Genomic DNA, 560,989 nt, shown 5'->3' with positions numbered 1-560,989 from the left:
CTCTATTCTGTTTCCCTAATATCAGTCACCAGTTTCAGTTACTATTTTCTTTATTATTTCAATGACTAGCACCCCTATATCAGTTTGACCAATTAACATCAATTAGCTTCTTTTATAAGGATAATTACCAAGATGATATAGCAAGAAAAGGACATCCCCTCAGAACTGGGGCCATACTCTCTCAGTCCCTAAGGAGACTAGAGTCTCACATCTCAGTTCCTAAGGAGAGTAGGTTCAAAGTGAATAAGGTGGCTACAAAGCATCAAATTTACTCCTAAGTGTGCCATAGCTCATGGACAGTGTCACTCTCATGCTTGCAAGACATAGCATCTCAGCTTCTCTCAATGAGCTGCTCATAGGTCTCCTTGAGGCTGCCCTCTTAATCCGGTTGCCTGCCAATTCCTGTGAGCTCTTCCAACCTCTTAAGATCTCATAAGGTACTATACCAAAGGAAAGGATGTGCCACAAACAGGATGTGCCCATCCTAGACATAGGTTCATCTAGGAAGTCATGTATTCCCCAGTGGTCCCATTTCAAAGAGTAGTGTCTCTCCTCATGGAGGGCAAGTTTCTCCATTGGGGCCTTCGGTATGCACTCTCAGTTCTAGCTCAGCAGCCAACAAAAAGGCCTTTCCTCTACTATGTAGTAAGCACATGGGGAATAGTGAAAGAATATGTATGCTCTGAAATGGAAAGCCATGTTTCTTTACTCCACTTCACAAACTTCCAAATGAAGGCTCACAGAAAATCCATATGGATCCTGCACAGGTTCCCAGGACTAAGTCCTCACAGGGCAGCACCACCCCTGCCCCCCACCATTACATTAGAGTTAAAAGAGACCTCAGAGCAATCTAGTTTAACCCATAGACCCATCCCCAATCCCTTATAACCCACCACTATAATACATACACAAATAGTGACTTAGCATTTGCTTGAAGACTTTCCCTAACAGAGGACCCTCTACCTGTTGAAGTAGCCCATTCCACTTATGGAGAGCGCTAATTGTAAAGAAGTTTTTCCTGACATCAAGCCTAAGTTTGCTTCTTTGTGACTTATACCCTTTGCGCCTGGTTCTGCCTTCTATGCCAAAGAGAACAAATCTAATTCCTCTTCTACATGACAGTGCATCATATATTTGAAGATGGCTGTCATATCCCTTTATCTCCTGTTCTTCATGCTAAACACCCCCAGTTCTTCAACTACTACGGACTCAAATTCTTCCTCACAGTGGTTACACTTGTGAACACTTCAATTTCTCCTCCCAAATTCTACTTCCTAAATTGGGGTTCCAGGATTACTATGCAGAGACTTCAACTCTGGAGAGGGGATTATAAACACTGAAACAAAGTGTAAGATCCAGTATTTTGGGTCTGGTCTAGTTGAAAGAGGGAAAGGTAGAGAAAGTGGGATTAGATGACTTTAGTTATAAATCACCTCCCTTTCCCCACCTTCTTTTTCTTTGTAGTGGGGGTGGAAGGTGGAACAAAGAGAATAGAAAAGCATGAGAGGGTATGACAGAGAGAAAAATACAATGAATAGTCATAACCATGAATGTGAATGGAATCAATATACCCATAAAACAGAGGAAGGTAGAATGGATTAAACAGTATAATCTAACAACAGAAACTTGGAATAGAGGTGCAGGATATTTTCAGACATAACCAATGTGTTGATTTGTTTTGTTTATACCTGTTTACTTGCTGTTCCTTGAATGTGACATCCCATCTCTGATTCTGTGCCTTTACACTCAGTTTCTCCTGTATCTTGAGTCTTCTTCCCTCCTTACCTCATATCTTCCTTTGCTTCCTTCAAGACTCTGCTGAAATCTCATCTTCTGTAGGAAACCCTTCTCTATCTTCCTTGCTGCTAGTGCCTTCCGTCTGAGATTAATTTCTATATAGTTTGTATATATTTTGTATGTACATAGTAATTTACATGTTGTCTTCTCGACTGGAATGAGTTCCTTGAGGTTAGGGACTGTTTTTGTCTTTCTTTGTACCTCCAGGACTCAGCACAGTGCCTAACAAATGGTAAATGCCTAATAAGTGCTTTTTGATTGATTAATTGATATTTGTTACAAGGGGAAGGAGTTTATGAGGGGAGGGAGTTGGAGGGCAGTGATAGTAATAGAAAAAAGAAAGAAGAAAAAGTATCAATTAAACATTTAAAAAACACACAGAAGAGAGCAAAAAGAAGTTCAGAAAGAGACAGACAAGAAGATAAGTTTTGTAGCTGTGGCATAAAACAATATAATTAAAAAGTTATATGTAATAAAGTCATGTTTCCATGGACAATCCTCTTTTCCATTCTTTGTACATTGAGACATTTGTGGTTGTTAATATTTAGGTTTGTAACAAAAAAAAATTCAAGCAAAACAAAATAAAATTGAAAGTATAATATGTAACACATTCTGAGAGGCTTATCCTAACTCTTGTCCTGATCAATTGGGTCCCCAGAGGTCAACAGTTACTGTATCTCCATAGGGCTCTAGAGATACCCTTGAGAGGTTCGGGGGTATCTTTTCCAATGCAAAAGTTCATGAGCCTCTGCGGGGTGTTTCCCATCATGATCATCAACTGAGAATCATTTAGTTGGGCATACTTAAATTGCTTTTAGAAAAGGGCATTTACTAAGATAGCATAGTTGATACAGATCACTGCCCCCAAAGTCTTTAACACACAAAGATCAGGGGAAATTGGGTTCAAGCTTAGAATCCACATTTGGCAAAATGATAACTTCTGGCTCCTAGTTGCTAGAAATCCTTTTCTCCCCTTTGTGGGGTGGTCAAGAAGTTCCCCTTAAGCATGGAGTGAGTGGTTTTTTTGTTTGACTCTTTATTGTGTTTTGAATCTACTTCCATTCTGTCCTTAGTTCCCAGTACTGACACTGCCACCAGCTACTGCTGTCTCCTGTTGTCTCGAGGGATGATGCCAGGAATGCTGATGGAAAGATGGGAAATCTAAAACCCTTTAAAGCTTGAAAAGTTCTCCAGCTGAGAATGGAAGAGGGGAGAGACCAAAGCCAAAGCTGAAGTGCTCTGCCTTCCCCCCCCCCGAGTCCCCCAGCTCCTTTGCCCTGGATTTAGCTGGAATCTCCTTTTTCCTCATTTGCCATTTGCTAGAATCAAAATTTTTGCCAGATGCTCAAATAACTTGGGGTCTAAACTGGTCTATTTTATAGAAAACCCAGCAGGCATGATATAAGTTTCTTCAGTCAATCTGAATAATATTTATGGCAATGTAACTGCAGCTCATGCAAGGACATTTTGAGCATTTGCTATATGTCTTCTGACCTTCATGATCTTTAAAATATCATTCATAGTGGCTAAGCAAATACACCTACCATTCTTTCAGTACCAAAGAATGTATTAGTTTATCTAGTTCAGGTGATATGAATTCATCAAGGGCCAGCTGAATGATTTCTTTACTTATTTTCAGTAATTAATGATTCCCCCTTTGTCATTTTGTTCTGTCTTTTCTGTTGTTGCTGTTGAGTTGTTTCAGTTGTGTACAACTCTTTGTGACTCCATTTAGGGTTTTCTTGGTAAAGATACTGGAGTAGTTTGCCATTTCCTTCTCTGGTTCATTTTACAGATGAGATAACTGAGGCAAATACGGTTAAGTGTCTTGTCCAGGGTTACACAGCTAGTGTCTGAGGCAAGATTTGAACTCAGGAAGATGAGTCTTCCTGACTCCAGGCCCAGCACTCTATTTACTGTGCTACTTAGCTTCCCTGTCCTTTCTGATCCAAAGTTTTTCAGCTTTGTGGATAAAACTGTGAACAGCTCTGCCTTCTTCTCTGTTGTTGGTTATCCTCATTTTATCCAAACTCTACCAACAATCCTATCCTTTCTTTGAGCCTCCTCTTTTCCCCAGTACTGCTAACCTGTCCAACTGTCAAAACTAAATACTTCCTTTTCTGCTGTCCTTAGCTTTCCACATCATCCTTAGCTTACCATTTTGAGTTTTAGCATTTCTGATACTATTCATATAGTCCTCTGCCACTCTTTTGTGATGCAGATTAGGCTTCTTGCTGTTCCTTACATATGGAATTCCATCTCCTGTCTCCATCTCTTTGTACAGGCTGTCACTTATGCCTGGAAGGTACTTCAACTTCATCTCTGCCTCTTAGAATCCCTATCTTCCTTCTGAGCTCCTCACAAATGCCACCTCCTATATGAGGTCTTTCCTGACCACCCTCTAATATCTCTCTCTTGAAATTACTTTTATTTACATAGTGTACAATTGTATGTAAGTATATATTGTGAATCCACTTATACTAATTATTAATATTTAATATATTATTGTAAAATTTTAATAATGGTTTTAAATAAATGATAAATAATTAATAAATAAGATATTATAGCACCTACTATGTGCCAGGCACTCTGCTATGTGCTTTATAAATATTATCTCAATTGATCCTCACAACAACCCTGGGAGGCAGGTGCTATTTTTATCCCCATTTTACAGATGAGGAAACTGAGCCAAACAGATGTTAATAGACTTGTCCAAAGTTATACAGCTAGTAAGTGTCTGAGGCCAGATTTACACTCAGGTCTTTCTGACTCCAGACGCTCTATCCACTGCACTCCCTAGCTGGCCCATATGTACACACATATGTGTACAACATGCACATATGTACATGTTATTCCTACATGTTATTCCCCATAGGATATAAATTCTTTGCAGCAAAGACTGTTTCATTTTGGGTTGGTATCCTCAACAGTCCCTGGCACACAGTCCGCCCTTAATAAATATTTGTGTATTTATTCATTCTTTGTTACCTGTCCCTGCTTTCACCTTCAGAACATACCCTTATGAAATTCAAGTTGGTCAATGCATTCTTTGCGGATTTCTGCCTTTCAGAATCCTAGCCTTTCAAGGCTCAGCAAATGTTATCTGAAGAGGATGCATAAAGAATTTAGCAACTGTCTTAGATTTTTAATAAAATAATGCAGGAGAGTAGGCTAACAGCTGGATGTCTAAGGAGGTGGTCAGGAAAGGAAGAAAAGGATTTTGAAAAGCAAAGACAGGTAAAAAAGTGGGGAATGGAGGGATGTATAGTAACCAGAGGTGGGGAAGGGTGAATGGTCTTGTTTTGCTAGAAGTAATGAAATATACCTGGAAAAGGTAGGTTGTAGCTAAATTGGGGCACACTTTAAATTGTCAAGATAAGCCATTTGTGTTTTATCCTAGAGGCAGTAACATAAAATATGAATTTCTTCCTCATCAGAATTATTTCCCTTTGTGGAGAAAACAATTATAGAAGATTAATATATTTTTGTGGAGTGAATACTAAATGAATCTTGCCACAAGGTTGGGCTTCAATCCATATCTGGAGGTCTTGGTCTCTGTAAAATGAAGAAATTTGGATTAAGTTGTTGTATAGAGTGCCTAGTTAATATTTAATAAATGCATTTTAGACTTTTAGAGGACAGATCAGTTAATCTTGCAGACATTATTGGGAAGCAAGCCAGCATCTCCCCCAGGAAGGTGTGGACTTGTTCATTAACATCCCTTTGAGAGTACTGGGACATTTCTTTAGCCAGTTACTTTCTGAACCATTCATATAATATTGAGCATGGGTCTCAGCATCTCAAAGATTATTTCATTGGTTCAGGTTATTTTGGATCTGCCTCTTTGTACTAGGTCTTCGAGTCATCCTCAACTCTCTCAAAAAGACTCAATCTGTCCCAAAGACTTAACCTTCCAGTAACCTAATTAAAAGGTAAGCTCCTTGAGGGCAGGGGCTGTTTTTAGTTTTTTTATTTTTCTATCTCCAGGGTTCAGCAGGGTGCCTGGCACTTAGTAGGTGCTTAATAAATGTTTATTGATTGATGGATTTCTCTCTAATTTAACCTTACATAAACCTTGAAGGTCCACATTAACTCAAAGAATTTATCACTCCAGTGTGGCCCTTGACATTCAGAAGGTAAAAACACAGATCTTGGATATCAACTATTTGCTACACTTTTGACTTTTCCTTTAAAGAACTGACACACATTAGAAAAAAGTGTTACATAATTTCAAGCTATCATTATTATTAGCTGGATTAAAAAACAGGTTGGGAAGAACTATTTTAAATGAAAAGGTTCAGTTGGTGCCCACTAAAAGATAAATAATAAATGCATAAGAAAATACAACAGTCTCTGTCCTCTTTGGTTCCACTCCATCCGTCACATAAGCCTCATTTGCAGTCATTAAGTCCACTAGCTGCTCAAGGCAGCCTACAAAGTCAAGTAGCCAATTATTAGGTCTAAGGAATTAAAAGTTCTAACTCACTCTTTCGTCTTGTTCTGGTTTGCCCCTAGATAACGGAAGTTTTGGAGATTGGGGAGAGGAAGGGGTAGAACTCAAGCAGGGAGTTGGAGGGGGCAGGAAAAAAGAGCTATGCAAGTCCTGAGAAAGATATCTAGCCTTGGGTTTGGAATAAATCTGAGGTTACATTTACTAGACTAGAAGAATAATTGATAAATGGACATTTTTTGGAAACTCCCTTTGTGTATTATGCCTAAAGGGCAGGGCTTCCTAGAAGCAGGAATTTCTTATCGCATAGCCTCGTCCGCTGTACCTCGAGTGAATTGAGGTAAAGAAGAGTTAATTGGCACTTCTGCGGAGCAGTTCAAAGATAACCTGGGCTGGTGACCTCAGCATTGTGGGTGGCGCCACTCCCTGCCTGGTAAAATAAAAGCGCTGAGTTGTGGGTGGAGCTTGTTAAGTTTGGGGACTAGCCGAGGCCTTAGAGGACTTCTCCCAAGAAATTGGAGGCGCTCCCCCAAACAGAAATGGTGGAGGCCTGGTACATGGATGACTCTGCGGAGGATCAGAGGAAACCCCACAGATGCGAGCCCGGGCGTCCAGTCAGCCTGGATCAGCTGCAGCAGCTTGGCGTCTTTTACTGGAAGGTGGGTTAAGGGGAGCGGGCGCGAGCGCTCTCGGGAGGGAGAGGGAGAGCCCTATATGTGGGGTCCGCCTCGCTTTGTGACATCTGCACGGTGACTGAGCATGCCCAGTAGGAGAGCGCACTGTACGGGGGCTGGGCGCATTATCCGGGGCGATGGCTCCCTCCAGCCTCAGGGCGGGCGGTGGGAACTAGCGCTGGGTGCTCGGCGGGCGGACCGGGCGCCTCTGCGCTGCAGGGACTTCGGTCCCAGAGAACGTTGATATCCCGCTGGGACGGACTTGACCTTGAGAGCCTGCATTTTATCTGTGGGGGAGGGAGGACGGGAGGAACCGTAGTGCGCCTGCGGGCTTTGGATAGCAAGCCCTCCCTCTTGCCGGTGCCTCCCGCAGCTCCATACTAATTAGCAAAGCTGGGAGGTGGTGTAGAGTGGGTGGAGCTCGGGGCTTGGGCCTAGGGTACAAACCCTGCCTCTGACGCTTGTTAGCAGTCGTAATCAGGGAGTTGGACGCAGAGGCTTATGCTTCACTCAGTGCCGGGCCTGTCATGTAACTGAATTCAAGTCCGGCCTCAGGCTGTGTGATAGGCAGTGTGACCCTGGGCAAGTCACTTAACCCAGTTTGCCCCAGTTTCCTCATCGGTAAAATGAGCTAGAAAAGGAAATGACAAACCACTCCAGTGTCTCTGCAAAGAAAACCTCAAATGGAGTCACGAAGAGTTGGACAGACAGAACAACTACACTTTTGAAGAAGGAAATGGCAAACCATTCCAGTATCTTTGCCAAGAAAACCCCGTGGACAAACCCCGGGTCACGAAGAGTGATGCAATTGAACAACAAAGAATGGAGATAAAAAGAGCACCTACCTCAAATGAGATGACTTGGGAAAAGTGCTTTGCAAACCTAAAGTTGCTTAAAAAATGTTAATTGTTAGGGTTTTTTTAAATCCTGTAACTTTATCCGTAACAGTGTGACACGTGTGGGTGACCCTGTGAATAAAATGTGGAGACAGCATGGGTAGTGGAGCTTAGCAAGTGGCAGGCATGTGGTAGGCACTTAGTAAGTGTTGATTGATTAATTTTCTCCTTAGGCTGTTCTGGGGACTTCCAATCTTGAGCTTCTAGCTCTTAAAATGGGGTGGGATCCCAGAGTCCTTAGGGGGAAAACTAGATCAGATATCTGTCATGGTATTTTATGCTCAACAGAATACTAGGTTAGGGGTCTTAACCTTTTATGTGTCATAGACCCCTTTGAGGTCTGGTGAAGCCTATGGATAGACCTCCTCAGAATAATGTTTTAAAATGTGTGAAATAAAATACTTAAAATTACAAAGGAAATAAAATATAGTGAAATGATTATCAAAATATTTTTTTGAAAACACATTTGAGGACCCCAGGTTAAGAACCCCTATCTACTCCAATTTCTACCCACCCCTTTTTACAGATGAGGAAATTGGGGCTTAGAGAGGGGTAATAAGGTGCCCAAGGTCACATAGATACCGACCTGGGCTTTGAAGCTTAGACTCCTAATTCCAAAATTTTTTGCATTGCCCTCAAGATGCCTTTTAGTTTTGAACTCATCCTTCTTGAGAGTAGCTTTCTTGCTGTGACTACTGCCTTTTCATAGGACCAATAAATCTAGGGCTGGAAGCCACCTCAGGCCATCAAGCTCAACTCCCTCATTTTACAAATGAAGGGAAGGGAACACACCTTAAGAGACTTCTCTGTGTCAGCCACTGTGTTAAATGTTTTATTTCCTTTGACCCTCACAACAGCTCTGATGGAGGTGCTATTTGGATTCCCATTCTACAGTTGAGGATGACTTGTCCAAGGTCACAGATAGTAAATGACCAAGCTAGGATTTGAATGCAAGTCTTCTAGACTCCAGTGCTCTATCCACTTGTGCCCTAGCTTTCTAAAGGGATGAGACTGAGGCCCAGGGAAATTATTTGTCAACACAAAATCATACTGATAGTGAGCATGGGTCAGATGCTGGATTTAAATCCTTGCCCTCTGACTCCAGAGTCAGTGCTTTGGGAGGAGGGAGAGGTGGCAGTAAATAACAGGGAGATAAGTGCCTCCATCTTTGAGAAAATATGCTTAAAATGTGGCCCATTTTAATGAGGCCACTTGTGAGAAAGCAATGAGAAAGGAAACTGGCTTTGGAGCCTGTAGATGTGAATGGGAACCTGACTACTACAGTCTATCTTTGAGGTGTTGGCCAAGTCACTTTGACCTGTGGGTCCATCTCAGAAAGCTGGACATGATCCCTGGTTTCATCTTCTCCCTCATGATGCTTCAGCTTGGGATTAATAGGTTTAATATTGTGTGTAGGGAATTCAGTTGAACTCAATTCAGAAGAATATTTGTGTCTCCTATGCACGAGACCTTCTATGATACTCTTATGGTGCAGACATGAAAAAAAGACAGCAAAGGAAAGTGAATGTTAAGTGTCTTGAGTTGGAGGTGGGAGAGAACACTTTTACTTGGGGGCAAGGCTTTTTGGAGGAGGTAGCATCTGAAATGGGCCTTGAGAGAAGGTAGGAATTTGATATAGAAGATATTTGATAGAAGAACAGGGTGGAGGAGGAGAGTTGGAGGAAAGCCCATTCCAGATTGGGGATTAGTAGAAGCAAAGGAATCAAGAAGAAAGAAGAAATCAGGAAGATTGGGTACTGGCAGTAGGGCAGAAATCACATACATTACAAAGCCTTGTGCTTTCTCCATCTGGCCCCCCGCAGCAGGTTTGAAAGCCTAAATAAATAGTTTTCCTGTGCTGTGGGTATTCTAGAATGACTTGCTTTTCACTTGATACCTTCATTGTCAATCCCGATTAGTAAACAGGAAGTTGTTGGAAATTGAAATTGAATACCAAGGTCTCCCCACAGTTGCTGTCTCAAATTTAAGGAGGCTTATTTTTTTTAAGCCAGTTTTTATTTATTTGTTGTTGTTCAGTTGTTTTCAGTTGTGTCTGATTCTTCATGACCACATTTGGGGTTTTCTTGGCAGGATGCTGGAGCTCATTTTACAGAAGAAGAAACTGAGGCAAACAGGGTTAAGTAACTTGCTCAGGGTCACACAGCTAGTAAATGTCTGAGGTCAGATTTGAACGCAAGAAGTTGAGTTTTTCTGATTCCAGGCTCACCACTTTATCCACCACACCACCTAGCTGCCCCTAAATTTTTTTCTATGTACCTTTCTTTTTTAAAAAAAGTCTTATTTTTATGGATAACTATTGTTTTTTATATCAAAATGACTCCTGGATATCTCACTCCTTCTCCTACAAGTGAGCCATCCCTTGTAACAAGAAAAAGTAGTTCAGCAAAAAATCAACACATTTCAACATATTTCACACCCATAGTCCCCCACCTTTGAAATGAGGAGAGGGAGGTACGTTTTCTCACCTTTTCTCTGGGGCCAAACTGAGTCATTATAATTACCCACCTGTATCTTTCTCTTTTATTCAACAAATATTTATTGAGAACTTCCTACAGCTGCATTAGGAAATTATAAAGAAACATAATTATTTGTTCTTTTAATTCAACAATGTAACATCTATTAAGTGCCCTGTGCATTTGTGAATGCTTAATTTATCAATGGTTCATTAATAATGCAGGACATTCTGTTGGGTGCTAGGGAAATGATCCCTGCCTTCAAGGAGCTTACATTCTACTGAGTGTTTATAACATGCATACAAATAATTAAATACAAAATAATTTTGAGAGAGAGAAAGAGAAAGCTAACATCCTTGGGTTAGTAGGCAGTACCCAACTGTGTTTTGGAAAGCAGGAAGTACACCTGTGCAGAGACAGACTATTGAGGAGTGAAACTTGATATGTAAGAAGATGAAATAACCATATAACTAAGTGCTAACGTGAAGCCACCATTATAGTTGTGGAAGCCGGGAAAAAAACCCTAGATTCCTGTTTCAACTCTGCCATCAGCTTACCTGAGTGACTATGGGCAAATTACAGCCCTTTAGGTTATCTAGTGCTTCTTAAAACTGTGGGTCACGACCCCATGGGTGGCACTGAAGGGGTTGCAAGTGGAAAAAAGTTTAAGAAGTCCTGAATTAACTACCTAAATTGAAAAGTGAGAAAATTAGGGCCTGAAATTCTCTGAAAATTTAGATTAAAGAGAGAGTAGAGAATTAGAGTAGTCAGAAAAAAAAAAGGGTGAAGGCTTAAGCTAAGCCTTGTAGGATGAATAGAATTTGGAGAGGCAGTATAAAGACCATGGGTTTTCCAGGTGATGGAACAACTTGAGCATAGGCCTTTGAGCTCTCATTTAGCTGTAGCTTGTATGAAAAATCTAGGTAGCGAGACCAGCACAAGTAGAGTAGAGGGTGAATATCTAGAAGTATTAAATCCTTCCCATTGCTGGTTAAGTGGAGTAACACTAGATTTTGGAAGTTCCAATAAATGAGGTTGAGTTGGATTGAAGTGATATGAAATAGTGAACTAATGAAAGGTTTTCTGTCTTCTATAAATAGATTTTACTTAGTATTTGCCCTCTGTCTTTCAGAATGTTTCTTTGGATTTCTTAAACTGGTTGTTTTTAGATTGTCAATTTGCATGAGGTGGTTGGGTAGAAGAACATAATCTTAAGGATTTTTTTTCTTAGTGGAGGGCAAGGTGTATGCCAAGTATGCAGTGAAGAAGCTGTGTTTAATTTCCACATTCTACATAAAATGCTATTGTTTTCATACCTTCTATAGATGTAATCGGTAACTTTAGCCTTAGGAAAGGTTTGTGTGCACTCAAGCATATATTTTACACATTTATTTAAATTTGTTAAAACCTTAAAGTGCACTTTATAAAAGTGAGCTATTTCCTCTTTTTTCCTTCTGGGCTTCTCAAAGTACCGAAAGTACTGGGGCATTAATAAGTCGCTATTTTCTAAACCTTTTGCAATAGTAGGATACTTTATCTAGGTTCTATGTTGGGGTAAGGTGAAGTGTAAAGAAAGGGATAAATTTGAATTAACTGTTGATCCTATCTTTGCTACAACCTTTTCTCTTGTAACTACCTGATAGCTAGTTCAATGCGGGCGCATTGTAGATGCTTGATAAATGCTTGTTGAATTGGATGAATGCATGAGTCAGTGAGTGAGTAATGGATATAAGCCCTATTTTGCAAATGATGAATCTGGGAAATTCGTTTCACCTCTCCTGGAAGGCACAGAGCTAAAAATGTCAGCCAGAATTGGGACCCAGTCTCTTGGTTGATGTTCTTTCCACTACATACTAGTTAGCATCTTATAACCAAGATAAAGGACTTTTTGATTTTGCATGTGATTATCTATATAATTTATCTGACTTTCTCTATGGATCAATATAATGATGGACTCATTCTTTTTTTGTGTCTTTGTTTTTAAAAAATTTTCCTTAATAATATTTTAATTTTTTCCCAATTACATGTAAAGATAGTGTCAGCATTCATTTTTGTTGAAATTTGAGTTCCAAATTTTTCTACCTTCCTCCCTCTCCTCCCCTTCCCCTAAGACGGCATGGAATCCAATATAGGCTATACATGTACAATCATGTTAAACATATTTCCACATGTCACGTTGTGAAAGAAGAATCAGAACAAAAGGGGAAAACCGCAAGAAGGAAAAAACAAAAAAAAAAACCCGGAAAAAACAAAAGTGAAAATAGTATGCTTCCATCTGCATTCAGATCCATAGTTCTTTCTCTGGATATTGTTAGCATTTTCCATCCAAGTCTTTTGGAATTCTCTTGGATCATTGTGTTGCTGAGAAGAGCTAAGTCTCTCGTAGTAAATCATAGCACAGTGTTGCTGTTGCTGTGTGCAATGTTCTCCTAGTTTTGCTTCACTTCACTTAGCATCAGTTCATGTAAGTCTTTCTAGGTTTTTCCTGCTCATCACTTCTTGTAGCACAATAGTGTTTCATTACATTCATGTACTACAACTTGTTCAGCCATTCCTTAATTGATGTGCGTCTCCTTAATTTCCAGTTCTTTTGGGCTCACTTTTTATAGCAAAGTGTCATCTTCAGTTGCAAGCAAGCACTCATTTTGTTCTTATGGCATGATTTTTTTTCTTTTACAGTAAATTCTCATTTATCTGAAATCTAAATGACTGGGAAGCTGGCATAAAAGTGTTATTTTTCTTTTGCATATTTTACAGATTAAAAAACATATTACTTGAGAGGTTTTAGTTAAATTTTGTTTTTTGCCCCCTGCCCCAGCATGGTATTCTGCACACGGTAGATGCTTAATGCTTATAGTATTGAAATAGCCAATCGGCAAACATTTATTAAGCACCTACTATATGGCAGATATTGGAAGTTCCTAAAGATACAAAAGCAAAAATAAAATAAGCCCCTGCTTTCAAGGAGCTTACTTTCCATCATGAGAGACAACATATAAATATGGAACAAAATAAAAGGAGATAATTTCAGCAAAGAAGCAGGTGGGAGGAGGTGGTCAGGAAAGATGAATTTCTTATTGCATCAGTGCACATTTAGCATATTAGAATAAGCACTGAAGCTGGTTGGAGTTGGGAGACATGGATTTAATTCATGCTTCTGACATCTCAAAACACTAACATATTTGTTTCTTTATCTGTAAAATGATGATATTCTTTACATCACAGGGTTCTTATGAGGAAAGTATTTTATAAATCTTAAAGCTCTACTACACGAACAAGAACTGTCATTACTATTGCTGATAATTGATGCTTGTGATTATACTTGTCAGTATGGACTTGTTGAATCCCTCTGCCTATACAGTAAGGCTCGAGGAGATGTTTCAATTCTGCAAACATTTGTTGATCTCTTATGTGCTAGGTACTGTGTTAGGGTCAGGAGAGAAAGGGCTAATGCAAAGGAAAAAGGAGTTTACATTCTCTTAGGCACTTGACTTTTGATGGCTCCTGCAAGAACAATGGATTGTGACACTCTATCAACTCCTTTTGGGCCCTGAGTCAAAATTTGGTATAAAATATCTTTGATCTGGTAGGGGCAGCTAGGTGCATTAGAATGCTGGGCCTGGAATCAGGAAGACTATCTTCTTGAATTCAGATCTGGCTTGGCTTAGATACTTGCTAGCTGTGTGATCATGGGCAAGTCACTTAACCCTGTTGGCTTTAGTTTCTTCATCTGTAAAATGGGCTGGAGAAGGAAATGGCGAACCACTCCAGTGTCTCTGCCAAGAACCACCCAAATGGGGTCATGAAGAGTTGAGAACAACTGAATAATAACCACCCTTGATGTGGTAGATTGGTTTTGCAGAGCTTGGATAGATCCATCCCAGGTGAACAAATCTAGGTGGATGAGGCTACTCATAAATCAAGTTCTAACTTTAGTCCCCAGCTAGATTTGAAGTATCCCTACGAGTACATTGCCTACTGGGAGCTAGTTGCATGTTGGGGGAGGGCCCATGCAGCTTTGAGAGCACCATGTAGCCCGCCTCAGCTGCCCAGATACAGTGTTCTTCTCAATCCGTTAGCAAGTAGTTATTATGTTAAGGCACTTACTGTGTGCCTACTAGAGGCAGCTGTATGGCACAGCATAAAGCTCTTAGCACAGTGTGTGGCACATAGTCATCTCTTAAAAATTCTTGTTTCCGTCGTTTCTTTTCTGTGTGCCAGGCACTTCAGTCTAATAAGCAGGAAAAACACAGTGTCTGCTCTCAAGGAACTTACATATATATAACTGTATATGTATAAGATATATCTAATTTAAATGGAAGGTAATTTTAGAGGGAAAGGGACTAGGGGTTGTGGGGAGGCAGGGCATAGAACAGGACCTTTCCTGCCTCATGCGGAAAGTGGTATTTGAGCTGTTTTAAAGAAAGCTAGAACATGGCGGACAGCCAACTTAAATACGTGGAGTCAGGAGATACAGTGCTATGTGTAAGGCAAGCATGTCAGGGAGTATATTTAAGAGAGTAAGGTGTAAGAAGACTGGAAAGGTAGGTAAGGTACAAGTTATAAGAACTTGTGAAACTCTGCCTCACTTAAATCCAATTCACGGGGAGAGTCAAGACATCACCCTGTTGTGTCATTGGTCCTCTTCAAAAACAAAGGACAAAGAACAACAGGCTGTGAAGCCACTTTACATGCCAAATCACCTTTTGCATTTAAAGTCAATCTACCCATGGACTGGCCTACCTATCACTATAGGTAAATATATGACAGTTTCCTTTCTTCCCCCATTGTCTCCTATCTTTATACTGTCTCTCTCTGTATACTCTCATCTCTCATCCCACAGTTTATCAGTTTCTCATTCTTGAAATTGGACTATCATGTCTTTGGGTATTACAGGCATCACCTATGGAGGAATCAAGACCTTTGAGAATTTTGTAGATTAAATTTTGACTCAGATACAGTGAAAAATTCAGAGATCTTATGAGATGAGTTTGTGTGTTCATTGCTTTAGAAGGGCAACTGGGTTAGGAAGAGGCTTGGCAAGCAATTTGACTGACCTTCCCCCTGACCACACTAGCACATTGTATGGGGAAGCCACACAGCCACGGTAAAGAAATCACAGCTTTGGAAAAATAATTTGAATAGGATGAATAGATGACTAGATGGTCAACTCTCTGCATTTTGGTTTCCTTGGCTGATAACTGATTTCATGGATTTCACCTCTTCACTGACAATCAATTTCCCTCCATCCTCCAGTCTCAATACTTTGGCTGTCAGTATTCAGCAGGTGGAAAAGATGTGCCTTTGGCTTGTGATTGGTATCCTCCCAATTCAGACCCACCCCATTTCTGCTGACCCAGGAAAGAAATACCCTTCCTTTGGTCCAGAGATTTTCTTAATTCCACATGTTGGAAACATCCTAGCAGAATTATCTCACAATAGACAACGTAGACAATTCAGGAGAAAACCCATTTTGACCATACGTAGGCATGCATGTTTTTAGAACACTTATTATATGACCATAGCACTTCTAAAGTTAGACAGGTTTCAGAGGCAGAGTGGTACAGTGAACAGTTCACTGGATTTGGCATCAGAGAATTTAGCCTTGAATCTTGTATTATTTACCTATGTGAACTTGGCTTAGTTACTAAACTTCTCATGTGAAAAACGGCGGGGGCGGGGGGGATTGGGCTAGACAAACCTCACCATCCCTTCCTGATCTAGATCAGTGGAGGGAGTACTGACCCTCCCTTCTAGAAAGCCTATGTCTTGAAGTACTATGAGGTAAAAGTGGATTATACTGTCGGATTTATCAAGGTGATTGATTGTATAGTGACTTGCATTTTTCTTTGATTTGTACCTGATGTAAGTACTCAGTGTCTTCATATGTTGGTTTATTTTCTTTTAGCATCTGACCCTATGCGTGTATAATCATGTTAGTATACTGGGCTCAGAGTCAAGGACTACCTTCAGGGATTTAATTTTGTATTTTTTGTTTTTCTCCTAGCATATAGCATGGTGCCTTATACATAATGGGCATTCAGTTGAACTGAACTGATGTTGCTATGGTGGTATGATCCTCTGGATGCTTCTGCCCAAGAACAATCCAGAAAGGATTGTTGTTCCAATTATCTGGCTAATGAGATCAGAAAACCTCTCTGATAGAAATGAATTTAGAGTTTGACCAAATCAGGCTGTTGTCTGCCTTAAGCTCTTGGGCTGGCTGCCTGGAGGTACTAAATCAATGCCAGGTACACTAGGGAATGTTTTTCCTGTAGGTTCAACTTTTTATTCACCTATAGTCTCAGGCATCTCAAGTGCAGCCAAATGTGCTATTACAAAAACCCAAATTTGGACACCTGGTAGATCAATCATGCTGACAGGCCTTTCTCTGTGCTATAATATTTGCATCTGCTAGACCTCATCTCGAGTCACTGGGACTGATCCAGGAGTAGCAGACAAGGGACAGTTTTCTACTAGCTGGTTGTCCGTTCTCCAAGCAGGCGTGATGTCTGCACCAGGGGAAGGCTGGTCACAGATATGCTAATTGCACTTCTGCTTGTTTCTATATACTCCTAGCAAGACCCTCTTTCTTTTAGTGTAGCCTAGTGACAGGTCCTGGGGATTTATTCAGGTACCTGGTTTGTCACTGGCTTCTGGCTATGATTTTTTTTTTCATTTAGCGTAATTTTAATATAGTCCTCAGGGGCAGCTAGATTGTGCAGCGGATGGAGCACCGGCCTGGAGTTAGACGCTTACTATCTCTGTGATCCTGGGCAAATCACTCAACTCTGTTTGTCTCACTTTCCTCATCTATAAAATGAGGTGAAGAAGGAAATGGCAAACTAACCCGATATCTTTGCCAAGAAAACCCCAAAGAGGGTCATGATGAGTTGGAGAGGATTGAAAACAGCTGAATAATACCAAAATCCCAATGAGGATAATAAAAAGGTAGAAATTCCAAATTCCAAATATATAGGCTACTTCCAGAGGCAGCCAGAGGCTCAGTAGCCAGAGCATTGGGCCTGCAGTCAGAAAGACCTTTGTTCAAATCAAGCTTCGGACACAACCTAGCTGTGTGACTCTGGGTGAGTCACCCAACCTTTGCTTGCCTGCCAAAAGCATCCACTTGTCCACTGGAGAAGGAAATGGCAAGCCATTCCACTATCTTAGTGTGAGTCATATGAATTATGTGCTCAGTCCAAGAAGCTGAAGGAAGAAAGAAAATCAGTTATTTATTAAGTGCCAGACACTGTGCTAAGCACTTTACAGATATCTCATTTGATCCTCGCAACAGCATTATTATTCTGTTATTATCTTTATCTTATAGTTGAGGAAACTGAGAAGGTAAGTGACTTACTAGTAACTGTGTGAGGTGGAATTTGAACTCAGGTCTTCATGATACCAGGCCCAGCACTATCCACTGAGCCACCTAGCAAGGCTGCTGTAATCCCTGACAATTGCCCTCCTACCTTGAGTGGTGATACTATTAAATTTCATCTTAGACCTACTTCAGACAGAACAGTTTCCAGTGTTACATACCTTTTACCATCAGGAAGACTAAGCCATCTACTTAGCCCACTGTGCAGTTGGAAATAACTAATTAGCACATGGACTTCTATGAACTAATTTCTATCCAATTTTTTTTTCTTGTACTTGGCATAGCAATTAGTTGGTTGACTATGTGAGAAATTTTGAGGCTACCCAAGCTAACTTGCTGGCAGTTTCACCAGGTAATATGGATATTAACTAGAATAAACAGCAGGTTTTTGTAGTGTCAAATTAATTTTGGCATTCCCTATTACGTCCAATTATCTTTTTTTATTAAACATTTTCACATTAGTCATGTTGTAAAGAAGAATTAGAATCAATAGGAGGAACCACAAGAAAGAAGAAAAAAAAAGCAAATAGTATGCTTCAATCTGCATTCAAACTTCATAGGTCTTTGGTTGTGAATAGCATTTTCTATTACGAAACCTCTGGAGATGTCTTACGTCCTTGCATTGCTGAGAAGAGCTAAGTCTATTAAAGTTAGTCATTGCGCAGAGTGGCTGTTGCCACAGTGTTCTGCCGGTTCTGCTCATTTCACTCAGCATCAGTTCATATAAGTCTTTCCAGGTTTTTCTGAAGTCCTCCTGCTTATCATTTCTTATAGCACAATAGTATTCCATTACATTCATATACCATAACTTGTTTAGCCATCCTCCAGTTGATGGGCATCCCCTCAATTTCCAATTCTTTGCCGCCACAGAAGGGCTGCTAAAATATTTTTGTGCATGTGGGTCGTTTTTGTCCAATTGTCTAACGTAGAATTTTGTCCATAGAAGGAACTCAGTAAATAATTTTTGAATAACGTGTTAATATTTAAGTGTGCTGTTTTCTTAATCTTTTCAGCTGGATGCTAACAAGTATGAGGATGACCCAGAGCTAGAGAAGATCCGAAAAGAAAAAAACTACTGCTGGATGGATATAATAACCATTTGTAAAGACAAGCTGCCAAATTATGAAGAAAAGGTAAGGGAAATCCGGAATTGTTTGGAAGAGGGGAATCTACTAGGGACTGGAGACTAAGTCCAGACTTCTTTTGAATGAGTAGGAATTTATCTTGTTATTTTTGAAACCTCACAATAACAGTAAAAAATAGAATAAACAAACAATAATAAGCAAAAGAAAAAAGGAAATATCCAAATAAGGACATGGTAAACTTTTTGTAAATAAACTGATTTGATCCTCTATTTCTACTTATTTTGATCTGGCCAAGTTCTAATATTTGTTATGTACTGAGTGCTGCAGTGACTTATTCAGTTCTTTTGGTCTGACTTTTTTCTTGTTTCTTAGGAACTGCCCACCTACTGAAATAGTCTTTCCATTACTTCTTTCATAGAGCAACTATGCTCCTTTGTCTTTTATTAGTGGAGGTCCATGATAACACAGTCTGCCCCAATTGCTTCTAATTCTTTCTCTTAGACCATGTTGTTTCTGAACAAATTAATCAGTATGATTCTTGACAGCCTGAATTATTAAAAACTACATCTTTGTTGGTATAATTTTGTTACATCACCTACATTTCCACCGTATTCTTCCCCTTTGCCTTCCCAGAAAACATCCTTTAGAATGAAATTTTTTAAAATTTTTATTTAAAGTTTTAAGTTCTAAATTCTATCTCTCCATCCCTGAGATAGTAAACAATCAGTATTTTTGTACAAGAAGACTCAAATAAAAGAAAAAAAAGGAAGTGAAAAATAGTGTGCTACCCTTCTCACTAAATTTTTAAAAGTATTTTAACATTTTTATTTAAAGTTTTGAGTTCCAAATTCTCTCTCTCCCTTTCTCCTTCCTCTCTCCCCTCCCTGAGATGGTAAGCTATCAGATATAAGTTATACATGTGCAATTATATAAAAATTTCCATATTAGTCATTTTGAACAAGAAAACTTGAATAAAAAAAAGAAAGTGAAAAATAGCAGGCTTCAGTCTGTATTCAAACAGTATCAGTTCTTTCTCTGGAGATGGATAATATGCTTCATCATTGGTCCTCAGATTGTTTTAGATCATTGTTTTGCTGAGAATAGCTAAGTCTCACTAATTTTTTTTTAATTTTGGAAAATATAGTTAATTTTTGTAAAACTATGTAATCCATGTTAACATGTAATGGTTTTTTTGTTATTTTTAAAGAAATTAAATCCATGTTTTAAAATTTTATTAGTTTTAAATTATAATATGGCAAATATTACCAGATATAACCCATATAAACAAAAGCTCTTTGAGGTCTTCTATTTTTAAGAATGAAAAGAGGTCCTGAGATCGAAAAGTTTGAGAAATGTTGCTCCCAAAGTACTCTTCAAAATATACCCCAAGTAGTTATCCAGTACCTGCTGAGAAACCTCCAATGAAGTTTGCCAAGACAGCACATTCTGCTTTTGGGCAGCTAAGTGTATACAACTGCATTGATAATTAATTTATGAAATTATGAAATGAGCGCGGGCATGGCTGATTCTTTGGGTACTCACTGGGAAAGACCACTGTTGGCAGCAGGAAACAGAGCAGCAGTCACATTTTAATTAGGCACAGAGAGTGTGGAAACAAACATCATGAGGAGGAGGATAGAGAAGAGGAGGGGAAGAGGATGGAGAAGAGGGGAGGCAGAGAATATCACTCACAAACAAAGAATTAGAATTAGGAGTACTCTGTAGCATCGACCCTGTGGAGATGAGAGAGTGCTGGGGCTGGGAGGTTGGGGAGGGGCTGGCGTTTGAGGTCACATTTTTATAGGGTTTTGGGTGGGAACAAACTAACTCTTATCTGTGCTACCTTGGGGGTTAGCTCATTAACATCTATTCATCTCAAAGTAGTCAGTAAAACTTTAAAGTTAACATGTCCACATCATCTCAAAGTTATCAACATCATTTGGTGTTCTGCTGGTCTTCTGGAATTTGTCTGAGAATTATGTATCATAGGACCAAAAGACTCTGACAGCAAAGTCTGGATGGCTTCCCCTGATTTAGCACATATTACCAGGGTGTGAATTTTGGTTAATATATGATACAATTTGTAAATTATGTACCTTTGATTTTGGGGATGGTTTGCATGCAACTTCCAGGTTCCCCTTTGCAATTTTATTTCCTGCTATTTTTACTTTATGGGGCAGCTAGGTGGCCCAGTGCATTGAGTGCCAGGCCTGGAGTTAGAAAGACTTGAATTCAAATCTGGCCTCAGACACTCACTAGCAATGTGGCCCTGGACAAGTCACTTAACTCTGTTTGCCTCAGTTTTCTTACCTGTAAAATGAGCTGGAGAAGGAAATGGCAAGCCACTCTAGTATCTTTGCCAAGAAAATCTCAAAGTGGGATCATGAAGAGTTGGACGTGACTGAACAATATTATTTCTTTATGTTGGCTGTTTTAAAACTTACTATCCTGACTAGAATGGTGTATGTATGCGCGCACCAGGTAGGGGTAGGGTCAGGGGAACCAGAACAAGGTACAATTATAACATAGTAACAGGTATAATGGGGGAAAGTCCTGAAGTTGGTATCAGATGCTTTGGGTCCAAATTTGGTTTGACTTGACCCTTGTGACCGTGAGCAAGTCACATACTTGACTTACCTAGAACTCTGTTTTCTTATCTGTACAATGAAAGGCTTGAACTCAGTAATGGGAGAGCTAGAAGCCCATAAAATATTTACTGAGTTAAGCCCTACCTATATGATTTTATAGGACATGATCCTTACTCTCATGGAGATTGGATAATCTCTCTAAGCAGACGAGATATAAACGTGTGAAACATTAAGTGATATTACAAAAGATAAATAATCATTACAATAATATGGGATTTCACGAGACAACACCTGTTAAACTGCCAAATGGATGGGATAGTGTCTAGCTTAAATTGAGGCTGACTACCTTTCTGTGAAGAGGATGTATTCCGTTTCTTATCTAAAATCTTGAATTAGATGTGGGGAGACATTTGGACCAGTGAGTCAGGGTGGGGTTATGGAGCCCCTGGTAAACCTTGGGGGAAAACAGCATTTCCAGAAACTGCCATTATTGCTCTCCTTTCCTACTCTTATTTCATCATTTCAAGCTTGGAGGTGCAGGGAGACCCCACCCCCCACAACCTTATGGCTGTGGAAAGAGCAGTGGACCAGGAGGCCAGAGATCTGACTGAGTTAAAGTCTCAGGGCAGCCACCAACTTACCTGTGTGATTGGGGCAGCTCATTTTACCTCTGGCATTTCAAGCAGGGTGCTTAGGAAGAAAGGTATAGCTGTGGGTAATGGTACATGAGAGATCATAGCAAGTAGCATAAATTAAGAGGAGAGAGAGATTATTTGTAAACTAGATTGGTTTAGAAAGGCTTCATGAAAAAGTAGGGACTTGAGCAGGTCCTTGAAGGGATGGGTAGGATTTGGATTGATGAGAGAATTCTAGGCCTGGAGAAAGGTGTGAGCAAATTATATAATAGCTAGCATTTGGGTAATATTTTTAAGGTTCACAAAATGCTTTACAAATATTATCTCATTTTATCTTCACAACCACAGGAGGTAGATACTATTATTATCCACATTTCACAGATGAGAAAACTGAGGCAGAGAGAAGCTATGTGATTTATCCACGCTTACACAAGTAGTACATATCTGAGGCTAGATTTGAACTCCACTTCTGATTCTGGGTCGAGTACTCTATCCATAATGCCACCTAGCTGCTCAGTGGTGGGGGGGGGGGAGAGCAGCACAAACTATGTTTTAGGTGGAGGCAAGCTAGACTACTTTGGCCAGAGAAGAGGGTTCAGAAATTCTTCATTTAATTTTCTATTATATGGCTTTCTTAAAACAAGAAATAACCATTTCTTTCCAACATTTATTCCGTATGCTTATGAATAAAAAATACCTGACTTCAAATTGTATTCAAGTGAACCTCTGATTATATATTTATTATGTAGCAAGTTAATTTTATCTTACATTTTGTATCTTTTTCAAGAATATTTGATACAAAGAAGAAAAAATATTAATACTCCACTCTGTTTTAGGTATATTTCATAGAAACAATTTTTATTAATTTAACATTCTAAATCCAAACATTTCTGACTTAGAGAAATGTCAAAAGGGATGCAGCCCTGTCATGCCCTAGGACATCTCTCAACCTTAAGATAATTTGAAGTAATATTTATTCATTAGATTGTAAGCCCTATGAGGATAGGGAGTAGTTTTCTTATTTGCATCCCCTGCATTTTAGCCCAGTGCTTGGCACATAGTAGGTGCTTAATAAATGTTTATTGTATTATTGTATTGTATTTATAGGAATCTTGAACAAGGAAAGGGTATGTTAAAATGCAGTTTGGGGCTAACCTTCGTGCACTATTCCCATCTAAGACTGAAAGCATTTCCTCTCAGTGATAAAAAAAAATTAATTCTTAAATGGAAAAGGGTAGGTGGTGTTTCTTCTTCTACCTTAATCTTTGCTCTTGACCTCTTACACATTTTCCAAAAGTGTAACATTTTTAGGCTGGAGAAAACATTATTTCTTAATGTTTTCAGTTGATCTAAAAAAAGGAGGTTTTTAATATGCATTTGCACTAGTGAACCTCCTTCACTTCTAATACCAATTTCATTAATTTTGCACGTTCAGAATTTATCAGTTTTAAATTGCAATTATCTGTTATCTTTTGTAATTGCCTTTATCCCTTATTTTGTTAATAATTCACTCTTTAGTCATAACTATGAAAGGTACCCAATTTTTTTCTCTTTTAAATAGTTTTGGTTAAGGTCTTTTGTTTTTCCTATCACCATAGTTTCCCCTAGTATCTCTTCCCCTCCTGGACAATCATCCCATATAACAATGATGCTTTTTTAAATACTGAAAGAAAAGAAAGAGGGAACAGATCATCATAATGGAAAAGTCTGAATATATGTGTAATATGCAACAGTTGTAGACCACCCACCTCTGCGAAAGGGTGGAGTGGGAGTGTCTTCTCATATTTCTTCTTTCCAGCCATGCTTCTTTATAATTTTGAAACACTCACTTTTGATTTTGTGTGTGTGTGTGTGTGTGTGTGTGTGTGTGTGGTAGTTCTTTCTGTTTACATAGTGGTTTTTGTTTACATTGTTTACATAGTTGTACATATTGTTTACTTGGCTCTACTTTGCTTTGCATCAGTTCAGGTAGATCTTTCTGTGCTTCTCTGTATTCATCACATTCATCATTTCTTACAGCATAGTAGTATTCCAATACATTCATGTACCGCAATTTATTTAGTCATTCCCCAATGAATGGATATTTACCTATATGGTGATATATATGGGTACTTCCTTTTTATCAGTGATGTCTTTGGGATATAAGCCCACTAACAGAGTCTCATAGTCAAAGGATATGGATATTTTAGTCACTGTCTTTGTATAATTCCAAATTGATTTCCAAAATATTATACCAATTCATAGCTCTACCAACAATGTACCAGTGTGCCTGTCTTCACACAACCCCTCCAACATAAATTATTACCATCTTTTGTCGTTTTTGCTAATTTCAGGGTATAGAGTAAAACCTCAGGGTTGTTTTGATTTGTATTTTTCTAATTATTAGTGATTTGGAGCATTCCTTCATGTGGTTAATAATTTATAATTCTTTTGAGGACTGTTTCTTCTTATCTTTTGACCGTTTAACTAATTGGGGAATGGCTTTTGGCTATATGTATACATATATAGTAAGTTTATATGTTAACCTTATCAGAGAAATTTGATGCAAAGATTTTTTTTTCCCATTTGACTGCTTTCTTTCTTATTTTAGGTGCATTAATTTTATCTGTGTAGGACTTTCAGTTTTATATATCAGCCATCTATTTTATCTTTTGTAATTGCCTATATCCCTTGTTTGGTTAAGAAAACATTTCCCATCCATAACCATGAAAAGTATATGATCTCTTCCTCTTCTAATTTTTTTATAAATCTAATCATTAAGGCTACATATCCAGTTAGAGTATATGGTGGAATATGATGTAAGGTGTTGGTCTAAGCCTTATTTCTGCTAGATTGCTTTCCAGTTTCCCCTGAAGTTCTTTCCTAAACTCTTTCCTAAGTAATTTATGTTTTCTGGTTTACCAAACTCTGGGTTATTGAATTCCATTGTTTCTGATTCTCCCTTATCTACTCTGTTGCATTGATTTACCTCTGTTTTTAAACTAATACTGGATGGTTTTGATGACTGCAGCTTTGTTAATATGGCTGAAAGTCTGGAAGTGCTATTCCTCCTTCATTCCTTATTATTTTAATTATTTCCCTTGTTATTCTAGAGCTTTTGTTTTTCCAAATGAGTTTTGTTTTAATTTTATCAATTTCTATAAGGTCTCCTCCTGGATATTTGATTGGTATAGTATTAAAAGTGTAAATTAACTTTGGTAAGTTTTATTATATTGGTAGGGTCCAGCTATGAGCACTGAATACTCCTCCAGCTATTTAAAGTATTCTTTCTTTCGTCAAGGAAGACTTTGTAATTGAATTTATACAGGTCTTCTTTGTGCTTTGGTAGATGGATCCCAAGATACTTTATGTGCTTTATAGTTATTTGGAATAAGATTTACCTTTGCATTATTGTTTCTAAGGCTTTGTTATTACATAGAAATACATGTCATTTTTGAGGATTTATCTTGTGGCCTGCAACTTTATTTATTTATCTCAGATTAGTTATCTGTTCTTTTTCTTAGATTAGTATCTTTACTGATTTCCTAGGATTTTCCAAATAAACCATTATACCATCAAAAAGGGATAGTTATATCTCCTCTTTACCTGTTTTTGAACCTTGAATTTCTTTCTCTTGTCTAATTGATATTGTTAGCTTTTCCCAAACAATATCAAAAAATTGTGGGGGAAATGAACATCTTCTCCTTCCTTCCATATATATTAGAAAAGGTTCTAGGATATCTATATTGCTTGCTTTGGGTTTTAGATAGATACTGTGATTCTTTCTTATCTAGAATGTTCCACTATTCTATTTTTCTTTGTTTCAATCAGGAAAAAAATGATTTTTGGGGTATAATTCGAGGTTTGAAAGGCTCTTCATCCCTACTTTTTTTCATTATTTTTCTTGAGATTTCTGGCTCTTTTCCTTCAGATGAATTGCTATTTTGTATAGCTATACCTCTGTCAGATATCTTCCCTGGTTATTTGATTGCTAATCTATACAGTTGTTTTTCAGTCATGTCCAACTCTCATGACCTTATTTGGGATTTTCTTTTCAAAGATACTGGAGTAGTTTGCCATTTCTTTCTCCAGCTCATTTTATAGATGAGGAAACTGAGGCAAACAGGGTTAAGTGACTTGCCCAAGGTCATAAATCTAGGAAATGTCTGAGGCTGGATTTGAACTCAGGAAGATGAGTCTTCCTGATTCCATGCCTGACACTCTACCCCAGGGGTGGGGAAACCATGGCTTTGAGGCCACATGTAGCCCTCTAGGTCCTCAAGTTCGGCCCTTTGACTGAATCCAAATTTCACAGATCTACCTAGAGGGCCACGTGTGGCCTCGAGGCTGCTGCTGTATCCATTATGCCACTTAGCTGCCTAAGTTTGTTTGATTTGAGGTAGCACTAAATCTGTACATTAATTTAGGTAGAATCTTTATATTTATGAAATTGTAAATCCCAGCCATAAGCAGTGTATTATCTCTCCAGTTATGTAAGTCATTCTTTATTTCTTTGCCTAAGCACTTTGCCTTGTTACCTTATCTTATTATGTGTGTTGAAAGCAGGGGTTCTTAACCTTTTTTGTGTTGTGGACACCTTTGGCAGAGTGGTGAAGCCTATGGACCGCTTCTCAGAATAATGTTTTTAAATGTATAAAATACATAGAATTACAAAGGAAACCAATTATATCAAAATAGTTATCAAAATACTTTTTTTAGAGTTTTGGTTAAGAACCCCCAACTTAGAGGGAAGCTCAAGAAAATGTTCTGAATTAAAATAAAATTAGAACAACTTTTGAGTTTTTCCTAGTCCTTTCTCTACTTGTCATATTGATGATGTGTCCCTGAGGCAGGAAATCTGGAAAAGTACAGTATTCATGGTGGATGATTGGATTTTCATTTCATTACAATTCTTCACTTCCCTCAAGTAATTTGAGGGCAGGAGCCTGTGGGTGAGCCCCTGGAAATTTGCATATTGGATCTTTAATTCTTCACTAACAGTTCCCTCCTCCTTTAGATCAAGATGTTTTATGAAGAACATTTACACCTTGATGATGAAATTCGCTATATCCTGGATGGAAGTGGATACTTTGATGTAAGAGATAAAGAAGACAAGTGGATCCGCATCTTCATGGAGAAAGGAGACATGATAACACTTCCCGCTGGGATTTATCATCGCTTTACTCTGGATGAAACAGTACAGAATTTTGACTAATTTTTTTTTAAGTGTGAAACATGCAAATTTTAATTTTTGACACAAACCCTAGCAGAGCATTGTCTCTACCTTCCAGATGAAAATATTGGTTTTTTGAGTGTTGAGTGGCATTACTTATGGCTTATATATCTTTTTGCCAAGGAGACGGTCTAGCATAGGTTAGTAATCTGGAACTTGGCTCTTTATTTTACGGTAGTTAATTTGTCTTCATATATTCATATGTGTAGGGGCAACCAGGTGGCACAGTGGATAGAGTGCCTGAGTTGGAGTCAGGAAGACCTGAGTTCACATCTGGCCTCAGAAATTTACTAGCTGTGTGATCCTGGGCAAATCACTTAACCCTGTTTGCCTCAGTTTCCTCATCTGTAAAATGAGCTGGAGAAGGAAATGACAAACTACTCCGGTATCTCTGCCAGGAAAACCCCAAAAAGGGTTCACAAAGAGTCAGACATGACTGAAAACAACTGAACTAAAATTCATAGTGTGCTGTATGGACTTTGGTTCTCTGGGCAAAATATAGCTCCTCAGTGATATAATATGCAATAACTTAACATTGTCAAGCCATGGAATAGTGGACAAACAGGAAATCATGCTCAGTGAGTTCAGATGGTCATAGATTTAGAGATAGAAGGGTCCTTAGAGTCTATCAAATGGAACACCCTCATTTTACAGATGAGGGAATTGAGGTCCAGAGAAATTAAGTAGTTTGCCTAGGGTCACACAGCTGAGCTAGTAAGTGTGTGAGCTGGGATCTGAACCCAGGTCTTCCTGACTTCAAATCTCGTGCTCTGTCCGTTATACTGCTTCTTGAGGTAGTTCCTTCCCTATCCAGTATTTCCTCTGAGAGGTCCCAAGGGCATAGTAGAGATAGGTCTATAGAAATATATTTTGCACTTTTAAAAATTTTCAGTTCATTTTAACATTTAAGTTTATTGAATTGAATTGGGTCTAACCTGCATTTATCAGTGTCACTTCCAAAATTCCCATCCCTCCTGGTCCCCATCTTTTTCTGCTTTTCACCTTATCAGCAGGCTAAGAGAATGTGTCTATTTGCCAGCTGCCAAACTCAGGGTTCCCCTGCAAACACAGATTCTCAGGGAAACTCTTTCAAAAGGGTATTAGAAAGGTGGATCAAAACATCAGTTTCATGTTTGGACTGATGCCTGCTTCTTCTGGCTTTGGCTTATTTTTATAATCTCTATAGTTAGCAATAATTGGGGATTGGGGGTGGGACAGAGATACTGATAGTACAATGGAAAGAGTGCTGGCCTTGGAGTCAGAGAAGCCTGGGTCTGAATCTTAATTCCTATTACCTTTGTGACCTTGGATGACTCCTTTCACTTTCTAGCCTCAGTTTCCCCATCTGTTAAATGGGTGGAAAGGGGTTTGCGCTAGAAGTAGATCTAAGTTCCCTGCTAGCTCCAGATCCATGAGCCTCTGATTCTATATTTTAATGTCTCTGGGAAGCACCTGAGATTTAGGTACTCTGTTCCTGCTAAACTTGGTTCTGAAACAGGCTAAAAAACTTCCTACAGAAAAGGAGCCCAAGAATTACCTCTGGGGTGCTCATCTCTATTCCAACAACTCTGTTGACTGAAATAGAGGTCCTTTGGGGAACCCTTTCGGCAATGATTAAAACACTAAGGAAGCCCATCTTAGTTTATTTCAAAGAACAAATTCAGAGTTGCTATACTTCAATAATTTGTTCTCTATTTTTCCTAGAACTATGTTAAGGCGATGAGGCTGTTTGTTGGAGAACCTGTCTGGACAGCATATAATCGTCCGGCTGATCATTTTGAAATTCGAGGACAGTATTTGCAGTTTCTGACCCAAAGAGCATAATGGTGCTCCCTGGAGCCTTGACACACTACTTGGAAATGGGCCAAACATGATGATTAAGCAGAATGTTAATAGTTTCCCCTTTTCTTCCATGTCAAGTACTTGAGTTTGAATTCAAGTTCTTTCCTTTTCAGGATTGTCTGATTTAAGAAAGGAAAACATGTAATGAACTGAGATTATGGACAAATCCTTGCTTTAAAAAAAAACAACTTTGTTTCTCTAAATATGAGGCAGGAATTCTGGTTTGGGTTACGTGGATTCAGAGAGTAAAAAATATATCCCTGAAAGTAATAGAGCAAAATCCTTTTTTGGTAGTATTTTTCAAAGTAAGATATTAATCCCATACCTAGCATTGTAAAGAATAGGTATCTATATATCAGGTAAGCATTAGAAATTGGTTCTAATTAATTGCTTAGTTAATTAGAAATCTCTTGATTCTAACTCTGAACTTCTTGGATGAAAGGTACTACTGGATTCATTGTTTCCCAAGTTATTAGTATTTCTATGACATGAGACTTTGCACATCTACTGTTTGCCTACATCTTGGAGAATCAGATCTTTTCAACATTGTAAGAAAATTTGCTTAGACTTTCCAGTGGAACTTAATTGTTTTGTGATACAGTTGTGCCTAATTTGTTAATTCTGTAGAAAAATCATCATCAACCAGAAATCAACAGTTCTTTGAACAAGCACCTTATTTCTGAACATTCAAAATCTTTGGACATCTATCTTCATCTTAAAATTTTCAACAAGGCTAGTACTAACCAGGTCACATTCCTGTCCTAGAGATGAGAAAAAGTGAAAGATCAAGTTAAATTCTCTGTTCTTTAAATGCTAAAGTGGGCTGCCAGCTGATCAAATGATTCTCTTATATCCGAAGTACTCTCACTTGCCTAAGTCATTGTTCCATGTAAATAATCAAACAGAAAATGCTTAACTACTTTTTTAAATTAGTCTTTTGCAAAGCAAAACTTTGTAATTATTGTAGAAACTAAACATTAAAGAGAATAGAAATTCAGACATTCTTTTTATTGCCTGCCTAGCATCCTGTCTGGTGCTGTGCTAAGGGGCCCTTGTTTCCCATAGATTGTGCCTTCCCCAGGGATCTTAATGTCCTCCTTTGAGGAGCAATCAAGGTCTTTCTGCTTCCCTGATAGTGCCTTCACAGACCAAGGAGAGCATTGAGCTGCTTAGTTAAATTATTTTGGTCTCAGTGATGGGGGAGGGGATAGAGGGAAGGAGGAAAAAAATTTGGAACTCAAAATTTGAAATATTGAATGTTAAAATTCGGTTTTACATGTAATTAGGAGAAAATAAAATATTAAATAAATTAAAAAGAAAATTTAAAAAATTATTTTAGTCAGAGTTAGCCATTGTAGAGGGGGGGACTGTAACATGTTGACCACAGGCATCCTCATTTACCTAACCTATCAACTATGTTTGACAGTTGCTCAACACTCTAATTTCCTTTGTGTTGATGAGGCCTCTCCTTTAAGCCTGTTGCTAATGACACTTAAAATAGTGAGGTCCCTCAGAGTTCAAGTTTTGGACTCTTTGAAAAATTGCATTTCAGTACAGGAAATTATGTTCTGGTGTAGCAAAACATGAAAAGAAATAAGATCTTGGAGTGAGAAAAAAACTGGTTAAAAAGATAATTTGTTAATTCAAATTTAAACTAGTATCTTGTACTAGAATGAAATGGAATAACTTACTAAGTGCCTACTGTGTGCCAGGTACTACTGTGCTAACCCTGTGGGGTAGGTATTATGTTGTTCCCATTTTTTTATACTAGAGAATACTGAGGCTGAGAGAAGGTTGAACACATGCAAATTATCTGAGGCTAGATTTGAATTCCTAACTCCAGGCCCAGTGTTCTACCCACTGAGCCAGCTAACTGCCTCTGAACTAAGGAACACAGATGCTGCTCCCTGCACTAATTCATAGAATCATAGATCTAAGCTGGAAGGGACGTCAGAGGCCGTCTTGTCTAAACCCCTTATTTAACGGCTAAGGAAACAGACCGAAGAAGATGAAGCAACTTACATGTGGTCATACAGTATAGTGTCAGAGGCAGAATTTGAAGCTAGGATCTCAGTCTCCAGAGCCTGTGCAACATTCTATTATACCATGATGATTCCCTTCAATATTTCCCAGTTTATGGAAGCTGCCTTACACATAACCAATGTAGAAAAATGTAAAGGCCTGTAGACAACACTTCTAAGAAAGAAGGCTGGGGTGGGGGGAATGTGAAGAGCTTTGGTGTTGAGAGTGGGGAAAATGGGTTCTTATTAATCCGTTGTGGAGTTCCTTTGGGAAGTGTGGTGTGGACACAGGTGAATTGTCAGGACCAAGCTCTGACCAACCCAGCTTGGTTGTGGAGAGAAAGGTCTTGGCCTTGACCCAGTTGGTTCTAAGTCACTGCCAACAAGGTAGCTATTACAGCCCAGGGGACCAGCAGCATAGAATGGTGTGGTTCCCAATCCCAATCGCCCTGCAGAAGGCATGTTGTCCCTTCTCCACCTGATGACCCTCCTCTTCCTCGACCCCCAGCCAGATTTCTCTTTTTGAGGTTAACATTTCCAATATCTTCAACCTATCCTGATATAGTTTGGTCTTGAAGCCCTTTAATATGCTGGTTATTCTCCATTGTACATTTCAAGTTTATCAATATTCTTAAAATGTGGCCCCTAGAACTAAATACAGTATTCCAAATATAGTCTAATCAAGGTTGAGTACAGTTGCCTACGTCTTCAATACTGTGCCTCAATTCAGTTTAAGATCTCATTTTTTTCCCTGATGCATTCATAAGAGCATAGATGTAAAGCTAGAAGGAAACTGAGGCTGGAAGAGATGTGATTTGACTAGGGTAATAGCCAGTGTCTGAGGCAAGATTTCATATTTTAGAAACCCTAATATATTTCCTTTGTCTGTTACTATCAGTAAATGACATTAGAAAACCTAAAAATGAGCCACTTCATAGCCCATTTTTAGGCTATGCTAACACTGCAAGGTTAGCTGGGAAGAAGTTGGGAGTATGTATGTTTCTCCTAGTAGACCTGGAAGAAATCTCTAAATTATAGATTTGTAGTGAGAAAGGATCTTAGAAGTCCACTAACTAACACCTATAAAACCTCTTCACAAGTGATAATCCAGCCTCTGCTTGAAGACTTCCAGTTACAGAGAACTTTGAAAAAAGTGGGTAGTAACAGGGAAGCAGGAAAGTCAAACCCTGGAGTTCTCAGGGAATTAGAGTCTGGGGTACAATGCAGGAAAGTGAAATGTCAAGAGAAGAGTTTATCTCAAACTCCCTATCCAAAAAGAAGATTCCATTAGAGCCCTCAGAGCTACAGTCCATGGAATCTTCCTTATATACTGAATAAGAAGATAACATTATAGTAATCTGTAAGTACAAGCTATATCAAACATCAAACCTAAATTAATGAAGGAAAGGCAACTGGGTTTTTTTTTTTAAGAAAAACTCACAGAGGCAGCTAGATGGCACAGTGGATAGGGCTCTGACCTTTCAGTGAGAAGAACCCGAGTTCAAATCCAGTCTCAGACACATGACACTTAGTAGTTGTGTGACCCTGGGCAAGTCACTTAACCCCGATTGCCTAAGCAAAAAAAAGAAAAGAAAAACTCATGTTTGGATTTTTTTGGAGTTTTGTTGTTCCTAGAAAGTGTTTTATTGGGGGTTTTTTTGTTTTTTGCTTTTTATACATCACTTCCCAATAAAATCTCCTCCCCTACAAACTCCCTGCTTTTGTTGTTCAGGTGAGGTTTCCAGCAAAGATACTGGAGTGGTTTGCCATTTTCTTTTCCAGATTATTTTACAGATGAGGAAACTGAGGCAAACAGAGTTAAGTGACTTACCCAGGCTCACATAGCTAATAAGTATCTGAAGCTAGATTTGAACTCGGGAAGAAGAGTCTTCCTGACTCTATCCACTTCTCCACCTAGCTGCCCCTCCCTTCTTCCTAAGCCCTGAACCCTTCCTTTTGACAAATAAAATGACAAAACAAACCCAGCCTGTGTTGCCACTACTCTGAAAGCACAGGCAACATTTGGAACCTGTAGTCTATCACATCTCAACCAAAAGGAAGAAATTATGTTTAATTATTTGTCTGGAGAGTTCCCTCAACAGAAATAGAGGAATTTGGCTTTTCCACTGAAGGCAAGGAGTTCAAAATGGCAGGAGAGTTGTCACTAAATCTAGCTCCCCTGTGCCACCTCAAAATGATGACAATTGTTTGAAAAAAAAGGAGAAAAAAGAAGGAAACTCTTACAAGGGGGAAAAATTAGCAGAAAAAAATAAATAAGCATAACAGAGGCCACAGTACAATGAATAAGTATAGAGGCGCTAAAAGAGCACAAGACTACCCAACAATAGGTCCACCTTTTTTAAAAAAATTATCTTTTTTAAAATTTATTTTATTTTTAATTTATGGGATGAAACAAGCATTTCCATAACATAGTATAATAAAAATGATTACACATGAAACTATAAATCTATTAAGTATAACTTGCTATTTATATATATACACATACATATGTTATGTATGTATGTATGTATATATATGCATATACATATATATATGTATATATACATATATATATATATATATACACTTATATAATGTCAGCATGTAAATTTCTTTTTTTCTTCCCTTCCTCCACTCCCACCCTAGAGATGGCTACCATTAGACAGAAATATGTATATCTATGTAAAATCACTCTATACATCTATTTATCAGTTCTTTCTCTGGATTCAGATAGTGTCTTACTGTATATCCTTTGTAATTAATTTGGGCATGTATAGTAATCAAAATGACAGTCACTCAAAGTTGTTCTCAAAATAATATTGCTGTTACTCTATACAATGTTCTCTTTGTTCTGCTCATTTCATTCTTCATTATTTCGTCTTTCTAAGTTTTTCTAAGATCATCGAGCTTATCATTTCTTATAGCACAGTAGTATTCCATCACAATCATATGCTATAACTTGTTTAGCCATTCCTCAATTGACAGGCATCCCCGAAATTTCCAGTTCTTTGCCACCACAAGGAGAGCAGAATAGCTCCACCTTTAGAAGAATGTCGTTGGTCAATGTTAGAAGAATTATGGGAAGACAGATGAAGTAATATAGAATAACCAACCACCATAAAGCTGTGAAAAGGTCCAACCATTCTGGAGAACTGGAATTTTGCGAGCAAGTCATTAAATTGTTCTTACCCTTTGATCCAAAGTTTCCACTGTTAGGCATATACCTCCAGAAGAGCATTGACTAAAAGAAAGGCTCCATATATGCCAAAATATTTATAGCAGTACTCTTTATGGTAATGAGTCTAAAAAAAAAAGAGCAAAGGTTGAGTCTAGTAGTAAGAAGTAAGCAACATGCTAACTCTTATACTTCACTTTTGTGGGGAATGAGAGAAAAAGCAACTACACTAGGAGAAGACAGTGAGGGATGAGGTGTCTTCTAATGGCATCCAGGTATGGTCAACTCCAGATGACCATAGAATTGTAGATCTAGGGGGCAGCTAGCTGGTGCAGTGGATAGAGCACCAGCCCTGAAGTCAGGAGGACCTGAGTTCAAATCTGGCCTCAGACCAAACACTTGACACTAGCTGTGTGACCCTGGGCAAGTCACTTAACCCCAACTGCCTAAAAATTAAAAAAAATAAATTGCAGATCTAGAGTTATAAGGAACCAAAGATGGAAAGGGAATGAGATGGAAAGAACTAGAATCAAGGGAAAGCAGAAAGGACATAGGGACTAGGGAGAGGTAGGACTAGGTAAGGCAGAGAATTCAGGGGATTCTAAGAGGAACGTGGGCTCTTCCTCTCAGCAAATGGTGACAGAATCATGGGGATTAGGGGCAGTAGGAAAACAGTGGCCAGAATGATTTTCTTAAACTGCAAGTTTGCCCATGTCACTTGTCATACTCAGTAAATTTCAATTACTCCCTGTTACCTGTAGAATCAACTAGAAACTTCTGTTTGGCTGAGGCGATGTTGATGACACTTCTCTCCTTATCAGCAGTGGTTTGGAAGATGTATGGTGTGATTATAGTGCATAATGTAGGTGCTTGTTCCGAATATAGTAATGGAGGGCAGTATGTGGTTATACAGGGTGAAATATATGTGCCTTTTCAGAAGAAAATGGCAACTGGGAGATCTCCAATCCTCGTCTTTCTTAGGGCCAGGCATAGTGAAGGAAGCCCTCTATTTAAATGGCCACACTTTAATGGGTGCTCTCCACAGTTCATCCTTGTCTTCTTAAATAATTCATGTCTATGTCCTTTCATAAATCTTCCATAGAGAATCTACCCAATGATTGGGTATTGGGGGCCTTATTAGGAATTTTTGTATTTGATGGAAACCCATGCTGTGTACAAGTTGGTCCATCTTTTATCCTGTCTTCACTGTGTGACCAACCCACCTCCTTTTCTGGTCATATGTGTCTTTGATGATGGTTTTTACTCTACTTTTTGCCTGCAATTTATCATTGACAACATATACTGCAGCTGGCTCATACCCATCATACAATTTTTCATTGTTCTTTGGATCATCTACACATACTCAGGTTTACTGACTTAATTTGCTATGCAATATCTCAGTGCATGGGTCACAATTCATATTGTTCAAATAGTGGCATGCAATTGCATGGGCAACTACAACTTGGGAGATTTGCAGCCTGGGAGAATGTTGCTGTTAAAAAGATGAATTTATATATTAGGGAACAGTTTGGGGTTGTTGATTATATCCTTGCTAGGTTATATAAGCTTATAATTACCTTTCTCTCTTCTGAACATCTTTAATTAACTATTAATAAATGCACTCATTCCTCTCTGTGGTCTATTCTTTACTCTCTGGACTTTCTCTATGAAGCAGCTTCCTCACCCTGGAAATTCACTCCATTCTGGACTTCTCACACTGGGAGTACACTCACCCTTGCTACTTCTGATTGGCTGGTTTCTCCCAAAACTGCCATTTTAAGGAAAGCACCCAGACCAGCTGTGTTTTCATTCATCCTGGAAGACCCACTCTACTCCCACCCTTGTGAGTTGTCTTCCTACACTGGATTGTAAGATCCTTGAGGGTAGGGACTGTCTTTTGCCTCTTTTTGTGTCCCTAGTGTTTAGCACAGTGCCTGGAACATAACAGGAACTTAATAAATGATTATTGATTGAATGAAGGCAAAGATTACCCTTCTTTCTGCTTATATTTGTGTTTCCAAAGTGCTTGGGACATAGTAACAGCTTAATAAATAATTGTTGACTGGACATCCACCTTTGAGTGTGTTACATTGGGAGGTCTTAAATCTTTTCCCTCCATCTCCCCCTCCCTTTCCCCCCTCTTACTATACTTGCATAGCGTCTCTTCTTCTTACATTCCATGAGATGGTAAGCACTTTAAGACACAAATGATGTTTTTTCTATGTCCTTCAAAGAAATTAACACAATGTCTTGCACCTAATAGGCACTCAAGAAATGTTGGATGATTGAATGCCAATCTCAAAAAGCTTTAATTCTAGCTTAGAAGAATCCTTGATTCCATTGGGGTTTTTCTGCCAACTTGATTCTGCCCTCATTTTTTGAGTGAACGTTTCTTGTATCTATTTTTTTCTCTATTCAGCTATTTAGGAGACACCCCTTCTTCCTCTATAAAGACCCTGCTTCCCCTGGGACTTTTATCTTTTTAACCTAAAAGTATATTGGTAGGTGGGTAGAGGAGGAGACAATAGTCCTCCTAATGTAGCTTTCATTAGGTACTTCTTAGACAGATTATTCCATGAGTACTACTTAGCATGTTCTGATTAAAATCAGACAGAGCCATTAAGTTCATTTTGCTATTATTTCTGCCTTAAAAGCAAGATTTTTCATCAAAGTTAGATTCTATATTCACAGCCAAAAGAAAAAACCTAACAAAAAACAACAAAAAAACCCTCAACCCTGAAGTGACTTCTTATTAGGAACAACCCTCCCTTTCAAGGCAATAGTCTGAAAGTATAGGACCTTCTGGTGAGGAAAAGGATAACAGAGACTGTAGGAAAGAGCAAACAGCATCTCCAAGGAGCTGAATTCTTATTCAGAGTGATAGATTCCTATGGAATCACTATATTATATTACCTGAGAAATGGTCATCAAACTTTCTCTAGAAGACCTTCAATAAGGTATAGGCAAACTATTCCTGGCTGTAGTCATTAGAAGTTTTGCCTCTTTGCAAATTTGCCTTTCTGCAACTTCCTCTCCTAGCTCTGCCAAGCAGAACAAGTTTGATCTTACTTCACATATGTGAAGACAGCTACCATGTCCACCTTCAGTCTTCTCTTCTCCAGATTAACCACCCCTAGTTTCTCCTTATATGCCATGGTCATGTGACCCTTCACCATCCTGGTTTTCTCCACCTAGACCCTTTCAAGCTATCAGTTTCTTTCCTAAAATCTACTGTTCAGAACTGAATACAATACATCAGATATCATCTGACCAGGAATATGACCAGTATGGTCCTGTGGTAGCAAGGTGGCACAATGGATAAAGTTCTGGATCTGAGTTCAAAGCTAGACTCGGACACTTACTAGCTGGGGACTCTGGGCAAATAATTCGAGTTTCATCTGCCTCAGTTTTCTTGTCTTTAAAAGGAAAATAATAATAGCATCTAACGCCTAGGAATATTGTGAGGATAAAGTGATACAATACTTGTAAAATGCTTTGCAAATCTCAAAATGCTACATAAATGCTATCATCATCATTGTTATTGTTAGTCCTGGACATTAAATCTATTTTAATAAAACTTAAGAATGAATTACCTTTTTTGACTACCATATTACACTGTTAATTCATTAATCTTTCTTTTTTAATTCTTTTTTAAAAAATTGGTCTTTCATTGAAATAAAGCCCCAAGATCTTTTTCAGACAAACTGTTGGCTAGCCATGCCTCTCCCACTGGATCCTTGTGAAGCTGATTTTTGAATCCTAATGTTAAACTTTGTATTTATACCTATTAAATTGGTTGGATCAACATTCCAGTTTCTCAATATCTTTACAGACTGACTCTATCCTCTGGGGTATTAGCTATCTCTACCAGTTCAGTGTCATCCATAAATATAGGTATGCTATCTATTCCTTTATCCAAGTTCTTGATAAAAGAGATTAAATAGTGCAAAACTAAGCAAAGATCCATGAAGCATTCTCTAGAAACTTCGAAGCTGGCATCCAATCATTAATGACTACTCTTTGGGTATAGTCGTCCAGCCAGTTCCATAGACACATATCTATGCCGTCATCTAGCCTACATCTTTCTATCTTTTCTATAAGAATAACATGACTTTGCTGTCTGCCTCAAAAGGATCACTATATCTTGTTAGCCCTATCCATGCCTTTTTTTCTTCCCCAGCTGCCTTGCCACCATCTATCTTCTTTCCTCCAATCTCCCTTTCCAGTTCTGAAACCATAATCAAATCAATACTGCTATAGAGAGGCCTACAGGTAAGCCTCATCACTCCTATCACTCTTTACCTGACATGGCTTCCTCCCTCCAAGTAAAAAAAGCCCTCCTTTGGAACAAATCAATGTAGTCAAACAAAAGCAATTTGGGTTGTATTGGCAATGTCTGAAAATGTATGGTATGACCTATTTTTTAAAAAATAAATGTTATTAGGGGCAGCTAAGTGGCGCAGTGGATAGAGCACCAGCCCTGAAGTCAGGAGGACCTGAGTTCAAATCTGGCCTCAGACCAACTTGGCATGTACTAGCTGTGTGACCTTGGGCAAGTCACTTAACCCCAATTGCCTCACTAAAAAAATAAATAAATAAAACAAACAAACAAATAAATGTTATTGATATATTTTGGTTTTATATTATCTTGTTTCCTTTTGCCTCTTTCTAGAGAACCACCCCTCATAATAAATAATTAAAAAAAAGAGGAAAGGGAAAAAAGTCAGTAAAACTAACCTACATTTAAGACAAGTATGACATTATATGTGGTGTCACAAACGAAAAGTCCCTCATTTCTGCTAAATGAGGGGAGGTGTCTTTTCATAACGCCTCTTTGGTGCCAAGCTTAGTAATTATAATTTTGGAGAATTTACTTTTGGTTGTCTTTGTTGTTGTTTCCATTTTTGTAGTCATTATGCACACTTTTCCCTGGTTCTGCTTATTTCACTTTGCATCAATTCATGTAAATCCACCTTTCTCTGTACTGAGTTTTGAATGTTGAGGTTTTTCCATAAGCCCTGCTGAGTCCTCATGATCACAACTTTCTGTTTTTGGATCTTCACCAACCATACTTTTAATAATATATTCTAGAATTTTGCCAAACATCCGAGTCAAGATTACTAGCTTATAGTCTTTAAGCACCATTCTCTTTCCTGTCTTGAATACCAGGATAATATTTGCCCCTGTCTGGTCCTGTCATGCCTCTCTCACTCTCCCTGATCTTTCAGAGATCAATAACATTGGTTCATTGTTACCATTTCTTTCAGCAAGCTAGGATGTCATTTTCTAACTCTAGTGACTTAAACTCATCAAAGGCCACAAGGGACCCTCCCTACATGTTATTTCCTCACTTATCTTAGGTATCCACCCTGTTAGCCATTTTGATTCTGTCCTTTTCCTTTCCAGAAAAAAAAAAAGCAAAATTACAAATGAGCCACTTTGTCTTCTCTCTATTATCAGTTATTGTTGTTCCATTCACTTTAACCAGTGGCCCTATCCCTTCTTTAGCCCTCTTTTGGTCTTCCCCAATTTGGCCATTCATTTTGGTCTCGTTAGCTTTCCTCAACAGCCTCAGACCGTTTTGAACTTTAGCACTCTGGGCACGATTCAAAAAGTACTCTGATACATTCTGGGATTCATCTTCGATCTTCTCCCCTTGATTTCATCTTCTATACGTGTCTTCTTTCTGTAAAGGATAAATTTTTATTGATATTTTTTGCTTTTTATATCATCAGAATTTCAGTATCTCTCCCTCTCCTCCTTTCCAATCCATTCCATGTAATGAATAATATTTTTAAAGAAGAAAAAATAAGAGGAAAAATTAGCAAAACCAATCAATACATTGAAGAAGACTGAAAATACATGCCATGCATCACATCCATGGGTTTCCCACCTCTGCAAAGGAGTGTGTGACTGTGTGTGTTGGGCAGGAGGGCGTCACTTCTCATTTCTCTTCTTTACTATTCTTTCCATTTCCATTGTCATGTAGTGTACATGTCTTCTTAAAATCTGAGTTTGTTGATGAATTCTCTGTGTACCTACATTGGATCCTTGGATAATTATCTTTTAGGTCATCTAGTCTGGCTTCTCATTTTACAGATAAGTAAACTGAGGCTGAGAGCTTAAGTGAGGGTCCAGACTCATTCAGGTGGCAGGTGTATGAGGCAGGTTTCGAACCCAGGACTTTATGGCTGCAAATCTAGCTCTATGCATTATATCATACTATCTCTGTTTATTTAGTGTTAACTTTAAAGAGCATATAAGTCTGGTTTGTTTTGCTCCCCTAAGAGCAGTTAAGAGAGGCTGTTTTTAGTTTTTGCTTAACAGGTCAAGAAACTAGACAAATAACAGAAGTACAAATAAGGCACCTGTGTGTATGGCTCACTATATAGCACACACACACATACATAAATACGCACACAGGCATAAAGATATTAAAGACCAGATGTTGAAAAGGATCCATTTAAAAACTGGCAGATGTAACTTGACTAAAGAGCAGAGAAATGATTCTTTCAGAGCATGCAATGGTTATGATGGAGCAGGCCTGTAATCCTGCTTCTGAGGCTAAGAATGGAGGATCTCTTGAGCTCAGGAGTTCTGTGCTTCAGTAGACCAGTCACTGATAAGGAATCCACACTAGGTTTAGCATTAACATGGTGAGGGGAAGTGGGGGACAAGTCAGCCCAGGTTGAAAATGGAGAAGGTCAAAACTTTCAGTCAGATCACAGTGGGACTGGGCTTACAAGTAGCGTCAGTGCTACCAACTTGGGTAAGACAGGAAAATCAAGACTTAAAAAAAAGACAATAAAAATTGAAAAATAAAAACTTTTAAAAAGTCTTAATTCAAATGTTTTTCAGTAACAAAGTGAAGTTTTAAAAAACCCCCAAAAGTAATAAAAGTGAAATAATATTTTTAAAACAAAGTTTTTCATTTTAAAAGATGAATGTGTAGTTTAAAAAAAAAGTTTTTCTTGAATAACACACTTAGGAAAGGCTTGTTTGAATAATCAGACCCATTTGCAAATGGACAGATTTAGGAAGATGGGCCTCTGTATATGTACACACTTTCTCAGACCTGAGCCCTCTCAGGCACAATGGAGGCTAATGGCAGGAAATTACAGAATGTGAAGAGGCCACTGAGGTTTTTCCTTTCTCTTTCACTGTCTGTTCTTCCTGAGAAACTAGTAGATAATGTAATCACTTCAAAAGTTCCACTATGTCTCCCTTCAGAGGACATAATCTTTGTAATCAGGCCCAAGCTCTGTTGCTGGGATGGTCCTTCTTAATCACAGAGAGGAATTTACCGCCCTAGCCATGTTTCTGTTCCAAGAGGCTGGGGTGACATAAATGAAAGTGTCTTGTATTTGATCTGTGATCAATGGGTTTCTACAGCACTACCCACTCATGCTGTCTGATGAATTTAAAGTGTAAAATCTGCCAAGGGTAAAGACTTTCAAGTGTTAATCAAATTAATAGTAGTAATAGAAAAGGGAGAACTATTTGGGACTGAGAAAGGGATTGTGACCTGTGCAGTCAACAAAAGTAATCCCACAAACTCCAAAGGTCAAACTCGGACCAAATATGAAGAATTTTTTTAAAAAAGTAACCTTTTCTTTAAGGAAAACTTACTTTTAAGTTATACGTGAATATATTGGTAACTAACTTTTTAAAAGAACACTATACAATATCAAATCCATTATACATGCCTTGCCAAACTAAAGGTCTTTTGGAGTCTTTTTTCTTTTTCTCTTTTCTTTCTTTCTTTCTTTCTTTCTTTCTTTCTTTCTTTCTTTCTTTCTTTCTTTCTTTCTTTCTTCTTTCTTTCTTTCTTTCTTCTTTCTTTCTTTCTTTCTTTCCTTTCTTTCTTTCTTCCTTCCTTCTTCCTCTTCCTTCCTTCTTTCTTTCTTCTCTCTTTCTCTCTTTCTCTCTTTCTCTCTTTCTCTCTTTCTCTCTTTCTCTCTTTCTCTCTTTCTCTTCTTTCTTTCTTTCTTTCTTTCTTTCTTTCTTTCTTTCTTTCTTTCTTTCTTTCTTCTTTCTTTCTTTCTTTCTGTACTAGACCTGTGATTCATTGGTGGAAGAAGCCAGGGAAGAAATTTCCTCTACCAATATGGATCCATAACTTTTCTTCAGTTTAAAGTTTTAGAGAATTGTCCCCCAAAAGAAAGAGTTGTAGAGGCAGCTTAGCACGAGGAGAGAGAGCTAGCCTCAAAAACAGAAAGACAGGGATTCAAGCCCTACTATGCCTGACACCTCCTGGCTGTGTGACCCTAGACAAGTCACTTAGGCACTTTCAAAGCCCAACACAACTTACCGACTGCAAATTTTAAAACAAAAGGGAAGAAATGAGTGAGATGGTATTGGTCATGCTTTTAAAAAGGGGTAATATGCTACAAAACTCTTCCAGCAAGCCTGAGAGTGATGATGTAGGATCGTTTTTATAACCAGAAGGTATAAAATATTTGTGTAATAATAATATTAGCTAGCATTTAGATAGCTAAAGTATACAAAATGCTTTACATATGCTATCTCATTTGATTGTCACAAGCACCCTGTAAGGTAGGTGCTATTACTATCCCCACTTTTATACATGGAAAACTGAGGCAGAGGGTGGTCAAGTGACTTCACACAGAGCTAATGTCTGAGGCAGGATTCAAATTCAGGTCTTCCTACCTCATTGTTGTTGTTGAGTTGTTTCTGATTCCTCTGTGACAGCATTTCAGCTTTTTTTGGTAGCAAAGATACTGGAATGATTTGCCATTTCCTTCTCCAGCTCATTTTACAGATGAGGAAACTGAGGCAAACAGCGTTAAGTGACTTGTCCAGGGTCACGCAGCTAGTGAGTGTCAGAGGACAGATCTGAACTCAGGTCTTTCTGACCCCAGGCCTGGTGCTTTATTCACTGAGCCATCTAAGATGCCTCATTTTAGTAGATTGCCTTTTGTTCCTTATTTAAACAAATTTAAAAAAAAGTTTTATTGGCGTCTTTTGTGTTTTATACCAAAGTGATTTTTCATTGTCTCTTTCATCCCCAAACTCTCCCTAGGAACAAAGAATGGTAAACAACCAGCTGAGATGGTTTCTGACAACACACCTTAACATGATTCTGCATTCATCTCTGCTCCTCTCTTTGAGGAGAGAGAAGTGTTTCCTCATCTCTTCTCTGGGATCAAAATTGATAATTGGATTTCATTTGAATTCAGTTGCCTAAAAGCTTTAGTTTTTGCTTCCCTCACTGAAGTGATGGGTACGCTGTTCCTGGTTCTTCTTTCTTTGCTCTGTATCCTTACATAGCTTCCTATGTTTTGCTGAATTCCTCCTCCTCTTCCTTACTCAGGGAGCAATAATATTCATAAACCACATTTTGTTCAGACATTTCCCAATTGTTGAGTATCTACTTTTTTTTTTTTGCTATCACAAAACTTAGTGCTACATACACTTTGGCATACGTGAGTCCTTTCTTTTTGTCATTGACTTTTTTGGACTATATCGCTAGATGTTACAGTGAATAGAGTGCTGGGCCTAAAGTCAGAAAGATCTGAGTTCAAATCCACCTCAGACATTGATTAGTTCTGTGACCCTGGGCAAGTCTGTCTCAGCTTTCCCACCTGTAAAATGGCGACAATAATAGGACCCACCAGGGTTATTGGGAGGATAAAATTTGTAAGGCACTAAATAAATGTTAACTATTATTACTATTCTCAGTAATATGGGGTATGTAATCTTTTGCATATCATGGACTCCTGGGCAGTGTGGTGAAGACTATGGAACCCTTCTCAAAATAATGCACAGGTGTGTTATTTTTTATTAAATGCATAAAATAAAATACATAGAATTATAAGGGAAACCAATTATATTGAAATACAATTATCAAAATATTTTAAAAATCCATGAACCACTTAAAATCCATGGACTTGAGGTTAAGAACACCTTAGTCCCCTCTTTTCTTTTCTTTTCTTTTCTTTCCTTTTAAGCATAATTCCAAAATTTTCCACAATAGTTGGGCCAATTCACAGTTCCACCAATGGTTTACTAGTGTGCCTGTTTTCTCAAAGCCCTTCAATGTTAACTATTTCTATTTTTGCCAATTTGAGGAGTGTGAAGTGAAACCTTATGGTTGTGTTCATTTCCATTTTTCTTATCAGTGATTTGTAGCATTTTTTGATATTTTAATTTTAGTTGTTGATAGTTTTTGTAAATCATATAGAAAAATGTGGTTAATTTCCTGAGGCTATGTTCAAGAGACCAATGCTATTCACCAATTTGTTGCTAGGTTGTTTTTGTTTTTAACAACAAAACTTTATTTATTTATACATTAATATTGAGGGCCGGACAAGAGTTTAAGAAAAAAAAAAGGAAAGGAAAACAGTCTATGAAACAGAGTCCTGTACAGAAAAGAGGAGAAGACAGGTTATGAGGAAGGGAAAAAGATAGACACACACATACACATACACACAAGATGAAGGAAGGTAGGGCTGGGCAGCCAGGGTCAGGGCTCTTGGCTAGTCACCTGCTTCATGTAGGTTTCCAGCAGGTACTTTTTAAAGGCAGTGGGGTTTGTCCAAAGTTCAGCAGCATGTGTGTTCATTGGGCTGTCAATGTTGGGTTCTCCCAGCAGGCTCTGGATAGATAGCAGGATGGTCCTGACATCATACAGAGCTGAGCACTTGTCTTTGAGGATGTCCAAACAGATATTGCCTTGGGGATCCACATTAGGATGGTAACAAGGTGTGACAGATTTCGCAGTGGGAGCATTATATAGGTAGCCACTGGGGAATTCCAAGGAGAGCTTGTACCTTAGGTCTTCATATACTGTCCCAACCCACTTGAAGAGATTGTCTGACTCTGGGAAGGCAGAGATTCCTTTGTCACCAGACATCATTAGGGTCATCAATTCCTGCTGTAACCTCTTGCCTACGGACCAGCGGGCAGCGCCCGCCCCAGTCTCACCTCCCTTATGGTCAGCAGCGGTGGCACTGGCAGCGGCCAGCTCACTGTTGTTGCTAGGTTTTGGAGAATTTCTTAGGCCTCTGGCTGCTCTGAAGGAAAATTGTTAGAACTGTTTCCACCATTATACAGACAGATCTTGAGTTTTCTTTTTGGTATCGTTTTTACTTAAAAAAAAATGGTCCTTGCATATTCTCCACACAGCTGCCAAAGTGATATGCCTAAAGTGTAGGTCTGACCATGTTACCCCTTCTTAGTCAATAAGTCTGGGAACTCCCTATTAGATCCTGGATCAAATATAAAGTCCTTTGTTGCTTAAAGCTCTTTACAACCAGGTCCCTTCATACCTCTGTAGTCTTCCTATGCTTCACTCTACAATCCAGCAACACAGGCCCACTTGCTGTTCCTCAAACCTAACACTCTACTTGGATTCTGTGCTTCTCCACTGGTTGTCCCCCATGCCTGGAATGCTCTCCTTCCTCCCTTCCCTTCTCAGAGTCCCTGTCTTCCTTCAGAAGTCAGCTCAAATGTCCCCTTTGGCAGGAGGCCTTTCTCAGTTCCCTTCCCCTCCAATTGCTAGAGCCCATCTCTATCTTGTAAGTGCCTATCTGTTTACATATTGTCTTCTCCATTAGAGGGGCAGTTAGGTGGTGAAGTGGCTAGAGCATTGGGCTGGGAATCAGGAAGATTCATCTTCATGAGTTCAAAACCAGCCTCAGGCACTTATAAGCTGTGTGACCCTGGGCAAGTCATTTAACCCTGTTTTCCTCAGTTTTCTCATCTGTAAAATGAGCCAGAGAAGGAAATGGCACACCACTTAGTATCTTTGCCAAGAAAACCCCAAATGGGTACGTGAAGAGTCAGACATGACTGAACAAAACTCCTCCCTTAGAACATGAACTCTTTGAAGACATGGACTGTGTTTTGCCTTTCTTTGTATCTCCTAGAACTTAGAAGAGCACCTCACACATAGTACATGCTTAATAAAAACTTGTGGATTGACTGATTTTTTAAACATATTTATTTATGTATTGTATATAAACCATAGTCCAAAGCAACTCTGGATAAGGTCTTGAATTTATATCTTGGAAACATTATATACCTACCCAATCAATCAATCAATCAATAAGCATTTATTAAGTGCCTGCTGTATTCCAGGTACTGTGCTAAACACTAGAGATACCCAGAGAAACTTCTCTTTGGGAACATGTAGATTGGGCTTATTTCTAGATCTCTTCTCATCTCATTGAGCAAGTTTATATATGTGTGAGAGACAGGAAGAGAAAGAGGGAAGGGAAAGGGGAGAATATTTTTATCTAAATCCACAATCAGGAATACTTATTACTGTTAAGTTCCATTTTCCCTAGGAACTTCCCTAGTTGCTTCAGACTTATAGTACCACCTTACAGAGTTCTTAGCCCATTCTCCCCAAGCAGAAAAAGATTTGGGGGCCTATAGAGATGTAGGGAGTTGAGAGAGATGATCATTAATAGCCAATGATTTGGGGAGAATTCCCTCTTTTTCTAAAGACTTCATTTCAAAAACTCAGTCTCTGAAGGTTGAACTAATTTTCTCCTCCATCAGACCCCACTCAACCTTCCCAGAAATCCCTAATCTAAGGTGAATTCCATTCAGTTAAACTTGGTTGGGGATAGATCTTTTGTCTAGATTGCCGGGGTGGGGAGTGTGTATGGCGGGGGAAGGGGGGTATGGGGATAGTCTCTCTGTCCAAGAGTAACAAAATGTCACTCTGAGCATCTCATTATAATATTCATTCTCCCATTAATTGTTAACTAATCAGAGTTGATAGTCACCCTCAAGAACACCCTGCTTCCAAGGGCATGTAAGCCATGAGTTGGCTGTCATGATTGCCTTTGGCATTCATAAGTGCCACTGACCTCTTTTTATTAATAAACCTGTTAGCATTATTGAAAAATGATTAAATTACCTAGAAACTATGTCTCTCAAACTTTTTAAACATCCCAGAGTGAAATATCCCACTCCTCTGGTGAGTTCCATTTCCCCTGGGATTTAAGGTTGTTAATGTGGCTGAGACCCTCCCTAGTAAAGAAACTACTTAAGACCATTACTCCTGTAGTTAGAGGAGCCAGCTTCAAATCTGATCTGTGATCTTTACACCCTGTGTATGATCTTTGGCAAGCCATTTAACTTCCTGGGACTCAGTTTTCCCATCTGTAGTTGCAGTTTCACTTTCCCTTGCTGCTGCTGATGTTGCTATCATGTCCGTAGCTGCCATATTTTTTTCCTGTTAATACTGGTTTTGAGCAAAGTGTTACAGCTTTGTTAGATTTAGAACACCCAGACTGGAGGTGTATGACTTAACCTATTTTCCACTCTGTTGTTAATTTTATGGTCCTTCCCTTGCTGACGCACAAAAAGGCCAGTCATGAAGCTCTTAGTACAAGTTAGCCCTTCTCAAGTACAGGTCCCATCTTGTCACTCCTAACTAAATTAAGGGGAATCCATTTGCCTCTTTGCCTCATGGTCCAATGTCCCCCCACGTGGGGATTGAAGAGGGTAGAGGGTGGAAAGCAGAGAGCTCCTCCCATGTCTTAAGGAAGGTTCCCAGGCCATCCATCTCTTCATTTCCCACATGACTACAGTCCTCCAGATTTCATCATGCCCTCCAGAAACCTCATCTTCCTGTAAAATCATATCAACCTTGGAATTCATACCTCTTCAATGCTGTCTGCCCTCTGATTGGCGAGGGTAGAGGGTGGAGAACACAGAGCTCCATTCAAATAGGTTGCCCAGTCCAGCCATCTCTTTACTTCCCACTGGCTACATTCCTCTGGACTCTCCAGTTACCTTCTTTTCCCCTAATCTCAGTTTTTCAGCTTCCTTTTATGTGGTATTTTGCCCCATTAGATTATGAGGCCTTGAGGGTCAGGATTATCTTTTGTCTTTCATTTTATTCCCATCACTTAGAACAGTGCAATGATAGAGTCAGTACACCTGGTTAAATCTTTTGATGTTAGGGAAATAAATATCTTTCCCTTTACTTTTACAAGTGCATCCTCTAATACTCCAACTAGGCCATGAAAACATTCTTGTCCCCAGTGGGGTTAGATACTTGAAATGGAATATTATAGTATGGTATGACAGAAACAATATTGGGCTTGGAGTCAGGAGTCCTGGGCTCTAGTCCTAGTTCTTATGATTTGGAACAAGTTACTTTCACTTTCTTGGCCTCAGTTTCCTCATCAATATATTAAGGGAGTTGGGGAAAAAAAGCAACATCTTTCAGGGCCCTTCAGCTTTAAAATTCTATGATTTTGTTAATTCTCCCCTTCCCCCACTCCCTATTTCAACATTTCACTGCAATATTCATTTTAAGTTGACTTTATCTCAATACACACACTGGGAGTGAGGGAGAAGCACATGGTATGATTTTCTTTTGGTCTCACCCCTCTCAAACTACCCCCACTCCCACCCCCACCCCCAGTGAGCTGAAGAATAGATTTTATATATGTATAAAAGGGTGGAAGAGATTGGATGGTTGCATGGGAGAACATGCTATATTAAGGAGAGACTTCAAAGGAGGATACAGAAAACCTGCCAGATTCTTCCAAGCCTAAGGGGCAGCCTGAAAGAAGAAAAGCTGGCAACTACTTGAAACTCTGGTCCTTGATAAACTCTCTTCTGTCTTCCCTAGGGCTTTGGAAATTCTGCCAGCCTAACCCAAATGTTATAGTTCCTGGGATTCAGCAATGGAATACTCATGGTCCCTGAATTAATTTCAGTCCCAGAGGAAAGAAACCAGTACTGCTTCTCCTGTGGCTATAGCCTTCAAAACCTTCTCTATTAGCAATTCACCAGGTGCATACACCCTGGGAATAACATCTAAACACTGATATTTCCCCTTACTGACTGTACAGACTCCTGGGTTTCAGGGAAGGGTTTGGGGAAAGGGATCAGTTTCCAAGGAACATGGAATCATAGATTTTGAGCTGGAAGTTTCCTTTAAGGTCCATTAGCCCAGCTGCATTTCACAGTTGAGGAAACCAGGATGAACAGGGATTAAATGACTTGTCCATGGTCATACCAGTAAGTGGTAGAGCCTGTATCTGAACCCAGGTTCTCTGACTCCAAATCCAGCATTGATTCCCGTTATTTGTTTTAGAAGGGCAGGCCAGTTTTACACGCAGCATCTCCACATTCTGATGCATGCTGAGGAGGAGATGCAGGCATTATTTTAACACCATTGTACTTTGCAATCTGTGCTGCAAACAGCTATTTCAGCTTGGGGAGAGAGAGCCAAATCAGCCTTATGTGTTTAATTTTTCGGTTGCAGCTCCTGAGCAGGACGGATGGTGATTTTACTTTTCCATTTGCAGTTTTTATCATTGGAACAAACATGGCCCCATATTGCCTGCGAAGGGCTGCGGGGGGCTGATGCCTTACAGCCTCCATTTTCTTTCCCTGTCATAGGGAAATGAAAAATTTAACGAGGCATTCCCAAGGTCTGCTGATCTTCAATCAGCAGGAGCTGAGAATGCTTAACAAAGCCTGCTATAACATCTTTCATTATTATGTGGAGCTGGCTGTCTATCATGGGTGAATCTTGTCCCTGAAACCTCATAACCCTATGTAATAAAAGCACGGCATAACAAGTTTAGTCTGCAAGTCCAGTATTGATCAGGTCTGACCACAGAATAAGAGACAGATTCAAAATAGGCTACTTTTCCTCCTTACAAAAAAAGTCAGAATTTTGGCTCTTTTTTCGTTTTAAAGATGAGAATATTGAGATGGATCATATGATCGTAGACTTAGAGCTAGAAGAGCCCTTAAAGACTATCGAGTCCAATGCTGATTTTACAGATGTGGAAACTGAGGCCCAGGCAGGTTAGGTGACTTGCTTCAGGTTACATTTATAGTAAGTATCAAAGGCAGATTTTGAATCCAAATCCTTTCACTCCAGAGACAATACTCTTTCCACTGTTCCACAGGAGACCCAATAGGCTAGAAATTTGAATTCAGATTCATGACTTGTTTTTTCCCTCACTAACAAAATAACAATGATAATTTGTTGTTGAAGAGAACCAATGACATCAAGGAGTGATGTCTTGACTTGCTCATGAATTAGATTTCAATGAGGCAGATGTGGGCAAAGTCATCAGCCTCACTATCTCTTCCAGAGTTATTGAAGTCCAATGGCAGAACGAAAGTCAAGGCAGGTGGTGATAGCCTGGGGTGCAGTGCATGACTTTGGTGTCTTCCTTGTCTGACCAAGCTCTAAGTGCTCAGCTGCCTTCATGGACACTGGAAAGAATTGTTCTCATCTGCCCATTCCACAGGGGGAAGTCTTCACACACCTGCAGTAAAAGCAGCCATCTAACTCACTGATGGGTTTGAGGCCAAGTGATAACACCATGTATTCTTTTTACCAATATCGTAGTAAAATATTTCTATGAGGCTCTTAGAGATCAAGTTTATGCTCAGAGCTGTAACTAACATGAGATAAATAAGGCTTTGTCTCAGGATCCCAGCATCTAATGGGGGCACTTCATTCCTGTGGTGAACATTGTCCCTGCACCTTGATATATGGTCCTCCACTAGCTTGAACAGCCATGTGATGCAACAACCCCCACAATGTACCTTTGAGGTCCCATCACTGTGAAGCCTGTCTCCTGGGGCCCATTTTCCCCTACAGTTCCTTTAGGAATGATGATCAGATTCTCTAGGTTATGGGCCTTGTGATATGCCCTTCTGCTATCTTCTTTTCCATACCAGAAATGGAGCTTTAAAAACCCTATCCCTATCCCTTTCTAGGTGTTAATCCACTAAGCTTTGGAACTCACCCTAGAGTAGAGACTGGCTAGTAGGTCATTCCTCACCTCAGGCCCAGACCATGTTTTGTCCCATCCAGTCATCCACTAAGGCATCAGGACCTAGCCAATTCAGGTACCTTGCCATCTAACCTGGTGCCCTGTATATATTTCCTTCCCACACTCTGCCTTTTGTTCAGGGAATAATAAACCATATTGTCACTGCCACCAGAGAGGGCATGACTAATTATTGCCCTTTGTTTCCATCCACAGTTCCTCTGATTGCCTAAAGTCCCTAGATCAAGGATAATCCCTTCTCTGGCCATTGCTCTGCAGTATATGCAACATAACTCTAGTAGAAGGCAAATCCCATGAAGGTAGGAACTGTGTTACTTTTACATTTGTATTTTCAATGCCTAACATATAGTAGGCTCTTAATAGAATATTGATGATTGATTGAGGTAGGGAATACAGGGGTAGATTATGAGAGGGGCCTGAACAGGTGCTCCCCTTCCCCTAGAAAACTAAATAATGGAAAGAGCTATTGTGGCAAAGGAAGACTCCAAGGGTTCTGTGTTAAATCAGTGGTTATCAGTGCCCCCCCCCCCCCGGAAGCTGTCGGGGAAATTGGTGCAACATCAAGATGGTGGCTGCTGCCTCTGCAGAAAAGCAGAAGGTATTTCTAGAAAATTCACAGAATTTCAGTTTGAAGGGACCTTGTTGGCTCAACCCATATCTGAAAAAGAATCCTAGACTCTCTCAGTGATCACCCTCTCTTCTCAAAGGAATTTTTTGGAGAGAGAGAGACTGGGCAATTAAAAGGAAGATCTAAGTATCATTTCTTTTTGAAAGCTGAAATTTGGGTTGTTTCTCATAACCAAGAGTGCACATAATAAAACCTTGCTCCCCTCCCCACCTCCTGCCTCAGCCTCCCACTCTTCCCTTAGTCAGTGCACTTACTGTTTTTGAGATAAAATTATGACGTTGATGAACATTTCCTCTCAGCTGAACAAGAGGGCTTGAGAACACTGGGAAATGAAGGCTTTGGACTGGCAGCTGAGGAGGGAATGATTTATGCTCTTAATTAGAAAAGAAAGCAGTGCTGTTTGCTTTTATTTGATAGACACCACATCTGCCTGTACTTAATCAAGGAATAATTCTTAATCCTATGGACTAAAATGTGTAATAAAAATTCTACTCTTTTACAATTTCTAGAACTATTTTTTTAAGTACATGGTGGGGGTGAGGAAACAGTATATCTTTGTCTAGGATAAAATATTAGATAACCAGGACAGAAATAGAGGAGGGAGCTGAGAAAACCATTCCAGCCATTTAACTTTGAGGTAACAGTGGCAAGTTTTTCTCCACCTGCCCCCACCTACCCAACCCAATTCTTGACCTAGCAGGTCCAGTTTCAAACACAGAAGAAACAGAAGAGACACTTGGCTGTATGGTATCTTTTAAAGCTCTAGTCAACACCTTCCTGCCTTCCCTTATCCCTCCTTGTAAGTTTGCCATATTGCTTCAGATTTCCTGTTAGCTTATTCCTTTCTGTTATTAGTTTTATCATTTTTTAATAACAGCTCACTTTTCTGTAGCATTGCATGGTTTGCAAAGCCTCCTTTTGTTATCTGTTAGACTGTCTAACAGTCTCATTTTGCTCCAATTCCCTATCAGATGCATTGAATTAGCCTGGTTCAGGCCCAGCCTACAACAACAGGGGACCGGGACAGAGAGAAGGGGACAGTTGATCTTTCATTTATTTCACAATTTGACCTCAGCCAGTCCTTCTCCAGAGAAGCCTGTTGTGGTGTTTAGCCCACAGGAAAATCCTCCATTGGGTGATATTTCTAGGGCACAGGTACAGGACCTTTTTTTTTTCTTCTAATTTTCTTCTCTTTTCCTGAATTTTTGTGTTTCATCTCTCAGTTTTCTGTCTCAAGAATCGATCACCTTTCAAAACATTCATATGAAACTCTACAAGCTGCCAGGGCACTGGAAACAATCTAGGCAAGGATACAAAAATCTTACATTTAGCAGAGACTGTGAATGAGCAGAGACTTGGCTGAGATCATGGAGCCCTGAGTCTGCATCCAGTCAGATTATGAGGTGACAATCCTGTTTGGTCTTTATCCCTGCTGTTCAGTCAAGGCTATTCTCCCCCTGCTTAGCAGTCTACTCCAAGTCTTCATCTGGCTTTTGAATGTTATCTGTTTCAGTACTCTGGAATGGATCTTCATTTCTAAGGTATACAACAAAGGAAAAAGTCATGAATTTCTCCAACAAGATCCCTCTTCCTTGCCTCTCCTCATCATTTTTTAAAGTCATCTTTTTGGGGACTGTTGGGGGAGGGAATGCAGGAAGGCGTTTTATTTTTTATTTACCAAAACATCTTAAGAAGTGCTTTTCACCAAATACAAATTAAATCATTTCATCTAGAATTATACGACAATCTAGCAAAGGAAAAATCAAAGAATGCTATATGATTTACCTTAGCAGCATCTATATATTTTTCAAGCTCTCTACCATCATTAATTAATTAATACTCCTAATATTCCTGTGAGACTGGATGCTCTTGTCATCCCGATTTTATTGATAGAACCACTTTAGAAGAACAAAGAGGTTAAGTACTTTGCCCAAGGTCAACCAGTAAGTCATAGTTGAGGCAGGAATAGAAGTAAATATCTACTGTCTTTCATCCTGACAATTCTAGCCACTAAACCAGGAGTCTCCAACAAGGAGATATGACCCTTCTATTTTGGTTGAGGTTACAACCTCCTTCCCAGTCAACCAGGTTCAAAGCCTCTGTCATCCTTGATTCTCCCTTCCCTTGCTTTTTTTTTTTACCTCCTGCCCTTTCTGTCTTTCCTGTCTTTCCACACACACAGTCCAAACCACAATCTTAATTTCATATTACTCCCCTTTCCAAACTCTGTGATTCAGCCATTTTGAACTACTGTTTCCTGATCTAAACTCTAGTTCTCCTGTCCTCATACATTCCCACAAGCCACCTCTATGCCTGGATTGCACTGCCTCTTCATCTCTGCCTTTCAGAATCCTTGTCTGACATCCAGCTCATGTACCACTTCCTTTGGGGAGCCTACCCTCTCTGCCTCTGAAATTTCCCTTGTACTGTACCATATTTATTTCTCTACATAGTGTATCCCCTAAGTAAAAGGTAAGCTCCTCAAGGACAGGGTCTATTTCATTTGTGTCTCATTCTCCCCTGTGCCTAGTGTTTTGCACAAGGTGGATGTTTAATAAATGTTGGTTGAATTGTGCTTGTTGAAGGTGTCAAAGCTTGACTTGGTAGATTGGAATCCAAATTGCTTGTGTCTTCCATATACCCCATTTTTATGAGTTACCTTAATGACCAGAGGGGAGAGAATACCAGTCCTCCTATCATTCCCTAAATCTTACACAAACACCTGTTCACAGATTGCAGCACTTAGCATGGTGCCTCAAGATTTCAGCAAATAAAAAGTACCTTGCCCTCAGAAAGGACATGAAATGGGATAAAGCTTAAGTTTTGCTTGCATAAGCGATTAAATTTAGCTGCATTGTCTCTCTTTTTTGAAGTTTTTTGCCTGTGCAAAAGCAATTTTGTACCAATTGGGCTAGAAGTCTTCTGGTCTTTCTAAGTCTAAATCTTTATTAATAATGCTTTATTCACATACTCCTCCCCCATTTATATCGATATCTAGGACATAGCTTCTAGGTGATACGGAAGATAGCACTGGGCCTAGGATCAGGAAGACCTGAGTTCAAATCTAGTCTCAGACACATAGTGGTTGTGTGACCTTGGGCAAATCATTTAACATCTGCCTGTCTCAGTTTCCTTGTCCGTAAAATGGGAATAATGATAGCACTTACCTCCCATGGCTGTTATGAGGATCAAATGAGATAATTTAAAGCACTTAGCACAGTTCCTAGCACATAGTAAGTGCTATATAAGTATTAATTATTATTATCTTCTTCAAATGGTGAGACTGTCCTACATATCAGAGTGTATGGGTTATTGGCTTGTAGCATACAACAATTATCAAACTCATTAGGATCCTTTTTAGACTTATATTGCCAAAGCTAATCATTTATTTGTATTCTGCAAGATGTTCTTCCTATCTGAGAAGAAGATAGGCTAGTTACATGGGGAGACTAAGGGATAACTAGCAGATACTCTGAGTGCTTCATTGAGATCCTTGCAATGTCAAAAGTGAAGGAGGTCCTCTATTGTGTTTGGTGGACCCTCTGTGGAAAACTGATGGGAGGAAATGACCAAAAGGATGGATAGATGTATTCATCACTAGAGGGAATATTTACATTGAAGAGACCATAGATGCATCGGAATATTGGAAGAGTTCTTCCTGGGACTTAAGTCTATGTCCAAGAGTATCTGCATATTCACAAAAGACCCCCAAGGAGTCCATGGAAAGATTTTAGGAGGAATCCATGAACTTGTTTTTAAATTTCTTGTAAATCCTTAAATAAAATTGTTTTCCTTTGTAATCCTATTTTTTTTTAATTTTATGCATTTTGAATCATTATTCTGAGAAGAGGCCTATAGGCTCCATCAGACTGCTAAAGGGGTCTATGACACACAAACAGGTTAAAGTCTTTAAGTGTAAGAACAGAGTCTTAAAGTGATAAACCATCATCTTGCCATTAGAAATAAAGGCTGTCTCAGACTAAGACTTTTGGACACCCTGTAATCCAAATGGAGCACTTGACTTTGCCTTTAAACTGGAACCACTCTGGCTTTCGGTGGATGGCCAGTAATAGCCCCCAGCCCAAGCCTCTGTGGCTTGCTGTTTAGGTTATGTTAGAATGAGTGTAAATAGCAATTGTTTATTCTTCTGGCCAGAAACTTTGAGGGTCTTCCCTTCCCAGATGGATATTTTTATGATGGTAAATTAGGCCATCTTTTGTCTCAATTTTTACCTAGTCCTTAGTGTTTGAATAGGCTTGTCTCAGACAAACTGAGACCTAGGAAAGGCCTTAATTTGGAAAGGCCAAGGTCACCCACCATATCCCAGGCCATATCCAGTTGTTTTCACTTTGGTCGTGCCACTGGACTCCAATGACTCTGGAGGAGAGAGTGAGGCTGATGACTTCTTGCAGATCTGCCTTACTGAAATCCAATTCAAGCAAAAGTCAAGACATCGCCCTCATAAAGTCATTGGTTCTCTTCAAGAATGAAGAATGAACAGCAACAACAATCCACGAACTTTTTAATTGTCCTTCCATGATGCAAACATTAGCTTTTCTGCATTTTGTCTTTAATCATAATGCATAGCATGAAGTTCTTTTCTGGTGTATTCAAAACATTTTCAAACTGTGGCTGCTAAAATGCAAATAACAGGGACACTGAGACACATTTTTCCAAGTAAGATAATGGTTTATTAATAGTGACCCTATAGCTGTTAATAAGCTGGGTCAGATTGGTCAGTCTTCAGTTAGGTCAGTGACCATGATGAATTCTCATTATTGAGACTCAGGAAAAGAGGAGTTCTGAGTGGTTGGGGAATGTCACAATTGACTACAGTTGGGAGATGTGGGTTGGCCTTCAGGTGTGGGTGATTACACCATCTGACCATTAAGGAATGCTAATTGCTTTATGGGTCTCAACTGCCTCTAGTAATATTGGCTAGAAAATCAGAACACCCCAGTCTGGAACACCTGGTTAGTTATTCTCTTGGGGTGGGGAGGACAGGATGGACATGGAATCACCTCTAATTTTACAAGGTGAGACAATGGCAGAAGAACTACTCCTTGGCTTTAGGCTTATCCTAAACTGGTTTCTGTTTTCAGGTAAACAAAATGGAAGTCCCAGGTCAAACTGGTTAGCAAGCAAATGTTCTAAGGATTTAGGAGCAATCACATCATTCCCTTTCAACCTTGCCTTTAAGCCAATTTGGACTAGGAAAGACCCCATTTTTTAGCCTAACTGAGAAATGAGGTTTTGACAAAATGGGTAATAGGTTACAGAGTAAAATCAATTATTAAGTGATATGGCATAATTTTAATTTCTTCATAACAATATTGTGAAGCAAACTGACCAACACCATCTACATTATATCTAGTGGGGCAATGATAGGGTACCTTGTTCTAACTCCCAAAGGGAGTTCCTGATATAATGGTAAATACAGGCTGGCTCTTCTAATGTTCAGTCCTGTGAGACATTCAGACCAACTCCTTATGGATATGTCATAATATATTTTGTTCTGTAGTAGCAAACTGTCATAATGATATTCTTCTAAGAAGTCATTCTCTACTCTTTTGACTTGGGCTTTGGATGAGATACATTCTTATTTCATATAAACACAGGACTTCCTCATTGTACACAAATACATATGCCATGCCTTAATTCTGATAAAGATCTCATTTAGGGGAGGCACTCTGTTTTTATACCCCTTCACTGACTGAAACTGGTTTTATCTTATAGCCATTATGAAGAGTCCAATGGAGTTAATGGAAAATAAGGTGGTCTAGGGTAAAAAGAGTTTTTAGGTTAGGAGTCAGTATCTGAATTAATAACAACATAGTCTAAATTTCCACGGAACCTTATAGCTATAACAACTTTGTCAGGTAGGTTTGACACTTGACACCTAATAAGTGACAAATGGCAAAATGGAAGCACAAGAAGTTAAGTGACTTTCCCAGGCTTACATGGCTATTAAGTTGATTGGAACTCATCTCTTCTGATTCCAAGACTAACGTGCCACTGTATAACACTGCCCTAGCCCCAACTCTAACTGGGATAGTTTATTAGGACTAGCTTTATGAGAATGACTAGGTAATCTTTTAAGCGGGGTCTTAAAGGAAAAAAAAAACATTTTCATGGTAGGGAAAGGATCAGGAGAGGTTGGAGGAATGGAGTACTATCTGGAAGGTTTGGCCTTGATGGGGACATAGTGGGAGTCCTTGAGTAGGAGGGAGGTACTAGGAACGTTGAGGAGGTGAGCAAATGTTGCCAAAGTGAGAATCAGGGAATAGAAATGAAGATGTAGCAAGCTCAAAACCCCAAAGCAGTCACACAATTTTCTTTCTGGTGGTCTTTGAAGCAGGCCTTCCAACTATAATCACACCCCTCCATCCAGTAGATGAAATATACTTGAATTCTGAAACAACCTCAGTCCCTGCAAGAATCTTCCTCCATACACAAAGGGTTAAGAAGAATGGCCCTGAAGCCTTGGGGTTTCCCTTTTCAACATCTCCGGAGAATGAGATCTGCCACTTCTCTTAAGTTCAGGAGGCTGGGAGCCCTTAAGGGTTGGGATGGTCTTTCCTGGAGCCAGGTAGGAAGTGTACATCCCAGACTTTGGTCTTAAGCCAATCTGAGCTGTGTGAGGGCAGGGACTATATTTTTGCCTTTTTTTGTTTCTTCAGTGCTTAGTACAGTGCCAAGAATAGCTACTTAGTAAATGCTTTGTTGATTGACTGACTGAATGGCCTCTCTTCCCTTCATGATGGGGTAGCTTTCCACGATATCCTTTTAGGGCCTAAGAAGATCCCACCAATTCACTTACTGGCAGTGTGAGGTTGGTCAAGTCTTTTAACTTCTCTTTCCACATCTGATGTTAGACAGGATGACAACTCGGGTCTTTCCAAAAGCCCTAACATTCTGTAATTTTGTTAAGCTGCCTTCTGCCCTATACTTTATGTTTGCAAAGTAGATTAGAGAAAGGTAAAAAAACAAAAAAACGCTTGAAATTCGCTTGTTTGAAGTTTTCTTTCATTGTAAAGTAAAGCCCGATTATCTAGCTATCTGACATCTGGCAACTTCCACCGTCTAGGACAGCTGTCAGTCCAGTAAGTAATCCAGAAGTGACTGAAAAGTCCTCTGATTTGTCACAAAGCTCATGCACTTTACATATTTTGTGATTCTGGGATTTGGCACAATATCATTTGATCCCATCAACGACCCTTCAAAGTAGGGAGAGCAGAACTCATTATGCTGCCTAACATCAGCTTTGCCCTCATCCTGGTGGGCAATCCTTTTGTTTATTACTATGGGATCCCTTTTCCCCACTCTTCACAGTGGCCCTTCCAGGGTTTCTCCTTTCTGTTAAAGCCCTCAATCAGCATGTAATATACCTTCCACTTTACAGCACAGCATAATGGATAAAGTGCTGGACTTGGAGTCAGTAAATTGATATTCAGTCGTGTCTGACTTTTTGTGACCCCATTTAGGGTTTTCTTGGCAAAGATACTTGAGTGGTTTGCCATTTCCATCTCCAGTTCATTTTACAGATGAGGAAACTGAGGCAAACAGGGTTAAGTGACTTACCCAGGCTCACACTGCTAGTAAGTATCCAAAGGCTGGATTTGAACTCATCTTCCTGACTCCAGGCACAGTACCACCTAGCTGCCCCTAGTGAGTAAGATCTAGGTCAAAACCTGCCTCAGACATTTATTAGATGTATGACCTTGGACAAGTCTCTTAACCTCTTTGTGCCTCAGTTTCTTTATTTGTAAAATGAGGAGGTTGGAAACATGACCACCAGGGTCTCTTCCAGTTCTGATCTCTCTAGTATCTTTGCCAAGAAAACCCAAAAAAGGGGTCACAAGGAGTCAGACATGACTGAAAAATAACTAGACAACAAACAACAGATAAGAATGCTCTCTGGTTTCTCCTCTTTTTCTTTCTCCTCCATCACTCAGAGCCTCTGTCTTCAACCAATTTTTTCTTCTTCCTTATCTCTGTGGCTGTCCTCCACCTGTTCATTGATTCTTCTCTTCTTGTCTCCTTTAGGATCTGGCATCGTTGATTACTCTCCTCTTCCTTTTTTCCTTCTAAAAATATGTTTTATTGATGCCTTTTGTCTTTACATTATGGTCATTTCTCAACCTCTCTCCACATTTAACCCTCTCTTGTGACAAGAAAATTACAGTTAAGCAGAAACATTGTGATACAAAGACCAGGTTGGACAATGCACACAATGTTCATTTCCCTGCCCTGTTCTGTATTTCAATCTCTCCCTGTCCACAGGTGCCTTGTCCTCTTCCTAAAACATATGCTCTCGTTTTCTTCAACACTTCTTCCCTCTGGTAAAAGCACAGGAGTCATACTCCACAAAATGTTCTCTATCTCAAACTCTGTCTTTAAACTCTCAAACTTTTCTCCTGACTCCAGGATTTGGCAGGCTTAAAAGATCCCCAGAATCAAGGCTAATCTTCATTTATAACTACATACCAGCTGCCCTTCCAATTCAGTAAGAGAACACCTCCACACTTATAAATGGATGTCATGGCTTAGACACACCTCCCTTTTCTGTGGTTGCTGACACAATTCATGAAAGGGTAGGCTAGCCTTTCAGCTTCCCTTTCTCTCCTTCCACTCATTCTTTAAATCATTTGCATTTGCAAGCCCCCCTCCCACCCTCCCATTCTACAGAAACTATCTTTTCACAGTTAACCAACAATGACTTCATCATCACCAAATCCAATTGTCTTTTCCCAGTCCACAAGCCACTGGATCTGGGTAACATCTGACATTACTGACCACCAGTTCTGCTTTGGTATTCCCTACTGCCTTGCACTTTATGACATCTCATAATTTGGGTTCTGCTACTTCTCCCAGCTGCTCATTTTCTATCATTTCCTGCATGGTTTCTTCTTTGTCCTCTTGCTCTGTGCACGTGACTCCATCTTTAGCTCTCCTATTCTATCTACTTATTTCATGAGCTAATGCCCAGTCCAAAGGAAATTTATAGGATTTAGATGTGGATTTAATCCAAGCTCCTCATTTTACAGATGAGGAAACTGAGAGCTAGAGAGATGAAATGACTTGCCCCAAGTTGGAAAGGTAATTAGAAATATATCAAGGATTTGACTCAATTCAATAAACATTTATTAAACATTTATGGAATGGCTAGGTGGTGAAGTAGATAGAGTGCCAGGCCTGGAGTCAGGAAGACTCATTTTCCTGAGAAATCTGTCCTCAGACACTTACTTAAGCTGTGTGAGCCTGGGCAAGTCACTTAATCCTGTTTGCCTCCGTTTCCTCACCTGTAAAATGACCTGGAAAAGGAAAGGGCAAACCACTCCAGTATCTTTGCCAAGAAAACCTCAAATGAGGGTCACTGAAAAAAAAACCAAACAATTGAACCTGAACCAATAAACACCTACCTACTCTGTGCTAGGCACTAAGCACTGAGAATAGAAATAAGAAAAAGAGACAATCCTTAACCTCAAGGAGCTTACAATCTAATAGGAGAAGACAATACACAAAAGAAAGTACCCTGAAAAGAAGCACAATGTTCCCAGGAGGTGAAGCCAAGCAGAACAGATGACGAAAAATGGAGTTATCAGGAAGTTTGTAAGCCTTTTATAAAGGAAGGGGAGGTGGGGAGTTTAGTGTTCTGCCCTTCACACCTCCAAATAGAGGGGAGAGGTAACTGAGGGAGAGCTGAGAAAGTGTAGAGGGTCAAAGCCTGGGTGACAATGAGATTTCAAGCAGGGCACAGTATGTGGAGTGGGAAAGCACGGTGTTCTGGACTTGAAGCCAAATAGAACCTAAATCTTTTGACTCCTAATCCCCATGCTCTTTCTAAAATAGTATGCTGCCTTAGTTCCATTGCTGTAACCATTATCTTTCTATGGATGATATCCCAACTTTTGTAGTGGGAGTGATTTAGTTCCCTTCTCCCCCACCTAGTTGATGTAATCACTGAAATTAAGGGGCAGAAAACCAAAGTGCAAAATACAAAGGTGTGTCTAAGTCCTGACATCCATTTACAAGTGTAGAGGAGTCCTCTGACTGAATTGGAAGGTATTTAGTTGTGTGAGGATTAGCCATGATTCTGGAGGTCTTAAAAAAGTTAACCTAAGCCTTCCAAGCCCTAGAGTCAGGGGAACAGTTTGAGAGTTTGAAGTTTTTGAGATAGGGACAGTTTTGTGGAGTGTGGGCCCTATGCCTTTACCGGCATAGGATATTTCTCTCCTCCCCACCTCGCATTGACCACAGCAACAGTTTAGTTACTCATCCGGTAGGAGACACCACATTCAGCAGGGAACAGTTGGAAGGGTTGAGCAGTTTATTCTCCAGATAGGAACAGGTACAGAGAAGAAGGAAGTAGTTTCAAAGAATGAGACCTCTGGACAAGAGAGATGATTATGAATTCAAGAGAGAAGTACTCCTGGCAGGTGAGACAAACTGCAGAGAGGAGTAGATCCAGAGAAGACAGCTGGGCAGCCTGCTCATCAGAGACATTGCATTCAAGAGGTAGCAGTTTGAAAACTCCACAAGAAAAGAAAGGACATCAGGGATCTTCAGTACCAGAGGCTTAGCTTAGACTTAGCCATAGGTGTTGCCTACATGTGTACCTCTAAGTTTATACCCGCTCTCCCAACAGGATATTGTGTGTATTCGTTAAGAGAGTAAGTCCCAGGTGTATTGGAGGAATATTTTGTAGCTACTGTTCTTACTACTCCATTTTAATAATGCCTTTGCTTTCATCTAGTTGTTTCTACCGGCTGACTATTAAAGGTAAGCTCACTAGTGGGAGCTCATGAGCTAGTTTTAAGAGTACTGACCCTTTGTACCCTAGAACCTATGGGATTATACTTGTCTTATCTGCAGAGTTTCTTTGTCAGGGTTGAAACATGCTCTCAATTCAATCCAATTTGATTTTATTTGGGGCAGAGATAGCTGAATATTACAAAACAGCTGCTGGGCAGGCCAGGGCTGGGAAGGTGAACCCAGGCCAGGAAGAATTCACATTGGGTCAGCAGTTGCTATTGGATTGGGGTAGAAGTTTCCTATCTGGTAATGTCCTATTTTAACTAATTATTCTTGCTAAGCTTAGCTGTTTGTACACTTTTGAAGGACTGCAAGTATTGTCAGTGATCTCTAAATCTAAGGGCAAAGCCCATATACCCTGTTCTAGTTACTGGGTTATTTCTTTTTCCCCTACTTGATTGTAAGATCAAAGGATATATCTTTTGTTGTATTTCTCTCAATAGCTAGCACAATATTTTGTACATAGTAGGTTCTTAAAAAGAATGTTTATTGAGTGAATTTTCATTTTCATTTCTGAGGGATAAAACTCAGTGGATTTCAACAAGGTTGTAACTTGTTCAAGGCCACGCACCTACGTGATAAAACCAGGATTCAAACCTAGCCCTTCTGACTTCAAATCTAATACTCTTTCTGGTATACTATGCCATTTAAAAATAGTGGCATCATCAACTTACACCAGAATTTCTCAGGCACAAAACATAATCTAATTTTAGAAACAATTCAGTAATATTGCTCATGTTAGAAATCCATTTATATTGCAACCTACATACCTGAAAATAGGAAAGAAGCAAAGCTGGTCTCTGTGTAGCTGGGATCAATATTACAAAGTCCACACACACATTACAGCTTATGCACTGCAATGGCAGAGGAGCCCCCTATCCAGAAGCCATTTACTCTTACTTTATATCCACTTTTAATAAATGTGGGGGTTCTCTCATTCCCACTCCTTAACAGATTAAAAGCAGTAGACTAGAGGATGGAAGAGAAGCACAATCATCTGGGGGGTCATTTGGTGGTTAAAAGTAATTTCAGTAGATCACAGGATTTTGAGCTGGAGATTTTGACCTTTGAGATCAATTGGTCCAACTCCAAAAATTTCTGGAGGGGGAAATCTGGGTTCAGAGGAAGGGAAGTGACTTGCCCAACATCACATGGCTAGTAAGCAGCAGAGTCATAATTCGAACCCAGTCCTCCTCACTATCTTAGACCACCCCTCCCACCTAGACATTCTGATGAAATTAACTAGAGACCTCCTGCCCCACCAAGATGAACTCAGGAAATTAACTAAGGAATCCCTCTCACAGCAACAGACCTGATCTTGGGCTGAGAAGGTTAGTTAACAAATTTACCCCAAGGTCTCCCCCTGCCCCAACTCATCCTGTCCTTATTATTTAACCTCCCAAATTAGGAAAGTGACTAACTGGATAGCCTCCATTTGCTGCCTGCCCTATGGCTATGTAAAATCCCATATATGTGCATTTCCCTTTGTTCCGTAGGCTGTGTAAAACCCTATATGGTACATGTGTCTATCTCCCTTTGTTCTGTGGAGTTGCTAGCCACCTGGCAACTGCCCATAGGCTGATTCTAATTAAACTTTTATCTTCTATCCTTGGTGCTTGAATTATTGACCTCCTGTCAAAGGGAAGAATTTCTCACTAGGAGGATCTCTGCACCTCTGGCCTGAGAAATTTCCCAACAAGGAAGCACCCATATGGGAAATGGCAGTGATCTACTTCTGACAAGACGTTCTATATTCCCCTACCACATCGGTGGGAACAGCTTCTTTCTTCAGCCAGAACTGACTGCATCTTTAAAATTACTAGACTGAGACAGTCTGTCTGTCTTGGTTCTGTTGACTCAAAGCATGGCCACCATGCCCTAAGCTGGGGGAAGAGGAGAGGAAGGGAGGAAGGACTATTTTCCTCCTTTCCCAGGAACCTTAGGTTGTGTGGCCTCAAGAAAATGATTTGATGTTATACTCTATTTCATTATTCCTTTTCAGTCCTAGGGGAGGTGGTAGAGTCCTGGGAGCTTGAACCATGGCAATCTTGGAGCTGGGATTTTAGGCCAGATGTTGCCAGCCCTGAAGGGAAGCCCTGAGAGGCCTGACTACCAGGATGCCCTGGGCACAAGGGACTTTGGACTTGGAACTTGGTGGGACTGTCCTGTATAGGAATTTCATTAAGCTCCCCAGAGACTAAGGTGGTGCCCCCTTATTATGCCCCCAGGTGCTGAGGGAGAAGTGGATGTTTGTATGTTTGTTATTTGAAGTCAACATTCCTTTGTAAAAGATGACTATATGTAGAGTAGTTAAATGGAACTGGCTTTATTTAAGTCCCAACTAAAATCCCACCTCCTACAGGAAGCCTTCCCCAATGCCTCTTAATTTCAGTGTCTTCCCTCTGTTAATTATTTCCTATTTATTCTGTATATAGCTTGTTCTGTGTATATTTGTTTGCATGTTGTCTTTCCCATTAGATTGTAAGTTCCTTGAGGACGGGAACTATCTTTTACCTCTTTTTGTATCCTCAGAGCTTAGTACAAGTGTCTGGCTTATAGTAGGCACTTAATAAATGTTTATTGATTGATTGGTTGAACTATGGTTCTGGGGATCCCTAAAACTGGGGGAAGGAGTTGGTGGGGACTTGAGCCAGTGGCAGAAAAGAGAGATGGCACAAACCTCTACAGGGTACTAGAGTACCTGGGGGAGGGGTGAAATGAGACAGACCTAACCTTTAGGCAGTGGGGGACAAGGCAGTCATTGTTAGATTATATTCTATCAGGACAGATAATATAGGTATGTTATACATGTGTAATACAAAATAAATGATCATGTATATATATTTACATAAGAGTAAATTGAGGCTCAGAAAAGACTTGTCTGTAGTTACAAAGCTGGTACGTGACAGAGCCAAGTGTCAAACCCAAATCTCTCCTGACTGAAAGTCTAACCTTCTTTGTAAGTATACCACACATTTCCTGAAAGGCCTGGGTAGCAGGTTTGCTTTTTTTAATTGTACTTTCTTAACTGCTTTTTTTCCTCTCACAATCTGCTTCTGCCCTAGGTTATAGCCAGAGAGGAGAGACAGATTTCAGAGGCTGCCTGCAGCACATTAGCAGGGGCAGGGAATAGGCAGAGAACATTCATGGCTACAAGGAAGAAGATAAGGAGCAACAACAGAGAGGTCTGGGGAACTCTGGGAAAGAAAGTGCAAGCTCAGTCCTATGCCCTTCAGTAGCCCCTGAAGGCATCACTCTACAACTTCTGTCCTCCTGAGTCAGGAAAAAGTCAAAATATGTTTGCTTCCCTGTTGACTGAGGAGAGAAATAGGTCCTGCATTTTAAGAGTTTCATCAAACATGGTTAATATTTTTAAGTGTTGGGGAAAAGGCCAGCGCAAGCCCCTGCCTGCTTCTGGATATGACATACCATGTAGGTTATGAGGAGAGGAGACAGATGCTAGGCTGCCTATGGACCTGTAGAGAAATTCATAGTGGCATCACGAGGGACCATGAACACAAAGATGGAGGAAGTTCAGTACTGTGATGGGAAGCAACAACTGGAGTCCTTATCCTCACAGGAAGCAGCAGTCACAGCCCAGCTGGGAGTCAGCCCAGGAGAGAGGAACCCGCAAGCCACTGAATCACCAAGCTCCAGCCCAGATAGAGCTTTGAGTAGAGAAAGAGGCAAAGGACATGCCAAATGAGAGATTAGGGGGAGGCACCTTCCACCACTGTATCTGGGTCCTTGTCAAAGAGAGTTACAAAAAGTGGGAGTCACCCTAATGAAAAGACCACTGGACATCAATGACATGAGTTTGAATCCCAAGTCTTCTATTTCTTAGCTCTGTGAACTTAGACAAATCACTTAGATTCTCTGGACCTCAGCTTTCTTCTCAGTAGAAGGATGGAGTTAGTCTAGATTGAGGATTCTTAACCTTTTTGTGTGCCTTAAACCCCTTGGCAGTCTGGTGAAACCTATGGACCCATTATCAGAATAATTTTTTAAAAACTGATGATTGAAGGAAATGGCTTTCAGTTGAAGGCTAGTGAAAATAAAGATGTAATTCCCCCTCCCCCCCATCCAAGTTCCCAAACCTTTCTTAAAAAAACCTTTGACGCAGATAACCCGTTAAATCTCATTCAGCTCACAGTCTTATAAAGGCGTAAATGTCAGTTCTCTGGAAATTTTACTCATTCAAAAATTTCATCCCACAATTATGGGATATAACCAACTCATAATAACACAAGCAATAAAATGGCAAAGTTTAGAGGATAAACAAGGAACATAGTGGTAAGACTTCAGGGCCCTTTCCAAAGATAAACATTTTATCAGAAGTGGAATCAGGTGGGCTGGTTAGTGTTTCTGAACTGTCTTTTTTTTTTTTAATCTTCTTTTATTCTTTGTTATTTGGCTTGGGGGGGGCTAGGGGAGGTATGTATTTGGAAATGAAGGTGGTGTGAAAACAAAGATATCGATAAATATGTTTTATAAAAGGAATAGAATTCAGGTTCTTAGGATAAATCATTGTCAGGTAGTCTCTAAGTCTAAGAAACACCCATGTTTCAGCAATCCAAGCTTGGTATGGAGCAGGATATGATTAAGATGAAAAGAAAATTATTTTGAGCCCAGGTCAAAGTCATAGTGGAAGGTATGCTGGGTATTCCAGCTCGGGTGGAAAGAAGCCAAAGCACAAACCTGAAGGCTGCTTGGTGAGTCCATGATATCAGAACAGAAGAGGCTTATACTGTGAGGATAGTTCTGAAAGTCCACAGCTCTCCTTACTTAGATTAGGTAGAAGCAGTCAGTCAGTCAAGTTGAATTTATTAAGCACCTACCACGTGGCAGGCTCTTTGTTAAGAAGTGGAAATATAAAGAAAAGCATAAAAGACCCTGATTTCAAGGAATTCAAAGTTTATTGGAGAAGACAACATACAAACAACTATATAGAAACAAGCTATAGACAGGATAAACTGGAAATAATCTCAAAGGGAAAGACTAGCTTTGAGTAGTTCCTGCCTCTCATGAGTTGGGGAGATAGATTGCTTCCATAATAAATAAATAAGCTTAGATGTCCTAAGAGAGTAAAATCAGTACTGGACACAGAGTCAGAAGACATAGGTTTGAATTCGTCTTTTCTCTCTCCCTTTCCTGTGCTCCCCATTCCCTCCTCCAGACTGTATCAGGATAAGCAAGAAACTACCTCTCTGAGCCTATTTCCTCATTTGTAAAAGGAGTAATCTTCCTGAGTTTAAATCTGGCCTCAGACATTTGCTAGCTGTGTGACCCTGAGCAAATCACTTTACTGTGTTTGCCTCAGTTTCTTCATCTGTAAAAAATGAGCTGGAGAAGGAAAAGCAAACTACTCCAGTATCTGCCAAGAAAACCCCAAATGGAGTCATGAAGAGCTGGGTACAACTGGAAAATCACTTGACAACCACAAAAGGAAGAATGTTACTCGTATTACTTATCTCACAGGGCTGTTGTGAGAAAAGCATTTCATAAATCTTTAAACAGTGTAGAAATGTGGATGGATACCATCCCTAACTACTTCAGGAAGGGAAGGGAGGGGGCTCCTATTGGGTGAATCCAGTAACTCCTGGTTATCTACCATTGAAGAACACAAGCCTTCACTTCAGTCCTCTCAGGGATTCTGTACCTGAACTGGGAACCTGAAGAGACCAAGCAGATAAAGTAATATAATTGCTGGAGAGATTATGAGGTGAAGTGAGAGAGTGATGTGCTAGACCTGGAATTCATGAGAGGTTTCCTGAGCCTGGAGAGCTAGGAGGAGCCTGAGAGATGATCAGATTCAGCCCTTTCATGTTACAAGCAAGGAAAAGGAGGCCCGGACAGGTTCAGGGCCTTGCTCAAAGACACAGAGTTAGCAAATGGCAGGTTGCAGTTTTGAACCAAGGTCCTCTGACTCCAAATCCAAGGTCATACAGGTACTAGTTGTCAGAGTTGGAATTCAAACCCAGCGCCTCTGACTCCAAGTCCATTATCTTTTCCATTGAATCATGTGACCTCCTGAAACCTTAATGTGTTATTTAAATGGAAGTGGTTGTTACTTTGACAGAGGAGGGAATTCAATTCAATAAACATTTATTAAGCACCTTCTACATAGAAGACAGGGCAGCTAGGTGGCATGGTAATAGAGTGATGGGCCTGGAGTCAGGAAAACTAATCTTTCTGAGTTTAAATCTGGCCTTTGACACTAGCTGTGTGACCCTGATCAAGTCACTTAACCCTGTTTGCCTCAGTTTCCTCATCTGTAAAATGAGCTGGAGAAGGAAATGGCAAAGCACTCCAATATCTTTGCCAAGAAAATTCCAAATGGGGTCACAAAGACTCAGACACAACAACAACAACATGAATGTTTGTTGAATTGAATTTAGCATAGCTAAATAGGGGATACAAAAAGAGGCAAAAGACAGTCCCTGCCCTCCAGGAGCTTACAATTTAATGGGGGAGACAATATGCAACAAATGTATACAAAGCATATTACGTACAGGACAAAGAGGAAAGAATTTATAGAGGGGAGGCACTGGAATTTCTAGAATCTTTGTTAGTAGGTTTTCTTCCTTCTCTTTGTTAGTTGATTTCCTTCCTTCCTTCTCCCTCCTTCTCTCCCTTCCTTCTCAAGAGGGGTTGGTGGAGTTTTCTTGTAGAAGGTGGGATGTTAGTTGGGAAGCCAGAGTAAGCCAAAGGAAGCCAGAGATCTGTAGGTAGAGTGGAGAAGGGAGAGCATTCCAGGCATGAGGGGCAGCCAGAGAAAGGGCCTGGATCCAAAAGATGAAGTGTCTTGTTCACGGGACAGCAAGGAGGCCAGTGTCACTAGACTGAAGAGTATATGCTAGGGAGTAAGGTATAAGAAGACTGGAAAGTTGGAGGGGGCTTTTAATGCCCAACGGAGCATTTTGTACTTGCTCCTGGAGGCGATAGAGAGCCACTGGAGTTTACTGAGTAGGGGTTGACACATCAGACCTGCTGACACCCACATTGAGTATCAAGGTCACAGCTAATTTTAAAAATGAAACTAATTTGAATTCTCCTTAATTTCAGACAACAAAATATATCACACACAAGAATTTTAAGTGGGCAGAGAGGGTTGCATGTTGGCTCAAGTCTATGTGACCTTGGGAAAATCGCTTTACTCTTCTGATTCTCATCTTTCTTATCCATAAAAAGTAGAAAATAATATTTGCAATGAGAATGAGCCTAGCGTAATAGTGCACAAAGTGCCTGCTTTCGAGTCGGGAAGACCTACATTCAAGTCTGACCCAGACTGACTGTGTAACTATGAACATGATGCTTAATTTCTCAGGGCCCTCAGTCAGCTCCTTAAGGTTATCTGTTACAGAAGAGGTGCCCATTAACTCCTGCCCTGGAGTTTTCTATATTGATGAATTCACAGGTTCAGATAAAAAATAATACTTGCAGAGCTGTTGTCAGGAAAGTGCTTTGTAAGCCTTAAAGGGCTTTAGAAATGGGAGTTTTATTTTTTTGTTGTTTCAGTCTAAACTAGTTAGGTAATTGTTAGTACACTGATCTCTGACTAGATCTTGAGGTTTTTTTTGTCCTCATTTTGATGAGGCTGGAAATTCTCTTTTCTCTCCTCTCTGCATACTAAACCATTTGAGACTGATTTTAGCCTAGAGCAAGAAAGGACTAGAAATGATGGAAAAGTACCTTGGGATGACTACAGAGGAGGAACCCCTGCTGAGAAAGCAAGGACATTGAAGAGGCTTGGATGAAATTTCGACCTTGACCACCAGAGTGCGCAACAGCTCGCAAAGTTCTCTCATCAGCAGCCACAGGCTTTCCAGGAGGCTTTATGTAATGGGGTATTCTTTGCATCGGTGGGAGAGCTGGCTTTTTGGAGTGTCCCTTTGCTCTTTTTAATTTAGGGGCTGATCATTTTGGCAATTAATTTTCTGATGGTGGAGGAAGGGCATTTTTATATCAGTCATCTATATTTCCCCTTCTCCCTCCTCTCTCTTTGTATTGATTTACACCCAACCACAGCATGGTTTGGGAGGGATTACCTTTCCTGAAGGTGATTTTCATGTGTAACATTAAAAGCTGCCTGTATGGATGGGGTGATTGGGGGGGGGAAGTCCTGGAAGAAAATCCCCTTCCCACTGATGGTGACCTCTTCACCCTTCCCATAGAGATAAGAACCTCTCCGTATTGGGGATTACAAATAGAATTGAAGACTTGAGAGTATTAAAGCAGCTTATTCAACCATGATCTGAAAGGGAGGCAGACCTATTTCCGCCTATGCTTTCCCCCCACATTCTCTCTCTTTCTCTCTCTTTTTCTCTGTCTCTGTCTCTCTCTGTCTCTCTGTCTCTGTCTCTCTCCTTCCCTCCCTTCCTCTCTCTTTCTCTCCCCCCCCCAGCAGAGAGGACATTGCCTGGTCCGTGGGGGCTGCCGCACTTTTGTCAAGTCCTGGTTTTGAGCAAGTTTCCTGCAGGAAATCAGCCCCAATATAAGTATCTTTATGATAGGATTTTGGAGCTGGGTCATCTAGCTTAAACCCCTCATTTTTACCAATGAGGACACTAAGATAAAGTGATTTCCCAGAGGTCATACATGCAACAAAGAACCAGAGCCATAATTAGAACTCATGTCTCCTAACTCTAAAATTCCCTTTTTCTTTCCATTATATTTCCACCTGAGAAATTTCATGTTTACAAAGTGTTTTCTTCCCAACAACCTCGTTTTATAGATTAAGAAAATGAGGCCCATACAAGTCAAGTGACTACATGGCTTCTGAGGTCCTTTCTAAGTCTGTGAATCTGTGACTTACCCAATATGACATAGGTTAAGTATTGGACTTGGGAAATGAGGTCAGCTCATAGGAGCATAAAAAAGCTGGAAGAGACTCTTATTACTGTGGCTACTGGGATTTTTTGGTCTGTCTTAGCGGAGTATATGGGCGACAGTTTCCCAGATAGATGTGATTTTTAAAAAATCTGTTAAGTAAGAGGACTAAATGATATCTAACGTCAAGCGCTCTCATAGATGAAGAAACTGAGGTCTGGAAACATTGAGTAATATACCCCATGTCATATACAGTGAGCTAGTAAGTATTAGGGTTTACCATACTCCCCTTTGTCTCAACTCAATTTCTAGAATCTTTGTTAGGAGGTTTTCTTCCTTTCCTTCTTTCCTTCTCCCTCCTTCTCTTCCTCCCTCCTTCCCTTCCTTCCTTCCTTCCTTCCTTCCTTCCTTCCTTCCTTCCTTCCTTCTTTTTTCCTTCCTTCCCTCCTTCTTTCCTTCCTTTCTTACTCCCTCCCTCCTTCCCGTCCTCCTTCCTTTTCTTTCTGGCTAAATTTTTAATGCTCTGAATATTGTGGTCTAAAATGAATACTAACAGGACTCGCTTCTTTTTCTGAGTTCAGAAACAATGTGGGTACTACAATCTTAGAGATCTAGCAGAGGATGTACATAAGGTCATAGTCATAAAATTTTTAGAGCTGTAACAGATCTTAGAGATCATCTACTCCCCCCTCCCCCCTTCTTTTTAAACAGATAAGAAAAGCACTCTGGCATTTGGGAAGCTGTCAACCTTGTAATTACTTAAGAGAGATCAGAAAATCACAGTCACCACTGGAATAACAATAAGTCACATTTCTATAGTGTTTTACAAAGCATTTTACTGACAACAACTCTATGATGTGGGTAGCATGATTATTATACCCATTTTACAGAGAGGGAATTGAGGATCTAAGAAGTGAAATGACTTGCCCATGGTCACATAGCTGATGTGCTGGAGCCCAGTAGCTATTAGGGGAAACCACAAACAATTCTATTATTTCAACAAAGAATTAATACCAAAGTCATAACAACCAATTTTGACACTGGAATTAGGAGCAAGAAATTTGGCCTCAGATTATAGTTTTGGAATTTTGTACCCTCCAATGTGGGTAGAAGGGATTCCCAGATCCTGTATTCAAGGAAATAAATGCACATCAGGTAGGACAGCTTTTATTTCACCACATGGAAAATGAAAGGGACTCACAGGAGTCCATAAATAGATATAGAAAACACGTCGCAAGCACATTAATACACCGGTGGTGGAGCTGTGAATTGGTCCAACAACTCTAGAAAGCAATTTGGAATTATGCTAAAAAAAAGTGATTAATATGTCTCTACCCCAATTTTTTAAACTCTTTTGTAGGCCCATGCAAATGGATGGGCTGGAAAGCGTATCCAGACTGTGGGTGAGGAGGGAGATCATTGTTTTGTTGGCTATTTGGCGGCTTTCCCTGATTTTTCATATGTAATTGAGCTGCCCCAAATCTCACTCTTTTTAAGAGGTACAAATGAGCCTATTCTGAGTCTGTCCCTTTTTTCAAGGTGAAAAATGATTTACTCAAATCTGAAATAGGCTACCCCTTTAGAAGGTGCAAATGCAGTCCAAATGGAATAAACCCTTACATTTCAACCAGTAGACTTAAAGTTCCAAAGGGGGCACATACAGTATAGCAGGTGCCTAATTGATATATGTTGAAAGAACAGACAAATGAAGTTAGGCTTGAACAGGACTTTCCTTGATAGCATTTCTAACAAGGAGTCATATAGGCTCCCCAGGACACCTCCCCAGTAATGGGGAACCTCTCTGAACCTCAATTTGAGCATATGTAAATTGAGGAGGTAGAACTTGATGATCAAATCCATAACTTTCATACTATCAGCCTCCTACCCCTTTTTGGAGCCTGTAAGCTCTATCTTTCCCCAATTGCCCCAGGCTGATTTTTGGCCCCCAATCTGGCCAGACCTTATCAGGATTTTCTACTTTGGGCCCCTGGTAAAGGGGTGGCCATGGCCCATCATAGTAATTCAGTGATAAGGGAGTAAAATGGAGGACCACCAGGCCTTACCTTCCCTGACACTGCACTGAGGACCACTGGGCCTTATTATTTGTCCTATTCCTTTCCTTGGGATCTTGCCATCCACCTTTCCATCATCCCACCCAGCACAGCTGTTATTGCAAATTTTTCATCCCTCCTTGAGCTTTCCATGGTACTCCTTCCTCAATCTTCTCAGTGGAGGATTTTGCCTTGCAGAAAAAAATTGAGGCCATTTCTGTGCATTTGAGTAGGCCAACCCCCATGCTTGGAATGTATTCCCTTCTCACCTATGCCTCATAGATGCTCTCTCTTCTTTTAAGGTGTAGTTCAAGGATCACTTTTGCAGGAAGCCTTTACTGACCCATCCAACTAAGACTGGTCTCCTTCCCAAACTAGCTTATATTTAACTTCTTGGTATATATTTATACTTATTTACTTTTTATTTATGCAGCATACACTTTTATATACACTTATTGTATCCTCTGTTAGAATGTAAGCTCTTCATGAGTGGGGATTATTTCTTTTTTTTTGTACTTGTATCCTTAACGCCTCAAATAATACCTGCACGTAGTTGATGCTGAATAAATTCTTGAAAGATCGAATTGTATTCCCTGTGCTTAGCACAATGCTTGGCAAGTAGTAATGGCTTAATAAGTGCTTTTCCATACCGTTCCAAAGAAGCAATTCAATTTATGAAATAATTAAGTGCCTACTGTGTGCCAGGCACTATTTTCAACAAACATAAATGTATTAAATATAGTATATGTGCCCCTAATATGCTAGGCCTATGGGAAAAATATAGTCCAGACCCTCAAGTATCTTATTTTGTCAACAGTGTGAAGAATGGATTGAAATGGGAAAAGACTTGAAACAAGCAGAATAATTTGTAAGCTATTTTAATAGTCTAGGCAAGAGATTATAAGTCCCTGTTTAGGATGGTGGACATGTGAGTGGAGAGAATAGGATATGTGAAAGATATGCTGTAGAGGTAAAAACAGAAAAATTTTGGTAGCTGATTAAATCTGTAGGGTGAGGAAGAGTGAGGAGTTGAGAACCATCCCAAGGTTGGGAAGGTTAGTGACTGGAAGGATGATGGTGCCCTTGGTAGTAATAGGGATGCTCAGTAGAGGTGGATTTTGGGGGAAAGATAGTGAGTTTTGTTCTGGACATGTTGAGTTTGTAATGTTTTGGGGTAGTTAGTGATAAGACTGAAATTCAGAAGACAGGATAGGGAAGGACGTATAAATTTAGGAGTCATATGTATAGAGATGAAAACTGATCCCATGGAGTTGATAAGATTACCAAAAGAGAGAAAGTGTAGAGGGAGAAGAGAATAGGTTGGGGGAAGGGAGGGCAGTGTTAGGACCAAGTCTTGAGCTAGACCTACCAATAGGAAGCATGATATGAATGATGATCCAGAAAAAGACACTGAGAAGGAGTGGTCAGGAAGAAGAATCAAGTGAGAGCAGTGTTGTGAGAATCTAGAAAGGAGAGTTTCCAGGAGGAGGGAGTAGTCAATAGTATCAAATGTTGCAGAGAGGTCAAGAAAGAACAAGAATGAAAAAAAAAACTCTTTAGATTTTGCAAAATCATTTAGAGAGAATAATTTCAGTTGAGTGATGATGATGGAAGCCAGACTACAAAGGGTTGAGAAATGATTTAAGGGAGAGGAAGAGGAGTCAATATAGGCAATTTTTTTTCCTAGGAGTTGGACGTAGAAAAGGAGGGAAGATATAGGATGATAGATTGAGGGGATATCAGGGTAGGGAAGATTTTTAAACTTCCTATTCACAGGCAATAGGGAAGGAGCCAAGACAGAGACTGAAAATGAGAGAAACAGGGGATGTTTGATGTTCAGAATGATGGCTCTGGGGGCCTGTCAGATGCTCAGTTATAAAAAACAGATTGAATTATATTCACTAAACATCACAGTACCTTTTCCCAAATTTGTCATGTAGTCTATAAGTGTCCTTCTGTCCCTCTTAAGACTAACTCATATTTAGATAGTTCTTTTTCCTTTAACAGCTCTATTAGGCAGTGAAAGTATTACCATCCTCCTTTTAGAATGGAGGAAACTAAACCTCGGAGAGGTTAGATAACTTTCCCAAGGTTATTAATAACAGCTAATAACCGGGAGAGCCTCCAAGGAAAACCTTCAGACACTAAGCCCAGGGCTCTTTCCTCTTTTCCTCTTTATATTTGTTTTTTCTTGGAACTGGCTCATCTGAAGTAGTAATATTTCACCTCTGCTCTGAGATTGGGTGGCATGTCTACAGCAATCTCTAGTTGCACCACAAATTTCTCCAAAATAGCAATTTGAATGTGAAAAAAATTAATGTGCCATTTGATGCAAAGGATATCGGAAAATCAAACTAAAAGTTGAACCCATTCCCCAGAATCACACATAGCCCTTAGAAAGGTTGGAGGAACAATTGATTTAAGAATTGTAATAGACTTAATTGGGTACACATGAGCTCCATGAGGGCAGGGGTAATTTCCTTTTTCTTTCTTTCTTTCTATTCATGGCTTTTAGCACAGTGCCTGACACATATTGAATACTTTATAAATGCTTGTTTTCTGCTTGACTTATTAATATGCTGTGGTCAGTTAATAAGCATTTATTCTTGTTATTGTTTTAGTCATGTTGGACCTTCATGACTCTGGAGTTTTCTTCCCAAAGATACTAGAGTGGTGTGCTATTTCCTTCTCCAGCCAAGAAACTGGGGCAAACAGGGTTAAGTGACTTGCCCAGGATCACACAGCTAGTAAGTGTCTGAGGGCAGATTTGAACTCAAATCTTCCTGACTCCTGTTCCAGTACTCTATCCACTTCACCATCTAGCTTCCCTAAGCATTTATTAAGCCCCTACTGTGTGTCAAGAACTGTGCTAAGTCCTGGGGATACAAAAAAATGCAAAAGACAGTCACTGACTTCAAGGAGCTTACAATGTAATGGGGGCTCACTCCCATCCTCATTAGATTATAAAGGCAGGAACGGTTTCATTTTTTTATCTTTGTAGTTGAAATGCATAGCACAGTTGCCTGGCACATAGAAGGAGGCTAATAGGGGCAGCTAGGTGGTACAGTGGATACAGGATCATGCCTAGAGTCAGGAAGACTTAAGTTCAAATCTGGCTGTAGACATTTATTAGCTGTGTGACCTAGGGTAAGTCATTTAGCCTTGTTTGACTTGGTTTCCTCATCTATAAAATGATCTGGAGAAGGAAATGATAAATCATTCTGTATCTTTACCAAGAAATACCTAACTGGTGTCCCAAAGAGTCAGACACAACTGAACAACAACAACAACAACGGATATCTGCTGAATTGTGTATTCTTGTTACAAAACTTTGCTGAGCTGATCAATCACATCTTCCTTGTGTGAAGTTAAGAATCAGTTCACTAAAAGCAGCAGCCTAGAGTTTTCTTCAGGACTTCAATTTGTAGACAGAATTCAAATGCCCTTCAACATCTTCTCATTGAGATTTCCTGATATTACAAGGAGGGCTGGATCCCCAAACCAGAGCTTAGAGCTAACCCACTCAACGGTAGTAAAAGGATAAACCCTTGGCCCACTTCTACTACATAGTTTTTCAGGGTTCATAAAGTTTTAGTAATATTTCTCCAACTTAAATTTCATCTCTGTCTTCAAATGGTCACAAGTATCAGAGGCCTGCTTAGAAGGGAGTGCTGAAGATGACTAAATGTATGGTAACCACAGATACCAACCATGTACAAGAAGCACTGGTGATATGAAGTTCAAAAAAACAACCGTCCCTGCCTTTTTTCTTTCAAAAGGATTTATTTTGTGAAATCTTCCTAGACTATATTAGCAAACTTTTCTGTCTTAGTAAATACAGATAATGAACATAATGGAGTCTTTCTAAAATGATTATGGGTCTTGTACTGCCTTAGGGGCATTATTCTCAACCTCAACAATCACTGTCCTGGATTGCAGAATCATGGACCTGGGAGGGATAGCAGAAGTCATTTTACAGAAGGGAACACTGATTCCCAGAGAGGTGGAACAGCTTGGCCAGAGTCATGCAGCTTTTTAGTGACAGAACTATAAATAGAACTTAGCTCTCAACCTCCAGCATAGTAATCTTTCAATGATCCTAGACTGCCAAGAGTCAGGTATACAATCACAGGAATCACAAAAATACACATGAATTACGTACACATGTGATTAGGGGCTAGGAAAAAGACCAGGGCCACAGACAGCAATACTGCCCTCCATTGATTATTGGAGAATGTACAAGAAAACCTCAATCTATCAATCAATAAGCATTCATTAAGTACCTACTAGGTGCCAGGCACCATGCCAGGCACTGCATTAATTGACTCAAACACTTAAGTGGAATTTTAAAAGTCTTCTAATTTAAGTAAATAGCATCAAAACCCAAAAACACACAGACTTCTTAGATTGGATTTATTTATTTAAGTGGTAACTTCCTGGCTATATCCTGGGCTCAGGACCCAGTCACCCATACTTTCTAAATTTCCATCTGCAATGCAGGACAGTGATTGTTGAGGTTGAGAATAATGTCCCTAAGGCAGTACAATACCCATAATCATTATAGAAAGACACCATTATGTTCATTATCTGTACTTACTAAGGCAGGAAAGTGTGCTAATACATTCTAGGAAGATTTCACAAAATAAATCTTTTTGCAAGAAAAAGGCAAGGATGATTGCCGAGTTTTTTTTTTTAACTTTGTATCTCTGGTGCTTCTCCTACATGGTTGGTATCTGTGGGATAATTGTTTGCCGAATCAAATTGAATTTTTATTTGGGTTGTGTATGACTTTTCTATCAGACTAGTTAACCTTGCTAGAGGTAAGTAGGTGATACAATGCATAGATACAGATTTTGACTTAGGAAGAACTGAGATAGTATCTTGTCTTAGGTACTTACTAGCTGTGTGATCCCAGGCCAGTGAACTAACTGCTAGCAGCCTCACTTTTCTTATCTGTAAAATGGTGCCCTCACAGAATTGTTGGAAGGATCAAGTAAGATTCTTTATCTAAAATATCTTGAATCTTAAACTGCTACCTATTAGTTACTAGTATTATTACTTACAGAATCACAGAATTTGTAGAACTGAGAGGGAATGTAGAGGTCATTTAATTCAATTCTTTAATTTTACAGAGGAAGAAACTGACAACAAGGAAGATTAGACTGAAGGTCACACAGCTAATACTTCCCGGCTCCTGTGGCAGGTCGCTGAACTGATCCCTTTTCTAGATTTTTTCCAGGGTACCTCTTCATTCCTTTGAGGCCTGGGCTTCATTCAGTCCAGTTCCAATTCAACATACATTTATTAAAAACAACTGCTCTGTGCAATGCACTGCACTAGGCTCCAGGGGATTACAAAAATGGGAAAAAAAATTACTCAGTTCCTGTTATTAAGGAGATGTTATCCTAGAGGTGATGAGATATTTGCATATATACATACATACATTTACATATTTACATACATATATTTACATATACATAAAAGCACAGAAAAGCAGACAGCATACTGGAGTCAGCAAGCCTGGTTCCAAGCCCCATCTCCAAAATCACTCAACTCTGAAATTCAATTTTGTCATCTTTAAAATGGGCATAATAATACTTGTGTTGCTTCCCTTCAATTTAACCAGCATTATTTGGTACTTACTATGTGCTAGGCACTGTGGGGAGACAATGACAAAAATGGTACAATCTCTGCCATCGAGATGTTTATCTTCCCCTGGGGGAAAACAACACTGTTAATACAAAATAAATACAAAGTTGTTTCATGGGGTGGGAAAGGGATACTAACCAGATACTAACCAATAAGAGAATGAGAGGAGGCTTCTTGAAAGAGGTAATATTTGGGGCAGCTAGGTGGTGCAGTGAATAGAGCACCAGCCCTGGATTCAGGAGGACCTGAGTTCAAAATTGACCTCAGACACATAACACTTGCTAGCTGTGTGACCCCTGGCTAGTCACTCAACCCCATTGCCTAGCCAAAAAAAAAAAAAGAGGAAAAAAAAGAAAAAAAAAGAAGAGGTAATATTTGAATTGAGTCAAATGAAGGGAGGTAAAGTTTCTAAGAGAAGGAAATGAGGAGGGAGAGAATTCCAGGAATCAGTGATGACCTCTACAAAAGCATGGAGATAGGAGAATTGGCTGTCTTATGTGCCTAGAAGGTACTACCAAATTACCTCTGCCTCAGAGTCCCTTTTTTTCCCTTTAAGACACAGCTTAAGCACTATCTTCTGCATGAAGCCTTTGCTCTTCCCTCTAAATGCTAGAAAGGGGCTTCTCTCCTGAGTTACCTTGAATCTAACTGCTTTGTATATAAATGTATTTATTTAGAGGCATCTAAGGCATAATCTAGCCTAATATAGTTACTAGCTATGTGACCTTGGGCAAGTCACTCAAACACTGTTTGCCTCAGTTTCCTCAGTTGTAAAATGGGGATAATAATAGCACCTATGTCTCAGGGTTGTTGTGAGGATCAAATGAGATAACATTTGTAAAGTGCGTAGCATAGGGCCTGGCACATAGTAGCCACTATATAACCTATGAACTTGATATTTTTGCTGTACGCATTTTTACATGTACTTGTTGTCTCCCCCATAAGTGAGTAGGTATTGTTTAATTCTTTCTACTAACATCTCCATCACCTAGCACAATGTGTGGTACAGAGTAGGTACCTAATAAATGCCTGTTGATGGAGTGATAATGACAAGTAGGCCAATTTGGCTAAAATGAAGAGCGTATAGTATGCATGCACATGTGTACATATGTGTGCATGTCCATATGCCCATGTGTCCATGCCCATGTGTAATATATATGTGTGCACATGTGTATGCATGTGTATGTGTATTGTGTGTGCCCGTGCTTTTGTGTGTGTGTGTGTGTGTGTGTGTGTGTGTGTGAGAGAGAGAGAGAGAGAGAGAGAGAGAGAGAGAGAGAGAGAGAGAGAAAGAGAGAGAGAGAGAGAGAGAAAGATCTGGAAAGAGAGGCTGAAGTCAGATAATGAAGGGCTCTACATGCCAAGCAGAGGAGTTTCTGTTCTGCCCTATAGGAAATAGGGCACCACTGAAGCTTCTCAAACAGATGAGTGGCAATATCACGCCTGTGTTTCAGGAATAGCAATGGAAAGCTGGGTGGAGAATGGATCAGAGAGGGGAATGACTGTATGTAAAAAGTCCAAAAACCCAGAGAGGCAGGAGTGTCCATAAGAAGGGGGTGGTTGATAGTGTCAACTGCTGCACATTGGTCAAGAAGAAAGAGGATTAGGAAATGCCACCAGATATAGCAATAAAGAGATCATTGATGACATTGTAGAGAGTTATTTCAGTTGAGTGTTGGGTATGGAAGAAGGATTGCAAGGGGTTGTGAAGTGAGTGGGGGGAGGGGTGACAAAGTAGAATTGGCTTTTTCTTGGAGTTTGTGAAAGGGAGGAGAGATAGAGGTGAATAGCTTCAGGGAATCAGAATCAAGTGAGGAATTGTAAGGATGTCAGAGGTTTGGACATGTCTGTAGGCAGCAGGGAAAGAGCTCACATAAGGGACTGAAAATTAGGGAGAGAGGATGATTGAAGAGGCAGTCTTCTAAAGGAGAGAAGAAGGGTTAGGATGAAGGGCACACGTATACAGTTAGTAGAAACAGTTGCAAAGGAAATAACTTTTCAAACTATAAAGCACCATTGTATTGTTAATGATGTATGTTAGAACAAGATGTAGTGCAACATTATGCCAATAGCCTGAGAGGTTTGATGTAGGGATACTTCTAGTTTGAAAGATGAGAGAATCAAAGAATCATAGAATCAAAAATCAAAGAATCAGAGAATCATTGTATGGTATCTTGAAACTGGAAGGATCTTATCTCTTTCAACCCTTCCAACCAGATCTGACAAAGAATCCCCTCTATAAGATACACACAAATGGCCATCTTGAATACTTTTAGGGAGGAGAAACCTACCATCTCCTAAAGCAGCTCATTCAGTTTTGGACAGCTCCTGATTGTTAAGGAGTTTCTCTTCCATATAGGCTAGATTTCTGCCTTTCTATAATTTCCTAGCATTCCTTCTACTTCTATCTTGAGGTCAAGCAGTTTGGGTTTAATCTTTTTTCCACATGATAGCCCTTGAAATACTTAAAGACAGCAATCATGGACTCCTTAAATCTCTTTTCCAGACTGAAAATATCCACTTCCTTCCACTGATAGCATTAGCTTTTCTGACTGACATGTCACATTGTTGACTCACTTGGAATTCTCAGTCCACTAAAATACCTGAACTGTTTTCAAACTGGATATTGTCTAGTCATACCTCAGCCCATCTGGTGTTCGTGAAATTAAATTTTTGAACCAAAGTGTAGAACTTTACTTTTATCCCCATTAAGATTTTATCTTCTTGAATAAAAGATTTCACTTCTCATTCTCCCCAGCTGAGATAATTTGGAATCCTGACTGTTATCCAATGCGTTATCTATCCCACCTTTCTGATACGTATATAGTACTTTAAAGTCTACATGGGTAGACTATTAGCTTCTTGAGAGCAAGGACTGTTTCATTTGGTTTCGTGTCCTCAATGCTCCTCACACATAGTAGGAATTTAATAAATATGTCACCCAGGAGCAGCTAGATGAATAGAAAACTGGCCCTGGAGTCAGAAGGACCTGAGTTTAAATCCGGCCTCAGACACTTGATACTAGTTGTGTGAGCTGGGGCAAATCACCTATCCCTAATTGCCTAGCCAAAAAGAAATATGTCACCCATATCTTCATTCAAGTCACTGACGAGAAAAGGTTGATGAGCACCAGGGCACTAAGGATGAACATCTGAGGCCTAGAAGTTTTCTCCAAGTTGATAGCAAGCCATTAATGACTATTGTTTAGTCATGATAATTCATGATTATTTGTGTTGAATGGATGTAACTTCATTATTGTCTAGGCCATATCTTTTCATCTTGTCTACAAAGACATGAAGAATTTTTTGAAGAGCTTTGCTAAAGCCTAAATCCAGGGAATGTTTCTTAGGAGGACTAGCCTTCTTCTATTCTACAAGTTCAAGAATGTTCTACCAGTTGAACCCATCAGAATAGGAAATGAAGTTCTTCCAACGTAAACCTTTCTTGGTGAAGCAATGCTGTATTTTAGTTACCCAGACAAGGTTTATGACTGGATTGTTATAATACGTTATTTTCACTTTGTCTTCTTTTAGTAAATGCTTCACATTCACAGTTAATGCTATGTTGCCTGATTAATTTAAATTGGAAGTATACTAGTAGGGGTTCAGGATGCACACACACATATGTATGTATAGAAATGTGTGTGTGTGTGTGTGTACACACACACACACATATACATATATGCATACACACATGTATACATTTACATATATATATACACATATAGGTTTATACATGCATATATATCTTTCTCCTTTAGAAGCTTGTCCCTTCAATGATTCTCTGTCTTTCCCTAATTTTAAGCCTCTCCTTGATTATGAACACCTTCCCTGATGCTTACAACATGTCCAGCTCTTCCCCATCCTTAAAAATCCTCACTTGACTCAAAGATTCCCTCAAGCTATTGACCTATATCTTTCTTCCCCTTCACAATGAGTAATGGCCATATAGTTTTGAGTAGTATATAGTAGTGAATAGTAGTCATAGAGTTTGAGTAGTATATAGTAGTATACTGTAATGAGTAGTAGACATATAATTTTTCCCCACTGAAGTTACCACAGAATCCTGAGAGTGCATTGTTGCCGTGTAGCTATGAATTTGAGAGCTACCATAACAGTGTAAGTATAGTTAGAATCAGCAAGCCAGTCCCAGTCCAGAAGGAAAAAACCTAGAGAGAACTGGGAGTTAATTCCATATCCTGAAGGCTACATGCAGTTCATAAGCCCCTACTGGTGCCCTTCTCACTAACAGTCAGCTAGTGGACACAATTAACTCAATGCAAAGGCATTTACTAATTTGGCGTAGTAAGAATGATAAATATACAACATACCTACCTCAGATGCCCAATAGACCTCCATAAACAAATAGAGTGTTAATGGGAAGAATGAACACAAACTTAGAGTACAATGGTAGTGAGGCATTATCCTCTAAGTCTGTAGGGAAAATATATATGTAACATATGTGGCCTACATGACTCACAACTCCAGAACTGCAGGAACTCAATGTTCTCTCCTTTCTCGTCTTTACAAAGTCTTTACAAAGCTCCTCCTTAAACATAATTTTTCTGTTGGGCAGGCCATTCTGCTAGGTTTTGGGGGTTTGTTCCTCTTTACAGCTTGACTTTTGATTGCCTGGTCTATCTCTTGTTGAATTTATGACTGGCTCTCTTTTCTTCTTCCAGAAGCACCATTTTTCAAAGCTAATTCTGGCCTCAACTGACTACTTCTCTGTATTCATGTCTGACTAGAGTACATGTGTCTCCACTCCACCAACTGTGTCTCAAACGCTCTCAAATTAACTCTCCAACTGCTAGATGGGGCGTCTCCTTTTGGGTAAACAGCTTTATTACTAGACTCAATGGCCGATGGAGGAGAGAGGGAAAAATCCTCAAATGATTTTATCTCAGGGCTGAGTTCTTCCTTGACTATTGTCTCTTGCCAGAAGTGACTCAAACTTTGTACAGTTGGCAGACTTAACTCTTTAAAGCCTCCAGGGGCACGGCTAATTTTCAGACCTTCTATGACTCCCTTCAGACTCAATCAGAGAGAAAGGAATGTTCATATTCTGTACAGGGATTGTAGGGTATTAACACATTGTTAATGCATTAAGACTTCAACATGTGGGATTCCACTCTGTGACTATTTCTACTGAGTTGAGGAGCAAGAACTAAAAAATCTTTCTTTCCTTACAAAGGTTTTGGGAGAAGTTCACGCAAGGCCACTGAGGTGGGAGAGGGCAGGAAAAGGATCAGGGAATGGGGTAGAGAATAGAATATTTGAAAAGGAAAGTAATATGAAATAAGTCTGGAAATATAGATTGAAGCTAGATTGAGGAGGGTCTTGAAGGCCAGGTGAATAAGTTTTTATTTTATTTAGTCAGGTAATTTTGTACTTCAACTGGGAAGCATGATGCCTGTGAAACGCTAGGATAGGTAAAAGAGAGGTGTCCTGAAATAAAATGAATCTGCTAGTTAGTCCTTAGCACAGTATCTGGCACACAGTAGGCACTTAATAAATATTTATTGGTTGATTGATTGATAGTACCTGAAGTTTTCTGAGTTGGGAAGTAACACATAAGATTTGTGCATTGGGAGATTAGTTTTGTGCCTGTGGGAAGGATGAGCTGGAGAGGAGAGAGAATAGAGGTGAAAAGGCCCAGTTAAGAGGCTCTTACAGTCGTCTAGGTGAGTAGTAATGAGAGCCTGAATGCAGAAGGAGGCAGAGGGTATTATATAATTCTTGGGAATAAGCAACCTCCACAGGAAACCACTTCATTTTAAACAAAGACCTCATTTTCTGTGGAGATTCATCTGGCCAGTACTGGAGGCAGAATGACACTTGATTAGACACAGATAAGGACTGAAAGACTCAGGCATCCTTGAGCAGAGCTTTAGCCCCCAAACTCTAACTTTCCTTAGGGATGAGAGTAGGCCTCTCAAGCCTCTCACTACAAACATCAGGGAGCAGGTTGGTTTTTAGAAATAATAAGGGAAGAGAATTTCTGACTTGTATATGTCTCTATAAAGCAAGGCTGTACAGTTTACTTTAGCTAGAGTGAAATTGGAACTGCCATAGGGAAGGAAGTGCTGAACCGGGCCCTAAGTCTGTTTCTCAGCCAGGAAATGTGGCCTCTGCAGAATGCTGGGCTAGGGTCAAGGAGGGAGAGTACTAGAATAAATTGAGCATGCCTGTCAGATGGGACTGTCTCACCCTGTTGAATAGGTTATTTCTGATGGAATCCCTCCTGCAGATTTTATGTGCAAAGAAAATCTGGTATGCTTATTTTAATGCATAATCTATGCCCTCTTGTCTTTCTGCCTTTGTTCTAGAGTTGATATTTTATCGGTTTCAAGTAGCATAAATAGAAAGATGCCAACACTTAAGAATAAAAGAAAAAAACAAAACCTGAGAAAAGAAACAGAGTATGAGGAATGCTGCAGGGTCATTATGCAGTTCCAGCAACCCACCTACCATCCTTGTCCTGGTTCAGATACTCTGAACAGTTCTGCTTATTGATTGACTGATTGGGCTCAGTTTGATCACTAACTTGGCTTGAGTTCCTAGGTCAGTCTTTTCTCTTTTTTGAGTCTATTTCCTTCATTGAACAATGACTCACCGGATTCCAAAGAGTACTTTGAGGAATGAGGAATAATTACAAATAAAACATTTAAATGCAAGGTAGTTAGAAAGGGAAGGCACTAACAGTTGGGGGAAATCAGAAAAGGCTTCATGCAGAGGTTTATGCTTAAACTGCATCTTAAAGGAAGAGAAGGACTCTAGGAGGCAGAGGCAAGGAGAAAGTGCTCCAGGCATCTGCAATGGCCAGTGCAAAAGCACAGAGATGGAAAACGAGAGTGTTCTGCCTGAGGAACAGAGAGAAGGACTATTTTGCCTGAACTGCAGAGTACTTGAGGGGGAGTAATGTCGAATTAGCTAGAAAGATAGGTTGGGAGCAGGTTGTGTAGGGCATTAAAAGCTAAAGAAAAGACTTCATATTTTGTCCTTGAGGTAGTAGGAAACCACTGGAGTTGATTGAGTAGGAGAAGTGTGGAAGCACCATGAAATTCAGGAAAGATTACTAGGTGATAAAAGTTCTAGCACATCAAGGTATCTTTAAAAAAAATGGAACTTTTAGCATACCCCTTGCTATAATAAGGTCATAACTTTGCCTTTTCTCTGCTAATACTTAGTATAAAGAAATAAATGGCTTTTTGTGCTGTTACAAATATAATGGGAGTCAATATGTATGTCCTAATTCTGTTTTTTTTTCTCAATGCATCTTTTTTTTCTAGAATTCCTTCCATTGTCCTCAGTATTCTTAATACTTTTTCATTTTAAATGGGTCAATAATATTCCATAACATTACTGTACCAGTTTTTCTGACATTCTATAATTTTTGAATGTCAAGTATTTTTCACTTATCATTATTACAAATAAATATTTTGTACAGATAGATGTTTTTTTCCCTTTTTAATAATGTCTCTAGGACACTGTTCTAAATGTTCTATTAGTTCAGGATCAATGAGTCAAAAGGTATGGTCAGTTTTGTAACTCTCATTATACATTGTCAGGTTGTTCTTCTAAAATATCACACCAATTTACATTTCTGTCAATGGGTTGAATTGCTTCTTAAGAGAATAGAGCACCTATTTGAACATCATCACAAAAACACAGAATTTTATAATTTTAAATTATTTTAATTTATAAATTTAACTAATTAATAATTTTGAACTATTTTGTAATTTTAAACTATTTTTATAACTTTAAACGATATTTTTTCCAATATGACGAATGTAAAGTGGTACCACAAAGTTGTTTTAATTTGAGCTTCTCTGAATATTAACATGTTTAAATAGTTTTCTAAATTATAATACAATGTGTTTCTTCCTTTGAAAATTGTCTGTTCTCACCCTTTAAACATCTATCAGTTGGGGAATGGTTATTACACTTTCAAATCTGTATCAGTGACTTATAGACCCTGAATGTCAGATTTTTAGAGTGTATATATTTATTAATTCTGAGTATGCTTATTTTTATTATGATATATTGCTTTTTGTTATGAAAAACATTTTCATTCCTACACAAACTCATATGCTTTGTCTCTAATAATTTCTCCCATTTGTTTGATAAACATTGTTCTCCCCTACAGAAATGAGATTAATGTAATTCCCTTTTCTTTAAACTTTTATTGACTTTTTATTCCTTTTTCTGGTGTCTTGTAAGTTTGAGTTTATCTACCAGTACTCTCTTGTATACACTTGTTTCTATTTCTGAATTCTCTCCGTTCCATTGATGGATTATATATCTATTATTATATAATAGATTATATTATGTATATCTATAATTATATGTCTATTTGTTATATATGACATTTATATAATTATATATTACATAATATTAAAGTATCATCTATTTTTTCTCGCAGGAGGTAGGTTTTTTTTTTGGCGGGGGGACGGCTGTTGAGGTTAAGTGACTTGCCCAGGGTCACATAGCTACTAAGTGTCTGAGACTGGGTCTGAACTCAGGCCCTCCTGACTCCAGGATTGGTGCTGTATGCACTGTGCCACCTACCTACCCCTAGCAGATAGTTTTTGATAATTACTGGCTCACAATGTTTCTTGAAATTTAGTAGGACAAGTCTCCTTGCACGAATTTTTATTCATGGTTCCCCATTGTATTCCTATCATTGTTTTTCCATATACATGCTGTGCATTAGTTTATTGGTATTTTGAGTAGTGTTGCCTTGAGTCTTTAAATTAAATTGAGAAGGTTAAATAGCCCTGCCCTTAGAGTTCAGAGGATTTACAGGTGGAAGGAAGCTTAGGGATGATCTAGTCCATTACTTCTGTTTACCCATAAGGAAACCTAGGCTAGAAAAGTGAAGTGATTTGTCCCAGGCCACACAGGCTGTAAATAGTAGAGTCAAGATTGGAACCCAGGGCCTCTGACTGCAAAGCCATCACTCTTTCCAATAGGGCATTTTAATTATGTTGGCATGATTCTGGTATGTGCAATCAATCCCCCTACAATGGTGCTATTCCAATATGCATAGTATATTCGATAGAGTACTGGACATCAGGAGTCAAGTCAACGAGTATTTATTATGTGTCTACTCTGTGCAAGGGACTGTGATAAGCATTGGGGATATAAAGAAAGGCAAAACCCAGTTTTTGCTCTCAAGGAGCTCAGAGTCTAATGAGAGAGCAAGACAGATACAATATAAATTGGAGATTATCTGGAAGGTAAGGACTGAAGATGAAAGGAGACCGAGAAAAGCTTATTGCAGAAGTTGGGACCTTAAGCTGAGACTTGCAGGAAGCCAGGGAAGCCAGGAGGTGGAGATGAGGAGGGAGAGAATTCCAAGCCTGGGGGACAACCAGTGAAAATGCTCATATTCCAGAATAGCAAAGAGGCTAGATCACAGAATGGTGTAGGGAGGAATGTAAGGTCTTAAAAGGCTGGAAAGGGGGTGAGGGGAGCGGGAAGGTGACAGGTTATAAAGGGCTTTGAATGCCAAACAGAAGATGTCTTATTTGACCTGGAGGTGATGTGGACCCAGTTGAGTTTATTGAATAGAAAAGTGACATAGTCAGGCCTGTATTTTAGGAAGAGCACTTTGATAGTTGGGTGCAAGATGGAGTGGAGAGAGACTTGAGGCTGGGAGACAAACCAGATGATGATTGCAACTGTCCAGGAGTCAGGTGATGAAGGTCTGTGTCAGGGTAATGGCAGTGTCAGAGGTGAAAAGAAGTTGTATATGAAAGATGTGGTGAATGTAAAATCATCAGGACTTGGAACCTGGTTGGATGTGGGGAGTGAGAGGGAGTAATAGGTTGAAGATGATATCTAGGTCTAGAGCTTAGGTGACTGATAGGATAGTGGTACCCTCAACAGTACTAAAGAACCTGTATTGGAACTGTGACTCAGATACTAGTTTGAGATTCTTTGCAATTCTCTTGACCTCTTTAAGCTTCAGTTCCTTTATCTGTAAAATGAGGATAAGAATTCCTATAATACCTTACAGGGTTACTATGAGAATTAAATAAGATGTGTCTAAAGCATGTTATAAATATTAAAGTATATATCACTTATTATCAATTTATTTTATAAAGCATTAAATTGTTTACATTGATCTCATGTGTCTTGGGAGATCCATGCCAAAATGTTGACTATATTTTGGTTACTGCAAATGGTATTTATCTTTCTTGATTTTTGTTACTGTTATCTACAAATGTACATGTTCTTTGTAGTTTTATTTTATGAGTTCATACTTTACTAAAAATCATTATTTCAATTTTTTAATTGAGTTTTTTTGGATTTTCCAGATATACAGTCATACAAATAAAGATATGTTAACCTCTTCATTGACAGTAGCTTATTCATTTATTTCTTTTTTCATGCCTTATTACTAAATCTAACATTTATTTCTAAAGCTATTAAATAGAAAGTGTAACAATGGGTAGTCTTGCTTAACACCCATTTTAACTGGGAATGCCTTTAATGTTTATTCTTTGCATGAAGTGGTAGTCTTGTTTTCAGACAGTTTTTATTGATATTTTCTTTTTCGTTTGTCACCACTGTTATCCCAAGTATCCCTCCCCCTTTCAGAGAGCCATTCCACATGACAAATAACATTTTCTTAAAAAAGGAAAAAACATCAACAAAACTGATCAATATATTGGAAAGTCTGGAAACTTGTGCAATGTGTTACACTTGTTCACCTCTCGCCTCCATGAAGGGTTAGGATTGGGGAGGGGGAGGTCCTCTCATATTTCTTCATTCAAGTCCTGCTTGATCTTTTTCATTTTTTATATTTACTTTTGATTTCTCGATGTGTGGTTGTTCTTTCCATTACATTGTTATAGTTACTGTGTATGCTGTTTTCTTGGCTCTGCTTACCTCATTCTGCATCAGTTCATATAAAATTTTCCTGGAGTGCCTGGAAATTCAACAAGTATTTATCAAGAATCTGGAGGCACTGTACTAGGTGCTAGGGAAGATAAGACAAAAACACTATCCTCAAAGAGATATATTTTATTGGGGAGAGGATACTATAAACTAACATGTAAATACAAAATTACAAAATGATTTTGGGCAAAGCCAGGAAGATGGGAGATAGGATGTTGTAAACAGAAGGTGTCAAGTAGACTAGTTTGGTCAGAATGTGGACTGCATGAAGGAGACTACTGTGTGATAAGCTTGGGAATGTAAAGCCTTGTTCTCCTCATTAGAATGCTTGCTACCAGGGTCTTTAGCCTAATTTACAAGTTAATTATTTCCATCTCTGTGTACATGCATAGACAAAGTCTTACAAAGAGTGATGACCACTGCCTCAAGTTCTAATCCTCCTTATAAGCAAGTGCTTGTTGGCATGGCCTATTTCAGAAACCCTTCTCTTTGAAAAAAAGAAGGAAAAGCATCTGTGGAACTGATGCTTATTGATGAAAGAATTAAAATGAGTCACCTAAAATTCCTTGAATTTTTTACTAACATGAACAGAACCTCAGATGAACCAGTCACAGTTTGGGGTTTGCATTACTTTTGTTGGCTTCACCGTTTTCATCTTCACCAGGGAGGTTTATGGTCCTCTCCTTCCATCTTTCTCTGACGACTTGGGTGAGAACAAGAGTTGGTGTGGTGGAGTTGAAAGAACACCAGACCTGGGGGCAGAGGACCTGAGGTGAATTCCCAGTTCTCCTACTTACTGCCAGTTTTATCTTGAGATAAATTCAATTTAATAAACATCTATTAAAGCACCAACTATATGCCAGGCACTGTGCTAAGCTCTGGGGATACAAATAAGAAAAAGAAAAACAATTCCTTTCCTCAAAGAGCTTATAATCTAATTGGAGTAGACCATACACACACAGGGTACCCTGTGCAGGAGTTGGGGGACATCAAACCATGTAGAGCAGCAGGAAATTGGAATGGGCTACAAAGTCTACCTGCCCTCTATTTAGCAATCTTTGAGTGGAGTTTAGTGCTCTACCCTCCAACACTCCAGTTAGAGGAGGCTGAGGGAGTTGGGAACATGTGTATCTAAGGCAGAGTTAATAGCACGATGGCGAGGTTTCAAGTTATCATTTCATCCTGGGAGGGGCATCTTGTTCCACAGAGTTCAAAGTAAGCAGAGCTACAGATGGAAAGTGGAGAGTGGATAATGGAAAGTCATTCAACTGTTCTGGTCCTCAGTTTCTTCATCTGTAAAATGAAGGGGTTAGACTAGATGACTTCCAATGTCCCTTCACACTCTAAATTTATGATTCTCTGAATGTTGGGCATGAAGATTAGTTTGGTCCTGTTGGAACTCTAACCAGAAAGAGTAGACAAAATAGAAAAAGAAAGTGGGATCCTGGTTCATTTGTTTGAACTTGAATTTGCTCTCTGATCTCTAGGCAACTTAGAAAATATTTCCTTTCTGCTCTAAATCTCTGATCCTGTGAGTGGTGGGTCTGAAGGTTAGTCAGATTCAGGCAGAACTCTAATAAGAAAAAGTAGAAAAAATAGAGTAACTGTGGGATTGTGGCTGCTGTTTGTTTAAACCTTAATTTGCTCCCTTATCTCTATGCAACTTGGAAAATATTTTGCACGGAACATTCCATGTAAAAAAGAAAAAAGAAATGACCAAAACAAATGACTTTTCTTTAATCATATTAAATAAAAATCTATTTATTCCTTTATTTTTGTTTTGTTTACTTAAAATACTATGTTTTATTGGAGAGAAGGCAGAACTGCTCAATGTTTTTATCTTTCTCTTCTTGTTCAAAGATTAATAGGGGAGCTTATCCCTAAGAAAAGGAAGGACACAGCAAAAGAGCATCCAACTGTTAATGAATTCCAATCACTGTCCTCGTTGTCCCTAGGGTACTGAGAGAACCCAGAAGATGTGATGGCTGAGGCACTGTCAGTGCTGGGCACCATGGGCATGAAATTCTGTGATCAGCTTCTACCAAATCCTGTTCTGCTTTCTGCATTGTAGCTTGAATGGGGATTCTGGATTCTCAAAGTTTTTGCCAGAGGAACAGCAGCTCTGGTAGGCCTTCCCAGGGTGGAGAGGCTTCAAGTGTGGGCCCAGTGATGGATTATATAACTGTCCTTCAAGAACCAGCTGATGTCTGAAAACTTAAGTGAGGGGAAAGCAAATCACTTCTGAGGTTTAGTAGCTTGGTGCTGCAGTAGTCTGTTTATATGTAAACTATGAAGTTCACCTTTTTGTAAGGATTCAAGATTTAGAATAAAATATACTGCTTTGATTCTTAAAAAAAAAAAAAGAACCAGCTGAGCTAGGTGCAAGAGAGGCTAATTATCAGAAGGTTACCTGGCTTGTTTGCTTTCTTCTGCAAATGATTTTTTTCCTTCTTTGGAAAGAGTACCAACATTGATGAGGTCACAGGTCTGCTCAAGAATTGACGAAGCATTTTTTAAAAGCCTTTTCTGAGAACATTTATTGATAATAATAATAAAATTTTCATTATTTTTCTTACAGAAATGATTTATTATACTCATTGTTTTCCATAATGTTGAACCATCTTTGAATTCCTGGTATAAATCCTACTTGGGCATAATGAATACATTTTTGATATATTCTTATTTTTTATTTGCCAATGCTTTATTGACTATTTTTGCATTGATATTCGTTAATGCCTTTCCTAAATCCCTACTCTGATACCTCATCACCCTGGTGTCCCAAAGGCTATGCCCATGGAGGACTAGTTTTGGCAGATTCTGTCAAACTAAAAAGGCTCCCAGTATGGACCCAACCACAGACTATCTGTTGGTCCTCTGTCTTGCTCACATCAGAAAGGTTCATTAGCAGAAGGTGGATCATAGGCTGATGATTCTTGGTCTCAGAAATTCACAAAGGCTGTTTATTAAGGAGTAAAAGATGTCAGTAGAAAAAAAGGCTGTGTCAGTGGAAAGAATACATGTGCCAAGGATATCACATAGCTTAAAGTATTAAATTATTCATTAGAAATATTGACCTGTAATTTTCTTTCCTTTTTTTTCTTTCAGCCTAATCTTAGTTTTGGCATTAAAACCATATTTATCCCTGAAGAAAACAAAATGTGAATTATAATACCTTTCTCAGTTTTTAGAAACAGTTTTTATTTCTAAATATTATAATTTTGTACAGTATGGGTTTCAGAAGAATTCACTTTTGACACTGTCTAGTCTTAATCCTGTTTTTAGTGACAGCTCATGTGATTTTTCCCTTTAAGCTGCTTCTAGTTAGGTATCTATTTTCTGTTTTATTTGTACATTTTGTATTTTTATAAATATTCTCAGATTTCTCTTAAATTCTCAAATTTATCTGCACAAAACTGTATACAGTAATCTCTTCTAGTTTTCTTAATATCTTCTGAATTCATGGTGACCTCCCATTTCTAATTTTGATAACTTGTTTTTCTTTTTATTTTATTAATTTTCCTACTTTTCAATATTGTTGTTCTGAAAATAATTCTTGGTTTTTACCAATTCATTTTTTGTTTTCTATTTTAACATATTTCATTCTGATTCTACTGATCTCCCTTCCTTCTGCTCTTTGGTTTATTGCTTTGTTCATTTTCTAACTTCTTTCACTGCAGATTCATGCGATAAGAAAACATTTTGGATGTGTTGCAATGGAGGTAATACACACATCAATGAAAATATAGATCCATTGAAGCACTGAAGTATTCATGTATTCTTGGGGGGAAGAAGTACATTCCCTACTTTTTCCCCACTAAGTTCTTTCTATATGTCTACTAAATCTAATGTGTTTAACTCTAACTTCAAGTCTGTAACTTTTGTTTTTTGAATAATCTGATATAATTTGATGGACTGGTATGTTGAAATCATTTGCTATTCATTTTCTGTCTTACTTTTTGCAAAAGTGTGTGGTATTTAAAAATAAATTTTCCTCATCTATTATTTGGTACAAATATATTTAAAATCAATATGCTTTTTTGTGTGTTCCTTTTAGATGGAATATGAAGTCCCTGTTTATCTCTTTTAATACTTTCTGCTCTGAATTTGATGTTGTCAGATATCAGTGCAACTCCAGATTTTCTTGAACTCAGTGTAGCATGATAGATTGTGGTACACTATTTCATTTTAAATCTATGTACATCTTTTTGCACAGGGATGTTTTTACTGTTACAACACATAGTAAGTTCTATGTTTTAATCAGTTACATAAGCCTTTTTTTGGTGGATTAACCTATTTCCTATTTTACATTAAAATTGTTCAATTTATCTGCCACTATTCTTTAACTTTTTATGAGAAGGAAATACAAAATTATTATTAACAATAGCTAATATTTACAAAGCACTAAAGTTTACAAATCACATACATTATATCATTTGTTTACTTATTTTACTGTTCATCATCTGAAATTTCTATCTAGTGTGGTTTACTTCACTCAATAGCACCAAATAAGATTATTATATTTTGTGAAATTAGCTTTGTAGGTATCTCTAAAAGTTGACATCTTCCCTCTCCCTACTTCTTTGTTTTGTCAAAGATCAGCACTTCATCCTAGACTTACTTTACCCCTTCTTTCCCATAATAATTTATAGCTTACTATCAAAAACTTTTTTATTTGGGAAGAGGTTTTTTTTTGTCCTCTCCAAGAATTCTTTTAGATTCTCTATGATTTTGTGAAAAATATGCAATGTTTCATGATATTTGGTTCTGATCATGTGAGAAAAATATTACTAAGCCCTAACATTTTTTTTTAAAAAGTACATGTCTTTTTTCCCCTTTCTTAAAGTTTTCTTTGTTATAGTTGTAGAATATTTTAGTGTGCTCCACCACCTTCCTGGGCATTCCAGTGCATGGACTCTCCCCTGCCTTCCTCCCAGCACGTGGAGATATTTTTTACCTGTCCCCTAAGGACTGCCTGGAAACTTGATCTGCATATATATGTTCTGTCTGCTTCTGGCTATGTATGGCTCATCATTGGTTGCTGAAATGGAAAAGGGTGCCACACTATGGCAGAAGAATAGGTGGTTTCTGACTGTCAGGTATCTTGGAGGCACCCTTTGAGAAGACAAGATGTGACTCCAGTCAGAGGTGAAAGAAGGTAAAGGTTTTCCTTACCTTGACACAAAGTGGGCTAGAACCCTGTTCTACCCATGGTACATGGACTCAACCAGTTAGAGTTGTGCCAGAGGCCCCTGTCTACTTTGCCTCTCCTTTTATGCTTCCTTTCCTCTAGCATCGAGACCTTGTGAATGTTGTGATGCTGAGAAGCAATAGTGTGAGCAGACTAGCAGCAAGGAATAGAGTCAATATCAGAAAGATCATTGGAAAGAAGATCCAGCTTGATGTTTGATTGGATTGTGACCAGAAGAGAAATGGAAAATGACTAATTAGTAGTCTTGCAAATAAATTGTCACAAGGAGACTTAAATCATACTAATAGAAATGTTATTAGATTCTGTTCTAATTATTCCATGATTCTTTCTTGGTTAGCATTCATTCCCTTTTCTGTGTGGGAATAAATTCTCTGTCCATAGATAGGAATTCGGTAGGAATCCTAGGCTAGTACCAAAGGTGTATTTGGTTCTCTAGAAGCCAAGGTTGGGGGTGAAATAAAACACTAACCTAATTCCTTTATATTGAAAAGATTTTCAACCCCAGGGCAACGAATCCTGGTCAGATTTTGAGGGCAGCTAAAAGATAAGGATTGGTACAGGTCATTAGTCTCTGTGGCCTCAGCCAAGTTTTTGCCTCCAGCCACTGTGCTGGATATTTTGAAGGCAAGTTCAATTTTGAGTTTTTCTTTGCTGGGGTAGGCGAACATTCTGTACATTCTGAAAAATTTTAGAGTGCTCATTGTTGTGAGAAACTGTCTTGTACAATTTCCTGAAAATACAGTCAGATTTTTTCCCCTGGAAACCTTAATAATGATTCTGTTTTCCTCTCCTCAATTTTTCCTATAAATCTCTCACTCTTATATTGCTTACCAGTCATGCTCCAATCACATTATTTTCTGAGTTTAGTTTTTCACTTCAAGCATGTTATCTCTTGTTTTGTTTTTGGTATTAATGTTGTTTTTATTTACATACTTTGCTATTTTCAAGTTCTCTTTACTTTACCAAGGCTTGCCTTTGTTCTTTCCCGAGGTTTTTTTTTTTAATGCTTTAATAAGTTCTTCCTTTATTTCATTATAACATTTTTTGAAAAAAGCTCATTAGTTCTTTTAATTTTCCTTGAGATTTTAGAGTTTTTCAAGTTCTTTATTTTTTTCTATCGTATCTCAGCTATCTCTTGCATAGATCCTACTTCTGCTTCTGAAATAGTTTTGGGATGCTGTACTTGGGGTGTTTTTCTTTCTTTAATTGCCTTTTAAAATTATGAACTTAGCAGACATCCAAAAATTGGACATTTTCACATATAAAGAACAGAAAAAGAAGATTGGATGTGAAGTGTTAGGTATTTTTCTCCTTTTATTTATTCCATATTTTTATTGTCTAGATCAGAAGAGGGAGAAACTCTACCGACTCAGTAATTCTTCTATAACTTATGGTCTCAGAGAATTTCATGGGAGCTCTGAGAAGTTATCTATGTTTCTTGTCCATGGCCACAAAACTAGTAGGTGTCAGAGGGAGGACCTAAATACAGGTCTTCCTGATACCAAGGCTAGCCCACTATCCACCATGCTGTTTCATGTTGTCTGATGTGAATATGTGAGTGAGTGAGTGAGTGAGTGTGTGTGTGTGTGTGTGTGTATGTGTTAGACCCTCAGGGACCTACCCCCTCCAAGAGAGTAACTACCACCCCTGGTTCTTTCACTCACACTTAAGTTAGGTCCCCTGAGGGTAGCTTTTTATCTCAGGCCAAGATACTTTGTAGATCTCCACTCTTAAAATTATAGATTATGAAGTCCTACCAATTTACTTATCTTTAATAGTCAGGCACTAAAACAATTAGCTCTAAATAAAGGCATTTATAACTTAGTAAGAACAGTAGTTACAAAACATTCTCTCCATAAGTCTGGAGCACACTCTGCCACAAATACTCACACCATCAGTAGGAACAGTATAGTGGTAGTGAGGTATTCATATTGGGAATACATGTCCATCAACAAGTCATCAGCCATTCATTAAGTGCTTACTTTGTGTCAGGTACTGTCCTAAGTGCTGAAGATAGAAAGGGAGAAAAACACAGTAACCTATGCCTTCATCCCCAGCGTCCTTTCTCTTCTTTTGTTATCTTCACCTTGCTTACCCCTAGGTGAAGTTTGCTGAGCAGGTTGCTCATTTAGGGTCCTTGAACCTCCTCCTGTCTATAGCTCGACTTTTGATTTTTAGGGTTATTTTTCTACTGAATCTAGGATTGGATCTGTTCTCTGCTGCCAGGGGTCATAGCCCTTGGATGACCTCCCCCGATACACTGTCTCTGCTTCATGCAGTGTCTCCTACTTGGTAAGTAGCTCCATTGCAAGATGGCATAGATTGATTAGGGTGGGGAAGAAAAGGACATCTCTCCCCCTCCCCTCCCACCCCCCACCCCATGTTGCCTCTAGATAGAGATGCAGGGAGTCACACTTTGCAAAACTGCTTCCTTGCATTCACAGTTTCTGCTGATTCAAGGGTTGGAAAGCTTAACTTTTTAAAGGCCATCAGGGCATGACCTGTCCAATCCTTCCAGTTTCTTTTTTTTCTCATTTTTTCTTATTATTTTAAACTCAAATACAAAATAAAAAAATAAAAAGAAACGTATTATAAACTTAAACACTAAAACTTAAATACAAAATAAGAAAAGAAAAAATAGCATTGCCATGTGCACAGCAGAGTTTAAAGACAATTCAGAATATACAGCAATAAATTTCCATTTTAAGAAAGCCTATATAATAAATACTACACATTGTGTTCAGAGATATCCATCTTTTCTTTGCTTCCTTGTAAATTTTCTTTTGTTCTTTGCCATGCACTTTTTACTTTGTTCTTTTCCCCCCATTTCTCTCCTCCCCTCAAGAAGGCTACAATTAAGCACAGACACACACACACACACACACACACACACATACTTAGATGTCTATAATCATACTCATATATAGACATATACATTCATATACATCTATGTAAGACCATACTATACTTGTCTTCTGTTTCTCTGAGGGTGGATGACATTTTCCTTCATAAGTCCAAATCTTTCCATATTTTTCTAAGTCCACCAGCTCATCATTTCCTACATCACAGCAATATTCCAACCTTATACTGCCTACTTATTTTAAATAGGCTAACAGAATATTGATTAATATGGTTGACATATAGTATAGCTTCCTTACTTTTCTCTTTTGATTAAATCTACTTCAGCTTTAACTTTGTCTGAGATCATGATTACTACCCTTGCTTTTTTTCCTAATAAATTTTACTCCTGATCTTTATTTTATGTTTGTGTGTATCTCTTACTTCCTATCCTTCCTGACTCTATTTTACTTCTACTTGCTATGTTGCTGTCCTATTACTTAACCAAGCCCCCCACAGATCCCTCCCTTATTCTCTCCCCCCAACCCTTTCTCTCTATTCTCTTGTTTCTATCTGAGTTCAGAAGACTTTTGTAGCCTTCCAAATGTGTTATTACCCCTTTATCCCATTCCCATTAATCTAGACACCCTTCTATACCCCCCTTATCCTATTCCCTCACCTTCTTCTTTATAAATTTAGAAGACTTTTATTCCCTTCTAAATGTATATATTGTTCTCTTTAACCCAGATCTGATGTGAGTGGGGTTCCCTTGAAAAATCTCTCCTTTATCCTCTCCCTGCTTCTTATCCTCTTAGCCTTTTATTTATTTCTGAATTTAGAAGACTTTTATACTCTTCTAGACATATATATATATATATATGTAATGTTCCTTCTTTAACTTATTCCTGATGAGAGTAGGGTTCCAGAAGCACCAGCCCTCCTCTCCCATCTAATTCCTCTGTGTCAGTTCTTCCTCTCGTACGTCATTTGTGCAAGATAATTACTCTTTTTACCTTTTCCTGAATGTTTTTACTTTTCAGAATCACATCATACTCAGGTCTACCCCAATCTTTATTTCTAATGACCCAATTACTAATAACAATCTTAGACATACATTTTATATTTCCTCATATAAAAAGTAAACAGTCTGTCCTTATTGAGTCCCTCGTAATTCGTCTTTGATATGTACCTTATATTTCTCTTGGATCTTGTATGTCAAATTTTCTATTAAGTTCACTTTTTTTTTGTTTGCTTGTTTTTTGCAACAAAATCCTGAAAATCTGGCAATTCATTGAATTTCCATTTTTTAAAATTCAGGGTTATGCTTAACTTTGCTGAGTATTATATTTTCAGCCATAACCCCAGTACTTTTGCTCCTCAATATATAGTGTTCCAAGACATGCAGTCTTTTAGTGTTGCCACTGCTAGGTCTTGTGTGATTGTAATTGTAGCTCCACTACATTTGAATTGTTTTTTTTTTCTTGTTGCTTGTAATATTTTTTTCCTTGAGCTCAGGTTTCAGAATTTAACTATGATTTTCCTGTAGGCTTTCCTTGTAGGATCTCTTTTAGATGGTGATCAATGAATTTTTTTCTATTTCTACTTTCCCCTCTTGTTCCAACATATCAGCATAATTTTCTTTAATTATTTCTTGTATTACTGTATCAAGATTCTTTTTTTGATCATAGCTTTCAGGTAGTCTGATTATTCTTATGTTTTCTCTTCTCAATCTGTTCTCCAGATCAGTTGTTTTTCTTATGAGATGTTTCTTATTCTTTTCTATTTTTCATTCTTTATATTTTGTTTTATTATTTCTTGGTCTCATAAATTCAATGACTTCCCCTTGCCCAATTCTAATTTTCAAGAAGTTGTTTTCTTCCTTAAGCTTCTGGATCTCTTTTTGCAGTTGGTTGACTTTCTTTTCATAATCTTCTTGTTTTTCTTGGATTAATTTTTTTTTAAATTCTCCTCAATATCTCTCATTTGATTTTTAAAGTCTTTTTAAAGTTCTTCTATGAATTCTTTTTGGGCAGATGACCATTTGATGTTACTCTTTGGGGGCAGGAGAGGCTTTTTAAAAAATTAATTTATTTTGAATTATCAAAAATCACTTCCATAAGCTTTTGAGTTTGAGTTTTAAATTTTTCTACCTCTCCCTCCCTCCCTCGCTCCCCAAGATGGCATGCAATCTGATATAGGCTATACACATACATTCCTATTAAACATATTTTCACATTAGTGATGTTGTAAGCAAGAATTAGAACTAATAGGAGGAACCACCAGAAAGAGGAAACAAAACACAACAGAAGAAAAAAATAGCAAATAGTATGCTTTGATCTGCATTCAAACTCCATAGTTCTTTCTTTGGATGTGAATAGCATTTTCCATCCTGAGGCCTTTGGAGATGTCTTAGATCCTTGTATTGCTGAGAAGGGTTAAGTCTATCAGCATTAATCATTGCACAATGTGGCTGTTATTGTGTACAACGTTCTCCTGGTTCTGCTCACTTCACTCGGCATCAGACCACACAGGTCTTTCCAGGTTTTTCTGAAGTCAGCCCATTCATCATTTCTTATAGCACAATAGTATTCCATTACATTCATATATCACAACTTGTTCAGCCATTCCCTAATTGATGGGCATCCTAGGAGAGGCTTTTTTTGCTTCAGTGTCCTCATCTGAAGACAAACCCTGGACTTCTCTATTCCCATAGTAACTTCTTATAATTGGGTTCTTTCCCCTTTGATCATTTAAAAAAAAATTGTAGCACATTATTATTGTAATTGCCTCTAATCTTGGCATATAGGGGGATGGTGCCTCTGGCCTCAGATCCTCCGTCAGTTCTCCCCTCTAGCCTGGAACCAAAACCAAGAACTTCACCCTCCTGTAAGTGCCCACAGCCAGTGGCATCCCTGCTTCATTGCTTCTGCACTCACCTGAAGTGTGCCGGCTCCTTCTCGCCCAACGGCTGTGTCTGAGAAGCACAGCTGGGTCTGGTGTCCCTTATCAGCAGAGGTTCCCTCAATCTTCCTCTGCTAAGATGCCTGACTCCCCACACTGTCCAGCAAGTGAAAATTCCTGTGACTGAGACCAAGGCTTCCTTCCAACCCAACTAGCCCCAGGGCTCACCACTTGCTATATCAGCAGAACTAGCTGATTTTTATTCAGATCTCTGTTGTCTCAGGAGGACCACTGTTCTGCCCCAACTCTTGTTTATTTTTACCTCTCTATGTTCACCCTGAAGTGCTATTTTGTCTTGTTTGTGGGGGAAATCTGGAGAGCCTGGAATTTTCTGACCTACTCCAACATTTTCCCAGAATCTTCTCTCTAATTTCTTTAAGTAAACATCTTTATACTTTGCAAAAGGATATACAAAAATGTCCTTGCACTTTGTTTAACACATTAAGGGCAGCCAGATGGCAAAGTGGATAAAGCACTGGGCTTGGAATCAGGAAAACTCATCTTCATGTGACCCTGAGCAAGTCACTTAACCCTGTTTGCCTCAGTTCCTTATCCATAAATTGGGGTTACAAAATGACTGAACAACAAAACGCATTAACATCTGATTACTTGTTACCTGCTTCCTTCTATGATTTCAACAACTGGACAGAGAGAGAAATCAATTCATCAGGGATCAACTCCCTCCCCTGACCACCTCTCTCTTTGTATACATACGCACACACATATATGTATGCATGTATGTATTAGAGACATTTGTTGTTTTTTCAGTCATTTCAGTTGTGCTTGACTCTGTGACCCCATTTGGGGTTTTCTTGGTAAAGATACTGGAGTAGTTTGCCATTTCCTTCTCCGGCTCATCTTATAGATGAGGAAACAGAGGCAAACAGGGTTAAGTGACTTGCCCAAAGTTACACAGCTAGTGTCTGAGGCTGGATTTGAACTCAGAAAGAGGAGTCTTCCTGACTCTAGGCCCAGCACTTATGCCACCTAGCTGTCCTGTACATAAATAAATGGATAGCTATATATATATAGAATGATTTAAAAGAGAATTAACCTTCCCTAGACATTTCTCTCTCTGTGTAACATTCATTTATATACATATATAAATATATATTTTAATTGTTTTGGAGCTTTTCTTTCTTAAGTTTCCTTATTGTCTTTTTGATGGGTGTTAATTTTCTTCTGAGATTTTCTAACGATTTTGGTTGTTTTCAGCATTTCAATGACTAATTTTGAGTGTCGAGTTCCCTTCCAACTACTAATTATTTGATCATGAGAAGCCAGGCTCGCTTTCAGTCTTCCTCTCTGCCATTTCCTCAGAAATCCTTTTAAAAGAAGATTTCAATCAATGTTCATTCATGCCTCAAGTAGCTCTTCATATTTCTAATTCTTGAAGCCAGCTGCCTTTCCACCCTGGAGAAACCTCTACCCTGAGGCCCTACTCCCCTGATTGGTGACTCCTTTACTTAGACCACCTCCCCTCACTCACTCTCACTTTGTTTTTCTTTTTCCCTGCCAACCACCTTGTCCTCTTCAAGTTCTTTTCCCATCTCACTTGCCCTGATTTTTCCTTTGTCCCACTTTCCAGCTCCCCTTTATGTATCATCTTCTTGAGTGTAGATGGTACTGTCTTGTTTTATTTACACCTCCCACATTTAGAACAATGCTTCTAAATGCTAGACTCTAGTTGCAGTGTTCTCTCCATTAATACTACATTCCTTCTTTATAAAGCATTGCAAAAGGTGCTATGTGAAGTCTAAGGGGAGGGAGAATGCTTACTTCCAGCAGAAGTGATCAGGTAAGGCTTTATGGAGGAAGTAGTATTTAAGTTCGGTCCTGAGGGATGGATAGGATTTCAGCAGGTGAATATTGTAATCTCAGCCAGGATTTTGTAGTCTTGAGATTTTGTAGTATTGGCACACAGCAAGCACTTAATAAATGTGTGCTCTCTCTCCCTTTCTCTCTCACAAAATTACGGAATGAGTACAGAATTTGTAAATTCCCACTGAGTGGGTGAGAATGGGAGGTCCCTAGCCATTTCTTAGCTCCAAGGTAAGAACAAATTTGAATGTTAGACTGCCAGCTGGCTCTAAGTAAGAGCTTCTCATATTAACTCAGTGATTTAAATTTTGAGCTTTCTTTATAACGACCCTATGAAATAGGTACTACAAATATCATTATTGCCTTTTTCCAGATGAAGAAACTGAGGCACATAAAAATTAAATGATGTTCAAGGTTACACAGCTAGTATCATAGTCAGGATTCAAACCCAGATGTACTGAGAGTCCAGGATTTTGTTCATTACACCAAACTGTAAAGTAGGGGTGCTAAACCTCTTTTTGTGTCAAAGATCTGCTTGTCCGTCTGAGGAACTTATGAACTCTTCCTCAGAAATTGAAAAAAAGTAATTAATTGAAGGAAGTACTCAATTTCATTTAGATGTTATTAAAGAGAAAGATGTATTTTTTCCCACTCAAGTTTACAGTTCCTGAAATCTGCCCATGCACCCTCAATTAAGGACCCCGATCTAAAAAGGAGTATGGATATTCCCTTGGAGACCCATCTCCTAATTAGTACACAGTTCCCCTAGGACTAGAGAGTAGTTTTGTCTCCTTTGCAACTCTCAGCATTGGCATTAGCAATTATCCTTCTCTAGAAATAACTCAGGGGAGTCTATCTCCCAAGAAATAGCCAATTCCCTCAGGATCTGGCCTTTCAATAAGCTGTCAGCTTGGTCTGTATGTTTATTCTCTCTTTTGTAGACCTATCGCTAATGATTCAGCCCCCAATTCTGCATTCTTTAAAGTCTGAGCCAATAGAGTAAACCCCAGGGCTTGCACATCTTGAACAGGGCCTTACAAAAACTTTTGTCTCTAGTTATTCAATGCTTTCCTCCCCCAAGATATAAGCAGGGATATAACTGCTATGATCCTGAGTCACAGCTGTGTGCACAAATCTTCTAAATTAATTGGAAACCTCTGCTTGTTTGCTGAATGAACAAAGGTCAAAAGTTACCAGCTCTTGTATAACTTAAAAAAAATACAACACATGTAGCTATTATATTACAAACTGGCACACTGCCTTTCTCCACGAAGGATGTGTTGAGTTGGTTTTTTTTTGGGGGGGAGGGTTGTTCTTCCTCATTTCACTGGCCTTGTGAACATCTCAATACATCTGTTCATTAAAAGTCTCCATTTCTATAACACTCTTGACCACTAATTTGGCTGTTTGGAATATTAAGGACTCTCTAGTTTCTTTCCTACATAAGTTATTCATTTTGCTGCCTGAATATGAAAGGAGCTGACACCACCCATCCCACGCTCCCTCTCCTGGGAGGTACCAGCTCCACCCAACAGCAGGGCTGATGGCAGGCCTGAACTTGCAAACTGGTAAAGTCTATTTCCCGGATGTCTGATGTCTCTTCCCATCCTTCAAGATCTCATTAGGTTCTATACCAAAGGAAAGAAGACACAACCAGGAGGTGGCCCAATTCCAGGCTTAGCCTTGACTAGGAGGCTATGAGAGCATCAGTTGTCAGAGGGGGAGGGAGAGGAGGTAGGGAGACAGGAACATTCTCATTTGGAACTTAGAGAATCATCCTCATACCTCATGGCCAGCAAGAAGGAAAAGATTGAGGCCTCTATTTGGCCACTTAGTGCCATTTTTATACACACACTTTTCTTTGGCATTTAAAGCCTTTCATAACCTGGCCTCTTCCTACTTTTCCACTCTTCTTCCTTCCTTCCATTCATGTCCTCTACAATTCAGCCTCCACATTCTTCCTTGCACTTGACACCCCATCTCTCAACTCTGATCACTTTCACTAGCTATCCTTCAGGCCTGGAGATTCACTTTCCTCATCTGCCTACTATCTTCCCTGAGGTCCCAGCTAAAGTCCCACCTTCTCCAAATAGCCTTTTCCAGTCTTTAATATTCATGTCTTCTTTCTGAGACTATCTCCAAGGTATCCTGTATATGTAAAGACTACTCCAATTTATCATACAAACATGTATTTGTATGTATATATACATATATGTGTATATGTGCACACACACATATACACACACAGTGGTTGGGGGTTGTCAGCAGGAAGAGCTTATTGTGCCTATTCCTGGGTCTGGGCCTTCATTGCCTTATTCACCACCATTCCACTCCCACCTCCAAGAAGCAAATGACTATAATACAACACAGGATGGGGAAGGAGGACCATAACTGTTAACACTTACATAGATTTACAAAGTTTTTTTTTTTAAACAGACATCTCATTTGAGTCTCCCAGCAACTCTGTGAGATAGGGACTATAGATACTATTATTCACATTTTAGACACTGAAACTAAGGTTTATTGCTTATGGTGTCATAGTAATGCTTGAGCTACACTGACACTGTCAGAGATAGGATTCAAACCTCCATCTCTCCTAACTGGATGCTGTACATGCTCAATTGTACTATGATGTTGCCTCTCTGTAAGCACTGCACAAGGTGCTACGTGAGTCCCGAGGAAAGGGAGTGTGCTCACTTCCGGCAGAAATGATCAGGTGAGGCTTCATGGAGGAAATAACATTTGAGCTGGGCTTTGAGGGATGGAAGGGAGACTGTAATCTCAGCTGGCTATTTTGTTGTATTGTGCTTTGCACTCTTTGCCGGGGTAATAGCTTCCCACATGCTTTTGATGGATGCTCAAACTGGAGGCAAGAACGCCACCCATTTAATGGCTCATTGAATTTGCAAGTTATAAACTTAGTTACCCCCATAACGTTTTTATTTGAACAGTAGTAGTGTCTCCTAATAAAATGCAAAGAACATGCTGAAATAGCATTTGTGCAACAGATGCTGGGGTTTGAATAATTTGCAAAGCCTTGTGCCTGTTCCTGTAATGATTTGGGGGACCAAAGTAACAGGAAAACATGGGGGCTTCTGATTGGGAAAATGATTCAGTGTTGGCACTTGGGAATAAATAATATCATGCAGCTTTAAAACGAAACATTTATTTTTTGTTTTTAAACTCTGAATGCTAGATAACATGCCCCTGAAAAGTAGTAGCAGCTTTGCTTTCTTAGGAGCATTAAGAGTTATATGGTGGCTTTTTGGAAAGCACCTTGTAGACAATCTGGTTTTTGCTGTTATCCTCCCATCCATGAAATGGTTCAAGAATGGGTTCCTGAGTGTCACCAGTGACCGTCCCACCTCATCCTCCACTGGATATACATGGCTACACTCTCCAGGTGGAGTCAAAGGCAGAGGGGCAGGGCAATTTATTATAATCAACTTCAACTGGATTAAGGGATCTGTGGCATTATAACAGAGTGAATGCCTCTACCATGCAGACTTTCAAAGTGAAAACTGGGGAGAGGCAGGGAAAGTTTATAGCATGCATTAGAGAGGAAGAACTCTCCCTGCACCATCCCCTTTGGTCTCAAGTGCAGAAGTTTCATTCTCACTTCCCCTGCAGCAGAAATTAACTGACATAAGCAATGGTGGCTGATATTAAGAACAGTGAATTCTTGTCCTGCTACCCATTGAAGGGGGAAGAGGATAAGCTGTGTGTATAGTGCTTACCATGTGCTAAGCACTATGCTAAATGCTTTACAACAACCCTGTAAAGGTGCTGTTATAATTTCCATTTTAAAATTGAGGAAACTCAGACAGACAGACAGAGGCTAAGTGACTTGCTCAGGGTCACATGGAGCTGCACTTGAATTCAGATCTTCATGACTCCAGTTGAGCCCTCTATCCACTATGCAATATCAAGCAGTGGGCAGAGACCTTGGTTCCAGCATCTTGATATTTTGTTTGCCTGTCAGTCTATGCCTAAGAGAATCACTGGAAGTTCCCACAATGGATTATGAGTTAACTGTCTGTGTCTAGATCCAGTCTGGGTGCTGGAAGTCTTAGTACGAGATAATGGTTCCTATAGTCCTATGACCCAGCCCTGGGCTGGGGAGGTTGCAGCTAGTAGAGAATTAGAAACCAATACAAACATGTTTTTTCTTGCTTGGGAATTAGACCTGAGATGGAGGAAGGGAGCAAACATTTATTAAGCGCATACTTCGTGCCAGGTACTGCTATCCTCATTCTCTTTGACCTTTCTTCAGCCTTGCACATTGTTGATCACTCCTTCCTCCTTGACACTCTCTTTTCTTCCTTAAGTCTCCTTTGATAGATCTTCTTTTCAATCACGACTTCTAACTACAGGTGTCCATTAGGGTTCTGTCTTATTTCTTCTCCCTCTATACTACCAGCCCCAAACTCTCTGTTGACTTCCAATCTTGCATCTCTAGCTGCTTTTCAGATGTCTTGAACTGGATGTCCAGAAGACATCTTGAACTCAGTATGTCCAAAACTGGATCCATCTTTTCTCTTAAAATCTCCCTCACTCTTATTTTCTCTATTACTGTAGAGTAACACTATTCTCCCGGCTCTAAGGCTCAGGAAACGGCAGTCACCTTGAACGCCTTACTCTCTCACCCCCCATATCCAGTGTGTTGCCAAGGCCTGTCAATTTCACCTTTGCAATATCTCTCCAATATGCTGTCTTCTCTCCTCTGACACTGCCACTATTGTAGTGCAGGCCTTCATCACATCACCTCATGCCTTGATGGAAAAGTAGGAGTAGGCTGGGTTATGGAGGTCTTTGAATGCCAAACACAGCATTTGGTATCACCTCATGCCTTGATTACTACAATAGCCGGATGGTGGATCTGTCTGCCTTAAGTCTCGCCCCATTCCAATCCATTGTCAATTCAGTCCCTAAAGTGATTATTTCCTAAAGTGCAGGTCTGATCATGTCACCCTCTACTCAGTAAACTACCTATTGCTTTCAGGAACAAATACAAAATGCTGTTTGGCATTTAAAAGCCTTCATAACTCAGCCCTCTCCTACCTTTCCAGTTTTCTTACACCTTACTCCTTGTCTATTCTTCGATCCAGTGACACTGGGCTCCTGGATGTTCCACAGACAAAACACTCCATCACTTGGCTCTGCATATGCTCTGCCTCTCTCCCATGCCTGGAATGATGCTCTTCTTTCCCACTCTGACTACTGACCTCCCTAGCTTCCTTTAAGTCCCAACTAAAATCCCATCTTTTAAAGAAAGCCTTTCCCACATCCTCTTAATTTTAGTACTTTCCTTCTGTTAGTCATTCCCTATTTATCCTGTACATATTGTGCTTTGCATATATTTTTTGCATGTTATTTCCTCCATTAGGTTGTAGACTCCTTGAGGGCAGGGAGTATCTTTTACATCTTTTTGCATCCCCAATGCTTAGCATAGTGCCTGACATATAGCAGGCACTTAACAAATGTTAATTGATTGACTAATCACTTTACTAATATTATCTCATTTGATCCTCACATCTATTCAAGTTAGGTGCTATTATTATCCTAATTTTACAGCTGAGATAACTAAGGCAGAAATAGCCTAAGTGACTTGCCTTGCCAGGGTCACACAAGCTAATAAGTGACTACAGCCAGATTTGGACTTAGGTCTTCCTCACTCCAGGCCCAGTGCTCTACCCATTGTACTACTGAACTGAGACAGAATGGAATATGCAGTATAGGTTACAATTGAGTAATTCCTCTGCATTTTATTACCGGTGTAGTTAAGCCAGTTAAACTGACTAATATAAGGAGGATCTTTTGTGCAGTGGCTCAAAAAACTCAAGTGGATCTGTGATTTCATCATTTAGGAAGTCTCTTTAATGAAACAGATCTGCCAATCATGTGCGACTGTTGTTCATGGCTTCCCATAAATTCATCGTAGGGGTCCATCTGACGTGATGAAAGCCTTTCTCACTTTCTTCCTACAAAAATTATTACACGAACTCGACAAACATCAATGGACACAGGGAAGGGATTCATCCCACACTTCTGGTTGAGATGACAATGTAAAGGCATATAGGAGACTTCACTCACCTCTTTCCCCCCTCTCTCCATTCACCCCCCCCCACCAGCAAAGATCTGAAATAAGGTCCTAGATGAAATAGCAATAAATGATAGCTAGCATTTATATAGCACCTACTATGTGCCAGGCACTGTACCTATTTCTTTATGAATATTATCTTGTTTTTATCCTGACAATAACTTTGGGAGGTAGGTGCCATTATTACCCCCATTTTACAGATAAGGAAACAACCAGGCGGAGGTTAAGTGACTCGTCTAGGGTCACAATGCTAGTAGGTGTCTGAGATCAGTTTTGAACCCAGGTCTTTCTGACTATAAGCATGCTATCCACTGTGCCACCTAGCTGCCTCAAATAAAGAGACATTTATGCTTGCCTGACAAATATTTTAGGAATTGCCTGATGGTTAGTATCAGCATTCTTGAACAGGGTCATTTCTCTTGTTCTTTCATTCCCTTTGTCTCTCAGGTTTGAAACCTTGGCATTATTCTTGACTCCTCATTCTTCCTTATATCTAAACAGATGCCTAATCTTGATATTTTTACCTCCACAATATCTCTTGTATTTGACTCACTCTCTCTTTGCACAGTTATCACTATAGTTCAGGCCCTTCCTCTTCCCTAGATTATTGTAACACCCTCCTAATTGGTCTTGTCTTAAAGCTCTCCCTACCTTACTGTATCCCACACTTAGATGCTAAAGTGATTCTTCTTAAGCATAGATCTGAGCTTCCAGGAGAGAGCTGTATGATAATAACCAGAGTTTAGAGAGTGAATCTAAATACTGATAAAGCAAAGAAGACAGTGAAGGAATTGTCAGATAGTAGAAGAATCAAGAGATAAGAGGGCAAGAAGGACAAGGAGGAGGAAAAGGAGTGAAGGTTTGACCCCTAGAGAAATGGGAAACACTGCTCCCATTTAAGGGAACTGAGGTGAGAGTGGAGGAAATTCCTACAGGGAGGAATCCCTACAGGAGAGAAAAAACATAAATCATCATCATTCTTAGACTACCAAAAACAACACCTACATATACACACACATATTTGTTATTATACCTAAGACCATCATTATTACATGTGTGTGCCATTACAAGTCAATAAGCATTTATCAACGGTTTATTATGTGCCAGATACTGGAGGTAGGCAAAACAGAACAAAATAAAATAAACCTGAACCCCTACTTCCTCTACACGTGGAAGCCCATTTGCACATTGAGTTATCTATATAAGTGCCATACATGGAAGCTCAGTGTGACTGTTCCATGTTCTTGCTCTATTAACATGCGGAAGTTCATGTTGTAGTCATACCTGCCATTTCAGACTCTTCATTTCCTGAGCCTATCTCTGAAGTGTTATCTCCTACCCTTCATCTGCTCTCCCTGCCCTCCACCATGTAGACTAAAATCCAACCACACGCTGTGTGCTCAATATGTACTGTTCATGTCTTTTTGCTCATGCTCATTCATGTATTTGGAATGCCCACCTTCCTACACATACTCAAAACTGTACAGATCTCTTCAGGCACTAGTTAAATGTCACCTCCTCTTGGCCACCCTTTTCTGATATCTCCAATTCAGATATGATCTCTTACTTCTTCAATGAAGATTCCTCACATTAAGTACTTAAAACATTTCATGTTGTAAGGTGGTTTTTTGTTATTCTATTAGCGCCCTGAAAGCAGAGGTTTTTCATCTTTGAGAACTCTGGCATTCAGTTCAGAGTAGGCATTCAGCGTGTCTTGCATTTATTCCTTCCAGACAAAAACTGAGATTTTGCTCCAGTCTTAATTAAGAAGAGTAATTGTTTATGGCAACTTCAGAAACCATGAGGGAAATATTTTGGGGCGGGGGAATGTTGGCATCTTAAAATCTTCCTTATAGATAGTTGTCTACATAGCAAGTGCTTATTACATGTTTAATTAAAACCAGTTTTGCCTGCTGGAGCAGGGTAGCTAGTTGAATGGTTCCTTTTATTTTTTAATAACTGTGACTGTTCTTTAATGTTTAAATTAATTATGATATTGGCACAAAGGCAGATTTCTAGGTCCTTTAGATGTGTTCACTATCTCCTAAATTACCTAACTGAAAAAGTGTCAGACTTCTCAGAGTTTTTTGATGACAGGGATTACTTTATAATTTGCCTAAAAAATTAGAATGGCAGTTTTGCCGCCATAATTACCAGCCCAAAATTTTGTTCCTAAGTAGTGATAACTTTAAGTTCTGACTTCAAGTACCAATGAGATTTTTCTACAAAGATGAAAATTGGACTAAAAGTCATTTAACTGGAGCTTCAGTTTCCTCATATATAAAATGAAGAGGTCAAAGACCAAGGATTTATTAAGAATCTACCACATGCCAAGCACTGATAGATACTGGGGTTATACAAGTACAAAAAAATGCACTGGGAGTAGGGAGACATTCACAGAAAAGCAAATACAAGATAAGTTCAAAAAACAGTATGATGGGGAAAACAAATGGGGGCATTCATCATTCAACAAACATTTATTAAGAATCTATTATGTGCCAGGCATTATGCTAAGTGTTCAGCATACAAAGCTCCCTCTTTAATGGAGAATCTGGGGTGAGGTCTCTGTTCCAATCACAGCGAAGGAGGGGGCCTCAGGGGCAGGTGATACTGAGGAAGTTTAAGTTTCGGAGTTGATGTGACCTTGCAGGAAGATGAGTTTCTGGAGACAATGACAAGTCCAGGAGGGCAGCCTAGTGGGAAATGATGAGGTAGAGGACCTGGAGGATCTCCCTGATGCCCACAACAGGAAAGACTTTTCACTGGAGGTGGCACTTGAGCCTTGAAGGTGCAGGGGTTCTAAGACAAAGAGGTAAGGGGAGGTAGGGGGGAAGGTGGAGTATATTCCACACATGGGACACCAAAGAGTAAGAAGGAATGTTGTATATGAGAAGCAGCAAGCAGACCAATTTGCCTAGAGCACAGAGTGTGTGAGAGGGAGTAATGCGTATTAAATTATTAAAAAATAAGCCTGGAAAGATAGACTGGAGTCACATTGTCAAGGGCTTTAAATGTCAACTAGAGTAGTTGTATTTTAGCCTAAAGCCAATGGGAGTCAATGAAGCTTCTTGAGCAATAGTGACACGATCAGGTCTGTACTTTAGCAGCATCAATTCAGCATCTATTATTTATTAGCAACAGGAGACATTAGATCAGACCTGCATAACCTGCAACCCGTAGACCACTTATGGCTGCAGATGCACCAAAGGATTTTGGGTGGCCCACAGGTTGTGCAGGCCTGTACTAGATTAAGGGAGACCTGTTAGGAAGATATTGCAATTGTTCAGGTGACAAGCCTTAAGGCCTGGATAGGGTGGTTATGATGTGAATAGAGAGAAGGGAATGTATGAGTGATATTGAGGGGAAAGATTTGACAAGACTAGATAAATGATTGGATATGGGGGGTGGGGTGAGAGTAAGAGTTCAAGTCAGTTAATGAATGACTACCAGATTTTGAACGTGGGTCACTGGAAGAATGATGGTACCCCTGATAAAAAACAAAAAATTTAGGAGAAGAGAGTGGACTTAAGGGAAGGACACTGAGTTCTGTCTTGGTCATGTTGAGTTTGAAATACCTATAGCACACTCCGGTTGAAGCTATGTCAGGCAGGCAACTGGATGTTGACAAGTTCAGCAAGAGGGTATAAGACACAGCCCTGGGGGTACACCCAGACACAGGGGTGGGATATGGGAATAGCTTAACAGGCAGGAAAAGAATCATGCCAGAACAGGGTCCTGAAAACTCAGAAAAGAGGCAATGGCCAACACTTAAATACTAGAGGTCAAGGATGAGGACTCGGAAAAAGACTATTTAATTTCACAATAGGGATCACTGGTGACAAAAACAATGGATATACTGACCCCAACAATGTACAGAACATCTTCTGCCTGTGGTTCTTCCTACTTCCTTTATTTTTGAAAAAGTTCTCTGAGGTGGGTTTAAGGGGAGCCTGTAAAATGAAGTCCAGCCATCTTGATGACAGGACTCAAGAGTACAATGGTATGTCTATGCTTTCAGGGTGACTTTGGTGACTGCAGGAGGGTTGAGGAGCAAGTCTCTTGTTGTCCCATTAGATTATATAACTGGGTACACTCAGGTCTGTGCTAAAAGTCTTAAATCACCAAGGATTTATTAATTGCTGTGGGTGCTGGGGATATAAAGACAACATCTCTAAGGGAGCTTACATTCTAATGAGGGAGACAACATGTACTTTAAGTGTATGTGTGCATATATATGTGTATATATGTATGTATATATATGCATTGTATGTGTGCATGCGCACACGTGCACGTGTGTGAATGAAAGCAGGGATTCTGAGAAGAGATGAAGAGTGCAAGATTTCCAGGCATAGACACAGCAGCTACTGCAAAGGCATGGAAGTGAGAGGTGGAGCATCATGTGCACAGAACATACATATGGTAGATCACAGAGCTTAGTAGTCCAGCTGAGGGGTGATAAAGGTCTGAGGTTGGGTGGTAGAAAAGAGGGAACATAGATGAGCAATGTTGTGGAGATAGAAATGAAAAGATTTTGCAAAGTGAACATGCAGGATGATTCAGAGGAAGAAATGAGAAAGTTATCAAAGCTACAAAACCTTCATGACTCTAAGGATGATGGTACCCTCAATGGTACTGCAGAAATTATGAAAAGGGATAGGTTTGGAGAAAATTTAAGTTGTTTTTCAGACATGCAGTGTTTGGCATGCCTATGGAACATCCAATTTGAATGTGCAAGAATCAGCTGATAATATGGGGCTAGATCTTAGAAGATACTAGGGCTAGATAAAGAATTCTGGGAGCCACCAGCATAGAAATGGCCATTAAACCCATGGAAGCTGAGGTCAATAAGTGAGTGCAGAGAGAAAAGTAAAGGCCCAGGACAGTTTTGAGGTATGCTTACAGGCAGAAGGAAAAACAAAAGAGAGAACAGTGTCCTAAAAATGGATAGCAGAAAGAGTATATAGGAAAACAAGGTGGTGTCAAATGCTGCAAAGATTAAGAAGGATGAGGATTAATATAAGGCCATCTGATTTGGAAATTAAGAGATCAGAGGGACATTGGAGAGGTAATATTGGAGAGAGAAATTATAGGTTACTTGATATGGTAAAGATTAGGAGGATCTATTATTATACTTCTTATATTGTGTACACTGTAGATCAAGGGTTATTAACCATTCAAATCCAGCCTCAGATATCTACTAGCTCTGTGACCTGAGGCAGGTCACTTACTCTCTGTGCTTCAGTTTCCTCCTCAGTAAAATGGGAACAACAGCAGCTATCTCTCAGGGCTGTTGTGAGGATGAAATGCAGTAATATTTGTAAAGTGTTTTGCAAACCTTAAAGCACCGTACAAATGCTATTCTTAGCTATCATCTTGATCCCTTTGGCAGTCTTATGATACCTTCAATCTCCTCAGAATGTTTTAAAAATATTAAACAAAATAAAATACATAAGATTACAAAATAAACCAACTATATTGAAAAAGTTATCAAAATACTTTTAAAAAACAAGTTCATGAACCTCATGTTAATCTCATGTAACACCCTAGAGGGGGTTTTTATAGGTTTTTCAGTCATCTGCCATAGGAATAGGGAGGACATCTGCCTATGGTAATTGAATGCTATTAAAATGTTAAGATTGGTTGGCATCGTTGCATTGATACACTAATATCTTTTGTGTATAATGTTTAATGTGTGTGATAATCAACAAGTGGCATGCAGTGGGCAGATAAAAAAATGGGTCTGCAAATGTACTCAAGCTTATCACACACATTCAGTTGCTTCGGTCAATGTTTGTGGCATTTAAATATCCAATGTGGCCAATGGAAGAACTCCTTCCAGGAATCTGCCCACCTTGTCATTATTTGTTGGTCTGTGCCTATATACCATAGGGATTCGGTTCCTTGACTGGTTAATAAGAATTGTTTTCAACAATGAGCAAATTAACAAATGGGTAAGCTGCAGTGTTTGAAAGTAACAAAGTGAATGTTGTCTCAGTCTCCAAGAGAACCATAAAACCTAATTCCCTCAGCAGCCCAGTGCAGCCATTGGGCTAGTGATCACTGACCTGAGTTTGGTGCTTGGGTTTGACGTCTGACTGCTCTGAAGCTGATTGTACCTCTGGTGACAAGTGAGCTCGGGTACAGGATAGGCTTAATTTTTTCAATTAAGAACTGTCAGAAAGAAACTGTCAGCTTGAAGTACGATTACTTACCTTAATCCAGTCTGTACCTAAGAAATACCTATACCATCCCCTCAAAGAGGTTACCAATTCAGCTTTGCTTAAAGACTTCCAAATGAGGCAGAGTTCAAATGTGTCCCAGAGTAGCCCATTATACTTCTGAAGTTATTAAGTTTTCTCCCTAAATCAAGCTTACATTTACCTCTCTTAAAATTCTTAAAAAAGAGAAAATTGTTATTCGTTTAGTCCTCTGGGGCCAGACAGAACAAGCATAATCCATCTTCTTCATGACAGTTCTTAAAACCTTAGATATCATCTACTTCAAGTCCCCCATTTTAGTGGTGAATAACAAAGTATGGATGTACCAAAGAAAATCTTTGCCTAATTCATAATTCATGTGTGGGAGAAAGGGAAACTAATAATACCACTTGAGGCTTAAAGAGAATTCCGTGAGGCAGTACTGTGGCCTTCAAGTAACTCTTACAAAGCTCTACAAAGAGGCAAACTTCCTAGGTTATGTAGCACTGAGTCCTCCAAAGGTTATTTGTTTCTGCTTTGTTAAGTGACTTCAAAACCTTGGTATCATCCTCGACTCCACATTCTTTCGTGCCCCACATATCCAATCAGTTACCAAATCTTGCTAGCTTCCATAGGGTTCTCCCCTTAAACAATCTGGAAACAGTAAAGCCATGTATGTTTCACAAAGCAGTAAGCATTCTGAATGACCTTTCTTGGGACATAAAGGCATAATGGAAATGGTAATAGACTTGGAGTCAGGCGACCTGGGTTCAAATGTCTGATCAAACACTTTGTAGCTGTATTACCACAGTAAAGTCTCTTAAGCCTCTGAGCCTATTTCCTCATTTGTAAAATACGGATAACAGTACTTTTACTAGCTACCTTGCAGAGACCTGAGGGAAGACATTTGTAAAGGTTAAAGTGTGACAGAAATGTGTTGTTGTTATTTTCATGATTCAGAATGTCTTCCTTATTTTTAGGGCTTAAGTTCTGGTGATCCTAGTGAACCCTGTAGTGTTTATTTCAGAAACAAAATGCCTCAGGCCAATGTTCACTATGTGCCCAAAGCTCTCCCTTTTTCCAGTGTTCTTTTGAATTTTCTGATTGCATGAATCCATGTCAACAAACCCTTCTGGAAGAAAGCCTGAGGTAGGCACTACTGGACTTTAGTGCACCTCTCTTTAACTTCTGCTAATCTCCCTTTTAACAAAAAACAAATAAATCCCAGTTGCCTATACACTGGATCATGGGATATTTGAAATTGTCACAATGTTACATAGACAAAAGCTGAGCTATCAAGTATACACTTTTAAAAAACTAAGAAAAGACATTCTAATCAAGTCTCTGCATTTTATTTTGAGGACCAGGGGAAGATCTTAGGATCTAGAGCTGGAAGGGTCCTTGGAGATAATTTAGGGGACCCCCTTCCTTTCCCTGAGTTTCAGATGAGGAACCTTAAGCCAAGAAGAATGAAACAGATGACTTGCCCAAAGGCTATACAGATAATCAGTAGCAAAAATGAAACTGAAACTTTTCTATTACAAAACCGTTTTTCTTTCTACAATACCACAGTTTCCCATAAATAATATTGAAGGTATGTAATTATAAATAAATTCCTCCTTATGATGAACACAGACTTCATCAATTCAAAATTCTTGGACAAGACTAATAATATTAATGTGAGTTTAAAAAACCCTCTGGTTTAATAATTATAAAGGATATGCAGTTTTAAGCTTAGGATTTTACATAGCAGGCAGGTTCCTTTGATGTTCAAGTATTGAACTTTCTAGAGGTACAGGTAATTGTCTTTTTATCCCTAAAGTCCACTAAAAAGATAAACAATTGTGCATCAAATAGATTAACACCACCATTGGATAGAATGGTTGAAAATATACAAGCAAATAATTTCTCTGCTTATATCTGAGAGCTCACAAGAGACTAAAAAAGTAAAATCCAACGAAACTACCCCTCCCACAAAAAAATACAAAAAAACCCAAACGAGTTTAAAAAAAAAAAACCCGCCAAGCTTAAGCTACCTAGAGGACAAAGCACACTGAGAACTGCAATGTGTATTTTTTCATCCTTAAACTCCATTAGCTCTATACCTCTGAGTGGATGAAGTCATTTGTAGGCCTAAAAGGATATTTAGATCAATGGAACCCACTCAATGTATGGCCCTTCTCTAGTGACACTCTCACTATGGGTACCAATTAATGGGAATGAAGTTAGTGATTTCTGGGAGGTAGATGACTGTCTACTAGGAATTATGATTCATCTTTCCAATTTACTTTGGCTATGTCTAGGAGACAACCATGAGACATTAACCACTTTTATGCATAACTGACCTCCTCCTGTTTTGAATCACTGACCTAGAAATGACAGATTCCATAATCTACTGCTAAACCCCTTGAGACTGCCTGTCTCCCTCCCCCATCGGGTTCCAGATTTGAGCCAGAGGGGAAAGCCTCCATCTCTCATTTCCCTGGGGCCAGATTAGAAGTACAGTCCTCGAGGTGAAAGGCTCCAAATTACATCATCTGATACTTGGCCTTTTTTAAGTGAAAAGTTTTAATTTTGTCCCCCTATGAGCCGAGATTAAAAAAAATCTTCTTAGGATAGTATTGTAATTTCAGATTTCTTTTGCTTTCTTTATTTTAAACTCTATAATCAGTCTCTAAAGCAGGGTTTCTTAACCTTTTTGTTTGCCATGGCCCACACTTTGGCCTAAGCACTCTCCTTTCTCAGAATGTTTTTAAATACATAAAACAAAATACAAATGATTACAGAGGAAACTAATTATGTTGAAATAGTTATGAAAATGCTTTAAAAATAGTTTTATGAACCTGTGGTTCAGAATTTCTGATCTAAAATATAGTGAAGTACTTTAAAAATGTTTGCCAGACAGATACCTGTGTTTGAAGAACTATTCATGCATTTTTAGAAAAAACTTTACAAGTCAAAAGGAAACACAGGTTTACCTCGTGTTTTGCAACAGATTTAATTTTGACCAGTTTGTTTAAAGTAAATAATTTAAAATGCTTCCAATTTAAGAAACCTTTATTATCCTTCTGTATTGTGGAGAATCCTTTAGTAACGAAGGATATTTGAATAATCACCCCCTCATCTGCTTTTTTTGCATATTGGTCTATCTGAAAACAAAACAATTCCTAAATATACTAATGGGCTAAAGCCCAAACATTAAAGATTAACATTTATGTATGTTTTGGGCCCCCAAGTATCTACTAATTTACTAATACATACATACATACATACATAAATACATACACACACCCTCTAAAATACTGTACACATGTGTATATTTCACCTTCAAAAATTATACTTCATTTATACGTTTCACTCCCCTGTCCCTAGTTTATGAAGTATAAATGAGAAGAGACTTAATGATGGATTCTTCCCCCGGATTAAAAAACTTGTCTGAGAGCCCAAGATTTTAAGTATGAGGCTGAAAAAGAATTTGATTAATAAAACTGATGCATTTAGTTTTAGGGAGATGCAGCAGAAGGTGACTACCAGTTGTAGAAGATAAATGGCAGTCTGTGTTTGAAATTTCCCTTTCATTATTCATAAATTCCTTTGAATGCTTGGGCATATACTGAGTTTAGTTTGTATTATGTTTTTCAACTTCTCTCTTAGGATATTCAGAAATAAATAAATGAAGCAGGTTAGTTTCAGTGAGTAAACAAAAGGCCTCCAACTGCATAATTTGAATTGTCTCTAGCTATGAATAACAGTCTAATAGTATGTTTACCTCCTTTTCCTCCAAAAATAGTGGCAGGGCTGCAGGGAGAAAGCTGGCTGAAGCTCAATAAACTGTCAGGGCTGGGAGCGCCTGGGTGGTTGCTCCAGATGCCCTTTAGACACCTCAGTTACTCTCCAAACTACAATAATACAAGAGATTTTAAAAAAATCTGTTACAGTAACGTTTATATATTAGCTTCAGTACATACAGTTTTTTAATTAGCCTTTCAGGAAAGGAACTGGCAAAATTAAATGATCTATCCTAACTTGAGACACTGAGTGTTAAAGCTGTCACCCTCTTTGACAGCTACAGCCTCAAGCAGAGACTGCTTCTTCTGCATGCTTCGGGATGACTCCAGTTCATACATAGTTGTCAAATTGAAAAGAACACTCTCATGTAGGTAGTGTTTAGGATCCTGCTGAACCATCCCTTCCAGCTGCCGGAGGGAATCCTTCAATTTCCCCAGATAAAGCAGACAAACAGCAGCATTGTTATTAGCCTAGAGAAACAGAACACAGACCATGGAATCAGACCAGACTGACTAAATGCTTGGAAAGATATCTTCTGTAATTAACTCAGAAACACATTTACTTGTTTTCCTAGACCCAAGTACTCTCCCAAACCCCAAGTCCTTTGTACTAGGCTTTGTTTTCAACTAAGTGTTCCTGTGATCTACATTCTGGTCAGTGGGTACTGAGGATTTAAAAGACCATCAATGTAAAAGAAAGCTCACACTAGTTAGATAAAATAAGTTAACCTGATGCAAATGGAACTGAACATGAGTCAGAAGGAAGGGGACTTTGAGGATATCTGAATCAGCTTCTTTATTTGACAGAAAGGGAAAAAAGCTAAGGCTCAGAGAAAGGAAATGACTAGCTCTGGGTCATATGGCTACTTAGGAGCAAAGCTGGCACTTGAACCTTACTCTGCTGACTCCCAGGCTCCAGACGATAGAGTGACAGACTTGGAAGCAAGAACCTACCATACCTATAATAAGCCTACCTTTGAATCCAGCTTCTTACAGATGCTATCTGTGTGATCCTGGGCAAGTAATTTAGCTTCTCAAGACCCCAGATAACTCTCCAATCAAATTTTTTATGGAGAGTCATCATGGTTCAATGGAAAGAGGACTGGATTTTTTTTTTCAGAAGATCTGAGTTCAGAGTACCTTTCTGCCACTTATTCTACACATGCGACTTCAGGCAAGTCACTTAACTTCTCTGGGACTCAGTCTTCTCATCTATAAAATGATGGGGCTCTACCAGATGGTCTCTAGGGTTCTATTAGATAACCTCTAATGCTCCTTTCAGGTCTAAATCTGATCCTGTGAATCTTGAAGCCCAAGACTCTACCTTACCCTTCTCTAATGCATTTCTCCTGTAATATTTTATATTATAGCTAGCTCAGGCAGGAAAGTACTTGAGGACAGGCACTGAGTTCTTCCTTTGATTTCTTCCTTTATTGCCCTCCTCTCCACTTCCAGTGCTCAGCAGAATGTTCCATATACATATTTGCTTCATAAAAGTCTGTTGTACTATACTGTGTCTTGGGTTTTAGGGTTACTGAAAATGCTTGTCCTCAAGTCATTTACCACTGCATTTGTTGGTTCAATCCTTAAAATTTCTGTGAAGAATTTGTGAGCCTCTGCAAAGTTATTCTGTCCAAGATGAAGGAATGCTCTGTAATATAAGTGACACAAAAAGCAATTAACTTGGAGAACTCAAAATGATAATATATCAAACAGAATTGATGGAGTGATGCTGTCCCCTTCCCCCAACCCGTAACTTTAAAGATATGAGCATTTCTGACATTTGCTCTTCAAAGTGTAATCTTGAGCAGTCTGGGTGTTAATGCTTTCCAGACGGAGGTAGTGACATTTTAGTTGATTGAACCATTTTATACATTCTGGCTAGCAAAATAAAGTGAGTCTAACTTTCATTAATTTACACACAGGAACTCAACCTAAAATTACTTTCTGCTATAAAAACTGATACCTGTCTGATCTGTACTTTCAATTCCTATATGTCCCCTACATACCATATATGACAGCTTGTATCTTAATAAATGTATTTGCACATAAAGCTGCATATTATTAAGATGCCATTTTACTCATAAAGTCAGATTCCTCAACAGAACATCAAAATACATGAAACAAAACAGTGTCAGCCACCCAAAGCAAACATTTATGCAAATTCAACCAAAACTGGGGGTAACATAAGCAATGGTGTGAAGAACCAAAGGAACGAGGACCCTTAAAATCAATTTTCATGATTAAAGGAACATAATTTCAATTCAGGCTACTGTAACTATATTAATAATAATGTTAATAATAGTAATAGTAATGATAACTAACATTTATATAGTGCCTACAATGTGCCAGGCACTGTACTAAGCACGTTACAAATATTATTTCATTTGATTCTCACAACAATCCTGGGAAGTAGATGCTATTAGTTCTCGTAATCTCCTGTGCCTGTCTTGCATCTAGTCTTAGCCCTGACAGACTTCTTTCTTAGGAAAGAAGATGAGACAGAAGCTCTCTGAAGGGTTTTAATGTTCAGTTAGCACAATTTAAAACTTTTGCAGGAGTTCTAAAAAAAATGTCTTATATTTAGGTTAAAATATATACCTGTTCATTAAAACCATTATTTTACTCTGAAGTCCATCCAGTTTCTGTGCTACTCTCTCAACATCTTGAAAATACTTTTCAGCCATTTTTATGTCTCCAATCTGATTTGAAAAAAATTAAATAGTTCAATTAACATACCAAATGAAGTATTCAAACTACATCAAACTAGTTTAAAAGTGAATTAAATTACAATGTGAAGGCACTGAAATATCAGGTAAGAGGAAACAGAATTCTTAGGATCTTAGCAATCATTTACCAATCATCATTCTTTGTAAAAAGACTGAAGCTATTAGCTCACATAATAACAAAGTCCTGCATTTATTAGAGGAATATATGGCTACAAAATTCTTTATGTAGATATCTTATTAGATGGATATTTTTTAAATTGATATAACAAGTTAATATAATAAAACACTAAATAAAACACTCGTTTTCCCCTTTGAAATGGAAAGCTGCAAATAATTTGAAATAAAAAGAATGGTATTTTTTAAAAGATGTGAAACATGGTAAGATTAATACCTTTTATTGGTCATTCTGACCCAGCTGAAATGTTCATCTTCAAGTGACAGAATCAATATATTATTTAAGTTGTTCTTTAATGAATAAATGTTATTGAAGTTAGTGTTTGGGCAGGGAAAGAGCTCTATATTACATTTACACATCTCAGACAATTTTCCCTCTCCTGGTTAATGCAAAATACTTCCTGATTATGTATGTCATGGAAACCAGGACTTTAAGTAAATTCAGGAAAAATCTTATGAAAATATATACCTTCCAAGGCATCAGAGTTATGTAAAACAAGGCTCTTTCACGTTCCAAGAAACACCTACTAGTGACAATAAAAAAAGCCTCAACTGTACATGAGGAAAACTTGGTTCTAGTTTTGGCTTTAGCCACTAGTAAATGTGTTTGTATGATGTTGGGTAAATCACTTCACTTTTCTGAATTTCCCTTCCCTTTCTAAAATGACAAGGCTGTACTAAATAATTTCTAAAGTTCCTTTCTAGTTCTTTCAGAGTCTATATGCTATACAATTTATTCTCTGGTCTTTTTTTTTGTTTTTAATACATTAGTCTCAGTATAATGAGACTGAATTACTGCTGTCTGCATTTTGATTAAAAGAAAAACTGAGGTGAGCCAGAAATGAGTTGACAGTTCTTTTGTCCTATCATCAAGAAGAAATTATCCTTCAATTCTACTCATCCCCATCTCGTTAACCATTTCAACCTCCTAAATAAAACTGACCTAGATTCTCAAACTACCCACCCAAACAAAACAACACACACAAAGACACGAGAGTGAGAGAAAGAACAAGATGGGGCTGGTGTATAAAAATTTCAATTCAATAAACACTAAGCACTTACTAAGTGAACGGCACTGTTTGGAGGCCAGATATATGCAAAGATGAGAAATGATATAATTCTTGACTAAAGTAAAGTTTTTAAAAAGTTGGGAGGGGAGAAATATAAGGATACAATATGCACACAAATGAACATGATGCAAAATAGAAAATGATAGGTATGGGCAAGACAGGAAAAATGCTAGGGAAAATTGGAGGATGAACTTTTTTTTTTTCACTTTCTGGGTTTGAAGCACTCTTGTTAATGCATTAAACGCATGGGCCACCCTTATTTTCTGTGGTAATGAAATTTGATAAAAATAAATATTTGAAATAATGGAGTTTATTATAAGGTTTTTAGAACTTGCAACAAGATAATTAAGTTGATATGGTAACTTTTTAAACCAAAACTAGTTAATTTTTAATGAAAGATATTAGTAAAACCTTAGTCATACTCTTTCTTATCTGCTGATATTCCCTATGATTGGAATAAAGGTCTGCTTCTTTAGTCAGCTTTACTAATACACAAATGACATAAGTCATCTTTAAGTCATAGTTAAGTGACAGAATCAACTTTCTGAAAGCACTGATTTTCAGGGAGAAAAATAAAAAAATGTTTTAAAAAGCTGATAGTGCATCTGACTAGTTGGAGGAGAAGAGGGAAGCAGATTGTTTGAGTGCTGGCAACCATGTGCCTGACTGCTAATGCTCATATGTGCATCTCTCCCCATCAAGAAAGCCTGAATATTTATCCCTACTCATAATTTTCATGTAGATTCATAGTTAAGAGCACAGTATCACAAAGAGCACTAATGAATAATATCTAACGTTCACAGGATACCATGAACGCGTAAACAATAAGAAGTCACATTTATACATATTGTACTTGTTTTGTAAAGCTCACATCTCTTCACAACAATCTCTTCATTTTTCTGATGGCATTCTTGAGGTTCTTGCGCTGAATTCCCTCCAAAGCATTCCACTCTAGTAAGGCAGACTTGCTTACAAGTGACTACTTCAAGACTTAGTGATATTATGAAATAACAACAACAAAAAAAGGGTCCTATGATATCTGCCATTATTGACTTCTTTTCCCATGATTTTCCTTTCTGAAACACTGATGACTAGATTTCATTTATTCTGAAACAGGCAGACCACATCTGGAGCACTGTATTCAGTTTTGAATACAACAACGTAGGAAAGACACTGATCACCTAGAGGATGTCCAGATGAGAACGACCAGGACACTGAAAAGCCTCAAGTCCACATCAGATGAGCACTATTTGAAAGAACTGGGGTGTTGAGTCTAGAGAGAGAAGACTAAGTGGGACGTGACAGATGTCTTCAAGTATCCGATGGGCTGCTTGGTTGGTTGTCATCCTTCCTTCTCAAAGAGAACCAAAAAGACATCGCTATGTAGGAGTCAAGGTAATGTGTGTCCGACTGTGGCTGATCAATAGGAGCTCAGAAGGCTCTACCAGAAGTCAGGCACAAAATAGTCTAGATGAACATTTGGAGTGGAGATATCTCTAAATCTGTGCATCTCACATTTCTCTTGAGCTACTGCAATTCTGCTTCGTTCACAGCCATGTAGACCAGGGATTAGATTTGCTCTAAAGGGCAGAGCTAAGAGCAATGGCTGGAACATATGAAGTCAAGTTTTTTGATGTCCAAAAAAACCTTACTAACCAGCAGTATTTGTAAGTAAAACAGGTTGCCTAGGAAGGTAGTCAACTCCTTGTTGGGGGATTTAAGCACAGGCCAGATGTCTACTTGCTGGGTGTTTTATAGCGGGATGGGGATTGTTTTTGGGCACAGATTTAGTCTAGACAGCTGCTGTGGACCCTACTAACTCTAAAATTTCATGACCCTGTGATTCTCTTTTGGTACCCCTTTCTTTTTTTCTACTATAACTGTGGCTATTTCTTAATGTTTAATCCCCAGCTCCTGTTCTTTTCTATCTATAACTCTCTTTCTTTTAAGTTATCTGCACTTAGCACTGTGCCTGGCACACTGGAGTCACTTAATGAATGTTTATTATCTATGTTTATGACCTTTGCCATGTGAATTACTGTAAGATTCCTATCTTCAGTGTGAACTTCCATCTTAAAGTATCCAGTTCTGTATTACCAAGTATCGAGTGAATATTCCCCCTCGGATAGCACCACAAATTCAAAATATTCAAAACTGAAGCCATCTTTTTCCCCCACTAAACCCCAGCAATCTCTCCCTCCTCTCAGGAGGTTGAAGAGAAAGGGAAAAGAATATGGGAAATCAGTCATCTAAATTCAAAGTTTCAAATTCATCTTTGACTATTCCTTTTTTCCTCAATCCCTATAGTCTACGGACAGCCATTCCTTCCCCCAACCCTAATTCTTCTTTCATATTGCCATTCATATCCACTCATTATTTTCTATTCTCATTGCAATCACCAATCCTTATAACTTTAATCTGACCATATTGTAATAAGATATTTAACTGCTATTGTTGCCTTCTACTCTTCTTCTAATCAGTTTTTCTTACCATTGCCAAATCATTCTCCCTAAAACACTTCTTTAATCATGTCACCATGCCCTAATCAAAATCTTCAATGATTTCCTACTGCTTAAAATCTAAAGTCTTTAGAGCCTCGCATGTAAGGTGGGCTACAATATTGTTCCATCTTATATTTTGTATTTTACCTCTGATTTACTCCCATCAGAACCATCTGCTTCAGCCAAAGTGTTTTATACCCTAATGAAACATGTCACATTCATTTCTGCTACTGCACCTCTACTTACCACCTCTTTTCCTTCTCTGACAATTCAAATCCTACCCACATTTCAAGAATTAGCTCAAGGAACTTTTTTTCAGGAAGCTTTCCCTGCCCATTGCGGCCACAGTATTCTTTTTCTCTTCTGAATTCCCAAGGCACATTATTTATATGCCTTATTTGAGAATGAACTAGGTAATTAATATTTTGATAAGCACTTATTAAGCACCTATTATGTTAGGTGCTGGAGATACAAGGACAAAAATGAAATCATTCCTACGTTCAATGGGCTTCTACAGAGGGACATGACACATACAACATGTATTATTTTATACTGTCATGACATTGTTCATATATATATCACTTAGTAAGATGTGTGTTCCTTAAGAAACTGACTGTGGCTTAGACTTATTTCTTTGCACACTCTATATGTGCCTAGCACATATACGGCATACTCAATTATTTTTGGAATTGATGAATTAGAGAGAATTAATATGTCAAGTAAAAGCTATAAATCACCTTTCAGCATCACAGAATTGGAAGAAACATTATAGGATATCTAGTACTATCTTTCATCCAATGCAGGGATCTTGTCAACATTTTCTGTGATAATCATCTGGCACTCTGCTTTCTTGACTGAAGTTACCTCAGTACTTTAAAGGCTGCACTCCTGGCCAGCTATAACTGTTTGAAAGTTTTTTCTTATATCTCTGCCTTTGTTTGACTGTCATCTATCAGTCCAATCATCTCCAGTGCTCTGGAGCAACACAAAACAAATCTATATCCCCTTGTACACGACAGTCCTTTAAATATTTGAAAAGAAATATGTCTCTTCTATCTCTAGGCTAAACTTCTTCATTCCTCTTGATAACAGTTAAAGGCCCCTCATAATCCTGGCTGCCTTACCCTAAACACACTCTGTTAACACTCCTCTCAAAACATGGTGCCTGGAAATAAGCAATATTTCAGATGTGGTTTAAATAGTTTAGAGAAATAGTAACAACCTACTTTCTGAGAATGCTGTATGGATGTCAAAGTACATTTACATACATTATCTCATGTGATCCTTACAATAATTCATTGATCTAGATAGACAGGGAAAGGTTTATTTTTATTTTGTAGATGAGGAAAGGGACAAAGGCCTGAAAGTATAAAAGTCATATGACTTGCCCAAGATCACACAGCTACTAAATGCTTGTGTCAAGATTAATATTGTCTTCTCATGCCTACTATGTTTCCCATTATAGTACAATTTCAACACTATACTTCGATGAGTGCAAACTCATCGAGTGTATAGCTTTTTAGTAGTCATGCTGTGTCATGAATTAAAATTCCCATATATATTTTATATTAACTCTCATTAAATTCTAGTCATAAACATATTGGTATTTAGTTCAATATATTGTTTCTAGACATTTAGGTTAAGATTTATTTTACAGATTTTGCACATGGAAAACATTTTTACAATTTTCAAATTACATTTTTCAATTTTACAATATGCTATTTCAGAAAAGCTTATATTTGATTAGCTTAATATGAGAGTCAGGGTGGTACAATAGACAGACAGCTAGTGTCCAATCCACAAAGAGCTGGATTCAAGTCCTGCTTCTGACACACACTAGTTATGTAATCCCTGGATGAGTCAGTTAGCCTCTCAATCCTCTAGACTACAGGTGTCAAACTCCTAACCCAAGTAGCAGCATGTTGCCATAAAATTCCCATCTTAATTTCCTGATTAAAATGTAAATGGGAAATATTTATTTTTATTATTTTTACTTATTTATTTTTTTGGCTAGGCAATGGGACTAAGTGACTTGCCCAGGGTCGCACAGCTAGTAAGTGTCAAGTGTCTGAGGCTGGATTTGAACTCGGGTTCTCCTGACTCCAGGGCCACTGCTCTATCCACTGCGCCACCTACCTGCCCTGAATGGGAAATATTTAACAAAATAAATAAACATATATTATAAATAATGTTAATTTGTGGCTAAGTCAATACATAGCTTGCAGGGGTCTATTTCTCTCTCTGCTCTTCTGAATCATTTTTTTACCTCCCCCAAGGCTTTGTCCAAACCTTTCCTTCCAGTCTATCTCATGGTGATCTCATTATCAACTTCCAGGGCTTCAACTATTAATTCTATGCAGAAGACTAGAATTTCTTCCAAGTCAACATTCTATTCCTGTACTGGCAGTGGAAGGAAAGGGTTGGGGCCAAAAACTTATATCTCATTTCATTCCCTAAAACTGATTGTTAATGACTGTTCCTTTTAGATACAGGCACTTCTATGTTCTTCACCCAGTGCCTTTTATATCAGTAACAGAGCAGGGATAAAGCTGAGATTCCTAATTAGTTACTGTGTTTTTAGTCCATTGGGATATGTTGCTCCTATTTCAGAGCACAGCATTCAAATGGATCTGTGATATCAGTGATTCAGGAGTTCCTTCCAATGATACAGGTTGAAACTCATCCAGGCCTGACCCAAACAAGGAACTCTTGTTTATGTTTTCCCAAAAGTTCAACATAAAGGGTCCACTCAATGTGCTGGAGGCCTTCTCTGCTTTCTTTGGATTGAAAAGGTATTAGTGGACAATTGTGGTGATACATCTGTCATCTCTTGCTCTTGCCATGTACCAACCAGTTCGTTTTCTCTTCCTATCATGTAATTCTTTTTTTTTTAATTCCTACATTAGTCATGCTGCGAAAAAAGAATCAGAACAAAAGGAAAAAAACACAAGGAAGAAAAAACAAAAAAGAGAAAATAATGTGTTTCAATATGCATTCAGATTCCATAGTTCTTTCTTTGGATGTGGAAAGCACATTCCCTCTTGTGTCATTTGGAATTGTTTTAGACCACCGTATTGCTGAGAAGAGCTAAGTCTATCAGAGTTGGTCATTGCACAGTGTTGCTGTTTCTGTGTAGAATGTTCTCCTGGTTCTACTCACTTCACTCAGAATCAGTTCATGTAATTCTTTCCAGGTTTTTCTGAAATCCACCTGCTCAACAGTATTCCATTACATTCTTATACCACAACTCATTCAGTCAATCCTCAACTGATGGGCATCCTCTCAATTTCCAATTCTTCGCCACCACAAAAAGAGTTGCTATAAATATTTTTGTACATGTGTGTCCTTTTCCCTTTTTCATGAGCTCTTTGGGATACAGACCTAGTAGTGGTATTTCTGGATCAAAGGGTTTTATAGTTTTATACATATAGTTTTATAGCCTTTGGGCATAGTTCCAAATTGCTCTCCAGAATGGTTGGATGAGTTCACAATTCCACCAACACTGCATTAGCGTTCCAATTTTCTCACCTCTGCTCCATCATTTTCCATTTTCTTTTTTTGTGTCATATCAGCCAATCTGATAGATGTGAAGTGGTACCTCAGAGTTGTTTCAATTTGCATTTCTCTAATCAATAGTGACTTAGAGCATTTTTTCATATGACTATAGATAGCTTTAATTTCTTCATCTGAAAACTGCTTATTATCAATTTTGGAATAACTTATACTCTTACAAATTTGATCCAGTTCTCTATATATTTTAGAAATGAGGCCTTCATCAGAGACACTGGCTATAAAAATTGTTTCCCAGCTTTCTGCTCCCCTTCTAATCCTAGTTGCACTGGCTTTGTTTGTGCAAAACCTTTTTAATTTAATGTAATCAAAATAATCTATATTGCATTTCATAATATTCCTATCTCCTATTTGGTCATAAATTCTTCCCTTCTCCATAGATCTGACAGGTAAACTATTCTTTGCCCTCTTAATTTACTTATGGTATCAACCTTTATGTCTAAATCATGTATCCATTTTGACCGTATCTTGATATATAGTGTAAAATGTTGGTCTATGCCTACTTTCTGCCATACTATTTTCCAGTTTTCCCAGCATTTTTTGTAAACTAGTGAGTTATTATTCCAGAAGCTGGAGTCTTTGGGTTTATCAAACAGTAGATTACTATAGTCATTGACTACTGTGTCTTGCGTACCTAATCTATTCCCATGTAATTCCTTGATGACAGTTAATCCCTGAAATAAACTCTTTGCGGGGGGGAGGGGAAGAAAAAAAAACCCCTACCTATTTTACGTGATTTAGAAAGAGAGGAGGAAAAAAGGAAACTACAGCATTAAGTTCACATTTTGCAATTAGGTGCCCCATATATATGTAACTACATATATGTCATATAGATGGAGTCTTATTTATGTAGCATTTGGTCTTATTTGGCCTTCAAAAAGAAACAGCAATAAATGTGAGGCTGTTTATGAGAATGAGGGGAATCTGAGGCATGGTTTATATATTTTTAAAAATGTGTTTGTTTTTGATGGGAGATTCAAAAGGCTTATTCAGAACTAGATGACTTTTGTGCCTCCTTCTAACACTGAAATTCTAATTCTGTGGCTACCATTCATTCTGCCAACAATATTAAATGTCTTCTATGTTCCAGGGATGGAGTTAAGTGTTGAGGATACAAAACCAAAACAGTCCCTGTGCTCAAGGTGCTTACATTCCTATGGAAGTAGGCACAAAATGAACACAAATAAGTAAACACAAACTATATAAAATATAGACAAAGGGGAAGGTGGACAAGAGCATTAGTAATTGAGAGTCGGGGTTTGGAATTAGGAAGCCACGGATTCTAGGAGGTAGAGGTGAGGAGGGAGCACAGTCCAGAAACGGAAGGCACTTGCTAAGGACACAGAAGTGGGAGATTGGATGCTGTATACAGGAAATGGCAATCAGGCTAGCTTGGCTGGAATACAGAGCGTATAGGGTGAGAAGGAATAATGTGTATTGCCCAGAGAGTTGAGGATGAGATGGTATAAAAGTTAGATAGGTTATGGATTATTATTTAATAATTGTAGTAACTCACTAGAATCAAGTAATTATGGATTAGAGTAAGATTTCACTATATAGGCCTTACTATAAGAGTTATGAGAACTGACCTTCCTTATTTTTCTGGGTTATAGCCTGGACTCTTCCCCTAGATGGGAGGAGGGAGAGTAAGTACCTAGAGTCATAAGATGTTCAGCCTGCTTAAGTCAGGAGTTGCTTTACACTGGACTTTCCACAGAACGCTGATCAACTTTGTGTCTTCCCTATACCCCAGAGTCTGGAGGTCCCCTCAGGTCACTTGTAAGCCCATCCTTATCTAATACAGGCCAATTTCTGTCTTAGTTCAGTTTTCATCACAGAACGATTTTTAGCTCCTCATATAAACTGTTATCTTTTCACTGTATAAAAAAGGCTGCTTTGGCTGCCAGAGGCATCCTTGAGTGCTGGGGAGTCTTGGATCTCTTTTTATTAGTAACTGCTAGCCTTGCTAATAAATTGATCGTGCTTGGACTTCTGTACCTCAGTTTCTTTATATCACAGATTGATCGAGACAAAGTGAAGTACTTTAAATGCCAACCAGAGGAGTTTGTATTTTACCCTTGATACAACTGGGAGCCACTGGGGTTTCCCGATTAAGGAAGTGACATGGTCAGATCTATGCTTTTAGAAATTTCAATTTTGTAGCTACAAGGATGATGTATTGAAGAGAAGAGAGACTTGGAGGCATGGAGAAGACCACTTAGTAGGCTACTGTAATAGTCCTTTATGTTCTTCATGACTTCCATATCTGCACCTCTAATTCCTTGTTAGATATTTCTTCCTAGATATCTTATTAGCACCTAAAATTCTATGTAAGCCACCCTCCAAACAGTTCCTCTTTCTGACACATTTATTTCTATTATAAGGCACCCATCTAGGATGGCTAGGAAATGGGCAGACTCACCAACACTAGGGATTCCCTTCTCCCCTTCCCACCCCGCTTCAACCAAGAGGTACCCTTTTCCTCCTGTATCCTCCTCCAGCACGTCTGATAACCTATCCAGGACTGCTGTGGGGATGGTGGTGGTAAAAGGACACCCCCCTCCCACCCCAGGACATGCTGTGCCTAGTACAAAGTGCTTAAAAAGTGATCTCTCTCTTTCTATTCCTTCTCTCCCTCCTTTTTACTATCTAAGCTGGAAATTTTGGAGTCATCTTTGATGATTTTTAATTCAATTTAATAAACATTTAGTGCCTACTACATGCACAGGAGCTCACTGCCTAGGCCTCCTATACCTAATCAATACTTAGCTTGAATTATTTCTTCATCTCTCCCTTTCCATTTCCCTTGCTAGAGACATATCTCATACTCGTTATATTACACCTAGGCTACTTTCAATAGCTTCTCTCCTAAATGATTTTCTGGCTCCAGTCTTCACAGTCAGTTTAGGTAATAATGACAGCTATTGTTTCTAAAGTACAGCTCTGATCTCATCATTCTCTCGCCCAAAATTGTTCACTGGCTCCTTCACTGCCCACTACAACAAAGTCCAAATTCCTCACTACCGCATTCAAGGCCTGCTCTAGTTTGGTTCCAAACCTACTTTTCCAGTCTCTTTTCTGACCACATATAAAACTATGTAATCTATCCAAACTGAATTGTATATAAAACTGAACACACCTTGAATAAAGATAAGAGGAAATTTATGTAGCTCTTTAATGTTTGCAAAATGTTTTATTCATTACCTCACTTGAGACTTGTGACTACCCTGTGGGGTAAAAATTTTCTGCTATACCTATCTATAGAGATACAAAGTATCCCTCAAAGCCCAGCTCCAAAACTCCATCTTTGAAAAAGACCTACTCAAATGCTTCACCTGAAGCGATCTCCCTCTCTTCTGAATTGCTAGAATACTTTGCTAATACCACTCATAGCGTATTTATCATGGAAAGAAATGGGCTTTTATTATAGATGTCAATGTGGGCAAAGAGTATGGCTATAGACTTCTTTGTATTCCAAATAATGCTTAACAGATTATGAAGTAATTTAGGGAATTAGAGATCAACTGGAACCTTGAATGCCAGGCTGAATCTAAAATCCTGGCATTTGAGGTCCTCCAGAACCTGATTTCCTATTACTTTTATAAAACCCATTCCTCCATATTGCCCAAACATGCTCTGTGCATTTCCCCTTAACTACCATTTTCATTCCTTATTCCTTTACACTTAATTCTCCTCAATCATCAGTAATTACCTCCTTTCCTGAACTCTTACAATCCTCATATGAACATTACATACTTGGCACTTAGTATATGCTAGAAAACTTTAAGTTGTCTTTTTATATTGACTGTTTATACAGTATACATCCCAGATTATAAGCATTTTGAGAACAGGCAGATATTTTCATATATTTCTAGAGCTTAGAAGAGTATCTTATACATAGGAGGTTCTCAATATATGTTTGTTGATGACAGTGCTGACAAAATACTGAGTTAAAGGTTACTTTTGAAAAGTTCAAGCTTTCAAATTAATACGGCCCCATGAAATGCATCCTATTTTTTTTTTAGGCCTCCTGAACAGCAAGCAAATTGCCTGAGGATTAAAAAGGGGAATAAATGGAGTCCCTAACTTTAAAAGAGAAAGGATGAATGATCCTAGGAAAGTAGCAGATAGTAGATAACTTTGAATTCAATAAATACAATTAGAATTCTGTTTCTTGTGACAGGGAAACTAGGAAATGGTCAGGAGAGTAACCTGAAGTGGAGAGTACATTGGAATAAAAATCCCTCTAACCTCTTTTAACTGGCCAGATCCTGTGGGTAACAACCTGGGGTAGGTCACTGAAATTGGACCAGTTTGGGGGAAGAGGTAGAGAGGATGAAATGCTTAGGGGTCTGGCCTCTAAATGGTCTCAGATTTTGAGAGTCTATGAAAGTTTCCTTGAATTAACCCTTCAGATAGCCAGGAAGAAGCTGGGATACAGTGTCCCCCTCTCCCCTCACCATTGTTATACTAATTTCAGGACTTCAAAGCTTTGTGACTTAATTGGTGTTGGATACTGCCTCCTCTGACACAAACAGTAATCCTTCTGCAATTTAGAAGAATGCTAAAAGTTCCTGTGGCTGAAAAAATCATCTCTTTATAAAAAGGTGAGGTCTCTTCAAATGCAACCAGATTGGTCCTTGGATGTCTGACATACTCCATCACTGGGCCCATCCTGGAAAGCTTTTCTATTTATTTGGTAGGACCTCCCTAGAGCTTGTGTTCTGCAGGCAGTACCCTTGAGAACTCAGTACTACTAATGAGTAGTGGGTCACCCAAATGGAACTTTATTGGACTATCATCTTTGCTACAAAACAATTCTCTCTTTTAATTCCTGTTTGTTGAGTCTAATTTTCTTTTATTTTATCCCCAAAGGGGATAATTCTTAATCTGTTCCTTACTCTCCCTTGCTTTCCTCTAGCAGACCAAAGACCCTACTGTGTTGGAAGACTAATTTCCCTTCAAAACTGTGGCATCTGTTTTCTACCTGTCATTGTTGTTGCTATTACTATTATTTTTGCGTGAGAGGCATCTGTTTTCAGTTGGCTATTAGCCTTCCCTTCCTAGGACACAAATGGATAATTGATATAACTGAACAACCTTTAAGCCCTGGGTATGTCCTTGTTTTCTGTAATTTCTCTTCCTGTTTCCTAAGTTTGAAACATTACAGCCTAAAAGAAATCTTTTAAAGAACTAAAGGAGAACGTTTCTTATATGTTTAAACATCATATTACTTCTAAAGTTCTTTAATTCAGCAGATTAGATGGAAAATTCCCCAAGGATACACATACCAGTGTCTCAAAACGAGATTACAGAAGTAGGTTTCATTTAAAAAAAAACAAACAGATTTCCTATCCCAGTATGATTTTTCTCCCTACCTACTTATAGCTCTTCTATAAAGAACTTCAGAATAGCTTTAAAGGAAGCTGTGCATGATGAAGAGATAGGCAGCAAACTGAATACAATGAGGAGTAGTCATTTAATTTTCAAGTAAATGAGGATGGTTTCATCAGTACACTCATATGTGGCTATAAGATAATCAGACCTGTGAGGAGAAGTCAGAACGACTGACCTATACCTTTACATCCGGCATCAATACTTAAAAAAAATGCCATCAATCTTTAATCCATTATCTTTCAAGAAAAGCTTTTTAAAATGTAAACAGCACATATTAATAAAGGTAGACCTAATGAGGAAACTAGGAATATTATAAGCACTACTCATAATAAACCCAGACTATTTTTTCTTCCCCTACAAAGGAATAAATTTTTTGAAAAATTAAAATGCAAAGCTAGTGATCAGAAGCCCAAATATAAAATAGGCAGCACATGGCACCCCATCACTGATACCCCCTTTTTGAATTTCTAGTAATTTTTAGTAAATTAAGACCATTTTTATGTCACCTAATATTTCAGTAATATTTTAAGAGTGGAATTCACTGTAGGTTTTGAAACAGAGTAGGAAAAGTAGCTGTACTCTGAGTCTAACCGTATGTTATTATCCAGAAGCTTAAAGTCAACACATTGACTTCATCTTCATTTGCCTAGATATATCCCTAGCATTATCATAGAGCTATTATAGAGTATTTAAGATTTCACAGACCTCTGCACATTTTTCTTTAGTAAAATCATTTGTTCTATTTTCATTCCTTTGGAATTAAATGGAAAATTCATTTCCTTTTTTGATTAGTGTTTGCTTCTCAGCTTTCTCTGCGGAATTACAATGCCCCAACTAAAGCATTATTCAAAAAAGGTCTTTTGTTTCTTTTCCCCGCTTCTTTTCTTACTCTCACATGCATGGAAAAAGGGACCATAAAAGAGAATGACATTAAATGTATTTTTTTTTTGACCAACATAGGATCAACTAAAATTTTTAAAATGGTTGGGCCCTGCTTTGTTTATCTTTAACTTGACAATGAACAGCCTGAACAGAGGGGAAAGTTAGATGGCTGGGACTGGTTAGCTGAAAGATTTACAGCTGGACCATCCTACAGACATGCCTTATTTTACTGTGCTTCACTTAACTGTGCTTTGCAGATATTGTGGGTTTTTTTTTTAAACAAACTGAAGGTCTGTGGCAACCCTGTGTTGAGCAAGTCTATCTTTGCCATTTTTCCAACAGCATGTGCTCACATCATGTCTCTGTGTCACATTTTGGTAATTCCTGCATTATTTCAAACTTTTTCATTATTATTATATCTGTTATACTGATCTGTGATTAGTCATCTTTGATGTTTTATTTTAATTGTTTTGGGATGCCAAGAACTGCATCCAGGTGAACTCAATAAACAAATTTTGTGTGCACGCTGACTGCTCAACTGACCAGCCATTCTCCCATCTCTCTCCCTCTTCTTGAGCCTCCCTATTCCCTGAGACACAAAAGTATTGAAATTAGGTCAATTAATAATCCTACAAAAGATTAAGTGTTCCAGTAAAGGGAAGAGTTATCAGTGGGACAAATTTCTTTGTTGTCATGTTTTAAGAAATTGCTACAGCTACCCCAACCTTCAGCAACCATCACCCCGATCAGTCAGCAGCCATCAATATGGAGGCAAGGCCCTCCACCAGTAACAAGGTTATAACTTGCTTAAAGCTAAGAAGGTAGTGTTTTTTTTTTTAGCAATAAAGTATTTTTAAATTAAGGTATGTACATTGCTTTTTTTAGATATAATATTATTTATTGCACACTTAACAGACTACAGCAGGGATGGAGAATCTGCAGTCTCAAGGCCACATGTGGCCTTCTAGGTCCTTGGGTGTGGCCTTTTGACTGAGTCCAAATTTTACAGAACAAATCCTTTTATTAAGGGGATTTGTTCTGTGAAGTTTAGATTCAGTCAAAGGGCTGGACTTGAGGACCTAGAGGCCACATACACCCTCAAGGTCACAGGTTCCCCACCCCTGGACTACAGAATAATGTAAACAGGACTTTTATATGCACTGGGAAACCAAAAAATTCATGTGACTTGCTTTACTTCGATAATTACTTTATTAAGATAATCACTTTATTGCAGTAGTCTGGAACCAAACCCACAATATCTTTGACGTATGCTTGTACTTCATACTGGAAGGAGAAAACAAGAGCACAGGCCTAGATCAGAGAAGTAGGGCTAGGTATGGCATCATTACTTACTAACTTTTACTGAGCATCCACATAGATACCAAAAATGCCACAAGGATCCCTGCCCTTGAGGAATTTACCTTTTCTGAAGGAACATTTGGCAAAGGAGACACCAGCTTACTTCTGGAACCCAGTGGTCCAGAGACTCTGAAGTCTTTTCTGTCTTCTCCTTTTACAAGCAGGTCTGAAAAATCCTTACTATCTTTCTATTATGATCACAGAATTCAAGGTATTATTTAGAACAGGAAGGGATCTTAGGGAAAAATCTAAGCAAACTTCATTTTAGAGATGAGGTAACTAAAGCCCCAAGAGGCTGATTTGTCCACGAGAACAGGGAGGCTGGCTAGCAGAACCAGAACAGAACCAGAAGCTAGGTCTCCTGATACCAGCATTGTGGCTTAAGTATACTATATCACCCTGGCCATTCAAATTCTGTTTCTGAAAATTCTTCATCAAGACATATGTGCTCTGTGAAGCTCTATGTTCTTGTAAGATAACTAAAACAATGTAGAAACACTGTAAATCCCTACTCTGTGTCCTGTATTACACTAAGCATATTTTCCCCTCCTTTCAACTTGACAGCACCCTGGTCTATTAGTCAGAAATTACAATCAGAACCTTACTAAATCAAGAGTTTAATTTGCTACACAGTACATCACTGGGACTTAGAAAACATAAAATTATTAAAAAAAAAAGAAATGGAACACTGCATACTCACATGGTGGGTGTATAGCATCTCCACTGACAAGAGATTCCTTACTACCCATCCAAATCCAACACCCTCATCAATTCTCTCTCTCACCCCTTCCCCTCTGCAAGCATGGATGAGCTACTGTGTCCAAAAAAGTATCATCTGGTGACCACACTTATGAGAATGAGTTTCCGTAAATTCAGGTAACAGACACAGATCATCACCACTGGCTTAAATACTTGAAACCTTTCTAGGCTGGTAGGATCTGCTAAGAGCTTGTGATTTCTTGGCACAGAATGGTTCCCTTTATGCCAATACCAAGCACAGGAGAAGAATTTCTCTGGCAACACTGAAATATACTATATTATAAATCATTATTATTCTTGTACATTTACATGAATATAATATTTTTAAAATGTTAATTAAAACTTAAAGAAATGTATTAAATTCATGCTTTCACTTAAAAATGAGTATACTTTTTATTGCTGAAATATTAATGAAGAAATTGGGATTATAACTTTGTTTGTAAAACATCACAAAGAAGGAGGAGATGGAAGACTACTAAAAATATTGCTTCAAACAAAAAGGAGAAAATAAGCCTAGAAATACATGGCAGTTAAAGTCAACTAAGTCAGATTCTTCCAAGCACATTCATAGATGAAACCAGGAGGACAACAAATAGAAACAAAAGCAAAACGGATAACCTGGCATTACTATTATACTCTATTTTCATCATTGTTGACAGACGAACTACCATACTTGGAGTGTAACACTGCAGTGTTCAATGAGCTATACAGGAAGTAGAAACAGCACTTAAGAAGAAATAAAGAAGCACAGCTTGAGCAGAAGAAACAGACACACACACACACACACACGCGAAATCCATGCAGAAGGGGATGCAATCTTAAAGGCAATCAGGATATAGCAAACAAAGGAAGATTCCTAAAGTATGGAAAAGATCACAAACTGTATTAACACTAGAAAAAGGAGTTCAATAAGGCAGCAGCAGCTATGAATCTACATCATCTACTTTCTCATCTTTATGATGCATTTATGACAGAAAAGGTATGTGAAATTAAGATTACCCTTGACAGAACTGTAACAAGGTATGAGGCAGGCTTCTGCAGACTATTTTCCATAGCAGATCACCATCTTCAGTTCCAAAACTGTCCGGGAAGTGTAGAGAATACATGACCTCACTGTGTCTTTTGCTTGCTGATTACACACACACACACACACACACACACACACACACACACAGAGTTTTTTACTTGATAGACAAAGATGTATAAACTCTCTTCCCAAAAAGGTATCTCACAGCTATGTTCAAATCATGTAAAAGTACTTGATAAATGAATTCACAGAGATAACTTCGGTTAATAAGCCTCTACAACTATGTAAGTTGTAGAAAAGATGCTGATTTGTATTGGCAGAGGGAGTTTCTTCACAGCAAGTTCTAGATACCAAAGCAATCAAAGCTCCAGAACAGTAACAACAAAAATGAGCCCCTTATAATTAATATCAAATAAGGTGCACACCAGGAAAACATGATCACGTAAAGATATTTTTCAGTTTCACAATGAATATCCTATGTAGTTCAAATGGAAGAGGGATTCCCTACAGATAGAAAGGTTGTTCTGAAATTTCTGTTTGGGGAATACACTGTGCAGCTTATATCAAGCCACTAATAATCCACAGTACTTTTTCAATCAGTTTATCGTTACTTTTATTATTATTATTATTGTTATTAAATGTAAGTCTGATTTGCTGACTCACCAACTGGGTTAGGGAGGGGAAACCTCCCCTATCTAGTGGTCTGCTGGTAAATGTTTGTGTTTAACAAATTGTCTCTCCAGAAAAAAAGTAGATATTTATGTTTCTTAAGTCTAGACAATAAACAAAACAATAAGCCAAGTCTTCATAGTTTGCTGAATTCCAAGGTGTGAATGCTAACAGAAAATTTACCAGTTTCTAAGTAGGGCTAGCTTCTGCATACCCTTGAATCTATTCCTCTTCTCGCTTGCTATTCCACACTGCCTTCAAAATAGGAAATGCACTTAAACGTGACAGGTATGATATTATATTAGACCCAGATGGGACCTTGGAAACTCTCTATCTTGTCCAGCTCCCTCATTTTATGGGTGAGGAAACTAAGGTACCAAGAGGTGAAGGGACTTAACCCTAAGGTCATATAGTTAAATAAGCAGCAGCAAGAAAATGCTGGTGATCCTTTTCTTAAATCCCTCCACACTTCTCCTGCAGGTCTTTTCTCTTTCTGGACTGTGTTCTTTTCTACACTCAGGAAAAAGAACAATGACTTCCTTTTTTCTTGTTAAGACAGCTAATAATAACTAGCATTTCTATTATGCTTTAAGATTTGCAAAACACGTTACAAATATTTCATTTTATTCCTATAACAACTCTTGGAGATAGGTGCTGTTATTATCATTTTACAGATGAAGAAACAAAGGCAGACAGAGTTTAAGCGATTTGCTCAGGGTCACACAGCTAGTAACTGTCTGAGTCTGGATGTGAACTCAGGACTTCTTGACTCTAGGCCCAGCCACTGTACCACGAAGATTGTTTATATCTTTTTCAAATACCTGATGAGCAAAGTCAATGGAATAATAACAGCTAATATTTCAATGGCACTTAAAGGTTTACAGAGTGTCTTAAAGATATTAAGTGATTTTCAAAACAACTCTGTGAGGTAATTATACAAATATTATCCCCATTTTATAGACAAAGAGTCTGAGGTTAAATGACTTATCAATAATACTTTTAAGTGTCAGGGCCAGGATACGAACCTAGGTTTCTGATTCACTCTAAAGACTGTTTTAGTTCTCAGAAGCTGAAATGTCAGAGAGGAACACACGCTGTTCATAAGTGCCTACATGCCTACCTAACTAGTCCCTTTGTTGAGGGATGGAGACATGTGGAGGGTGGAAGGAGAAGGAACAAGGGTGGTCCTGAGCTCTAGATATTAATATCAAAGCCACAGTTTCACCTAAATGACATTGCAAGCATTTAGGATAAGCCCTCAGCAAAACTGTGATGTCAAGCAATTTTGTCTTTGTTCTTATAAATACTTGGCTCACAGCAGAAAATATGATATCAGTCATTTATCCTCCAATTTGAGTTTAAGTACGTAATACTGGGATGTCTATACCTTGAGCTTTAGTTTTAATTCAAAATCTTAAGATTTTTGACTCTAAAGGAAGTTTGAAGAATCATGAAGCAGGGATCTTTCTTTGGCAAGAATCCCTTTGATAGCTCCTCCTGATATTATCATAGGTTAGGCTGCCTAAATGCTGCATTTCACGGCCAGGATGTTCACTGGCATAAATCATGGTATATATGTAAATTAAGTTCAATAACTATTTTAGCCCTGGTACTCAAACCTTGGTGGTCCAGATAAATGTCATGGGTAGGACAGCTGGAGAAGCATCTTGGTACAGTCAACAGAGGACTGGCCTTGGAGCTAGGAAGATCTGGGATCAAGGCTCCATCTGACACATACTAGCTGTATGAACCAGGCCAAGTTACTTAATCTCTTAGTGCTCTATCAATCAATGGATAAGCATTTATTAAGCACCTATTTTATAGCAGGTTCTGGGTAGAGAAGTATGAAGGATGAAACTTGCAAAGAATTCACACTTTAATGAGGGAGACAACATATACATATATAAGTATATACAGAATATGTCTAGATGAAAGAAATATAGAATAGTTAAATAAATGGCGTTTGGGACGACAGGCACTAGCAGTTGGTTGGATTAGGAAAGGCTTCATGAAGAGAATGGTCATTGAGATAAGTCTTAGAAGACAGAAATTCTGTGAAGGGGAAAAAAGTGGGCATTTCCTGAACAAGGAGAGAGAAGACAACTTTCTAAGACTAAGCTGGAGAGATGGCATCAATCTACACATATAGAAAGGGTTTCCTCATTAAGGAGTTCCCTTTACTGATGAAATCCTATGTCTAACCCTACTCCTAATTCTCATATCACATAACCTCTGAGGGCCTCCTTTTCTTTTCTTTTTTAAGGCAATTGGGGATAAGTGACTTGCCCAGGGTCACACAGCTGCTAAGTGTCAAATGTTTGGTCTCAGGCTGGATTTGAACTCAGGCCCTCCTGACTTCAGGGCCAATGCTCTACTCACTGCGCCACCTAGCTGCCCCAGAGGGCCTCCTTTTCAACTGTGATTCTGTTGTATTCAAATAGGTTTGGTAGGTTCTGTCTGAATCCAGATTAGTTTCTTGTCCCAAAAAATTGGACAAATAACTCCTGAGAAGGCCCTTCCAACTATGAGGTTTAGGGTCTGTGGCTGAATTCTCTGTATGCTAATCAGAATTCTGGAATGGTAGTATATACACTAAGTGAATCATCTTAATCTTTGAAGTTTACAGCGTGGTTCATAAGCTCAGAGATATTATAAAGGTTTAATAACACAATGACTATGAAGTCTGTACTACATCCTACTCTGGTGTCTCATTGTGGCATGAAGGTGGTCCTGAGCTCATGAAAGATAGGCAAGGGCAGCACAAGTTCTGGGAAATTCCAACATGTTAGAAAAGGATTCAAGCACAATTTGAGAACAGACTTAAGTCTGCTTTGCTGGGCTGGACACTAGGTGATTAATTCACTGTCTATGCCACCACATGAAAAATACAAAATGATCCTTTACAGTCCCCTTCTACTTCTGCAGTGGCAGTGACAGAAAAAAGTGAAGAAGGGGGCTAAGATTCACATTTTTTTTGCACCATCTATAGATATTAGCTTATCTATTGCTAAAACTCTACATGTCAGTCAATCAATAAACACTTACTTAAGCACCTACGATATGCCAGGCACTATGCTAAGCACCAGGGATACAAAGAAGGCAAAAGACAGTCCTTTTCCCTTGAGAAGTTCACAGTCTAATGGGAGAGATATATACAAAAATTATATACAAACAAACTATATATAGGATAAATTGGAGATAATTAACAGAGGGAAGCCACTACTATTACAGTTGATTTGGAAAGGTTTCTTATAAAGGTGATCTTTTAGTTGAGATTTGAAGGAAGACATGGAAGTCAGGAGGCAGAGATGAGGAGAAGCATTACAGGCATGGGAGGGAGCCAAAGAAAATATCTGTAGTCTAGAAATGGAGTGTCTTGTGAGAGGAACAGCAAGGAGGAGGCCAGAGTCATTGGATCATAAAGTACATGAGAACGTTGGAACCAAGTTAGGAAGGGTTTAAATGCCAAACAAGAGTTTACAGTTAGTATTAGTAGTAGAATTTCTTTACTTCATCCTTTGCAAAAGATGCCAGTATATAAGATAGCGGGCATCATTTGATAAACATCACTACTGTTTCTAATGCAGTTTTCTCAAGGGTTTTGTACTTTGTTGATGCTATGTGCACTACTTAAACTTCTAGTATGATTTATAAGTAATCAGAATAGTTTTTGTTATGTATGTAGTAAGCTAATTCTATATCTCAGCAACAAAAGTTTATTCCTATAGTTAATAAAGCATATGAACTCTATTTTGTTGTAAAATAGGTGATCAGTATAATACTTAAGCTATATCATCTGTAGTAGAGCTATGAACTGGAAAATCAATACCAAGGCAAGAAGAGTCTAAACATATTGGCTGGTTATTGTGGGATGCTTCAAAAATAGAGCAGGAAAATTATCACTATCTACATTTAAAGTGAGTTCAATGTGTATAATTTTATTTAGTAAAAATAATTTTTAAAAACTGTTAGGTTTATCTATTTTTACAGGTGTGACCAAAAAAACACCTCTACTCTAGTCAAGTATTACCAAAGAAAAACTGCATAGGTGATCTGGCATTATGTCATTAAATGGAGAACCAAAAAGAGCTGGGTGATCAATCGTGCAGAGAGACCATTAAGAGAGCTGATGGTCAATGTGTTTGCTCTGTGGTTATCCACATAATATCAAGGTGGCAATAACAATGGGTGGGTGTGGACAAGGGTTATATTGTGGAGAAGAAATAGGTGATGGCCTGGGAAATTAACCACTGGGGGAGTACTATCCACTTCGATGAGATGACATAGCAACTAAGGATCAGAGTAGAAGAAAGCTAGAAGCTGGTTTTGGGTGACAAGAAACATCTGTGAAGGACTGGTTTTGTGAATGTTTATTTAGTGCTGAGAATTCAGAGCTGTAGCAAAGGAACTTCCTTTTGTCTATTCTCCTCCTATGTTTTGGTAAAAGCCAGTTCTGAGAGTAAAACTCTAATTGACAATATAACAAGTAATGTCACACCTGTAAATACTGAGAGTGAGTTGGATCACACAGGGCTATCTTTGTAGTCTGGTTCATTCCCTAAACTGAAGAGATGGTAGTTAGATACTATTTTTCTTTCTCCAGGATTCCTGTAACAAATCTCCCTACCTGAAGCACTGAGGAATCAGAAAGAATTAAAGGCAGGGCTCCTAAATAGTTTTAAGCAACTTTAGCTTGTTATAAATTTTATTTTTGCCAATTACATGTTTGTTTGTTTTCAAATAAAAAGCCACTTCTGCTTATGTTAATAATATGGCTTTTAATTCTTATGACAATATGATTGTCAAGCACATATTTCTTAAATTATCCCTACCTCTACTAGATCTTTCCAGAAATGTATCCTTCATACTTTTGCCAGAGTACTATTTCTTTCCAAGTAAGATAAGTTCAAGGCACTCCTCTGTGCCAAAATCTTCAGTGGCTCCCTGCTGCCAATCCAGCAAAGATCAAATTTCTTTGACTACCACTCAAGGCCCTCTATAACCTGGGATCGCTCTACCTGTCCAGCCTCAGCTGGAGAAGCCAAACATGAAGAAAGCCAAACTTGCCCACCCCATTTCTGGATGTTGCCATGAGCTCTTCTGCCTCTGTTCATACATTTCACAATCCTTTTCTGCCTTTGCTCACTCTCTTCTTCCTTCCCTGCAGAACTGTCATACATCCTTTAAAAGTAATTAAATTGTGACCTCAATGAACCCTTCCCTGATTTACCAGTTCTACAAATAACCTTTTCCCTCTCACCTCACACAGCAAAGTAAAGAAGCTGCTGGCAGAGAAAATGGCCCTTGATGGTGGGTATGGGGGACACTGGAGAGTGGAAAGATTGCTGGAATCTATAAAGAAGTTCCTTGACAGATCCGGACCATTCATACACGCTGTGCCAGACAACTATTGTAGTGATTTTTCTGTCATATCCCCTAAGAGATGATAAGCTCCTTGTGGGTTGGGACCATATCTTTATTGAAACTTTGGATCTTAGGGCCTGCAACAGAGCTTAAATAGGTACAGAACACTCTCTTCATCTTCAGGGAAATCCTTATGAATGAGGAAATTCATTTCTATGTAATTCAACAAACACTCATTAAATATCTACTTATGTGCCCAGTTCTATAAAGCCAAAAACAAAGAAACAGCCCCTGCCTTTACAGAACTTAAACTTTACAGGGAAATACATACTTCTGGGAATCTGTTTACAAGTAGTTATGACAGAAATGGGAAAGGCAAACCACTGACATACTACAAAACCAGTTTCTATAAAGGACCTAGAAAAATTTCCAGTATCTAGCTTCAAATGATCTGATTGTGTTTCCTTCTCTTCTGTTCTCTTCTTGGTGGGTGAGTCTAGGGAAAAGTGGTAAATGAGGTTATATTCAGCACCATGGGGTCCTTTCAAATTTGCCTTGTGTTAGGAGAAAGAAGCCTCTCCAATATTTAATACGTTCTATTCTAAAAGGCTATCTTTTTAAGAGACCTTTTGTCACAAGGACTACATGGGATAAGAGTGAAGAAGAGGGAGCCTGGGATAGGGGTATTTGGTACTGAAGAGGAGCCCCTAACCTAGTACTTTAAAGGAAACGTCCCCACACTATGGATAAGAAACTGCAAACCGTGGTTCAGTACCTCCTGAGGGCTTCTAATATATTGATAATACAAAGAAAACATTTATCTCTACTTTTTAGATTTTTAGGCAGTGTGGTTTTTCCATATTTCTTTTTGTTTTGAATGTATGATTTCATGCATGTGAGGAACCCTCTTAGCTGATACAGGTCTACAACTCACCTGCATCTTGTGGTTGTAGAGAGTGGCTCAGGAACACTGAGAGATTAAGAGGTATACCTGTGGTCCCACAGCTCCAGTGTCAAGGACACGGCATGAACCTGTGGTTCTGAAAGCTAGTTATCTGTCTATCCAATGAGTAATGAAGCTTTTTTTTTCCCTCGGCCTGCATTATTTATACACTTTGCTAAAATATACTCTGCATTGTCTTTTAATCAAAATATTAGCAAGTTAGTAAGTAGTCAGCTATGCTGAAATTGAACTCTTTATGGTTCAATCACTAATTTCTTAACTGCATAGTGATATTTTCTAAAATAACCAGTTTCAGCATATATGCATTAAAAATCAGATTTAACAACTGTTATTATCATAATGTCAAAGCCAGAAGGGATTAATATTAAATACAATGAAACTGGACTAATTTTCAAGGACTAAACCTTTTATGGCCACAACAAATTTAGATTAAAATGTTTTCATGCCTCTTTTTTTATACTTAACAAAAAATAAAAATTAAACAATAAGCTACCCAAAGAGAAGATTTATAGTATTTAGTTTTAACCTTTCATTAAACACACACATACACACATATATGTGGTAGATGCATACATATCATATATATGATGTACACACACACACACACACACACACACATACATACACACACACATACATACACACATACCTGAAGGAAAATTCTTCCAATTCCACTCAACAGCTGCGGCTCTTGTTCTGGGTAGTATTTGATAACTGAATGATATGCATCTACAGCAAGTACATAATCCTTAAAGGAGAAGAACACAAAACCACATTTTAAATTCAGAAGTTTAAATTCACCTTTACTCATATTCATTTTAGTCAGCGAGTCAATAAGCATATGTTAAGTGTCCTACTATGTAGGGGCAACTGGTGATATAATGAAAAGAGTGCTGGGCCTGGAGGCAGGAAGACCTGAGTTCAATTCCAACCTCAGATACTTACTACCTGTGTGACCCTGGGCAAGTCATTTAACATCTGTTTGCTTCAGTTTCCTCAACTATAAAAAGGGGATAACAGCACTTATCTCATTGGGTTTGAGGATCAAATGAGATAGTATTTATAAAAGCCCTTACTACAGTGACTGGCATACAGAAAGTACTATAAAAATTGTTTATTCTCTTAATCCTTCCTACTACATGCCAGGTATCACTTAAGGGGGATTGACTTTGCGCACATCTATACATACACACACACACATACATGTAGACTCTGAGAAGCAGCACGGAGTAGTGGATAAAGAGCTGACCTCAGAGTCAGGAAGATCTGGGTTCAAGTACTGCCTCTGACACATACTGACTCTGTGATCTTGAAAAAGTCACTTAACTTCTCAATACCCTACAAAACTCTTTAAGACTGTAGGTTGAAGAGAAGGTGCTGACTTGGATTGGTAGATGGAATTTCCTCATCAGGGAGTTTCCCCATGCCAATGAAATCACAGATCTAGTCCCAATCACTCTGTAGGCTTTAGGAACGGGAAGAAAACTTATAGAGGAAGAATTAAGGCTCAGAAAATGGAAATGATTTGCCCAAGACTGTATACACAGTAAGTAGTAAATCTTGGATTCAAACTTATATCCAAATCCAGTGTTTTGTCTACTATGCCACATTTCATATAAATATATACCTATACGTATATATGTAGATGGGGGTATGTGTACACACACACACACACACACACGTACACACACAGTCATTCTATTTCCAAGTAAATTATTCCTTAATCATCAGATTCACAGAATAGACAACACTACCCAATAGTTTTGTCTGTTAACCTCGTCCACTGATACCAGTGTTATAAAGGGGGTGCCAGTGTTTATCTGTAATAAAAGTTGATGAACCATTACTCATCACTGAGATGATAGCTTTTGGTGGCCTCCTGTTAGCTTAATTAGGCAGGCAGTTCTTTATCCTAACATTTTTTTCTTCCAAGTAGCAATTAGGATCTCAACTGGATCGTACATCTAACTCTCCTTTGCCAAAAAAATTATTATGAGAATTGGTAAATTTTGTCTTTTATTTACTTTTCAAATAAATAAGATTAATGTATATTCAGTGTGTCTCAATGGAATATTGGAAAGGCTTACACTAAGAATTGAGACAGGATACTAAGATATTTAAAAATAGATCTTAAATCACCTCCCCCCACCAAAAAAAAGCCCCCAAAAAACAAATAACTTCATCATGTTTATACACCTGAGTGTAATTAGTTCTTTACCTGGTACCAAGAGTACTTACTCTTTAGAAAAGCGTGCAAGAAGATTTTTAACTGTTCAGTTTACTACAAAGTAAATATATAGTAACTTACATTTCTCTCTCTTTAATGGTTAATCTTAATATCCCAGCAGGTACATTTATTCCCTTATAAATTGTATCCAAACTAGGACTTGGAGTTACTAGTTCCCTAATTGGAATGTTATAAAGAAAGACAGGCAACATGTAAAATTCCAATTTGGCAGGAAAAAAAAATAAAAGGCTCCAGGTTTTCCTCACAGTCTACCAACTTCAAGTGTAGCTCATTAAAACTAATTTTATTCAAGGCCAGATAAGCTGTACAACCAGACAAAGCACCTTGGCTTCCTGCTCCTGTTGCCTCTCACTACCTGTCACTGCCTCACAGTAACTGAGGTAGTAGCTGGCTTGTTTTTAGTCAATATTGGGAGTATCATAACTCATACTTCTACTGCCTTTGTGGAGACTATTCCACCAATTCCCTTCAGGGTAAAGGGTGTCTATGTGTGAGAGGGGGAATATATATTTTCCAGCTCAAAATTTCAAATCTAAGGTCACAGCTAAGTATGCTATGACCTCTGTACTTTTCCTGGGCTTTTGTGGTGATAAGCAAACATCTTACAATACAATAACAATGCTTTCTTCCCAACAGCATCCCTGTTAAGTAGACAGGATAGAAAGAAGATTTCTGTTATTACAGCCAGTTAATGAGAGGGAGGCAGGAAAGAGAGGGGTACTAGAACACGAGTGGATGAATTGTGTAGTCTATATTACTCCCCCATCTTTGGGAGTTGGGTGGCACACGTGGGTATATGTGAAAATTCTGTACCTTAACCAGGTTCTACACTACCAGAAATTAATACTCATCAAGTAGCATGTTTACACCTCTTATCTTTGGTTTATAAATGAATGACTGGGAAAACATGCTAACTTTTTGAAGGCACTTTAACCTAAATATGTGCTCCAAATCTTATGCTCCACTAACAATTTTAGCTTGAGTAAACAAGTCTACAAGAAAGGTCTGGGTGGTGGAATAAAGGGGTCTGGAAAGGAAGTTGTGGGGGGCAGCTAGGTGGTGCAGTGGATACATCACCAGCCCTGAAGTCAGGAGGACCTGAGTTCAAATCTGGAGTCAGACCAAACACTTGACACTTACTAGCTGTGTGACCCTGGGCAAGTCACTTAACCCCAATTGCCTAAAAAAAAAAAAAGGAAGTTGTGGGAATAGGTCTAACACTTTTCACTTTTATCATGCCTAGATTCCATAGTGAATTCAAGCTTCCATTGCCTAACTAGAGACCAAGAACACTCATTTCCACAGGTTCTGAAGACTGACTGTGTACTAGAGGTAAAACTATCACAACAAATCATTAATTATTCTGGAGTATGAAAGTACTTACTGTGCATGAAAAGACATTAAAGATGCCTAAGAGCTAAAAAGAAGACATTTTCAAAAAGTGAAATTCTCACAGACATGCAATGGATCTATTATACTATGCTGTGTAACAGGCACATAATTATACCAATGAGAGCATAGCAGTAAATTTTGGGAATACTATCAATACAGTACAGTAATTCAATCCACAGACTCAAGAAAAGGGACTTGAGGCCAGAAGGAGAAACCTTGATAAGACAAGAGATGGTCATGGTGACCACAGTGTGTTTAAATACACACTTTTGGCAACTCAATGAGAAACCAAACAGTAATTGCTACCTGCAGCTCTTATATTCTCTGTTCTCTATGTCTTCTGCATAGAAGGGTAAAAGATTTATAGCTATGCCCTATGGCAGAATAAAACGTAACACTTTTGTTATTGTTTAGTTGTTTTCAGTCATGTCTGACTCCTCTTGACCCCATTTGGGATTTTCTTGGCAGAGATATTGGAATGGTTTGCCATTTCCTTCTCCAGTTCATTTTACAGATGAGCAAACTGAGGCAAACAGGGTTAAGTTACTTGCCCAGGATCACAGAGCTAGTAAGTGTCTGAGGCTAGATTTGAACTCAGGAAGATGAGTCTTCCTGACTCCAGGCCTGGCACTCTATGTTCCAATATGTTAAGTACTGAAAATCAAATCAAATTAAAAGGGTTATATTTTGAAGTTTCCTTAAGCTAATTATTGTTTATTTATTGGAGGTCAAGGAAATATTACCAAATCATGGGAAAGGACTGAAATGAGTTTCTCACAATGAATTTAATTTACTCTCCTGATCATATAGGTTTGGATTTGAAGAAGGATATGAATGATTTGCTCAAAGAGACAGATCTATTTTGGTTCAATCTTCACCCTTTTTCCTTTAGCAGCAGCACTTTTTTGGTGCCCACGAAACTAGATTTACAACCACTTCAGAACCCGAGAAGACTGGTGTAGCATAATTTAAACAATTGGGTGGTGATTTATGGGGTCACACACATACTCCCATTTAAAATACAGGAGAATTTCAAGCTATGTAGGGAAGTGTAGAGGGAGGGTAGGTGAAATCACAAGGACATCCCTGGGCTGCTGCCCAGTATACCAAAGTAAGCTGGCCTATGTCTAATATGCCTATATCCTAAGTATATCTGAAGAAAATTTCTATTTTTTAAGACATAATATATGAAGAAAATTTTTAAAAAATAAGAACACTGGTGAAAATTTTAATGCTTTTTGAATAGTCTTAGCAATATTTTAATAGCCTAACATACAGCTAAAGCAAACTATTAGAATGTCTGTGTTAAATTTCTCATTCTAAAAATTAAATGACTGCTTATTTCACTTTAATAGGGATTTTATTAAAATTTATTAAATGGTTGATTAACATCACTAGCTCATACAAATAATCCAATTGAAAGGCTAATAATATGTATGTGTGTATGTATGTATGTATGTATGTATGTATGTATGTATGTATGTATGTATATGACATTCTATTGCAATAACACATCTATTCACTAGATGGCAACAGACTGCATCAACTCAAAATAGCCCAAACTCGAATTTCTTTTACATTCTTTCACACATGAAAACGAAAAGATTAATTTGAACATTAAAATGAGATGTTAGTCTATATAAAATTTCCCTTAAAAACACAGCATGCCATTCTGTTCTGAGTTGTTACATATAAGAGCAAAGAATTGATTTTGCTAACTGTTGTTATTAAATACCAGAATATAAAAAGGAACAGATTTTACCTTTACTTGACCATTTTCTATTAATGCACCTTAAAAATTCAAATGAAAACCCACTAGCTTAACAGGTAAATCCAATCTTCTTGGAGGAGTTTTAGACCTAGAGCATAATGAAATATCAAAGCTGCTAGTTTAAAAGGTGTTTTGCATAAGAATGTTCTGGCAAGCTGGGTACATTCTAGGTGAAGTGCAAAATGACTATGGGAGGTGGGGGTGCTCCATCAGTTTTACCACAGGTGGACAGGTGAGAGATTTCAGCACTGGTTGCTCTGGAGGCTGCTAGAGATTATGACCTGCTTTTGGATGGGTAGAGTGAATAAGCTATAGGACTCCAGAGGGCTAAACTGAGACTTGCAGAAATGTGGACAAGGAAGTGGCTTTGCTTAACATAGTACCTGGAAGAGAGATGAAACAAATAGGACTTGTTAAAAGAAAGGTCCTGGGGTTGTTAGCATGTGGAACTCCTACTGACCTATATCGAAAATAGGAAGACCTATTATAGGAATAAGACAAGGGCAAAATGGAAGTAGCAAACAGTACCAGAAATATTTCAGAGATGCTGAAAAACACTAAGTCTACACAAAATTGTTGATTTTCTTATAAAAAGGATATACTTATATGTAAAAGAGAAAGTCCTAGATATATAGATTGTATAATTTTGAAGGCTAGAAGGGCTTGTGGAGATACTTAAAATTGAAGGATTTAGAGCTGGAAAAGGGCCATAGAAATGACTTATGTCAATCTTCTTATTTTGCAAATGAGCAAACTGAGGCCCAGGGAAGAGGACAGATTTGCCCAAAGTGACAAAGTCAGAATTGTTGAAAAATAATGTGGTTTTCTAAATTTATATGTCCATACCTACCAAAGTGTATCTCTATTTTTGAAAGGATTGGCAAAGAAAACTGAAGAGATCATCACAGGAAAGCTTCTCACCTTGTCTTCACATTTCAAAGCCCAGATCATATGTTCTATACTATCTTACTGCACTGTCTTCTTTGTATCACTGAATGTGCTAATCTGATGGTGTCAATTTATTTATAAACTTTATTCCTTTGAGACCTCCTCCTCAAATCAAGATCACCATCTCACTAGGGGCAGGAAGCTGATATTTCAAGGTTAAAAAATAGAGCCCCTGAGCAAGCTTCTTCACTTGGCAAACTGCCTGCTTTGCCTTATGGAAAACCAGGTTCAGATACGACCTTGGGCAGCTTGAAAACTCGGAGTGTAGGAGAAGTTATGATCTCTGTCTCATAATAGCAGGTAGAGTGCTAATAGTGTTGCTCTTGGGTGTTTGCTGCTAATTGATTCATACAGAAGCATTAAGCTTCTGGTCTGTGCAGCCTGTGGGTTGTGCCACCAGATGATCATGAGGACATTCTGATTCCTGTGGTTGGGAGAGAAACAGAAGGTGTGGGCAGTTCCAGTTTTTTGTACACACAGAAGTAAAAAAATACTGTTGTAAAAGCTGGGATGAAAATGCTCAGAAATGAGAGCAACTCAGTAAAACGAAATTGTCTGGCATCACTCTGGCTCCTTTATTTTTTAGATTTTTCCCCAGGAGGTTGAAAGCTGTGGGTTAAAACTCATATGAGGGCATAGTGGTGCTGCCTGTCTCTAAATGTTATCAAATTAAATGAAAACAACAGTAAAAAACAAAACCAAAAACCCAAACCACTAGCATACTCAGTACGCACAAGAGACCTTCCATAGGGCAGAATTTGGAAAAGATGAGAGAGGGAGCAAGTAATTGGTCCTAATTACAGTATTTAGCTCAGTGTTTGAAAAAATTCAATTTGAAAATGCAAATTCTATATTCTATTTGAAATGATTTCAAAATAAGCATAGATACAGCCTTGAAGTATGTTACTGCACTTAGCTATCTATTAAATATGCCATTACTTAGTCTAATTAATTCTCTGCTAAGCTAAACCTTCATGCTCAGTCAGGTAGCTTTCCCTGATCCAGAATGCACCAGTGATTCTTCTCCATTTTTCTTCATGACATCCTATTCCAGAATATACGGCAGCTCTGCAGTTACTGCCGCCCACGTACCTTCATCATTAGCAGACAGTTTGCCATGGAGTACATCACCCGGCCCAGACGTGACCTCCACAGCTGAACAGAGGCTGGAAAATAAGAGCAGCTTGTGAATGTGCACAAATAAATTAGAGGTTCTTTCTAGCCATCAATTATTGGGTTCTGTGAATTCTGATTTAAAAGATCCCCTTGTTAACACCACTGGGTTTTAGCCTAGAATTTTCACCATGCTGTCAGGCTCCACCATGAGCCAGAAAATACTGCCCCTGGTGTAGGGACTAACCCCCAACTGGCTCTAGGAACAGAATGTCTGAATCAAGGATGCAACAATGCAAAACAGCAGGGCAACTGCTCAGCTTTCAATGCAGACAAAAGACTAAATATTACAATCAAGTGCTACATTTTTTCCAAAAATAGGACAAAAAGAAGGTAACTTCAACAAATGTGAATTATTAGGACCACCTACTTATCACAATGCCCTTTAGCAGGTAAGGGTTAATTAGCTCCCAAAGCAAAATGACCAACATAGCTGGGCGACACCAATTTCCAAGCAGAAGCCACTCTCTGTGTCTGTGACTCCCAGAGGGAGAACCAGCTGCCAAGGCAGCCTGTCTGCCTTCTCTAGGTTCTTGGGTCAAGCCTGATGGTGGAAAAGCCTATACTGCAAAAAGGGCCTTACTCTCAGGGCCAGCAACCTTGGGTTCTGCCACTGGGGCCTGGATAACTCACCTTATCTCTGGGGGCCTTAGTTTTTTCATCTGCAAAATGGAGATAGCATTTATCCTACTTACCTCATAGGGCTGTTCAGGAGGATTAAATAAAATAAATGACATGAAAGCACTCCAGAGTCAAAAGTAAAAAGCTACAAGGTATTACTGGGGGGCAGCATGACAGTGGATGGAGAGCTGGTCTTGAAGCCAGAAAGACAGGCTCAGTCTGATCTCTGACATGCACTGGCTGTGTTGTCTTGGACAACGTTATGTGACCGGTCCATTCCCTAGGCAACTCTGCTTAAGTCAAGCCCTTAAGTTGTAGAGGAGGTGCTGACTGGCATGATGAGAGTGAGTCTCCTTTCCCAGGATTTCCCTACACCAATGAAATCACAGGTCTAGTTGCTATTTCCCATTTCTGGTAAATACAGCTACAGCTTAGAAGTATAGTAGGATATTTGCCTATTAATTCTACTGAGAGGCAGGGGCAGTGGGCAGAGAGCTGGCCTCAGAGCCAAGGAAGCCTGAGTTCAAGTACTGTTTTCAAGAAGTGCTGGTTCTGAGACCATGGGTAATTTATTTCATTTCTTACTGCCTTAGCTAATTATCTAAGACTCTAACTATAGACAAATACCTAATTGCATTGGTGGGTCAGTTTCCATACTGGGAGGTCTCTACATGGATAAAATAACAAGTTCTAGCCTACCCCATCTTCTCCCCTAAAGTGACCTGAGGATATGTTATATCCTCACTGAAGGCAGGGACCATGACTGAACCTAAATTTTCTGCTTCCCCTACCCAATACTACTGTGCTTAAGGAATATTTGCTGAATAAAAGAACGGACTCAAAGTGGCCCAGTAAGAGTTAGCTGAAGTTTCTGGGTACCCTGAGAATATCCAGAGCAAGAGTAATGGTGGAAGCAACTTGAAAATTAAAAAGAGGGGTTTTCCTCTCCTTGGCACATTTTCTACTTACTCACTCTTAGATTATAGCCATTTTGCTGACACCAAGCAAAACAATTTTAGGGGCCAATTTGATTTAAAAATGTAATGTTATGGAACGAATCCAGAGAAAAACACATAGTCCATCATTTCAGATGATTGATATAAAAATATTCTTAAAAATGACTTACGTCTTTGCCTTGTGGTCATTACTGGAATATTTGGGCAAGCAATAAAAAGTATATAAAAGGCAACATGGTATAGAGTAAGATGAGCAAGTACAATCAAATCAGTAAGCATTTATTAAATGTCTAATATGTGCCATGCATTATGCTAAGTGCTGGAGATATAAATTAAGGCAAAAATTGCCTCAGCCCTTGAAAAGCTCACAATCTAGAAAGAGAGAGAGAGACACACACACAACATGAAAACAACTATGTACAAACAAAATACATAAAGGATAAATTGGTGGAAAGGCATTAGTATTAAGGGAGATCAAGAAAGGCTTCTTAGGGGCAGCTAAGTGGCACAGTGGATAGAGTTCTGGCCTTGGAATCAGGAGGACCTAAGTTCAAATCTGGCCTCAGATACTTGAAACTTACTAGCTGTGTGACCCTGGGCAGGTCATTTAACTCCAACTGCCTCAGCAAAAACAAAAAACAAACCAAAAAAAAAGAAAGAAAGAAAGAAAGAAAGGTAGGTTTCTTGCAGAAGGTGGGATTTTAGCTAAGACTTAAGGAAGTCAGGGGAACTAGGAGGTAGAGGTGAGAAGGGAGAGAATTCCAGGTGTAGAGGATGGCTTCAGAAGATGCCTGGAACTGAGAGATGCAGTGTCATGAACAAAAACTTGCAAGGAGGCCATTATCACTGTATCACAAAGTACTTGGTCGGCAATAACATGTAAAAAGACTGGAAAGGTAGGAGGGGCCAGGTTAAGGAGGCCTTTAAAAGCCAAATAAAGGATTTTATATTAAACCTGGAGGTAACAGGGAACCACTGGATTTTACTGAATAGAGAATAACATGGTTTATATCTGAGCTTTAGGGATAGGGGAATGACATTAAGATTCCTTAAGATCTATGCTTAAGGCACAGTTTAAGAGAAAACTGAGGGGGCAGGTAGGTGGCGAAGTGGATAGAGCTCAGGCCTTGGAGTTAGGAAGACCTATTCAGCCTCAGATGCTTGACACTTTACTAGCTGCGTGACCGTGGGCACAACCCTGATTGCCTAGCCAAAAAAAAAAGAAAAAATAATAAGAGAAAACTGAGAAGACTTGTATGATCTAATACAGAGTGAAGTGACTCAGAAAAGGAGGAGAAAATACAGGATGAGATGTAGTGAGGATGTGTAGGATCAAGTGAAAGTTTAAGGGTGAGAGATATACTTGGGTATGTGTGTAAGGCAGCAGGGAAGAAGCCAGTAGACAGGGAGAGAGCATGACAGTGAGGGTAATCTGCTGGAGAGGAGCTGGCCTTGTCAAGCATCAAGTCTACCTCTTCATCTAATACAGGAATGAAGGAGAAGAAAGTGGGGGAAGGTGGATGAGTGAAATGAGATAAAGAGGAGGGAAGGAGCTCTCAGCAAATGGCTTCAATTTTTTCACTGAAGCAGACATCCAGGTCCTCAGCTGAGAAGGAGGGGTGAGTAGGTATTACAGGCAGTTTGAGAAGATAGTAGGATACTAAATTGACAAGGGAAGAGTAAAATAACTGCCACGATGAAGGGAGAGCCCAGCTGAAGATAACAAATTTGTAGGGGAACCAATTAGCATGATTCTGTTATTTTACTTAGTTCCATTCAGAAGACATGAATAAGAATGAAGAGGATAGTGGCAATAATCTAGGGTTGGAGTTTGGTAAGGCATGGCTAATGAAAGAATAAAGAGGCAAGAGATTCAAGGGCAGGGGAGAATGTAGAGATGAAGAGGTTCACCAACAGGATAAGATAGGGAAAGAAGAGGAGTATGGCTAGTGCAGGGGTGATGACCTGGGAAAGAACTGAGGGGTGGAGGGACTAGAAGTCACAGTAAGGACAAAGAATGGTTAGGGGTCATAAGTCACAGAAACCAATGGAATAACAACATATTATGATCAGAGAAAGGAATTTTAGAATTTGTGAACTTGGAAGTGGAACATTTTTGGGTGATAATAATAATAAGGATATGACCATCTATGTGGTCACATCTATGCAGTTGAGATGGAGTGGACAGGGAACTGAACAGACAGAGGAACTGGGAAGTTAGAGTGTTGAGGGAGCAGCAATATGGATGGTGAGGTCCTCTAGAGTGAGGGAGTTGGGGCAGAAAGATTGTAAGTTAAGGACTGAACTCATTGAGGAAGGAAGGAAAATATCCTAGGAACTGACAGATAAAGGCCATCAGGACCTGAAATGGATGATAAATTTGGTAGCGTGAATTCAAAGGAGAAGAGTCTGCTAAGTCGATGAAACTGGCAATGAGGAACAAGGAGAATTCCAACTCCTCTACCACAACCACTTAGAGGGGGTTATGAGAAGAAAATGTAGCTATTATGATAAAAGGTGTTTGGGTAAGAAGTAGTGTTATTAAGAGGAAATTAAGTCTTAGTAAATGCCAGAAGATGGAAGGAGTGAGAAGGGAAGAGGTTTAAGATGAAAGAAAATTTGTTAATTATGGAGCAGGCATTCCAGAAGACATAGTGGAAGGGGAATACTTACCATGCCTATTTTCTTGTGTAATATTATTCATGCTCCCATCTTCAGCTAAGCCTTGTTCCAAATTTCTCAGTATCTATAATAATTGTTTAAAAAACAAAACCAAAAAGAGTTTATTTCTAGAATCTGGTATAATTTTCTAGTAATGAATGTATGTTTAATAAGCACTACTATATACAAAGCTCTATACAAAGTGCTGTAAGACATTTCTTGCTCTCAAAGAGCTCACATTCTAAGACAAGACATAAGGTTTTAGTTCCAAATAAAGAAGGCTGGGTCCTGTGGTCCTTACGGTCTAGTGAAAAGGTAGAGGGGTAATGTATTTAGTGCCATTTCCATTAATAAAATTATATGCTATTTCTGATAAACCATTTCTGCTGAGGAGCATAGGGTGAGAACTTTCTTTTTTGGAACTTCAGTAGCAGTGACAGATATGGAGACAGATGGGAGTTTCCAGGTCACCACCCCATAAGAATTATCTTCCCTGGACAGGGAAGCTGGGCTGGTGGTCTGAGGGTGCTGCTTCTCTTCCTGGGAGCTCTTGGGCTTCCCTGCCCATGAAAAGCAGTGGTTAATATTGGTCAGGTTAGGGGTGGAAGACCCTTTCTCCAGAGAAGTTGCTCCACTGGATGATGGCAGCACGGGCAGTGATTTAATTGTTATTGTTCAATCATTCAGTCATGTCCAACTCTTAATGGCTCGTGGACCATACTGTCCATAGGGTTTTCTTGGCAAAAAATACTGGAGTGGTTTGCTATTTCTTTCTCCAGTGAATTTAGGCAAACAGAGGTCAAGTGACTTGCCCTAGGCCACAGAGCTAGCAAGTGTCTGAGGCCAGATTTGAACTCAGGTCTTCCTGACTCTAGACCCAGTGCTCTATCCACTGCGCCACCTAGCTGCCAAAGGTCTACAGGGTACTGCTATTCCCAAGGCTCTTCGATTTACTTTACATACTTCTAGAAGGAACAGATTATTCACAAATCATAAGCCTTCATGAAAACCAATTCATATGAGAATGTTTCATATAGACACATAACAAAAATCATTGATTACTATCATAGTGAGATAGAGCTTATAAATGAAGAGTGCCATTTGTACTCCCACTGATGGTGCAGTTCATGTTTATGATGCCCATAAAGCAATAAGAGACAGGATACACAGAGGATAGATGCATTTTTTAAAAAGCAAAATATCAAGTATGTTCCACATGAGAATGATTATTAACTTTTGCGAAATACCAAACTGATTCCTCAGGAGTATGAAGAGGTGCTGTAGCCTTTTTTAATATAGCACATAAATTTTCCTGAACAGTCACTTTAAATAGTAGTTTCTGCTTCAAACTAAAGATCCCTCCTTTACATCTTCGATGTTTCTTCCTTTCTTACTCCTATACCTACTAATTCAATACATTTCAAGAAACATTTATTAAGCACATACAATACACTTCCTATATTAAGAACTTCTCCTACCTGTCTGACTCTCTTCTCAGTCTCCGTTTTTGGTTCTTCATTCATGTATACCTACTAATTATGAGTGTCCCCTACGGCTCTATCCTGGACCCTCTTTTCTTTTGTCCTTATACATTCTCACTTGATGATGTCATCAACTCCCATGGGTTCAATTATCCTCTCTATGCAGATGATTCTCAGATTTATATATCTAGCCCTCCTCTCTCTCCTGAGCTACAGACATAAATCACCAATTGCCTACTGGACATCTTGGACTGCATGTTCTATAGGCATCTCAAATTCAACATGTTCAAAATAGAACTCATCCCCCCCTCTTCTGAACCTCCCTATTACTGGTGACAGCACCATTCTTCAAGTGATCTAGGTTTGCAACCTCAGTGTGATACTTAACTTCTCACTCTCGCTCACCCCACATATATAATTCATCATCAATCTTGTAGATTCTATTTTACAACATCATTTATATATGTTCCCTTCTCTCTACTCCAATACTCACCATTCTCGTTCAAGTCCTCATTACCTTTTACCTGAATTACTACAGTGGCTTTCTAAATGGTTTTCATGCTTTGGGTTTGCCCCAACATCAATCCATTCTCTTGGCTACTATAAAGTGGTTTTCCTAAAACTTATGTCATTGATATTAGGCATCTAGGTTTCCATTTTTTTAAATATACAACTCCCCTCCATATACTCTATGACCCAGCTACATTGGCCTACATGCTAATCCTTGAACACAATACTGAACCCCTCAGTTCTACAGACTTGACAAACTTATTTAAAACTAAGCTAATATATACTTTGATACCAGATGACTTCAACGCTAAGGACAGCACAGGGAAGGATAGAGAAAAAGAGATTGAAAAATATGATCTGGTTTAAGAAACAGAAAAAGCCAAGGCTTATAAGACTACTCAGGAACTTATGTAACATGAATGTTTTCTTTTTGGTGATGCAGTCACGGTCAAGTAAGTGACTTGCCCAGAGTCACACAGCTATTAACTGTCACAGGGTCTAAGGCCAGATATGAACTCAGGTCCTCCTGATCCCAAGGCCAGAGCTCTATCCACTGTGCCACTTAGCTGCCCCTGAATGTTTTCTTTAGGAAGACAATCAGATAGTACTGGACATAGCAAATACTGAACAATACCACAAAAAGTAAAACCGATTGTATCTTAACATACAGAAAAATAAGTTACTAATGTGGGTGTTACATAAGAATTGGGCAGCTAGGTGGTGCTGTGAATAGAGTACTGAGTCTGAAGTCAGGAAGACTCATCCTCCTGAGTTCAAATCTGCCTCCAAACACTTGCTAGCTGTGTGACCCTAGGCAAGTCATTCAACCCTGTGTGCCTCAGTTCTTCATCTGTAAAATGAGTTGGAGAAGGAAATGGCAAATCATCACAGTTGTTGTGTTTGTCTTACGTTCACAAAGAGGACCAGGACATCAGGGAGATGATGATATGACTTGCAATTGACTTTGAGTGACGGAGGGCTGTGCAAGGTCACCAGCCTCACTTTCTCCTCAGAGCCACCTGGGTCCAATGGCCAGATATTCATCAGTATGACTGGAGATGGCCCAGGATGCAATGGGGGACCCTGGTCCTTTTAAGCTAAGATCTTTTCAGGTTCTCACTTTGAGTGAGGTAATGCCCATTCAGTGAATAGGCCTCTTTAAAAAGTGAGTCAAGGGATGGCCCCTTTAATCATTCCAGCATCTCTGCCAAGAAGACCCCAACTGGGATCACTATGAGCTGGATAGGCCTGAAAACAACTGAACAACACATATAAGAATCAGCTTTTTGCAGGCAGATCATTGACTAGTTAGAGCAATGGTCAAAATCAAAACCAAATTAGAAGAGGAAGTGAGATGAGAACTAAGTGTACAACTGCAATAGCTTCAACCAGACCCCTTCAAACAAGCTGTCAGTTTTGAAAAGGAGCTGGACCCAGAATTGAACGGGAGGAAATGAGCAGGCTGAATAGCATCTGGGAAACTGTGCATTGCTTTTAACAATCTCAAGATACTCCCTGACACAAAAGCACGTCTTTTTAACACTAATGTTCTCCCAATTGGGAATCTTGCAACACCACAATCTTCAATGAATCAAAATTGCAAAATTGCATGTGATCTAAGAAACTATGAAGGGTCTAAGTAGGTTGAAGCCTTCTCTCAGCAATGACCTACATGTAAGAAAAGGCAAGAAGAATTTGCTTTTTGGATCCAGACCTGTGCTTTCATTGGACTATGAAACTCCTGGTCTGGAAATCCCTCACTCCCACCAATGGGAATTGGCAACAGTTGCCTGGGACATTGAGAGGTTATATGTGTTGTCCAGGGTCAGATAAGACAGTATTTGTCAGATGTGAGAACTGACCCTACGTTTTATTGACTACCAGGCCTTTTATATACTATACAGGGTATCTTGAAAGTCTTAATACCTTAAATCTTCACTCAGACTTCTGGTATATTCTGTATATGATCAGAAATAAAGACTGGCTAGTCATGTGGTATAAGCAATCAATAAAAGCTAGAGTACCTGAGTGTTGTCCCAATACTTATACACAGAAGAAGGCTTCTATGGAAGATTTATGAGAGAATATGGACATGAAGCATACAAGATGTGATAATATTAGTATGATTAGCATGATCTGATGAAGACATGGCTTTTCTCCCTGCCAAGGCCAACCCCACTTCTAGTGCCTCTCATCCTATTCCTTCTTTTCTCTTCCTGCAGTGTACCCCTGTCACCATTTCCCCTTTTCCTCTAATCTTCAATGTCTTCCTTTTTAGTGGTTTGTTTCTTGATACCTACAAACATGCATCTCTCTTACCTTACAAAAAACCAAAAAACACTTGGCTTGAACCTACCATTCCCTCAAATTCTTTTCCTATGTTCCTCTCGCCCAAACTTCTTGAAAAATCCATTTCACTCCTTGCCTCCAATTCCTCTTCTATAATTCTCTTCTCATTTTGTTATAATCCAGCTTTCAACCTTACTAATCAACAAACTGTTTTCTTCAAGATGGAATGACTTCTCAATAGTCAAATCCAATAGGCTCTTTTTAATATTCATCCTCCTGACGCCTACACAGAATCTGGTGCTGCTTACTCCTCCTTCCTCCTTGACGTTCCCCACTATCTAGGTTTTTGTGATAGATTCATCTTGGTTCATCTCTCTGCCTATTCCGTTTCAGTCTCTTCTGTTCACTCATCATCCATGTTCTATTCCCTAAAAAAGTAGGGGTCTCAACCCTCTTTCTTTACTGCTGTTCTGTTTCTGCTCCTCTTTATCTCTCCATTATATCAACTATCTCATCTATTTCCATGGATTCACCTGTCTTCTTTTAGGCAGATACTTCTTAGCCCTTAGCCCTCAGAACTAGCCCTCATTTCCTGTGAACATGAGGTATTTCCTCACAAGAAAAAATGGCACTGGTGATTCTGGTACATTTTAGCTTATGCTACATGAAACAAGGAGGGAACAAACTTGAGATAGAATGTTAAAACCTGGCCTCTTGCTACCCAATACACATGGCACAATTCTCTTTGCTTCATATATCTTTTAGGAATTGGGCAAAAAAGATGTTGACTAGGAAACTAGGGCTTAGTGTTAAATATATAACTGAATGGGCAGGAATGGGTGAGGATAGGAAAAAAAGGGATGGAACAAAAATACCTAAAGAGGCAACCCATCCTACCTGTAAGAAACATCTCTGGACTGCACTGTAGAAAAGATCTTGGAAAGCTATATTCCCACTGCAAAAATCTCCAATATAATTTCCTTTTGGAAATTATCATAGCACTTTAAACAGCACAGAAATAGCCATAAAAGCAATCAGAAATCAAAAGACCTTTTGTTTTATTTTATTTTTTTAGCAGATAGCATTTTAAAATTTATTTTGATTTATCAATAATCACTTCCATATGTTTTTGAGTTTAAAATTTTTCTCCCCCTTCCTCCCCACCACCCTCCCCAAGATGGCACACAATCTGATATTGGCTATACATTTGCATTCTTATTAAACATAGTTTCACATGAGTGATGTTGTAAGTAAAAATTAAAACCAAAAGGAGGAACCATCAGAAAGAGTAAACAAAACTCAACAGAAGAGAAAAAAACAGCAATTCAACTTTCATAGTTCTTTCTTTGGACATGAATAGCATTTTCCATCATGAGGCCTCTGGAGATGTCTTAGATCCTTGTATTGCTGGGAAGGGTTAAGTTTATCAATATTAGTCATCGTACAACGTGGCTGTCATTGTGTACAACCTTCTCTTCGTTCTGCTCACTTCACTCAGCATCAGACCATACAAGTCTTTCCAGGTTTTTCTGAGGTCAGCCTGTTCAACGTTTCTCATAGCACAATAGTATTCCATTACATTCATATACCACAACTTGCTCAGCCATTCCCCAATCGATGGGCATACTCTCAATTTCCAATTCTTTGCCCCCACAAAAAGAGATGCTATGAATATTTCTGTACATATGGGAAAAGACCTTTTAACTAGCTACAGTAACATTAAATTCTGATCACATCGAGAGTTAAAAATAAAAAGGTCCCACTAAGAGAACAGCCCAGAGTATGGTACAGTGGAAAGAGTGCTGGACTTGCAGCCAGGTGGCCTGGGTTCAAATCCTAGCTCTGACATTAGCTCTTTGATTATAGGGAAGCCTCTTAATCTCTTTCATCCTCAGTTCCTCATCTATGATATGGAGATAACACTTACATTTCCACTGTCAATCCCAAAAGGGTTGTGGTAAAGTGAAAGGTTTTGTAACACTAAACAGCACTATGCAAATGTGAATAGTTACGGTATAGCATGGTCTCTGTCCTAATTTGAATAACTAGGGTGGAGACCAAGCCTTTCTGGGCTGGTAAGAAGTGAGCACAAAGCCAAGGTTTTTTTCCCCTAGTAGCTGGTAAGAGGGAGGAATGATAATTGAACCCCTGAGGGTTGGGGGGACAGAGGCATGTGGTAGGAGAAATACTTTTAGAGTAACAGGAAGACTAGGAATATAGTTGGGAAGAGAGAAAAAAACCAGAGCTCTCTATGATTTACAGTTAGGAGCCTCTCACAAAGTCCTACCTTTTATATTCTAGGTATTAGAAGGGAGAAGAAAGTTCGAGCTTCTTTCCCAGCAGCTAAGAAGTATGGGAGTTAATTTTGCTTCCACAGTCTGCAGCATTTTTCAGAGCCAGACACACAAACTATGTCTTTTTTAGGGTAGGATTTCTCTCTTGGGTGACCTTTCCTTACTCAAGCTTGTAGAAGGCACATGAATTCAGATCTCAAGCTTGACTACACTTCCACCTCCATGTTGTACATCTTATCAGTGACTACAGACTCAGACTTATCATGCTTCAGGCTGGAGGTAAAGTACTTCACTGAAGATGCAGATGAACTAAATGTTTTCAGGCACAAGTAAGGTTTAATTGCTTAAGCATATAGTGAGGAAACTACACGCAAATAAGAAACCCAAGAAAATGATTGGGTTGAGGTGAGTATAAAGGTTGAAAAAGAATTCTCTGGCCTTAAAGGGAAGCATATTTCTTAAAGTTTCTTGTAATAATAATACTTAAGTAATCCCAGCCTAGTTTTGAAGTAAACAACTGAGTAAAGTAACAGAAGCAAAAAGATTGCACCATGACTGCTTGTATAGACAAATTTAAGAAAGAATTCACTTCAATTCAACCATCCCTTAAGAGGCTGGGATGTTCAAAGTGCTGTGCAAGCACTGGGCACACAAAGACAAAAATAAAATAGCCCCTGAATCCTCTAGGAGCTGATATTCTACTACAGCGGTAGGGGGAGAAGGTATAGATGGGGAGAAGAGTGCAATGTCTATACAGGAAAATAAACACAAGCTATTTTCTTGGAGTGAAAAAGCACCAACTGGGGATACTAGGTAAGGCCTTTGAACTGAGCAATGAATGAAGTCAGGGAATATAAGAGGCACAGCTGGAGACCACAGCAATATAAGGGGTGAGATAACCAGGGCTTTGTCCTAGGGCACTGGTATACAGAAGGCATATGATTCTCTCTTCAGTCCCAAGTAACACAGTACTACAACTGAGGGTTCTGCCCCACTGAGGACTTCTTTTCCCTTACCTCATATCTACTGTTTATCACCCACCCTCCCTCCCTCTGCCTTTCCCTAGTAGTTGAGTGTCATTGGTTATATACGCTAGGATGAATCATCTCATCTCTCAACACCCAACATGGACATATTGCCTTATTTTACCCATCATCAACCTACTGGGTTTCAATATTCCAAGTAAGGCTCCTGGTGAAAGGAGATGCATTCATTCTAGGCATGGGGAATGGCCTTGGCAAAGGCATGAAGATGGGAGATAACACACTGAGTTCAGGCGATAGCAAGAAGTATAGGTCGGTAACAAGGTATACGTAACAGTACACTGATTTGGATAGATGTTTATGACAATAACAGTACAAGAGAAAAAGGAAACCTCCAAGAAAATCCCAAAGCTTATTATAAAGAAATGCTGATACTGCAAGGAGAGCTGAAACTTACATGACAGGCAAATGTGCTGTTCTTGCAATTTCCCTGTTGGTTTCCTCCAAGTATAGAATCAGAACACAGAAGGTCTAAAGCCAATCCAGAGAAAAATCATCAACCCTGGATATCATAGGATAAAAATACAGTGCTAGGCAAGTCTGCACTGGGTACAGGTCATTCACAGCACAATCCTGCAAGATACTTTTCCCAATTAATAGGCTGCCATCTCTGCTTTTTGGCATGAAGCCCATAAATGGAGAAATTCAATTTAAAAAACATGTATTATTAAATGACTACTATTGTTCAAGGCACTGGAATGGGTCCTGGGAATATAAAGATGAAAGCCCTTGCCCTCAAGGAACTTATGTTCTACTGGAAAAATTTCTCTCAGCCCTAATGAATTCTAATAAGGACTGGATAACAAGTATTGGGCATAATGGATAGAAATGACCTCAGAGTCAGGGAAAGGTAGTTTCAAGATATTTGGGCTGTAATGTAGGAGAAGAGTATGCAATAAGGCTGAAATGATAGGCAGAAGCCAGATGTGGGGGGCCAAAAATTCCAGGCTCAGGCTTTTATGTTTTATCCTCAAGGCCACAAGGAATCAATGAAGATTTTTGATTACAGAGGAATTTTGGTCAGACTTGTGCCTTAGGAAGATTATTTTGGCAGACGTGTGGAGGAAGGATTAAAGAAAGAACACTGGATCAAAGGATTAGAGGTAGAAGGGACCTTAGAGGCTATTGAGCTTCCCCCCCCCCTTTTTTTAACAGATGAAGAAACTGAGGCACAGAAAGGTGAAGCAACATAGCCAGATTGCTAGTAATTAGTGTCTGACGCAAGATTTAAACTCAGGCTTTCTTGAGTCCAAGCCCACCTATCTATCCAGTATTCCATCCAGCTGTCAAAAAGACTGGAAAAAGGGACCAAGTAAAAGATTATTACTGTAGTTTGAGAGAGGTGACAAGGGACTGACCAAGGCTGCATGGTAGAGCGAAAGGGATTGACACGAAATTTTTGGAAGCAGAATTGATAAGAACTGCCAACTTATTGACAACTGGAAGTGGGGCAGTGAGGAAGAAGGCTCAAGGAAGACTGAATTGATGAATCTGAGAGACTGGGAAGATGGCAGTTCTCTCAATAGAAACAGGGAAGTGTGGAAGAGAGATATGTTTGGGTTATTGTTTGTCCTTTGTTCTTGAAGAAGACCATGACATCAGGAAGGTGATGCTATGACATGCAAATGAATTGGATTACAATGAAGGAGGGCTGGGCAAAGCCACCAGCTTCACTTTCCCCTCTGGAGCTATTTGGGTCAAATGGCAAGACAGAGATCAGGATGACTAGATGCAGTAGGAGACCTTGGACTTTTTAAGCTAAGGTCTTTATGTTTGGGAAGGAGGGGGAAGAAGATCACTGTAACAAGTCAGGTGTGAAGGGACAAGGTCCTGGACAATTATGGTAGAAATGGAAAAACAGGGGCAGCTAGGCGGCGCAGTGGATAGAGCACTGGCCCTGGAGTGAGGAGGACCTGAGTTCATATCTGGTCTCAGACCAGACACTTGACATAGACACTTACTAGCTGTGTGACCCTGGGCAAGTCACTTAACTCCAAGTGCCTTGCGAAAGGAAGGAAGGAAGGAAGGAAGGAAGGAAGGAAGGAAGGAAGGAAGAAAGAAAGAAAGAAAGAAAGAAAGAAAGAAAGAAAGAAAGAAAGAAAGAAAGAAAGAAAGAAAGAAAGAAAGAAAGAAAGAAAGAAAGAAAGAAATGGAAAAACAAAGAGTAAAAGAGATCTTAAGAGGTATTTTGAAGGAAGAATTGATAGCACTTGGTGATTACTGGATGAGGGGAGGGTGACCTGGAACCTTTCTGAGCCTCCGTTTCCTCATGTGCAAAACAGGAAGAATAATACTATTTCATAAGGTTATTGTGAAGAAAGCACTTTATGCATCTTTTAAAGTGCTGCATAAATGAATTATTACTACTAAATACAACATTGGGGCAGCTAGGTGGCACAGTGGATAGAGTCAGAAGGACCTGAGTTCAAATCTGGCCTCAGACACTTGACACTTACTAGCTGTGTGACCCTGGGCAAGTCATTTAACCCCATTGCTGAGCCGCACCCCCCCAAATACATTACTCTTTATCCACAAGAGCTTATACACAATATGTTTATTTTATGTATCTTTGTATTTTCTTATCTGTATATATGCTATATTACTCCAATAGGAGGTAATTCCATGGAGGGAGTTTTATTTTTATTTTGTATCCCCTGTGCTGAGGACAAACATTTGGTAAATGCCTGCAAAATTAAACACATTGAAAATATTTACTATTTAATAACTATATATCATCATTATTATTGATGTTGACCCTGGGTAACAGAGAAAGATGTTATGTTGATAATAACATAAGTAGTTTTGTGAAATGGTGACTGATAAAGTTTTGTTAAAACGAAAATGTGCAGATGCTGTGCTTTTAGAGAAGCCCCATTTGGTAAAATAAATTTGGTAAAATCTAATTATAAGGGGCATCATAAACAGGTGGCAGCCAAAAAGTTCAATCTACAACACGGCCTGTGATTAGTCATGTCGGGTAACTGTTTGAGTCCAAGTAAAAGTAAGGCTTAAGCAAGAAATGCATTTAGGAGGTTCTCACCCTTCTTTATGACTACCCTAGATAGGAGGAATTTACATGTTCTAAGGAGTTGTTGTGAGGAATACTAAGCAGATGACTATAAAATATCATGTGTACAAATAATATATAGTTTAATAAATTGACATATTATATAAAATGAGGGAGGAGACATGGAATATTTCAAGTCCCAATGCCATCAGTGTTCACAACTTTTCCTTTTTTATATCAGCCATTACCCCTTATAGGCTATTTTGAAAAGCTTTTTTTTTTGGGGGGGGGGTCACAGACCTATGATTCCACTGGTATTGGTAGCTCCCAGTGAGCAAAACTACTGATGCAGATAAGCACCTGCTCTGCAGCAGCCTTTAGAAAGTCCAGAAAAAGCACTTTTAAAAAATCAGTATTTGCTGAGAATCTTTCACAACCAAAGTACTTTTACTCTATGCCAAAGCTGAGGAACATCTTAAAATGAGGAGAACAAACATCAGTCCAGCAAAGGCATGAGAGCCTGTAGATTATTATTGTTGTTGTTGTTCATCCTTTGTTTTTGAAGGAGACTAATGACATCATGGGTGATGTCTTGACTCGTGCATGTGTGAACTGGATTTAAGTGAGACAGAACTGCACAAAGTCATCAACCTCTCTCTCTCTCTTCCAGAGTCATCGAAGTCAATAGCAAGACAAAGTCAAGTTGACTGGTGATGACCCAGGATGCAATGGATGACCTTAGCATCTTTGACATCTGACCCAGCTCTACAAAGCCTGCTTCATCAGCCTTCATGGCCACTGGAACAAATTTTTCTCATCTGCCCATTCCATTGGGGTAGACATACTTGGGGTAGACACCCCTTTACCTCACTGACAGATTTATGGGCAGTGGAAATGTACTACTGTACCAGAGTAGCTGTTGGACTGACAGGTTTAGTTTTGTTTAACTGGAGAAGACTGAAATTAACTCCTCCTTTGGCTTTTAAAAAATGAGCCTTTGAAATTGCTGGCTGCCTCTAGATTGTTGTTAAGGGTATAGCCAACTAGGGAGGGAAAACTAATGCTTCTCTTTGAAATGCATCTGGGGGGGGATAGTTTTGGCAAGCAAATCTCTGAAAGGCTTGTAGGAACTTTCTTCAAGTTGAGAAGCTTCAATATGAATTGTAAGTCAGTGAGCTAGTAATCTTGAGGATTATAGTTCATGTGGTTAAAAGTGTTGTACACAGCCTACTCAGGGATTCAAAAGATGAAAAGAAATTGTTTATTAAAGATAAATGGGGGAGCTATAAACATTCCAGTAAAATATACCTATTGTGGCAACTAATGTAAACCAGAACTAACAACTTTTCCTCCCTTTAAAGAATTTTAGAATGAATTTGCTTAATTATGGATACTGAAATGAAATTATTTAACTTTTTTGAGTAAGTTTACCTCTTAGTGTTAATAAAAAAATATACTAGGGAATCAATGCTACTAGGAATAAAGGAATTATGGGAAGTAGAGTGAGAATCCAAGATATGGCGAAGAACAATGGTCAATGGACAAGAGGGAAGGAAAAAGGCATAAAGAAGGAAAGGTATACAGAAGGCCTAGCACATTACTAGCTTAAAAGTGAGACTCAATTGAGCAAATCATTATTCCATTTAAAGCAGGTTTTAAAATGATACATCATGTTTCTTTAACAAAGTAGAAAACATAGCATAAATCAACCAATCACAGTCTAAGTACAAAAAATTTCTTGATCAAATGGAGTGCACAGGAAGTGATGGACTGGCTGAGAAAACTTAGTAATGCCCTCTGGGGCCTATATAAAACCAAAGAGCTAGTTCAGAACCCGAGAGATTAAGAACAAGTGGGGAGTATTCTAACTATTGAGAAATATCTGAGTAGGGGAGGAGAAACAGAGCCCTGGCCTCTATCTCAGTCTTTTCTTTAACCACTAAGGCCAAGAAGGGCTGCAGGCCTGAGAGATATGAAATAGCCATCTTCTGAGGACCTGATTCATCAGTGTAAGTATGATTTGGGATAAAGCTCCAAACCATGCACTACAACAGTGATACATCATTTGAATTTGTGGCCTAGAAAATAATGCCTTGGCTGAGAATTTAAAGACTGGGATTGTGAAACCATCTCTACCATTATAGTTAGTGAGCTCTTTAGTGAGTTCTACAACCTCTTTATCATCTATAAAATGGATACCTGTCCTATATTCTCAAAGGAAAGTGGTAAGGATAAGTATTATAATAAGAGAGTTAAGATCATAGAATTTAGAGCTGGAAGAAACCTTGCAGATCATCTAGTCCAGGCCACACTTTTTAGAGATGAGAAAACTAAAAGAGGGTGAAGTTAAGAGTTCTTTCCAACTGTAGAAGAGCCAGGATTCAAACTCAAATCTTCCTATGTAAAATCTAGTCTATCTTTTTTGTATTCTTTGCTACTAAAAACTATAACCTTAGTTGAGCTTCCTAAATCAAAAGGAAAATTGTTTGTTTTGAATTATTATTTCTAGTCCCTCTAATTTCCAAAGTATTGGAATTAGACTTTATCAGAGACTAAAATAGATTGGTAATAATCTCTCTAGCAGAGATATACTAGAGACCAGCTATAGAAACTATACCAAGTATAGTTTTCAAGCCTATGCAAACTATGGAATAAATGTGCTTTAACTGGAAAAGTAATCTTGTAGATAGGCTTAGAATGTCTTTGGGCTTACAACAATCTTCAGCAGCTCATAAAAATCTATATTGTCACTACTCACATTTACCTATGTTCTCTCCCACAGTTAATCTAATTACCATGAATTGCCTTAATGCCATGACATCTGATTCTAATCTGGTGAGGGAAATAATTGTGAGCCTAGTGCTTTCCATAAATCATCCTGGTCTGTAGTACTCTTAGTAGGATGATGATTCAAATACAACAAACAACAACAACAGTTAAAGGAACATTTATCTAGGACCTATTTTGTGCAGGGCAGTTTGGTAGATAGTAGGAGACCAAAAATTTAGATAAAATAGGGTCCTCATGGACCCTATAGCCAAGTCTGCTGATACAATACATGAGTCTTTATTAATCTGGGATTTCCACGGCTTCAAAGGACCTAAACCAGAGCACATAAAGTTCTTTCAACAAGTCTGGAAACTGCCAGTCCAATCTCTCAGGGGATTCTTGTAACTGGACAGAAGTTCTTGGGTTTGTTTTCAGATGAATATGTTGTTCTTCAGAACCTTCACCTTGTGGCATATGCTCCTTTCTGATACAAACTAGACATCCCACTTTCCCATTGTTCCTCATACCACTAAATGAAAGAATATGAAATCCTATGAAAAGAGAAGCAGGGAAATGGAATTTCTTTTATGCCTAGTGCTTGGTTTTGTCTGGAGTTTCCAAATCTTCTTTGGAGCTGCAGTAAATATTTATTAATATGTCTGTGACTCATACTTAGTCTGTCAGATTTTGCATTATGTATCAAATGAAGATTCTAACTATCCAAGTTATTCTCAAACATATTTTTTGCAATAATTCAGTCAAGGTGTTCCTAAGGGTATAAATTTCCACAGTAGTACCTATCAGGAAAATGAGATCATAACCTTTGCAGGAAAGAAAACAGACAAAGGACATTCTTACCCACCTCTCCTACTTGAGTATTCTGGAGATCACATGAATTTCAGAGTGTGAACCTAAGGGGCAAAGGCTGGATATACTTACTCAACTGGGGAAGCAGAAAGGCTTCCTCACTGTATCCTTCAATTGCTTCTTCTCACTTGCCAATCACTCCTATCTTATCTAATTGAGTCATGACCAACTTGTTCGTTTTCTGCCACAGCAGCCAGAAAGTAGGGCAACTCTTCTGTCTAGGTCAGATAGAGCACAGACACAGAGCTGGACATCATCAGCATACTAATGGCCATCTAATGCAGGCTATTCTCACTCTTTCCCCAAGTGGCTGGGGAAAAGGTGGAAAACAGCTGTTCTCTCTTATATTTTTAATTATGTTTACAAAGAAAATAGTATAACAAATATGTCCAGATGTTAGAAAGCCTTTCTATGAATGAACAAAATCTTTCTAGTTACAAAACTCACATTAATATCTCACCAGTAATTGTCAAATCCTTCAGAAATGCACTGAAGTAGCTGAATTTCATTTATTTTTCAAAAAGCAAATTGCAACCCATCCATGCATTTTATCAGTAGTGGGGGTAAGTCTATTTCTTGATACTGTGTGGATACTAATGGAGCAGGCAGGCTGCCCATCATTTATCCTTCTATCTCACTCTATGACTCATTCACTGCCTTTTCCATATATCTCTCTGATATCCTTTATCCCACTTCTTTTGTAACATTCTTTGCTGGAATTATGTTGCAGGCTATGCATGTTCACCATGGGTCTCCTCATTGTCCTTTGGGTAACCTGTTACTTTTAACCATCAGAGACAGTGGAATTCTACAACTTGCAAACACTGCAAAACTGGAAGAATAGTGAGATTTTAAAAATGGGTTTTTGTTTCCAAAAGAGGACTAAGGCTGGTAAAGTACTGTGCAATTCTCCTAACGTAATACAGCCTAATTACTTAATTCTAAAACCAATTTATTGGTAATGTACACTTCTAGGACCATATCCAATATCTGCACAAGATATTCACATAGGTAGACAAAGCCTATGAACTGTCCATCCAAACACAACCAACCAGGGGTCTAAACAACAGGAATTTTCCATCTACCTGTGTGGTTGTTAGGCAAACTTTTTAGAGTGATTATGGATTTCACTTAGCAACCTCTGCAGTGTTTTGGGGTTTGATGAAATTAACACAATGCTGTCTGTAAACAGCAACTCTTAGAAGATCTCACAATTTATAGGTAATCATCTGACTGGATTCTACACTGGACAACCTCTGTGACAGTGGAAACACCTTTGATGAGCCTGTTTCCTTCTTTTATGCCTTTACTGCTATTAGTAATCAAAGGGATATTCTCTTTTGTTGCATTTTCCAAGGAATCTCACTTGATTTTAAAATATTCATGAAGGTAATTTGTTGGGGTAAGAGCCTTTAATGTGGCATTTCATTCTACTAAATCATATTCTTTTTTTTTAACAGTCAACAAAGTAATTACAGTGCACTCTTGTATTTGCTGTACCTTTCTTTAAATTGTGGTCTCCTTTGTGCTCCCTTTTCATGCAAACATGCCTTCTATGTGTACGGATTACTCTTTTTAAAAAAAATTTCCCCCCCAATTACATGTGAAAACAATTTTTAACATTTGTTTTTTAAAAAAATTTTGACTAAAAAAAAAAGAAAAAGGGGGCAGCTAGGTGGTGCAGTGGATAGAGCACTGGCCCTGGAGTCAGGAGGACCTGAGTCCAAATCCAGCCTCAGACACATAATACTTCTTAGCTGTGTGACTCTAGGCAAGTCACTTAACCCCTACTGCCTAACTAAAAAAAAAAAAAATTGAGTTCCATGGATTACTCTTAAAAAATATGAGGTAGGTATAGGAAAGCAGGCATATTGGTGAGTACTTACAGTTATCTTTTTGTCTTTTTTTAAAAGTAGTATTATAAACAGTGATTACTCCCCCTACCCCAAACATATGGTATCCTCTCCTTTCAGTTATGTTGAGACTCAATGCCTTAGTGCCTTCAAAATGGTACTGCCTCCAGCACAGAACACAGAACAGGTATTCTTTCTATTTTTGTTTCCTTTGCTGCCGTTTCTACTTCTTACATGGACAGGCTTTGTAAATTTTACAGCACAACTGAGTTGAACCCTGAACATCCTACAACACTGAACTCCAGTCTCAGGTTAATTTGACATCATTATCTATGGATTACAATTAGCAATGTGAATTATTTTGGAAATATGTTCACCTGGTTCTTTCCCAACTTGTCAACATAGTTCTTTAACTAGTTAAGGTGTGGGAGGCTGTATAAGAGAGTATAACAGAAAGTTAGGAATTGGAATTGTGGTGAATAGCCAGAGCTAATCATGGGCAAAGAGTTGAGGCATCTGCTACCCCAGGAGAAGCAGCCAAAGTTTTATATTTGTCACTAGCATAAAAGCTCCTTAAAGGAACAACATACTTTTCCCCCTAAAATATGTCAGTCATATAAATTAGAAACAAAAACTCACTAATTCACTAACTTCATTTTAACTACTAATCTGTAATCCACAGACTATGGAGAAGCTTAACACTCTTGACTACTTCATAAAAACACACTCAGTTTAAAACTGCCTGCCTGTAAAAACTATTTCCCCCCTAATTTTCCTCAATATTTCAAGGACACATAATTTTCTTGGTGAGGTTATACCTTCCACAGATTCTGATCACATCCCTTTCGGCTTTTATGAGTTACTTTTGTCAAAAATCCTTATCTTCTGGTGAAGAGCTTCTGGTGATGAATCTCTCTCACTTTAGCTAGAAAGATCTTTGTGCAATCAACCAATAGAACATTGTGTGATGTATTCTTGAAACCATTCTAGGTTGATAGGACCTGTCAGATCTTTTATTCTCCTGATATAACCTTCAAGAACCCACAGTTACCTCCACAACATGATAAGGCACTGATTATATAGTTCTCTGAACTTTTACAGAACTTAAATAGTTCATTCTACATAATTTGGTACTTAATTATATATCGTTCTGTGATGTTCTTAAGCTATTTCACATTTTTCTTCCACAGATTGTAAGTTTACTGAAGGCTAGGTCCAAATATTTTACTTCTTTTGTCCCTGTTCCCTACTTCCTACTGTTCTTCAATTGTCATTTGAAACTGTTTCTTTTTAATTTGGAAAATCCATGATAGGGTCTGAATCTGAGAAAACTTTTTCTAAACTAACTACTATTGGACAGGAGGACTTATAATTAGTGTACAAAAATGGTTACCTGGTTGTCTTTTTGTGACTTCACTACTGCAATGAAAACTTCCGAAATACTTATTTTAGTTTATTTATCTATTAACTATCCCCTGACCAGACATTTGATTTTTTAATAATTCTGTTAAAATTCCTTAGAAGGACAACAATAGACAGTGCGGGCAATGAAAATAAAATAACTGGAATTTTCTTTAGAGAGTAAAAATAGAATAACTTACTTAATTCTTCTTGGAACTAGTTTTTCAGGACTGTCTTTGGGCTTATAGATCTATGAAAAATATCATTAAAAACAGCCAGCTAATTTGTCACTTAGCACTGGGTGAATTTATAATTCCCTCTTTTCTTCCCCTGTCTAAGTTTTTGTTGTTTTTGGCTGTGTCTGACAAAGATATTGGAGTGGTTTGCCATTTCCTTCTCCAGTTCATTTGACAGATGAGGAAACTGAAGCAAACAGGGTTAAATGACTTGCTTAGGATCACACAACAAGTAAGTATCTGAGGCCAAATTTGAAACTTAGGAAGAAGAGTCTTCTTTCCTGATTTCAGGCCCAGGACTCTATATACCATGTCCTTCTCTAAGTATGATTGTCAAAGTGCTGTTTGGAGGCCATCATCTATGGACTGGTCCAATTCACTAAGCAGAGTTTGAGATCACTGAGAAGAATGAGCATAATATAATAAAATGAGGAAGAGATGTGGACTGCAACATACTGCTTTTACACTTATTAACTAGGTGGCTTTGATCAAGTACCTTTACCTCTCTGAGCCTCAATTTCTACATTTGTTACAAAAAAGATGGTTCTCCCCTTTCATCTCCTCCTCAGCCTACTAGAGAACCATTTAATGCAGACAGGATTATCTCTAAGAGAACATGAATCGCAGGGCAAATCATACTGTCTTCTTTCTCATCCCACTCTTCAAAAATTTTACATGAGTGAAATCTAGCTAAAATGAACATCATTTATAACCTGGACAAGTATAGAATAGTCACAAAAAGACAACATAAAGCCTTAAAGGATGTAACAATGGTGATTTGCCTTGTTGATAAATGGGGAAAATTTTAGGCAAATTTAGCCTGGTACGTGTCTCAAGAAAATCATGTGTATGTGTGTGTGAGAAAACCAGCAGATAAAACCACTTCTGGTATCATCTACTATTGTTTTTAATCCTCTGTTTTCAAAAAGGACCAATGACATCCTGGGGTGATGTCTTGTTTGGTGGGTGAAGTGGATTTAAGTAAGGCAGAGTTGCACAAAGTCGTCAGCCTCATTCTCTCTTCCAGAGTCATTGACGTCCAATGGCAGGACAAAAGACAACTGGTGATAGCCTGGGATGTAGCATATAACTTCGGTGTCTTCCACGTCTGACCAAGCTCTAAGCACTCCACAACGCCTGCTTCAGCTACCTTCATGTCCACTGGAACAAACTGTTCTCATCTGCCCATTCCACTGGCGGAAATTTTCACTTCCTTGGGGTAAACATCCCCCTAACTCACCAATGTGTTTGAGAGCTGTCACAAGTTACCTTACACCGGGTTTAGCCTGCTACTGAGAGGGTTCTACCAGGATGTAGCCTCTGTGCATGCTATAGCTTCTTGGAGCCACAGATGAAAACTGAGTGACAGGTAGATACCAAAGGTGGATTAGTGGTCCTGACTAGGGCTCGGCAGCCCTCATTCCAGAGGTGCTAGTCCTATGCTGGCTGAATGAGCAACTAGGTGGTGCAGTGGATAGAGTGCTCAGCCTGGAGTCAGGAAAATCTGAGTTCAAATCCGGCCTCAGATACTTACTAGCTGTGTGATCCAGGGCAAGACACTTAACCTTGTCTGCCTCAGTTTCCTCATCTGTCAGATGAAGTGGAGATGGCAATGGCAAACCACTCCAGCATCTTTGTCAAGAAAACCCCAAATGAGGTCATGAAGAGTTGGATAGGACTGAAAAATGACTGAACAACTACAGTGTGGCTTCCTGGTCACCCTGGGGTCATAAGGGCAGCTCTGTTGATGAGACAGTTTCTGAATGAAGGGGAGGGGAGCTATGTCTACCTGAACTAAGTGCTGTATTTTTGTTGGATATCTTTTCTACACAATTGCTAAATAAGCTGCCTCTTTAATGACTCCTGCTGAATGACCTAAGAGTGTAATTTATTAGAATACTAGACCTACTACCAGGGGACCAGCCTGAGTCAGGCCCAGTTCATGACAAGTGGCTTGCCAAATGCCATACACTCAATCAAGAATGAAAACAGAAGTAATACCCAGGTCTCTCAGATCTAGTCTCAGAAGACTATACTATCACTACAAGAATATGCAATTTAAAAAATTCTTGCCTTCAATTTTACATTTGCTGACTGAATAAATGTAAGCATGAACAGAACTTTCCATTTCTTATGTAACTTTCGACAGACACAATTTAGTAAATGACTTTAGGAGGAACAATCTACCATAAACAAGTGCTATATATAGACAGGGTTATCCATAGAGGAGTATGTGTCACAAGGCAAATCACCCTGTGAATCATCTTCTGCTCCCTCCCCTAATATTTTTGAATTAGGTGAAATGTAGTTTAAAAAGACTATTAATGGGAAAACTGCTAGGGTTAGAGAAGCCACAAAAGAGTCTTAGTGGTCAAGTCTATATAGACTGACACAGATTTACATACAGCTAAAGTTTTGATACTTTTTTTTTAAGCACAAGAATAATCACCATTCTTTCACATACTTCTGATAATTGATACGGGGTACAAATGATTCTGTCTAAAAGAACATAGGAAGCATTGCTAAGCATTATGAAATTTCAAGAAAGAATCTGAAGACTTTAGAAGCACAGATGGTCTTTTTATCAGTTATTGATCAATTCAAATTAAAAAAAGACTTTAAAGTGAAGAGAAAGGAATAGAGGAAAATACCTAGATCTATGCACCAAGCTATATACGCTGACAGAAGTGACTACATATAAAGAATAACAGTAGTGATGATCAGAAATTCACAGGAGACAAAAGCCAAGAAAAGAGCCAGCAGTAAAATCCAAGGCCTTAGATATCTACATACTAAAGTAAAAAGGATAGACAATAATCTGGATTAATTGGCAACATTCAGAGCTCTCTAAAGGTATAACAGGCTGCTTTGGGAGCTGGAGAGGATTCCCCCTAATTCGAGGTTTTCAGGCAAAAGCTGGATGACAAAAGTTGGGCATGTGGTAGAGGCAGGATTTTTGTTCAGATATGGTTTCTGCATGGTTTACCAGCTATGGTAAAGACTAAAACACACCTTTATTATTTGGGATTAATATGGCATATGGTGCTATGTAAAGTCATATCATCTCACAGAATCACACAATGAGATTTTGAAAAGACTGGTGGCTATTCAGTCCAATCCACAAACACACACAAAAAATCAACACTATATTACACCCAAAAGCAATCATTCAGTCTTTTCTTGGAGACCTTCAACCACCACTTCTTAAAGCAGCTGTTCTACCTGAATAGCTCTGTCAGAAAGTTTTCCTGATATCAAGACTAAATTTGCCTCTTAAAATTTCTACCTACTGTTCCTGGTTTCACCCTCTAGGCCCAAACAGGATGAATTCACTCCATCTTCCAAATAGCCCTTTATATACTTGAAGTTAGCTACCATAGGCCCCCCAAGCCTTCTCTTCTCTGTGCTAAATGTGCCCTGTTCCTTTAAACAATTCTCATATGACATGGAGTCAAGGCTCTTTGCCATACTGGTTGCCCTCCTCTGAACATGTGTCAGCTGATCAATGTCTTTAAACTGGTGTCCAAAACTGAACATAATACTCCATGAGGACTGATGAGGGCAGATTATAGTGAGACTATCACCTTTCTGTTCCTGAAAGCTATGTACCTCAATGAAGCCCAACATGGAATCAGCTTTTCTTGGCAGACCCACCACGTTGCTTTTGGTCAGGTCCACTAAAAACTCAAGCTCTTTTTCAGAACAACTACTATTTTACCAGGCCTGCCGCATCTTTGTACATGTAAGGCTTTTTTTTTTTTTGTACTTAGGTGTAAGTCTTTACATTTATCCTTACTGAATTTCATTTTACTAAATTCAACCTAATGCCACAGCCTGTAAAATGACTTTGTGATCCAGGTTATATCATCTAGTATGTTAGCTGTTTCTTCTAGCTTTCTATCATCTGCAAATCTGATGAGTACACCACAAATGCCTTTCTATAAATCACTGATCAGAATGTTAAACAGCGCAAGGCCATGCAGAGATCCTTGGAGTCTTTTACTGGACCCCCTGCCAAGTTGTCAATGAAGCATTAATACCTATAATTGACATTAACTGGCCATCCAACCAGTTTTGAATCTGAGTGTACGATGGTCTAATCTACATTTTTCCATAGTATCTTTAAGAATAGCTTGAAATACCTCTATCAAAAGCTTTGCTAAAATCAAGGTAAGTAGAATCCATGGCATTCCCCTCATCTGAAAGGTTAACAGTCCTGTCTGTCAGTAAAGAAAAGAGATTAGTCTGGCATAACATGTTCCTGATGAAACCATGTAGGGTCTTTTGCAATCACCGCTTCTCTTACTAGATGTTTATCAACCTTCTTTTTAATGACACATTCCAGAATTTTCTAAGGAAATAAAGTCAAGATTACTGGCCTATATTTTGTAGATTCTGTTCTCGTCTTTTTTGAAAATCAGTAGAACACACGCCCTTCTCCAATCTTATAGCATCTCTACCATTTTCCATGATCTTTCAAGTATCCCTGCAATGATTCACAAACACACCTGCTGGTTCTTTCGGGATCCAAGGATAGAGTTCATCTGGTGCAGGGGACTGGAATTTATCAAGGACACCTAGGAGCTGTCTTATTACCTCTTCACTTATCTTAGTGTCCATCCCCATCAATCATTTTTCTCCTCCCATTTCTAGTCCAAAGGCCAGGAAACAGAAGCAACAGAAGCAAAAGAAGCAAAAGAAGAATTAAGTACCTCTGCATTCTCATTACTGCCTGGACCATCATCCTGGCTACCTGACTCAAAGGTCTTTTTGCTTTTCTGATGCTCCTTTTTCTCAAAAGAGCTTAAACAACTCCATACCCAAATCAGTTATAGAGCTCCATTGTTTTTACCTTCATAACCTCTCTGCCATCTCCCACAGACCCACTTCTCTCCTCTCACATTGCTACTGCCCCAGGGTAGGGTTTATCTCCTCAGGCCTTAATTAATGCAATAGCCTACAGGAGAGGGTCTCCATATCTCAATTCAGGAAGTTAAACTTTTACTGAGTGCTTATGGTGTGTCAGGCAGTGTGCTAAGGGTTAGGGACACAAAGAAAGGTAAAGTCCCTGTTCTTGAGGCACTCACAATCTAATGGGGGAGAGAAGCAAAAACAAAAAACAACCTACATACAAATAAGCTACATGCAGAATAAACAGAATAGAATAGAATTCAGAGGGGTCAAGAAAAACTTCCTGTAGAAGATAAGATATTAGCTGGGACTTGAAAGAAAGCAGAAGGCAGAGATGAGGAGAGAGAAAATTTCAGATATGTGGGGATAGCCAGAGAAAATGCCTAGAGAGAGTTTCTTGTTTAGAGAAGAACAAAAAGGCCGATTTCACTGGGTCAAAGAGCATGTGAAGGAGTGCAAGGTGAGAGAAGGACGTAAGTTGTGAAGGGCTTTCAACGCCAACATAAAATTTTATATTTCATTCTGAAAGTGACAGGGAGCCACTGGAGTTTGCTGAATAGAGAGGCTGACATGGTCAGACTTGCAATTTATGAAAATCACTTTGGTAGGGGCAGCTAGGAGGTGCAGTGGATACAGCACCGGCCCTGGACTCAGAAGGACCTGAGTTCAAATCCAGCCTCAGACACTTGACACTTACTGGCTGTGTGACCCTGGGGCAAGTCACTTAACCCCACTGCCTAACCAAAAAAAAAAAAGAAAATCACTTTGGTGGCTGAATGGAGGATGGACTAGAGTTGGGAGAGACTTGTGGCAGGTAGAACAACCAGCTGACGATTACAACAGTCGAGGCATGAGTTCATGAGGGCCAGTACTAGAATGATGCCAGTATCAGAAGAGACAAGGGGAAACATTCAAGATACGTTGCAAAAGTGAAATCAATAGGCTTTAGTAATAGATTAGATACAGGCGGTGAGAGATAGTTAAGGAGTTAAGAATAACTCCTAGGTTGTGAGCATGAGAGACTGGGAGGAGGGTGTTCCCCTCTACGGTAATAGAGAAGGTAGGTAGAGAGTTAAGGGGGAAAGATAACGAGCTCTGTTTTAGACATGTTTGGTTTAAGATGACATTCAAGTTAAGATATCTGAAAGGTAGCTCAAGTCTCTTCCCACTCCAATCCATATTCCACTTAGCAGTCAAACTGATGTTTCTAAAATGCAGGTCTGACCATATCACATCCCTATTCAATAAACTCCAGGTGCTCCCTATTACCTCTAGAATAAAATATAAAATCCTCTATTTTGTTTTTAAAACCTTTCATAACTTGACTCTTCCTACCTTTCCAGTCTTCTTATACCTTACTACCATCCATGTACTGTGTGATCCTAATGATAATGGCCACCTTGCTATTCCTTACACACAAAACACCATCACCCAACTCTGAGCATTTTTACATGCTGTCCCCCATGCCTGAAACTCTCCTTCCTCATCTCTACCTCCTGGCTTCCTTCAAGTCTCAGCTAAAGTTCTACCTTCTGGAAAAAGCCTTTCCCAGTTTTTAAGCTTAGTGCCTTCTCTCTGACACAAAAACTGATTTACTCTGTATACATCCTGCTTGTACATAGTTGTTTTCATGCTGTCCATTAGACTGAGTTCCTTGAGAAGACAGACTGTTTTTTGTACTTTGTTTCCAGTGCTTACCACAGTGCCTGGCTCATAGCAGGTGCTTAATAATGGGCTAGATAACTCACTTTTTTGTTGATCTGGGCTTCCTTCACCAGTCTTAGCTCACTCTGAGCTTTAGTAGAGCTGAAACTATTTTCGTAGGTATGTGACACGTGCTTATACTTATCTTCTGTTACCTAGCTTTGCTTCCATATTCTGTACATTTCTTTAAAAAAAAAAAATCTAAGCTGCCTGGTGAGTTCCCTGTGCAACCACAACTATCTTTTCATACAAATTCCATTTTTCTTCCTCCCTGGAATTATTTCATTTGCCTCTTTTTTGCTCTTCTTGAACACCTTCTACCTTTACAGGGTGGTGAGGGGCCTTTCTCTATAGCATTTTAGTTCATGAAATTCTACCTATTCTTTCCTCTGAATTCTTAAAAATCTCCTTTCCTAAAATCTATAGTGCGTGTTTCCTATTGCCTCAAGGATCAAGTACAAAATGCTGTTTGGCACTGAAAGCCCTTAGTGATCTAGCTCCCTCCTACTTTTCCAGTCTTCCTGCACCATACTCTTTGATCTAGTAATATTGGCCTCCTGGCTGTTCTACAAATAAGACACTTCATCTCTTGGATCTAAGTATTTTCTCTGTCCCTCAAGCCTAGAATATTTTCCTTCCTCCATTCTGACTACTGACTTCCCTGGCTTCTTCTAAGCATCAAATAAAATCCCACCTTCTACAGGAAACCTCCCTAACCCTTCTTAATTACAATGCTTCCCTCTTTTAATTAATGTCTATTCATCTGATTTTACACACACACACACACACACACACACACACACACACACACACACACACACACGAGACTATCAGTAGAAGTTCTGATACTGCCATCACTTGGATTTATTTTAAATCTATTTATTCAGAACAGATAAGTAACGAAGTATTCTAGCAATTCAGAACAGATGAGTAATGAAGTATTCTAGCAAACAGAATATTTTGGTTAACTAAGAGATATTGTGGAAAAATAAATAATTTTAAAAGAATTAGTATATAGTTGTATCAGAACTATATTGTACATCAATTATTTCTGATGATTCAGAAGATACTTCAGAATCCTGTAGTATGCACATGTGTGATCATGCATGTACATACAAACAGAGGCTTAAGTTGCCACTTGCCACAATGGATATGCATGAAAGATGTGGTTTCTACATATGACATAACCTTTCCACTCACTGTACAGTGGACACAGTAATGGATTCAGAGGCATGGGGCCTATATTATAATCTAGGCTCTACGTCTTACTTAGTAGTTACATAATGTTGTCGTTCAGTTGTTTAGTCCTATCCACCTCTTTGTGACCCTGTGGACCCTACTGTCTATAGGGTTCTTTTGGTAAAGATACTGGAGTGGTTTGCCATTTCCTTCTCTCCACTGGCTTAAGGCAAACAGAGGTTAAGTGACTTGACCAGGATCACACAGCTAGTGTCTGAGGCCGCATTTGAACTCAGGTCTCCCTGACTCCAGGCTCAGCATTCTATCCACTGAGCCATTTAGCTATAATGCTGGGCATTTAAGATATCTGGTTCTCCATTTCCTCATTTGTAAAACAGGTAAATAGACTAGATTATATTTAAGGTCCTAACCCTTCCAGTTTTAAATTTTAGGATCCTACTCCTCATCCACCAAAACACAAATTTTATCTGAGGAGGAAATTTTAGGATTCAATTCCTACCTACCTACCCAGAGTCAGCAAACATTATTTTTCAAGTCAGAAGGTAGCAGCACATTCTTTCTGAACATCACAATTAAGAATCCCATCTTATCTTTAAGCAGGAAATAATCACGGGCAGAGGGCAGGTGGACATCTTGGTTATAGTGAATTAGAGCAATTAAAAAGCTATTTCCAATTCCAGGAAATAAGGATCACTGTAGGGAGAGATTTACCTTACTACAGATGGTTTTCATGTTGTGAAGCCTATCAAGTGACTCTTGCGGGTTTCCCAGGTACTGCTGAAGCTCTGCATGCAAAATCCTCATTGAGAAAGGCACCATTGAGCCTAAAATAAAAATTAAAAGTTGTTCAATTCTTTATTACCATGTATAATCCTTGAAGAAATTTCAACACATTTCTGTATTTGTGTGTGTGTGTGTGTGTGTGTGCGTGTGTGTGTATACACACATATGGATGGACAGATAGATAGATAGATAGATAGATAGATAGACAGACAGATTGATAACCAAGAGTGTGATGACAAAGTATTTTATTTACACCACTTCTTGAATGAAGTAGCTAACAGTACTAACTGCAAAAAAAATGTGTTCCATTTCAGTGTGGTATTTAGTCATTCAGTTATGTCCGACTCTTTGTGACCTTGTGGACCTTACCATGAGGTTTTCTTGGAAAAGATACTAGAGTGGTTTGTTATTTCCTTCTCTAGTGGATTAAGGCAAATACAAGTTAAGTGACTTGCCCTAGATCACACAGCTAGTAAGTGTCTGAGGTGGGATTTGAACTCAGGTTGCCTTGACTCTCAGCTCAGTGCTCTATCCACTGAGCCACCATTTCAATGTAGAGCTATGTAAACATTTTTCAGTAACCAATGATCAAAGTATACAAAGGTGGGCAGCTAGAGGGTGTAGTGGATAAAGCACTGCGCCCAAAGTTAGGAAAAATCTGAGTTCAAATCTAGTTTTAGACACTTCCTAGTTGTGTGATCCTGGCCAAGCCACTTATCCTTTGTTTGTCTCAGTTTCCTTATCTGTAAAATGAGGATAATAACAGCACCTACCTCCCAGGGTTGCTGTGAGGATCAATTAAGACATCTGTAAAAGCCCTTATCACATAGTAGATGCTATATAAATGCTTATTCCCTTCACCTTTTCTTTTATAGCACTGTTCTCAGATGCTGAAAAACAGAGAACACCACCAATGCCATCCAGAGTACTTCTTTGGCATAAAAAGTTTAATAACACTACCTCATCAATAGTAAACAACTATGTTCTGCTTCTTCACACACCCATTTAACTAGACAAACCCTTAAATACAAACTTGTTGCAAGTATAAACCTTGGGCAATTCCAAATAATTAAACATTATTTCCTTTCATTATATTGAAAAGACCTACCCAGAGGCTGGGTAGATAGGTTATATATATATATGAACAGGCTGAATACCATGATTTTGAAAGGCCTTCTGACATAAAATATCTCTTCCAGACAGGATTCCCAAGGTACTTGAAAAATTCAAGCAACTTGTACTAATTAAAATATTAGAAGGGGAACATATCAAGCCATTATTAATAACATATTATAAAATAATAACAACTAAATTCAATTCAAATTTGGGTTCTACGGGCCCAGCAAGGTCTTAAGAAATGGAATGCCACGTTAAGTTTTGATGAGGGGGAGAAATTCAGAGTATGTCCCATATGAGCGATGTGTGGCTACAGGAGCCCTAGGCACCAAGAAGACAGTGCAAGGAAATGAGTATGAATACCTATGGAAAAAAGTTCAGGACATGAAAGCTCTGAAAACAAGTTTTCCCAGTAATCAGTAACCACACTATTCCCCACTTTCCTGCCAACACTTATCTGAACTATTATTCAGGGCCTGTGGGTAATATTTGAGGACAGTGAGAGGGGAATGGCCCAGAGTGCTTATGATCATCACCATGGTCCTCCCTTTTTTTCCCCCCACTAGTAAGAGAGAGTGGTATTGAAAACTACACATACATGGGTATACTGAATTGATTAGATGCTTTTTTTCCCATCTGAGATTTGAATTCTTCCTGTACTACTCTACAGGGATAGGAATGCTTGTCAGAGAAGCCAGGGTGGCTGAATGGTATGCAAACTAACGGTGATTAACTCCAAGTATTTGCACATATGGATTTTCATAGCCACAGAATAAAATGAAAAAAGAACTGTTAAGGGGCCTTTCAGACAGTGGCTGATAATTGCTACTGGTGTGTGGCACCAAGATACTACCTGGTAGTAACAGAACCCATTCTGAGGCCAGTGCTGTAGCTCACACTGATCCTGAGACCAGACAGGCAAATGGTAAATGAGACCAAAGTGGGATTAAAGACTGGCCAATGCTGTAAGTCTTGTTAGGTCCATTACAATGTCATCTCCTTGAAATCAGGGACCATATTTTTGCCTTTCTTTGTATCCCAAGTACTTAGCACAATGCTTGGAACAGAGTTAATGCTTAATAAAAGCATGTTGACTGACTGGTGAGGTCAGGTAAGATGGCAGGGAGAATAATCTATCTTCTTGGCTTTTTTTCTATTTCTCCCTTATATATAAAGAAGATCCCAGGTAGATTCCAGAAATACAATCCATAACCATGACCTAGGTAACAGAGGAAGGAATGGACTGTGACACACAAATGTTTCTACAATTGTCCTTTTAATACCATCATGGAAACACTGGGAGGTGTTTGGGAGAGAGTTGTATACAATACCCCGTGAGGGGGAGTGTAATTTAATGGTTTTCTTTACAGTTTTGCTATCTTTAAAAATCATATAGCTGTGTGAAGGTGACTGCTTATGTAACATACACAGAGAGGACAGTACAATTGAGTGAGGAATCAAGGAAAGGTTGGTGTGGGAGGAATACTGAAAGGAGAACAAACAGCTTAGAACTGATTGTCCCAAATTGTGGACTTTCTGAAAAACAGAATAAACAAAGCTCAATGAATCCACAAGACAACAGTCAAAAAACTGAGTAAACAGAAGAAAATGTAAGTTATCTACTGTGAAAACCAACTAATCTAGCAAAAGTTTAAAGAGAGGTAATTTAACAATCATTACACTCCCTGAAATCCATGACCAAACAAAATATCTGGAGACCATATTTCAAGAAATTATAAAATGAAAAATGGCTAGAACTATTAAAACCAGAGGGCAAAGGGAAAACGGGAAACCCCACTTACCATCTTCTAAAAGAAAGCCCAAATTGAAAATACTCAGAAATATGAGAGCCAAAATACAGATCTTCCAAGTCAGAATAAATACTCAAAACAGGCAGAGAGAAAAAGTTAAAAGTACCAAAGGACCATAATTACAGTGACTTAAGATTTGGCAGCAAATACCATAAAAAAGAAGAAATCTCTAAATGCAATCTTCCAAAAGACAAAAGATAAAGATAACCAACTATAACTTAATCCTGCAAATCTTAGTATAATCCAAAAGAAAGGGCAAAGGATCTTTAACAGAATAGAGGACTTCTGAACATTAATGATTAAAAAGAAGAGGAGAGTTAAGTAAAAATTTTGAAATGCAAACAAAGGAATCAAGAGAAATCTACAATGGTAAATATATATATGACCAATTCAAAGGGGATAAATGATGATGAAGTGTTTTCATTATAATAAGGAGAGAAGAGACAAGTGATCCTTCATAATCTTAATGTTTTCAAAGGTCACAAACAGAGATAAATAAGATAAAAACAGTTCCTGGTTGTGCTTTTATTCAATTTTGTTGGTTTTAAGAGAGGAAAGAAAAAGGAGTAGAAAAGGAATACATCAAGGAAGAAGGGGAGTTCCGCTTACAGAAGCCAAGATAGCACAGTAAGAAATAAGTTGCTCTCACCCTCCCTTGTTGACCTCTGAAAGCCCAGAAAATATCACCCCAGGAAAAACCCCAGAACAGCTGAATGAGCAGAAAGACAGTGCAATGGTCTTGTAAGCCCACAAAGCTTGGGGGATTAATGGGAAAAGCCCCTCTCACTCTGGGGGTGGGGGGAGTGGGAGCAGTACAGAACAGGAGGTGTCCCAGCAAGCTAGTGAAAAGCCTCAGCATACCGGGGGAGATCCTGAACTCCAGGGTGGTGGAGCAGGCAAGCACCAACACCAGGACCCTTCAGTATGGGCAGGGGAACTGGTGGACACCAGATTGGAAAACCACCATGTGCCACGGTATTCTCAGGCAGCCAAATCTCCTGGTACCTCAGTAAAACTTTGGAAGCACAACTTGAAGAGGTAAAGCTCCAGGCTGAGAGACATCCTCCAGCAGCAAAACATCCCTGTGCAAGGCATGGGTGAGCAAGTGTCCCACCAGGGACCAGACTCCCCATCCCTATCCCTAGAGCTCCAGTGTTGCTGATTCCAGCCCAACACCAGGTAAGCTATGAGAATCCTACAGCCTCCAAATGCCAGCACACAAAGCCTGTGACCAGGCCCCAGGCTCTCAGCACAAGAAGCTTGGGTCAGTGCCCCCTCCTCTCCAGCAGGAAGCTCAATTTTTTTTAAAAGTCAGGAAATAAGCAAACACCATGAGAAAAAAAAATGTATAATAACCACAGATTCTTATTATAGAGACAGGGAAGATCAAGGCAGAAATTCAGAAGAGGACAACACTGTCAATATACCCGCATTCGAAACCTCAAAAGGAAATATGAACTGGTCTCACACCCAAAAAGCCTTCTTGGAAGAGCTCAAGAAGGATTTTAAAAGTCAGATAAGAGAGAGAGAAGAAAAATTGGGAAAATAAATGAGAGGTATGCAAGAGACAGTCAATAGCTTGGAAAAGGAAGGACAAAAATTAACTGCAGGAAACAAGTCCTTAAAAAACACAATTGGCCAAATGGAAAAAAAGTGTATTGAAAAAAACAAGTTCCTAAAAAATACAACTGGCCAACTGGAAAAAAATTACACTGAAGAAAACAACTGCTTAAAAAGCAAAATTGGTCAAATGGAAAATGAGGCACAAAAACTCACTGAAGAGAACTCCTTAAAAAGTAAAATGGGCCAAATGGAAAAGGAGATACAAAATCTAATAGAAGAAAACAAATTGTTAAAAATTAGAACTGGGCAAGTAGAAGCTAATGACTCTATGAAAGAGCGAGAATCAGTCAAACAGAAACAAAAGAACAAAAGAAATAGATGAAAATGTAAAATACCTCATTGGCAAAACAACTGACCTGGAAAATAGATCCAGGAGACAATTTAAAAATTATTGGTCTACCTGAAAACCATGATGAAATAAAGAGCCTGGCCAGCACCTTTTAGGAAATCATCAAGGAAAATTGTCCTGATAGAAAGAATCCACCCATCACCTCCTGAAAGAGATCCCAAATTGAAAACGCCACAGAATATAGTAGGCAAATTCTAAAATTACCAGGTCAAAGAGAAAATACTGCAAGCAGCCATAAAGAAACAATTTAAATATCATGGAACCACAGTCAGGATTATGCAGGACTTTGTAGCTTCTACATGAAAAGATCAGAGGGTATGGAATAAAATATTCCATAAGGCAAAAGAGCATGGATTACAACCAAGGATCAACTACTAAGAGAATTAAACTCAGGTCCTCCTGACTCCAGGGACTGTGCTCTATCCACTGTGCCACCTAGCTGTCCCAACAACAACATATCATTAATAAAGGCAAACTGTTTACATCCCTACAAGGGAAAAAGACACTTGTAACTCTTAAGAACTGTAATGTCATTACAACATTTAAAAGTGGGCATACTTAGAGGGTGTGGGTTTAAAGTAACTTTGATGTGATGGTAAAAATAAGTGGTGAAAAGAGATCATACTGGGAGAAAAAGAAAGGAGGAAGCAGACAAGAATAAGTTACATCACATGAAGAGGCACAAAAACCAAATACAATAGGGGAAAGAAGGGAGGGAGATGAGCACTGTTTGAACCTTATTCTCATTGGATTTGGCTCAAGGAGGGAATAACCATCACTTAGGTATAAGAAATCTAACTTACCCTATAGGAAGTAGAAAGAGTAAAGGGAAAAGAAAAGGGAGGTAGATAATAGAAGGAAGGGCAGACTGAGAGAGGCAGTGGTTGAAAGCAAAACTCTACTGAGGAGGGAAAGGGAAAAAGGAGAGGAAAAAAAGCATATACAAGGGAGGAAGGGAATAGGATGGAGAGGAAGATACTGATAAGTAATCATAACTGTGAATGTGAATGGGATGAACTCTCTCATAAAATGGAAATGGATAGCAGAATGGATTAAGAACCATAAACCTACAATATGTTATCTACAGAAAACACATTTGATGCAGATGGATACACACAGAGGAAAGATAAAATGCTGGAGCAGAATATGCTTCAGCTGAAGTAAAAAAAGCAGGGGTATGGGCAGCTAGGTGGCGCAGTGGATAGAGCACCAGCCCTGAAGTCAGGAGGACCTGAGTTCAAATTGGGCCTCAGACCAAACACTTAACACTTACTAGCTGTGTGACCTGGGACAAGTCACTTAACCCCAATTGCCAAAACAAAAAAACAAACAAAAAAAAAGCAGGGGTAGCAATCCTGATCTCAGACAAAGCAAAAGCAAAAATAGATCTAATTAAAAGAGATAAGGATGGAAACTATATCCTACTAAAAGGTACCATAGATAATGAAGTAATATCATTACTAAACATATACGCACCAGGTGGTATAGCAGCCAAATTCTTAAAGGAGAAGTTAAGGCAGATACAGGAAGAAATAGATAGCAAAACTATACTAGTGGGGTACTTCAACATCTCCCTCTCCAAACTAGATAAATCTAATCACAAAATAAACAATAAAGACGTTAAGCAGATCAATAGAATTTTAGAAAAGTTAAATGTGGTTGACCTCTGAAGAAAACTCAATGGGGACAGAAAGGAATATACCTCTTTCTCAGCAGGACATGGCACTTAGACAAAAACTGACCATGTACGAGTACATAAAAACTTCACAATCCAATACAGAAAGGCAGAATTATTAAATGCATCATTTTCAGATCATGATGCAATAAAAATTACATGTAATAAAGGGCCATGGAAAGACAGAATAATTGGAAACTAATTGGAAAAATTAATGGGAAACTAAATAATCTAATCCTAAAGAATGAGTGGGTCAAACAACAAATCACAGAAACAATCAATAACTTCATCCAAGAGAATGACAATAATGACACAACATACCAAACTTACGGGATACAGTGAAATTGGTCCTTAGGGGAAGTTTTATATCTCTAAATGCTTATATGAATAAAATAGAGAAAGAAAAGATCAATGAATTGGGCATGCAACTAAAAAATCTAGAAAAGGAATAAATTGAAAATCCCCAGTTAAATACTAAATTAGAGATTCTGAAAAGCAAAGGAGTGATTAATAAAATTGAAATTAAGAAAACTATTAAGGGCAGCTAGGTGATGCAGTGGATATGGCTCTGGCCTTGGAATCAGGAGGACCTGAGTTCAAATCTGACCTCAGACACTAGACACTTACTAGCTGTGTGACCTTGGGCAAGTTACTTAACCCCAGTTGCCTCACCAAAAAGAAACAAACAAAAAAAAACCCCCACTATTGAATTAATAAATAAAACTACGAGCTAGTTTTATGAAAAAAAAAACCCACAATAAAATAGATAAACCTTTGGTTAATTTGATTGGAAAAAAGAAAGAAAAAAACTGAATTACCAGCATCAAAAATGAAAAGGGTGAATATACCACCGATGAAGAGGAAATCAAAACAATAATTAGGAACTATTTTACCCAACTGTATGTCAATAAATTTGTCAATCTTAGTGAAATGGATGAATATTTACAAAAATATAAATTGCCCAGATAAACAAAAGAGGAAGTAAAATACTTAAATAACCCCATCTCAGAAAAAGAAATTAACAAGCCATGATGAAACTCTAGGAAAAAATCTTCAGGGCCAGATAGATGTACAAGAGAATTCTATCAAACATTTAAAGAACAATTAATTCCAATACTACATATACTACTTTGGAAAACAGGCAAAGAAGGAGTCTTACCAAATTCTTTTTATGATACAAATATGGTGCTGATAATTAAATTGGGAAGAGTCAAAACAGAGAAAGAAAATTATAGACCAATTTCTCTAATGAATATAGATGCAAAAATTTTAAATAAAATATTAGCAAAAAGATTATAGCAACTTATCACAAGAATAATACGCTATGACCAGGAAGGATATATGCCAGGAATGCAGCGCTGGTTCAATATTAGGAAAACTATCAGCATAATTGATCATATCAACAACACAACTAACAAAAACCTTACATGATTATCTCAATAGATGCAGAAAAAGCTTTTGACAAAATACAACACCCATTCCTATTAAAAACACTAGAAAGCATAGGAATAAATGGAGTCTTCCTTAAAATAATAATAGCATCTCTAAAACCTTCAGCAAGCATTATATGTAATGGGGATAAGCTACAAGCATTTCCAATAAGATCAGGAATGAAACAAGGATGTCCATTATCACCACTGCTGTTTAATATGGTACTAGAAACATTAGCTTTAGCAATAATAAAAGAAAAAGAAATTCAAGGTATTAGAATAGGCAAAGAAGAAACAAAGCTATTACTCTTTACAGATGATATGATGATATACTTAGAGAATCAAATTTAAAAAACTGAAATAATGAACTTCAGCAAAGTTGCAGATTATAAAATAAGCCCACATAAATCATCAGCATTTCTATATATTACCAACAAAGACCAACAGCAACAGATAGAAAGAGAAATTCCATTTAAAGTTACTGTAGACACTATAAAATATTTGGGAGTCTACTTGCAAAAAAAAAAAACCAGGAACTATATGAACACAATTATAAAACACTTTTCACACAAATAAAGTTAGACCTAAATAAATGGAAAACCATCAGTTGCTCATGGGTAGGCCGAGCTAATATAATAAAAATGATAATTCTACCTAAGTTAATGTATTTATTCAGTGCCATACCAATCAAACTATCAAAAAATTATTTTATAGAGCTAGGAAAAATAAAAGCAAGATTCATCTGGAAGAACAAAAGGTCTACAATATCAAAGGAACTAATGAAAAGAAATACTAGGGAAGGTGGCTAGCTGTTCCAAATCTTAAATTGCATCCTAAAGTAGCAATCATCAAAACTTAGTACTGGTTAAGAAATAGAGTGATGGATTAATGGAATAGGTTAGGTACACAAGAGATACAGTAGTCAATTACTACAGTAATCTACTGTTTGATAAACCCAAAGACCCCTATTTCTGGAATAAGAACTCACTATTTGACAAAAACTTCTGGGAAAACTGGAAAAAAGTATGGCAGAAACTAGGCACAGACTAACATCTTATACCATATACAAAAATAAAGTCAAAATGGGTACATGATTTAGATATAAAGGCTGATATTATAAGTAAACTGGGAGAGCAAGGAATAGTTTAGTTATCAGATTTATAGAGAACAGAAGAATTTATGAACACACAAGAGATGGAGAACATAACGAAATGCAAAATGGATAATTCTGATTACATTAAATTGAAAAGATTTTGCACAAATAAAGCCAATGCAAACAAGATTAGGAGGGAAGCAGAAAACTGGGAAAGAATTTTTACAAACAGTTATCTCTGATAAAGCCCTCATTTCTAAAATATATAGAGAATTAAGTCAAATTTATAAGAATACAAGTCATTCCCCAATTTAGAAATCATCAAAGGATATGAACAGGCAGTTTTCAAATGAAGAAATTAAAGCTACTAATAGTCACATGAAACAATGCTCTAAATCACTGTTAATTAGAGAAATGCAAATAAAAATAACTCTGAGGTACCATATCACACCTATCAGATTGACTAACATGACAAAACAGGAAAACAATAAATGTTAGAGATGTGGGAAAACTGGAACACTAATGCATTGTTGGTGCAGTTGTAAAATGATCCAACCATTCTGGAGAGCAATTTGGAACTATTTCCAAAGGGCTATAAAAATGTGCATAGCCTTTGACCCAGCAATACCACTTCTAGGGCTGTATCCCAAAGAAATCATACAAATGGGAAAAGGACCCACAGGCACAAAAATATTTATAGCCGTTCTTTTTGTGGTGGCCAAGACTTGGAAATTGAGGGGATGGCTATCATTGGGGAATGGCTGAACAAGCTGTGGTATATGAATGTAATGGAATGCTATTGTTTTATAAGAAATAATGAGCAAGCAAACTTTAGAAAAACCTAAAAAGTCTTATATGAAATGATGCTGAGTGAAGTGAGCAGAACAGGATAACACTGTACACAGCAATAGCCATGCTGTGTGATGACTAATATTGACAGACTTAGCTCTTCTCAGCAATACAAGGATCTAAGACATCTCTAAAGGCCTTGTGATGGAAAATGCTACCCACATCCAAAGAAAGTTTGAATGCAGATCAAAGAATACTATTTGCTATTTTTTTTTCTTTTGTTGTATTTTGTTTCCTCTTTCTGGTGGTTCCTCCTATTGGTTCTAATTCTTATCTACAACATCACTAATGTGCAAATATGTTTAATAGGAATAACTATGCATAGCCTATATCAGACTGCACTCTCCATTTAAAACTCAAAAGTTTATGGAAGTGATTGTTGGTAATTCAAAATAAATTAATTAAAAATTAAAAAAAAACAAATGCAGAAAAGAAATATTAAATACATTATTTGCTGATTATAATACAACAAAACTATCAATAAAAATTATTTGACCTATTCAAATTTAAAAGACTAAATAATTTAATACTAAAAATTAGATTGAAAAACATCATAAAAATAAGGTGATTTAATTAAGAGAAATGACAATAATGAAACAAAACAACAAAACTTTTGAGATACAGCCAAAGCAGTATTCAGAGAAAATTTTTTATTTCTATATAATTTCATTATGAAGAGAATGCATCTAAAAGGTTATAAAAGTAACACAGGATCATAAAACTAGAATTATAAAAACTCAAGAGTTGGCAAGTATATTAGAATTTCTAGTCCAACACTTACCTGAACAATAATCCCCTCTATTGTACATGAATGCCCTCTGTACACGAAGAACAAATTATTGACATAACATCATTTCACCAAAAACAAAACACCCAAACCCAAAATAACCTTCATTTTAAGAAGCAGACTAATAATCAAATTAATTACAAGATCACAAAGTACTAGTGGACAGAGAAAAAGGACAAAAAGGTTCTACTACAGGATCCACATTGAATATAAAACCTTAATCTTGTATATGCCCTCTTCTTTTCACGTGTAAAATACTTCTCTTCTTGATATTGTCTCATCTCTAGGTTTTCAAGACATTGCTCACTTTTGTTTCTTCTCCAAACTGTCTGACCACTCCTTCTCAGTCTTCTTTGTAGTATTTTCCTCCAGTTTATGTTTGCTAAGCATAAGTGTCTCCCAAGTCTGTCCACAGCCCTTTTTTCTTCTCTCTATTCTGTCTCCTTGTTGATCTCATCAGCTGAGAAGGATTCAATCATCATCTTTATGCAGATGATTCTCAGATCTATTTATTCAACCCTAACCTTTCTCTTGATCCCTAGTCACTTGTCTTCCACTGCCTATTAGACAACTTGTATTGGAGGTCCTACAGACATCTAAACTCAACATATTCAAAACTGAATGTATTCTCTTTCCCAGTTACTGATAAAGACATGATTATCCTTCCAATGACCCAGGCTTATATCTTCAACTCCTCATATCCAATCTGTTGCCAAGTTCTGTTGATTCTACCTTCAGGTCATCTCTCATATATAGTACCATATCTCCTCTGACATAGATATTACTCTGGTGCAAGACCTCATCACCTCACATTTAGATTATTGCAACATCCTGCTGGCTGGTCTCCCTGCCTCAAATTTCCCCACTCCATCCTATTGTTCATTCAGTTGCCAGTGACTTTCCTCAAGTATAGGTCTGTCCATGTAATCCTCCTAATCAAACTCCAGAAGTTCTTTACTATTTATGGGATCAAATATAAAATCCTGTTTCACTTCTAAAGCTTTTTGTAAGCTGGTCCCATCCTACCTTTCCAGTTTTCTTATACTTTACTCCCTTCTATACAATTTATGATTCAGTGACAATGGCCTCTTAATTGTTTCTTGCATATGACAGTCCATCTCCTGACTCCATGCCTTTTGACTGACTGTTCCCTCCATGCCTGTAATTCTTATTTATCTCTACTTCCTAGCTTCCTCCAAGATTCAGTTCAAATCCCACCTTCTGAAAGAAGGCTTTTTTGGTATCCATCAATGTTTGTACCTTCTCTTAATTATTACCTCTAAAATATATCTATACCCATATACATACACACACACATACGGATAGTTTTATATCTGTATATCCATATCTTGTAAGCATGTAGTTGTTTGTATATGGCCTCAGAATGTGAGCTTCTTGATGTCTGGGACTGCTTTGTTTTTCTTTGGACCCCCAGCACTTAGCATAGTGTCTACTACATAATAAGAGCTTAATAAATGTTTGTTGATTTGACTTGTTGATTTAAACAGGAATATAATAAGTACATAATCCTACTCACTTCATAAAGATGTTGTGTTTTTAAATGAATTAAGGAAATGCTTTGAATCCTCTGCAGAAGAAACATTATTTAAATCCAAAATATTACCACTAGCGTTAATGCTAAAAGATATACAGAAAACAAAATATGAAAATAATATTGAAGTAATTCATTCTCTCTATTTATATAACCTTAGAGGAATTTATCTAGGAGAACAGCAAGAAATCAAATTTTTTTTAATATCCTCTATACATTCTCTTGTTCAAAGAATAATGTGAAGTGTGTTTTCCTTCACAGAGAGAGGAAGAGGAATAACTGTTCTTGAAATCCTATGACAGAAGGATGTTGAGAAAGACCTTGAAATTAGAATAGTGGCAATACTAAGCTACTAAAAAAATTCACCTAAGGAGAATGGTGAACGTTTTAAAAAAATTCAAATGACTCTTAAGAGGTGACAAAGGTATATCATGATATTTTCATGACTTTGGCATTATGGAGCTCTAAAATTTAGGTAAATTGCATCAAACTGAGCACAAAAGATAATAAAACTAAAGACTAAAATGTAATATAATTCTACTGACTTGTCAATAAAGTCTCTACTTAAATGAAGGTAAAAAGCCAATACATTGCTTTTCTGATTGATCAAATGAATCACAGAAAGTGCTGATTTTGAACATTTATCCAACTTAACAATTCAAGGAGAATTTTAATCTGAGTAATTCAACTCTGATTTGATACATCTGATGACACTATGCTGGTAAGGTATGTCCTTCAAATTTCTTTACAATGTCAAAGGAAGACATCAATATGTACACCTACTTCAAAAGATACAGGATCTTACTGATGTGTGTTGCCTCCGATGATATTGAATGAAACTTATATATGACTTTTGATTCCAGAGATCTCTTATCTATCTTCTCTCATAAAGCTACCATACAAAATCTTTTGACATTATGGGGGTACCAGTGCAGCACTCAGGTTGTTCCTTGCTCTACCTACATTCGCTAATATATCTCCTTTTGTGATTATATATTTCCCAAATGTCATCTTTTATTCTACTTCTTAATGTGTAAGTCATTACTTGTAACAGGCTGAAGTATATCATGCCATGTATATATCTCTTAGTATATGGCCCTTCAGGTCACCTGAAATCTTGACTCTGTCCTGGACTGTCCTTTCATCTTTCTCTCTACTTTCTTCCTGGGTGATCAGCTCATATGGTCTTAATGATCACCTCTATGCAGATCACTCCCAAATCTATACATCCAACTCTCATTTCCCTCCTTAACTAGGTCTCATAATACCAACTGCCTGCTGGCATTTCTGTCTGAATGTTCTACAAGTACCTCAGACTCAATTTGTTCAAAATAGAGCTCATATTTTCCCCTAAACCCATCTCTCCTGCTCCAAACTCCACACATGCCACCTCCAAAGATGTAGCATCAGCTGAGAACTTCAGTGGTCATGATGCAAGAAATCACTAAATTTGTATATACTTTGTTTTTCCTCATTCTATCCTCTTGTACCGATATTTCACAACTAAAAAGCAGGAAATGGGAAAGGAGGTGATGGAATTGTGTGGGTAAGTTGTTAAAGGCAAGGATGAACCCAAAAGATGCAGCTACTTTGGTAGGGGCATGATAACAGCAACTAAGCAGCTGTGGATAGCCAAAGTCAGGAAGATTAAGTTCAAATCCAGCTTCAGACACTAGCTGTGTGACTTTGGATAATTTGGCTGACTCCTATTGGCCTCAGTTTCCTCAAGCACTTAGCACAGTGTCTAGCACACAGCACAATGCTATCTAAATATTAGCTTTTGTTGTTGTTGTTAAATTGTTCAGTCATGTCTAACTCTCTGTGATACCATGGACCATGGCACGCCAGGTCCTTCTATCCTCCTCTATCTCTCAAAGCCTGTCCAAGCACATGTTCATTGTTTCTATGACATTATCTACCCATCTCATCCTCTGCCATCTCCTTTTCCTTTTGCCTTAAACCTTTCCCAACATCAAGTTCTTTTCCACTGAGTCCCATCCTCTCATTATGTGCTCAAATTACTTAAGCTTCAGCACTGACTTAGTTACCCTAAATACTAGCTACTAATATAGTAATAAGCTTCTCCCATACCCATTGAAGTAAGTGATAAAATGCTAATCTTGCTAGCTCTGGTAACTTAACCAGGTGAGAAAAACCAATCAATCAATCTCAATCACAGGCTTTAGACTAAGTGTAAAAAGTACTTGGATGAACTTAAGTGATATTTACAAAAAGTGTGTTTTGATTGGCTGAGAAAACTTGCCAACACACTTTGGAGCTTATATAAAATGAGGAAGCCAGGTTAGTCTAAGGTTCTGGCAATAGAGAGGAAGGAGTAAAGTCTTAGAGCAAAAGACTTGAGCTGATGCCACCAGATGTAACCATCTCCTTCAGATGTAATCTTCTCCTTAAGAACTGTAAGAAATTAACAGGAAAAAAATATGCTTTTCCCCCAGTTTGTCCTCCTGGTATTTGTCTAACAACAAACAATATAAATATACCCTGATACTTCTTTACCCAAACATTTCTGGCAACTTGAATTTTGCCTTAATCATCAAGAGGCCCAGTATTAACTAGATGTAGATATAAATGTAAATTAAGGCAGAGATTCGAACCTGCCTAAATGTTAAGAATTTCCCTAACTGGGGGCTCAGAGAAAATATTATTGTACTCCTAACTTTCTGTCTAATGTAAACTCCCTAAAGTAGCAGTTAATGGGGCATTATATTGCTCTAGGCTTACAACAAGGCTAATTATTTTAACAGGGTGCTAGAGCAGAGGCAACAGAAAAGGTCTAATGGTTGTTACGTTTTATTATTTTCAGCAAAGAGTATTGTTTAAGAATCTCAAATTGCTCTGAACAAATCTTTAGAGTAGGTCCTATTTGGCAATCTTTATAACTGATAAAAGGAGAGAACATGTAATGTAAGAGAAAGAACTCTGGACTTGGGGGTAAAATTCCAGCTCAGTTAGTTATATCATGTGACTTCGTAGATGTCACTTCCCTCTCTCTAAGAATTAGCTTCCTCATCTATAAAATGAAAGGGTTGGATTAGATGATCCCTAATATTGTTTCCACTGCTAAATTCAATGAGCTAAGAAACTTTAGCTCCTTTAGGGAAGAAATGAAGCTGTGAGGGAAAACAAGCATCTTCCTTCAAATATTTTGGGTGGTATAAGAAAAAGTTGTGAAACAATTTACAATAACATTAATTTCCTGATGATGAATAGCATTTTACTTACATAGCCTCCCTTTTCATCAAAGTAATATGAAAAGGAATAAAATAAATAAAGCTGCTATTAAAAAGTTAGATTCTCATATGTTAGCATTTATTCACTCAAAAACATTTGGTAAGTACTTATGATATGCAATCAAATCAAGCAATAAGCATTTATTAAGTATCTACTATGTGGAGGCGGGGTGTAGGGTGTGTATAGGGAAGACTAGTCCCTCTGGTGTGAGGGCTTCTGAGCCCTTTTCAGAACTGTTCTCCACCTTTGGTGTCCACCTGATCCAGTGAACTCTCAGCTGCAGCATGCACAATGGCCACACCCTGATTAACCATTTTGGCAGATAGGCTAAACCGAGTTGAGGGTAATTGAGGGCTGTCTGTGAGTTGTTGGGGAGGTGTCTACCCCAAACATGTGAAGACTTGCCCTGGCAGAATGCTTGGATCAGAACAATTTGGCCATGCAGGCACTGTGGAGCACTTAGACCTTGGTTAGACATTGAAGATGTCAGAGTCATCCACTGCATCTTAAGCCATCACCAGTCATCTTGACTCTGTCCTACCACTGGACTGTGATGACTCTGGAAGAGAGAGCAAGCCTGATGACTTTGTGCAACCCTGCCTCATTTAAATCCAATTTACACATGAATCAAAAGGCATCACCTGGACCATTTTACATTTTTACCTATCTCAAAGTCCCATGGCGACAGGCAAGTGATGAAGCAGCAGGTGTGGATACACTGGTTGCTGTAGTCACAACCCTGCACGTAGGCAGCGCAGGCAATACAGTCATCTTCCCACCGGAAGCAACAGTTGGATTCGGCAGCAACCTGGGATGTCTGAGCATCCTTTTAAGGACTGCACTGCTCACCTCCTGGTGTGAAGAAGGGGCTAGAAAAAGTGCCCTAAAAGCTGTCTGCATATCCAATCCTGGCCTGATTACTGCAGCAGGTGGGGATCTTACCCTGCAGTCGAAACACACAAAAAAATGTACGAAAATTTCTGCAAAGATGATTCCACCCATCATCAGTACATGGGATGTGTGCACACTTACAGAAAACATGAAATCCAGTAGACCTGAAAGATGAACAGCTCTTGTTTTGAGAGAAAAGCAGTTATTGTACCCAAATAGCAGCCCTGAGTGAAACAAGGCTGGCAAATGAAGGCCAGTTTACTGAAGGTGGAGCTGGATACAAGCTTTTTGGGAGTGGCCACAGTGAAGGGGAAACAGTGAAGCTAGTGTAGGTTTTGCAATTAAAACTAATCTACTTAATAAATTTGTATGCCTACCAAAAGGAGTGAACAACAGGCTCATGACAATGCAATTGCCACTTGCAGGAAAACACCACACCACCATCATCAATGCTTATGCTCCCAACATGAGAATCCTGATGAGGCCAAAGAAAAATTTTATGAAGACCTGGAGACCCTTATCATCAATGTGCCAAAAGAGGACAAGCTTTTAATTTTATGTGACTTTAATGCTCTGACTACTAGACATGGCAGGGAGTCGTTGGGAGGAATGGAGTTGGAAACAGCAATAGCAACGGTGACTTACTACTGATGACTTGTGTATCATATGACATTCTCATCACTAACACTGTCTTCCATTTATCTAAATGCAATAAAACTTCGTGGATACACCCTTGTAGCAAAAATTGGCATTTAATAGATTATGTGATTGTAAGGAGAAGAGACAGACAGGATGTGAGAGTAATAAAGGCAATGTATGGCAGAGTGCTGGACTGATCATAGACTTATCCTCTCCAAGCTAAATATTCACTTTCAAAAAAGTGGTAGCCCCAAAGCAAAATGACTGCCAGAAGAATAAATGTCAACAGATTATAGTGCTTCTTTGAGCAGTTACAGTTTGTTGCTAACTTGGAGGGAAAGTTGAGCCAACACACAGTTGGCAACAGTGGGGCAGAAAAGGAGTGGGCAGCTTTTAGAGATCTGGTGTACAACACTGCATTTGCTCATTTGGGTCAGAACACTTGCAAACATCAAGACTGGTTTGATGAAAATAATGGGGAAATTCAGAAGCTGCTAAATGAAAAACAAGAACTCCACAGGGTTTACCAGCAGGATAATTCATCCATCTCTAAGAAAACAGTATTTAATTCCATCAAAAGTAAAGTACACGGGCAGCTAGGTGGTGCAGTGGATAGAGTTCCGGTCTTGGAGTCAGGAGGACCTGAGTTCAAATCTGGTCTGACACATAACACTAGCTGTGTGACCCTGGGCAAATCACTTAACTCTGGGTACCTCACCAAACTTCCCCCCCCCCAAAAAAAAGTAAAGTATAAGCAAAATTTAGAGAGATGCAGGATTCTTGGCTCAGTAATGAAAAATGAAATTTCATCAGCAGATGAAATTCAGTTTTATGCTGACAGTAACAACCCAAAGTGTTTTTACAATGCTCTGAAGGCTATTTATGGGCCAAAGACCCATGGCGCATCTCAACTTCTCAGTGCTCATGGCTCAACACTGATTAGCTAATAAGGACATGATCCTAGAGAGATGGGCTGAACACTTCCACAGTGTTCTCAACAGAGGATCATCAATTGATGTTGAAGCCACTGACTGTTTACCTCAGGTTGAAGTCAATCCTTTCTTGGCTGAAGTTCCAAGCAAAGAAGAGGCTTTGAATGTCATTAAGCTCCTCTTCTGTGACAAAATGCCTGGTGCTGATTCTATTCCAGTTGAGATTTACAAGGTGGGGGGTCCATTGCTCATACAAAAGCTGACTGAAATTTTCCAGATTATATGGCAAGAGGAGGTTATTTCCCCAAGAGTTTAAGGATGCCTGTCCATCTCTATAAAGGTAAAGGAAATAGACTGTCCTGTGACAATCACAGTGGGGTATCTTAGTCATTGCTGGAAAGATTCTTGCCAGAGTCTTCTTTAATAGGCTGATCTGTCACCTGGAAGATGGTCATCTACCTGAGAGCCAGTGTGGCTTCAGAAAGGGCCAAGGATTGGTTGATATGATGTTTGCTGCCCGACAACTCCAGGAAAAATGTCAAGAGCAGAACTGAGGTCTGTACACAATGTCTGTAGATTTGACCAAGGCCTTTGAAACTGTCAGTCACAAGGGCTTATGGAAAATTATGTCAAAATTTGTTTACCTGGAGAAGTTCATCATTATTGTATGCCAATTTCACGATGGCATGCTTGCCCAGGTTCTGGATAATGGATGATGCTCTCATGCTTTCCCAGTCATCAATGGAGTGAAACAAAGCTGTGTGCTTGCTCCCATGCTTTTTAATATGATGCTTTCAGCCATGTCGTCAAATGCTTTCAATGAGGATGAACGTGGCATCAAGGTTAGCTACCGCACTAATGGTAAATCCTTCAACTTGCAAAGGCTACAAGCTAAGACTAAAGTGGAGGGAGTGCTGGTATATGACTTTTCGTTCACAGATGATTTTGCACTCAATGCAGCCTCTGAAAACTGAGATGCAACAAAGTATGGATTGATTCTCTGCTGCTTGTGTTAACTTTGGGCTAACAATTAATACCAGGAAAACACAGGTGCTCCATCAGCCAGCACCACACCATCCATACATGGAACAAATGGTTACAGCAAATGGAGAAGTTCTGAATGCCGTAGGTAAGTAAACTTACCTTGGCGGTATACTTTCTAGGGATATACACATTGATAATAAGGGTGATGCATGCATTGCTAGAACCAGCTCAGTGTTTGGGAGGCTTTAAAGGAAAGTGTGGGAGAGAAGAGGTATTATACTGACTAATAAACTGAAGGTCTATAGAGCTGTTGTGCTGACCTCATTGTTGTATGTCTGCGAAACCTGGACAGTATACCAATGCCATGCCAGGAAATGGAATCACTTCCATTTGAATTGTCTTAGGAAGATTCTGAAGATCATCTGGCAGCATAAGATACCAGACACTGAGGTACTTTCTCAAACTAAACAGCCAAGCATTCAAACTCTACTGCAGAGAGTACAATTACAATGGGCTGCCCATGTTGTTCAAATGCTAAATGTATGCTTACCAAAAGGACTATTTTATGGAGAACTCACACATGGCAAGTGCTCACAAGGTCTCTCTTGCAAACTTTGGAATTGATTGTGTGACATGGGAGGCACTGGCATGTGAGCACTCAGCATGGTGTGCCCTTATCAGAGAAGGTGGTGTGCTCTATGAGCAAAGCAAAATTGAAGCAGCTCAAAAGAAACATTAGATGTACAAATTTAGGGAACCCACTGCTAATGTTCACATGGACTATTTGTGCCTGTACTTGTGCTAGAGCATTCCAAAATCATATTGGTCTGATTACTCACAGTGGAATGTAATATTGTGATGTAATTTTGGTTCTTTCTCTTCAGGAACAAAGTTCAACACCTACTTAGTACTAATGGGCACTGTGCTAGGTGCTGTGGATATAAAGACAAAAATGAAACAGTTTTGGCCTCATTATTACTATACTATTTCTTCAAGTCAATTTCTGTCTTTTATTAATCTTTTATTTAATATTTTTATTTACTTCATCTTTTATTAAGTAAACAAACATTCCCTAATCCTAATTCATTAAAACCTGGCAGCCTGTATCCAACACCTTATTCTCTCCACAGCTGCTAAACCGAGAAGAAAAACCTTCTTCATAGCTTTCTAAAGCACATGCTTTAGAACTCAAAACACTCACAACCACTACTTATAGCAAGAGTTGCTTAATATGTTCATCTCTTTCTGATTTGAATCTGGAAATCTGGATGCAAGACAAGCAAAAAAAAAAAAGCAAAAAAAATCATGTTTATGTTAGCATTTGGGTAAGGAGTAATTCTCTTAAAGCCTTTTTATTTGTAACTCTTTTTAGAAGAGATATGAAAAGAAAAATGAAAAATAAAAAAGATCCATTTTCATGTGCTTTAGCTTATTAATCTTTTTATTTTGTATTTGTAACTCCTTTTAGAAGAGATATGAAAAGAAAAATTTATTTGTAACTCTTTTTAGAAGAGATATGAAAAGAAAAATGAAAAATAAAAAAGATCCATTTTCATGTGCTTTAGCTTATTAATCTAATGCTATTGAAAAGGCCCTGCACATATTCAGGTTACAAAGAGTGAAAGCAAATAAGGAAAAAAATTAGACATAGCACTCAATGGAAATGAAGTAGGAAAATCATACCCTGGTTGTTGTGTTCAGTCATGGGGACATTTTTGTGTGTCTAGAGGAGGGCAAGCAAGATAGAGCAGGAACTCGAAAGTCTGGCATAAGAAGAATGATTGAACTATACATACATAACCTATATGCAACTGCTCGCCTTCTCAATGAGGAGGAGTGGGGAGGGAGAAAGGGAGAGAATCTGGAACTCAGTTTTAAAAACAAACGTAAAGAAAAAAGAAAAACACTTTGTATACTCTACACCCTATATAAAAGCTAGTTTATCATCAAAAAAGAAAAAAGAATGATTAAAGGAACTGGGGATGTTTAGCCTGGAGAAGACAAGAGTAGACATAACAGTTTCCTTTAAAGAGCTGAAGGGCTGCTGCATAGAAGAAAAACAACAAACTCAAACTAGGCAATTTTAGAACTCAGGAGTAGAGCCAGTGGCAGAAAGTTATAAGAAAGCAGAATGCAGTTCAGCCTAAGGAAGAACTTCCTAATAATGAGAACTGCAGGAAAATAGAATGAGTTCCCTCACTGGATACAGGAATCCCTATAACCAGAAGTGTCTGAGCAGCAGCTGGATGACCACTTACTGGGAGTGCTGTAGGTGGGATTCATGTATCAGGAAGCGGACTGAGTTAGATGACCACACAGACATCTTTGAACCATAAAATTACAAAACAAGAAAAAGCTGAATGTTCCTGAATACTAAAGACAGGAGGCCAAACAGTGAGAAAAGGTTTAAGAAAGGGCTTACTAATTCTAAGCCCTAAATCTCTTCAACAAAATAGACTTTAGAATTTCTTTGAAATAATTCTCTTTCTAATGATATTATAGACTATAAAGAAACTTACATAAAATAGCTTTAATTTGGCTTCCTTATCAAGACTAAGTTCAGTTTTGCTTCAATAGCTACACGAAGAACCCAAGTAAGATTTCTGATGTCAAGGAATAAATAGACCATTCCCTTAAGTGTGATAAAACATGAAGCCACCTCACTCTACCTCTGGAACTTCCCTTTAGGAGGTTTTGTAATGAAGTATTGTATCTTACAAGGGCATATTTATAAGAAAGTCAAATTTAGTAAGGAAATATAATTTATAGTACTCAAGATTTTCTAGGAGGGGAACTTGTCTTACAAAAAAGTGTATTACACAAACATTGTTATTAATTATTTTTTAAAAATTAAATGCAAGAGAAGTCAATTGAGTAAATAAATTATATTACTCCACTTAAAGTGATGACATCATACTTCATACATTTATTAGGTGAGAACATATTTATACCGTTCTCCATGTGTGAAAACAAGACTGGACACTACCCTATAGGAAGTCTGTTTGGTTAGGCTGAGGGACTTGACTGAGGGAAAACTAACTGGCATCAGAAATCTGGACAAGCAGCAAGCCAGGAAAAAGTGCTCTGGCCAAACCACTGGAAAACAAAAACAAAAACGAAAAAAAAAAACCAACCTTGGGTGGGGGATGGAAAGGCTCAGGTACTCTATCTTCATGCCCTCTGACTGAAAGAGGACCTCAAACTTTGGAGAACTAAAGAATTTCGGCTCTCCCATATTCACACTGGTGTCCTAGCAGTGCCCCTGGAAGAGCTGATGACAGTGTCTAAAATGGGATCCAAAGACAAACAGGTTGAGATGAGGAAGGCAGATTCAAGGCTCTGAATAGAACCCAGTGGAAAAAAACACCATGCCTAAGGGGATATTTTGGAGGTTCTAGCAAAGACTTCCAAGAGCTGTGAATTATCTCTTGGCCACACGTGTTCTCTAAACTTGAGCCCACTTTCCCCTGGAAGCTGGATGTATTTGTGGGAGATGTCGTCACAGACCTTTTTTAGGAGGATGTTTTATACAAACTATTCTTATTAGACCACTTTAGTAAAGATGCATCAAAAGCCAACTGTCTGGCTGACTAAATGACAGCAGCAGATGATCAGGGAAGTAAAAAGCTCCTGAGTTGTCCTTTCCATGGAGGCTCACGAGCTGTAACATTAGAAAGACGGCACTTGTCTGAACTCTTCTCAGGATTACCGCTAGGGAACCGTGAGGAAAGATGTAGTAGCTCGGCTCCACAGACCTGACTCATCAGTGGGAGTGGGAACTGGGATAGGAGTTTCAGAGCACGCGTTACACAAATGAAATCGGTCCTACAAAGTTTATTGATACAGTTCCTGGCAGTATTTCCGGTATTTTTGCCCCCACAGAAAAATTAAAGAGAAATGAACTAGAAATCAACAAGATTTTTGAACTAAAAAAGAACTAAACTGTATGAATAAATGCAAAAGAGAGGAAAAAGAATAAGTGAAAATAAAATTTCAAAAATTTCATTACTGGATGAAAAACTTTCAATAGTTGGTAATAAATATATACATATTTGTGATTTTCTGATAGAACCTATTCACAAACAATGATTCATCTAGTTTTCACTGAGACATAAACAGTACTAAAGAAAGCAAAAGTGAGAAAAATAGCTAAAGTATACACAAATAGTCAAGAATAAACAAAAGAAGTCGATACTAGGGTGACTCAATTTTGAGGGTAGTGAGGAATGGTTTCTTAAGGCATCTGAAGAACAGTAAGATATCAAATAGATGCATAGAATTGCCAACATTATTATTACCAAAAAATGGCAACAAAGAGGACACTGATAACTACTATTTCATAAATCTACTTTTTCATCTATGTAGAATCTTGGACTTGGAGCCAAAAAATGTAGGATAGTTTGTGAGAACCTGGGCAAGTCATGTAACCTCTTATGACTTTCATTTTCCTTACTTTTAAAAATATTTACACTACTCACTGCATAACAGTATTATGAGAATCAAAAAAGATAGCTTATGTAAAAATACTTTGTAAATCTTTATATAAATAAGTGCTTATTATAAGATATATACATAAAATAGATTTATATCATACAATGAAATTTGAATGACATAATTGTGATATCTTCTGAGATCAAATAAAATAGGATTCTGGTTGCATATTTATAAATTGTTTACAAAGAAATTCTGTTTCCAGGTAAAAAGAGGAACAGAAATTATGATAAGTAACCTAAAAACCCATTTGCCAATTTTTCCTGCCTTCCTTCATTAATATATGCCATCCCAATATAGAGTATTCAACGCTGAATATCCAGACATCTAACAGAGAGTTTTCCAAAAGCTATCTCAACTTTATTGTTTTGATATCTTCTATCAGGGTGTTGCTGTTGTTCAGTCATTTTTTAGTCATGCCTGCCTCTTTGTGACCCCATTTGGAGTTTTCTTGGCAGAGACACTGAAGTAATTTGCCATTTCCTTCTCCAGCTCATTTTACAGATGAGGAAACTGAGGCAAATAGGGTTAGGTGACTTGTCCAGGGTCACACAGCTAATAAGTGTCTAAGACCAGATATGAACTCAGGATTTTGAGTCTTCTGACTCTAATCCCTGCACTCTATCTACTATACCACCTACCTGCCCCATATTAGTATATCCAAGACTAATTTTCTAGATTTTCTTAAGTGCTAGGACAGTTGTAGGCAAAAGATCTCACTTGTTAAGTTTAAACATGAAGGGTCAAATATATGATATGATAAAGTATTATTTTTAAATATTCTCTGTAGAAGTTCAATAAACTTAAGGTTTATGACTTCTTAGTTTCTAAATAGTAAATCGGACACACAAAATGACTCCAATTCCATCTTCTTCAGTCCATAAGTTAGAGTAAGATGCAAAATCCAAGTGTATGTTACACCAAGCTATTACTCAAAGTATTACTGGGAGACCTAAAGTTTAAGAAGGGAAGGGAAAAAGAAAAAAAAGGAGAGGAAAGGGCTAGAGTGCGGAAGAGAAAAGAAACTGGTTCCCATGCTATAAAGGATTAAATACCACTCTCGACTTCCCTCTCGCTAAATCCTCCAGAGGAGGAACCCACCAGAGAATCACAGAATTTAGAGCAGGAAAGGGCTTTAGTCATAATTTAGTTTTAATTCCCTTAATTTTATGAATGAGAAAAAGTGAGGCTCAACAAAGTTTCAACTCAGGGCCAAGACCATTAGAAGTCACAAGAATATTGAGTTTTTTAAAAATATTACTTCTGTCTAAGTTCAAAGCGAAATAAAGCCTCTGTCCTGAACTGGTCTTGCCTTATCAATCAAACCTTCAAGTGGAAGGGAGGAAACAAAAAAAGACACTTACCACTGATGGGTAGCTAAAAGAAAAACTTATTGTAGCTTATATTTTCCCCAATTGCCAGAAGTATGTAGAAGTAACTACATAAAATTGCTAGAAATGTCAGAGGGATAGATAATACCATAATACTATTTCCCTTCCTGGCTATAGAATAAGGAAAATGACATGATTCTAAGATATGATTTATTACATTTCTTGTTATGAATATTTTGAATGGGTAAAATTATGCACAATATTTAAATAAAATGTATTAAAGCTCATTCATAAAAGTAATTTGTTTGTGTCGCTATAGTCTTTTCTGAAAGTACATTTTAATGACTTGCTTTTCTAATACATTGCGAACTGAAATGAAATAAATGAATCAAAATCTTACGTTTATGCTTGTTACACCACAAAATGAGAAGAAAAATTAGTAAACATTCAGCATATTATTCTGGATGAATGTTAATATACTTTCACTAAAATATATGTATGATTTATGTTTATTTCACAATTTAAATTAGCTGCTTAATGATGCATAGCTACTATCTTCTCTTTATCCATATCCCAATGCAATTTAGTTTCAGGGACAATCAAAAGCATGTTTTCTGATCTGCACACCCTTAGGGAAAAAAAATTCTTAAGCATAAAAAAGGCACTCCTCTTCTTTAACTCAGGACTTTGTCTTCTCCTTTTAAAGCTATTCCTCTATCATATTTATAACTTTTCTCTTCATTAAGACTGGACTTCAGCACTGACAAATACATTGCAGCACTGTTTTTTTAAGTTAACATGGATTTAAAGAATACTCACTATATGTAAAGATTCTGGTAGCAATAAACACTGGTACAGTGATGAATTACTAGACCCTAGAAACTCCCCTCTCCCCCCACCCCCGCCCCAATATCATTCTTGAATTATAGGATTTCAATTGTCCCTGAGTGGGAAGATGTTAGTTCAAGAAAGGGCCAGTAGTTTCAGCCTTAAGAAACCCTGGAAATGTCTACCACATAAACAACCACATGAAACTCACCAAAAGTGGCTTATATATTTGCAAAATTCTGAATTTTCAATTTGCAGAGACCTCAATGGGGTTAAAAAACTCAGAGCATTCTCAGTAACTGTGAGCATCACTGTTGCTGTTCAGTCATTTTTCAATTATATCTGACTCTTCATGATCCCATTCGGGTTTTTTCTGCAAAAATACTGGAGTGGTTTGTCATTTCCTTCTCAGCTCATTTTTACAGATGAGGAACTGGGGCAAACAGGGTCAAGTAACTTGCCAGGGGTCACACACATAGCAAATTGTCTAAGGCCAGATTTGAACTCAGGAAGTTGAGTCTTCTTCACCTCAGGCCTGGCACTTTATCGACTGTACTACCTAGCTGCCCAAGCATCACTAGGGAACTTTTGGGTCAATCATATTAAAAGAGGCCTTTGTGTGCTATAAATTTGTACATATTTACCAGCACTGGACCAAAAAACAGTTTTAGAATATTATTAATAGTAGTAGTAATAACAATAATAGCAGCATTTTTATAGTACTTTAAAGTTTGCAGAGTGCTTAACAAATATTAGCTCATTTTATCTTCACATACGCTGGGAGGTAGTTACTATTATTATTCCTACTTTACAGATCAGAAAACTAAGGCAGAGTTTAAATGACTCGCCCAAAGTTATACAGCAAGTAAATACCTGAAGATAGATTTGAAAACACATCTTTCTGACTCCAAGTCCAGCACTCTACTCACTGTGCTGGATTAGTTGTTGATATAAAGAAATGGGTACCAGCACACAATCTTTTCTCTATTAGTTTGTTCTATCTACATACCATTGAGGTGATGACATAGAGATGCAGGGAGAAGAATGAAAGGATTGCTGCTATGTCTAAGGACTTGAAGGGCCTGGTAAAACCCCCAATAGTTCCATGACACAAGGCACCACCTTGGTTAAGCAAACTAATGAAGGCTATATATAATCTGGTAAATAGATGACAATCCTAAAACCTTGCTGCAGCCAATTATTTTAACTTTTCATTACATTACCCTTTTATTACAACTATTCAAAGAAAGCAAAACTAATGTATTTCACTGTTTTGAGGCAGTCATAATTTCACTGCTTGGAAATAGGTAAATATGCCTAGTTATGGATGAATCTCAAGTGACCAAAGGTAGATAACAAGCAAAAAAGATAATGAGAATTAAGGATATTGGCTAATCCACAAATTAGATTATTATCCCTTGCACAACTGAAAATCTAGTGCATCACCTTGGTTTTATATATCAAGCCTTACTCATTATAGAAAAAGGGTAGAAAAATTAGTATGGAGAGTATTGGGAATAATGATAGGTAAGAGAGGACAGATTCAGTCAACTTAATAATCTTACAAATAGAGAAAGGGTATGACACTGTTCTTTATGACAAAAGTTCACACTCTATTTGAATGCGAACATTTAAGAAGAAAGATTTAGAGAAGAGTATTGAGATTTATTTGGCTGATCTCAGTTATAACAGAATCCTGGATATCTACATGTCTATATAAAATGAGGGATTTCCCTGTCTCCACATCTCTGCCAAGTAAAGTTGAATAAGGAGACAATAGTAATATTAATATTTCAAAAATCCTTCTTAAACCTTCCAGTTGATCTTACAGGTTTCATTTCTCAGAAACATGAAGCAATGATCAGGGTATACCCAATTTTTCCATTAATGTACACATTTCCTGGCTTTGACATTTCTGTACTGCCATATAAACATGTGAGAGTCAGAGGCTGGGGATGAGGTTGCTAGAGGGAGGGAGGAGAGAATGTACCTACTTTGGGTAATAGCAATTCTCCTTACCATTCCCTTCTGATTCCACAGAAAGAATCATTATACCTTACTCACAAAATAACAAATGATGTAGATTGGCAGGGGGTTAAAAGTGATGCCACATGCCTGGGGAACATTTCTTTGCCTCTTCACATGTAACTCTAACCTTTGTTTGGCTACTCTGAAAGGTAGAGTCTTCCAGACTGGGGAGATGACATTCCCAGCATCTCCTGCTCTGATGAGACCACATCTGAAATATTTTATTCAATTCTAAGTATCACATTTAAGGAAGGACATTGAGAATGTGGAGAATATCCAGAGGCAAACAACCAGGATGGTGAATGACCTCAAGGCCATGGCATATGTGAATCAAATGAAGGGACTGTGAATGTTCCTAGAGAAGATAAGACTTTAGGGGGAATGTATTATTCTTATTTGGAAGGCTTTCAAATGGCAGAGAGAGTGTACTTACTCTGCTTGGCTCTGGAATACATAACTAGGAACAATGAAGAGAAAGTTGCAAAGAAACAAATAACTGATAGAAGTAAAACTTCCTAACCATTAGATTTATGCACAAGTAGCATGCACTGTTTTGGGAGGTAGTAGAGTTTATATTTGACCCCTTCTCTCTTTTTCATGGCCTCATGGTTCAAGAATGACATAGCCTGGATAGTTAGTCTTCCCGCTCCTAGTTTCTTTTACTTCCTATTTCAAACTATACATTATCTTTGTCCTACTTAAAATTTGTCAGTGAAATCATTCTCTAAATCAGGAAGGTGGGCCAATTCTACACATTTCATTGTATGGAATTAGTGAGGTTAAGAAAAATTAAAGGAGAAAAATCTGTCAAGCTTTTTAAAACTCAAAGCAAAGTCCCTTTATAGTCATAGCTCAGTAGTAAATTTGCCTTACCCCTTCGTCCAGGATACACATGAGGGTAGTACTCATAATAAAGATCAGGCTGGTCCAGATTCCCAAAAGGCTCAAACTCCATTTCAGCATTCTGGAAAAGGCTCAGCTTCACTAACAGTGCCAGCCTCACGAACCACAGCTAAACATTAAAAAGAGAGATGCAAAGTCATTATCTCATAGATAAAATTTTTTAAATTCTTCTTTTCTAAAAGATTTAGTATGAATGTCTGCACGTTAAACAACTCTATGAAAGCACTTTGTACATAATGAGAAGACAAATGCAACTTTTTAAGTAAGAAACTTAAGTTTTATTAGTTATACAGAACTGATTATTTTAGTGAGATGATAATCTTGTTCTCATTATATTTCATTCTTTTTTTTTTAAAAAAAACTATGTCTTACTGAGGCAATATGGACATTATTTTGCATTTTCTGGGCAAACACCAATGAAGACCAAGGGTAAGCGTCTCAAGGGCATCCTGAATGGGCAAGAGAAAATCAATTCGAGGTTTAAAATTTGCTATCAGTAATCAAGTTTGAATTTCATTATAAATATTTTCTGACTTATGTGTTCCTTGTGCAATCATTGTTTTTCACTGAAGATTGCAAAATGGTCACCTTTAAATCTTCGTATTTTTTTAAACTAACATTTCATATTAAAAAGTTATAAAATTTTAAAATATGTTTGCCAGATCATTCACATAAAATTAGTTTAATAAAGGTCAGGGTGTTTAATATTTAATACCTACACAGTTGTCTATCTGCATCAATCTCCTAGTAAATCTTAACCCCTATGCATTGTTTAAATTAATCAGTTCTTTTTAGGCTTTTATTGTAGATGGTATTCACTGGCTTGCCTGAATCTTTGGACAAGCTCTTCCAAACATACATAACAATCTCTTCTGTTTCGTTCCATTTTTTTTCCTCTTCAACTGTCTATCCAAGATCCAATTCATCCAGGGAACTTTCCCGAATTAATTCAACATGTTCCCAAACACCCCTTCCCCTGCCACCACAGGCTTGTTTAGTGGACTGAGTACTGGATTTGAGTCAGAGACATGGCTCTGATTCTGAGGTTATCACTTTCTAGCTGGATGACCTTAGACAACTCACCACCTCTATAATCTTTAGATTCCTCATTAAAAAAACTGGAAATGATACTTATGTTACTCATACCTCATAGGGTTGTAAGAAAAGCATTTTTGTCTTTTTTATCTTGTCTTTTCTATCCCATACATAGCAGTTTCTTTGAGGGCAAAGACTTGTATATCTTTCAGGTAGCTCAATAAATATTGTTCTAAATATGGGCCTCATAGAAAATAGAAAAAAAAACCCTGTGTGTGTATGTATATGTACATATGTGTGTGTGTACATTTACACATATGCATACATACACATGTGTACCCTCTGAAAAAGTTATACAAAATTACTAAATTTTAAAAATGAACTTACTTGAGAGAAACGTGTTATTTTTTCCCTAAAAATAAACATTTCATGTTTATAGAGCTGGGTGACTATTAACAACTGTTAATTCATTTTAGTCCAGCACATCATAGAAATATCCATATATGATATGGTAAAACAGAGATGGCATTTCCACCATTTCCACATTCTCCTTTTCCTTGTAGTATTATCTTTCTCTGTACCTTTCACCTTGTCATTTCTACCAGAGTCTAGACCAGTCCAGACCTCTTAATAAAAGGATTTTTTCTGTGAAGTTTGGATTCAGTCAAAGGACAGAACTTGAGGACCTAGAGGGTCAGATGTAGCCTCCAGGCCGAAGGTCCCCTACCCTGGTCTAGACAGATACTTCCTATCTCCTCCCTAATTTTACTACTTCCCACATCCAATTCCTGTTTGCCTGCCCCCGGTAGGATAAAGTCGCTCTGAGTACAAAGGTCAGGATGGCAACCAATACTGGATTAATTCAGAAATCCTCATCACTACTGATTTTGGAAAAGGAGAAAACTTGGGCTCTAAAACAACAAAAATTTTTTTATGGTTGAGAAGCAGTTTGACAATCTGGTTATTCTCAACTGTCCACTATAACAGTTTTTTCACTCTATTCCTGAGTCAGTTATAAAGGTTATAAATCCCATTTCTCTATGTAATCTACTATCCCTGTCAATCTTATGTAATACATTTACAAATGGGATCCACTTTACTATATAACCACTGGGACAAAAAGTGTGAACTCTTTGGATTGGGGGACTCTAAAAGTGCCCCTATAAACTTCCCTTGGAGTTTTATACAAACTGGTTTGGGGAGAAAAACAGGTTATATTTGGATCAATAGTATTATGTGGTGGTGATGAATAGGTCTTATTCATGTTTTGCTCTTTGAGTAAAACCCTCTTCATGCTGATTACAATTGGACAATAAAAATGTAACAAACTTAAATAAGAAAATAGGTAGCAAACTCCATAGTCATTAATTCATGGCATTCAAAATTGGATGTTTATTTTTTTTCATAATGATGTAGATATTAAAAGTGCTAGAAGAAGGCGTCTAGTGTGTTGGAGAGATTTATGTAAAGACATGGACAAGAACTGCAAAAGATAAGGGGACATGAATGGGTTGTGATTTAAACTCATAAAAAAGAAACTCTCACAATGATGAGATGACAGATTCACTGAAAGGATGAATTATAATGCTCACATATCTACAGTGGGTATATGCTATAATCCTACTGCAGAAACCTCCGGTATCACTTCCTTCAGAAGTTACTATGGTGCTATGAATAAGGTGGTAACATAAATCATTCACTAAAGTTCCAATAATTACAAGAATTCAAAAGAACTTTTAAGTACTTATGGTAATATAACATTACATATTGTAGGTATATGAGCACTATAATTGTTACTTCTGTGAGCCAAACTCCTAATACTACCCCAACACCACTTCCCCAGTGACATAATTTTTAAAGAGAAACAGCAGAACAAACCAACGGAGGGTGTACCTGCAGAGAATCTGTTGTGTGACTGGTAGGTAGTCCACTTTTACCATAGCCTTGGCCATGGGCTGTAAGAAGTCTTCCACACAGGTCAACTGCCGCCCTCCAGTTTTTGCTGTTCTGTTCATTTAAAAAAAAATAGAATAGGTAACAAACAAATGAAATCACTGAAATGCACAGCTGCTTACTTTGCTTGAAGCTCTTGCATATAGCCATTAGTAATAATGACAAGGTCAGTAAAGCTGGCCAGTAAAACAGAGAATGTCATTTGTCAAAGCTGCACATGTAATTAGGCAATAAGAGAAGCCAAGCGTGAGACACAGTTTAAGATGATCAGATCACTAAAATAATAAAGTCTATACAAATAATAAGTATGCACTCCTTATGAGAAAGATTTTCCAATTTCACTCTTTTGTTTTAGTGACAATATAAGAACATCTAGTTTTACTGTGTATATTTTGGCCATTTAAAATAAACTGATATTAAAATATGCTGAACATGTCTAACTTTTTATATGTGCAAAAGCTACAGAAATGACCAAATGTTAAATGGTCTTATTTTTAATGCCAGACACTAAAGTCTTTTTTTCCACAAATAAAGGCTCATATCGACGGAAATACTTCACTTGATGCTTCAAGGATCTGAGACTTTCTTTACATTATTTCTACTACACAGAGAATAATCTAGGCACAAATGAACTAAATTGAAGAGGCAAATGTTTAAACTACTGAAGAGAATATAAATAGGGATTAATACTTAATGACTTGATTATTATCAAATACTTTAGAAGTATTCATTTACATAAAACTTATCATACACATTATTTAAAACATCATTAATATTGATTAAGGTAATCCTAACATCAGGAAATATTTTTATCAGGTATTGACTTGCTATGTATACTGAACTTGAAAATAACAAAAGAGCAAATCAAAACATCCTGCAATTTATAATATTTACTAATTCTAGCTATTTATACCAATCATTAATTTGAATAGTGATTTTTTTCATTATAACGATAAACACTTTATTTTACTGTTCTTTAATGCACCCTCTTAATGAAGGTAAATATATTGTCATAAATAAAGTAGACTGGTCAAGAAGAAAATTTCAATGTCTATTGTGTAGGAAAAACATACACAAACACATAACTGTTCTAGATCTGAAATGCTAATCATATGAACTAAACAGAAAACATTTAAGAGAGTAAGTAATGAAAAGGATTAACCTACAGAACTTACAATTTCATTTATATAGATAATTTATTTATATAGGTAATTCCCAGCTAAGGAACCTCTCTATTAATGCAGGTTGACACTTCCTCTGCAATTTATATCCTCTTAAGAGAGTTGCCTTGAGTATTAAAAGGTTAAGTGACTTGCCTATGTTTTAATCTATGACTTGGTTAAAGAATAGAGGCATGCTTTTCAAACATGAAGATAACATGATGTTGGGAGAACAATTAACATGCTGGATGGCAAGCTAAGAATACTGGGCAAGATATAATAACCAATTTAACATGGATAGATATAAAGTCATACAACAGTTAAAAAATCAATTTCATAATTATAAGATGGAGTAAGTGTGGCCAAACAAAAATTCCTATTATAGCATATTTCCTACTCTTGACTTAAAGTCAGAGGACCTAGGTTCAAATCCTGGCTGTTATTACTTATGTAAGCTTAAAGAAGTAACCTTTCTAGGTCTCAGTTTACTCATTTGTAAACTTAAAGAAGGGACTAGATGACATTTGAGGTCCTTTCTACCTCTAAATCTATGATCTGATGATATGAGGTTTTTAGTGGACTACAGGCTCAAGATAAGTAAAAAATAGGAATAAAGGTCCCCCCCAAAAAAGCCCCCCTAACATTAATTTAGGCTGCATTAAGAAGAGTGTAGTATCTAGAAAAGAGAGTTTAGTCCTCTTACATGCTGACTTAATCAGATCCTAGCTAAAGTATTGCATTCAGCTCTAAGTAGCTGTATTTCAGGAAGGACACTAACAGGCTGAAGTATACCCAGAGGAAAGCAGCAAGGATAGTAAAGGACTGGAGAGACTATGCCATGTGAAAATCAGATGAAGGAAATGAGAATGCTCAGCCAAAAAAGGGAAAGACTTAGGAAGGAATTGAGAGATGTTTTGCACAAGAGTAGCATTAGTCTTCTTCCATTTGGCCCTGGGGGCATAACTAAGAGCCAAGGGAAGATGCTTAAGAGAGGGAGATCATGGGATCATATAAGGGAAAATCCTAAAACTGGAGCTGTCCAAAAGTTGAATGAATGCTACAGGAGGAACTAGGTTAACCTTCACTACAGATATTTTAAGTAGAGGTTGGATAACCTCTTGTGCTATTATAGAGGACATAAAAATACAAGTATGGGTTGGACTAGAAGGATCCTTCCTAACTGTTATTATAGGACAAGCTAAGGTTAAATGTAATGGAAATGAAAGATTTTAGTTCTTCTCTCAGTCAAGTTTTTTTTGAAGGAAGATACTTTAATTCTTTCACAGATCCATCAGTCTAGGGATTCCCTCTACCAGTAAAGAACAAAAACCATATACACCTTCTAATTCTTGGTACTTCTTGTCTGTGTATTTTCTATATAGAATATTTATTCTAGTTATTTTAATAGACTTATGAATCAGAAAAAAGAACCCTGTAATATTTCATAAAGGATAAGATAACTTAAAAACAGAAGCAGCAATTCTATCTTTTCTTACTTTAATTTATACTAAAATTCTAACTTTATTGGAGCATTCCTCCCTCCCCCCCCGCCTCAGCTCCATTCTAATTTCTTTCATATTCAGGGCCAATGCTAATACTAAACACTAAACTAGTCTGGCTATATTAATAAAATGTTCAAGTCTTCCTTCCTCTTAAAAGTAACTTAGCTGGCAGATCTTTGGGGGTCAACACAGAGGAGAATTTAGAGGTCATACTTGAATACAATAATAAAATAACTTCCATTTTCTGGTATATACTTGCTATAGATGTTCAAACTGCTTAGTGAATATGACTATAAGCAATATAATGAAATTATTTCCATATTCTGGTATATAGTGGGAAATCTTTAGCTTCAGTGAATATTAACCTTTTATGATTTTCAGTGTGGACCGTCTGCTTACTCTTTTAATCAAATACAAACTGGAAAGTGGTTTTGATTATGCAGTAAATATAATCTTTAACTAAATAAGATGTTTCTGATCTTTCTTGGATTTTATGTAACAATTATTTTTCTTCTTTACTACCACAGCAATAATGCCTTTATATATAACCCAGTAAACCAAATCCATTTCCTAAAGCAGATCTAATGTAATATAAGATCAAATTATTATTCAAGATTTCTATACATGACTTAAATTACATATCTCCATTACTTTTCTGCTTCTTGTTCCTTACCTTGTATTATGCCTATGCATGTATATTCTCTTCCCCCAAAGAGAATGAAAGCTCCCTATGGGCAAAGATTGTCTTTTTATTCCTAATATAAGCTTGCATATAGTGAGTGATTGAGAAATGTTTGTTGATGTGAAATGGAAAGACCAAGTGAAGATACAGAGTTAAAATCAAACTTTAAGTTTAATTCATAACAAGCAGGTACAAAGCAGTCATTAATTTGTATTTGCTTCTTTGTAATTAAAACTTTATGACATTTTCCTTAAAAATAATTAAGATAGGGGCTGCTAGGTGGCACAGTGGATGGAGCACTGGCCCTCAAGTCAGGAGGACCTGAGTTCAAATTTGACCTCAGATACATAACACTCACTAGCTGTGTGACTCTGGGCAAGTCACTTAACCCCAACTGCCTCACATAAAAAAAAATTAAGATTAATTTATTTCTTCATAATTTTTAAAAAGTTAAATATGAAGGAAGGCAAACTTTTCACCTACTGCAGAGATGTGTTATTTTTTCAAGTTCTTTGCTACTACAAAAAGTGCTACTACACATATTGTAGCGTTTATGGAACCTTTTCAAAAATCACTGACCTCCTTGGGATATATGCATAGTGGTAGGGATCTCAGGATCATCATAGGATCATAGGTTTTAGAACTAGAAGGCACCTCAGATGTCACCTAGTCTATGAGCAGAAATCCCATTTATGACAGTAGTAAGCAATCACTTGAAGAGCTTCAGCAATGAGTAACTCACCTCCACAAGTGATTCCATTCAACTTTTGTACAGCTCTAATTATTAGTAAATCTTTCCTTATACAGACTCTGTCCCTCTGCAACCTCTACCTATTGGTCTCAGTTTTAATCTTTTGGGCTAATAATCTCTATTCCCTATTAGAGTCCCTTCAAATACTTGAAGGTAAACAGTAAGCCCTCCTTCACTCTTTTCTTTTCTGGGCTAAATGACCCCAGTTCCTCTGACTAATTCTATTGTGGCACATGGTTTTCTACTCTCTTACCATCCTAGTTAGCTATCGTTCTCAAGAATAGAAATTCTTAACCATTTTTGTCTCATGGAATCCTCTTTCTTGTATCAGAATGTTTCTAAATGCATAAAATAAGATTCAAATGATCACAGAGGAAACTAATCACACTGAAATAAAGATCCAATTTTTCCTCATCCAAATTCATAAACCCCTTAAAATCTATGGATCCCAGGTTAAGAAGTCCTGCTACAGAAGTGTTTCAATTTCTTTATTTTTGTTGTTCAGTCATTCAGTTGTATCTGCCTCTTTGTGATCATGTGGACCACAGCATGCCAGTACTGTTCATGGGTTTTTCTTGGTAAAGATACTGGATTGGTTTGTCATCTTATTCTTCAGTGGATTAAGGCAAACAGAGGTCAAAGTGACTTGCCCAGAGTCAAACATAGCTAGTCAGTGTCTGAGGCCACATTTAAACTCGGGTCTTTCTAACTCCAGACCAAGCACTCTATCCATGAGCCACTATGCTGCCCCCAATATCTTTATACCCTTCCTAAAAAGCTGAGTCCAGAACTTCAAGTTCAATTCATATCTATTATTCACCTTCTATATATACAAGGTCCTGGGAATACAAAGAAGGAAAACAATATAGTTCATATCCTTGAAGAGATTACAGTCTAAGAAGGGCATACACCAGTAAGTATCATACAAGCTAGGGTGTGATAAAGGCAAAGGAGAGATCTAGAAAAATTCATGTAAAAACATTTGAGGAAGTAGCAATCATCTTCTGGCTCATCCTCCAGATTTAATCTGACCAGGCCAAAATACGGGAAGTCTACAACCTCAGTTATCCTAGAAGTTCTGGTCTCAACATGTAAGGAGAAAGGAAAATAAAAAGTACCCAGGATCAGGGAGGCCAGGTTTCTGCCAGTCCCTGGGATGCTTTATCTTTCTAGGTGGCAAGATGTTGCTTTAAAGTGGCCCAAAGGGCCACCACTGTCAGCATTGAAGGGACCATTCTGCTAAGCAAGAGCCAGGCTCTTACTCAACACCTAAGACAGTTGAAAACTTCGGTTCCAGAGCTTAGATCTGGAATAAATGCTCTACTCTTGTTCTATAACCTGGCTCTACTCCTATAATCTGCCTTAGAGGAATATAATTGTTTTAAACAGCCTTTGAGATTTCCCATGGGGGTGTGTGGGGGGTTGGTGGTGAAAGGTAGAGGAGAAGAGGCAAGACCTAAACACCCTAATCTAGTTATACTTCTAGGGCTCACTTCTCATCAACTCAATTTTCCATTCTTGGGTATCAAAGGTAGCAGCAGAGCTTTGGAATGCCACATGATACCACTAAATTTAGAAATAAAGGATTTGCTTATCTATACTTACTAAATAGTGTGGTGAGACAAGTTAACTCTGATAGTTGCTACCAGTTTAAGAATCAGTTTTTATTTAAAAATATAAGAAATGAAGGTGACAAATAATGGCTTTAATGGATTTCCCTAATGTTCTAAAATTTTAAACCAATGTACTTATTAGACCATCTAAATTTAAAAGTCTCTTTTTGGCTCTGAATATGCAAAAGGACAGTCTCTTCTAGACTGACAAGTTTTTTTTTAATAAGGAGCTATATCTTATTTTTCCCATATCACTGCAACAGATGATTATAGTGCTTTGCACACAAGTCTGAGTTCTACTAAGTTTTGATAGTTCTGCTATAACTGCTATATGTATTCCTAAAAATCATCACGCTATGCAAAACTGCACAATAAAAACTACAAGGCTTATGGGGAAAGTGGGGTAAGGGACACAATACTCAAAAAACTCGTAAGTGACAAAAAAGGGAAGATCTAACAAAAATAATAACAGTTCTATACATGTTAAACGGCTATGACATATATAAATATTACAATAAATAGTAGTGGTAGTCCACAGTCTCTGGTTGCTGTTCTGTCTGCACCCTGAGTTCACATAGCCTGGACATGACAAAGATAAAAGCTATGGGCCTGCAAGTTGGGCAGGCCACAACTCTGAGACTCCTGGGTTAGTGGTGTCCATGTGGAAGATCAGTGGGGGAGATAAGAAGGGAGTGGAGAACATAAGTATAGACCTGTCCTCTCCTGTCCACAGTTCCAACTGCCAATAAGTATGGCACTTTACCTTGAAAAAGACCTGAAGTTTGCTCATGGAAGTGGGTATCAGAAGGGTTGCAGTTACTAAGATATTGTGAAGTAGTGCAGTTTTCTGTGTTCTTACTATTTTTTCCTGACAAATCCTCATAAGCAAACCAAAATTCTTGCTATGCTCAAATTGTTCTCTAACATATCAATCGTGTTGGAACAATTTTGCATGTTCAAAGAAGTGTTATAGAAGACATTACTATATTTGTAATTATACAAATGTTTTCTCCTAAGAGACCTTATTTATATGTAGCATTTGTAACTCAGTAAGACCACTTTAATAGTTCACCTTCCAAATGATTTTCCAGCTTTTCATTCATTAAGCATTTATTAACTACCTACTACTTTTAGGCACTATAATAGATATAAGAAGAGATGCAGAAGATATATTTCTTGTCCTTAAGGAACTTATACTATGAAGGAGATAAGCCATATTCTCAAATAAATGCAATACAAATAAATATATAAGTGCATGAAAGGAATACATATAAGAGAAATTCCCTCTTGGGAATTGTTCAGAAATTAAGTACAAGCCATTTAACTTCATGTAATTTCCATCTGTTTTCTCATCTGTACAATAAACTAGCCAAGGGTGCCTGGCCAGATAGTGGACAGGTAATAAATTCAGCCTCATGAAGATTATTAAGAAGTTGGCCTAAATTACTGAGGAATTAATCTTGAGGCCCGTATTTCTTCTTCCTTCCCTCCTAATGACTGAATGATTTTTCTCTCCAAAGTCACAACAGTCTTTCAAGGCCCAATTTGGAGCATATGTCTTCTAACAAACTTCCCACCAATCATCAGGGCCAGCCAGGATATACCACAACCAGCATTATTTCTGGCCACTAGCTTCTTTCTTGCCCCATTAAACTAAAATTCCCTGTTAAATCCAAGCACGTAAATAAGGGTCATATAAAGAAGGAAGAAAACAAGTAAGAAAGAGTACTATTATTCTGTTAGGCCAGTTTAGAGACAAGTCCAAAATTGTACTTCTTCTATTTCTAAACATGGACAGCATATGTCATATAAACTTATTGGACTCTGTGACAAAGCAGACTGGGTTAGTAGAGCCTTAAGTAAAATTACATAATTCCTCATATCATTCTTCAATTAGCAGGCTTTTCCCCTACCTTACCTCCATCTTAACAGGTCTACACACACACAGAGTCACAGAATTTCAGAGTTGAAAAGAACTTCCTAAGATTTATAGTCCAATCCATACCTGAACAGGACAGGTGATCATCCAGCAAGGGGAAGTAAAAACAAATAATAATTAACAACTCTTTATGGTATTATAATTGATTATACAGCAGTACTATGCTGTCTTCTATCAAACACCATCCTTCCAAAACAAAAATTTCTCTGAGGGCAAGAAGAACATCTCTGTGGTATCTACACCGAATCTGATACAATACGTGGCATTATTTCCAGAAATTATTTCCTGATGGTTCAAAATATAGACCAAACAAAAGGCATGTGACTTAACAAAATTCCCAAAATGGTACTGAAATACAATTACAAACTTGAAAACATACTAATTTGAAAACACAAATAACACGCCATCATTATATTATTATTCCACTATTAAATAGTATTTAAAGCATATAGATAAATGTGTTTGTAGAAATGATATGATATATTTTGATAAGTGTATGTATACCACTGACCTAGTATGAACCAACCCATATAGTAGTAGGTATTATCACACTCTCACTTCCTTCTTCCCTCTAAGATAATCACTCTCATTTTGTGGTTTGCTTCCCCTTTGACATGCCCTAACACTCACAAACTAGACTTTCTCCACAGAGAAGGGGGCTTTTATATGCAATACTCTTAAAATCCTAGGAGTAGCCCTTGTGATATAAAGCTATAGTTTAGTTCCTACCAAAACTATAGCTAATGAGCTTCCACTGATCTATTTCCTATGAATAAATCAGCCATAATGCTTAATTAGTATTAACCAAAAAATTTACTGAAAATGCAAAGCAAATTTATTATTTATATAACATTCCACCTATCACACTCTACCATGAATGCACATAATGTCTTTGGAGAGAGTGGGAACAAACTTTAAGTACCAAGGTAACTCACAACTTTAGAATTGAAGACTTCAATATCCTCTTTCTACCTCAGGAATTGTCCATATGAGTTTCTTTCTAAGCACAGCTTCTATGGGAGCAAATACTTTCACTGCTTAGCTGAGCTGATGCAGACTAATACCTCATCAGGCATAATGTATCAGATGGAGAGTGGTTGATCTGCCAGGGAGCTTCACTGATGTTCTCATTCTATGCTGTTCCTTTACTCAAGTGGACAGAAACCATAGACTCTATCACTTCCAGCTTTAGATTAGCTGATGCTTTCAGCTGAATTAATGTTGTATTATTTTAGGGAAAGGTAGCAATTTTCCTTCTAAATTTAGCAAAAATCTATCCAGACTATCAGTTTTCTCCTCTTTTTTCTTCTCAGTAGCAGTTGCAGTAAAAGAAAATATTATTCTCTCCATTTTTCTTTCTCCTGCTTCTCCTCAGTTCCAAGATGGCAGTTGAAAGCAGAGTTTTTCTTTTTCAGTTTGTCATACAAATCAGTAACTGCTGCCTCAAATACTCAGCAACTATTTTCCTCAGAACACTGAAGGAGATGAAAGGTCATCCTTCTTACATATGTACACACAAATTTACTGAATATTATCTTATAAAAAACTGAAAAATATGATAGTGATAATTTAATTATTCAAAGGATGGAGTTCTTCTAACCATGAAGATCACAACCCATCTATGCTAGCTCATTATGGGTGAATTTTATTCACATCTTCCCTAAAGTTCAACATGAGGGTCCACTCAATGTGCTGGAGTCCTTCCTTGTATTTTCTGATACTGGAAGGGTACTAGTAGAATACTCTGGTCACAATCACCAGCTCATCTTCTCTTTCTGTCATATAATTATTTGCTGACATCTTTTACTATTCTTCTTGCTGGTTATTTATATGTTACAAAATATCAATTAATATGCAAGTAAGAGACAGCAATTTTGAACCTTTGATGAGAAGGACCACAGAAACGTAGGAAACCTCTTAATTTTGAACTTACAACTTCTCATCCTTTTCTTGTGCTCAAACAGGCACTGTCTGCATTATTCTCTGTTGTCACATTTGTGGAGAATTATCACCAGAAGTGACAATACTGTTCATAATATAGAAATACTTAAAGGAAAACAATAATATAAAATCCTTCTTCTAGGAAAAAATGCCCCTGATTTTATTCAGTAAATGGTTATCTACTTTTACTATTGTAAAGAAAATTAAGTTTTCTTTGGAAATAAAGAGAGGTTGGTACATTGTTTATTCTAGCCTTGTGAGCATTCTCTGCTCCGTTCAAGTTTCAAAGTGTGTGTGTCTCTCTCTCTTCCTCCCTCCTTCCTCCCACCTTGTCTCTCTCTACCTCTGTCTCTCTCTTACCCCCCCTTTCTCTCCCCCCTTCCCCCCCTTTCCCTCTCTCTTCTGCAAAAGCAAGAACTCACCTACCAGAGGTTAACACTCTCACAGAAGTAGTCTACTAATAATTGGGTACTTTAGATACCATGAAAACCTATTTATTCTCCTTGTTATTTTCTTCAGTTTATTATTTCTTCATCTAATAACACAATTAAATGAGGTACTGAGTCACTCATGATAGGAAGATTTCTCTGGAGAGTATAACTATTATTTTCTGTGGTGTTATATAAGGATTTAAGAATTATAAAGTGAAGTTAGCAAAAGTCAGAACAGCTTATAAAAATATCCATCACTATTTCAATATTGAATTTTTCTCATATCAAAATATGTTTGTCAAAAAACCTAGAAGAACTTCTTTAAAATAATTCATGGATATTCAAGTAAAAAGTAGTTTCTCTCTATGATTCTCTAACATGAACCTTCCATTTCAGACAAATTATTACACATTGGCACCCATGCATGTTACCTGCATTCCCATTTATGCACCTAATTAAACACACTAACAACTCTTCTAGAAGACTTCCTGTCTGCCCATCCAAATCCTACCCATTCTTCAAAGTGAATTCAAGTCCTACCTCCTTTAAGCAGTTTTCTGAACTACCTTAGTTGACAGTTGATTCAACTTTCTTTGAATTCCTATAGCATGCATTGTCGTTACCACTTATTGTATATTGCCATATACTACATTATCATACATCTCGACAAAAATCTTATTTTGATGTCTTTTTTTTTTATGTCTTTTGACATGAAAGTGATTCCTCAGGTTTCAGGACAACTCTTTTTTTTTCCTTTTTTTTTTTCCACACAGCTAGCTAAGTGTTAAGTGTCGGAGGCTGGATTTGAACTCAGGTCCTCCTGACTCAAAGGCCAGAGCTCTATTCACTGTGCCACCTAGCTGCCCCTCTCAGGTTTCAAAATGGCTACGTAAAAGCTCTGACAGATTCTACCAAATTAAAAAAGGTACGGTTTTGAAGGTCTGAGTTTGGTGGCAATGGATGCTGTCCAAGATAAATAAAGCAAACTATCCAACAAAGTTGAATGCTTCTTTTATCTAGCAGCTGCCAAAGTTATTTTACTAAAGCATAGGTCTGACTATGTAACCTTCTCACCCTCCCGTCAAAAAATTTCAGTGGCTCCTTATTAATGCTAAGATCAAATACAGAATCCTCTATTTGGCATTTAAAGCCCTTCAACAACCTAGACCTTTCCTGTCTTCTTACACTTCTCATCTTCTCCAACAGTCTGCCTCCTCCATTATCATAACTACTCTCTCACTTATTTTCATCTCTCTCTTGTATAATGACTACTTCCTTACTGCCTACAAACATGCTTATGTCTCCTCCATCCTCAAAAAACTCTCACTTGATCCTTTCAATCCCACTAGGTAATATCCTATAGCTTTCCTCCCTGAATTCCTTGAGGCCATCTATAATCAGTGCTTCTACTTTCTTTCCTCTCACTCTCTTAACTCTCTGTAGACTGACTTCCCTATGCTGTCATTCAACAGAAACTACTCTTTCCAAAGTTACCAATGTATTTTAAATGCCAAATCTAAAGGCCTTTTCTCACTCCTCATCCTTCTGGACCTCCCTGTAGCCTGTAACACTGATAAGCACCATATATAAGGAAGAGAATGCAAAATATACAAAGTAGTTTGGGAGGGACTGAAGGCATAAGCAGTAAGGGCAATCGGGAAAGGCATCATGCAGATGATGGCACCTGAGCTTCATCTAAAAGAGAGAGGACCCTTTCCCTCGCTTGTTGCTCAAGGAGCTGGCCGCCACCATGAATGACACTGTAACCATCAGAACCAGGAACTTCATGACAAACAGACTTCTTCAGCATAAACAGATGGTTACAGATGTCCTTCATCCTGGAAAGGCCATAGTGCCCAAGACTGAATTTCGAGAAAAACTGGCCAAGATGTACAAGACAACTCCAGATGTCCTTTTTATCTTTGGATTCAGAACCCATTTTGGTGGTGGCAAAACAACAGGCAGCATGACTTACGATTCCCTTGACTATGCAAAGAAAAATGAACCAAAGTACAAACTTGCAAGGCATGGCCTGTATGAGAAGAAAGACATCAAGAAAACAGCGAAAGGAATGCAAGAACAGAATTAAGAAAGTCAGGGGTACTGCAAGAGCAAATGTTGGTGCTGGCAAAAAGAAGGAATAAAAGGCACTATGGATGATGTTTATCCGTGAAGATAATTTTTCATCAGAGCATAAATCAACTATGTAAAAACTTCAAAAAAAAAATAAGAGAGAGAGGAGACTCTATGAGGCACAGGTAAGGAGGAAATGCATTACAGGAAAGAGGGCAGTCCAGTGCAAAGGTATGGAGACAGGAAATGAAGTCTTGTGTGAGGACAAGAGAAAAGCCCAATTTGGGTAGATTACAGAGTGCAGGAGGAAAAGTAATGTTCAATGAGGATGGAAAGATAAGATGAAACCAGGGTTATGAAGGACAATGAAATCTAAACAGAGGACTTAATATTTGATCCTAGAGGTAATAAGAAACCACTAGAGTTACATAAGGGAGTCACATAGTCAAATCTATGTTTAAGGAAAATTACTTTGGGAATAGTGTGTTGAATAGACAGGAGTGGGGAGAGATTTGAGGTAAGGAGACTGGTTAGGAGTATCCTGTAATAATCTATGCCAGAGGTGATGAGGGGCTAAATTAAGGAGAGTGCTGTGTGAATAGACAAGAGCTGGACATGAGAGGGACATAAAGGTAGAAATAGCAAAATCAGCAACTGATGGATTGTCTTTGTAGAGTTAGAGTAATGAACTGAGAACAATTCTGGAGCTACAAAACTAGGTGACTAGAAAGATGATGGTGCCTTTGATAGAAACTGGGAAGTCTGGAAGAGAGGAGAGTTTAGGGGTAAAAGATAATGAATTCAGTTTTGGGTATGTTAAATAAGATGAAAGAAAAATGAAAAGGGAATAGGAAGGCTTTTACAAACCATTTTCTACAGTAGATCACATTTTTACTTGCACAGTTCACTTAAAATATAGAAACATAAGATTTCCTTGAATTTACTGTTTTAATGGTCACTTTAAAACATTTGATCTAGTACAGCAAAATTCAGCCTTCAAAGATTTCACCCGACAAAGTGTCTAATACACATATTAAGAGCATACAAAATTCTGTTATAGATACAATCATAGAGATGCAATAATCTTGTGATTATCACTATAAAAAATTGGCAAGATGCTTGCCAATTGGCAGAGGACATGCTGTGCTGTGTAGGATACGGATGGAAGAGGGGTTCTTTATAGATGATGAGGTCATCTAGATACTGCATTATTTGTGGACCTCATAGTACAGATGGTATCAAGCGCCATATTCAAGGGTCTTTTCAGTCAGATACATCTGCCCAGGAAAAACAAATGGACAATGAATATCTTAAGCAAGTCACTTAGCTTCCAAGGACCTCAGCTTCCTCATCTGTAAAATTATATGGTTATATTAGATATTCTAAGGTCTCTTCTAGCTCTAGTCATAAAACCTATTATCTAGACAGACATCTAGTGGAATGGGTAATCCACTGAGTTTAGTCAATCAACATTTTATGTAATTTATTATTGTTGTTATTACTATTATTGTTGCTATTTAATTTTAGACAGACACTAAAACAGTGACCTGCATCCAGAATTGAAACGGGAGAAGGGAGATTTGAAAGCATTGTTTACAAATATTATCTCATTTGATCCTTAAAACAATCTGTGAAGTAACTATATGTCCATTTTACGGTTAAGGAAACTAAGGCCCACAGAGGTCAAGTGACTTGCCCAGGGTCACATAAGCCAGTAAATGTCTGAGACTAGATTTTAATTCAGGTCTTCCTGACTCCAGAACTGGCACTTTATCTATTGTGCCACCAGCTGCCTCTATAAAGTCGATCTATCTATCTATCTATCTATCTATCTATCTATCTATCTATCTATCTATCTATCTATCTATCTATATCCAACGCTTTATCTGTTGTGCCACCAGCTGCCTCTATAATATATCCAAAGGCCCTGTTCTCTTGTCTTTTAATACTCACTTGGTGGGATCATTCACTCGCATGAGTTCACGTAGCATTTCTATGCCGATGACTTCAAGATCAATCTATCTAGTCTCAATTATTTTGCTGAACTTCCAAGTCCTATATCACAAACTGCCCACCAAACATTTTCATTTGGTAATGAAAATGTCTGTATCATAGGCACTTCAAACTCAATATGCCCATAACAGAACTCATTATCTTTCCCATTCCATTAATGTTCTCCCTCCTCACCTGTCTCATGGCTTCCTTCAAGACTCGGATTAAATCCCACCTTCTCCAAGAGGTACTTAGACTCCCTTCATCCCCCCCCCCACTGCTAATACCTTTCCTCTGAGATTACCTCCTATTTTACACACACACACACACACACACACACACACACACACTCTTGTATGTACATAGCTGTTTGCATGTTTTCCACTTGATTCCGAGCATCTTGAGGTCAGGGATCATGTTTTTGGTCTTTCTTTATATCCTCAGGACTTAGCATATACAAATTAACATGTGTTTGTTGACTGACTACCTCTGTACCCTAAAGACCACTGGTCTTTCTATCTATGCTGAAGCTGAACTCTCCAATATATTTTACCTCCCCGAAATGAGCTCTTTGAGAACAGGGACCATGTGATTTTCTTACTCAATCAGATCTATTGGCTTCCTATTGCCTTAAGGATGAAATATAAAGGATAAAATATAAACTCTCTTAGCTTGGCAATGTGGGAAGGGCTTTGGGAAGCCAGGTACACTAACTGCTGTTGGTGGAGTTGTGAACTTATACATTCAGAAGGCTGTATGCTCTCTAAGGGCATAGATGATTTTGTTCTGGTCTTTTTATCCCCAGCACATACCATAGTTCTTTGAACACAGTGGGCATTTACTAAATTCTTGTTAAGTTCTCAGAAAATTCAACTTATCTATTTTACAAACCTTAAGGACAAGCTACTTGGGTGAAGAAACATAAAAGTAGAAAAATGGCCTTTGATTTTTCTATGTTTTGATAAGTATATTATATCAACTTTTAGAAATATTCCTAATAATTCACATAAATATATAAAACTATACTCTAGCACTTTACAAATATGAGGTGCTTTATAAATGGTTAATACTAATAAAAAAGATTCTAAAAGTTTCTAGTTCTTCTTAGCTTTCATATGCTAAGACGTACTTAGATCTCAGACTGGATCATCATATTATTAAAAACAAAGCAGGAAACTACCATCTTAATTATTCATTTTTGTTAAATGTAAAACCTAAAAAGAAATTTGTGATTTGTCTTTCCCTATAACTTGTAAGCAGAAAATCTTTATTCTCATGTTACAGAGTCCCACAATACCATTTTTTCACAGATGCCAGAATACAAAATATTTACTTGCCATTGTTGACTAAATGTGCCAGTGTTAAGCTATGCAATTTCCCATCTGATTAATACTGATTAGACTATAGCTAGAATGTAGTCATTTAAAACTAAATTTATACTTTAAACTAGCCTAATTCTCAAATACAACTTGAGTCACTGAATTTTAGAGTAGCTAATCATAGTCACAAGCTTTAGATCTGGCAGAAAACTTATACACCATGTAACCTTACCTTGTCACTTCCCAACACTCTCATTTTGCAGATGAGAAAACTGAGGCCAAGGGAATTAAAGGTGACTTATCCAATTAGAGGTTGAGACCAGAATCAAAGTCTCCTGCTTCTTTTCTAGTGCAAGACTCATTCCACTATAATATAATTTCTCTCCTGGGGCAAATACCTTCCTTTGAAAATTCTAGCACCAAAGATGTTAAATATGGACATATAATTCTTTACACTTTACTGGGGCAATCTACTGGAAGACATGCTCATCAGATAAGTAGCAGAGGCTGACAAGTTAATGTGCTTTCTTTTGCATTGCTGCACACAAGAGTAAAGAATGCAAACACTTAAAAGTATTTCAGAAAAGTACTTCAATAAGTTTTTATTTCTATGGCACACTTTTCCTTCTGTTTATTTGAGTTACTTAAATTTCCCTCTTGTAAGCAGTTTGAAGTTGGAAGGTGTAGGTGAGATAAGCTTAGGAGTCTTAAGGTCCACTTAGAAAAACATTGCTTTCAGAAGCAAAATTCTTTAAGCTCCGGTGACTATTGATTAGTAGGTCAGCAGGAAAACAAGATTTCTTTCAAATTAAAAATACCTGTATGATTTGCTGTAGAAACCATAACAAAATCAGCAGAACCCTTCTAATTCACATCAACAACAAGCAAATGGTGAAGTCTACCCAGAGAAGGAAACATAATCTCCAATTAAGAAAATGATCAGAGTACCAATATCTGCTTTGGTAACTGGCATTTTGCATACGTCAAAGGGAAAAATGCTGATTCCCAGAGGGCATTAACAACAGGACAAAATAATTTAAACTTGTTCCTCTATTTCTCAAATGTAACAAACTAGAAGACAATGATTCCAATTATTTTAACAAAACCATCTATACCATATGCCTGATATTGTCTTTGCTATAACACTGAAAACAAAGAAACCCATGAAAAAAATGTGTGTGTGTGTACATACACACATACTTTCTATCTATCTATCTATCTATCTATCTATCTATCTATCTATCTATCTATCTATTGCTTGGTAGGGACATAATAACAAGCCAAACTAAACCATTTTAAAAGGACACAGCTTGCTCAGTTCACAAAATATTAGGTTTGAAGATTTCCCTCTAGAGGGAGAATGTAAATTAAAAAAAAGAAAATCAATCAATCAAACAATATCTAAAAAGGGCCTAGTATGGAGATAGCATTCCAAGGGGATCTTGTAAACAGTCAATGGTAAGGGAAGATCACTTTATTTCATCACTATCCTATTGACCTTTTAGGAAATAAGATGATATGGGCCTGATTATGTCTAAAGGAAATAGTAAAAGCAACACACTTGGTTTGTGATTTATGCTTAAGCAAAACAAAGTTAAAAAAAAAAACATAACAGTTCCCACACTGATAAAATAAGGGCGTAGGTTTTTTAAAATCCTTTTCACTCTAACATGATTCTTTAAGTCTCCATAATTGACAAAATTCTGAAGTCACTGCTGACTAAGGCTTAGAATATCCAAAAATAGGCATGTCAGTGTTATTGTACATTTGGCACTTTTAATACACGTGAAAGGAAAGCATTCATTGCTTTTATCAAAATGAATATGTCCACTTCTTCATCTGAAGAAGTATCACAGGAAACCTAAGTTCTTACTTGGTACCCATTTTCACGACAGCCTTTGAGAAGTCTTCACATAAATTCCCAAGGATGATTAATTAATTTCTTAGATAGGCCTACCTATTGCCACTGCACTTAGACAAAGGAGTTAATTTTTTGAGCTTCTGGAGTAAATGGGTTCTACTATTTTATCTATTTACATCCCTACAAATGTTTACACTTTTGATTGCCATTTTAAAATCCAATGATGGTTTATAATATTTATTCTGGGGTTAGTGTTCACTATTTGATGATCTTATTTGCAATAGTAAGTGGAAAAGCCAGAGATTCCTAGAACTTTCATTCTTCAGCCTTTACATCAAGAAACATTTAAAGGAGAAGAAAGAAGCTACAGATGAGGCTAGAACGAAACTACTCAGAGGCAATGGTACTCTAAAATCTTATACTGTTCCTTCTTAAATTGCTATCTGAAATCCCTATCACTTGTGGAATTCAGTTTTAAAAGTATATACTTTCTGTTACTTAAATTTATATTTATACATTTTCTCTGTTATCACTTCTTCCATTTTTTCTGGGTTTTTTTGTTCTTGAGTTTCCCTTTTTGCTGCTGTCCTCTTACTAATGTCCTCTTATTCTGTTACCCCCTTACTAATTTTCAGTATCATATGCTTAGAAATATTCACCATAACAGTTACTTATAAAATTTGAAATACAAATCCATTAAATAATTACTATAAGTGATCTGGAGAGCTCTGTTAAAAGTTATTTTGACTTGAGAGAACATTTTATTTAAAATAAACTTTAGTCTTATCTTATGCTGAAAAATGCTATCCACGTTCAAAGAAAAAACTATGGAGTTTGAATGCAGATCGAAACATACTATTTGCTATTTTTTTCTTCTGTTTTGTTTTGTTTACTCTTTCTGGTGATTCCTCCTATTGTTTCTAATTTTTCCTTACAACATCACCAATGTGAAAATATGTTTAATAGGAATGTATATGTATAGCCTATATCAGATTGTGTGCTGTCTTGGGGAGGGAGGAGGGGAGGGAGAGGGAGAAAATTTTAAAACTCAAAAGCTTATGGAAGTGATTGCGATAAATCAAAATAAACTTTAAAAATCATTTAAAAAATAAAATAAAATAAACCTTACCTTTTTACTATGAAAAAATGCAGAAAGTACTTGTAAAAATGAACTGCTGTACAGGTATATGATGTCTAAAACACATGAATAGGTGTCTAATATTATTCACTCAAGAAATGAAGGGTATATACTTGCCTTTTTTTTTTTAAGACTCAAAGAGAATCATTAATTCTGTAATACCATTAAAGCAATTAAAATGTCCCTTCTCCCTACATAAGCTATGACCCTTGGGGTAAGGGGAGGGAAAGTGAGGAAGAAAGAAGTCCCGAGGATCAGAAATAGAGCTCAGAGGAATGGAGACATGGCTGGACTTTGTACTTTCCTTAAAATGGAAGTTCTGGAAGGAACTAACCAACCAGAGAAAGGGACAACAGAGGCAAAATACATGTTCAGGGTGAGAAGAGTGAGGCAGAGTGAACTTTAAGGGTGAGAAGGCTGCTGTGTCATAGTGGGAAAAAGTCTGGAGAGGCCAGAGTGGAGTCCGAAGAGGAATGAAGACGTGGATGGCCTTGACATCTTACTTAAAAAGAAAACTAAGTTTCTGGGAGCAATGGATCAATCAGAAGAAAGGGCTTCATGGGCAAAGGGTACTTCTGGTATCTGGCATAGTGCCTGGCACATATTAGGTTCTTAATAAATGTTCTTGTTGACTGACTAAATCACATGTAATCACTGTTTAAGTGCTATATGTATAATTTTTACTCACAAGTTTAAAATGAAGAAAACATACAGCCATTCTATTATTTACAGTGATTAATTACAGAGTAAATTTAAAATTAAAACAAGCCCACCAAGAATACTCCAATAATCTAATCATCACTTTGTTATTTTTAATTTAGTCATATAAAGATCTTTATTCATATGCATTTATAACTTTTACTGCCCATGTCCTAAGATTTTCAACTTTGGAAAAGATTTTAGAATTATTTTATAAGAAAAATTCAATGACTCTTTGGCTATTTGTATTAAATGCAAATTACAGAAAGAAGTAAAACCCTGTGTTAAATTTTAATGCTTTTACTAATATTTTAAAATAAGTAACTGTGTTTGTTACAAATCATAATGCATGTTTTTATTTTGCTTGTATACTATAACTCTGATATACAAGTCATATGCAGTCATTAAGCAATGAAGACTCTCATGATATACACAATGCTTTCCTTATTTGCTAGTCATACTAAGTGAACAGATACACCCTATAATTCTTTTTAGTGTAAGGTTGGTCTATTCTGGATTAGAGATTTACTATACCAAAAGGACCTATTTAAAGAAGTATTAATTTATAAATTAATCTCCACTGAAGGCCCTGGAGTTTTTAATGTACCTTAAAGTTCACACTAACAACCTGGTCATTGAAAGAATTTTCATTTGAGTCTTAAGTATATTTCAAGGGCCCAATATCATCTTCAAATGAAAAAAAAAATACATACACACACATATATGCACACATACAAATATATAAATATATATATATACACATAGCTATATATACATATGCACAGATATGCATACATACAAATATATAAATACATATATATCCTCATAGGCAAGCAAAGAAGAACAATTATTAAATCCATCCACTACGACACTACGAATTCTTGAAACGAATTATCTGTTAAGTAAGAGAGAGGCTTGATTATAGATCTGAACACTTTACCTTCCCCCTCTCAGATATCTGATAAATAACTTATTTTCCTTATCACCATTTTCCATGAGAAGGCTTTCTTCAGTGTCAAGATACTATTAGGAGACACCATTTTCCAGAGCTAAGACTCCAGCAAGCAAACTGTGCCCTGAGTTTGGCATAATAATAGTCCCCTGCACTTCTAACTGCCAACAATCCCTTGTGCCTGTAACCACCAAACGAACCAAACCAGGTTCTTTGTTGCCATTCCCCGCCATGCTACCCCAGTTTTGTGCCTCGCTGAACAACCACAAGGCTCAAAAACCTTAACAATTTGGAGACTGTCTGCTGAGGTCCAGAAGTGGACTTGGAGACTGTTCAAGACCCAAGAATGACTGTGTTGTGGTCCAGCTGTTTGTGTTTTCACCCTTAAAACCCTACCCCTGCCATAAGTGGGTAAGCCCCCTTCTTGGGAAGAGGACTTTGCTTGCAAGCTGTTCCCCTCACTATGATATTAAACTTCTTTTTGATTTCTGACACACCTGCCTGTAGCCTGCCCTATTTGGCTCTGGTCATCCACTAAGTTCCTTTTATCAAAGTCCTATTATATTTGCTTTCTTGTACTTTGACAAATAATTGATGAGAAAAAGAAATCATGTACTTTGCCTCCCTATTTTTTCTTTTTGTTAAGTGATGAAAAGTGAGAAGAGTCAAAAGGGTTAAACAAAAAGGTTGGATTTACCTCAGTCTTCCTTGCTTCCAGGCATTTCAATTCTGCTTTTGGTGCTTGGACAATGCTGTCCCAATCATCCAAGGCCTGGACAGATTATCTTTTTTTCTATAGCATTCATGCTAATATTCCCTTCTCTTAGCTTGGATAAGTGAGGTCTAATGATGATTCAAAGGTGGGGCTCTACTTACATTTGTTGGTAATTCTAGTGACTGAATCGAGAAACATTTGAGTGCAAACTTTTGATTAAACTATCAATACAATTTCTGTTGATTTTATTTGGGAATAATATTCAGAGAGGGTGCTAGAATTGTTACACTTTAGGGGCTGGTTTTCTCTATATGGCTTCTTCTGCATAAGGATGGAAATTCTCCTATCTGGACCACAGGCAACTCTAAGAACATCACTGGTTCAAGGAGTGAATTTTGGGGGCACTGCCTCTATGGGGTCTCAGTTAACTCATCTGTAAAATATTGAAAATAATAGCATCTACTTTACAGGATTGTATCAGAAGCAAATGAGACAGCACCCAAAATACTCTGTAAATCTTAAAGTGCTGTATAAAATGCTATAAAAACAACTATATGATTTTACTTTTAAAAATCTTAAACAGAAGTACTAATCAGTGAGTAAATGCAATAGCAAAAATCATTCCAGCAGATACAGAAAACAATACTGAATACATACAGTTTAATTACACAAGAATGCTTTTTAGTTATGATCAGAGGTAGTCACCTCAAAAGGCATCAGTAAAAAGGTACTAGCTTTGGAGTTAGAGGACCTATGTTCAAAACTTGGCTCTGTATGACTATAGACAAGTCATGGCCTCTTTGGGCTTCAGTTGCCTCATATGTAAAATGAGGAGGTTGGACTAGATGACCTTTAAGGTCCCTTCTAGCTCTGATCCTCTAATGCCTTAGATGTAGTATATTCTTGGAGACCATGTCAAATTGAATTGTTGTAATAGAAAATCTTGACAAGGCATACATCCTTCCCCTCTAGTTTTTAGGAATGTTATTAGCAATGTTTCTTTTTTCCTTTCTGAAACTAAATCTTCTACCTATAGCTTTGCTCTTCTCTTTCAATGTCCTTCAGGATCTTAGTCCATCAATTATCCCATCTTTCTTGTACATTTATTTATCCCTGTTCACAGGTTTTTCCTCCTTCTTCATACAATTTAGTTTAGTAAGAATTTATTGATCAACAACGTGCTCATTTCCCCATATCCTTTAAAAAAAATCTCTCAACCCAGCTGATGCCTACAACCTTCCATTCTTGTCATTCCTTTCACTAACAAACTTCTCAAGTTATATTTTATAATCACTGCTTTCAATTTTTTACCACACAGTCAGACTTAATACGTGCAGTCTGCCTTCAGTTCTTACTATAAATCTAGTTCTCTTTTATCGGTACTTATCCTCTATGGTCTCTCTCCAACATACAGTATATTGCTAACCTGTCTTTGAAACTTTCTCTTCCTTTGGCTTCCATGACACTACAATTGCACAGCTTTCATCCTTCAACCTTGGTTCTTGTCTGTCTCTTTAATTACCTCCTCTTCCTCCTTCCTCCCCACCCCCATTAAATATAGGTTTGGTCTACTTTTCTCTTCTGTCTATATGCTTTTAACTGCTTTACCTGAAACTGGTCTCTCCACTTCTAGTATTGACTTGAATTTATTTAATCCACTGTGCCAAATTAGCCTTTCTAAAGCATAGCTGTAATAATGACATTAACTTTTTTAAAGAAATCTATACTGTCTACCCATTGCCTAATGACTAAAATTCAAACTCCTTACTATGGCAATGTACTAATTTTCCAACTTTATGTCCTATTACTTGTCTTTGAGCAACCCTAACTGGTCTATTCACCACATTCAAAATATGTTCCATGATTTCCTACATCTGTGCTTTTTTTCATGCTGCCCATTTGACTTGGACTATCCTTTCTTCAATCTCTGCCTATCAAAATTCCCCTCATTCCTTAACATGGAAAACATCCTGGGTTTGGGGTAAGAAGGCCATCTTGGTTATGCTACTTATTAGCTGAGTATCTCAGTTTTCTTATATGTACAGCAAAGGGGGTTGGGAACAAGAAACAATATGTTCTCTAAGGTCCCTTCAAATACAGTGTCCTATGATTGTATGATTCTGCAAGTCACTTCACCACCTTTATGAGCCTTAGTTTTAAAAATGGAATTAATACATGTACTATCTACTCTCACAGGTTATGTGATGACAAACTGAAAATGTCTCATAATTGTCATACCATAAGTCCTTATTTTTACCCATGTTATGGTACAGAAAAATTCTGATTTGTGGTACAGTTATTCATATACACATTTATTAAATATAATGACAGATCACTCAATCCTGCCCCTTTGTCCTCCAGAAGAGGAAACTGAGGTCTGCCATGATGAATAATGACTATGAAGAATTCATACTAATACAGGAAGACTTTTATGAAGAGACGCAGAATAAAGAAGGGACAAAGGAAAATGCACAAAAACTATGACTATGAAGATAACATTAAATGGCAATAAAAATAAGATAAATACAATGGACATTGGTACTACATTGTTAAAGCACACTAACCTCTATTCCTTTAACAAAAAAAGTAAATTTTAAAAGAATATGGCTATCAGTTAAACTTTTTTGTGTTGTTTTGTTTAATTATTTTTGGGAAGTATACTTATATGTTACATCTATGTTTCTTTATGTTTATTATTATTAAAATAACTTTGTCAATTAAAAAAAGAAACTGAGGCCCAAAAAAGAAATAATAACTTGCCCTGAGGTCACTAGTAGTTTCTAACCACTTTGAAGACAGAGATTCTATTATTACTTATCTTATGCTTCCAAACACTTCGCACAGTGACAGTGAAATATATATTTTAGATGAATTAATGAACTACTTTAAGGCAGATAAAGAAAAAGCAGAGTATAGCCTATATCAAATTGCCTACTATTTTAGGAAGAGGGGAGGGAGAAAAATTTGGAACTCAAAATCTTGTAAAACACGAATGCTAAAAGTTGCCTTGATATGTAATTGGGGAATAAAATACTATTAAATCTCCCTCCCAAAAAGAATCTAAGCTCCCTGAAGGTAAGAATTGTCTTGCTTCATCTCAATACTTAACATAATGCTAGGCATATAGTAGGAACTTAATAAATGCTTTTTTATTCATTCTCAGTCGTAGTTGTTTTAAGTGCAAAATTGATGTCAGTTGTAAAGACATTGTCCTAAATGTCATTTGAAAAGTATTAATGTGTAAATTATAACAATGACAGAAATATTTGCCTCATATGTGCATATGTGTAATATATATATGTACATATACGAATACACATATATGTGGACACATGTGTGTGTGTCTGCAGGCATCTCTGTGTGAACAGGGCAGTATGTTGTCCCAAACCACAATTCCTTGACCTCGAATAAATGCTTCCCTTTATTTACTGATCACCAGGTTGGTCTGACTTTTCCTAGGATGACAATATGTATTTCAAAACCCCAATTAGAAAAGAAAAAGTGGAACATGAAACTACTTCTACTGTCTTTCCTCTAAATAGCGCATATAGTGCTTAATGAATGCTTTTCATTCATATATATGCATATTGTTGATGAGAATGATTTTTTGTGGGAGGAAGGAGCAGAGCAGAATAGAAAAACAAATGAAAGGGAAGAAGGAGAGAATGAGAAAAATGAAGCAAATAGTTGTTCCTCCTACTAAGAGTGAAAGTCATATACTTAGGGAAATAAGGAATAAAAAAATGAGACTACAAGTCTGGGTTCATTAGTGAGTCTACTGCTGTTAAGGCATAATTCTCTAAGGGCTTCTCCATTTCTTAATTCAGCTCAAGGGAAAGGCTTGTGGGGAAAAGCCTAGAGGAAGACCCAAATGAACAAAAGATTTTTCTCAGAAGTCTACATGACTCAAATCTAGGGCTTCTCTCAACTGCAGTAATATCACTAGCAATCCTATGAGATCTAAGGAAAGCTCTTATTCATATAAGGTATCTCTGGGATTCTCTTCTCTCATGGTTGAATTTAACCTTATTCTGCTCAATTTCATAAGTGGGATTCTCTTTTCAGTTGAATCCTTTGTTTGCTTTAATGCTAATTTTGTATATAATTGTTGCACTCACATTTTTCATTTTTAGAGTGGCCTAAAGGCAAGGATTTTTTCCATGCATTTAAATGTTTCATATTTGTACTTGTCTAGGGAATTTAAAGATAGATACACAGACACGCACACATAAATAGATAAAATTATGGGGAAAATCTAACAACAGTAACAAAAAAATTCTAAAACTTATTTGCCATAAAGATTGAAAGAAAAAGCAATCTAACTGAAGGCCAAATGGGACCAAAAGCAAAAAAAAACCAACAACAAAAAAACACTTGGATCAGAGTAAAAAAAAAAAAGTGAAGAGAATTTTAAAAGGATTCCTACCTACCTTTATTTCCTATTCAAGTAATTATCTCCTAGGTATTGATGGCAAATAATTTTTATTTCAGACGACTAGGACATGAAAATGCATGTGCGTGTATGTGTGTGTGTGTGTGTGTGTGTGTGTGTGTGTGTGTATGTTTCCAAACTTCAAATCTAGGCACTATTATTAAGAGTATACCATCTGATCTAGCAAACAAAGATAATCCAGTTAATTTTTTTTATAAAAACTACTTCAAATCCTTATGCGGTAGTGTAAAGTAAATTATTATCATTTACATTTGTAATAATGTAACTGAGTCACTAAGCTCAAACAACTTAAGATTTCATAATCAGGCTACTATTACCTGTTGGCTAAAGAGAATGGAGAAGACGAGCTATTGTGGCCATGGTCAGTGGGTTGAATCTCCCATTTGGGACTCAGAAAAGTAGAAGCGCCTGATGAAAAGGCGCTATCACAATAGGAAAAGCAACTCCTTACTGACCACAAGTGAGATACATTTCAAGTCATCTATATTCACAAAAGGATAACACATACGTAGTCTTAGAATGGGTACTAAACCCAACATACCATGAACTTAGTGTTCACGCTGCTTCTATCAGTGCTTCTCAAAATTGTTCTCAAAAGTATCTAGAGAGCCAAAAAGTACTAAGAGAGAAAGAAACTATAGGGATTGGTGTTGAAATGGGTTTTATGATGAAGGATGGGAGGAGTTACTTCTAAAATAGAATGGAAAATGGAAGTTTTGTTGCTGCTGCTGCTACTGGAGAGAAGAGGTAAAATTCACTAAATTTAGAACATGAAAGGGAAAAACAGATACAAAATCAAATGCGGAAGGTTTTCTGAATTTTAGTCATATGTGGAGGCGTTATCCTTGGCTGAAAATTTCTGAGAAGAGTTGTACCTAATTATATTGCTTCAAAAGGGTTCTGTAAATCAAGAACAATATTTTGAGTTGCACTCAGTCACCAGTGAAAACTGTATTACACAGGTGGTCTGGGAAGCCAACTCACTTAAGCAGACAGGCCACTGACTACATTTTAAAACCTTGAAAGTCTCCAAGTATTCTTCCAAAGGTAGCTCAGAGGTCACAAAACTATATCTAAATATGAGGATGTTTTTATTTAGGAGAATGACTGAAATAATTTTATTTTCTTTTACTAGTAGACTATTACCCTTAAAATTCAAGAATTAGCTTTCTTTCCCCAATAAAAAATTCTTGCAAGGGGAGACAGTAGAAAGGGTATCCAAGGGCTTTTGCTACATAAATGTCATTAATTTCTGATAAATCAGGAAGTCCATATGCTTATTGATTAGGATAAAGCATCTTTTGCCAGCTTCCTGAAGTCAGGTTAAAGGTTCAAGTGTTGAAAGTACTCAATCAGTACCAGTGTCCTTAGTACTCAAACTCTAATTGAAAAGGGGAGGAGGATGAGAAACCTTGTACCATATTACTAGGGACTTTATTGTGAATTATTTGTGCAAGGTAAAAATTGATTCCCCCAGTGTCATTATTAATAACAAAACCAGACTAAATTAACATTGTGGGGAAAAAAAACCCATTATTACAACACTGAATAAACTATGTTTAACCTCATGAGCTCTTGAATCATTTTATTTCTGAGTTGCTCCTGTGACCAAAATTCTATTTAAATCAAACACATAATTGAATAAAAAAAATAAGCCTTGATATTAAGTTAAATCTTTCATTAAATCAGTCAACATACAGCTACTATGTGTCAGGCACTCTGTTAGGTACTAGGGATACAAATACAATAAATAAAGCAATTCCTACACTTAAGGAGCTTACATTCTAACTGGAGAGACAACAAGGGCATATATATACATATGGGATTAGTACAGTGAGAATGAATACAAATAAAACAAGTAGTTAAATTTAGGGTAGCTTGAGAGAGAAGACACTAGCGGTTGAGGGGGTCATGTAAAGGCTTCATGGAATCCTGCCTGTATAAGTCAGAGGTGAGGAGAGAGTGCATTCCAGGCAGGGATTCAGTCAATGTAAAAGCAGAACAGAGAGAAGATCAGTTTGGCTCTGTAGAGCGCAGTATGTAAGAGGGGGAGTTATGTACAATAAGGCTGGAATGATAGGCTGGGGTAAGATTGTGATGGCCTGTAATTTATCAGATCATATGGAATCAAATTCTCCTTAAACATCAAACAGGGAGGAAAAGGATGACTAAGTAAAAGTATTTATGGAAGGAGTCACTAGGTGGTGCAATGGATAGTGTGCTGGCCCTGAAATCAGAAGAATCTGAGTTCAAATCTGTTATCACACACTTAATAGCAGTTTGACTCTAGGCAAGTCACTTAATTCTGTTTGCCTCAGTTCCTTATCTGTCAGTGAGCTAGAGATGGAAATGCAAAATACTCCAGTACTTTTGCCAAGAAAACCTCCAAAAGCGGTCACAAAGAGTCAGGCACAACTGAAAATGACTAAACAACAACAAATTTTATAGAAGCTCTCTTTGTTATGGCAAACAACTGGAAGCTAAGGGAATCATTTAGGGAATGATGAATTAAATTATGGAATATTATTGTGTCATAAGAAATGACAAAAAGGACGGTTTGAGAGAAACCTGGGAAGATTTGTATGTACTGATCCAAAATGAAGTGAGCAGAATGAGAAGAACTATTTATAAAATAACAATACTATAAAGACAAACAACTTTGAAAGACCTAACTCTGATCAATGCAATGATCAACCCATGATCCCAAAGGTCTGATAATGAAGCATGCTGACAGAGAAGTGGAAGACTCAAATTATAGAATGAGATATACATTCTTAGACACAGCTGATATGGGAATATGAGTATACATATTTGTTACAAAGGTTTATTTTTCATTTTTTCCTCAATTTGAGGGCTGTGAATGGAGAGGGAAAGAGGAGCTAGGAATAGAGTTAACCACCGCCCACTCCACCCCCAAAGAAAGCAAGATAAAAAAACCCCTCTCCTCAACAACAAACCACCATTGGGTTCTTTGTCTAAACTCAATTTGTTTATTACACACAAGACACTGGGATAGATATTAAAGAACATGAACAAATTACACTCACTACCAGTTTGACTCAGATTGGCCTAATAGTGTGGGCTAAAAAAGTAGACAAAATAAAGAATATATTTTGAGAGCTTTAGGCTCTCCAATTCCTATTATAGAGACATACAGAATGCTTAATTTTTTCAAGAATATAAGCTACTCTCACATATTCTACTTAAAGGGATTTGTCAACGTGAAGTTGGTACTAATAAAAATATATAGAACCTTTCTTATGAGAAACTGATTGTATCCTACATATCCACAGGCATACAAGAAGGAATTTAGTACAAGTGCATGGTTTTAAATTAAGGAAAGAAAAATATAGTAATTTTATTATTTCTGAGTTTTTCCCAACAACTTAAAAAACCTAGAATATTCAGGAATGTACCATGAACACAAAGAGGCAGTGTGGTGTAGCAAAGAACCAGCCTCACTGCTGGGAAAACTTGGGTTCCAAGTCCCACCTCTGAAATATACTGGCTCTGTAACCCTGGGAAAGTAACTTAATTTCTTTGTGTTCTACACAAATCTTTAAGACTATAAATTGCCATCTATAGTCATATAAAAAAATGCTCTAAATCACTATTAATTAGAGAAATGCAAATCAAAACAACTCTGAGGTACCATCTATGAGATTGGCTAACATGACAAAACAAGAAAATGATAAATGTTGGAGAAGATGTGGGAAAACTGGAACACTAATGCATTGTTGGTGGAGTTGTGAAATGATCCAACCATTCTGGAGAGCAATTTGGAACTATGCCCCAAAGGGCTATAAAAACATGCACAGCCTTTGACTCAGCAATAGCACTTCTACGGCTATATCCCAAAGAGATCATACAAATGGGAAAAGGACCCACATGTACAAAAATATTTACAGCAGCTCTTTTTGTGGTGGCAAAGAATTGGAAATTGAGGGAATTCTCATCAAATGGGAAATGGCTGAACAAGTTGTGGTATATGAATGTAATGGAATACTATTGTGCTATAAGAAATGATGAGCAGGCAGACTTCAGAAAAATCTGGAAAGACTTGTATGGTCCGATGCTGAGTGAAGTGAGCAGAATCAGGAGAACGCTGTACACAATAACAGCCATGTTGTGTGAGGACTAATATTAATAAACTTAACCCTTCCCAGCAACACAAGGACCTAAGACATCTCCAAAGGCCTCATGATAGAAAATGCTATCCACATCCAAAGAAAGAACTATGGAGTTTGAATGCAGATCAAAACATACTATTTGCTATTTTTTTTCTTCTGTTGAATTTTGTTTCCTGTTTCTGGTGGTTCCTCCTACTGGTTCTAATCCTTACTTACAACATCACTAATGTGAAAATATGTTTAATAGGAATGTATATGTATAGCCTAGCACAATATATAGATTGTGCACTGTCTTGTGGAGGGTGGTGGGGAGGGAGGGGGAGAAAAATTTTAAACTCAAAAGCATATGGAAGTGATTGTTGATAAATCAAAACAAATTAATAATAATTTTAAAAAAACGACTATAAATTGTTGAAAAGTTGGTTACCTGCATTGGTAGTGGGAGTTTCCTTATCTAGTAGGAAATACTAATGAAATCATAGGTCCAGTTCCTAGCCTCTTTATCTTCTATGATCAAACATCTATGTTTTCTATTCAACGATCTAGTAAATCAAGAAAACCCCTATCCGTAAACTATTTTCTTTCTCACAAGATTTTATCCTCTTTTTCATACATTACAATACCAACAGAAACTAATCATCACAAACAGTATTGATGTTCAATTAAACATCAATACCAAATATTTTACTGCATTCAAGATAATTTCAATCAAAAACATGTATTAAATGCTATATGCTAAGTTCTTTGTTAAGTACTAGATATAAAAAGAAAAGTAAAAATTGTCTTTGCCCCCAAAACTTACAATCTAATATGGGGAGACAATATATAAATAACTGGGAATATACAATCCATACATACCTTTGTCACTTTATTCTATGCAACAATGCATATTCAAGCAAAACCAGTAACTAATATAAATGTCTACCTAATTCCATTACGTGAATGGTTTTGAATAACTCAAATAGCTTCAAAAATATTGCGGAGCAAAATATCACAAAATAATGATGTGCAGTATATCAAACACAGTGTTACTTACGATTAGCTGTTTCAATCCAACAAAAGATTGTTCTACTGAGTTAGCATTCAAAACTTGTCTCTTTGCTGCAGCTTGTTCACCCAGGAAACGAAGCATCAAATCTTTAACTGCATCTCCCTTAAAAGTCCATAAGAAAAAAGTATGTAATATAGGAAAACGCCAATCCAACTCAACTAATTGCAACCCTCAATAAATAAAAAATGTGGCTTCCTTCTACTCATGGAAAGGATTTGATTTGGGGGTGGTAGAAGATAAAAAATGAAATTAATCAGAACTCTTACTAAACTCAATTTTCTTTAAGGGGTGGTAAGAGGGCTATACAATACTTGGGGGGAAAAGGGATGTTACAAAAACACAAGGTCCCAGGAATTCTTTACAAAAAAATAGCTTCCTCAGTAAGCCAAAGGCTCAGTACCCATTCAGCTTAATTTCCTACACCTTATTGCCATCTCTGTTTAGTGGAACAATCATTGATGGTTATGTCCCCAAGGCACTTAAAGATCTAAAGAATGACGCAAACATATTCACTATACAGTAGCTAGAAGAGCAAGTGAATAAATATGTTTTAGAAACAAAAGTGGAAACTAAAAATATTCTCTAAGTTAATTGAAAATTCAATTGTTCTGAACTCATTAATTCTTCAATGGGATATTCCCATGAATAAAATATTACTAGATATTTCAGACATTTGAAATAGCATGGCATGAAATTCCATTCCTGTCCTGCTGCTGTCTCTTACATTTGAAATGGTAACCTACCTTCAAGGTCCTGCTCAGATAAGCCATTTCCCTACCATTAAGCCTTCCCAAGCTTGGCTCTTTCCAGTTGGAAATTACCTTCCTTTTCTTTGGTTTTGAATAGCACATTTTTCTTATACTCTTATATAAACACTGTGTACTATAATTACTGCATATTGGCTACATAGTATTGCATGTTTTTGTATCTGTCAGATCCTCCCTCCACATAGGGAGGGTTAATAGGTGGTGTAGCAGATGGAATGTTTGACCTGGAATCAGGAAGACCTGAGTTCAAATTCAGCCTCAGATGATTATCAGCTGTGTAACTCTGGGCAAGTGACTTCACTTCTGCCTTAGTGTCCTTATCTGTAAAGTGCAGATAATAAGAGATAATAATACTTTCCAGAGTTATTGTGAGGATAAAATGAGATAATACATATAAAGCAGTTTGTAAACCTGAAGTGCTACTTTCTGTTATTACCACATCATAATTATCTTTTTACCTCCTCCACAATCTAGCACAGTGCTTTGTATATAGAAAACATTAATCAATTCATCAACAAACACTAAGTACCCACTAAGTGCCAGGCACTGTGCTAAGTACTGAGAATACAAAGAGGCAAAAGATAGTCCTTGCCCTTAGGGTTTATAATCTAATGTGGGAGACATGTAAACAAAGCAAGCTATATAAAGGATAAATGGGAAATAATTAACAGAGGGAAGGCACTAGAATTTAAAAAAAAGAAAAGAAAAAAAGAAAGGTTGGTGAGGCTTCCAGTAAAGATGGAATTTTGTAAGTATTTAAAGGACTGGAGAAGTCAATAGGCAAAACAGAGGAGAAAGAGCATTCCAGGCATGGGGAACAGCTAGAGAAAATGCACGGATCTGAGTAACGGAGTGTGCAGTGGAACAGCCAGGAGGCCAGTGTCACTGGGTTGAAAAGTATGCGTCAGAGAGTAAGGTACTGTAAGAAGACTGGAAACGTAGGAGGGGCTATGTTATGGAGGGCTTTGAATACCAAACAAGGCATTTTGTATTTGATCTTGGAGGTAATATGGAGCCACTGGAGTTAAATGAGCAGAAGGGGTGATATGACTGGACCCGTACTTTGGTAAAATCACATATTGGCTGAATGGAAAATGGACTGAATTGTAAAGAACTTAAGGTAGGCTGACCCACCAGTAGGCTACTGCAATAATCCATGCTTGAGGTGCTGGAGGCCTGCACTAGAGTGGTAGCAATGTTAGAGGAGAGAACGGAGCATATTTGAGGTGCTGCGAAGTTGAAATCAACAGGTTTTGGCAACAGACAGGTTACTAGAAGCAAAGATAGTAAAGAGTCAAGGATGGCTTCTGGGTTGACAGCCTGAAGGATTGGGAAGATTGTGATGCCCCCTCTACAGAAACTAACCATTATTTATGTCTCCATGGGGGAAAAGGCTGAATCCCAACCAAATGATTTACAAATAAATTTTGAGAATACAAGCTATCTGCAAGTTTATGGGCATCTTATATATACTATGATATTAATAACCCCATCACCTCATGTCTATAGAGTTATAAATTATTACATACAGTCTAATTTTTTTATGAAGTAGGAAAAAACACTAGATTTGAAGCCAAAAGATCTGGATTAGGATTTTGGTCTATTATTTATTATTTGTGTGATCTTGGGAAATTCACTTAATCTCTATGGGCTTGAGTTACTTCACCTGTAAAAGAAGAGGATTCTTCAAAACAGTCCGGTGGGAGCAGTTGTGAATAGCATTTTTAGAGCTCAAAGAGACCTTAGAGATTCTAAGATACAACCTCACTATTTTAGAGATGAGTAAATTGAGGCTCAGAGTAGGGAAGTAATTAATTTTCTCCAATTTACTTAGTTTATGCAGCACTAGAATGTCCATCTCCTAATTCCCAGTCCAAAGTCCTTTCCATTCGATATAAATAGATCCTGACACTCCACCTCCAACTCCAAAACATTTTCACCGGCCCAATACTCTCCTTTCTCACCTACACTTCTTGGTTTCCTTCAAGTTTCAGCTCAAGTTCTATCTTCTGCAAGAAGCCTTGTCCAGACCTCCTTAATCCTAGCACCTTCCCTCTGAGACTTTCATCAATTTATCCTCTATGTGTGTATGTATTTATATGTGTTTGTGTGTGTGTGTATATATGCACACACACATAACATAGCTGTTTAAATGTTGTTTTTCCCATTAGACTGTGAGCTCCTTGAGAGCAGGGATTTTTTTTTTGGCCTTTCCTTGTATCCTCTGTGTTTAGCATAGTGTCTGGAACATACCATGCACTTAATAAATGCTAGCTAAATGACTAACTGGTATGAATTTATTTCTGAGAAAGCCCTCTCTGCCCCTCAAATACCTTTCACCTACTTCCTGAAGTCTGCAATTATAACATTTTTATTTTATTACTTTGGCTTGAGGTTTAATTTTTTATTAAAATAATTCCCCCTCAACCCAAGTTAACACTTTAAGCTCTATCAGTTACTTATACCTATACGTGAATGAACTGATGAAGAAAGGCAGGAAGGAACCTAAATGGATACTGGATTATGAGTCTGGATTCTAGTTCTTTTTTTTCTTTTTGAGAGGGGAAGGAGCCTGGACCTATAATTTCATTATTGTGTTGATCTCCCACTGTGGGAATGTCTTCTATTGATGGAGATGAGTAATTTACAGCCTGAGAGCTGTTGTGGGCATGTAGCAAGTATGACTCGAAAGCAGGGCTTCCTGATTGATTCCAAAGGCCTATCCTTTTCACTCATAAACATGCTGCTACCATGATGGGTGACCTTTTAGACAACTCACTTAACTCTCTGGATCAGCTTCCTAACATGTTTGAGAAAGAGAAAGGGAGAAACTGAAAATATTGTGAGAAACTGATATGATAAATGTTGGTTGAAATGAATTGAAAGGCTTGGAATTGATGACTTCTAAGGTTTCTTCTAGCTCTAATGTTATGTCAATCTATCAAACAAGACTGCATCATGATGCATCCCCAAATTCTGGGGAAAAGGAGCAATTTTTTATTTTCCCTAAACCTTGAGATTCCCAGGGGATATTATGAGGAATCCTATAAAGTCCCCAATAGTAGAAAACAAGAGGATCATAGTTTCTGAATAGAGAAGAAGAATAAATGCTCCCATCATCCATACTTTCCATCCCAATGGGGCAGTTCAATGGTAACTAGCTTAGAGACTTGTGTCAAGAGGCAATCACAACTTCATGAAACTTATGTGAAAATTAGATTTATTTTATTTTATTGGTGAGGCAATTGGGTTTAAGTGACTTGCCCAGGGTCACACAGCTAGTAAGTGTCAAATGTCTGGTCTGAGATCAGATTTGAACTCAGGTCCTCCTGACTCCAGGGCTGGAGCTCTATCCACTGCACCACCTAGCTGCCGGAAAACTAGATTTATTACAAGAGATGGACATGCATGTGGAACCCAACGAGTTCACAATCCATACAGATTTGTATTTGTATAACAGTACAACAAAGGAGGAGGAAACACAAATCTCCACCTAAAGGGGTGTAGCATGGGAGGGGGAAAGGCATAGTAAAGGTGGGAAAAGGACAAAACCCCTCTAAAAGGCGAGGAGCAAGGCAACGGCAAAAGCTACATTCTTTTCCCTTGGAACTGCTAGACTATGGAGATGGTCTGCTTATCTACAAGGGTCCCAGGTGCACAAGTAGTTTCTCAGCCTTGTGCAGACTGATTGGTACCTGTCTTGACTACCAAGAACATATAGGGAGTACAGTTCAAGATTCAAACAACAAATTACGTCAGCTTGGGGGGGCTTCGTCTTTGACATTCAGGGCCTACCTGGGGCAGCTAGGTGGCGCAGTGGATAGAGCTCTGGCCTTGGAGTCAGGAGGACCTGAGTTCAAATGTGGCCTCAGACACTTGACACTCACTAGTTGTGTGACCCTGGGCAAGTCACTTAACCCCAACTGCCTCACCAAAAAAGAAAAAAACAAAAACATCCAGGGCCTACTGCATGCTCTGGGTCCACTGTTTCTGAACAATAGGGTAACTCAAAAAGACAAGTTCAGGGGACCCCTTAATAGTACTCAACACTTGCTAGGTAAAAATCTAAAACCCACTGGTAGTTCCCAGTGTACTTGTGAGGTACATTTGAATTAGATTACCTCTTAGGTCTCTTCTAGCTCTAAAATGATAGGATTTTTAACACCAATATTTGGGGTTTTAAAAATTTGGTCTTTTTCATGAAGAAACCTAATAAGTTAATTTCCTAATTACCTATTTTCAGATAAATCTGTGAATTATTTCCTCCTGTTCTCCAGTTCTCTTTTTCTTACGAGGAGAAAAAAGTAATTTATGCATATTAAGAAGAAAATGGATTTGTTCTTCTTTTGGGTTAGTATAAATATATGAAGTTTTCAACTAGTTATCTAAAAACTCCTCTAACTCATCTTATCATTAAGCATTTATTTAAAAGGAAAAAATGACATATGTTTCAAGATTTCAGAGTTTTTAGGAAAAAGGCAAAAAGTCATCAATAGCTAGAAAATCTGGAAAGAAAACTCAAAATGTCCTATTTAGAAAAATCAAGGCATGAGATACTTTTAAACTAAGGTAATATTTTTTTTGATAGGCTTCACAAAAGCAGAGCCACAGAGAATTTTAAAAAAAATTTTGTCCAAGCCTAAATGTTTAAGCATGTAAACTTGTTTTGATTCAAGGTATCTTAAAAGTTCTTTTGTTTTATCTAGGAAGGAAGAAAATGCTTACGCAGGGTGGTTTTCTAGCTGCTGGGCTACATACTGCATGAGCAAACATTTGTTAATCTAGCACATTCATTATATGTGAAAGGCAGATATTATTTTGGGAAAAGTTCTCTGTTAAAAATTTCTATTTACCAGGATGTTTCCCAAGCAACCACTTTGATTTGCAAGAGCAAAAGACAATGCTATGTTAGGATTTAAAGGAAATAAAAATTGAATTCCATTCCGTCATGACTGGACTCTCAGTACAGGAAGGGTAACATCATAGGTTAATGGGAGATTAACAATATCTTACTTATCCAGGAGTGGGACCATTTGAAAGTACACACAGAAGCCATTAAGCCACAAAAACTGCTGTCCCAAAGTATCTATATATTTTATTTAGTAGGAAAGGAGTGAAAACACTTATACTTTCCATCTACCTTAATTTGATAGAGAATTCTTATGTTTAGTTATCCCCTGGCAAACTTCAGGTCTACCTTGAGTTACAGCTAAGGGAGGCAAACAGTAGAAATGACTTATAAGAAATTATAACAGGATGGGGAAAATTCTAGTGTAGGGCAAAACCATAGCAAAAAGAGGTAGTAAAGACTAAAAACCACTGCAAGAGAAGACAGAGAAGAAGCAAACAATAAAAAAGCTCAGCAGCCTAGGGAAACTGAATGAATGAGCAAACTAAACCACAAACCAAAGCACAATAACTGATGTTCATAATGATAGCCCCTGAGAAAAGGTTAAATTATGCTTGTGAAGAAAGCATTTTATAAATTACAAAGGGTTATGGTATTTAACATATTTTAGAAAGCTTTCCATCAAAACTGATTAAAATAAAATGTTTTAGAGATTAAAGGACTATGCTTCAGTTACCTAGGAAATTAATTCATTCAAAATATCCCATCCCCAGAATATTCTGAACACTTGAGGCTTACTGTACATTCCTCTGTAGAAAAATGAATACAAACAGGACTCAAGAATCTGTCTAATCAATTCAACTGTAAATGTAGTTACTTAATTGACTGCCTGATACCTATTTTCAGTCAATGATAACAATAATAGTTGACATTTTAAGATAGCACTTTAAGTTTAGAAAATTCCATGAGAAATATTATTTCATTTAAGTCTGTGTGGTACCTATTGGTACTATTATCCCCATTTTTTACATGAGGGAGATCAGTCTCAGAGCAACTGCTAAGTGTCAAAGCTCCAATTTGAGTACAGATCTCTCCTAACTCAAATTTCAGAACTCTTTCTACCAATGTCTTGGAGACATAAAATGAAGAACTTGCAGGATAAGGCTAGAGTCCTCATGGCTCTTTATCTAGGTACAGGAAAATGGGTACTAAGTCTACGGGAATTAAGACTAAAAGAGTACTTGTACTTAAGGCACCTTGTTATAAATGCCAAGGCATTTCACCACTGATGAGCAAGCCAGTATCCAATAAGCAGCTTCAATAAATCTAATTATAATATTCTAGGGAAATGAATCAAACACTCAATTTTCCCAGTTACAAAACTGGCTGTTCATATTTTAAAATCAACTAAATAACTAGATAATTTTTTAGCTCAGTGTTTCCCAAACTAGTTTAGCTACAGAATACTTTTGAGCATGAAAAATACTCATGCAGCCCAGAAATGCTGATTTGAAATAGCTCAGGGATACAGGGCCTACTCTAAGGCCTCACTACAGTTTCAAGGAACAGTAGCTATTTGAGGAATATGCCAGCAGACTAATCCTACCAAAGTAGAGTATTCTGAGTATGGACTCTACAACAGACAGTATAGACTGAGAAGTGCTAATAAGTTTGAGAAGGCTCATCATCAGATTTGCCACTAGCATAAGGAAAATAATGGACACTTATAATTTCAATTCATTTTGAAAGGCTTCTATTAGCATAATTAATTAACTTTCTTTTCTTGATAAATAGTCAGTTCTTACCTGAATATTGTCAAATTTTAAGCCTGGCATAGTGAGATTGTCTTTGTCTATGAATACCGTGCTATATTGTTGAGTTGCTACAGAAATTAAAACGTTTCTTGTTTCCTCACTGGGAAGCCAGGCATCATTTCTTCGATCTATTTCACTCATGTTCAGAGCTGTGGCAAAGGGGTCATCACTCCCTGCAAACACAGCCTGGATCTGTGAGAATGGCTTTGGAGACTGAGAAGTTTCTAGAGATGCCGTGGAAACACCAGATTCTGATCTTTCAATCCCCATGGAGTAAGAAGGATCAGCAGAATCAGGAGAACTCTCTCCCACTGGGGTAGAGAGTGAGGAGAGTTTTTCTGACACTGAAGTGCCAGCATTCGGATTACTGACAGAAATAAAAGTGGAGGTAGTAAATGAATCAAAAAAATCTGAAGCCAAGGAATTAGTATTAACAGTATCTCCAAAAAATTTGCTCAAGCTAGGACTTGGCTGAACCACTTGTGGTGGGGTCTTGGCAGAAGTTTCACTTGCACTGCTAAAACTGGGAGATTTCACCATTTGGGGTTCAAAGCCATCATGAAGAAACAACTGAGGCTGAGAATTAGCTTGATTTGATTGGCTGAAAATGGTACACACAGGAATAGGATCATCTTTAGAAGACTGACTAGAAGAAATTTCTGACATCTGCTCCTCTGGGTTAGTTTTGTCCTCACTTAGAGTTGAGTCAATTCTCTCTTCATTTCCAAATATAGGCTCATCTTTTGCTTCTTCTTGAGTCAGCTCTTCTTTCAAAGACACTCTGCTATCACTTGTCATGTCAGAAATGTCTTTAGGTGTATCATCATGATCAGTTTCACTATCATTACTCAGTGTTACAATCTCTTCTTTATCTAGTACTTGTTCCAAACTGTGATCACTTTTGTCTTCTGCAGGCTCCACAATGTCCTGTAGGCAACCAAGTTCACCTGCATCATCTTCACTGTTGTTGGGAGAATCAGAAATAATCACACTTTCCATCATGTGCTCATTAAGCTTATCTATGAAGTTATTTGAATCCTCCGAGACAGTTTCATTCTCTTCAGACTCAAACTCATCTCCACCAAGATCAATGGTTTCTTCATGAAAAAGGAGCTGTCCTTGTTCTTCTTGAGTAACATGCTGAATTACACTTCTACCTTCCACTTCGCCTGGAACTGATTCTTCCTTTACATTCTGGGTAGAACCTTCTACACGTTCCATTGTACCCTTAAAAAAAAAGCGAATATGAAATTAATTTATCAATTGTGTTTTAAGAGTCAGTATAATTTAAAGCTGTGTAAATAGCTTTTAATCTACAAATATTTAGTAAGAAGTATTTAATCAATAAAGACAATTTTAGAAAGGCATTATGATTTCAAGAGACCCCAGGGCCATGCATTACAGGCCTCATACTATCCTCAGAAGTCCTCAAATGTGTAGTTAATAGTAAGATCCATATGAACTTAGATTTTATTAGATGACTGTCATTAGAATAAAGGTTTTAGATGATTCTCGGTTATCACTAACATCAAACATATAAACAAATATTTACTGAGAACCGATATTTGCAAAGTACTCTGTGAGTTGCTGGGGGCGGGGGCAGGAAGTAGGGAGATAAAGAAACAGTCTATGAAGGAGTCAGGGGAACACATGACATTAATAAAAATATAAAAAGCTAAGTAAAGACAAATATAACATGTTATATAGCAATGACAACACTTCAAAGTTTGAAAAGCAAGCAATCTTGTAAGCTAAGAGATCACATGGCCTGGGAGAATTTAAAGGGGGAGGAGATAGGATTGGGACTAAGATTTGAAGAATGGGTTGGATATGGATAGCTGTATAGAGACAGGGAGACAACCTGCCATATTATAAGAGGAAGGAGTGAAGAGAAGAGTAAAAACCAGGCCTAAAATACGTGCAGATCGATCTGGCAGGTTTGTATAATGGAGTGACAGGAAAGAATGATGGAAGGGAGGATTGTATTATCAATCATCAAGCATTTATTAAGTACCTATGAAATACCAGGCATTGTGCTAAGGATAAAAAGACAAAAAATGAAACAATACCTATTTACAAGGATCTTATAATCTACTGGGGGAGACAATACATACAAATATAAATTTTTTTTTTATAAAATAAATATGAGGTTGTTTGGGGAGAAGGGTACAAAAGCAGCTAGGAGGATCAGGAAAGGCTTGAAGTAGAGTATGGTGTCTACAGTGAGCCTTGAAAGAAGTGAGGAATTCTGTGAGTTGGTATGAGGAGAAAGGCCATTCCAGACATAGAGGTCAGATAAAGGAAGAGAAATAGGAGATGAGTGCAAAAAACAGCAGGAAGGTCAGTATGGCTAGAGTGCAGAATATGGGAAAGGGAATAATGCATAATGAGGCTAGAAAGATAGGTTGGGGCTAGTTTGTGAAGGATTTTAAACGTGAAAGAGGTAATATTTGATTCTAGAGGCAACTGGGACTACTGGAGTTTCTTGAGTAAGGAAGTGACATGCTCAGATCTGTGCTTAAAGAAAATCACGTTAGTAGCTACGTGGAAAACATATTGAATGTACTGGAAAGGGGAGAGACCTGAGGCAAAGAGCTCAAACAAGAGGTCATTTTAATAGACTAGGCACAAAAATAAATAAATAAATAAATAAAGATAAAGACTAAGCAAGGGGTAATGAGAGCATTAACTAAGACAGTGGCTGTAAGCAGAGTCAAAGATGAGTGTCACATTTATTACCATTCCTGGACCAAAAAAACCTTGTTGACCCACTATCCTCCAAAAGCTCTGTCCTTTTGCTCTCTGACCTTTTCTTTCTTTACTTACTTTTTGGAGGCATTTTATTAACTCCCATGGATTCAATTATTACTTCTTTGCAGATGACTCTCAAATTTAGATATCTAACCTTATTCCACTACGAATTCCAGTACTAGGATGACCCACTGACATCTTAAATTTAACATTTCCAAAATGGAACTCAGCAACTTTCTTCCTAGAACTACCGCTCCTCCCAAACTTTTCTATTTCTGTTGAAGGTGCTCTCATTCTCCCACTTGCTCAGGATCACAATCCTGGAGTTGTTTTTGATCCATCCTCCCTCAACCTCTATGTTCAACCAGTTGCCAAGCCATATTTCTTTTACCTCCACAACATCTATTGCTTCTCTCTTTTATTGGGGGAGACAGAAATCATCCCCCCTTTTTTCTGCATGATTTTATAAATGGGAAACTGAAGGTGTCTTGGGCCATCATCTCCCCATTTGACAAGTGGGCAAAGTATTTACTTACTAATGTACTTTTGTATGCATACCTGGGAGAATTCTTCAAACAACATTATAATGTGCCTTACTTGGTTCAATGAAATGAAAAACTTAAAGTATGAAGATGAAACATGCCACTCACCTCCCGACAGAGAGATGATCAACTAAAACACAGAAAGAGACATACATTTTCATCCACAGCTGATGAGCATATTTGTTTTGTTAGACTTTGCAGCTATGTATTCAGGGCTTTGTTTTTCTTTTTTTCTCAGCTCTGTTATTTCAATTTGCTCAATGGGAAATGGTATTAAGAGAAATAGATTACAAAAGAAAAATAAAAAATAAATACATAAGTGTTTAAAAATATTAAAGAACTTGAATTATTTAAAAATTGTCTTTTAGGCTCCTATGGTCTTGTGGTAGCAAACTTATTTACATTGGTTAAATTACTGTACGAAAATGACATCATTTCTGTTGTCTACTAATTACTCATTTTTCATGAACAATAACTAGTTTAAAGAGGTCAGAATTAAATTGTTTAAAATGCAAGTCTTATGTTTTTTCTAATTATTTCTCTTCTAACTTTATACCAATTTTGATCTTTGCTCTGACAAGTCAGTGCCAACAGTATGCAGTCAAAAATCTTTTCCTGTAAAATACTTAAATAACTCCATCTCAGAAAAAGAAATTGAACAAGCCATTGATGAACTCCCTAGGAAAAAAATCTCCAGGGTCAGATGGATTTACAAGAGAATTCTATCAAACTTTTAAATTAATTCTAATACTATATAGACTCTTTGGGAAAACAGGCAAAGAAGGAGTCTTACCAAATTCTTTTTATGATACAAATATGGTGCTCATATCTAAATTGGGAAGAGTCAAAACAGAGAAACAAAATTATAGACCAATTTCCCTAATGAATATAGATGCAAAAATTTTAAATAAAATACTAGCAAACAGATTACAGCAACTTATCACAAGAATAATACACTATGACCAGGTAGGATTTCTACCAGGAATGCAGGGCTGGTTCAATATTAGGAAAACTACCAGCATAATTGATCATATCAACAACAGAAACCACATGATCATCTCAACAGATGCAGAAAAAACTTTTGACAAAATACAACACTCATTCCTATTAAAAACACTAGAGAGCATAGGAATAAATGGAGTCTTCCTTAAAATTTTAATAAGTAGCATTTACCTAAAACTTTCATGTAATGGGGATAAGCTAGAAGCATCTCCAATAAGATCAGGGGTAAAACAAGGATGTCCATTATCAACACTGTTGTTTAATATCATATTGGAAACATTAGCTTTAGCAGTAAGAGAAGAGAAAGAAATGGAAGGTATTAGAGTAGGCAAAGAAGAAACAAAGCTATTATTCTTTGCAGATGATATGATGATATATTTAGAGAATCCTAGAGAATCAAGTAAAAAACTACTTGAAATAATAAACAACTTTAGCAAAACTCTTTTCCTAACTACTATGATATAATCAATTTTTTGGGTGTGATTTTATTTGGTACTTGTCAAATCCAAAATCTCCCAATTTGTTTTTCCTTAGGAAAATAATTATAACGTAGAACCATGAAGCTTCTTTAAAATTTATTAAGTCTTTGGTTTTTCTCATTCCTTAATCCTGACCCATGCTATCCAACAGAATTCTCACCATCTTTACCTATTCTCAACTTGGCAGTGAAATCACCAAGAGTCAATAGGTACATTCATTAACTTTGGAAGGTCTTTTCAGGTTCTTCTTTAGAATTTTTCTAACTTTTATGTGGTGTATAAGCTGCAATTACTTTCATGGTAATCTTTTTACAAATACTCATCATGAGCACTGAAATATGGGATGACTCATTTCATGAAATTATGTGTCTTGCTGTGTTTAGACACATAATAAAGTCAACTGTGCCAACTTCTTTGCCTCTCCAAAGAATACCCATGTGTATCCTTTCATGTAGCTGAAATTTCTTGCTTATGGTTTCATTTATAACAAGTATATTAAAATTGATAAATAATTTTCTTTATTAACATGTTTAATGAATTAAGAATCACTGGATTAGTTCATATTTTGAATACCAGCAAACAAATTAAAACTTGTAGATCACCTAAAGATGGTGAGATTCTCAGCATCTTTTGCCCCCCTTTTCCACAACTATATCACCATCATTTCATACAAGGAATGGTGTTGTATGACCAATGGCCATTTTGTATTCTTTTTTGTTTCATAATTTATCATGTTTATTCATCACAAAGTAGCCAGATTACTGGTGATTAGCTGCCCAGTATACAGCTAGGTTGGTCTTTGGAAAGTAATTTCAATCTACTGCTTGGACCACTGAGTTAAGTATTATAGTAAATAGAAAACTAGATTTAGGAATCAATGAAAACCTGAGCTCAAATCCTGTCTCATATGCTAGCTGTGTGCCCCTAGAAAAGTCACTTAACCTTTCTATGCCTTAGTTTCCTTATCCGTACGATGAGGTTGGAGATGATGACCTTTAAGGTCCCTTCTAGCTCTATAGCTACGATCCAGTAGACAAAAATACAAATAAGGATAAACTGAAAAATATTAATTTGCTCTAATGATACATGTAATAAGCCTATGGATAGTGACGCAAGAAAAGGAGCCCTTAGCTTGGAGTGAGGAGACTCTTGTAGAATGTTGTTTTGTTAGGAGCTATAGTATAGCAGAAAGAACACAAGACAAAAAAATCAGAGGATGTGGGTTTGAATCTTGACTCTGCTACTAACTCTGTGTGATGTGGGGCCTCAATTTCCTCATCTGTAAGTTGTAAGGTTTGGATGGCTGATTTCTAAGGTCTCTACTGATTTACCAGCTTTGTGTTTCTGGACAAGTCACAACCTCTTTGAGCTGCTGTTTCTTCATCATAGGACTGCGTTAATAATACTTCTATTAAATACGTCATAAGGTTCACATAAGAATGAAAAGAAATAATAGCGGATGTCCCTAAAATCTTAGTGCAGTTTTAAGGTATCAGATCTTAACAGAGCTCTTATTGCCGCTAAAATACAATATGACTTTGGGGACACTCCGTGCTATTGATAGAGAGCTCTGTAACTCTACAATGCTATAATCTCACTTTGATATGATGTGAGAAAGGCTGTGTGGTTAAGTGGATGGAATGTAGCAGATGAGTTCTTTTTTGAGACCCACACTAGCTACGTAAGTCAGCTAGGTAAGCCACTAAACTTTTCCAAATTTCTGCTGTGTCATTTGTAAAATAAAGATAACAACAGCACCGATATCATAGGGCTGTATGGGACAAGTGAAAGTTTCTCATGTAAGATGTAAGCTATGCGTCATAAATGCAGTAAGGCTTCAGCATGAGCTGGGCCTAAGTTTCACTTTAGTTTCTGGGGAAGGGGGTTGTGTACTAGCTGCCCACCCGTCCCCCCTTGTTTTGTAACCACCCCCTCTGTTGTTTTGTGCCTTAACTTTACCAAATAAGGCAATCCTCTAGCTCCCAAGCTAGTTTTGAGTAAAATGTAATCTTGGGTTCTGAAAAAAGACTGTGAGGTCTCTTGCCTCAGCCAATGAGGATAAAGAGATTGAGACAGACAGGTGGGGAGGGGGCTTTTTGGAGTGGTTTGTCTAAGACTATATGTACTGCTTGCTGTTGTTTGTGCCTTGCCTCTCTATACCAGTCTGCTGGGTAGGAGAGGCCCAACTCTCGCGCAAGACTTGCTAGAATAAAACCTTCTGTTTTCTACCTGGAGAAACCTCTGAGTTTTTATTTGGGTAAGTGGTCTCAATTCTACTCAATTGGATACTCGTCTGTAATTTTCTTTGATTAGGGAGGGGCTTCCCTTGCCGAGGTCAAGACCAAGCCCGCATCCGAGATTTCTAGGAGGTCTTGAGCCTTGGAAGGAGGTTACCACTCAGTCATTGAAACATACCCGAAGAGAGGGACTCAGAGAAACAGAAGGTTTGTTAGGGCTCCGACGATTAGGGACGAAACTGAGAAATTCCGGCTAGCCGGTGGCTGAGAGCGGTCACGTAAGTTGTACATGTGCAACCCAGAGATAAGCACTCAGGGGTCTGGAGGTAGTTGGCACGGGGTGAGGGCCCTTTAGGATGCACTGTCATTTGGGCGGAGTCCGGGCCTGGTCAAATTGCGGAATAGATACCTCATCAGAAGGACTCCACTGAGAAAACCTCATGGGTGACTGGTGAGGAGTGGGTGACCCTCCTCAGTAAGTTGGCTGAGTCTGTCTTTAGACTCGGGGAGTTTGGTGATGGCTCCCGTAAATTCCCTAGGTGAGGGCCTAGGGGTTCCCTAAGAATGGGAAAAGGGCAATCTAAATTTGCGCAGTCAGAGCACAAATGTGAGGTACCTATAGACAGTCCTTTAGGCCATCAATTGCAGAATTGGAACGGACTACCAAAATACAGAGGGAAGGATAGGAAGAAAATGATTAAATATTGTTGTTTTATCTGGGGCGGAATGGATATTGGGGGCGAAGTGTTGAAATCTGGATCCTCCGAAAATTGGATATGCCAAAAGCTAAATTTGTATGTGAATGCTAAGAAACCTTTCAATTCGGAGAGTTCCTATGTGGCACTTTGGATGCCTGAGGTGCAGCAGATATTGGTGAAGGACAGGGAGGGAAAGAGGGAAGAGATTAAGCCCTACCCTTGGGACCCTCTCCTCTCCCCTCCCCCTCCCTATGTTACTCCTCCTCTGGAGGCTGCTGCTGGGGCTGCTCCTCCTGATCCTATACCAAGCCTGGCTCCCCCTGAGGAGGAACCAAAGGGCGATCTTATCGATTTGCAGGAGTCTCCCCGAGGGCCCTTAAAAAGGAAGCTGAAGCAGCTCCTGAAGGACCAGGAGAACCTACCCCTTGGGCCAGAGGAACTTCCCTTAAAGGGAAGTGAATGCTCCTTTGAGCATCACTGAAGTCAGGAGCTTTAAGAGAGAAATGAAAATCTTGATGGAAGACCCAAGTGGCCTTTCAGAACAATTAGATCAGTTTCTGGGCCCAAATATGTATACTGGGAGTGAACTAATGTCCATTATGAATGTCCTATTCTCTCAGGAGGAGACAGGGATGATTTGAGGGAATTAATTACTGTTGGAATCAAGAATGCAACCCCAAAACCCCGAATATAAAGAAAGCTTTTGAAGTGGTTCAGAAAAAGGATGAGTGTTAACAGTGTTTCACAGTAAAAGATTTGGCAAGAAAAGCATTCCTAGTGCTGCAGCTGGACTCTAGAGTGCAGCTTTGTTTCTCTCCCCTCTCACTCACTGATAACAGCAGCCTCAGAGAGGTGGGGCTGGATGGAAGAGAGAAAGAGAGACAAATACTTAATTATTTAGGTTATATGATTGGTAAAAAGCAAGTTGAGAAGGATTTTCAAACTGCCAGATCAGAATCAGAAAGAAATATGATAAGTGCTAGTTTTAAAGGGGACTTTAATCAAAGTCCATTAGAAAGGCAAGAAAGTTTAAGCTTGTAGGAGAGGGAGTATGGGTAGAAAGCTTAAGGAAGGTGTAATTTATGTGTACAGTGTGAATAGAGGGTTTTGAAATTAAGAAGGTTTTGAAACTTTTGGGGAAAAAAAAGTAAAATAATAATTTCTCTCTCTCTCTCTCTCTCTGCATTCTAATTCTGGCCAAATTTGAGTGTGGAGACAGAGAGAGAAAAAGGGAACCTTTTCCCCTCAGATCAGAGAGAGAGGTAGCACTTAATCTTTTCTGCCTCTCATAAAAGAGAGAAGTTTTTGTGTATGGGAACACAATCAGTTTGGGAAGAGAGAGGGAGGGAGAGCCCTATTCAATTATCTCCCTTCAGATTTGCAAAAAGAAAGCTGAATAGCTTTAGATGGTTTAAGTAAGTTGAGAAGGTGTGAGGAAGTGGTCTGTTTAAAGTAGAAAGATGGAAAAATAAAATTCTTTTTTTTGCCTAATTTAAAAACCAACAGATAAAGTTATAGAGAGATGGAAGGAATTATGTCCATCCACCTTTCAGGCTAGATCCGTGGGTGGGTTCTATTGAATCTAATATGGATATTGACTATGGTAAATAGATTGGTTATTGTGGGAAAGCAAAAAGAAGTAGTCAGAATACTGGTCCAGTACGTTTTTAAACAGACCTGATTATAATAGGTGACTCTAAACTGTTTGTAAAACTTTCGCAAGAAAACGTGGACATGAATGTGCATAATATCCCTTTACAAAGGGCCAAGGGTACTGAATTTAGAAATGTGTATTTGTATAATTTTGAGAGCACCTATTGTTATTTGGCATTAAGAAGTTTATTAACTATGTTGAATCTGATGAAGGGGTATAGAAAGAAAGATTTTTTATTGAGTCTGTTTTCAATTGTATTAGTTATGTTGCTGGAAGGGCAATTTCTTTCATAATCTGCAATGTTAAATTAATTGTGCCTTCAGGGAAAAGAGAGAAAAAGGAATGAATCTGGCTGTTGGGGCATTCTATATGATCCTGTTTTGTAACATTTCCTTTTTAAGTACTGTAATTGAAGAAAGCATAAAACTTCCAAATTTTGTATTTACTGTTTTAATGCTAAAACCTAGAATTGTTAATTGATTATTTGTGTGTGAAAAGAAGGGGCACAAGGCAATTACTCCTTATGTTGGAAACTTGCCAAGGTCCCTGGAAACCAACAGGGGGAGGGTTAACATAACCCCTCTCAAGATGAAATTGAGGGAACCCACTACAGTGGTGGGAGTAAAATAATATCCTGTATCTCTAGAGGAGAGGTGAGGACTCAGACCAGTGATTCAGGGTCTACTGGAAAGGGGACTTCTCGAACCCTGTATTTCCCCCTTCAATACCCCGATCTTGCTGGTCCGGAAAGGGGATGGAAGGAACATACAGACTAGTCCAAGATTTAAGGGAAGTTAACAAGGTTGTATTACCATCCCACCCAGTGGCCCCTGACCCCTACACGATTTTGGGAAGAGTAAATGAAGGCAGTAGGTGGTTCAGTGTAATTGATTTAAAAGATGCCTTCTGGGCCTGTCCCTTAGACCCTAGTAGTAGTGATATCTTTGCCTTTGAGTGGGAGGATCCTGAGACTGGGAGGAAGCAGCAGTATAGGTGGTGTGTCCTGTCCCAGGGGTATACTGAATCACCAAATCTGTTTGGACAAGTTCTTGAGAGAATCCTGGAAGGGTTTAGAGCTCCCCTTGGGACACAGGTATTATAATATGTAGATGATTTGCTGGTGACAGGTAAAAAGAGAATAGAAACCAGTGAGGCTTTGATCAAATTGATAAACTATTTGGGATGAGAAGATTTGAGGATTTCCAAACATAAATTCATGGAATGAGAGGTGAAATATCTGGGACATTTAATAAGTGAAGGGCAGAAGAAGCTGGACCCAGAGCTGGTGGCAGGAATCCTTCAAACTCCCCTCCCAAAAACTAAAAGGAACTCAGAAAGTTCCTGGGGTTAGTAGGATACTGTAGAAATTGGATTGATTCACATTGCGTCCCTCACAAAACCCTTGTACCAATACTTATTGGAAGAAGAACCAGAACAAATTAGATGGGGCCCTGAAGGGGAGGGAGGATTTAAGAAGTGAAAGGAGGTCCTCCCCTCCCCTCCTGTTTTGACACTCCCCTCACTGGAGAAACCCTTTCACTTATTTGTGAATGTGGACAAAGGAGTAGCACAGGGGGATCTTGATCCAAATAAGGGGGCAAGATTATCTGCCCTGAGAAGAGAACTTGTTACAATTATGCAGTTCCTAGACAATGAACTTAGTCTGCTGGGAAGTTGCAAGTTTATGTACAGTAGATAGAAATAATTTTTGATGATTGGCTTTTACACCAGGGCAAGTTTAAATTTGAGAATGAAAGATGTAAAGTGAGATCTCCTACATATGTGAATCCTGGTAAATCCTTATTGCAATTCCATAAGAGTAAAAGTAACTATATCTGGCTTTAAGTTGTGATTAGTGAGACTTGCTGTTTGAGGAAAAAGGCTTTTGGGACTATAACTAATTTTGTTTTGAGTTTGAATTTGGGTATAGTTGTCTGCATTAAATCAGTATCTGAGAGAAACGCCACAAGAATAGGTGGAGGTCTGCTTAGAGGAAATGTGATTTATTTGGGAAAAAGCTGAGGGGACAATCTTAGCCTCAATCTAGGATGGGATCCTCCTGGCTCAGTTTCCCCATTGTGTTCCTTTGGAAAGGAATGTTTCCCACCTGACTATTTCTGAGTCTGGTTATGAGATGGAACAGATACTGTATGATTGGAGAACTGCGACTCCATCTGAATTTAAACAAAGCTTAAGGATGTTTTATCCTGTCATACGTGATAGGTCACATGTCCCCAGTCTTTTTCCTTCTATAGCAAGTTTCTATAATCAGAAGATTTAACAAATTTACTAAAATGTTGATTATGGAAAATCTTAGGTTATTATAGAACTGGGACTAGTGTTCCTGTATGAGTTAGGGTCTTTTAATTCTTGGTAATGGCATGGAGATAATCAGGGGCTTATGAGAATGTTATTTTATTATTTGGATAATATCATACTCATCTAAAGTTTTGTCACCATTGATTAATAATGTTAAAAGAAGAATGGCTTGTGGAAATGCCATCAAAGAAACAAGGATGACTAAAATTTTAAGATTTCATATGTACTGTGTTAAAAATTAATATGTATGTACTGGAGCCTGTGATTAATCCCATGGTTTATGTAAAGTATAAGACACTGGGTTCTGATGTAAATTTCTTAAACATGACAATTGGCCATGGTTCCAATTCTGAGTCTGTGAAATGATGAGGCTTATAAAGACTAGAAATAGTAATTTAAAATTGTGCTAAGGTCACTTTTATAGGAGAATGGACAGAAAGCTGGTTCCTGTAAGACAAGAAGAGGAAGATGCTGAGATGCTGTGCTGGAGATGGCTGGAGCAAATACCAAGGACAAGAGGACTTCACTGATGAGGCTCCCTGCTAGACAGCTGTATAAGAAAAGACTTGTTGATTCTTAAAGGGACAATTGCATTGTTGTTTTCTTTTGGGTCTCTGTATGTGCATTTATGAAGGGACTGCTCTTTTACTTTGTCAATGTTTAGATTAATGCCTATATTTACTTAAAGGGGTGATGGGAAGAGAGAGAGAGGAAAAAGAGCAGAGAAGAATTTGAATTATTTAATGTGATTGTGAAAGGTGCCAAGAGTGCCAAGTGTTAAAGATATCATAAGAATGATAATTTCTATATGTGATGATATGAAGATGAAATTGATGTTATCTGAAGTTTATAGTCTGTATTACAAAAGTCATTATTGTTTCTAAATTGTACTGTGTTTCTAAAATTCTTAGACTGTAAAATCTGAGAGGAATTATTGTCCTACTCCTGATATGTCTCCCCACAATGGAACTAATTTGACCTAAATTCTTCTTCCTCCTGGGGCAAGGAGGCAAACATCTGGGGGTACAAGTATATGATGATTTAAAAGGAACAAGGGAGCCATTGATACCTCTATTGTTAGCATGGGAAATGCAAATAGTTGGGGTGATATTTGGCCTCCTAAAAGAATTATAAAGGAATACGGACCTGCTACCTGGGCACAAGATAGGAACTGGGGGTATAGAACCCCGATATACATGCTTAAAAGGATAAGTAGGCGCCAAGCAGTGGTAGAAATCATTGCCAATCAAACTACTGAGGGTATTGACATCCTGTGCACCTTCGTGGACCAAAGCAGAGAAGCTATCCTGCAAACAAAGGTTAGTCTTGGACTACCTTTTAGCTGAGGAAGGGGATGTCTGTGGAAAATTAAACCTGTCCACCTGCTGCATGAAAATACGTGATGTGGGACAAACCATTAGATATTAATAAGGAATTCGAAAGATTGCCCATGCCCCGGTACAGACCTGGTCCCCTCCATTTAATACTCCCTGGTGGTCCTGGTTTGGGGGATCTTGGTGGAAGCAGGTATTATGGTTTTTGTTAATAGCAATAAGTGGAGTCATGCTACTTTTCACTGTGTCCCCCTTACATGGTGAAGATAATTACTACTGCACAAAAGACCCTCTCTAGAATGATTACATCAAACGAACCTGTCAGTGAGTCTATTAGACTGATGATGTTAAGGAATCAAGGAGGGATGACAGTCAATCAGGAAGAAGGAGGGCCCGATTTTGATGAAATAGCAAACAGGGAAGCTGAAGAAACCTACCAGTTTTGGTGTGAGAAACTTTCAACTATGAAATGAGAGGGGGGAACTATATGGGATAAGTTAAAGTTTCTCATGTAAGATGTAAGCTACGCTCCATAACTGTAGTAAGGCTTCAGCATGAGCTGGGCCTAAGTTTCACTTTCGTTTCTGGGGAAGGGGGTTGTGCACTAGCTGCCCACCTGTCCCCCCCTTGTTTTGTAACCACCCCCTCTGTTGTTTTGTGCCTTAACTTTACCAAATAAGGCAATCCTCTAGCTCCCAAGCTAGTTTTGAGTAAAATGTATCTCTTGGGTTCTGAAAAAAGACTGTGAGGTCTCTTGCCTTAGCCAATGAGGATAAAGAGACTGAGACAGACAGGTGGGGAGGGGGCTTTTTGGAGTGGTTTGTCTAAGACTATATATATTGCTTGCTGTTGTTTGTGCCTTGCCTCTCTATACTGCTAGGTAGGAGATGCCCAACTCTCACACAAGACTTGCTAGAATAAAACCTTCTGTTTTCTACCTGGAGAAACCTCTGAGTTTTTATTTGGGTAAGTGGTCTCAATTCCACTCAGGGCTATGAAGATTAAATGAAACAATGTATGCACTATATAAATGTGAGCTATTATTGTCACTTCCTACATCAGAGAATTGTTATATAAAATATTCCTTAACCAAAATTCACTCTGTGTGTGTGTGTGTGTGTGTGTGTGTGTACATGTGTAATATGTATGTATATATGAAAGGTTATTATTTTAGATACATAATTTTGGAAAGAGGTTACTCTGGATACACACAGGAACCAGTTTGAGGTGCATGTGGCTTTTCCATTAAGCTCTTCCACCTGCATGGTTATGTACAATCTGGGGTTCCCAGAAGCAGAAGGAGTAAGGATTACATTTTAAAATAAGAATTGGAAAAGCAGCTGTGTGCTTTAATATTCTTTTTGCCAATGATCTGAAAATCAGCTGCATATCATCAATTCATGCATAAGTTTAGTTATAAGAAATTATAATAAATGTGAAAAGTACACTGGCAAAAAGCTTTTTTGCCACAGAGATAGTTTGTAAAGTCAATTTACATTTAGAAAGCCAGTATTTTTTTTTCTTTTTAAGAATAATTTCAAGGGGCGGAGCCAAGATGGCGGAGTAAAAGCAGTGACTTGCTTGAGTTCTCCGCACCCCTCCAAATACTCACAAAAAACAGCTCTAAACAAATTCTGAAGCAGCAGAACCCACAAAAAGACAGAGTGAAACAAATTTCCAGACCAAGACAACCTGGATGGTTGATCAGAAAGGTGTATCACGCTGCGCGGCATGGGCACACAGGGCACAGCGAACCTGGAGCAGGCCTCAGAGGACTGAATCTCAGGCAGCTGTGGACGTTTCCAGGCTCCTCAATCCACCAATGCCAAAGACAATTTAGAAGGTCAGTGGGAAAAGTCTGTTTCTGTAGGTGCTGAGAAAGGAAGGCAGGGTTTCAGCTCCATTCCCCAAGAGCATGGCCCTGGGGGACAGCTGCCTCCTGAGCTTCCGGCCCACAGACTGAGGGGGAATCCAGTGGCTACTCAGAGAGGGATTGCAGGGATCTCTTTGCCAGTGCTGAGGCAGGAATCTCTTGCTTTGCCCATGTTTGGATCTGGGTCACAGTTCTGGGCAGCCGTGCTGGGGTGAGGAGGAGCACTGGCTTGGTGGAGCTCGTAGTGGCTGTACAGAGGAACCCCTCCTCACAGTTACAGGACAGAAAGGAGTACTTGTAGTCACAGGCCAGGAAAGGAGTAAACACCTCACCCCTTATCATACCACCTTGGAAAAACTGAAAATTTGCAGGTCCCTACAAGTATCTCTGAAAACAGCCACACAAACCCCTGAAGCTTGGGGCAGTACATTCTCCACATTGGAAGCAGACTCTTACCTTAACAAAGAGTTTAAAACTCAAGTAATTGGCTGGGATCATGAGCAAGCAGCGCAAAAAGAGTCAGACCACAAAATCTTACTTTGGTGAAAAAGAAGATCAAAATATACAACCAGAAGAAGACAACAAAGTCGAAGCTCCTACATCCAAAGAAAAATATGGATAAGTCCCAGGCCTTGGAAGAGGTCAAAAGGGATCTTGAGAAGCAAGTAAGAAGTAGAGGAAAAACTGGGAAGAGAAATGAGAGTGATTGCAAGAAAATCATGAAAAACAAGTCAACAGCTTGCTAAAGGAGACCCAAAAAATACTGAAGAAAAAACACCTAAAAATGGCAAAAGAGGTCCAAAAAGCCAATGAGGAAAAGAATGCCCTGAAAAGCAAAATTGGCCAAATGGAAAAGGAAGTCCAAAAGCTTACTGAAGAAAATACTTCCTGAAAAATTAGAATAGAGCACTTGGAAGATAGTGACTTTATGAGAAATCATGACACAGTAGAACAAATCCAAAAGAATGAAAAATTAGAAAACAATGTGAAATATCTCATTGGAAAAACAACTGACCTGGAAAATAGATCCAGGAGAGAGAATTTAAAAATTATTGGACTATCTGAAAGCCATGATCAAAAAAAGAGCCTAGACATCATCTTTCAAGAAATTATCAAGGAAAACTGCCCTGATATAGTAGAACCAGAGGGCAAAATAGAAATGGAAAGAATCCACTGATCTCCTCCTGAAGAGAGGAAAACTCCTAGGAATATAGCCAAATTCCAGAGTTCCCAGGTCAAGAAGAAAATATCACAAGCTGCCAGAAGGAAACAGTTCAAGTACTGTGGAAACACAATCAGGATAACACAAGATTTAGCAGCTTCTACATTAAAGGACCACAGGGCATGGAATATAATATTCCAGAGGGCAAAGGAGATAGGATTACAACCAAGAATCACCTACCCAGCAAAACTGAGTATAATCCTTCAGGGGAAAAAATGGTCATTCAGTGAAATAGAGGACTTTCAAGCATTCTTGATGAAAAGACCAGAGCTGAATAGAAAATTTGACTTTCAAATACAGGACTCAAGTGGAACATGAAGAGGTAAACAGGAAAGAGAAATCATAAGAGACTTATTAAGATTGAACTGTTTACATTCCTGCATGGAAAGATGATATTTATAACTCATGAGACCTTTGTCAGTATTAGGGTAGTTGGAGGGAAAAAATTATATGTATGTATATGTAGATAGATAGATAGAGGGCACAGGGTGAGTTGAAGATTAAGGGGTCATATCTGGAGAATAAAATTAAGGGATGAGAGAGGATTATACTCGAGAAGAAGAAAGGGAGAGGTAGAATGGGGTAAATTATCTCACAAAAAAAAAAAACAGAAAAAAGTCTCTTACAGTGGAGGGAAACGGGGAAGGTGAGAGGGAATGAGTGAATCTTATTCTCATAGGATTTGGCTTAAGGGGGAATAACATACACATTCAATTGGGTATGGAAATCTGTCTTACCCTACAGGAAAATAGGGGAGAAGGGGACAAGAGAGCAGGGGGATGATAGAGAGGAGGGCAGATTGGGAAAGGGGTAATCAGAAAAATACTTCTGAGGAGACAGGGTCAAAAGAAAGAATAGAATAAATGGGAGGGCAGGATAGGATTAAGGGAAATAGAGTTAGTTTTTCACAACATGTCTACTATGGAAGTGTTTTGCATAACTGCACATGTACAACCTATATTGAGTTGCTTGCCTTTTCAATGAGGGTGGGTGGGGAGGGAGGAAGAGAGAAAATTTGAAACCTAAAGTTTTAAAAACATATGTTTAAAAAAATGTTTTCACATGCTACTGGGAAATAAATATAGGAAATGGGGTACAGAAGTCTATCCTGCCCTACAGGAAAATAGAAGGGGAAGGGGATAAGAGAAGGGGAGAGAGATAGAAGAGAGGACAGACTAGGGGAAGGGATATTCAGAATGCATGCCCTCTTGGGGTGGGGGAGGGGGAGATGGGGTGAAAATTTGGAACTCAAAAACTTGTGGAAGTGAATGTTGAAAACTAAAAATAAATAAATTTATATTAAAAAAAAGAATAATTTCAAGGAAGAGAAAAGTTATCTGAAGCACAGCTGTGGAAGAGCAGCAATCTAAAACCGAAGAGATAAGGGAAATCTCTTCATCAGAGATATGAGGAAAAATGGAACCTTCCAGAAAACCATCATACACTAAAGTTCATAGAAATAAGACTTAAAGTCCTGGATTCAGGAGGACCTGAGTTCAAATCCGGCCTCAGACACATAACACTTACTAGCTGTGTGACTCTGGGCAAGTCACTTAACCCCACTGCCTAGCCAAAAAAACAAAAGAAAGAAATAAGACTTAAAAATAAGTTTCTAAATTCTTCTAAAGACACAACAAAGGAAGCCAAAAAACAATCATAATGAAAAAAGGTGACTGGTTATAGGTCAATTATGAAGTAATTCAGGAAATAATTTCAACGAAGGCAATAAATGCCTGTGTTTAAGTAGAAACAAAAAGAAATGAAAGGAATATAAGAACTTAGGACTGGAAAAGGCAGAGGTTAAGATTTATATGCAGAAAATATTTATTACTGTAATTTTTTAGAAAAGCTGAGTCAAAAAGCCAGAGTGAACAGGATATAAAAAAGTCATACATTTTTCCAATCATATGATTCACACAACTAACTGACTCTTCACAGCTGTTTTCCATCCAAGGAAATTCTTCCTTTACTTGAATTCTAACTTTCTTAATCACATAAATCACTCTTCTAACTTTCTTAGTCACATAAAAAAACAACAAATAACTATACCTGACATTTCAGGCACCAGGCTTCCAAGGTATTCAGCAATTTCAAAACATGTTGCTTACTATATTAGGTGCATATTAATGTGAATTCACATTTTACTATCATAGAAATTAGGGTGGGGAGAGAAGATAATGAAGGAACAAATGCCATTTAGTGTGGCCAGCAATGGTGGACTGGCAGGAGAGTCCTGGAGTTTATTAGGCATAGCCATAACTGGTTCAAATTCTGGTTCCACTCTATAAAAACATGAGAGAGGAGAAGGAAATGGGCAAGGTGGTGATGGTAGTAGTAGTAGTGGTGGTGGTTTCTGGAGGCACTGTTTATATCCAAAGTATGGTGGGATCTACTCAGCTCCCTAACTGAGCACTTTCCAAAAGATCCTTGAAGATCCTAATTCAGATCTGAGACCTAACACAATACTTTATGAAATATCTTTCCTTGCAAGCTGAACAATTTGTCTGGTTCTTAGGCAAACTGGTCAATCCCTGGCTTAAAGTACTAACAGAATGCCAAATGTGGGCCACTGAAATCACGCCTGATAAGCCAGTCATTAAACATTTGTGAAGTCAACGATCAGTCGTATAGTAAGATTACATATACACAACTCCAGTGAATATTTAACTCAAGCAAAATAAGACAGAAAAAAACAATACACAAATGATATGTTAATCAGCTAAAAATAACTTAAAGAGAGGAATAGATTTGTTATTTAATAGTATGAAAACACCCACTTTATGGGACACCTTGAGGACTATCTAAAACAGCTAGAGTCTAAGATGCTTATAGGAAACCCTGGCATAATTCCTGACTAAACACAAAGGTTCCAATGTATTTGTAAGAGAGACGATTCCATCTTTCCCTATTTGAAGACTTTAGACACTTCTGGCCAAGATGGCTGCCTAAATGGGAAGCAGGCCAGCCAGGTCTCACATACCTACTCCAGGAAAAACCTGAAGTCAGCACAAGACTAAATCAAGAAATCCAATGAGAAACTACAGTGACTTCTTTGACCCCAAAATTGCACAAAAATGTTTCATTCTGCTCATCACAGAGTCAGCACCAGTACTGGGTAGCTTGTCCAACTAGAGAGAGTCAGGAAAATGTGTAGCTAGCAATGCTTTGGAGGCAGCAGGAGTAGAAAGTTCCCCTGAGAAAGCCCCAGGGTAGGGACCTCAGCCTCTGAGAACAGCAGTATCTACGCTGATGGCCCAGGACAAAGGCCTCTGAGGTCCCCTAATATTTTGTGAAGTTGCATAGGGGGTTGAACTAGAGTCCAAGAATCCAGGAAAGACCAAGCATCCCAACTAAGAGTTCCACAGGAGACAGAGCTTGGCCCTAGAAAAAACCCCAATTCAGGAGCTAAAGTTGGGAAAATGAGTAAATTAAAGAAAATGCCATCCAGCATCAAAAATTATTGCAGTTCTAACACCAACATACTACAAGCAGAGATTCAAAGGGTAAAAAGGTTTTCTCAAGGACTACGTGAATAGTTCCAAAAGAAATTAAACAACAGCTTAAAAATGAAATAAAAGATCTGAAGAAAAGAAATGGAAGGAATATAAGTAGTTTAGATGAAAAAGCAGTAAACTTTATCCACAATAGAGACTCCCTGAAAATCAGAAGAGACCAAATAGAAATCAATGACTCCATAAGACAGAAAGAAATAATAGAACAAAATCAAAAGATAGAAAGAATAGAAAAAAATGTAAGGTATCCAATGCCCAAAATAACTGACCTGGAAAACAAATCAAGAAGAGATAACAAAAGAATCAGCTGGACTCCCAAAAGCCATGATTTTTAAAAAGCCTGAACACTAAATCTCAAAAAAAAATCATAAATGAAAACTTCCCAGATCTATTAGAACCAAAACATAAAGCAAAGACAGCAAGAATCTACCAATCATCTCCTGGAAGGAACCCTGAAAGGAAAAGTTCTGGGAATGTTAATAGATAAAATTCACTGCAAGTTTCCATAAAGAAGGCATTAAAGAAATCACATAAGACCTGGCAGCCTCTTCTAAAAATGAGAGATCTTGGAATACAGTAGTCCAAATGGCAAAAGATAACAGGCTTGAAACAACAAAAAAAACCTTACGTTGCAGAAGTAAACCAGATCTCTAAGGATTTTCAAGAATTTGTAATGAGAAGACTAAAGCGAAGGAGGAACTGTGAAACACAAACACAGGAGTCCAAAGAAACCCAGAAAGGTAAATGTATGTGAGCCACTGGGAGGAGCTATATGATGATACAGTGCCAACTTTCTAATGGAGAAGAAATATGTGTCCCTTCAGAACCTTAATGTGCTCAAAAGGTATTGAGGGTAAATAATTAAGAAAAACAGAGGTCCTGAGGGTAGATTGGTTCTGTTCTGAGGATCTGAAAAGAAGAAAGAGAAGGGAGTGTAAAAAGAAGAAGACGCTACTCATATAAAGTAGGAAGAAGTGGGTGGAACTTGCTACTTATAACAAGGGTACACAAAAATATACAAACATAGATGAAAGGGTGGGGGGGAGCAGTACGCATCAGATAACCTTACTTTTATCTTAAACAAACAAAAGAAGATTGAACCCATTCATACACACAAATAGTCTGTTGTAGAAATACATCAAATTCAACAGGGAAATAAATGAAGATTAAGGGAAAATAAGACCAGGGAGGTATTATCTTAGAAGGTATCTTAGATTGCTACTTAAACAAATAGAGAACGACTGAATAAACTGTATATGAGTATAATGTAATATTATTGTGCCACAAGAAATGATGAAAGAGATGATTTCAGAAAAACCTCAGTAGAGTAAGAACTGATAAGAAGTCATGTAATTAGAACCAGTAGAACAACTGACACAAGGATAACAATGTCATAAAGAAAAACAACTGTGAAGGACTTAAGAACTGACCACCCATGTTTCTAGAGGACTCATGAATGATGAACCATACTGGCTCTCTCCTGACAGAGAGGTGATGGACAGAAGGTACAGAGACATACATTTTTTCACATGGCTACTATATGGATTAGTTTTATTTGACTATACTTATTTGTTAAAGGATTGCCCACCTCTCTCGCCCATTGTTAACTGAGGCAGGGGCAAAGAGGAATTAGGGCAAGAATTTTAGCAATAGTGATACCTAAAAAAGTTTGGTCCATATAATTTTTTTTTAAATGCACAGAGGGGACAGCTAGGTGGCGCAGTGGATACAGCTCTGGCCTTGAAGTCAGGAGGACCTGAGTTCAAATACAACCTCAGAGACTTAACACTTACTAGCTGTGTGACCCTGGGCAATTCACTTAACCCTGGAATTGCCTCACCGAAAAAAAAAAAAAAGCAAAAAAAAAAACCAGAAGAGAACAGAAGTCAGATCAGAAGAAAACACAAAGACCATTCTGAAAGTAGTGTGTAGAATTTATTATATATGTGTGTGTATACACACACACACACACACACACACATATATTTAAGTAAGCTCTATAACACAGATTCACAGTTTCATATAGAGTCTTCTTTTCGTGTTCTGCTATATGTATTAAAGGCAGTTTAGGTGGCTCAGTAGATAGAGTGCTGGGTCTGCGGAGAGGAAAACCTGAGTCCAAATATAACCTCAGGCACTTACTAGCTGTGTGATCCTGGACAAGTCACTCAATCCTATTTGCCTCAGTTTCCTCATCTGTAAAATGAGCTGGAGAAGGAAATGGCAAACCACTCCAATATCTTTGCCAAGAAAATCCCCCAAAAAGGGTCACAAAAAGTCAGGCACGACTGAAAACAACTCAACAACAGCAATTATATGTGTGTGTGAAAATGCTCTTTCTGGTGTTTTAAATTCAGATTAAAGAAATAAAATTATTTTTAAGACACTTCCTCAGATACTTACTAGCTGTGTGACCTTGGGCAAGTCACTTAACCCTGTTCACCTCAGTTTCCTCATCTGTAAAATGTGCTGGAGTAGGAAATGGCAAACCAATTCATTATCTCTGCCAAGAAAACCCCAAATGGGGTCATGAAGAGTTAGACAACAACAACAACAAAACCCCTGAAAGACTGAATAATGAATTTTCAAGCACTAAGGCTAATTTCAAATCTAATGGGAAGTGAAACCCATCTGAAGTGCCAACTGGATAATCTTGTATAAACTGTGCCACATGCTAGAAAGAGATATGAGACATTATATCCATATCCCTACCCCTATCATCATTAAGTTGTAAATGTAGCAGGCATTCACTGGAACATACTACCAGAGACTTGGGCTAGAAGGGAAATAATTTAGTCTAACCTCACTTTACAACAGAGGAAAAAGGTCCTGAGAGGTTATAACTTGTCTAAGGTCACACAGATAGAAAGACCAATGCCAGGATTCAGACTCAAGTTTGCTGACTGTAAATCTCTTCTTTTTTTACCCTACTGCTCTTGTTTTCTAACAGTGTTTCATGCCTAGTAAGATTATGTACATATTTTCAGGTTTCCTCTATTCTGTAATCATAGTGAATAATTCCTAAATGGATTAGGTGAAAGGCAGTGTGGCTCAGTGGATCAAGTGTTGGCTTCTGAGTCTAGAAGTGAGTTCAGTTCCTGCCTCTGACACACACTGGTAGTGTGTTCTTAGCACTCACAGGCAACAACCTAGGACTACGAGTTACAGAGCAAGTGTTGGTGATTTGCATTGATACAGGCAGTTCCTTCACTGAGAATTCAGCATGGCAAGTCTGGTCCAAAACAGAAACAATTTAAGTTATAAAACCCTTTTACATCCAAGTCAATGCCCTAGACTGCACTGTTGTTGCTGTTTGTCCTTCATTCTCAAAGAGGACCGTGACATCAGGAAGGTGAGGTCATGACTTGCAAGTGAATTGGACTGAAGTGAGGGAGGGCTGTGCAACATCACTAGCCTCACTTTCTCCTCTGGAGCCATCTGGGTCCAGTGGTGAGGCATAGATCAGGACAACTGAGATGGCCCTTCACCTAGACTGCGTAAGCACTCAATAAATTTAACTTCCATATTTTCTAACAGAAAATTTCAATGATGACAGAGATAGATACCATATCATAGTCTACATGGTACTGCTACAAGATAGAGTTATAATTAATATTTCCACAGAGTTGTTTTAGGACTTTTAAAGACTACATATGTATATGAGTGTGTATGTGTATAAAATCTTCACATTTGATCTTCACGATATTACTGCAGGGAAGGCACAATAGGTCTTGTTGTCCCCATTTTATAGATGAGCACACTAAGGTTCAAACATGGTAAATGACTTGCTCTCAGTCTTATAACTTTACGTACTAGCAGGATTTAAACCCAAGTCTTACATGACTCTAAGTCTTGCTCCATTTCTACAAGATTATGCTGGCTCTAGAAGATAATAATTCGTAATTTGACATGGGTGAAAAAATCTTCTCCATTAAAAGTCACACTACCCATTAAATTGGCAAAGTATTACTGACAGTATTTACACACTGTAGTCTCTGAATTCCCTGCTCACATCTTTCCAAACTTAATAATAACAGAAGGACTGAGACTGAGCTATATAATGCCCTTATGATCAAAGGGACTTTACTCTCAAGGCCACTGATTCCAAACTCCTCATTTTGCCATCAAAGAAACCGAAGCTCAGTTGTTTAAGGCCCAAGGTCATTGGATCATAGATACAGAGTTGGAAGGGACCTTAAATTCCAATTAATCAGTAAGTATTTATGTACCGTCTTAAGTAAGTAATGGTGGTACAAAGACAAAGTAAAATGAAATGAAATGAAATAAAATAAAACAAAACAGTTCCTGCTCTCAAGTACACTGTAACTATCATCTAGGAAACACATTAATTTTTCAGATGAAAAAACCAAGGCTAAGGGCTGCTAAGTGATTCGATTAAGTTAACAGAGGTAGTAGTAAATAGTAAAGTCAGGATTTGAATTCAAGTCCTTTGACTCCAAGTCCAGCACTCTTTCCATGGCACCTGACTGCTTCACACAAGGTAAGGGAACATACCTCTTATCAGTCTGCAGTAATCCAAGGTTTGTTCTGAGTACAGTTTATGATCATTTACACATGTAGTATGATCATTTATATATGTAGTACAAACAACTAAACTTGCGTGTTCCCAATAAGGAAAAATTAAACAATGGGATACATTCTTCTTTCCAGGTACTAAAGAATGATAACTCATGTTTACTGGAGACTGTGGGATAAGCAAAATTAACTTTATTTCCAATACTACACATTTCTTTTTTTTATAATTACTAACCAATAAATTGGGGGAATACTGTAACTATATTTTACCTAGATTTTAGCAAAGCATTTAAGAAAGTATTGCATCTTATTGTGCAAAAGAAAGATGTGGATTAGATAGTGATACAATTAAATTGATTCTAAATTGGATGAATGGCCAGACTCCAAGGGTAGTTGTTAATGGTTTGATGTCAGCTTGGAAGGAGGTCTCTGGTGGAGTGTGCCAGGGATCTGAGCTTGGCCTTGTGCTGTTTAACATTTTTATAAATGAGTTGGATAAAGATAGCATGCATGTCAAATGTGTAGATGACACAAAGTTGGGAGAGCTAACAGAGTAGATGAGAGTCAGGATCTAAAAGGATCTTGACAGGCTAGAGAGAGATACAGCTGGAACGAGATAAAAATGTAACTAGGAAATGCTTAACAAAATATATTAAAATATGACATAGATAATGTTAATTTGTGGTTTTTAAGTCAATCTGCAGCCTAAAGGGATCCATTTCTATTTGAGTTTGACCCCATTGAGCTAAAGCACTGGGTTGTACTGGACTTGGAGTCAAGACTTAGGTTCAAATAATATTTAGTATTAGTAAGTCACTTAATAATTGCTCCAGTCAATTAGTCATGAATGGAAAATATGGACAAGATGGTAGTACAATATCAAAATATAAATACAATATAGTACGATACAAAAAATAGTTGACCAGATCCATTTTTTTATCTGAATTTGCACAGCATATTTCCATTGGGTTGGAACCAATTACCATATAATTATAATTATTATAACCTTTAAGAGTACAAATTTGAGTATGTGCAACTATTTCAGGGGATTCATTATTTGTACTGATTAGTATTTAACTATAGTAATTAATGCTTAGACATCAATTTGGAAGGAACCCTCTGGTGGAGTGCTTCAAGGAACTAAGGAAGGAAACACTTATTAAGCATCTACTATATGCCAAGCACCATGCTAAGAGCTTTACAAATACCTCATTTGATCCTCAAAATAAGAGGCAGGGGCTATTATTATCCCTATTTTACAGTTGAAGAAACTTAGCAGACAGAGGATAAGTGACTTTCACAGGACTGTACGGCTAGTATCTATACCACATTTGAACTCAGATCTTCCCGACTGTGTGTCCACTAGGCCACCCAGCTAACTCTAAGAGCTTCAAAGACCTGTGCTTCTTCCTGTGCCTTATAGCATTTTTATCAGTGGCTTGGATGAAGGCACAGATGGCATGCTTATCAAATGTGGAGAAGATACCAAGCTGGGAGGAGTACCTAGCATGCTGAAAGAGAATCAGAATGTAAAAACATCTTTCAAAGGCTTGAACCCTGAGTTGAATCAAATAGGATCACATACAATGGAGATAAATGTAAAGTCTTATACTTGGGTTCAAAAACTTGAATTCACAAGTGCAAGAGAGTGGAGGGAAGGTTAGCTAGTCTGTCTGAAAAAGATATAGGGCTCCTTCTCTAAGCTCAATGAGGCATCAAATATAACAACAACAACAACAACAACAAAAAGCTAATGCACTTTTAGGTTGCATTAAAAAATGAAGAGTGTCCAAATATTCCATTTGCAAACTCCATCCTTCTGTAACTTATGTCTAGTGCTTTTTAATATCCATTTTATTTTTCCCATCTTCCCTGAACGCTTGGCTTCCTTCAAGACTCAGCTCAAACTATCTTCTGCAGGAGGTCTTTTTTGATTGCCTTACTGCTAGGACCTTCCCTCTGAAATTATCTTCCATTACTCTGTATAAAACTTATATGTACATAATTATTTACATATAATGTATCACCCATTAGAGGGTTGAGTTCCTAAATGGCAGGTACTGTTTTTCCCCTTTTTTGTATCCCCAGTGCTTAGCACATAGTAGACCTTAGTAAGTGCTTATTGACTATTGAACTTTGTCTAGATCAGATTATATAAGTTTTTTTTTGGGGGGGGTTTGTTTGTTTGGTTTTTTTGGCTAGGCAATGGGGTTAAGTGACTCGCCCAGGGTCACACAGCTAGTAAGTGTTATGTGTCTGAGGCTGCATTTGAACTCAGGTCCTCCTGAATCCGATGCCGGTGCTCTATCCACTGTGCCACCTAGCTGCCCCTAGATCAGATTATATCTGGAATACTGTGTTCAGTTCTGGGTATCAGATTTTAAAAAGAACACTGATAGGCACATAGTCAGCATTTTTAAAATGTTGACTTGAGAAGTTAGAGGACAATCCAGATGGTTAAGGGTCCCATGATTATTGATGTCAGTTTTTGGAGGAACTAGAAATATTTATCCTTGTATAAAGATTTAGTGTGGCATCACAGCTGTCTTCAAGCACTTTAAGGTTTTTCATGCAGAAGAATGATTAGGTTGGTTCTGGTTGGCACCAGAAGGAATACCTAGGAGAACTAGGAAATTGCAGAAGGTAAATGTAGGCCCTATGTAAGGGAAAGAAAAAATTTTACAATCAGAACTTTTCAAAAGTATAATGGGCTATATTTAGGAGGCTGGATGGCCATTTGTTAGGGATGTTGAACAGGGATTCTTGGTCAGATATGGATTGGAGTACATGGTCTCTGGGGTTCCCCGCTAACTCTTATGATTCTGGTTGCTATGTGCAATCAAGGGGAGGAGTATTAGATTTGGAATCTTAACATCTAGCATTGGATTTCAGCTCTGTTACTTATTTATTACCTATGTGATTTTAGGAAATTCACTTAACCTCTCCCGGCCTCAGTTTTTCTTATTTGCAAAATGAAGGGAAAGGATCTGTGATATCTTCCCCACTCATTTTCTGAAATTAGGCATCAATTAAGAAAGACACACTCAGAATGCATTTAGAAAATGGCTTAGACCTTCCAACTTTGCTTTACCCTCTCCTCTCCTCTTTAGAAACATAAGACATTCATTCAATGGCTAAACTTCCGGCAACCTCAACCATCTGGAACTTACTCAGTTGCTTAACTGAAAAGGCTGTCTGGACTGTAAGGAAATAAATGGCCATAAATCCAAGCAGATGCTAACATCAAAGAGGGGTCTCCTAACTTAGAACACCAGATAAAAATAGTCTTATTGATTTAAAAAAATGTAATTATCCTGTTTTCTCTGGAGACCTTTGTTCTTCTAAGGTTTTAGGATATGCAAAGTAGTAATGAAGGTGGACAGAGTCAGAGTTTGCTACTAGAATACAACACATTTTGGCTGACAGGTTGGGGGAAACAGAAGAATATTTGACTGTTAGAGTATAAAAATCAACTCCAACTCAAAAGGGCTCCTACGCTTCAAGGAAAACAGCAGTGCAATAACTCATGCATATTTGAATCTGGGGAAATTCAAAGAGAAAAGCTAAGTATCATACATCTTAAGACTTACATACATATATTACTTACATATATCACAAAGCAGAACAGAAGCTGATGTCTATAAGGATAACCCTGAGTTTTGAAATTCCTAATAGTTTAAAAACTTTCCCTTGACCCTTTTACCTACCCCAGTTACCATCCAGTCTCTTCAGGGCTTAAACACAATACTTCCATGGCCACATTATAACACATTCTCTCCTTGAGTTTTTACAGTCTGATTTCTCTCCCTCCTATTCTGGTGAAACCCCTCTCAACTGTACCCAAATTAATCTAGTTATTCAGTGTGAGGCCAAACTCCCAAAAAATTATTTTATAGAGCTAGAAAAAATAACAAAATTCATCTGGAAGAACACATTGTCAAGAATATTGAGGGAATCAATGAAAAAAAAAATGTGAAGGAAGGTGGCCTAGTGGTTCCAGATTTCAAACTGTTACAAAGCAGTAATAATTAAAACAATCTGGTACTGGCTAAGAAAGAGTGGTGATCAGTGGAACAGATTAGGTGTCCGACACATTGTAGTGAATGACCATAGTAATCTAGTATTTGATAAACCCAAAGATCCAAGCTTTTAGAACAAAAACTCATTATCTGACAAAAACTGCTGGGAAAATTGGAAAACACTATGGCAGAAACTAGGTGGAAATCAACATCTTGATCTTGAAGGTCAAAATGGGTACATGATTTACACATATAGGGTGATACCACAAACAAATTAGGAGAGCATGGAATAAGTTTACCTGTGAGATCTATGGATAAAGGAAGAACTTAGAACCAACAAGATATAGAGAGTATTATGAAATGTAAAATAGATAATTTTGATTACATAAAATTAAAAAGGTTTTACACAAACAAAACCAATATAACCAAAATCAGAAGTAAAGAATAAAACTGGGGGGGAAAAATGTAAAGCCAGTATCTCTGGTTAAGGCCTCATTTCTCAAATATGTAAAGAAGGGAGTCAAATTTATAAGAATACAAGTCATTCCCCCAATTGATATTGTCAAAGAATATAACAGGCAGTTTTTAGATGAAGAAATCAAAGCTATGTATAGTCATATGAAAAAATGCTCTACATCACTATTAATTAGAGAATGCAAATCAAAACAACTCTGAGGTACCATCTTACATCTATCAGATTGGCTAATATGATAAAAAAAGAAAATGATAAATGTTGGAGGGGATGTGGGAACACTGGGGCACTAATGCACTACTGGTGGAATTGTGAACTGATCTAACCATTCTAGAGAGCAACTTGGACCTATGTCCAAAGGGTTATAAAACTATGCATACCCTTTGATCTAACAATTGTCTGTGTTCCAAAGAGATTTTTTTTTTTGTTTTTTGTTTGTTAGGCAATTGGGGTTAAGTGACTTGCCTAGAGTCACACAGCTAGTAAGTGTCAAGTGTTTGGTCTGAGGTCATATTTGAACTCAGGTCCTCCTGACTTCAGGGCTAGTGCTCTATCCACTGCGCCACCTAGGTGCCCCATGATTTTTTTAAAATGAGGAAAGAATCTATTTGCACAAAAATATTTGTTGTGTTTGCAAAGAATTAGATATTGAGGGGATGCCCATCAACTGGGGAATGGCTAAACACATTATGGTATATGATTGTGATGGAATACTATTGTTCTATAAGAAATGACAAGCAAGATAATTTCAGAAAAACCTAGAAAGACTTACATAATTGATACAAAGCAAAGAAAGCAGAAACAGGAAAACATTGTACACAGTAACAGCAAGACTGTATGATGAAGAACTGTGAATAACTTAGTTATTCTCAACAATACAATGATTCAAGACATTCCTAAAGGACTCATGATAAAAAATGCTATCCACCCGCAGAGAAAGAACTGGTGTTATCTGAATCCAGACTAAAGCATACTATTTTTCACTTTCTTTTTTTTTTTTGAGTCTTCTTGCACAAAATAACTAATATGAAAATGTCTGACATGATTGCACTTATATAACCTATATCAGATTGCTTACTGTCTCAGGGAGGGAAGGAGAGAGAATTTGGAACTCAAAAACTTTTAAAACAAAACAACGAATGTTAACTGTTTTTGTATGTTATGGATTAAAATGTTATTAAAAAACACCAAACCTCTCTCAAAAGCCACCACAGCCTTCTAATCACCAGATCCTATTGCCTTTTTCAATCCCCATCTGCCTTGACCTTGTTACAGAACCCTAGGACCCAGTATGCTGCCTGTCGAGCTAAGAATTTTTTTTTTATTTTTATCAGGCCCTAGGCCTGATTATTAAAAATGTAAAAACCATTCTTGGTTCTTGGGCAGTACAAAAACCACCTGCTATAGAATTTGACACTGTTACTCACTTCTGAATATTCTCTTCTCCCTTGACTTCAAAGACACTACAATGGAGGCTTTATTCTAGATCATTTTATATGTTAAAAGTCCCAGTTTAGCTCTTGGGCTGTCCATCTATTATTTCTCATCCTCAACACATGACTAACCTATATTTTACACAATCCTGCATTTATTCAGTAATATTACTTACACCAGAGGTGTCAAACTCCCAGGAGTCAAAACTCCTAAGAGAGGACCAAACGAGATTAAAATGTAATTGGGAAATGTTTAACACAATTAAAAATGCAATACAACACAGATGTTAATTGGTGTTTTCAAAATCAGTATCTGGTCTGTATTCTATTTCTATTTGAATTTAACACCACTGACTTATGTCATTTCTAGCATACAGGTCATCATTTGAACAGTAGGTCAAATTGGGCCTACCATCCATATCTCCATTGTCCTCTGGGTCACTCAAAACTCAATTTTATGGAAATTATAGTGTCCTGCAATTTACAAACATACAACATTACTAGAACACTGTGTTAATTTAAAAAAAAGTCATCACTAGCTTGATAGATTTCCTTACTTCTTATACCTTACCCTACTTGTTTCATTTAATTCATAAGCCTGGAACATTTTTCTTATATTAGCACAAGATACTTCTGAGCATTATTTAAATATCTTCCTGAAATTCCATGTTTCTCCATGAAACATCCCTGGACTAATCAGGGATATAACCCTTCCCTATTTTGCTCTCCATACTGAAAATATCTGCTCGTGACCTATAGGTGATGTAAATCCTTGAGGTCTATTTTTGCATTGGTGCACTTATTTATTTTTACCAAATCCTAATCATACATTGGTCTACAGACATATGTCAGCATTTCATTTAAGACTGTAAGCTTCCAGGACAGAAACATGGTATACAAAATTCTCTTTGTTCAGCATTTTGCACAGTGCCATGCATACTGCGGCTGTACCTATCCATCAAATGTAGAGAACTCCTGGTGAAGAAACTCCCTCCACCAATAAAGATTAGCAACTATTATTCAACTTAATAGTCTAAAAAGAGTTGCTTGGGACACTGAAAAGCTGAGTGACTTCATAGTCACTAAGTGGTAGAGGCAGGTCTTGAACTCGTCTTCTTGATCCCAAGGCCAGCCATCCTTCCACTACGTTATGAGGCTTCTTTTCTTTTTCCTTTTTTTTTTTTTAAAGGCAACTGGGATTAAGTGACTTGCCCAGGGTCATATAGCTAGTAAGTATCAAGTGTTTGGTCTGAGGCCGCATTTGAATTCAGGGCAGATGCTCCATCCACTTCACCTCCTAGCTGCCCCATGATGCTTCTTTTCATCTGTGATAATGTCCTTAACAAATGCCTTCAGCATATTCTTTAAAAGACTAATACTTCAGCAGGTCCATTATCTCATTATTATAGGTACCTCCTATATTTGTGACGATAACAACCCATTCATGCTTTCTTACTGCATGTAATTATTGACCATGTCCCCCATTTTTTCCATAGAGGATCTACCCAACGTACTAAAGGCCTTCTTCTTCCTCTTTTAAATGACTGAAAGCTATGGTGTACAAGATCCTACAATGTTTGTTACAGTTTGTTGATTATAAAAAAGCATTTATTGTAGTAGAGCAAAAACTCTTTCAGTGAAGATATATTAAGATCATATAAGATTCCCTCAAAGATGCAACCATAGAAATAACTCTTGAAATCATTAGTTCTCTGACCAGCAATAATAAGCGAACCATAAAAAAGGGAAATGCTCAACAAAGGTGTTCACCAATATTATTGAGGTTATCCTGTGCAGAGTGTAAAGAGAAGGTAAACTCCTAATAAAGGTCAGATCATTTAGATATCATGCGTGGACAATATTATTTAGATTGCATCAAGCCACAGACTATTACAGAGCCTGCTTGGTTAAGAACTAATACTTAAAAGAGATAAGCCACATGGGAAAAACCAAATGGATGAAGAGTGCCTATTGTTTAGATTATGACACTCAGTTACATTAATGCCTGAGTGAATCTGAGTGACTGGGGCAATAGGTTTGAAAAAGAACATAACAATAGCCTGGGTCTAAAAGTGACTAGAAAGCAGAGAATGGTGTTGATTACATTTAGGAAATTACAAAGTACTTTCATCTTTCCCAAGCTGTAGCCTGGCATAAAACCCTATCTTTTTAACAACAATATTTTTTCACTGATGCTATATGGCTGCAAATCAAAATATTCTACCCAAGTGATTAAAAATGTCAGGAAGGAAGGGTTTCCAAGACCTGCTAAAAACATGGCTTTTCAAATTCAGTTTCTGAACAGAAGGTACTTTGAGGTTATCTTATACCAAACTTCAAGGAGCAAACTCCTTCAAAGCAGAAGGATGTCCAACTACACTGGAAAAATGCTACTTTCATGATGAAGGAAAGCAATAACATTTTTTCTGAGGGGCATGGTATAGTGGTACAACCAAAACACTTGGGTCACAGGGTCATAAATAGAAGGCCCAGAAGTCCAACTCCTCCTCCACTCCCCCTTCATTTTACAAATGAGTCAGAAAGACTTAGGAGTCTTAATTCTGCCAATAACTCAGTTTCCTTCCATGTAAAATAGAAGATAACAGCACTTGCAAGACTCATAAATGGTACACAGAGTGATTGAGAGGAAAGTTTGCTGTAAACCTTGAATTCTTCTATAAAGGCAAACTATTCTAAGTTCTAACATTCAGTAGCAGAACTTACAGGTTTCTTGTCAGGTGGAAAGAGGAAGTAGCAATGCAACTCGAAACCCTATTAAGGGATAATTTAGGGGAAGGATAGATAGAACACGAACTGGTACCTGGGTCATCAAAATTTCACCTATCATACAGATCTCAGGAATTTACTCTTCAGGGTTAACAATTCTCCCCATGGGAGAAAATGGAAAATGTAGACCTTGGTGTTTCTTACAACCATTGCTTCTTACAAGGAGATGGATATACTCCAACTCCCTACTTCTAGCTACTACCATGTATAAAGTTTGGGCAAGTCACTTAATGGTGGGCCTCAGTTTCCACATCTGTGAAATAAGGGCTTGAGCCATATCAAGTGTAAGGTCACTGCTAGCAATTTAAATTCATGATCTCCTTCTGTCAAGGTTTCCTAAGTCCTCATTGCATACAGCCACTACTGATTAGAACACACAACTGTACCAGGTGTTGGGGAGGGCAAGGAAAGGATTTGGTAAAGTTTGTGTTCTCAATGGAAATGAAAAAAAAACCCCAACAACTTTCAGATTGCACATATTGCAATCTAAAAGCAAGAAGAGAGAGGGAGAATCATAGGTTTAGGGCCAGGTTTTTAGAAATCATCGATTCCAACCCACTTAAACAGTCAAAAAGTATTAGTATTACTTAATATTTCACTGAATACTTTTACTCGAGTTTAATAACTTAAGTTGAATAAATAATTTAAGTAATATTTATGACTTAACACTTATCAAGTATTAGTATTAAGTGTCTATCATTTAACAGATGAGTAAACTTAGGCCCCAAGAGGGGAAAAGACGTGTCCTAAGTCCCACGGGAGCTTGAACCCAGGACCTCGGACACTGCACTCCACTCTTTTTCTTACACCCCACATGGCCTCGAAAAGCACCGGCCAAAGTGGTACAAGGTAGGTAAAGGCTGAGAGGGGTTTCTGAGGAGTGGCGTGGAAAGAGCCAGATGCCCAGAGCTGGAGTCCCTGCTCTTGCTCACTAGCTCCGCGTAAACACTGATACCACTGATAAATAAACGCTGGTCGGCGAAGGGGCTGTGTGTCCTTAGCTGGGGTGCTGCCCTTCCTGCTGGCCTCAGTTTCCTCATCTGTAAAGTGGGTGAGGGCCCAGACGCGCCCCCCTCCCCGCCGGCCCGGGAAGGGCGGGGTGTAGTCGGTTCCCCGCGCCCGGCTCCTCACCTGCAGCCGCCAGCCAGGGGAGGGAATGGGGGGCTTGGGGGCGGGGATCACGGACTGCAGGAACCGGAGAAGGGCCGGGGAGGAAAGGGGTATCAGCAATCCGGAGTCGCGTCCGCTTTCGTAGCTCCTACGCCGGCAGCAGCGCCAGGCCCGCCTCCTCCGCTACAGCGAGCCTCCCAGCGGCGCTGCGCATGTGCGCTTCGTGAGCACGCTCCAAGTCCGCTCCCGAGCAGAAAATGTGCTCCTCCGGGTTTTCCCAGCAGTGTTAGAGGAGGGAGGAGGAAGGAGAGGAGCTCGCTGCCCCAGGTGTCACAGCTAGTGTGGGTCGAGAGTGACGATTTAGAACTGGGAAGGTTGTAGGAGCATGGATCTAAGGTTGCAAGGGATCCCAGAGGCCTAGTCCAACTCCACCATTTGGGAGATGAAAAAATGGAGAAGGGCCCATGGAGGTTAAGGGACTTCTCAAAATCACATAGGTAGCAATTCAAATTTCAATTCAATACACATTTAATTAAGTGCCTACTATGTGCTAGGAACATAGGTGGAATTTGAACTCCATAGCCCTTGCTCCTCACAACATCATGGAGATATGTTAGCTGAACCTCATTTTATAGTTGTGGAAACTGAAGCTGAGAGAAATGGTAAAACACTCATAGCTGATTAGGGCTGGAAGAGAGGCCACATGATACTTGGGATCTGGAGTTACAAGAGGTGGGATCCATTTAGTCTCTGTCTATTTCCCACCTGTGTGACCCTGAGAAAGTCACAGAACCCACATTGGTCTCAATTCCTTCCACTGTGAAAGGCAGGGAGTGGGCTAAATGATATGTAAGTCTTTTCCCAGCTCTAAATCTATGGTCCTAGTTCAAATTGCCTTGAAATATAATTATTAAGGGCCTTACTATGTGCAAAGCCCCTTGGATCGCTGCCTTATCATGATGGAGGGAGCTACATAGCTCAAAATATAACCTATTCAGTGCAGGGTTACCAAAGACAGACAAGTCATAGTGGAGTGTTCTGACAAACGGTGATCCACTGGAGAAGGAAATGGCAAACTACTCCAGTATCTCTGCCAAGAATAGCACATGGACAGTACTAAAATGATAAGTAATAAAAGAGATTACGTTGGAAAATGAGCTCCTCAGGGCAGAAAGTGTTCAATACGGTACTGGGGAAGAGTGGAGGAAAACTGCAAGTAGCTCCAGAAAGAATAAAGTGGCTGGACCAAAGTCCAGAGGAACCTCAGCTATGGGTGATGAAAGAAAAGTCCAATACTGTGAAGATCAATATTGTATAGAACCTGGAATGTAAGATCTATGGACCAAGGTAAACTAGATGTGGTCAAACAGGAGATGCAAAGATTAAATACTGATATCTTGGATGTCAGTGAACTTAAATGGACAGGAATGGGTGAATTTAATTCAGATGGTCACTACATATACTACTGTGGACAAGAATCCCTTAGAAAAAATGAAGTGGCCCTCATAGTCAATGAAAAGGTAAAAAGAGCAGTAATGGGTATATTCCCCCCCCCCAAAAGATATCTGTTAAAATCTAAGGCAAACTGTTCAACATCATAGTAATATGTCCATGCTCCAAGCACTGGTGCTAAAGAGGCCAAAATTGATCAGTTTTATGAAGCCCTACAATATCTTCTAGAAACATGCCCCCAAAATGATGTCATGTTCATCATAGAGGATTGTAATGATAAAGTATAAAGATAATTGGAGTAACAGGTAAGTTTGGCCTTGGAGTACAAAATGAATTAGGTCAGAAACTAACAGAGTTTTGTAAGGAAAACTCACTAGTTATAATACTCTTTTTCAACAGCTCAAAAAGTGACTCTACACATGGACATCACCAGATAGTCAATATCAAAATCAGATTGGTTATATACTTTGAAGCCAAAGGTTGGTTAAAACAAGGCCTGGAGCTTACTGTGGATCAGATCATGAGCTTTTTATTGCAAAATTCAGACTTAAATTGAAGATAGCAGGGAAAACCATCAGATGATATAGGTGTAACCTACAAAACATCCCTTATGAATATGAAGTGGAGGTGACTAATAGATTTCAGGGATTAGATCTGGTAGATAGAGTACCTGAAGAACTATGGACAGAAACTTGCAATATTGTACAGGAGGCAGCAACAAAAAATATTCCAAAGAAAGAAGAGCAAGACAGCAAAATGGCTGTCTGGTAAGGCTTCAAAAATAGATAAGGAAAGAAGGAAAGCAAAAGAGAAAGAAAAAGGGAAAGATATACTCAACTGAATGCAGAATTCCAGAGAATAGTAAGGAGAGATAAGGTTTTCTTAAATGAGTAATGCAAAGAAATAGAAGAAAACAATTGAATGGGAAAGATAAGAGATAGCAAAGGAAAGTTTTATGCAAAAATGGGCACGATAAAAGACAAAAATGGTAGGGATTTTACAGAAGTGAAGAGATAAAGAAGAGGTGGCAAGAACACAGAAAAGAACTATAAAATAAAGATCAACATCACCAATAACCACAATGGTGTAGTTACTGATCTAGAACCAGATATACTGAAGAATGAAGTTAAGTGGTCTTTAGGAAGCATTGTTAACAATAAGGCTAGTGAAGGTGATAGAATTTCAGCTGAGCTATTTAAAATCCTAAAAGATGATGCTGTTAAAGTGCTACCAATCAATATTTGAGCAAATTTGGAAAACACAACAGTGGCTACTAGATTGGAAAAGATCTGTTTGTGTCCCAATCCTAGAGAAGGGCAATGCTAAGGAAAGTTCAAATTATTGAACGATTGCTCTCATTTCAAGAGTCAGCAAGGTTATTCTTAAGATTCTGCAGGCTAGGTTTCAGCAATATGTAAATTAAGAATTACCAGAAGAGCAGGCTGGTTTTCAAAGAGGCAAAGGAACTAGAGACCAAATCGTTAACGTTCTCTGGATTGTGGAGAATGCAAGAGAGTTCCAGAAAAACATTTACTTCTGCTTCATTGACTACACTAAAGCCTTTGAGTGTGTAGTTCACAACAAAATGTGGCAAGTCATCAAAGAGATGGGAGTACCAGATCTTCTTACCTGTCTCCTGAGGAACCTGTATGCAGGCCAAGAAGCAACAGTTAGAACCAAACATGGAACAACTGATTGGCTTAAGATTGGAGAAGGAATATGACAAGGCTGTATATTGTCACCTGATTTATGTAACTTATATGCTGAGTGCATCATGCAAAATGCCAGGCTGACTTAAATTTGCTGGGAGAAATATCAACAATTTTAGATATGCAGATGATAACCAATTTGAAGGCAGAAAGTGAAGAAAAATTAAGATGCCTCTTGATGATGGTGAAAGAAGAGTGTAAAAGCTGGCTTGAAGCTCAACATCAAAAAAACTCAGATCTGAGGAACTGGTCTCAACCCTTCTTGGTACATAGAGGGAGAAGAAATGGAAGCAGTGTCAGATTTTATTTTCTTGGGCTCAAGGATCGCTGTAGACAGTAACTGCAGCTATGAAATTAAAAGATGCTTGCTTGCTCCTTCCAAGAAAATCTATGGCAAATCTGAACAGCATAGTAAAAAGCAGAAATTACCTCTTAACTTTGTCTGACAGATTTCCATATTCACAGTACTGACCACTTTTTATTTAAGGGAATGATTTGCATCTAATTAGTTGCAGTGGGAGAAGAGGACCTTGGTGGAGATGAGAGCAACATTATTTAAGAGGAGATAAGATAATATTACATCTTTAAAAAACTTTTACCAGCAATGATGATGGTGTAAATCAGCCAAATTGGATTTCTAGATGTTACTTAAGCTTACCTTACACTGTTTCACTTCTGTGCATTTACACAGGCTACTTCTGATACAACATACAATGCAGTCATGACTTTCAGTCTTTGGAAAATTTTTTCTTCCTTCAAGGTCCAGATCAAATATTACCTTCTCTATGAAATCCTCCTTGATTCTCCCAAGCAGAAAGTGATTTCTCCTACTTCAAATTTTCTTAGACCACTCTAATCTCTTATCACATTCTATATTACATTATGTTTTGTGTACAAGTCATAACATTCTCTTTCAGACTGCAAGCTACTTTTAAGTAATTCTTTTAAGGACTGTTATTTTTCTTTCTTTTTTTTTTGGTGTGTATTTAGTACCTACTGTATTGAATACTGATAAAATATTTGTTGAATTGAATCAAATAGGATAGCTTCATTCACTGCTTTCTTCATTCAGTTTTCTATAATGCTTAGACTGGACTGGGCAATTTCTGTTGTCTGTTAAGAAAATGTCAGTTTGGGAGATCCTGTGACTGAGGAAGCCAGTTGAACGCCTTCTTCAGGAGGGAGGTCAGTGCCCACTGACACAGTAATTATTTACCACCTGTGTCTTGAAACTTGGGTCATGGTTAAGAGGGGGCATGTAATGTAGTAAAAGGGAAAGAGCACTGGCTCCTGGGAGTTAGAAGATCTTAGGCCCTTTGTTTAAATCTTACTTCTGATGTTTATATATTTGATCCTGAGAAAGTCAACCACCACCCCAGTTGCCTTACTTGTAAAAGGAAAGGGATGGATTAAGTAGTCTCTGAGGTCCCTTTCCTCTCTAGATCTATGATCCTATGACTTCAAATTCAAGAAAAATTCTCCGAACTCAGCATAGAAAGAAAAGCTTGCTTTCCATTCATTTTATTAAGTGCTTATTGTGTGCAGTGCTAGGTGAGTGGTTAAGGTGACACTTCTTAGAAAAGAAGTAGGTCTTTGCCCTCATGGAAATTACAGTCTGATAAGATACAAACAAGTGGTCACCTTGGTTTAGAGGAAAGTGCTCTAGGAATTATCCTGGATTCCTCATTATCTTTCATCCCTCACATCCAACTTTTTGCCAAGGCTTGTCGATTTCACTTTTGCAACATCTCTCCAATATGCTCCCTTCTCTTCTCTGATACTGACACCACTCTGGTTCAGGCCCTCATCACCTGACACCTGAACTGTTGCAATATTGCTAGTGGGTGTGACTGCCTGCTGTCCCATCCCATTCTAATCCATTCTTCATTGGGCCCCTAAATTGATTTTCCTAATGTGAAGATTTTCCTAATCTGATCGGGTCACCTCCCTACTCAATAAACTCCAGAGGCTCCCTATTGCCTTGAGGACCAAATACAAAATAATCTTTTTGGCTTTCAAAGCCCTTCATAACCTAGCCTTCTTCTACCTTTTCTGTTTTGTTTTTTTTTTCCCCCACACCTTACTCCCTGACGTGTACCCTTCTCTCTTGATACATGTCTTCTGGTTGAGTCATAAACAAAAACACTTCATCACTAGGCTCTGTGGAATTTTTTCTGGCTGTCCCCCATACCTAAGAATGCTCTTCCTCCCCACTCTGAGTACTGACTTTCCTGGATTCCTTTAAGTCTCAAACTAAAATCCCATCATCTACAGGAACTCTTTCCCAGCTCCTCTTAATTCCAGTACCCTCCATCTCTTAATTATTTCCTATTCATACTGTATATAGTTGTTTTGTATATATTTGTTTGCTTATTATCTCTCCCATTAATATTGTAAACTCCTTGAAGGTAGGGACTCATCTTTTGCCTCTTTTTTGTATCCTCAGAGCTTAACACAGTGCCTGGCACAAAGTAGACACTTAACAAATGTTTATTGAATGAATGAATGGATGAATGGATGAATGAATGAATGAATGAATGAATGAATGAATGAATGAATGAATGAATGAATGAATGAATGAATGAATGGAGTCAGTGCAGAGAACCTCCCTCAGAGCACCAGGTTCGGAACCAGAAAGCGCACGCGCGCATTCACGGCACACGCGTACGCATGCGTATCGTATCCTGGTCTCTTATTGGCTGCCGTTAGGAAGCTATGGAAACACCGCACACTGACTATACCGGAAACGAGAGGCAACGAGAACCCACAGGGGCCAAAATTAACCCAGTTGAGGTGCTCCGTTTGCCTAAGGTAGGGGAAAGCTGCTAAGGGAATGAACTGGGACAAGTGACGCTCTGAGGACGTCTTGACGCTTCTTGAGGGTCCCTGAGGGGCGGCCGCAGGTGTCCTGATCGAGAGGGTCATGGAGGACGATGCACCGGTGATTTATGGGCTAGAGTTCCAGGTGAGTCATTTGGAAGGGAGGACTGAAGGAAGGCCGGTCATGTCCAACGCATGTGACAGGCCAGGTAGATCCCCCGAGGTAACTGGGAAAGGACTGAAAGTCGCTCTGGGCTACTGCACCCCCCCCCCCCCCCCCCCGTCTCCAAGACGGAGGAATAAGCTACTCAGAATGTTCAAGCTGGAGGGCCTTGAGGGACATCTGCTCCAACCTCCTCCCTCCCCCATTCCCATTTTACAGATTGTGAAACTGAGACCTAGACAGAGAAAGTGACTTAACCTCTTCTCCTAGTAATAATGATGATGGTAATCATAGCTGTTCCCTTTTCTGTAGCTCCTTAATGGTTGCGGAGTGCTTTATTCACTGCAGTCCTATGGATCATTAGAAGTCATCTAGTCCACTCTTCTCATTTGACAGATGAGGAAACTGAGGTGCAGAGATCTTAAATGATTTGCCCCATTTCAAAGGTAGTAAGTATGTGGCAGAGCTGGGATTTGGACCCCAATTTTACTGATTATTCTTTCAACTACACCAGGTATTGTAAGTGTTATTAGAGATAGGGACTATTTAATTGATATAGGGAATTCCCAGATGAGAAAACTCCCTTTAACAGTGTAGGTTGGCATTTTCTCTGCATGTATAGTTTTAGAGAGTTTTGTACAGAGATGTGAAAGGTTAAGTGACTTGCCCAGGATCACATAGTCAGTATGTGTTTGGACCAGTTATTGCTGGCTCAGAGATCAACTTTCAATCAATTATAACAAACTGCCTCTTAAGTGTTATTATCCCTTATTTAAAAATGAGAAACCAGTCTCAGAGATGTGAATTTCTTGCTGAAATTGACACAGCTATAATCCAGTGGCTTTATTTCAGTTTCCATACTTTTTGGTTTCTCTACAACTACCCTTTATAGAGTAGTAGAAAGCATGCTGGACATAAAGGCCATCCTAGATTCATATTTTACCTTTGACACTTAATGTCTGGCAGTCCATGGGCAAGTCACTTAATGTCTCTGAGACTCAGTTTTTTCATCTATAAAATGGGAATCATATTCCTAGTCTACCTCATAAGACTGCTATGAGGCTCACAAATGAGATCCCATGTATATGAAGCATTCTGTAAGCCTTAAAGCAATATATAAATGTTGGCTATCATTGTTATTACTATTATTTTACCACTTTTTAACACCTCTTTCTTTAAACTCTCATTGCTCTTAGCACTAGACTGTTTTTACTGTGAACCTGTGGAGTATGTTATATCTGACTACTTCTCATTATTTACACCATCATCACCTTAGATTAGGCTCTCAGCACCTCTTGCTGGAACTGTTGAAATACCCTTTTAATTAGTCTTCATGTCTCATGACTCTCCCCACTTCAATCCATCCTTTATCTACCTCTCAAAGTGATTTTTCTTAAGCTAAGGTCTAACAATGTCATTCCCCTACTCAATAAACTCAAGTAGCTATGATGCTTCTAAGATAAAATATAAACTCCTTCTTTTGGCATTTAAAGCCTTTTACAACCTGCTTCCAACCTATCTTTCCAACATTACTGTCCTTCCTTCATCCTATGGTCCAGCCAAAGTGGCCTTCCTGATACTCCCTCCCCCATCTCCAGTCTCTGTGTCTTTGCCTTGTCCATCCCCCATGCCTGGAATGCACTTCTTTTTTCTCTCCTCTGCCTTTTAAAGTCTTATTTTCTTAAAGATTCAGTTCAGACACTTTCTACATGAAGGCTTTTTCAATTCCCCCAGCTGCTACTGCCCTTCCTCCCAAAACTACCTTATATTTACTCTGTGTGTGTGTTTGGTTATGTAATACATGTTTACTTTCCCAATAGAATGTTAGCTCCTTGGGGGCAGGTGCTGTTTCATTTTTGTCTTTGTATTACCAGTGTCTACCACAGTGCCTGGCACATATTATTTCCTAATGAATTCTTATTGGATAATTAAAAAGACTCTTAGCTTTGTTTCATTTTTTTGGAATACTCCTTCGAGGCCTGGTCCCTTGTTTTCACACTGCAGCATCTCAAAGCTTGTCAACTCTCCTTTATCCTTTTTAAGAGAATTTTCTGTTGGTATGTATGTCCACTTGAAGCATGAGGTATTTTATTCTTTGTTTTGGGTGGTGGGAGAGTATAGATCAGGGGTGCGGAACCTATAGGCCCTCTAGGTCCTCAAGTGTGGCCCTTTGACTGAATCAAAACTTTATAGGACAAATCCCCTTAATAAAAGGATTTATTTTGTAAAACTTGGACTCAGTCAAAATGGCATACCCAAGGACCCAGAAAGCCACATGTGGCCTCTAAGCTACAGATTCCCCACCCCTGGTATAGATTAATCATGAAATTCAGTCTACTGACGTGTTTATGTGTTGAGTTTGAGGTGTCACTAGGACATCAAAGTAGAGATAGTGATTATGAATTAGGAGATGGTTACTTGGAATTGTGAGTAAAAGCCTCAAGTGTGGAAAAACGAATTTGGAATTCAGTCGTAAATGTGATAATTGAAGCTATAGGTTTGAACAAGACTGTCAAGGTAGAGTCCATGAAGAGAGAGAGAAGAGTTGAAAGAGCTAAGGACAGAGTCTTAAGGAACACTTATGTTTAAGGGGTAAAGAATAGTGAGGGAACACTGGTAGAAACAGAAAAGAAGTGTTTACATAGATTAGAGGCTAACAACGAAAACATGGTGTTACAGAAGCCAAAGGGGGAAAGAGTTTTCCTTCAGAGGAGATAATTCACAATATAAAATGCTGAAAAGTTAAGGATGAGGATTGAAATAAGGCCTTTGGATTTCATGGAATTTCAGAGGATGACAGGATCTCAGAGGCCATTTAGTAGATCCTGAACCTAGATAAGAATTCCCTCTCTGACATGCCTGACAAGTGCTTCTCCAGCTTTTTCTTGAATACCTCCAGTGAGAAGGAACCTACCACCTTTAAAGGCAATCCATTCCACTTTTGGATAGCTCTAAATTTTAGACATTTTTTTCTGATACCAAGTTGATGTTTGCCTTTATGTAACTTCTACCAATCGCTTTTGCTCTTTGGTGTCAAGCAAAAACAAATGGCACTAATAAGTTTATTAATGACCTTGAAGAACTTCCTTAAGTTTGAGGATGCTGCCTTTAAAGGCAGAAAGCTGACAAGTACTGAGCCAGAGTCATGACCTTTCATGATACAGACAGGCAGAAGACAAATTATAAGTAGTTAGTAAGCACAAACACATGATGAGCATAATTATTAGTTTTAGTAAAATTTTTTATTTAGTCATATTTTATTGTTGGTGATCAACTTGATAGATACCTTTTGTACTTTTTAATTAATGTAAGTATTTTCTGGGATGGTCAAAGGAAATCATAAGAGAGTTTGATGAGAAAATAAACTAGCCCCATAGCCCATCCTAGACCTTGGTATCAGTTTCCCAAGGCACCAGAACCAAATGAAATATTAGATTCAGAGACTATTTGGTTACACTTCTTTGTTCTGGATGCAAAATATGTAGGTTTGGTTCCAGTTCAAACTTTTACTAGCAATTAAAAAAAATTGTTTTTGTTCTGTTACATTAAAACAAAGTTGAGATTTGGTTTGAAATCAGCACATTAGCGTGATTTCTGTCTCTCCCACACACAATTTGATTCTGTTTAAAGCCACGCCAGTACCAAACCAGCCCTTGGCTGATCTTGCACAGCCCTTTGATTTCATAAGGGTTTCTTGCTCTGCCTTCCTCCTATGGGTGACTACCAGGCCTCCTAATTTTGTTTCCTTTATGGCTCTAGTTAAGTAGCAGGTATTTATGTAGTGCTGTGGGGATACAAAGACAGAAATAAGAGTCTGCTTTTAAGGAACTTGTATTGTATAGGAGTAAGTAGTGGGTAGGGGTACCATGTACACATATAAGTATGTAGCAAGTTTTAAAAAATAAATACAAGGTAAACCCTAAGTTAACCATAGTGATGTTCAGACTGATAAGAGGAGGGAAATATGTTAAGGAGCTGTAAAAAAACAGAAGATGAAAGCAGTTTCCCTCTTCCTGTGACCTCTCCTGTCTTGGCCTTTATGATTGAATCAGTCTGTCACCTAGCAAGTATTTATCAAGTACTGATGCAGAAAGGATGCAAGAGAAGTAGAATGAGAATTCCTTCCCTTGAGGAATTTACAATGTAATTGGAGAGAAAAGGCTTTTATGCCTTAGAATTAAGGAATAGTACGTCACAGTAAGTTATTATGTGCTAAGTTATGGTCCTGTGTGCTTTATGATTAAAGGCCACGGTTGAAGAAAAAGGCAAATTTTGGAGTATTGGACAGTTCTTTAAAAAACATACTTTAAAGTTTTGCAGTTGGGAGGAATCTTGGAGGTCATCCAATCCAATCCTCTCATTTTAGAAGTGAAGGGACTTGAGGCTCAGGGAGGTTTTAAGTGACTTCCCACAGTATTCAGTGATTGAGAAAATACTTGACGAGATCACCAAGAGAGTGCATAATATTAGTGTATTACTCTCCTCATCAGTCTTCCTGCCTCAAGTCTCTTTATCTCAGTGTGTCTACTTAGCTGTCAAGGTTATTTTCCTAAAAGATGTATCTGACCAAGTCATCCTACTGAATAATCCCTAGTAGGTTCCTATTGTTTCTAAGATCAAGTATAAACTTAGCTAGTTTTAATTAATTGAGTGCTTTCCAGAACCTGGATCTATCCTACCTTTCCGTATATTCTTTTCATGTATTCTATGTTCTAGTTATTTTGGCCTTTTTGGTGTTTCAGAATCACTAAACCCTATCTCGAGGATCTGTGTCCTTTACTGTCTGTCTTCCTTGTCTTGAATGTTCTCCTTCCTTGTCTCCTACATCTTAGAATCCCTGGTTTCTTTCAGGACTCAACCTAAGTGATGCCTTTTGCTTGAGGTCTTTCCTGGTCTTTGAGGTGTGTCTTCCACCTCTACTCCTTGATTCATTTCCCTCAAACTTTTCCTTTTTCTTCTCCCTGCCAAGGTTGGCTTGTATTTACTTTGTATGTAGTTTTATATATAACTATGTGTATATATATTGCTTTTCCCATTAGAATGTAAGCTCTTTGAGGGCAGAGACTTTCATTTTTGTCTTTGTATCCCCAGCTCATCTTAGATGATTAATGAATTTTTGTTGATTGATCTAATATTCTCTGTTCTTAATTTTCCACCTTGGAAGGAAAAATCATATTGATTGTTTATAAATCCTATCCTGTGCAAAATTATTTTATTTCTGAAATAGACTTTTTCTGATAAAGTTTCATGCCACAATTGTGTATTTAGGTTGTAATTTATATTATAGTTATTTGTGTACATGCCAGTGAAATGTTCTCTGCTAGGTTTTAAACATTTTTAGGGTAAAAGTCATGTAGGGATCTGTCTTTCTTATTAAGTGACTCCTAAATGCTTGTTGAATTAAATTGAATTCCTAAACAATTCACCTTAGATTACCTTCTTTAGAGTTTTAAGGATCAAATATAATGTTTGTAAAAAAAAGTATCCAAAAATGTAAAGCATTGTAGAAAACTGTTGTTTATAAGGTTAAAATAAGCTTCTAATGAAATAGTATCTTAAATATTTCATTTTTTGGGTAACTTACTCAAAATCTAGGCCTTATTTTTTCTTCTTAGTTATGGAAAGGACATGTCAATTTGAAAAAAAGAGTAAGCATTCAGGAAACATTTAAAAAAAAATTAATCCCCCCTCCCTCCCTTCTCTCCTTCCTTACTGGAAAAAAAGAATAAAAATATGCCATGTGAAGCAATATAGATTCCCTTATTGGTTATGCCTAAAACCATCTCATTCTACATATTTATTCTATAACTTCTCCATTAAGGGGTCAGTAGCATTCTTTATCATTGATTGTAGGTCCAGTTTTACAAATGTTAAAACTCTGAAGCTTAATTTGATCTTTGTGCTATGGTGATTAGAGTCCTGAGCTTGTAGTTAGGAAGACCTGAATTTATATCCTACCTCATATATTTACTTTGTGACCCTGGGCAAATCACTTAACCTCTTTGGGTCTCAGTTCCCTCATCTGTAAAATGATCTTATTAAAATTACACTTTCCTTAAAGAATCCCTGTGGTTTGATCCCTCCTGTCCTGTCAGCCTTATGATTTGTGTATTCTTTTTGGGGAAAATTATGTGTAAGAACCATTGGCTTCAGGTTTTATAGAAAATGTTAAGCTGACAATCATCTGTTCTTTGATGATTTATAGTAGAAGCTTCCTAAGTTCATGGTACCAAATTAAACCTAATCTATGTACCTCATGAGCGGGAAAGAACAAATCTCACCATTAGGATATTATTTACAATTCTTTCTTTTATTAAATAAACACATGTATTAGGTGGCTACTGTGGGCCGAATATGGCCTTAGGTTCTGGGACTGATAGATAGTTAGATAAGAGATGATTTTTATATAGAGCCTTACGTGAGGTAGGGAACTATTATGAACAAAGTCACGGAACTGGAAGAGTGTAAAATCTGTTGGGGGGGAGTGGGTGGTAGAGTATAACAGTAATCTAGTTTGGTTGAAATCTCTTGTGAAGTTTAAATATTTGTTATTAAATCATTAAAACTTATGACTGAATATAATATTTTTGCCTTCCTTAAGGGTTACTTGGATTTACCAGTAGATATCTAAGCCACATCAATACCTATAATCAAGGTTTAAGGGATCATAATTAGCTAATAAATAATTATCCTTCATAGGTGAAGTAGAATCATAATTTTTGAATAATTTGCTAATAATTTTTTACTGCTATCCTGACATTTTAATATCTGTATCTGTAGTTTTTAGCTCCTGATAAATAGAACATTATCAAAAACCAAGGATAAATCAAATACTACGCAGAGTAGAGGATTTAATGCCAGCATTACAAAATAGAAGAAAACCAAAAATAGGCAAATTGTACCAGTGCTATTCTGATGACTCCGTGAAGAAAATGCTACATATTTCTATTTTGAATGGAACTTGGGACACTATAATGAGCAATAACAGAATAAAGTGTATATTTTTCCTTTATGTAAATATAAAGCTCATTTTGTTAGCCATGCTACAATTTATCCAAACATTTGATCCATGCTTTTTTTTTTTTAACAGCATATCAATTTCCTGATAGACCATCCTCTCTTTGAAGTTTGGTATAGTAGATAGAATGTTAGACTCGGGAATCAGGAAGACTTGGATTTGAATCTTGCCTGAGACACTGATGACCCTGAGTTAAAGTCCTTTAATCTTTCTGGGCCTCCATTAACCTATTTGGAAAAGCAAGTGGTTGAATTTGATTACTACAAAGATCCCTTCTGGTTCTCAGTCTTTGCTACTATGAGCCTTCTTTGTAACAAAGAAAAACAGTTAAGCATAACCAATCAGCATAGTGACCACATCTGATCCGTTTAGTCCTCCCCTCCTCACCCCTACCCCCTTTCTACAAGGAGAAAGAAATATGTCTCATCATTTGTTTTCTGAGGCTGAGGTCAGTGATTCTAATTGATTAGAGTTCATCTTTCTTTCAGTGTTGATTTTGTGTACATTTTATAGTCATTTTGTATATTGTTTCCTAGATTCTGCTTACTTCTCTCTATATGATTTCATGCAAGGTTTCTGTGTCGCTTTGAATTCTCCATTTCCATTGTTTTTTTATAGCACAATGATATTCCATTACTTATACTTATTCTTGTAGGAAGTGACTAGAACATCACGAAGCTTTATTATGACTGGAAGTAGGGTAAAGCATCAGTTTAAAAAAAAAACCCAAACCAAAAAAGTCCGCATTGTTACATACAGAGCTGGACGCCTAAGTGCTGACTTGGTTCCAGTGGAATGTTACAAGACCTTGAGAAAGGCCTCAAGTATGTTGATTAGATCCTCTATGGAGGATTTACAGAGGATGTGGACTAGAATAGTGTAGGAATGGGAGGGATTTGATATGCATTATTGGAGGGAGTATCTTCATTGAAGAGAGGTAGCTAGGTGGTACAGTTGATAGAACACAGGACTTGGAGTCAGTAAGACCTAAATTCAAATCCTGCTTCAGACACTTATTAGCTGGGTGATCCTAGTCAAGTGTCCTCATTTCTAAAAATGAGCATTATAACAGCAGTCTCACAGGTTTGTTGTTAGGATCAAATGAGTTAACATAAGTAAGGCACCTTGCAAACCTTAGAGCACTATGTAAATGCTAGCTATTATTATTATAAAGTAACAGTCTTTGACATATTAAATCATACATACAAAGAAAGACATAGGCCTGCTGAGTTCTTTTTTGTAATTTTACCTAATAATGGAAATCCTTAAATTTTTATGGGATTTTAAAGGGTATATCTTATTGCCATTTAGTCATTTAGTCCAACTTCTTAATTTAGCAGATGCGGAAAGGTTAAGTGACTTGCCTGAGATCACACAGGTAATAGCAGATCTGAGATTCACTAGTAGCTTCTCTGCATACAGATCCATCATTTTTTCACTATGTTGTACCATGTTCCCTTCCATAGTATTTTAGACCCTTCAATTAGACTGATGATGATTTTCCACTATATTTTTTTAAAGTAAGTATCTTTCTTATTTGTGTTAGATGAGGAAAGATCATTCCAAATTTGTAGTGCTTCTTCCAAAATTATGACAGCTTTACTAGCTTCAAAATAGATAATACAGTATAGATAGTTTTCCCTCATGCATGCTGTTATTTTTCTCTAGGTATGTAATTCATAGCTCTATAAATTGATTTAGGTTGCAGTAAATGAAAATACCAATTTATTATAGACACTCAACTAGTTTCTGTCTCTAGGATTGTGCCTCTCTTTCAGTATAATAACCACTGGTACAATTTGCCTATTTTTGGTTTTCTTCTATTTTGTAATGATGGCATTAAATCCTCTACTCTGTGTAGCATTTGATTTATCCTTGGTTTTTGATAAATGTTAAATTGTAGCAATTATTGTCTATACCAGCTAGATTTGGCAGTTGATCATATGCTGTCTTGTATTGTTTTCTGTTTCATGGCTTTGTGGCCTGTTTCTCCAAAAAGAATGTAAGCTTTGTAAGTGGGGCAGCCATGTCTTATACAGGAATTCTTGAATGACAGTAATTTTACTCTCATCATAGAATCATAATGTTTTACAACTAAGCCTTAGAAGCCATCCAATCCAAATTTCTTATTTTACAAACAAAGTAAGGTCTAGAGTGGTAGCCAAACAATTTAAACTTATGTAATTCTTAAGTGCCCTAAATAATATTTCTGTAGTTTCCAAAACTGAGGTTTTCTCCCTTTGAATATATCTCCCAATACTGTAAACTGAAATCTTCCATGTCTTTGAGGATTGTTTACTGAGTTGCTGTGGTCCAACACAGTGGAAGGCAGTATTTCACAGTGAAAGAATGTTGGACATGGAAGCAAGGAATATGTGTTCAGGGAAAGGGGAGGAGAAGCAAGCATTTATTAAGCACCTACTGTGTGCCCTCACTGGGCTAAAGTGCTTTTCAAATATTCTCATTTAATTTTCATAACAACTCTGAAGTAGGAGCTATTATTATCCCCATTTTAAGTTGAGAAAACTGAGGTAGGCAAAGGCTAAGTGATTGGCCTGTGGTCCCATGGCTAGTTTCTGAGGCTGGATTTGAATTCAGGCCTTCCTCATTACAAGCGCATCTCTCTATTCATTGTTCCATTTAGTGCCTGTTTAAAATTGGATCTGCTGTTTATTAACTATGTTATCTTGAGCAAATCACTTAATCTTTCTAGGCTTCAGTTTACTTATCCCTTGACCTACACGCTAGCACTAGGGATACAGTTGATAAAAAGAAAGACATTTTCTGCCTTCAAGGACCTTATAATCTAAAGAGGCAGACAATACACAAAAGGAGGCAGGAAAGCAGGACACATTAAGGGGTACCAAGTATAAGGGCATCTTGATCCATAAAGTTAAACTGAGCTGGGCAGCAGGTGCATAGTGGACTGAGCTGAGAGTCCAGCCCTCTATAAGGGAAGGCACTGGGAGGAAGTTGATATTCTACCTTCCAGTCCTCCAATCAGAGGGAAGACAACAGATCATTTAGTCTCACCCTCTCGTTTTACAGATGAGAATACAGAGGACTTGAAAAGGTATGTTACTTCTAAAAAGTCAATACTGTGTACACAGCTGGGATTTGAGCTCAGGTCTTCTGACTAAAAATCCAGTGATCTTCTCACTATATGGTATTATGCTGCCTATTTACTTTTTCTAGCCCTGGGAGGGATCTGTGATAATCACAGTCATAATGTGCTTGAATTTTCTTTTCAGGTGGTATAAATATAATGGTGAAGAATGGAGAGGTGTGTCAGGTTCTGTCAATAACTTTGTGATATTGAACAGGCTAGTCAAAAAGAAAGAATTGTGAGGCACATTCAGTTTGGGTATGACCAAAGCAGCAACACCCATTATGACTAACTAACTGGTTATCTTCCTTTTCCTTCCTTCCTTCCTTCCTTCCTTCCTTCCTTCCTTCCTTCCTTCCTTCCTTCCTTCCTTCCTTCCTTCCTTCCTTCCTTCCTTCCATCTTCCATAGAGGTTAAGTGACTTGTGCAGGGTCACACAGCTAGTGTCAAAGGTTGAATTTGATCTCAGGTTCTCATGACTTGTTTTCTATCTACTGTGCTACATAGCTTGGCGTGTTCCCCCCCCCCCATTATAACTTTGCTTAGCCAAATACACGTTTTCTCTTTCCTGCTCAGGATTCATATTCTTTTTTTTTTTTTTTTGAGGTTGTATGAGAACTGAGGTTGCACTTAACAGTCTGCTAAAGCCTACATCTTTTTTAGACTGTGGGCAAGTCATTTCATCTTTGTTTTCCTCAGTTTCCTCATCTGTAAAATGAGGATAACAATAGCACCTACCTCACAGGGTTGCTGTGAAGGATTAAGTACTATTTGTGAAGTGCCTGGCTCTATATAAATGCTTATTCACTTCCCCTAAGCCCCAGTGAGGCCTGACTCATCCATGAGCTTGACTGTATATAACTACTGACTTTTCCCTAAAACTGCAGACGGAACTTTTCCCAATACTCACCATATCCAGATTGACAAGGTTAAAAGGTTATTCTCAGCTGAATTATTCACCAAAATATCTCTCTATTCCTTAAAGACATGTTTTATTCTTGAAAAAGAAATCACAAATCTCAGGAAGATTTCCTTCTGGTAGTAATATTCCAATATAGAAAATGGTAGTTATCTTTTAAATACCATTTCAAAATGAAGGATGCTATATATGTACTTATCACCTCTTTTAAATAAAAGAAGGAATAAACTTTATTTGACTGTCTTCTAAGTCAAATTGCCAGTAAAATAACTTCAGGATAGTCTTCATTTTAGAGGCAATATCTTATGGTAGTAAGAGTGCTGATCTTGGAGTTAGAAGGGTTTGAATCTTATAAATTTAATTTATAAATTTACTAATTAATATAGAACTATTACTGAATACTTTTTGAACCAGACCATTCAACCATATTAGAATCCATCTAGTTGTTTTTTAGCCCACATCTCTCCACAGTTCATATGAGAATAGCAGATACTTAAAACCTAGGTGACTATATTTATATCATTCCCCTGTTCTACCAATCAATCAATCAGTCAAACAAACAAAACAAACTACAAGCATTTATTTACACCCGTGTTCCAGACTCTATGCTAAGTGTTGGGGAAACAAAGAAAGGTAATTTAATAACATTCTTTCCCTTAAAATAATCTTGTATTTAAATATCTGTTTATAAAAAATCATAGATTTAAAATTATCTTGTTCAGTCTCCTCATTTCACAGATGAGGAAAGTGAATTTCAGTGAGGTTAAGTGACTTGCCAAAGGGCATGTAGAACATCAAAGCTGGCATTCAAATCCAGGTCTTCTGAGTCCAAATCCAGAGAATGGAAGCTCCATGAGGGTAGAACTCATAAGACCATAGATTTAGAATTAGAAGGTTCTTTGTTGATTATGTAGTCAGTTTTTTTTCTTTTTTTTATCTTTGTATGTCCAATGCCTAGCATAATTCCTTCCATGTAGTGGGCACTTAGTGTTTGTGGAATTTGTTTGCTGAAACTTTTGATTTTATAATTTTATCTTAGGAGTAGATTTTTCTCTTGGAAAGGAAAGCCTTGTGCAGACTACTTGATATAGTTCTTTATGCCAGGTATAGCTCAGATTGGAAATGAATAAATATTAACATTTTTGTTTATACATCAAGGCCCAGTGTGAGAAAGATATCTTTAACAGCATCTTAACTGTGTAACACCACACATATAGTAGGTGCTCAAATATTTTTTAACTGGTTCTTGCACTTTATTACTCTGCTGTTTAATTAGCTATGTACCCTTAGACAAATTATTTAAGCCTTAGTATATCCCTTTTCTTCATTTAAAATGTAGCTCAGGCACAACGTTCAGCATAAAGTTTTTCCAATTGCTATACTTGTACCCTCTCTTTAAACTACCTTTCATTTAACTACTTTGTGTTTATATATATTTATTCCATTCATATTTATTCTACATATGTTTTTATATGTACTTAATGTCTTTTGCATTAAAATCTAAGTTCCTTGCACGTAGGTATTTTTCATTGTGTGCTTTTGTTTCCCCACTTCACAGTGCCTGGCACATAGGATGAACTTAGTAACTGATTGATAAAGATGTTTGAAGTAGGTGATCTCAAAAGCACCTTCCATTTTTAAAATTCAATGATTATCTTAAAATTATTTAAATGCTTAGTACTCAGGACAAGTCCTTCAATGAATTGGGTAGTATAATTTACTTATATGCTATGTAGACTAAGCTGATGAATCACAATCTATGAGATAAGGTGACCTTAGACTCCATCCAGTTTAACTCACTTATTCACCTTGTGTTTTAATTACCTGTTAACCATTTTTGTTTCATACTTCCCCATCCAAAAATAATTATCTCTGGTAGAATAAATTGAAACAAAATTGTTTGTCTCCATTGACTATTAGCATGATCCCATTTGGTACAAACAGCTTTTCTCACTATTTATTTTCCTCTGGATCCCAAAACAGCCTTTAAAAAAAAAATCATCTTTTTCATTGTTCTTTATATTGTTAACAGTTTTTAGTTTTCTGGTCATTGGTAGTCTTAACTTTTTTTTTTTATTCCCCCCTCCCCCTTTTTAGGCAATTGGGGTTAAGTGACTTGCCCAGGGTCACACAGCTACGAAGTGTCAAATGTTTGATCTGAGGCCGGATTTGAACTCTGGTCCTCCTGACTTCAGGGTCGGTGCTCTATCCACTGCGTCACCTTGCTGCCCAGACATTATTCTTATAGGGCCTGGTGTATGGGATGTCAGGGAGGACTGGCACCTCTGGTGTGAGGGTTTGCCAGACCTTTTCAGGGCTGCTCATCCACCTTTGGTGTTCACCTTCACCTACCCCTCATCTGCAGCTCCAAGAAGCTGTAGCATCTACAGTGGCCGCACCCTGGTAAAACTGTCTCAGTGGAAGGGATAAACCAAATTGAGGATAACCGACAGGCCTCAAACTTGTTGGTGAGTTAGGGGAATGTCTGCCCTAAGTATGTGAAGACTTCCCTAAGCTGAATGGGCAGATGAGAACAATTTGTTCCAAGGGCCATGAAGCCAGCTGAAAGTAGGTGTTGTGTAGTGCTTCGAGCCTGGTCAAACATCAGAAACACCAAGATCATCCACTGCATCCTGGGCTATCACCAATCATCTTGACTTTTGTCTTGCTACTGGACTTTGATGACTCAGGAAGAGAGAGTGAGGCTGATGACTTTTTGCAACTCTGCTTCATTTAAATCCAGTTCTCTCCCCAGTCAAGACATCACCCCATGATATTTTTGATCCTCTTCAAAAACAAAGAACTGACAACATACACATACACACACATATACTCCCATAGATAGAGATAGAGATAGAGACTTTATATGTATGTATATGTGTGTATGTGTGTACATATATATACATACATATGTATGCTTCTCTCTCTGTAAATATATATGGCCAGTATGTAAATTGATCACCTAGTTTCAAATCTCTTACTTCTCCAATCTCTCCTCCACAGACCTGCCCGAGCGATATTCCTAAGTCATAGCTCTGACCATGTCACTCCTCAGTAGGTTCCAAGGGCTCTTAATTACCTCTAGGATCAAATTAGAACTCTGTCATTTAAAGCCATATACAACCAGCTTTAGGTCACCTTTTCAGACTTATAGTTTATTACTTTAGTTCATGGATTTCATGGTCTAGACAGGCTGACCTTGCTGTTGCTCATACATGACATTCCATTTCCTATCACTGCCTTTGCACTGGCTGTCCTGGATGTCTGCAAAGCACTTTCTCCTTGCCTCTGCCAAGTCTCAGTTGCCTACAAGCTCAGCTTAAATATTAACATCTTATATGAGACCTTTTCTGACCGTCTAGGTGCTAGTTCTCCATTTCCCCTGCTCCTAAAATTACCTTGCATTTACTTTATATATATTTTATATTTACTTATTTGGGTATTTGTTATTCCCTCTGATAATATGTAAGCTCCTTAAGGACAATGATTTCTTTTTATTTTTGTCTTTTTATTCCCAACTGCTAGTGCCTTCCTTTCAAAACTACCTTGTATTTAACTACTTTGTATATATTTGTATTTATTTACTTTATATTTTTGCTATATATATTTATATATGTACTTGTCTCTCCCATTAGACTATGAACTCCTTGAGGAATTGTTTCTTTCTTTAGAATGAAAGAGGGCCAATTGAAATTGAGCTTCATATAAAGGGGCTTTCTCCTTTTGATTACCAATATAAAGCTGTCAGTTGTCCAAATTTAGTTTAGTAACTTTGCTTTTTGGTTTTTATGTATTGGATCAAACTAAATGTTTAATGCTTTTTTCTCCCTCCCTCACAGGCCCGTGCTTTAACACCTCAAACTGCAGAAACGGATGCCATTCGATTTTTGGTTGGGACACAGTCTCTTAAATATGATAATCAGGTAACTGTTTTTGAGAAATCTACGCATGTTAATTACTAAACCTTTTCTTATATCATATTTTTTGCTTCTGCCTCCCTAATGTAACATTTGAGAATAAATTTTTTTAAAGTTATTTGAATAAAGCATAACATTGGCTACTGTGGATAGTGTGCTAGACCTGGAATCAGAAAGATCCAAGACCTAAGTTTAAATTTGGCCCTCAGATGTTTACTAACTGTGTGACCCTGGTCACATCACTTAACATCTTTCTGCCCCAGTTTCCTTATCTGTAAAAAGGGAGTAACAGTACCTACCTCACACTGTTGTTGCAGTGAGGATAAAATGAAATATTTGTAAAGAGCTTTGCAAACCATAAAACACTATATAAAATGCTATTATTACTATTTTTAGTAATTTATTTTGATTTACATTATTATCATATGTTGATTTGGGCTTAAATAATTTCAATTTCTAATAAAATAATAACTGATTATTTAATATATTTTTGAATTTAGGCAACCTGGTATAGAGCATTTGATTTGGTGTCAGAGAAAATGGGCTTAAATACCAGCTCTGCTAATTACAAACTATATGACTTTGAATAAATTTCTTTACCTCTTTAGTCTTCAATTTTCTCACTTGCAGTCCCAAAATAGGTGCTTAATAAATGTTTGTTGGCTATTATTGTCTGGGCTCACCCTCCCATTTCCCCAAAGCATTAGCAAGTTCCATGTTAGAGGGCAAAGAAGGTTCTAGGGATAACCCTGAGTGGTTGAGGTTTCTGGTATTTCATGAACCCATACTAATATGCTTCACACTGATTATCAGGCAGTTCAATTAGCTTTTAGGAAAGAGCATTTACTAAGGTAGTATAGTAAGAACAGCTAATGGAGTATACCAAAGACATAGGTATACACATGATAATTTAAAAAAGTAGATAACATTAATAACTATGGGAATCAGGAAAAGCTTCCTTTACGAGGTGGCACATGAGCTGAGTTTCAAGGAAGCCAGGCATTGTAAGTGGCAGAGGTGAGAAGGGAATGCATGCCAAGCATGGAAGGCCTGAATGTGGGAGATGGAATACTGAGGTGGGGAACGTTGGATGTAATGTGGAATGCATGAGGCACAGTAATGTGTAATATGTCTGGGAAAGTAGATTTTAATCATATTGGGAAAAGCTTTAAATGCTAAGCTGAGGAATTTTTTCTAGAAGATTCTTGAACAGAGAAGTGTCATGGTCAGATTTGTGCTTTAGGAATATTATTTTAACAGTTTATGTGAAGGATGGATTGGAGAAGGGAACAGTTAGAAGCTAAGAACCCAATTCAGAGGTTGTAATTCTTCAGGCTAGAGGTGATGAGGGTCTGAATTAGAGTAGTGTAGAATGAGTGGAAAGAGGGCAGATGTTGTGGAAGTAGAATTGATAAGCCTTGTCAACTGATTGTATATGGGGAAGTGAGTGAGAATGAAGAGGATGACTCATAGGTTGCAGACCTCAGTGACTAGAAGAATGCCTTTAAGCAGAAATAGAGAAGTTTGGAGGAGGGGTAGAAATGATAATGAGTTCCCTTTGAGATTTATTGAGTTTGAGATGGTTGTAGGGCGTATAGGTAGAAATGTCCAACAAACAGTTGGTGTTGTAGAGTTGGAGCTCAGGAGATAGGATTGTATATGTAGATTTGGGAGCTACATAGAAATAATTGGGTTTGTGGGATCAGATGATCTTCCGCAAGGAGAGAAGATATCAAGAGAGGATAGAAGAAGGTCCAGAATAGAGCCGTGGGGGACACCCATGGTCAATGAGAAGTGCATGAGTCCAGCAAAAGATGCTGAAAAGGAGACAGGAGAATCAAGAAAGGACAATTTCTTGAAAACACAAGATAGAGAATATATCTGGAAAAGGGGGTGGTTGATGTTATCACATGCTGCAGAGAGGTCAAGAAGGCCATTGGACTTAGCAATTAAATTGTTGAAGGATTGAATGATGAAGTTAGAAGTCATACCTTAAGGGGTTAGGAAGTGAGCCTTAAGGGGGAAAGTAGAGGCAACAGTTATTGATGGATTTTTCTAGGAGTTTGATAGCTTGCAGGGATTAGAGCCAAATGAAGATGTTTTACAAATGGGCATATCTGTAGATAACAAGGAAGGAGCCCACAGAGAGGGAGAAAGAGGAGATAACCAATAGAGATCTGAGGGGGTAGGATCAGGAGCACAAGCAGAGAAGGGTCATCTCTTGGTCAGAGATGGGATGAAGGAGGAGAGAATGGGAGATGATTTTGAGTGGTTTGAGGATGTAGGATAAGGGAGAGAGGAAGCTTGCAGTAACAGTTTCTATTTTCTTTTAAAGTTAATAGCTTAAGAGTCTTGATAAGAAAAAAATTCAGACATTATGGGCTGTGTGATATTCAGTCAGAGAAGAATAAAGGATTACAGTGCATTTGTGAAAATCCGATTGGGATTAGGGAACATACAATTTTTTTCATGAAACATGCTAACTGGCATAGTTGTGTGACTTCTTTCAGTTGCACAAATGTAGGAGCAGAGAGGGTGGATGAAAGAAGTAACCCAGGGTTGGGGTGAGAGAATAAGCATTTATATGGCACCCACTATGTATCAGTCACTGTACTAAGTGCTTTTTTAAAAAAATATTATTTCATTTGATTGTCACAACACCCCTGTAAGGTAGATGCTATTATTATCCTCCTTTTACAATTGAGGAAATTAAGGGTAAACAGAGATTAAGTGAATTGTCCAGCATCACATGGCTGCTAAGTATCTGAATTTCTGAGGTCAGATTTGAAGTCAGGTGTTTCAGACTCTAGGCTCAATGCTCTTTCCACTGTACCACTAGCTTCCTTAGTTGAGGTTTGGCAACGTTTGAACAGTGATTTGACAAGGGAGCAAGGAATCTCAAAATTGAGTACAGTGTGTAGTGGAACTGGTGGACTAAAGGGTTGTGATTTTAAAGGAAAGAAAGCAAGGCATGAACAGGTGTTATGAAGTGAGAAAGGGGGATAGGATGACTCCCCAGTGGTCACAAGATGAAGAATAGGTTTAGGAGTAATAAAGTATAGGAAGAAATAGAAGGAAAGGAGATCAGATAAAGACATTTTAAATTTCTGTATCGTGGAAGTAGAGCTCCTATGGGTCATGGTGAAATCTAGAATATGACAAATTTGGGGCAGTTGAAGAATAAACACCACTAAGAGATACAGGAAAGTGACCATATGTCGAAAGAGCTAGCATCATGAAAATCGTGGCTATGTCTTCATCAGCTGACAGTTGTGAGTTGATCAATCTGGCAGCAAACATTTGAGGGAGGTAGGTGGCATAATAGGTAGAGAGCTAGACTTGGAGTCAGGAAGACCTTAGTTCAAATCCTATCTGAGATACTTTCTAGCTATGTGACCGTGGGCAAGTTATTTGGCCTTTCTGTGCCTCACTTTCTTCACTTCAAAAAAAAGGACTTTGACTTAATGATCTTTAAGGTCCTTTCAGATTCTAAATCTATGATCCTCAGACTTTATTTATTATGTAAAATTGTGCTGGGCATTCAAGATATAAATAAGGAGAATGAAATAATCTGTACTCTCTTACTTTTTTCAGTTATCAAATAAGAGGTCAAATGATTTGCCCAAGATCACTTAGGTAGCAAGTAGCAGAGCTGAGAATCAAATCCAGGTCCTCTGCCTCCTGATACAGATAATACCTAAGCTGTTTCCAGCTTGTCCTTCACACATCTCACTCCCTAACACCTCCACATACAGTAGACAAGTTAGTGATTTATTTTTGTCTTGTTGAGGCGGCTTATTTCTTCTTTAAAACAACTGTCTCAATTGAAACCTGAATTATCCAAAATGATTTTTTGGGCATTGTTCTTAGTTTTCAGGTCCTTTTGTCTCTTTCAGTTAAAATATAAGAGTGGCTTTTCTTCATTCTTCATATTGCATTTTATTAATATGCCTCACCTTTGAGCTTTTAGGGCCCCCAAAACTGGTGATCCTGGTGTTGCCAACCCAGCCTTGAGGTCAGTTAACTGTAAGTTTTCTCTTTAAAGGAGTGATTTCCAACCTTGATTTCCAGTACCGCAGGACTCCTCTTATCTTAAAATGTTGTGAAATTCTTAAATTGAAATAAAGTTTTGATTCATTTAATTGTTACAGATTAGTTTGATATTGCTTGGCATTCAGTTTCTTCAATCAAAATGAGAGTTTTGGACTAGATTCATCAGCAAACATTTATTAACAATAGAAGAACTGGAATTTAAGAATACCCTGAAGGATCAAGTTGAGTCTATTGACAGTTTTTTTTAATATATTATGCAAAGAAAATAGAGATGGTAGGATTAAAATTGTTTCAAAGCAAAATTATAATATTTTTGCATCAGTTTATACACCTGGTCCTTCTAGTATAGGCCTTGTTCTAGGTGCTAATACGCAAGCTTCCTTTCAGTTCTAAATTCTGTGAACCTATCAGGGCTCTCATAGTCTTTTTTTTGGTATTCAAATTGTATGATTCTGTGACGTTTTTTATTTTTGAATTAATGTATTTGTGTGTTGTCAGAGATGGCTTAATAAATATATTTTTTGATATAATTAATAGTTGAATTATTTGAATAGTTGAATTTTTGCCTTTTTACCTACACTTTTCAAAAACTTTTTAGCCATTTTTTAAATTGGAAATCTATCTAAAATGGATATTTCCTTGCCTTCTTAAATCTAGTGAATGGAAAGTGTACTTTTCATGATGATTCAAGGTCATGATCTTGAACGTCAGTTACTATACTGTAATGTATTGTAATACAGTGATGCTCTCAGGATCTTTTAAGGTATCCAAGCCCATACTAAATGGCCCCCAAATGTTGGGCTTTTTCAGATAATAGGATAATTATTTGAAAACTGGAAGAGATCATAGAGGTTTTGGAGACCAGTTCTTTCATTTTACAGAAGAAGGAATTGAAGCCCAAATAGAATAAGTAGCAAAGTCAGGATTCAGACTCGGTTATTATATTTGCTTTCTGTTTCCTTCCTTGTGTTATTTATCACTACTGTCAGTGTACTTGTCTATAACAGCCACTATCCCTTGCTTCTAAGTCCAAGCTTTTTTGGACTTTTTTGGACTATATGTGAGTAAATAGCTTATATAGAGGAAGGGCCTTTGAGGTTTTTCCTTCAGAAAGTGAATAAAATTTGATGCATGGATTTTAACACCTATTTTGGCTTTTCAGAGAGACCTTTTTATGCTTGCGTCCTGGGTGATGAGCTGATTCATTTGATAAATAATTGTTGACTGAGTATATGATATATGTGCATGAGTACGCATGTGTATAACTGTATAGCTTTTTTTTTTTAATTGGGGAAGCAGAAGTGTTGCAATGGGAATGATGTAGCTTCAAAAATGTCACTTGGGCCACATTCAAAAAAATTTCGGGTCTTTTAGTGGAGTCTCCCTTCATTCCCTGCAATTAATGTTTTCTTCTTCAAATTATCTTCCATTTATTTATTTGTGCTGTAGAATGTAAGTAAAAGCCATTTCTTCTGTCTTTGCATCTGCTGTGTCTGTTATAGTGCTTTTTCACATAGCAGGTTAATTTGATAATTGGTACCTTATGATAAATCTTAAGATATGATAATTGATATTGAATGAAATAGAATCTGGGCTTATTGTAGGTGGCTCTACAGACTTTGGTTTCCTGTATTTGGGTTAGTTTTGTAGCTCGCTCTTTCTAGCCAAAGCAGACCACAAAGCAGTATGATGCCAAGAATGGTATTCACATTGGTTAATGTGCAGGCACACTACACAGGTGCCCTACATATAATCATTGAAACTGCATCACCTCTAGTAAAACTCCTTAGTCCTTCCCCCTCTATCTCTACAATTTAAGTTTGTAATAGTGGCACAAGGCTTTTCCTAGGGAATTAATGACTGGCTGGTTGGGGTTAATGGCCCTTGGCTTTGCCTCAGGCCATCAACTCCTCCCAGGCAGTCATTAATTCCCCAGAAAATGCTTGGCACCTGAATCCTCACTGCTTAATTCGGCCATGCCTTCTTCTAGAAATTTCAAAAACTGTCACAGTTGCCTGACCTTTCTTTGTGAGATGAGCTGCTTTATCTTCTGTGCTCTTAATTTTACCTGTGGCTCTCTCAATCAGCCAACTTTCTGACTAGGAGTAGCAGCAGCATCTTGAATTTTTGCTATTCCTTTCCTTCTGGGACTCCCCTTTCATGAGGGAGTGCTGTTTTTCTTACAAACTGACACTTAGACTGATAGTTACAGAATGATAGAAAATATACAGAGAGAAGGGAAAATGACTTGGAAATAGTTGAAATGAATCTTAAATTGAAGACTTTTTAGTCAGTTTTATAAGTTTATAAGCCATTAATTTGTGTATATTTTTTCTTAATGATTTCTTAACATAGAAATGTTCTAAGTCTTTGAGAGACAGGATAATATAATGGAAAATCCTTTGGAATTTTTTTTTTTGGAAGAATTGGATCCTTTCACTTGCTACTTAGCTAATGTTGGCCAGTCATTTATTCTATTTTTACCTCTGATTTTTACCTATAAAATGAAAAAGGATTAGATAATCTCAGAAGACCTTTAAAACTCTAAATCTTGTGATCAAAAGCACTGGACCAGAAACCAGAAGATAAAAGTTTAAGGTGTTTGAGTAGGTCTAGATAGGAGCTTGGATAGGCCAGGTGACTCTTTGAGTCTTAATTTCCTCATCTGTCCTCTATACCTCATAGAGTTATTGTGTACATCAAGGAGAGTATATATGTGAAAGCAATTTATTAATTGTTAAAGGCTGTACAAATGTAAGAAATTATTATTATGATGGGTACCCCCTTCCCTTACTCCTGCTGGAAACAGTAGAGGAGCTCATCTTTGATGGAAAGGGGAAGGCCCTGAGTTTGACCTTATTAACTGCTCCAGTGATGATGATCAATGAAAAGGCTTATGTCACTGAAAAGGGAATGACAGAATAGAGGCTGTTTTTAGAGAAGAATTATTAAGAAACAAGGACTGTTGAAGTCTTTCAAATGACCAAATGGCCTAATAAAATTAAGTTTGATCAGTTTGAGGTTATTGAAGAGACTAGATGAAGGACATATGAATTTCAGTAAAAAAGAAACAAAAGTAAGAGCTTGAGGCATTTTTTTGTAGAAAGAATGATGACTTTTTCCTGAGATCAAGAAAAATGATAAAGTCCACTAAGGAAAGAAAAATTGGGTGATTGTATAGAATAGAGTAATTTAAAGAGTAATTTGATGGGGGTGCCAGGAAAAGATTGTTTATTGTTGTCTTCAGGGCCAGTTCTGGGAAATTTTCAAATGAGTTGAAATTGCCTTTGCTTACTTCTAGTCTCTGCCTTCCCTCCTCTCTTCTTTATACCACCATGAGCATTTCCATTTTTTAGAAGGGAAAGAATGATATGGCCTAGAAGAATGTCATCCATGAATTCTAGCGATCATTGAGAGAGATTTGAGGTGTGTGTGGTGGGGAAGCCTTTCTTGGATTGTAAAAATCATGCTATATGGCTGACTACCTACTTTACTTACTCATAACTAATCCTCTCTAACTTTTCTTGCCTCTCTAAACTGAAATGTATGATACCATGGTATTTGTAGCTGAAAGGGATTTTAGAAATCCAGTTCCCTCCTTTTACAATTAAGGAAATTGAAACCCAGATTGGTGAAGTTATTTGTTTACATATTACATAGGTCAGTGAGTGGGAGAGCCAGGATTTCACCCAGATCAATTCCAAATGGTTGTCTTTCTATTAGATACACAACCTCCCTAACTTTTGTAGGTCAGTTATGGAAATATAATTTTTCCTTTTTTTTTTTTTGAGTATTTTTTATGTTATCCCCTACTCTCTGTGTGAGACTAAAGGTGGAGAAGGGAGAAAAAAATGGGGCAACCAAATTTATTTCAAGGATCCCATTATAAACCTTGGAGTTAGACTGAAGAAGATGCAAACAGATGGCAGAAAAACTTAGTGATCAAACTTTCCTAAGTAGAGGAATGGTCTGTTTTCCTCAACTTACCCTCCCTCTGCTGCTTTTTTGCACTCATGCTGCATTTAGGTCCTTTTAAATGGGAATAAATCCACCAGGGCCATAGTCAGAGGTGGTAGTGTTGTCTGAATGTGAGGTCAGTTAGTTATTAGTGCTTTAGAAGCTTTCCTCCTGCACATCTACAACATCTTATGATTTCTGCTTTGTTCTGTTAGTAGCTGCAGGTCTGAAAAATGGATTTCACCTGTTAACAGATCATTTGGTTTAAAAACATATCCACCACTTTCCTTAATGTAAACAACATTAGTTTTTCATTGCAAAAAGCTCAAGAGATGTGTAATTTTAAAAAGTTTTTTTGTAAGCAAATTTACTTTAGTCTCTTCTTCAAGCCTATCTTTGAAGAAAGTGCTTCATTAATTTATTGAGTGTTAGAGCTGGAAGGAACCTTAGTTATTAATACTTTAATTTGAAAAAAATTGGTATCTTTTGTTTTTAAATATTTTCATTCTAAACATATCCCTTTTCTCTCCTCTATTTATAACAAAAAGGAGGGGAAAAGTAGTTCAGAATCAACCAACACATCTACTGTTTGATAGAACATATAATTTCTCTCACCCACAGCTCTCCATCTTTACAAAAAAGGAAGGGAGGTGTATTTTCTAGTCTAAAATTACATAGCATTCAGTTTCGTTTTTTGTGCTCTTTACATTTACATTGTTGTTATTGTGTATGTTATTTTCTTGGTTCTGTTTACTTCACCCTGCATCAGTCAATTCATATAACTCTTCCTATATTTGTTTGAATTCTTCATATTTACCAGCTCAATGACATTTCATTACAGTCATATACCACAGTGTGTTTAGCCATTTGCCAGTTGATGGTCACCTACTTTGCTTCCAGTTCTTTACTAACACAAAAGGTTATGCAATAAATATTTTGATGTATACGAGAACTTTGTTTTTGTCTTTGGCTCTCTTGTGGTATATGCCTAGTAGTGGGATCTTTGGGTCAAATGGTTTGGAAATTTTAGTCAATTTCTTATCATAATTTAACGTTATTTTTCAGAATGTTTGAGTCACTTCACAGTTTTACCAAGACTATTGAATAATTAATCAAGGTAAAAGCATTTTTAAAATATCTGCTATGTGCCAAGTATTTTGTTAGATGCTGGAGATAAACATACAAAGAATGAAATATCACTACTCACAAGGAGCTTGTGTTTTAATGGGTATATTTGTGTCTTTTTGCAGTCCTCCCCAATATATACTATTTCTATCTTTTGTCATCTTTGCCAGTTGCTAGATGAGTGTTTTCAACTGGATTTTTTTATTATCAGAGCAGTTTTTTATATGGTTGTTAATAATTTGCAGTTACTTTTTGGAGAATTATTTGTTCAAATCCTATGACCATTTGTCTGCTGGTCAACCCCTTCATTTTACATAGGAGGAATCTGAGAGATAGTGAGGTAAAAATGAATTAAGGACACATAACTAGTTACTAGAGTAGTAAATCTGCATTATAAACACTTTCCATCGTTTTGCAGATTGACCTTATCAACTAGTGGTAAGTAGGATCACAGACTTAGAGGTAGAAGGTCTCTAGGGATCACCTAGCCTAAACTCTAGTGCCACATAACCAACTTCCTGCTGGACATTTCCACCTGAATGTCCCATCGGCATGTCAAACTCAAATTTCAAAATATTTCCAAAAGAAATCCAGTATTTCTCCTCTTCCAATCAAATAAATAACAAAAACACCTTCCTTATTTCTCTTAAGGGCACCACCACCTTTTTGGTTACCCAGGTTCACATATTTGAAGTTATCTGTGAGTCTTTCCTCTTCTTCAGTTCTCATATGTATTCAGTTGCCAAAGTCTTGTAGATTTTTTTTCTACGGTATCTCTTGTGTCCTTCCATAGTCTTCACTTTCATAGCTTCTAATCTAGTTCAGGCCCTCATAACCCTTTTCTGGATTATTGTAGTAATTTGTAGTAGCTTCCACATTTGGGCTTGTTTCAGTCTCTTCCCTCTGCAGTCCTTCCTCTCATAGGTTCCAAGTTGTATTCCTAAAACAAAGAAAGATCTGGCCATATCATTACCTTTCTCCTCAAAAAACTTCAATAGCTTTGTATTCCCTCTAGAATAAAATCCAGTCTTCTCAGCCTCTTATATAAATGCCTCTATGATTTGGCTGACACCTACTTTTCTCTTCTTATTTCATTCATTCACATTAGCCTGCTGATTGTTACCTGCATCTAGATTTTTTGAAAATGTTGGTCCTACATTTCTTGAATGTGTCCACTTCCTACCTCTATCTTTTTTGAATCCCTAGTTCCTTTCAAAGCAGAGCTTTGGTAACATCCCCTATTCAAGACCCAATTCCTCCCAGTTGTTAGCACTCTCTTCCTCTTGAAATCACTTTGAATTTACTCCTCTGTGTATATTTTGCATCTCTTCAGTAGAATATAAACTCCTGGCCATTAGAAACCTTCCTTTTTGTCTATTTCCAGTATGTAGCATAGAACCTTGTACATAGTAGATATTTGAATTTAGGGATACCCCCAAAAGACCAAGCTGTGTCAGTTGACGTAGTGCATTTTTTACTTTTTATCCCTTGGGCAAAGAAAATAGAGATAAAATAAAATTATAATGAAACTTTTAGTTGATGCACCTGGTGCTTCTAGTGTTAATAAATGTTTATTGCATTGAACCTGCTCATTTTACTGATAGTGAAATTGAGATCTAGAGAGCAGAAGTGACTTTCTCAAGGACACAGAGGTGGTAAATAGCAGATTCACGTCCTCTGTCTCTAAATCCACTGTTTTTTCCATTTCATCATACTGCCCAAGTTTCTCTAAAGTTATAGAGAAAAGGTACAAGTGTGAGACCACAAAAGTCATTGTTATAACAATGAGCCCTGCTTTGAATATTAGTGGATGGTAGTTAGAAATTATATGTAATATGTGCAAGGATATATTCTAGGCAGACAAGACGATGTACTAAAAATCATCTTTTTCAGCACCCTTTCCTCCCCCATTCTCTTCTCATCAGAAATACTGGTTTGACTATCAATGACTGTCATTTCTGTGGTTTCTTGACATTCCTTTAATCTACTGATCACAAATTAATTGATGGCAATGCTAGAATGAGTGTTAGAATGAGTCTACATTTGTCCTTGGGTTTGGTTCCTCTAAATATTTTTAGAGAAAAAATGTCCTCTTACTATTTTTCTAAGGGAGGCAAGGGACATTTGAAGGTTGGTTAGAGTTTGTAGTAATGTGTAAGCAGAGCTTGTCAGTTGTAGTCTCATGACTACACTCCTTAGTAGGGACAAGATTATCTTGTGTGCTATTTGTAATGCTACATTTTCAGACTTTGAAGATTTGTTGTTGTCAAATGAAGTCATAGTACTTGTGAGATTTGCATTTGGGGAAATCCATTATAGATTTTTTGCAAATACAGATGTTAACAAGCACATTGTACTAGAGATCAGGCTTAATATCAAATCTCATTCCTACTTTGTCACCTTAGAATCATTTAAAAATTGAGGCCTGGCACTGGATATTTTTGAACTTGCTTCACATTTCTGGCTACCAGCTTCTTTTACCTCTTTGCGACAGTTCTTTAAAAGTGACAGTTTAAGAGTAATTACCTTAAAGTCTCTCTGTGTTTTCATTCCTTTTTTTAGACCCATGTGGCCTTGTGTGTGGTTTCCTTCATTTTGGTCCATTTTGAAGATGAAAAGTGTTTGGTGACATACAAGTTAATTCGAATCACAAGTACATTTTTTGATGAATTCCTAGGGCTTGCCATTAAAAAGCATCATTATATTTTAGGAAATTGTTCATTGTTATCTCCTTGACATGAAGGAATGTAGTGTGTGCTCCAAAGGCAGAAAAATAGTGCCATCCTTTTACCTTTTTTATTTCTTTTCTTGCTTCCTTAAATTGTATTCTTCTTTGTTCTTTGGGGATTCTAGTCCCACCAGCTTTATTATGCTAGGGTAGTGGATTTGTTTTTCATTTTGTTTTGTTTGTTTTCTTTTTTGTTTTTTATTGTACAGATTCACTTCCCATGCTTTGATTTTAACTTTTACGTCTTCCCCTTCCACACGAAACATCTGCTGTCTGCTGTAGGCAGGTGTGAACAGAGACTTCTGAGATAAATCATAAGGTTCTTGGCAGCAGACATTGTTTCATTCTTGGTATTTGTATTCTCAACATCAAGCTCAGAGCTTGTCCCTTGGTATGTGCTAAATATGTGTTGGTTGATTGATTTATTTAATCATTATTAATTCCTATTATTGTGATTGATAACTTCTGTCCAAACTTTAGTTCAGACAGGTCATGTGATATAGTGGAATGAGCTCTGGATTTAGAGTAGGGAGGTCTATTTTAAAATCCTCCCTCTACTCCTCACTACCTGGGTGAACTTGGGTGACTCACTACACTTCTCAATTTCTTCATCTTCGAAGTAGGGATAATAATACACCCTCCTCATTCTTGTTGTTTTAGGGGAAACAATTTGGAGATGTAAATTTTTTGTTATCTTTCTATAGTGCAAATTAACTACAATTATTTGATACTATGGACACTTTATCTTTTAAAACAATACATTTTATTTATATCTTTTGTTTTTCCATCACCAGGATTTCTCCAATTTACCCTTTCCCTCATGCTTCTTAGAAATCTATCCCCAATTAGCAAATAATATTTAAAAAATAATAATAGCCAGCATTTGCATTATGCTTTAAGATTTGCAAAATACTTTTGTGTATGTTCTCCTTCGATTCTCACAAAATCTCTGAGAGGTGGATGCTATTATTATTCCCACTTTACAGGTAAAGAAGCAGCTAGTAATATCTAAAGGAAGATTCAAACTCAGGTTTTCTGACTCTTAAGTTCAGCTCAAATTTATTGGTCTAAGCCCAATTTCTGCCAGACTACTTTCTAATTTTCTCAGCAGTTTTTTAATCAAATAGGGAATTCTTTTCTAAGTTTTCTTGTTTATAAAACACTTTTATTGAGTTCCCTTGTTTCTGACTCTACATTTTCTAGTCTGTGCAAATTGATCTACTTTTTTGTATTTTGACCAATACCAAATGGTTTTGATGACTGCTACTTTATAATATAATTTGAGGTCTGGAAGTGCTATTTCCCCTTTTGCTCTGCCTTTTTTCATTATTTCCTTTGATATTCTAGATTTTTTTGATCTTCCAGTGAATTTTGTTGCTATTTTTTCAAGTTCTGTAAAGTTTCCCTTTGATAGTTTGATTGGTATAATACTGAAACTGCAAATGAACTTTGATAGTATAATATTTTTTATTGCATTGGCACAGCCAAGCCATGAGCACAATTTCCGACCATTGAGAAACTCTTGACAACCGAATATAAAATGCCATACTTTTTTAATCCCAAATTTTATAGATACACTTCTTTTGAGCCCACTGCCCCTAAAAATATTTCCGTCAAACACAATATTTTTCATACTTTCTACTAGCTCAATTGGGAGCTTAACATTATGTCAACATTTCATTTGTCTGTCAGAAGAATATATATTGTAACTTGATAAGTGTTCGTCCTCCCCTGTAATAAACACTGGAATATATGTAGCACACTTAAAGTAAGTTGGCTCATAGTTTATTCTTAACTTGCTTATATTATCTATGTGACCTTGGACAAGTCACTTAACTTCAATGGACCTGTATCTTTTTCTGTAAAATGGGTAAGTTGTATTAGATGATCTTTGAAGTACCTTCTAATTTTAGGTCTTTAATCCTGTGATCAATCACTAAATTCCTAGTGTGATGCCTCATTATGACTTTGAAGTGACCATGGGTTCTTGAAGATTATGCCTGCAAAAAGAAAGCTTTGATAGGTCCTATCAAACTCAAACGTCTTTTTCTAGGGGCCTAGTGACTCGTAATCTGTTTTCTGAGGATCAGGTTACTTAAAATCAGAGTGTCTCATTTGATTACCAAAGAATAAATTATTTTTGGCTTCAGCAACTCTTGAAGACATCATTGGGATTTTGATCTTTGACAGGGGAAGGAATGATCAAATCCTCCTAGTATTGAAAGTAGATGGAGCTACTTAATATTCTGGTAACAAAAGTGAGATTGAATAGACTTATATACATAGAAGTGATCCTCTAAATGATCTTAGAGAATCTTGGAGTTGGAAAGGAACATTTTATAGAGGAGTAAACTAAAGCCCATAAAGATTGTCACATAGCTGGTTAGTGGTAGAATTGAGACTAGAACTCAGATCTTAACTCCTAGTGCAGTTCTCACCCTACCATACTGTGTACTGAAGGAAAAAAAGAGAACAGAGTAGATAGTAAGTATTATTAGGATATACTACATTTTGCTTAGATCTAATGGAAACTTGAGATATGAAATAACAAAAAAGCCTCCAGATCTGCTATATTGAACTTAATCCCTCATTCTGGATGCGAGTAAACAGATGTGGAGAGGTTATGTGACTTGCCCAAAGTCAGTCCACAGTCACTTCAGAGTGACCTTGACTAAGCCAATTGTAACAGTCAGCAGAGTTATTTTCACCTTCTGTGAAGTCTTAGTGTGGAAAATTCTTTCTTTCTCAGAGCAATGAAAGGATCAAGGGAGCAATCTTTTGGAGTGCTTGCAGTCCTGTTCCTAGATTCATTTAATATTAGAAAGCATTAAAACCTGTTTGAGGCCAAATAATACAGTATGATTAGAAAGCATTAGAGAACAACAAAAACACAGCTGCTTTATGACCAGATGGTAGAGTAGAAAGCCAAAGCCCCCTCCATAGATAAGAGAGAGCTATGTTTGTGGGAAAATTGGTGAGATGTCCAGGAGGAGGGGAAGTTGCTTTGATGGCTTCAGATCTTTGTGGTAGGATAAGATATAAGTATAGGAGGGAAGTTGGAATTAGATTTGAAGATGGATAAAGAATCACTGTATAAGTGATATAAGAAACTTTCCTTGGTGGGTTGGCAAATGAAATCAGCAGATAAGAAGCCGTGAGACCAGATGCACTATCATATGCTGAGGCACAGTGGCCTTTGTGCTTCAGGGGATAGTTCTAGGTGTAGAAGAAATATTCATTTGTGTTTATTCTTATTTGGGCATATGAAATAGGAGTCATCAAGTTCACAAAACCTGGGAAGAAGAAAAAGTGGTGAGGTTTTTCTGATTTGTGCAAGTATGGAAAGGCTTAGTTTAATTTTTAAAAATTAAGATGAATTCAAATGAACTAATTACTGAAGGTTTACTTTATTATTGTTTGTCATAGCTACATATGTACATTTTGCAGCTTACAAGTTGTCTGTTATCTGGCCTCAGACACTTGATACTTACTAGCTGTGTGATGACTCTGGGCAAGTCACTTAACCCTGATTGCCTCACCAAAAAAAAAAAAAAGTCTGTTAGCAAAAACTATCCTTTCATATAGATAATGCCATTATACTCAGAAAGTATGAAGGAATTTTCATCATTAAAAAAAATTGCTAAGTAAACTTTAGTTCCTCATTCATTACATGAATGTCTATTGAGCACCTGTTCTTTACTTAAGATTTTTATCTATCTTTTTTTCCAAAATGCCTAGAAAATGCATATGTATTTAATGAATATACAAGTCATTTAGATATGGAGCAGAAATCATCAGGGGAAGCCAAAGAAATGGGTGAAGCCAGGCACAGTGGCAACAAAGTGCCTTTTTTACAACAAGGTTAATTTAATAGGCTTTATTAAGCACCTGCTATGTTTAAGGTACTGTGCTATAATAATAACTCTCTCCACTGAAACTGGATTTCAAGTAACACTGGGTCTCAAAGGCTAGGCTATTGGAGCATAAGCTGTCATAAAAATAAAAGTATAAAAACCTATAGTGTGGGTACATCTGTTGTCAGAGGACCAATCTGACTCATAACTAGAAGGTTAGCCACTAGGTGATGATTATTTTTTCAATAATAAAAACTTATTGAGACATTAAGAGGATTTCTTGAAACCATATCCTTGAAGTATTAAAGTGAGTAGTAATTCACATTTAAATTTGCATCTTAAAGTTGCAATTTACATGGAGTATTTTATTTAGGCTCTCCATATGAGGTAGGTAGTGTTTGTATTATTGTATCCATTTTACAGATGAGGAAACAGGCTCAGAGAGCTTATCTGATTTGCCTAAGGTCACAAAACTAATAAATAACACAACTGGGTGATTACAGCAAAGGTGAACCTTATTGGTTGTGTGAAATAGTTATCTGATATTTTTCTACTAGTCATTTAATGGGCAAAATGTGATGTGTCTCTGACTAATCATGAGGACTAATTGCTGTCAGACTTTTTCCTTTCCCACCTTTTAAATAAAAGTTATCAAGGGAAACCTTAATTTAGCCTATTTTCCTCTCTCCTAAATTTATTGCACAGATATGTTAGTCTGTGTGAGTTAAGTGTGGAATAAAGAATGACCGAAATTATTGTTACCCTTGATCATGTGCACAGTCAATTATGAACCTAAATAAGTCATTCATTCCACACACCCAGTATCCTGGGGAGAATTATGGGGTCCCAAGATTTTTAGAGTTAGAACAGACCTTAATTCCTACCTCCCATTGACAGATGAGGAAACTGAAATGTAAAAAAAGTTTTAGTGACTTTGCCAAGGTTATATAAGTAGTAAGAATAGAGCAAGAATTACAGCTCAAGTCTTCTGATTCCCAATCTAGTATGCTTTTCCATCATATTACACTATTTTCTTGATTGACATAGTGGAATTTTACCACCATTGATCAGTACTGGACACCAGTAGCACTGACAGAAAAGACAGCCTCGTCTCCAGGGTAGGAACCTTTGTGTCTGCACAGTTCCATTCCTCTGATTGGTATTTGCTGAATGATAGAGTATCTTGATATATAGAAATCTTCAGTGTAGCAAAACACAGCTACACTTTGTTGTCCATGTTTGATGTTCCATCAGCCACCTCCAGGTCTTTGCACATCCGCATATCTAGAATGCTTTTCTTACCTCTACCTCTCGAATCTGCAGGTGTGATCAAGGCCCAACTTAAGTGCCACCTCCTCTAGGAACCCTTTTTGAGCTTTTCCCTTCCCCTCTGGTTCTTAGTGCTCATCCCCAAATCACTGTGTATAAATTTTGTATTTATTTATTCATTCATATGAGTGCTTTTTCCCTGCAGTAAAATGTAGACACCTTGAAGGCAGGTTTCTCTTTTTTGTCTTTTTATCCCTAAGGCCTAGCATTGGGTCTGGCATATAAGGGGCCTCTGTTAAATTGAACTGAACCAATGCTTTGCCTTTGAGAAGAATACATTGTGAACAAAATCACAAAACTGTTATAAAAGAGTAACAGTTAATTAAAGTAGATATGTCATAGAATTTCTGTTTGATTGCTACATGTAGTCATATTTAAGATTCACAGGAAAATGCTTGAAACCTAATGTGCTCTTTTATTGTATTTGTAGATCCACATCATAGATTTTGATGATGAAAATAATATTATAAACAAAAATGTTCTGCTCCATCAAGTGGGTGAAATTTGGCACATTAGTGCCAGTCCAGCTGATAAAGGTGTGCTAGCAACCTGCTACAATCAAAGTAAGTTCATATTTTTTCTATGTATGTATATATGCCCAGGAGGCAGAAACATTTAGGACTGTTTGTCCATTGTGGTAGAAACACTACCCCAAGGCCCACGTGTCAGTCTAGATTAGTTTTTTCTTAAAAGGTCTTGAAACTGCCCTGGAGACTTACTTAGCTCATTATATTAAAGGCTTGGGTTGTTGAGATAGCTGGCCAAAACCCCCAACACATTATTGCCTCTCTCAGACTTTTGTCTGCCAGATGATCATAGGTAACTTAGAGGCAGGGAAGCTGTGCTCAGCTGGATCAGAGCTGCAACCTGCTGAATATCCTTCCATTGCTCACAAAGTCTTTCCCATGCCAGGGCTAAGCAAACCTCCTTTTATTACCTGCCCTGTGTTCTACAGCTGTTTCGCTTTGTTCCAGCCATGCACCTAATCTTCCAGATGATCCTGAGTCAGGTGTGACTTACTTATTGCATCAGTCATTTCCCAAATAAAGTAGTGTGAAGTTGGTCAAAACAAAAACCCAACTTTTAAAGATTTATAAATCAGTGAAGTTACTGTTTCTCATGCAGGGTACTCTAATCACCATTTCCATGCCTCTGCACTGATTGTCCAACATGCCTGGAATGCATTCTCCCTCACCTCTGTTTCTTAGAATCCTTCATTTCTTTCAAAGTTTATCTTAAGGCCACCTTTTACACGGAGACTTTCCTTTTCTGATCCCAATAGCATCTCATCACCTTGTAACTCTTTCATACCCATACACTTACATATACATATATACATGGGTATATGTGTACATGTACACATAGATACACATATACACACATGTGTACTATGTACACAATATGCATACTATCTAATGTACTTATATTATACAATACATACATTTTTGTGTATATGTGTATACGTGTGTGTGTGTGTGTGTGTGTGTGTGTGTGTGTGTGTGTGTGTGTGTATCTTCCCCAGTGAGACTGTAAGGTCCTTGGGGGTAAGGATTGTCTTTGTATCTGTAGTATCTAGTGGTGCAGTTTCTAGAATATAGTAGGTTCTTAATAAATGTTTGTTGATTGATACATACATAAAGGTTATTGTTATTATGAGCAGATGTTCTCAGAAATGATTATATTACTAAGGTGCTTAGAAGAAAAACCTGAATCCCAGATGCTTTCACTACCTCGGGCAGCTTTAGTCTAAGTAGAGATTTTTGACACGGGGTCCATGAACTTGTTTTTAAAAAAAATTTTGATAACTTGTATTTCTATACAATTAGTTTTCTTTGTAATCTTATATGTTTTATGTACTTAAAAGCATTTTTCTGAGAAGGGGCCCTTATGCCTCAACAAAATGATCCATGACACAATAGAGTAAGAATTCCTCATCTAAGACGTGGTTGATGGGTGTTTAATGGTCAAAATGTGAAGAAAGCTGGTGCCTACGTAATTAGTAAGTTATCTAGGAATGTGTAAAAAGTGACTTTTGCCTCATTTTGTAGGTATGTTTGTATGTCATATATTGCAGTTAACAGATAATGAGAGCAGGACTGTTTCAAATACTATTTAGTAATTTCTTAAAAAAAAAACTTATTCAACATTTATGTTAATGTGCCCTAAATATCCCTCTTACCCGTGTAACCTACTGTTCTCTAATTTTTTGCTTCTCTGGGGTGATTCCCAATAGTGTCAAACTAAATATTTGTGAGACTGAAGTGACCATGGCTCTTCCTTAATTCTCCTTTTTCTGTCATTATCAATAATACCAGCTATCAAGCTTTTGGCTTTGGAAAGAAGATGTCCTTTAATTATATTTTCTACTATAATCATGCGAGGACAAAGTCCTCATGTTTTTTTCTATTCATGGTCTAAAAATGTTTCTTCCATTTCACATACCATCCAGAGGACTTTTGTATATACTGTGTATTATCCATCCTGTCACTTTTCCTCTTTCACACTCTCTAGGTTCATTAAAGTATTATTATAGGGATTGCTTCCCTTTCCTGCCAATTTAGCCAACATTATTCTCCTTTGCCTAAATTGGTTGCTTTTGAATTTTTAAATTCTATTATTAGATTTTCTATTTTCTGTAAATCCCTCCACAACTTTGCCTCTACTTAGCATTTTGTTTTTCTTCTTTGACACTCCTCTTTTTCAGGACCAAAAATTAATTTCTGAAAGAACCTTGCTGGCATTTACTTTTACTGTTGTCAACTATAGGATTTCATTAAGATCATCTCATCTATTAGAATATCTTCTCAATGAAGGTTCTCCAAGTTTCTTCTTTCTCTGTTTCTGTAAATACCTTATACAGACTATGACATTCAGTGATATTTGTTGAGCTTAGGTTTGTATGGATTTATTTTTTTAAAAAAATCATCTCGGGAGGCAGTTTATTTCTTGCTAAGCACTTTTCCCTTCACATAGGGTAAATTGCTATCAGGTGGTCAAAACATCCACAGGTATGATTAATTGAGAGAAAGAGAAAGAGGAACATTCTTTTCTACTCAAACAAATCTCCTTATTAAAATAACTAAAAATGAATTTAAATAACTAATATTTTTTTTCTTTAAAATAAAAAAATACAATTCAATTTTATTTTCTGTTCCAAATTCTCTTCCGTCCCTCACCAACTGAGGAGGCAAGAAAAAGAAAACTCCTTATAAATATGTATAGTCAAGCAAAACAATTCCTGCATTATCCATGTTCAAAAAAAGAAAGAAAATATATTTCATTATGTACTCTGAGTCTCTCAACTCTCTATCTGGATGAAATAGTATGTTTTATCATGAATTGTTTGAAATTGGTTGGTCGTTGTGTTAACCTGAGTTTCTAAGGATTTCAGAATTATTTATCTTTACAATATTGTTGTTATTGTGTAAATTATTCTTCTGGTTCTGTTCCCTTCACTTTGCATCAGTTCGTACAAGTCTTTCCAGGTTTTTCAGAAAATGTCACCTTCATCATTTCTTTCAGCTCAATAATATTCCATCACTTTCATATACTATCACTTGCTTAGCCATTCCTTAGTTCATGGACATCCTCTCAGTTTCCAGTTCTTTGCTACCATGAAAAGAGCTGCTATAAATATTTTTATACATATAGGTCTAATCTCCTTGGGGATATGTATCTAGAAGTAGTATTGCTAGATTAAGGGAAAAGCACAGTTAGTGACATTTTGGGTATAGTTCCAAATAGCTTTTCAGACTAGCTGGACCAATTCATAACTCTATCAAATGGTACATTAGTGTGCCTGTTTTCCCTCACCCCCTCCAACATTTGTCATTTGTCTCATCTGTCATCTTTACCATCTTTATGTATGAAGTAAAACCTCAAAGTTGTTTTAATTTTAACTTCTCTAATTATTAGCTGTCTCTCAATTTTAATTGCTTCAATTTAATTCAGTTTAGTTCAATGTACTGGTCTTCTCCAGATTTAAATAGAATTTTTTCTTCAATTTACCTTGAATTTTTTTGACTTAAGGTCATAACCTCAAGACACATTGATAGTTCTGGTACTTCTGATTAGCTTTTTCCATAAGTTCTTAAAGGCACCTTACTTAATCTCCTAGTAATTTTCTTCTATTTTTTAATTTTTTTTTATCTGGAAGATTAATCTGACTACTTTTAAACCAAGCATGAAAATGGCTTTCCTAGAACATACAGTTGAATCCAGGGGTGCTAAGGGCTTCTCTCTCTCTTAATATCCTAGATTTGGAAGAGACCTTAGAAGTTATTTGTCCAACACCTACCTGTAGCATGGTTACTAGTAGAAATAAGAAGGTTTCTGAGCCTGTCATATGCAGCTTATGGAACAGGAAGATGGACTTAATCTCTAAAAGTGTACTATTCTGTCATGGGGAGAAGCAAAACGAGAAATCAGGTTAACATTTCCTCCATTTCCTTTTATTTTGGTGTGGGGGGGACAGATTTTGATATCCTTTGATTCTTTTCCAAATAGAAGAGTGCCTGTAGGCATTTGACTACATCATTATCCAGAATCATTATGAGAACATTTATATGTTTTGAGAGTTTTGAAAGTGCTTTTCACAAATTATCTCATTTGATCTTTATAACACTGTGGGGTAGATAATGTTACCTCCATTTCATGAATAAGGAAACTGAGTCTTTGAGAGGTTAAGCTGTTTGGCCAAGGACATGTGGTTAATAACTGTCAAAGGTGGAATTTGACCCTGTATATTTCCTAGCCCTAAATCTAATACTCTCTCCACCATACTATTCTTCTTCCTGACCTGCATTCATTAAGCTCTTCGGAATTATCTTACTCATAGTATTAAATAGAGAAGTTCCTTCTACTATGGATGGACTTTAAAAAGGACTTAGAACTCCTTAAAAGCAAAGATAAGAACAAAACAAAACAATGTTAAGAACTATTTAGTTAGCTTCATTTTGTGTCTTTATCCTTCAAATAAATTTCTAAGCTCACAGTTCAGTAAATTAAAATAGGAAGTAAAATGCACGCAGCAATGGAGGGAATAGAATATCATTAAATTAGGTTAAAATTCAGGTCTTAATTTGTCATACCACTAAAAGGTATTTGGAAAAATAAGAATTGTCGTATGCGCTACACTTCTGTCAATTTGCATTTTGTGTGTGTTGCTTTTTCTCTAATGATGTGTAGACTAGAAGAAGGTTTTTTAGATGAAGACTTAGACCTTTTGCATGCTCTCTCTCTCTCACTCTCTCTTTTTTTTTACAGGGTTTGTAAGCACTACTAAAAAGTTATTCTTTGCCGGTTACAGGTCCAAAGATTTAGAGACAAGAACTGAAAGACACATTGATGCTGTTATTACATTGACCATAGTAGCTTGTTTCTTACCCATCTTGATGATTCTCTACTAACTTTTTTCCCTTCCCCAATCGTTATTCCCTTTCTTTGATCCCTTTAGGCAATTAGAGGCTATCATATTTTGATATTTTGGGCTAACTGTAATGCTACATAATCCGTAGATTAGCAGCCTATATCCTGGTGAGGGGGTGGTGGATAGATATTGAGTAAGATAGGTAGGTGGTGACTAAGGCACCAATCCCTAGAGTCATATTCCAAGATTTGTTACGTAGCAATAAGCCCACGCAGTGTCATACTTTTTTGGCTAACTTGTCGTGCCTTTTGTGAGTCTTCAGGGTTTGTATTTGTTTCATGGTGAGGAAGTTGGCAAGGAGGATAAAGAGTTGGGTCTTCTTTTTAAAAATGGCAGTCCAATTGAAGAAGTTTGCTATTTTCTTCCCCAGAGTTCTCCTGAGATGTCTTCTTTCTGGGAGTGTTTGCCACTTCTTCATTCTGAAGCTCACTTAGCTCAATTCTAGGATACATGCCTTGCTGCTATAAACTGCAGCTATGTGGATCTGGTCAGTATTTACTCAGTCTAAAAAGGCAGACTTTTGAATGCTTTGAAGTAATTTAGGATTTTTCTCTGCCTTCAAGAACAGAAGGAGATAAAGGGCTCTCATTCTTTTTTCTTTACTTATAGCCCTGCTTTCAGTACTTAACTAGTCTTGTAGGCATTAGGCCCTGTGGTTTATTTTCTGCTCCACTACAGATCAGGTTCAAGCTAAATGGTGATTAGTCCATCATCAAGACAGTTGAGTGTTTCGAATGATGTTTCAGAGATGTTAACTTGTTATAACTGGGTCAGTATGTGACACTATAGGAGAGAGATGGAGTATGAAGTTATTTTCTCAATAAGAGAATTCCTATACTTTTCTAAGGCACTGGAGGGGTAAAAAATAGTATTCTTTTTTGATGCATCTAATACTTTGAGATTTTAATTTTATGGTGAGTTCCTACTATGTTCTTAAGTTAATGGTTTTAATTTTTGCTCATTTCTCCTAATTGTAGATTTAAAAAATTCTAACATATTTTTACTAAATATAAATATCATGACTATCATTTTACTGCATGTTCTTAGTTTGAATATTTTATTGTTTTGGAAATGTGAATTATTTCACACTTAACATTATTTCCCCAGATAAGCCAGACTATCTTTTACTGAACTACTATTTCATTGTGATGATATAAAGTCAACAGAGGGCACCAATAGGCTGTTTCTATATTATAGAAGTCACTTTTGAGATTCTTTTGACTGTATTACTTTTAGTACTTCATCATAGTTGTTCCTGCTCAAAACTTTATTCATTGTGTGAAGCAGTAAATTTAAAATACTTTTATCAACTTTTCAGAGATTTTTGTAAATATTTTCATAGACACTAAAATCTTATTTGAAAACCACATTTACAGAATTGGACTGGAATGAGTTGTCAATTAAAAAAAGATGAAAACTTTCATTTATGACATTTATTTAAAGAGAAGAATATTAGGTTAGTACATATTATAACTGCATGTTATACTATAAATAGGGATTTTTTTAAAATGGAAAATTGCTATCAAGTTATTGTCAAAACTAGCTTTGTGTGAAATGCATTTAGTTGAATATATCCATTATTCAATCAGTTGTTTACCTTCTATATGTCCAGTACTGTGTTGGGCAGCAAGGAGAGATTTAAGAGAAATATCAAACAAAAACCCTTCCTTGGTCTTTGAGACCTTGTTAGATGGGAAGATAAGACTGATTCACACACATACAACCTGTTAACTGTCCTGTTTGAGATTGTATTTAATTTTGTAAGCTATCTTAAGTGTAGCAGTAGACAAGGTATACATCCTAAGCTAATTTCTTAAACATGTAATTAGAGAATATAGTACTTAAGACTTGTATATATAATCAGGGTTTAATTAGTACTGCTTCAGGGTGAAAAGGGAGATAGGATAAAGGAGAATGGGCATCAGAACAGTTGAATGTCCATTGGGTTCAGATTTTTGTAATAAATAATAGGGAAATAGAAAGTTTAGAACTTAGAATCTGTAAAATAATGTGATTTTTATGGAAAACTTGGAACCAGTAGTCTCTTTAAGTCAAGAGTTAGGCCACTTAAGGAGGGACCTTCATTTTGCTTCTAAAGAATGAATTCATCAATGCGTTCTGTACAAATCTAAGAGGAGAGAGAGAGACAGAGACAGAGACAGAGACAGATAGACTGAGAGACAGAGACAGAGAGACAAAGACATAGACACAAAGTTACTGGGAGAGAGAGAATAATTTATTTCTTGAGGACTTACCACGTGCTAGGTCTATGCTAAACTCTGGGCATACAAAAACAAGAAAACAAGCTGACGTCAACTCTGAAGGAGTTTACGTTCTGCAAAGATACTTGAGGGTAACCAAGGGGCCTCAAAATTATTGGGGAGTTAGTTGTGGGTACCCGAAGCATGTGAAGACTTCCCCAGTGGAATAGGTGGATGTGAACAGTTTGTTACGGTGGGCCATGAAGATGATGAAAGCAGGCTCTGTAGAGTACTTAGAGCTTGGTTAGACGTCAAAGATGCCAAGGTTATCCACTGAATCCTAAACCATCACCAGTTGTCTTGACTTTTGTCATGCCATTGGACTCTGATGACTCTGGAAGAGAGAATGAGGCCAATGACTTCCCACAACCCTGCCTCACTTAAATCTTATTTATATGCAAATTAAAACACATCACCCATACCATTTTACCATTTTTACCTACCTTGAAGTCCTGTGGTGACAAGCCAGTGATGAAGCAGTAGGTACAGATATACTGAGAACTATGATCACAGTCCTGCACACAAGTGGCCCAGGCCATAGGGTCATCTCACTGGACTGAAGCAACAATGGGATTCAGCAGCTCCCAGGCGTCTGAGGAGCCTTTTTAAAGGACTGTACTGTACTGCTCACCTTCTGACATGAAGAAAGGGCTAGAAAAGGTGCATTAAAAATAGTCCACTTTACCTAACCTAACCCTGGCCTGCTTACTGTGGCAGGTGGAGACCCTACCCTGTAGTTGAAACACAAAAAAAGTATAAAAATTTTGCAAAGATGATTCCACTCACCATTTGTACATGGAATGTGCTCACACTTTTGTACAACTAGAAATCCAGTAGACCTGAAAGCTAACAGTTCTTGTGAGAGAACTTAGCAGATAAAGCATCCAGATAGTAGCCCTGAGTGAAACAAGGCTGGCAAGTGAAGGCCAGCTTACTGAAGTCAGAGCTGAATACCCATTTTTTTCTAGAGTGGCTGCAATGATAATGATAGAGCGTGTAGTGAAACTGGCATAATTTCTGCAATCAAATCTGACAACAAGATTTTATGCCTCCCAAAAGGAATGAACAACAGGCTGATGACAATACTATTACCAGTTGCAGGAAAGTGCCATGCCACTATCATCAATACACCCCACCATGATGAACCCTGATGAGGTCAAAGAAAAATTTTGTGAAGATTGGGAGATCCTCATCATCAGTGTGCCGGCACAGATTATCAGGCATAACAGAGGAGGAATGGGAGGAATGGAGTTGGAAACAGCAACAGCAATGATCACTTACTGCCGAAGACTTATGTATCTGATGATCTTCTCATCACCATGCTGTCTTCTGTTTACCTAAATGCAATAAAATTTCATGGGTGCACCCTCATGGCAAACATTGGCATTTAGTAGACTATGTCATTGTCAGGAGAAGGGACAGACAGGATGTGAGAGTGACGAAGGCAGTTGTGGCACAGATTGCTGGACCAATCATCTCCAAGCTAAATATTCTCATTCAACAGACGTGGAAGCCCCAAGGCAAAATGACTACCAGAAGACTTAATGTGAACAGATTAGAGCTCTTCTTCATGTGTGAACAGTTGTTGCTGACTTGAAGGGAAAGCTGAGTCAACACATAGTTGGCAACAGTGGAGTAGAAAAGGAATTGACAGCTTTCAGAGATATATGTACAGCACCATATTACTTATTTGAGCCAGAACACTAGCAAACATCAAGATTTGCTTGATGAAAATAATAGAGAAATTCAGAAGTTGATAAATGAAAAATGAGAACTCCACAGGGTTTACCAGCAGTATAGTTTGTCTGTTTCTAAGAAGGCAACATTTAAGTCCATCAAAAGTAAAGTGTAGGCAAAACCTAGAAAGATGCAGGATTCTTGGCTCAGTAAGAAGGGAGGTGAAATTCAGTTTTATGCTTATAGTAGCAATCCATAGCACTTTTATGATGCCTAAGACTGTTTATGGGCCAAAGACCTATAGTGCATCTCAACTACTCAGTGCTGATGGAACCACATTGATTAATGATAAAGACATGAACTTGGAGAGGTGAGCTGAACACTTTGATAGTCTTCTCAGCAGGTCATCATCAATGAATGCTGAAGCCACTGACCATTTACCTCAGGGTGAAGTCAGTACCTCTCTTGCTGAACTTCCAGCAGAAGAATTGGTTTTGAATGACATTACACTACTCTCTTGTGGCAATTGTATTGTATTGTGTTGTGTTGTATTGTATACCAGTAGAGATTTACAAGGTAGGGAGTCCACAGCTTGTATAAGAGCTTATTGAAATCTTTTGGGTTATATGGCAAGATGAAGTTATCCCCCAAGAGTTCAAGGATGCTGCCATTGTCCATCTCTGTAAAAGAAAAGGAACTAGATTGTCCTCTGACAACCACAGGGGTGTCTCTCTCTAAGTCATTGCTGGTAGGACTCTTGCCAGAGACCTCCTTAATGGGCTGATCCTTCACCTGGAAGACAGTCTTCTGCCCGAGAGCCAGTGTGGCTTCAGAAAGGGCTGAGGAATGGTTGATATGGTGTTTGCTGCCTGATAACTCCTGGAGAAATGCCAGCAGAACATAGGTCTGTATATGATGTTCATTGATCTGATCAAGGGCTTTAATACTGTCAGTTGTGAGGGCTTGTGGAAGATCATGGCAAAATTTGTTTGCTTGGAGAAGGTCATCAGTATTATACACTAGCTTCATGGTGGCGTGCTTGCATAGGTTTTGGATAATGGACAATCCTCTTGCACTTTTGCAGTCACCAGTGGAGTGAAGCAAGGCTGTGTGCTTGTTCCCATATTTTTAGCATGACTTTTCCAGTGATGTTGGATGTCTTTAACAAGGTTGAAAATTACAGCAAGGTCAGATACTTCACTGATGGTAAATTATTTTACTTGAAAATGCTACAAGCCAAGACTGAAGTGTAGGGAGAGTTGGTGCATGACTTTTTGTTCACAGGTAATTGTGCACTCAGTGCAGCCTCTGAAGCTGAGATGCCACAGAGTATGGGTTGATTCTTTGCCACTGATGCTAATTTTGGCTAGATAACATCAAGAAAACAGAGGTTCTCTACCAGCCAGTACCATGACATCCATCTGTGGAACGATTGTTTATAGCAAATGGAGAAATTTTGAACGCTATAGATAGGTTCACTTACCTTGACAATATACTTTCCAGGGATGACAACGTAGATGATGAGGTTAACACATGCATTAGAGCTAGCTCAGTGTTTGGGAGGCTCTGAAGGAAAATGTGGGAGAGAAGAGGTAGGCTGCCTACCAAACTGAAGGTCTGTGGAGCTGTTGTGCTGACCTCATTGTTGTACATCTGTGAAACCTGAACAGTGTACCAGTGCTGTGCCAGGAAACTGAATCCTTTCCATTTGAATTGTCTTAGGAAGATTCTGAAGGTCACTTGTCTAAATAAGGTACTGGACAATGAGATCCTATCTTGAGCTAAGCTGCCAAGCATTCAAATTCTACTGCAGAGAGTGCAACTCTGATGGGGTGGCCACATTGTTCAAATGCCAAATGTAAGTTTGCCTAAGAGACTTTTTTTATAGAGAACTCACACAAAGGCAAGCATTCACATGGAAGTCAGGAGAAGCAATACAAGGTCACTCTCACAGTTTCTCTGAAGAACGTTGGACTCAGTGGTGAGACATGGGAGACACTAACAAAGGACACCCAGCATGGTGTGCTCATGTCAAAGAAGGTCCTGTGCTCTGTGAGCAAAGAAGAATTTCAGTAGCCTAAAGGAAATGAGAGATGCCCAAATTTAGAGATATCTGCACTTCAAATATTCATATGGATTATTTGTGCCCAACCTGTGGTAGAACCTTCTGAGATCAAATTGGTCTGATCAGCCGTAGTTGGATATGGTGTACATTAACCCTGTCATAGTGACATCATTTTGGTCTTCTTCAAGCAGAAAGGCCGACAACCAAGATTCTAGCAAGGGAAGATAGCACCAAAGGGGAGGCTGAAGGTTGGGGGAGGATTGTGTAAGAAGTGGCTGGTATGTAAGTGAAGTAGATTGGAGAGTGAACCAGGAGATAAGTGAGAGGAAACAGGGAAAAGATAACTAGGAGACCTATATTATACCTACTTTATTGAACACAATTCACTAATCTATGTGATTATAAAGGAAAGAACATGAGACTCATGAAGATTTGGATTCTAGTCCAGGTTTTGTTGCCAACTTGCAGTGTGGCTTCCTTTCTCTCAAAGAGAGTTGATGATAATTCTTCTCTTCACAGGTTATTGTGAAGATTTCATGAGACAGTAGACTTATACTGTTCTGAAGAATTTGAAAGAGCTATGCAAATGGGGTATTCTATTTGGAGTACTTCAGTGACTCTGTAAGCCTGTATTTCCACCAGAGATACTGATCAGAGCCCATTCATGCCTTTTTGTTGTGTGCATCTCATGTTCATGTTGTCCTGTATGTTCAGCACAGTGTGGGGTGGGGTGTGTCCTCATTTCACGACCAGTCCTTCTTCTTTCTGGAGTGTACATTTCATTGACCTTCTTTATGTCATTTCTCCTTCTTCTTTCTGGAGTATACATTTAATTGACCTTCTTTATGTCATTTCTCCTGTGTAATTACTTGTTTTAATGTGTTGCCCCCTACTCATATCCATCATGTTCCTCTTCTTTGAGAGAAAGCTCTCCATCTTCTTTTAGGTGACCTTAACTTCAGTTCTGTAGAAACTAGCTCTTTATGATTGGCAGTCATGCAACATTATTAGAAAAATATTGGTGTTAAGAAGGTAGGCCTTTGTTTCAGAGAAAAATTTGTTGTCATTAAAAGAATTTTGTAATTTCCCAAGGGTAATCCCTTTTGCTCACAGCCTATTCAACTCTGGGCTCTGCTCATTGTCCATTTGCAGTGCCTTTCCAAGATTTTACGAATGAGTTTATATTCTAAACCAGTGCTGCCCTTGGCAGCCATAGCATTTCATTTAGTAAGCAGATCAGACATTTGCTGACTAAGGAGATTTTTAAACTTTAGGTCTCCTTGTTATGGCAATTGATTTATATATGAGTTAAACTTCTTTATAATATTTGTTCTGAGATGGTACTGTCATTTCATATGTGCACTATAGTTTTCCTGAGAAGCTTACAGTGCTTTTATTTACTGTTCTAAATCATCCTTACATCTGTTTTGTAAACTTGAATGGAAAAATAGTTGTAATATCTCCATATTATAGAAAGGAGACTGAGGCAGTAGAGGGATTAACCTTCTCCCTTCTCTTTTCCTTCTCCCTCAATTTTTAAAAAATTTAGTGCACTTATATCAGAGTCAGAAACATAAGTTTCCTTTCTTTGTGAGACCACATCGCCTCTTCATTGGCTTATACTCTAATATACTAAGTATAGTATTATGAAATTTTCCTTTCCTTAAGTTGTAAATGAACATTTGAGCCTTGAATTCTGTTCTGTTTTGACCATACAGCTTCGTCCCTATAGGAAGGGACCTAGAGTGGAATATTGCTTTATTTGGCCACTCTTCTTAAATATGGTAGATTTCTAAGCAATTAATGCCGTAACATTGATAAATTGTGTCAGATCTGCCTCTCTCCAAAGAGATAGGGTGGTACAGTTCCACTATAATTGATATCATAGCTAAGACGAATATGTAATTTAAAATGTATTTTGCAGAATCGTGGAATTGCAGTGTTAAAAAAAGACCTCAGGAGTTATCTAATCCAACTCCTACCTGAACCGTGCATCTCATCCAAAGTATTCCCACATTTCCTTACAGTACATTGCTAAGTCAATAAGCCCTCATTAAATGCTTACTAGGTGCTAGGCACTGTGTTAGGTGTTGGGGATACAATAAAAGGCAAAAATAGTCCTTATACTCAGAGTTCAGACTGTAATGGGGGAAACAACATGTAAACAACTATATATAAATAAGATATATTTATATTTATTATCTAGACACATTTATATATGTGTATATATGTATATATATGTGTATATGTGTGTGTATATATGTATATATATGTGTGTGTGTGTGTGTGTGTGTGTACGTCTCTGTCTCTGTCTCTGTCTCTCTCCTTCCTCCCCTCTCTTTCGCTTTCCCTTTCTCTCTCCCCTCCCCTTATTCTCTCTCTTTCTGGAGGTAATCTTAGAAGGAAGGCATTGCTATTGAGTAGAGGTAGGAAGGATTCTTGAAGGAAGCCAGGAAGTGAAGATGATGAGGGAGAACGTTACAGGCATAGGGGGCAGCCAGTGAAAAAGAATGGTTTTGGGAGATGGAGTATCTTGTGTGAGGAGGAGCAAAGAGGCTAGTGTAACTGGATCAGAGAGTACATTGAGGCGAATAAGGTGCAAGAGGACTGGAAAGGTAGGAAGGTTATGAAGGGCTTTAAAAGTTAAATAGAGGATTTTATTGATCATTTGGTAATAAGTAGACATTAGAGTTTATCAAATAGGAGGGTGGCATAGTTAGACCTGTGTTTTAGTAAGATCAGTCTGAAAGCTGGGTGGAAGATAGATTGGAGTGGGAAGAGACTTGAGGCAGTGGATTTAACCAGTAGGCTTTTGCAGTAGTCCAGACATGAGCTAATAAGGGCGTGCATCAGGGTAGTGGCTATATCAGTGGTGAGAAGGGTGTGTATATGGGAGATATGAAGGTATAATCAACAAGACTTGGCAACAGATTAAATATGGGGTTGTGAACCTGGATGACTTGGAGGATTGTGATGCCCTCAACAATAATGGGGAATTTAGGAAGAGGGAAGGTTTTTTTGGGGATACTGAGTTCAGTTTTATAAATGTTGAATTTTAAGATATCAATGGGATATCGAATTTGAGACGTCCGGTCGGCATGTGAGCCTGGAATCCAGGAGAGAAGTTAGCACTAGATAAATATATGTGAGAATTATCTGCCTAGAGATGATAATTAAGGCCATGGGAGCTGATGAGTTCACCAAGAGAGATTGAGTAGAGGCAGAAGAGGAAAGGGCTTAGGACAGAGACTTTGGGAGCACCTATGGCTAGCAGTCATGAACTTGAAAGAAGATCGAGCAAAAGAGACTAAAAAACAGCCAGACAGATTGATGGACAACCAGTGTCATGAAAACCTAGAGAGAAGAAAGTATCAAATGAAAGAGCCTGATAGAAGTGTCAAAGGCTGCAGGGAAATCAAGAAGATTAAGGACTGACAAAAGGCCAGTGAATTTGGCAATTAAGTAACATTGGAGAGAGCAGTTTTTATTGAATGACAGCAGCAGAAGCCAGGTTCCAGAGTGTCAGAAGAGAGGGGAAAGGAAATGGAGGCACTTATTGTAGAAAGCCTTCTCAAAGAGTTTATCCAAGAAAGGGAAGAGAAGTATAGGAAATAACTAGCAGGGGTCATCAGAATCAAGTCAGGATTTTTTTTTTTTTTGAGTATATGGGAGACATAGACATGTTTGTAGGCAGCAGGGAACCAGCCACTTGTCAGGGAGAGGTTGGAGATTAGTGAGAGTGAGAATGAAAGAAGGGGCAGCTCAGTAATGCAAGTATTATTATTTCCATCTTACAGATGAAGAAACTGGGGCTTAGAGAGATTTTTGAGGTCTTTGAAATCTTTCAAATCCAGACAACCAGGATTTGAATCCAGATTTTCTAATTTGAAGTCCATTACTTTTTCTGTTCTACCATACTGTGTGCTCCAGTTACCCAAAAATAACACTCGGAGATTTTCTAGGTATAAAGTGAAAGATTTATTATGTTCTCGCGAGAAGCGGGCATCTGCTTCGCCCGGCAGTCTGAGGGAAGCGAGGCGAGGCACAAAGGTCAGAACAAAGGTTATATAGTCCTAGCAGAGACACCCAACTATGAATAAGCATAGTTAAGCAAAACAGATCCACACAGTGGCCGTGTCCAAAAATGTCTCCTTCTGCATCTTGAATTTATCACCTGCCTATCTGTAGATGAGAAGAGTTAAGTAACATGCTTCATAATAGGTCCTCTGGAAATGTACCTTTAATTAGAGTTCCTAAATATTACAAAATTATTTTTCTCTAAAATGCTGCTGTTATTGTATAAGCCATTTTCCTGTTCTGCTTAATTCACTCTGTATCAGTTTATACCAGTCTTCCTGTGATTGTCTGAAATTGTCTCTTTTATCACTTTTTCCATTACATTTATGTATCACAGTTTGTTCAGCCATTCCGTAACTATGGACGCCTCTTAGTGTCCCATTCTTTGCTTTTCCTTTTTTTCTCTTTCTGTCCTTGCTCCAGGATTCACTTTCCAAAGTTAGTTTTACTTTCAACTATTCTCTTCCTGTTATTGTCTTCTCTCTTAATCCTCACTTTTTCTGTACCCCTGCTTGTTTCCCTGCTAAGTTTGTTGTCTTTCTATATTAAACCTTGTGTGTGCAGAAGTGCGAGTATGTGTTCAACCTTCTTTTGTCCAGTTCAGAGAATAGTGAAATTCATCTGATGAATGTTCACCTCACTTCCTCAGTATTTCTATACTCTTCTCATGTACCTTATTTGTGAGAAGTATTAAGTTGCATCCCCTCTTTTCTACTTTCTATACTAGTATTTTCCTTTTATCTTTCCTTTTTTTCCCCCTCTTAAATTTAGCCCCCAATAGAAACAGTCCATTCTTAGAACCTCTCTTTGTCTCATTTAGCTTCTTCAATGCCCTTCAAAGACATTGAGGTACTAAAGGTTTCCTCTGTTAGAATGTTAGAATTTTATCATCATATAAACTCTTCTGGTTGCTCAAATACATTTCTGTTTCTAGGTTGCCCTTGACTCTTATGTTTGAATTTCAGAGTTCCTGATCAGCTTTGGTCTTTTCATCAGGACTGCTTGAAAATTCTCTTTTCCATCAAGACGCCATTATTTTTCCTTTGTAGGATTATTCTCAGCTTTGCAATGTGTAAGTTATTCTTGTTTATATGGATATATGTGTGTGTGTGTATTTACATATACACACATATATATCTTAATTTTTTCTATCATGGGTTTCAACGAGTCCAACTATTCTTTAATTATCTCTCCTTGACATGTTTTCTAGGTCAGTCATTTTTGATAATAGATATGTTACTTTTTCTTTAATTGCCCCGCCCCCATATTCCTTGCTATTGCATGGAATAATTGATTTCGGTTTGGTCTGTTCTAATTTTCAGAGAATCTATTTCTTGGGTAAGGTTTATTACTTTCTCTTCCAAACTATTTGTTCTCTTTCCATTTCTTTCCTCAAGAGCTTTTATTATTCTGTTTTTTAACTCTTGCTTCATTCTGTCAGATACTCTTGTGATTCCAGCGTATAATCCATTTTTTTCCCCTTTGAGTATTTGCTTGCAGCTGTTGAGCATTAGAGAATCTCTTGATCACTAATAATTCTTTGTAGTGGTTGGTGTCTTCTCATTACTCTTCTCTTCAGCTTTAGTTCCTAAATTGAGGATTTGTGCCTAGACTAGCCTAGCTGTACTTTGGGTTGGGTGCTTGGTTTTGCTTGATCTACTTGGGTCATTTGGGATCCCGTACTGACCTTTACTTTCCAGGATGTGTTTCTACTCAATATGGTGGTGTGTTTTAGGAGTCCTTGGTGCTTTGATGTTCAGAGTTCTGGACCTTCTGGTCCTTCTGTGGCATCTTAGGATGGAGTGCTTCAGATCTTGGAGCCTATGAGCTGGAGTGTCCTGGCCATGCATGAACCAGTTACTACTGCTATGAATTGCTTACATGGGTGGTGCTTTGGGTTCTTATGTACCCTTAGGCTTCATTGTGGGCACCTTTAGCTTCTAGATACAAAGCCTTGAAGGCTACAGGTGTCTCTAGCCTGTCTTTGGTCTTGCACTGATAGGCTTCTGTCATGTTGGTCTGTGCTGGTTTTTCTTGTGAGCTTCCTTTCCTATTGTATATGAACTTCTGTATGACTTTTTGTGTTCTGGCATCAGTGAAATCACTTAGTATAGTTTCTCATTGGATTTCTTGATCGTGAGTTTGTCTGATATTCTTTTTGTGTTTTTGTTGGGGTACATGGGATCTAGGCTAATTATTTCCCCTCCTCCTTCTCCCAGTGAAGCAGCTATCTTTCAATATGCTGTTAAAACCTACTTTTTATTAAATAACAACATTTCTAGTATGGTACAATGAAAAGTGTGCTGCATTGGGAGGTAGAAGCCCTAGGTTTGTATCTCAGCTCTGCTACTTGCTACCTAAATGACCTTAGGGAAATCATTTAACCTCTTTGGGCCTCAGTTCCTCATCTCTAAAATGAAAGGTTCAGTTAGATGACTTCTAATGACCTTTCCAACTCTATGTTTGGAAGAACCTTAGCATATCAGTAAATATAATTGTTCAGTAGAAAGACCACTGGATTGGTAGCCAGGAGATAGAGATTCTAGTTTTGGGTTAGGCCAGTTATTTAACTTAGTCCCATTTTTCTCATTTGTAAAATGAGGGAGTTGGAGAAGCTTACTTTAAGATTCCTTTCACACCTAAATTCTCTCATTTCAAATTAAATCCATTAAATTATTGTGACCTAAGAGCAACTTATATATTCCTATGATGGAACTGGAGAATGAAATCATTGCAGGTCCGCAAATTAATCAAGTTAAAGTAAAGTGGAAGAAATCCATCTTGTGAGACTAGTTCAAAAACTAGCAACCTCTGTTTTATGTCCTGCAGCAAATTTAGTATCAATCAGTCAGTCAATCAATAGGCATTTATTAAATTACTTCTATGTGCCAGGCACTGTGCTAGGCACTAGAGATAGAAGTACAAAGAATGAAACAATCCCTACTTAAAAGAAGCTTACATTCTAATAAAGGATACTATAAATAAGTGTCTGTGTATGTGTGTATACCATAAATATTGAGTGAATAAATATAAAATAGTTAAATACAAGGAAATTTAGGAGTTTGGGCAATACATTGATAAGGATCAGGAAAAACATGCAGAAGATGGTGCCAGAGCCTATGTATGAAAAGAACAGAAGGACTCTGTAAGTTAGAGATAGGAAGGGGATGCATTCCAGATGGAAGACCAATGCAAAGGCACAAAGGTGTAAGTTGGAGTGGCATGTCTGAAGAAGAGAGAAAATGCCAGGTTGGCAGGAGAGGGAGTACTATCAAGTGAGACTCAGAAGATAGATTGGGGCCAGGTTGTGAAGGGCTTTCAAAGCTAAACAGAATTTGTATTCGATCCTGTTAGCTGTAAGTTCACTTAAATAATTGAGTAGGGAGGGACATGGTCAAAACAGAGCTTAAGAAATATTACTTTGTCAGTAGGGTATAAAGTGGACTGGAGTGGTGGGAGACTGTATGGAAATCAGTTAGGAAACTGTGGCAGTAATCTAGGTGTAAGGCAATGAAAAGGGCTGGAACTCAAGGTGGTAGTTGTGTGAGTGAAGAAAATGTGACCTTCTGCAGTTCAACTTCTATGGCATTTGTTTTGTTACCTGTAAAATGGAGATACAAATTGCTATCTATCTTACCAGAGTGCTGTGACTATCAGTGAATGGATTTTCTTCAAGCATTCAGTGCTTGAATTTTCAAAAAGAAATAAAGGTCTTTGAGGGTTAGGGGTAAGACCTGGTAATATTACTCCACGAGTAATACTTTATCAAGACTTCCTAATTCTCAGAAGTTATTTAAAAGTGGATATCTTCAAATCATCAAAGAGCAGCACCTCACTGCCTAATGGAACTGAATGGAATAGTGAACAGGAGTTGCTGAGGAGCAGTGCTTTAGTCCTAGAGCCTCTCTACTGTGTGACCTTGTGAAGTCAGTTAACCAACCAGTTTCTTCACTGGTAAAATGAGGGGTATGTGAAAGATTATTTCTAAGTTCACCTTGAAATGTAAAATTCAGTAATTTTATTTTAACATTGTATCAGAATATAATGATTTGAAAATTAAAAACAAAACAGAACAATTTTCCCAGTGAACCTCTGAAACAGATAAAAGCAGATTACGTTTTTGATAGTAAAGGAAAGTCTTCGTTGGTTATTTTGCTTTGTGGAACTATGGAGAAGGAGACTATAGATAATTTAAATATAGAGATATATAAATATAAAGATAAAAATACTTTTTTATAAACTAAAATTATCAGAAAAAATCACCATGATTAATTTATAGGTTTCATGTTAATAAGCTGCTTCTGGGTCCATAGGGCCGGAGCTACTTTACCCACTCTCTTTACACTAAGGATCCCCTCTGCTCTGGACCCAGGCATTTCCTGACTTCAAAGGAAAGGGAGATTCTCCTCCCTTTTTTCATATTCTATTGCTTATTGTTTTTTTTTTTTTGCTTTTTGCTAGGCAATTGGGGTTAAGTGACTTGCCCAAGGTCACACAGCTAGTACGTGTTGTGTGTTGTGTGTCTGAGACCGGATTTGAACTCAGATCCTCCTGACTTCAAGGCCAGAGCTGTATCCACTCTGCCATCTAGCTGCACCCTCTGTTGCTTATTAATCCCTCACCCTAATACTTTGGGAATAAATTTACCTATAGCTTAGGTTTAGGCTCATATCCAGACTTTCCCCAAAAGGGAGAGTTAAAAATATTCATTGTACAGTATGAATCAGGTATTAGATATTCTGTATATGCAAAAGGAGTTCTAAACACAGAACATTCACAAATGTTCATTTGAAACTGAATTCAGTAACATACAATCCGTTGGTAGGCTGATACTTAAACCTTGTCGAAACATAAAGCAGTTTGTGGGATTGATGATTAGACATTTTATATTTCATCCCTGCTCTGCATTATCCAGTGAACAAGTACATGTCTACTAGCAAAACCAGCAAGGCTTAGGCCAATCTTCTGCTTGTTGGTTGTTGTGTCAGTTATCTGCACTTTAGTGGACCCAGGGACTGTGGTTTTCTTGAATTCTCAAGGTCACCTTCCATGCTAAGGCTACATATATCAGAATTTAGGTAAATACTCGTTCATCTAAGATCAGAAATTAACAAACACAACATTTGAAAAGGCAGCTAAGGGCCCTGGTCTAGGCTCATCTAATTGAATCCTTCTGTACTAGCTGCTACATTGTCATGATGCTGGAGTAGAGGAGGACCAGCCCTTCCTCTCCCCCTCTGAGTTAACTTAATGGAATCTGGAGAATCAAAGGAATAAATAACCAGCCTGATGATGTTTATACTTTTAAGTGAGACAGAACCCTGTCTATCCTGCAGGTGTCATGGGGCAGAGAGGGACCCAAGGGACCACTCTGGATTTGCCAAATCACAATTTTAAAGACATTTTTATAGTCTATTGTTTTATTAAATAACCAATTAAAGACATTTTTACAGTCTGTTGTTTTATTAAATAACCAGTTTATCATGTTAAACCAGTACAGTGAATCATTGGGGAAAACGTTGAATTAGTATCAGCATCCGCAACAGTTCAATTTAGCCACTTGTCAATCTTGATATGGAATATGGGTAATACAAGGGCAGGTAAGTCCTTTGAATACAACATAGTTTTTAACCGGGCCTGGTTTAAATGAAATGCCTTATGTAGCTCCTGTCTGCCCTTATTACTCTACAACTTTAAATAATGGCATCATAACTACACCCCCATCCCTTCCCAACTAACCTATTTAGGATTAAATAGATTTGGGGACAGGGTAACAAATAACCATGGTAGAAACCAAGTCTGGTTAAGGGGGAAGTGACACAGACAGGAAGAACACATAGATTCAACTTCAGAAAAATACTAGTGGAGGGGAAAAGAAGGCCTCATGGCTCCTGAGTTCTATAACAGATCAGAGAGATGAACTAAGGAAGGATTTGGAAGATTCCAGGCATATATTTCAAGAATTCTGGATGTAATGATATCCCCTATGTCTAGTGCTTCTGTGTCTTCTGCCTTAAAGAAATCCCTATATTCTGAGGCTGGACACTCCTACTAGTAGGATCCATGTTGGCTATGGCTGTCCCCAAACTGAAGTAAGAGGGGATGCTCTAGTGTATTGCACTTTTTTCAGCTCTAAGAAGCTCTTTTACTCTTCTGGATGGAGGTCAAATATGTAACCTAGATAGTTATTGGGGAGGAAACTAGAGTATTGTGTCACAAACTTAATTGCTGACATGCCACCCCTAGGAACTCCCACTATGGACTCTGGTAAAAATAGCACCTTTAACTCAAGGCTTCTGATAGTGAGATTCAGTCTGGCCATGGATGCCAGCTGCCTAGAGGGCTACCTTATGGGCATTTGTAAATGGAGAAGTTCTTGCTCCCTGGGAATGAGGACAGTGGCCTTCTGCATGGGATGGCATCTCAGAGGCACAGGTGGCATCCTGCACTTTTACCCTGTAGAGGTCGTTTTAGAGTATTGATGTCCTATTGTCTCTATTGCACTAGTCTGGCATCAGTCTTTGAGTTCAAATGTTGATTTGTACTTGTACTTGCTCTGTGCTCTGGGGACTTTGTATTTCCGAGCCTCAATTTCCCCATTTATAAATCAAGGATGGTAATAGCACTTGCTTCACAGGGTTGTTGTAAGGACACTTTGTGAGACACTTTGTAAACTTTAAAGGTGTAGATAAACATGGGCTCTTATTATCATCATTTTCATTATTTAATTTCAACTGGGGTCTTACCACAGGGTGGTAAACCTTTGATTCCCCCTTAATTCATTTGTATTCCAATCCCTACATAGGCTGTTCTAAGCCTTCTCTCCCCTCCCTTCCCCTCCCCTCCCCTCCCCTCCCGTCCCCCTTCTCCCTTCCTCTCCCCTTCCTTTCCCTTCTCTTCTCACTTCTTATACTTCCGTCTCCATCTTTCCTTCTCTTAACCTTTTCTGCTGAGGACCTCACCTCTTACTGTACTGAGAAAACTGGGGCCACTCACCATGTAACTCCCTGTTCTCCACTTATCATCTGAAAGCCTTTTGACATCTTCCCTTTTTCTTTCTTCCTTTTCTTTTTCTTTTTTTTTCTTGTGGTTGAGGCAGTTGGGGTTAAGTGTCAAGTGTCTGGTCTGAGACCAGATTTGAACTCAGGTCCTCCTGATTCCAGGGCAGGTACTCTATCCATTGTGCCACCTAGCTGCCCCTTTCCTTCTTTTCTTCAGTCTCTGAGACTGAGATGACCCTGTTCCTTGCCAAGTCCAACCCTTCTGTGTGTTCCCTTAATCCCATCCTTCCTGTCTGCTGTAGCAGATTGCCCCCTCAATCATTTTCCCCTTTCACTCTAATCTTAAATATCTCCCTATCTACTGGTACTTCTCCTGCTTTCAAACATGCTTTCAAACTCTCCTTCATCCTTAAAAAGCCTCTTACCAGATCCTACCATCTCTTTCAAGCTGTCTTCCGGTAGCTGTCTTCTGTTTTTCAGCCAAACTCCTAGGAAGAAGCTGTCTGTAATCATTGATTCTACTTCTCCACTCACAAACTTCTCAACCCTTTGAAGTCTGGCTTCCAGTGTACCAGTAAATTGAAATTGCTTTCTCCAGTGTTACTGCCAATCTCTTATTTGCCAAATCTAATGCTCTTTTTTTTCAGTCTTCATCCATCTCGAACTTTCGGCAGCATTTTATAGTGTTTTCTTTTTCTTTTAAGGCTCCCTTCCGTGGACCATGAATTCATCTTGTATGTGGCAATTTATGTACATATTATAATAACATTGTAAGCTCCTGAAAGGCAAGAGCTCTTTTTTCTTTTTCCAGTGCTTAGCACAACAATTAATCAAGAAATTATTTATTAAGTACCGACTGTATACCAGGAACTATAATAAACACTTGGGATACAAAAATAGGCAAAAGACAGTTACTGCCCTCAGAGAGTCCGCTATCTAATGGAGATAACATCCAAACGAATATATACAAAGCAAAACATATACAGGATAAATAGTAAATAATTAACAGAAAGAGGGTACTAGAATTAAAAGGGTCTGGGAAAGGCTTCTTGTAAAAGATGGAATTTTAGTTGAGACTTTAAAAGGAAACCAGGAATATCAGAAGGCAGAGTTGAGAAGGGAGAGCATACCAGCCATAAGGGACAGCTAGAGAAAATGTCCAGGGCCCGGAGATGGAGTGTCTTTCTTTATGGAATAGGCAGGAGACCGGTGTCACTGAATTACAGATTATGTGCTGGGGGAGCAAGTTGTAAGGTGACCAGAAAGGTTATGAAGGGCTTTGAATGCCAAGCAGAGCATTTTGTATTTGATCCTGGAGGCAATAGGGAGTCACTGGAGCTTATTGAGTAGGGGGATGAGATGGTTGGACTTGTGATTGAGGAATATTAGTTTGGTGTCTCAGTGGAGAATGGATTGGAATGGGGAGAGACTTGAAGCAAATAGATCCCACAGTAGACTATTATAGTAGTTCAGGGGTAAGGTGATGAGAACCTGAACCATAGTGGTGGCAGAGTCAAAGGAAAGAAGGGAGCATATTTTAGAGATGTTGCGAAGGTAAAATTGACAGGCCTTGGCAACAGATTGGATGTGGAGAGGGGAGTGAGAGATCATGGTGAATTGAAGTTGACACCTAGGTTGTAAGCCTGAAAGATTGGGAGGGAGCTGTTTTCTTATACAGTAATAGAGAAATTGAGAGTGCCTGAAGGTTTTTTGGGAAAGATAATGAGTTTTGGACATGTTTAGTTTAAGATGTCTGCTAGATATCTGGTTTGAGATGACTGAAAAACAGTTGGTGAAGTGAGATTGGAGGTCAGAAGAGAGTTGGGACAGGATAGTTAGATTTAAGAATCATCAGCATAGAGATGGTAATTAAATCTCTGGGAGCTGATGAGATCACCGACTGAAGTAATATAAAGAGAAAAGAGAAAAGAGCCCAAGACAGAACTCTGAGGGCCACCTACAGTTAAGGGGCATAAGCTGGAGGAGGATCCAGCAATGGAGACTGAAGAGGAGCTGTCAGATATGTAGGATGAAAGCCAGGAAAGCATGGTATCCTACAAAAGAGGGAGCTCATAGCAAATGGCCTCAATATTTTTTTTGTAAAATATGAGGCAAGGTTTTCACCTGGGAGAGTGAGGAAGAAGACATGGGAGGCTTGAGGAGGGATGTAAAGGTTTGGAAGAGCTGCTATGCAGAGTAGGATAATGAATTAGAGACAGGTTCAGTAAGATTGCCTAGCAGCATTGAGTGCCCAGTTGAAGCTGTGTAATATGAATTTGTACTTGACCCAGTTGGGATAGCTGCTTGATTTTATCTATCTTTGATCAGTAAAACTTGTGTAGAAGCAAAGATTATGAATGGTGAGAGCAGTCCAGGGCTGAAGCTTGACAGGGAGTAATTGGTGAAATGATAAGGGGGCTACGGACATTGCAGGTGAGAGATCAAGCTGACAGCAGGAGGTAGAAGTTGTCTTGTGCAGGCACAGATGGAAGTTGTTGTTTTGCAACAGATGGAAGACAGCTGGCCTGGTCCCTTGCTACCTTTGCTCAGGGGACACCTTGTATCCAACAGGAGATGTAAGGCAAGTCATACAGACACAGGAACATTTGGCTCCTTTTCTCACCCGAGAAAGTTGGTAATGAGGCCGCAGCAGGAACTGGTAGACTCCTGTGCAGGAGGAAGTCCATTGGAAAAGAGATGGAAGATTCCTCATCAGGTCCCTTGTTGTCTTTCCTCAGGTGTTGTTCTGCACAGCAGGAGATGTGAGGCACAAGGCCGCTGGTCAGCCTTGATATTACTCTCATCTCCTCACTTTTCATTTCCCTAGACATCCAGCCTCTGCCAAGTTCTCTTGTTTTTGCCTACATAATATCTCTCATTTACATCCATCCTCTTATCACCTCTTGCCTGGAATATTTCAGTGATCTCCAAATTGTCTGTCCAGTCCAGTCTATCTTCCGTACAGGTGCCAAAATGATTTTCTTTAATGGCAGGTCTCACTATGTTGCTCCTCTACTTAATAAATTCTAGTGACCTTGTTATACATTACTACCCTTCTCTCACACTGTGGTTCAGCCAAACTGATTTTATCTCTATTCTTCACACATAGTACTCGAACTGTATTTTTGTTCCTATCTTCCTTTCCTGGAAAACACTTCCTTCTCAGAATCCCTTATTTTGTTCAAAGCTTAGCTCGAGCACCAACTTCTGCATGAAGCCTTTACTAATCTTCTCATTGCTAGTGGCCTCCCTTACTAACTCCTTTTCATGTATTTTGCATTTTTCTGTATGTATTTATATATGTATATGTTGGCTTCCCCAATAGAATGTAACCTCCTTGAGAGCAGTCTGTTTCAGTTTTTGTCTTTTTATTCTGAGTCCATAGCAAAGTGTCTGGAACACAGGAGGCACCCAGATTAAGACTTGTTGATTGATTAAAATCCATTGACCTCTTTTCCATTGGGGAATTTTTTTTTTAGGCAATTGGGGTTAAATGACTTGCCCAGGGTCACACAATAATAAGTGTCAAGTGTTAGGTCTGAGGCCGGATTTGAACTTAGGTCCTCCTAACTTCAGGGTTGGTGCTGTTTCTACTGCACCACCTAACTGCCCCAGGGAAGGGTTCTTGATCGTATATATTTGTTAGTTCCTTACATATCTTGAATATCTAACCCTTCTAGATTCCTCACCCTTTGCCTACTTGCATTAATTTTATTTGTATAAAAGCTTTTCAATTTAATGTAATCAAATTTTCTCTTATCTTTTGTGATGGCCTCTATCCCTTTTTTAGATTAAGCAGTTTAACTTCTTAGTAGTAAAAATAAAGCATAAAAGTAATAAAACAATTACCTCATATACAAATGGTTATCCAATTATCCTATTTCCTGAAGTGGAATCAAAATGACTTTTTCCCGTCAGAAAGTATGATGTAGACTGTTAAGTTCCTTGGGGAAAGGGCCAGTACTATTATAGTTTTGTATTTGTAAACCAATACCAAGCACAATAATTTACTCATAGTAGAATTGACTCCAAAGTACTATAGATGTGGGTTGATATGCCAAAGAATAGAGAAGTCAAAACTGTTGTCTGGAAGGAAGGGAATGAGAGAAAGGAAACCGTATCAGGAAAATGAAGAGAGAAATAGTCAGGATTGGACGAAACAATGTGTCTGTGTGGCATGCCATTTGCCAGGAAGGGATGTGGATTTAAATCCTGGTTCTGCTAATTACTACCTGTTTGCCCAGGAACAAATTACTTAATCTCAGTTTCTTTTATTGTAAAATTGGAGGGAGGGAAAGATTAGATGATTTCTAAATCTCCTTCTGGCTCTAACTTCTGTGATCTTATCAGTGTTTTTCTGCTATGGAGGGTATATCGAAATAGGACCATAGATTTACAGGTGTAAGGGAACTTGAAGGTCAGTGAGTCAGTCCTGTCATTTTACAGATGAGAAAACTAAAGCAGATGGATAGGAAATGACTTAGACTATGCTACTTGCATAGCAAATAGCAGAGTGAGGATTCAGATCCTTGCCTTCTGATTTTACATCTAGAATTCTTGATACTGTACCCTGCTGCTTCCCATTATTCACAAGTAGTTGTAATTATAATAAAATATGAAGACTACAGAATATTGTTTTTCCAAAGACCTCAAAATACTTTCACTTTTGTGAAAGTATAGCCTGTTGATGAAATAAGGAAGATCAATTCCACTTGACTGACAGAGAAACTGAGTCATAGTTAAATAACTTGCCAGAATTGCTTAGAAAAGTTAGTGGTAGAGCCAGAAGTAGAATTTAGATTTCATGATAGATGCTGCCCTTCATACTCTGCTTCTCTGCACTTATTAGTGCAAAAATTACAGAGATAACTTAATACTCTGTATTCTGTATCATTATTACTATTAAAATTATTAGTGTAACAATATTTCAGTTGTGTTTTTCCTGACAAAGATAGTTCTGAGGAAGGATAGTGAGCCAGTTTTGCAGCACAATTAACACGTTTTTGCTAAATGGATAATGCAAATCACAAATGGAATCAAAACCATCATTTTACTTCCCCCGCCCGTCATCATAGAAGTTAAAAAGTCATTCAAAATAACCATTAAAATTAGAGCAAGTTTATATTTTTTTGAGGTTAAATCAAGTTTCATTTTCCACATTCTTAACTAACCTATTTAGAGTTCATTTCTGTCATTATCTGTCCTCTATGACTTTTTACAGAACTTCCAAGTTTAGTATCATCTGGAAATTTAATTAATGTGCTGTTTACTGCTCCTTCCAGATCACTAATGAAGATGTTAAGTAAGACTAGATCCCTGGAGCACTTCACTGGACACCTCCCCACAACTTAATACGCTGCCTGTTAGCATTGCTCTTTATTTATGGTCTTTTCTCCAGTTTTTAATTCACATGGGAGTATTCAGACAAAACCCAATTTAAATTTAATTTTTCCAGTAAGACTGTAAAACCTTGTGCCAGATTCCTTTCTCAGTTACAGACGTGTTGTTTACTGTGTTCATCTATGATTTGGTGGTTTGATTTCTGTCTTTGTCCCCCACCCTCTCCTAGCGCACCAAGAAGATACAGAAAAGTGGTCTTTAGCTTGCTTTGCTTTCGTGGGGATAGGAACGAGTTAATAAGATTTGGTTTCCAGAATTTTTTTTTGCCCTCAATGTTATACCCCATATAGGAAAGTTTTTGATAGGTGGCTTTATAGACCTTGTTCTATTCCATTAGCAAGTTTGGGTTACTTCCTTTTGTATCTTCCTCCTGATTAAGTTCCGTACAAAGCGTTTGAACCCTTTTCATCATTTTATGCCTCTCTTTTCCTGTTTGAAGGCTAATTCCCTTAACTGAGTCAAACTGGGATTATTTTATAGAGTGACCTGTCAGGAAAATGGTAGGAGGGAGGTGGTAGAGGTGTAGAGGAAGACTCTGGGCTCTGGATTGAGGTGCTATTGCAATTTGTCACAATAAGATTGCCTTTGTTCCTGCTTTATTCTGCTTGGCTTGTTCGTGTCATTGTGATTCAGTGTCACTTTGTAGGATTGAAATTCACAGTCATAAAACTATGCAAAAATGTCCTTTTAAAGAAAGAAAAAAGGTTAGTGATAGGATAAAAACAAGATTCAAGCCTTTCTCCAAATATTCTGTTAAAAATTCAGGAAAAGTTCTGAGGGCTTGTAGTCCCTGTCATAAGATCCCTGGGACAAGGTCAATAAGATATTTTAAAATTAAAAGAAAAAATTCAATCAAGACATAAGTAGCTAGTCACTTTGCTTACATTCAATGAAAGGAGGAAGGAGTGGCAGATCATATTACCAGCAGCCTGAATCAATCTCTTGCCTTGGTATTTGTAAGAGAGCATCACATATTAGGACTAGGATAAATTTTTCAGTAGAAGGTGAAATGTCAGAAAGGCTGTAGATCATGCCAGAACAGAGTACTCAGGAAATTAGAACAAGGAAAAGCTGACCAAGCACTAGGCCTAGAAGAAATACAACTTGTGTATATGGTCTGAATTACCTAATTTTCATGGTTGTAGGCAGCTCTCCAGAATGCATTTTAAAAGCCCTTTGTGTTCAGACCAAGCTTCCTTCTCAGACAGTTGATTCTCAGTAGAGATAAGAGTAGGTGATTTAAGGGCACAGCATTCTGGAGGGCAAACCCTGAACCCTGTCTTTAAGGAGAGTGAGCTTATGCAGTGACGTAGAAAGATAACTGATAGGGTAGAGCGTGTTGGCTCTACCAGCTAGTTATATAGACTTGTTCATATATAGTCAGTCCCCAAATGCTATCATTTTAAGACCAACAATGAGACTGTCCTCCTCTTTTACACATATCCCTGAAGCTGCGTGTTACTATTTTGCACTTCATTTTTAGCCTCATCTCTGATATAAAAATGGTTGGGGAGGAATGTTGTGAGACACAGCAGGGCATAGATCCTACAGGGTAGGAAGGGAGAAGGTTTTCCTATCCATACCCTATTAATGAGCCTTAATAATAATAGCTGACATTTATATAGTGCTTCAAGATTTCTAAGGTTTACAAAACACTTTATTTACACTATCTAATTTTGCCCTCACAACATACCCTCTGAGCAGTTCTGTGGGAGAAATTATTGCTGGTTTAATCTGTGTCTGTATGCCCATAATTTCCTTAGTATAAGAAAATCCTGGTGAGAAAATGCCAATGGAAATCAGCAACTTTTCTCAAATTTATCCTCTTAGAGTATAGCCTGGGTCATTGAGATGTTAAATTATGTAATATGTTCAGTGACCCTGTGCTTTTCCCCTGGAAACAAAACCCTATGCTTTGAAACCAGAGTTCCTCCAGTCAAGGTATGTTTATAAGTTCAGTGAATTTTTTATTTAAAATATATTTCATTCTAAATTATTACCTTGAATAAAGATGTGGTACAGAGAGATTTTATGATAGTTCTTTAATACTAAATCCCAAATCTGTATATTGTACTTATAAACCAAAAAATCTTCAATTTCAAAATATTGACAGTGATTTGCTAGTTGTTTGCCACTGGTCATCATTTTTTTTCCCTAAGGCTAGTCTGAAATATAAAAACATGTATGAAGAAAGGAATATGAAAATGAAATGCGAAAGCCAAGTGAAGTGATGCAATGACATTTAAATCCAGCAGAGGGCGAAACAATTTTTATTGTAAGACCTTAGTTACACACATTATGTTGTCCTAATTATACACAAGAAAATTATAGCAAAGTACTCATAGAATATTAATGCTTTAAGTGACCTGAGAGATCTTCTAGTCAAATCTCATCATTTTACAGATGAAGAAACTGAGAAATGAATAAAGAAAGGAAGAAAGCAACTTTTCCAAGTTCATTTCACTAGGCCACAGCAGAGCCTCGTGGAATTCCAGACTTCTAACTTCTAGTCCAATGTACTTTTCCCATACTACATCTTCTTCACATCATGAGAGATTAAATTGTCTCCAAACAACATAAATTTGCATTGATTCGGATATTTCTTCCTAGTGATCTAGTAAGTCAGGGAGGGAATGCTGTAGAGATGGTATATCTAGATTTTTAAAAAGTGTTGTATTAAATTTCTCACAATACGTTTCTTTTTGTTTCAGATGGAGAAATATGGACTAGGTGATAATGTAGTTAACTGGGTTTGAAATAGTTGAGTGAATAGATACAAAGAATATTGATGGAAGGATATTATATCTGTTTTGACAATTTACTTTGAGATATGTAACTTATCCAATGACATCAATATTATGGACAAATTTAGGCAAATCTTTGCAAACTGTGTCTAGGGATTTTCAATAATCTCCTAGCTGGCCTTCTCCATTTAGCATTTTAAAGCCCTAACAATCTGACATCAACCTATATTTTCAGACTTATTTCATATGTCCCTTCACACACTTCATGATCCGTTCAAACTAGCTTACTACTTGTTCCCTGAACCCCTATTCCGTCTCTTTTTCTGTGCATTTGCACATGCTATCCCTCATGCTTGTGATTCTTCAAGGTCTGAATCCTTCAAGCCTCAACTCAGGTGCCAGTCCGTATTGAAAGTCTGTCCTGATCCTTCTAATTTATGTTCTCTCCTGCTTCAAATTGTATCATGTTTATATTTATTTACAATTTGTATCCACCAATAAAATGTAAACTTCTTTATTGGAAGAACATTTCTCAGCTCTTGGCTTTGTGTCCCTAGTACATAGCACAATAACCTGCAAGTAGTAGGTACTGAAGTTTTCGTTAAGCTAAAAGATTTGGAAAGTAACTGCACTAGATAAGCTCTGCAGTTTCTTCCAACTTTGTAATTTTGTTTGTGATGCTGTGATTTTTACCTAACTCATTTTGTCCTAGTACTTCTGTAACACTGCAGATCACAGTCTTCTTTCTTGGAAGTAATAATTCATTTAGTCATGTAAATATCCATTAAAAATGTAAATCTCCCAACGTTAAGAAATGGAATACGGGAGGCTACAAAGAAGGTGAAGAGACAGAAAAAAATGGAAAGATAAAAGGCAGGTAATAAATGCTCACATTATTGGGGGAACCTGAGGAATAGTAAAGGTAAGATAAGAAAATGTCTTGTAATTTGTACCTCTTAATAGAAATTGCTTTTCATGTCCTTGCAACTTTATTGCCCAAAAATTGTTTAACATTACTGAATTTGTAATACAAAGAAAGTCTGGAAATGGAAATTCCCTCCACCTTTATTTCCTGACCATCTTACTAAACATTTTCATATCTAATTTAAAAGTACCTTTTAAAAGACTTAGGCAAAACTTGTGTTAGAAATCATGAGAAAGAAAATGCTAAAGTCTCTGTTTTTCTGTATGTTAATACTTTGAAATGTATTAGGACTTACTTAGATTTAAGCCAAATGATACCTTTGTCAAATCAATATTGGGTGGATAAGTTCAAAGAAGTTCATCTTGCAACTTGCCAAAAAGTTTTCTGCTATCTAGTTAAATAAACCTCCAATGATCACTATGGGGATATCTGTGAAGGGTCTTTTCTTAATGTGAGCTGACCCTGGAGATTCAACCTTAGCCTTTTCTGTCTCAGAATCCCCATTTAAAAAATTGTGCATGTTTGTAGACATATAAGATATCTTTAGTCCCATAGGGGCCTGCTCTGGTTTACTTGGTATTATCTCAGCCCCTTTCAACTGTTATAGTAATCCTTTTGATTTCTAATTGGCATGCATCTCCATTTCTTGTTCATTTGACCCCAATCTTAGAACTAAGTAAGTTTAACTGTGAGTTACTGTATTTATTGACTTATTACCTTGATTTTAAACTGTTTTTGTCAGAATACATTCTTACAAAATACCCAAAGGACATTTTAGGTAAGTGATTTGAGACCATAAACCATGTAAATGAACTCGATTATTATTGATATTTTAAAATTTGCCAGGTTTTCTTTCCTTTTAATTAAGGACCTTGACATCGTGTTTGGTAGGTCTGAAAATTTAAAGCAGTTTAGTTTATTTAGCATAGATTAAGTGCCTGCTGTGTGCAGAGCAGTATAATTAGTGCACATGGAAGATTTAAGAATGAATTAAGGAAAATTTTTTGAAATAGTCTCTTACCTCATTGAGCTTACAGTCAAGTAGATGGATGTAAGTATCAATAACCAAAATATGTCATGGTAAGTATATAACAAACTTGTGAAAATGCCAAAGAGAGAAAGAACATTTGTGATTGAGTGAGATGGGAGAAGTTTTCGTGGAGTAAGTGGTATTTGAGCAGGGTTTTAAAGGATTAAGAGAGCTTCAGCGAACAGAAATGGAGTGGGTAAAGACCTTTTCAGAATAAAGAACAAAGGTGGGAAACTGCTGGTCTTGTAAAGGGGATGACCAGTAGTACAGCTTTGCTGGAATACCGAGTATGTGGAAGAAAGAAGTATGTGATTAATCCGGAAAGAAAGGGTAGAAAATTTTGAATGCCATCCTGGGGAGTTTGCATTTTATTCAATAGCTAGTAGTTCTACAGGGGGTTACTAAAATGAAAAGTGAAGATTGAAGGTTTCACTCCCAGTAAGTATGGATATCAAGGTGTGGTCTCCCTCCTAGAAGAAAAAGGAAAAAGAAAGAATTACAAGATATAAATTGCCATATGAAAACATACTTTCCTCCTAGAGGAGAAGTTGTAAGGAAATGTTGAGGAATGCTTCTGCACATTAGAAGTTATCAAGGACAATAGAGGTTGGGTTTGTTTGTTTTTTTATTTTGTTTTTTTGGATACACAGTGGGGTTAAGTGACTTGCCCAGGGTCACACAGCTAGTAAGTGTCAAGTGTCTGGTCTGAGATTGGGTTTGAACTCCGGTCCTCCTGACTCCAGTGCCAATGCTCTATCCATTGCGCCACCTAGCTGCCCCCAATAAAGTTTTTATTAAAAAAAAAAAAATAGAAGAACTTCAGTACAAAGACCAAGAAGAAAAAATTATCTGAAGAGACAGAGAGGAATCCTGACCTGTGTCAGGAAGTAGGAGGGCTAAGAATGTCAGTCACTCAGTGTCACAGAGGATGAAAGGAAAAAAAGACTATTGAACACTTGGTGGAGGAAACAACTTTGAGACTTTTCCTAAAGAGGAATAGGGCTGGATGCTGAGAGAGTGTTCTCTAAGCAGTGATAAAGTGAATCCATAGATAATGTCAGGTTAGAGATCAGGTAGAAAGGGCCAGAGGACAAAGAGTAGAAGAGAGGGGGTGGTTAACAAATTCTGCTGAGAAATACTGAGGCAATAGAGAGATCTCATACTTTCCCAGGGCGCATATCTAAAACATGACAGAGAACCTCCTGAAAGAACCTGGAGAGCATTGCCATCTTGATAATGATGCCATGTTGAACAAGAAATGGAAAACCTTAGGGACATGAGTTGTGTTTTCTTTGCTGTTGTCTGTTGAAGGTGAGGACTGCAGAAAGAAAGCATCAATACCATTTAAGCCATAAAGATAGAGAAAAATAGAAAGTAAATAGCATCAGGAGGCTAAGAATGAGATTTGGGTTTCTTGACCGTGTCTTAAAATACAAGGCATCCCAAAAGTCTTAGTGCAGTTTAAGCTATTAAAGATTAAAGTTAATAAAGCTTGCAGCTGCACCAAGACTTTTGGGACATCCTGTGTAATAGGCTTCTGGTCAAGGATGGAAAGCATTTAGGAAGGGCCTAAGTAAGTATTTATTTGTCTGGAGTTGCAAATCTAATAAAAAAGACTTTAAAATGAAAAGGAAGTAGGTAGGTGGGAGAGAAAAATGACCTCTTTTTATTTTAATTTTTAAAATCCTGAAATTAAACTCCAAAGATGAGTATTTTTATATACAGAACATGAAAAGATGATTCTCTGTGAAACTATCAGATCTCCATTTCTTATCACTTGCTTTTTAAAAAGTGTGTAATGAATTCTCAGGTTACTTTCAAAACCATCTTGCCAATATCTGTTTCCTTTTAAGCTTCTTTTCTTTCCTGTGCATTTAAAAATGATTTCAGTGACCCTCTTTTTTTTGGCATCACTGTTGCTGATCTTTCCCAAAGTAATCCAGAGAAAGAAAGAAAGAAAGAAAGAAAGAAAGAAAGAAAGAAAGAAAGAAAGAAAGAAAGAAAAAAATGCTTATAATAAATAAGTATAGTCAAATACAACAAATCCTCACATTGGCCGTATCCAAAAATGTGTGTATCCTTCTTCACCATCACTTCTCTGTCCCAAGAGAGGAAAATGCCTTAAGACAAAGATAAAAGAAACCTGTAAAAATTGGTCCCAGTACCTCCCCTCTCCCAGCTCTGCCCCCAGTGTTTTCTCTGTCTTAGAAGCAGCTAGCACCCCCCTCCCCAAAGTACCATGAATATGCAAAAAATAAAAAGGAAAGAATTTGCAGGTTTTGTTATTTTTCCCCCCCCCCATATAAAGGTATGCCCCAAGAACTCCTTGGGGCATTCTTCTCTTCTCCTCCACATCCTCCATGACCCTGACATTTAAAGTATACCCTATCCCCTCTAAACATTTTCACTTTTGCTTGGAACCTCTCTTCAAACTTCCCCACTGAGGTGTATTCAATAAAGCCTGAAAACATTATTGAGCTGTACACTATAACTATGGAATACTTCTCATACTCAATCAAGCCCTAAGTTATAGGCAATAACCTTCATCCTAGACCTTCTGGAGACAGGATTGGTCATTGTACTGATTAGAGTTCTTAAAGTTTCAAAGTAGCTTTTCTTTACAATGTTGCTGTCCTTGTATAATATTCTCCTGGTTCTGCTCATTTCATCCTTGGTCAGTTAATAACATCCTGGATTCTTTGACATAATCTCAAGTCATATCTTACAACACAGTGATATTTTACTCTATTCAGATACTGCCATTTGTTCAGCCATTCCTCAGAAGCAATATAGGGTACCCTTAGTTTCTGCCTCTTCCCTCTCCCTTCCCTATCCATTCTTCCCCCCTCACTTCCCCTCTCCTTTCCCTTTTCTTTCTCCCCTCCTTTCCCCTTTATTTGCTTCTCCCCATACTTCCTTCTTCCTACTTTTTACATTAATGTATTCCTTTTACCTTTCTTTTTCCTCTTTTGAGAACCTTAACAGAACCATTCCACCTGTCCAAGACCTCTATTTTTCTTAACTCCTTCAATATCCTTTGAGGGCATAAAGGTTCTGAAGGGATACTTATTTCTTTTTTTCTCCTATTAGGATAATAGTACTTTATCATTATACAATTCCTTCCAGTTCAAACAAATTTGCTCTTTTAGTTTTCTCTGGAATCTTGTGTTTATATTTAAAAGTTTCTACTCAGGTCTAATCTTTTCATCAGAAAATTTTTTTTTCTTTGTGAGGCAGTGGGGATTAAATGACTTGTCCAGGGTCACACAGCTAGTAAGTGTCAAGTGTCTGAGTCTGGATTTGAACTCAGGTCCCCCTGACTCCAAGGCTGAGCTCTATCCACTATGCCACCTAGCTGCCCCCAGAAATTCTTGAATTAATTAGAATTCTTGAATTCTACTATTCCATTAAATGCCTATTTTTAATCCCAGTACTACTGTGCTCAACTTTACAGGTTGTTATTCTTGATTTTAAGTACATATTTTTGCTTCTTGGAATATTGTATATCAAGATCTTATTTGTAGCAGAATGTTAAGTCTTGTGTAATCCTGACTATTGTTTCTTGATTTGAGCTGCTTCTTTCTTGATGACTGCAGTATTCTTTGATGTGGTAGTACTGGATTTTATCTATGACATTCCTAGGACTTTTCCTTTTGGAACTTTTTTCAGGAAGTAATTGATGGTTCTTTTCTCTCTTTAATTTGCTTTCTGGTTCTTACTGGGCAATTTCCATTTATTCTTTCTTGAGATACGGTGTCTTGGCTTAAAAAAACCATGGTTTTCTGAGAGTCTTAGTAATTTAAAAGTGATCTCTACTTCTTTGCTAGGTCAATTATTTTTGATATTAAACATACATTTTCTATTAATTTTTGAATCTTTTGATTTTGTCCTAATATTTCTTGCTGTTTCATGCAGTCATTGATTTGTTTGGTCTATTCTAATTTTCAGAGAGTCTGTATCTTTTACTGCTTTATCTTTTAAGGTATTTTTTTCCCTTCCAATTCTTTTCTCCAAAGCTTTTCTTCATAGTTTAGCTCTTGTTTTATTTTTTTTTAGGTATTCATATAGTTCTTGTAAAAAGTGCATTTTTTTCCTTTGAGTCTCTGGTTTCAGTTGAGATAGTCACTCTCTCCTTCTTGGGTTGGGAGAGGGTAAGGTGAGGAGGGATCTTTATATTTGTAGTAATTATTTATACTGTTTAGTCTTTTCTTTACTCATTTCTTTAGTTATAGTGCCTAAATGGGTACTTTTTGCCAGGCTTCATTCCTTGTGCTTTTTGGTGGGGTGGTCATCCTTGCTTTGGTCATTTCAAAGGTCCTCTGTGTTCTTATGCTGACCACCATATCCTAATATTAGGCTCTTCTGGATCTTTGAGATTCAGAACAGAAGATCCTCAGCTTACTCTGTGACATTTCAAGAGAGATTGCTGTGGGCCTCAGAGCTCCTAAGGCCTGAGTAGCCTCATTGTGAGGCTTACCTTCCAGTGTGCTGATAGCTGCTACTGCTATCCCCTCTCCTTGAACTTTTCAAAGATCCTTACCTTGGGAATTTTGTGACTGACCTGGGGTTTTCTTAGGGGAGCACTCCACTCTTGTTGCTCTTAGACACAACTTTGTCAGATATGTAGTTGTGGTTGTACTGGGAAGCTACTGTGCAGTGCTACTAGCTTTGGTGACAGCTCCCTTTCTTGCTGCCCTTGGACTTATGCTGACTTTATATGCAGTTCGGTGTTACAAGAAGCAACTTACTGTAGTTTCTTATTAAGTGTCTTGATTATTATTGATTCTGATACAAAATTCAGTGTTTGACAAAGCAAGGCAAGAAGCATTAATTAAGTAGGTATTTAGTATATTTTGTGTACTATACTAAGCACCGGAGATATAAATACAGTAGAAAACAAAGACTCAAGGAGTTCACATTTTAAAAGCAACACACAAACAGAGGCTGAAAAGTGAGGGGATAGGGAAAGTTACTTAAGAGTTACCATAGTGTCCAAGTCTTGAAAGTCAGAAGCCGATCTAGGAGGGGAATGAAGCATGGATGTCTTAGATCCATCCCCAAAATGGAGGCTCCAGGAGGAACTCACCAATGGAAGAAGGGGTCTGGAGAAATGCAGTGATGTTGCCCTAGGTGCTGAGGGAAGTTTCTCAGTAGAAAGTTGGTTGAAGCATGGTTTGAGGGATAAGTAAACAAGCAAACAAATCCCATGATTAAAAGTCATGATGGTGACAAGGATGATCAAGACACAAACCCGGAAGAAGAGAATGATTACAAAGCATCAATAAGCACATAGGTACAGATTTAACTACTGAAAGACATGAAATAAGAACTTTTGGAAAAGAATAAAAAATGTTTTTATAAATAAAATGAGTTCTAATTGGAAAAAAAAGACTATTTAAAAGTGAGAGCTATGTAAGAAAGAAATTGGAAGGGAATTAACGGTTTGGCAGAAGAGGTACAAAACCTTGCCCAAGCAACAAATTCCCTGAAAATTTGAATGGACTAAGTAGAAGCCAATGACTCCATGATACAACAAAAAACATTAAAATAAAATTAAAAGACTATAAAAATCTAAGAAAATGTAAAGTATCTTATAGCAAAAAACAACTGACCAAGAAAAGAGATCAGGAAGAAAAATTTAAGAATTATTGGACTACCTGAATACAATGGCATTTTAAACAAGAGTCTAGACATTGTATTTCAAGAAATCATAAAAGAAACTGCCCAGATTTCTTAGAACTAGAGGGTAAAGTAAAAATAAAAAGAATCCACTGGTCACTTCCCAAAAGGAATCCCTAAATAAAAACTCCTGAGACCCTGATAGCCAAAATTTAGAGCTTCCAGGTCAAAGCAAAAAATATTATAAGCAACCAGAAAGAAAGAAGTAAGGATTACACAGAGATTTAGCCGCCACTGCTGTTGAGGAGTGGAGAGCTTAGAATATGATATTCCAGAAGATAAACAATATAGGCTTACAACAAAGAATAACTTACCCAGCAAAATTGAATATGATGCTACAGGGGAAAAATGGATCTTTAGTGAAATAGGACTTCCAAGCATTCTGGATGAAAAGACTACAATTGCATAGAACCTTGAAGTTCAAACGTAGGAGTTACGAAAACATAAGAAGGTAAACACAAATGAGCAATCATAAAGGACTAAATAAGGATGAATGGCTTACATTCAGATATGGGGAGAGGATGCAAGCCACTCTGGCTTCAGTGGACCAGAATGTTAGAAACCAACAAAGTGCATTTATTCTGTATGAACCCAATTATTAGGTTTCATGGTGAACTCCTGCCTAATTGGACAAGGCCTGGGAGTGGTTTATTATTTCTTGATGATCTTAAGAGAAGAATAGAAAGAGACAAAAAGATGAATACACTAAGGGATCAAGGGAAAAGAATGTTAGAGGAAATGATCTCAAATAATCAGGATATGCAAGGAAATACCTATACAAACAAAAGAAGGAGGATATGAAGGGGGCCACTGACATTTCAACCTCACTCTCATCAGAACTGATCAAAAGAGAAGAATACACACACACACACACACACACACACTCACAGAGTTGGGTAGAGAAATACATTTCACTCAATAAGGAAATAGGAAGGAAAGGACTGAAGGAGGATTTGTAGTGACCATAAATTAATGCAGGGATTAGTACTAAACAAAACAAAGTCTATTAAAGATGCATGAAAATACTTATAATAGAGATCTTAGGGGCTGCCTATAAATTGGGGGATGACTGAACAAACTGTGGTATATAAATGTGATAGAATACTACTGTATTGTAAGAAATGATGAAGGGATTGGTTTCAGAGAAACCTAGGAATACTTGTATGAACTGATGCAGACTGAAGTGAGCAGAAGCAGGAAAACAGTTTATATAATGATAACACTATGATAAAGACAAATAACTTTGAAAAAATTAGGAATTCTTATGAGTACTAAAACCAACCATGATTCCAGAGAACTAATGAAGAGACATGCTAGTCACCTTCCTATAGAGGTGTGAAATGACTCAGAGTAGAAAATGAGACATATTTTTTTAGACATGGCCAATGAGGAAATTTGTTCTGCTTGACAATGCAAGTTTATATTAGGAGTTTTATTTTTATTTTGTTCTCAGTTATAGGACAGTGCTTTGGGGTATAAGGGAGAAAGGACAGAAAAAAAATAAAATATAGTTTTTAAAAAATGTGATGCTCTGCATGGGGTTGTCCTCGTTCTATTGTTTGACATTTTTATTTGTGTTCTGGAAGGAACTAAGAACTTTCTCATCTTTGTGTTTGCAGATACAGCTAAGCTGAGTGGTTATTATCTTGAAATTAACTTCCACACTGGCTTGGAAGTGGATCAGAGTATCAGAAACTAACAGAATGCATTCAATAAAGAAAAATACAGGGTATTCTACCCTGTGAGATAAAACAAAGAAAACACAGAAAAAAATGGGCTTTCTGAAGTCATCTGTCTTCCCTTACTGTTTATAGTGTTCTTTCTTTTTGAACTACAGTGTCCGAGGGATTAAATGGAATGGAGTGTCTAGAGTGAATAAGACTGATCTGGGCAAAACCCAGCTCAGGTTGGAGATATGCTGCCTTCAAAAAATTTCAGTCCCAGCCATCACCTTTGAGACTTTTACTTCCTTGAGGTTGATTGGGTGGGAAATAGGTTAGAAAGCATGCCTCTTCCATTGATTTCTTACAACCAAAATTATATCACCATAATAAATGTTACCTCTACTAAATTATTTCTTCCTTTAATGATACTACACTGTGTCATGGAGGTATTTTTCTCACTCTCTACCTTTGTAAAACAAAAACATAGTGTTCATGAACATGTTGTCATATAGTTTAAAAAAAGTGTAATTTGTTTGGGATGTTATTATGATTTCATCAGTGTTCACCTAATGCCTACTATGTGTCAAGACACTGCTTTAGGATAGCCTCTTAATTGGTCTGGCAGCTTCATGTTCCACCAGCTCCAGTCTGTTCTTCTCTCAGTTGCTAGAGTAATTTCCCAAAAGCTTGAGTCTGACCTACAGCCCCGTTCCCATTCAATAAACTCTAATATCTCCTAGTAGAATGGAGCTAACCTCAGGTTCTCAATCAATCAAGCATTTATTAAGCTTCTGTTATGTCTTAGGGACTTTCCTAGACATTGGGGATTAAAAAAACAAACAAACGAAAAACCAAAGTGATAATTTCTGCGTTCAAAGGGTTTATATTCTAATTGGGGAAAAAACATACAGAAAGGGATCTCTGGAGTGGATAAGATGATAACTCCTGACAGAGAGAATAGCAAGCTTTCTATCATGAAGAACCTCTATAAAGAGGTGATTTTTTTCTTTTTTGCCCAGCTTCTCTTGGCTCCCCTACTCCCCACCCCCAACTTAACAATATTAGCAAGTAGCCACCTCGGGAAACCAGGGAACAGAACAAATAGCAGTTTGGAGAAGAATTGGAATGAATTTCTAGTACTAGATTTTGGCTTATTCAGAGACTCAAATAAGGTAAAGTACTTTTCAGATCTTTAAGTGCTATATAAATGTCAGCTACCACAAAACCTCATTAATTCAGTTTGCACTAATTGGGTGTTTGAGATAAGTTAGTCCAAGAATGGGCTAGAATTTACCTTTTTACTGTCTATGAAAAACAGATTTGCTAAGCAAATTGGTAGTACAAAGGAAATTATGGTAGAATACTTGCTTAAGATAATTTGTTTTTAAAGACTTAGCAGTATAGTATTTATAGTTATTTGTAAATAAGATAGAGTATAAAAGAACTTTTCTATTCATTAAAACAGATCTGCTTGGGACTGTACTTTGCAATATTTCGTTAGCCTTTAATAGTTGTTCCTATAAGCTTGAAACAAATGATACTAACATTCTTTGAAAATACTCTGTTTAAAGAAAGGTCCCATCACCAAATATTAATAGCAGCACTTTTTAATAGCTAAGAAACTGAAAACAAAGTGGATGCCAGTTAATTGAAAAATTACCAAGCAAATTGTTTCATGAACACAATGGAATTTTAGTGAGCCATAACAAACAACAAATATAAAGAATTTAGAAAATCATAGGATGACTCATATGAATTAATACAAAATGAAGTAAGGTGATCCAGGAAGATAATATACATAATGACTATAATGATATAAATGGAAAGAACAACAAAAAAATGAAGGGAATGATTGTATGGTGATAGTACCCAAGGATGGACCTGATTATTAATGCTAATAGCTAGCATTTATAAAGTATTTTAAGCTTTACAAAGCACTTTACAGTCATTACAGTGTTCATAAGTATTATTGGATTTCCCCCCTAGCAGTCCTGTCTGGTAGGTTCTCATTTTACAGATTGGGGAATTGAGACAAACAAAGGTTAAGTGACTTACTGAGGGTCATACAACTAGTAAATGTCTGAGGCCATATTTGAACTTGGGTCTTCCTAACTCTAGGTTAGTTGCTATCTAGATACCTAAGATGATAAATCCACCTTTCTCTTCTTTGCAAAAGTAGGGAACTATGGATTTGTGACATTGCATATACTATCAGACTAGACCTATAATTTGATTAGTTGTGGTAGCTACTTTTTCCCCCGTCCTTTTTTATTTGTTTTAAAGGATGACTGGGGGTAGGGGAGAGGGAAGGAATATATTTGGAAATGAAGGTAATGTAGAAGCAAATGTACACGACCACACCTACATGAATGCACATACACACACACACACACACACACACACACACACATACATGTGTGCGCGCAGGTGTGCATGTGAGAAAAAGGCATACCTCTTTTTATTCCCATTCAGTTTTTTCCAGAGGTCTGTCGAGCTAACTTTTCTAAGATTCTGTTTATCTCCTTGACTTCTTTCTGATTTTCTGGTTAGACTTATCTAGCTCTGAGAGGGGAAAGTTGAGGTCTTCTACTAGTAGTTTTACTATAAACTATAAAACTATAGTTTTACTATTTCCTCCTATAATTCATTTAAATTTTCCTTGAAGAATTTGAATGCTGTGCTATTTGCTGCATATATGTTTAGTACTGATATTACTTCCTTGTCTATGGTTCCTTTCAGCAAGATGTAGTTTCTTTGTCATCTCTTTTAATTAGGTCTATTTTTGTTTTTGCTTTGTCTGAGTTCATGATTGCTACCCTGCCTTTTTTACTTAAGGTGAAGCATAATATAGATTTTGTTCCAGGCCATTATTTTAACTCTGTGTATATCTCTCTGCTTTAAGTATGTTTCTTATAAACAACATTGTTGGATTCTGGTGTCTAATCCATTTTGCTATCTGCTTCTGTTTATGGGTGAGTTCATCCCATTCACATTCACAGGTATGATTACAAACTCTTCATTTTCCTCTAATGTATTTTCTTCTGTTTATCCTTCTCTCTCTCTTTTTATCCTGTCCATCCTCTTAAGTCTATTTTGCTTCTGACTTCTGCCTTCTTTTATCTGCTCTCCCTTTTATCACATCCCTTTTCTCTTATCCCCTTCCCTTCCTACTTCCCTTTTGGAGAAAATAGATTTTTATTACCAATTGAGTATGTAGATATATTTTCCCTGTTTGATCAAATTTAGATGTGAGTAAGATTCAAACACTGACCACCCTTCCCATTTTCTCTTCCAATGTAAAAGTTCTTCCTTGCACACTTTTTTTATGTGAGATAATTTCCCCCATTCTTTTTTTTTTTTTAACAATGAAAAGAGCTTTTTAAAAAATTTATTATTTTTTTAAATTTTTTTTTTAGGCAATTTGGGTTAAGTGACATGCCCAGGGTCACACAGCTAGTATGTGTCAAGTGTTTGGTCTGAGACCGGATTTGAACTCAGGTCCTCCTGACTTCAGGGCCGGTGCTCTATTCACTGCACCACCTAGCTGTCCCATCCTCCATTCTTCCTTTTCCTTTTCCCCATTCCCAGGACATCTCTCTTTCTTGCCTATCCATGTTTTAAAAACATCATTCCACATAGTTGACTCACTCCTGTATCCCCTTTCTATGTAGAATCATTCTAACTTCCCTAATAATGGGAAAGGTCTTATGGGTTATAAATACCATCTTCATATATAGAAAGGTAAACAGTTTAACCTTATTGAGTCTCATATGATTTTTCTTTCATGTTTACCTTTTTATACTTCTCTTAAGTCTTCTATTTGAAAGTCAGATTTTCTGTTCAGCTCTGGTCTTTTCATTAGAAATGCTTGAAAGTCCTCTCTTTCATTAAACATCCATTTGTTCCTATAATAAGTATTATACTAAGTTTTGCCACGTAGGTGATTTTTGGTTGTAATTCCCATTCTTCTGCCTTCTGGAATATTTTATTCCAAGCCCTCTGTTCATTTAATATGATACCTGCTGAATATTGTGTTATCCTTATTGTGGCTCCACAATATTTGAATTGTTTCTTTCTGGCTGCTTGAAGTATTTTTTCTTTGACCTGGGAACTCTGGAATTCGGCAGTAATATTCCTGGGAGTTTTCATTTTGGGATCTCTTTCAAGTTTGTTGGATTCTTTCATTTCTGTAATACCCTCTGGTTCTTTGATATTGGGGCAATTTTCCTTGATATTCTCCCCCTGCCTTTTCTCCTTTTGTTTGGTTTTTATTTTCTCCCAGTAACCTCTAAAATCAATTTTTAACATTTGTTTTTAAGATTTTGAGTTTCAATTCTCTCCCTTTTCCCTCCTCAACCCTTCCCCCATCCCACTGGGAAGGCAAGCAATTAGATATAGATTATACAAGCATGGTCATTTAAAAAACATTTTTATAATAGTCATATTGTGAAAGAAAACAGACAAAAAAAGCTCAAGAAAAATAAAGTAAAAAAAAAGTATGCTTCAATCTGTATTCAGATACTATCAGGATAAGTCCTTCAGAGCTGTCTTGGATCATTATATTGCTGAGGATAGCTAAGTCATTCAGAGCTGATCATCTCACAATAGTGCTGTTACTTTATACACAGTACATTTTACTTTGCATCAGCTCATGTAAGTCTTTCCAGGTTTTTCTGAGGGCATCCTGCTCATCATTTCTTATAGCATAATAGTATGCCATCATAAACACATAGCATAATTTTTTCAGCCATTTCCCAATTGGTAGGCATCCTGTCAATTTCCAGCTGCCTACCACTATAAATATTTTTGTACATTTCGGTTCTTTTCCTTTTTTTTTTTTAATCTCTTTTGGGTTGCAGACCTAGTAGTGGTATTGCTAGGTCACAGGGTATGCATAGTTTTATAGCCCTTTTGACACAGTTCCAAATTATTTTACAGAATGATTGAATCAGTTCACAACTCCACCAACAGTGTGCTAATGTCTCATTTTTCCCGCCTCCCCTCCACCATTTGTCATTTTCCTTTTCTGTTCTATTAGTCAGTCTAATAAATATGATATAGTACCTCAGATTTGTTTTGATTTGCATTTCTTCAATCAGAGAGTTAGAGCATTTTTTCAAATGGCTATAGATAGCTTTGATTACTTCATTTGAAAACTGTTTATATTTTTTGATCACTTATCAATTGGGGAATGACTGTTATTTTTATAAATTTGACTCGGTTCTCTATATGTTTGAGAAATGAGGCCTTTATCAGAGAAACTTGCTTCAAAATTTTGTTCGCAGTTACTATTGCTAACTGTATTTTCCTCCATCCTATTTGTCTTTTGGTTTATTTTATTCTGTCTCTTTCTCTCTCTCTCCTTTTATCTTGTCCTTCCTCAAAAGTATCTTCCTTCTGACTACCCCCTCCTTGAATCTGCCCTGCCTTCTATTCCACACCCCCCACTCTCTTCCCTCCTACTTTCCTATAGGGTAAGATAGATTTCTATACCCAATTGAGTGTGTGTGTTATTCCCTCTTAGAGCCAATGCTGATGAGAGTAAGGTTCACTCACTCCCCTTCACCTACTTCCTCTTCTCTAGTGTAAAAGGCTTTTTCTTGCCTCTTTTATGTGAGATAATTTACCCAATTCTAGCTTTCCCTTTCTCTTTCTCCCAGGACATTCCTCTTTCACCCCTTAATTTAATTTAATTTAATTTAATTTTTTTTAAAGATATTATCCCTTTATATTCAACTCACATCTGTGCCCTCTGTCTATATATACTCCTTGTAACTGCCCTAATAATGAGTGAGTTCTTATGAGTTTACAAGTATCATCCTCCCATGTGGGAATGTAAATAGTTTAACCTTATTAAGCCCCTTATGATTTCCCTTTCCTGTTTACCTTTTTATGCTTCTCAGGGGTCTTACATTTGAAAATAAAAGTTTTTATTCAGCTCTGGTCTTTTTATCAAGAATGCTTGAAAGTCCTCTATTTCACTGAATGACCATTTTTTCCCCTGAAGGATTATACTCAGTTTTGCTGGGTAGGTGATTCTTGGTTGTAGTCCTATCTCCTTTGCCCTCCGGAATATTATATTCCATGCCCTGCAGTCCTTTAATGTAGAAGCTGCTAAATCTTGTGTTATCCTGATTGTGTTTCCACAATACTTGAATTGTTTCTTTCCGGCAGCTTGTAATATTTTCTCCTTGACCTGGGGAACTCTGCAATTTGGCTACAATATTCTTAGGACTTTTCCTTTGGGGATCTCTTTCAGGAGGAGATTGGAAGATTCTTTCAATTTCTGTTTTGCCCTCTGGTTCTAAAATATTGTAGCAGTTTTCCTCCTTTTTTTTTTTTTGGTTAGGCAATGGGGTTAAGTGACTTGCCCAGGGTCACACAGCTATTAAGTATTATGTGTCTGAGGCCGCATTTGAACTCAGGTCCTCCTGAATCCAGGGCCAGTGCTCTATCCACTGTACCACCTAGCTGCCCCATGGCAGTTTTCCTTGATAATTTCTTGAAAGATGATGTCTAGGCTCTTTTTTAGATCATGGCCTTCAGATAGTCCAATAATTTTTAAATTCTCTCTCCTGGATCTGTTTTCCAGGTCAGTTGTTTTTTCCAGTGAGATATTTTACATTGTCTTCTATTTTTTCATTCTTTTGGATTTGTTTTATAGTTTCTTGATTTCTCATAAAGTCACTAGCTTCTAATTGTTCTATTCTAATTTTTAAGAAAGTATTTTCTTCAGTAATCTTTTGGACATCCTTCTCCATTTGGCCAATTTTTCATTTTAGGGCGTTCTTCTCCTCATTGGCCTTTTGGACCTCTTTTGCCATTTGGGTTAGGCTATTTTTTTTTTAATACAAATTTATTTATTTTTAGTTTTCAACATTCACTCCCACGAGTTTTTGAATTCCAAATTTTCACCCCATCTCCCCCCCCCCCACCCTAAGATGGCATGCATTCTGAATATACCTTCCCCTAGTCTGTCCTCTCTTCTATCTCTCTCCCCTTCTCTTATCCTCTTCCCCTTTTATTTTCCTGTAGGGCAGGATAGACTTCTGTACCCCATTTCCTGCATTTCTTATTTCCCAGTAGCATGTGAAAACATTTTTTTAAACATATGTTTTTAAAACTTTAGGTTTCAAATTTTCTCTCTTCCTCCCTCCCCACCCACCCTCATTGAAAAGGCAAGCAACTCAATATAGGTTGTACATGTGCAGTTATGCAAAACACGTCCATAGTAGACATGTTGAAAAACTAACTCTATTTCCCTTAATCCTATCCTGCCCTCCCATTTATTCTATTCTTTCTTTTGACCCTGTCCCTCCTCAGAAGTATTTACTTCTGATTACCCCTTTCCCAATCTGCCCTCCTCTCTATCATCCCCTGCTCTCTTGTCCCCTTCTCCCCTGTTTTCCTGTAGGGTAAGACAGATTTCCATACCCAATTGAATGTGTATGTTATTCCTCCTTAAGCCAAATCCTATGAGAATAAGATTCACTCATTCCCTCTCACCTTCCCCCATTTCCCCTCCACTGTAAGAGACTTTTCTTTTCTGTTTTTTTTTTGTGAGATAATTTACCCCATTCTACCTCTCCCTTTCTTCTTCTCTGAGTATCATCCTCTCTCATCCCTTAATTTTATTCTCCAGATATGACCCCTTAATCTTCAACTCACCCTGTGCCCTCTATCTATCTATCTACATATACATACATATAATTTTTTTCTTCCAACTACCCTAATACTGACAAAGGTCTCATGAGTTATAAATATCATCTTTCCATGCAGGAATGTAAACAGTTCAATCTTAATAAGTCTCTTATGATTTCTCTTTCCTGTTTACCTCTTCATGTTCCACTGAGTCCTGTATTTGAAAGTCAAATTTTCTATTCAGCTCTGGTCTTTTCATCAAGAATGCTTGAAAGTCCTCTATTTCACTGAATGACCATTTTTTCCCCTGAAGGATTATACTCAGTTTTGCTGGGTAGGTGATTCTTGGTTGTAATCCTATCTCCTTTGCCCTCTGGAATATTATATTCCATGCCCTGTGGTCCTTTAATGTAGAAGCTGCTAAATCTTGTGTTACCCTGATTGTGTTTCCACAGTACTTGAATGTTTCCTTCTGGCAGCTTGTAATATTTTCTCCTTGACCTGGGAACTCTGGAATTTGGCTATAATATTCCTAGGAGTTTTCCTTTGGGGATCTCTTTCAGGAGGAGATCTGTGGATTCTTTCAATTTCTATTTTGCCCTCTGGTTCTACTATATCAGGGCAGTTTTCCTTGATAATTTCTTGAAAGATGATGTCTAGGCTCTTTTTTTGATCATGGCTTTCAGATAGTCCAATAATTTTTAAATTCTCTCTCCTGGATCTATTTTCCAGGTCAGTTGTTTTTCCAATGAGATATTTCACATTGTTTTCTAATTTTTCATTCTTTTGGATTTGTTTTACAGTGTCTTGATTTCTCATAAAGTCACTATCTTCCAATTGCTCTATTCTAATTTTTAAGGAAGTATTTTCTTCAGTAATCTTTTGGACTTCCTTTTCCATTTGGCCAATTTTTCTTTTTAGGGCATTTTTTCCTCATTGGCTTTTTGGACCTCTTTTGCCATTTGGGTTAGGCTATTTTTTAAGGTGTTATTTTCTTCAGTATTTTTTTGGGTCTCCTTTAGCAAGCTGTTGACTTGTTTTTCATGATTTTCTTGCATCACTCTCATTTCTCTTCCCAGTTTTTCCTCTACTTCCCTTACTTGCTTCTCAAAATCCCTTTTGAGCTCTTCCAAGGCCTGGGACTGATTCATATTTTTCTTGGAGGCTTTGGATGTAGGAGCTTTGACTTTGTTGTCTTCTTCTGGTTGTATATTTTGATCTTCTTTTTCACCAAAGTAAGATAATATAGTCTGACTCTTTTTGCGCTGCTTGCTCATGATCCCAGCCAATTACTTGAGTTTTAAACTCTTTGTTAAGGTAAGAGTCTGCTTCCAATGTGGAGAATGTACTGTCCCAAGCTTCAGGGGTTTGTATAGCTGTTTTCAGAGATACTTGTAGGGACCTGTAAATTTTCAGTTCTTCCAAGGTGGTATGATAAGGGGTGAGGTGTTTACTCCTTTCCTGGCCTGTGACTACAAGTACTCCTTTCTGTCCTGTAACTGTGAGGAGGGGTTCCTCTGTACAGCCACTACGAGCTCCACCAAGCCAGTGCTCCTCCTCACCCCAGCACGGCTGCCCAGAACTGTGACCCAGATCCAAACATGGGCAAAGCAAGAGATTCCTGCCTCAGCACTGGCAAAGAGATCCCTGCAATCCCTCTCTGATCAGCCACTGAATTCCCCCTCAGTCTGTGGGCTGCAAGCTCGGGAAGCAGCTTGCGCCCCCTCCCCCCCGCCACGTTCTTAGGGAATGGAGCTGAAACCCCACCTTCATGTCTCAGCACTGCAGAAACAGACTTTTCCCACCGACCTTCTTAGTTGTCTTTGGCATTAGTGGGTTGAGGAGTCTGGAAACCTCCACAGCTGCCTGAGATTCAGTCCTCTGAGGCCTGCTCCAGGTTCACTGCAGCCTGCGGGCCCACGCTGCGCTCTCAGCCTGGCGCGATACACCTTTCTGATCAACCATCCAGGTTGTCTTGGTCTGGAAATTTGTTTCACTCTGTCTTTTTGTGGGTTCTGCTGCTTTAGAATTCGTTTAGAGCCATTTTTTATGAGCATTTGGAGAGGTTTGGAGGAGAGCTCAAGCAGGTCACTACTTTCACTCTGCCATCTTGGCTCCGTCCCCTGGATTAGGCTATTTTTTAAGGTGTTATTTCAGTATTTTTTTGGGTCTCCTTTAGCAAGCTGTTGACTTGTTTTTCATGATTTTCTTGCATCACTTTCATTTCTCTTCACAGTTTTTCTTCTATTTCTCTTACTTGCTTCTCAAAATCTCTCTTGAACTCTTCCAAGGCCTGGGACTGATTCATATTTTTCTTGGAGGCTTTGTATGTAGGAGCTTTGACTTTTGTTGTCTTCTTCTGGTTGTATGTTTTGGTCTTCTTTGTTACCAAAAAAAGATTCTATGGTTTGACACTTCTTGTGAGGTTTGCTCATGATCCCGGCCAGTTACTTGAGTTTTAAACTCTTTGTTAAGGTAAGAGTCTACTTCCGGTGTGGAGAATGTACTGTCACAGGCTTCATGGGTTTGTACAGCTGTTTTCAGAGATACTTGTAGGGACCTGTAAATTCTCAGTTCTTCTAAGGTGGTATGATAAGGGGAGAGAGGTGTTTACTCCTTTCCTGGCCTGTGCTCTGGTCTATTAGTGACTGCAAACACTCCTTTCTGTTCTGGAACTGAGGAGGGTTTTCTCTGCACAGCCACTACAAGCTCTACCACACTAGCACTCTTCCTTGCCCCAGGATTGCCTCCCAGAACTGTGATCCAAATCCAAATATGGCCAAAGCAAGAGATTCCTGCCTCAGACTGGCAAAGAGATCCTTGCAATCTCCCTCAGATCAGCCACTTGATTCCCCCTCAGTCTGTGGGCCGAAAGCTCAGGAGGCAGCCCCCGCCTTGGGCCGTGCCTGGGGAATGGAGCTGAGACCACCTCCCTCTCTCTTAGCACCGCAGAAACAGACTCTTCCCACTGACCTTCTAAGTTGTCTTTGGCATTCTTGGGTTGAGAAGTCTGGAAACCGCCATAGCTGCCAGAGATTCAGTCCTCTGAGGCCTGCTTCAGGTTCGCTGTGGCTTGCGTGCCTGTGCCACACTGCGCTCCACTCCCAGCCCAGCATGGTATACCTTTGAGATCAACCATCCAGGTTGTCTTGGTCTGGAAATTTGCTTCACTCTGTCTTTTTGTGGGTTCTGCTGCTTTAGAATTTGTTTAGAGCCATTTTTTATAGGTATTTGAAGGGATTTGGGGGAGAGCTCGAGCAAGTCACTGCTTTCACTCTGCCATCTTGGCTCCACCCACCTAATTCTGCTTTTTAAGGAGTTATTTTCATCAGTGAATTTTGATACCTCTTCTTCCATTTTGTCAATTCAGTTTTTTAAGATACTATTTTCTTCAGTACTTTTGTCACTCTTTCACCAAGCTGTTAATTATCTTTTCATAATTTTCTTCCTTTGCTTTCATTTCTTTACTTAACTTTTCCTCTACCACTCTTCTTTTGAAAATACTTTTATTAGTTCTTCCAGGAATTCTTGTTGGGCTTGTGTCCAATTCGTGTGTGTATGTGTATGTGTGTGTGTATGTGTGTGTGTGTGTGTGTGTGTGTGTGTGTGTGTGTGTGTGTGTGTGTGTCTTGTGGCCATTTTGATTTGATTGTCTTCTGAGTTTGAGTCTTGATCTTTCCTGTCAATGTAGTAGCTTTCTGTGGTCAGGTTCTTTTTTTTTTTCTTTTGCTTAGTTTTCCACCCTGTTTCTTTATTTGGGACTTTATGTTAATGTTGGGCTTTGTTCCTGGAGTGGGGAGGATTGTCTCAAACTTCAGACTTTTTTGCATTGCTGTTTTCAGAACTAGTTCTGGGAGTTTGGAAGTTTTTGGTGCTTCCAGGGTTGTATGATCTGGGGAGTGGTATTGTTACCACTTGTTTTGCACTCTGGTCTTTACTGAGCAAGGATCCCCAATCCCTTGAGATTATGATCAGTACTGCTGATTAGGTCCCCTCCTATGTTGGGATCAGAAACTATAGTGTTCCTCAGGGTCCCTGACCCCTTGTAGCCAGAAGTGATAAAGCCCCTCAGATCTCCCACTGTCTCTTGACTGAAAGTTCTCCTCTCTGCCTTTGAACTCTGATCCACAAGGGGATATGGGCAGTGGAGCTGACAAACAGTTTCTGGTCCTGCACCTAGTGCTAGCACAACCCTGTAATCTCTTTCTGAACACTTGCCAGATTCCCTTAGCATCTCTTTCTTGAGAGCTCCCAAAGCTGGTCCTGCTTCTGTCACCACTACCTAATCACACCACTGGGGTTTCATCTAGCCTGCCTTCTCCCCCATGTCACAGATCTCTGTTTTTGACCTTCTATGTTGTTTTGGGTAGGAAGAGTGTCTCACTTCGACCTTTTGTTGGCGCTGCCAGTCCATTATTCGATTTGAGGTGTTATTTTAAAGTTATTTGGAGGGGAATGTTGGGAGAGCTCAGCTGAGGGCTTACTGTACTCTTGCATTCTTGGCTCTATCCCTTGAAGTTCTCATGCTTTTCTCTTAAAAATTTCTGTTCACCATCATAAGATTGCCATCTGTTTGATGTTGCTCTCTAGTAGTCTTAAGTCTCAGCTAAAATCCCACCACTGGGAGAAGTCTTCCTCAGTATCCCTTAATGCTAGTCCCTTGAGATTATCTCCAGTTTGTCCTGTATGTATTTTGTTTGTATATACTTGTTCACATGTAATTTCCTCTATTTATATTATAAATTCCTTGAGAACAGAGACTATTTTTGCCTTCCTTTGTATCCTCAATGCTTAGCACAGTGCCTGGCACAAAATAAATGCTTAATAAATTCTTGTTGACTGCTTTGCTTGACTTACCAGACTAATTAGTCACAGTAAAGTGAAAGTAGGGGCTGAGGCAGCTGTAGGCCAGGTCTTCTTTGCTTTTGCTTATTTTAAGAACCAGAAATGTGCTTCATCAACATTGGTTTAGGCATAGAGTAGATGCTCTCAAACTTTCATTAAATGAAATTTTAAAAATGAATTAATACTTTTTTATTGTATTTATCCGTCTACTATCATTTGTTGTTCAGTGTTTTCAGTCATATCTGACTCTTTGTGACCCCATTTGGGATTTTCTAGGCAAAGATACTGGAATAGTTTGCCATTTCCTTTTCTAGCCCATTTACAGATGAGGAACTAAGATAAACAGGGTTAAGTGTCTTACCCAGAGTCACACAGCTAGTAAGTATCTGCAACCAGATTTGAACTCAGGTTTTCCTGATTCCAGGCCTGACGCTCTATCCACTGCATCACCTAGCTTCCCGTTCTATCATAGAATCATAGATTTAGAGCTGATATTAAACTTTAGAGGTCATCTGATCCAGTGCTTTTTAAACTGTGGGTGATGACCCACAGTTTAAGAAGTGCTAAAGGGGTTGTGAGTGGAAAAAGTTTAAGAAGTCCTGAAAGTCCAGCCTCTTCATTTTACGGATAAGGAAACCAAGGCCTAGAAAAACTGAAGTTATTTAACCAGTGTCAAATGTGGAAGAGGTGGGATTTGAACTCAGGTCTTTTGATTCCAAATGCAGCACTTTATTCCACTACACCATGCTACTTCTTTAGTTTAATAATCATGATTGTTGGATATGGAATGGGAAAAAGACCCATCTACTTATCCAACTACACACACACACACACACACACACACACACACACACATCCTTCCAGTCTCCCAAGGAAGTAGGAATAGTTTGTGTTGTCCCAATAAAAATAGGTGATGCCTTTATTTGAGAGTGGTTCCCCCAGGAATGCTGCAGACAGTAAAGCTTGTATAGATATCGATGGCCCAGGATTGCCAAAGGTCCTCTTTTGAATACCCCCTGTGAAATAGCACCCTCATCCATTTCGTTAAGACTCATGTATGTATTTCATGAACGTGTTTCCTTAAATTCTTCAAAGAGAATAAATATTGTTGTTTTTTTTCTTTAAGTTATTCCCTAATAAATGGGAGGAGGGCATTATTTGGCTTAGCTGCAGTAACAGCATTTGAAGAGTATTATTAACTCTACTGAAAGTAAAGGGGAAGTGTTTAAAGATATTGACTGCTCATACTCAGCTTTCTGGAGCTCTCTTAGAAGGCAGTGGGGAACAGAGGTATGTGCAAATATTTTGCTCCTAATTGTGACTAAGGTCTCTGAGAGCAATATACCCAAACTTGCTTTTTTCCACTATCATATATGTGTGTGTGTGTGTGTGTGTGTATTTTTTTTTTTGGCTGGGCAGTTGGAGTTGAGTGATTTGTCCGTGTTGTGCGTTGTGTATCTGAGACTGGATTTGAACTTAAGTCTTCCTGACTTCAAGGCCGGAGCTCTATCCATTGCACTACCTAGTCACCCCTACTATCATATTTTTTAATGACAAAATATCTGCTTTAAATAGGAAGAAAACATTAATTTGAATATAGGGGTATTGTGTACATATCACCATTTTATAAGTCTTACTTTACTTTAAAAGAAGAAAAGTTATATTTTTGACCATTTATAATCTCTACTTTGCTTACTGGATATATATGTCAGAATTACTATGACTGTTAATTAATTTTTAAAATAAAAGCAGAATGCTATGGACTTTGGTTGTAGCTGTGATTGAAATACATGCATATCAAATAGCTTTACTGAAATGTTTTTAATTTTTGCTTTTGCATTCCCCATGTTTAACATAGTGCTTTGGTGCCAGCTGGACACTTAAATGCTTGTTGAATAGAGTAGAGTTGAGCTGTGATTTAGTAAATTCTCTTCAGGTTGTTCAGGACCCTCCCAGGTACCAGACGAACACTGTGACTTTAAGGCTGCCAGGGCAAGATTTGCAGGTTGAGAGAGAAGCAAAAGTAGAAGAGGGGTTTAGCAAAGGAAAGCATGAGAGACAATCAGATGAGCAAAAATGAACCCCAAGAGGTTAAGAAAGAAAACATCTTAGAGATTTGCCAATTAATATGAATAAAGATTGCAATTCTCCCCTCTACCCCTAATCCAGTAGAGAGAGAGAAAGATTAATTTAGGGGTTCTGTTGTCTAGGAAGAAAGGAAAATGAGTAATTAAAACTAGAAAATTGAATTGTATGTAAAAACCATGATTTTAAAAGCCTGGCATTTAATCAAATGAAAAGTAGAAAGTACCCTTATAAAGTATACAATTGATATTATTACTAATAATGATCTGTATAGCTTTTGGATCAGAGACCATAGCGTTAGACCTAGAAGATGCCTTGGAGGTCATTCAAGCAAAGCACCTCATTTTATAGATAAGAAAATGGGCCTGGAAAGATAAATATCTTTCCATAGAAGTAATAAAGATAGAACCAGGATTTGAACCCATACTTCTAACTACAAATTCAGCATTTTGCTGTACTAAATACTTACATCTTAAGAATAATATTGAATATAGCATGTATAGGATCATTAGACTAGCATTCACTAATTTATATTCCTTATAGTTTTTTATTGCAGGATTGGTTTTTGAATCACAACTTGCCTTGAAACCTTTTTTTTTTTAAAATAGGATTTATATATCTCCATTTGTTATTTTTCTTAAAGAAGGCTGCATCAGAGGTAAGGCATACAGAATAGTTAATGTATGCTATTATAATGCCAATTGTAATGTATTTTCTGGAAGGAAGTTTTTTCCAAGACCGTGAAAGGTTGGTCATGTCTTCTGGGATCTGCAGTGTTTGGACTGAAGTCAAGTGGTTGACACCATATGACATTGGCTGACAGGTCAAAAAACTGACACCTGAAAAGCCAACCAAAGGGTAAGGAAAGGAGAGTTAGCCTTGTTGCCTGGCAACAGGATTCTAGCTAGCATCTGTTCTTCCAGAGACTGGAATAATGATCTAGTTTTGTAATTGGTACATTATTATTATTATTATTATTTTCTTAAAATCCATAGCTTATATGATGATTTTTATTTATATAACTAAACCTTTAAAAATAAAAAGATTGAATGAAGTGAGGCCTCTCAAATCTGCTACTCTACATTTTGCATTCACTTATTTGTTTATTCTATTATAACTTTTGCAGCAGTTGAATGATATTTATTTGGTTTGAATTATTACAAATAGTTATCAAGATAAACCTAAGTTGGACTAATGGGGCCATCTGCCTTTGTGAAACAAACTGGCAGCACAACAGGTCACATGTTTTTGCAGCCTTAGACCTTAAGCAAACTCTACAGTAGAAAGAATCATTAGAAATATGTTCACAAAGGTGAAGATGATTGGCTAATAATATCCCTGTTTTGCTGATGGACATAAAAGCAACCTTTTCCAAGTCATGGTTTTATAAAATGAAACTGAATTCCTGATTCCCTTGGCTTCTGCCTTAACCTTTAGGCAATGATTTTTCACTGTCAGAATGCATCAAAAATAATATGTCACATTCAACATTCTTTATATTGGAGATGGGAGTGGATAGGAAGGTTATATTCCTATCTGTACATAGAAGTTGGTAATACTACTCCTATCTGAATGTGCTAGATGTTAAAAGCGCCACCTTCAAAACTGTAATGGGTCTCTCATAGTTAAACCATCGCACAAGAATGAATTTGCAGGACAAGAAAATTTTAAAAGACTGAGAAATAATAGGTAAGGAAAAAGAGAAAAACAAATTGAAGATGAATGGAGACATAGTATAAGAGAAGGCAGAAGAATAATAGCTTACTCAGAACCCTTCATAGCCTGGCCCCATCCTGCCTTTCCAGTTTTGTTACAACATGCACTCTTTGATCCAGTGACATTGGTCTCCTAGCTGTTTCAGGAACAAGACACTCTATCTCTCAGCTTTGGGCAGTTTCCCTAGCTATCCCCCTTGCCTAGAGCACTCTTCCTCCCTCCACTCTACCTGCTGACTTTCCCAACTTCCTTTAATTCCCATGTAAAATCTCATCTTCTATATGGGAAGCCTTCTCCAGCCTCTCTTAATTCCAGTGCTATTACCCTGTTAGTTGCTTACTGTTTATCCTGTATATTGCTTGCTTTGCATATATATGCTTGCATGTTGTCTGCTCCATTAGATTTTTTTTTTAATATTTTATTTTTCCCCCAATTACATGGTGAAACAATTTTTAAATTTTTTTAAAGTTTTGAGCTCCAGATTCTATCCCTCTGTCCCTCCTTTCTCCTCTACCAGAGATGGTAAGCAAGCTGATATAGGTTATACGTGTGCAATCATGTAAAACATTTCTATTATATTAGTTGAACAAACAGAAAAGAAGGAAAGGTAGAAAGCAAGGAAGGAAGAAAGAAAATAAAACCACTGTGCTTCTTCAGACAATATCAGTTCTTTCTCTAGGCGTGGATAGCACACTTCATCATGAATCCTTTGGGATTGTCATATATCATTGTATTGCTGAGAATAGCTAAGTCATTCACAGTTCTTCCTCATACAGTATTGCTATTACTGTGTACAATGCTCTCCTGGTTCTGGTCACTTGACTTTGCATCAGTTCATGTAAGTCTTTCCAGGTTTTTCTGAAATTATCCTGCTTGTCATTTCTTACAGCACAGTAATATTCATGACAATCATATACCACAACTTTTCCAGCCATTCCTCAATTGATGGGTGTTGCCTCAATTTCCAATTCTTTGCCATCACAAAAAACAGCTGCTATAAATATTTTTGTTCAGATAGGTCCATTTCCTTTTTCTTCCCTTTGATTGTAAGCTCCTTGAAGGCAAGAACTGTCTTCTTCATCTTTTTGTATCCTCAGTGCTGGAATATAGTAGAAATTTAATAAATGTTTATTCATTGATTAATAATAATAACTAGCATTTGTATAGCACTGTAAGATTTATAAAGCACATTATATGTGTTCTCTCATTTGATCTTCACAACAACACTCAGCAGTAGATGCTACTCTTATCCTCATTTTACAGATAAGGAAACTGGGGCTGAGAGAGGTTAAGTGATTTGTCCAGACTGAAGCAGGATTTGAATTTAGGCTTTTTGACTCTAAGTCTAGCACTCTATCCACTGTTCCACTTAGCTGTCTTAATTAACCTGCCATGTCCAGAAGCAATGGTAATATTAAGTTTATCGCAATTTCCATGACAAGGAGTTGAGGTGAGGTTTGAGAATGTGGGTAAAGTACATTTCTATTTCGATAGGTAGGAAGGTGACAGGATATATGGAGTGGATCTCTGGAAGAATCATCATCATCCAGAAACAGTTTAAAGGAAAAAAAAAGTATTTTTTATGTGGATGCAAGACTAGGTCACTGCTACCAGAAATTACAAAAAGATTTTCCTTGAGGAGCCTGAGCTCATTGATAAATGCATATTTTTTTTTTGCAAATAAATGGTAGAAATTGTGCAGTATATTGCTGTATACTGTGATATTTAAAATTTGGCACTTATCAAATAAGTAGAAAGATAAGATTGAATCCCCTTCAGGCTTCATTCAGAGCTTCCTCTACCATGCCTCAGCTTTGCATCCTGTAGCCTCACTTTAGCACTTGAATCTATGTATTAGAAACACCCTCTGCCCCTGTGACCTTCTCCTCTGATTGGATGACTTCTCCCAGAATCTCCATTTAAAGAGGGTGTCCTGACAAGCCATGTCTCGGTCTTCTCCAGGATGCACTTAGGTCTTCTTCCACCATTCCTCCCCTTCCATGTACTTTTGTCTTCTCTCATCTACTACTTTGTTTTCAGCTTCCTTTTATGTGTTGTTTTTGAATTTTAGAATTTAAGGTCCTCGAGGGCAGGGACTATCTTTCTATTTGGCCTTGGTATAGTGCTTTTAATGTGAAGTAAGAGATTAATAAACGCTAGTTGATTGGCTGACCAAAAGCAAAAGGGAACAGCATAAAGTATGTATCATTCTCATATCCAGTCTGCTGTTGAGTTACCCTAAAGATACTTTTGGAGAATCTATAGAAGTTAAGCTTACATTCTAATACTTTTATTCAGTTGCAAAAATCTATCATTTTATCCATCTGTGACATGTTTGAACAATTTGTCCCAGGACCATTTCTATCTGAATTCTGTTAAATATAATATGAGAAAAACAAGAATTATAATGAAAATGTATTATTATTATGCTATAGAATGTATTCTTTTTCAGGTATGGGATGATTACCTATCTGTATTATCTACCCAAGAAGCATATACTGATAACACTAACTGAATTGCCTTCTTGTTCACTCTCATATTATATGCTGGATGATAAGTATTTCTTGTCAACCTTGTTATGCCAATATGATTAGTTAGACCTATCTCTTTCAAATAACCTTGGATCTCATTGACAGAGTCTTGACCTATAGCAGAGATTGGTGTAATTAGTACAATGTCATAAGCAAACTATAGCTTCTGGAGAATCTCTTCCATCAATAGGGCATCCCTTTTCTTGTTCCATCTCTGATTTTATTGGAAAAGATTCTGATTTATTTCCCTTACATATATTGCTAGCTCCTGGTTTTAGATGTGTTCTCTTTATCAATTTAAAGAAAGATCCATTTATTTCTGTTTTCTAGTGTTTTAAATGGAAATAGGTGTTGTAGTTTGTCAAAACCTTTTTCTGCAGCTATTGATAAAATCATGGAATTTTTATTTATTTCATCAATTGACTTACTTGGGTTGTTTATTAATTTTATAGCCTTCCTAATATTAAATTAACCCTATATTCCTGTTATAAACCCAACCTGAATATAATACATAATGTTTATGATATGTTGTTTTAGCCTTTTTGATAATATTTTATTTAAAATTTTTGCTTCATTGTTTATTAGGGATATCGGTCTGTAATTTCTTTTTCTGTTCTAATTCCTTAGTTTATGCGCAAGAATATACATGTGTCATAGAAGGAATTTGGTAGGATCCTTTCTTTTTTTTTCCAATTTATATAATATTGGAATTAATTGTTCTTTGAATATTTGGTAGAATTCACTTGTGAATCCTTTTCTTTTTTTCCTTCCTGCAAGATATCTTTCATGATTCTGACACAGTCCTTGTTTGAGCATGTTACTTTTTCTTCTGCCTTTCTCTTTTTTTCCCCAAATTTTATTCAGTATGAAACATATCTCTACAGATTTTATTGAGGAGGTTGACCATGTCCACAGCCAAATCCACCTCTAAACTGGAATTCTGTTGCTGATCTAGCCCCAGCCTCAGCCTTGTTGTCAGCACCAGGGGGAGCAGCACTTCATCTGTGTGTGTCTCTGTCAGCTTCACCTCTAGTAAGCCTAGCAGGTTGCTCGCAGCAGGTTGCTCGCCCTCCAGACCTTTGGGCCTTGGCGTTCCTGTCTCAGGACAACTTCTGTGGAGTGTGGCAGGCATGATCTCAGGGGGCAGGTGAAGGTAATCCCGGAGGTACTGAATGCCCTCATTGGTGAGGTACCAGTAGAAATGCCTCCATGCAAACTGCTCCTTAACATAGCCACGAGACTTTAGAGACTGCATGGTCTTCATGACATGGAGATTGGACACATTCTTGTCTGCCAGCTCAGGGTGCTTTGGCATGTGGACATCCTTCTTGGTTACCATTACTCCCTCCTTAAAAAGGAGTTCATAGATGGCAATTTGGTTCTTCTTGGGCATCAACATCTCGGCGGCTGTGACGGGTGCTGCTCTACATGGAGCCTGGGATAGAAAGGCCTGCCTTTCTCTTAATCCTGTACTTTTTGATATCAACCTTCACATCTCTTCTTTCTCTTCTAGTCTTTGCTAATGAAGTTGGAAAAGCAGGGAAGGGAATAAACATTTATGAAGTGCCTCCTATGTGCCAGGCATTGTGTTAAATGCTTTTTACAAACATTATCTCATTTGAGCTTCACACCAATTATTATCCCCATTTTACAGATGAGGAAACTAAGGCAAATGGAAGTTAACTTACTTTCCCAGGGTCACACAGCTAGTAGGTATTTGAGGCCAAATTTGAACTCAGGTCTTCCTGATTCCAGCACTAGGTGACTGTGCCACCAGCTGCCTTCTCCTTGCTCAAGTTGGCCAACTTCCCTATTTACACCCTTGATCTCATTCTTTCCTATTCTTTCTAGCAGTTTGCCTTCACAGTAATTTTCTCTGTCTCTGACTGCCTTTGTCTCTCTGTTTTTAATGGTGTCTTCTCTTACATTATCTTAGCTCTCCCATGTTTCCCTCCTCATTCCCCTCCCAGAGAGCCATTCCATATAAAAAATAATATTTTCAGAAGGGAAAAAGAATCAGCTCAAGTGATTGATACATTGAAAGAGTCTGAAGACATGTGCAATGTGTAACACCTGTGGACTTTTCACCTTCATGGAAGGCTGTACTGGGCTTGTCCTCTCATATCTCTTCATTCAAGTCCTGCTGATGTTTATAGTTTTGTTTCATTCACTTTTGAATTTTTGGTGTGTAGTTCTTTCCATTTACATTGCTGTAGTTATTGTATATATTGTTTTCTTGTCTCTGTTTACGCCCATGATCTTTTTAATTGTCAAATCTTTTTTTTTTTTATTTTTTGACAATCCACATCCTTCTTGACTTCCTTGCTGTATTTGACATTGTTGTTCACCTTATCATCCTGGATACTCCCTGTTCCCTGGATTTTCATGCTGATTATTTTCTCTGGATTTTCCCTTTATTTGTGGAACTATGCCTCAATCTCTTTTGCTGGTTCGCTATCCTTGCCATTCCCCCTAATTGTGAGTGTTCCCTAAGGCTCTGCCCTAGGCCCTTTTCTCCTTTTTCTCTAAACTGCTCTCTGTCAGTGACCTCATCAGTTCCCAGAGGTTTAATTATCTCTATGTAGATGACTCACAGATCTATATATCCAGTCCCAGCCTCTCCTTTGTACTTTAGTTCAGCTTCATTAACCACATAATAGACGTTTTGAATTGCATGCCCCAGAGGTATCCCAAATTCAACATTTCTAAAACAGAACTGTAACTGTTCCCCTAGTTCTCAGCTCCTCCTCAACCTTCATCTCCTGGATGCTTTGTGCCACTCTCTTCCCTTTCACTGTAATAAGGTGGCCCTTCTTCCTGCCAAGAAAAAGTCTACATGCACAAATGATTCCATTTCATCCTGTCTTCTCCAGTAGATGGCCCCACTCTCATCCTCACTCTTTCTCTTATCTTCTTGTCTACTGGCTGCTTACCTACTGCCTACAAACATGCCCATGTCTTGCCCATCATCAGAAATCCCTCAGTTGGTCCATCCATCCCCAGTAGCTTTTGTCCCATAGCTCTCCTCCCTTTAGTGTCTAAACTGCTTGAGAAGGCTGTCTACACTAGGTGCCTCCATTTCCTCTCTTCTCATTCTTTTCTTCAGTCTCTCCAGTCTGACTTCTGACTTCATCATTCAAGTGAAACACTTCTTTCTACAGTTACTAATATTCCTTAATTGTCATGAAGGAGGCAGAAATCATGAGGCAGAAATCATTCCGTGGAGTATGGAAACTACCCGGAGGGCCCAAGGTTTAGGGACAGGTGCAGCCAGGCACAGTAAAAGGTCAGAGCAAGAAAAACAAGGAAGATTTGGAGTGCCAAACGGGATATCTGTGGTCATGCACCTGAGTCCCCACCCCGGACTTATGCAAACAATTCCCAGAAATAGCTGAGCTCATAACAGTTTCTAGGGTGCCCCTCAGCAGTTTCTAGAACCCTCTCGTGACCGGAGTTTTTATTCAAACTAACCAATGATCTTGCTCCTCGCTTCTGTACCCGCGCTTTTTTGCTATAAAATGAGACCAAAGAATCCACCCGGCGCGCCAGTCCCTCTAGGTGACTGAGTCGCCCGAGTACTCGTAAGTTCAATAAACCTCTTGCTATTTGCATCCGGAGTTGTGTTCGCGTTGATCCTGGGAGGGTTTCTCAAGGTCGGAGGACTACCCGAACATTGGGGTCTTTCATTTGGGGGCTCGTCCGGGATCTGAGATTCCCACCCAAGGACCGCCGAACCACCGACGGGAGGTAAGCTGGCCAGCGATCGCTCTATGTTCTCTCTGTGTCTGACTCCGAAAACTCTGACTGTCTATTCGGTGTGCGCGCATTTTTGGTTTCAGTTTATTCCGGGTTAATCGATCTAAGATCGAGGCCGTGAGTAGCGGACAGACGTGTTCGGGGGCTCACCGCCCGGCAATCCTGGGAGACGTCCCAGGATCAGGGGAGGACCAGGGACGCCTGGTGGATCCCACGGCAAGGGATAATTCTCTTCTGATCTCACAGTTGCACTGTCTTGAGAGACATACCCTACCTTCTGACTCTTTTTCCTGTCTTTTTAATATACGTCTACGCCGCCATATAATTTTTTTCCTTTTATTTCAATAATAATCATTATCTGGGTCGTAATTCCACTCTTCGGGACCCCCAGAATGGGACAGGTGAGTCGACCCCTCTCTCTCTTACACTAGATCACTGGAAAGACGTGAAGACAAGGGCTCACAATCTTTCCGTGGAGATAAGAAAGGGAAAGTGGCAAACCTTCTGTTCCTCCGAGTGGCCCACGTTCGAAGTGGGATGGCCACCGGAGGGGACTTTTAATCCTTCTATTATTTCTGCAGTCAAAAGGATTGTCTTCAGGAGACTGTTGGACCTGGTGAAAGGGTCTAGAAAGAAGAAAGATTTTTTTATTGGGTCAATTGTATTAGTTATGTTGCTGGAAGGGCAATTTCTTTTATAATCTAGAATGTTAAATTAATTGTGTCTTCAAAAAAAAAAAGGAGTCAATTTGGCTGTTGGGGCATTTTATATGATCCTGTTTTGTAACATTTCCTTTTAAATATTGTAATTCAAGGAAGTATAATATTTTCAAATTTTGTCTCTATTGAAAGGGAATTTTCAGTTGAAATTGTTTTGTTATAATTTATAAAATTTGTGAGATTGTTAACTAAGTTTTGGGGTTATTGTTTTAATATCAAAACCTAAGATTGTTGATTACTTGTGTGTGAAAAGGAGGGGCACATGGCAATTCCCCTTATTTTGTAAACTTACCAGGATCCCTGGAAACTATGGGGGGGGGGAAAGGTCATCTGCCCTAAAAAAAAAAAAGTGCAGCTTCCATATGTTTGTTTGACATGTGGCATGGGAAGGGAATTTTCTTAATTGAATGGGTTGTAATTCAATAGAGCGGGAGGGTGTCAAAGTGTCCGTTGAAATTATAGACCAAGATATCTGTGTTTCTTTTACCATTAACATGACATAGCATAGTCTATGTCCATAAGATACCGAGATAAGAAAAGTCCCATTGTTCTGGAGAGTGTTTGGTCCCAGACATCTTGGGCTCAGTGATAACAAACAGAAAGAATGTTGGTCAGTTCTATCTGGTCCTGGAAAGGGGTGTTTTTGGTTCACTTGAAAAAAAAAAGAATTAGTTCAGGTTTTTGGCCCTTATTGGGGTTCAATTGATTATACTCACCTCAAGATGTTCCCATTGTTTAAAGTAATTATGAGAGCAGTAGTATTTTTCTGTGATCAGTCTCTTACTATTACCAAGTGAGATTAAATTCTTATTATCCAGGATTTGTGATTTTATGGGACAGACATTTACTATTGTTTTGAGCTTTGATTACCAGGGTACTTGTCTGAGTTGCCATAAAGCCAATAGTAGAATGGCATGTGCTGCAGGCTGATAACTGATAAAGGTGGAAGTCTGTTCCTGGGAAGACTTTTGAGGACAACCTTGGACACAGCCTAGATAGGATCTTCTTGACTCTATTTCCCAATTGTGCTATTTCCTTTTTGAATCAAATGGAGCTAAGGAAGTTCTTTCCTTCTGATATGATATATGACCCTGTCCCTCTGGAACATCCCTGTGTTACCGTAATAGGATGCAAGTACATTCATGGCCACATAATAATAATATAGGGATAACATCCCCCTAAGGAGGAAATGTTTACACACAATAATAGACAAAGCTGTAATGTGATAGATGTCTAATTAAATAGGATAGCAAATTTTGAGAAAAGCAATAGGATTAGACTGATATGATTGGCTTCCAAGATGTATCTATCATGGCATACAAGCTTTAAGCATGTTTAGGTAGGAAGATCACAGTTTTGGATTTTTACACTAAGCCAGAGAAGCAGAGCTCCCTTTTTGAACTGCCTATGAATTAAACCGATTGTACATGAGCAAGGAACTTAATGTTAGTTAATATAGGTAATACTGATTGTATTGATTTGTATGATTCCTGTCTAAGGTTTTCTTTGTTACCCTGATTACATGTAAATCTCTCTTTTCCAAACTAATCTATTGTGAGCTCTCTGATTGGTTCAATCTGTACCTGACTTAATGTAATTATGCAATTTTGCGAATTATGAGTAAACTTTGTTGTATTGTTTGTTTGAACCTAGTCCTGTGTGACTGGGAAAACTGAACTATCTCTATGTGCCTTTAACTAAAGACTTATGAGGGATTCTGGAATACTTAGGAATTTAGTTTCCTTAATACTACTCTGGAATTTGTGTTATTTAAGAACTTTTGTACCAATTTAGTGAGGTTTTATGAACAAGAGTAGAAATGCATGCAAGCTTTTTAGGGCTCATTTTGGAAATGTTCCTTAGGCAATGTGACATCTTAGGGTACTATAGAACTGGGACTTGTGTTCTGTGTGTGTTCCTATATGAGTTAAGGTTCTTTACAATTAGGTCAGGGGTTTGTGAGAATGTTATTTTGTTATTTGGGTAATATCATACTTGTTTAAAGTTGTGTTACAATTAATAATGTTAAAAGGGAAATGGCTTGTGGTTTATCTTCTCCATGTCATCAGAGAAACATGGCATGACTGAAACATTTAAGATCCTATATGCACTGTGTTAAAATGGATTCTTTCATATATCTATGTATGTATTGGGGCCTGTGGATTAATGTAAGGTATGCATATTGTTGTTTGCTCTTGTTTACTATTTAGTGGGGGGTTGGCAGTATGGGTCCGGCTCTTATGGCAGTCCTCTTCCTTGGATGATTCCTTTGCCAAAAACTAAAAGGGGGGAGTAGGAACTCAGGGCAGATGGCACTAATTCTTCCTTAACCAAGTTCTGCAGGGACTCCAGAAAGAAAACACAGAGGCCACTACTGATCATACTTCTCTTGTGTTTGTTTGGTCCATGTTTACTAAATATTCTTGCCAGATTCCTTTCTTCTAGGGTCGGAGCCATCAACTTCCAGATGACTGTATACCAACCCAAGGTCTCTAGTCCACTGAACCTGGCATCAGCCAGGTTTTGAAGTTTGACCCCTCGAACGGGACCCAGAGAGGCAGGGACAGCTCTACGCCCCTTGCCAGCAGGAAGCAGTTTCAGAAGCAGAGACCTCCGCCCCTTTTCACCAAAAGAATTTGGTTCCTATTTGTTTGAGGGGGGGATGATGGGGGCGGGGCCCAAACCAAGATCTTCGCTCTTTGCCTCAAAGGGAATCTGACTCACAGGCCCCAGACCCTCATCTCCCTTTGAAAGCCTTAGCCTTACCTTTTAATCTTATTCAGATCTGGCTCCCTTTTGTCTATAGGCCCCAGAAAGGCCTTCCTTTATCTCCTTTTGAAAGTCCTAGCCCCACCTTGATTTTGTGCAGATGCCTTTCAAACTTCTGCCTTCCTGTTCCCTCCATTATCTATTCCCACTGTCTATTCAATCTCCCTTGACCCCCCTGCATTTCCCTATTTTCCACTACCCCTCCCTGTTTCACATGCCCCCACCTACTTGCCCATCCCCCCTTTTCCTTGGTTCTCCTTCCCTTTTCCTCTGGCTCCTAGTAGGACCCCTCAGGCAGATCCTCCTCACCCCTCGATTATGAGACTGCTCCGAGCCATCCATAGCGTTGTCAACTCCACCCGGCCTGACCTAGGACCTAGCTGCTGGCTGTGTATGGATGCACAACCCCCACACTATGTGGGAGTGGCAGTTAATGGTTCTGGTTCCCATAGCCCAGACTCGGAAAATTGTCGGTGGGAACAACCTAAGTTGACCGTGGGGGATGTCCAAGGAAAAGGTACCTGTCTTACCTCATCCACCACATCCCTGAAAACTTCTCCTTACTCTCCTGTCTGTAATAGTACTGTGGTTGTTCCCCAATCCTCCTCCTCTTTTTATTCAGGGCCATCCGGCACTTGGTGGGCCTGTCTGGATGGGATCACACAGTGTGTCTCCGCTGCAGTGTTCCTAAAAGAATCTGAGCCTCTATGTATATTAGTCTTCATTATCCCCAGGGTCTCCCTTCTTCAGGGCCTGGAGGGTTGGGAGTACTTCAGTCATGAGGGCAGTGTGTCCTACTGAAGCAAGCGAGCCGTTCCCCTCCTCATCCCTATCCTCAGTGGGGTTGGGGTTAGTGGGATCAACTGCTGTGGGTACCGCTGCCCTAGTCCGAGGAGAGGCCAGTTACCAGGAACTTAGTGCTCAGGTCGATGCAGACCTCAGTCAGTCATCTGGAGCACTCTATATCCCAACTGGAGAGACAGGTCAACTCCTTGGCAGAGATGGTTCTGCAGAACCAGAGGGGTTTAGGCTTATTGTTTCTCAGGCAAGGTGGCCTTTGTGCCGCCCTAGGGGAGGCCTGCTGTTTCTATGCCAATAACTCAGGTGTAGTTCAGGAGAGCCTTTCCCTGGCACGGAAAAATATTGCAGACAGGCAGAGGGAACGAGAAGGGAACGAAAATTGGTACCACAGCCTGTTTGGACTTCCCCATGGTTAACCATTCTTATTTCTGCCTTAGCCGGGTCTTTGCTCCTCCTTACTATAGCCCTAATTCTTGGTCCTTGTCTAGTTAATCGGCTCCTTGACTTTGTTAGATCCTGTATTAATTTAGTTAAGTTACTGTTGGTTAAAGGTCCCCGTTATCAGACCCTGGTGTCTGCCTTCTTTGCACCCTATAATGAGGCAGCCCCAACCACGTCAAGGGTTTGACGTGGTACACAAAAGAAGTGGGGAATGTAATGCAGAACATTATTTTACCATTTGGGTAGTAGAACCCTTTAGGCCATGGAAAACTCCAAATTCCTTAGCAAGACCCTTATCTGGCTGCTCAGGCCACAGCCCTCAGATCATATCTCTGGAAGCCTCCATTGTGAGAAAGTTTGCAGAGCATTATCATATCTACACAGAGGGAGAAGGGTGTCCTTGACCAGCCCCCCCCAAAAAAACCTCTTCCTCTTGCCAGACTTCAAAGATCCATCCCCCTCCCTGTCCTGTATACTCCCTATATAAACCCTAGCTCAACCCCTGATGGGGGCTGCTTGATTTGGATGTGAATATCCCTGGCAGCCGCGCGCTAATAGCTAATAAAGTCCACAATTTAAAATTAGCTTGGGTCGTCAACTCGCCTATAGGGATGAGAGTGGCCCCAGGAGACTCAAGGAAAGGTTAGATAAGAGGCAGTTAGAGCACCAAAAGAATTTAAGTTGGTACGAGGGATGGTTCAACCGTTCCCCCTGGCTTACTACTTTACTGTCTGCCCTTGCTGGTCCCCTGCTACTCCTCCTTCTGTTACTCACCCTCGGGCCTTGTGTCATCAATAAGTTAGTGCAATTCATCAATGATAGGGTTAGTGCAGTAAGGATTCTGGTTCTCAGGCACAAGTACCAGACCCTAGACAACGAGGATAACCTTTAATTCTGCTCTATGATTAGAGCTACCCTCAAAGAAAATGGGGGAATGAAGGAGGCAGAAATCATGAGGCAGAAATCATTCCGTGGAGTATGGAAACTACCCGGAGGGCCCAAGGTTTAGGGACAGGTGCAGCCAGGCACAGTAAAAGGTCAGAGCAAGAAAAACAAGGAAGATTTGGAGTGCCAAACGGGATATCTGTGGTCATGCACCTGAGTCCCCACCCCGGACTTATGCAAACAATTCCCAGAAATAGCTGAGCTCATAACAGTTTCTAGGGTGCCCCTCAGCAGTTTCTAGAACCCTCTCGTGACCGGAGTTTTTATTCAAACTAACCAATGATCTTGCTCCTCGCTTCTGTACCCGCGCTTTTTTGCTATAAAATGAGACCAAAGAATCCACCCGGCGCGCCAGTCCCTCTAGGTGACTGAGTCGCCCGAGTACTCGTAAGTTCAATAAACCTCTTGCTATTTGCATCCGGAGTTGTGTTCGCGTTGATCCTGGGAGGGTTTCTCAAGGTCGGAGGACTACCCGAACATTGGGGTCTTTCAGTCAAATCTAAAGGCCTTTTCTCAATCCTTCTTTACCTCTCTACAGCATTTGACACTTGATCACCCTCTTCTCTTTGATCTCACATTTTTAATTGACTTTCAGACATCTTGAAGGTAATGTCCAGTAAATATCTTAAACTCAGTTTGTCCAAAGCAGAACTCATTATTTTTCCATTTAAACCCCACTCCTCCCCAATTACCATAGAGAGCAGCACTTTCATCCCAGTCCCTTAGGCTCCCAACCTAGGAGTCATCTGGATTCCTCACTGTCACCCCTCCTTCTCCATCCAAGCTGTCACCAAGGTCCATGGATTTTTTTCTTTGCAACATCTCTCAAATATACCCCTGTCTCTCTTTTGACACTGCTACCACTCTAGTGGAGATCCTCATCACCTAATGCCTTGATTATTGCAATAGTCTTCTGGTGGATCTGCCTGCCTCAAGTCATTCCTTACTCCAGTCCATTTTCCGTTCAGCCACCAAAGTGGTTTTTCTAAAACACACATCTAGCATGTCGCTTCCTTACTCAGTAAACTCCTGTGGCTCCCTATTGCCTCCAAGATCAAATCTAAAATGCTTTTTTTGACTTTCAAACCCTTTATATGCTGGTTCCTTCCTACCTTTCCAGTCTTCTTACACCTTAATCACCAACATGTACTCTTTGATCCAGTGACACTGATCTCCTGACTGTTCCATGAACAAGACACTCCATTTCTCAGCTCTTGCCGTTTTCTCTGGCTGTCCCCCATGCTGGGAATGTTCTGTGTCCTCTGCTCCAACTGTTGACCTCCCTGGCTTCCTTTAAGTCCCAACTAAAGTCCTGTCTTTTATAGGAAGCCTTTTCCAACCCCTCTTAATTACAGTGCTTTTCCTCTCTTAATTATTTCCCCTTAATCTGGTTTATATTTGTAAGCTTCTTGAGGGCAGGAACTGTCTTTTGCCTCTTTTTGTATCCTCAAGTATTTAGCACAGGGCCCAGCACATAGTAGGCACTTTCAAAATGTATATTGATTGATTGAGGGCAGCTAGATGGTACAGTGGAAAGAGTGCCAGGCCTGGAGTCAGGAAGACTTATCTACCCGAGTTAGTTAAAAACTGGCCTCAGATACTAGCTATATGATCCTGGGCAAGTCACTTAACCCTGTTTGCCTCAGTTTCCTCATCTGTAAAATGAGCTAGAGAAGGAAATGGCAAGCCACTCCAATATCTTTGCCAAGAAAACCCCAAATGGGGTCATGAAGAATCAAACAGAACTAAGAAAGGACTAACAACAACATTGATTAATTGAATTGGCTGTCACTTCTGACTGGAGTACTTTTCCTCCTCCTCTCTGCCTCTTGGCTTCATTGACTTTCTTCTAGTTCCAGATTATTTTATCTTCTACCAGAATCCTTTCTTTGTACTTCTCCCTTTTGATGTCTTTTCTTTGTTCATTATCTCTACTTTATCTTTTCTTTTGCTTGTTATACTTAGCTGTTTGCATGCTATCTCCTTTAGACTATGAGTTTCCTTGGGAATTCTTTATATCCCTAACTCTTAGCAACTTAATAAATGCCACTTAATAAATGTTTAAAGATATAACTGTCTGCCCACTACTAATTCCAGCTGTTGGCCAACTGTCACCAATGGGCATACTCAGGAAATAGCAGCATACCTCAGAGATCACTGGCTCTGCATTTAACCTATGCTTCCCTTCACCCCCTTCCCGAAATCCAGCCAGTTAAGCAGCTTCTATGGCAAACAAACAAGCCATGCCTACCAGTTCCTGATCAACTACTACCTAAGGGGCAGCCTGTCCAAAGTAGCATAGCATCTTGGAGTATGTAAACCCAAGACTCTTGAAGTGGATTACCCCACCCCCACCCTCACTCCTGACCACTGTTTCTGTTTCCTCTTCAGCCCTCTTGCCCATTATCCCAGGAAGTAACAATTATGAAGATGTGATCTGGCAGTTGCTTTTCTGGGTGTTATATAACTACCTTCTCAGAAACCACAGTTATTGAAGATCCAGAAAGAAAAATTTTTATTACCAAAATCTTTGGTATCATCAAATGGTTCAGTATCAGAAACAATATGCTATTATCTAGAGACATGACAGTAAGTGAAGATGGATTATACCTGCTTTACTGCTGTATCCTAAGGACCATGGAACCTTTCCTTCTGACTTGCCACTGAAATCTCTTATATTTGTTACCTCCACCATTAGAACATGAACTTCTTGAAAGCAGTAACTGTCTTTTGTATTTGTATATCCAGTGTTTCCTGCGATGTTTTACATGTAGTGTTTAATAAATACCTTTTCATTCATTCAGTTAGTCATTCAGTCACATGTTTTGTACTACTGGGTCAAATGCTTTTTTTGAAGTCAGTAAAGCTTAGTTATGGTGTGATTTTATATTTTTATACAAAACAGTAATTTATGCAACTGTAGATATTTGCTGAAGAAATACGAATGAAAATTTGCCTTTTTCCTTCTCATTTTCACCAAAGATCTGCTTGATATGAATATTCTCTATGAAAATATGACTATTCTCGTAAGGATTTATGTAGATGAGGTGGTGGGCTGATAGTTGCCAGTGTCTTCTTAATTACCTTTTTGGGCAGAAATACTATCTTTCACTTTTTCTGTTCTTTTGAAATCTACCCTTCTTTGAGATATCATGAGAATTAATCCATTACTTTTTAAAATTAAATAACTTCTAGCTCAGATATTCTGAAATTATTTGGTCAGGTTCAGGTGCTTTTTCTAACATCTTCCTCTTAAGAATGCCACTTACTTATATCCAGTATTAAGGGGATAAAGTAGAAACCCTGTTGTTCTACTCTTACCACTGATAATAGGTCTCTTTCCCAGCTGTTATCCCTATTTCAGTTTCCTCTTTGAATGCACTTGAAATTAGCTGGATTACTTGAGTCTCACAAGAAGCTTCCTGTCGGATTATTTTCCCTTCAACTTCTTTTTACCATTTTGTGACGTGATATTGCTAGTAATTTTCCATCATCTTCAGTCTTAGTTTTCATCTTAGACCTATTTTGCCTGTGGTTGTCATATCTCTCTGTTTGGTAAAACAGAGTTGTTTGCTAGCTAAGAGGTTTCAGGGTTCTTTTGGTCTCTTTATTATGAAGAATATTTTACATTGATTCATTTTCTGTAAGAAACGATAATAATCTTGTCTTTTCCTTTTCCTTGCTTTCCATTTTGGGGAGTTTATAGCTTGTTTAAATTCAATTACATGCTATATTTTCTGATCTTTAACCTGTTTATAACTTGGTATTGATTTTGATCTTTGCTCTAACCAGTCAATCTAAACTTTTTATAGATACCTGATTCTGAAATGACTATCATGTCAAACATTTCCTGTCACTTATTATAGTGTTTTTTAAAATGATATTGTTCAGTGCTCACTATGTCCAACACCTTCTGATATTCTTTTTTTTAAACTTTGTTAATTTATTTAGATTTATCAACAATCATTTCATAAGCTTTTGAATTTTAAATTTTTCTCCCCTGCCCTCCCCATGTCCCTCTCTAAGATGGCACACAATCTGACACAGGGTATACATATATATTCCTATTACACATATTTTCACATTAGTGATGTTGTAAGTAAGAATTAAAACCAATAGGAGGAACCACCAGAAAGAGGAAACAAAACACAGCAGAAGAAAAAAAAATAGCAAATAGTATGCTTCAATCTGCATTCAAACTCTATAGGTCTTTCTTTGGATGTGGATAGCATTTTCCATCACGAGGCCTTTGGAGATGTCTTAGATCCTTGCATTGCTGAGAAGGGTTAAGTCTATCAATATTAGTAATCCACAACATGGCTGTTACTATGTACAACGTTCTCCTGGTTCTGCTCACTTCACTTTGCATCCGACCATATAAGTCTTCCCATGTTTTTCTGAAGTCTTCCTGCTCATCATTTCTTACAGCACAATAGTATTCCTTTACATTCATATACCACGACTCGTTCAGCCTTTCCCCAATTGATGGGCATCCTCTCAATTTCCAGTTTTTTGCCACCACAAAAAGAGCTGCTACAAATATTTTTGTACATGTGGATCCTTTTCCCATTTGTGTGATCTCTTTGGGATGTAGCCCTAGAAGTGCTATTGCTGGGTCAAAGGATATGCAGATTTTTTATAGCCCTTTGGGGCATAGTTCCAAATTGCTCTCCAAAATGGTTGGATCATTTCACTGCTCCACCAACAGTGCATTAGTGTTTAGGGAAAACTGGAAAATAGTATGGCAGAAACTAGGCATAGACTAACATCTTACACCCTATACCAAAATAAAGTCAAAATGCGTTCATGATTTAGATATAAAGGCAGATACTGTAAGCAAACTGGGAGAGCAAGGAATAGTTTACCTGTCAGATTTATGGAGAATAGAAGAATTCATGACCAAACAGGAGATAGAGAACATTATGAAATTCAAAATGGATAACCTTGATTACATTAAATTGAAAAGTTTTTGCACAAAGCCGATGCAACCAAGATTAGAAGGAAAGTAGAAAATTGGGAAAGAATTTTTACAATCAGCATCTCTGATAAGGGCCTCATTTCTAAAATATGTAGTGAATTAAGTCAAATTTATAAGAATATAAGTCATTCCCCAATTGATAAATAGTCAAAGGATATGAACTGTTAGTTTTCAGATGAAGAAGTTAAAGCCATCTGTAGTCATATGAAAAAATGCTCTAAATCACTATTGATGAGAAAAATGCAAATCAAAACAACTCTGAGGCACCACATCATACCTATCAGATTGGCCAACATGACAAAACAGGAAAATGATAAATGTTGAAGAAGATGTGGGAAAATTGGAACACTAATGCATTGTTGGTGGAGTTGTATACTGATGTTTTTTTTTTTAGTGAGGCAATTGGGTTGACTCATACTAAATTTGTATTTGGTCTCTTTAATTTCTTCATCCTGAGTGTGTTTTAAAATAAAGATTTTGCTTTCTTTTTTATTGCATGTTTATCCTACCTCAACCTCTCATTTTGAAAATACATTGTAGAAGGAATTTTTAATCCAATTCTGGATAAGGGGTCCTCTGAGATCCACTTCTGTCTCTGAGATAAGGTGATTTGATGTTTATCTTTGTATTGAAATTACTGAGGGTCAAGGTATATCTTTATTTAGTTTGCAGGATTTTGTTCTTCTTCTAAACAGATAACTGTGCATAAGTTTTTTCTTTTCCTAATATTCATCTTGAGTGCTGCAAAGCTAGATGACCAGAGGCCCAAATGACGTTTCTTATTGCTCATAACTGCATATTGAATATAACTTTTTAAAGTCTTTTATTTACCTCTCCAAGGAGATCCTATGAGTGGTTCTCCCATTTAGCTATAACTTCTTTTTCTTCTGTTTTCATTTATAGCATGCATATCAATATCATATTATTCCGTTCCTTAAGTAGTGCACCAACCTTGTAATTTTTGGACAAAGATTGCATAGTAAGAGTACTAATAGTTAAATCAATATTTCTTGACAGTTGGAGACCTCGCTGATTTTTATTGCTTTTTGATTTTTTCTTTTCTGCTCTGCCACTGTCACTTTAAAAACCAGAAGGGGCCACAAAATTTCTGAGGGCCGGTTTGTATTTTTATCTGTTCCATCCTTTACTATGACCAAAACATTCATCACTTACTACCCAGACTATGAAGATGCTTGTTTCCATAATGACACAGTTTACTGTGGGATCCATAGAAGTATTTCTACCTTTGAGACCTCTCAGAGTTTCAGACATTGCCTACTGGCGTACCCTTTGAGAAACAAGGTTACCTCTATGCACAGTGACGCATCATAGTAGGACTTCTTCAGAGGATAGGGAATAACATGAAATGAAAACAAAACTTCTAATTATTTGGAATTGGAATCATTCTGTGCCTGAAGTGAGGGCACTTAATTGAATCTAAAAGCTATTGAAAGAGCAATGAGATTTGAGTTAAATGATGGCCTAGGGCAACATTTCTCAGCCACTGGTCTCTGGACCAGTGCTCTTTTTTTTTTTTTTTAAACCAGTCCACAGTGATAGTTTATAAGTTTTGTCTTGAACTTGGAGGGGTTTCTGGTTCTTGGCTTTATCCCATTTCCAAAGTTCTTGTTTAGAACCTTGTTCCTTCCACTCACAGAGAACCAGGCAACTCAAATGATGGAGTCCTCCTGACTCCAAGGCCAGAGCTTTCTATTCATTGCGCCCCTTAGCTGCCCCTATTTTTTTTTTTTTTAAAGCTCAGTGTAATGCCCAAGTTCTTGAAAACTTGGGCTTGGAAATTGGATGTCAGGAACCTATCTTATTTTTAGTAGAGGGTGCCCCACTCCATATAGGTTAAACTGCTATCCTTCTCCAAAAAGAAGCTTATCTGCTTCGTCAGTGGACCTTGGATTAATGATATCCCGAGATTTGCTCCTGCCTCTCTCCTTCTAGACCCTTTTCTATGCCCACCATCGTACTACCTGATTCCTCACATTTGATTGGTTTCTAACCTACTGATTTGCCTAGGTCTCCAGTAGCTGAATGTTCTCTCTGCTACTGTTCCCAGGTTCCATCTTGAATTGATCCTTATATTGTGTTCACAGACCTGCTTTGCTTCTCCCTGCCTTGGTTTCTTGCCCTAAGAACCACTAACATCTTTTTTTCTTCCTCAGCCCTTAAATGACACTGAACAGGTTGTAGAACTCTGGCTTTTTCTAGTCCTTTTCTCTCTACTTTTCTAAAAGAAGAGAATGATAGAGTATTGTCCAAGGAATACAACTTCCATTCTGTCCTCCACTTCTGTTCTTGAGAGTCTGACTTCTGATTCATTCACTGGTCCATAAAGTTCTTGATTAAAGTTTTCTATTTTGCAAGGAGAAAATGTTTAAGAAATAAACGCCTGAGAAACTTGGCTTTTCTGCTGACTTTTTCCTTGCCACAAAAAATCAAGTATGAATGGAAAGTTTATTAAACCCTTACTATGTATTAAGCACTGGGCACACAAATTCAAAAGTGAGACCGTTCCTGTTCTCAACAATCCTCCCTTATTACATCTCTCCTGAAGACCTATTAGAGCAGAACAACATCCTTTCCCCCAAACTATCTCACCCTACTGCCCAGATCACACTAGAAGGAATTTGGCTAATTGGAGCAGGCATTGCTGACCTAGCGTGATCCCTGATCTATCCTGTCTTCTGCCTAGATTCCACTGAGATTTCCTATGTACCTCAACTTTTTTTTTTTTGGTAGGCTGTGGGGTTAAGTGACTTGCCTAGGGTCACACAACTAGTAAGTATTAAGTGTCTAAGACTGGATTTGAACTCAGGTCCTCCTGACTCCAGGGCCAGTGCTCTATCCACTGCACCAGCTAGCTGCCCTTACCTCAGCTTTCTTGAACCTAGATATTCTTGACTCCGTAGCAAAGAAGTGGAAAGAGAGGTGAGACAATAAAGGCGGTGGAAGACAGGTGCTAAAGGTACTAAAATCACATAGGTCTACAATGGTCAAAATATTGACTTTGCTACTAGTACCCTAAATGTGTAGTATTTGAAGGATTAGAATGATATCCATATTATGAAAAACAAGGGTAGATGGCAAGGAAATGTCAAGGATATACTGATGGATGGGATATGAAGCATGGTCTGGCCTGGACTGTGTGTGAATGCATGCTCACCTATCAGGATTGCTCGGTCTAATTGTGGGATCTAATAGGCTTAAATACTATAATGAGAAACATTTAAGTGCAATTTACAGGGCATTATGCTCAATGCTGGAAGTTATTAAGATCATACAGCTGTGGTACTCTTAGTGCTTATAGTCTAATAGGGAGATAAGACACAAACACAGGTAACTCTAATGCCCTCATGTACTTGTGTGTTATACAATTACAAAACACAATGTATGTGAGTTCTGAGAGGGAAGGCTGGGTGGGTAGAATCAAGGAAGTCTTCCTGGAGGATGAGAGAGAGAGACAGAGAACACACACACACACACACACACACACACAGAAAGAGAAACAGAGACAAACAGAATGAGAGAAATGGAGGGAAATACACAGTTAATAATCATAACTGTGAACATGAATGGGATAAACTCACCCATAAAACAGAAGCAGATAGCAGAATGGATTAGAAACCAGAATCCAACAATATATTGTTTACAAAAAATACACTTAAAACAGAGAGACACAGGAGTTAAAATAATGGGCTGGAGCAAAAGCTATTATGCTTCAGCTAAAGTAAATAAACAGGGGTTGCAATCATGATCTTAGGCAAATCAGAAGCAAAAATAGATCTAATTAAAAGAGATAAGCAGGGAAACTACATTTTGCTAAAAGGTACCTCAGACAATTAAATAATATCAATAGTAAACAAATATGTACCATGTGGTATAGTATACCAATTCTTAAAGGAAAAGTAAAATTAGTTACAGGAGGAAGTAGACAGTAAAACTATGCTAGTTGGGGACCTGAACTTCCTCCTCTCTGAACTAAGTCTAACAACAACCACAAAACAAAAACCAAAAGAAAAAATGAGAAAGAAGGTAAGGAGATGAATAGAATTTTAGAAAAGTTAAATGTGATAGACCTTTAGAGAAAACTGAATGGGAATAGAAAAGAATAAACCTTTTTCTCACCAGTGCATGCCATCTACGGAAAAATTGACCATCTATATTAGGCCATGAAAACCTCACAACCAAATGCAGAAAAGCAGAAATATTGAATTCATCCTTTTCAGATCATAATGCAATAAAAATTACATTCAATAAAAGGCTGTGGAAAGATTAAAAATTAATTGGAAACTAAATAATCAGATCCTAAAGAATGGGTAAGAGAACAAATCATAGAAACAATCAATAATTTCATTGAAGAGAATTAATAGTGAGACAACTTACCAGAATTTATGAGATGTAGCCAAAGTAATATTTAGGGGAAAATTTATATCTCTAAATGCTTACATCAGTAAAATAGAGAAAGGGCAGATCAATGAATTGGGCATGAAACTTTAAAAAAAAAAGTTAGAAAAAGAACAAATGAAAAATCTCCAGTTAAACATTCAATTAGAAATCCTGAAAAATCAAAGGAGAGATTAATAAAATGGAAGGTAAGAAAACTTTTGAACTCATAAATAAAACTAGGACATGGATTCACAAGTGGATTATGCCAAACATTTAAAGAACAATTAATTCTAATACTGTAAAAGGTATTTGGAAAAATAGGCAAAGAAGGAGTCTTACCAAATTGGTTTTATAACACAAATATGGTGGTGAAACCTAAACCAGGAAGAGCAAAAACAGAGAAAGAAAACTATAGACCAATTTCCCTAATGAATATTGATGCAAAAATTTTAAATAAAGTACCAGCAAGGAGATGACAGCAATATATTACAAAGATCATACACTATGACCACGTGAAATTTATTCCAGGAATGCAGGGCTGGTTCAGTATTAGGAAAAGTATCAGCATAATTGACTGTATGAGTAGCAAAACCAATAGAAATCATGAGTATCAATAGATGCAGAAAAAGTTTTGACAAAATACAAGTCATTCCTAGTAAAAACACTAGAAAGCATAGGAATTAATGGAGCTTTTCCTTAAAATGATAAGTAGTATTTATCGAAAATCATCAGAAAGTTTTATCTGAAATGAAGATTAGCTAGAAGCCTTCTCAGTAAGATCAGGAGTGAAGCAAGGATGGCCATTATCATCATTATTATTATTTAGTATTTTACTAGAAATGCTAACTATAGTAGTAAGAGAAGAAAAAGAAATGGAAGGAATTAGAGTAGGCAATGAGGAAATAAAACTATCACTCTTTGCAGATGATATGATGGTATACTTGAAGAATCCTAGAAAATCAACTAAAAAACTAGTTGAAATAATTAACAACTTTAGCAAATTTGCAGGATATAAAATAAACCCACATAAATGTCATTTTTATATCTTACCAACAATGTCCAGTAGCAAGAGATAGAAAGACAATTTCCATTTAAAATATCTGTGGACAATATAAAATACTTGGGATCTACCTGCCAAGGCAAACCCAAGAACTCTATGAACACAGTTACAAAACACTTTTTACACAAATAAAGTCAGATCTAAACAGTTGAGAAAATATCAGTTGCTCATGGCTAGGCTAGGGTAATATGATAAAAATGACAATTCTACCTAAATTACTTTATTCAGTATCATACCAATCAGACAACCAAAAATAACTTATAGAGCTAGAAAAATAATAACAAAATTCATCTGGAAGAACAAAGATCAAGAATATCAAGGGAAATCAGTGAAAAAAAATGTGAAGGAAGGTGGCTTAGCCATAGCAGATCTCAAAATGTATTATAAAAGAGTAATCATCAAAATAACCTGTTTATGGCTAAGAAATAGAGTAGAGGTATAGAATAGATTAGGTATAGGAATAGATTAGGTACACAATACATAGTAGTAAATGACCATAGTAATCTAGTGTTTGATAAACCCAGAGATCCAAGTTTTTGGGACAAGAACTCACTATTTGACAAAAACTGCTGGAGAAAATGGAAAACAGTTTGGCAGAAATTGAGTACAAACCAACATCTCACACCATATACCAATATAAGGTCAAAATGAGTACATGATTTTTTAGACATAAAGGGTGACTACCATAAGTAAATTAGGGGATCATGAATAATTTGCCTCTCAGATCCATGGATAAGGAAAGCATTTAGGACCAAAGAAGAGATAGCATTATGGAATATAAAATAGACAATTTTGATTACATTAAATTTAAAGGTTTTTGCACAAACAAACCCAAAGCAACCAAGATTGAAAGGAAAGCAGAAAGTTGGGGAAAATTTTTTTTGTACAGCAAATCTCTATATAGAGAACCAAGTCAAATCTGTAAGAATACAAGTCATTCCCTCCATTGATAAATGCTCAAAGGATTTAGTAGGCACTTTTCAGATAAAGAAATAAAGCTATGTATAACATATGAAAAAAGGGTCTAAATCACTATTGATTAGAGAAATACAAATCAGAAGAACTCTGAGGTACCACCTCACACTTAACAGATTGGCTAATATGACAGAAAAGGAAAATGATAACTCTTGGAGCGGTGTGGGAAAATTGGGACATTAATGCATTGTTGGTGGAGTTGTGAACTGATACAACTGGTCTGGAGAGCAATTTGGAGCTATATCCAAAAGGCTATAAAACTGTGCATACGTTGTGGCCCAGCAATACCACTACTATGTTTATATACCAAAGAGGTAAAAAGAAAAAGGAAAAGGACTTATATGTATTTAAATATGTAATAAACATATTGTAAATAAATATTTATAGCAACTCTTTTTGTGGTGGCAAGGAATAAGAAATTGAAGGGATGTCCATCAACTGAGGAATGACTGAACAAATTGTGGTATATGATTGTGATGGAATACTATCATGCTATTAGAAATGACAAGCAGGATGCTTTCAGAAATATCTGGAAAGACATATATGAACTGATGTAAAGTGAAATGAGCAGAACCAGGAGAATATTATACACAGTAATAGTAATATTATACAATGATCAACTGTGAATGATTTAGCTAATCTCAGCAATATAATGGTCTGTGAAAATTCTGAAAGATTCATTATGGAAAATGCTATTTATTTCCAGAAAATGTAGTCTGATGTAGTCTGAATGCAGATTAAAGCATACTTTGAAAAAAAATGCATTATTTTTCTTGTTTTTTTGTCTGGTTTTTTTTTTCATAACATGACTAATATGGAAATATATATATATAACCTATATTAAATTGCTTTCCTTTTCCATGAGGGTTGAGGGGAGGGGGAGGAGGGAAAAATTTGGAACTCAATTTTCAAAAATAAATGTTAAAAAATTTTTATGTGTAATTGGAAAAAATATTTGAAATACAAACAAATAGTTCATATAGTCTTTGAACAAACTGCCCAATGAAATTTCATGGTTTGATTGACATTTGTGACCTCTAGCTTGGAAAAGATATGAACACTTCAAGCCTCTCTGTGAAGAGTATTGTAAATATAACATGGTATTATGCACTAGAAATAAAAATTTCTGTGTTTTTTGGAGAGGTCCTAAATTTCAAAACAGTTACACAGAACTGATGTTTTTGTTGTTGTTAATTGATGATAGAAGAGTTTTTGTTTAATTTTTTTTTTTTGCTTCTGGAATCCCAGATGATTTTTTAAAATTACATTTTGCATTTTGAGTCACTTAAAGCAAACTAAAGGCAAAGCAGAACAGTTTATGCTAAATAAAAAGAAATTATTCTGTAGGCATATTAAGATGGATACAACTTTTTGCAGTTATGGGGATCCAGCTTTTATTTCCTTTTGGCAAGCTAGAGAGACTGACATTTTTGAAAAGAATACAGCCTTGAAATGATTATTTTATTTATAGTTTCTCCATTTTACTTAGGTGTGTGAGGGATGTTCTGCTCATTAATAGGGGAGAGAGATCAGCCTTTTTGTCAATGGGAAAAATAAGGCTTCTCCATCCAGCTACTGTTCATGTCATAGTGGGAGCATTAATGGGCACCAGCTGGGCTGTTGCTAGAGCAGCTCGACCACTTCAGCTTTGCACACACAGAAAGAGCCGCAGTGGCGATGGGGCAGAAGTACCTCCTGTGCAGATTGAGGAAGTCTGCACTTCAGTTGTTGTTCCCTAGGCAACAGACTAACTGCAGCCATCTGGCTTTGCCCCACCTGAGCTGATCAAAGAGCAAGTCCTGTCAGACCCTGAAAATGAAGCTCCTGCAGGAAGACCTGTAGTCAGAGACGTTGGGAACAGCTTCATTGGATTTCAGGGTTAAACACCTGGGAATGAAATGAAATGACTAAATAGACAGTGACTGTAATTTCATGTTTGTCTAGACTTTAACTTGTGTAAGGAGGTTTGAGGCTAGGGGAACAAAGAGAACAGAGGAAATTATTTGCTGATGTATAATGTCAAGGATTTGGTTTACCCTGTATTTCTGACAAAAAGCTACAAACAACTGTTTTTTTTTTCCTGTCATTGCCAGAAAGCCAAAGGAGAGCGCATGTTTAGTTTAAAGTAGCTCAGCCCATTTATATAGGCAGGGTTTCAAGCATGAAAATCTGTAGTTTACAAAATGACAGAGGCTAGACATATGGAACATCCACCCAGCTGTACCTAAATGCTGGGCTCTGCTTCCATCAGTCATCAGGAACGTGGCAGATGTGATCAGAGAAGGACACTTCTCTTGCTGGGTGGGTTTTATTTAGCAAGAGGCCATGAAAGCATGAGAGGTAGAAAGCTGGACAGCTGTCAGGAGTGATGCTGGCTGATTGAGTCAAATTGAGGCTAGTATTTGCTATGATTTATTTTCCTTTAATTCTCTCCAATTAATTATCTCAGCTTTCCTGGGATTTCTCCTTTAAATGGTTGCTATTCCTACTGGTAGTCATCTGCATTTCTGCTTCTAGAAACTTCCACTGTCATGCAATTCACCATTTAAAAACTTACCGTTCTGCTATGGCCAAAGGGCTACAAAAATGTGCATACCCTTTGATCCAGCAATAGCACTTCTAGGGCTATATCCCAAAGAGATCAAACAAATGGGAAAAGGACCCACATGTACAAAAATATTCATAGCAGCTCTTTTTGTGGTGGCAAAGAATTGGAAATTGAGAGGATGCCCATCAATTGGGGAATGGCTGAGCAAGTTGTGGTATATAAATGTAATGGAATGCTATTGTGCTATAAGAAATGATGAACAGGCTGATTTCAGAAAAACCTGGAAAGACTTATATGGTCTGATGCTGAGTGAAGTGAGCAGAATCAAGAGGATTTTGTACACAATAACAGCCACATTATGCAATGGCTAGGATTGTTAAACTGAACCCTTCTCAGCATTATGAGGATCTAAGACATCTCCAGAGGCCTCGGGATGGAAAATGCCGTCCACATCCAAAGAAAGAACTATGGAAGTCAAATCGCTATCACTTATTTTACCTTCTGTTGAGTTTTGTTTCATCTTTCTGATGGTTCCTCCTATTGGTTTTAATTTTTACTTACAACTTCACTAATGTGAAAATATGTTTAATGGGTATGTAAATGTAAAGCCTATATCTGATTGTGCGCTGACTTGGGGAGGGCGGGGGGGGGGGGGGAAGGAGGAGAAAAATTTTCAACTCAAAAGCATATGGAAGTGATTGTTGATAAATCAAAATAAATTAATAAAATTAAAACAAACAAACAAGCAAAAAAACGTACTGTTCTGCACCTTGGCATTTTAATTTGACATGGCCGTATTTATGTTGAGGCGACCAGTTCAGGATTCAAGTGAAAGTACTCTGCCTCTCTCCACAAGTTTTTTTCAAATTCATTTTATACGTTAAAAATACTTATAGTTTCAGTCTTTTTCCTTCTCATCCATGGGAATTTGAAATATACATTAATGTCTTTGAAGTGTGAAAAGTTCAGGCAGAGGTTTTTCAGCCTTTGGGGCCAGAAAAGACCTTAGAGATTATTTAGGTCAAAAATATGAGAAATTGATGAGAAGTATGAGAAGGGTATGAGAGCTTGAGTATGGGAAACTACATATGAGAAACTGAAACTCAGACTAGGCAAATCGCTTTCCTAGATTCCCCAGGTACTGCATTTATAGAGTCAGGATTCAAACTTGGGCCCTGTGATTCCAAATATAATGTTCTTTCTCCATTACAGTGTAGTGCTTTTACAAAGTATTTCATTTAGAAAGCAGTGTTGACCTTGAATTTTAAAACTAACAAGTTTGTGGATGCTTTTTTTTTGTAGGAGTTGGGGGAGCAATTAAAAATTTAAAAATATTATACTATTTTGATAATTCAAACTCTTGATATCAGTACCTTTAAATAGGAATCCAAATGTGCATATTTTATGGAAATAATGTATTGTTGCTATACCTACAGAAATATTTTTGGTGATGATTGATTTATCTTAATACATTTAAAAATTAGCCTTTCTTTTTGTTGTCCCATTTGAATTGTTCCTTTTTTTTTTTTTTGCAAGGCAGTTGGAGTTAAGTGACTTGCCTAGGGTTACACAGCTAGTAACTGTCAAGTGTCTGGTCTGAGACCAGATTTGAACTCAGGTCCTTTTGACTTTAGGGCCAGTGCTCTATCTACTGCGCTACCTAGATGCCCAAATTATTCATTTTTAAGTTAGCTCAGATATGATTTCTTGTTTTAGGTAATCTTTTCATAGATCTTTTTCAACCGGTGGCATTTATTTTCTTCTTTCTGTTACCTTCCTTCCACCTTGTTGTTCAATATATTGATGCTATTCTTGTAGCCAAATATAAGAGAAACTCCTTTATCTTTTCTCTAGATTTTGTTAAATAAAACTATGAACAGGCTTTGAGAACTCCTCAGACTTGCACAGTAACTCTAAATCCAGATGTATGGAATGGAGAGGAAGCAAATATCTTTGTCTCTTTCTATGGAAGGTAAATTCCTTGAGGGTGAGACTTCCATTTTTGTCTTTTTATTTCTAGTGCTTGTCATAGTAGACACTTAATAAATGCTTGTTGACTGATTTGATTGGATGAAGACATTCTTTAGTATTTGTGAGACGTGAACACAAATGATCATAATGACAGTTTGAAAGAGGTAAGTTCATAGAAACAGGTCAAATTGATAAGCATGAGAGTTTCAGGGAGCACTCTATATGTTAGTGTACTTAACCTAGAGATCCAGCAAAGAAAACCAAGGAGTGGTCACACAGGTAGGGGGAGGCCCTCAAAAGATCAATATCATAAAAAGCTAGAGAGGAGAAGGGTATTCAGAAGAGAGTGATCAGCAGTGTCAAGGGTGGCAGAAAGGTCAAGACGTATGAGGACGCAGAAAAGGCCATTCATTTTGACAATTAATAGATCACTGGTGACTGGGGAAGTGAAAAGTTGGCCCCAGCTGGGACGGGGATAGAAGTGGGGAAAGACATGATGAAGTAATATACCAGGTGTGATAAATGATCCAAGAAGTTTCTAAGTTGATTTTATCTAGTAGATTGATGAGTTTCTGGAAATGATGAATTCCAGGAAAGCAGCTGAGTGGGAAATACTTTGAAGTCCCTGGGTGCCATCATTAAATGGTGAAGGATCTGGGAGGAGCTCTCCAATGTCTAACCTCCAGCCTTTAATTGGAGTCCAGGAAAGCAGCCAAGTGGGAAATAATGAAGGGAATTCCCCAAGTGACCTTAAATGACTGGATCAAGTGTGAATTTTTTTAAGGATGGGTAAGACATGGATTTGTTTATAGGCAATAGAGAAATAGAAAATAGAAGGAGAGGTTCAAGATTAAAGAAACAGAATGATAGAGGAGGCAGTCTTTTGGAGTAGACAGAATGGGATAGGATCAAGGATACATATGGAGGAGTTTGCCTTGGGAAGAAGGACCATCTCTTCCTAAGCAACTGGGGTAAAGGGGAATTAGTGAGAGCTGATATCTGTATGATGTGAAATGAGTGGGAGGAAAGAAGAGTGAGCTGTCATTGAATGTCTTCCATTTTTTCAGTGAAGTACAGTATGAGGTTTAGTTCTCAGCTGAAGGTAGAAGGATAGAGTGCTATAGGAGGCTTGAAAAGGTTTGGAAAAACCTGTCTGGTGAGTGGAAGAGCAAATTGATTAGGGAGGTATAAACAGATTGCCATGCTACAATGAGGGCCTAGTTAAGATTACATAATCTACATTTGTGATGGATTCAGTGTTGGTTCAAGACTTTGTCCATCTCCATTCAGAATCATGTGAAAAGGAACAAAAAAGTAGTGGACAATGGGAGTAATCCAGATTCTCTTTCCCTCTTCAGATTTTCCTAGAAAAATTATCTGGGTCTGTTCTTTACTCTTATCACTTCTACACATAATGAATTTGAATGTTTGGGGTAAAGGAGAGAGGAATAATGATGATGATAGCTAGTATTCGTATAACACCTACTATGTACCAGGCAGGGCTTTACAAATATTTCATCCTTATAACAACCCTGGGAATAGATGCTGTTATTGTTCCTATTTTACAGATGAGGAAACTGAGGTACAGAAGTTAAGTGACTTTTTCAGAATCACTCAGCTGATAAGTATGTGAGACTGAATTTAACTCAGATCTGTCTCCCTTCACATCCTGTACTCTATCCACTTCACTACCTAGTTGCTTTAGATTATAATAATAGCTAACATTTGTTATTGTGTGCCAGGTGCTATGCTAAGTTCTTTACCATTATTATCTCATTAGAGCCACACATCAACCCTGGAAAGTAGGTGCTGTTGTTATCCCCATTTTATAGTTGAGGCCACTGAAGCAAACAGAGGTTAAGTGACCTGCCCAGGGTCACACAGCTAGCAAGTGACTGAACAAAGTCCTGGAGGAGATCAGGGGTGGAAAACAGAGTCAAGAGAACTGTTGTAGAAGAATTAGCAAGGAGTGCTGCATTATCCCCTAAGACTGTAGGGGAGACATAAAAAGATTTTGAGGTATGGAGAAAGAAAGATAAGGGTTCTAATGACCTTCATTTTCCTACTGAAATAAAGATCAGGGTCATTTGTTCATTTATGAATTTATTTGTTGGTTATGGATTTAAGAAAAACGGAGGCAGTATTTAAAAGCCATCACAGAGACACAAAAACATCATGCTAACTGTGAAAACAAAAGATACTTATGCATAATTTAAAAGGGTAAGTGTAGGGATATGTTGTCAGTGGATCATTGTATTATATATTGTAATATATCATTGTATAATAATATTATTGCATCAACAATAACTGATTTTTATATAGTACTTAAATGTTTGCAAAGCACTTCCAACATATAATCTTATTTGGGTCTCACAACAACCTCATGAGATAGATACTACAGTTATTATTCCCATTTTATTGATGTTTCCTGTATGAATTAAATTGCAAGTCCACTCTCTGTCGCTATCCTATTTATTCCTTTGTTCTTTAATGTTATTAATAGAAATTAGTATTGTATTTTGTCTTAAGCTTTTTTCATCTTTTGACATAATCATTTGATTTTTCTTATTAGTATAGTCTATATGCTTATATTTTTCTTAATACTGAACCAGTCCTACATTCTTAACATGAATGCTACCTGGTCATAGTATATAATTATTTCATTATTTTGTTGTTGCCTTTTTGCTAATATTTAGTGATTTTTGCACCAATATTCTCTCAAGTGTGTAGTTTTCTTTCTCTTCTTTGCCTTTACTTGGTTTAGGTATTAAGAATGAGTTTGGCAGGATGTCTTCTTTATTTTTGCAAACAGTTCAAGTAATATTGGCCTTGCATATGTAGAGAAAGATTTTAAACTTGGCAAAAAAAAAAGGCAGGAGAAACGAGAAAGCAGAAATGCAGTTATTTGTCTGTAGCACTCAGATCATTAGTTTGTTGGGGGTTTTTTCAACCTGATAATGTTGAATGCAAAAACAAGTTTGCAGTAAACAGAGTTGACCAAGGAATGAAAAAACCTTGAATGTGGACAAAATTATTATAGGGAGATGTTTGGATGAATCATACCTCATGGTCTGCCTGCAGAAGGCTGGATCTAGTATTGATTCAGTCTACATGTATGCACATGTTTGGGGGGAGAAAGGAGAGAGAGAGAAAGGCTGACCACTAAAGTCCAAAGTCGCTCCTGATCCAGAGGACTCTCGGTTACTCCTCTCTCCTGAAGTGAGGACTCAAAGCTAAACCCAAGAGATGAACTTGGGGTAGATTCTGGTATGGCAGTGATTTGAAACTTCCTGTCTCTAAGTTCAGTATTCTTCCTATATCATGCAGTCTAAAGTTACTTTTTTTAATGACTCCTAGAAAAATGAAGTGTGCAAAAATTTATTACACTAGAATCTCTCCAAATTAGCCGGCTTGTTGTCCTTCACCCATGACATTTTATACCCTATACCTGTGCTAAAGCTGAACCCTTCTGGAATGTAATCTCTTCTCAACTCTGCCCCCTAAAATATCTAAATTCCTTTAAAGGTCAGCAGCTTAGGTGCCAACTACTATGAGGCCTTTCTCTGTCCCCCAGCAGCTAATACACACACACACACACACACACACACACACGCACACACACACACACACACACACACACACAGAGTCATCCCCCCCCAAATAGAATGTAAGCACCTTGAGGGCATGGACCATTTGATTTTGTCTTTGTATCTTCAAGGCCTGTCAAAGTACCTGGTTCACTTGGTTTATCCAGGCACTTTATAAGTGTTGACCAAATGCTGTTTGAGAAAAGAAATAATATCATAAGCAGATGTTGTAAAGGAAGAGTGTGATTTGGCATTCAGCTCTTGCTTTTCTTTTCAAGCTCATGCATTTGTCCTAGGTTGGTTTTGAATCTGAGAAATGGTGTGTGGAATCTTAATGGTCTAAAGGATGCCAACCAGAAGATGTAAAACAAGTTTCCAGACTCATAATTCCTGTGCAAAAAATTAATTTTGTTTATTATATTTCTGAAGTTTTTTGCCCATCCTTGCTTGAATCCTTGAAGATTATAAATTTCTTCCTCTGGCATCTTTCTTTACCTATTGAAGTCCTTTTCTGTACTTCAACCTCAAATGGCACCTTTTCTGTGAAGGCTTCCTCCCTTTCTCCTCACCCCCACTGCAACCAGAAATGTTTTTTCTTTCCTATGAATTCTTATAGCACCCTTTATACCTCTTGTGCATTTGTCATGTTAAATTTTTTATTGTAAAGTTGTTGTTTTTCTCCATTCATAATGTAATAAACATTGAATTTGGCCCTAGAAGATCTGAGTTCAAATACTGGTTCTAATGATGAGCAAATCACAACTTATTTGACCTCATTTTCCTCATTGCTAAAGTGGAGATAATTATATTTGCACTATGTGCCTCACAAGTTGTAATTTTTTAAAACTAAACCTTTAGGTGTTATATGAATGTTATTATTATTACTACTATTATCACATTGCAAATTTTCTGAGGGGAGGGACAATGTCTTAGTTATTTTTGTACTTTCTCTAATGACACCAATTATAAGGATAGGTTAATGATGGTTCAATAAATGTTTGTTGAATGCATCATAGCTTTCATATTTTGTATTTTATCCATTGCATATCTGTAATAAAAATTGGTAATAAAAGTTTCCTCTCCACTTTTATTTTGTGGTACAGAAAGATAAAATGAAAATGAAGTTATTAAAATCTAAATGATTGTTTAGGGCTTGCCTTAGGTCATACAAGATGATAATATTCTGTCAGAATGATGGACAGAATACATGAAAGATATCAGCCTTCCATCTTTCTGCTTTGTAGATGAGTAAAATGAAGCCCAGGTAATTTAAGTAACTAGTCTGTAATTTACTGTTATGCTGCCTTTCTAAGGCAGGTTGTGGTGTAAGTGTGTACCAGCTTTAGAAAACCTGGTACCTTGTTTATCTGACATCAGTGAATTACTGTTGTAACTAAGTAAATTTTTCCTGGGAATTTTAACTTTTAGGCACAAAACTTTTTTTTTAATTTAAGTATTCTGGATGGAAATGATTATAAAAGAGATTACACACTTACCTCTTTTCTTAAGCTCAGTCTACTAAACTCCCTTACATTTGGGCCTCTGCCAGAACTCATCTAGGATATTGGGAAGACCCACTACCAGATTCCACGTTGCCCTCCTTCCTTTGCTTGGACTGCTTGACTGTTCACACAGCTTGGATGAGATAGAAATCAACAACTGCATTCATTCCAGTGTGTTGGAATACCATCAGTTCTTACTATTTGCCCAGTTGCAGCCTCCGTAGGTCCTCTGGGCATGTCCTCTGACCCACTCATGTAACCTGAGGACCTCTTGGCCTGTTTTGTTGATTCACTTTCATAAGCCTTTTTGGTCTTTCCGTTTACTCTGCAGCTGAAATTTCTTTTATGTGTTCACTTCCCCCAATTAAAGCTTCTTGACAGCAAAACGTGTATTTTTTTCTTGTTTGTTACCCTAGTGCTTAGCATGGTGCTTGGCATGTAATTTTCATTCATTCATTCGTTCATTCATTCATTGTCTTGATTTCTGAGGTTTATAATTGTGAACATATATTTATAATGTTATGTATATAATATACCTATTTGTTTTATATAATGTTTATATTATTTGTAATATGAATATAATGAATAAACTCTTCTCTTCCTTATTTCAGTCTATTGATCTCCAGAACAATCTCCCTGTCTTCTTGATGATTTTAGCACCTAGAGTAGTCTTTTACATCTGCCTCTATCACCCTTTGTCTTTCATATCATTCCATACAGTGACTTTCTGTCTCCTTTCCACTTAAGTTAATCGTAATAAGCTTAGCTCTATCCTAGTTGGCGTCATTCTGTACTGTGTACCTCCAAAATCTTCTCCTATTCTTCCTTATCTCAGAGTCTCTTGCTTTTCTTGAATTCTCTTCTAATCCTTCAACCCCTTATTAAGTACCCCTTATCTATTGAGCACTGGAGGGAGTTATAAAGATAGGGGCCAAATTGCCATGTTCTCTCTCACAAATCTTGGCCCTTCAACTCCTACTTATTTTCCCAGTTCCCTAGTTCATCACCCCTGTTCTATTTTTCTGGGATCAGTGGTCAACCATTTCATTGATGTGCTTTCTGTCATTCATGTATTTGGAAATATTTAGACATCTTAAATTCAGCATGTCCAAAACTGAGCTCATTATCTTTCTCCTCAGTCTTCCTTTGCTTCTTAACTTCCCTATTACTATTGAGGGTACCACCATCCTCCCAGTCTCAGGCTTCAACTTGAGTGTCATCTTCTTTTCACTCTACCACCCCATATCTTGTCAGTTGCTAGGTTCTACCATTTCAAACTATTAAAATCTCCTGTATATGCCTACTTCTCTCCTCCAACATTGCCAGCAACCTGGTTGGTGCAGGCCCTCATCACCTCTTGCCTAGGGTATTGCAATAGCTTGCTGGTGGGTCTGCCCATCGCAAGTCTCTCACTATTCCAGTCCATCCTACACTGGACTGTAAAATTGATCTTCCTAAAGTGTGGATCTGATCATGTCACCCTTATTCCCCTGTTCAATAAACTTCATTGGTTCCTTATTACCTCCAGGATCAAATATAAAATCCTTTGTTGGGCTTTTTTAAAGCTCATAATAACCTGGTTGCTTCTTACTTTTGCAGTCTTATTACATTTTACTACTGTGGTCTAGAGAAGTTTTAGTGACTTATCCAGGGTCACACAGCTAGTATCTGAGCTGAGATTTGAGTCCTTATCTTTCTAATTCCAAGCCCAGTCCTTTATCTACTATATCACATTGCCTTTCCTTTGACATCCTGTCTTTCCTAAGCTCCTAGGTTCTATTGAGAAAGTAATAAAGCCCTATTAATTTTGCCCTTGATAGATTTTTTGCTTCATAACCCTAGCTAGGTTATTGCAGCCCAGCAGTATTTTTATATATTACTTATCAGCTTCCATTATCATCTCCATAGTGTCTTTTCCAGATTTTCTTCTCAAGCTAGCATTTGTATGTCATTTATAGAATGTTTTTACATATGTTATGTTGCTTGATCCTTACAACAGTCCACTAATACCAATAGGTCACGTTTAGCTACTTTAAGATTGATTAAGCATTTTCTTACAGTAACCTTATTAGTCCCATTTGACAAATGAAAAAATTGAGTCCCAGAGAATTTGTGATTTGTTCATTTACGTTAACTGATAATAAGCAACAAAGGTGAAACTCAGTTCCAGGGGCTCAGATACTAGATAGTGGTCTTTCTACTCTACTAGTTGTTTCTCTCAAATAATTTCTTCTTTAATGTCTTTTTCTAGTTTCTCTTCCTCCTCCAACCCTTATTCTCCATAGCTCTGTCTTTTCTTCCTGTCTTTTCTCTCATAATTCTCCTAATTTCATTATTAAAATTGTCATCTCCATGTGGATGATTCCCAGATCTACCTCTCTTACTCTTTTGTATGACAAACTAACGTTTCTGTCTATCAGACATCTCCATCTGTATGTCCCATTAAAACTTCAAATTCCGTATTTCCTCTTAGCTATTCAAACTCTTTCCAGTCAATTGCCTACCTCCACTGCACATCTAATATCTGTCCCATTCTCTCTTTTCTCATAACCACTGCCCTTGCTTAATTCATCACCTCTCACCTAGACTATTAGTATAAGATCATTTTAATTGGTTGTCTTGCTTCAAGTCCCTCTCACCTTCAATTTGTCTTCTATCTAATGTCCAAAATTATCTTAAAAAAGCTTAGGTATGACTGTCACTTTTTGACTCAAAAATATTCAATGGCAGCCTGTTACTAATAGCATACAATTCAAACTCCTGAGGCTGTTCTCCGAAGAGATCAAAGAAAGAGAAATATGTTATATGAAATACAACAAATATATGTTAGAATATTTATACCAGCTCTTTTTGTGGTGGCAAAGAATTGGAAACAGAGTAGCTGCTCATCAGTTGGGAAATGGATGAACAAGTTATGGTATGTAAATATGATGCTATAAGAAATGATGAAGGAAATGGTTTCGTGGAAACCTAGGAAGATTTATATGAACTGATGCAAAGAGAAGTGAGTAGAACCAGGATAATGATTTTTATAGTAACAGCAATATAACTGATCAATTTAATGACCCACCATAATTTCAAAATATTCATGTTAAAACATGCTACCTACTTTTAGATAGAGAACTAATGGGCTGAGAGTACAGATTGAAGCATTTTCTTTTCTTTCTTTTTTTTAAAAATAAGGCTGATGTGGAAATTTGTTTTTCATGACTATATGTATTTGTAATGAGTTTTACTTTTCTTGCCTTCTCAATGTATGTGAGAGGGGTAAGAGAGAGGGAGAAAGTTTGGAACTGAAAATAAAAGAAAATTGAATTAAAAAAAATAAAGAAATTCTTTAGACTGTTATTCAAGTGGCTAGCCAAGGTTGCATAAATGGGAACTCAGAATTGTGCCCAGCCTTGGTGCAAGGCAGAACAGGCTGGGAAAGAAATCAGAATGGCGTTAGTATAAAAAAGTTAGGGGAAGCAGTCAGACGAGTTTGTGGTTGTAAAAGGGATAGGCCAAAAATAGTAAATGGGAAAGATGGAAAAAATTTTCAAGTTAGAAAGTATTTACAAATGCTGACACTAAATGAGCATCTGGGGACGGAAATGGTTTGTCTAGAGTTACTTGAAGCATTTTTTAATTCTTAAAAGGTTGATCAATAAAAACATGAATCCACAAGAAAATCTTTATTTAGTGAGTCATTATAGTAAATAAAAGGAAAAATAGAGTCTGCTGACAAACCAAGAGACATTCCATTAGATCCAGAGAGAATGATTAGTGCTATAGATGACATTGGGTACTCATGTTTCTGATGAAATGGAAAGATTCCAATGAAGTCAAATTGGTATTCACAAAAGGAAGAAATGTGACATTTTTATATGGTATTTCATATATAGATTTGGTTCTATGTGCATACACATACATGTACACATGTGTTATACGTGTGAAACAGTACAATTATAGTCCTATACATAACTTCATATATAATTATATATAACACATATAATTATGAAACATCCTGAATATGGTATATGCAGGGTGTCCTCAAAGTCCTAGTTCAGCTAGTAAAGCTTTAAATTACACTAAAGCTTTTGAGACAGCATGTATATTGTATATGTGCATACATAAGTATCCATTCACATGTGATTGTTGTACACTCCAGTCTTTGATTTATTAGAAGTTTGAGAAATCATCTCTATTCTAATAAGAGTTGAGTTTTTTAGGTTTTCAAAGTAGGTATTTGTTTTGGTTTTGCTTGTATATATATATTTTTAATAAACATCACTAGTAATTGAACAAATAAAAACAAATTTTTCCTTTTGCTTAATTTGAGGACATTATTAACTTTCTACACATTAGAGAAACACTTATAAATACTGATTAGTCAGTCTGTCAGCTAGTAAACATTTATTAAGTGCCTACTATGTGTAAAGTACTGTGCTGATCTCTGAGGGTACAAAGAAAGGCGAAAGACAGTCTGCCCTTGAGGAGGTCACAACCTAATGATCTTGCCCTTTTGGGAAAAATTTCATTCCCAGGTAGGAAACATGGGCAGGTATTCCCAGAACTTGTTTGAATATTTACCTGAAGCCAAAAATTGAATGACTTTGACTTTGATTTTCAAAGAGAAAAAACTTAGACTTTCAACTTTGAAAAGTGAGAGGGAGGTCCTATCTTATTTTACTAATAAAGGGTTCGATCTTTATAATGTAGTGATAATCTTGTTTGCTCAAACTTTAATATTCTCCTGTAGGTGCAGGCATTTGGGAGTACTATTTTCATAATTATAAACATAAATAGGTAAACCCATCAGTGTTTTACATCCTCTCGCTTATTATTGGTGTGTATGTTTTTCCTTCTTTATCCCTTTATCTCATCCCAAATATGTAGGTAGATTTTTTAGCATTTAGGTTACTTAGCACTACAAGAGTCAGGCAAAAGCAATAACTGAAGTCTTTGTAATGTTTTGTCTCTGTAAAATTTTTTTTTACTTTATTATAAATACTGGCAAATGGTACTCAATAAATGACTTCATAGTCTTCCTTTACTAAAAAAAAAAAAGACTATCATTAAAGCTTTCCATGATCTGTCTTCAACCTAACTTTCCTTTTTAAAGTATTTTTTGTTATAAATATATCATTTTATTATGAATATATTTATTTATATTTATTATATATAGTTCTATTTTATTTTGAACTTATCAACATTTCAGTATATAAAGAACATAAAAGATGATTACAAATGAAATCTTGAACTTCTAATAGTATAATTTTAAAAAAATTATACATTGATTTTAATAAGGTAGCAATAAAATTGTTCTGTTTGTGTACCCGATGAACTTTTTTCTTTCTTTTTTAAAAATATTTTTATTGATGCTCATTTATTTTTTTCTCAATCAAAGACTATGTTCACTTTAGTAATTCTTTTCCAACCTAGCCTTTCAGGCTTACTTCATGTAGAGCCCTAGAGTCAGGAAGACCTAAGTTCAAATCCCATCTCATACTTAATAGCTTTATGACAAGCCACAAGTCACTTAACCTATCAGCCTTAGTTTCTTCTTTGTAAATATGGATAATAATATATGTAGTACCTATCTTAGAGGGTTGATGTGAAGTTCCAGTCTGACCATATATGTAAAGTGCTTTGTAAACTTTGAAGTACCACATAAATGTCAATAGTCATTATATTTATATTTATTCTAGCAAAACTAGATTATGAACTATTTTCCAACACTCCCTCTGATACCTCCTTTCATTCATACAAACTATTCCCATTGCCTGGAATCTTTTTTTTTTCCTGTCATAATGAGAATCTTCCTTCACAGTTCAACTCAGCTCAATTAAATTCAGATTAAGAAACCTTTAGTATCTAGCATGTTCAACGCAATGTATACTGGGGTACTGTGGGTACTGGGGATAAAAACACAAAAATCAGAGTAGTTCCTGCCCTTGAAGAGCTTACATTGTACCGTGGGGGGATACATGTATCTGCCTTTTCTTTGCATAAGTTCATACAGGCCTTCCAAAGCTGCTTTAAATTCTTCATATTTATCTTTTCTTATGACTCAATAACATTCCATTTGTTTATATGGAATGACGTTTTGTTCAGCTTCATTCCCAAATTGATGGGCGCCTACTTTGTTTTCAATTCTTTGTTACAATTGTAGCTTCAAATATTTTTCTACATATATATCTATACATTGGGGATAGTCCGTGTGAAGTATGGAAATGGGAGATAGAATGTCATATGTAAGGAGCAGCAAGAAGGTCAATTTCTTTGGATTTAGAAGTATGTGAAGGGGAATAATACATAATGAGACTGAAGGGTAGGTTGGGCCAGATTGTCAATGGCTTTAAGTGTCAAAGAGGAGTGTTTATCTGATCCTGGAGTTTTATTGAGTAGGAAATGTCGTGGTCAACTCTGTGATTCAGAAATAGAGCTTTGATGGATGGCTATAGGATAGATTGGAGAAGGGAGATGAAGCAAAAAGACTAATTAGACCACTGCAATAGTCTGGGAGAAAGGTGGTAGGGCCTGAACTATGGTAGTGGCCATGTGAGTAGGATGGATGGCTATGGGAGATGTTTTGGAGACAGAATTGATAAGACTTGACAACTGATAAACTATGTGAGGTGAGGGGGCAGTTGAGGATGATTCCAAGGTAGTCAATCAAGGTGACCAGAAGAAGAGGTGTGGTGACTTTGAGAGAAGGAAGAGGGATGAGTTTGGAGGGAAAGTTAATGACTTCTGTTTTGTATATGTTGAAGTTGCGATATTTACCCACAGTCCAAAATATATAAGGGCCAGTTGGAAATATTGGACTGAATATCTAGAGAGACACTGGTTATTTACATCTGCATATTTTTAATGTAAGGATAAACACATGCGAACTTAAGAAATCACCAGGAGGAAGAAGAGAAGAGGAAAGAACCATGGAATAAACCTGCAAGTAGAGGGTGGGACATAGGTGGTGATCCAACAAAGCTGATGGAGAAGGGCCAATCACACAGGTAACCAAATCAAGAGAGAGCAGTGGCGTGAAAACCCAGATAGGCAAGTGTCCAGGAGAAGAGAGTGATCTATAGTACTATATGCTTGCTGCCAAAGGAGTCTGGAAAAATGAAAATTGAGGAAAGACCATTAGATTTGGCAGTTAAAAGGTCTTTAAGCTGTTAAACTTCAAATGGGGGCTAACATTTTTGTAGAATCTGGGCATATAAAAAGAAGAGAAATAATGGTGCAATAGCTTAAAGGTATGATCAAGTGAAGGATTTTTAAGGCCCTCTCAGTTTTTCTGCCCATCTACTTTTCCAACTTTATTTCATACTTAAGCCAATTTATACTACTCCTTCCCAGATATCCTGTGCCGTCCTACTTCTGTACCTTTGGTTGTGCCTGAAATGCACTTCTTTCTCTTCACCTTTTCCACCCCACCTCTCTGTCCAATATCTGTCTGTGTTTTTATGTCAGATAGGTCTTTCAGGACCCCGCTCAAATGCTGCAAATGTGACAAAAGGATCTTTTGCTTTACTAAAACGTTTGCAATTGGGTTCTTTCAAATTGAAGCTTCTCCTAGGGAATTTTGAAAATGATTTGATTTAGAGGAAAAAAATAATTTTGCTCTTTAAGCCTGTGCCTACTGCATAAAATGAGATATGTCTGTATTCATTCATTCACTGCTGTTGTAGATCAGATCCCACCTAATCAGACGCCATTGTGCTTAGATTCTATGGCCTGTGTCTGATTCTTGTAAGTGCCTGGACTCTCCAAAAATAACCATTAGACTTTTAATATACAGAAGTATTCCACTTACTACAGCTAGTGATCAGATTACTCCCCAAAGCAGGAGGATTGCTTCTTTAGTTGTAGCCATGTTCATAAAAGGTTCTAATCTCCTCTGAATTCCACTGTATCTTTTGACTAATAACCCAGAGCAGTATACTTTATGGGTAACACTTGCAGCCTAAAGGCTGCTTCTATTAATTTTACTTTCCTTATCTTTTAATCTTATTTTCTTTTTGCAATTATATTATAGATAATAAATAAGTAGCAGTGTCCACTTTGAGCTTAAGTTCAAAATTTAGTAATTTATACTTCATAGCTTTGGATTTGGAATCAGAAGAGCTTAGTTCTAGTCCAACCTCTGCCATCAACTCAAATTACTTAACTTCTTTGATACTCAGTTTCCCTATCTATAAAATTAGTAAGTGTGATGGACGCAATGGTTTCTAAAACCTTTCCATCTTCAAAATCATAGGGATTTGACGACTTTCTTTTGTCAGGTTAAATTGACTTAAGATGTATGAAATGAATGATCATGTTAGATATTATATTATACTTAGAATCATGCAATGTTGAAACTAAAAGGGGCCTTTGAGGTGAACTAATCCACTCAGTGGATAGAGCACTGGGCCTGAAGTCAGGAAGACCTGTGTTCAAATCTGGCCTCAGACACTTACTAGCTGTGTGACCCTGGGCAAGTTGCTTTAATGTCTGTTTGCCTTAATCTGCTGGAGAAGTAAATGGTAAACCACTCCAGTATCCTTGCCTGGACACTACTGGTGTGCTATAGTCCGTGGGATCATGAAGTTTCAGGCACGACTGAATGACTGAACAATAACAATTTTACAATTTATAGATTTTTACAGATGAGAAAATTTGGATTTAAATATGTGAAAAAACTTCCCCAAGGCCATGTAGGTAGTTATTGCCAGAGTAGAAACTTGAAAGTTGGGCTTCCAGTTGCTAGTCCAAAGCTTTTCTACTATACAATATCATATTATAGAACTCAGTGAATCAATCAATAAACATTTATTAAGTGCCAACTATGTGCCAGGCACTATGTTCAATTAAACATTTATTCAGTGTCTGCTGTTTCTAGGGGTGAGAAAGATATGAAGTTTAGGTCAGACAAGGTCCCTGCCTTCTTTAAACTCATGGTTTATAAAACAAATGAGAAAATCAAAGCTCAGAGAGGTTAAATAACTCATGTGAGTCTATACAATTGTTTGTCCTTCATTCTCGAAGAGGAGTATGAAATTGGGAAGGTGGTGTCATGACTAGCAAGTGAATTGGATTTCAGTTCGGCAGGACTGTGCAAAGTCACTGGCCTCACTATGTCCTCTGGAGCCATCTGGGTGCAGTGGCAAGATATAGATCAGGACGACTGGAGATGGCTCCGGTTGTGCAATTAATTGGCAGAAGAAGGAAAGGAACCCAATGCGTCTGTCTCTTAAGATCAGTATTCTTTCTGCTCTATTGCTTCTCTGGATGAAGGGTAGAGTAGGAACCAAGATTCTGGCCTCAGAGAACTTGTAATATTGTCTGGCTAAAATTGAGGAACATTTAGTCAGAAGATTTAAATGCATACCAATTTAAATAGTGAAACAAGAATTCTTATAACCTCAGTAGAAAAGAAGATAACCCCCATTTTGTTGGATACTACTGCAGAACTTTGCAGTGTTGTTAGTCTTGTTTTCTTGATTTCGATATTTAATCTTCAGCAGTTAGTCACACACATCATAAGCATCTAATCTCTGCTCCTGATTGGTGATATTTTAAAATTCTTTCAGTGTCCTAATCATTAGACTAAAGTAGCCCAGTGACATATAGTGGAAAAAGCACTGGAGGACTTGAAGCAAGGCCTGAGTTTGAATTCCATATCTGACACTTAACCCTGAGAAAGTCACATCTGTCTTTCACCTTCAGCTTCCTTATGTCTAAAATAAGGATCATAATACTGCTAGTACATACTTCACAGGTTGGTGCGAGGCTCCAATGAGCTGATGTGTATGGAGTACTTAATAAGCCTTAAAGAATTACATGGGAAGGAAATAAGCATTTCTGTAGCACCTGTGTGCCAGGCACTGTGCCAAATGCTTTACAAATAACTCATTTAGTCTTCCAACATTCCTGTGAATTAGGTGCTATTATTAACCACATTTTGCAGTTGAGGAAACTGAGGCACGTAAAGGTTAAGTGACCTACCCAGGATCACACAAGTAGTGAGTTTCTGAGGCTGAATTTGAACTCAGGTCTTTCTGACTCCGGGACCAGCTCTCTATCCATTTTGCCAACTAGTTATGTAGTATGGCATACTCTTCTGGATTATTAAAATAGCTTTTCCACCAGTTTTTCTCTCAGAAGTCTACCTGGTAGTATTGTATAACATGTAAAGAAGTAGACTTAGAGTATGGACAGGTGGGCTCAAATTCTGCCTGATTATGGACTAGTCACCTTAGCCTTTCAGAGCTCTAGTTTTGTTATTGGAAAAATAGGAATAATAATACCTATAAAAGAGGCAGCATGGCATAGTGGGTAAACAGCCAGGCCTTGGGGTCAGAAAGATCCGGATCCAGATTGGACACCTCAGGCAAGTCACTTAACATGATTTAATGTGTAGTTCAGCTCATGTCATTCCATTTTTCAAAAACTTCAGCTGGCTCCTCTTGCCTAGTGCATTAGTGTCTTTAGCATGACAGTTACTCTGCAACTCCAGTGTACCCTTTTGACCTAATTTCATGTGCCTCCCTCTGCTGTATTCTACCTCCATGATAAAATAGATTATTTAATAATCTTCTGAGTGTAATCCATACTTTCTTGTCTTCAAGACTTTTTTTATCTTCATTCTTATATCCTGAAAGCCCTCCAACTTTCTCCCTCTCTCTCCCCATCATTACAATTTGAAAACCTTTCTTGTTGTTGTTCAATTGTGTCCAACTCTTCCTGACCTCATGGACCATAGCATGCCAGGCCCTTCTATCCTTCTATCTCCCAAAGTCTGTCCATTGCTTCTGTGACACTATCTGTCCATCTCATCATCTGTTGTCCCCTTCTCTTTTTTTCAGTCTTTCTCCAATATCAGGGTCTTTCCCAGTGAATCCTATATTTTCATTGTGACCAAGGTATTTAAGCCTCAACTTCAGTATTTGTCCTTTCAAAGAAGAGCCTGAATTAATTTCTTTAAGAATTGACTGACATGATCTCCTTGCTGTCCAACAGGCTCTTAAAAGTCTTCTTCAGCACCACAGTTCCAACATGTCTGTTCTCTGGCACTTCAGCTTTCCTTATAGTCCAACTTTCACAGCCATACATTACTACTGGAAAAACCATAACTTTGACTATATGGAGCTTTGTCAGTAAGATGATGGCTCTGCCCATCTCCTATGCTGTCCAGATTTGCCATATGTTTCCTTCCAAGGAACAAGCATCTTTTAGTTTCATGGCTGCAGTCACTGTCTGCAGTGATCTTTGAGCCCAAGAATATAAAATCTGACCCTGCTTCCATTTTTTCTCCCTCTATTTGCAAGGAAGTGATGGGACCACTTGCTATGATCTAAGTTTTTTTGATGTTAAGCTTCAGGCCAGCAGAGGCACATAGTAGGTACTTAATAAAGCCTTGTTTACTTGCACCAAGTTCTGTCAATTCCATGTACAGAATATCTCTCATATCCTCCGCTTCCTTTCTATTCCCATTATTATCATCATACAACAGACCATCCTTACCATCCACCTGGACAATTGCATTTGCCTTCTAATCAGTCTTCCTTCCTCCAACTTCTTCCTTCCTTGTCCTGCTCCCCCAATTTATTCTTTGTTTTGTTTCCAGCCCTTATATTTATGCATAAACCTGATCATGTTACTCCTCTGCTTTAAAATCTTCAGTGATTGCTGAGCAAAGTTTGTGCTCCAAGATGCTTAAGGCTCTTCACAGTCTGGTATTACCTTGTCTTTCTAGCTTCACATCTTATTTCATTCAGTCCTGCCTCCAGCTCCTTCCCCTTAAACACACCCTGTGTTTTCTCATTTCTCTGCCTTAGCTCAGCCTTTTCATACTTTGACCTTATTTACTACATTCCTTGTGTCCTTTAAAGTAGAGGTTCTTAAACTGGGGTTCATGAATTCATTTGAAAAATTCTTTTGATAGTCCTTTCAATGGGCAGCTAGGAGGCACAGTGTATAGGGTACTGGGCCTGAAATCTGGAAGATTCATCTTCTTGAGTTCAAATGGCCTCAGACACTTATTAGTTGTGTGACCCTGGGCGAGTCATTTAACCCTGTTTACCTCAATTCTTCATCTGTAAAATGAGCTGAAGAAGGATATGGCAAACATTCCAGTGTCTTTACCAAGAAAACCCCAAATGGGATCATGAAGAGTCAGACACAACTGAAAAGATGACTCAACAACATTCTTTCAGTATAATTTGTTTCCTTTGTAATACTATATATTTTTTTATGTGATTAAAAAGCATTATTCTAAAGAAAGAGTAGGTTTATAACTTTCGTCAGATTGCCAAAGTTGTCCATGATGCAAAAAGGGTTAAAATCTCTTGCTTTAAAGCCTAAATAAAATGCTGCTTATTCCATGAAGTCTTTCCCAATGCCCTTGTGGAAAACTTCCACTTTTGGACCTCATGTACCACTTGGTGTGAAACTTTCTAACCAATTGATCTTATATTTTTGTGTTTTACAGTTATCTGTGTGTTTGCTTTTCCTTTTTTGATAGACTATAACATAACAATGTGTCTTATGAAACTTTGTATCTCCCCTAGGTGTATTCTGCATGCAGTAAGTACTTAATAAGTATTTATTGAATTGTTTTGAATATCCCTTGGCTTTAGTGGGGCCGTTGCCTTCTGTTCACTTCCTTCTTTAGCCAAACATTGTTTGTATTTTACTTACTGAATTAACTACTTTGTGACAAGTGTGTATCTTAGAATGATAAACTCTTAGGGATGGAGGTGATCTTAGAAATTGAGTCCAACTACCTTACTTTAGAGATGAGGAAACAGACACAGTGAGATAAAGTCACTTGTCCAACTTCATACAAATAACTACTTGGAAAGTCACAACTCAAAACCAGACCTACCAATGCCTATCTGTGTTTTTTTCCTTATTGATATTCAATTTATTGACCAAGGAGCCATTGCTTCTTAATGTGTGACTATATATGATTCATCAAATGTAGAGAGTATTCTGTGCTCAAGTCTGAATGCTTTGTGTCACTGGAAACTTTTTGTTTCCGAAAATTTGTACAAAAAGGAAGGAATTCACTTGTTCATTCAATAGTTTTCGTCACATGTAATGTTCATATTTATGTGGACATTCAACAAATATTGTAGTTTTCTTCCTTCTTAACAGCCTAAAAAATTTCCATAACTTGTTTGATAACTGTTCTATGTGAGTTTTCATTCAGAAATTTGTACTAAGATGAGAATCCTCAGACTTCTCAGACTGCCAGTGGGCTTGCCTTCTTTGAAATCTCTCTCCACTCCAGTCCATCCTTCATTTGGTCAGTGAAGTGATTTTCCTAAGGCAAAAGTCTAATAATATCACCTCCTCTACTCATTAAACTCCAGTGACTTCCTGGTGCCTCCAGGAACAAATACCAAGTGCTCTGTTTGCCATTTAAAACCTTTCATAACCTTGGCCCCTCCTATCTTTCCAGTGTTCGTACATCTTACTCCTTAATGTATACTTTTTGATCCAGTGACATTGGCCTCCTGGCTGTTCCACTAACAAGACATTCCATCTCTCAGCTCACGGCATTTTTTTTTGGCTATCCCCTCATTCCTGGAATGCTCTCCTTCCTCCATTCCAACTACTGATGTTCCTGGCTTCCTTTAAGTCCCATCTTCTAAAATTCCCTTCCCCACCGCGTCTTCGTTACAGTGCCTTCCGTCTATTAATTATTTTTTATTTATCCTTTATATAGCTTGGGGTGTGTGTGTGTGTGTGTGTAGTGCCTGGCATATAATAGGTGCTTAATAAATGTTTATTTTTTGATAAAACGTAGTTGCATGCATGCTCATTTCATTATTCTTTGTTATTTGTTTGCACTAACTTTCATCTGCTACTGAATATTTGGTGAGTTTCTGAAAATAGCTGCCTTAACTCCTTGAACCAATTGAATACTACTTTCTCAACAGCTTTTATAGCTTTAGGAATTTTTTGGATCACTAATATCAAAAGGTACATGCTGAACATACAGTAAATGAGTGATGTGGTTGATATCAAGGTTATTTATAATTTTCTTTCTACTAATGGGAAACAGATCTAATGAGAGTTTCTTTTGTTTTTCCAATTTTTATTCAGGGGACTTTAGAAATTTGACAAGCAAAAGGTCAAGTAGCTTCTTAAAAGGAATTTTCTGAGAGCTTTTATGGAATCTGAAAAAATTGTATATTCTAATATATGGTTTTTTATTAAGTTTACTTAAGATGTGGCAAATTGAACAAGATTACAAATTTGATTTAATGTTTGCAGCATTAGGAACTCATTTTAACTCACTAATGCATGTCCATTAGTGACTGGAGGATTTCCCAGAGTGTCCAGCTAGGGTCACTTTAACCTTGCAATAATAATAATAATAATAATAATAATAATAATAATAATAATAATAATAATAATAATAATAATATCACATTTACCAGCATGTGCCTCACAAATATCTTGTGGGGCAGGTAGCTCAAACATTATTTCCATTTTACAAATGACAAAGTTGAGGTTCAGAGAAATAAACATAATGTACCCAGATCATACATTCAGTAAATATTAGAGTGGGTCTTGAGTTCAGGTCTTTTACTTCAACATTGCTCCTGGTAGGGTTGAGGGGCAAGGTGTCATAAAGATTTCAACATTTCAAGGACTTTATGCCAAAATTATTATGAAAATTCAAAGATTAAATATAGTTATGGGTGCCATGGAAGACCAAAACCATTATAAAACATTTTCATCCTACTTATTACAGCGTATTTTTAAATTCCAGGAGCTCTGGCTACTACTTCTGAAAATATGGGGACTCTAGGTTGTTATTGAGATTATCTGAACATTTAATCAATGAGATTGGAAGTAGGAAGACAGGGGAGGTCCCTACTGTGCCACCGCTATGCTTTCTATGAATAAGTGAACCAAAAAAATTTTTTTAATAAGCACTTGCCATGTGCCAAGCATTATGTTAAATATCATGAATACAAATACAAAAACGAGAAACTTCCTGCTATTGAGGAGCTCATACTCTAATTGGGGGAGACAACAGAGCCAAGAAAAGCCATACTGTAAGCTTACACATAATGATAGCCTGGGTCCATTGGCCCTTCAAAACAGTGGGTTAAATTAATCATATTCACTTTATATATCCAGATGGATAAATATAAATATGTCAAAAGTATGTATGTACATACATACCTATGTATGTATGTATATGTGTGTAGTATTTATCTCTAAAGCAGTAGTTCTTAATTTGAGGTCCATGAACTTGTTTTGAAACTTTTTTTGACAAATGTATGTACTGTATTTCAGGATAAATGGTTTCCTTTGTGATTTTATTTGATGCATTTATAAAAACTTTATTCTGAAAAGGAGTCTATAGGTTTTATCAGACCAAATACCTTAGATCCAAGATACAGAAAAGGTTAAGAACTCCTATTCTAAAGGTGTTAGATCAGAATGTTAGTGATTCCTATAATTGTTCTAATTACAAGAGATTATTGATAATTTTAAGTGTGTTCTTTCTTCTTTATATATATATAATATATATTATATTTTACACACACACACATGCACACAGATATCTATCTATCTATCTATCTATATCTATATTTATATCTATATCTATATCTATCACTTCAGTTGGTGCTTTTCAGTTTTTCTATTAAGTGTACCACAATCCTTATAGTTACTTGGGTTCAAAACCTCAGAGTCATTATTGCCAAGAGCCAAGCAGAACAGGCCTTCCACCACTACCACAGCCCCATACCGAGAGCATACGGGAATTTCCCCTTCCTCCTAGCCTTCCTGCCAAAGTCCCTTTACCCCTTTTTCTCCTGGCTATGAGATGGATGTGCCACACATAACTTAATGAACAGAGAGTCATCAACACAATCCTTCAAGTAAGGTGGAGGAATACTAGGCCTTAATATCTGCCTTGCCATTAAACCATCTGGACATGTACACATTACCATCTACCCTGCTGCTGTATCCTAAGGACTCCTTGCCTTCCATACCCTGCTTGAATCTGTTGTCTCCCCCAGTTAGAGTGTGAGCTCCTCAATAGCAGGAAGTTTCTTATTTGTACTCATGACACTTAACATAATGCTTGGCACATAGTAAGTGCTTATTAACATTTTTTTTTTGGTTCACTTATTCATAGAAAGCATAGTCACTGGTTTCGAGTTATTTATGATCTAATGAAGAAAAGGTAGCTGCATGTAGATTATTTTCTGTAATGGACTTATTTTCTTTGCATTTTTAGTTTGGGGGTTGAGGTTATTTGATTATTTCAAGGCAACCTCCATTTCTCTCTTTCAATTTATGAAGAAGTAGAATTGACAGTAATCCTCAAAGGGAGTGGAGGGCGTTAGATTGATTGCTCTGACGTGGAATGTAATTGTCAACATAGGGATATGTTGGTTGCTTAAGGTTGGGAATGGGAGAAACAAATGAAAAGAATTGTTTGGGATTTCCTGACTAGAGCTAAAGTGAGTAGGAGTGTAGTGCCCGGTGAGAGATGTCACATGGCCAGCATACACAGAGAGTTGGACTGGGAATCCAAAGGAGGTCATTTAGGTTGGACAGCAGGATGACTTCTTTGAAGAAATGACAGTAATTAGTGGATTAAAAAAGTAACTTAGTAGCGTTTTGGCCTGATTGAAAAGCAAAGACAAAGGGGCTAGAGAGGTTAGTGAAGATATATATGTGCATATATGTGTGTTTATATGTGTGTGTATAGATGATATATAAGAATACCTGGCTAGTAAGCCAAATTCTTCTAGGTAATAATGTGTACAGTATAAGAATTTGGTTCATTATTTTTTTCAGCAGCTAGGTAACCTGGTGGATAGAGTGCTGGATGTGGAGTCAGGAAGAGCTGGGTTAAATCCTGCCTTGAATAACATGCTAATTGTATGACCCTGGGCAAGTCTCTTGACCTCTGTCACCCTCAGTTTCCTTATATTTAAATTAAGATAATATCACCTACCAAACAGGGGATTAAACAAGATAATCTATGTCAAACCCATTATAAACCTTTAAGTAATGTACAAATGTTAGCTACCAAGTATTACTATAAACTTTATTTGCACTTGGGAGCAGTGCCTGGCCACCTGTGATTTCTCTCATATGAAAACTATTTTTTTTTCTAAAATAGTTTCTACCCTATGCTTTCTGTTGTTTTGCATTCTGGTGTGAGTTCTAATTCATTTAGGGTGATGACCACAATTCAGTTCTCAGTGTTCTATTACTTTTCAGATTGGAAGTTTATAATCTGACCTTTAATTAAGATAGTGTGTAAGCTCTGCCTTTTTGGGGAAATAATGTTTTATGTATTTGCTTTGTTTTTGGCATTTCATAATAAGCCAATCTCTTTCTCAGTTACTGTGACATTTTTTTTCTGCCTTAGTCAAATCTCTTTGAGTTAGCAGACACACCTGCAATCAAAGGTATCTAATTGAAATTCACAAATGACCAAACTCTATTTCTGATATAGACAGAAGTCATTGTAACCTGTTTTCTGAGTTAAAATGGGAACATTAGCATCAGAAAGTCACAAGTTGCTATTGCTGTTCCTAAGCATCTATTCCATCATCACTACTGTGTAAGATTTAATTAGGTGTGTCCTTACCAAATAGCTTTAGAACTTAGTGCTACTGTGTTGTTAGATAGGTGGGTATGGTTTCTTGAAGTCAAGAAATGTGGTATATGTCTTTCTATACTCCATAATTCATGGCATAGTGCTTTTCAAATAGTTAAGCATCAGTTGGTTGGTTGGGTGGTTAGTTGAAATTAGATAATTACATTTCAAAAGTGAAAAGTTGAGACAACCTTTTGAAACTAGAAAATGAATACTTGTTCTTTTAAGATGTCCTTCTTTTCGGGTTCGAATGAGTTCTTTTATTTATGAAGTTGTTACTTAGTCTTCTGGTGACATAAAACTTTTATTTTCTGCCATCAACATTGGTAGATGTAATACTTTTCATTCATATGTTATTGTTTTCTGATGAAATTCTAAGGAATGCAGATACTTTTCCACAATTTTGCTTTCAGAATTAAAAACAGAATTTTATCATAATAATATGGATTTTTTAAAATGGTGAATTACAGTGACAGCTATTCCACATATGCTACTAGTTTAACTAACTAAATAAATAAAACTAATAAAACTACTGAAAAAAAACATATTTTCAAAAGTTGGGCTTAGCCTTAGTAGTAGTACCTAAACACTTTATGATGGTGTTTTCAGACTTTTGTTTTCCCTTTTATGTGAAGAATTGCCTAGGAAGAGGGGAAGAAAATTGATTTTGAGGAAATTAAATTTTCATCTGTAATAAAATGTTGGTTTTTAAAACAAGGAAAGCTACTTAAATGCATGCTGATCATGAGTGGTGCTGTGAACTGATTTCTGACTTAAGGTGTATGTCTCTCTCTGTTCTCTGTTTGCTGCATGCCACTTATTATGAAATTTTAAATATTTTAAAGTGCAGATGTGAGCTGCTTCTGGATTTGTGTAAATGTTGATGCGTTGTATACTAAATGTGTGCCACATACCATGCTCTGTTGACATTATCCTCTTTTGCTTAGCTTCAGACAGTAAAGTCATGACCTGTGCGGCTGTGTGGAGGATGCCGAAGGAATTGGAATCAGGCAGTCATGAATCCCCTGATGATTCATCAAGCACCACTCAGACCCTGGAGCTACTCTGTCACCTTGACAACACAGCCCATGGCAACATGGCCTGGTAGGATTCTGCATATTTTATATACTCAGAACAAGCCTGAAGGATAGACCAGAGCTCTTAGTTTGTACAGATTTATATTGCAGAAGCTATATTACACACTTAAAAACTATTCTTTTTTTCAAAAAAATGGTACAGATTGATTTTTTTTGGTCCCAGATGTTTTGTCTATTAGAAACATTTATGTGTAGCCCTGCCACATGCCTGGCTGAACAGCGTGTCTCCTGTCCTTCTGTGCTTTTTAACTTTCATGTAAAAATCAGTGCTGCACATGGCTACTTGACTTAATTAAAAAAAAGTCAGTCATTGAATAGTACATCATTTTTATATTTCTCTTTAGCTTCATAAATACCTTTTATTTCAGATTTTTTAGGCATAAAGTTTTAATTTTTTGTTTGAGGTTGAAGTTCATAATTTTTATCCAATATGGAATTCTATGTGTATGTATGTACGTATGTATATATACATATTTGTATACAGATACATGCATATTTTTATATACCATGTCTCACAAATACTCCCTGCCTTTGTAGTCACATTTATCTCTCCCATTTGATGTTTGAAATGGAAGTAATTCATTGTACATTTACTAGCCAGTTGCTTTGTAGATCCACAGCATAGGATTTTACCATAGTCACAACACCCAGCCCACCGCCTTAGAGCAATTATTGCCTAGTATCACTAAGTACCAGCAACAAAAATACATAGGAATAAGGGTAGAGCTGGAAATACTTTTTAGAGTATAGAATTATACATGATCTCAGAATCAGATAGGCAGATCCTGAGTAATTTATGGGTCTCATATTGGGGGGAGGTAAGAGAGACTGTAGTGTGGATTTGTATTCAAAAACATAAAAACAGTCGTCCTTTTTGTACAGAGAGTTTTAAAAAATTGATCATATTCTCTTCCGTGTATAATCATATTTTCATAATAAACTTTCAAATATCAGTGTGGTGAAGTGGACCTTTTCCTGGGGATTATCCAAAGTAGTGACTAAATCCAATAGTAATTTACTTGTGGCTTTGAAATGCATTTTTATTTACTTTGTAGTAGTTTTACTTTTTACTTATTTTGTTGCTGTTGGGTCATTTACTTATATTTGCTTAGGAAGTTCAGTATACAAAGAATATGAAAATTAGTTTATAATTCCAGAGGTGCTCACTCACCAGTGGTTGGGGAGACAGATCATAAACTTGTTAATTAACAAAGGGAAACTAACATCAGATTACAGATTTTTGGTGGCTAATCCTCCAATGGAAAATTACTATACTTTGAGTGATTTTTCATCATAGAGAAAATAAAAATAATAAGCAGTATCCTTAGACATAAAAGCAATCATAACCCCTTCCTCTGGGGTTTATGTGCCTTTGATTAACATCCTTTTCAAAAGCCACCACTTCATCAAAAACTCACTGCAGTTGAACATTTTGGTACCATCCACAGATGGAATTAAACAAATTCAAACTGGGAAGGTTTGGGGCATTACATTTAAAAATCTGTCTGTCTATCTATCTATCTATCTATCTATCTATCTGTCTATCTATCTATCTATCTATCTATCTATCTGTCTGTCTGTCTGTCTGTCTGTCTGTCTGTCTATCTATCTATCTATCTGTCTATTTATCTATCTATCTGTCTATCTAATCTATCTATAATATTGAATAACAGATAGGCCATAAGCATTGGAATCAAGAGACCTCAGCTATACTCTTTTCTCTCATCCTACTAGCTGTCTGATCCGAATCAAATTATTTTATCAAACACAGAATAGTATGGCGGTCCAGGACACTGACCCTAGAAACAGGGGAGCTGGTTTCAAATACTGCCTTTCATACTTACTCCCTGTATGACCTTGGGGCAAGTCACTTAATGTCCCTGATCTTCGGGGATTTGTCTCTGAGGCTCATTACAGCTTAGGTCCTTGATTCTTTGACATGATGACCCCCTCGAGAATCAATTACTTATTTGTAAATTGGACATAATATTATATTACCTACCTTGGAAGACTTTTGTGAGGAAAATGCTTTGTAAGCACTAACGTATTATTGAAATATGAGCTTTATTATTATGTGTACGTGTATAAAGGAAGCATTGTATGTAATGACATTTTAAAGCACTGTGAAAGAGATAACCCAATTGAGTGAACAAGATGGTTTTTGATAACCCTTTCATTTGTGTGAATCTGTGAATGGGGACCTTTTCAATTTGATCACATTGGCAGCTGCATAGGAATGTTATTCTGATGATATTGCCATCACCCAAATTATTTTTGGGAACTCCTTGATAAGGAATTGTCTTTAGAACTTGCCTTTAGTGGTGACAATCTTTATCTTTTGAAGGGTAAATTTGATTTTTAGAAATAGCCACAAGTCATTCAAAACTAAGCCTAGTGAATAAGATATTGGTTAGTTTTAGTGACCTTTTTTTTCCCTTTTCTTCTTCTTTGTTATAAGGATATTTCTTTAAGAGGGCTATATGGGAACATATCAGTGATGAACAAAAGATATCAATAAAAAAATTAAAACAACATCATTTCTTTGCATGCTAGGGATGCCAAATCTTCTGGTTTATCTCCTTGTGACCTGATTGCTAGAAAAGTGTCCTTTGACCAAATTATTTCTGTCACTGGCCATGTGCCAGTTAAAGCAGTTTTGCCTGTTTGCCCTAGAGATCCCAATGTAATCAAAGACTCCTTAGGACCACATCTTGCCTTCATCAGGAAGTTTTAGGACAACAGGTTCTAAGCTGGTTAAAGTTTAGATGGGCTTCACTATGAACAATGGGCCCATTAAATCTTTTTCTCTGGTACACAGTTCCATACAAAGACAAAGCCATTACAGTGCTTTACTGTAATGCCAGGGCACTCTAGTGACTGCTTCTTTAAAAGAGAACAATGGCCTTGCTCCAGAAAGGGAGCATATTCTATGTAGTCACAGGATTGTAGAACTGATAGAGACTTTAGAGAGATCTTTTGATTTGTCACTTTATAGATATAGACACTAAGACCTAGGGAAATTAAGTGACCTGGGATCCCTCAGGATCCCACAGCTCATTAGGTCGAATCTTTTAGAAGAAGGTGTGTTAACTCAGCAAACTTCATGATATTTAGCTAGCCCATGTAAGAATTATCGATTCTCTGTGCCATATTTAAGAACAAGCATTAAAGCCAAAAAGTCAAGTACAAGGCTCACAACACCCTGAATGTGGTCCAGACCAGATTAAAATGTAGCTCCTATTTGATTTTAGTGTGTTCATGTATTAACAACAACAAAAGAAATATATAAATGTGTGGGGGGTTTTTGAAGTTGATATGTAACTTTGAGGGATCTTTATGTATAATTTAGTATCCCTTGTTTATATTTGAGTTTGACACCACTGATTTCAATCATAGCCAAAAAGAGCCCTGTGTTAAAGGACATGAATCCTGTGGAAATTGTCTCCAGAGGAAACCTAGGTAGGATGTTTGGTGGACCTGGATTGTGTCAAACTGGTCCTGAGGGACAGGGCTCATGCAGTTTTTATGGTTGATGAACACAGGTTTGATTGTGGATAGAAAGGGGCACCCAAATCATGGGAGATAGCCCATGAATACTAGGCTAGAATGTAAGCTCCTCGAGACCAAGGACTGGTTTTTGTTTTTGTTTTGTATTTGTATCCCCATTCCCAAGCACAGTGCTCCACACACAGCAAGTACTAAGTTGGTGCTTGCTGGATATAATTGAATTGAATTCCTTACATTAACTATTCCAGATTGTTTCATCTTTCATCAAACCTCCCACCACATTCCAAGAGTCTCCTATTTATGGCAGTTATATAGCAATAGGAAGCAGTACTTCACTGCAAAGGTTGAGACCATCTAATGAGACCTTCCTTGATTCCTCTCCTCCATACCTCAAAATTTCTCAAAGTCTTTACTTATTTTCTTTCCCATCTCAGAGGAAGAGATTTCCATATTCCTTGCTAAAGTTAATCATCCTTCTACCAGCACCTTTGGTACCACGCCCTTCCACCCACTCTAGTTCTGGTTCCACATCCATCCTATCTTTTCATGCATCTTCATTCTGTCTCTTTCTGCTAACTATTCCTCATAGGCTTGTAAACAGAATCTCTAAATGGAAAGGACCTTAGAAGGCTTCTAGGCCAATCCATGCCTGAACAAGTATCCTTGCTACAGAATATCTTCCAAGTCATCTAGCCTTTATGTGAATACTTATAGACACCTCATTCTATTCTTAGAGAACTCTAATTCTTAGAAAGGTTCTCCTTACATCAAGCAATAATTTATCACTTTACAACTTTCATGTATTATTCTTAGTTTTGACCCTTAGGGACAAGTAGAACATGTCTAATCCCTTTTCTAGGTGTCAGCCTTTTAAATACTTGAAGACAGATCTCGTTTGCACTACTCCCCCCTCCCCCCACCTGCTTTTCTAGGCTAAACAACTCCATGTCCTTCCATTGATTCTTGATCTCAAGGCCCTTCACTGTCATTAATTTCCACTGGGATACATTCCAACTTATCAGTGTTCTTCCTGTAATATGGAATATTGAACACTAGGTGTAATCTGACCCTGGTAGACTATAGTGAGACCATCACTTCCTAGTTCTGTACCTTATCCCCTTTCTGATCCAGCCTGTAATTGAATTAGCTTTCTTACCTGCCACTTTTAACTTATCTTGGGCTTATGGCCTACTACAACTGCCAAATCTTTTCCAGAAAAATAAGTTTGACTACATCTCTCCCATATTATACTTGCATAGTTTATTTTTTCAATGAAAGTACAATCCAATATTTTGCATGATTACACATATATGACCTATATCAAATTTCTTGCCTTCTCAGTGAGGAGAGGTGGGAAAGGAGGAAGGGAGAGAATTTGGAACTCAAAGTTTTAAAAATGAATGTTAAAAATTGTTTTTACATGTAACTGGGGAAAAATAAAATACTAAATAAAAGCTAAAAAAAAAGTACAATCCAGCTTTCCCTTAACCATTCAGCTACCATCTCATTTCTTTCTTCCTCTTCACAGCTAAATTTCTTGAAAGAAAAAAAATAGAATGTAGCTGGTGTTTCTACTTTCTTATCACTCACTATCTCCTTAGCTTTTGTAAATCTGACTTCTGTCCCCAATAATTTTCAAGATTGGTTGGTATTATCTTTGGTTTATTTTTCTTTCTAGCTTTAGTTCCTGAATTGAGGTTTTGTTCTATCCCTGCTGCACTTTTGGGTCAGTGGTCAGCCCAGGGTTATGTGGGTTCCTGTACTCACCTGCTTTTTCCAGTGTTAGGTCCCCATGGATTTTTGAAGTTCAGAATATTAGATCTTCAGGGTTCTTTTATAGCATCTCAGGACAGTGTGAAATGAACCTTGGAGCCCTGGGGTGTTGGGGTCCAAGCTGTATTCACAATAATGACTGCTTTAGCTTTTTCAGGGGACCCTTTCAGTCTTGATGATTTTGGACAGAGAAGCCTGTAGACCCTTTTCCGGTTTTCTGGGAAGTTCTAGTTTTGTTTTGTTTGTGCTGGTGCTTCCTTTGCTGGTAGCCCTCTTTCCAGTTGCCTGTTAGCTGCAGGATGACCTGTTTGTGCAATGCTTGAATAAAAGAAGTCGTTTATTGTAGTTTCTTATTTGGTTTCTAAACTCATTTGGTTTCAGGTTTTTGCTGGAGTGTAGGTATGGGGGAACTGGATAGTTGACCCCGTTTAGGCAGCCAGATGGCCAGAAGCCCTATAAAACTCTGATCATATCACTCCTTTGTTAAAAGTCTTTAAATGACATTGTCCATATAATAAAGCAGAAACTGGAGCCTGGCATTTAAGGTGTCCTACACAATCTGGCACTAACTTAACCTTTCTAAGCTCATTGCACAATATCCTCTTTCATGAATCCCAATCATTTCACTATTTCCCAAACATGAATTTTCTTGTGTTATGTCATTTCTTACACTGTAATAGTTTGCAAAATCCTTGAGCAGTGTGTATTCTTCTTCCATTAATACAGGTCACAATCTGTCCGTTTCTGATTAAATGATTTTCACGAGTTGTTGGACCAAAAATTCATGACTTCTTGGGTAACCATGCAGTGGTGATGAACCTTTATGAACTTAACTAAACTCTTCTGATACTCTCTTGGTATTACTTTATGGCAGCAAGATGTGGAATTCTACAGTTTCCAACCAATTAAAAAGGAATATCATACAGAGGAACAGACGATAATGGAGTTCTTTATGTATGTGAGCAGACTGTAACATATAACTAGTGAGGAGTTTCAAAGAAGAAAAGTGGTAAAATACATCGTTAAGGAAAATGATAGGAGAACATGAGATAGTAATGTGGTAAGGGTGACAAACTACAATCCAACCAGAGTACTCCAATGGCACTCTTACAATGCAAGGCTACAGTCTCTACCATTGGAGGGAACTTCCAAATCAATGAAATCACAGATCCATTTGAGTATTAAAGAATTTCTCCAAAAATATAGTTTGTTACCTGACCTATATTCAAAAACTTTGCAGTTTTCTAGGTCCTTCCAGAGGTTGTGTCCTACTGTTGTAACCTTTGAGAACCCAGAGTCAACTTGTTTTCCGAAATGAGGTATAAGAGTAAAATAATGGAGGCCCTTTCACTTATGCTTATCCTTATACCTAGAATGCCCTTGCCTTTCCCCCTCAGTCTCAGTTTTCAAGACCTACCTCAAATACTTCCACTTCCACAAATGCTCCCTGCTGCTCCTTAGCTGGAAGCGATATTTCTTTCATCTGAACTCCCCTTAGGAATTTGTATCTCTCTATCACATTATATTATATTCATTTGTATTCATATAAAGTATGTGTGTTTGGGGCCAAGGACTTTATCTCATTTATCTTTGCATCCCTGTTAGTACCTAGCATAGTGAGTTGTAAACTTAAATCTTTATTGAATGAGTGAATCTATAGAGGGAAAATCTTCCCTGTTCCTCTTTTTTTATTGTGAATTTAATATCTCTCTTGCTTTTGAATCTATGATTTATACTGGAAAGAACAGAACAAAAATGATTAATAGGAAGTTAAAACCCAAGCTAAATGGGATGCTAGTAAGAGTACTTAGCTGCACTTTGTGTTCAAGTCACCAGGCTTGGACAAACTATATTCTGAGCAGTCAATAAAGGTTTACTATATTCCAGGCACTGTACTAAGTTCTGAGGATATAAAGACAGGCCATAAGAGTCTCTGCTGTAAAAAAACCCTTACATTTTGGTGGGGGAGACATCATATAAATAATCAGGTACCTATAAGATCATGCAGAGAAGATGAAAGATTACCTTAGAGGGGAAGCTTCTAGCAGCTGCAGGTACGATGGGGGATAGGCAGGCTGGGAAAGGCTTCCTACAGAAGGTGGCATTAGAGAACTGAGTCTTGAAGGAAGCAAGGGATTTTAAGAGGGGGGAATTGAAGATCTAGAGCATTCCAGACTTGGAGGACATTGAATACAAAGGCACAGAGATAGGAGAGTGAATTTTATGTAAATAAAGCCAAGCCAAGTAAGCCAATATGGCTGGATAGTAGACTACATGGAGAGGAGTAATGTGTAAGATTAGAAAGGCAGGAAGTGTCCAGGTGTGAAGAATTTTAAATACCTAACAAAGGACTTTATATTTGATCCTGAAGGTAATAGGGAGCCACTACTGTTTATCAGAGAGGAGGGGCAACTTGATCAGACCTGAACTTCAGGAAAATCACTTTGAAAGGTGAGAAGCTTGAGGCAAAAAGAAATTAGAAAACTATTATAATAAGGTGATAAGGGCCTGCACTAGGGTAGTGGTATTTGAATAGAGAAGAGGGAACATGTGCGAGATGTTATTAATTAAACTAGAAACAAGGATTTGGCAACTGTTTGGATATGTAGAATAAGTGAAGGTAAAAATGCTATATTGCAAACTTGAGTGCCTGAGAAGATAGTGCTGCCTTCAACAATAATAGGCAGGTTCAGGAGAGGGGATGGTTTTGTGGGAAAGATAATGAATTCTGTTTTGGCAATGTTGAGTTTGAAATGGCTATAATAATAACAATAATAATAATAAAAATTGCTAGCATTTGTGTATTGCTTTAAAATTTGTAGTGTGCTTTACAATCATTATCTCATTTTATCCTCACAACAACCCTGGGAAATAGGGGCTATTATTATTCCCAGGAAACTGAGATTAAGTGGTTGCCCAAGGTCACATGGCTAAGTGTCTGAGTATGGATTTGAATTCAAGTATTCTTGACTTCGCATTCTGTGCTTTCTCCATTGTGGCACCTAGTTATCTATTGGGACATCTAGTTCAAAATGTTCAATGCAGTTGGTGATATAGAATTGTAGTGTAAGAGAGACCATGGCTGCATATGATCTAGGAATCATCAGCATAGAGAAGGTAGAAGAACCCATAGGAACTGTTATCAAGGGAGTGAGAGTACAGAGAAAAAGGAACCCATGACAGAGCCTTGGGGGACACCCACATTTTTATTTTCAATGGTTGACAGTACTACCTAAATTAATTTGCTTATTCAGTGTCCTACCAATCAAACTCTGAAAGGTTTACTTTATAGAACAGGAACATAACAATAATAACATTTTCTGGAAAAACAAAAAGTCAAAAATGTCAAGGGAATTAATGGGGAAAAAATAGTAAGGAATGAGGGCCTAGCAGTGTCAGATCTTAAACTATGTTACAAAGCTGTAATGATCAAAATAGTTTGGTCTTGGGTAAGAAAGAGAGGGGCAGGTAGGTGGTACAGTAGATAAGCGTGCCGGGCCTGAATTCAGTAACACTCCTTTTCCTGAGTTCACATCTGGCCTCAGACACTTACTAGTTGTGTAACCATTGGCAAGCTATTTAACCCTATTTGCCTCAGTTTCCTCATCTGTCAGATGAGCTGGAGAAGGAAATGACAGACCACTCTAGTATCTCTGCTAAGAAAACCCCAAATGGGGTCATGAAAAGTCAGACATGACTGAAAAATAACTGAACAACAACAACAAGAAATAGAGGGATTGATCAAAGAAACACAATCTATAGAAGCAAATGAGCACAGTAGCCTAGTATTTGGTAAACCCAAAGATCTCAGCTATTGGGTCAAGAAACGACTATTTGGAAACACTGTTGGGAAATGTGGGAATTAGTCTAGCAGAAGCTAAGTTTAGACCAACATCTCACACTGTATAACAATATAAACTCCAAATGGTTATATGACTTAGGTATAGAGGGTGACATCATAAACAAATGAGAGGAGCAAAAAATAAAGTACTTATTAGTTTTATACCAGGTGAAGAATTTGTGACCAAACCAGAGATAAAGAGGATCACAGAAGGTAAAATCGACAATTTTGATTAAAGTTAAACAATTTTTGCATAAACAAAACCAGTGCAGCTAAAAGTAGAAAACAAGCAGGTAAATGGAGAAAAAAAAATCTTTGCAGTACATTTTTCTGATAAAGATCTCATTTCTAAGATATATATGGAATTGATTCAAATTTACAAGAATAAGAACCATTCCCCAATTGAAAACTGGTCAGAGGGCAGACTCGGCCCCAGCAGAGCCAGAGTAGGCCTCAAGGGACTGAATCACTGGCAGCAGTGGCAATGACCAAATTTCTCAGCCCGTAGACACCAGAGACAACTTAGAAAGTCAGTAGGAAAGGTCTGTTGGACCCGAGTGAGAGAGGTGCCAGTACAGCCTAGCCCCAGCAAATCCGGATCAGGCCTCGAGAAAGGACTTCAGTGTCTGGTATCAGATGCCTGATGCATAGAATGTGCTTAATAAAGTTTTGTCGAAAGCCTTTGAGCCATTTCTGCCAGAAGTTTTTTTTTTAATGGCATATGATTTAAAATTTCATTTAGAATTTCTCACATCTCACAGTAGAGTAGATATTTTTGTGTATTTACAAATTTGATGGTAATATACTTATTGTTTTAACTATATGACTCTACATTTAAAAAAATTATCATAGCTCTTGATGAAAAACTGTAGAATATTCTATTGCACATTTCTTAGCACTAATAAATTAACTTGTATTTTTAAAAGGAATATTTATAAGCTGTGTAAATAATTTATTACTTTTTCCTCATAAACTATAATAAAAAGGAAATAATAACTAATGACAACTGCCATAACCTTATATATACATATTGTATATTCATATGTTTATGAGCTTTAATACTTTAGGGAATTAACATAGGCAGTTCCTTTTTAATCTAAAAGCTGTTATCTTTTAGAATTTAAACATTTAATGATTGGCATCTCATAATAAAATGATAGCATAGTTTAGAGCAGTGGTTCCCAACATTTAAGGAACTCCTATTGTCTGTTTAATTGTACACCATTCCTAAGTTATTTCCTAAAAATTTTTTATGAAAAATATAAATATATAAAGGAATACTTCAGTATTTCAATGATTCTTGGTTTCATTGATGTGGGTCTTCTCTCCACCAACAAAGAATATACCTAAATCCATGATTTAGTAAATGGCCTTCAGATATTGCTGTGACTGAAAAATTCATCACATCATACTATTTATTAGATCAACCTAGTAATCATTTTCTCTAAGCATGTCCTTCAATGACAAGTGTACTGTCCATTGCTAGCCATATATTCAAAGTTTTTTTTTTTAACATGGTAAACTGCTTGAATTTTCTCTTCACTGACCATAGCCTTTGAGAAATCAAGGTTACCTCCTAGCCATGATGATTCACCAGAACAGGACTTTAATGAAGGATACAAATGAAAGTGAATTTTGATTAATTTCATATTCAATTTGTTTTAGAATTTTGCAGCATTTTTTTTTTTAGGTATGACCCCCAGCTCAGGTGTTAGTAAAACCAGAAAAGTAAATTTCTCCATTCACGTGACCACCCAAAGAAAAGATGTAGATTTTTTGGCCAGTATGGAAAAACTTACCCTTACCAATATGCATTACCCATAATAGATACTCAATAAATACTTGAGTACTGAATGAATAAGTAAATGATCTAGTTGTTTAAGATTTCAGAAACATTTTCTGCATTTTCATTTGATTTACAAAGCTGTCCCATGAGGTCTTTCTATAGGTGTCATCACCCCAGTTTTACAGATGAGGAAACTGAGGCCCAGGGAGGTGAAATGTCCCAAGATTACATAGCTACTAAGTGAAAGAGCCAGGATTCCACATCAAGACTTCTTATGTCAAGCTTAATGTTCCTTCCCCTGTTAAAAAAAATGGAACCTTTTTTTCCCCCTTTTGCTGTTGTCCGTATTAATTCCCTCAAATGGGTTGCTTTTGATTTTGATTTTTGGGGGGTCTTTGCTTACAGAATTAAAAAGAAATCTTCATTTATCTTTATGACTTTAAGGGTATTGAGCATTTTTATGTTAGGTATGTGCTACTGTGTTCTTTACTTGTTCATCCCATTTTATGTCACTTCTAATTCACTGTAAGAATGTGATAAAGCAAAAAGTAGATGATTTTTATGAACAAAGAAATAAGCTCCTTGGTTCTAAGAAACAGGTACTGAAGAAATTCTGGCTTGTTTTCTTATGTTTATAGCACTAGTTTCATGGTGATAATCCATGGTAAAATAGAATTTCTCTTTTTATTGCATATTGCATACACCAGTTATTTCAAAGTATTTTACAAGCACTAATGATTATAGGGGTTGCTGCCTATAAAATAACAGATGTATTCAATCACCCAGAGATAAATGATGAAATTTTTGGTAAAGGAGCAGTTCTGTCTATAATGATTTGATTTTTTTCCATATTTAAGTTCACATAGAAGACCTAATACTTCACTAAAGTCTCACTCCAATGCCTTATCGTGGTATGGAGCTGACTGTTCTCAAAGACTATGCAAATAGAGACACACTAGCTGTTCAGCTGAAGAACAGGCTAGTTGTTTAGAGGTAATCATCAATAGGTAGGCTGTGGGTTAGAGAATTTTTTTCAGGTCACTGCAGTTTTTGAAGATTATTGAATTGTAGAGGGATTATTATCTTCTAAGGAAGTCATAGCATGAATGGGGGGGCAGCAGAAAGACATGCTATCATGGGAGTTGCCATTTTCCTCCACCTTGAATTCTTTTTTTTCCCAATAATATTTTATTGTTTTTCCAATTACATGTAAAAACAATTTTTGACTTTTTTTCTTTTTGCTTTTTTGTGAGGCATTTGGGGTTAAGTGACTTGCCCAGGGTCAGGTAGGAAGTGTCAAGTGTCTGAAGCTGGATTTGAATTCAGGTCCTCCTGACTCCAAGGCTGGAGCTCTGTCGACTGTGCCACCTAGCTGCCCCAATTTTTAACATTTAAAAAAAAATTTTGAGTTCCAAATTCTCTTCCTCTCTCTCTTTCCTTCCCCTCCCTGAGATAGCAAAAATTTGATAGAAGTTATACATGTGAAAATCATGCAAAATATATTTCCATATTAGTCATGTTGTGAAAGAACATACACAAAAAAAATAAAAAAATAAAAAATAGTATGCTTTGATCTGCATTCAGACTCCATCAGTTCTTTCTCTGGAGGTGGATAGCATTTTTCATCATGAATCTTTCGGAATTGTCTTGGATCATTGTATTGCTAGAATAGCTAGAATAGCTAAGTCATTCTCAGATGATCACCGTATATAATATTGCTGTTATATTTGCAATGTTCTCCTGGTTCTGCTTACTTAACTCTGCATCAGTTCCTGCTCATCATTTTTTATAGCACAATAATATTCTATCACAATCATATACCACAGTTTGTTCAACCATTCCCCACTTAAAGAGCATCATCTTAATTTGCAATTTTTTGCCACCACAAAAAGAGCAGCTATAAATATTTTTATACAAATAGGTCCTTTTAAAATAATCTTTTTGAGGTACAGACCTAGTAGTGGTACGCACAGATTTATAGCCCTTTGGTCATAGTTCCAAATTGCTCTCCAGAATGCTTGGATCAGTTCACAATTCCACCAGAAGTATATTAGTGCCCCAAGTTTCCCACATCCTGCCAATATTTATCGTTTTTCTTTTCTGTCATATTAGCCAATCTGATAGGTGTGAGGTGGTGCCTGAGAGTTGTTTTAATTTGCATTTCTCTAATCATTAGTGATTTAGAGCCTTTTTTTGTATGACTATTGATGCCTTTGATTTCTTCATCTGAAAACTGCCTGTTCATATCCTTTGACTGTATCAATTGGGGAATGATTTGTATTCTTACAAATTTGACTCAGTTCTCTATATATTTAAGAAATGAGACCCTTATCAGAGACACTTGCTATAAAAATTTCCCCCAGCTTTCTGCTTTCCTTCTAATTTTAGCTGCATTGGTTTTGTTTATGCAAACACTTTTTTAATTTGATGTAATCAAAATTATCCATTTTGCATCTTGTAATGCTCACTATCTTTCCATTTTGCTTAGATTGTTAAATTTATTGGTATATAATTAAGCAAAATACCTTCTAATAATTGCTTTAATTTCATCTTCAGTGATGGTTAATTCACCCTTTTCATTTTTGTTACTGGTAATTTGGTTTTCTCCTTCTTAAATCAAATTAACCAATGGTTTATTTACTTTAATTTTTTTCATAAACCAGCTTTTAGTTTTACTTATTAGTTCAGTGGTTTTCTTTAAATTTTATTTATCTCTTCTTTGATTTTCAGGATTTCCAATTGAGGATTTTTAATTTGTTCTTTTTTCCAGTTTTTTTTTAGTTGGATGCCCAATTCATTGATCTGTTCTTTCTCTCTTTTATTGATATAAGTGTTTAGAGATATAAATTTTCATCTAAGTACTGCTTTGACTGTATCTATAAAATTTGGTATGTTGTCTCGTCATTCTGTTTAATGAAATTATTGATTGTTTCTGTGATTTGTTCTTTCACCCATTCATGCTTTAGGATCAGATTATTTAGTTTCCAATTAATTTTTAATCCATATTTTCACAGCCCATTATTGAATGTAATTTTTATTGCACTGTGATCTAAAAACGTTGCTGTTTCTGCTTTTCTGCATTTGATCGTGGGGTTTTTATGCCCTAATAATACCTGGTCACTTTTTGTGTAGATGCCATATATCATTGACAAAAAGGTATGTTCCTTTCTAGTCCCAATCAGTTTTCCCCAGCAGTCTATCATATCTAACTTTTCTAAAATGCCATTCATTTCCTTAACTTCTTTCTTGTTTATTTTTTGATTAGATTTCTCTAGTTATGGGAGGGCAAGTTGAAGGTCCCTCACTAGCATGGTCTTAGTGTATTTCTTCCTGTAACTCATTTAACTTTTCCTTTAAAGAATTTGAATGCTATACCATTTGGTGCATAAATGTTTAGTATTGATATTACTTCATTGTCTGAGGTACCTTTTAGCAAAATGTAGTTTCGGTGCTTATCTCTTTTAATTAGATCTATTTTTGCTTTTGCTTTGTCTGAGATCATGATTGTTACCCCTGCTTTTTTTTTTCTTCAGCTGAAATATAATAGATTCTCCTCCAGCCCTTTACCTTTATTCAGTGTGTGTATCTCCCTGCTTCAAGTGTGTTTCTTGTAGACAACATATTGTAGTGTTCTGTTTTTTAATCCACTTTGTTATCTGCTTTTTTTTTGTGGAAGAGTTTATCTTATTCATATTCACAGTTATGGTTACTAACTGTGTATTTTCCTCTATCCTGGTTTATTCCCCTCTCTCTGTCTCTGTCTCTCTCTCTCTTTCTCTCCTTTCACCCTGTTCCTTTTCAAGTGTTTTGCTTCTGACTGCCATGTCCCCCAGTCTGTCCTCCCTTTTCTTAGTGCCCTCTCTTATCTTCTTCCCCTCCTTCCCAAATATTTATGCATTTTATTTTATTTGGAATGGAATTTCTTTTTCTGTTTATGGCCTCTTAGATTGTTATTATATAGAAATTGTGTTGATTTTTGAGGTTTTATTCTATAGCTCCCCACTTAGCTAAAGCTGTTGTCTTAATTAGTATATTTGCTATTTTCTTATGATTATCCAAATAAACCATCATATCAGCAAATAGAGATAGTTTTATCTCCTTTGTACCTGTCTTTATACTCCTTTAATTTCTTTCTCTTGTGTTATTGATTTTGCTATTTTTCTAAAACTATGGTAAATAATTTTGGAGGCATCCTTGTTTTACTCCTGTATTTACTAGGTAAGGTTTTAGTGGATCTCCATTGTTTATGGTGTTTGCTTTTGTTTTTAGATATTTTTTCTATTGAAAAAAGATATTTTTTGTGTAATTTTTGTTTCTGTGTAGTTTTTATATATGTCTGTACCATATAATGTTTTTAGCATTTGATTGTTTGCTTTATCAAAGGCTTTTCCCACATTTGTTGAATAATCACGTGGTTTTAGATGTTTTTATTTTTAATGTGATTGTGTCAATTGCTTTTATAATGTTGAAATGTTTCTAACGAGTTTTTTTTAGCCAAACATTATTTCATTTTATCCTCACAATAACCCTGTAAGGTCGGTACTGTTATTATTCTCATTTTACACTTGAGGAAACTGAGGCAAACAGAGGTTAAGTGACTTGCCCAGGGTGGCACAGCTAGGGAATATCTGAACACAAGTCTTCCTGACTTCAGGCCCCTCCACTGCACCACCAAGCTGCCTCATTCATTGCTGTTATAAACCCAATGTGATCATAATGAATGGTTTATTGGATGAGTCACTGTTGTCTGCTTGACAGGTTTTTATTTAAAATATTTGAATAGATACTTATTAATGATATTGGTTTATAGTTCTCCTTCTGTACTTTATCCTTTTCTGGGTTAGGTATTAGAGCTATATTTGTGTCATACAAGGAATCTAAGAGAGTACTTTCTTAATTTTGAGAGTAATTTATATATTATTAATATTAGGTTTTTAATTAATAAATGTCATGGTATCAAATATTAATCTTAGTCATAAAACTTGAATGGCAAATAAAGGTACATACATGGCAAATAAAGATATATAATAGAATGATTTGTTCTTACTTCACATTATTAGATTTTTCAGATTCAGCCATCAAAGTAGGTCTTTTCCTCCCTGTAAAATTTATCCTGCAATTTAGAAATGCTACCATTGGGGGGCAGTAATATGCTATAAAAGCTGCAAGAATGGTTGAGTTTGAGTTTAGGTTCCACAATTTGCTAGATGGAGGCTTTCTTAAGAGTCCATCTGATTTAACCTTGAATTTACTGTTTTATTTTCTTATAAAAAATATAACTCAAATAATTCTAAAGTTGACATGAAGCATCTGAAAGTTTTTACAGAGACAGTTTTTAAAATGCAGATATCTCCATTTTGGTATAATTTGGTATCTTTCTCATTAATCTTTAATTATTCTTTTATCAGCTTTCATCCTGACACTTGGCTTGGTGTCAAAACCTTCCGATCTGTTTGTCCTCAGCCTTTGAGCTGCATCTGCATCGAAGGACCCTTGAGATGTATGTCTCTTTCTCAGCCACAGGCAGCCTGTTCACCCTGCCTTGGCTATTCAAACTATTCGTAGTGAAAAATCTTAGTTTGCTTCGGCATTCTGAATTGCAATTTATTTCTCTACACCGGGCAAGAAAGAAAAGAGAAAAATAGCTATGTAATAGCATGATGCCATCAGAACATAATAGTTCCCATACCTCTTTTTTCCAGTCAAAAGATTTTTTTTTCATTTTATTCTTTTCATTTTTTTCATCTAATTAACTTTATCCTGAAGAATATGGATGTGGTTAATGTCTTATTCTTTTGTCTCTCTTATAGCTCCTAGAACATTGCCTTACACATAATACAAAGTCATTGAATTAATAATTAATTGGTTAGTTCAGTTAATTAATACAATAATACTTATCTATTAACATGGTACTATTTGGATTGGCCTCAAATTTCAGACTGTTGTTTAGGACCCTATTCCTTACTATAGAATAGAACGTTTTGAAAAAAATTCAAAGAGGATTTTTGAGCAGATCTTTTGAATAGGTTTAATAATAGCTATTAAGAAAGAATGCTTATAAAAATATTTTGGTTAATGCTACCAAATTAAATGAACATGAGGAATGGGGACATAGGGAGTATAGGACATTTCAGGAAGCTATTGGAAACAGAATTCTGTCTCAAAGCTAGAAATCTTAGTAAGCATGGAACTGAGAGTTTGAGAAAAGGTAGACTAATTGTTTATAATTTTTTTATATTCAGGTATTTTTCATTTGAAATAGAGTCATAGCCTGGGGCTTTTTGTACAAACTTGTTACCTACATCTATTACACTGCCTTTTGCAGCTTTCTTAGCCTGGGTATAATCTTCTTAAATTTAGTCAGGTATAACTTATTGGTCTTGGTCAGCTTTTGAATGGGAGATCACTCATGAAGGCCCAGATATTACGTGAAATATTGTTGGTGAATCTAGGCCCTGGGCTGATGTTGTAAAGTAAGTTCAGTTTGTGATATTTTTAAAAAAAATATAAAATGGAATTTCTGACCGTGTGTGTGTGTGTGTGTGTGTGTGTGTGTGTGTGTGTGTGAAAGAGAGAGAAAAAAATCCCCATGATATCCTTCATAGCCATAGAGATGTTAATTCTATTGTCCTGGCTAAGTTCTAGTCAGCTAATTACATTCTGTCTGCTTTAGATTCACTCTGTCACTTTAATTGTGTGTGTGTGTGTGTGTGTGTATAGTTTGTCTTTTAATAAAAAAAACTTTAATTGTGTGTATAGATATATAGATTATATATATAGATATATGTTTGTTTTTTAATAAAAAAAACTTTATGTACGTAACAGTTGTGTGTTGCTACTTTGGGTTATTAGTTATTCTTTTACTTTCTTTCCTAGGAGGCTATTTATTAATGCAATGAAAGTGCTCAGGAACCTATAAATGGAGAGCACTATATATTTGTCAGCTGTTTGTATATATCCGTAGAAAAGATGGGCATGAGGAATAGATGTAAGTTGCTTATTGAATATTAGGTACTCTTAAATATCTATATCTACATATAGATCTATACATCTATATCCTTTTTATTAATAATGAGAAAAGAAACTCTCCTTACCCGACTCTATTTTTGTAAATGGGCTAAATTAACAATAGTAACAGTAGCTTGTATTTATTTAACACTTTATGGTTTGCAAATCACTTATTTTACTATAATCTAATGAAGCAGCTATGACAGTCATCATCGTTTTATTAAGATTTTTGTAGCCCTAATACTAATAAGTGACAGAAACAGGATCATAATATTTGATCTTGGTGGCATCTTGGAGCTCATCTAATCTAACTGCCTCTTTTTTTTTTCTTTTGCTAGGCAGTGGGGTTAAGTGACTTGCCTAGGGTCACACAGCTAGTGAATGTTGTGTGTCTGAGGTCAGATTTGAACTCAGGTCCTCATGACTCCAGGGTCAGTGCTCTATCCTCTGCGCCACCTAGCTGCCCCTAATCGCCTCATTTTTTAATGAATGTGCTGAGATCCAGCAAGGTTTAAGTGACTTGCCAAGGTCATTGGTAATAAGTAGGAACGTCTGCGTCCCAAAGTTCTTTCTACTACCGCAGTGTACTAACAGCCGCCTTAATTTTATTTGAACTTAAAGAATTTTGTTGTTATTCTTGTTGGTTATATGATTTCATCACCATCGTCATGATAATTGAGCTGAAGCTCACAAACTTTATAAAAGTGGGAAAGGACCTTAGTATTAATACTCTGGTACTCTCAGTGAGGCATATTGTTGTATATGTACATTCATTATGCAAATAGCTTCTCTTCTGTCCCTAATGATGAGGTTAAAGGGGGCATAATCAGCAGCTTATCTAGCAATTTAGGCAACCACAGAGCAGGATTCAGAAAACATATTCATGGCAAATAGCACAAAACTATACTCTCAAATCAATTACACTCTCAAAACAACTCAAATCAAATCATCAGGAAAAGAGACCCAAAGTAACTGTCTTCTGAGGGTAGAGGCATTAGGACACCTTGCAGTCATTACCTAGGGTAGAAGGTTGTTGTGAGTTGGGGCCAGTCTGGGGAGGAAGCACTATGGGGTAGCTTCCTACATTAAGTATATAGGAAAAAAATCAGTGTTTTCATTGGCTGGTATTCTGGGCCATTCCCAACTCATGTTAATGTAGTGATTCAGATGAGGTGTTAGAATTCCGTGAGATATTGGTGGCCACAAAATTCAATTAAAAATACATTACTAATAATAAGATTAAAAATTACATAGTTACTAGTTAAATTCAAATAAAACATACTTTTTACCTCTTCATTCACCATGGCAATCTGTAACATTAAGTCTGAAAAGTATCCTGAGGGGCAATGTGAATTCTGCTAAAACTTTTGAAATCAACTACTCATAGGATTGGCCTTTTTTGCCTCAGGCTATGAGGAAGTCACACGGCCTCCCTTACCCATTAGCTATGTAAAATAGGTGTTGGTCCTACCACCTAGGAGCGGATCAAAACCCATCTATAATTTAGTGTTTAAGTATTTAAGAATTTCCTGAAGCTCCAAGATATTAAATGACTTGCTTGTGCGTAGCTAGTAAGTGTCAAAAATAACATTTGTACCCAGATCTTACAATTCCAAGTTTAGCACTCCAATCACTAAACGAATTAGTACCCCATACTGCCTCTGTCATAGCTTTTCCTTTAAATTAATTATTCTTGCTAGCTAGGTGCAAAGCTCAGTTGTTTCTGTGCTGTTGAGGTAATGGAAGTACTATTAGCACCCTCATATGTCAGTATCATGGGACAAAGCCCTAGTTACCTAAACCTAGTTACAACTCTAAGCATGGGGTAATGGAAACAGTACTAGATCAAGAATTTGAAAAGAGGCTAAATTCCAGCTTTTCTACTACCTGTGTGACCTTGGGTAACTTGTTTGACCTCTGTGAGCCTCATTTTGCCTGCTGAATGCTGTCTGTGGAGTTTTAGTTATTGAAATATTGAAAGGACCCTATTGTAAGGCATTGTTCCTAAAAGGTAGCCCCATGGTTAGGACCACAGTGAAACAGCTCTGGTCAACACTTTGGTTAAATTTATACACTAAATCTCTAATTGGTTTCATTATCTGTCATTTTCTTTTGAAAGTATTTCTCTGAATGCAAAGAGTTAATCAGATCATCTTAACATTTTAGAGTGTAATATGCAGTTGAGACATAATCTAATTTAATCCCCTCATTTTTCAGATAGATCAAGACAGGTTAGATATTTTGACTAAAGGCTGGAATTCAAATCTAATTCTTTTAACTCTGAATCTAGTGGTCCTGCTTTCTTCAATACCTTAGTGTCAGTAATTAATTGTCTTAGTACAAAAGTTCATCTAAAAATTTCACATTAATCCTATAAATTGATTAGAATAATATTCTTTCTCCCCCAAATCCAACACCAATAGTTATGGTAAGACAGAATTGAATCATTGTATTTTATTATTCCAGATACTCACATTGAAAGACCACTTATTTAATTGACCTTGTACTTCAAAGTCTACCAAGGTCAGAAAGACAGAAGCAGAGGACTTGCAGAAACGAGTATTTAACAATTTCAGCTTTCAGATTTTAATTTTGACACTGTGAATATTTCCAATTGTGTTCATAGTTCTCCCTACTCTAATATGTATGAGTTTTCAGAGCAACAATTCAGTGAAATTCTTGATTCGTATTTTATTTGCCTACTAAGAGGCCAAAATAGAAAGAAATTCTATTCCAAATAACTACAAAATGTACAAGGTATCTGAAGATCAATCTACCAAAGAACATAAAAGACCCGTGTATTTTCAAGTGTTCCTTAAAGAAATAAAGAACAACTTAAATAGCTGGAGGAATATTGAGTGCTCGTAGTTGGTCCATGCTAGTATAATAAGAATGAAAATGCTACCAAAGTTAATTTATACTTTAATAACACGCTGATCAAACTATCAAAGACACCCTTTACAGAATTTGATAAAATAATAAATTCCCTTGGAGAAACAAAATAATATTGTAAGAATAATAACCAACATTCATATATTTAAATTTTGCAAAATGATTTATAAATATTATTCATTAACAATCCTGGAGGTAGGTGTTATTACCTATTAATTATCCCCATTTTACAGATAAGGAGACTGAGGGAAATAAAAGTTAAGTTACTTGTCTAGGGTCGTACAACTAGTGTATGAGGCCAGATTTGAACTCAGATATTCCTAACTCCAGGTACAGCACTATATCCACTGTGGCACCTAGCTGCCTTTAAACAGAACATCTAGAGTATCAAGGGGAATAATGAATAAAAGGCAGGGATGAAGGCAGAATAGCACTTGTAGACATTCTCCAACAGATGAATGGTCAAAGGATATGTACAAACAGTTCTCAAAACAACAGCTGCAAACTACTGATAACCATATGAAAGAAGGTTCCAAATCACTAATATTCAGAGAAATGCAAATCAAAACAACCCTGAGGTTTTACCTCACTCCCAGAAAATTGGCAAAGATGACAAAAGAAGAGAAAAGTCCATATTGGAAGAACTGTGGGAATATAGACATAGTGGCATTCTTGGTAGAGATCTTGAATCAGTGCAACCATTTTAGAAGACAGTTTGGAATTATGCAAAAAAAAGTGAATGAAATATTTGTACCCTTTGACCCAGAGATTTATGTTCCTAGACTCACAATCCAAGGAGGCCATTGATAAGAAGAAAGTCCCTATATATACCAAAAATTTTGCAGCAATACTTTTTGTAATAGCAAAGAATTGGAAACAAATTAGATACCCATTGATTGGGGAATAGCGAATATGGAGTTATGGATTATGAATGCAGTGGATATTATAGGCTTCAAGAAACAATGAACATGATTAACACAGAGAAGCATGGAAAAATTTATGTGAATTTCATAGTGAAGTAAACAAAACCAAGAAAATATCATATACCACGATTATAATGTAAATAGAAAAAAAACCCCACAAAACAGTCAAAAGGGAATGTTCCAAAACTACAAAGAAGCATGGCTCTAAATAAAAGATATGCAAAGACATCCCTACTTCTTTGCAAATCTAAGAATTTCACAGGTATGTTACACTGCGTATAGTTTAATACTTTTTTTTTTGATATACTGATCACCTTTACTGATTTTTTTCTCTTTTTTTTCTTCAAAAATATTGTTATATGGGATGGCTCTCAGAGAGCAGCAGGAGGGGAGAGGATACTGGGAAAAATTTGATGATTTAATAAAAAGATCAATAAAAATTTATTTTAAAAAATATATGAACCGAAGCCTTACATAATGTGCCTATGCTGAAGGGAACTAGTATTGAGGAAATTCTTTGATTGAAATGTGATTCAAGGTGGGGTATGTGTGTGTATATGTGTGTATAAAATAAAAATATTTACTAGCTCAGACAGTTGTCAAGAACTACCATTTCTACCTGCTATTTTTGCTTCTAGCAGCTATGGATATGTTTAGTACAGGGCCTGTCCCATAGTAGGTGCTTAGTGAATGCTTATTGAGTGACTAGAAGCTTATTCTATCTCCTGATTCACAGTTACTGAGATGGAAATTTTAAGTGTCTCCGCAGTCCATGCATATCCTTTTCTGCCATTTTATTCTGTTGTGACTTCTGTAACCTTCTGTCTGTTGTTAAAATAGAATACTTATTACTAGTTCTCTTCCTGTCCACTTAATAGTAGGTATCTTCCTCTCACATTCCTTTTATCATCTGGTACTTATAGAAATCTGCCCATCTCTAGGAGATACCTCATCCTTTGCTCCTCTCTCTTGTGCTGGCCCCTCTTTGCCATGCTTCCTAACACAATGAGCCAGGAGAAGGAGTCTGCTTACTCTTTGCTCTCTAATGCCATTTCCATACCCTTTTTCTGCTGCTCTTACCCTGCCATCTTGCCACCTTTCATCTTCCATTTTCTGTACCTGGTTACATAATCAATCAACAAATAAACATTTGTTAAGAATCTGCAATATGTGAGGCACTATAGTAGGTGCTAAAGATACAAAGTCAAAAATGAAACAGCCTCTGCTACCAAGAAATTTGTATTCTGTTGTAGAAGTTAAAGCAGTAGGGTATTCTGAGAGTGAAGGCACTACAATTAAGAGGGGTTGGGAAAGGTTTGCCATAGAAGGTGGGATTTTAGTTGGGACCTGAAGGAAGCCAGAGGATCCAGTAGGCAGAGATGAAGAGGAAGACCAAGCCTGAGGAACTGGGAGGATGATGTAGCCCTCAACGATAAAGGGGAAGTTAGGCAAGGGAAGTCCATGAGAACTGATAAGATCACCAAATGAAGCAGTGTAGAGGGAGAAGAGAAGAGGGCCCAGGATAGAGCCCTATGGGATAGACAGGGTTAGAGGGCGTGACCTGGATGTGGGTCTAGCAAATGAGACTAAGGCAGAGTAATCTGACAGGTAAAAGGAGAATCAGGTGGTAGCTTAAAAACCTAGGAAGATAGTATCTGGGAAAATAGGGTGATTAACAATGTCAAAGGTTATAGACAAGTCAAAAATACTGATAATTGAGAAAAGGCATTGCATTTGGCAATTAAAAGATCATTGGTAACTTTGGAGAGAGCAGTTTTGGTGGTAGCCAAATTGCAACAGGTTAATTTAGAGGAGAAGAGAGAAAATGGAGCCATCTATTGTAGACTGCTGTTTTCAAGGAACTTAGCCTGGAAGGGCAATAGTTAGCAAAGATGGAAGAATAAAATGAGGATTTTTTTGAGAGTGGGAGGAGACAAGTCTGTTTATAGGCAACATGGAAGAATCCGGTACACAGGGAGAGATTGAAAATAAATGATAGAATGGGAATGACGGAGGGAGCAATCTGTTGAAGGAGCTGGAATAGAATGGGATCACTAGTATAATTAGAGGGGCAGGCTTTGGTAAGGAGTAAAATCACCTCTTCATGTTAAACTGGGATGAAGCAGGAGATAATGGCAGAAGGCATCTGAGTGATAGATGAGAAAGAGGGGAAAAGAAAGAGTTCATGTCAAATGCCCCCAATTTTTTTCTGTAAACTATGAGGCAAGGTTCTAAGCTGAGAAAGGGGTGGGAGGAGGAACCTTTGGAGGTTTGAGGAGGGATGAAAAGATTTGCTATGGAGAATTAGATACTCAGTTGATAAAGGAGATTGCATAAGGATTTCCTGTGAAGGCCCAGTTGAGTCTGTTTAACGTAAATTTCTAGTGGATCCAGTCAAAATGGCTACTTCATATTTTCTACCTATGCTTAGCAGCATGTGTGTAGAAATGAAGATGACAAATGGTGGGGGTTATTGAAGGCTAAGGCTTTGTAGGATACAATCAGCAATATAATAAGGGGGCCAGAGACTCAAGAGAAAAGGAAAGTATATAATTGATTGGATCACTAAGGGGTCAAGATGGGGAAAAGAAGAAAGAATGGCTAGTCAGAGGAAATGGCCTGGGAGAGAACCAAGGGGTTAAGGAATTAAAGGTCACAATGTAGTTGAAGAATAGAGTTTGTTGAGGAAAGGCAGAAGGAGAAGTATAAAGCTAATAGATTATGGTCAGATGAGGGGATTTTTGGAACTTGTGATGGCAAGATCAAGGGTATCAAGATCTTTGTGGCTGAGGTGGGGTAGAAGAGTAGGTTATGGGAAGTGAGTAGGTTGAGGAACTAAGTGGTTAGGGTATTCAAAGGAGAATGTGTGTGTGTGTGTGTGTGTGTGTGTGTGTGTATACATACACATATATATCTCCCTGTGTGTATATACATATATACATATGTAAAGATAGAAGTCCCCTAGCATGAGGGCAAGAGTTGGAAAGGAGAAAAAATTGTCAGCCATGTACTGAACTCATTGAGGAAGGAAGGAGAGTGACCTAGAGCTCTATAGACAACAGCTACCAAGAGTTGATTGGGTGGTAGAAGTGAATTACTTGGACCTCAGAGTAGAGGTTATTGAGTATTGGAGGTAGGATAAAAACTTGGAAGTGGCAATGGGGAGCAAGGAGAATTCCAACTCATCCCTCCAACCAGTAGGCTGGGGGAATGATTGAAGGTATAACCAGTACTGGAGAGGGTGGCCAGGGAAACTGTGTCATTAATGGGGAGCCAGATTTGAATAATTGCTAGAAATTGGAAAGAATGAGAGAGGAAAAGATTTAAAATGAAGGAAAATTTATTGTCTATGGAATAGGCATTCCAGAGAGCACAGTGGACAGTTTGATTGAGACTTTGGGGTGGGAAGATTGAGGGGGATGGGAATAATCAATTTGGAGATGTGGGTAATGGGGTTGGATAAATGACCTGCAGGGGTTCAGAATCACTGGGATGCCGTAGATTATGACCAGGTGTGAGAATATTCATTGAGTGGAAGCACCTACTATGGGCCAGACACTGGCGATACAAGTACAAAAAAAGTAACAATCCCTTTGCAAAAGGAGTTTACATTCTGATGGGAGGTGGGGGCAGTGACAAGTTAACAAACACAAATATATATAAAATAAATTCAGAGTTTTGGGGGAGGGAGAGTGTGGGCGTTTGAGAGGATTGGGAAAGCCTTTATGTAGGATAAGCGTCTGAGCTTCCTCTTAAAGGAAGAAAAGTACACTCTATAGTAGAGGTAAAGAGAGGGCATTCCTGGCATGAGAGATGGCCAACACAAAGGCATGGAGACAAACCCATTTGGCAGGATCATAGCATGTGGGAAGGAGATTGGCAAAAGCATGCACATGGAAAAGGTTTTGTTATTTTTGAGGAGTATCAAGAGGGCCAGTTTGGCTGATTGTAGAGTAGTGTAGTGCATAATAAGGCTAGAAGGGCAAGTTGAAGCCAGGTTGTGAAACATCTTACATACCAAGCATAGGAATTTGTATTTAACCCTAGAAGTCACTCTCAAAGGCCCTCTCTCCTTTGTCAAGTTCAGTTTAACTATATACTGTATTTCACTTTTGAACGTCTTGTCTGCTCAGGTTGTCATTCTCACCCTATCAGTATTTAACCCTGGTATATACCCTCCTCTTTTCTTTTTATTCCTATTCTATGCTTCAGAACACTTCAAGAGGCAGTGCCACATCCATGGAATCTAGGCTCATTGTATATCCTTTTAGCCTAACCAGATTAACTCTATCACACTGCTGTCAATGGCTGTTTTAAATTTCTCTCCTCAAGCCACCTAAATCTCTTCCACCTTCCTCTTTCTCAGCATATGACCTTGCTTGCTTCTTTACTGAGGAAATCCTCCATCCTGCATTAAGTCCACTCTTCTCCTCTAGTCCCCTCTAAATCTCTTTAGATCTTCCCTCATTTTTAGCTCCTTTGATCCAGGCTCTGAGATATTAGTGACCCTTCTTTCCAAGGCACTTCTTTTGCTCTTAATCCTGCACTCCTTTTGGACTTCTTTGACTTCTCCACCATGCCCCTTCACCTTTTCCCTCTCTCCTTTGGAATTTCAGCTTTCTTTTGTATTTTGTCTTCCCCCATTAGATTGTTAGGTCCTTGAGGACAAGAACTATCTTTTCTGTTTGTATCTCTCGCACTTAGCACAGTGTCTAACACATAGCAGGTGCTCCAGACATGTTTATTGCCTATTGCCTATTGATTCTATCATCTCTTGTTTCCTGTAGGAGCTAGCCTTAGTAATTATTTCCTCTCTCCTCATCTTCTTTTCTACTAGCTTCTTCTTGGTCTCCCCCAGCCTTATGTTGTTTGTTCTTTCCAAAGGCAATACATATATTATCATTTTACACCAGCTGTAGGTCACAACTTTTCAATATGATGTTGTTAATTATGTTTAGAGAACTCTTAGAGTGTGCTATACCACCCATTCATGAATCTTTCTAATATGAAGTCTTTTGTGTTGAGTGATTCTTTGGTTTCTCTTTGTCCCATTCTTTGACGTTCTTTACAATAGATATTATAACCTTATTCTTTTCAATGTGGCCTTCAGAAGAAAGTTATTTTTTCCTCTCATAAGAATAAAGCATTTCTTGTAGGCTTCACATAGCAAAACTCTAAACTAAGTTATTTTCTGAGCTATTACTTCCTGCATTCTTAAATTTAAAAAAAAAACTTCTTTGGAATCATTAAATGTATTTTTGCCTCTGTGTACAAGAAAACTCACTTCTGCAGCTACTTTAAATTCAGTTTATTGTTTGCTTTGATAATACCCTTGAGAAACATCAGCTTTCTCATGGAGGGATAAATCCCTTGACCCACACAAAAGATAGAAAGAAGCATTGGTGGTAGAGAGTGTGGGTAGAGAGTGGGTGAAGAGGATGTAGACTAGCTTGTAGAATTTCTTTTTTTTTTAAATTATTTATTTTTAGTTTTCAGCATTCACTTCCTCAAGATTTTGAGGTTTAAATTTTCTCCACATCTCCACTCTCCCCCCACCCTAAGATGGTCTGCATTCTGAATACCACTTCTCCTAATCTGCCTTCCCTTCTATCTCTCACCCTCTTTTCTTATCCCCTTCCCTTTCAGTTTTCCTGTAGGACAGGATAGATTTCTATACCCCATTTCCTGTATATCTTGTTTCCCAGTTGCATGTGAAAACAATTTTTTTAACCTTTGTTTTTAAAACTTTGGGTTCCAAATTATCACTTCCTCCCTCCCACCCACCCTTATTGAGAAGGCAAGCAATTCAATACAGGTTATATATGTGTAGTTGTGCAAAACACTTCCATAGTAGTCATGTTGTGAAAAACTAAGTACATTTCCCTTAATCCTATCCTGCCCCCCCATTTATTCTATTCTCTCTTTTGACCCTGTCCCTCCTTAGAAGTGTTTGCTTCTGATTACTCCTTCCTCCAATCTGCCCTCCCCTCTATCATCCCCCTGCTCTCTTGTCTCCTTCCCCCCCTCCCCCGTATTTTCCTGTAGGGTAAGATAGATTTCCATACCCCAACTGAGTGTGTATATTATTCCTTCCTTAAGCCAAATCCAATGAGAGATTCACTCATTCCCTCTCACCTTCCCCCACTTCCCCTCCACTGTAAAAGCCTTTTCTTGTCTGTTTTATGTGAGATAATTTACCCCATTCTACCTCTCCCTTTCTCCTTCTCCCAGTATAATCCTCTCTCACCCCTTAATTTTATTTCCAGATATCACCCCTTCATCTTCAACTCACCCTATGCCCTCTATCTATCTATCTATCTATCTATCTATCTATCTATCTATCTATCTATCTATCTATCTATCTACGTACATATAATTTTTACCCTGTAACTACCCTAATACTGACAAAGGTCTTCTGAGTTACAAATATCATCTTTCCATGCAGGAATGTAAACAGTTCAACCTTAGTAAGTCTCTTATGATTTCTCTTTCCTGTTTACCTCTTCATGTTTCACTTGAGTCTTGTATTTGAAAATCAAATTTTTTATTCATCTCTGGTCTTTTCCTCAGGAATGCTTGAAAGTCCCCTATTTCACTGAATGACCATTTTTTACCCTGAAGGATTATGCTCAGTTTTGCTGGGTAGGTGATTGTTGGTTGTAGTCCTATCTCCTTTGCCCTCCAGAATATCATACTCCAGGCCCTGTGGTCCCTTAATGTAGAAGCTGCTAAATCTTATGTTATCCTGATTGTGTTTCCACAATACCTGAATTGTTTCTTTCTGGCTGCTTGCAATGTTTTCTCTGTGACCTGCGAATTCTGGAATTTGGCTACAATATTCCTAGGAGTTTTCCTTTGGGGATCTCTTTCAGGAGGTGATCGGTGGATTCTTTCCATTTCTATTTTGCCCTCTGGTTCTAAAATGTCAGGGCAGTTTTTGTTGATAATTTCTTAAAAGATGATATCTAGGCTCTATTTTTGATCATGGCTTTCAGATAGTCCAATAATTTTTAAATTCTCTCTCCTGGATCTATTTTCCAGGTCAGTTGTTTTTCCAATGTGATATTTCACAGTTTTCTATTTTCTCATTCTTTTGGATTTGTTTTACAGTGTCTTGATTTCCACAAAGTCGCTAGCTTCCAATTGCTCCATTCTAATTTTTTTTGCTGTTGTTTTTAATTTTTTTTTTCCGTTCTAATTTTTCAGGAAGTATTTTCTTCAGTAAGCTTTTGGACTTCCTTTTCCGTTTGGCCAATTTTGCTTTTTAGTCATTGTCCTCATTGGCTTTTTGGACCTCTTTTGCATTTGGGTTAGGCTGTTTTTTAAGGTGTTATTTTCTTCAGTGTTTTTTTAGGTCTCCTTTAGCAAGCTGTTGACTTGTTTTTCATGATTTTCTTCTATCACTTTCATTTCTCTTCCCAATTTTTCCTCTACTTCTCTTACTTGCTTCTCAAAATCCTTTTTGAGCTCTTCCATGGCCTAGGACCAATTCATATTTTTCTTGGAGGCTTTGGATATAGGAGCTTTGACTTTGTTGTCTTCTTCTGGTTGTATGTTTTGATCTTCTTTGTCACCAAAGAAAGATTCTATGGTCTGTTTTTGTGAGGTTTGCTCATGATTCCGGCCAGTTACTTGAGTTATAAACTCTTTATTAAGGTAGGGGTCTGCTTCCGGTGTGGAGAATTTACTGTCCATACTTTGGGGGTTTTGTGCAACTGTTTTCAGAGATACTTGTAGGGACCTGTAAATTTTCAGTTCTTCCAAGGTGGTATAATAAGGGGGGAGGTATTTACTCCTTTCCTGGCCTGGACTCTGGTCTGTGAGTGACCACAAGCACTCTTTTCTGCCTTGGAACTGTGAGGATTTCTTCTTCACTACCGCTACAAACTCCATCATGCATTCTTCCTCACCCCAGCACTGCCACCCAGAACTATGACCCAGATCCAAGCACAGGCAAAGCAAGAGAATCCTGTCTCAGCACCAGCAAAGAGATCCCTGCAATCCCCCTCTGTTGAGCCTCTCGATTCCCCCTCAGTCTGTAGATGGGAACCTCAGGAAGTAGCTGCCACCCTGGAGTTGCACGTGGGGACTGGGGCTGGGACTGAACTTCTCTCTCACTGCTGTCACGAACTTTTCCTACTGACCTTCTAAGTTGTCTTTGGTGTTCCTGGGTTGAGAAGTCTGGAAACTGCCACGGCTCAGTCCTTTGAGGGCTGCTGTAGGTTTGCTGAGGCCAGTTTTGCCTGCGCCCATGCCAAACTGCACTCCTCTCCCCACACCGTGCCATATACATTTCCAGTCAACCCTCCAGGTTGTCTTGGGCTGGAAATTTGTTTCACTCTGTCTTTTGGTGGGTTCTGCTGTTTTGGGATTTGTTTAGAGCCATTTTTTTCAGGTATTTGCAGGGGTTTGGGGGAGAGCTCAAGCAAGTCACTGCTTTTACTCTGCCATCTTGGCTCCATCCTCTCTAGAATTTCTTTTAAAAAATGGTTCCAAATATAACCTTCCCTTAACCACTTATCCTTTTCCTTTAAAGAAAACAAAACCAAAACCAGTTAAGTAAAACCATCTGACAAATTGACTTACATCTGAAAACATATGTAACATCCCAAACCCATAATCTTCTCTCTCTCTAATGAAAGAAGAGAGGTAGATTTGTTTCTTCTTTGGGGACATGTTTGGTCATTATATTCCCATGTGTTCAGTTTTGCTTTAGTATTATTTTTGTTTATATGATTTTAGTCATTGTGAATATTACTTCCTTATTTTTTCTTACTTCACTCTGCATTAATTCATTACTAGTCTATCCATGTTTTTTCTGGAGTCCTCATTTATTATTTCTTAAATATTCAAATAGATCTGTGATCTCATCAATTTGTATGTTCTCTTCAGTGATTCAGATCCATTTCTGCCCATCCTATATAATTTTTTCTGTCTTCTCATATAAATTCACGATAGAGAGATCCACCCATTATTCAATAGGTCTTCCTTGCTTTCTCTTAACATTGTAAGGATACCAGTGGATCACTTAGGATGTCTAATTATTGGCTATCACCCTTGCCACATGGCCAGCCAATCTTCTTTTTCTATTGTACATTTCCCTGAAGACATTCTTTTTTTCATGCATTTCTTCAAAGTTCTTCTTTTGTTATATATTGCACCTTGCTCACACTTACTCGCTCCTTTAGGTGGAGGTGTCCTCTCTATTTGTCTTTGTGTGGTATTCATTTTCAGTCCTTCAGAGACTATAGTGTCTCCTAAACATAGCCAGTTTTGGTAGAACATTGGTATTAAATGTACATTGCACACTTCTACTTCTGGGAGCCAAGATGGTAGAATAAGAAGTAAGTTGCTCTCACTCTCCCTTACTGACCTCTGAAAGCCCATAAGATATCACCCCAGGAAAAACCATGGAACAGCTGAGCCAGCAGAAAGTTGGGGTACAACACTCTTGTAGCCCAGGAAGCTTGGAGGATTAATGGAAAAGGCCCCTCTTGCTCTGGGGGAGGAAGATCAGCGTAAGGACAGGAGGTGTCCAACAAGCCAGCAGCAAGCTCCACGTCAGCATACCAGGGGAAGATCCTGAGCCCCAGGGTAGTGGAGCAGGCAAGTGCCAACATCAGGACCCCCTGAATACCTTAGTACAGGTAGGGGAACCAGTAGTCACCAGCTCAGAAAACCACCATGTGCAATGACATTCTCCAGCAGCCAAATCTCCTGGTGCCTCAGCACAATTCTAGGAAGCACAACTCGAGGAGGCAAAGCTCCAGGCTGATAGATATCTTCAAGCAGCCAGACAAAAGAGTGCAAGACCTGGGTGAGCAGGCATCCCTCAGGGGCCAGACTTCCCATCCCCACCTGGAGAGCTCCAGTGTTCCTGACCTCAACCTAGTACCAGGTAAGCTGCCAGAACCCTACAACCTCCAACTGCCAGCATCTGAGGCCCCAGCACACAAAGCCAGTGACCAGGTCCAGGGCTCCCAACACGAGAAGCTTGGGTCAATACACCCTGTGCTCCAGGAGGAGAGCTCAACTTTTTTTAAAAGTCAAGAAATAGGCAAACACCATGTACAAAAAAGCAGAAAAGGACAATGACTATAGATTCTTATGGGGACAGAGAAGATCAAGACACAAATTTAGAAGAGTACAACATTGTCAATATACCCACACCTGAAACTTCAAAAGGGAACATGAACTGGTCTCCAGCCCAAAAATCCTTCTTGGAAGAGCTCAAGAAGGATTGTAAGAGTCAAATAAGAACAAAAGTTGGGAAAAGAAATGAGAGGTATGTAAGAGAGAGTCAATAGCTTGGAAAAGGAAGGACAAAAACTAACTGCAGAAAACAAGACCTTAAAAAATACAATTGGCCTAATAGAAGAAAAAGTACACTGAAGAAAACAAGTCCCTAAAAATACAATTGGCCAAATGGACAAAAAAGTACACTGAGGAAAACAACTCCTTAAAAAGTAGAATTGGCCAAATGGAAAAGGAGGCACAAAAACTCACTGAAGAGAACTCCTTAAAAAGTAAAATGAGCCAAATGGAAAAGAAGGTACAAAATCTAAAAGAAGAAAACAATTTGTTAATTGGAATTGGGCAAGTGAAATGACTCTATGAGAGATCAAGAATCAGTCAAACAGAAACAGAAGAGTGAAAAAATACAAGAAAATATAAAATACCTTAATTCATAAAACAGCTGACCTGGAAAATAGATCCAAGAGAGACAATTTAAAAATTATTGGTTCATCTGAAAACCATGATGAAAAAAAGAACCTGGACAGCATCTTTCAGGAAATCATTAAGGAAAACTGCTCTGAGGTCCTAGAACCAGGAGGTAAAATAGTCACCAGTCATCTCCTGAAAGAGATCCCAAATTGAAAACTCCAAGGAATATTGTAGCCAAATTCCAAAATTACCAGGTCAAAGAGAAAATACTGCAAGCAGCCAGAAAGAAACAATTTAAATATCTGAAACTACAGTCAGGATTACACAGGACCTTGTAGCTTCTACATTAAAAGATCAGAGGGCTTAGAATGTGATATTCTGTAAAGCAAAGGAGCTTGAATTACAACCAAGGGTCAACTACCCAGTGAAATTGAGGGGAAGAGATGGATATTCAGTGAAATAGGGGACTTCCAAACCTTCCTGATGAAAAGACCAGAACTCAACAGAAAATTTGATCTTCAAATACAAGACTCAAGAGAGGCATAAAGTGGTAAGCAGGAAAGGAAAAAAAATGACAATATGTTATTAATAAGGGCAAACTGTTTACATCCCTGCAAGGGAAGATGACACTTGTAACTCTTGAGAACTGTATTGTTATTATGACATTTAAAAGGGGTATACATAGACAGAGGGGGTGGGTATAAGTTGACTTTGATGTGATGATAAGAAAATCTAATTAAATATTGAAAAGGTTGTGTTTGTCCTTTGTTCTCAAAGAGGACCATGGCATCAGGGAGATGATGACATGACTTGCAATTGACTTTGATTTGAGTGAGGGAGGGCTGTGCAAGGTCACCAGCCTCACTTTCTCCTCCAGAGCCATTTGGGTCCAGTGGGCAGGTATTGATCAAGATAATTGGAGTTGGCCCAGGATGCAGTGGAAGACCCTGGCACTTTTAAGCTAAGGTCTTTTCAGGTTCTCACTTTGAGTGAGGCAACGCCCATTCAGCAAATAAAGCTCTTTAAGATGTGAGTCAAAGGATGGCCCCTTTAATTAAAAAAAAAATCTAACTGGTAGGGGATGACCCTCAGAGTTGCTTGCCAAAAGAGAAACAATTACTATTTGTGTTTGTCCTTCTTTCTAGAAGAGGACTGTGACATCAGGGAGATGATGACATGACTTGCAATTGACTTGGATTTGAGTGAGGGAGGGCTGTGCAAGGTCACCAACCTCACTTTCTCCTCCAGAGTCATCATGAAAAGGAATTGTACTGGGAGAAGATGAAAGGAGGAGGCAGAGAAGGGTAAATTACATCACACTAAAAGACACAAAAACCTATTACAGTAGAGGGGAAGAAGGGAGGATATGAGCATTGTTTGAACCTTACTCTCATCAGATTTGGTTCAAAGAGGGCATACTATAATTAGTTAGGTATAGAAATCTAACTTACCCTATATGAAGTAAGAGGGGAAAGGGAAAAGAAAGGGATGGAGTGAATAGAAGAGAGGGAATAAGTAGTAAGGTGAAAGGGGAAGAAAAGGTAGAGGACTAATACAAGGGAGGGCAGATTGAGGGAAGTGGTGGTTGAAAGCAAAACTGTAGTAAGGAGGGAAAGGGAGAGAGGAGAGAGAAAAACATAAACAGGGAGTAGTAGGATGGAGAGAAAGACACAAATAATAATCATAACTGTGAATGTGAATTGCATGAACTATCCCATAAAGCAGAAGCAGATAGCAGAGTGGATTAAAAACCATAACCCTACAATATGTTGTTGACAAGAAACACATTTGAAGCAGAGGGAAACACACAGAGTAAAGATAAAAGTCTAGAGAAGAATATATTATGCTTCAGCTGAAGTAAAAAAAAAAAAAGCAGGGGTACCAATCCTGATCTCAGACAAAGCAAAAGCAAAAATAGATGTAATTAAAAGAGATAAGGAACATCCTTCTAAAAGGTACCATAGACAATGAAGTAATATCATTACTAAACATATATGCACCAAGTGGTATAGCATAGAGGAGTTAAGGGAGTTACAGGAAGAAATAGATAACAAAATTGTACTAGTTGGGGGACTTCAACCTCCCCTTTTAGAACTAGATAAATCTAACCACAAAATAAGCAAGAAAGAAGTTAAGGAGATGAATAGAATTTTAGAAAAGTTAGATATGGTTGATCTCTGGAGAAAATTGAATGGGGATAGAAAGGAATATACCTTTTTCTTGGTAGAACATGATATCTACACAAAAATTGACTATGTACTAGGGCATAAAAACCTCACAATCCAGTACAGAAAGGCAGAAATATTAAATGTACCATTTTCATATCATGATACAATAAAAATTACATGTAATAAAGGGCCAGGGAAAGATAGACTAAAAATTAATTGGGAACTAAATAATCTAATCCCAAAGAATGAGTGGGTCAAATAACAAATCATAGAAAAAACCAATAACTGCATCCAAGAAAATGACAGTAATGAGACAACATACCAAAACTTTTGAGATGCAGCAAAAGTGGTTCTTAGGGGAAGTTTTATATCATTCAGTGCTTACATGAATAAAATAGAGAAAGAAGAGATCAATGAATTGGGCATGCAAATAAAAAAGCTAGAAAAAGAACAAATTAAAAATCCCCACTTAAATACCAAATTAGAACTTCTAAAAACCAAAGGAGAGATTAAAAAAATTGCAATTAAGAAAACTATTGAACTAATAAATGAAACTAAGAGCTGGTTTTATGGGGAAAAAAACCTAATAAAATAGATAAACCTTTGGTTAATTTGATTAAAAAAAAGAAAGAAGAAAACTAAATTACCAGCATGAAAAATGAAAATGATGAATTCACCACCAATGAAGAGGAAATCAAAACAATAATTAGGAGCCATTTTACCCAACTGTATGGCAATAAATTTGACATTCTTAGTGAAATGGATACATATTTATAAAAATATAAATTGCCCAGATTAAATAACCCTGTTTCAAAAAAGAAATTGAACAAGCCATGAATGAACTCCTTAAGAAAAAATCTCCAGGGCCAAATGGATTTACAAGTGAATTCTATCAAACATTTAAAGAATAATTCATTCCAATAGTACATAAACTATTCCAGGAAAATAGGTGAAGGAATCCTACCAAATTCTTTTTATGATACAAGTATGGTGTTGATACCTAAACCAGGAAGAGCCAAAACAGAGAAAAAATTATGAAAGAGTTTCCCTAATAAATATAGATGCAGAAATTTTAAATAAAATATTAGCAAAGAGATTACAGCAACTTATCTCGAGATAATACACTATTACCAGGTAGGATTTATACCAGGAATGTGGGGTTGGTTCAACATTAGGAAAACTAGCAGCATAGTTAACCATATCAACAACAAAACTAACAGAAATCATATGATTATCTCAATAGATGCAGAAAAAGCATTTGACAAAATACCACACCCGTTGCTATTAAAAACACTACAGGACGTAGGAATAAATGGAGTCTTCTTTAAAATAATAGGTAGCATCTATCTAAAATCATCAGCAAGCATTATATGTAATGGGGATAAGCGAGAAGCAGTTCCAATAAAATTGGGGATGAAACAAGGATAGCATACCAGGAGATAGCTATCTATAACAGAATCACCACTGTTATTTAATATTTTACTCGAAATGTTAGCTTTAGCAATAAGAGAAGAAAAGGAAATTGAAGGAATTAGAATAGGCAAAGAAGAAACAAAGCTATCAGTCTGCAGATAATATGATGGTATACTTAGAGAATCCTAGAGAATCAAGTAAAAAACTACTTGAAATAATAAATTTACCTAAGTTGTAGGATATAAAATAAATCCATATAAATCATCAGCATTTCTATATAGTACTAATAAAGCCCAGTAGCAAGTGATAGAAAGAGAAATTCCATTTAAAGTTACTGTAAACGCTATAAAATATTTGAGAGTCTACTTGCCAAAACAAACTCAGGAACTATATGAAGACAATTATGAAACTTTTCACACAAATAAAGTCAGATCTAAATAATTGGAAAAACATCAGTTGCTCATGGGTAGGCTGAGCTAATATAATAAAAATGACAATTCTACCCAAATTAATTTACTTATTCAGTGTCATACCAATCAAACTACCAAAGAAATTATTTTATTGAGCTAGACAAAACAATAACAAAATTCTTCTGGGAGAACAAAAGATCCAGAATATCAGTGAGACTAATGAAAAGAAATTCAAGGAAAGGTGGCCTAGCTCTACCAGATCTTAAATTGTATTATAAAGCAGCAGTCATCAAAACTGCTTGGTACTGGCTAAGAAATAGAGTGGCAGATCACTGGAATAGATTAGGTATGCAAGACACAGTAGTCAATGACTATAGTAACCTATTTTGACAAGACTCCAAAAACTCCAGCTTCTGCCATAAAAACTCACTATTTAACAAAAAACTGCTGGGAAAACTGGAAAATAGTGTGGCAGAAACTAGGCATAGACTAACATCTTACACCTTGTACCAAAATAAAGTCAGAATGAGTTCATGATTTAAATATAAAGGCTGATACTATAAGCAAACTGGGAGAGCAAGGAATAGTTTACCTGTCACATTTATAGAGAACAGAAACATTTATGACTGAACAAGAGTTAGAGAACATTATGAAATGCAAAATGGATAACTTTGATTACATTGAAAAGTTTTTACACAAACAAAGCCAATGCAACCAAGATTAAGAGGGAAGCAGAAAATCGGGAAACAATTTTTACAGCCAGTGTCTCTGATGAAGGCTTTATTTCTAAAATATATAGAGAACTGAGTCAAATTTATAAGAGTACAAGTCATTCCCCAATTGATGAATGGTCAAATGCTATGAATAGGCAGTTTTCAGAGGAAGAAATTAAAGCTGTTTATAGTCATATGAAAAAATACTCTAAATCACTATTGATTATAGAAATGCAAATCAAAATGACTCTGAGGTACCACACCAAACCTATCAGATTGACTAAGATGAGAAAACAGGAACATGATGAATGTTGGAGAAGATATGGGAAAACTGGAACACCAGTGCATTGTTGGTGGAGTTGTGAACTGATCCAACCATTCTGGAGATCAATTTGGAACTATTCCCAAAGGGCTATATAATTGTGCATACCCTTTGATCCAGCCATACCACTTCTAGGTCTATGTCCTGAAGAGGTCATAAAAACGGGAACCAGACCTACATGTACAAAACTATTTATAGCAACTCTTTTTGTAGTGGCAAAGAATTGGAAATTGAGAGGATGCCTATCAATTGGGGAATGGCTGAACAAGTGGTATATGAATGTAATGGAATGCTGTTGTGCTATAAGAAATGATGAGCAGGCAGACTTCAGAAAAACCTGGAAAAACTTACATGAACTGATGCTGAGTGAAATGAGCAGAACCAGGAGAACATTGTACACAGTAACAGCAACATCGTGCAATGACCAACTTTAATGGACCTAGCTCTTCTCAGCAATTCAGTGATCTAAGACAACTCTAAAAGACTCACAGTGGAAAATACCATCCACATCTAGACAAAGAACTATGGAGTCTGAATACAGATGGGAGCATACTATTTGCTCTCCTTTTCTTTTTTTGTTTTGTTTTATTTCTTCTTTCTCATGGTCCCTCCCATTAGTTCTAATTCTTCTATACATCATGACTAATGTGAAAATATGCTTTATATGAATGTATAAGTAGATCCTGTATCAGATTGCATGCCATCTTGGGAAGGGGAGAGGAAGGGTAGGGGAGAAAATTTAAAACTCAAAATCTTATGGAAGTGAATGCTGAAAACTAAAGATAAATAAATTATTTAAAAAAAAAAAGACATTGCAGTGGTACTCCCTTACAGTTATATACCATAATCAGTTAACGATTTGATGTGTCTGTGGATATCCTTTTTCTTTGTAATTCTTGGTACTTCCCCTCCCCCACTAAAAGTGCTATAATGATTATCTGGGAGTACATGGTACCTCCTTTGGATATATTCTAGAATGAGATCTGAGGGTGAAAGGGTATGGTTATTTTTCTTGCTTTTTGACATAAATTACAAATGGTTTCCAGAAAGGTTGGATTGATTCATAGTTCCACCAATCATGTGTTAGTGTGCCTGTATCTCCAAGTCATACAGCAATGGTTATTTCTTTCTTTCATCGTCTTTGACAGTTTACATAGTTGGTTTGTTTGATATTTTTCTTATTATTAGTGATTTAGAAGTATTTCCCATGGATGTTAACAGTTTTCAGTTCTTTTCTTGAGAACTATTTGTTCATATCTTTTTTTTTAACCATTTATCTATTGCAGAATGATACCTGGTCTTCTATACCTGCATTATTTTCCTTTATATTTTATGTATCTGCTTTTTGTCAGAGATATTTGATGCAAAAATCTTCTTTTCAATCATGGTTTCTCTTTTTATTCCAGCTGCATTGATTTATTCATACAAAAGCGTTTCAATTTAATACAATCAAAAGGTTTGTTTTATCTTTTCTGATCTCTTCTTACCTTTTTTTTTTTTTTTTTGAGCTTTGGATTTCTCATCCTAGCCATAGTTGTAAAACACATAATTTTGTTATCCTCTATTTTTTATGATATGACCTTTTAATATAAATTATATAAGTATTTAATACTTGCTGTAGTATATGGTGTAAAATACTTATTTAAACCTTTTTTTTTTCTTTTTGGCAAACCAACTAGCATTTCTTTTAAATAGGATGTCTTCCCCCAAGTATTGTATTTTGAGGGGTGTTATTGAGTATTAGGTAGTTGAATTCAGTTGTTTTTTCTGATTCTTGTTTAACCTATTCTATAAAAAAAACTATTTCTTTTTCTTTCTGGGTCCCCTGACTTTCTCATATGCCTGTTTATTTTTCATATTTAAATGTTTCTCTTGGTTTCTGCTGATCTTTTTCATTTTTTAACAAGTAATGGCAAAAAAATGGCAAAAACACATGTATAGTGTGTTATCCACTATGCCAGTTTACCTCTCAGTACCAGGTATTTTTGGTGTACAGGTTAATAACTTTTTGTGCATAGTTCCAAATTGCTTTCCAGAATGGTTGGACTAGAATGGAGTTCACAGCTCTACCAATGGTCAGATAGTTAATAAACATTTCTTAAGTGCATACTGTGTGCCAAGCACTGTGCTATATGTTGGAGAGGCAAAGAAAAATTAAAGATAGTCCCTGATCTCAAGGAGCTCGCAGCCTAAAGAGAGTAGACAGCATGTAAACAATTATGTACAAACAAGTTACGTAGAGGATAAATTGATAAATCTTGTACTGCTAGAGCCAATATTTTTCCCACTTAAAAAAATTATTTCCTGAGATTCTTGATCTTTTGTTCATCGAGATATATTTTGTTCTATTGGTTCTATTAAGTAATATTTTTGTTGTTTGAGATGGCACTAAATAAGTAAATTATTTTAGTTAGTATTGTAATTTTTATTATATTGGCTTGGCCTAATCACAAATGATTAATGTTTTTGCAATTATTTAGGTCTATTTTGATAGAATCCTTTCTTAGGAAAGCAAATTTCAGAGTCATAAAGATAGGTTGGATCCCCTAGCTAAAAGTTTTATGGGAAAAGTTGGTCCAAGAGAAATGAGAAACTGTATGCAATTACATTCTGATGAAATAAACATAACCAATTTTAGCAAATGTGGAGCTATAATCTATTATCGGGTTAATTTTTGAATTTATCAGATAAAAACAAGAGTAAGAGTAGATATCTTGTGGTGCATAAAGAAGAGATGTTTGGTCTTCTAAGAATGATGCCAGAAATGCTAAATCTTAAATCAAGTTAAAGCCAGCAGTGAATGCTAAGGGCAATAAAAATGGCTTTTTCTAAAGCTATGCTGGGGTAAGAGAAAAATCATAGAAGAGGTAGGTCAACTGCTCATGATGGATGGGATGATGTTAATGGATAAAGCAAATATAGAAGCATTCTGTTTTTTTTCAATTTTTATTTCTTTATTAATTTTTTGGACTGGGAAGAATGACATAAAAGTGGCTAATAGGAAATTGAAAAACCCACAATAAGTGAAAAGATTAGGAGAGCACTTAACTGTCTTCAATCAGTTCAACTCTCCAGGCCTGAATAAACTATTACTCAGAGTATAATTACCGAAGTGATTTTCTTAAAACTCAGGTCTGACCATGTTAATCTCCTACTCAATAAACTGTAATAGCTCCTTATTACTTCTAGGATCACATATGCACTCTCTTTGTCATTTAAAGCTCTTCGAAACCTAGCTCCTTACTACTTTTCCAACATTCCTACATGTGACTACCATGCACTCCAGCCATACTGGCCTGCTTGATGTTCCTTATTAACAAAACTCTATCTCTTATCTTTGTGCCTTTTTACTGGCTGTGTTTTGTGTCCAGGAGGCACTCCCTTCTCACCTGCCTGGCTGCCTTCAGGACTCAACTTAGGTACTCCTACGTGGGAAGGCCTTTCCTATTCCCTCTAGCTACTAGTGCCTGCCCTCATAAGGCTATTTGGTGTTACGTTGTATGTGTCTTGTATCAACCTATTAATATACATGTTACATCACCTATTAGAATGCCAGATCCTTGTGGGTAGGTACTGTTTCACTTTTGTCTTTGTATCACTAGTCTTTAGCACAGTACCTAGCAAACACCTAATTGATTCATGTTGATTGCTATGATTGATAATCCTCTGTCAATTATCTTTGAAACATTTAGAGAATGGAAGAACTACACAGCACTTGAAATGGGCAAATGATGTCCTGAATTTCTAAAATAGTAATAATAATTATTATAATAATTAAGTAGAAGATATTATTTTCATAGCACTTTAAGACTGAGGAGCTCTTTCTAATACATGATTTCATTTGACCCTCACAACAGCCCTGTGATGTGAGTGCTATTATGATCCCTGCTTTACTGATGAGGAAGCTGAGGTTCCCAGAAGTTGTTACTCAGGACCATTCAACTAGTGAGGAGTCTGAGGCAGGATTCAAACTCACATCTTCCAGACTTCAGATTGAATTCTATAAGTTGGTGACCTGGCTTCAACTCCTAGCAAAATTCTGGAATGTGTTATGGAAGACATAAAAGGTGTCAACTCCTTGTGTACAAAAGTGTTTATAGTACCTCTAGAACATTTGAAACTGGGAACATTCTCCTCAGTTGGCAAATGGCTAAGCAAGTATTGGTATATGTTTGTGATGGAATGTCATCGTGCTTTAAAAAATACTGAAGGGGATGGTTTCAACAAAGATTTGTATGAACTGATACAGAGTGAAGTGAGCAGAACCAGGAGAATGACGTGTTCAATAACAACAGTATTGTAAAGACGAACAACTCTAAAAGACTTAGGGACTCTGATCAACAAAATGACCAACCACAATTCCGGAAGACTTAAGATGAAACATGCTACCTATTGCCATATAAAGATGTGATGAACTCAGATTGTAAACTGAGGTATTTAAATTTAAAAAAAAAAATTTTTTGACATGGTGAATGAGCACATTTGTTTTGTTTGACAGTACATGTTTGTAACTTCTTTTTTGTTGTTGCTTTCTAAGTGGAGGGGGATGGATGTGGAAAGCTGGAAAGGAATGAATACAGACCTTAAAATAAAATAAAATTGAATTAAAAAAATTTTTAATGAAAGTATTATTCTCAACTTCTCACTCTCCTTCCCTCCCCCATATCTAACTTGTTGCCAAGGCCTGTCAATTTTTATCTTTGTAACATCTCACATATATGCCCCCTTCTCTTTTCTGACACAGCTACTACTCTGGTGCAGGCCCTCATCACCTCTTACATGAACTATTGCAGTAGTGTACTGCTGGTCTCCCTGTCATGAATCTCTCCCCACTCCAGTCTGCCCTTCAGCTGCCAAAATGATCTTCCAAAAGCAGAGGTCTGACCATGTTACTCCATACTCAATAAACTACAGTGGCTTACTATCACCTCTATGACAACGTGTAAAATCCTCGCCTTTCATAACATGCTTCTCAAGTGACTCTAGCCCCGCAATGAGCCAGTGACATTGACTTCCATGTTGTTGCTTCGATAAAACGCTCTATCTCTAGAAGCTGGGCATTTTCACTGTCTTCTGTGCTTGGAAATCTCTCTCTCTTCATCTCCAAAACATCTTGGTTTCCCTAGCTTCAAGTCTAGCTAAAATCTCACCTTCTATACAGAGCTTTTCCCTATCCTCCTTAAATCTAATACTTTCTCTCAAAGGTTATCTTTAATTTATCTTGTGTATATCTTATTTTTATGTAGTTGTTTGAATGTTACCTCCCCCATTAGACTTTGATCTCTTTGAGAGCAGGGACTGTTTTTTCCTTTCTTTTTATCTCAGCACTCAACACAGTGTCTGGCACATAATGGGTGCTTAATATGTGTTTATTGATCGATTGACTAATTATTAAGTGAGGACTTCATTAAGAATCCATCATACCAAATTAACCCTATTTCATTTTTTTAATAGTTTATTAGACTGGTAATTTGGGGGTATTCCATAGACATAGACACATCTGATTTTCAGCAATGTATTTGAAAGTCTTTTTTATGATATGCTTAGGGAAAATGTAGGAAGATATGGCCTAGATGATTAGGTGGATTCAAGATTAGTTGAATAATTTTACCCAAAGACCTATTAACTGTTCACTGTGAATCTGGATGTGACGTCTCTAGTAATATGAATCAGTGATCTATCCTTAACCTGCTATTCAATGTTTATGCCAATAACTTAAAGATTACACTATAAATTACATACCTATCAAATTTACAAATGGCAGGAAGCCAGTAGAGAGAGAGCTAACAGTGGATGACAAAATTAAAATCTGAGTAAATTTTCACTAGCACTATATATGTGATCAAGTTATCTTCAGTTGCATGGCTGTAACATATCATCCTTGCTCTACTTAGCCCAGAAAATGCATGCCTTTTGTTACAAGAAGGGATTCTGCAAGAGAGCGGACAAGAGAATGTAAGACTTGATGTAAATTAACCAATACAAATGAACAACTTGTACATGATCTATTAATAGGTAATTAATATCATCTTATACAAGGAAAGAACATTGCACTACTATTCTTCTTTGGTTTTGTCCTTTGTTTTATTTTTTTAATGGAATTTTGTAGCAAGAATTTTTGGCCATGCTACAGAGAGTTTTCTATGAGAGCAGACCACCTCTGGAAAGTCTCATGATCTGTATTGATATCTTCAAATGTGGGGATAGATAACAATCTGAGTTTAGACATGACTTGCAAGTGTTAGTTTGGACTAAACAACTTTTTTAGGCCTCTTCTAACTCTGGTTTTATGAACTGCTCATTTAATATAATTTGGTCATTTATACATTTTTCTCTAAGTGCTAAAAAAAGATGACGCCGTAACTCAGGAGTATCTAACCCAAGGCCATTGGGAGACATCATTCTTTAGAACTGTGTGCATTCCTTTTTGTGATGTGAAGAAATAGTATGTCTTTTGAAAGACCTAAAATGATATTACAGTGTAGGAACACACAAGGGTACTCTTAACGAGTCAGTATCATATTTAGTATAATAAATTAATCAGGCTTTGGAGTTTTGAAGCAACAAAATTATTTTGGCTCCTTGTCAATGAAACTGATTAATTTTAATTTCTACGCTTAATCTAATTGTTTCTAAAGTGTGTTTTTACTCCCATGATGATGAAGTAGTTGGATAGTAAGAATACAAAACAATAGAAAATTCTGCTGTATTAGATACAACTCAAGTTGCTCAAGAAGATCAAGTACATGCAAATGCTATCAAATTACAAGATACTTAATCTCTTATCAGAGAGATGTCACTTAGGAGTTTTTTGGTTTTGTTTTATCAGTGATTTAGCTGTTGAAATATATAAATTGTATTTCAAGGCCATTGCACAGGAAAAGAAATTTTTTGAAAATAACCTTATTATTATACTACTGCTAAGTCTAATATCACAAAGAGATTTTTTTTAAAAAAAAAAAGGGAAAAGAACCTACTTGTACAAAAATATTTATAGCAGCTCTTTTGGTGGCTAAGAATTGGAAATCAAGGGGATGCCCCATCGATTGGGGAATATCTGAACAACTTGTGGTATATGATTATGATGGAATAATATTGTGCTGTAGGAAATGACAAGCAAGATGTTTTCAGAAAAACCGGGAAAGACTTACATAAAGTGATGCAAAGTGAAGTGAGCAGAACCAGGAGAATGTTGTACATAGTAACAGCAGTATTGTAGGATAAAGAATTGTAGATGACTTAGCTATTCTCAGCAATACAGTTATCTAAGACAATCCCAAAGGACTGATGATGAAACATGCTATCTGCCTCTAGAGAAAGAACTTATATTTTCTCAATACAGACTGAAGTATCCTTTCTTTCTTTGTTCCTTCCTTCCTTCATTTCCTTCTTTTTTTCATCTTCTTGTACAAAGTGACTAATGTGGAAATGTTTTACATAATTGCACATATGTAACCTACATCACATTGCCTAACATCTCAGGGAGGGGAAAGGGAGGGAGGAAGGAATAGAATTTGGAACTCAAAACTTTTAAAAAAAATGTTAAAAGTATTTTAACATGTAATTGGGGAAAAATAAAATATTATTAAAATAATAATAAAAAGAAAATAACCTCATTATTGGTTTCTGAAGAAAAGATATTAGAATTCTTGGAATTATTTTTAAGTGCCCTATATTAATTTTTGATTCCTTTTGTTCTTGCAGTGTTACATGGGAGCCAATGGGCGATGGTAAAAAGATCATTTCATTGGCTGATAACCATTTGCTGTTGTGGGATTTACAAGAAAGCTCAAGCCAAGCTGTGGTAAGGAAAACGAATTAGACAGACTTCTTGGAATTTTTTTTTTCTTTATTTGCTTCTTGAAAACTAGGCCTTTGCTTAAATTTAGGGTGGTTTTAAAATTAAAACTCATTTAGAACTTTGACATTGATAACAAAACAATGACTGTCTCATTGGCATAAGTTATCACTCAGCAGATTTAAGGACTAGCTCTTTGTCCTCCCATAATTCTAATAATTCTAGATTGACAAAGGTGTCCAGGAATAGCATATTGGAATTCTATCATTGTAAATTCTTAGATATATCAGTTGTGATAATATCAGTTTGTGGGATGTATCGGTAAGAAATTAACCATGTTATTATGATCTACATGCTGATTCTGGTGAATATTTTAAGTGTATTGTCAGATTAAGATCATAGTCATAGGATCATAGATCTAAAGGTAGAAGAGACAGATCTTAAGAGACTGAAAAGTGGAAGAGGACCCTATGTTAAAAAAATTTATAACAGCTCTTTTTATAGTGACAAAGGACTGGAAAACAAGAGGGGAAGTTGCCCATCAATTGGGAAATAGCTGAAAAAATTGCATAATATGTGAATATACTTGTAAGGAATAGTTTCAAAGAAAGCTGAGAAGAGTTATATGAACTGGTACAGAGTAAAATTAGCAGAACTAAAAGAACAATTTGCATATAATATCATCATTGTAAAGACAATCAACTTGTAGAAGCTTAAGAACCCTGAGCATCCATGATTCTAGAGTGCCCATGAGAGAAGCACGCTCTCTATCTCTTGATGGACCCAGTATGCAGAATAGGCATACATTTTTTTGGACATGGATAATGTAAGAATTTGTTTTGTTTGACTGTACATATTTATTTCGAGGGTTTTTTTTTCTCTTTCTCTCCTTCCCTCCCTGTCCCCCTCCCTTTCTCTTTCTCTCTCTCTCTCTTCCCCTCCCTCCCTCTCTCTCTCTCTGTCATCCGAGCAAGAGAGGAATGTAGAGAGTAGAGATGTTACCCTCCTCCATCTTCCAAAAAAAGTCAAGAAGGAATCATATACAAGTAGACAACTTTGAAAATTATATGTTGAATTGATTATACACTTAAAAAGAATAGCAAGCTCTACATAATAGAGATTTGCAGTTTCATGTATAACCTTTTCCTCCTGTTCTACAGTATATATGGAAATGCTCATTTTATCTGATGTTTGTTTAGCTCAGAATATAACAGAATAAGAAAAAAATGTTTTAAAGGTGAATTCAGGTACTATATCTACTTGTGTATGTTTCTTTACTATCAGGCATCCTGGCATACAGTAGAGGATATATTTTTGGGCAATAAAGATTGCTCTAATAGGAGCCACTTGGTATCTGCATAACTAGAATGTCCAGAAGAAACAAAGCCTGATGCATTCAACAGGTTTTTATCTTCCCCAACTTTGCACTGCCATCTTATAATCAAACTGCTAATGTATCTTTAGACCTTAAGCTATTTAAAAATGATTTTATGGTAGGGTGATTAATCTGTAACTTATTTTCTGCAGACACCAATTTAGTTTTCTTTCTCCTTTTTTATTCTCTGTCAGCAGTTCTGTCAATATCACTTTGTGATCCTCCACTGTAGTCTTTAATACAGAAATCTTCCTATTGATTTCAACCATCTTCACACCAAGCCTCTCAATTTTTTTTTAAATTGTTTGAAGATATTACCTTCTGTGGTGAATCTAATCTTATGCTCCCTGCATCATTACCTTTTGCAATTAAATTGTAGATTCTTTGCCATTTATAATCATTAGCAGAACTCAGGGGAAGTCTAGAGCCAACACTTTCCACAGGTTCTTCAGGTTTTGATGGGAGGGGGGACCATATTGGCTGAGATTTCTGTTTCTATTTGAGTTTATTTGTCTGTAGATCTAGTACTACTCAGTAGCTACAGGAAGAAATTACTTTTATCAATGATGGTGGAAAGGGGAAATAAAACAATGCTGAGGGCGCTTCTGTGTTGGGAATTTTCTACCTTCCTTTGCTCTTTTTAAGGATTTTCTCCATTGGGCATTGAACAAGTATGCATGAGGAAAGGTTGGAAAGGTAGATTGGTCAAATCTGTGAAAAGACCTGGAATGCCAATGTAAAGAATATGGACATTATTAGGCAGTGAGATCTTTCTAATCAGGAGTTTGCAAGCTTGGTGTTATCCTTGTCTTGACATTCTTCATCATCACAAATATTTAATCAGTTGCCAAGTCTTATCCATTCTACCTCCATAACATCTCTCACAGCTCTCTTATTTCTTCACATGACCACCACCCTCATTTAGGCTGTTATCATGTTTCATGTAGACTATTACAAATTCTTCTGATTGGTCTCCCTGACTCAGGTCCCTCTCCTTTCTGGGGGTCAGGGAGGGAGGAGGATACTACACAGGGCACAATGAGAAGATGTTCAGGGAGTAGCATAGAGGACTGGGCCCCAGCAAGATAAGGCAAAAGTTCACCTATCATCTCGAGAGCTGATGAAATCACCAAGTGAAGGAGTGTAGAGAGAGAAGAGAACAGGGCACAGGACAAAGCTTTGAGGTACTTTCACAATTAGTGGGGTGCCATTTGAATGGTGATCCTACAAAGGAGACTGAGAAGCAGTGAGACAGGTAGAAGGAAAGCCAAGCAAGAGCAATGTCATGGAAACATGGGCTGGGGGAATAGAGAGAAATCAATAGTATTAAATGCTACAGAGAGGTCAGGAAGGATGGGAACTGAGAAAAAGCCATGAAATTTGACAATTAAGAGATCACTGGTAACTTTGGAGAGAATAGTTTTAGCTGAGTCAGAAGCCAGATTGCATTGCAGAGTGTTGAGAATTGAGAGAATAGGAGGTAGAGGCAATGAATGTAGACAGGTTTTTTCTAGGAGTTAGCTATGAAATGGAAAAGGGAGAGAGGACTGTAGCTTGAAAGAGTCAAATGAGGTTGTTTTTTTTTTTATTCTAGGGGACACTCGGTTATATTTTCAGGCAGCAGCAAAGAACCAGTAAATAAGGAGAGATTACAGATTAGTGGGGGGCAGCTAGGTGGCACAGAGGTTAGACTGCTGGGCCTGATGTCAGGAAAACTCATATTTCTGAGTTCAAATCTAGCCTCAGACTCTTACTAGCTGTGTGATCTTGGGTAAATCACTTAATCCTATTTGCCTCAGTTTCCTCATCTGGAAAAATGAGCTGGAGAAGGAAGTGGCAAACAACTCCAATATCTTTGCCAAGAAAACCCCAAATGGGGTCACAAAAGTCAGACATGACTGAAACAACAGACAACAATAGATTAGAGAGAAAGGATAATCATGGAGGCAATTAGCTCAAGGAGACAGGAGGGGATAAAATCAAGTATAAGGAGAGAATTTGCCTTTGGAGAGAATAACCTTTTCATTAGGCAGTGGAGTAAAGGAAGAGAGAATAAGAGATAATGATAAAGTGTTTTTTTCAAAATATAGAAAAAAAGAATGTTCACATAATCTCTTCTGAGTGTTACAACATTCCTATGAAGTAGTTGCTGCGAGTATTATTATCCCTATTTTACAGGGGTAGAAACTGAAATTGGCCTTCTGGCTGTTCCACAAACACACACTTCATTTCCCAGCTCTGGGCATTTTCTCTGGCTGTCCACTGTGCCTCTTCCATTCTGACTACTGACTTCCCTGGCTTCCTATAAGGCCTAATTAAAATCCCACCTTCTGCAGGAAGCCTTCCCTAACCCTTCTTAATTCCAGTGCCTTGACTTTGTTAATTATTTCCTGTTTATTCTGCATATAGCTTACTTTGTATACATTTGCTTATTGTCTCCCCCTTAGATTATAAGCACCCTGAGGGCAAGGCCTCTTCTGCTTCTTTTTGTATCCTCTGCCTGTAGCACAGTGCCTGACACATAGTAGGCACTTAATAAATGTTTATTGATTGATTAACTGAAACTTCAGAGAGATTAAGTGACTTGTCCAGGTGCCAGTGGTAGGGCTGGGGCTAGAACAGGCCTCCTGAAGAAGAGAGAATTAAACTCATCACTCACCCCCCTATTTCCAACTTCACTCTTCCTGTTGATAGCCCTACGATCCTCCTCAGTCACCCATTCTTGAAACCTTGGAGTCATCTTTAACTCTCTCATCACTATTACCCTCTACATCAGTGGTATCAAACTTAAATAGAAACATATCCTTGTGGGCCACATACTTACTCAGAAAACCACAAATTAACATTATCTATGTTTTATTGTATTTTTATTTGTTAAACATTTCCCCCATTACATTTTGATCTGGTTTGGAGTATTTGGGAGTTTTGGGGGCAGCAAGTTTGACACCTCTGTTCTGCATCTAGTAAATTGCCAAGTCTTCCTGTCAGCTTTTTCTTAATATCTGCTCTTCCTCTTTCACTTATAATACTGCTACCCTTATTCAAAGTATCATCAGTGTTCATCTAGACTATTGTAAAAAGTCTCCTTCAGTTCCTCTCCTTTACAATCAATCTTCTCTGTCCAAAATTATCTTCTTGTAGCACAAATCTGGCCATTTTGCTCCCGTGCTAAAACAAACAAAACAAAACAAAATTTAAAAAAAAAACTTCAGTGGCTCCCTATTTATTTCTTGGATAAAATTAAGTTCCTTAGCCAGACATTTATGACCCAGTTAACTTCTTAACCTTATTTTGATCTAATTTCCTTCACATGCCTTCCAGCAAGCTAGACTAATAACAATTCTCTGATCCCATTTTGCCTTGTCTAGGCTCCATTTTTTCATATAAACCCATCCTCCTGGAATGTACTTTTCCCCTTTCTCTTCCCATTGAAATACTTCTCTTCCTTTTTGAGCCCTGCCTTGTTCTTCTGTCTCTCCCAGAAGAAGATGTCCCTTCTTACCAAGCCTCCATTTTTGTCCATCATCTTACTACTTCTCATCTCTCATGCCTTGTTGATCATTCTCTTTCATCCTCAATATTCTCTATCTACTAGCTCCTTCCCTATTTCCTGCAAATGTGCATAGGTCTCTCCAGTGGATAGGTCACCTTTTCTGTGGCACCTTTGCTGATCCCCTGGCTGAATAAAGTTCTTTCTCTCTTATTTTTTCAAGTGCTTTGTCTAGACTCGCCCCTCCCTTGTGCTTAGCACATTCTACTTTATATCATACTTATTTGTGTAGATATTTTAATCTTCTTTGAAAACTGCTTGGGAACAAGGACTAAGCTGGTTTTTTTTTATGGTGATATCCCCAGTCCCCCACACAGGGTCTTATACATAGTAAATACTTTGGGTTTACTGAATTTAATTAGATGGGCAATAAAATGATTACAAAATAGTAAGACTGATTTTTCTTTGATACTTTATAAACTGTTACTCAAGGCAATTCTAAAATAGTAATAAAATGTTTTGAACAATGACATTCACTACTTCAGGTATCTGTAAATTCATCTTTGTGGGTATTCCCCCCACTAAATACACCTGTGGCTTATAAAATTCTTACAGACAAAATTCCAGGTAATAACAATCAACTTATTAATTAGGCCAGCAAATAATCAATAAATTGAGGCCAGTGATCTCTCTTGGTGACCAAAGATGCAAAGGGAGCTCTAAGGTCATCTTAAATCCTAGTCTGTCTTCTCGACAGCTATTATTGGGACCTCCCCTGTAAGCAAAATGCAACTTCTGAACAGTTAATGAGGAGGTAGGCTAAGAATTCTCAACTCTTCCTGTTGGGGAGAGGAGTGAAAGCTGAGAATGTGGCCTAGTCATGAGATTCTTGCCACCTCTAGTAATTCCAGCAAGGAAAACCACTCCATTTAAGATATACCTGGTTAACTTTCTCCTTTGTGATCTAGGTCACGCTAAATTTTTAATTGGAAAAGCCTCAAGCAAGAGTGACCCTTGGTAACATAAATGAGTTAAGTCTGGCTTCTGTTTGTGGAATAAATAGAGAGGCCCAGGCCTTGAAAGGAGCTGGAATATGATCACATTCCTCAGTCAATTCCTGGAAACTTAAAAAAAATTTTTTTTAATATAAATTTATTTATTTTTAGTTTTCAACATTCACTTCCACAAGTTTTTGAGTTCCAAATTTTCACCCATCTCCCCCCCTACCCCTACCCCAAGATGGCATGAATATCCCTTCCCCTAGTCTGTCCTCTCTTCTGTCTCTCCCCCCTTCTCTTATCCCCTTCCCCTTCTATTTTCCTGTAGGGCAGGATAGACTTCTGTACCCCATTTCCTATATTTCTTATTTCCCAGTAGCATGTGAAAACATTTTTTTAAACATATGTTTTTAAAACTTTAGGTTTCAAATTTTCTGTCTTCCTCCCTCCCCACCCACCCTCATTGAAAAGGCAAGCAACTCAATATAGGTTGTACGTGTGCAGTTATGCAAGACACGTCCATAGTAGACATGTTGTGAAAAACTAACTCTATTTCCCTTAATCCTATCCTGCCCTCCCATTTATTCTATTCTTTCTTTTGATCCTGTCGCTCCTCAGAAGTATTTGTTTCTGATTACCCCCTTTCCCAATCTGCCCTCCTCTCTGTCATCCCCCTGCTCTCTTGTCCCCTTCTTCCTCTATTTTCCTGTAGGGTAAGACAGATTTCCATATCCAATTGAATGTGTATGTTATTCACTCCTTAAGCCAAATCCTATGAGAATAAGATTCAGTCATTCCCTCTCACCTTCCCCTGCTTCCCTTCCACTGTAAGAGACTTTTCTGGTTTTTTTTGTGAGATAATTTACCCATTCTACCTCTCCCTTTCTTCTTCTCCGAGTATAATCCTCTCTCATCCCTTAATTTTATTCTCCAGATATGACCCCTTAATCTTCAGCTCACCCTGTGCCCTCTATCTATCTATCTACATATACATACATATAATTTTTTTCCTCCAACTACCCTGATACTGACAAAGGTCTCATGAGTTATAAATATCATCTTTCCATGCAGGAACATAAACAGTTCAATCTTAATAAATCTCTTATGATTTCTCTTTCCTGTTTACTTCTTCATGTTCTGCTTGAGTCCTGTATTTGAAAGTCAAATTTTCTATTCAGCTCTGGTCTTTTCATTAAGAATGCTTGAAAGTCCTCTATTTCACTGAATGACCGTTTTTTCCCCTGAAGGATTATACTCAGTTTTGCTGGGTAGGTGATTCTTGATTGTAATCCTATCTCCTTTGCCCTCTGGAATATTATATTCCATGCCCTGCAGTCCTTAAGCTGCTAAATCTTGTGTTATCCTGATTGTGTTTCCACAATACCTGAATTGTTTCTTTCTGGCTGCTTGCAATGTTTTTCTCTGTGACCTGCGAATTCTGGAATTTGGCTACAATATTCCTAGGAGTTTTCATTTGGGGATCTCTTTTAGGAGGTGATCGGTGGATTCTTTCCATTTCTATTTTGCCCTCTGGTTCTAAAATGTCAGGGCAGTTTTTGTTGATAATTTCTTAAAAGATGATGTCTAGGCTCTAAAAAAATTTTTTTAATGTAAGCTAAAAAGTGAAAAGTGGGGATTTTAAACAGAGAGGGGAATATTACAAATTAATGTTAACAATGACATGATGCAGTATTAGAATAAATTCTCAGATCATACGTAACACTTTTGTAACTTAGTCATCAAAGGTTGCTATGGTTAAAAAACAAATAAATAAATAAATAAAATCATTACTTTGTAGTCAGCCTTGCAGTAAGCCTATCTGAAAAGCTAGACTTTTCCTTGGGCAACAGATATTCAGTCTCTCCCTCTTCCCCCTACCCACTGCCCAATTCTTGGAGCCTTTCCGCCTTGATAGACTCTGCCAGAGCTGGCACTCCATTGACGTCGCCTTTGTGAACCTACGCTTGCCTGCACATCCTCGTGTTTTAGTGGCAGCAGCATCCTGAAGTAGTCCATCTTTGTGTTCCTAGTGTCTAATGCAACGCCTTGTGCATAGTAGATACTTTGTAAATGTAAATTGTTTTCACTTGAATCATTGGGAGAGGTGCTTAGCATCTCAAGTCAAAGACTTTGAAGGATTACATTCATTTAAATGTATAAAGTCTGGTATGTTTATCTTTTAAAAAAATCAGTCACATTATTTTATAATCATGCCTCAGAAATCATAAATGAGTTATAGTAATTGAGTTGCACATCCAATTTCAGCAGTACAGAAACTGTAGGTACTTCTTATATTTTGCAAATATTAAAATCAAGTAGTACTTTTCATTTTTCTTCATGGTGTCTCACTGGAAAATTATCACTAAAAATGTTGATATTTAACTTATTAATATCATCCACATTTTTGTTTCTAAACTCCTCAAGCCTTTCTGAGAAATAACAAATTATTCACTAAAATCATTTTTAATGGTGTTTGTGTGTATGTGGAATTATTGAAGCGTAGGGGCTAAATAAATTCAGAACTTTTTTTTTAGTTCTTTCTATATATAAGGTGCTGTATGGGTGCATTGGAATTCAGACTTTATTACAGAGATGCAATCTACCACCTAGGTGTTTACAATCAACTTCCATAATCAAGATCATTTTGAAGATATGCTTAGGGTTTTTTGTTGAATTGTGAAAAAAAAGATGGGGCCCATTTTATATCTATATTGACATGGATGGTAGAAAGGTGAGAGTAAGACTGATAATTTCAGTGACATGGGTAGGTATATTGAGGACTGTGAATCTGCATTGGCAAGAGGGTATGCATGGTGTAGAGCAGTTCAAGGTTGAGGTTTATGGGTTGTAGCCAGCCATAGGTTGGGGAGGGGGAGGGGTTCATTTAAAAAAAAAGCATAGTATCTTTATTTACTCTCTCAAAGAGACATTCATGCTTGCCTGATTATTATTATTATTATTATTATTATTATTTTTGACTAGGCAGTAGGGTTAAGTGACTTGCCCAGGGTCACACAGCTAGTAAGTGTTATGTGTCTGAGGTCAGATTTGAACTCAGGTCCTCCTGACTCTAGGGCCGGTGCTCTATGCACTACGCCACCTAGCTGCCCCATGATAATTATTTTTAAGGAGGTAAATACAACCTAATCAAATATCAAAATAAAATCTATGAAGTCTTTCAAATTTTGCTGAGGTATAGTTTTTTTAAACTAGGTGTTTTTTAAGATTTTATTTTCTTCAAGGAAACGAATTGTAAATAAAACCATCTTTAACAAATCATGGGTATCTAATTAATATTGTACTTTGAAGCAAACTAAGCATTCCAAGGAGGTCGGGGAGTGATGAGCAGCAACTTTATTCCGTCCCTAGGAGACTCCTCCCATGCAAAGGCACAGACGGGACAGATGGAATGTTGTATACATGAAACAGTTAGCAGGCTAGTTTAAATGAAACGGCATGTGCATGAAGGGAAATAATAGGAAATGATTTAAAAGTTGGGTGGGCACCATATTGTGTAGGGCTTTAAATGCCAGAATAAAAATTTTTGAACATGAAAAAAATTGTTTTCTGAATACTATATACAAGGTAGAATTTGAATATATACTTTTTCAAAATGAAGCTCTTTGCTTTTGTTATTCTCCATCTCAAGAAAATCTCCATTTTCTGAATGTTTATTAAATAAATAAATGAATGGATAATGGCTCAAATTTATGTAATGTTTTATATATTCTCATCTGAGTATCACAATAGACTGTAGGGTAAATAGTATTTATTTTCCCCTTTTTACAGATAATAAAACTTGGGCTCAGAGGAGTTACTACTTATCCAAAGTCACAGAACTAGTATGTGAGAGAGCCAGGAGTTGATCCCAGGTCTTCTGAGCCCAGTGTTTTTTCCACATTATAACATAAAAGAATGAATGAATGATTTGGTATTCCAATATCATTGATAATCAGATTATTGAGCTACTGTGTATAAGGCACTGTGTCAAAGGTGGGTTTTTTCCCCTTATTAAATTTAGTTTTAATTTTAGGCTCTCTGTTGTATTGTAATTGTTTTTTAGTGCCAGAGACTTTATAGATTTTTCTGTTTTGAAGTTTAATCTTATAAGACACTTATAAATCTGAGGACCTTCACATAAATGTGCCTTTTATATACTGCTAAAATTGATGTAAGTCATATAATTTTGTTCATTAGAAGACATATCCTTTTTTTCTGTCATGGCATTAGCAGCATTTCCTGTGAACAACTGTGTGGCATGCCTTTAATCTTAAAAACAACAACAACAAAACCTCAGAATCACTGAATATTTCTCTTTAATGCTAAAAAACATAGCCATGTACATTCCATGCTGTGGATCTCTTACAGAATTTTCTTTGCATTACACCAGGAAACAAAAAAAAATGTGATTGATTGGCTTTCTATCCTATGCTAGACTGTTCACCTTGTGTGGGCACTTGGTAAAAACTGATAATAAATTTGCCCCACTTTTATTAAAATTTACCTTACAGAATTTTTTTTTGCACCTTTGGGGACTAAGTTTTAGTGGAAGCACTTGTCTTTTCCTGTGCTTCCTTTTCACCTCACACCTGGCAGCAGCCTTCTGCTTGCCTGCAGTCTTTCTGCCCTCCAAACCATCCCGCCCACCGCTGCCAGATTCATCTTCCTAAAATATCCCCTTCATCATGACACTTCTTAGCTCACAAACTTATGAAGGTGCCAACTGTATCAAGTCCAAGCTTTTCTTCCTGGCTTTCAAGGTTCTCTGTAAAGTGGCCCCATCCTATCTATCCAATCACTATTCCCCAACATAAAATCTCTCCACTCTAGTTAATTAGGTCCATTTAACCCAACATGACTTAGAACTTCCATATTCTTGCTCATGTAATTTCTTGTGCCTGGAATATCTTTTCTCCTATGTTCCTAGTTAGATGCTTCTTGTACTCTTCTTCCACAAAGACTTCCTCTTGACTATGCCAGCGTATGTGTCTTTTTTTCTGAACTCCTGTGGCACCCAGGATCAGCCCTACACAGTTAACATGTAATTGTTTTCTTCTTATTTTGTATGGTTTTACTAGTAAGTAGTTAAGATAGGTCAATGGTCCTCCAGTTAGAGTTTAAAAATATAGTTACAGTTAGTAGTTAAGCTAGATTAAAGTTCCATCAAGTAGACTAAAGCTCCTCCAGCCAAGGGCAGGAATAATTTCTTTTACTTCTTTTGGATCCCCTAGGTCCCTTAGAACAGTACTAGATGCTTTAAAATCTGTTGATTTAAGATCTCCTAAGCAGTTTTCTCAGAACAGGCTATAAGCTTAGGGTTTTCACTACCTTTTGCATAATTATGAGTTTGGGAAATAGGCAGTATTCAGAGTTTCTTTTCTTTATTTCTATCTTTCTAATTTCCATATGGCAATAGAAAATATACTTGCCTGAGTTAGTGGAGGGGGAGGGAGAGGCTAGTGCCTATCAGCAATTCTTTCTAGCCCTATGGGATTATTCTCAAGCCATGGAGAAGGTGGGGCTTGGTGTCAACTGCCTGCTTGACAGATCATAGATATGTGATCCTAGGGGGTTAGATCAGGAAGGTACTTTGAAGGTCACCTAATCCAGTCCCCTCATTTTACAGTTGATGAAATTGAGGTCTAGAACATTTAGGTAAAGATTAAAATCTATTGGTTGCCCATAATCAGCCTGTTGGGGAGCCCTGACATAAGAAAAAGAAAAATAATAGCTTATTAGGCCCACCATCTCAAAGTATTGGTTTTCTCATAACACTGTTTCAATAATGCATGATATGACATGTAAAGCAGCATAAAAAGGCAATTAAGAGTCAGCCTGAGAACCAGGAACACCTCGGTTCAAGTTCTGCCTCTGACACATACTGCCTGTATGATCCTGGGCAAGTCACTTAACTGTATTGCAGGGAAAGTGTTCTCCAACATTGGTAGAGGGAGTTTCTTCATCATGGAGCTTTGTGTCCTAATGAAATGACAGGTCCAGTCCCTCTTCTTGTCCCTATGAGGAGCTGCATCTTAGATGTTTATATCCCCCAGCCCTCACTCATAATTAACTTTTGTATACCATCTTGATTAAAACATAGGCCATGCTCTTGAAATATCTCATTGAAAATGGTATGTGTATATAGGTGCTAAAAAATAACACTGGTTTTTGACCACACTCAAATTTTATATAAACTTGATTTGAAGGGAAAGTAGACTGTATTTGGACCAACATGGTGATGCTTTTAACCATACCAATCTCTATATGTATGTGTGCAATATGTAAGGAAGGGTTTGGATAGAGTTAACGAAGAACCATATTACACTAACATTGAATTTCTATAGTCTTGAAAATTTTGAGAGGAAAGTTTTTAAAAGGAGTTATAGAAAGTCATTTCACAAAAATATATTTTACTAGTTAGAGACACAAAGCCCTCTGATTGGCACAATGGAATGAGTGTTGGATTTGGAATTAGAGGACTGTTCTTCAAGTCCCTGCTGTGCCACTTTCTACCTGTATATCTCAAGTCATTTAATTTCTCTGGGCCTCCATTTATTCATACATAAAATGAGAAGATGGGATTAGATGATGTCTTAGGTCCATTGCAGATTTATCTATGACCGTGTGAAAGCATTGTGCTTGTGTTGGGACGGAGGTGGCCTCTGGGCTTGAGTTTACTCATGAATGAGCAACAAACTAAGTGATAATTAGGAATACATGGAAAGTAAGGCTCTTAAGAGTCACAAAAATTTTTTCCAGTGCCAGATATCTTAGACTGGGATCATCTCTCTAGAGCTCATTTCCTATAATCTTGCATATGATAAGTGCTTAATAAATATTTGTCGAATAAATGAGAAGAAAGGGAATGCTTTTAGAGTATTTTAAAACAGTACTAAAGATATCACTAGAATATAAACTAATAGTAAAGAAATCTGAATGACCTTCCAGGTAAAAGCTTAAAAAAATTTTTTTTTCCTTCAGTATTTAGAGTGTGTTGTTAACCTATTATCTATTGCATCTGAAATATATTTCCATGTGTCCGCAGCACCCTGCATAAGGTAGGTGGTTAATAAATGCTTATTTAACTAAATTGAGTTTGACCTAAGATAGTCAAGTAGAAGAAATGGCTGACAGTTTATGAAACATTATTATTTTACTCACACCAAAAGAGCTATTTGTAGAGTTTATTAATAGCTGTGTTTTGTCCAAATGTAGACCAAATTCCTGTAGAACCCGTCTGCCCATCCTACAACATTATGGTCTGTCCCAGTGATTTATGTATGTCTTTCACCTCAGCATAATTCTGATGGTACAATCAACAACATCCTCTGCTACCATCTCACTCTTATAAACATCTTTGCTGTCTCTAGATATCCTGGTACTAAACATTCCTAGCTAATGGGACTTGCCTAATTCTGATTCCTAAATAGGGTTTCCAAAATTACTATTCAGTCAGATTTTAGAAACCACAGGACTCTAATTGCAGAAAGATGGTCCCTTTTGAACTTTATTCAGTGTACCCTTTATCTCCTGAGGACCGGGTTGGGGTAGAGAATGTGTAATAGTAGATATGTCTTAGCATATACCAAAATAAAGGTTTTTTAGGCTTTTTCTGATGTTGAATATGTCATTAGTATCATAGAACCTTGGAACTAGAAGGAACGTTAGAATAATCTAAGCCAACTCCTTCATTTTACAAATGAGGAAAGTGAAGTACCTAGAGAGGTGAAGGCAGTTGCCCAAGATCACATGTAATTCAAAAACAGAAAGGACCTTTGAGGTCTTCTAGTCCAGACTGCTTATTTATGAACATGATGAAACTGAAACATAAAGAAGTTACATGATTTGCCCAAAGTAACACAATGAATTGTCCTGTCTTTGTTCCCACTATGACACTGGCCATGACCAGTTATGACATAGTCATAGCTAAAGACCAGTTCTCCAGGGCTCCCAGTTCAGTGGTTTTAGGGCAGATTCTTTCAGTAAATGTCTTTCTATCTATTTCAAATCCACGTGGCTTTTCATGTGTGTGATTCTAAATTTCTGCTTCTTTATTAGTTTCACAAATTTGATGAAGAGATAAGTTGTGTATTTTTTTTCCTTAAAAGGTTTGCAGCTCAGAAGATTTTGTGGAGCCCTTTCTGAGGAGGAAAAAGCAGGACCTCCATCAAGAGTAGTGTGTTGTATTCTTTTTTTCTTGGTAGTGGCCCCTGCAGAATTCATTAGTCTCCCATTCTTCTTTAGCACTTTGTGGTGATCTTTTTTAAAACTTTAGGTTCTTTCCAGGTCTATTTTCTCTGATTTTCTGCAGTCTCCCTATTTAAATACCCCCTGTAACTTTGTTTATTGGTGATATGTAGAAACATACTCAGATTGTAGATGGGTCACTTGGCCATGTCTGTTCAACAAATGAGGAGAGTATAATAACTTACATTTCTATAGCATTTAAAGATTTACAAAGAGTTTTTTTTCATAATAGTCCTATGAAATAATTTTACAAATAAAGGAAACTGAGGATTAGAATGGCTAAGTGACTTGTCTGTTTACATGTGTAGTAAATGTCAAAGCAAGAATTTGAACCTACTTCTCTTGATTCTTTCCAGAAACGTATCTTCCACGTGTTTATAAATGGAATGTAGTTCTCCTACCTAGGTCCAGAGCCCTTTCTGCCATACTAATGGTTTCTAAATTATATAGTTGACTCTTTCAGAGACAGTGGTGATTCCCAATGTTTTTGAAATTATAATATTCTACCATTATTAGTTTAATCAGTCTCACTCCCTTCTCATAAAAGTACTATGTAGGGATATTAATTTTTTCAGTTGAAGTAAATTAAAATGAATATTGATTTGAGATTATTTGGGGGGAATTTTGAGGACACTGTCAGATAATTGGATGCACAGTGGCTGAAGGAAACTATTTAGTTGGGATAAGTGGGTGGGAGTAACTTGTGCAATGAAAGGTGGGGAGTATTTACTTCACGGGAGGGGAAGAGTGTGGATTCTTTTAAGTGGCACAATGCGACTAAAATTTTCTCCACAACTTAGAGTGAGAAGGACATGTAAGCCAGTTTCATATATTCTGGAAGAAAAATTATTCATGTGAATAGACTGCTGAGGGTAGTTGAACAAAGAATAGGGTAAAAAGATCAGCTTGATTATAAATTCATAGGATTTAAATCAAGGCGTGGGCCTTAAGGGTCATCAAACTCTTCATTTTACAGATAACGAAACTAAGACCCAGAGGGATGAGGTGATTTGGCTGAGGTCACATGGAGCCGGGATTCAACATGGCATCCAATTCTCCATCATACAAGAGAGGAGTCACTTTCTTTTCTCACTCGTTCAAGCTCTGCCCTCCTGTGCTTTCACTGATGTAGATGATGGTTTCTAGGAGAGTTTTTATCGTATTTAAACAAACATTAACTACATAGTCGCTATTCTATGAGTTTTAATCAACTTCCATATAAAGTACTTTGAGATCTTCAGAATAAAGGGAGAGGAAGACAGAATTTAAAATGATGTTTTATTGACTAAATTCTATTATTCATTTTATTCTCAAGATGTTAGTGTATACTTTAATGGCTCTGTCCTTGTCTTTATGTGAGGCCAGATGTTTGAATTATTTGTCTTTCAAGTTTTAGCAAATCATCTCTATTCATATACTTGCACATGATTCCTGTTTAATAGAGATCTATTAATAGGCTTTTTGTTTTATTTTTCTTATGTCCTCAATTTTATAGTTTTCCAAAGAAGGTTTAAACATGTGGGCCTTTTAAGGGAAGAAGACAAAAATGCTTCTGATTTTTTTTGTATTTTTATACCTAGAATGTTCAATGAGTTGAATTTGGTTTTCTATTCTTATTCTTTTTGAAATATTGTCCAAATGCCAAGCTGTCCAGTTCCACAGCATTAGAAGGGAAAGGTCAGTTGAAGTTTACTTCTGGTAGATGGAGCCCACATCACAACTGCACCCAAGTTGCAACAGCCAATGATACTACCATCCGGGGTTGGGATACTAGAAATATGAGGTAAGTGAAGCAGTAATACCCTATTTAACATGGAGCTTGGGCTGACAGGCATCAAAGGCCTTCCTTTTTTCCCTCTCTCTCTTAAACAATTCAGTAAACATTCATTAAGCACTACTATGTGGTCTCAAGAAACTTGCATTCTATCAGGGGAGAGTGAGAATTACAGTGCCTACACAAATAAGTCTGATGGGAAGTTGAATGTGATGAAGTCAAGGTAGAGGTCTGAACCAAGCCCTCTGAGAAAGTTGGGGAAAGATTGATTTCAGCTGAATTGGTCAGGAAAGCCTTTATGGAGGAAGTGGCACCTGAGCTAAGCCTTGAAAAGGATTTTAACATGTGGCTATGAGGAAGGAGGACATTTCAGGCACAGGGAACAACTCACACAGATGCAGGGAGGCAGGAAACAGCAGGAGAAGATAAGGGAATAATAGCTAACTATTAATCAATCCAGTTAGGCTGAAACATATAATGAGTGAAGGAAAGTAATATGAAATAAGGCTGCAAAGGTAAGTTGGAGCCAAATTCTGAAGGGCCTTAAATGTCAAGCTAAGGAGTTCATATTTTATCCCATAGGCAGCAGAGGAGGAAAATGATTAAGAGCTAAATGGATTTTGGGGGTTGGAGGGTGGCTAACATGGTGTGTCTGTCTTTGTATGATGTTTGTAGTATAAATTTTTTTTTCATTTTGAGTTCAGCTGAATTCTTTTACCTAAGCTAATTGTTTAGTGCTATATATTGATATCCCCTTATTAGCAGTTATTTATAATAAAAATCAGTGCTCATATAATGATTTAAAATTTATGTAGAAGTAGTGACTATAGAGTGATTGATATATGATAAACTATTACAACTTAATATAATTATAATCCCTCAGGAAATGTTTAATTATTTGTTTTTTTTTTAATATATAATCGCTGTACCTTTTAAGATACACACCTACTGGTTAATCAAATTTTGTCATTTGGGTAATTGTACCCAACAACCAATAGTTCCACTGGAACAAATAAGAGGCATTTTTTCTGCTCTGGTTGTGATTTTGATAAGCAAAGGAGTGATGTTGTGCATATCTGTTGTCATGGTAACAGAAGCCTGTGCAAGCTTTTTTAAGATACAGTTTATCCCCTCAGCACACCGTAATTTATCACTAAACCAAGAAGACGGATGTCTTGTAATAACTTTTGTTGCCTTTAAGGGGGGGACAACTTTAAATTTAGTTCTATGGCTCCCTCTGCAAGCTCGGGGTATAGCAATCAATCGCTGTTTTCCAAGCATGTGCATATCTATAAAAGGGGCTTATTTAGTTCCATAAACAGAAGCTGAAAGCCATAGAGTTCAAAGATGATAAATACACTGATTGAAAACCATTCCTCAGTGTTCTTTTTCTGTCCTTTCTAATTCCATTGTTCTATGAAAGGATAGCCAGCATTTTAGTATCTAAAGACTGGGAGCCCTTAAAAATAACATTTAAAAAACCAAAATATATGAATAAATCTTTGAATTTTAGAATCCTAAGTTTTTAATCCATTTTTCATTATGTTTTCTCTTTGTTGAGTTATTAGTGGGAAGAGAGCAGAAGATGGGAGTGGCAGTTATTTCTAATTGGACATTACTTACCTTTTTTTGCAGAGGAACAATCATAGATTTACTAAGCAGAAAACTTCCCTCATTTTTCTGGCACTTAATTTACATTTCTTATTCAAAGAACTGCTTTGTGCCTAGCACAGTGTTGACATGTTGTAGGCTAATTAATACTTTATTAGTTGATTCAACTGGCAGGAAAAAATGTTGGAAACATTTGCCTAATCTATATTTTGTCAGTATTTAATTCTACATGTTGATCTATTGAAAGGTTTTCAAGTTTAAGATGTCCTATTTTGTGAAAGAATTTAGAAAACTGGAAGCAGTCCAGGTGGAGAACAGTGAAACTGATTTAAGGCTAAAAAGACAACCTGGGAGAGAAGTTGAAAGGGATCGAGTTTATCCACCTTGGAGAATAGATGACTAGAAGGTGACTTAATAATGGTCTTCAAATATGTGAAAGATAATTACAAGGAGTGAAGTTGCCCAGCTGTTCACTATGTGTACTGATGCTGCAACAAGAAGAAATTAAACTGCAGAAGAGAGATTTAAGTTAACACACAAGGATAAAAATGTGATGTATAAGAGAATGTTGTGAATAGCAAGGCTTCGAAGCAAGGCTTTCAGTTTATTGGATAGTGGGTCAAAGAAGAAGCAAATCAGAGATACCCCAATCTCTCTTGTAGTTCTCTCCCACCTCACTAGATAACCCCAAACTAAACTCATTGCTCCCTGTGGTCAATTATTAGAATTGGGAAGAGTCAGTTTATAGGATGGATATTTTTGATTACCTATGATAAAATGTACAGAATGGACGAATGGATAACAATAGGAACTGAGAAAGGGAAGAAGCTGCCAACTAACAAACACTTTCTTTTCCTTTACTACTCTCACCTCTTGTCCTATTTTCTCCCCTTTTCCTACCCCCTTTCCCACCTCCAACCTTCCTTTTCCTCTTCTTGTGGGCATCTTTCTCAAATCTCGTATCCACCTTGCTCTTCCACATCATCACCAATCTTTTTCAAGCAGATCACTTTGAAATTTTAGGGCACTCAGTCTGTTCTCGTAGCAAAATTTTAAAATCAATGAAAACTCTAAAGGCAGCCCTGAAGGTCATTAATATATTGCTCATTCTTATTTTCACTTAGATGGAGGTTGTTGCCAGGTTCAAGTTGCATCCACTATTTCATCTGGTGTTACATGCAACAAACTCCTCAAAGGGAAAAAAAAAAACGTTCTGAAAGAGCTGGGAAATCCACGTAAGCCTCTTGTGATGCCAACTGGGATTTCCTCAAACTTATCCTTGACATCCCAGCACTGAAATGACCAGAACACTTAGTGCCCCAGGAGTAAACAAATTACTGGGAAACCAGTTCGTTTTTAAAGAGCACAACTATTTTTCCTAATCAATTTATTTTTATATGCTGTTATGGTTTATTGTTTTCCAGCCAGATATATTGCATAGAGAATGCCCATGGACAGCTGGTACGGGACCTTGACTTTAATCCCAATAAACAATACTACTTGGCTAGTTGTGGAGATGACTGCAAGGTGAAGTTCTGGGACACTAGAAACGTTGGTGAACCTGTGAAGACACTGGATGAGCATTCCCATTGGTAATATGAATTTTTTTGTATGCTGTTTTAGGGGTAGGTAGAATATATATTGTTTATTTTTATAATTACTTTGCTATATAAAAAGGTACAAAAGAATTTGATTTGGGCTGATGTGGACTATTCAGTTTTTTTCCTTCTTTTGTATAAAAACGTTAATTTCAAATTTGAATTTTCTTTTAACAATTTATAAGTTAACAGTGTGGAAAAGAAGTTTCAGTTCTTTGGTAATTTATAGTGTGTTCTTTTTATGAATCACTGAAGAAAATACATGTGTAATTCATGAAGGTTTGTACAAATATACTTGTTCTGCTCGAGGAAGTAGAGGAGTTCATTGCTGTTGGTTATAGTGTCTCTGATGATAATAACAGCAACTTGTAATACATAATGGTTTAGAATGACAGCATTGTACATGTTATTTCATTTGATGCTCACAGCTCTGTAGGGGTAGATCTGAGTATCCCTTTTTTGTAGTTGAAAACAAAGGAGGCCCAGAGAGGTAACATAACTCCTCAAGGTTACATAGCAAGAAAGCTGTGGAGCTAAGGTTCAAACCCAGGTTTAATGATTTCACTTTCCCACATTTCTTTGCTTTTTTATAACTCCTGGGTTATACTTTGACATTGACCTAATAGACAGGAACTAATCAACCATCTGGGTCGTTTAAGAAGAAAGAAAGAATGCTATATTTTGGAACTAGAAGACCTGAGTTTAAATCTTATTTGACTCTCTTGTTTTACTCCCTGTGTGCCTATGGACAAGTCATTTTATGTCGGTGGCCTTCAGTTGAATAAATGCTAGTTGACTGAGTCAGTTTCCCCATTTGTAAGATGAAGAGGTTTTTAATAGATGATCTCTTAGATCCCTTCCAGCACTAACTCAGTGATGTTATATAATAATAATGGTCATAACAGCAACTATAGATTTAAAGATATACACGTAGACTTTGTGCATTAACAATACATAAGATTTAAGCACTGAAGTAAGCTTTAATTCTCATTTTGTCATAGAATGCATATTAACTATTTGCTGTCAGATTGCCATGAGATTTTGTTTAATTTAACAGGTTATTTCTAATCTATATATTGCTTTTGGGGAACTTTTTTATTTAGAATTTTAGAATGCTTGTCTAACATTAAACAATAAAACAGCTTTTCCCCCCCTGGAGTTCATTGTATCATTTAGTCTCCTTCCTTGTATCTTTTTGCTCAGATTGAATATAATACTTTAGGGGGGGAAAGCCTCCAAAAGTAGCTTCAACCCAAACAACTTGGAGTTGGATCATAATCTGTTGAGAACTTTGGGGAATGCTTTCTTCTGACTCTCAGACAGGATCTTCAGAATCAAAACAGTGTGCCTTTCTAGTCATTTGCATTAAATTGCCAACCTGCACCTATATGATTTCTGTCACCTTCCATAGGGTATGGAATGTGCGCTACAACCACTCTCATGACCAGCTGATACTCACGGGAAGCAGTGACAGCAGAGTCATTCTTTCAAACATGGTGTCGATTTCCTCAGAGCCCTTTGGTCATTTGGTAGATGAAGATGATCTTAGTGACCAGGAAGAACACCATCAGGAAGAAAAGTAAGGATGATTTTTCCTTCCATTATTTTGTTTAGGGAGAAAATGGCTTTTTCAAACATTGTGTCATTCTTTTTATTCTTGTGAATGATCTGCTGATGTAGCTGGTTTTCTCTATAAAATTTTCAGTCATGTACAGTACTTGCATTTGAAATCCCCCTTCTTCACAAAGGTTTCCTTTCTAAAGTCAGTTGGAACAGATGCCCTAGGTGGGGAGTCACCAAGATTGTCAAAGAGCTCCCCTTTTTGTCACTTCCAGTTCTTATGATTGTTCTCTCAGAAACAAATTTAAACTCCAACCAGAAAATAGTGTGTGATGATTTGAGGACTCTTACCACTTGGTCTTCTTATACACTGTGATTAATAGTCATTAATTCAAAAAGTTATTATTATGTTGGTACTATGTGCTGGGTATTGTGTCAAGTTCTGAGGACTCAAGGGAAAAAAAAAACAACCAAAAACAGCCCCTGCCCTCAAGGAACTTACATTCTAGTGGAAGAAAACAATATGTACCTAGATAAGTTAATACAAAGTAATATTAGGCCTAGAGGAAGGATCCTAACCATTGAGGGTCAGGGTGGGCATGGGGAAAGAGGTCAGAAAATGCCATCTGTTTGAGGTAGCATGTAAGCTAAAGCTTGAATGAAACTAGGAATTGATTATAAGAGGTTGAAGTGCAGAGGATGTACATTACAGGCGTAGAGAATGATCTGTGAAAAGTTACGGAGACAGGAAATGAAATATCTTTTAAGGGAAATGATATGTAGGATAGTTTGGCCACAGCCCAAACTGTGTAAAAGAGAGTAATTGTTAAGCCTGGGAAGAAAAGTTGGAGAAAGATTGTGAAGGGTTTTAAATTCCAAATGGAGGAGTTTCTATTTTATTCTGGAGGCAATGGCAAGGAGCTGAAACGTCTTGGGCAGGGAAAGGACCTAGACTCATGCTTGAAGATCATCAGCTTGGCAGCTGTGTGAAGGATGGATATGAGAGAGACAGAGAGAACAGTGAGGAGGCTGTGGAAGGAGTGCGGGTGAAAAGGGATGCAGGGCTGGGCTGGGAGAAGGAGGCACTCAAGAGATGGTAGGAGGCTTACACTGAGAAGACTCAGCAGCTGATTTTCAGTGAGAACTTAGGTAGAGGGAAAAGTTGAGGATGATTCTAAGGTTGCAAACCTGGTTGACTGGAAGGAAGTAGGAAGATCAGAAGGTAGGGTATATTGGAAGGAAAAGATAGTAAGTTTCTGTTTTGGACATGTTAAGCGTAAGAAGTCTCTGTGAGATAAGGGATTGGAAATATTCACTAGATAATTGGCAGTTAAGTGACACAGTGCATAGAGCACTAGGCCTGGAGTCAGGAAAACTTGAGTTCAAATCCAGCCGCAGACATACTGTGTGACCCTGTGCAAGTCACTTAACCTCTGTTGTCTGTTTCCTTATCTGTGAAATGGTGGTAATAATAGTGCCTGTTGTGAGGCTCAAAGATAATTGTGAAACCCTTAGCATAGTACCTGATACGTAGTAAATGCTTAAATAAATGTTAGCTATTGTTAGCATTATAATCTATTAATTGTTGTAATAGTTCCAGAGCTCAGTATAGGGAATAGGGCTGGATAGAGAACAGAGTGCGTGTGTGTGTGTGTGTGTGTGTGTGTGTGTGTGTGTGTGTGTGTGTGTATGTGTATGTTTATGAGTCATCTGTATACAGATGATAACTGAATCAATGAGAATTGATGAGAGTAGAAAGAGTGAAGAGGGCCCAAGGCAGAGTCTTAGGATGCACTCATGGTTAAGGGGCGGAATATAGATGATGAACTAACAAAGAAGATGAAAAATGGTCAACTAGACAGAGAGGAGAGCAAAGGGAGCATTATCACCAAAATTCATGAAGGAGAGAGTATTCAGGAGGAGGGCATGATCAGCAGTATAAAAATCTTCAGAGAAGGGTAAGGACTGAGAATGGGCCAACTCATTTAGTAAATAAGAGAACAGTGATAAGCTTGGAGAGAGCATATATCAGTCACATTTTGTGGTCGATGATCTTGTATTTGCTATGCCAATTTCTGTCCCACTCCATTTCAGCCTCCTGGTTGGCTGTTCATGATGGTAAATATAAGAAATAATGAATATTATAATGATAAAAAGCCTTATATTTTTCTAGTACTGTTATACTTTTTAGAGTCTCTTCACTTTCATCATAACATTGAATTCCTACAACATCCCCATTTGGCATAGGTATTATTATTCCGAATTTACAGACAAAACAAAGAATAGTGAAATATGTTTTTAGGGAGTTGCTTAAGGTCACACATCTAATATTAATTAGTCTCCTGCCTTTAGTACAGTTTAATTCTCCTAACTCTTGGTCTAACTTGAAGTTTTCTAACTGCTCTGACCATGACCATACAGTACTAATAGTGAGGATCCCTTGCTCTTCTGCCCTGTGAATATATCTGTGAAGCTTCCTTCCTGCTGTCATGAGACTCAACATTAAAAGAAAACATCTCTTATTTGTCTTTCAGTAGACTTGATTTTTACCTGCAGCAACTCCTTCCCACTTTTGAATGTTTTTAAGGTGTCATCTTAAAGAATTCAGATTCTTGTGATTTCAAAGATCCGTTAATGTTTACTCAATAGTGATTTGTGGAATAGAACCTAATTGAATTTGGTCCCTGAAGTTTGAGATAACTTTGTTATTCAGTTTTGAGATCATCATATCTCTCATATATCTGTATCCTTCTAGTGCCTATTTGTGTGTCTTTTAAAATTGCTTTGTGGGGAAATGTGTATGTATTTGGGGCTTTCTCTACAACTATAATTTGCCAATTTGGATATCCTTAGACTGAGGAAATTACTCTTTTTTTTTCTAATTTTCGTGTTCAGATACTTAGAAACACAGGTCACCCAAAGAATAATGCTTAACCACAATCACAGTGGTTACAGCCTAACTTCCTTATGAAGTCTAGATTTTGTGTACTTTATGGCCAATTGTACTTCATATGGTTAAGCAGATGTTTTTCAGTGACTCTGATGTAAAGTCTTTATTAGACGAGAAACCTGATCGTTTCCTTTTTTGGAACCTCTGTGAATAGTTGTTGAATTGGCCCATTTCCATGCAGGTAGTCTGCAGTGGAGCTGTATCAGGGAGAGATGAAGCATTTGCTGTTTGTCAGACATGCCCAAACATGGAGATAGCAAAGTGTGTTTGTTCTGGTAATTTCCCAGTTGTTTTTGGAATTATTTTTCATTTAATTTGTCTGCATATCTTATTTAATTCAGAAAATAACAAGCACTCAACCCATAAGCATTTTCCAATTCATTTGGAATAGTAAACTTTCAATTGATGAGCCAAACCCTCTAGTTAAGGAGTTTTGAAATATGTGAATTATACACCCATTATGTGCAGAGCCCTATGCTCAGTGCTGTAAAGCAATAAAAAGAAGGGTATACCTGTAAGGGTTTCATTCACTTGTGAACAGAATTAAGACCACTTACGGAACAATCTAACGGCAAGTAAAAATTAAAACAAAATTTATCAGTGCTTGAGGCACTTGAGGATATAGGTACACATAGAGAGCTTCTTTGCTGGGGTATATTTTGACCCAGGCTTCAAAGAAAGTAATGGAGGTAGACTAGAGAGAGAAAATGACAGAGCTCTAGACCTGGAAACAAGTTATATTATCTCTTCATATGTAGGAAAAGGACATCTCTCAGGTTTCATATTTTTATGAGCCTTACAAAAATTGTTTGAAGTGCTGCCAGGAGCAAAGAACATTTACAAGAAATATAAACTCAATTAATACAATATCACAGTTGCCCTAACTTAAGTATCCATTTTGTTCTTGGGCTCCAGGGAACTAGAAATTCTTGTTGCTTTGCTATATTACACTATTTATGCTAAACAAAAGACCTAAGAGAACTCTCATAATGCTTAGCTATTTTTTTCAAAATATAGCTAATATAAATAAATAAAAATTGTTGTTACTTAGTCATTTCAGTTGTGTCATACTCTTTGTGGCTTCATTTGGGGCTTTCTTGGCAAAGGTACTGGAGTGATATTCTGTTTTTTTCTCTAGCTCATTTTACAGATGAGGAACTAAGGTAAATAGAGTTTAAGTGATTTGCCCAGGGTCACACAGCTAGTAAATGTCTGAGGCCAGATTTGAATTCAGGAAGATTAGTGTTCTTGACTTCAGATCCTGCACTTAATCCACTGTGCCACTTAGCTGTCCAAATAAAAATATATTTCAAAATATAGTAACAACTAAATTAAATATCCATCACTGTCATGTGTTAACACCTTCTTTGATTCATTCTAGCTTGTTAATGTCTTTTCCAAAATGTGGTTTCCAGAGCTGAGCACAAAATTGACACGGTCTGACTATGGGGAGCAGAATACAGTGGACCAAGTACTTTTCTTTTCATAGACCCTATGCTTATATTCTTGTGGCTCTGGAAAGCATTTGCTGTCCAGTTTGAGTTGCTGTTTCACCCTGTCGACTTATATTGAATTTGCAAGACACTAAAATTGAACTTGCAAGACACTAAAATTTACCAGTCCTCTTTACCTAAACCGCTGTGTAGCAACTTATTTGTTTTTGCACTGCTAATTTTTTTAACTTGAATTTAAGAGTTTGGATTTGTCCCTTTCAGATTTCATTTCATCAGACTGGACCCTGGTTCCATTCTATTGAGATCTTTTTAGATCCTGAGAGAGTCACCCAGTACATCGACTATCATTGTAAGCTTCCTGCCATGGACAAATTTGATAAGTTTGCCATCTATGTCTCCAACCGTGTCTTTTTAAGAGTGATAAAAGCCTTATGCTTACACATGCATCATTCCTTGCACTCAGGAGAGAGAATTGCCGAGTCAAATGGCAATACAAATGTGGAAAATTATGAGAAATCCTAATAATTTCCTTGCCACAGAATAATTCCTTATTTTATTGCTCTGAGTGGTCTCCAGTATGTTAGGCTAAAACCCGAAGTTGAAATGAAAGTGGGAGGGCTTTGGGAAGCTCTTTGTTTCCTTTTCTTTTAAAAGTCCTTTTAAACCTTTCAAAGAAAAACTTCACTAAGTAAACTCCATTCCAATTCATCAAGTGCTGAGTACCTACTTTGTCTCCCCTTTGAAAAATCACTGAATTTTCACAAAAATCATCTTTCTCAGATCCCCAATAACTTTTTTTTATCTTCCAAATCCACCTGTGCTTGAGAAAATGGAAACACAGTTCCCTCGGCTAACATGTTAGAACTTCCCTCTGAACTTTGCAGAAAGTGGAAGTATTAAAATCATCAAGCCTTAAAACTTCTTTAGGAAGATTCTGTCCTGTGTCCCAGGATACAAATATCCCTGGAGGGGCAGCTAGGTGGCACAGTGAATAGAGTTCTGGCCTTGGAGTCAGGAGGACCTGAGTTCAAATCCAGCCTCAGACACTTAACACTTAACTAGCTGTGTGAACCTGAGTAAGTCACTTAACCCTGATTGCTTCACCACAAAAAAAAAAAGGCAAAAAATAAATAAAGGACAAATGGCCCTGGAGGCTCAGCAAGTGGGCCAGTAGCAGGCTCTTTACTACATATTGTGCTAGTAGTTATAGAATCTAATCAACTCTCAAACTAACTCACTAACCATTCCAGAGTTAAATTAAACTTTGTTTCCTCCTAAAAGGGAAAGAAGGACAATTTCCTGATGCTAGAAGGGAAGATGTATGATATAGGGGAAAATGGCATTGGACTGGAAGTGAGCAGATTTAGGCTATGGTTGTGGCTTTGCAATTAATTACTTGTGTGACTTTAGATGAGTTCTTTCACCTCTTTGAAACTCAGTTTCTTCACAGGTAAATGAGAGTTAGACTGGAAGATCTCTGAGCTTCTTCTGTGACACCCAGAGACCTCCTAGAACATGTCTTTTTGTATCATTCATTTTAGCTTTTACTATAGACTGTCTTTTGTTGTTAGCTGATGAATATACATCTTGTTTCCCCAGCGTGTTGGGAATTCATGTAGGACAGGAACTATATCTTATTTACCTTTCTAACTCTTCAGCATCTAGCTCAAGGCTTTTTGTATAGTAGATACTTAAATAAGTGTTGAATGAAGTAATATGTATGTGTGTTATTTACACACATATGCACACACACGACAACGTAGTGTAATGGAGAGTATGGATTTAGAGCCATAGGATCTGGGTTTAAATTCCAGTATTGTTGCATATTATTTACCTTGAGGACTTTTATCCTCAGTTTATTCACCTGTAGAGTGTGGGAATTGGACTAGATGATCTTGGAAAGATCTCTGAAAATCCTCCTTTGAGGTTTATTTAATCCATATTTATTACCCAATCAAAATTCTGGTGGCTGTTGTCTATGGAACTCAGGGACCCTTTCCTTTCTTCTTGGATTAATTCAATATCTGACTCAGTCTTTCTTTCCACCTTAATTCCTGCCCTCATAGTAGGGGACTTCAGCAGGCCTATTGATACTCCTTCAAACATACTAATCTCTGAATTCTTCAATTTATTCATTTTTCCATGGCCTATCCCTTCACCCTACCACAGCTATACACAGAGATGGCCATACCTTTGATCTTACCATCACTGCAAGTGTTTCACATCCATATTGATAAACTCTAAACTCATAAACTCTCTACCCTTCAGTTCTTGTCCACCCTCTTGCTTCAACTACTCACTTCCCTTTCCTGTCTTGATCTCTTGGTGAACCATTTCATTTCTACAGTGGTTGCTTTTCTCAAGTCCCTTGTCTCTTTATCCTTTGAAACATCCTGCCCTGCTGTACCCCAGCCTTGAATTACTCCCACCATCCTTTGCTCCTGCTCACATGCTGCAGAAGGAAGCTGGGAAAAATCAAGAAACTATGCTGACTGGGCCCACTACCAGAAACTGTGCTGCCTAGTCCACTACAAATTTATGTTACATAATTTCAAATGGGCCCTCCTGGCAGAAAAGTAATCCTTTTATACCGCCTAGTGGATTCACTATCTCACTCAACACAGTGGCTTTTCCAAACCTTTTTATTCCTCCTCAAACCTCCCATACTTCCCCCTCCCTTCAACCTCTCAGCTGTTCACCTTGTCTCATATTTTACTGAAAAAATAGAGGCCATTCATCAAGGGTTCTCCATTCTCCCCATCTCTTCAACTCATATCACTCAGATGCTTTCTGTTACTGTTTCTTCCTTCCCCTCATCTCACATGAAGAGATTGCACTTCTTGCCAAGGCAAACCACCGTACCTGCATAAGTGATCCCATTCTATCTTATCCCATCTCCTCCAGCAGATTGTCCCCTCTATTATCCCAGTCACTCACTTATCTTCAATCTCTTCTTGTCTCCTGACGGATTCCCTACTCCACTTCTCTGTCCTGAAAAACAATCATTTGATTCATCCATCCTCTCACTATTATTATCCCTTATCTCTCCTGTCTTTTATGGCTAAGTTCCTTGAGAAGGCTGCCTACAGCAGTTGCTTCCACTTCCATTCCTCTTACTCTCTTCTTAATTCTCTATAGTTTGGCTTCCAGCCTCATCATTGAACTGAAATTGCTTTCTCTAGAGTTACCAAATATGTCTTAACTGTCAGATCCATTGGCCTTTTTTTAATCCTCATTCTTCTTGACCTCTCTGCAACATTTGACACTGCCAGTCACCTTCTCTTTCTTGATACTCTCTTATCTCGGTTTTTATGACACCAGTGTCTTGGTTCTCCAACACGGATGGCTGCTCCTCACTTTCCTTTGCTACACCTTCATTCAGGTCATGGACACTAACTGTGGACATCCTCCAAGATGCTATTCTGGGATTCCTTCTCTTTCTTCATCTTTGTACTTAACTTGATGATCTCATCTGCTTCCATGGGTTCAGTTATCATCTCTATGCAGATGACTCTAAGATCTCCTTGTTCAGCCCTAATATCTCACATCTCCAACTGCCTATTGGACATCTTGAACAGCATATCCTGTAGATATCTTAAACTTAATTATGCCCCAAACTAAATCCATCTTTCTCCCAACTCTCCCTCCCCCCACCCAACTCCTCTATTACTTTCAAGAGTGTCGCCATCTTCCCAATCACCCAGCCTTATATCTGGTGATATCCTTCATATCCAATAAATTGTCAAGTCCTGTCATTTCTACTTTTGTTAACATCTCTTACATATATCCCTATCTCTACTCTGATACTGCCACTATCCTGATCCAAGCTCATTTCTCATGCCTGGATTATTAAAATAACCTGATGGTTGGTTTCCCTGCCTTAAATCTCTCTCCACCCCATCTATCCTCCACTCATCTGTTAAATTGATCTTCCCGAAGCATTGATCTTGCCATTTTACACACAGATACTGTTCCCCTTCCCCCATTTGGTAAATTTCAATGGGTCCCTTTTACCTCCACTATCAAATACAAAATCCTGTTTGGGTTTTAAAGCCTTTCATAACTTGACCTTTTCCTATGTTTCCATTCTTATACCTTACCCACTCTTCCCTCCCAACATACATTTTGATCTTGTGACATTGACCTCCCTCCTATTCCTTGCACAAGGCACTCCATTTCCAGGCTCTGATTGTAATTACTGGCTATCTCCCGTGCCTAGAACTCTCTTCCTCTTCATCTCTTTCTCCTAGAATTCCTGGCTTCCTTCAAGGCTCAGTTAAATTCCACCTTCTTTAAGAAGCTGTTCCTAGTCCTCTTTACTCTTAATGCCTTCTCTCTGATGTTATTTATGATTTAACTGGTATATATTTTATTTGTACATAGCTTTTTGTGTGTTGTCTCTCACATTCGACTATTGGCTTCTTGAGAGAAAGAACTGTTTTTTGCGTGCACTCTTACTCTCTCCCTTATTCTCTCTCTGTCTCTCTGTCTCTCTTTCTCATTGTTGCTCTGTGTGTGTGTGTGTGTGTGTGTGTGTCTGTATTCCCAGCACTTAGCACGGTGCCTGGCACATAGCAGACACTTAATAAGTGTTTATTGACTGACTAAATCCTATGCTTGTGTTATATAGCCCCCCATAGCAGTTAATATTAAGCGCTCCACAAATACTTATTGAATGGAATCTTAAATGAATTGATTTGGTATGTTACTTTTGACAAATTGTATTACCTCATAATGCCTCCTTCTTTTCTCATTTGTAAAAGATTCTTCCTCACTCACTATGCTGAAATTTGTGAAGACTTTATAGCATAGAATTTTAAATACCTGGAGTTTACTCACATGGTAAGCATTCTGTTTACAGAGGCAAATATGACAGACACAATGTAGAAGGCACTGTACTGTATTGGACCCAAGTTTGGGTCCTAGTTCTAGTTCTGCCATTAACTTGAGTTATTGGACAAACTTCTCAGACTCTCTGGGCTCCCTCAGCTTCCTCATCTGCGTAATTTGGCCAGCCACAGAAACACAAATGAAACCATTTTTGCTAAAAAGATCTTGCATTCTATTGGGGAAACAATGTGAACGCATATAAGTAGATATAAAATAAAAGCAAGGAAGTTTGAGAGAAGAAGCAGTACTAGTGTGGTGGGGCTGGGGGAGTGCTTCAGGAAAGATTTCATGTAGAAGATGGTACTCTAGCAGAGCTTTGAAGGAAACTGGGGATTCTAAAAGGAAAAGGAGAGCAGAGGGTACATTACAAGCACAAGAAAAAACCTGGGCAAAGGCACAGAGACAGAAGCGAAAACAAGAATAAACAGGTTTTTTTCTAGGAGTTTGGGGAGAAAGAGGAGAAATATAGAATGATAATTTGAAGAGATATTAGGTTCTAGTGAGAGATTTTAAAGTTGAGAGAGACTTGGGCATATTTGTGGGCAACAGGAACTGAACCAGTAGATAGGGAGAGACAGAAAATTAGATAGAAGGAGTAGGGATTACTGTAGGAACAATCAGCTAGAAGAGACAAAAGGGAATGGTTTGAAAGACTTAAGTATAGAGAAGTTGGCCTTGGTGTAAAGGGCTAACTCCCAAGCAGAGAATGGAAGAAAGAACAGGAGAAGATGTCAAAGGGTTCTGAGACAGAAAGTAGAGAAGAAAGAGCTTAAGGAGAATGGCCTCTACTTTTCCAACAAAATAAGAGGCAAGGTCCTCAGCAGAGAAGGTCAGGGAAGAAAGGAATGTGGGAATCTTGAGAAAAGAAGATCTTTGAAATGATAAAATGGTGGGTTTGAGCTAGACAACAAAAGGTCTTTCATCTATATCATTTTATTATTTTAAAGGTGAAGTCAGGCACAGATAATCCTTTTCTTGCCTTGCCTTTTCTCATGAATGAAAGTACTATCTCTTTACTGTGTCCTATAGTCCAACATAAAATAAATAGCACCCAAACCATGATGGTTCCATGAGCATAGAACTATGAGATGGCATTATCAAGAAATGAAACAGGAGTTGCCTCGCTTCAGTCGCAGCTTCAGTGTGTCCATATAGCTCTTCATCACAGCTTGCCTCACAAGCCCGCATTGCTGTGTTTGGCTGTGGTGGGCACGTCCTTACTCTGGTTTATGCACCATCATTTTCTTCTGTCTTTATTTGATTCTAGGAGCAAAGAACCGCTGCCTGACAGTGTCATTGCCACCTATGAAGAGCACGAAGACAGTGTGTATGCAGTGGAGTGGTCCTCGGCAGACCCCTGGCTCTTTGCCTCTTTAAGTTATGATGGAAGACTTGTTATTAACAGGGTTCCCAGGGCTCTAAAATATCACATATTACTATAATTTGTTTGGATGCCATTTCTGATTCATCCTCTTGGCATATTCGTGAAAATTTGCAGCAATTTGGAGGTAATTAGTTTTCCAAATAGTTCCTAGTCTAGGAGAACCCATATTGCCTTCTTTTTAATGCAGGCATTTATAAATAATAATAAAGCCTTCCACCAATGAACTATACAAACTGACACTTTAAAAAGTTTTCTCTTTTATTTAAGTAGAAAATGACATCTTTGGAAAGTACACTGAAAATATTGGGGGAGGGGTGGGGATTCCTGTCCTATTTCTGTTTAGGAAAAGAGTGCCTGTCTAATCACTGTTGTTTGTTTTTTGTTTGTTTCAAAAGATAATGTAAGGTTCATGAAGATATGGAAATTTTTTTATTTCTATTTCTATACAAATAACCTTGTCTTTCTCTTGAGTAATCATCATCATCATCATAATAAACAAGTTCACGTTTCATGTATTTTTCTGCTTCCTTCTTTATTGAATGGCTGTCACTATTTATTTTGCTACCTTAAAAAGATCTGCATGTTCTTTTTCTGCCTCAGTCCAGAAAAAGAAGGGCACAGATAAAGTCATGTGAATATAAGGAAGCACCTTTTTTTCTGGCTCACCAAAGCAGACACTGAGAACCCCCCAAGAAGGTTGTTTGCCACTGAATAACCTTACAGATTGAGCCATGTATGGTCACCACATCATCAGATGTCCTGTAAGCTGACTCCTGCACTCATTGGTGTCCCAAGCAATGTTGTATCTGCTACAGTGAGCCTTAGGAGCCCCAAGAAGTATATAGTGATGAAGATTGTATTTTTAGTTTTTATTAAATTTTGTTCTTCACCTCTGGGCCCATTCTAATCTGTGCGTGTGTATCGTTCTCTATTGTGTACCACAGTCATTATATTGCTTGTATGGTAAATATGCTTATTTTATCATTCTAGGAAATAAAGAATGTGCTCCTTTTTTAGTTAATTGGGTATCCCTATATAATGATTGTATAGTTGTTAAAGTCTCACTCTTATCCCAGTGTACCTAGTTAATCAGATCCTGGTCTTGCCACCTCTGCACAGTGGAAGCAACTGCTGTAGAAATTCCACTGAACCTTTGGCTCAGTTAGACAACTTCGTGGCATGTTTTTCTGTCCTGATCTGCCAAATAAGGAGGCAGCTCCCAGGTTCTGCTCCTGACCTTGACTTCGGACAAGTCACATCATTTCTATGAACCTCTATTTCCTCATTTTTAAAATGGTGGAGGGACTGGAGAGGATGACTTTCAAGGTCCCTGACATCCTGAACAGTCTGTAACAAGCCATAATTTGCAAAATTAGAAAGAATGTAAGAGAAGTAAAGCCTGAGTGATTTTAAAGTTAACTCAGGTAGTATTTGCTCTAGGGGTTGCTAATAGTATGTGCTTAGGATAGAAGATCATGCCAATCCCAACTGAATTTTATTTATTTACTTTGGATCTCTCCTCTCTGCAACACTATCACTGTCAGGCTGGGTCTGTGTACTTGTAGAGAACATGAAACAATGTTAATGATTCTTTTCAGTTGTTTGGTAAAGAGCCCACAGGAGAGAGCAGTTCAAGAATGCTGATATTGGAATATAAAGAATATCGTCAGTTTCCTGTTACTGCTCTTGCTTTAGCGTAGATTTGGTGCAGCCTAAGTGACTGTGTCTGGTGGCAAGACAGACTTATTACAAAGAGAAGGTTTAAGTCCATTCTTGGCTGACCTAGACGCTATTTTAACAGTTACGTAGGAATGGCTTCAGGGTAGCTAAATTGGGATGTTGAAATGAGACATCATTTATCCGGCAGTTTTGGAGCATGAGCTATTTCACCTAAATGAATTTTTGAGATATCCTTGTGAAGGATACCAAATTTAATTTAATCCTTATTGGTGACTCATTCTGAACATTAATTATTGTAATGGGAGGAATTATAATGTAATAGAGTCATAAGATCTGGGTTTGGGTCCTAGCTTTGCCTCTAATTAGACATTTGACCTAATTTCTCTGGGCCTTACTTTCCTAATCTGTAACATAATGAAGTGGGCCTCCTGAACTTTAAAATCCTTTTCAACTTTAAACTCAAAGGTCCTACTATGATATTATAGATCAATTCCTTCTGGAGCTACTGAGGCATAGGGATCTCTTTACTAAGAGGCTCCTGACTATGGGTTTTTTTTTTTTGAGTCCTTATATCAACTTTGTGTAGTTTTGCAGTTTCTTCCTTTCTCAGACTATCAGATATTTCTTCTTCCTCCTGCATCAATACCCACTAGCAACTTCTCTCTCCCTTACTTTGAAGTTGTTGCTTGAAATTCATAGTGGATTGTGCAAACAGATAACTAAACCTGGTAAGAATTATGTGTAAAGTAAGAGTCAGTTTGCTGAAATATAGGTGAAGGCTCTTCTGTGAGTAAGGTATATGATACTTATTATATGGGTTTCATTACATCCGTTTTAATAACTCAGGAACTTTTTTTGCCTCCCAGATTCTCAACTTTGGCTTAGTGAGAGGAGAATAAATGATCCTCTTATAAATGTGTCATTACTATAGCATTAATCTGGTTAAATTCAAACCCTGGCTACTAGTTTGGGTGATATTGCCTCATTCTGTTCTGTTTTGTTTGAATGGTAGCGTGGCATAGTGGAAGGAACCCTAGTCTTTAAGTCAGAAGAGACTTAGGTTCAAATTCTAACTTTGGCAGTTAGTGTCTGGACCTATGACCGTAGTAGGTTATTCGACATCTCTCAGGCTTCCATTTGTTCTACAAATGTTTATTAAGTAAATGCCATATGTAAGACATTGTGCTCAGTGCCAGGGATACAAAGGCAAATATGCAAATAGTATCTGCACTGAAGGAGCATTTTATTTATTTTACCAATGAAAAATTTGGCCTCAGTTTCCTGATCTGTAAAATGTTGCTAATACTTGAACTGCTTAAATCACAGAATTATTGTCAGGAAACCACTTTATTTTTATTTATTTATTTGTTTATTTAGTAACCCAGAAGCACAAAGTTTATTTACTCTGTAGACAATACCGTTCAAAATGCTCAGAGGCATTTATTTGGTCTTTTTTTTTAAACATATGTCAAAATGATTTGTCAGAAATATATTTATTAAGGGAAACAAAGATGTTAAAGAAAATATTTGAAATAATTTCCAACAGGTTATAGGTAATTAGTATCCACATCAACATAGACTTCTTAAGTGTGTGATTTCATAATTTAAAAGAATGAATATTCCATAAGTTCTACCAAGAGTTAGTCAATATACTTAATTATTTTGAATAATTTTGTGGTATTATTTCTAATTATTCCAAGTGTATATCCAGGTCCAAGAGCTGAGTCTTCTTTGAGTTGTCTGAGACCCTTTTTGTGAAATGTCCCAAGAGCACTGCAACTAGAATTTTTAATGTATACATGTGTGTGTATGTGTGTGTGTGTGTGTGTGTGTGTGTGTGTACACACACATATGTACTGCATACACATACATACATGCGCATACTCTGGAAAGTAAAGAGTCATCTCATTGCCCATCAAAAACTCAGTAGTAAGAATGGTAACCACCGGGTATTGAAAAGGATTATTAGGAGTAAGATAGAGTCCTGGTAGAGGATATGATCCCATAGGTGCAGAGAATGGAGCTGGAGCTGGTGCTCCAGGTGGGACAGCTCCCAGTGCTGGAGATGGTGGTGCTGTTTTTGGTGCTGGGGGAGGAGTAGGATATGGCCCTGCAGATGGATATGACATATTTGGTGTACTGCCCTCCCATTCCTGGGGTCCATGGTCCAGAAGACATGGATCCTCATGGCCCTAGGGGACCAACTGTAGCTGGATTTGTGGGTGTACCATATGGTCTTGGAAGCTCTGGAAAAGGCATATTTGGTATAACATATGGCCTTGTAGGGCCAGGCCCTGGCACAGATGGAGTTGGATAAAGACCACCAGGTGGAGGACAAGATGGTCCTGAGGGAGGAAAGGGTGTTGGCGGTCCAGGGGGTGGTTCAGCAGGCACTGAAAGATATATTCCGGTAGGTGTAGGTCCAAAAGGCACACTGAAAGGTGATGCACTTGGTGGAAGTCCAGATAGCATAGAAGGTGGAGCACTTGGGTTATTCCAGGTATAGGAACTTGACCAGGCCTGTGGTGGTTGACCAGGTTTTGTACCGCTCACATTGGAATTTTTTGCAGGCGAGTGTTCTGGTGGAGCATCTGCCAATGAAAAGTCTTCAGACATTTTCCAGATGGGATCGAACCCCAGACTGAGTGGCCAGAAGTGATGATGGCTGGAAGGAGGCACTGATGATGGAGGGGGAAAAAAAGGGCGCAACAAAGTAGAGGAAGCAGAAACAGCAGTGTGCAGCAGCGGCAGCAGGAGCCAGGAAACCACTTTATAAACACTAGAGGGTTATAGAAGTGAGAGAGATTTTTATTGAGCTATTTGATTTTCTATCTCATCTGTAATTCCCTGCAATCTGTCTAAAATGTCTACATGTTTTAATATGAGTATTTCATAATTTTGTAGGTGATTTTTTTTTTTGCCTTTAAATGATCAGTTTTGCTAGCATACAATTCTATATTGTATGTTCTAATAATTCACAGAATCAATCTTTTAGTACAAGAAAGAAATCCCCACTATAACATAGACAACAAGCAATTTTCCAAACTGTTGTGGATTTCAAAGGAGGGAGAAGCAACTACCCCTTGAGACAGCTTATTCCACTTTGGGATGGTTCATATTGTTAGAAAAGTTTTTTTTTAAATGTTATTAAGCCTAAATTCGCTTTTTTCAAAACTCCCTCCCATTGCTCCTAATTCTTCTTTCCAGAGCCAAAGAGAACAAGTATCCCTCTTCCACATGACAGTTCTTCTACTACCTGAAGATTAACTATTGTGTCCCCATCTGAGTCTTTTCTTGTCCAAGTTAAATAGCCCTAGTTCCTCTGACCAGTCCTCATATAACGATTGTTTGTATTTCTCCTCTGTTCATTGTGGAGTCACCTTGTTCAATTTTCTTTTTAAATTTGGGAATTTGATTTTCTGTTCTTTTTTAAAAATCGGATTAAATATGTATTGATTGTTAAGCTTTCCCCCCCAAAAAAACTAGCTTTTAGTTTTATCATCTAAGTCTTTTTAAAAAAATTTTAGCTATTTGTCCTATTTCAAGATTTCTTCTTTTGAACTTGTTATTTTTAAAAGTCTTAGTTCTTAATTACATATTAGTTTTTATCAATTATCTTTCCCCCTTATTTTGTTTATATCTTCAGTTCCCTGATATTTCAGGGAAAAAACCTAACAATTTATTTTAGACATTTTCAGCATTGAACTTTTTTAAAACTAGTAGGTATGAAAACCTAACACCTCCATGACACTTAATACATCTTGTTCCATTCATTAGCAACCAATAAAAACAGTTTTAATAATGAAGTAGTAACTTGGTCATCAAATAATTTATTAGGAGGTCAGGTCATGACAGTAATCACATGAAAATACCCTAATGATGAGGATTTGAATTATAATGATGGGCTACTAGCAAGTAAATATAAAAAATGCAAACATCATGTAGATTTTTTTATATAATGAAAAAACTTGGATATTCAAGTTCTTCCCTGAAATATTTTTGAAATTCTGCTCTATACTCACCAGTGTTTTCTATTTGGAGGAGGTGATTTAGTATAAAACTAAAAATGGGGTCTCTAGACATCTGTTCAACCTTGGAATAAACTTTATTTTATTTTATTTTTGCAGCTCAGCTTCATTACTGGTGATAAAGGGATAATACTGCTTTTTATCACTGAGGAGAGAGGGAAGGCAGTTTAGCAGGGTTAGGCCAAGGTTTGGACTGTTTAGTTTCATCTGCTCTGTTTTGCTCACTCCATAACACAGGGTATCTGCTGTGAGCCATCACATGCTAGCAGCCGTTTGCAAGGTCACTGGTGAATAAGATTAATATCATCCATAATGTATTGTTCACTGGGCTTCTGCCCTTGCTTCTTATCATCTAGACCTAGCTGAATGAGGCAGTAAGGTTATTATTAAGGCACAACTTTCTCTACCTTGGTGTATATTTACACCTGGGATAAATGGAAAAAAACAGGGTATTTTAGAGATTGGAAATAATAGGTTGTAGAACTTGGGTTTCACGTAACCCCCATATTTATCATATGCATGAAGTAGGCTCATTGAATTAGTCTATGACTGTTCTGAGCTTTTTTTCTTCTTTCTTTCTCCCTTGTAAGTGACCAGGGAGGACTTGATTGGAAGAGTAAAAGATGAGAGCCAGAGAAGTACATTAGAGCACCAATCTGGGAGTCAGGAGACCTGGGTTCTAGTCCCAGTTCTGTCACTAACTAGCCTTAAGCAAATTGTGTACCCTCCCTGGACTTCAGGATCTGCCTTTGTAAAATAAATAATCTCAAAGATCCCCTTCTAGCACTAACATTGTACATGTATAGGATTAAAAGATGTGTTAAGAGCCTTCCTGCCAGCTGGGAAGAAACTCTGCTGAACTACCCACCCCATGGATATTTTCCAAATAAAATTCTATTGTTGCTCTTGCTCAATATATTCACTGTTTCAGTCAGAGAGAAAAAGAAATGAGAACGTAGTGAAGGGAGGAGGAAATGGCATGGAGATTTTTTGGGAGGGGCAAGAGGCAAAGGGGAATGGAGCAAAGGAAAAACCTAAAACTGAAGAATGAAAAGTAAATTGGACAAGATAAGATCAAAGTGCTATCATCCCAGAGCCTGCAAGAACGGAGCAGAGGAATAGACATTGAGAACAAGGGGGAAAGGCTGGGATGAAAGCCCCATGAAGGGAAGAAAGGCATAAAGAACAAAGAAAGGACACTGGGAAAGATGTGAAAGTTTTCTTTGAAAAATTTCTTATAGAAAAACATGAATTGATGAGCCAGAGTTGGATCCATGCCTGAACTGTTGAGAGGACACAGTTGGCAGAATTTTGTGCCACTGCAAACATATGCTTTTGAGATGGGGTGAACAAAATGCATAAGATGGAGCTGGAGAGATTAATGAAGAGGTGAAGGCAGCTGGCTGTTGGATATGGATTTTCATCTTTTGCATGTCCATCTGGTCACCAAGTCTTATCCTTTCTTTGATAGGCCTCTTCCATTCAGTTTTTGGGGAACTACAACCTTAGTTCCAAGCTCTTTTCATTTCACACCTGGATTATTTCAACAGTTGACTTCCTTTAATTCCAGTCCTTTCCTCCTTCAGTCCAGCCCACCAAATGAATTTTCCTAAAAGACCAATTTCATAATAGTTCTAGCTTTAAGAACCTATATGATTCCCTATTTCCTCCATTCAAGTCCAAATTTATAGTATCTTAAGCTTTAGAAATGAAAGAGACTTTGCAGATCATCTAGTTACAACATCATAGAATCATAGATTTAGAGATGGAAGAGACCTTAGCGCAGCTCCTTGAAGGAAGGATTATCTCATTTATATGTTTACATCCCCAATTCCACTCATCATTATATAGTGCTTAGCACATAATAGGTAAGTACCTATTGTGAAAAAATGCTTCTTAATTGATGATGCAGAAAGAGTTATTTGTCCAAAAATTTTCTTAGAAGGATAGATACTTGCAAAAAACTGGAAGCAAATGTCAAATAATAGGATAATGGCTCAAAACATTCTGGTGCATTAATGTAATTGAATACTGCAATGCATTTAAAACCAATAAATGTGAGAACTATCTATAAAGAAATCTAGAATAATTTTTGTGAAATAAAACAAACTGAAAAAAAAAGGGCAGATCCAGAAGAGTAATACATGCTAACAATGATCAAGTCTATGAACAAGTAAGAGGAAAAATAAATTGGCATGAATGGACTTGATAGAGATGTAGAGGGAATGATTGAACAATTATTGTATTTTGTAGATTGAAATTAATATGTTTAGCCAATTATTTGGTCAGTACAGTACATGTATTAAGTGTCTACTATGTGCCAGGCACTTTGCTAAGTGCTGGACATACAAAGATAAAAATGGAACAATTCCTGTCCTCAAGAGCTTTTAGTCAATGTTAATAGTTGCAAAGTAAGTTTGATTAATTGTTTAAATAATTATAAATAAATACTTAACAGATCAAATGTCAGAGGTAGATGTTACCTTTGATAAAATCAATAATAATGGACATACACACAAAACTTTAAAGTTTATGAAGCACTTTACACAGATTATCTGATATATTGTCACAACAGCACTGTGAGATAGGTGCTCATATTATTATCTCTGTTTTACAGCTGATGAAATTAAGACTTAGTGTAAGTGACTTGCCCAAAGACACATCCAATTCTCCATCAATTAGCTATTATTGGTGGCAGAATTAGAATTTGAACCCAGGTCTAATAACTTTGAGGCCATGGCTCTTTCCACTACCTTACAGATGATTACTATGAATCAACCTTGGCATTCTCATAGGAAAAATAAAAAAAGAAAACATAAAATGAAATGGAGTCAAGCTGCCAAATTTAGGAGGTCAAAAAAGTCTTTTACCCTAACTTCAGTTTCAATTTCCCCATGGTTTTCTGTCAGCAAGCATTTTTACTGAATTCTTAACTGTGCTCCATTCCCAACGCTATGTTAAACCTGGAGATGCAAAGATAAAAGTGAAGCAGTCCTTGCCTTCAGAGAGCTTGTGTTTTGAGATTACTGAAAAACCTGTCCACTCTAAAGAAATACAAATGATTCTTTTGTTTACTGTGGTTGGTGATCCAGTGTCTTTCATAGTATCATTTCCTTAAATATCAAATGGGTAAACATCGCTTTGTGAATTTTGTTGCCCTGTGGCTGAATTTATAACCAAGAACAGTCATCTCTAGACTCCTATGTCTGTACAGTTTTCCAGGATTATATTTTCACCCTCCTTAGCCCTTTTACAGATTTGTTTTTCTTTATGCCATGTTTCTGCACTTCAGACTCTGTTTCTGACCATAGTACTCCCCTGAGCCATTGCTCTATGACTCCACTGTTACTTCCTTGATCAAAACTTCAATTGGAGAACTTCTAAAACAGAGTGTTTAATAGCATTCATAAATAGTGCTTTAAGGTTTGCGAAGTGCTTTACAAATAGTTCCCCTTCACAACAACCCTAGGAGTTAGGTGCTGGTATTATTCCCATTTTACAGATCAGGAAACTAAGGCAAACAGGTTGTGACTTACCTAGAGTCCCATAGCTAGTAAAGGTCTGAGGCTGAATTTGAACTCAAATCTTTCTGACTTTAGGCCAGTGTTTTGATATTATGCCGTATAAATAAATTAGGATAATTTTTCTCCAACTTAAATAATAAACAAAGCATGGAGTCTTGAAGGTCAATAGACAAAACACTGTCTTGAGGCCTTGCACATAGTAGGCACTTAATAAATGCTTATTTACTGACTGACTAACTGCTCTATAAATGCCAGCTATGATGATGATTAAGACCTGAGAGTTTTAGTGTATTGAGATTTCATTATGAGCCATTTGGGAAATATAACAGCCAAAAAGCTAATGGGCTATAGTATCAGAAATATAGCATAATAGTCCCAGCAGAGACTGTATTGTTCAGACCAGTTCTGGGGTATTACATCCAATTTAGGAGGGACATCGACAAACTGTAATGCATCCAAAAGAGGGCTGTGGGAATTCAAATCCTTGTCTTTGGGGACATAGCTGAAAGAATGAGAGAGTTTCCCCTGGAAAACAGAGGTTTTAGAGGAATAAATTCGTGGTCTTCAAATACTTTAAGGATTGTCACATGGAAGAAATATTAGACCTATTCTGTTTGGCCCCAGAAGACATATCTAGGACCAATGGATGGAAGTTACAGGGAAGCAGAAAGCAGCTCAACATCCTAAGAGAACAGCTAAAAATGAAGTGTACTTTCTTGTCGAGATAGATAGTTCCCTGTCACTGGAGGTCTTCAAGCACAGAATGGATGGCCACTTAGGAGGGATGTTATAGAAGGGCCTTCAGATAGGAGTTGGACTAGATGAACCCTGAGGTCCCTTCCAACTATGATTCTTTCATTATTTTCTTTCTACTCTGTCTACTCTACAGGGTTGAGCTGAATCTGCAACAAATTCATATTATTTAAGTTCAACTGAACTTTTACTGTTATATGGCAGTCCTTTTATTCATTGCTGACTGTCTCTATCATGCTCTTCACAGAAATTGTTCCAAATCTTTTCTTTCCTTAAGCCCCTCTTCTCTCAAATGACTTTATATTTTAGGTCAACCCTAACTGGGGCCAAGTTCAGTGTTTCAGGCTTAGGAATGGATGCAGTGAAACAAGGACCATGTGATAATTAATAAAAAGAAGCTTATGGAATGAAAAGGAGACTCAGTAAGGATACAGCACTGAATCCAGCAGCTGCAATTCCTGAGCAGAAAGAATATATTAACTCACAAGGCATTAAGGATTCCATCAGACATAAGGAATACTGACTCCTCAAAGACTGAGGCCTTTTATGTCCCAGGTGACCAGAAAACTATGGTGATTCAGGTCTAATTCCCCTAGACTAATCTGATCTCAATGACAATTTCCTAGTTTCCCTGCCCCTTTAAGTAGAAACTAGCCCAGCCTATCTGAGATGAATGTTGATCCTATCATACCTTGGATCTTATTTTACTAAGAAAATCAAGACCCACAAATTCCCTCATCTCCCCTATTCCACACCTCCAAACTGCAAAACCCATCTTTAACTTCCTGCTTTCTTCCAGTCTTAGAGGGTGAGGGAGTCTTTATCCTTGCCTAGGCTGACTACTTCACTTGTGTCTTAGATCTTATATACTCCCAGATCCTTTGGAAGTTTGTTTCATCAATCACTCATTCTCATTCATTCCCTTTCCCTTTCTCGCTCCTTTGCTGCTCATTTCCCCCCCTTCACCCTCCCTGTATTAGCTCTTTCCCATTCATTAAAAAAATCCCTTTCAATTAATCTTGCCATCCCCTCCAACTATCTTCATATTTTTCTCTTCCCTTTAACTCTCAAATTCTTGGAAAGAGTAGAGCAGTCTAAAATCATTTTCTTCACTTCTCACCAACTGCTCATTCCAGACTCTTTATAATCTGACTTCTGACTATACCACTGTAATGATACTGCCCTCTCAGAGGTTACCAACTATCTTATAGTAACTAAATCTGATGGCCCTTTCTCAGTCTTTTTTTCACTCTTCATCCTTCTTGGCCTTCATAGAAATTTTGACTCTGTTGATCATCCTTTCCCCACTCAACATTCCATTCTCACTTCCCCCCCTCCATTATTGTCTAATAATTTTCCTCATATCCGTCTAACTACTTTCTCAGGATCATCATTTGGGTCCCATCTTCCCTAAGCTTAGTTGTCACCCTAAAGCTCTGCCCTGGGCTTTCTTTCTCTACTTAACTACTTCCTTGGGTTTATTATACCTTGGGTTTATCGATCTTTTCTATGTAGATGACTCCCAAACCTATATATCTGGTCCTAATCTCTCATCGAACTCCAGGTGCACATATCCAACTGCTTGTTTGATCTGTCCACCTAGCTGTATCAGCATTTCAATCCTAATATGTCCAAAACGGAACTCATATTCTTCTTCCCCCCTCCCCCCAAGTTTCTTCCCTCTTTCTCACCATCTTCATTAGCTCTGAGGGACCTGAGGTTCAGGATTCAGTGATTACCAGGACTGTGATGGTTTGAATTACACCTTTACTAAGTATCAAAAGATATAAGACTATTAACAATCAAAGATATATGGGGACAATGAGACTCACAGTTCCTTATACTTCTTTTAATTCCTATAGCAGGTCTGTTCTAGGTCCTGATAACAGCAGCTTACACAAAGGTGAAAGTCTTCCAAAGTCAGAAAAGCAACAATCCCTTCCCCAAAGATTGCTTCCATTCCTCCAGTGTTAGGTGACATATTAACTTGGTGTCACTGGGGCAGTTGTCAAAGCTTGGAGTTAAATGGCTCTATTCTTTCCTCTCCACTATTTTTATAACCTTGCTTTTCATATGATACAGCTTCTATCATGCTGCTGTCCTAAGAATGCTTCCTTATCCTGATTTTGGCATGGATCATAGGCATCTTCTCTCTCTAGACTGGCTTATCTACACCAACATGTCCCCACACTGACTGTTTTGGGGTTCCCAGAGATACAGTACCACCACTTAGCTACTGCTCACATTTTCCAGAGGCCTAGGTGTTATCCTTTTTGGATGGGATATACTTCACTGCTTACCATTGTAGCTTGTGACCCCTACTGATATGCTTCTCATTTACAAAAATCAATCACTATGATATTGTCAGCTCTCAAACTTAAAATACTGACTAAATAATAAAGCAAAAGCAAGAATAATTATGGCATCACAGTTTACTAAAGGTAAAGCAAATGCAGTAATAACCAATTTATCATAGTCTGCATATAAATCTGAGTCACACTCTTCCACGAATCCCTGCAGTATATACTATATACTAGGGCACCTCACAACCATGAACTGAAGATCTTAATGTCTGTGGTCTATTTAGGAATAATCTGCTTCACAGAAAGCCACTTCTTTGCTAATTGCTTGCTTTCCAGTCCTCATCACTCTACTTCTAGGAACACCTGCTCTTCTACTGCCAAACTGATAAAAATAGTGACAAACTCTTTTAACTTACAATCACTTTTTAAAAGTACCTGAGAACATGTTATACTAATAAAATGGCAGACAGTTCCTTTAAGCCAAAGAACTGCAAAGCTCATTAGATTTGTGTTCCAGGCAAGGCAGATAAGTCTAGTTAGCTTATCACTCAACAGGATCCTGCGTCATCCAGTCACCTCTCAGTTTATGGTGATAGTAAAGAAGCTGCAAAATTGCTTTCACTCTGTACTTTTCCTTCTCAAACTGTGAAGCATTCCTGGATCCATCCTTCTAGTAGACTGTTAATGTTTTCTTTTGCCTCAAGCTTTCCTTGGGCTTTTTGTCTGACATCAAGGACTTTATCACTCCCTTATATTATGTTTATTTGAGTGGAAATTATATCCTTCCTCTCAATAGGACGTAACCTCTTTGAGAACAAGAACTGTTAGTTTTACCTTGTGTCCTCAGTGCCTCATGTATGGCAAATGATAAGTAAATAAGTTTGTGGAAGTGAACTGAAGCTTTGTCAAGTGAGATAAAGTCTATGATAGCATTTTAAATCCCATGAAGTACTGTCCACAAGTATAAAGAATTGTCACTTGAAAGTGTAAGTTCAAGGGCAGCTAGGTGGCGCAGTGGATAGAGCTCTGGCCTTGGAGTCAGGAGGACCTGAGTTCAAATGCGGACTCAGACACTTGACACTTACTAGCTGTGTGATCTTGGGCAAGTCACTTAACCCTGATTGCCTACCCAAAAAAAAAGTGTTAAGTTCAGGCATGTTTGTTAAATGAGTCTCGTTATTTTATAGTTATACCTCATACTACTATGCTAATTCCCTGAAATGTTTAATTTTTTAATGGGTTTTTGCCTTGTCTCTCTCAAATGGAGATTGAGTATCTCAAAGACAGGGAAATCCACTCAGTAAATATTACCTAAGGAAAATGATGCAATAATTCTAAAATTCTACCAAATAGCCATGTGACATTGAGCAAGTCAATTTCACTATTCTGGATCTCAGTTTCCTCATCTATAATAAAAGGGGTTTGGGCTAGTTGATCTTTTAACCTGATAATCTACTATTAAATTATTCCAGAAGGTAAGAATACTATGACTTTTGAAGGAAACAATCATTTGGTAACTGTACTTCAGTCAGTCCCTCCTTCTTGAAGAGTTGCATTAAGAAACTGGGGCTTAAGAAAGGGAATGGAGGGAGTCAAATAGCTGTTTTGATGGTCAGGTGGAAAGTGTGTTTCAGATTGTGGTGGCACAAAAACAAAACTGACTAAAATATTCCAATAAGATTTACATATGTTGAGAAAAGGAAATGAGATGAATGAATGAATGAAAAAGCACTTATTAAGTACTTATTTTGTACAAAGCATTGTTCTAAGGGCTTACAATACAGAGAAATATTGGGGAATAGGAAGAAAGGAAATAATAGTTCAGGGATATGTTATTGAAGCAGCAGATAGAAATTTAGTTATTAACTTATATCTAGCCTATGTTGCTTTTTATCATTTAATTTTTAAAAATATTGTAAAATATGAGGATAATTTCTGTTTGTCCATCACAATGTTCTTTATGTGTATTTTCACAAGTGTTGCTCTGCTTACAGATTCCAGGTATTTTTCCTATGTTCTTTTCATTTTAATCCAGAAGTCAGTATATGGTCCCTGCAGATTAACTATCTATCATTGCTTCTGTGAGCAGAGCTTTAAGGTTTTGCTTTTATATAGGTGAGATGAAGGACATGATGACCCACCTTCAGTTTTGGAGCAGAGTATTTGGAGGAGAAGCAGGGGAACAAACTCATCACAATCTCCAGTCCTAACTATATTCAAGGGAACATGAGGATTAATGGCATATCTTATGTGGACTCTAGTCCTTAGGTGAGCATAGCAGGAGTAGCACCAGGCGGTTTTTGGCTTGTGTTTTAATTCTACTGCTGTGAAAAACATTTCAATATTTACATAGCTTAGACCATGAAATTATGATTTTAGAAAGTTCAAATTTGAAGGAAACATTTACATAATCTAATTAAATTCTAGACATGTTTTATTGTGATATTAGAGAGAGTGGAAGAGCCTTGGCACAGGCACATGCTGCTTTCGGCCAAGGGGAGACTTGATCTCTGTGTCATCTGGGCTTCCATTTCTTCTCCCTCAGGCGCGATAGTAGGTCAAGTAAGTATAGATGGGTTGAGGGAGATGTTCTGCTTACAACTACATTGTCAGGCTTTTCAAAAAAGATTTTAAAGGAAACATCTAACGGCTTGATGCAATTGAAAGCAAAATATCAACCATCCGGGAGCAGTCTGGGAAGGGACAAAAGTGGAGATATATTGGTGTCTCATGCTACTGGATTGTTTTGAACTGTTGTATAAAATCCAAAGAAATGCTTTAAAGATTAAAACTTGAAGAAGACATCCTGGTCCATAGGAATTTAACTGGCAATTACACTGTGTTTTCTGTGACTAAGATTATAGAATCATAGACTTGAATCTGGAAGAGATCTTAGAGTTCATCAAGTCTAAATCCCTGACTTTGCAGATGAGACAACAGAGAGCCCAGAGAAGTTGAGTGATTTGTGCAGGGTCACATAGGTAATAGTGTATGAGGCAGGATTCAAGTTCACGTCTTCTCAACTTTCTGTCTAAGGCTATCCACTATACCATGCTACCTCTCCTTATTGTTAGGTCCTGAAAGATGAACTTTGTAGAATCATAGAGCTGGAAGGAATCTTAGGAAACTTAGAGATCATCCAGTCCAACTAATGTAGTGTAGCAGAAAGAGCTCTGGATTTGCAGTCAGAAGACCTGGGTCTGAATCCCATCTTATTACCTGTGTGACTTTAAATAAAACACTTCTCTCTGGGCCTCAATTTCCTTATCAGTATAATAAGGAGATGTGAGTAAATAATATCTAAGATACTATGAATTCCCTAATTTTACATTTGAGGACACTGAGGACCAAGAAGGTCATATGACTTGCCAAAGGTCAAGCAGCTTTTTAGTTTTATTAATAATAATAATACTAATAATAGCTAGCATTTTATAGTACTTTAAAGTTTACAAAGTACTTTACTCAAGGACAGCTAGATGGCAAAGTGGATAGAGCTCTGGGCCTGGAAATAGAAAGGCCTAAGTTCAAATCTGGCCTCAAAAATTTACTAACAGTGTGACCCTGGGTAAGTCACTTAACCCTGTTTACCTCTGTTTTCCCACCTGTAAAATGAGCTGGAGAAGGAAATGGCAAACTACTCCAAATGGGGTCACAAAGAGTTGGGTACAACTTAAAATGACTGAACAACAACACAAAGCATTTTACAGAGGTTATCTCAGAATGGGTATCATATAAGGGAAGATTGGACACATAGGTTTGAACAAGATTGTGGAGACTCTTAAATGCTAAGATTATGAGCTTAAGCTCTATGGGTTAAGCAGTGGAAGCCCATGACAGTTTTTGAATAGAAGAATGATATCCTAGCAGAACATTAGAAAGATTATTAGGGAAGAAAGTGGAGGATGAATAAGAAGCTGACTTGGAATGAAGACAGAAAGACCAGTTTGGAAGCTGTTCAGTAGTCTAGGCAAATATAAATGAAGGCCTGATCGAGGTTGACTGGAGGAGTAGTAGAGGAGAGGGGAAGGAATGCAAGACATTTTATGGAGGTAGAAATTACAGGACTTGGCATGATGTGTACATGGGATGAGGAACAAGAAAGAGTCTATGACTGAAAGGGTTAATGATGACTGAAAAGTTAAGTGGATATTTATCCATCTAAATGTAGATTTTTATGAATTACAGATGAAGGCATTGATAGCAGGCTCATCAATTTTGTAGATAATAATTATTGTTAACATTTATGTGATACTTTAAGTTATGATATACTTTAAGTTAAAGTATATATATATATATCTTTACATATATAGCACCCTATAAAGTAAATGCTTCAGGTATTATTATCCCAATTATTCAAATGAAGAAATTGAGGCTTAGGGAAGTTATGGTCACATGGCTAGTAAGTATCACAGGCAGGGTTTGAACCTATGTCTCCTCACTCCAAGTTCAACTCTTAAAGTTAGAAAGAATGACAGTTAAAATCTCCAAAGAACTGGCTTGAATCATAAATAATAAAATTTAATAGAGATAAGTGTAAAATCTTACTTTTGAATTAAAAAAATAGCATAACTAGAGACTGGGGGTGGTATGGATAGATAAAGCTTCTGTGAAAAAGAATTGGGGATTTTGGTGGACTGCCGACTCAAAAACAAATCAAATGTGCTATATAGCAACCCCCAAAGCAGCTTACAAGAAGTGTAATATTTAAAAAGAGGTGGGTAAGTACTCTGCCTTGTCCATCTACATCTGGAATATTGTTTTCAGTTATGGATATTCAGGAAGAACATTAACAAATGTGAGTGTGTACTAAGTAGAGTGACCATAATGGTGACCATGGACTGGAAACCACGTCATAAGGAAGACTATGGCAGGTAGGTGATAAAGTAGATAGAGTGCTACGCCTGGAGTCAGGAAGATCTGAGTTCAAAAATGACCTCAGACACTTACTAGATGTGTGGCCTTGAGTATGTCATTTAACCTTCATCTGCCCCATTTTCCTCAACTGCAAAATGAGGGCTGTAACAGCATTCACCTCTCAGTATTGTTGTGAGGACCAAATTGGAAAGAATTTTTTTTTTTGGTAAAGCACTTAGCACAGTGCCTGGCACATAGTAGGCACTTAATAAATACTTGTTTCCTTATTGCTGAAAGAAATGGGAAATGATCTTGTAGGAGACTTAGAGGTGAAAAGGGGCAGGAGAGTCATCTTCAAGTATTTAAAGGATTTTCATGTGAAAGAAAAATTATGCTTATTCTACTTGGCCTCACAGGACAGAATGGATAGCAATGAATGGAAAGCTTCTGGGCAAAAAAAAAATAGTTCATAGTAGAATATAGCAATTAGGAGTGTCTAGAAATGAAATGAACTGCCTCTGAAGGTAGTGAGTTTCACTTCCCCCTAAAAAGGGCAGGATGATCAGTTGCCAAGGGAGTAGATTTTTGTAGAGAGGATTCTCAGTCAGCTATGGGTTGGACCTGAGGTCCTTTCCAACCCCCGAGAGTCTGTGTTTCTCACTGGGGGATTCTCCCCCTGTGGGGCCAAGGCAATTAGCATTCATTTATAGTCAGGTCATCCAAGTTGTGGCTCACGCGGTCTTCTAAGTTCTGCAGTTTTAGGCTCTGCTGTTTAGGAAAGGAAACTCTGATTCTAATCCCCAACCAGCTGTGGTACACACAGTGTTAACAGTGTGGAGCACTGCGCCGACCTTATTTGTTGCTCCTCATGCATCATGTGAAGAAATGCTTGTTGTTGCCCTAATGATTTAAGATCAGGCAAGGCCAATAATTCTTCGTTCTTCCTGTACGAGCCCAGCAGTTTCTTTACTGTTCAGGAGCAAAGAGCTTCACAGATAGCTGGTGAAGAATGGTAATAGAGAGGTGCCCTTTGCTGCAAATCCCAAACCTCAAGTTTCTGTTGCCCTCTTGGGAAGACTTTCCCAAGGTCATAGTTGGGGAGGGCTTTGTTTCTGGGGCCCTTAAAAAGAGTTCTGGGACCATTATGGCCTGTGCCTTACCTGATATTATGTAAATAGGCTCTGAAAACACCCTGTGGTTAATGTGTAATTTTGGGGCAGTGTCAGCTTACAAATAACTTAGAATTTAACAAATTCTTATTGCAGCTAATGCAGAGGGTATTACATTGACATGTAGCAGGATCAAGTAGGCTGTAACATATCACCAAAGATGATTTATATAAATGCTATCATTAAGACCAGGTATGACGATGTTTGAAGAAAAAGAAGTGGTTTAGACATAGCAAACAAGAATCTATTAAAATGCCTGCTGTGTACCGGGCATGGTGCTAGGCACTGGAGAGGCAAAGAAGGGCACAAACATGACCCCTGCCCTCAAGGAGTGCATATTCAAATGAAGTAAACAACACACAAATAATTATGTACACACAAGATAGGAAAAGTATAAATGAAAGGTAATCTCAGAGGGAAGGTGCTAACAGCAGGGGGTGGGAGTGGAGGCTGGGAAAGACTTCCTGTAGAAGGTAATATTTTGGCTGAGAGCTGAAGGAAGCCAAGGGAGCTAGGAGGCTGAGGTGAGGAGGGAGGGCATTCTAGGCAAGGGCTTCAATTAGTACAAAAGCATGAAGTTAGGAGATTAAGTGTCATGTGAGAGGAACAGCAAGTAGGCCACTGTATTTAATTGTAGACTCTGGTGAAGGGAAATAAAATATAAGGGAGGAGAATTGGAAGGAAGAAAAGGAAAGAGGGAGGAAGTAAGAAGAAGGCAGGGAGGGAGGATGGAAAAAAGGGAGGAAGGAAAGAAGAAAGGGAGGGAGGAAGGAAGGGAGGGAGAAAGGAAGAAGGAAAGGAGAGAGAAAGGAGGGAGGGAGGAAAGAGAAAGAGGCAGGGAAGGAGGGAGGAGGGAAAGAAGGAAGAGAAGGAAAGGGGGCAAGAAAGGGAGGAAGGAAGGAAAAAAGGAAGAGAGGGAGAGGGAAAGGAGGGAAAGGGAAAGGAGGAAGGGGAAAGGAAAGGGATGGAAGGAGGGAAGAAGGAAGAAAAAAAGAAAAAGGGCTGGAGGAAGCGAGGGAGGAAGGCAGCAAGGAAAAGAAGGAGGGAGGGAAGAAGAAAGGGAAAGAGGAAGGAAGAGAAGAAGGAAGGAAGGGAGGGAGGAAAAAAGGAATGAAGGGAGTGAAGGAGAAAGGAATGAAGGAAAGGAGGGAGAAAGGTGGAAGGGAGAGAAGGAGAAAATAAGAAAAGGAGGAAAAGGAGAGAGAGAAGGAGGAAAAAACTATCTTGTATCACAATCAAGTAAAACCTATCACCACATCAGTCATGACGCAAAAAGCATTTTTTGATTTGATATATTAGTTGATCATCTTTTTTTTTTTTCATGAAGTAGGCAGTATTCTCCTTTATCTGTTTTGGAATCATGGTTGAACATTCCATTAATTAAAGTTCTTTGAATACCAAACAGGAAGACCACTTGGAAAGCAATTAAAATAGTCAGGCTGGAGAATTGAGCACCTATATTAGGTTTAAGTATATAAAAGATGTTGTAAAAGTAAAAGCAAGGTTTTCCAACAGATTGTATATGTGGAGCCATTGCCAATGAGGAGTCAGGGATGCATTACTGGGAGGATAGTGAGTGTCCTTAAAAATAATAGGAAAGTTAGGCAGAGGGGAGAGCATGGGGAAAAGATAATGAGTTCTGTTATGGATAGATAGAGTGTGAGATGCCTGCAGGGCATCCAGTTCAAGACATTCAAAAGATATGTTACTGGAGCTCAGGAAAGAGACTCTTGTATTGATGTCCACAAAATATTCCAAGAATCAGAGGAAGGCCCCCAGGGCATTGATCAATGCTTCTACAGAGGACGTTTTCTTTTGAGATTTCTCCTCTTGGTCTTTGACTCTATAGTATTCATTCATTGTGTTTGGACTGTTTTTGTGTGTGTTATTAATGTCTTCAGTTTTTCTCGAAAGTTTCTCCTCCCTTCCCCCTGCCCTCTTTTGTTATGTTATTGTTCTGTCATTTGGTGCACGTGCAGCTTTTTGAGGTACGCCAGGGAGCTGTGTTCCTGTATCTTCTTTCTACGGAGGATTTACTGGGGTGGAGTGTGGAGAATTGGGGAAAGGTGCACAAGAGTTTTGCTGCCTAAGAAGGTGTGGTTGAATTGCAGTCAAGACTGGGAGTAATAGAACACAGATTGATGAAATAACAGATCCCATACAATACTAAAATACTAAAAAATTAAGAATTTGCTCAGTCAATTTTTTAATAGAATTACTGCTACAAGCACAATACTGAATGTGAGTAAGACATTGGTGGTTTCTTACAGGTTTCTGTTGTTTAAAACTTCAATGACTGATTATTGGTAGAAGTGGAGCAGGCCTCTAGATAAGGAGGGGAGGGAGAGGGAAACTGCCTTTCCTCTCCATTTAACATTTATGATTTTTTTGCACCTATTACTACAGAAATAATAATAACAATATAATAATACTAACATTTATATAGCACTTTACGTTTTACAATGTGGTTTACATTGCTTTAGGAAAATCTAGGAACATTATTAAAATAATATTGAGTGAGAAGTAATGAAAACCTGAACTAGTCCCCTGGCTGTGTGAATGAATGTCTAATGTGAACTATGTAATAGTGTAAGAGAGATGTTGTGGAGATAGAAACAACAAAATAAAATGACTGATTGGACATAGGGAGTGAGGGAAAGTGAGGAAATCAGGGATAACATCAATGGTGCAAGCATGGGTAACTGGTGCCCTCAATAATAGTAGTCCTTCAATAATAATAACAGTGAAGAAGAGGGGAAAATTTGAGGGAAAAGATACTGGGTTTTGTTGACTTTGAGATGTCTACATGCTATCTAATTTGAAATTTTCAATAGGTAATTGGTAATTCAGGATTGGAGCTCAGCAGAGATGCTAGGGCTGCATAAAGAGATCTGAGAATCATCTGCATAGAGATGGTAATAAAACCCATGGGAGCTAATGAGATCAGCAAGTTAGAGAGTATAGAGAGAAGAATGAAGAGGGCCCAGGACAGAACCTGGGGGATTGAGAGGGTGGCAGTGCACATTCACAATTTACTAATTGTTACATGGACAAAAATATGTCAAAAGCTATGGGGAAGGAGCAGTCAGGAAAAGCAAGAGATAAATTCAGTCATGAAAACAGAAAGGAGCTGGTGGTCAGCAGTGTCAAGTACTATAGAGAGGTTAAGAAGGAGGACCACTGGGGAAGCTCTAGTTCTCTAGGTTAATTAATTAAATTAATTAAATTCCCTAACATTTCCCTTCCTTTAAGTGACTTGCCCAGGGTCACACAGCTAGTAAATGCTATGTGTCTGAGGCCAGATTTGAACTCAGATCCTCCTGAATACAGGGCTGGTGCTCTATCTAGCTACCCCCTTGGTCAAGGCTCTTGAATCGAGTTCTGATCCAGCCAAGCTCTCTTGTTTTCCCTAAGCCCAACCTGCTCACTTGTGCCCCTGGGATTTCACTCCTACTTACATCATCTGGAATGCCTTCCTCCTTTGTACTTATCCACAGCTCTTCACTGATTTTGAAGTCCAACTCAAAACTCAGTGCTTCTACTCACACTCCTGACTGCTCCTAGTACCATGAATTGGATTTTTATGATTTGTTTTTTTATAGGATCAGAGATTTAGAGCTAGAAAGGACTTTAGAGACTATCTAGTCTAATTTCCTATTTTTACAGATGAGGAAACTGAGGCCCAAAGATGTAAAATGACCTGCCCAAGGACATACTGTAGTAAGCGGCAGGAGTAGAATTTGAATTTAGGATTAAGTCCTCTGACTCCAAATCTATTGTACTTTCCACTGTGCCATGGTAGCAGGCATTGATTGTTTCATTAGAGATTAGATGGTCAGAGCTGCTAACTACCCAGGAGACAGACCATTGGAGAGCAACCATTTTAATCTTCAGATGCAAGAAGACTCTGTTCATCATTTCATTGCCCATACCCACAATACCTAACCACATCATTCCTTTCCTCATAAGCTTTCCTTGACTGCCTTTTGTCCATAGAACCAACTAAAATTTCTCAGCCTGGCATTTTAAGATCCTCCACAATTTGGCAGCAACTTCCCTTTCTAGCTTTATAGCCTGCTATATCCCTTCATGTACTCTTCATTACTGCCAAACGAGCTTGCAACTTCATTACTAGCTGTTCCACATTCCTGGAGGACAATGGAAAGACAATGTTGCATAGTAGATAGGATATTGGTAATGAAATATTGCCCTCCTCTCAGGAAAATACTGGTGTGAAAGCTTGAATATCATATCAGGCACGGGCACTGTGTCAGTCAAGTCTGTTTAACAATTTTCTGTTTTACGAGAATGTGTATGGATAGGTGAAGAAAAAATGTGTATTTGGAAATGATTATGGTATGAAAAATAAAAGGTATCAAGCACAACAAAGCAAATGAGCAAAATAAGCAAAACAGATAAAGTACTGGCCTAGGATTCAAGATTATGTTGACACTAGCAAGTTATTTAACTTCACAGCCTCAGTTTCCACTTCTAGAAAATGGGATAATACCAATATTACCTGCCCCGATGAGATAATGTATGTGTAAGAGGGTGCTGGCCCTCTTTCACCCTGATCCAGCCTGAAGCTGAGAGTGCATGTCAAGAATAATGGGGGATTGGGGGCAGCTAGGTAGTGCAGTGGATAGTGCACTGGCCCTGAAGTCAGGAAGACCTGAGTTCAAATCCGGCCTCAGACCAAACACTTGACACTTACTAGCTGTGTGACCCTGGGCAAGTCACTTAACCCCAATTGCCTAAAAAGCAAAAAAACCAAAACAAAACACAAGAATAATGGGGGACTAGCCAGTGAGCCCAGTCCTTATGAATGTGTGAACAGTGCTTGGCTGATATGATCTTCCACCTAGAAGCAGCTAGGGAGCCTGCTTCAAAGGGGCTATTACATGTAATTGAAATGCTTTGATGAGATCTGTATCATGCACAGACATACCATAAGTATTTGGGGTCTAATATGATGAAGAGGAGCATTTTTGATTGACTCTGTAGGTGAACCTGGCAGTGCATTAGTAAGATACTACTTGACCAGAAACTGGCTCTCCTAATTGTTCTGTTTTCTTTCTGCCTAACCATCTCCAGTGAGAGAAGAAAACCAACGTTCTTAGGGCAGAGGCAATTTAGACCAACACATGTCCTGGGAATATAGGGCTCAGTTCTTTGCTTCAGAGTATATGTTGCAGAGTAGGAAGCAATCTCAATTCTGCAATGAGTTCTTTTTATAGCACACCTAACCCACAGAATACCAGGAAACATACTAGCTGGTGAGGCAGCGCATTGTACCTTTGGATCTATTTGCAGAAGATTTTTCCATGTATTAAACCAAAATTATCTTCATATGTCTTCCATTTGTCTTAGTTTTGCTCTCTGGGGCTAAAAAGGTGAAGTCAATTCCCTCCTTCCTTTAAATACTTGAACACTGCTGTTATGTTATCTCTGTCTTCACTCCTTCAGTTGGACTATTCTCAGTTCCTTCAACCAGCTCTGTATAGCATATGTTTTCAATTCTCTTTGTCTTTTTGATTACCCTCTTTGGACTGGACTAGACTTTTCCCTCTGGCCTCACCTGTCAGTCTACAAATAGAACCAGAGCATGGCTATAGTTATGAGCCATCTATGGATTGAGCTACAATACTGATCAAGGTGGCCTTGTCTAGGTTAGGATGGGGAATCAGTCTATAGCATTAATAGTTCTATAATTCAGGGGACAAAAGCCAGAGGAGAGTTGGGTGGGCCTAAAAGGTTAGTCACTACTAAGCAGTAAGAAGGTGGGGAACTAGAGGCTGCAGCTCTATCCAAGGTTCTGAAAAATTCAGGATCACAAGAATCAAAGAACAAAATCTGCAGATGTGATATATAATCAAATAGTCATCCATAGAACCCAACATTCAGATGGATTGAATACATATAGAAGATCCATTTCACAATTTAAGTTCCTCAGTACAAAGAGCAGCCAGTGACCCTTTGAGCCTTAGAATTTGGGGCTAATCCTTCTTCCCCTTAATCTTCCTTGAAACTTTCAGCTGTTCCACAGTCCTAGACCCTCACAGATACTGTGGTAAAGACAGATGGAGTTGCAGAGTAACTGCCCAACACATGTCCCTCCTAGCTGCCATTACAATAAGGAGAAATGCCATTCTTCACCTTGAAACCCAGGAAAAGAAGTGACACAGCCACTGCTGCCCTACTCCTAGCCAGTCACAGAGATGATGTATGAAGGGGCAGAGGAATAAAGAGGCTGACTCTGCCAAATGCTGCTAAAATCTTATTTTTTATCACTATATCTCTTCCAGTACCTTATTACTGATATATACACAAATTTAAATCAAGGTTGATTAGCCATTTTATTTTCATCTGAAGGGGGTCTTGATGGGTAGATAGCTCTTTGGGAATTTTGGGGCTCACCTCCAGGTCTGAAGCAAGGTATGGGGGTGTTTAGTCTTTTCAGACCTCATGAGAACAGTCCTTTACCACCTTGCTGTTGTACATGAAGCTTATACAATTATATAATTTTCCATGCAGCTTGAGTAGTTACACAGGAGTCAAAGACACTGCCTCAGAGATGTCCCTGACAGCTGCAGCTTCCGTGATATTGCAGGATGATGAATATCTTGATTACCTTGTCCTTGGGCATTCAGCAGGCACAGTTGGTGCACCAGATGGGCTGCATTTGGCCATGGCCCTTGGCCATTGGTACTCCAGTCGTTCTTCCTCTTCTTGGTCATCTTAGCAGCAAGGAGCATTAAATGCCCTCTTTTTCACTGGACCTCCAGTCCTTGCACCTATCTCTTTCTGGGGTTCAGTTCTTTGTCTATGAAATGAGGGGACTGCAAGTACTCTAAGGTCTCTTTTAGCTCTAAATCTTTGGATCCTCGTTATCTCTAGGATCAAATACAGATTTCTCTGTTCAGCATTCAAAGCCCCTTCTACTTGGTTCCACTTCTTTCCAGTCTTAGGGATTCATTACACCCCTTCTTGCATTCTCCGGTATAGCCAGACAAACCCCTGTGCTGTTCTTCGCAAACATATGTCTCCTACCTCCATGACTTTGCATAGGCTTTCCTCCATGCCGGGAATAGACTCCTTCCTCATTACTCTTCTTGGATTCCACAGTTTCCTTTAAAACTCAGCTCAAGTGCCATATTCAACAGGAGTCCTTTTGTGATCTCTTCAGCTTCTAGGGCCTACCCTACCCCTGAAATGACTTTTTATTATTAATTTTGTATATGTTTATATGTGCATACCATCTCCCTTGACAGAATATAAGTTCATGGAGGGGAGGGTTTTCCTTTTTGTCTTTGTATTCCCAGTACCTAGCACATTATCTGGCACATAGAATATACTTGATAAATGCTTATTGATTGATGGACTGATTTTTCCTTTCATGCAGACTTCTCCAAGCCATGAATGAATCCTGCTTAAGTCAAAAAGCATTCATTAAGGGCCTACTTTGTGCTATCTACTGTGCATAGGAGGCACAAAGAGAAGCAAAAAATAGTCTCTATTCTTGAGGAACTCATAGTCTGGTGGGGGAGATGACATGCAAAAAACTATATATAAAAAGATAGCTACACAATAAATTTGAAATAATTTCAGAGTGAAGGCACTAAGATTAGTAAGGACTTGGAAACACTTCTTGTGGAAGGTAGAATTTCAGCTGAGGCCTGAAGGTAGTCAGGGAAGATAGGAGCTAGAAGTGAGGAAGGAGAGAGTTCTAGGTATGGGGGACGGCCAGTGAAAATTCCTGGAGTAAGAAGATGGAGTGTTTTGTGCAAAATATATCAAGGAAGCTAGTGACACTGGGGAGGAGTATAGTGTAGGAAAACTAGAAAGGTCAGAAAAATCCAGGTTATAAAGAATTTTTAAAGTTACAGTGAGAATTTTATATTTGATCCAGAATCAGGAAAGGTCTTTCTACTTATCACAGCCGTTCAAATCTTGGCATTCTGCAGTCACTTTGGAGCCAATCTGGTCTGACTTTTTAGTTCATATTTGTTCTCCCAACTCTGCCTCCTCTGATCCAGAAAAAGGGTTTGCCTGATCGCTAGCACATATTTGCAATGCCTCATACATGACACAACAACAATGAATCTGAGTGGAGGGCAAGGGATGCTGAGAATCAAGTTTCTTGTTAAAGTTATAAGGGTCAGTTGCATCTCTTTCCCCTCCCTGCTAACCTCCTGGAATTCCAGAGTGATGAAAAGAAGGGGATATTCAAGAGGGATCCTCAGTAGTAACAACTATTATGGAAATAAATCTACTAGGTAAAGCTTTGAGCCCTATCTGAAGATTGTGATCTGTTGGTTGGGACCCTGTTTTAGGACTCATAAGCCATTCTACTTCTAGAGAGCATGAATTGTTAGGAAGCATTTCCTGATATCAATCATAAATTTGTCCCTGAAACTTCTACATATTGCTCCTGGTGCTTCTTTCTGAGTTTAATTTAACTTAATTTATTTAATCTCCCTTCCCCATGATAGAATTTCACACGCTTGAAGACATCTATAGTACCATGCCCCTACTAAATCTTCTCTTCTCCAGGTTGAATATGTTTAGTTCCTTCAAGTAATCTCCATATGGCAGAATCTCAGGGTCTTTTTTTTTTTTAACCATTTTGGGTAATGAAATCCTTTGGATGTTTCTAAAATGCAGCAGCTAGAATTGAGTGAGTATAATACTCTAGAGGTGCCAGATGAGGTCAACATACAGAGAGACTATCACCTCTCTAGTCCTAGGCACTATGCTTCTCTTAATACACCCTAAGTTTGCATTACTTTTCTTGGCTGCCAAAACATAATATTGATTCATATGGAACTTTCAGTCTGTTAAAAACCCTGGATTTTTTTTTCAGGTGAACTTCTATCTAACCATGCTAACCCCATCTTATATTTGTTCTTCTTCATCTTATCCTAAGCAATTTCATCTTATTAGATTTAGTTCAATATTCTATTCTATCAAGATCAAAACTCTAACAATACATTGTGTTCATTCCAAAGTTGATAAGCAGGTCATCCTGACCATTATAGTTGATAAAAATATTGAATAGGAGGCAGCTAGGTGGCACAGTGGATAGAGTACTGGCCCTGAAGTCAGGAGGACCTGAGACCAAACACTTAACACTTACTAGCTGTCTAGCTGTGTGACCCTGTACAAGTCACTTAACCCCAATACACACATACACACACACACACACACACACACACGTGAAAATAGCGCAATGCCAGGCACAGATCTCTATAACATCAAACCATTAATGGCTACTTTTTGGGTCTCTTATTCAACTGGTTTGAATCTACCTAGGTGTATTCTTGCCTAGCCTTTGTCTCTATCTTTTCCATAATCACATGAGACTCTGTCAAATGCTTTGCAAATTCTTGGTATTTACATCATTCTCCAACTCTTCTGCTCTAGGGAGCCTGTTAAAAAAGGAAATAAGGTTGGTCTTCCATAACCCATTCTTGATGAATCTATGCTGGCTTTATGTGCCTGTTGTTTTTCAGTTGCTCAGTCATGTCTGACTCTTCATAACTTCACGGATCATAGCATACTAATATTGTTCAGAGGGTTTTCTTGGCAAATATACTAGAATGGTTAGCCATTTCCTTCTCCACTGGATTAAGGCAAGCAGAGGTTAAGTGACTTGCCCAGGGTCACACAGTTAGTGAATATCTAAGCCTCGATTTGAATTTAGGTCTTCCTGACTCCAGGCCCACCGCTATTTCCACTGTACTACCCAGCTGCCTCTGATGTGCCTACTACTTCCTTTTCTATATGTCCACTAGTTATGTGTTTAATAATCTAGAATTTTGTCAAGAATGGATGATAAACTCACTGGCTTATAGATTGCAGATCCCATTATCTTCCCTTTTCTAAAAGCAAGAATATTTTTCCTTCTCTATTCCAGGGGTACCTCTCCCATTCTCTTCAGTCTTTCAAAGAATATGATAATAGTTCAGCAGTCATAGCTGCCAATTCTTTCAATACCCAAAGCTACAGTTCACCTGGAGACAGCCCTCTATTAGTCTAGGAACTCAACTAGATTGATTCTGTCTCTTTATTTGGTTTCTCATTTATATTAATTTCAAATTTCTTTTCTGCTTAACTTTTTCTTTTTAATCACTCCCCATGAGTGCAGCTATGTCCTTGGCATGATTCAATACAATATCTTCTTAGGCTTTCAAAGGATCACCAAATGGCATTGCTGGAAGGGACTTTGAAACATCTTATACCGCTGCCACTATTTAATATAAGAAGAAACTGAATCCTAATGAAGTTAAGACTCACCCAAGATAACACAACTAGAAAGTGCCAGAGCTTGGATTAGAATCTAGGTGTCTTGTCTCAGTCTAGTGGGCTTTTAATTGTACCAGATTGCCTCCTGCTCTTTTGCCTTTTGACTCCTTTATACTATTCAGGTTTATGTGCTGACTTCATGCTAGATATTAGGGATGTAAATGCAAGAGGAAGCATTCTATGCCTTCTAGGAACTTATGTTCTATTGGGGGGACACAACATGTTCAAAGGTAAGTATATACAGCTATACACAAAATATATGCAAAGTAAGTCTGAGGTGGAAAAACTAACAATTACAGGAATTAAGAAAGGCAGCTTGAAGGAAGAGGAATAAGTTGTACCTTGAAGATAGAAGTTTGAGGAGGTGGAAGTGAAGGAGAGTATTCCAGATATGCAGGACAGCTTGTGCAAAAACATGGAGATAGGGGATGGAATATCACGTACAGCACACAAGTAGACCAATATAGCTAGAGTGTAGAGTCCATGAGGGAGAGTAGTATGAAATCAGCTTGGAGAGATAAGCTGTACTCAGTTTGTGATGGCTTGAAATGCCAAAGAAGAGTTTATATTTTAGCTCAAAGCACTAATGAGTCATTGAAGTTTCTAGAGCAGGAGACTGTGACATGGTTAGACCTGTGTTTTATGAATATCCCTTTGGCGGCTGTGTAGAGGATGATTTGGGGAAGGGAGTTTGGATGCAAAGAGACCAATAGAAGGCTATTGTAGAACTGAGAAGTTGTGAGTACCTCATCTAAAGTTATATAAGTGGATGAAGGGATAGATGTGGGATGTGTTGAAGAGGTAGAATCTATGATCCTTGACAACTGATTGGACATGTTGGATAGAGAGAAGAATCAAAGATGACTCAGATTCTGAACTTGGGTGATTGGAAGGGTGGTGATGCCATTAACAGAAATAGGGAAGTTAGGAGGAGAGATGAGTTTGGGGGTGGGGGGAGATGGAGGAAAGATACAGAGGTCTCTTTTGGATATGCTGAGTCTGAGATGTCTATGGGGCATCCAGGTGGAGATGCACAGTAGGCAGATGGAGATACAACTCCCTTTTTCAAACCGTCTATAACATATGGATGGATAGATAGATAGATAGATAGATAGATAGATAGATAGATAGATAAATAGATAAACATAGACCCAGTTCCTTGTTGTGAATTCCCTTGTTTCACACTACTTGTCTTCCATCAAGCCAAGATAGTGTCCCTTCTCCATCCCCACCCCATTCTTTTGTGTTATCTTCCCCAGGATGTAAACTCCTTGAAGGCAAAGGTTTTCTTACTTGCTTCTATTTGCATTCCTAGCACTGATTACAGCAATTGTCATACAATAAAGGCTTAATGAATGTTCTATATATCTGTCTATCCATCTATCATATTAATGACTTCCCTATTATCCTTCTGAATGATAAAATAACAAGATCAACAACAACAATGATGATGATGATGATGATTCACTTAAGGTTCAGAAAGTGCTTTATATACATTGTTTTATTTGAGCCTCACAACAACTGGTTAGCCAGGTTTGATAATGCTCACTTTGCAGCTGAGGAAAGTAAGTGATGCTCAGGGAGACTGACTTATCCAGGGTCATAATATCTGAGGCTGCCTAATATATTAATATTTTAACAAGGGACTTCCTGCTTCTTTATACAAAAAAGTGACTCATTTTGTAATTATAGACACCATGGCAGGCAAGTGAGGAAGATTATCCACATTACTTGTGGATAGTCCTTTCAGGGATGGAAACTCTGGAAAGAGACTCATAATTAACATGACTTTCTGCAAAGCCACTGGTTTTTTAAAGATAGTGAATACTACTAATAAGTACTACTGTAAAGAAGGAGTGTACTACAATGATTTTTAAAAGGTTCATTATCTTCAATATTTGCTTATGCAAATGGTAATAAAGGCTTTTGATTGCTGATTCAATAAGCTAGCTTTAATGAGAAAAGGGCATTCAGCCCAAGGATTCTATCTTCTAATGCTCAAGGGGTCACCTGGAGCAAGTGGGGAGTCTGTGTCTGCCCAGGGATCAAGCTTCTACCAAAGGGACCTGAGTAGTTCTATCTAGAGTATTTATTCCCTGGGTCCCTCCAGCCATTATTGAGCTAAGGTGTCATCTGTAAGGCCAAAAGAGAAATCTCCCAACAATTCCTGTTATAGGCAAAGAGTTCATGCAGAAAAGGACTCTCTGGTAAATACTGTGCCCTTTACATAGTTTGGGTTTTGCTTCGTTTTGTTTTTTTAAGAGTGAGAGACAATGTAGGGGTAGTCAATAGAGAGCCAGCCTCTAAGTCAGGAAAGCCTTAGAAGAGAAAACTCAGGGGGTCCAAGATAGATGTTTTTAGGAACTTGAAAGGGCTGTCAAATGGAATAGGGATTAAGCTTCTCTATTTTCTCTCAGAGGGTCAGACCAGGAACAATGGGTAAAAGTTGTGAAAAGGAGAATTTAGGCTTGATATCAGGAAATACTTTCCAACAATTAGAGTTGCCCAAAGTGAGGGCTGCCTGCAGAAGTGGTAATACCAAAAGAACTGAGTCTCAAATCATAAAAATCTGGTCCAGGGGCAGATAAAGCCTCGAGCCTTGGAGTTAGGAGGACCTGAGTTCAAATTCTGCCTCAGACCAAACACTTGACACTTACTAGCTGTGTGACCCTGGGCAAGTCACTTAACCTCAATTGCCCCCCCCCCCAAATGTGGTCCAAGTGGTGAGTGATACCAAATCTTTGCAGTTCACAGTGGATATTTGTGATGACACTGAGCAAGAATAAGAGGGACATGGCACAGATGATAATACTTTAATAAATGCTTGTTGACTGACTGACACTTTGACACAGTCACCAATTCTCATCACCAGATCAAGGTCACTTATAGTAGGTAGCATCACTCTATTGCATGCAGCCTGTCCAATGGCCAGGGTCAATACCAAGAATTGTCCTGTCCACCACCCATCTGGTAGACTGGTAGACAGTTTTATGCCGCTTTTCTCCCTTCTTCCATATTCTCATCATCAGAAAGGAAAGTAGCTTTCAACATTGGGCAAAACCCCTTACATTTATAATGTATACTAAAACCAGGAGGCATAGGGAATGGGTATGGCGTATAACTGAGGCTGGGGGAAGAAGGCAGGGATCAAATCTATAGCCTATGGGAGGTATTCTTTATTGTGAATTTGGTTGCTTTTCTGAGTTAATAATAAAAATGTCTCTCATGTGCATATACATATATCTAAAGCAATTTCAGGGAAGAGATTATTATCCCCATTTTAAAGATAAGGAAATAGTTTCAGAGTGGCTAAGTGCCTTACCCAAGGTCACAGAGCTAACATGAGGGAAAAGTGGAACTAACACCTAGGGGGGAAGGGAAGGGAAGAGAAAGGAATAAGCATTTATATAGCACTGTGCCAAGCATTTTACAAATATTATTTAGTTTGATGAGATCTAGGCTTTCTGACTGTAAACTCTATGTGTGTCCCACTATAATAAACTACCTCTCCTTTTTGCCACATTGCTTTATAAACAAATTCCTCTCAAATTCATACTTTTGTCCACCAGTTAAATTTTTCCCAAATTGCTGACCCCAGAGATCTCATACTCCCTAAAACTGAATAATTTTTGGTCATTAAAAGTTCTTTATTGAAATGCTTATATCTCTATGAGCAAACATTCTCAGATGATTGTCAGCCATTACCATGGGGAATTAGAGCTAGAAAAAGCTAGTTAGTCACATAGCTGGGATTTACAGAGGTAGAGAACCTGAGGCTACATGTGGCCTTCTAGGTCCCTGGGTGCAGCCTTTTGACTGAGTCCAAGTTTTACAGAACAAATCCTTTTATTAAGAGGATTTGTTCTGTAAAACTTGGACTCAGTCAAAGAATTGCACTTGAGGACGTAGAGGGCCACATGTGGCCTCGAGGCCTCAGTTCCTCACACCTGACTAGGTCTTTTGATTGCCAACTCTTTCTACTATGTTACATCAGGGCAACAGAGAGAGCCAGGCTTCTGGAGGAAAAGGGACTTGAGAGAAAGTGTGTGTGTGTGTGTGTGTGTGTGTGTGTGTGTGTGTGTGTAAGACATGGGGAGAGAGAGAGAGGAGAGAGAGAGAGAGAGAAGGGGTGGGGAGAGAGAGTGAGAGCGAGAGAGAGTGAGAGAGAGAGAGATAATTTACAACAGAAAGTTCTGGCCTAGGTACCCAATCTCCCTACATGGCAGGTCTTGCTTGAAGGAGCCCAGAATGCAGGCTAGGATTAACTATTCTATACAACCTTCCCTTCTAAGATGCAGATTGTAATATTTGTTCTTAAATTGAAAGCTCCTTGTTCCACTCAGCTGAGGGGCCTGTGCTCACCATTTTTGAGTATTGTCTCTGCTTCCTGAATTATACTTTTATCCTTGCTGTGAATTCACATTGCCAAGGGGTAACATTAAAGTCGCTTTAGCCATATTTTCTATTCTCCCCACCCCCAACTCCGACTTCTTGGTTTTAAAAAGAAGGACCCTTCAGTAAAAACAGTTTGGAGGTTTGTTTGTTCTGACTGCTTTTGAAGTCCTAATTGGGTGTTAGTCAAACTGGCTGTCAAGTTCCTTAATTGATGTGAAAATCTCATTGGGTCCTTGGAGGTGTGACAGGGAAAGAACTGAAGGATTTGAAGAGGAGGGTGGGAACCAAAGACTGAACAAACAGTGGGGTTTAGCTTTTCGATCCTTTGTAGGCAAAGCCCTAACTGGGAGAGGTGGGTTGGGTTGCCAGGATGAAATGTAACAAAATAACAGGTTCTTAAAGGGATCAAAAGGAAACTCTATGCCCTAGGGTGTACAATTTGTGAAAGCACCTAGAGTTCTGGAATATGTAAATGTTTCCAGAGTGAACCCTTGGAGGGTCAAGAACAATCTCAAGCCTTTGCTTTGTTGGGAGGCTGTCCCTTTGGGCTTAATCCTGTAGGATGCATCACTGACCTGGGTCTATACACACACCTGCTGAGGAATTAAATCCAGAGACTCCTTAGAGCATCGTTGTCTTCACGTGTTTGAAGCTGCTGTCAGATAAAAGAGGGGTTTGCCTTGTTCTGCTTTGGCCCCAGACACAGAGCTAGAATCAATGGTGAGTAGTTGCAGAGAGGAAGATTTCTGTCTGAGTATAAGAGAAAACTTCCTAATAATTGGAGCTGTCCAGAACTGGAAAGGGCTACAAAAGAGGGTAGTAAGGTGCCTATCAATGGAGATGAGAGCATGGTGTAGAATCATAGCTCTGGAGCTGCAAGGGACCTTAGAAACCATCTAGTCCAACCTCCTCATTTAACAGATGAGGAAACTGAGGCCAAAGAAGTTCAATGACTAGCCTGAGGTCACATGAAATTAGAGATAAAATTCAAACACTGGCCATATCCTACTATCTTCTATCAAAGGCTGTGTGTAACCAGCTCTTTTTGCTACAAATTGTACTGTTGTAGAGGCGATTCCTGTTCAGCCCATTTCTAATTATGGGAAGATTTTCCTTCTATCTAACTGAAATATTCTCTTGGAGGGGACAGGGGGAAAAGCTGCCCCCTTAAAACTTGTACCTTTTGATCTTAGTTGTGTTCTGTAGGATCAAACAGTGCCCCTTAAATCACATTACAACAGGTGACTCTCTGGAGCGCTTTCCTGACTGAAGATATCTTTGAGTATTAGATAGGTTGTCCTGTGGAAAAGCAATCATTAGACTTCTGCTTGGCCTCAGGGGCAAAACTAGTAGTAATATGTAGAAATTGCAGACGCCTGTAGAAACTATCTGAGGAAAATCTACTTAACAATTGGTATCCAAAAAAACAGAATGGCTTATTTCTTAGAGTCTTCATCACTAGTCAGTCAACAAGCATTTATTAAGCACTTACTCTATACCACACCAAATGGTGGGTCACAAAACAAAGGCAAAGGACAGAGTACCTGGGAATGGAGGATGAGGCGGAATAAGGTGTAAGAAACCTGGAAAGGTAGGAAGGGGATATTAAAGGCTTTGAATGACAAACAGAGCATTTCATATTTGATCCTGGACATGACAGGGAGCCAACTGGAATAGGTCCAGATGAGAAGGAAGACAGGACAGGACTGCCTGTCAGGAAAAGACTGTCTTTTAATTACATCTGTAGCACTTAGCACATAGTAGATGCTTAATATATGTTTATTGAATTGGATTGGATTAGGATTTCCATTTTCCTGAAAATGGAAGCTCCCAGAAGATACTCACCAATGGAAGTAAGGGGACAGCCACTGTGGAGTAGTATTCTAGTTTGAACACAGCACAGGGGTGGTAGTACAGTGCCTGGCTTACAATAGCTGCTAAATAAATGTTTATTGATTGATTGGTAGGCTGTTCCAGGGCAAAGAGGTCCCAGGCATTGAGGGAGGTTCCAGGATGCAACAGTATAGAAAGCATGGTTTTGATGTCTAGAACATCAGAGATAGAGTTAAAAGGAGAATGAAGTCAGCTAGGTGGTTCAGCAGAAAAAGTATGAGACTTGGAATCATGAAGACGAGTTCAAATCTAGCCTTAGGCTCTTACTATCTGTGTGACCCTGGGCATGTCACTTGACCTCTGTATGCCTCAGTTTTCTCATCTGTAAAATGGGGATAATAATAGCATCTACTTCATAAGGTTGTTGTAAGTATCAAATGAATTAATATGTAAACCATTTTGCAAATCTTAAAATGCTATATATATGCTAGTCATTATCATTATTGCTATTATTATATAAGGGATGACATGATCAGACTTGTGCTTTAGGAGCTTCAATTTGTCAGTTGAGTGAAGGATGAACTGCACTGAAAAGAGATGAAGCAGCGACATTAACCCACAGGATTTTGCAATAGTCTGGGTGTAAGGTGATAAGTCCCTGCACCAGAATGGTAGCAGCACCCTTGCAAAGTAGGCAGAATAAGTATTAATATATTTATTTTACAGATATGGCAGCTAAGCTCATTTTGTGTGAGATGATTCCTTATTCCTCATCCATGTTTCTTCCCTGGACTGCTTCTTTCATTTTAAAAATAAAACAAGTAGAACTTTCTCTTAACTGAAGCCCATGGAAAAGAAAATGGCTGTAAGAATCCTTTGTTCATAATTGAGACATGTGTATTTGCGGATGGCAGGGTGGGAAGGGAACAAGAACGGTTTGGGAAAGGGTGATGTTTCATTTTTCAATGACCTGTGTTATGGCAAATGCCATTTTAACAGCTATTAGCATCATAACCTTCACTGTTGTGGATGGTCATTTTGACTAAAAGATGGTATTATTCTTATCCAGCTGAGAAATGACCTCAGATTTAGATACTTTGGAAAAATGCATGATTTTAAAATAAAACTAATGACACTTTGAACCCCAGAAAGGTTTGTATTTTCCCCTTTTCTTTCACATCTCATGTGGATTTTGGTGATGACTATTGGATAAATATGGGAGTCTAGTGTTTACCTTATTTACAGGGTTATGTCTCACACGTGAGCCCAGGGCTTTTATTTAATACAAGGTAACCTCAGTAGAAGGGAGAGGTACCCTTTTATGCTCTTATGGCATAATTTCCAATCCAAGTTTCTGTCTTATCATCAGTTGTCTCAATGGCAACTAATGAATCTACTCCCCCCTCTTCCCCCCATCCCTGCCCCAAGAGCAAGCTGGACCCCATGGAACTCACCTGCAGGTTGTGTAATCAGCTCCCTCCTGATCTCTTATGAAGCCTCCCTCTGGCTGGCCTGGGGCCATCATTAGCTTATCCAGGGATAAGTCTGTTGGGGAGAGAGGGTAATGGGTTGAGGAAGTCCCTTAGGATGTCTGGAGGTTCTGTCTGCTGTCTGCTAGATCTCTTCTTTGGGGGTAATGGGTAATCCTGTGTGCATTAGGTTTGAGGGAACTTGGCATCTGAATCAATTCTCTCCTCCTCCCATTACTCTACTCAATTAGGAGGTGAGGGGAGGGGAATGTCGCCTTGTAATTGTTAATGTTTGAGGAAAGTGAAAAGGCAAAGCCGTCAGATACCATGTGAAAAGATCTATCCTCTCAATTTAAGATTTTAAATGAGAATTACAGTTCATAGGCATATAGGATTATAATCATGACCATTCACTGTTGGACAGAGGAAAAGAACAATGAAACTGACAACAACAATAACTGTAATTCAGATTTATATAGGCATTTCCAAAACTTGCCTACTTTGGTTTCTGCTTCCACAGAAATGACACAAAGGATCCTGGAGTGTAAATTCATAGTGGGATTCCTAGAGCCGTAGATGGCTTGCTGGACTGTTGCAACAAGTTGATATTTGTTCTGGGGCTTTTATTGAAGGTAGGAATGTTGTAGGGAGAGAAGGAAGAGGGATTGGGTCTCATTTCATTTGCAGTATGTTTTACCTTCTGCAGGAGGTCTTTCCTGGTTTTCCCAGCTGCTAGTATCTCCTCCTTTCAGATGACCTTCCATATACTGTTGTTTGTTTGTTTTTTAACAACCTTTTGTGTACCTAGTTATTTTTGTGTCATCACCCTCATTAGAATGTAAATATCTTGAGGGAAGATACTGGTTTCTTGCTTTTCTTTATATGTCTTCTTAATACAATTCCTGGCATATAGTATTAATAAATGCTTGCTATCATTCATAAGCCAAGTGACTCCTTCAGATTTCCAGGAATCTTTGGAAATTTCTGATTAGCTTTCACTCAGAAGACTGTGCCAAACTTATTGAGTATTTTTTTTTACTTTTTCTGAGTAAGGACTCCTTGTAGATTAGTACCATTCTTGATCTTTTCCCTTCTTTTGGAATCTCTCCTTCTTTGAATTAGTTCACCAGTATGTGTATCTTGGAATGCCCCTGCCACCTGCAGCTGTGTGACTTGAGACAAGTTTCTGAACTTCAGTCTCTTCTTGTATAAAATGAAGGAGTTATAGTAAATGATACCTAAAGTCCCTATCAGCCTGAAATCCTAGGAGCGCCTATAAAATATGTTATAGCTAGACCATGAGTTAGGCTTAGATTTGAATAGGAAAAGGAAAGAAAGCAGGCTGGATTGAATGTGGAAATTGTGTGGTGCTTTCAATATCCTACATTTCTCCCTGTTAGAAAAAAAACTTCATGTTTTTTTTCATAATCAGTATTCTACTGGCTAAGATGCAATGTCATATAGTGCATATAGTGCATAGTGCATAGAGGGTTAGCCTTGGAATCAGGAAGACTCAGGTTCAAGTTTTGATTCTGACAAATACTGTATGACCATGGGAGGATCACTTAAGTTTTCAGTTTCCCCAGCCAGCTAAAACTGTAAGTTCATCTGAAAGTGGAAGGGGGTTTCTATGTTACCAGTGATACTTTAGCTGGAGAAATTGCATAAAAGAGACCATCATGGGCATTTATAATGAGCAAGGGGATTGGGCTGGTCATGTAAAGAGAAATAGAAACAATAAATGAATAGCTCATGACCAGGACATCACGTAGATTTTCTGTGGAGAATACATGAAAGGCTTGGACAAGAATCACACAAGATGAGAGGGCATGAATGGGCTGAAGTCTATAAGAGTAGAAGGAATGGCCCACATTGATGAGAAGAAATTAAATAATTAAATAAATTGATGAGAAGGCATTAAGCTTGGGAATGAAGAATGAACTCCAAATCATTAGCCTTTTGTGACATTAGGGGTTGACATCTCCATTGGGAATTGACACACAGCAATTTACACCCTATCAGGTGAGATGCTTATCTCTTGGTATATCATTTGGTATTTCCATCTCCACTCTTGGGATCCCATTCCCCTTCTCTGGGATACTGGCTCAACAATTGTGTTTCCCAACTTCTACCCTAGTATTAATAAAACTAATAACTGGTACTTTTAATTGCCTAACTATTCTAATTCTGTAGCTATTTCTAAGCTTTGGAAATTTTTGATTCTAGTCCAAAACTATTCATAATAAAGCTCATGATCCCTTACCCACAAAATCAGGAGTCTCCTCCCTGCCTTTTTTGTATCACAGATCCCTTTGGCAGTCTGGTGAAGCTGATGGATTCCAGAAAAATGTTAAAATATATAAGATTACAAAGGAAACCAGTTTTATTAAAATTAAAGTGCTTTTTTTTTATCTCATCCAAATTTATAGACCCCTTGAAATCTATCCAAGGACCCCAGGTTAAAAATCTCTGCCCTAAATCTGCCCTCCTTTAAGCCAGATAGTATTTAGCATATGACTTCATACTGAAGTGGGAACAAAAATAATTCACAATTTACAAATTTACAACAAAAATAATTTGTACAAATATGTCAGAGGCAACCACTGTCCCAAATCACATCCTTTCGCATTCCTGACTCGACTCTTGGTCCACAGAGTGGTCGCATCTTTTCCCTTATCTTGGGATTCAGCTCTATGTGAATTGTTAGTTAATTCTATGTTAATCTTTGTTCTTTCCTTTAGATTTCATATGAAGTAAGAATGAAAGTAGTTTAGCCTCCTCACTGTTTTCTGTCATCATCCCCAAAACTCCAAGCACAGGCCCTGTCACATCCTTCTTCTCCCTGTAGTTCTATTCATTGCCAGACTCTATTCACTCTGGGTTTTAGCACTCCTTGTCCTCATCATGTGGGAGAAGCTATGTTCACCTTTACTTTCATCTTCTAAATATGCATTTAAAAAGTCTGAATTTGGGTATGAATTCCTTGTACATCTGGATTTGTCTCTTTAAACAGCTCTTCCCTCAGATTTAGAGCTGGAAGGAACCTTACAGGCTCTCATATCCAACCCTCTAATTCTACTTATGAGGAAACTGAGGTATGGAGGGGTTAAGCAACTTGTCCAGAGTTACACATGTAGCAAATATCTAAGGTAGAGTTTGAATTCAGATCTTCCTGACTCTAGGTCCAGTGCCCTATCCATTTTGCTGCATTGTTTTTTTTTTGTCCTTATCTGAATAATTTTTGTTTGTATCTTTAGAATTTCATTCTTAATAGCTTCCATCCCCTCTTATGTTAACTTCTCTTATAGAATATTGGATCAATTGATCTTGTCTCTCCTTTCTCTAAATTATTTGAAACCTACTCTCAGGAAATTTCAGTACTATGCAAGACTATTTCTGGCCATCCTCTCTCTCTCTATCATGTTAATATCTGACATGTATATGATCATTCCAATTTTGCAAAGTACTTGATAGGCAGTATCTCATCTGAGCTCCACAGCAGCCTTGTGAAGTAGCTAGTATAGCTCTTATTATTCTCCTTTTTACAGATATGGTAACTGAAGCTCAAATAGGTTAAATGACTTGTCCAGGGTCATACCGCTAATTAGTATCAGGGTGGGATTTGAACCCAGGTAGTCCTGATTCCAGGTCTAGCACTGTATCCCTTATGCCGCACTTACCAACAACATTCCTGTAATTTCTGCTTCAGAAACCAATTCCAACTTGTTTTCCAGATCCAGATTCCTAATACCAGCTCCCCATGTCATTTTCTACACCTTGTGAAGGATAAAATTATCATTAAGGCAAGCCTCAAATTTCTCAGCTGTTTTTTTTTTTGGCAGAGAGAGAGAGCTCCGACAGATGTCCATAGAGTTAAAGTCCCCCATCACAACAATCTCATGTTTCTTCTGTGCCAGGTTTGTTATCTGTTTCCCAATCTCCTTGATAATTCCTCCTTCTGTCCAGGTAGCCTATAAAATACTCCCAAATAATAGCACCTGTGTTTCTTCCTCTATTCCTCTTCACCTAATACACAGCACCATATTTCCCCTGTCCAGTTCCTAGATTTCCTCACATAAGAACCTCATTAATATAGAGTACCATTCCATCTCCCTAAACTCCCACACTGATATCTTATCTGTTGTATTTCTTTTGAATAAGATATGCCCTTTCAGAGCCATATACCTGGTATGAGTACCAACCTATGAGGATGAGAGGATTGGACTAGATGGTCTCTGAAGGCCTTCTACCTTGACATCTATGATGCAAGGAAATATGCCTCCTTGCCTTGGAAACTCTAGGTTTCCCTGTTTATTATGTATACATTGTGCTTTTGTATATAGACATCTGAGGCCATGGGGTTTTATTGATGATGGCTCTCTTCTTGGATATTTCCTCGTCTATAACATGGAAACGATGACATTTGTGCCACTACCACTACCTCTATCAGTGAGTTGTTGTGACAAAAGCATGTAAGCACTGTATAAATGTGAGTTAAATATGAGACCACAGTTGTGTATCTAGGTCAAAGAGTGCTCACAGCCATTCAGAGCTGTTAGTTACCTCCAGGACTATATAAAGGAAACAGTTATATTAAAATTAAAGTGAATTTTTTTTTTCTCAACCAAATTTACAAACCCCTTGAAATCTATCCTAAGACCACAGGTTAAGAACCCTTGCACTAAATCTTCTCCCCTTTAAGCTAGACAGTATTCATCATATGACTTCCTATTGAAATGGGAAAAAGAAAAATTTACCTAAAATTGAAAGCAACAAAAACTCTGGTAATCAGCAGAGTAGGCATTGCTTGTCCTTGGGTGCAGGTAGTTAGAGTATGAAGCACTTATATAATACGTGGGGATAAGAGTAATAATACTATTTACTGGAATGAATAAAAACCATACACTTAATAGTTGCAACAGAACTCAACGTTCATCAAGTCTAACCCATACCTGAAAGGAATCTTCACTATAATGTAAAGTGGAAATGGTGCTAGATTTGGTATCAAGGAAATTGGGTTTGAATCCTGACTTCCTATGATGTGATTTTTATGGTGCTAGGCAAGACACTTAACCTCTGAGGGCCTTAATACCTAGGAAAAGATTGTATTAGAAAGGTTGGCCACAGTCGTTAATTTTTGGCCCTCTTTGACTTATGAACATTACATGTTCCAGATATGTTTATTACAATGAATCTTAACATTAAATTTAAAAACAAAACCTGACAACCTACCAGTGGTATAGTAGATAGTCACTGGCCTCAGAGCCAGTAAGACCTGAGTTCATGTCCTACCTCTGAAACATACTTTGCGACTGTGGGCCCATCACTTAATTTTTCAGCAAGTAACTGTCTCAGACTATTAATGCAGAGAAGGTATTGATCTGACTTGCTAGAGGTATTATCTTCACCTGGGAGTTCCTTATACCAATGAGAGGTCCTATCCTCAACCTACAAAGACAGTAAATCAGTTGAAACAATACATCCATGCTGAAGACTTCATTGTAGATGTGCTCCTCCTCAAGGTTGCAGAGTTTGTCAGAGTAGCAGAGGATGCATTTAAGCAATCCTAAGTACTCTTTGAAATAACTGCTTCCATAGCCATCTGGTAGCTAGACTCCAAGAGATTAAGAAATGATTTGGAAGCTATATGTAGCAGCATTTACCTATAGTTCCTGCTGCTAGGAAGGCTGAGGCTGGCAGATCCACTGGAGTTCTGAGATGCAGTAGGGCAAGAGGGCATTAAAACTGCAATAGGGCAATAAATCCAATATGGTATCCACACTGGTACAAATGTGGTGAGCACCTGGGAGGGGAGAACCACCAGAATAGAATGCCTAAGGAAGGGTGAAGTGGCCCAAGTCTGAAAAACAGAGCACATCAAAGCTTCTTTGCTGACCAGGACTAGGTATAAGCCCACAAATGGATGTTGCATTTCTAGCTTGGGAGAAATAGAGACCCAAGCTCAAAAATGATGAGGAAGGTGATGAGAAGTAGAGTCAGAAAATATACTACCAATTCTAGAAATTTGGCAGTGAAAGAGAGAGGTAGAAGAAGATGTATGAGGGTAGCTTGAGAGGATTGCAAGATCAAGTGAAGAATTTTAAGGAGGGGAGAGATGCGTGCATTCAGATAGGTAGCAGAGAAAGTAACAGTAGATAAGGATAGAATGAAGATAAGAGAGAATGGTGAAAATATGGGATCAAGTTATACTTTGACAAGGAGACTGAAGCAAAGAAGAGAGGATGGGCAAAGCTGAATAAGGTGAGGGCATCATGTATGCCCTCAATTTTCCCAATGAAGTAGGAGGCAAGGTTTTAAGCTAAGAGAAAGAGTTATAGAGGCATTGGCAACTTGAGGAGAGAGGAAAAGATTTGAATAGCCACTACAAAAAGTGTGATAGAGACAAGCAGAGAATAATAAAATGATTATTCCACAGGGTCCAATTGAGATTAGAAAGCATGAATTAGGAATGAGCCCAACCAGGTGGCATGACTTCCTCCAGTGGCAACAGTGTGCAAATAGGAGGAGAAAAAGGGGGAATGGGTAGGGCACATTAACGGAAGGCTAAGTTTTGGCAGGGCACAAGCAATGACAGAATAAGGGGCAAGAAATTCAAGTGCAGAGGACAGAATATAGTTGAACTGGCCAATTGTAGGGTCAAGACTATGAAGAGAGGATATTGAGACCACAGTAGGGCTCTCCAATTGAGGACTAGAGGTCACAGTGAGGTTAGTGAAAAGGAACAGAGATGAGAGATACAATGTCATGTGTGAGGAATGGAGAGGATAATTTGACTGGATCATACAGTGCTGAAGGTGGAGAAATTTGTTATTAACATCTTTTGCTTTTACAGGAAACTGAACCACAGAGATTAGGGGATTGCTGTCTAAAAAGTGCCAGTTGATTGGAGTCCTGATTTTTTCTGGATACTATAGGGATAACATTGGGGTGGGTAGGTAGATAGGTGAAAAGGTGGCATTTGGACTGGGTAGAGTTTATAGGGGACAGTGACAAGAGTGCTAGAATCTGTATCATGCTATATCTTGAAAAATGGATGATTTTGGATGGGGCAGAGTTTGGGAACAAGGTCTGGGTCAGTAAATTCCTAGTGTTTGGTCCCTCTCAGGCTGACCTCATAGCTTCTTCCTTAGATTTCAAGGAGTGAGGCTTGCCCAGAAGTTACCCTGTATATGTTGCACATGACTTTGTCCCCCTATTTCCTTGACAGCCACCATATCACTGACACAAGAAACCATGCCTTGTAGAGAGCTTAACTCAGGAAATCCTATCTTGGGGCCTATTCTGAATGGCAGTTGCTTCAGTCATCCATGCTCCAGCCATATAACTCCCTAGCCAATTTCTTGACAGCTGCTCCCTCCTCCTCTCCCTACCCTCTAAACCTCCAGCTTTCTAATTATAGAACCATAATCAAATCAACTCAGTCATTATTTCTGAAAAGGGTGCATCCATCTACTCCCCTATAGCGACACTCACCATTCCTATAGCTTTCCAAAGCAAAGTATCCCTCTCTGGCCACCATTTCCCTATATGTATTGTTTTCCTCCATTGGAATGCAAGCTCCTTCAGGACAAGAACTGTCTTGGATTTGGTATTTGTATTCCTAGTGCTCAGCACAGTGCATGGCATATAGTAAGTGCTTAATGTATCCTTTTACATTCATTCATTCACTCATTATTCATTCAAATGGATAACATCAAATGGAACCCAGAGTGGAACAAGAGGAAGAGAATAGGTTGGATTGCATTTAGGAAAAATTTCAGCTTTTTCAATGATGTCAAACCACTTTCTGACAAAGAAACACATCTTTTTTTTTTTTAAACCCACAAACATGCTATGTACTATAGGTTGCAGATCAAGGAACAAATCAGTCATAGAAAAATCAAAATTGTAAGTAACGCAGAATTCAGTGGAAAGACATGGTGGGCACAGGTAGTCTATGGCATATTAACAGTGATGACTTGTACGTGAAAGTTAATATCCAGAACATATATGTTCCATTCACAAATGAGAGCCAGGGAAAACAGATGGAGAACAGGAATGGTTGTTTCACTGATATCCGCAGGAGATGAGAAGAACTAAAGGAATGCTACCATTGTATGTATCATATGTAGAGCTGAAGAAGATTGTAGAGGTGATTGTAACCAAGAAAGGGTAGGTGATTTACCTAAGGATTTCTGCTCCCACTCCCCCAGAAGAATTGAAGCTCTTTGATGGTGGATGCTGTTTCATTTTTGACTTTCCACCCCTAGCATAGTGCATTGCATATGGTGGGTGCTTAGCAAGTGTTTGTTCAATTGAACAATATTGCAAGGGTCAAAATTGGACTTGGAGCCTAGATTTTATGCCTCCAAATCCAGTGTGCTTTCTACTCTGCCACACTGCCTCTCTCTTGAGGACTTACAGGTCATACATTTAGAACAGGAGAGGATCTTAGAAACTGTCTAGTATAACTTTCTCATTAGAGAGTTGAGGCCCAGAGAGGTTAAGTGACTTGTGATAGAGCTGAGATTTGAACTCAGTTCTCAGACTAAAAGTCCAGTTCCCTTTTCATTACACTATTAGTGTCCACCTACCGGATATTGATAAGAATCCCACGGGTGCCTTGTGATCGCTTATGATTCAGTGCTCACATTAGTGTGATCATACATAGACCCACTGAAGTTTTAAAGCAGTATATAAAATCCCTTAAGATGATCAATTAAATACATTAGCAGGATTCTAGAAGTCTAACACCTTGATTCATGAAAGAGCTGCCATCTGCCTGGAAATCCTGCTTTCCATAATTGATGATGATTTTAAACACCAACTTCATTACAAAGGTGATTGTTTCCCAGAAGATTTGTTTATTGAGATATCATTGCATATGATTGTGGTTTTACCATTATTTCTGTTTGTGTAGTTCTCCTGTACCTCTTCCCAATACATACACCCTAATACAATTATAAACTCCTTGGTTATCTAGGTTAGGGCAGCTAGGTGGTGCTATGGATAGAGCCCTAGACCTGGAGTCCCGAAGATCTGAATTCAAATTTGGCCTCAGACACTACTAGCTGTATGACCTTGGACAAATCACATAACCCCTTTTTGCCTCAGTTTCCTTAATGGCAAAATAAAGATAGTAATAGCACCTATCTCCTAGGCTTATTGTGAGGATTAAATGAGATAATAATTGCAAAGTGCTTAGCGCAGTGCCTGGCACATAGTAAGTACTCTATAAATGTTAGCTATTATTTTTATTCTTATTCCCTTCTCCTGCTTCCTTTGTCACTCTCTTTATAGTGCTTGGCACATGCTCTGTACCTATTATGTATAGATATAAATCCTTGAATGGCAGCAATTTAGAGCAAGAAGAGACCTTTGTTTTACTGAGGAAGAAACTGAGGCCTGAGAGAAGTGACTTGTCTAACATATTCCAGAGAATTTATGGAACAGGAACAGCCAGAACTTGGGCTTTCTGCCTCTCTTGGTCTATTGGTCTTTCTACTACACTCTGCTGCTGAGCCATTGTTTTCTAGCATGTCAATTATTTAATAAATATTATCCACGACGAAAACCCTAGACTGAGAAGACTTGGTGGTAGTGGGTGGAGGGTGGAGGGGGAGAGAAGCCTTGATTACTGTCTTCCAAGTATTTGAAAGACTGTCATGTGGAAAAGCCATTAGACGTGTAGTACTTGGCAGAACTGGGACCCATGGGTATAAATTACAGAGACAGATTTTTGGCTCAATATAGGCACCAACTTCATAATGATTAGATCTGTTCAAAATTGGAATGGGCTGCCCCTGGAGGTAGTGAGTTCTCTGGAAAAGGAGGTCATCAAGCAAGAGCTGAATGACCATTCCTCAGGGATGTTGTAGAGGGACAAGTATTTCAAGTAGGGGTTGAATTAGTTGAGCTCTGAGGTCTTTTCTAGCACTGAGACTTTATGCTTTTTGAACCAAGGCAAATGGTTCACTTTATCGAGTGGGTCAAAGCCTGGGAGGTTCCTGGCTGACCATATTTGCATGTGAAAGGCAGGAATTTGGAGCAAAGGGTTTGAGGTGGAGAGTGGCTATGACAGTTTTTCAGTTAGGCTTTTTGTTCTGTCTGCTGCTACCAATTCATTTACATGGCAGGCACAAAAGATCTTGAAAGCTGAGGGAAGCTGTGGGGCCTCAAATCCACATAGCCCTTTGTAGTTTGTTGGCATGCAGACTCTTGAAATTGTTTGAAGGGGAATGCAGGTTGACATTCAGGAATTTACTACACTTCAGGGGACTTTCTAACCCTAAGTCAGATAGAGGCTTGGGACGGGGACTTTGATCTTGCAAGGAGAGGATGTCATTTCAAAAGACAGGCTAAATCCCTATGGACTCTAATTAGCTGGAAGGGCAGTTTATATCCCCAAAGAGTTTAGTCATTAATACTCTTGGAGCTGACAGATCTTTCCCTTAATGGAAAGAAAGGCGCAATATAGCTGAGATTTTCCCCAAATCATTGACTGAGTAAGTGAAGTCTTTGCTTTTTCACTAAAAGAGCTGAAAGGTTATTCTGTGGCTTATAAACCAAAAAAGATGATAGAGCTAATGCTTCCTTTTACCAGCAGGCACTATGACCTCAGCTGAAAACTAGAACTGAGGCTCGTATGTGGGGAGGTAGGTACAGCAGCCTCATGGTAGAAAGAGAGAGAATGGTAAGCCTTCCCAGAGGGCTACAGCAGATATACTGTATATGTGTACAGATAAGCTGCCTATCAAGGAACAGTGGAGACACTATACTTGTTGGGGAGTGAGCCCAGCACAGAACCATATGATGACATTACCAGAAGACATTGAAGCACTGGAGGCATGAATTGTTTATCTATGTGTGTATATTCTTGGTCCCCAAGTAAATCCCTATGTGTGAGTTCTCCCACTGGGGAGAGTTTATATACTTATTGGAGTGTGCTCCAGGTTTATGGGGTTACATCTTACTATGATATTTCATTAAATTATGTTGTTTTGAACTAATTGTGCATTCTATCTGACTAGTAAAAGTAAAAACGTATCTGCAGGAGTTCATATGAAATGATTTTGAGTGGATGTGGGGCCATGGAGTACCTTTAACATGGGGTAATTTTATAGGGCCCACAGTTAAGGGGTGCTCTTAGTGCTACAATTTCAGATAAAGCAATGAAAAATTCATCTCCAGGTTGCTGAAACTGGTCTCAAAATTGATCAGTTTCTGAGCCATTATCAATTGCTTAGTATGTCCAGCTGTCTATATTTAATTATTTGTGAGGATGAATTAGTGATCTCTAAGTCTCAGATCATTGGGACAAGTTTAGTTGAATTCAAACTTTAATTAAAGCTTGATTAGCAAAGCACCACGTGCTATTGGGCAGAAAGTCTCCCCTTGCCGATTAATTTGCCTGCTGAACTAAACTCTATGAGTTCAGGATTCTAAAAATCCTTAATCCTGGAATATTCCATCCATTGGATTTCCACAGTGAAAATCTATTTCTGCCATTCCTCCCCAAGACCAAATGAGGGAAGGGGAAGAAATAGAAAATCTATTATCATCTCCTTTTAATTGAACTCAGTCTAAAAATTAAAGAACTCACTGACATTTTCTCCCCTCTAAGCAGCTAGCTTGGTCTAAACTGTCTGAGCTGATGTCCCAGTCTCCTTCTTGATGTAACTATGATGGTTTTTTAGGAGGTTTAGACATGATTTTTTATCATGTGAAAAAGAAAAATGCGATGGACTATATGGTAATGATGAATCTTTCGACTTTGTGTCTAAAATTGCTTCTAAGCATGAATTATTATGTAATAATTCATGCCCGGTTGTGTCTTATTGCTTAATAAGTGTATGGAAAATGGTTATGTCTGAATTGCTTCTCCACTGTCATTTAGGGGTTGTTTAAATTGTGCAAGCACTGTGGTATGAGGGGAGATTAGAATCACTGATAAAGCCATTGTAGAAAAACCAAAGATGGAATCATTCTTGGATTGATAAGATTGTAGACTGATAATAGCAGCACTTGTACCAAAAAACTTCTCTCACCTGGATTTGGAGTCCAAAGAACTAGGTTTGCATCCTGAATCTATTACAGACTATCTGTGTGACCCTGGGCAAGTCATTTCTCCTTTATGAGCTTGAATTTCCTTATCTCCAAAATGAGGGAATAGATCTAGGTGTCCTCTAAGATTCCTGCCAGGCTTAGATCCTCTGAGTCTATAGTTACTATTATACATTAAGCTTTCCTCTCCTCACCCCTACTTGTTTTCATTCACATATCTTTGTTTTTGTGAAGTATTTATTATGAGGGTTCTCAGATACAGTTTTAAGTCATGGGTGACTGGTTGTCCCCATTGGTGGAAGAAGTTCCTACAATGCACTGATGAAATGACAGATATTTCCCATATTCTATTTGCTTTCATATTCTATATGAAAGCAAGAGGGGAAGCGTTGCGAAGTGGATAGAAGTCAGGCCCCAGAGTCTGGTTTAAATTCTGCCTCTGGCACATGCTAGCTGTGTGACCATGGACAATCATGTAACCTCTCAGGGTGTTAAGCAGCTCTTTAATGTAAGTTACAGAGAAGTCATTGATATGCATCATCTGAGGGAATTTCCACACTGAAATTTCTCCCAAACAGATAAAATTAGAGACCCTCTTCCCTTCTCTCCCTAAGTGAAAACAAAAATTCACTTTTGGTTTGGGCGCCACTTCAATCTCACTTCTGTCCCTGTGTTATCAAGAACTTCTTCCAGATTCTGTGTTTTAGTTAAGTGAGATATTGTTGCAAAAGAACATGTGTTGATGAGAGCGGGCAGTAGGGAATTTTTTTTCTTGTCTCAAGAGTGAAGTAGACTTTTATAATCCTATAACATTTTGCATTAGTAATAAGATATGAACTAAATAAGCATGGTATACTGGAAAGAGAACTGGACCTATGGTCAAAACACAAGAATTTAAGTCCCAGATCTTCTATTTCTTAGCTTTGTGACTTGGGGCAAGTCATCAAGCCTCAGTTTCCTTATCTGTAAGATTGGGCTAATAATATTTGTACTACCATGAGTAAATGAGACAACATGTATAAAATTGCTTTATAAATTGTAAATAATTACACCCATGAATAATAATAATTATTACTATTGCTCTCTGTTAGTACATGGCTGATCTTAGTGCTCTCCTGATATGGCAGTAGTTAACATGGTGTGAGTTAAGGGGCTCTTCATCTATCCCTTAAATATCTCTCTTTCACTCTCTGAAATTCTATTGAAATTCATTTGCATTAATGAACTTTAAAAAATACTATGGGAGCAGAGTGTGAGAATTAGAGGTTTAACAGAGATAGGGAAGGAGAGATTTAATTGTGGTGCAAGTGAGTGGTTGGCCTAGCCAGGGTGATACTATGGGGAGATGTATGAAGAAGAAGAGCACTCTTGGACATTAGGGGAGAAGAAGTCTAGGAGATGAGAGAGAGATGGGGAAAGAAGTAGGAACATGGAAGGGAAAGTGCTGACCATATCATTTTGCTGAGAAATGGCTTTATTTAACTGAACAGAGACCATCTCAGAAGCTTGGGCTTGATCCACACCATAGCTCACAAATTAGATCATGTCAGAAATGTTTTGTGCCCTTTTTTTGATTGAAGTCTAATTATTGCTGATGTAGTCTCTGTAAGGTCTTAATGCCCATATCCCACATCTCTTCCACAGGGTTCTAGGGATATCCCTTGAGGGATTGAAGGTCTCTCTTTTCTGAGGCTATCAGCCTGAGCTCCCCTTCTGGTGTATTCTTCCCGATGTGAACTGTCAGGGACTAGTGCTCCACTTTTGTTAAGCTAAATAAAATCAATTAGATTTTACAAAAGTGTACTTGCTGAAAACATATAGCAAGACCAGGAATACAAACATTTCCACATAACAGGAAGCCCACTCTCCCCTAAATCACCTGGTGAGAGTGGGCTCAAACTGAAAGCAATTTCTACGTAGCTTTTGCCTACTAAGTTCATTTCTGAATTTAGTGTGGTCTTTGGAAGATTTGCTGTTACTCCCTCTTGAAAGCCTTTGATCTAAGCTGGGTCAGACATATAGCTGCTGGCTTTGTTCCTCACTACCAGGGGTGGCTGTACTCAGGCTTTAGGACCTTTCGTAGCTCACCATTCTGATCTTTTGAAGCTAAATCAGAGATTTGGCCCTTTGATTCACATCATCGTGCCTGTTCTGGAAGCAGGGTCCACAACTCATTTCACACGTGGTTGGCAGTAGGGAGAGAATGATGTGTGTGCTCTGGGAGTCGAGTCAACTGCCCAGGTTCCTGTTGTATCTGAGAAGTCCCTGAGTGGTCATAAGACCATGGGATTTAGAGTCCTACCCCTTCATCATGCAGATGGAGAAACTAAAGCCCCAGAGGGAAACTGACTTAGGAAGGATCACAACTGAAGTCACTAGCAGAACTAGTCTAGGACCCAGATCTCTATTTCTTAGTTGGTACCTACATGTGCCAGTGCTCTAATGTATACCCCCACCCCCACCCCCCCACTCCCCCACCCCCCAGGGCAAACAAATCCAAAAACCAAATGGCTTATTAGGGAAAGGGAATGGAATAAGTGTTTATTAAACCCTTACTAAATACCAGGCACTGTGCTGAGCTCTGTAGAGATATTATCTCATTTGATCCTCACAACAACCCTGTGAGGTAAGTACTATTATTATTCCTGTTTTATAGTTGAGAAAAATGAGAAAAGTTAAGTGACTTGAATAGGGTCACATAGCTAGTAAATTTCTGACACTGGATTTGAGCTCAGATTTTCTTGACTCTAGACCTAGTGGTCTATCCACTGCACCATCTAGCAGCCTATGTTATTAAAACATAGATACAGAAATATCACATTTCAAATCACATTGTCTCAAAAGATTAGAAATACATGAGACCAGCCCCAGGCAAATATTATACATGTGCAGTAGAGCAAGTTTAATTTTCAGGTCCTTTCACCAAAAGTTCTCCCTTTTCTAGCTCTTCTTCCCTTTTCAGGGACTTATCCCCTTGTCTAACTTGTTCAACAAAAAGGACTTTATTCTCAATTAGCAGAAGTAGATTTGATCCATGGCTCTAAATAAAATGCAGTTTAATAATGGCTTAAGGAGTGACATTTTTAGAGGGATATTCCATTTGAGTAGAAGACTCTTGAAAACCAAAAAGTCTAAGAATCAAAGTAACAAAGTGATTATGGATTAATGATGATACGGTAGGTAATTTTGGTAATTTTGC

The 560,989-nt window shown here is 37.8% G+C and overlaps 3 protein-coding genes and 3 pseudogenes across 6 annotated transcripts; 2 read left to right on the top strand and 4 right to left on the bottom strand.

Moving 5' to 3' along the window:
- Positions 1-6,697: 6,697 nt before the first annotated feature.
- Positions 6,698-30,031, top strand: ADI1 (acireductone dioxygenase 1). Its single transcript, XM_020965853.2, has 4 exons — positions 6,698-6,906; positions 18,686-18,805; positions 26,977-27,156; positions 28,897-30,031. Exons 1-4 carry the CDS (start codon positions 6,787-6,789, stop codon positions 29,014-29,016), a joined length of 540 nt encoding a protein of 179 aa, XP_020821512.1. The 5' UTR covers positions 6,698-6,786; the 3' UTR covers positions 29,017-30,031.
- Positions 30,032-44,290: 14,259 nt separating this feature from the next.
- Positions 44,291-45,575, bottom strand: LOC110193843 (ubiquitin-conjugating enzyme E2 C pseudogene; annotated as a pseudogene).
- Positions 45,576-90,513: 44,938 nt separating this feature from the next.
- TRAPPC12 (trafficking protein particle complex subunit 12) lies at positions 90,514-286,982 on the bottom strand. 2 transcript variants are annotated; one of them, XM_020965826.2, is made up of 12 exons: positions 286,803-286,978; positions 252,793-254,028; positions 245,357-245,473; positions 214,910-215,023; positions 211,952-212,090; positions 183,346-183,458; positions 157,082-157,154; positions 152,751-152,824; positions 145,949-146,047; positions 121,436-121,536; positions 120,398-120,485; positions 117,668-119,305 (listed from the first exon to the last, which is right to left on the bottom strand). In XM_020965826.2, exons 2-12 carry the CDS (start codon positions 254,020-254,022, stop codon positions 119,063-119,065), a joined length of 2,391 nt encoding a protein of 796 aa, XP_020821485.1. In that variant the 5' UTR covers positions 254,023-254,028; positions 286,803-286,978; the 3' UTR covers positions 117,668-119,062. The 2 variants fall into 2 exon arrangements, with proteins under 2 accessions (XP_078005873.1, XP_020821485.1); XM_078149747.1 differs by lacking the exons at positions 117,668-119,305; positions 120,398-120,485; positions 121,436-121,536 and adding an exon at positions 90,514-90,672 and having other exon boundaries at positions 286,803-286,982.
- A 5,669-nt stretch (positions 286,983-292,651) lies between these two features.
- EIPR1 (EARP complex and GARP complex interacting protein 1) lies at positions 292,652-509,929 on the top strand. 3 transcript variants are annotated; one of them, XM_020965872.2, is made up of 9 exons: positions 292,652-292,907; positions 307,808-307,891; positions 325,362-325,494; positions 432,715-432,871; positions 477,990-478,089; positions 493,840-493,976; positions 497,003-497,170; positions 498,588-498,755; positions 509,298-509,929. In XM_020965872.2, exons 1-9 carry the CDS (start codon positions 292,866-292,868, stop codon positions 509,470-509,472), a joined length of 1,164 nt encoding a protein of 387 aa, XP_020821531.1. In that variant the 5' UTR covers positions 292,652-292,865; the 3' UTR covers positions 509,473-509,929. The 3 variants fall into 3 exon arrangements, with proteins under 3 accessions (XP_020821531.1, XP_078005872.1, XP_020821532.1); XM_078149746.1 differs by lacking the exon at positions 292,652-292,907 and adding an exon at positions 293,336-293,374; XM_020965873.2 differs by lacking the exons at positions 292,652-292,907; positions 325,362-325,494 and having other exon boundaries at positions 307,805-307,891.
- Positions 384,588-385,106, bottom strand: LOC110193857 (small ribosomal subunit protein eS10 pseudogene; annotated as a pseudogene).
- Positions 509,930-510,572: 643 nt separating the features above from the next.
- On the bottom strand, positions 510,573-513,723 carry LOC110193824 (uncharacterized; annotated as a pseudogene).
- Positions 513,724-560,989: the final 47,266 nt, after the last annotated feature.

The sequence above is a fragment of the Phascolarctos cinereus genome, unplaced genomic scaffold, assembly GCF_003287225.1.
Source record: "Phascolarctos cinereus isolate Bilbo 61053 unplaced genomic scaffold, phaCin_HiC Scaffold_2;HRSCAF=192, whole genome shotgun sequence".
In the NCBI taxonomy this organism is placed as follows: Eukaryota; Metazoa; Chordata; class Mammalia; order Diprotodontia; family Phascolarctidae; genus Phascolarctos; species Phascolarctos cinereus.
The sequence above is the reverse complement of the archived record's forward strand: the minus strand, read 5'-3'. Positions and strand labels throughout refer to the sequence as shown.

Coding starts and splice junctions, on each gene's coding strand:
- EIPR1 (XM_020965872.2), top strand. CDS start 292,866: ATGGAGGACGATGCACCGGTGATTTATGGGCTAGAGTTCCAG. Junction 325,495..432,714: donor AGCAACCTGCTACAATCAAA/GTAAGTTCATAT, acceptor TCTTTTGCTTAG/CTTCAGACAGTAAAGTCATG. Junction 497,171..498,587: donor CTGGATGAGCATTCCCATTG/GTAATATGAATT, acceptor CACCTTCCATAG/GGTATGGAATGTGCGCTACA.
- ADI1 (XM_020965853.2), top strand. CDS start 6,787: ATGGTGGAGGCCTGGTACATGGATGACTCTGCGGAGGATCAGAGGAAA. Junction 6,907..18,685: donor TTGGCGTCTTTTACTGGAAG/GTGGGTTAAGGG, acceptor TAATCTTTTCAG/CTGGATGCTAACAAGTATGA. Junction 18,806..26,976: donor TGCCAAATTATGAAGAAAAG/GTAAGGGAAATC, acceptor CTCCTCCTTTAG/ATCAAGATGTTTTATGAAGA.
- TRAPPC12 (XM_020965826.2), bottom strand. CDS start 254,022: ATGGAACGTGTAGAAGGTTCTACCCAGAATGTAAAGGAAGAATCAGTT. Junction 183,459..211,951: donor TGTGTATCCTGGACGAAGGG/GTAAGGCAAATT, acceptor TTTTTATTTTAG/GCTCAATGGTGCCTTTCTCA. Junction 152,825..157,081: donor TACACAAGAAAATAGGCATG/GTAAGTATTCCC, acceptor CTTATTTTCCAG/CCTCTGTTCAGCTGTGGAGG.